The 478,854-nt window shown below is 40.8% G+C and overlaps 5 protein-coding genes and 1 long non-coding RNA gene across 17 annotated transcripts; 2 read left to right on the top strand and 4 right to left on the bottom strand.

The window, feature by feature from the left end:
* Positions 1-32,338: 32,338 nt before the first annotated feature.
* Positions 32,339-87,155, bottom strand: LRRC28 (leucine rich repeat containing 28). 8 transcript variants are annotated; one of them, XM_076348008.1, is made up of 11 exons: positions 87,049-87,155; positions 86,394-86,592; positions 84,007-84,235; positions 79,374-79,414; positions 76,726-76,763; positions 75,833-75,970; positions 53,142-53,348; positions 46,347-46,449; positions 42,606-42,781; positions 39,802-39,961; positions 32,339-36,852 (listed from the first exon to the last, which is right to left on the bottom strand). In XM_076348008.1, the coding sequence occupies exons 3-11, from the start codon at positions 84,172-84,174 to the stop codon at positions 36,780-36,782; spliced, it is 1,104 nt and encodes a 367-aa protein (XP_076204123.1). In that variant the 5' UTR covers positions 84,175-84,235; positions 86,394-86,592; positions 87,049-87,155; the 3' UTR covers positions 32,339-36,779. The 8 variants fall into 8 exon arrangements, 7 of the variants coding, with proteins under 7 accessions (XP_076204123.1, XP_076204118.1, XP_076204116.1 ...); XM_076348001.1 differs by lacking the exon at positions 86,394-86,592 and adding an exon at positions 39,065-39,201 and having other exon boundaries at positions 36,774-36,852; positions 87,049-87,109; XR_012996168.1 differs by lacking the exon at positions 86,394-86,592 and adding an exon at positions 37,739-37,877 and having other exon boundaries at positions 36,787-36,852; positions 87,049-87,109.
* Positions 87,156-94,859: 7,704 nt separating this feature from the next.
* On the bottom strand, positions 94,860-113,590 carry LOC143164923 (uncharacterized). Its single transcript, XR_012996167.1, has 2 exons — positions 113,255-113,590; positions 94,860-95,136 (listed from the first exon to the last, which is right to left on the bottom strand). It is a non-coding gene; the product is annotated as an uncharacterized LOC143164923 (long non-coding RNA).
* A 1,586-nt stretch (positions 113,591-115,176) lies between these two features.
* SYNM (synemin) lies at positions 115,177-141,932 on the bottom strand. The gene is made up of 4 exons (XM_076348000.1): positions 141,091-141,932; positions 134,675-134,799; positions 124,241-124,314; positions 115,177-122,732 (listed from the first exon to the last, which is right to left on the bottom strand). The coding sequence occupies exons 1-4, from the start codon at positions 141,874-141,876 to the stop codon at positions 118,903-118,905; spliced, it is 4,815 nt and encodes a 1,604-aa protein (XP_076204115.1). The 5' UTR covers positions 141,877-141,932; the 3' UTR covers positions 115,177-118,902.
* Positions 141,933-195,829: 53,897 nt separating this feature from the next.
* IGF1R (insulin like growth factor 1 receptor) lies at positions 195,830-394,061 on the top strand. Of its 2 annotated transcripts, none has more exons than XM_076347994.1 (21): positions 195,830-195,962; positions 228,313-228,858; positions 342,044-342,356; positions 344,957-345,102; positions 346,930-347,074; positions 353,544-353,758; positions 355,763-355,889; positions 357,229-357,467; positions 357,942-358,109; positions 358,315-358,519; positions 362,847-363,133; positions 364,646-364,782; positions 365,120-365,279; positions 366,341-366,443; positions 367,845-367,915; positions 370,192-370,421; positions 370,717-370,827; positions 372,889-373,048; positions 375,336-375,465; positions 380,054-380,188; positions 386,477-394,061. In XM_076347994.1, the coding sequence occupies exons 1-21, from the start codon at positions 195,869-195,871 to the stop codon at positions 386,841-386,843; spliced, it is 4,089 nt and encodes a 1,362-aa protein (XP_076204109.1). In that variant the 5' UTR covers positions 195,830-195,868; the 3' UTR covers positions 386,844-394,061. The 2 variants fall into 2 exon arrangements, with proteins under 2 accessions (XP_076204109.1, XP_076204108.1); XM_076347993.1 differs by having other exon boundaries at positions 366,338-366,443.
* On the bottom strand, positions 394,054-412,369 carry PGPEP1L (pyroglutamyl-peptidase I like). Of its 2 annotated transcripts, none has more exons than XM_076347998.1 (8): positions 412,302-412,369; positions 410,961-411,451; positions 407,196-407,354; positions 404,503-404,555; positions 397,669-397,785; positions 396,942-397,171; positions 395,804-395,982; positions 394,054-395,266 (listed from the first exon to the last, which is right to left on the bottom strand). In XM_076347998.1, the coding sequence occupies exons 3-7, from the start codon at positions 407,227-407,229 to the stop codon at positions 395,814-395,816; spliced, it is 603 nt and encodes a 200-aa protein (XP_076204113.1). In that variant the 5' UTR covers positions 407,230-407,354; positions 410,961-411,451; positions 412,302-412,369; the 3' UTR covers positions 394,054-395,266; positions 395,804-395,813. The 2 variants fall into 2 exon arrangements, with proteins under 2 accessions (XP_076204113.1, XP_076204114.1); XM_076347999.1 differs by having other exon boundaries at positions 411,172-411,451.
* A 3-nt stretch (positions 412,370-412,372) lies between these two features.
* On the top strand, positions 412,373-454,078 carry LOC143164919 (protein FAM169B-like). Of its 3 annotated transcripts, none has more exons than XM_076347995.1 (9): positions 412,373-412,492; positions 425,315-425,448; positions 428,203-428,302; positions 437,313-437,398; positions 439,019-439,193; positions 446,787-446,969; positions 449,372-449,500; positions 452,611-452,672; positions 453,683-454,078. In XM_076347995.1, the coding sequence occupies exons 1-9, from the start codon at positions 412,459-412,461 to the stop codon at positions 453,905-453,907; spliced, it is 1,128 nt and encodes a 375-aa protein (XP_076204110.1). In that variant the 5' UTR covers positions 412,373-412,458; the 3' UTR covers positions 453,908-454,078. The 3 variants fall into 3 exon arrangements, with proteins under 3 accessions (XP_076204110.1, XP_076204111.1, XP_076204112.1); XM_076347996.1 differs by having other exon boundaries at positions 452,611-452,677; positions 453,683-453,845; XM_076347997.1 differs by lacking the exons at positions 412,373-412,492; positions 425,315-425,448; positions 428,203-428,302 and adding exons at positions 435,792-435,856; positions 436,734-436,806.
* Positions 454,079-478,854: the final 24,776 nt, after the last annotated feature.

The raw sequence follows: 478,854 nt of genomic DNA, 5'->3' as shown, positions 1-478,854 counted from the left end.
TCTGGAAATACAAGCTTGTGGATTAGTACTGGGTGCCAGATTTGCAACACAAACATGCCGACCATGGACTCCAACCCAAGCAGGGCTACAGTAAGCAGCCACCAGCAGCAAGTGTCATTTACATCTGTTGGATGGAGCGGGACGAAGAGCCCTTACCCCTTTGTGGTGGGGTCTTTAATGGACATGCTTATCTGGAAAGAGGTCCAGCAGAGTTCATGCTCTGCTTGGGGCCTCTAGGTGTGACTGCCATCAGACAGTAACTGCACAGTAACAAAGGTGATCTCTCCACAGGGAGAGACTTGCCCTGCCTCAGCCCACACTGTGTTTTCCCAGGAAAAGAGGCAGCTCAGCATCCCATCCTCTTCGGAACACAGTATCTTTTGCTGGCAATAATCACACATTGCCATCATTAAGAGCAAAACTTGACATTAGCCAGCCAGGCCTGGTTTCTCTAGAAAATCATCAGAAAAAAGCTAAAAAACCAAAATCCCAGCACATTTCATTTGTGCAACTTTGCAGTGAGACTTCCCGACAGCCTGAGCTGGACTGCTCATGCCAGTTCCAGTGTTTGCCCCAATGCCAGACAGGACAGACCCTGCTGGTGGGGGATCCCTAAGACGACAAAAGCCACAAGATCAGCTCATCCAACCCCAAAGCTGGACAGTGGTTGCAAGGAGAGGGCATCTGGTGGATAGAGTAATTCAGAGAAAATTCCTCAGCTTTTTAGAACTGTCCCTGCCCAATGGAAATGCTAAACGAGTAGCAATTCTGCTTGCTTCTCTCTTGCAGGGAAATCTTTTGCCTGCAGCTGATTGGGATTAGCTGGTTACAGGGCAGCGTGCATGACACATCTTTGCCACAGCTTGAGCGAACAGAAAGTGCACTCCTTGGGGCAATCCCTGCCTCTCCCTCAATATTGTACAATACCACGCACCCGAAATAAGGCACGGTATAAATAACAGCTCTGTCTCCCTCCTGCTCTAAAATGCAAGCAATTTAAAACAGAAGCCTTTCTTACAGGGAAGAGCAGAAAGCCAGTGTTTTGAAGCCACTTTCTTCTCACTTGTTAACATTAAGCCCAGCCTTCTGCTCATAAATAATGCATATGGCCTCTTTTTCCTCAATTACACAGTAGTGTCAGATTCCACACTCTGCCTTCCCAGAGTTGCTTTCTGTCTCTTCTGGAGACAGCAAGGCCCACTTGGATGTCTGCAACAGCCACAGACTCATTAGACTTGAAGAGGATCCTTTCCATACACCAGTTAAAAGAATCACACCACCTTTGTCTTGGAGTTTTGGTAATTATCCCTTGCTGGACTGAAATGCTGGGTGGCAATGTGTTTACAGTAAATAGGTTTTGCCTTATCCCAGCATTAGTGGCGCAGATTGTAAATACACTCCAGGATGCAAAGATGAGCTGGGCAAGAGGGTCACTGCACAGCTCATGAGCTGGACTGCACACAGCTGAGAAGAGAGGAATTAAGACAATGGTCCTGCGGGCCTAGCAAGGAGACAGAAAAATCATGGGGAATTCAGTTTGTCAGGTAAGTCAAAGATGTGAAAACAAAAGAAAACAAGCCCTCTTCCTCTCCTGCCCACCATCTTTTTGGATTAATTTAAACTTAACTTGTTGAGATGAGAAGCCAAGATTTCTGCTTTGCTATCAACAGCTTGCTGTCTATAGATACTGACTCATTACAGAGAGGCTGCCTGCTTTTATGCCTTAAACTAGGCAGCCAGAAAATGTTAGACTGAAGTATTGCATGTTATAGATTGACAACATTTAAAACCTAGATGGCCAAGCTACTGATATAATTTCCATACTCCTTAACCATGACATCTCTAGTTCTCCCCCACAGCATTCTGTCAGATTCAGCCGGACCAAGAACCTGTCTTAGCTGCCAGAAATCATTTCTTTACTCCTCCATGGATTGGCATCGCCTGAATGTACTCTTACCCCTCAGAGCAGGAGTTTATAGAAATCTCCTTCTCATTTCCCAGCTGTGCATCTTGCCTTCCCTGCACACACACATGGTCTATTAGCTGTCCACAGCTATGCCCGTCTAGCTGGCAGGCTGCCTGTTCACAAGCTGCTCCAACAGTTGCCCTTGAGCATAAGCCAGTGCCAAGTCCCCTCTCAGGAGTTCATGCTCCGTGCTAGCACTAACATGATCATACTGGATGGCTTCACCCCGCACGCTGCTGACAATGACCTGTCACGGACCCCAGGTTTGCTGATGGCAACAAGCTCCTGAGTATTTTCCAGGCTAATATTTGCCAGGTTGTATTGTCACAGCCGTCTCACAGACCAGCAATCTGTCAATAGCAGAATTAGGCTTACAAATGCAGTGTGACACAGGAATCTAGGACTCTTGTAGTTCTTGCTATGAAAGACTCTCACACATAACATGACACTGGAGAACTAGTACAGCCAGAGAGGCAAAAGGTGGGTGCTGGGCTGGGCCAGGAAACCTTATGTGGGCATTTTGAAAGGGAAGAAGTTTAACTGGTGGGTGTTAAAAGGGTGAGCGACAGCATTTCCAAGTAACTTTTCTTACAAGGAGAGTAACTTTACCCACGAACAAATCCCATCTGTGAATGGGAAGCAGCTTCCCAGGCTCCTGCACACGGCCAGGGTGAATGCCAAAGCATCAGAGGGTGGGTCACCCTCAGTGCTTCATGGCTGAAGTACCATTTGCTTTGTAAAAAAACCCATATTGACTAAGAAAGAAAAGAAAGGAAGAAAAATAACTCTGTACCGCCAGCCTAGGGTATTCACCTGTAAAAGGGCACAACTAAATTCTGGTCCTGACACTGCAAGTGTATGATTATTGCTACCAAGTGCAACAGCGTCAACAGGAAAAAAAAGTTCTCACCCACCTTGTATCTCTTGGGAGAACAAATCAGGTCAGCCTGTACAGTCAGCATTGCCACAACACATACGCCAGGCTATCAGGATGCCTGAGGTGAAGCTCTCGCTAGTGCTGTGTTGCCTCACAAGGCATGTTCCCTGGCATAAGAGGAGCAATATATTAATGGCACATATCACGTACCATTGATAACTGCTGGCCATCCCACACACAGGCTCATCGTAGGTCAAATTACTTTTGCCGGTGTCAACGTACTCTGCTCATGTTCAACAGGAAATAGTAAAAAGATGCTTTGCTTTACGTTCTAAAGCTGGAAGAATGAAAATACATGTATATCTTAAAAATTCTGCTTAAAATATGAAACCAGTCCAAATGCTTCAGATTGAAGCTGCTCAAAGGAACAAAGAAGAAGTCTTTCTGACAGACTCAGAACCCAGTCAGGAACAATGGGGCTTAGATTTAAAACACAACCCAGAACTGAGTTCTTGCAGTTCCTGGAAAATATGAGTACTGGACTGGTGCATTTTTTTATTCGCTATTATTATCTCCCATAGACATTCATCCTGATCTTAACATCTTTATTGTCCACATAGAGCAAGTTTCCTCTCAAACAGAAATGAATGTTCCAGTAAATTTCCTTAGACAAAAACATAAAAATCAAACAAAAAAAGACCCCTTTATAACTTTTTAAAAAACATACACTTCATGTTGTGATTCAAAGTGTTCTTTGTTTCAGTACATATAAATACTGAATTTTACAGAGAAAAAAAGCACAAGTGAGAGAAAGAAAACTTCTGTCATACACGGGTTAAATAACAATTGCAGTCTTACTTCCAGACTGATTACACTGAGAGGCAAATACTAGGTAAAGTCAGGGTTGTTATTTTGCCTCAAGGACAACAGATCCTTGTCCTGAACCCTGCAGTCAATACCTATAAATATTCTGAATGTAGTCATAAAATTTTGAAAAACCTCTCTATCAGGGACACAAATATAAGACCTTCTGCTTTAAAATTATAGCAGAGTTAAGTTAGAAGCTACAATTCACTTCTTAGAAATGTAAGACAATCGTTTTGCATGCTGTTCATCTGATGTAAAAGATCTTTTTGTCTGCATTAGTCTTAAATCCTTTTAGCTGAACTTGTTAGCAATGGGGACAGGGAGACCAGTATTATCTTAAAGCCCTCTGCATGCCACCCTCTACAAGGAAAGTTCGACCCTCTCCCAGAACAAGAGCAACGGCCAGAGCACGTTGCCCAGGGTAAGGACTACTGCCCCTGGCTGAGCAGGTTGCTCAGGCACCTCTGAGCCCTCCGTGCCTCATCTTTAAATGAGGCTCAATAAATCAGCTCTCCTGCAAAAATGTTGTGTGACCTCTGGTGAGAGATACGGTATAAATCCACATGAACATTTCCTTTTATTATCAGTAAATACTCTTGGATTCATTGAAATTGTTCCTGTCACTGATATCACTGATCTCTGAAGAGATAAACATGAGCTGATTGATGACTTGTCTGCAGGATCTATTTCAACCACCTCCAGGCAGGATATTTTCCATGTGGGTAATAATAAATCTTACTATTGAATGTCATCAAATGAAAGCAAATTATGGTAAAAATAGGCACAGATGTATTTCTTATTATATAGTATTAAGGAAGATCTTTCAAAGATTGGGGGAGCTTTCATTTGCATGCACGATTTTTGGTAATGTAATCCTTTTCCCTACTTTTAATATATATATTTTTAAAAGCCTTGTACAGTCAAGCAATGTAAAGAGACTATCTCCTCAAAATAGCCTGTCGTGTAGTCAGGTCTGGAAGGTAAGTTTCTCATCACAACTGAGACTGAATAAGAACAACGTCCATTCTCAACAGATACCAGAGCTGCCTTTTATTACCACTTTTTACGTGATATTTTCAGGTATCACTAAGTACAATTTTATACATTTTATTTGCAAAGGAAGCAAATGGCATCCTTTCTTGTCAGTTAATAGAAAAGGTTTGAGGGGAGAGCTGTCACTCACTCTTACTGCTCCCAATTCTTTTCTAAAAATGATTGTAGAGTTCCAGGGAAAAGTTCTACCTTCATAATGAGAACAGCAATGAAAATTCTCATGCCACATTATTTGTGCCAAGCTTAGAAATAAAGATTTAAGCAACTTTCTGGGACCTGTTACATACAACAAAGCCAATGCTTTGTACCAGGGTGGCTGTGCTGCAGAGGAAGGAAAATGTGCAAATCCAAATCTCACATTCAAGATGTAAGCATAAGAAAAAGAGCTGTGAAGACAAGATTACAGGTGGTCCACTTACCAAATGTTGTATTTCACCATCGTATTATCTGCACAGTATCAAAAAAATCTTTGTCCCCAAATGCAATAAACCAGACAGAGAAAATGTGGAGATACAGAAAAAGGACTGGAGAGAAAAACTAATCTGAGGCAGCATTTTCCTGCTATCTCTGCCCTCAGTCTATGGAGGCCAGGGAGAGTTTGGGCTACACAGCTTGGGGAGAAAAGTGACAGTGAAAGAAGCAACTTGTGGGAGAAGCAACAACTTGGTAGATATGCCCTGTGTGATCTCTCCTCTATGCAAAACCTACTGCTCAATTCTGGGTATAATTTGTGCAGAGCAAAGATGGTGAGGAGGAAAAGAGAAGAACAGAACAGAGATGGGAGAGCTGTGTAAGCTGAAGGGAATGTATCAGCTCCTTAGGGATCAGCTAAGCTGTTGGATATGGCCAGCAGGAGAAGTGGATGATTTTATAAAGACTGAACTCCTGCCTGGCTTTCCCCAGAGGCCATGGAAGAAGAGGCTGGTACCGCCAAAATGCGACACAACCATGGATCTCATGAATGGAACAGCAATTCATTGCGTAGTCAATTTGGCATTAATTTGGGGGTGTAGAGCACATGATTAATACAATAAACAACAAAAACAAATCAGCCTGGAGAAAAGGATGGCAGTTCTTGTGATTTCATTGGCCTTCAGGCTGCCATGGAAAGTCTTCTTTTCCGTAGTTGAAATGGGGCCTGTTTGATTTTTGATATGAACCTGAACACCCAGATCAAAATTTCTAGTCTTTCTTGTTATAATTCAAGCACTGATTTAGCATCCAGGTGATTTCTAGCCTGAAACCATGAACTGAGCTCCCTTGGAAGGGGACATTTTACTCCTTAAACTGGTTTAAGCCTACAGACTGTCATCATAAGGAGCACAGACTACACTAGGTGAGCTTAGAGTCCTGTTACTAAAGAAGAGCATCATGTGCTGTAGCTTGAAAGAAGGCACTAAATTAACCCCCCTAAGGCCGATTCTCCTCTGCCATTTAGTCATTAGCTTTGTGCACCTGAATGGTAAGAGAGAACCTTCATGTTTGTAACAGGGCTGAGAGAAGCTTCACAAAACTCTCCATGGACCACAAAAAACCTCTTGGATATAAAATTGTCAACTCAAAACTGGCCACAGGGAAGATAAAAAGACGCTGTCTGAAAGGGCAGAGAACAGAGGTGCTAAGTTCTCTTAGATAGCAAGACTACCTTCTATTTTTATGTATATATATAAAATCAACAAGCATTGGTGTTTTCCAGGACTGGGCTCATCGTACACACTCCTTGTGGGACAGGATTGAGGAAAGATATCTTTCACCTTGAGCTTGCCAGGAAACTTGCAGCATGAACAAGATCTGGCCATGCTCAGTTCCTTCTGGGCAGCGCAACCAGAGATGAAAGCAGCTTTCAGATCTCTCAGATTTTGCTTGGACTTCCACATCTTGGAAAGCAAACCCAGGTCCTCCAGACAAGCCCGCTCCCTCTCTGTCTGTCACCATTCACTCACCTCATACAAGTCCAGACAAAACCATGCAAGTACAGTACCCATAGCCCAGTCACAGCTGCTCTCTGTGGCCACATGGGCATGGCAGTAGCTCTGTGATGTTACATGGCGCTAAATATCCAGGGATAACTACAGACTGGAAAGCCTTCTTGAGACTAGAGAGCCTCAGTGGGGTGGTCAGAGGCATCCTGGTCTAGACAGTCCTATTGTAGACAAGACAAAGCTACTGAAAAACTTTGGCCCTACCCCATTAGATTTAAAACCTACCCCAGCTGTAAGCTTCCAGGCAAACCCAGCAAATATTTCTTCTTCAGCACATCTGACTAATGCAAGCTGTAAGGTCGTCTCTGCTACTAGCTTGTGGCTGAGAGACAGAGGCACTTTTCAGAAGCCTTCAGCATGCGATCTACAAGAAGGGAAGAAATAGAAGACTTTGGTTCAGTAGTTTGTTACTCTCCAATCCCAGCTATTACAGGACAGGCGCTATGTTTATGATGGATTCATTCAGAGAACATTTTCTCCCTGCCCACGTAACTGTGCTTCAGACTGAAGCCAAAGCTGTATGGGGGGTTATAAAAGCTGCAGACATTTTTCAGTACCATGTACAACTCGGTGCTTCAAAAGTGCATACAAGGAGATGAGCCAGCGATGAGGAGCTGGCTTGGCCTGTAGAAAACTACATCCAATTCCTCATTGTACCACGGTGTTCTCCTATAGCTTCGGCAAGCCCCACATTGCAAGGTACAACTGTGAGAAGGGGCAGAAAATTCAGAAGCATTCACACAATCTGCCATTTACTCTTCCAACAAGCAACTTCTGTGTTCTTGGAAGGGTTTATTTTAGCCTCAGCCTGAATAAAATGTGGCATTACTCCCTGACCATTTCTGAGCAGCTCTCCAGCATCACTGACGCATACCAGGTTTCCATGTACCACTGTTACCATTTCACCTGCAGTTCACAGCACATCGACCTCATCTCTAATACACGTGTATAGTCAAAATCACTGTGCCCACAGGGACCAATTTATTTTTCCATCACCTGTAGCTTCCTTCATTTTATGCAGGAAGAAGCTGGCAGCTTCTAACAAGGAGTGTTATGAATAGCGTGGTAACGCCTTTCTTCATCCCTGTTAAATTTCTCATTTCATCTTGTGAAGTCAAATCCTGGTTTCTGCTAAGTCTCTAAAACAACCTACATTGATTATAACGGGATCCGTAGTTGGACTGCATGTATTTTATCTCCAGTTTTGCAGATTCATCGCCTACCACTGCTGTCTTCCTACATTTACATATTTATCCCACTGTCCTAGAGGTTGTTCTGGCAGCTGGAGGTTGTAATAGTGCTGACACAATACACAGAAGAGGTCCCCTTCAGTACAAAAGTTCCCTTTCATTCCTGTTCGTACATGACTTACGGCTTTTGCCTTGTCCCTATATGTATTATCATCCCCCCTCCCCTATTAGGGGCCGAGCATTCAGATAACTGCCAAATTGCAGGGAAAAAGCATGGTGCACAGAATAGGATCCAATATCTTTGGGTGGCTTGTGATTTGTATTCCGTGTTATAAGAGCCAGTTAAAACAAGCCAAAATATCAATTTATGACTTTGGTCAGACCGCTTGCATATAATTTGAAAGCACAGTAATTCTGAATTCATGTCTGATTCCTTACACTGTTGGTATGTAAGGAATAATACAACAGAATAAAACCCAATGAAAAATGGTGAGGCTTCACGTCAACAGGCAAAGCCGCAAATTCCACAGATGGGTCAAGTCATGGCTGTTGAGGATCTCTTAAGTATGCAGACACCTTTGTGAACTCTATGACAAATTCAGTCTGTTTTCTTCAACTAAAACAAGAGCCAAGCAAGTTTCATTGGTATGAATACTTCTCACACTTCTGTTACTTACATTTATAATGACCAATGTGCATTTCGCACTGGGCTTCAGAAGGACGGATGCTGCTGCCCAGCTTTGCACCCTTGGCATTATACTGTTGATAAGTAACTGAGGTCACTTTACAGCTTAAACAATGCCATAAGGGACCAGTTGCTTCACCATGCTGTATTGAAATCACAACTTTCTAGAGGACCACAGATTTGTTCCCATGTATTTTATACTGCTTTGTTGCAAATGTATCACAACAGTGCTTCATACAGGTTTCTTATTGCTAATGCATCCCCTCATGGGATTATCTAAGTGCTCTTGGTACAAACCCTCTGATAAGCCTTGGAAGCAGCCAGCAGCACATCTAGTGCTATCAGCAACGCGTTATGAAAGGAATGTCATGGCAAAGCACTGCCGAGTCACAAGACAAAAACCACCCTGGTGTTTACAGCAGTGTAGGAAATACCACATTAAAATAAAAGCATGACAAGGGAAGAGTGCACACTTTGGGGCAGAAAAAAATCCAAACCACCTCTAAGCTCCTGGTTCCTTTGTCACCGAGTCAGTACATTACAGAGGAGATTTGTTTGGAGTGAAAGGCTTTTTGTGAAGCTTTATCTTGGCCTTTAGCAGACAGAACTGACAACCCTGAAGTGGCAAAAACCACTTGCTAAGTGCCACGTTCGGCGAACAAAGGAACCCAACACCATGCACCGCACAGCAAACTATCAGCTCCCAGGAGGAAGTGTCATTTTCACATCCAGTTTGCTACACTAGAGTGGGAGAGAAGCTCCAACTGTTTTGAATTCATGTGTCAAGTCAATCACAGGAACAGATAATATTGGAGTTATATAAAATTTCGGAAGGAACCCCCACCCACCACCTGTAACACTCACTCGCCACTGTCAGAACAGCTCTGTAACTGAAGACAGCCCTAAAGAGAAGTCGTCCTCACAGCTTTCTGCAAAGCAGATGATGGGATCATTACAATTTATTTTACATATGAACTGAGGCAGAGAATAAGTGTTTATTTTAGATACTGTTCTGATAGGAACAAAAAGTCTCCACTGGACTCTGACTGTAAGTGCTAGTTGCTTGGTTTAAGTTTAAAAAAATTTGCATCAGATCCTAGAAACTTGAATTTTCAACAGACTCAGCAGTATCTGCATGGAAGGAAGGAAGGAAGGAAGTACTAGCTGTCTGCCCTACAGATTGCTTCAGCCTTTTTTGCTGCAAGGCCTTGCTGTCCCCCCCAGGGAAATCAAATCAGATCTGTCTAGTTTACCCCAAGTACCTTAACCAAGACCCTCCAAATGGAGTGATTTTTGTTCACGTACACAGATAGTATTGGTGTCAGAGCTGGGAAGTGAGAAGTCAAAAGCTATGTTCAGGAGGAGAGTGAGTCCAAGGACCGGCAGCCTCCATACCAGCAGCCAGGGATGGTCTCAGACTTTCTGCTGGGTGCTGTAATGCAACGAGCTTATTCCTGCCCACACCTAATCAATCCAGCCAAACAGCATTAACAAGAGCTTGGGCATGCAGTCAGGAGCTGAGTCTCTCCAGCTTTTCTCCCACAGAGAATTAGGAGCTTGCACTAGGGTAATTTCTGAGCCCAGGCAGGAGAGCTCACTGTGAATGGTACCTAACAGCGTTGATACCAGGCACAGACCGTGGTCAGTGCAGAAACTCAGGGCTTCCTGATGCTGTAAGTCTCACCCCTTGATCTTCCCAACAGCCCTCCCACCCTCCCTTGTACGCATTCAGTGCTGAAATCCACAGACTCGAGTTTTACACTCTGCTGAGTCGCAGTACATCAAGGAGGAATCACACCTGCCCCGATTTCCTCATCCACCACTACCCAAATTAAAGCTACGCCAGCCCCGTCCTCTTTCACAACCACTGTGTGAGAGCAAAGGGAGAAAACCACAAGGGGAACAGATGCTGTGGTTTGAAGAGAAAGAGAGAGAAAAAGAAAAAGATATCATTGCTCTCTGAAAGCATCCAGAAACGTTTCTATTCAATTCATTCAGGCCTACACAAGATCAGGGAGAGCACAGGACTACTGTGAGGAAAATCTAGGTCACATATGATCACAGCAGCACAGCTGCCATAATCTCAATGGCCATGTGAAGCGAGGACTGCAGCAAGGACCTCTCTTTGCTGAAGAGGGCTTTTTTTTTCAGTCCAGTTTTACAATTTCCCCTCATTAAGGTGTATTTTCCGGCAGGGCTATGAGTACATTGGGTCTTCAATTGGGGTGAAGGATTTAGCTATAAATCCCAAAGATGATTCAGTAAGTGGAATTTCTGTAGGATCGTTTAAATAGTTTATAGGCTGCCAGGCAGGATTTTAACCTTCTAACAGCGACAGGAACAGTGTTACTTTCCTGCTCTTTTGAATGCCAACACATTTCTGAGTTCTCTTTGTTTCATATCTGTTGTGGAAAGATACACATTGCTCCCATTTTCATTAAGGAAACAGGAATCTTATGCTATTTTAATACACCTGTGAAAACTTGAAATTCTCTCATTCAGTGCTCTCTTTTCGTTAAATACACAGGTCCGGACCCTGTGGTCCCTTCCCACCCTTCAAATGAAAAATTAAAATAAATGCATACACACACACACAGACAAAAAAAAAAGCTAGGACAACGTAGCCCCAAACCATTACCTTTTTTCTTTACATTTAAACAGACGCTCTATCACCCTCCCTTCTCCCCTTTCCCACACCTGAATAAAACCAGGAAGGATCTAAAGCGTAAATACTGAACACTCCTGCAGTTCAGAAGATTAGAGGGAAAGGACAAATGTTCATGGGTGCCATGAAGTTAAGCCAAGCATCTTGGAGCAGCATTCATTAAGGAGCTCTGCCAAAACTCCTCGCGCGGGCAGCTGTAGCAGGAGCAGCTGCGCAGCTGGGGAGCAGGAGGAAGTGATACACAGCACAAGTCAGGAAAATAATGCACAGAGGGATCCTTTCAGTGGAAGCAAGGATGTTATAGATAAAGCATTAATACGGAGTTGTTCCCCAAAACAAGCAGCCCAGACAGCAGAGCAACAGGAAATCAAATCACCTAACTGCAAAGCAACTGACTCACGCCTATTGTTAGACCTGGCCATTTGTCTCCCAAGGTTTTCTAAGCCTGATGATGCTGCAGCCCTTTCCAAGCCCTGGGACCAGTACCACTGCTTCCAGGCTTAGGGGAAGAGCGGTGACACTTGGGGCTTAGGGCAAGGACTCCTTTGAGTCATGGCTGCTATTTATATACCTTAGCGTCTGTTGAAAAGACAGACATTTTAATGCATGGCAGTTGCAAGAGCAAGGACTTAGCTCAGTACCTATTACTAGGGACTAGAAAAAGTAATGTCCCTGCTATAATATTAAAAAAATCTGATGTGAAATTGATCCTGGCCGGAGATCTTGTGTGCTAGCTAACCCTGGCAGCGCAGCCCCTCTGCCCTGGGCCAATCTCCCCCTGTGGAAATTCTGGGGGGATTCCAGTCATCCTTCGGAGGTGGCATGAGCCTCTCTGAGATTTGGGGGGACTGGATGAAACGGACTGTTAATCTGTTCCAGTGACTCTTACGCTCAGATTTTGCACGTAGCTGAGGAGCGCTGTGCCAGTGCGTTAGCTGGTTTGAATTCAGAATTCTAATCAGATGAACCGAGTAACTTTCAATCTAATTAGGAGAACAGTAGGGTTTGTTCTTAATCCACAACCATTTAATCTTCCGACTCATTAGTTGTGCACAGGGTCTATGAATATGTATATCTGGGAGGAAAAAAAATTCTTTGACCTTGATGAGAACGGTAACATACATATAAAGTAGGTGTGCACTCAACTTTCATCACACTCGCTTTATTATGTAGATTCAACAATTCCTATTGCTCTGAATAAGGCTATCGAGAGTTATAGGCAATCCCACAGCCAATTAGGCATCAGAGTCCTGATGAACCATGGAACCTGTAATGATTAGCACAGTATTTACAGGCAAGCTGTCTCCTACCAATTTGCATGCAAATAAAAATGTATCTGTTTTAGAAGACCGTCCTAGGGAATATAACTAGTGCACCAACAACTGGGTTGAGGAAGAGAGGAAATACATCCAAAGACAAAAGATTCAGAGCACTAAACAGGATTTCGTTTAGGATCTTGAATATACTGTTTCAATGCATCAGTGTCATTCCTGCAGTCACTTACAGAAAACTATTCATACAATTTTTTGAATAATTTATTTTTACACACAAAAATATTCAGCCACGCTATTTCTAGTGTAGAATGAAGATTTCTACTGTCAGGAATATTTCCTCAGTTTATGAAATTATTCCATACCCCTCAGAAAAATAAACTCATGGGCAAATTCTCTGATTTTCCTCTGATTTCCTGATTTATGCTTTATTTCTCCTTTTACTGAAATTAATGGGGGACCTTCCATTGACTGCAATAGAAGTAGGATTGCAGAAGCCATGTCTTCCCTAGGTCTGTTTTGCCCCTCTTGCATTCAATTACAAAATCTCCCAAAATTGACCTTAACACCTGTCCACACTTTCTGCAATGACAGTTGCGTAGCTCCTACTGAAGTCAATGGGAATTAGGCCCAAGTACCTGATACATTTTGGGTACTACACCTGGAAGACATTTCAATACGAAACATTTGTGAAGCACGGACACTGGTTAGGCTAGAGACAACCCTTTAGGTTGATCTTTAGATCAGGGGCTAGAAAAAAAATCTGACTCGGGTATCTAAGTAGGACTGTTGTGTAGCTGTTGCTGAAACTCTCCCTCTGGGAGCCGTAACAAAGCTGGGGAGGGGATCAGAGAAAAGCCAGCTCCTGTTCCCTTGCTCACTTGGGTTTTCATCCTAGAGGAGACCAAGCTGTCCCATCAGAGTGGTCCAGAGGCAGGAAATGGGGAAAACTAAAGAACACCGCAAGGGAAGGGACCCTAAACCCCAGTCAGACAAGAAAGACCTCAAGAAGGACCCCAAATCCTAAGAAGGATCATGTCAGGGGACCACAATCTCCTGTTGCTTGCAACAGCTGTGAGGATGAGAAGAAAAACGTAGATCTCTGCTATGTGAATAACCAGGCAAAATCCAGCTAAGATGGCAAGTGCAAGGCAAAGGAGTCAGATGACGCTGTAGACTGACTGGCAGAAGAAAAACAAGGGCTATATTTACTTTAGTTTTCGTCTCCTGTTCAGCCATTCTGTTTCTAGCCGTTTGCTGGCTCCATTGTTGTTTATTTTAAAAGCCTCCACGGACCAAAAATTCAACACACGTCCCCAGCTTGTGACGTGAGTCACTGCAGAAGTGACTTCTTCCCTCAGCAATAAAGCAAGTGCCAGCAGAGAAGAGGGCTCTTCCACTACAGAGACAGCGTTGCCCTTAAGTGAACCAGCATCTACACGTGCAAAGCCTTCACCCCAAGTGGGGAAGACCTTTTAACTTGACTCTGCCAGTATCAAGGGGATTAAGGGTACCATTTAACTCAGTCCAACTTCTCAGCTAACAGTATCTTTCCACGCACCTCCACTGCTCTTTTGCAGCACTGGGCAAGTTCACTTGAGCCAGCTCTTAAGGCTTTTATCTTTAAAGCCAATGTAGGTAAAAAGTTTAACAGGCCATGGAGATGCAACCTAAAGCTGCCCCTCTAAAATAACAGGCTCCAGCTACACAAGGGAACAGTAATAGCCAGTGCATCGTGAGGTCCAGTGCTTTCACTGAGGGATCATAGCCAGTGCTGGCCCCGTTGAGCTCGACCTGCCACATCCACAGCAGAGCAGGATTTGTCCACCTAGCAGCATCCCAAAACCCCAGCTTCTGTAGACAAGTTGCTCACAAACATAATTTGTTTCCAAAGGATGGTTTGTGCTGGGGTGAAATGAAACAAGTCCAGTTGTTGCGTTTCTTTTTCCCTGTGGAGCAGGTTCAGGCCAAAGAAATTTAACCGCTACTCAGCTGTTTTCTGCTGACATCGCTTGCATTCCTCTCTCTTCTCAAGTAACATTTGGAACTCCCTGCCAGACAGTGCAATTTGATATATGCCCTGATGATAGAGGGTGGAGCGGAAGAAAGTACGTTGGCTAATATTTTTCCATTACAAATCTAAACGGCCCAATCTCCAGTTTAATCTGCAATAAAAACAGCAATTTCTGAAGGCTGGGTTACTGACTTGGGGCCAACGCTTGTACCCGAAACCTTTGTATGCTGATTACTTTTAAGAGATTGTGATAAAATTACTATCAATAGTATTTCCACGCTACAGCTTTTGAAACCACCCAATGAATTTAAGTCCCAGACTCTTGGATGTCAAGACCAGATTTATTCCGCTCAGAGCCATTTAGCTGGCACTCAATCACAGTACCAAAATCCTTATTCAACCCCGATGAGATTTTCCTTCCCAGGTACCTCTTGAGATCCTTCAGTATTGCAACGGATGGTTTGCCTTTCATGAACCCAAGTCTCAGTGGCTGCCACCAACGGAGGAAAAAGCCGGCATTCACCACACAAGGATTTTCCTATACTAATGGCAGGAAATACCACAAATACCAGGATGAAATAAAAGTCCACAGCCCCTCCAAATGCCACATGAATTAGTAAGGTAAGGGCTTAGAATTTCTGGTATTTAGAAGTCAATGCTTCTCTATGTGTTTGGAAATTCAGGGGTTTATTACTGCCTCTTATCCGCAAATATAAATTTGCTTATTTTTGCCTCCTGTTCACGACAGCAGTGCTCTCAGAATTATTATATTTCAAACATACGCAACAGGGATGATCACATCAGGAAAAGAAGAAAACACTGTTTTGGCTGTGCCCCTGCTCTGCAAAAGAGGAAAAAAAAAGTCCTTTCCTTTCTGCTGGGACTGAACCATGCTGGGATACTTGGCTCCATTTACTTTACCATCTCCCTGCTCTTCTCTCCCAGGGCTAGAACTGAAACATGATGAGAAATTTTACTCCGCTGTCAGCTGGCCCGAGGACAAGGAGGACAGATCTCTCTGAGGAAAGACAGTTCCCAAGGGGCTCACAACTAAGAAGTATTTCAGCTGCCCTGCTGTAAAAGCCTCGCTCTCCCCATCAGCATGGCCGTGGCTACTGGCCGTGCAGCTGGAGCACAGCCCCTGCGAGCTGCCCAGACAAGAGAGGGACAGAGTGCGGACGGGCTCCTGGATGGACAGACAGCCCCTTTCATTCCTCACGCCCATGTATTAGTGACTATTTGTCTAGTTGTTTGTCCTAGGAGATGAAGTCTGAACCCTGGTGCAGGCACCGTAAGCATAAATGTCCTCAGGCTAAACAAAACCAACTAAATCTTAGGCCAGAGCAAGTTTCCACTTTTTATATTACTTCAAGATTTATCACCTAATCTAAATTATACTATCACCAATCTAATTTATTCTGCGATCACCTCTCACTCAGGGTGTCAAGAGGCCAAATATCACTGGAGCGTGACAGAATGTGCCAGCAACGAATCCTGGGTCCACCCTGTCCCTTTACAGGTCCCTCCGGGCTCCTGCTCACACTGTCAGAGGCTGCTGGGCTAACCTGATACAGACATTGCTTCATTCCAAGCACTAGCTAAAACATCGCTTTGTAAGGGATTTCCAAAGTATATTTATTCCGAGGTGTTCTCCAGTCCTTCACCCCTACGGGGACGTTCTTCGGGACAGCCAATATTCAGTTCTCTCTATGCCTTACAGACAGGAGGCGAGTTAGATCAGCTTTTAGAGGGGATGAAAGAAAAACATGACAGAATTTGGTCCTCCTCATTCAAAAGACCTTATCTAGCAGCAGAGGGAGTGAGTAGGGCAGATTCACCTTCAACGTGATAATCTCTTGCTAGCTCTCCTTACAGCATTCCCAGCTTCTGCCCTTCACTGGATGCTGAGCATGAATGTGGGAATGAACCACTGCCAATCTTGGCAAAATACCAGTCTCCCTCCCTTTGCTCCAGCTTGGAATAATCCCAATTTTCCAAATGGCTTCAGTGAATCCAGGATTTAAATTCAGCTATTAAAAAGTAGCGGGAACCCATAAATCACAGGCTCTATATCAGTGAGCTCTGATGCATTTAAAACAATTACTGGGAAATATACGATCTTCCTAAAAATAACTATTTACGTGAACATCAGGAGAGAAGCTACCATCAAAACATAATACATGGCCAATCTAATCTCCACCCCTCAACGCCAAAGGCAGGCATGAAGACTGTCTTCTTTACTCTTTTTTGCTGCTCACAACTGTATTAGAATTGATAATATGCTGAAATGACACATGCTTACAATGATGTTAGAGCAGTATAAAAATTATGCAGTAAATTAACGTATGCTTGCTTTCAAGTCCAAGAGGGTGGAGTTCATCAGCTCATAGAAAGTAATTTTTTCAGCCATCATATTGCTCACAAAATGGCTTGTGATTACACACTTTTACACTAGGCTTGTATCAATGGTGACATTTTACTCCTGCCACTCATATGGACATAGCAGTGCTAAGAACAGGCAGAAAGAGCTAATCTAGAAACCCATCAAAGAAGAAAGCGGATTAATTCACTTTGCAGTCCACACCTTGCTAGAAATTTTCACCAGCAAAACTTTTCCAGCCTGCAACTGGCAACATTGCTCTGTCATGGGAATATACAGTTTTCAGCTTTTGCTGATGTTGTTTTCAGGTTTCCACTATTGCTGTTGGTATGTCACTAGCGTATGACAGAGTTTGTGTATTGTAGCATACAGATGTGGTTCCCATAACAGCATAAATGGGAGTTGCCATGTCTGCTGCACATGTGGTGACAAAATATGACTCGTACTAATTACGTTTTAGAGGAGAGAACAGGCTTTAAACCCGTGTATCACAAATGCCCTACTGAATAGGTTAGAGCACACCTACCATCTGACCTGAGTTAGGACAGATCAGGAAACCACACACCAGAAGTGCATTAGCTCCAGGCCACAGGAAGCACCTGTGCTGCTGTGGCACCAGGTGCCTACTCCGTAAAGTATCTGCAATGGCAACAGAAACTCATAACCTCTCTGCTGTCACCAATTCTTTTGCAACGAGACAGGACCAACACACAGCTTCCACCATCAAGGCGAGTTCTGTCATTAAAACCAACAATCCTGCAACTCAGCCATGAATGCTCTGACAACTAACCCTTTAGCGGGGGTGTATGATGCAGCAGAGCTGGTCTAGGGAACCTACAGAGCAAATCCATGCTGTCCTGTGGATTCTCCAGTATGCAGAGCCACGCTGAAAGAAATATGCTGCCTTGTGGATGCTGGGACCACTGAGACACTCCCACCTGCAAGGAAGGCTCTTTTTCTGCAATGGTTAGAGCAGGCTGAAACAGGAAGAGGGAGCTCTTCCGCTGTCCCCTGCAGAAACCCAAAGACAATGGCATTCCTGAGTTTTGTCCTCTCCTTCCCAATCTTGTCCTTGCTCTCGATCCCTTCACCTTCTTCTGTTGCTACTTCCATCACCCCTTCCCCAAGAAAGGCCACATTGCTCATGAGCCAGCAGTGCTGGAATCCAGCGATTTGCACTTCTGAGCCTCCCTTATCACACCTTCCCAAGGCTACGCTCGCTCTATGGTCCTGCTGGCAAGAAGCTACCAGGGAAAACAAACACAGATTTACCCTGCTGGGGGGCATCCAGCTCCAAATAAACACAGAGCTGGGACATGGAGCATTGAAAACCTTTGGGTTTGACTTCCTTATGCATCTAACTTTTGACTGTACGCTCTGTCTGCACAAGATTAGCGTTATTGGTACAACCCACTTTGGAAATCTTTTCAGATTCAGCCACTGCAGCATGATGAGGGAAGATGTCTTGATTTAAGAACACAGACATTACTAGAAAGGGGAAAAAAATAAAAGGGTCCCTTACTGTTCTGACATATCAAAAGGAGACTAATGAACCACCAGTTCATAGAACGACCCTGCTCTTCATTTCAGAGCCAGGCTGGCCTTTTGTGTTAAGGACACTGAATAACAAGAGCAAGAACAAACAGAAAGAACCCTTCCCCCTGCCCAAAGTAAATTTTGAAATGAAATCATTTAAAAACCTACACTCTTCTGCCCTACTTTAAGGTCCACATAAGAACAGATGAAAAGTTTTGTTCCATTGGCAAAACTGAATCAAGGCTTTTGATCCTCAAAGATCTCTTAATCGCTTTGCACATCAGTTCTTTTCATTATTTCAAACATACTTGAAGACAGCTACTTTTTTTTTCCCCTCTCTTTTTTTCTTTAAAAAAAAAAACCAAAAAACTTTTCTGTGTTTGGGCCATTTCCCAGCCAACTGTAGTGGTATGGCAGACAGCTGTTGGGTCTTTACTCACTGTAAGTTTCAACATATATACACGTTGATCTGCATTAGTAAAGTCTAAAAAAGCATGATCCTTGCCACCAATTGTGCTAGCTCACAATATCCACCTCTTCACCCTTCTGGCACTTAAGAAGAGTTCCAAGGAAGATTATATGCTTCTGGTTAAAAAAAGAAAGTAGTTGTTGGTGGGATGACTGTTGTTTTTAAAAAAAAAAAAGCTTGACTCAGAATTGGAATCTCCAGCGCATCAAACTGAACTTAAATCAAGGTTTCTCCAAAATTTCATGTCTCTGCAATTCCAGTAAGTCAAATCCAGCGCCAAATCACCAATTCTTAAACAAAACAGGGATAGAATTTGCAATAAACCTGACCATCTTAGCATCCCTGTAAGTGAGATGAGTGCTTAACTGGACTCAGAGTTTTCCAACAAATATGTACAGTGTCCTTTTTTTATTAAAGTCTTGCTCCTGGTTTTTGGCTCACTGACCAACTGAAAGGGCAGAGACGCTTTCCGAAACGAAGACCGTTCTTTGTGCAAGACTTTGCAACAAGCAGGCTCCCCAAAATTATAATACAAATTATAGACAGGAGAGATGGGAGGTGGAGTCAGAGTTAGCCGGCTCACAAGCCATCAAGGGGGATGGATAACATCAAAAACAAACTCCACCTGGAAAGCTGCATGTAGGCAGCAGAGCAGAGCAACAGTTTAATGCGTTCAGAGCCTGAGGCATTGTTTAGCAAGTGGGTGGATGCTTTTTGAGCCAGCTTCATCTACCCAAATGGTGTCAAAGCCATTGTAAACTGCCTTGTTAAATTCTGGTCACAAAGCAATCCAGAGCAGAGGAGGGCCAGCAACAGAAGGCTTCTGGCTGCACCAACACAGAACAGGTGTATGCCTCGTCATGCTACAAGATGCAGGTAATAACTGCAAGCTGCTCTGCAGACAACATTTCTCATTCAGTCCAGTCAATACAACCTGCCTGAGACCTCCAGCAGTTTGAGAGGACACTGTCTCCATGTGATCTGGGCTATCAGTCAGAATCCTCCATGTTTCCTTGGCATTGACAAGAGGAAAGTCAGTCTTTCTGGTAGGTGTCAAAAGGTCTGACTAGAATTTCTGCCCCCTGCATGTAGCCGTCAAACAGTCCAGCCTCTCTGAGCCTCCTCTGCCTTGCCTACTCTCTTTTTCCTGCATTTATCCCCTAAAGGCAGGGGAAGTCTCTGTAAATATGGTACCTAGCACCACACTGTTTGTACTGATACTCAGGCTTTCAGATTCAGCCACAGTAAAATAACATTTAGATCCTGGTCATTTATTCCACCGTACCAGATGAGTCAGATGAAAGACAGCTGAGACCACACCAGCCATCACTGCCCCGCAAACCGCTTCATCGGCATTGAACAGATGAAAAAACCCAAATCCCCGTCTGACAACTGTCCTCCCTGCAGGCTTGTGGGTATCTCGCAGGGAAGGAGCAGTCCCCAACACCAAGCCCACGCAGACCTCACAAAGACTGTACACATCCACACAGCAAGAGGAGAACGCAGACCTGGGAAGATGAGCTTTCTCCTCATCAATTTTTAGGAGCAAACCACTGCCCAGCATAACAAGCATGTTTTCCAGTGTTTGCCAGAGCACAAAGCTTGACAAGAGAGGACTAAAAGGAAACCAGGGATTCCAGCCGCCTGCCGACTAGCTTTCCATAACAGGAATGCCAGACATGGGTTGGCAGCTAGCATGTGGCAAGAACTGCTCCCAAGAGCCTCCCTGAGGACACGGCTTCCTCACCTACACAGTCACGGGGGTTACTCGCCGTAGGTGGCTGCCACTTTGCAACACCTTCCTGCAGCTCAGTGCCGCATCAGCCACAAGCCACAGCCGAGTTCTGCGCTTCATATGGATTTCTATATACTGTACCTATTAGCGTCTTGCTGCCTGCAGAGTAATTACCAGCTCTGCCCTTCCCAGAGCACATTGTAACATTAAACCTTATTTTACTTGGCAGCTAGAGCTCACTTTTCAAGCAGCTGTGAGAAAAAGACCCCTCAACGGCTGCAAATAAACATGGTTTTATTTTTAATTTGTAAATTAAAACAAACAACTTGTGTTCCAGGCTGTGCAGTCCACATCCATCTCCATAAAATCCCACACAGAGTGAAGGAGACCTTCTGGCCTCTCCAGTGCTCTATGAGAGGCCTGGTTTTACCCTTAGTATTGCACATTGATAAGGACAGAAAACTTCAGAAGCGTCTCCGACTCCTTTTTGCTTATCCCCCAGGAAATCCGAGGCCAGCTGTGCAGACTACGGCTTCCACTGATATAAAAGTCTAGCTGGAGATGGAAATTAAACCTAGCGCATAGGTTTAGCCTACAGAGAACTGAAACTACAGAATAGATCTGACCAGTTTTTGTCTATGGTCTTATCCCTCATGGTGAGGGCAGGCTTGCAAAGACCACATTTGGGAGCTAACTCACATTAACAGCAGCTTGCCCTTTCCCCAAGAACAGCAGGTCTGAATGCCCCGTGAATTTTTATCCTAGCTAGCCTAATTGCCAATGGCAGTGGTCTTATTCCTAACAAACTTAAACCGTTGAAGCCCAACACTAAAATGCAAGTTTGTGATGACCTCACCTGGCATGGGATATTGGAAGCACACAAGCAGTGACAGATAGACTGATGAAGTGTCTGCAAGCCTGGTGTCACTGAGTTGCCACTTCACACACGGCTACAGTAATAGGAGCAGTAGCAGCAGATGGAGGAGGATTGTTCAAATGGCAGAGCTGGTCCTTCCTTCGGAGACATACGGCTCTAGCAACAGATGAAAACAACCAGTGAGGAGGTTTGAGGAGAGCAGTCCTGGAACACATGTGAGAAACAAATGCAAGGCTGAGCAGTAGCTCTGTATCTTTTGTTGTTCCTGGCATAGCAGTATGTTGGATATACAGGTTCTTTTTCAAGTAGAACCAAGTTTAAATGAAGCAACTGATGAGTGAATATTTCAAACTACATCCTCAAGATAGAGGAGATAGCCAAAAGCCTGGGTCCTACAGTCTCTAGCATGTTACAGGTCTCTGCCACGAAGTAAACCCCAAAAGGTGAAGATGCACCAAGTATGCACAAAGCTGCCAATCTAGATGTGCCCACACATGCTGCTGTACTACAGAAAGGTGCCAAGAGCAGAGCTTTTTGAGTTAGAAAGGCATGCAGGCGGGCAATGAAAGAACTGAAAATTTGTGCTAAGTTCCCTTAGCACATAAACTGTATATACTGTACATATAGACACAATATAATACTATATATATTGTAATTTATATAGAAATACATATATATAAAAACATAGAATAGTAAAGGCACAAGGACCTGGACTCAGAAGCACTTGGCTTCTGAGCCTTCCACAGGCTTTCTGTAAAGGTTTAGGAAACCTAGTGCCCATGTCTTCCTTTGGGTTGAGTTGCTACATTTATAAAACAAAAATGGTAATTCTTCACCTGTTTCTGGTTAGAATCCACTTGCATCAGCATCTGTATCAATGGAGCACTTCAGACCACTAATTTCTCTGTAAGCTAAATATTGCTACTAGTACCACTGGAGAGTGGCGAGGGGTTGCCATTCTACAATTGCTCTTTGATATTGTATTGGATTACTGTGACTGGGGGAAAGAAGAGAAAATCATGTTGCAAATTCACAAGCTTAGGATATCGTATTCTGAAGCTGATCTGTTCAACTGGATAGATTGGAAAGCTGTGCTGTGGAGTTCGGAGATACGAGGCCAGAGTTTTCATTAGTCCCTCCTGCGGATGCTTTAACACAGCAGAAGATTGTTTCCAGTACCTCTGCCCACCAGCTTTTCCCAATTCAGTCCATTGCTTGTGGGAGATTTGTCGAAGGAGCCAATCTGCTATTCTAATGCAACTCAAAGCCAGCTCCTTCAGCAGACAAAATACAGTCAGAGCAAATTTCGTATCTGTTTTCCCAAGTTCCCTTCTCTCAAACAAATTTAAAAAAAAGTTTGTTTTTATAGAGCTTGGGTTAAGAAGCCAGTCTTGGAAATGTACTGAGTGGAGCAATCCTCCGGCACCACCCAAAACTAGCCAGCAAATGAAAGCTCGCCAAGGCTGTTAATTTGACAGCTAGGGGGGAAACGAAACCTATTGCTACCATCTGCACAAAGGAAACAGAGGCAAAGAAGAACCCTGCTGTGTGAGCAGAAAGAAAGGTTCAGCATAGCAGAGAGAACACAAACCATATGAGACACTTGTTAAACCCCCTTCCTGCTTTTTTCTCCACCACTAAATGCTGCAGGACAATGATCAATCTATTCAATAGAAGCTTAAAACAAGACCCTCAGGACCGTCAGTGGTGCAGGTCTCTGTTTTCTTACAGATTCTGGCACATTAAGGCCCTGCTCCCTGGTAAATCTTTAAGACAACATGAATAGTTTGCATACTCTGAGCCCCACAGATGGTTTGGATCTAAAAGACCTTGTTCAGACTGCAGTGGTCATGAAACCCATCCTCACAGCTAGAATTTGGGATGCATCACATTTTTACTGCTGTTTGTACTGCTCAGTTTGTGAACCAGAATAAACACATGAGCTTTCAAAAAAGAAAGGCAGTTTGAAAAGAGCTTGATTTACTGTGAGCCCTTTATTCAGCTAATTTTACCCCAAAGGCAGCCGTGGCTATACTGTGTGCTATTTCACAGGTGAAGAAAACATCTCTCTCAGTAATCCTGCTATGGGTGGGGGTTAATCTGCAATCAGCTCTATCTGCAGAGCTGGCCCCTACAGCTGCACCAACATCTTGGGCTGGAAAGCTGGCAAGAATACCTTGGTAGTGCACCAAGAGGCTCTGGGAATTTCATTACATTTTCCACTCACCCAGCGTGTCTCCGGAAGGCCATCTACGGAAGAGAACAGAACTAGCATGTTGCCGCCCAGCCCTCTGGAGTTTCTCCTTTCACACCCACTGCCAAAGCACAAACACCCTCACCCTAGGCCAGATTCTGATCTTCTTTATACCAGCAAAAACCAAAATCCAGTAATATCAGCTACAGACTCCTGCTGCAACATCTACTGACCAGCAATTCAGAGGGGGCAAGCCCTTCCTCCCACCTCCTGCGGTGCTGAGCACTGGTTCTCCCTTAACCTCAAACTGAAGTTACAACAACAACAACAAATCCCAGTGCTGTCCATGGAGCAGCGTGGCTGGCATCCTCCCTCCCAAACTGGGCAGCAACTCCGGTACGTGTCTAGGCTTGTTGCAGCCTGTCTCTCAGCTGACGCTTGTAATGGTGCTGTGGCACTCTGGCCTCTGCACTTTTCACTTGAGCTTCGAAAGAAGCTGCAATTTGCAGAGCTGGCAGGAGGGAGGGGTAAAGAATTTATCAGCTCTGCAGTTGATTTTAGAGAGGGCACACACAAAATGCAGCTCAGCTGGATTCACTCATCTCCTCATCTGAGTAGATGTGAGGATATCCGGTGACCTTGTTGAAAACAGACTCACCTGGAGAAATTCAGAGGTTTGTACCAAAACCAGAGTTCTTCCAAAGAGCAGTTTTCACTTGGTGATTGCAAAATTCTCCTTGCAAGCAAAAAATCCTTCTGCAAATAACAGACCACCAGCGGGGTCTCACACACAGAGACATCTCTGTGCAGAAAGCATACATAGAATTTCTGTAGGTGCCTGAAACAGGAAGAAAAGGTGTAAGACCCAGGAGTCCTGACTCCGATGCCTGATAAAGACCATTCCCTCTTTACAGGAGAATATATGTCACCTTTTCAGTATGTTCACAAGACCTGGGGGACAACCGGGCAGACATCCTGCCCCAGGCATTTTGCACACTGACATTTTGCCCCACACCACTTTGCACACTAATGAGGGGATCAGGGTTTGGTGTAATACTGTACCCTACTTTAGACCTATTGTCCAGGAGAGAAGTGGCACCGAACCCCAGGGGTTGCCATTGCACGAGTAGTCACAGCGGTGTGCCCTGAGATGACGGACAGCTGTGGTGTAAGCAAACCTCTCCCGGCAGGACTGTCTAACTCCAACTTAAAATTGAGCTTCTGTTTCAAGTCAGATTTTCCCCTGATGTGCCTCATTCTGCCCAGAGACAAAAATAGAGAAAGTGAGAAAACAGACCTTTATTACCGACTGCAATCCCCACTGCCCAGCAGCCAGCTCTACACTCCATGTTAGCCTTGCATAAAGAGAAAATAATAAAACCCAACAACCCGCACTACCCACAAAGTAAAATATAGACAGCATAAGCCTTTATGCAGCTCAGGCAGCAATCACCATGCGTCTGCAAGCTGAGCAGAGGAGAGCTGCAGTCCTTGTCCTAGACTCTGTCTAACCTCTGCTCCTGCTCTGAATGTGCTTCAGCGGTGCTGATGCCGGAGGTGAGCACGCTGCAGTCTGAATCGTGTCATTAGGTAAGCCGGGGCAGGGTCAGGTCTCCTGTCTGTCCTGCTGACTAGGATGATCCCTTTCCAGGATTCCTCATTTCTTACCTATACATAGTGGACCATTTGTAATTGTGGGGTTTTTTTCTGCTGGAAAAGAAAACATAAGGTAGTGGATACAGTGATGACTATAATGAAATAGTTACATCAGAGTTAAATTGCCAGCCTGTGTGCAGTTGTGGTGGGGAACATGAGAAGGACTGCAGCCTGCTGTTGGCATTGCCTACCATAATTACCCCTAACCAAATCATGGTTACACCCTGTTCTGTACAACGCTTTGGATTTCCAGATTCAAACACATCTCAGGCAGATACAGGGCCTGTTTCTATCCCTCCTGATGTCTACAGCGAGACCTCAAGGGTCCAAAGTCCACACAAGACTGCCTATGCAAACTTGGTATTTAACAAATGATTTGGATAAGCCAAGGTAAATAGGCAATGCAGACACCATGGAAAGCAAAGGAGCAGTTTTAACTGAAGGAGCACATTATGCCCTCACATTATTTTATGAGGAACACGTTAGCCCTGAGGGAAAAGTGTGAGGAGACAAATCTTGAGTCATTATAAAAAGGCCTGGTCTCTATTGGGAAATACATGAATACCTCACCTCCTCAGTCCACCAGAGATACCCACCTTCTCCCCGCATCCACAGACTTCAATGAGGAAGAGCAAAAATTACTTTAACTGCCTCCCATCCCTTTTTATCTCCTATTTCTCTCTGCCCTGCAACAGCCCAGGGGGACCGTTGCCACTCCCAGGGCAGCACTGCAGTCTCTGACCCTGCAGTTCCCTGGATGCAGCAGGGAAGCAAGTGAATAAACGTGAGAGCAGCACTGCCCCCTCTCAGCAAGTCCTTCAGGACAGACCGGCACCCCATTGCTGGGCAGTCCACGTGACGCTGGAGCCCAAGAGTCTGGGCTCTGAGCAGCACCTTCAACCTCTGGCATATAACCATGCAATACGATCTCCATCATTTCCATGTGGGGCATCCCTTTCCACCTCTTCGCTGCCTAGCATGGGCACCAGCTTAGCCCACCTGCTGTGAGCTGTTAGTTGGTCAAGTGTACGCCGCTAACATGAAATTTATATGCAGTTTCTGGGATGCTAAGAGGCCATCACGACCTTGCCTGCCTAGGGTAGGCAGGATTTGTGGGAAGAAAGCCTTCTGAAGCTGCTGCAATGACAGGCTACAGTCTAGTCAAGCATTAAGCCCCAGGACCACTCCCAAAAACGGCAGTAACAATCCAGTTAGGAATTTGAAAGCCAGTGAGGATCTTCCCACAAACAGGCCAGCCCTTTGGCAGATGGGGGCAGGAGGGCCAGGGCAGCACAAACACAAGCTCTCATAACGCCATAAGGAGCTTCTGTTTCCCGACACACCGCAACAGAGGGAAGGCGGAGGCAGAGAGAAAAGCAGCAGTCTCGGGCCACGTGGCAGGTCAAACCACCGCCCAGTTTGTTGGCATCCTCTAAAGTTTAAATATTCTTTGAGCCAGCAGTGAATCATCCCTGGCAGGTAGGAATGATGTTAATTTATGACATGCCAAGTGCAAGCAGATCTTTTGGTGTCAGTCCAACGGTTTTAGTCTTATTAACACGCAGCGACGGCTCAGGTTGCAGCTGTGCACATTAAACTCTGGTAAGTGGCATTTTAAACAATGACAAACTTCAGAACAATCACTCCACACATGGAGCCAGGCCAGGCAAAACCGAAGGGTGGCAGAATAAAGGTCGGGAGGGTAACCTGTTTGTCTGGGAGAGGAACAGGTGGCCCGCTTGGGTTGCTGCAGGGTCTTTAAACTGTCTGAAGGACACAGTCATGGATCATTTTAACCCATTAAGCTGCTTAAGCCTTCCCTTACACGGGTTTGAACTTCAAGAGAGTATTAAATCTTAAAGAGCTTAGTAATACATCTTCAGGAAAGCTTATGCATTCATGGTACACATGCTGCGCTATGGAAGTGCACATCCTTCCTTTGACAGCAAGACCCCTCTGGCAGCTGAACCAGATCCATGCAGCTAAAAAAGCAGTAAGGTTTAAACTAAAGCATTGCACCAGAGCAGCAAGTCACATTGGTAAACAGACAAGATGCTACTCCACAGGCCCGAGGACACTGTGCTTTTCAGAGCCAGAGGAGGAAGACAGGTCAGAGAGGAAAACATCTAATCAGTTCCTCCCTTACCAACCTCACAAGGGCCACGGAGCTGACAGCGGTTACTGAGACCCCGCGGCAGCCTTGGGTTGTGTCTAGGGAACTCAAACAACATCCAGCAAGGAGGGCTGCGTGAGTTCTGAGTGCAGCTTCTTACCTTGACACCTGGGCAGAGCAAAGTCAGCCCGAACCATTCCTGCCAGTTGTGTTTTCATCAGAAAATGTGATGGTGGAGACACAGCAGAAAACGTAAATATTCCAAGCCACGTTTCAAAGCTGTATTTCTCAATTTGAAATATTGTAGCAAAATAAGGTTTTTTTGAAGTGTCAAAAGACAGATGTTTCAGAATAAAATGGTAGACTAAGATCTGACATGTAACAATGTTTTCCAATGCAGTGCTTCCAAACCAATTGTTTTCAGAATTTTTATATATCCCCCCTTATCCTTGCAAGCAGAATTTTTATTTTCCAACCAGGTACATCCCAAAAGAAAGAATTTTAAACAATAAATCAGGTCTTGATTCTGCCCCTCTGCTCTGGTGAGACCCCACCTGGAGTACTGCGTCCAGCTCTGGAGCCCTCAGCATAAGAAAGACACGGACCTGTTGGAGCAGGTCCAGAAGAGGGCCAGGAAAATGATCAGGGGGATGGAACACCTCTCCCATGAAGAAAGGCTGAGAGACTTGGGGCTGTTCAGCCTAGAGAAGAGAAGGCTTTGGGGAGACCTTATTGCAGCCTATCAGTACTTAAAGGGGGCTTATAAAAAAGATGGTGGCAGACTTTTTAGCGGGGCCTGTTGCGACAGGACAAGGGGCAACGGCTTTAAACTAAAGGGGGGTAGATTTAGACTAGGTATAAGGAAGAAATTTTTTACGCTGAGGGTGGTGAAGCACTGGCACAGGTTGCCCAGAGAGGTGGTGGATGCCCAATGCCTGGAAACATTCCAGGTCAGGTTGGACGGGGCTCTGAGCAACCTGATCTAGTTGAAGATGCCCCTGCCCACGGCAGGGGGGTTGGACTAGGTGACCTTTAAAGGTCCCCTCCAGCCCAAACTATTCTATGATTCTGTGATAATTTAGCTACACGAGACCTGATCCAGAACAGAGCAGGGTGTAAATTCATATAGTTACCTCAGATTTAAATACCAGGTGTGTGAATGTACTTATTCCCAAATGAAGTTAAAGGAATTAAATTCTTTAATAACAAGGCACTTTTATTCTGGAACAGGAGCATCCACATATGAAATTAATCAAGAATAGCTAAAGCCACAGTAAAGTCTCAGGCTACTGACTGTAAATGAAAACAGTAAATTCATTCTCCCTCTTGCAGCTTCTTGCTACATAACACACTATATCCCCCTGGATAAATGTTCCTGTACGTAAAAGACTGGTCCCAGCATGTCTGTGAACACCTCATGATAATACTTCAATGAGATGGACTGGAATAAATATTTTTCATCTTTGCAGCTTGGTGCCAGAGAACAGCGAGTTGGGCAGGGATGTCAGACAGCGTGCCACCCAACATGGCAGGGAGGGGAACTGGCTCAGCACTGGCCTGGAAAGAAACGTCTACCTGGTGGGTATCAGTTCCTGCACCATTTACGCTTCCTTGAGGGAGGAGGGGAAAAGGAGATAATTAAATAGAGGTTTTCAATTCAAACCTTCTCCCAAGTATCCTTATAGGAATCAGACATAAGCTTGGCTACAGTTTAGATAGAGCTACTGGAGAAATTCGAGCCCCCGTATTTCATAACAGAGGCTTTAGAGCCAGGATTAAATACCGCTAGATCTAAAAATCTGATACAAAGTACTGATTTAATATAAATAAATCCATTCATTTAAGTTAGATATCCTCTATTCATCTGCAGCCAGAACAGAATGCATATTTGTGATCTAGATAATTTTACAGAAATGATTAGGTGCTTTTGCCTGATGAAGAACAAACCTGTGTCACTGTGCAGGTAACACACTGCTTTAATATTAGCAAAAATGGGACCACAGCAAGAGTTTGTGTACTGCCTAGGGAATGGAGCATCATTTCTAGTCAGGAGTGAGGACTGAGAGAGGTAAGAAGGGCTGTTATTTGCAACTGTACAGGAAGAGAAACAAAAGAGTTATTACACTGTGAGAGTAATGAGTGTATCAGTAGAAGTATAAAATCAACCTTAATTCTACAAAGATGTAAGATACAAACTAACTCCCTATCATGGCAATTACTCAGTTTTCATAGAAACAGGTAAGGTGTGAATAGAGAACAGTAAGGTGTGAATATACAGAATAATTAATCCTGGTACTTTTAGACATGGGGTTCTCCACTGCCTGGACAACTCACTGTTTTTCATCCTACTTTAAAAGGAGCACTTACCTAGAGTTCATATAGGAGACCTTGCCAGCCCTATTCCAAGCTAGGCTTTCTGAAGAAAGTTAAAGCTGTTTTTCTTGGTGGTAATTCTCTTCATGTATCATCTACATTGATTTGGCTTTTTGCAAAATGAAATTAGAGAGCCAACAGAGACAAGGCAAAAACAAAGGCAGCCAAATTCATGTCCATGCTCAGACTGTTTTGAAACCTCAGTGCCAGCGAAGCAATCAGTTATCACAAGCTGACCCAAGAATATCCAGCTTCATTCTTCTGATTGCTTTAACAATGAAAATCAATGTTTAGAACTCTAAAGTATAAAGGAAGCCTAATAAGATTGATATAATAGCTACTAGCCAGAAGGTGGATCAACAAAAGCAGAATGGGGCATATTTCATACCACCTAGAAGGAACATTGGTTATCTTTTTAAACGTATTTTTTCATAAAATCTAGGCAATGTCGTCAGCATCTTCAGACCATTATCTCCATTTTATCATGAATTATGTGCCCTTTCTCATTCTTAAACAAAATGTTAGCTTCCCAGTGGACCCTACCTGCAACAAAATGGAATTTAACAATGCATTTTTTGCTTTCTTACTAGAATAGCTTGATTTGCTATTATAATAGCACACTTAGAGAACATTCACAGTACCAATCAATAAACAAACTCAGTATTGTATTTTTCATTACAAGAAAGCTTTCTCAATTGATCTGAAGAAAAAAATTTAAACCTCGCAACTTCATGAGTTTCACAGAAAATGACAGCAGAACACCTTCAAGGCACTGGCCCTCATACCACGGTTGTAGTCATATTTAGCAACAGAACAGGCATCCATGACTGACAGCTTTGACAGAAAGAGCCAGTCAATATTTACATTCCCCATGAACATACAAAAAAGCATCAGGGTACTTGAGAAATTAGCCCTCGATTGCCACTTGGAAGGCATCATCAGAAAGTCAAATCACTTCAGCACCTCCAACAACAGAACTGCTTTCATTCTTGAGACTTAAGATCTCTCACAGATGTGTCAAGGTCTTTTGCCTGGGAGCAGGAGATTTCTGAAGGGCATAATGGGCACTGAGAAAGCATGCTATGAGGGTTTTATTATTTAAAAATATCAAAAGATAAAGAAAGCATTCGGTCAACTCTTGCTCTCTTTCTTGCTGAAGTAGCAAACAGAAATCTGATAGTTAAATGGCCACTCCCAGGCTCCTGAGCCAGCTACAGGGAATACCCGTAGGATTCTTCAGTGCAGAATAGAGAGGGCTCTACTGTAATATTAAGTGATCACTGAAGTTGGGGGACACAGTGCAGTGGTTCAATGCGTCTCTCAAGTTCCCAAAATGTCAACACACAGAACAGCCCTAAATCTTGGCTTAGAAGTCACAAAACATCCAGTGCCTTTCCAAGTGAGATCCCAGCTCCTCTCATTTCCTGCATACAATAGCATTATTCAGCCACTGAAGTTTCCACTTAGCTTGCATTTACGCCAAGTACTTTTAATTGCGAAGGAAAAGGATGTTAAGCTCTCCCATTTGTTTCTTTCTAATTCATAAGGGACACAGCAGTGGTTGGTAAAAGTTATAGGTTAAGGGTTGTTCTCCCCCCCCCATCTCACTTAAGGGACTTGCATTCTCCTCCTGCTGCCTCACAAACAGAGGTTACTGACATTGCAAGGGTAGGAAAATTTATGTTGTCATTTGTAAAACGCTAAAAAGGCAAGTCATTGTAAACTTAGTAGCAAATAAGCATCATGAAAGTCTGAACGGCATCGAAACCCTTCAAGGCATCCATTATAACGGATTTTCAGAGTCACCTTGACCAACATAGGTCTCATTTAAGAATGGATATGCTAGTATTCACCCAATACGCATACAGTAATTCAGAGAGCATCCAACTCAAAGAACTCATCAGAAGAGAGACAGAGTAGCAGCTTTGACTGAAGCAAAATGCTGCACAGCAAGGAGTGAAATAACAGGAAAAACAGCTGCTTAATTTCTACTTATTTTTGGCAACCTTGTTCCTATGATATCTGTTAGATGAGGGGAAAAAAGCTGCTGAATGCTGCTTAGTAAATAATACATGAACCACAACCACATCTATGGACTATTAGGGTGGCACTTAATACAGCCCTATCAAAAGTTATTTTTCTTTTGATCAATCCATAGAAGGGTCTAAAGTAATGTTTCCATAAGGGTTTTGTTCCTGTTATGCAAGATCTGGTGAACTACATTGTCTGAGACAAAGGGATTAAGTGAATTGAAGTGGTGTTTTGGGCTTGGTAGTGTTTTAAGAAGTGTCTTCACCCCACCTCTCCAGCCTTGGGACAAAAGCCTTATTAGTTAATTACTATGCAAATGAACTGAAATGTAAATTAAATGCTGCATCCTAACATAGCTTAATAGCCCCAGGAGCAAGAATTTAGGTAACGTTAATGGACTGTAATTCTATCCAAAAATATAGTTTATTAACAAGCACATACAATAAATTGCACCACTAACTTTAAATAAAACATCTAGCAAGCTCACCTTCACACTAAGTGACATTTGGTTAATACAGAGCAAAAAAGCAATACACATATGCTTTCAACAGACATAGAACAAACGCAGTTGCAATCCAAGTTTAAGTTGTAATCCAAAGAAGGGCACATAAAAGCAAAAGCAATGAAGACTTCACATGAACCTTGCCAATTCTTTCCACCAGACCTTTGGTCTCTTAGAAAATAGGTCTGTAATACAAAAAGTAATAAAAACTCTGGATTCCATTTACTCAGCCTCTTCCATCACAAGTTAACTGTAACATTTTGCAACTATGTGAGTAGTATTAAGAGGGAGGTAAGAGGCAAAGATAGTTATGTCTCGGAAAACTAGGTAAGTTCAGCTGCAGATAGAGAGGCTGCGTAACAGCAGGCACGGACTTCAGTGTCATTGTCCCAGTTTTTGCAAGAAATACAAAGATGGTAAAACACATTCTTCTCTCTCATCAATTAAAACTTGATCCATCCTCCACTGACATCAAGGCAAAAGTTCTTCTGTTATCAGTGGTACTCTGATGGGGCCACAGTGGCCTTCAAAAAAAGTCATCCTCTCTAGTGAAAGGTTTGTCACTCTCCAGTCTTCAACTTGGCTGTGATGTCAGTAAAACCTGACACGCTGTTACCACATGGGTGTTACAACAGTCTCGTCCTCCCTTCATGCCAGAAAAAGGGATTCAGCAGAATTCGATACATAAGAATTGAAGCCAACTCGGCAATAAACAGCTCCGCTCCGCTCAGTGCAAGATCTTAACCTCACCGCAACGAAGTAAATAGAAGGTTTGTAATGAACTTCAGTAAGAGCCCAAGAGAAGCATCAGGCCAAGACAGAAAAATACACACTTCTTGATTTTAGACCTTGTTCTTCGCACAGGGGAGGACATTTGGATTTCTGATCCTTTGGGGGAATAACAGGAAGGTTCCCAAGAACAGTGCTCCAAATGTAACAGTGTCCACGGTAAAACCGCTCAAGTAGTGTTTTTAAACAAAGCCAGAGGTTCCTCTGTTTCCTTTGTGGCAGAACAAGAAGTTATCTCTATAAGCAGTACAGTCCCAATTTTATTAACATGGTGCCTGTTATCACAACAGAAACAAAAATTATGCCTGTGCTCCCTAATCACATTCGGAGTTAATCTTTACTCAGAAAACTTTCATACCAGTATCAACGGGTTAAAGATTTGTCTTCTCCAATTTCTCTCCTGCACCTTTCTCTTCATAATGCCTAGAAAAAAACCCCAGAAACTTCTCCTGCTCCCACCCTAAGCAAAGTGTTACGATCTACTTTTATGACAAAAAAACCCTTTAAAAATTGTCATTTTTTTTTTTCAACTGCTGGAACCAGATTTTTTGCAGTACAAGGAAAAATTTATCTCAATGTGAACTAACCTGACGAACAAGAGCAAGCAATCAAAAATTACTTAGAAATAAATGCATTAAAAAGAAGTCCAAGTATTGTGACACCTTGTATTGAAAAAACAAGTGAAGCACAGTTCAATCAGCAAGAAGCTCCCTCTCCCCTCTACAACTTGCGTAGCTGGCTCTCATGTTAGCTGGTTATGAAATACTCTTACAGTAGAAAAATTTGGACAAGTGAGAATGGAGTTATTTTAATCTAGAACAATATCACCCAAAGATACAGATGAATACAAACACTGTTCGTATCAAAAAAAAATCTCAGAAACATGAATTTAAGCTGCATTTTCAGTCTATATATTGACTTTCCTCTTCCTTGTTTTATAAAAGTAGGGTATGACATTTCAGCTTCAATTGCGTGTTTAAGTCATTTATTCGTTGAACATTCCATTCTTGAAATATCATCTAATAAAGTGTTAGTTAAGATTCATCCTGCTTATAGAACAGACTAAATTTCTTCTGAACTGCACTTGTAGACAATAATAAAGAGACTGATATGAACTCAATAAAAAATAATTATGGGAAGAAGGAAGAAAATAAAAAATAAATAATTAAAAAAAAAAAATCAAGCTCCACTCTTACTATCTGACTCCTAATAAAACAGAAGGCATTGGCGTTTAGCTGATCAAAAGATTTAACGCCAAAATAATATTTACAGACTTAATTCAGAAATAAACTTTGTTTTAAAGTCTGGAAGTTGCTATAAGAAGAGGACAAAACTTCCAACAAAACATCTCCTTCAAAGACAGGGGAAGCCACAGTAAAAATAATAGTGAAAATTCCTGATCAGAGTATTGTATCAAAAATTAGTATTTGTAACACTACCATAGTTCTCTTATCATCCATTTAAAAAATGGATTCTGTACTACACTTGCATATTTCTGATATAGGTATAATTGTACATGGGCAATTTACATCTCAGCTGTGTAGTACTGAAGGAAAAGAAAAAAGCTGAAGATTCATTTTGCTGCTTCAGTGGTAAACCCCGCTGGGTGGGAAAGCCTGTTGGGGATACCAACATTGAAACAAATGAGTGAAATGACAGAGTCAGAAATCCAGTAGTACAAAGTCTGCTTGGACATGGCTCTTTCCCCTACTGCAAAGCAGATTTAATAAATAGGATTTATTTTAGAGAGTTTCACAATTCTTAAACAGTAGATGATACCTGCATTCCCGAAGGATTAAGTTCTACATTTCTTAATGCTAATTCAACTCTCTAAAACCAACCCAATAAAACCAGCAAAGCTTTTACAAGTAACATGTACAACCTAAAAATTCCACCCTCAAAAACTGCCTTTTTGGTACTCTTTTAAGCTCTTAAGATACTCTATTTATTGAAGAGATGCCAGGAATCCTGCAGCGGGAACAAATGCTTCTTTGGCAAAAGGAAAACATTTTAATGCCTCTTCCCTTCAAAGTATGCACACCTCACCACAACATATGCTAATATGCTACCAAATAAGTCTCTTTATCTTGCCATTTTTACAACAAACTGTTTCATTCATATCTATTTCAGCTTGTAACTACCTACTGCACAGAGTAGCACACTGTGCTAAATCAACAAGTAGATTATACCTAAGAAACAGAAAGTAAAAAAACCCCACACATTGTGTTAAAAAAATTATATATTCCAAAACAAGTAAAGAGGGGCTATTTTGTATAAACTGTTTCAGTGTAAAATTAAAATTTTAAGTCATGCAGACATTTTGGGCCTTTTTTCCATCCTTTGTCCTTTATTTAAAATGAACAAGATCTAACAAAAAAGGATTCCCACAAATATGACAGCGAGTGGAAATTTGCGCTAAATCTGCCATTAATATACGAAAACAAATGGTACAGCCCTTCTGTGAAGATATCTGTGTATGCATATATACCTCTGCGTGGAGATACACATACCTCCCCCCCGATTTCCAGCCTTCTCCGAGGTTAACACACTCCCCTGACACACTTTCACAAATCAGCCAAATGCTGAATCTAGAAAAAGATGAAGACCAGCTCTTTGCAGATCTATAGTCTGCAATTGTAAAAATGTAATAAATATAGATAAATATTTACTATCATATTACTATTTTTTTCAAGTAACTTTGTACTTAAAGTCTTCTTCCTGAAGAACTCAAAAGAAGCAGAAGGGGAAGTGTTTTTAAAAATAAAAAACTCAAGCAATGAAAATAAAGAAAACACACCCTCTAACATGCTGGAGCAAGACCACTTAGTGTAGGCATCAGTACCGGCCTTCCTTACTGAAACAGGATCTTTAGTCTCCAGTCATATCCTGGTTACTCCAATTAAATCACTGTGACTTCTAATGACACCAGAAAGAAAGATCGGCTTTTAATACGTGGATTTAAATAGCACAGTTGACTGTCAGAGACTTGGTATACAACTGGGATAACTCTGCTGAGGAAAATATTATGAGGGGGAGAAAAGAAAAGCTAAGTTCTACAGGAAAGTCACTGGGACCCTTCAAAGGCTTCTGTAGGCTTAGATCTATGCACCTGAATCCAGCTGTAGGGGTGATGAGGATGAGGGGACAAATAAGTGAAAACTGGCTTGTCATAACTGGACCTTTTTTTTTTCCTCCCTGTTAGAGGAATGAAAACTGCCTCAAATGATGCAATGGATCAACCTGAAGACAGCCACATTTGAAATATACTGGAAATCCTCCTGAAGTCAGAGCTTGTGAATTTGTTTGGTTTGTATGCTGTCTTGGAGGAGAGAGAAGTTAATACTTTTAAAAGCCTGGTATTTACACTTCCGAAAAGTTTCTGCAGTTCATCCAAATTTGATAGGGCAGGATTTAAGTGCCTCTTAGTGTTCCCGACCGGGCACTTCTGCTGCTTTGGCACACGCGCGCACACACACAGTATTCCAGTACCAATGGGATATGACGTCTAATGCAGCTTTAAACTGGCAGCACTCCTGAGTAGTTTTAAATGTTTATCAACTCAGTAGGTCAAAAGTCTGCAGACACTGGGTGGAGCAGCAGTATGCCACAAAACTAACAGTTGTCCTCCTAGAAAAAAAAAAGGGGGGGGGGGGAACAGTTGTCAGTAAAGATTAAAGCTCCTGGCCCTTTCCACAGCAGACAACATGCTGGTTTGTAAAATACAGGATTAGCTGATCCCAACACATCAGAAAAAGCAGGTTCATTTGCTCTGTGAGTGCCTGATACAAATGCAGGGAAACACGGCAGGGGTTCTCAAAAACCTTCCTGGTTTCTTATGTATTCAGTTTAAAGAAGCAGCGTGTGGGGTTTCTTTCTGTGGAGGGTGTGGCTGGGTGTTATAGCCAGTAGATTTAACAGCTAAAAGGAAAATAGCTGGGTAATTCTTTGCTTCAGCTTTGCTCATGTGTTTCTTAAATTACTACTTGTAGGCATGAAATAACTGAAGGCCAGTGTCCTCCTTTGGTTCAGCACAGTGAACAAACTGGGCCCAGATCTTCAGAAAGGACTATCGACAGGCAGTGCTGTCGCATTATGCCAGGTACTACAGCAGGGGTGGCAACATGAAAGCATGATACTAGCCTCACTGTGACCCTCCTCCTGCCCCCATCCTGGCAGGGACCTAGATATCAGCTTTAAAAAATGTTAAGATCAGTTTTTTACTAACCCAGAAATCACACTTTACCCAGTGCTCATGTCATCTGTGCTTTTTCAGATACAGAAATCCAGTGCAACACTTAACTATACTTTCTTATAAGAGGATACAGAATGCGATACGGAAATCCAGACAGAAGTTACTGGCATAGATGTGGCATGTGCTAATCAGTGCTATTCAAACATTCAGGATCCCTACTCTGAGTTTTCATGGTCACTGTAAGCTCTTTAGAACAGAAAACTTGTCCTTCACGTCTTTCTAAACCAGCTATCACACCTCTACAATTCCACATAATCTTACCATGTCAAGTGCACGAGCTACAGGGATAAGGATGACAGGCTACTCTGTTTAGATCTCATTTTCTGTGGATTTGCATCAAACGTCAGCTACTTAAGACTGTATTCATTAAGGCATTTTGCAGAACACGGTACATTCTTGTCTAAGGGAAGGAATGATAACCATTTTTTAAACAAGTGAAAACCATGCAGAAATATATATTTTCAATTAATATATTTTAGAATGTTAATATAGTGTTCTTCCAAAATAGCCCTAAAGTATGTTTTTGCTGAGTCCTAACTTCAATAATTTCTAAAGGTGTCTACTGATATGTCTGTAATCTCATAACTGTAAGTTCTACAATAAGCAATGCTTAGCAATTAATTAGAAAGTAGAGCTCTCTACTGTAGTCCAAACTCTCGCATTGTTGGATTATTTCAGATAATATAAGGATTTAGTGACCAGCAAGTAGTTTTCCATCACTTTCTTAGAAAATTATACTGTTCAATGCTTGAAAGAAATTCTTCATAGCATGATTATAACATCTTATGCCACTCTAAATATTAAGACTGTAATGAGGAAGCAATTTATTTTACTCACCATGAAATCCATTGAATTTCAACATACGACTGAAGTGTAAAAGAATGGCAAGTTGAAGTATGCAATCTCTACAATCAGATCTTTCTAAGAAAGATGACTTTTCCAAAATAACATTTATGCAGCCTTCTGGCTGCTGTCCAGATTTGGCATACCTAAGTTGTTCTCATTTCATAAAGCTGAATTGCTTACAAACCAGATACCTCTTATGCCACAAACTCACAGCAAAATAACCTGTGATACAGCTGTGGAAAACAGATACCATCAAACTGAATCACCAATTAGTCTCTTCTTTTTTATTTAAGATCTACTGTTGAAAAACAGTTTCTTATTTTTATGAAAGATAGTATCAAATCAATGGATTTCAGCAGGACAAGAACTAAGTGGCATTCTTGTGCATTATATATACCAACAAGTAATTTCAGAAACGTTCCTTTTTAAAGCACCTTTCTTTTCTGCTCCCCACCTTTAGGCATATGCTTTGTAACTAATGGCTTGACTCGAATTCTCTAAAAAGAGCCTGAACATCACATTTGTTTTTTTAACTCCAAGTGACTTTTCTTTAAACCTTCTTTATTAGGTTTCAAACAGTACTGTACTTTTGTCCAAGTAGAAGCAGTTGAAATTTCTCTGATGATGCTCTTCCATTGCAGAAAGTGGATTCGTTGATATTATGGCTCACGGTAGGCTACAGTGTCAACTCAGACTAATAGGGGTTAGGGAAAGAATCACTGCAAAGCAATCAGTGCTCACCTTAAAAATATTTTAAATCTTTACCTACATGAGGGCAATATTCTCTGAACCATATCCCAGTTTTGAGTCCCTTCTCTGACTGTACTGTCCAGCAGGTCAGGAAGTCTGTGAAGGCTTGTCTACTTGACTTGTGAATCCTGCAGACATATTCACAACTGCTACAACCATAGAAACTGAAATATTTTTAAAAAGATGTATTGCTACAAAATGTATGTTACAATGCAGAATGCTTCCACAGCATATCTCAAGTTAATTAGCGTGGAAAGAAAAACAAGATTATTTTACCGCAGAACATTTTAATTAAGCTCTGGCTTTAGAGCTTTTTTCTATCTTTAATCCTACAGCACTTTTATTTGGTGGTTGCATTCTCTTGAAGTCAGGGCTGAGACTGTCAGGGGAAGTATTGGTGTTAGGCAGTATTTCCTTTCCAAGGTACAGGAGTGCCATGCACATGTTGCACTACCACAAACAAGTCAATCCCACCATATTAAAACCTTTCACTATCTTACAGCAGTCTGAAACAAGCAAGTGTGGTAGCCCTTGTTAAACAGTCTAACAGCAGTATTCTGGTTGTCTTGTAAATAAAAGATTTGTCAGCTTTTACATGCAATCATAGGACAGGGGCTTTAGATCTGAAAGGCTGCTAAATGAAAAAAAAAATCCTTAAGAATATGCTTCATTCCATAAGGTGTTTTTCTTCCTAAATGAAACCCCAGTGTAATTTCCTGTATTATTACCCTTGATGCAATCCTGCCATTGGAGTTTCCCTCAAGGGAAAGAGCTTTGGGTAGACAATGGTAAACATAGGCTGGCTGCAGCGGTGGCAGTGTCCCAAGGGACAGTGCAGCAATTCCAAGAGGCTTTTGGGTAGTGAGATTGGAGTCAGAAAGTTCAAATCTAGAGAAGAAAAGAAACAAAAAAGGCTTGTAACAAAACAACTGCATGATAAAAATCAAACACAACAAGCATGATCCATGAACAATTCATAAAATCAGCTGTCTCACATTCTTAAGACTTAGTCAAAAGAACAACAAGGTAACACAAATTACCACAATTAGGGAGAAGCACGTAGTGCTTTCCATGTGTAAGTTCAAAAAGTTAAAGTTAAATGTGTAAGTTTAGCATCTGTGGGCATAAGATTAACTGGGCCCAAATACCCAGGTGAAAATATTATAGTTCAAGCAAATAATAAAAACCAGTAATATATCATAAAGCATTTTTAGACACAAAGATGATCTATAGACAGGTGTTTAGTAATTAATAACAATACAAAATTCTGAAAAGGACATCAGTAGTATTTTACTAAAATATTTCAGCAACCAATCCAGCAGGATAGCTAAGCTCACTAAAAAGGCCAAACTCCACCACCAGCAAAAAGGGATCTGAAATATTTAGAATTACTTGAAATACAATCCAGCCCAGCATAATTCTCACAGGTCCAACCAAAGAGACCACTCTAAAAAGATCAATACATTCATAATATCTTAAGTGTGACCCCACAGTTTACAAGATGACATCATTTTCACCAAAAAGGACTCCAGGGTCATTTCATGGGAAAGAACAATCATTTTCTCAGGCTTGGCCCAAGCCACGTAGTGTTTTATAAATTAAACCCAACATGCTAATCTCCATCTAGAAACTGAGAGACAGCCAAGACAGGTGAATAAGTTTAGGTGCTGAGTAATCAAGACAAGATGCAGTACCTGATAAAACAGTTTTGCGATATCACACTAGTTTCAGCTTTCAAACGCAGTAAGGTTTAACCCCATACACAATGTACCACAACAGCCTCAATTGAGATGACACGCATGACGAATAGTACATTTGCGTCAGAAAGAAAAGGTCACATTCTGTAGCAAAGCAAAGATTGAGGAAAAGTAGTCCAGTTGCTTCTGTCATACCTACCTAGCAGCCGCCAAGTATTTAACAGCACCCTTGAAACTGCGAATTTAGGCAGTAATAGATCAAATCTGCTACTAGAATCGTATGTGCCACCTGCTTCCCCAGCACACCACTATCTTACACCTGTCTGAACTATGCATTACCCCTGCCTCACTGGAATGTGGGTGTCACCAGTGGTAATCCACATCATCTTTAATAAGGTCACTCAGAATAAGATATATATTTGTGTGTGTATGTATGTATATATAAATATATAAAAAGACTACATAGTACAGTGTAACAAACTAGAAGTAGGCAAGATAGTTAAAAAAAAAAGTTTCACCATCTTTTTCAGGTTCTGCACCTTGGCTGCAACTAAATATAATCCTCACAGCCTTGTATAAGCCATCTACAAACCATTTCCTTAAACTGATTTTGCAATGCTATCTTGCTATTCCCAAACCAAACTTCACCAGCGTCTTCAGGAACCACATTCACACAGCCATATTCCAGAAATTATTGTGCAAGTCAATTGGGTGAGAAAAGTAGTTACTGATGATTTAAAAGGTCTTGTACCTGATGTTCTCCAACTCCTTTTCAAAGACTAGAATTTTGCAAATCAAAATGAAACAGCATTTGTCATTGTGTAATTTTGGTGCAGCTGATATCCTGATCCTAAACAACTAAAAACCTCCCCTCTGCCCTCCATATGCAGAAATATAAAAAATACACAACTGCAAACTGGTCAATTACTATGTTCTCTATGTCATTAAATACATTCTCCAGAAAGCAGTGCTGTTTCCTATGAACACAGGCTTGTATGGTTATACCACCCCTCAACATGAAGCTTCCTCCCTACAGCGTATTTGCTGCAGACCTCCTTGTACACTTCTCCTGGCAAAGCAACAGTTCAGCAGTTATGATTTACTCCAGTGGCCATAGTACAAGCAACCCCTTATCATAAACCCTCTAATCTTTCCATTGTAACTCTCTACCTTTCTGCTTTCTACTTGCTACTTTCACTGCTAAAGCCAACGAATTCCCAAGATACTGTGAATAGCGGGGAGTCACAGCACATCTAAATCTGACAAAATCTGAATCTGCAGGTTATCATCAGATATTGCTAACTCATGCGATTGCATGATGCATAACCAGATGAGCCAAGGGCCGCTTTACAGCAAAGAGTCTGAATTGGGGCAGAACTAAAACAGCTCAGCTGTCACGCTGTACTGAAACGGCCAAGGGCTGCTAGCATTTCTTTTGCCTTATGTATAACAAGTCTGCCAGTTTAGGAGTGTGCTGCCTGGCAAGAAGTTGCATTGTTGGCTGATGCATCTAATCTTGCCTCAGGAACTGTATTTCTCATCTCCTATTTCCATTAAAGAGTTTCTCCTGCAAAAAGCGTCCTTCTTTATGCAGTCCTCAAGAAAGAAACCATTTGTAAGCACCACTCTACCTTAGAAATAGTCTTTGGATGTCTGTTTTTTGATATTGGACATTTTTGTTCTAATACAGCATTTCAAACATAATTTGAGTAAATAAATCTTTTAAAATATTAATCCTTGCACAGCTCTTTGAAGAGCTATTGGAAATGTTCCTATCACTGCCAGAAAAGCCCTTCCACTCTTTCTGTAATCCAAAGAATGCAGAAATTTCATACCTTTTAAAAACCTGTAGTAGGTGTTATAGAGGGTCCTCATAGCCAGTTCTTGCAAAGGCAGCACATGATCTGTTTCTGTCCCTATAGATTTCACCTCTGCTGGCAGGAACACAGTTAACTGGCCCGATGAAAAAGAGAGCAGTTTCACCTCTGAAACTTGAATTGGAGAACCACAACTAGAAGGACAGAAAACATTTAGAAAGTGATTAGGAAAAAAAAAGAAAAAAAGTAACCTTATGGGGAAACCCAGATGACCAACCCAAAGTACGCCTGATACTGTTCTTCAGTGCAGCACCCTTCAAGGATTCCTTGCAGAGTGCCATACATGTTGACACACATTTTCTATAGATCCCCACCTTCTGTGACGTGTTAGTTGTGGGACATCTGGAGGTCTTTACTTCTCAAATAACATTCAAAAGCTGGAGAAATGAGAACACAATCCCAAGGAGGTGAATCAAGTGCACTACACGTCCCTTACTTTGCCAACACACTAATCTCATTTAGCCTCTGAATGCCATTATTACTAAGTATTTCACACAGGGGAGCAGTTTCATACCTAACAGTTGGCTTCCTGTGTCTTGGATCAACCAGTTGAGAATAGTAATGGATTTCTCAACTATAATATATGAGGCAAACTACAACCACGAAAAAATATCATTTAAGTGCCGCTGGGTGATTCTGTGCTATACCTTTCCCCATCCACAGAGCTCCCTTGGAGGATGCAGGGCGGGGGGCGAGTGAAGGAAAAATAAAAAGAACAGCCTAAGCTGTAGTGGGAAGATACCCTAGTAAGTCTACTAGCCTTGTCCTTCCCAAATGATATAAAGAGAAGGAAGGTTATTTGGATCCAGAGAGAGAAACTTAGCTTGTAGTAAAAATAATAACTCTTTACATGATCCCTGTTGCAAGCTATCATACCAAAGAGACACGCATAGGAAAATTTTACTAAGAGGTTGAGGAAGTCAAGAGGGGAATCAGAATTGTTTATGACAACTTAAATTTGAAGCCAAGAGCAACTTGTTAGGGCCAGTCCTAACAAGTGGAACAGAAACACAAATTTGTCAGCCTTCCCAGATATTGGACCTACAACTGAGGTAACTACACTCAACCTTATCAGATGTGAAAGAAATCTCATAGTACTCCTCTGATAACAAAGAATCTCATCTCCTCTGATTAAAGGAAAAACAGCCCAGAGAAACAAGCACAAATGAACATCAAACAGCAAGTCAATAAGCCTCTTGTTAAATATTTAATAATTTCCCACAAACCGTTAATGGGGTTAATATATAATTGGGAATTCAGAGATCCAGTATTCCAACAATCCATTCCCCAGCAATCCATACCCAACGAGTTAGCTATCACAACAAATAAATCTATAATGTTGTATTTTCAAGCTGACTAACCCCTTACCAACCCAGCTAGAAGACACGCCCATAAGCTCACTACAGTTTCTGCAGTTCAGAGCTGGGCCTTTTGGTCTACTTTATGTAAAGGGTGAGGCTAGCAAAACAGACCATCAAGAGGAATAATCTAAGAGATATATACCCTTAAATCAGGATGGATTAGGGAATGAATCTCAACCTACGAGTAATACTGGGTGCAAGAACAAAAAAAATGAAACACACCCACACAAAATCCATGGAGGTTAAAAAGTGGAATAGAGGATGGTCTAACTAGCTGGAAAAAACAGAGCTGCAGAAGAACGCTGTGAATAAATAACTGGGGAAAAAAAGCTGTAACCACCTATTGGCTGCCTTCAACAAGACTGACAGATACCTAGCTGGAGACTATGAAATCCAATCTGCAAAAAATAAGATCAAAATTTATTTTGAGTGCTGAGATCATCACCTCTTACATAAAAGACTTTTTCAGTCAGTCTGACTGCAGGATTCCCAGACAGAGATTCATTACTTACACAATGCAATTTATATTCTATTTTCAGAAAGCTAGCTTTATGTTAGTAACAGCAGCATGTCAGCTTTTATTCTCCAGTGGAAGACCAGACGGAGCACTAAAGCCTGGATCTTCAACTCTTGCCTGACCCATGAAAATCTTGCATTGGTTACTAATGCTTTCTTGGAAAGAACACAGAAATTCTTCACGTGACCATTATTACACGATTTTAACGTCACTCAGCACATTATCAAATAAAACCTTTGGTTTCTTAATAATAGACAAGTGCTTTTCCTATGTTGAAAGTTTTCCTTAAAAATAATCTATGATGTTTCAAGATGGTTTCACAACAAAGACAAATATCTGTTTGGTACAGAAATACAAATATTATTTTGCCTACTAAAAATATTTTTTAAATTCTTTATTATTAAGGAAAAAAATTATCATTTTTTTATTCCACAGAAGCATTACAAGAATTAATTTCATTGCAACACTTGCAACTTTTTTGGTCTCTTCTATAGTAGATTTATAATACTCTCCATCAGAGATACTAGCATCTAGCCTCACCAGCAGTGTACATGTAATGACAGCAAAAAGAACTGGTAATATCTTCACAAAAGTTCAGTGCAAAGATAAAATTATTTTGACCGAGTATAAAATAAGGACTTAAAATGTTAAAAAAAAACAAAGACATGTAAAAAAATCAAAACCAAATCACCTGAAATAGGCAGGACAGTTGGACCAAACTTGTTGGAACATTTCCTGCATTGTCACTAGTGTTTTTTGTCACAATCAATACAGTTCTACTACCTTTAGGGTCAATTTAATATTAGTCTGTCTTACAATCAGTTCTGAAAGAACAAAGGCTAGAAATTATTTTTCCTGAAAAACAAAATTAGTAGAAACTTGAGACTGCACACAGTTCAGCAGAATTATAATCCAACTGCAAGTATTTAAATGTCACACAACCAGCTGACACGGGAATATTAGAAAAACCTTAAAATGCAAAGACTCAGCGTCTCACATATTGCAGTAGAGTACAGGCTGTAGAGGGGGAATTTATATTTAATGCAAGATTTGCTGAGGGCGAGCATACCAGAAATTTATAATTAGATGGTAATGGGGACAATCCTCTTCTGATCAGTTTTACACCAGTAAGGCTCCATTCATCAGTGGTGCTGGTCCTAATTTATGCTAGTGTCAGTGCAGAAAGAATTAAGCTAGTGTCCTAGACAGACCACTTTTTTCTCACATCCTAACCACAAACATGAGACAGCCTAGGATATTTTTAAAATGCACATGTAAAAATATACCTGTCAACCCATAATTCCTAAAAAAAGTTACTTATTTTAGTTAGTAGGTACCAAGACCTACAAGAAGCTGATACTGGAATGTAAAGTGATGAAGGAGCTGCATGTGACATTCCAAGATATGGCCCATAAGTTCTCACATTTCTGTAAGTTAAGAACTAGATAGATGCTGCAACACATTAAAAAACATTTTGTTCGTTCTTTACTTCTGGAAATTCTGCGAAGCCTACATTTTTGGCTAACCTTTAAGTGCAGCTAGGATTCAGCTTTTTGCCTTACATTATCATTAAAAATTCCTTCAGAATAACTGCACTGTCTTTTGCAGCTTAATGCTAAAATATTGAAAGTCAGTAATTAACACAGAAGATTTATTACAAAAATAAAACAGAACTGGGAGCTACAGTAGTCCCCTCAAAGTAACATCAGTTCTGAATCAATCACACACACACAAAAAATCAGTTGTATCATACAGGCAGGTATTTATGAGAAATTTTACAAGGAACAGGTATGCAAGATATCTGAATTAATTCATACCTACCCACTGCAACCAATGACTTTATTATACAGATAAGATGGGAGGCCTTTCAGATGAATATTGTTATCCACATAAACATATTGTAGCTCCCGAGAACGACCTAAATCTGGGTTTAGAAAACAAGAAACAGTCAGAGGGAGAAGGGATGACACAGTAACAATTATAAGCAAAGCAATTCTAATTATAAATAAGCTAATCAGACTCAATGTAAGCAAATATAAATGACTACTTCTCAGTTGTAAAATTTCAGCCAATGATTTTATTATGGATGAGCTGAAAAGCTGTTTAGAAAATAGCATTTAAAATTACTACAACAAAACAAACCCCCTTTTCAGTAGCCCTGAAAATCCCATTATAAATAATTAAATTTTAACATTGACAAACTCCGAAGTCAGTCTGAAGAAGCAAAGGGACAACTGATTTCAAATCTACAGTGCATACTTCAAGTTCATAAGGTCAAACCTGCTTTCATTAACTGGCCTCACGTCACTGAAATCACAGCTTCACTATGTTTGGTGAAGTGGTAAGGACAAACAATAATGTGGTCTGTCCCACTCTTTCTTTTCTCCAAGAAGAGATACTTGTTTGATTACATTAGCCATAACCAAATACAACCAGTAATCATTCAGAAGTCTGTGTGATGCAGTAAGTTACAGAACACAAGAAACTATATAAGCATTAAACTGCAGAATATTATACAACAAAAGTTGTGGCTACAAGTAAATGATCAATACATCTGAAGGTGCACCTCTTACATTATTTCTGTTAAAATATTCATGGCTGGCAGTCAAAAGAAGCAAGTACAGCATGTTTAAGCAATACCTTCATGGACTAGAAATATATTAACATACCTCCAGATAGGAGCATATAGGTATGGAATAATTTTGTTTAAATAAAATAATTTTTATTGATTAATTTTATTAAATCAATAATTTATTGATTCTTGGAAAAAAGACTTTTGCTTATCAGTAAGATCTAGTCAGTGGTAAAACTGTCTGCTATCAAAAGAAGTGAAAAAACATGCTAATGTGAGACATTTAAAAAGACAAAACAAACAGTGAACTAAAAGAATAGTCTAAAAGAGTTTTGAACTGGCAAGAAAGCTGACACATAGGATCATCCGGGCAGCCCATTTCATCTGAGCTCTGATGCCGTTTGAGATACTGGGTTAGGAAAAGACATATGTGTTTAATACAAAGCGCAAACCAAGCGAACAATGTTTGAAAGCCTCTCTGCCTGGGAGGGGATAGCTGCAACCCAGACGAATTGCATTATGAAAAAAAAAAAAAACCAAAACTGTATGCCTCAACTTCTTGAACTTTTATGAGTATGTTATAGAAACTAAGCAAGATAAACAAGCATTTGGCTGAATCAGCCATATTGCAAGACAATACTAATACTGACTAATTCTGACTTCCCATCTTTATCAACTGTCAATTACCTTGGTTGGTATAAATATAAGGATAACCAGAGAAATTAGCATAGCTACTGTCCCTTTTGTAATCGCGGCCAAGAACAGAATAAAAATTAAAACAATTTCCATGATATTTCTATTCAGAAATTCTATTTGGAATAACGATCTCTTATCATTCCCTATTATGACAATAGGTAATACAATCTCTTTTTTATTATTGAATAGTTTTATTGTACACAAGAGCTATGGACACCACTTAGTACAGATAAAGCAAATGATATTTTGAGTGATCCCCCAAAAAACATTTGGCCATCTTAAAATATACTGTCTTCAGCTGTCATCCACTTGAATGGCAGCTGTAAGCACCAGAAACCTTAAAAGCTCACGCTGAGGAGGAGCTTCAGAGGGTGTCACATTATCACATCTTTGATATCAAGAACAAGCAATGATACCAACAGAAAATGAATAGATTCCTTTTCTGAAATAAAAATATTAACATAGAAAAACTGAGTTTTGTTGTTTTTTTGGTTTTTTGGTTTTGTGTTTTTTTTTTTTTTTTTTTCAATACAGGCCCTTGCCCTGCAACAGTCTATGGAGGTTTCAGGGACCAGAATCATAGAACAGTTTGGGTTGGAAGGGACCTTAAAGATCATCTAGTTCCAACCCCCCTGCCGTGGGCAGGGACACCTTCCACAAGACCAGGTTGCTCAAAGCCCCATCCAACCTGGCCTTGAACACTTCCAGGGAGAGGGCATCCACAACTTCTCTGGGCAACCGGTTCCAGTGCCTCACCACCCTCATGGTGAAGAATTTCTTCCTTATATCTAATCTAAATCTACCCTCTTTCAGTTTAAAGCCACTACCCCTTGTCATATCACTACAGGCCCTGCTAAAGAGTCCCTGGTAATCTGGGCTTTGTTCAAACCACAGTCACTGGACATCAGGGAACATGTTCAACCATCACATGCTTCTCTGACCCTGTCCCAAAGACATTCTAGTTCACAAAGCTATCTGGTGCATCCATCAACTGTCCTGCCCCAAGAAGCAAGTACAAATATCTCTGCTGACTGATGGGCACTGCTGTGAGATGCTGCTGTGCATCGTTATGAGCCAACACCTCAAAAAGATGATTTATTTTGGCTCAGTATTTGGAGGGCTCAAAATAGTTTAGTAAAGTTCTGGGATATTTTTAGATGAAACAAAAACATTCTTATCCTACAATGAATAAAAACATTGCAATACTGAGGCACTATAACACCATAAAATATTGTAAGGCTGGAAAGGAATCAGCCAATAAAGTTTAAGGCAGATAGCATGTGCATAGCACACCTAACACTGAGAGAATATCGCTTCATGTTGCAGAAGCCAATCATACTAAGAAGAGCAGAAAACTATGGGTTGCTGGGGTAGCTTGAATGTGCTACTGTTTAACTTATTAATTTAGAGAATGGAAGAAAATTTTTAAAGAGGCTAGTCTTGCTCATTTCTACACAGATGTATGCAAATGGGCTGAAAATCAGGCAAGTCAAAAAAAGCCCTAAAGCTGTTCTTTTCATATGCATTGAGGGGGGAGTTAGGCTGCATCTCATCTCTTCCCTCTGTTTTTATCTTATGCTATGTTTAGATTCTAAGTTCGGAGTTGACTGCATTTCCTAGATAATTAAAGCAAATTTTTGGATGTTAGACAAAATTTTTCAGTAGGAAAAAATCAATTCCCAAAGCCAAATAGCCTGTAACTATAAATGTTCCTTTGATATAGCTTCTTTGCATTAAATAACCAAGCATCTTCTAGTCCCCAAAAGATTTTTTTCCAGTTTCAAACAGTATCCATAAAGTTTAAATTTAAATAAATCATCACTTGAAAAAAGCTCTTTGTATCCCATCCACGTTAATTTTTATGTCTTATATCGGTCAACAAATATTGTTAAAAGTTCTCTAAAAAACATGCTTCTGAAGAACTTTGTAAAATAAGGAAGCTGTCCATCTATGAAAAGGCTAAAGCTACAAAGAAGGTTTTCATGTGGCTTTTGCAAGCACTGTACTGCGTCTAAAACATTTCCACTTTCCTCCTTCCAGGCTCCCAGATCAAAGATCTTTCTCCCAGAAATGACCAAATGCCATGAGTCCTGAACAAACCCCAATTCTATTTTTTTTTCTTTTTCCTTTTTTTCTTTTTCTCCCTTTTTCTTCTTTTCTTTTTTAACCTCAGGGCCCTGGCATATGCATTCCACATGGCTGAAGATGAAACAAAAGCTCTTGTGTGTCTGCACTGATGCTCTTTTAACCATACTGTGAGGGCAAGGACACAAAAGCAGCATATACTGAGGTAGAATAAGACCTTTGTTTACTGTGCACTGATAATTACTAGACCCATTTTCTAAACAAAAAGTGCACATAAACCCTCAATAAAGTGATATAACACTGAATATTTGCTGTCATAACATCCCCTGTACTGCCAGTACACTTGAGAATTTATGGCCTAATTATATTTGTACTTTATTACATAAATAATTTTTATTTTTGCAATGTCATCAGATTCAAATTTCTGCTCGCAATGGAATTTGTTTTCAGGCATTGGAGCATTTGCTAACAGTAAAATTTTAAAGTTAAATTTCTATCAAAGGATAATTTATATTGTAAGTGGATTGATATAAAATGATCAGGAGTTCCATCTGCCATTCAAGAACAGAATTCCTAAGACCATTTATTAGGGCAGCATGAAAGCTACGCTGACAATAACAGGACTGTCCAGGATGCAGTTTACAGTTCAACTTACACACAATATTTGGGGTGTTTTTTTTTTTTAAATAAATTTATTAGGAAGGCCCAAAGGCTCAGATCCACGCAGTCTTGTTTCTTTGAATATAAACTGGAAATAATAGTTTTTTAAAAATACTGGCATATCCAAGAATTAAGTATATTCTGCAGAACAAATGACTAATTCATTATTGTTTACCCATCTGCTTGTTTATGTACCAGTTCTGAAAGTCAGAGAGTGGCATCAGGTATTTTTATTGTATTTTGTAAAATTGATTAGTAGTGTTATGCTTTTTTTTCTTAAGACGCATGTGCCTGCAAATTTAAAAGAATGTACAGGACAAAAAACTCCATAGTACCTATCCAGCAGTACCATGAAAGTACTGTGGTACTGCTGGAATAAGTCTTACACCTATCAATCTAGAAACAGGAAAAAGCGTATTTCCATTACACTTAACAAGAGGGTCTACTGGCAGCTACAAGGGACATACTTAGATGAGGAAGAATGGATTCCTTGGCATAGTAGATGTCAACCACCATATGAAATAAAGTAAATCACACTTTAAAAAGCATTAAGCAATATGTTCCAAACATATTTATTCTAACATGGACATGTCTAATAGAAGAGAAAAAATCCATTCTGTCAAGGAGATGAATAAAATGTCTGCTTTTCAACTCAGCTCCCTAATTGAAAAAAAATTGTTTGACAATTCTTGCTTGAATATCACTTGTAGATATTTCTACAGTATCTTTCACTGTTATTTAATGTCCTTACTCAGTCATTAACTAGTAAAGTTGGATATAAGAATACACACAAAAAACCCATTAGGCAACATGTGCAGCTAGCAGAAATAATGCTACAATTGTACCTTAACTTCAGTAATACTCCAAGAAAAATATTTTCCCATACAACAGAAGATAGATTTAATCTTTTTGCTTTTCAATGCACTAATGCTCTCTTCTACTTTATTTCATCACATCTTGACCACTCTGAAGCTTTCTGATTCTTCAGAGGAAGGATTAAACATTTACATTTATACTGTGCTGCTCTTCCTCTGAACTCTAGGATTTATGATTCAGTTTCATATCCACAGATAGCAAATTATCTCCAAATGTTCACCAGTGAGTCACTATTAAGAACTACTGAACAAGGTCAATTGACAGTCTTTGATGTTTCCCGTTATTTTAAAAGTTCCTTTTGAATGTTTTGAATTTGAGTCTAAAAATAAAGAAAAAAGAAGGTGTGTCATTATATTAGAGATTTATTTCCTCCTTTTGAACTTAAAACACTTCAGCAGATCTATGGCTCATCCAGGTCATAGCTCACTCACAGATAAGCTACTAGCACAAAAGTAGCAAAAACTTTTACCCTTTAATATTTCACATCTCATCTTACTAAACAGCATCTTATTTCTGCAAAATGAAAAAGATTCAACTTCCTGTCTCATGAAATGGAGTTAGAAATATTTGCCAAAATAGGGGAAGTTACTTTGCTTGGTTTAGTTAGTACTGTGAAATCTGGATGATGCATCCTGGAACTCTTCATTTATATAACAACGTATGTTGGGACATAACTAAAACACTATGTCTGGAGACATTATTTGCACTTACTTTCCAGCAATACAAACTAAGGTGCTAAGAAAATCAGAAAGATCATACACTTCTTTAAAGAGTAAATTGCTAGTACTGAAAAAATTAAGTTAAACCTATACAATGTAATTAATTTAGAAATTATCATCTCATTTTTAGCCACCTCAATTTTCAGCTTCTTTTCAGTGTTATTATCATAACTTCATCTGCACCTAATTAACACCAAACTCTGACTGTATTCTAGAAAAACTATTAATGGCTATTCAAATGACATGACAGATCTGCATATGCATCTGTATTTTAGCAGAGATTAGTCTGTGGCAGGGTTAAAAAGTAACAAACATGTGGAAGAGGACTTGCTTTTCACAAACAGAATATACAGTCCACACTTACTGACAACACAACTACTTCCCACAACAAACCACCACACACTGACTGCACCTCCTACTCTTGAAGGCCTGTTTTGACACTTCCAAACCTTGAAAGGGTTGAAAGGCAGATAAATTCTTTCCTGTGCTACTACCGTGGAAGTTTTGATGCATGCTTATACGCAGCACAAACTAAACCTTTGCTAGATTATGCAGTACTGACACTCCTAATGATCAAAGATAATTTCTGTGGAGTTACTGGGATTCCACAGCAAGTTTTAAACCGTAGCTGAAGAATATTAGTTAAATCATCAGATCCAGCAGAACAGAAACAGATCATTACCCAAAGTAGTGGAACTCAGATTACATAGTACTATATTTAAACACAACATCATTTAAACTTTTTCCCCCTCAGTTAGCTAAAAATAAAGCAAATTTGATAGCCGACCTATTGCTTTAAAACAGACACGAAACCTTAACCTGCATTTTTTTTGTTTATTAACATATTTGCCAACAATATGATCACTGTGACAATTCCATAAACAGAGTTTGTACCGACCAGCAAAGAGAGTTACTTGTTGCATATTTTTTTTTCTTTTTGGGACAGAAAGTTTGTTTTCCTGTCTCTTCTCTGACCCACCCCCCAGCCCAATAACAGTGGTGACTCACCAAGTGGCAAAAACGCAAGGCGGTTTCCAGCCATGGAGAGCTCATTGAGGCTTGGTAGTTGGCACAGGTGGCGGGGAACATACCACAGGTGGTTTCGATCTGCAGTCAAGTACTGCAGCGAAAGGCACATATGCAGCCTTTCAGGTAACGTTATCAAGCGATTGGTTGAAATGTCCAGTGTTTGCAGCTCCCTCAGGTCTCCAACCTCTACAATCCAAACAGGAGGCATTGAGAATTATTAATATAAATTATTTTCACAAACAAGACCACAAAAGAATATCACATAAATCAAAACCAGAGGTCACCAGTTAGCTTTGCTGTTTTTCTCTTAAGATACTGTTCTATCAATCCATGTTCAGAACTGATACTAATAATCTCCATCTTCATATTTCAAATCTTTTTGATGAGGAACAGTTATCAGTTAGGCAGTATGTTTAAATGAGAGATCTCTCAAGATAGAGCATTCCTGAATTGTGACAATTACTACGCTCAAAAATATCAAGCAGTTTCCTGGTCCTAAATTAGAACTAGGAAAAAAACCCAAAACCCAAACCACAACACATTACATAGCTTGCTGTTATTGAGGGCATTTTGCATGACCCCAAACTCATGCAAAATTCAAATGAATTTTTTTAACATTTGAGGATGCAATGCTTATCTCCACCTTACTTAAGATTCTCTTGCAACGAGACTTACAAGTACATGCATAGCACTTCTTGCTTAGTGACAGTCTTTCACTAAGCATGCTTAGGAACAGCTCTGTCTTCATAATACAATTCAAAAGACCTAGTTTAAATTAGAAAAGAAATTTCTTAGTAACCTGTAAGTTACACTGTTATGTTATATTGTAGGAAGATATTACAGTAAGTTCTAACCTATAGTTGCAATAATTACAGTTTCTAGAGATTTTCTTTTTTAACATTTTAAGAATTTTAAAAGTACATTTTGTGTTTTAAGTAGTACTGTATAATTTTTTTATGTCAATAACAAATGAAGTTCTTAAAAGTCTGCACGACGTGATCACACAAGTAGCCTCACTTGTGCAACAGAGTGATTTTCCTTGTGTCTGGCCTGTGGGACCAGGATGCACTTTAAGGACTGACAAATATATTAAGCAGCTCTAAGGGTTCTCTCATTGTTTATTGGATAATTCTATAAATTATTTTCCCCAAACATGGGGAAACTGTAAACAGTTTTGCTTTGTTTAAGTACTTTACAGCAATGGAACCAACTCATGAAGTGCTTGGTGCCCCTAATTCTTACTACAGTTCTCAGCATCTGGCAGAACCAAACGTACTTTGCTCTCGGCTGAATGAAACCAGCTCTTGCATCTGATAGCTGCTAAAACAAGATTCACTAGAATTTTCTACACTGGAAACACCAGACAATGTACACAATCTGCACAATTTACAGCTCTATCACCCAGATTTTTTTTAAAAGATATAGATAGGGTAACACTGTTTAAGTTAAAGCTAAACAGAACCTGTTGTGCCCTTATGCTCTCTCTGCAGCAGGAGCTAGAAAATTTGCTATTCCCTGAGCTCTGAGGTAGCACCTTGTATACTACACCCAAAGAAAACAAAACACTAGGTTGATTTCAAGCTGTCTTCTATACAATGGGAAAAAGAAATGGCAAATCTGAAACTGACCTTGGGAAAAACCTACTATAAATATTACTTTCAAGACTGAAAGCATGAAAAAGAAAAAAAGGGAAGTAGTAATTCAGTATTAGAGATTTTCACAAAAGTACTAATTAAACAAAATGCATATGCACATTTAAAAGGAGCTTCTGCCCACTGCAAACAATCCCAGCATTAACTACAATAAAGAATCAACAACATAGTGTATGCATCCTTTTAGAAAATATTACTGACAGAAGCAGCTGCTATACACAGATCACCACATTCTTCAAACCTCTTAGTTTTGGTGTCAACAGGAATCATAAACTTATTTAAAAAGTTGTTTGGTTTTTTTTTCTTACAAGATTGAAAATGAATGGCAAAAGCAAAGTAATCACTACTAAATAGCAAAAGACTACTGTGCAAAAGAACTGCAGTAGAACTTGTTTTTTAAAGAGTTTTATATTCACAAACAAAGCCATATGCTTGAAAACAGTGACAGGAAGAGAGCCACCTACATTCAGCCAAACCACTGACCACATGCAGTCAATAATAGGCCTAGCTATTTTCATGCACTAACCTTTTTCTCTGCCACTAAAAACAGTTTTCTAATTCAGTTTAGGTCCAAAATCCCATAAATGTTACAGTTGGCAAAGCTGGCAGAGTTTCAAAGGCATTGCTAGAATGATATGTTTCAAATCTAAGAGGAAATAAAAGTATTCTCACTTTATCCTTCATCCAAAAAACACATACTTGCCCAAAACTTCATCCTCTCTACCTTAATCTTCCAATGCATACCAGATGTAAACATCCACTTTCAACATACAATGCCATATGTTACAGAAACACCCACTGATCCATGATGAAGTTAAAAAGTAAACCAAACAACTTAAAGTGCCATCAGATTAAAGATATAACCCCCAGACTCGCCACCATAGTGTTGAATGCTCATTTTGAAGAACATGCTCAGGCATTTACTAATGACACTAAATTGGTTTCAATCTCATTAAAGCAAAGGAAAACAATAAAAACATAAACAGTCCATTAATAAGTTTTTCAAACTTTTAGTTACTAAATACTATTATCCATGCTTTCAAAATCTCGCAACAGAAATACTAAAGGATGCCTTGGCTAACAAACACAGTGAAAGACTTACAAATCTCTCTCTTGCTATCACCTCATCAAGCACTAAGACACATATGAGAGGTGGACTTTGGAAATTTCAGGCAGACCCAGAAAAGAAAATAGCTATTCCCAAATAAAAGCCTCCAAGGATAAGAAAGAGACAAGCATTATACATCACCATTAAACCATACTGAGGAGTTCCAATTACATTTAAATGAAATTCATAAATGTATAATTTAAAATTTATATTAGCTCCAGGATTAACACTATCAAAATCAACATGGCAGAGCACTGAGCCCCATTTTGATATCAGAAGCCAGAAAAAATCCTCAGTAGCTTTGCTAAATGTCTAACTCAGAAAGACTCGAGTCCAAACGTGAAGTGCCTGTGCCGGTTCTTGGACCCAAGTGTTTCAGCCGTGTCCATCTGCACAGATTACTGCCTTCACATACAGCTGGGCAATTCTGTGGCTTGGCCATATAGTACAAATGTGTTCATGGCATAGTACACACAAAGTGGCTGACAGACTGTAAATCCACACACTACCTTACTTCACAGAAACTTAAATGCAGGCTTATACCCAGAGTCCTGACTACAGCCTTCTGAAGGTAGTTTCAGTGACACAGACATACACATAAATACTTCAGACTGTATTCTAAAACTGCCAGTGATTGAGTAATTAAGTCATCTTTTTCATCCTTGATAATATGAAGATTCAGAAGTTATTACTGTGGCTCCAAAAAGCAGCCTTTGCATTCATGTAATAGCTTTCCCAACCACTTGGAGGAAGGGACAAGTGAACTGTCATCATATGCATTTGGGTTTTCAAAAGAAAAGCTGCCAAACAGGTTTGTCTCTCAACACAAAGAGACAAGAAACATCAGCATACTTTTTTTCTTTTTAAAAAAAGAAAGTGAAACCTTGGAAGAATTTCAGGAAATTTCCAAAATTATTGACGTTCTAACAAAACTGATTGTATTTGTATAAACATACCTAGCATCAGGAAAAAAGAAAAAAAAACTGATTCGGGTGATTTAAATGCCAGTTTTTAAAATTCCCATGGTTTTACATGAAGAAAAAAAAACCCCAAACATCTGGAAGTGAGCAACCTATACAACATATAATAATTGCCAAAGGCAATTCAAACTTACTTAACCTTCTGGGGGTACAGGCCTCACCACCTGCATAACTCAAAAATAACTAATAGCTTTCTTTACATTTCAAGAGCAATCCCACCTTTGCCTGTTCAGCCATAAGCCCAAATTTCATCCAAAGATATATGAAACACATACACAATTGGATTTGAGTGTATGGAAGGCATGGATTTACTTTAAATCAAATGCTATCTGAGTTTTTCCATCCAAGTAAAGGAAAAAAGGGGACAGGAAAGGGCTACAGACCTACCTGCATGAGAGTGCACCTCAAAGCAGGATATTAAGAGAAAGCAGAGAACCTACAAGGAATGGAAAAAGGGACTGATCAGCAAAGAGAGCTGGCACTTAGAGGTCAGGCCGCAGAAGTTAAATGAAAACTGCCAGTAGGCCAGGAAAATGGGAACTCACAGGCAAACAAAAGGTTTCTCAACAAGAAATAAAGAGCAAGAACTGAAGAACTGGTGTCAACAAGGGGTAGAAATTAGGAGGACAGACCAAACACTAAATTAGCTTTTGCATCATTTTTTCCTGTAAGAATAATGCTGTGTATGAGGACAGAGACATAATACCTCATGGGAACAAGGACAACGCACTGAAAATTACCACATCCATTACTAAAATGAAATGAGGCTGCTTAAAAAATTTCCATCCCAGAATACCAAAAAAATGGGTTATATTTCGAAATTGCAAGCTCAGGCATGAGGATTCTCAATGAACAAGACATGTTCTGGGATAGCAGCCTAGAGCTGGAGAAGAAACGTAGAATGTGTGTTCAAAAAAACCCTGTTAACGTGAACTCAGCGCTCTTCAGTATCTTATAACAACTGTTCTAAGGGGAAAGAGCAACCAAGAGTAACCAATGACGAACATAAATAGAAAGCAGAATGAAAATGCAACCCAGATCTTTCCAAATGTAAATCATGTTATACTGGCTTATCTTTCTTTGATAAAATTTCTTGGTTAATGGTGACATGAGTATCACATCTCACGGCAAATTATTGGGATAGAGAAAACATTACTAGTGGTGGTGGTCAAGGGTCTACTTTGTTTAGAATTTCTATTTTCTACCTTGGTAAAAAAAAATGCTAGTTTTTGCTTTGCTGTCGACACAAGCATTTAAAGTACTCCTACTGTGATAGAGAACCAAATTACCATACAGGAAGAAGAACAAGAACTTTTAGACTTAAGTCATTGAAATGGAATGAAAAATAACAGAAAATAAGCATGATAAGAAGGTCCTGCGAGTCAGGCCTCTGCTTGAAACAATGAAGGAAGAGAAGGACTGGCTGTACTGGTTCACCACCTAAGCATAATGAGCCACCAGTGAAAATAACTAATGCAACTTCTATATATAGCCAGCACTGTATTAGGAGCAAGAAAGTATGTTAATATACCTTTGTATTGTAGGCAATAATGATGATCTTGCTATTATCATACAAACATTTATACCACCACCCTGCTACCAAAGGGTTGTAACACAGAGGCGATCCTCTCTCTTGCCTGCCATCCATTCTGCAATGCCAGCAGCACGTCGCTGTTCCAAGGCTGCAGCACTCTGTACTAAAAATCTTTGCTATATACCATGGAGTAATGTTTTCCAGCTTGTGGTACCCAGAGGGACATATTCTTATGAATCCTTACAGAGTCAAGCGCTGTGATGACTGGCTGCGATTGTGAAGCACTGGAATTCGTGCACTCAGTGATCTCCCTCTATCCTGGAGTCTAAAAAGAAAGTTGGTTGTTTCAGGAAAGGAATAGAAGGTGCTAAAAGTGGCTACCATACTTCACCCTTGAAATAATGTTTTAATTAACTTCCATGAACCTGAGTACAAGATGCATTCTCCTATTAGACCTGTAAAACCATGCAATGATGAGTAAAAGGGGTTTGAAGTCTTTCATACTTACAAAGCTTATTACCTGTCCCATTAGAAAAAAAATGCAAGTCTCTATACATGCCGGTGAATTTGCATTGTGATACTATTACCAGTTTAAAACTGTAATGAACAGGAAATATAAGTTTAAATCACTAAGAGCTTGATGGAAAAGATCTCCTCTAGATCTGCTCTGGGATGTCTCAGGAGGACTTAAATAGATTTTAAGATGGTTAAAACAAATTAAATAGCCTATTACATATTACATTACATTTACTGTCCTACCATGCAGCTCACATTTCATAGCCTATAAAAATTAAATTTTCTAGCACAAATTGCCACTTATGATAGACCTGTGCCATCTTCAAACAAGGAAGTTTGACCATAACTGAAAATTGGCATCATTAGATTTAGGGACAAAGAAAGGGGGAGGCAAACTGAATCACATTTACATTTTGACACTCCTATATGCAGGTCTGCTACTGTACTGTTAGTGAAAGCGCTTGAAAAATGTTCTGTTTCTCAAGCCTAACGGACCTGAAGATGATTTTTTCCTTGTATTTTTCCCATGTAGGCTAATATTTGCTCAATATTTTAAGAAAAAAAAAGGAACAGGGACTGGAAGAGACATTGTGATACTGCAGCAACTATTTTATGAATAACCTGTTTTTAAATAAGGTGCTGAATATGAGTTCAAACCCATAAAAATTCTATTAAAAAAAAGCCTCTATCCCAGCTGATCAGACTTGAATCTATTACTGTTAAAGCAATACTTTAATGCAAATGGTTGCATTTCACACACATATCCTGGCTGGAAAGAACAGGGAAAAAGATTTTCTGGGGCAGGATTGTCTTTGTAAGTGAACATAGTCATGTAAGTAACACCTCAAAGATGTTCCCAATTCTCAGTTTCACCTACTTCAGCCATAAACTATATTGACTCTTCTCCAAAACATTTAAGCAGCAGACAAAACCCAAAACTAAGTGAAAAATACATACTTCTACTGAACATAACCAAATAGAATCTTTTTTTCTCAACCTTGCTAAATGTCACACACAAAGTTAGTACCAAACGTTATTTATTTTGTACCATCATTCACAAGCAAAGGTGAGAAAAGTGGCTTTCTAAAGTCCAGTCTTGCTAAACAGTAATTTTAGTTCAGCTAAAAGTGGCTGAAAATAGACATTAGGCATGAGGGTCTCCCTTAAGTCAAACTCTTCTAAAGGTCAGTAGTTCCCCCATCTTTTACCATAATTAAGCTTCAATTAACAAAACTAGCAACCTTCTGTATTTCACAGGTCTAGCACTCTGTGCTTTCCTCAGCATCAGCACTAAAACACCAGACAGAGAGCACAGATCCAGAGTGGTTACTAGGTTGTGCTCTGTATTTCCCCTCAATGCAGGTTTGGAATTCCATTTTCTTCCATAATTTGATGGTCTCAATGAGAACAGTTAGAACAAATCAGATGATAAAAATACCAGAAATTAACATACATGATAAAAGTGGAAAAGGTAGGTGAAAGGGCAAGAGGGATAGGGAGGGAAAAAATTGTTTATGCACAAAGGTAACTCAAGGCCATGAAATGATCAGGTTTGCAGGTTCTTTGGTTTGGTTTTGGGTTTTTTGTTTGTTTGGTTTGTTTTGGGTTGTTTTTTTTTTTTTTTTTAGAAGACAACCTACCCTTTCATTTTGTTCTAGTGTACTCTGCTTAGTACTTTACTGCCCCCCAGCAAGGTACTATTGCTACACAAATAGGCAAGAGATGTGAAATTAATATATTAATATTATTCTATGGTTTTATTAAATGATATCCCAAATTTTGGATAGAGGAGCCAAAATGAAGCGTGAAGAGACAGAATGGTATCTTGTCAAGTATATTGCATGAAAAAGGCTGCTAGCACCTTACAGAAAAGTCTCTTATTTAGGAAGTGATGTATTTTTGTTGTTGTCTTTCCTTTGAGGAGCAGCCGTTTTCATTTTTCTGGGTGTTCCTGGGTGCTATGAACATAAACAAGTGTGACATGAATAAAGCATGAGACCTGTTATGTTTCTCTTGTTTTGTTTATGTCTTACCATCTTTACCGCTGCACATCATCTACAATTCACTGTGCACTAATATCACTACATGGAAAGGGAGGAGGAAAAGCCTTCCAGAAAAACTTTGTGCGTAATATAAAGAGCTAATAATTTGAACTCAGGATGCCAGCCAGCTAGAGATGGCTACTTAAGTACCCTGCTTTGATTAAGTACAACAAAACCAGTAATCGCCTAAAATTAAGGCAAGTAAAATGAGCATCCCAAGAAGAGATTAAGGATAGCTCCAGAAGCCACAGAGACAGGGCCAGTCATGGCTATAAATTCTAGGACAGCTTTCTCTTTTCTTCTTCTTCAAAGGAAAAACTTCAGATCAACACAACGGACTGGTCTCTCTGACAAACATAGATTAGTAGCTCCTAACCTGTTACCACACTAGTGTCTAAATAATCCAAGCAAAGACCTATCTGTTGTGACTGTTGCTATCAACTGTTTCCAACCAACTGGAAACAGACACATCTTTCTTCCTTTTCTTGAGGTTAGTGGGTTTTTTTTTTTTTCCTTCCTCTCCAGGAGGTAACTAAATGCATAACAAAAGCAATAGGTCCAGGTTAGATTTTCATCTTTCAGTGGAAAAGTATTACGCTACATCAAGCCGAGTTATGCTTGCTTATCTTACTATTGGGAAATACCAAAGAACCCCCTTCCCTGAAGGTAAACTCTGTCTCCATAACAAAAAAATGCAACTACACATTTGAGTGGGGTGAGGGAAAGGAAAAGAATCAAAGCAAGATCTTTAGTTTGGCACCACACTTATGGCAGTGGAGTCACCATATGTTTTTCAAAGGAATGTTAATGGATGGGATTGTCTTAACTGAAGTCCTGTGAAAATAAGAGTTCTTCCAGGCCACTGAAAGTTACTACAAATTGCAACAGTAATTACAGGGGAGGGACTGGCTAAACATTCACAGGAAATATTCCCACTATAATAGAGGTGCATCTTTCGCAAATGTAAACTGTGGATTCAGATGCCCTTTTCTAGCAGCAGTAACAGGAGCTTCTCTTGCTCCTTCTCACTTGCCCAGCCAGTGTCTGTGTAGCCACCCAGCAGAATGGCTAATTCACCAGCTGAGAAGGGTAGGCAGGAGCTACTGTAATGATGCAGCTACTACTGAGAAAATGGTATGGACCAACTACTAACAGTTTCTCACTAAGATTATCACCAAAAAAAGAAGACATCTGACTTCAAACAACACTAGCAATGTCCTGATTTTCAAAACACGGAGAGCAACCGCAAGCCTTATCTTAATTAGTGGAAGATACTGCTGTTTAATGTTTCAAATCAGCACAAAGTAGACAAGTAAGGCTTGCAATTATACTCCAAACCCCCCACTCAGTCATTCCAAATTGCATTCCTTTAGCTACACCAATAAGTAGTCTTAGTCCATAAAGCTCTCAAACATTAAATAATTACCAACTGGAGTATACTTGCAGTTGCTCAATATCAAAGCCTTCCATAAAGAATGACAATTTAATGCAGATTTGGACAATGCTAAGTTCAATACAGGTCTTTATTTTAAATACCACTGCAATAAAATTAAGATAACTGAAATACAGGTATCAAACTCTGTGTGTGACATGAACCACAGGAAAGTTAATCTCAGATAATACCTCCAGTTCTACACATTCTCTTTAAAGGCTTTTTCCATTTAGACTTAGTGTCAGTAAATGATGCATTTTATTTTGCCTCAATTTATTTAATAGACTAGCTGAGTAAAAACAAGGATGTCAATAACAAATAGTATTTTAACTCTCTCACAATAATATGTATAAAAGAAAGTTATATTTGGCCAGCAAGGTCAAAATGGAAATCGATACATTCTAAAATTCTTCTATTGCACAGCACTAACAATTTGTGTTTGTTCACTTTCAAAGACTGAATGACTTTGTTTTCCAAGCTTCCCTGAGCACTCAAGTCCTACTAGTAAATTGCATTTGCTTAATGCACAAGTAAAATCAACTACCCGTTAATATAGCTAATCACTGTACGTAAGTTACAGAGAGCTTAGGGAAAGAAAAAAAAAAAAACAACCAAGGGAACCAAAGAGACAAAAGTACATTCATAGATAACTTTACAAATAAAGACTTAAGAGTTTAAGGGGAAAACAAGTTAACTTTTGACCCAATCCTAAAAATGACAAAAAATAAGCTTCAAGAGCTAATTTTTTCTTGTCACAAATGTTAATTTGGTGCAACAAAGAATCTCAAAAATTTCAAATTAGTAAGAGGTTTTACATGAAAAATGAGTAGCAAATTATTTTAGTTTAGTTAACAGGTAATTTTCTTCTGAAAACTAAATAGCTGAATAGGCTCTATGAACTACTGAATTTCATGAACAGGTTTGCAGCCACGTGCTGTCGCAGCAGATACGCACTGTTTAACTTTTACCAACCTCATTATGATGGTGAAGGATACAATGAACTGCAGTTTTGAGCATTTATTTATTTAAAACAATGTGGGTAAAGGCAGTAAGCATAGACATAATCCTCCTAAAAAGCCGATTTTTCTTGTATGGCTTACTTTGTCTTTGCTTAGGACCCTCCTGAAATAAGTCAGTGCAGCAAAACAAAGTTAGAGCCCTTTGGCAGTACAGCACACTGGAATCAGTAAGGCATTTCTAATGTAAACCTGGAATTTGCAAAGCAGTTACTACTACTATTTCCTTTTTCACACATTTACAAACCGACGAAAAATTTCAGAGAAAAAAGACCCACAGTTGAATATCTGTTCAAAGCTGAGGTTCTTTGAAACCCTGACTAAACGCTATTGAACAGATTGTCTGTATTAAAGAAGTTTTCATAGTACAGAAGCACAAACACCATTTGTATATGAAACACATCTTTCCCAGCATACATCCAACTCTCCATCTCAGAGATTTAGTCTCAGCCTTGTCAATACACATCTGTCTTCACCCATGTGAACAGCTATTGGCAAATGTTTATGAGAGAGGCCCTGAACATCTTAAAACCCCCTTTAAGTACAGTTTTGCTTTTGGGTAATAGTTCTAAAAAGAAAGACTTTTACAAGTATTTTAAAGAGCATCTGTTCTGAAGTTTCAGAAGTGAACTTCATATATATCACATGTGCCTTGAACCAGGCAATCAGTAAAGTCAGATCTTTACTATCAGAATCATCAGCAGAAGAATTCAGTGCTGACAGATGAGTTTCAGAAAAAGTTGGTTTGTAATTCCTTTACTTAGGAAGCTAGTCTGATATTAGGCACTATATGATCACTCAAGTTTAGTTTAATTTCTTGGAATATGTTAACTCTCAATAATAAGTGATGATTTTTATAAGGACAGTCAAAGGGAAGAGACTTACTAGAAGTCCCATATTCTTCCTCTCATAAAGTAAAGACAAGCTAATACATGCATTGCGCAAGAAGGAGAATCCGCCTCATGACAGCCCCAAGCTATGTTGCTCAGAACGTGACTGTTGCCAGCCATAACATGGAAAAACCCTTGTATCAAATTCCAAAGAGGCGGCTTTGCTGTGCTCTCAGTGGAGGATTCAGCACGTTGAGGGAAAAGTTTCCAAAAGGAGGGCAATGACACCTTGAAAAAAGTTACAGTAACTTACATGAATTTTATTTTAATGTAGTTTTTTCTTATTTAAGAATGAAGTTGAAAAATCCTAAAGATTCCTTTTTGGTTTAGTTTTTAAAAGTACAAAAGCAAACAAACCCACCCCCCCAATATCTTAACATAGATCCAAGCATTCTATTATAATAAACACAACAATGATTACATTCATTTTCAACAGTACTGAAGACAGTTGTACAGCACATCAGCCAGACACGCAATGAAGCATCATACCTTCTCAGTTACGAAGATGATCAGAGATGCCACCAAGAATTTGGGAGGTGGGAGGGGATTTGCCAGAGCTATGAATGTAGTAATGATCTGTAGAGCTTTAGAGCCCACACAGGTAATACACAAAATTAAAGCAACTAGGAATAGTTAATAGTCTTACGGCTTTTCAGATACATTTATGTAACTAACACCTTCAAACACTCAGAGCAAGACTACAACACAGAATTACATACCTACAAAATTAAATTCCTGGTAGTCTGCTTTTCTACATCTTAGATTCAACTCCACAGGAATAAGACTGACCAAAAGCAACCAACCAGAGACCCTGCACTTCTCCTCTGCTATGCAGTCAATAAACTCACATAAAACAAACACCACAAATGGAATAATTACTGAATTCAAACACAACTGTGGCCACTTCCAGAGTTATTTTTTTCTGTGGTACGTAACTGTGTCACAATGAGTCCTCTCCATAAATCTCAAACCCAAGTTTTCAAATGATCAAAACATAAACCCCAAGTAATTCTATTTGACCTTCATTATTTAGGTCTGTGTGCCAGGTCTAATCAGTTCTCACAAGCACATTCCACTTTTTAAAAACAGACTGTAGAAATAGATTTTTCAAACTAAAAGGAACAGAATGCATTGTTTTGATGCTACAGCCTGAAGCCTTTTATCTGAGTTTTATCAAAGTATACTCTATCACTGATCAAAGCACCAATGACAACTTAATGTTCTTTAAAATTATATATTGCTGCATAAACTTCCCACTTTTGTCTTGTGGCCTCCGGCTCAGCATGTCATTGGGAGTATATTCAAAGGTCAAGAGACTTTCTTTCAGAAGTTCTCTGTTCCAGAGTGGCAGCTCTAATGATTGCAAGAGTGGACAGTAGAGTGGGGTAGATTAATTCCATCAGGGCTCTGTTCTCATATATCCTAGAAAATTCAGGTTGTCATTTCTTCTGTCAGATGTTTGAAAGACTACTTTGTACATTACTGTATGAACTATTTGTATGTGGTAGTAATAGGGCAGCATGGAAATGCTACTGATTTCATTATTGTCTAAAGACCTCTTCTCACTCCAGTATTGAAATCAGTATTTCATTTTAAATTTCTTTCCATTTAATATTTTGCATATGCCATGTGACTGGCTGACTTTAAGCAAAGTTTGGAAGTTACTTGGACATGCAAGGAAAAAAAATTAATCTGTATTTTAACAATTTACTGAGAAATCTCAAATTGAGTTTACTAAAAAAATATTATGCAATTTTATGTTTAATGAAGTGTGTTGAAATGAGTTGTACTTAAGACTTCTTAGTTAATAAAAAGGCATAAGAACATGCAACATAACTACCATGCTTCTACAGTTATATTTAAGATTTCCGACATCTCCATAAAGTTTTAAGCTTCAGATGAATGCTTGTCGCAATTACTTAAAGCACTCTCAACACCTTCAAAATTCCTGTCCACCCCCCACAGACAAGAGGAAAACCCCTGGAGAAACATAGCTTACAGTGACTTGAGAAATCAAGGACTGCTGAACAGAAGCGTGAGCCAGGATTCAAGAGGCAGTACCAAATCTCTTAACAATAAATAGAGAATCCAGTTAAATCTGCTCCCATACTCTCAGGAATGCACGAATCGTCCAAGTACCTCAACATTAGAAGCAGCACTCAAACTCCTTTATCTTGGCACAACTCCTTTATTTCTACCTAAGAGCCCTTGAGGGGGACGGCTACCAGGGGGAAAGCCCATGGCTCAGAGCTTAGAAAACATACATGTTCCTGCAAAGATTTTGATTTTCACAAGTGGAGTACTGCAAAGCCAGAAGCACAACAGGCTTGAGAGCACCAATGGTAATAATTAGGTTGGCTCTTCTCTCCTCTCCTCCGTCCTGATTTCACCTACACCTCACCAGGTTTCTTACCAACTCCTTTTCAGAGAAGGAAAGGAACAGTAGGGGAAAAAAAAGTATGGGGCTGGTGGGGCCAGATTCTGCAAGTTTGATGCATGATGACTTTCCCAAGGATCTCACGTGGAATAGTAGGGAACAAATGGCAACACTGGCCCATTCTCAGAAACTAGTTTCAAAGCACTGAAAACAGATATCTAGGATTTGATGCTTCAGAGGAAATAAAAAATGCAAATAAAAAAAACTGAGCAACAGCAGGTCACAGGCAGCCTTACACTGACATATGCTTACCCTCTAAAATCATGTTCATTCTACCAGGAATACAATATAATAAAAAAGTGTTTTAGTTCTAGTCAACTCACGTGGTGTCATTCTGAGAGATGTCTCTTTCCATGAGACATCTCTATGCCACCATGACTTTCACTAAGATTCTTTGGGCAGTAAAAATTATCACATAAAAAGGGAACCATTACAGGTCAATCTCTGCCCAGATCATATGAAGAATTCAAATGAAATTAACATGGTCTGAAACACATGTACAGCACCCTACTCTCAGACTCTCTTGGATCTATTCATGAACTCAGTAATTACATGAGCACACTGTTCATGTTTTAAATAGTCAAACCTCAACCAGGCAGAGATTTTTCAAATTAAAGCATCACCAAAACCAAAGTAGGGACCTAAAAAAAAGTGTGATTGATCCAAAGTCATTACCATCTTGCTAAAATACATAAGAAAGAAGAAAAAATTGAAATAAGTAAAGTTACAATTTTGAGCAACTTTTAAAAATTGTAAAACTAGTATTAGAAAACGCAAACACTTGATCATTAGGCTTTTGCTTCAATGGGATTTTAGCCTTCAATTTATCAACATGAAACCTCAATGCCAGTTTCAGTTTGTCCCTGATCACTCTTCCAGATACATAATCACCACAGAAGTTGTTTTAAGATCTACATTTGATAAAATTGCAGGTACTTGGAAATATGATGCACTGAGCCATATCACAATTTCTTTTTTTAACTAAAAACATGCTCATTAAAATAGCTTAATTTCCAACTACTTTTTCCAGTGATAGCGCTAATTTACAATAGCAAATTCTAAGACAGAATTTTCTAGTCCAATAAGCCTAGTACACAAAGCAATATTTGAATACATAATTTAAATGTTACAATGAAAGACATTGATGGCTTCTTCCAACTGTTTCCTACTAGTTTTCAGATTAATGAATTACAACACATACATACTTAGCACATGCATTTTTGAGAACCTGCTGTGCAACACCATGAGTAATACCACGGGCCATTGTTGAAAGAGATAGTTTTGTTGGGTTTTTTTGTTTCTTAATGTCACTTCTGCTACAGTTACGGAAAATATTTCAGTTCCAGTACGCCCAATAGAAGCCCATCTGGAACAAGTGTTGGAACAAAAGCATACATTAGAACAATATTTTAAGCTTAAAAATATAGCTCTAGAATTTTTCTGACTACATGTTTATACTACTATTTTTGCTACCAGCATCCAGTGACATTACGAACCTTCTGTGGTGTACTAAAAAATGTTGTATGATACTAACAAAGAGGCTTTTTAAAGCCCCTCAACGGGGTGGGGGGGAGTGGAAAAAAAAATAACCGTAAGAGGAGCAAGCAGACAAATAGAGAATAGTGAGCAGCTCTGTATACACAGTGACTCATTCTGACACAGTATACAGGTGAGGGTACACAGGAAAAGCTTCAGTTAATGAAAATTTCCAGGAATTTAATGGAATTTTTTTATTCTCTGTCTTCACTTCCCTCCCCATAAATTTAAAGTGCTCCGAAGTACTAGTAGTCCTCCTGAGAATTTAGCCCAAACCAGAAGTTTAAGCAAGGTAGACTCTGTTATAAAATCTCACACAACCAACATCCTTTAATTAAATAGGTACCGCTGCGTTTGGGCATGCATGAAAGCTAATCTGTAAGGAATACCACTTGTACAATATACTACCTAGTACTTTGGTCACCTCTATTTAGGTCACAAAGCCCAATGACAGTCAGTAACCATCCACGTTGCCATTTTGTTCCTAACTCTTCAGAGATGACTCTCTGCTATAATTTCCTAGGGGAAATTTTTCTTATAAAACATTTCAGTCCTTACAGGCTGTCAGGACAGGGCTGTATTGGAGTTTATACAAGATCAAAACATGTAAAAATCTTTTCCTCCTACAAACACAAAGAATGTCTTAAAGATACTATCAGTTATTTTTACTGTGCTTCTACATTAATACAGCATAATTACTGAAGCCTTACTAATCCTCATGTGAAAAAAACAATACAGTAACAGGCAAGTGTGGGTAAGTTTTGCATCGATTTAGGTAAAAAAAAAATTGTTGTGGTTGAACATAAGAGCTAATGTAAACCTTAGTACACTGACTCTTGGTTTTATACAGTAAACTGAATCTAAAAATGAATTTATTTATTTTACAGCATATATTTTAGAGACCTGTGCAAAGAAAAACTTATTTTTAATAATAGGCATCAACCTACTTCAAGGAAAACAATGTATTATGATAACAATTAAAAGATATTTTTATTTAGGAGTCCATGCTCCTTTAAATAGTCACATACTTACAGAGTGCAAAGCTCATGTAACCTAATCTATGTTTTCCTCAAATCCCCACAAGTCCATTTACTTAAAAACACCACACTCCTGGATGGGTGCCTGGCGTACCAAACCTGTCCCGTCGTGCATATTTTTATACGTGTTACTAAATTAGGAAAGCAGAGTGGACTAAGGTTATGCCAACTCTGAAAAAAGAACAGGGTCTGCATCAGTTTGAGCCTTTGCTTTTAAAGTCACAATCATAATAAAGTTCAAATTTTTTTTATAAAGTATCAAAGTGATCTACTCTAATCAGAGACAGTAATAAAAGCAGAAGGGAAATACAGGAGGGGAAAAAAAGCCAAATTTATTCCCCCCCATTTTGAAGGCTCTAAATCGAAGTATGGAAAACAAGTTTAAAAAAATGAGTTAGGACTACATATTTTAATGCCAGGGTCTAGAATAAGAATAGAATTATTGGCATGCCGTACCCATGATCAGTGGAAATCTACTGTGAAAAGGAGGTAAGGAAGAAGTTGTTTTTATATGCCTTTAATTAAGATTTACTGAAACACCTTATATTGAGCTCTATTCAGAATTACTAAGTTGGGTATTCAAAAAGTCTTTACCAGTGAAATACTAGTATGAATAGTAAATACAGATACTGTACTTTACAGCAACTTAAAAAAGTGAGAGAAATGAGCATGCAGTTTTCGTGTCTCAGTTTCTCTTGCCCTCAATTAGCAAAACAGACTTAGCAATAATCAATTAACATTCTGAGGGTTACTTTATAAATATACAAAGCAGTAATCAACAATTATAGTTTGATTTATGATTTTAATAACGATTGAACCCTTCTTGTCATTACCACTGAAGTTACCTATGCAAGAGAAAATGATCTAATATTCATCTGTAAGTTACATTTTTTCAAAAGTCATCTTCATGAACTCTTCCAGCCTTCTGGAAGCACAAGCTGTTTCAGTTACAAAAACTCACTGATCTTACCACTATTAATTTCCTATTAACTTAGAGGATTATTAATTATGGAGAGATAATTACTAATTTCCTAAGAATGGGTGGAAAGACTCAATCCCCCCCAATATTAAATATGATCAACCTCAAAAAGGTGTGGTCTTAACAAATGGAATGGGAACACCCAAGTTCTATTTCTGGCTAACACTGACTCCTGCTGTGGCCTGGAGCAAATCACTTCTGTTAAAAACACTTTTTTCCATGCTGTAAAATGAGGATAACACTCCCTTATCAGCTTCACAGGATCTTTCTCAAATGCTTTGAAGATGAAGTTTTATAAGCCTACAAATGTATTTTAATGAGGTTTAAACTGCCTATATTTCTAAAACAATTTGCCTTAAAAAGGAAAAGGATTTGAACAGAAATGAAGTGAGGAGTATATATGCTATTAACCTCCCTAAATATTATTGCAGTTTGCACTTTAAAAATACCAAAGGTGGATTAATAAATTTTCCTTCGGATTCTACCTAAGTGAAGCAAAATGGCAACAAGTGGATGCAATATGCAGAAGTCTCCAGAGACAACATGGAAATGTCAATCTGAAATGGAAGCCACACACTTCCTTATATGGGGAAGAAGGGACATTTGCTAAACCTGCCTTTGACTCTTGCAGAGATCTGTACCCCCCTTCAGCAACAGCAACTGCTGGTGCTCCCCAGTCACCTGCACTTCCACTTTACAGATTAAAGAAACAGCATCGCACAGTTTACATTAAGTTTGGTATTATCTGACTGCACTTTTTTTTTTGCCCGATCAATGCGCTCAGCTCTTGGTTTTTAAAGTTCCCTGACAACAAACACAAAGGGAAACAGTCTAGCCCATGTAAAGACAACTGCTGATATATATTTTTTTTCCCTTCTTGAAGGGAACTTTGCCAAAAGATGGGCTGGGATCATAAACCATACCCTGTTCTTTGTTTAATTACTTAGCTTTTGCTCTTGACTTGGCAAAACATTAAGCTTTTCATTTCAGTAAATCTATAATTAACTCCAACATGTGCTGAGTAAACATAACCTCATTTTTAATTAAATCTTAGAACAAGATGCTACAACTTGCCATTTCCAAGTAGAAGTATTTCTCAAGTAATGTACAATAAAAAATCCAATCCTTGTCAAATATGAAACTTAAGTCAAACTTCGAGTAAAACCCACCCTCTTTTAAGTCATCTGCTGTCCAAACATGCATTCACTAACTAAAAGACCAAAATGTAAACCTGAAGAGCCATCACTTCACATAAAAAGTTTCCAAGGCTAAAGTTAAATCAAATCTAAATGGTAACGCAGCAAAACTGAGAGATAACCTTGGCTTTGGGACTGCTGAAGAATAATTTTTCTAGTACATCTCACTGGATTTTTTTTTTTTGGCAAATGATACATAACTCTACAATTCTAAATTAAAATGAGACATCAATTCTCTGAATAAAGAGAAATCTCTAAAAGAATAAAGTTAAGCTACTATGAAAACGTGATATCAACTAAGTCAAGCTTATATGTAATATTTGTAATACAAATATGTAATACAAACTAATGTAATAATATGAAATAACCATCTTTTGTTTATGCTGCAGCTCTAAGACTTATCTCTGGCATTACATATTTCCAAATGGCCCTCAAGAATTTCGATTATTTAAGTGCTACAGTTAAATAGTAGAAAACTTCACAAAACTTTACTTCATGTTCAAGAATTACATGTACCAGAACCAAATAAAAGAACCAAGAAATTGTTAAAGACAGAAGCTACAAGATTTACAGTTTGCAGAACAAAAAAAATGCTGTGCATTTCAATGAAAAAAGCACTCAAGAGAACTTTATAATATTAAATCTCCTCTTCTTACTTATCTGCAACTCTCTTAATCAGCTCTCCCCCCGAAGACAGCGTCTCTCAGTTAGTGATTCTGATTACCACAGAATCTAGATACCGATAACTCTGCATTAGGCAGAAGCTGGTCCACTTATTAACCTTATCCAAAGTACATTCAAAACATGACTTCAAGAGAATTTCACAAAGCATTTTCTTCCAGTCATTTTATATTATACTTCAATTTCAACATGCTTGTTCTGGACAAATTATTCCCCTTGCTTCTCATCAAGTTTAGCTTAGTCATCTTTCAATAATTCTCACAACAATTTAATGATGCGTGATCGAAGCCCCATTGTTTCAGTGGTAGTGCACAATTAGACAAAGTGCCTTGAGGCCAAAGTACATGATCTTATCCATGGGTGACGCTGATTTGGTAGTGTTTGCTAAGCACAAAGGTAGGATTATCATTTACACTACAAAAGTGCCACAGCATAGAAAGTGCTTTCTAATCTCCAAGGAACACAGTTTCTGCTTCACCTAATGCCCTTTTTCCCCCCTCATCAGTCCTGTATTGCCTGATCTCTTCAGGAAACTAAGGCTTATGTATTCATGCTGTCTGCATGTATTTTCATCATTCTCCTCCCTTAAAGTGACTTTTTAAAACTAGCTGAATAATCATGACCAAACGTGAGAAAAGAAGAGAGGTCTTCATTATTAAATTCTCACAAGCTTTATGAAAACAGGTACTTAGAGACTAAGATCCTGCCCATCGCATTGAAGATAAACCGCAGCATAGGCTCAATGTTTATTAGAGTCTGAAGAATGTCTACAATCAGACTGAAGACATAAATCTTTATTGGGCTTCATTATGCATACAATTTCAATTGTTTTAGAGTTATGCTAGATTTCTATAAGGCAAATCTTAAACACTAAAAATGAATGTTAAGAGCACAGTTGTGGAACAAAAACATTAAAAATGGATAATGAATCAACATATGCTATGAATTGCATTGTTTCTTTCAGTTCTTAACCACAATGAAGGAAGACACAATAGAGAATCATTCTTAAAATAAAAAATGCAATAGAAAAGTGTGGGTGTTCAGACACTTAATGGCAAACGTTTACCATCCAACAGTTCTGCAGATTTTTTTAGCAATTGATTAAGGATATTACTAAGAGTATCCTCCTAGATATCCATCTACTATCCATGTAGTTTCAACAAAAACTGACGGTACTTATAACACCAGACACTAGGAAGGGAGAGACAAGAGGAATGACAGGGCAAGAACTCTAAAGTAAGCTTTTTATGTGATGACATCATTCCACTGCAAGTTGGCCTGTCTGGTTACACAAGGTGAATACTGATCCACCTTTCTTAACTGGATCCTCTGCTGTGATAAACAGTTCACTGCCATTTGTGTGATATATGCGGGACTAAGTCTGGAAGAAAATGACGGTCACAAGTTTTGAAAAGTTACTTCCATAGATTACTATCACCTATACCTGAAAGCTATTTTTTAATGCAGATCTTTAAGATCTGCACAAGCTGCACTAGTAGAAGCTAAATTATATCTTAAATGGTTACTTATTATAAATTAAGAGCAATTAAGAGCTGTCTTTCCTTAACAATGCATTGCAATGCAGTATCTGCTGTAAAGAAAGCAGTTAACACGCAGTAAAATGATGTACTGCAGTGAAATAGTATCTCATCCTAGTTCATTTTATTAACTTTGCTAACTTTCCTGACAGAACGCTATTTAACACTATTATGAAGATTCATGCTACCAATTTAGTTAAGGATTATAAATTATATTTCTAAATTTATTATAAGTTATAATTATAAAACAATTCATCAAAACTTACTATTTTGCTCTATTTTTTCATTTGTTGAACATAAATGTTATTTGCAAACTCAAAGATTTTGTTACAAAGTAATCTTTGAAATCTTTGCAATTTTACAAAGAAAAACTGTGAAAATATGCTTGGAAGCCCTCTTCAGGAAATGTTATGTTTAGGAAACACTCAATGCAGATTAACTCTCCAGTGGGCAAACTCTCCAGTGTAAGTGAAAGATTAATCTTGCTCGGACTGATAATACTCAAGTTGTATGACACCCAGTCATGTTGATAGTGACAGCATGTGAACAGACAGGATTGGTAATGATAGCAGTAATGCCATATGTATAAACTGATGGTACACTACCAGCAAAACCAGAAAGACCAGACACCACTGGATTCTCCAGTTCAAAAGTAGGCAACAGTAGTATTATTCTAAGGATGCAAAATTTTCATGCACACAAAACTAAACACGCTTAGGGACAATGCTCAGTACCAAATTTTGTAAACTTCAGGAGAAATTAAATGCAGCATGCCTATGCAGCTGATACCAATTCCTAATCAAATGTGGTAGACTCAAAATCAGCTCTTCAGTAATGTAAATTATCCTTTTGAAAGTCTTTTTTGGAACCTTTTTAAGTTAATGTGTGAAGTTTTGCAGAAAATGTGTCACTTTTCTTTGAACAAGTCTTTCTTTCACAGTACAGCACCATAAGGTAAATTATCTTTGAGGAACATAAAGCACACTCAAGTCACTCCTTTCTTTTGAATGTAGGACATCTGAAAATTGATGGAAATTTTATTGGCCTTGGGTCATAATGTTTAACAGGTTTATGTAATTTCATTCCAGAGCATTTACATAGACGTATACATTTTTTTCTTTCTAATCATAAGCTTCCTTTGACTTATTCTTATTAAGCTTATTATGCCTAGAAAAGTACAAGGAAAGGACAGCTAGATTTCTGCACCCAAAACTTCAAGGAGCAATTGCAATATATTTCTTAATAATAAGCAATACGAACTGACAAACACATGATGGTCACACTGAGAAGTTAGTTAAAATTAGAGCCAAAAGCTAATCCTGTTAGATTAAGTTAGACCAGTTTTTTGAAATGCTGGCCTTAGATTTTTATAATCTCTGCAGATCCGAAGATGCAAATATGCCATAGAAAGATTTAAAAAAAAAATTAAAAATTACCATCATCTTCTCTGGAAAAATATAAGGGCAATGGAAGAAGAACAATCAGTTATGTCTGCTTGTCAAAGTATTTAGAAGGCAAAAAAAATAATTCAAAATCTGCCTACGGCCAACTTTTTCTGACTTTGTGTCACATTTACTTTGAATAAATTTTGCTTTTTTATTATAAACTAGCAGGACAAACATTTGTTATTTACTGTCATAGTGAGGTGGAACTGCCATAGGCAAACCTACTAGACATCTGTCTTTTTAGAAAATACATGAATGGGGCTGTTGGGCGTAAAGAAAGGAAGGACTGGAATCCTAAAGGAAAATTGGAAGAAACATCATTTTATCATAATGACAGTTGGCATTGGAATTTTCTGTCTTCTCAAGGAAGTTCAATGTTTTCTTGATACAATGGCAAAAGACTGTTAATACATTTTTTTCCCCACTTCAGAAGCATTTTTCAGGACTTAAAGCCACATACAGTGTGGCTTTTTTCTAACTACAGAGTATATTTAGTACAATACATACAATGGCAATCCCTGCCTAGTCTTTAAATGCAAGTTGTACCATGCTTCAACTGTAAGATATGAATAAACCCAGAGCAGATCACTATGCCAATTAAGTTCAAATGGAATTTGTCATTGCTGTAATCCCTCACGCATTTGTACTTACCTGCAGGTAAGTATTTCAGCTGATTGTTAGCCAAGCGAAGATGACGTAAGGATCTCAGGCGGCCAATCTCTGGACACACAATTTCGAGGGCATTATCACTTAGGTCCAGAAACTGCAGTTTAACGAGGGAGCCAATGGCTTGTGAGAGAACAGATTAAAACATGAATGTGACCCAACAGTAATGTTAAAATCTTAATAGGACTATGAGAGGATAAAAAGCCACAGTACCCAACACCTATATCTGAGCAGATTTTGATGTATGAAAGCTGGTCTCACAACTGAATGACATGGATAAGCATTTCCACAAACTATCTAACAAACAGTACTGCTGGCAGTGAGACAGGGAGGAAAAATAGTGATGTAGAGAATACTCCCATTTCTAGATTCTCCTCAGACGATTCTGCCCCAGCATAACTTTTTCCATTCCTTTGCTTTGTGTCTATTCAATTTATATATTCAGAAAGAGTTTAAAGTACTTTCCTGAAGTTAGGCACATAACTCTACAAAGACAAGGAAAAGAAACTAGTACAAGTTCTTGATAATTTAGGTTTCAAATCTGTCATGATCTAAACCAGCAGAGTATTCTGTGTGGTAACTGGCTGAAAGCAGTAGACACTCCAGATTTTTGTTTCTGTAGAGGAGTGCCATTTAGTCTTTTTGCTTTCTGCAATTAGAACTGAAGCAAACAGCATTTAGGTGCATTTGAGAATTCATTAAAAGAATTTAACATAGCATAAACAAAGATATTATCGACTAAGAGCTACGCTGGTATATTTTGTATGAAAATCTTTAATGTTTTATGGGAAAATAAAGGAAAAAATAGGTCTCTTCAAAGAAGAAAAATGAATATTTTATGATTCCTGCCACTTATTGTGAGCTGGTAGATTACTTACCTTCAGGTACAACAACTATGTTATTTGAATGAAGGTACCTGGGGGGAGGAGAAAAAAGCAGAGGACACCACCTGTTACCCTCAAGGACTTCTGCTACATAATCAGTTTGCAAAATATCCAATTTCAGACTGAAAGAGCACCCTCAAAGCCATTCCTCTCTATGACCACAAAAGCTGTGGAAACTGTATAAACTGGCAATGGATAGGTACTTAAGTTTCACTTAGACTATTAAATGATTAACATAAAAATAAAAGAGAATGACGTACAATTATTTAAAACAAAACATTCACAGTTACAATAATAATGGGCTTTAGTTTTGAGAGTCATAAGAGGAAACAAAAAGGAAAAAGAAGAAAGCAGATAGAATAACCAGAATGAACCATATTTGATCATCAGGTTATTCCACACTAAATGCTGGGCAAGAAAAGAAAAAAGCCCAAACCCACACAAGTTACACAATTACGAACATTTTCCCCTGCACCTAAACTCTTGCACCTTTACTGACTGAAGAAACAAGCACATGATCCACTCACTGCAAGTGGGTTTTTCAAACCTGGAGTACATTTTTCAAAAGAAAAACCCAATCTTACACATGGTCATTTAGGTTGGTAGTGAGGGTGGCCAGATCGCTCACCAAGAATCTTCAGCACCCTCTGCTGGAACACTTCCAGTACTACTAGTAACATAAAAACTGTTCTTAGATTAACAAAATTTTCAGATATTGACATCTAATTGTAAAGGTATACTGAGTACTCAATGTCCAATTGCTTAGGCACATACGGAAATTATTTGCACAACATTTTTTTTTCACTCTATTCAAACAGCATTTCCAAAAGTAGGAGCCTGTCTTTTCAGTGAGATAGAGGCAGAAAAAGGAAAAAGACATATGAACATTTCAACTCTATAGAGCATCTGAGCCTTCTCTTTTTCTTTAAAAATCGCAGACATTTAAAGTTTACGAAAAATGTAACAAACATAAGGATAGCAGATATGTTTGTAGTAATCCTTATATATACCTCAGGATGAGAATTCTCCTACTCATTTCAGTTGCAGCTCCTGGAAAATACCTGTGAACTATTTCACTCAAGCTAAAAAGATGTATATTATGAGGATCTACACCTAGTATCCCAGCATGAGGGACACGATATACAAAGAAACACAGATAACAGTGAAGTTTTTAAAAATATATAGTGAAATTGTCAAGGATATAACTTCCAGGAAAATGAAAATCAGTTAAGTTTGTCTTTCAAAGTTTAAAGCTACTGTAACAAATTGTTCTTTAAATAAATCTTTATTTTGTGGTCTCTCCTCTGTCAACAAAACATCTCTTACTGTCTGATCAAAAATTGACTTGTACTGTTAGAGCTACACAAACCACAGGCCCACTGCAGTTCTCTCTAGACCAGAAGAATGTGTGGGATAATGGTGGTACAACTAAGCTTGCTGAACCCCAAATAATTAGGTTTGACTCCTACAATTCAGTGTTTCCAAGAGATTATTTTAAGCTGTAATTTATACAGGTTTTCCTAAAGGCACCATCAGATAACATGGAGATTTCCTGATGCCCCATGGCAAATCATTAAATACTAAGTATAACAAATACAAAAATATTTATTTTACTGCTTCAGAGCATAAACGTACTCTCAAGACTCAGGCATGATAAGACAAGATTGTCTCTTAAGCAAGTCCGAGACTGCAGTGACCTACAAAACAGTTCAATTATACTGTGGTCGCGTGTACCAGAAAGGTGTGGTTTCAAGGGCCAAATTAAGATGACAAGATCAGACAGCTGAATGCATTAGACTACTCCAATATACACCTCCTCCTGTTTAGAGCTTTCCATTAAATGAACAGAATCAATGGTCCATCAGTTAACTCAACTGACAGTGAGCCAAATGAATTATAAGGGGAAAAGAGGATGTCCCTTTTAACACCCCCTCCGCCAAGCCTACCATACAAGAAAATCATAACCTTACAAGAAGAAAATGGGAGGGAAGAGGACATTGACTCAGGGGCTTACAGTTTAAGTGCCAAAATAATACAGTTCATGTGACATCCATTCTTTGGACAAGATTAGATAAACTACTCTGCCTACAGCAATCATCATTAAATAGTTACTACCCCTACTTGCTCATTCCTGCTCCTATTTGACAATCCGTGACTTGGTTCCAAAAAAACTTAGTACTACAATCAGCAAGACTGAGCTCATAATACCCCTGGTAGCTGGGCTGGAAATGAGCAACTAGGGATGGGCTGGAAGCAGTAGCCTGTTACTCTGGCTGTCACAACCATCTGACCGTTGCATTTGGAGGTTCCAGTGCTGTATCAGGGTGGCAACAGTCTACACAGGAGTTGGGGGGATAAGTATTTTTCCCTTAGCAGTGTAGGCTGTTGTATATTTTGTTATACAAAATTGTTTATTGTTATACAATAAACAAGAAATTATAGAAAAGATTAACATGGAACAAAATATCTCCTTTTTTAAAAAAAAGGAGAAAAACCCAACAAAAAATAACCCTTTCTTGACCTCCAAGAAAAACTTTCACACTTAAGAGGTAGGTTATGTGCAAGCAATACATTCTAGAATTATTTTAAGGTAAGATGGATCAGCATAATAAAAATATATTAGAACTCCTACACAAACTCACAATTCCACGAGGTTTGGAAGCTTCTGTGCAAGGTTTTCTGGCTGAAAAAGAGTTAGAGATTTTTTAGGTTTCAAAACAAAAAGCAGACACACACATATTGTGTACCCAACTCATTTTAATATCCATACTAAAACATGTCAGCAGCTAGTCACAGAAAAAATGGCAACAAGGAGCTTGTATGCAATACCCTATTTCCACATCCCCGCACGTTCTCCATCAGTGCAATCTGGGATATATCAAGGGTGAGCAATTCACTACTGAAACAGAACTACAGCCTAGAAGCGACATTAACGCGTCCTCAACTAAATGGTAAACAGACTTCTGAGGCTGAAAAGATGGATTACCAAAAACCTTAGTTTCAAAAATAAATTAAAATAATTGAGTTAGCTGAAGCCAAGAGACTGCTAAGAAGCTGCAGCCTTTACAGACTTAAAGCAGAACAAGAACTATACAAGATGTCTAACCATAATGTATTTTATTTTGTAATGCTAGTAAATTGGGAAATGACCTACAAACTTTGTGTAGCTTAATCAATTACCACCAAGCCAGAAGTGCTGAATCCATCAAACTAGATTTCCATATTTACAAATTAAGATGCATATTATTTTCTAACTGCTAACTGTTCCCTAGCTGCAATTCTGTTTCTTAATGACGTTTATAACCATGAACATATACCACAAAATCGGCTTCACAAGTTTTACATGTCATGTTGGTAACCTTGAATAACTTGAGTATGGTTAAGACAGCTTTATTGCTTAAGAAACCTACTTTAAACATAGATATGTTTTATTGAAAAAAAGTTTTTACAATACACATGCAGAAACAAATAAATTTTAAGATCAGCTCAATCACACAGTCAATTTCCTGTTAAAAAAACCCTAGCAGTTTTCACTGTCATATAAATTTAAGGTATATTATTATCTAAAATACTTAACTTTGTGTTTATAAATTTATTATGAAGAAATACACTAACTTGAAAAAGTAATGTCAAAATAGTCTTAAGTGGCAAACATGCCATATCCTAGATCTGAGTACAAAAAATAGTTTGTTTTTAACTATGGAGCAGCAAATGATGGCTCAATAAATGAATCCGTTGACGTCAAGACCCAAGAAACAGGCTATAACTAATCAGTTGTTGCCACCTACTGGAAGGTTTGCTACAGTACATTTATCTTCTCTCGGCACAGCATTTTATTTGGTCAGAGAGAACAGCTTAAACCGGGAAAACATGGAAAGGCTGCAACATGCTCAAGCACAAAAAATTCAAGCTTTAATTTAAAAAATGAAGAGGGAATGTGAAAAAACAAATTCACTGTCATCCTACACCCTTTATTAGAATAAGGATACTAACCTGAATCACAAACTATTTTCACATTATACATGAAAGTTATCCTCTTACTCCTGCTTTAACTGCTTCATATTGTAAGAGCGCTAAACTGACGAGAGACAACTTTACAGTTTAGCAAGTCTATAATAGAAATTCTGCTTAACTTCTTGAGTACCACAGTAACAATGGGTCTGAGTCAATACAACATCCTACAATGAAATTAAAAAACTATTCTGATCTATCAATTGAGAGATAAAACTAACTCTGGTCTCTACTGGTGACATGACAACAAACAATGATGATAAATGAATCATCAATTCTGCCACCAGTTTAGTGAAGCTTGCCTCGCCCTCACACCCACTGGACATTTTTCAAAAAGTGAACCTGCTGATTTGGTTCAGCATTGCATATGCTGAGTTAGTAAATTAAGAACAATTGTTCTTTGATATGGCTAGATCATGCTTCTGACAGTGCCATCAAGGCAAACGTGTGTTTCCTTTTAATAGATGGGGAAATAGGATTACTGGAAGGCTAATGTTATCAGTCAAACATTAAATGAGAAGTTGGAAGACTTGATGTTGAGATACAGGTGTGCTATATAGCTTCTTGATCCATTCATTATGTCATAGCCCTCTATTATTTCCATCTTGCCAATGAAGACAAAAATGAAATTATTCTTAGTCAAGGTATATGTAAATTCTGTCAGCATAACTATTCCAGACATTTTCATAGGAGCCATCTGTCAAGGACTAGAGTAATTTTAGAACAGCAAAGAAGAACAAAAGCTGATTTAGTCAACATTTTTCAGAACTCTGAAGGAATGAACCAATAGGACGAAAGTACCACCTTACTTTAAAGAAACATGGTACAGATTTAGTTTTGATGATTGCTAATAATCTGCATGCAATTTAAAGTATTTATTCATGAGCTAATGCTCATCATCTTGCATAGAATCAAAGGAGCACAAGGCTGAAAGAGACATGAAAATTACTCTTCTCAGACAGGATCACCCCTCAAAGAAATTGGTACATTTTCTCCTTCAGAAAGTCTCAGTGAAAGGAATACAGCTTCCTTCAATAACCTATTTGTTTTCAACTATTCTCAGATGAGATTCCTTCCCCTGCCCCCCCCATGTAAATAACTTACTACTTCTTTACTGAAATTGAGAGTATTACTTGTCCTACCAGCAAAAAAAATTCATTATGAAAATACTGCTTTGTAAAAATACCAATGACTTCTGCTCTCCCCCATTACTCCTCTTCTATTTCTTTTCTTCTCTGTCTTCTCTTTTTGCAAGCGGAATTAACCTAAGTCTCTCAACCTTCTCTCATAGGCCATGTTCTCTAAAAATCCCCTGTTGCCGCTTTCTAGGTTCTTTGCAGTTTACCTAGGTTGTTCATAAGTATGAAAACCCCAGACTCAATCTTTGCTCCAGCTTATGCTTTAACAGTATCCAATAATTATTCCCTTCTGATTTTAATAGAGATTGTGAAACTTTCTATGTTCCAAAAAGACATCTGCCTTTTTTGTAACATGCTGCTGACTTGATCTATTTTGGTCCACTACAACTTCCAACATCTATTCTGCTGAACAGATGCTCAGTGAATTAGACCCAATTTTGTTTCCCTAGGTCCTAGCTATAGTGCTATGCATTTGAATGAGGTTCCACCGAGTCATATTATGAGCAAGTCATCCTGATCATTTTGAATCCTAATGCTCTACTTCATGCTGTTTGCAAGTCATTTTGCCTAGGTATGATCTACGTTTTACATATTATTTCAGTTCCTTTATCCCTGGCCTCAATTACAATACCAAACTGTTGGGCAAGAGCTGCATCCCTCATTTAATACATCTTCTGTTGACAGTAACCATGGGTAATTACTCTTATGCCACATTACACATCCATTAGCTGGTAATGTTAACAGATACTGAGAGGAAAATGGAACTAAACTTACTTGTGAGGCTTTGTTTTGGTTTCTATTTTATAATTGCTTTGAGAAAAACAAAACCAGGCTCTAACACATACATGCAGAAAAGCGATATGCAAAACTCTCCTTATTATTGTTTCATCTTTTGAGCAGTACAAACTTCATGAACCTTACACCACTAAATAAGCACTGATTTTTCACAAAGTGTCGAAGCAGAACTGTTTATAGTATTTGGTTAATTTTTAAAGCAGCTTTAATTTGTAACCATGAATCCTATTCTCCCATTACATTATTAAGCAAAGGACTTGCCCAAAACCAAAAAGTGCCAAAATAATTCTCTACAGTACATGCAAACTTAAGTGACTCATTCAAGATGAAGAAAAAGCGTAAAATCTTCAGAATCCTTTTCAGCTTTTGGCCCAAGAAGTAAAGCTTTTATTAAGGAATTCTAATGTATCATTGTCAAAGCTTTAAACACTATTCCTTAAACTGGAGTACTGGACTTTTTCTAGGAAGCACTGAAAAACATGTAATTTTGGTGAGTTTTAAGTAGTCAGGCCCTCAAGCTCCTCTACCCTGGCTATTATTTTACCTATCATACCATAGAAGACCCCAAGAAAAAAAAAAAAAGACAACAAAAACCCACCAACAAAAACCCACAAACCTTAATTACTTGGAGACTTGAGCCTACTGACAGTGGCAAGTTTTGACGCTCTGTAGAGTCTTACCAACTCACAATATGTCACACAGTTGTTTAACTACCCCACACTGAATTCTGAGGTCACAACATTCATCCAGGGTAAGAATTTGTTCAGTTCAGAGAAAAACAACAAAACAAGAAGAAACCACAACAGAAAATCCCACAACCCTGAAATTAACTGTTTGTTCTCCTATCAACAGCAGCCCGTAGACACAAGTTTTCGCTGATACCTTAACAGCAAGCTTTGAATTAGACCCTGGGATTGACGAAGCCTTTAAAACAAGGCACACACCAAGGTAAAAGTTGTTTAGCCTAATGAAGGAATGTAGATTAGACTGCATAGTATCACCTAACAGTAGAAAGGCCTGACCACTGACATGAGCAAAATTTACAGCAGTTAAAAAAAACCCCAAACAAACCTCACAAGAAAACCCCCAGCAGAGCTTCAAAACGGTAACCATAAAATGTCATAAACTTTCATTTATTATACTCTACAATACCTATGCAAGTTCAAACATAATACAACCAAATACTCATATTTCACAATGGATGACATCATTCAGGATCAGATTTACTATAAGATTATTATTCTTTTAAATTATCTTGGTTTTTCTGTTCCAAAAATCAGAATTCCTGAACACACAGACAGTAAACATTACAATAAAGAGGTTGTCGTACCAATGTGGTCAGGGAATTTCTTTTCATATAAAGTCTCTCCAAGTACTGCAGCCCCTCATCTTTCAGTAACTCCAAAGGAAAGTGATGGAGATTTCGGTAATTTAAGAACAAGTTCTTGTGCCTTTCCAGCTTTGCCTCAGAGATTGTTTTACATAGTTCTGATGCCATGACTAATCCTGTTCCAAGCACCACATCTAGTGCATTGCATCTTCTGAAAGCAGACCCATTTCTAGGAGACAAAAAAAGAAAAAACCAAGACATTATCAAGGTGTATGCCATGCATTCTTTTGCAGAAAGAGTTAGTTATTACATATTGTCCGATAATTTATCTAAACATACTTGTTCCAGTTAATACATAAAGTATCCAGAACATCCACACCATAAGATATGTTAGAAGCAAATCTTTGACTATTTTCTGTAAGAAGTTTTAGTGTGTTTTCGGACCAGCAATAACAAGATCTCAAGCTATACATAATGCTTTTTTTCATCCATTTTCCATGGACCTTTCAGATAATTTTGTTGCCACCACAAGAAAAAAAAAAAAAAAAGAAACCTCTCTCTACTAACCATTATTAATGTCCTACATCTGTTCTGTGAAGTGTGCTAAAAGAAGAATCCACAAATCATACGAAAAATGCACAATTTATTAGACGACTTCTTATCTTCAGATGACTAAAATGCTTTCATGTAGCTTTTAATTCAGAATGACAAAAGGCAATGAAAGTTTGTTAAGCTTTCCCCTATAAAAGTACTGGAAGAATTTATCAGTTGGAAGCGATATTGGAGATGGAGAGCCACTTAGGGCATTTTAAAATAATAAACTAATATATGAGACATCTGAAACCTACAGCAAGAAAATTTATAAAGAGCTAAATGCGAGAGCAGATTTTCAGCTCTCTTTCCTAAAAATAAAACCAGAAAGAACTAAATGTCAAGCTTTAACTGACAATTTCAAACCCAGAAAACAAAAGCATGAAGACAAATTAAAAATTAACTCATATCTGGAAGCAGATTTTATTTAGCTTGTTTTTCAAGTATAACCAAAATTGTAGTCATTATGTTGTCTAGATTTAGATGACAGCAGCAATGCTACATCTTTTCAATTGTCTCAGAAGTCAGGAGAACATAATAAATCCAGACTATTTATTAATTTAAAGTTACCAGTTTTCTACAGACTCGTGTGTATAAATTAATGTCCGTTAACGAAAGGCACGGAATTGTAACTGCTTTTCACCAATAACATTTTCTAGGAATGAGTATGTTCATTCCTTTACTGAAGGAGAGATTTCTAATCATAACAGATATTGGAAGTGAAGGTACTGAGTTATGACCAAGAATCCTATCTGATTATACACTAGTCATTGTAAACAAAACTCCTTACCCGGCTGAAGACTGACAACTGGACCATACATGTAAGTCAAACTACTTTATCAGTTTCAGTCATTTCCTTGATGTGCAGATGAGCAGCTTCTACCAGTGACCTATGTCCTTCTGGAAGAATACAGCATTTGTTTTCTTAGAGTCCCATAAGCACTACTAATCACAACTTCGGTGTAACATCCTGCACACCTTTTCTAATCTTGAGTTATCCCCAATTCAAGCTATGCTAAGATCAGTTCTACAAGCAAATGATTACCCTGTTGAGAATCCTATATAAGATTAAAAGTATCAGTCCAACTTTGGTTAAACAGTATTCGTATGAGAACCACCATGGCTGTAACAGTTGCTTTCATCAGCTATCTTAAGGAGATGGGATACCACACACTGCTGGCCCTGGGCACTAGTGACATTAAAGCTCCCTTAGTTCAACAAATAAAGGAAATTAAGCCACTACAATTCCAAACTCCACCTCTGTGATCAGCATAAAATAATTCAAAGAAAAGCATTAGAATTTTTAACGTGCATAGTTGGAGCGTATTTGAGCACTCAACTGCTACAATACAAGAATACACAATACAATCAAGAATCGGTAAAGGAAAGTTCATCTTTCCCCGAAATATTTTTTTTAAACGAAAAGCTATGAAGTCACAAAACACATACATAAACATCCAACAGCCTTCCAATTTGTCCAGAGATGCTTTTTAGGTGTTCTGCACTTGTGGACTTCTCTTCAAGTTGTGACTCCATATACCAACTGGACCACATTTAGCCATGGCACACATGAATACACAGACATGCAAGCCCACACATGCAAAGTCCAGTCATAACCTACTCTATTTTGGCTCTTACTTCAAAGGAAAATCATCCTACTCCCTTCCACCACCAGCCAAACTTTTTCTCTCTAAGTAATCTTTTTTCCAAAGATGAGACACAGCACTACCAAAAAGGAACAGATACAATCACGGTCTTTAAAGAAGGTAAAAAGGGAGGATGAGGACAGATAATACCTAGTGATGATGGCCCTGTGAGGAGTCAAGTCACTCAGGGGAGAAAACCACCGTTTCACAGAGGATGGAGAAGATACAAATAAGCCCACACTGAGCACACGACAGGGAGCGGAGGCTAGGCGAAGGCGTGTGAAGGGGTGACACCGGAGGCTCAGGAGACCCCCAGACCTGCGGGTCGCCTCCAGCCGAGTGAGACTGCCTGGAGGAAAAGAGCGCACACGGGCAGATGAAAACTTGGAGGAACCGTAGGGCACAAGAGAACAAGGCTACGAGGTGGGGCTGCACGGAGCCGCCCTGCTCGCTGCTCCTTGGGCCCTGGGGGAGGCCGCTCAGTCACGGGTGGGTGCGAGGGAACCGGCCTGTCCCGGCTGTGCGGATGGGGAGCGGGGCGCCACAGGCAGAGGCCTGGGAGGGCTGAGGAGGCGGCAGGAGGCCGCCCCCACATCTGAAGGGGGGCCGGAGAGGAGTAAGGAGGAAAGGGCCTCGGCCCGGGGAGACGGCGAAGGCTCACACCCCCTCACGGAGAAGGCGCCGTGCCCGCGCGGTCCAGTGGGCAGACAGCAGGGGGCAAAGCAGCGGAGGCACCCACACACGCGCCCAGAACCCGATCCGCCCTGTCCCGCTCGCCCTCCCGCCGGGAGGAAGAGTCACTCACCGGCACCGGTGTCGCCGGAGCGGCGATCGCCTCTGCCCTGCTCAGCGCCGCCGCCAGCCCAAGCACCCGGAGGCGGAGCGGGCCGTAGCCGCGCGAGACCGCTGCCACCACACGACTCTCGCGAGACGCCGCCCAGCCGCAGCAACCGCCCGACCTCGAGTCCCACCACAACACCGCCCCCTCACCACCCGCACCCGCCTCTTACCCAATCACAAGGCATTCCACCGCCCACCATCCAATCACAAGTTCCCCTCTCTCCCAGACTTACGTCCCCTTCCGTGTCAGCCAATGGGAGTGCGCCCCACCTCAGCGCCTCGTCCGCCTCCTGCTGTGTCCAAGGGGCGATTGTGAAGGTCTGGCTGGTGGTGGGGACAGGGAGCGTCCTTCCCTCCCAGTGGGTCTCCTTGGGGCAGTACGTAGGCTAACTTGCCTTCCCAGGTGTTAACACAGTTCCCGTTGTAAGCAACAGTTATCCTTGCTTAACAGCTTTTGAAGAAGAATGTCATTTGCAGGTAAAAGTTGTGGTGGCCAGAGAGCATCTTCCCAGCCAAATTTTGGTGCAACTAACACTATCTTTTATTTCTTTGTTAACAGCAGACTGGAGACCCTTAGGCAATCCTGCCTACACCCCCAACCCCCCCATCATGACCATTTTTACCTGTAATAGTTGGCCTGTTGAAACAGGTAAGGGAATTATGGAAGCTCAATTTGTCTATGTGCTGTTCATCTGATTTTGATTTTACATGTATTCACACATAGTGAGATGACCCAATGCATAAATCCTATCCTAGGGAAAGTCTTGTTTGTGTTGTCAGTAATCTAATAACAGCAAATTCCATCATACTCAGAATATTTAACATTACTGGGTATTAAAAGTTCTTCTTTGCTGACAATTAGCCCTACCAGCTGCCTAAAAAGGGAATCCCATCTGCAGAAATCCTCTTTCTAGTTCCCACAGACTAATTAACATAAACTTGTCTTGACAAGATTCGCATAGCAGGTCTGCAGGGGAACCAAGAAGCGGAATGTAGAAGATGAACACCTTGCAGAAGGCATTTCTGCTCTCCTATATATTCACAGAACTTTCACTTGAAGCAAAGCAACATGCAGAAAAAGCTTAAGATTTTTTCTTGCAGACTCATTTCTCTCTTTTTCAGTTCTAAATAAAGAATAGCAACCCTTAATTGCTCATTTGTCATTTTCCTACACTTGAAAGGCAATAATCGATTTTGACAAGTATACTTGCTCAGTCTAACTTGCCACTTGCAGTCTTTTTGGAGTTGTTTTTTCAGATAAATAGATTGGATTTTGTTCAAATAATTTGAGATGAAATAATTTACCCTTCAAAATTTAACATTCTCCATATTTATCATATCATACTGCACACATTATTGCTTACTGTGGTTGATAGTACTTGTCTGTTTTTCTCAGCTGGATGTTAAATTCCAGGAAGTGGCCTGCTTGTATACCACCACAGTTTTAAAAACAGCAATTACATCACACTTCTTAATGTCGCTTTGGTCCCACATTATAAATATCTGAGAAATTAGAAGTTAAGCATACTTCAGACCAAAGTGGAAGCTGAATATGAGCACAGTCAGCAACACATTCCTAGAGGGAATTCAATGATGTGTCAAACCAAATGTTCTCCAGGATACTAAGTTACTGATCAGGGCAGAAACTGTGTTCCTGCCTTCTTCCACTAAAGTGCAGACAGGAAAGATGAAGCTTTTTTCTTGGGAGACCTGCTCTTAACAGAGCCGGGATACTTAATATGTTTCTTTACACATATGTTGTAATGTTTTTGGTTGGGGATTTTTTTGAGACAGTAACAGGGAGGAGACAAGATTACTGCACTCTGATATTTTTGAGAGCAAACTTTTGCCTGTTTCTTTTCTGCTAACAACAACAAAGGGACTACAGAGATCAGAGCAATGCTAAAATGTCTTTGGTTCTGCTCTGTCACAGAAAGAAATTCAGCTCTCAGGGTGTGCCTTAAGTGATTATAAAACATATACACATGGATTCAATGTAAACTGCAGGAGCAGTTTAGGATCACTGAAACTATTAAAGATGTTAATATAGATAAAGTACTGGGGCTGTCAATATTTCAGTGGGGAGTTTTAAAACTGAGGATTTGAAAGTGTATTTTTTAAATATCTCTTGTTTTCTGAGTGAGAGGGTTCCTACTAGCAGTATTTAAAATGTCTTCTCCCTACTGATGAGAGTAATGTATATGATTCCCTCCAGACTGCTTTTCAATTGGCAGAAGAGTCTGTAGAATGAGATGAGCTCTTCTTTGCCAAGACAAACAAACATCCTCACCCACATCAACTATATTACATTTTTCTTGCTTGTTCCAGAGCTGTATCATGTTCATACCAGCTATATAGAGGTAAGTGGTAGTTACCTCATAGCTTTATGATATCCACAAGAATTTCTAATGTGAGTGTTCACACATCACTTTATCTTGTGACTTTCCTCCTGAAGCAGTCAGGCTTCTCTCTTTATTGTCTTGCATAGCTTGCAATCGTCACACTCATTCATTCTCAGTCTGATTTTTTTTTTCTTGACTGATGCCATCATGATTTCCCAGGCTTGTGTCATCAAATTCTGTGCAATGCTTCTAAAAAGCACTGCTCTCTCAGATCTGAAAGCTGATCTCTGAAGCTCTGATCCTGCACAGCACAGGTGTACAGTCTTGCCTGTGTAGTCACAAGGCTAAAAATGATGAGCAGAGCAGGGGGTGTTGGAATCTGATACTCCGTTAAGGAGAGTGCTTGCCTCATGGTTGCCAAGTCATTCCCATCTAACAAGTGAGACTAGTGGGATGCTCTTTGCTAAGTAGATTTTTACTGTTTCTTTACCCTAGTTTAATTCTTGATTTTGTGCTTGTGAGAGCAAGGAACAGAGGGGCTTGAAATTTACATCTTGCTCAGAAGGATGGCTGATCTTATCTGTGCCTACATAAAGAAACTAATAAAACTTGTTTTGAAGTGCAACTTTGGAGAAGTAGATCTATTTAAGTAGTTTGCAGTTGCCAGTGTCTTGAAGACCTGCCTTCATCAGTTGGTTTACTGGAACAAATCCAGTAACTGGAGAAAATGGGCACAGCTCCACCGGTGATCCCTTGTTTGTGCCAAATCTATACAAGTCAGATGAATGTAGTGTGAGTAAAGAGAGGTGATGATACGTTATCAGATTTATTACACAAGGTAACTGTTTGAGACTAACAACTTTGGGAAGATGCAATTGGAAATATCTTTGTATAGTAAAGCTTTATGCAACCATTCTCTTTTGTTTTACCAAATGAAACATGAAGAAATTATTTTTATTGAGGTTTTTGTGACAAGATTCCTAGCTCTCCATTTCACAGAACTAGGAGATCCAAAATGTCTTACTGAGCTTTTGGATGTGAGTTCTGAACACTTTGAGGTTCAGCCTCCCTAATAATCCTGGGTGCGTCTTTTCTACCCAGTACTGTGGATACTACTTATATTGAATCATGTGCTTTAAATTAGACTTTGTAAGCTTGGATTATGATCAAAATATTCACTGAGCAATTAGAGGTCAGTTTTTAGCAGCAGGAAAATTTAGTGTGACTGATGCATGACAGGAAAAGAGTGTTTCTCCTTTAAGGTCAGATAATTAGCAAATATTTTTAACCTTTGCTCTTTAGTGTGTTAACGAGCAGTACAAGATGGGCTTTCTTGGACATCACTGTAGTCTGAGAATTAGAGTGTAGCAAAAATCCACCGCTAAACACTAAGCTCATGCGGTTATAGCTGGTACAGGGAGGTCCCGTGGGTTGGAGGAATCTTCTAGGCACAAGGAATCAACAGATCAATCCAGTGATCAAGAGATGCAGTTTCATCTTTCTTTAGGTTCTGCTTGCTGAAGTGTTAGTGTGTACTAGAGCGTTAGCATATGACATGCACACGTGTGGAAAGCAGTAGTAACCCAGTGGACCCAGTGTCTGGTGCATCTGCCAGGTCTCACAGGCAGTGAACCTCTTTTCCATGGTCAGACAGGAGAAGAAGCTGCTTAACATATGCTTGGGATGTTTGAAATGGTCTAGGAAAACGGCAGAGCTCTCCCTTACATGGCAGGATTCCAGTTTGGGGGCTCAATGGTTTGTCCTGTTCTTTTGTCTTCTGCTTAATCCCTAGAAAGTGTGCATTGCCTAGAATTTTGAAAGTTCTCATGCAGTTGAGTGTACAAGTTCATTTTTTTGCTCTTGCAGACACAGAGGGTGGCTTTTCCCTGATCTAGGAGGACTACTGACTTACATTTTTCTTCTAACAAGAGCTGAGGGCCTTGTGTCATCACCAGATTCTGCAAACTGAGACTTTAAGAAGCATACTTTCCTACTTCACTGGAGAGACAATATATGCTATGGTGTGATTGTCACTACTAAGAATTTTTTCAGTTTGCATTCTTTCTTCTAGAATTTCAAATCTATTAACTCTACTTACCCTTGTTTTCACTTTACAATGTCTTACATAATGCTTTTTCAGTATATATAGCTTTCATATCCACAATGATACAGGACCTCAATTGGTATAAATTTCAAGAATTTAGGATCTGTTCTTTCCATAGGAGGGTTTTTTGCATTACACATACATTCATTGATTTGTCTTTCATATCAGGAAGAAATAAACTCACTAAAATGTTCTGGTTTTACTGATGGAGAAAAAATCCATTCTCCAGAAAGTCCTGGCTCTTCTTAGGAGGTCTTTCCTAACTTCCAGTTAGTTATTTTGGTGTAGTGACAAAGCTGTCTTATTTGAGTGGAATAAAGTTACAGTGACTCACCACAGCACTACTAACTTTGATTCCATAAAGCTTTTACTTAAAACTCTGGCTTCTGCAGCAGTAACAAAAACTGGAAGGCAGATGGAGCTCCTGCATGCTAAGTGCCAACATACCAGTATTTAATGTTTAGACATCATCCACCTTTGGCTTAAGTCTTTTTATTTTCAGTTTATTTGTTATTGTATTTGTTAAACTTTAACTGACTCCTTTTTCAATGGCACAGTAATGCTAATGAAAAAGCTAACTTGAAAGAAAGTTCCTTGGACTGCCTTGTATGGTTCAAATCAGCATTGCTTAAAATAGAAGCTTTTAAAACAGTCTAATTTGGGCTGAACTCATTTTTTGAGGGAAATTTCCTGGTAATCACATTGATTATGTTGTGGAACACATTTCCTACAAAGTAATGGAAAGTACTAGTAATTTGGACAAACTGCAATTTGAATGAAACAACCCTAACACCGAATAAGCGAGCAGCGGATTTTGGCCCTGATCATGCAGTCTCTGCTCATTCTAAATTCCCACTGATCTAATTAATCTCAATTGGAAAAAGAACAATGGCTCATTGACTGCCCCAGAAACCAAATTCCTCTGTTAATGCACTAAGCAAATGTGACAATAGGCAGAATCAACACTTCTGCCTCTGCTCCATCAGGAAATCTCAATATGGGATCACCACAAAGGTAACGAATCAGCCAGCTCTCCATGGCTTATTCAGTTGTTAGTCCTTCTTTAACGACTGCTAAAGGTGCATGTAGCTGATATGGAGATACTTTTTGTTACCTCTTGTTGACAAGATAATCAAGGCTTTCAAAATAATTTCAATTAACCAAGTATTATTTTTCAACTTATCAACTTTGCTGTATGTCACAAATGCATTAATGAATAATATTTTGTTTATCTTTTGGAATTCACTTTATGAACTTCTTAAACTTGACTGATTTGGTTCAATTAAAGCCACTTAGAATATTATCTATAGTTTTGCTTCACTTTAAACCAGAAAAGTAGTAAAACTTAAGTAGCAAATTTAGGCAGCACATGGATGTTTATTAGTTTCAGGCAGCAAATGGCATGAAATGTTCTTTGGTCTATTTTTATATGACCTCAATAATATTATTTTTTACTACCGCCCTCTGCTGTCATTGAGGCTGTATGGTGGTTATTTCTCCGTCTTTCTGCCTGGCCCAAGATCTGCTTTCTTTTCATCTTCACTGCACTTCCCTTGAGTTCAACCCACAGATTTGCTGAGTTTGCAATAATTGTCAAAAGATTCCTGCGTATTTCTAATGATTCATTGGATCTAATCAGAGCAAAAGTTGTTATTCATTCACCTGAAAACAGTGGTTTTAAGCTTATTCTGAAGCTGTTCCTACTTCCAGATAGCAAGCTTACTCCAATTCTTTAACCTGATATTAGGTTAGCCATTTATTTTTCTGAGAGAGAAGTCCCATGCTCTTCTGTGTGTCAAAGCAAAGTCATATTTTGGAGAGAGACTCCATATGGTCAGTAAAGCTCCATTGTTCCTATAAATTCACTTTAAATCTTTGATAAAATATTAAATCCTTATACTCTTATCCACACAGTTCCATAATTTTAGTACCTGTAAGCTTGAAATGGAAGGGTGCTGCATTTGTTTTTTTAGTTACACGTAATACACATACTTGAAATAACATATTTCCATATATTTATGAGATGTTTGTATTTCTTGTGGAAAAATTCCAAGTGAGGTGCCAAATATCTTGGTTGTGTAAGAGTGACCGTTTTTGTAATTTTATTCTGCCATTCGTATCAGAAGGGTGTTAACTCTGTGGCCTGTTACATTGTGATAGAAGTGAGGCAGGTGGTGAGCTATTTTTCATTCCAAGTGAATATAAATAGTGAAGGGGGAAGCATGGTGTATACACAGCTCTTTGATTTATGCAGGCATATTGTGGAGCCTGTTACAGTGAAGTCAGATATAGAAATCTTCTGTTCCTGAGACCAGTGGGAGATTTGCTTTTAGAGAGCTTGCAGGGTTTCTCCTTTTCACGTAAACTATCCCTCTGGTTACAGCTGGCGTCTGACCTTTCTTTTTATTGAACACACTAGGAAGAGCTTAAATGTATGCCTGAATGTTCCACATGTTGGGGAGACACTCAATAGACTGCTTCCTGTTAAATGCAGGTTTTTTAGTTTTCGAGAGCAAACCAGAAGAGTCAAAGATACTTGTTTTCCTGTTATGCACTGTGTATCCTCTCAGAAATTTTTCATGTGAATTCCTGAGCACTTTGTTACTGAGAAGTCTAACAGTCAAAATTTGAGCTAAAACAGGTAACAAAAGTCAAGACATAATTGGGCTTGAGGAGGCTCTTAGGTAGTGGTGAATTAACAGTCTTGCAGTACTAAGTGCTTAGCATATGTACTTTTTTTGAGTCCTTACCTCCTTCCTGGTTTTGTCACATTTGCAATACAACATTGATAAAGACTTTTCCAGATTATAAAATTGTGGCATAATACTAGCTACCAACTCCCATTTTCCTTGGTGTAAGGAGTGTTTTGGACAATATGGCATTGTGTCTGGCACCAGCTCTGCTCCTAGGGAACTATTCCAGACCGTATGTCGGTAACAGGTTAACATGTTCTGTCTGACAAAAGGAGCTAATTTAGCCTCCTTTCAAAATCAGAAACAGAGACTCAGAGTTACTTCAACTGACTATAACTAGACCCTCACACTGAGACGATTTTTCATTTTTTACCAACAGCATAGGAAGAAGAGTCATGTGCCTTTTACTCTCTTCCAGGGATTAATACCCCATAATTCTGGGGCAGTGAAGTAATTAGGTCTATTAAACCCTTTTAGTGACCTAGTGCTTTTAGCATTAGAAACCATGCTCAGTGACTTCAAGTTTCTTAAATACACATTGATATGCTTAGAACAGCTATCCTCTGGTGAGTGATTGCACCTTTATAACAGTAATCCATAGATACATAGAGCTACAAATTAGAGATAGCCCAGCCAATACAGATTACCAAAGAAGCACAGCTGCAACTTTATTATAATCCTTAAATTAATATTTGTTTCTTTCCTAAAATAGAAGCCAGCCAGATAACCGCATACAAAACACTTAGAAAATTTGGCTGCTGGAAAATACATCCCTGTCAGCGTACCAATGCTGCAGTCCTGTTGCGCAACTGAAAAGGAATTTTCATAGATGGACTTTTGTTTCTGTTGCATTTTACTCTGCTTTGAATTGGTGGATCAGTAAGCCAGTGTCTTCACAGAGAACTGCTGAGGATCTGTTAGAACAATAGGAAAGAAAACTAATTTAAAATATGCTTCGACCCACCTATTTGTTATTTTGCTGCAACAATATAATGTTTCTAATTTAATCAGGGCTACAATCTGTAATTTAAAGTCAAAGGCAATTTTTCCTTTTATTTCATTGGAGAAAAAAAAAAGAAACTGAAGAAGGATCTGAGTTTACCAATACATTTATGAATATAAATATTTTAGAGCATATACTGGTTCTGTGTATGTTTCTATTACCATTATCAAATGTGTGGTAAAAATCTCTAAAAGACTTTTAGTCCTTGCATTAGTCAAATAATCTTTTTTGTACTCAGTACCTTAAACACACAAGTATTCAATAATCTTCTTGTACATGAGCAGGACTGTGCCCTACATTAAAGACTAATCACAGTTGTAAATGTTTCGAAGAATCGAGATGTAAATAGAGACGTATTTCAGACTGAATTCTAACTTGAGGAATTTGGTATTGATAGACAAGGAAAGACAGCTTCAGGTGGCACATATGCACCACAGCAGGGACTATTTCCACCCAAAACTTGGCACAACACATAAAAATGCTTCTGTAATCTCTCCATAGAAAGTGCAATAAAAGGCATGTGCATCTCAGAATCTATTTACGTATTGGTCACTTTCTTATAGTTCTTTAGACTGATCAGATACCAGTGAACCCTGAAACTGCTACAGCTTCATTCATTACTTCAGCACTGTTGAAGATCTGTTCATTTCATGTTTCCCCCTCTAGTGTTCTTTTGGGACACAAAATTTCCAAGTTGATGTCATTACTTTTTTTTTTCTTTTTAACTTTTTAAGTACTGTTACTGCTATACGACTTTAACATTCTGCCCAACAAACAAAGGGACTATTCATTTAATCATTTACTCTTTTGGCAGGTTACAATTACTTTATGGAAACAAGAATAGAAAATGACATTTTTTTCTTTGCCTATGTAAAGAACAGTTGACCAAGTTCTGCAGGCTAATGTAATTAAGGAAAAGAAAGCAAAGATCAGGAAAAGCAGAAGTATGTCGTTAAAGAAACATGGTCTTGCTCTAGATTTATCAGTTCTTTTACTGTTCTCTTCTAGTTCCTGAACACTTTGATCAGGCTGCTAAGTAGCCATCTGAAGGAATTCTGTTTCTAAGCTATAGACACAGGACTTCGCAGAGAAGTAGTTTATTAAAATAGACAATCTCCACATGTCTGCTTATATTTTAGAGAGAATTTATAAATAAGGGGAATTAGGGTAGTGAGAAACCTGATCTAACATTGAAGTTAGTTCTGCTCTGAGCAGGGGGGGTGGGCCAGTTGGCCTCCTGAGTTCCCTTGTGGGAATAGTGCTCTTGCTGCTGTTATAACTAATGTGGTCATTGCTATAGCGTTAATCAATCCTTGTTACAGACAGGGCAAAACAGCTTTGCACTGAGTAGATGTGGCATTTAAAAAAGCCTTTCAGGCTTTCCCTCCCTGGTCTTTCAGCCTGGGCGAGGTCCTTTCCTTGGCTGAAACATCAAATGGTACCCCTGGCAAAACATTTTCTTCCAGTCCCATGGTTGTGTGGGTCTATGGGTAGACATCCTTAGCACACTGCTATCAATCAGAAAAAAAAAAAAAAGAAAAAAGAAAAAAAAAGTTAATATTTTACATTTAATTTTAGTTAGATTTTGAACAACATTGTACATCTAAGACCAAAGGAGAAATTTATACCAGAACTGTTTTCTGTTTTATATTTTTGAAAAATGGGCATTCTCTGTGTGTATCCTGTCCTTAGAGATGACTAATAAGTAATGTCACTCCTGACCTTCCCAGATTTTACTCTGGAATAAAACAGGACAGATGTTTTAACATGTACATCTTTAACAATGTACAGTAAGATACAGCAAGGATGGAAGAGCTAGAAAATAGAGAATAGTAACATAGCCTCATACTGAATGTAGCCATAACTGAGACTGGAAATCAGATAGATAGAGTGAAAGTAATGTTTTCCCCCATGTCATAATTTTGGCCTGAGTAACTACTGGTGCCATTGTTCTTGTGAAAGATCTGTCTGTTGGGGTGTTACAGTGACTAAGGTAGTAATTGTCGCTATTCCACATACTAAAGATAGCAACTCGGGTAGTGTATTGGTGATACCTAGTTCAGTATCAGCTCAGAGAGACAGTGCTACCTATTTCAAGTAGGCAATTTGTTTGCTTCATCTTTTCCTGGGTGGACAGTTTAGTTTGAGTGAAAGCAATTCTAGGTGATCTCCTGCCTCTGTCTCCAGAAGTGTGCCACGACTAGCAATTTAAAGTGACTGCCTTTGGCTCGTGGAGACTTCTTCGATAAAGCTCAGTACCTTTTTAAAACCAGATTGCTAACACATTGCTTACGCTAACAGAGGTGCAAAGAATGCATACAGCTTAGATGAAACCTGTTTTGTTTTGGATTATGTTGTTGTTGTTTTAACCTATATCCATTATATCCAAACCGCTATGATTTTTTTTTTTTTTATTTGAAATAATTTCCTTATTCTAGCTTGAGATGGCCAGTGTGATGAGAAATAGATCAGTCTGGATTTGGAAAACAGGTGGATAAATGCACCACGGTTTGGCCTCTACTTTATGTTTTAAAAAATCAGTCTAAATAGTCTTAATATACCCTTCAATTAGTGGAGAAAGAGAGGAAACTGATAACGTGTTGTGATATGAAATGGAAAAGCACACTTCCATGGAAGATTTATGTGGTACAGTATGCCAGCATTTAACAGCATATGTCAAGTTTGTATGGGTTGATGACAGGGTAAGTTTTATTTTGCTGAAGAGGGGGCTCAGCTCTCAATGACTTGCCCATCCCTGATGCAGAGAAAACTGTGCCAGTGAACCAAATAATTTTTTCCTACTTCCATTTGCAGGTGTTCCCTCCCTGACCTCTTCACTACACATATGTGATTTTCAAAGCAATACACCGTGAATGGCAAATCCGTTGTGTTTGAAAAATATCCAATCCTTTTCCTTCAGTTCCTTAGGGGAAGGACTGTACTGGAACAACATGAAACAACTACTAAAGATACTTTTCCTTGCTGAAAGACAAAGTCAAGGATCAATGCACAACAGCAATATAGAAAGATAAGAGCAAAAAGGGAAAGGAGCGAAGTTAAGTACATAAAAGCATCACAACGTAAGTGCTTAGATGAGTCTCAGTGTTCTGACCTCCGCTGCTGTCATAAAGTGCTTGAGTTTGTTCAATACATGATAGAGTCCAAAAAACACAAATGGTGTAGCATGTAAAGGGGAATTTCCTTGTTCGGTAAGGATGGAAGTTATGCCATGATAGACAAGCGCTGTTCAGACAGAAGCACCATCTTTCAGAGAACTAGTAATGAGCATTTGTTGTAAGGCGCTCTTTTAAATTTAGTATTGTGGCTCCATGTTAAGATATATAGGTACATTCTTTCCCCTTCTGCAAGGAGACAGTTTTATTTTTCAGTCTTTGTTGTAAATTCTTGAGCACTGTTGAACTGTTTAGTTTCAGTATTGGAAGAAGAATATTTTTGCACAGTTTGTATACTAGTTTAAAAGTACTTTTGAATCTGGTAGATTTAGAAGGTGTACTGGGCCTGGCTGAGATAGGGTTGTTTTTCTTCATAGCAGCTCAAAATGTGCTGTGTTTTAGAATTGTTACCAAGACAATACTGATAAGACACTAATGTTTTAGCTATTGCTGAACTGTGTTTGCATAGCATCAAGGCCTCTCTTGTTTCTCACTCTGCCCCCCCTAGTTGTTACTTCCACCATGGTAAGCACATGACACTTGCCTTGGCAGGTTCAGGGCAGTGTGATATTGATATTGCAGCCACTGTCCTTTATACCAGCAAGGCTTTACTCACTTGGCTTGCTTGATTATGGCGTTTCACATTCATTAATAATCTGTGCAATGCCTTTATCTCTTCTTCCACTTCTCCTTCATTTATTAAACAATTTTTACCATGACGCCCAAGTTTTCTTGCTCTTACTCTTCCTTTCCTCTGCCCCTGTCCCACTGGGGGTGAGGGCTGTGTGGTGCTTAGCTGCGTACCGGGGTTAAACCACAACAGAAGGTCTGTAACAAGTTAAAAATTATCACTGCCATTCACGTTGCTGATTTAAGTTTTTCAAAATACTGCTGAGTTTGTTTTTTTTGTTGTAATAGATACACTTTCCCATGAACAACAGTAACGCAGGTATATAAGTAAGAAGGAATTTGCTATTTTCCCCTCTGTTAAACATTTCAGTGACTGTTACAAAGTAGGTGAGCTCATTTATGTCATAAATGACATAGCTATTTAGTTAATTCAGCAAGTTGATAAGAAGCTGCTCTGTAGACTAAGGTGCTTTACTTCAGAATGGAAGCTGATTCACATGACTAACAAATGTATTTAGTAGCTAAATGTCTGATACAAAGTCAGCTGAAGGCAATGAGATAAACCATGTTAGTATGCACAGAGCATTGCATTTATAAAGTTTGATTCCCTCAGAAAAGATATTCTTACTACTGAGTTATTTTTTTCATTTCAGGCAATCATATTTGTGTCATTAAGTCAAATATTTGGACTTTCTGAATTTTTTATTTCATTTTGCATGGTACTTTTGATGGAATATTGTTTTTTCTCAGGGCTTCTTGGCAGTTTTCTGTGCTATGTATTACTCTGTGTCCTCCCTCTGTCTAATCCATGGCTTTTATGAGCAGTATCTAAGTTACCAGATGGAGCTATAGAGAGACTTGAAGTAACATGAACAGCTACTTTGTGACAGATCATAAAATAATGATAAGGCTTTGCTTTGTGTAACATCAAACCAACCATAAGTTTGAGTAAATTGCTGGACCACTTTGCTGCAACTGAAAAACATTGATCTCAGGGGCAGCACCATCAATTTTTCCCATCTTAACTAATGTCTGTGTAGGATTCTTCAACAACTAACATGTTCTCCTATTTGATTTTTTTTTTTAATTTTCTTGGGATTTGTCAGTTTTATCTTTCTACCTTAAATTCTGTCTGTGGCACACAACTTGGCGATACGCAAATATTCCAAGAAGAATATTGCAACACTACTCAAAAGCCAGTAGTATTTCTCTATGCTTTTATTTATACAAAGCTAGAATGGGGGAGGATCTTTTTGCAAAAAAGACATTACTCAATAAAACTGAAATTCAGCTCAATGCAGAGAACTATGCAATTCACTTCATAATATTGCATTCCACATTATAGCTTTAAGTGCAATAATATGAAATGTCCAGGGGGTTGTACAGACTCTTATCTCTGGAAGTTCAATGAGAACAAACTCCAGTGAATGTTAGTACAAGGAAGAAACTCTGCTTATTTACTAGGAATTGGTATCAAGGAGGAACCAAGGTAAAATAGGGATTTTGCAGAACTGAGAAAATTATTTTAAAATATTTCTAATACATTTGCTGCAGACAGGGTGACTCAAAGATAAAGATAGGCCCATATCCGTTAACCTTCCTACATGCACCAGCTATCCAGTTCAAGCAGATCAGTTAAATGCAATGTGTGGGGAGAAGAGAATATTTCCACAGAATGATTTATGCTCAGTATATCATTGGTTTATAAAATTGCTGCTAGCAAAGTAGTTTCATGCATATTTTAAAAGGCTATTTCAAGTGACCAGAGACAGGAAGGCCATGAAAGATTTGTGGATGGCAAGTTTATAAAAGGAAAATAAATGGAAAGGAAATAAGAACCCTTTCCAGCAGTATTTGACTTTCCCAATACATGTGATGGACATAAGCAAACTTCTAGCATTTTGTTAATGACATTTAGCCATGTTCCCCACTGTTTTCAGATCCCTTGAACTTTTCTTCTTTCCCATCCCTCAATGAAGAGATAAGTTATCTTCAAAAGGCTTAGATATTAAGTCCAGTGAAGTTACAGAAGTAGAAATATGCACTAATCAGAAAAGCAAACTTACTATCATATCTAAGTTTACATTAATCCTACCAGTATTTTAGCCAACAAACCATTTTATTTCCCTTGTGCTTTTCTGTGTATTTGCCTTCTTATTTTCACTTAGCAGTTAGATTATTAGGAGTTTTGCTTTCTTGCTTCAAGAACTTAGGAAGAAACCATGGCAACGTCTTCTAAGCAAAATATTCTCAATTTTTGCTGAGCATTGCAGCAGAGAAAAGAGCTTTGATTATGTCAGGATACTATAGGCTTGATTCAGCCCCAAGCTCACGGTGAATGGAACAGCAATATCTTTGTCGTCATTTTTCAGACCTAATCTTCTATTGCAGACTAGAGCTTTCCTGTAGGTTTAAATGGGGCTTGTCTCCTCATCAGGTAGTACCATGCCCCTTCATCTTCTGTTCTGTTCCGTTCCAGCAAATTTGCAGCTCTGGGCAGATCTAGCATTGGTTCTATCTGCATTATATTCAGCAGAGGGCTCTTGCTGATGGCTCTTTATAGCTCTCGCTATTGACATCCACACAACCCTTAGGTATAGGGCTTGGGTGCAAGTCCTCCTCCATGCCTAACCCTCCCTGGAGAGGCAGGAAGGAACCCATATATAGCCAGTGTGGTGATCAAAGTTTGGGCTCCAGGCTAACATATCAATATAGATAAACCCTGGGTTAGAACTGTATCACTGCTAGAACTCTACAGCTGCACTGAATCTCCAGTGAGGGGACAGTGATAAACATTTTAAAATGGCATACAATCCAAAGTCAAATTCACTAGTGCAATTGATAAGGTTAGCAATATTTGATGACTGCAATACCATATAAATTCTAGCTACAGATTACTAGCCAGCTCTTTTCCCAGCAAACTGCAACGGTACATTTGAATTGTCCACTTGAGATTTTTAAGTGCTTTAATTTCCTGGAGATATTTACAAATCTTAGAGACCACAGAGAGAACTTCCTTAAAAGGGTAAGAAAAGCCACTGCTCTTATTGCAGCCAGAAAAGTTTCTACAGTCAGATCGTCCTTCTACTGTTAGGTTGATTGAAGAAAGAAGGTGAAAAAATTAAAAATGTTTTGGACTACGTCCTGAAGCACAGAAGTCCTGTGAACAATCATTCCCAGAGGTGAGAACTTTCTGCAAAGACTTTTGTTGTCAATTCCAAAAGACAGTCAGTTGTAGATGACATTAAAAGGAATGTCCTGACTTTCTTTAGGTAAAGAAATAAAGAAATAAAATTCTACCTGCACATTTAGGTAGAATATGTTGACAACTTCACCCATCCTAAATTTCAGTTCATTTCAAAAGAAGTTTTAATGCTTATATATGCTTGTAGTGGCTGTCTGGTCTGCATGCAAGAAGGGCAGAGATGTCCATTCTGAGGTCACTTATCAAGGTTATTGCTATGACTATTTTTATTAGACTTCCTAATACTCCAAAGACATACAGACCACAAACAATCATCTTCCCTAAGCCTTTAGAATATAAGTACATTTTCTCCCAGTTCCAAGTTTTACAGGCTGTGTTGGGTAACTGCTCATACTGGTTTAGATCATTGCAGAAACAGCTGTATCAGACAAATTTTGGTCATTTTCTCATTACAGCTCTCCTGGATGCACAATCGATTTGGAGAGGGGAAGTCAACAGATTACAATCTTGTAGTTAGCTGGCCTGCAAAATGATGATAACCTGAGGTAGACTAGCCTTACCAGGGTGGCCAGTGTCAGCTGGTGTCAGACTTCTATAGTAACACTTCTCCCCAGCACTGAAAAGCATTCAAGACATTTGCCTTTTGTTTATAGATCTTTCCATAAATGATATTAATCTGAAATAGCTCATGAGGCAAAGAGTACTTGAGTGTAAACCTCCAAAGGGTGATACCAGAAACAGAGCTGCACACAGGCAGCCTTGTTTGGAATTGTTTCCCTCTTTGCTTTTCAATGCTTGAGCCCCTTCCAGACTGTGTTCTTTAAAGAGCACTTGAATACAGAGTCTGCCCAACACAGCAGGCACCAGGCAGAGAGACATTTCTTTAACTCTGCTGTTCTTCCTCAGGTTGCAATTGTCACAGTTCAGTACAAGGCTAATTGTACTGAATTTCAATAGCAGATTTGGGCCATGTTCACAGTTATTTTGGAATCAGTTCTATTTCCTGTAAGCTTTCCCAATTTATATTTCATGCTTATATATGTCATCCCTTATGCTATGCAACACACATTAGTACTTTCCTTACAATTTAGTATATAAATCATGCTATTACAATTTTATGGAACCTTTGATATGACGAACTAAAAATGTTTCATAAACACTACTATGCCTCATTAAGCCTGTTGGGATTTTTTAAAACTCATTTGAGAGATGATTAAAGTGGGATTCAGAATACTCATGTCATTTTGCTAAAAATGTTCATAAGTAAGTGAGGATTTGGGAATAGAATCCAAATTCTTGTTCACACTTCTGTCCGGAAATATCATTGTATAATGCTAGTCTTAGGCAATGATCAGAGGTTTAACATGGATCATTTTCAATGCCATTGGTTTTCAACATTTAATCTCTACCATCAAAAGTCAAGCATGAAAAATATAAATTCTTTTTCATGAGAGAACCAGCTATAATGAATTACTTGCTTGTCACTCAATAAAATACATGTATATATAAATCAACAAGAGTATAGTGTTTTCATAGGAAGTGCTTATATCATCGCCAAATCAAAACAGCTCAGTGGTTTTGACACTATCGCAGCTTCGCTTTACTGAACATATCTTGCATGTTCACTTAATAAAATATTATCCCAGTCTTCAAGTACTGTATTTGCATCCACAATTCAATTATATAGCCATTTTGTTGAAAAAAATTAGATGTGTAATACACATTTTGCATTACTGAAGAGCTAATGTCATTTTAGCACTGACCCACCCTCTATCACTAGGATTTTAGTTTGGAGATGTTCAATGTCCAAATCAGCCAAATTGAATTTAATTTAGACATCTAACTCCCTCAGGCCTGGTTGGAAAATGTCATCCTAAAATAGCATGTGCTTGAGTAGAACGAACTAGAAAGGCACTTCTGATGTATATATTTGTATGTACAAACGTCACAAACAGTATATTGGAATAGCAACAACCCTCTTCTTTACGGAGCTGAATTGCCATTCACAGAACTAAGATAATGATAAGGAGTTGCAGGAGTAATACTTCCTTCCACTTGCGTAGCGCCTGAATAAAGTGAGAGAAAGAGCTTCACCAGGTGGTGACTAGTGATCATAGGAAAGATTAAAATAGCTGCCACTGAGGTACCGGTTACAGACTGGCCAAGGGTTTAGAAAGTGAGCTAATGCTCTAAACAAGACTATATATATTGGGTAACTTATGAGTCAAGAACAGAATTTAATGCTACTCAGTAACAGGAATGCAGAAAGCAGTAACAATTTGATTATTTGCTTTTGAACAGGACCAAGTTATAAGTTTCTTAGCTTCATTTTCAGTTAGAAAAATAAGATATCAGATGTACATGCACAAATAATTTAGTTTTGTTTGTAATTCAGCAAATGAAGTGCAGAAGTTACACCTCTTTCAAAGTGTACAAGATCAGTCATTACCTGCTGCCCTAAACCTTCCCTGGAAGAAAGTGAAAAGCTTGTCTAAAGTGTGCCGAGAGGTAAATAAAGCATTTAACATACCAGAGAAAACATAACATAGCTACAATTTTGAGGGCACAGGGACAGCACAGCAGAAAGGAAAAATCCCGAAGCATGTTCTTTAACGGGGCAATTGTTGAGTGAAAACCCAAAGAATTTATATGGGAAAGAAATCAATAACTGTGGTTTTTTCATCCTGAGCTCATTTTAAAGAAGCATGACAAAAACATTCTAGTAGAAATAAAGAATTCTGCATTATCACCTTGAACTAATGAAATCATTCAATATTCAGAAATTCTTAAATAAGTAATTCTTAACTTGTTCCTCTTACTGTTTATTTATGGATTTATTATTAAAAGCTAACCTGTGGACTTTCTTTTTTTCCATTGAAATAGGTAATTTGTACCATTTATACTGAAGAACGCCAAATTGCTTTATTTTTCACTGTTATAAAGAGCTACAATATGTTTCAGTCAGATTCCTAGTAAAGCTGGTTGTAAATAACATTTGAATTAACAACTCAAGTACAAATCTACAATTCTATTAAAATTCAAATAAAATTCAAACAATTAAAAATAAAATTAGAAACTAGATTATTGGAATTGGATTTTTTTTTTGCTACAAGTTTGTTGAAACTTGTATTTGGAAAAAAACTTGGCATGAAAGATGTATTCTGTGATACCTTAGATAATTACTAATGGATGCATTTTTATAGAATTCAGGAAACTGCATTTAGCTTTTGTTTAGGTGGCTGGAAAATACTTTCAGAATTCTTTCAAGGAAGCTGAAGATAATACGGAAAATAATGCTTTAAGACTGAGCATTGTTCCTGTCTTGTTTCTTACAGCCTCAAAAGAAAAACCACAAAGATCATTACAACAGCATGCCCATCTTTGCTTGTTAACATAGTTCACCAGTAGCAGTGACTATCTATATAGTATTTTTTTTGCTGTAGTCTTTCCATAGAATACTATAATTTTCTACTCAGCTTACCATGAATAGCAATAAAGAAAAGACAAAGAGAAGAACATAGGTAATAATTTGGTCTTCTTCCTCCCACTGAATTAGTTAAATTGCATAGCTAGTACTGACATCAGGTTATGATTGTTAAGACTTTTATTTGCGGTGCCTCAATACTAGTTTGCGAACAGCACCAATATATGTATGAGCAATCTCATGTGCTGATGAAAGTAGAAGGCAATGGGTAACTTCAGGCTTCCTGTGCTGTTGCCATGGACAAGAGGAGGCTCTTGAATATATAGTGCAGATTTTCCATGTGCTAGGAGAGCACTTCCACAGTGGAAAATTTTCAGAACTATACATTTGCTTTGTTAGCCAAAATTTGCTTCTTTTATTGTTACTAGTAGAGACCTTAGTTGCATTTTTCCACATTCTGGAATTTGCAAATATTAGCACAGTGAATAAACTTCAGTGAAGTTGAATAGGCTTTACAGACAAAAAAACTCTGACAAATACATCTGAATTACATTTAAGGATAAGAATTACAGCGCCAACTAAAACTCATGGAAGACAATGGCAAGCTCTCCACTCTATTCAGAAGGCTTTGGATGAGGCAGTTTGCAAAAGCAAGTTGGCAGAAACACAGGAAACTATTACCTATCTTAGTTACATCCCAGAAAGTAAACTTTTGGTTGTTAATTTTTTTTAATGGCTTCCTGGTGTTAAAATAAAGAAATTCAGGTGGCAACACCTGATGTTATCTTGCACATACGGTTGAGGTACTTATGTCCTGTCTTAACTAAGAGCATTTTAAGATTAGGCCACATAAAGAGAAGATTTGGGTTTTGTAATAAGTAGGATTTATTTTCATCTTCTTTCATAACAAAAATTGAAGTTAATTAACTCATGTAAGAGTTGATTTTTTTCCTCTCTTCTCTGACCACCAGTTCTTAAATGTTTTTGTCACTGTTTCTCTCACAAAAAGCAACTCTGCTGCTGATGGAAGGGCCAGGAATTAGAATGGCTATGTACAGAGTGCTTAGCCCAGAAGTAACCAAGACAGAGGGGCGCCTAGAAGTGACAGAATGGGTAAAAGGGCATACAAATACAGCACACATGAAACCTAAGCAGGTACAACCATTAGCTTAAGAGTTGGCAATGTTATAAAGATGCTTTTCAGACAGGCAGTTTATACCCTGGCAGATGTTACTCTGGCTGACTCTTTGTAATGAACCAAGGTTCTTCATCTCAGTAACAGGAACTTGGCTCATCTAAATCATCCACAGAACTAGGGAAATACGAAAGCAAGCAGTGAAGATAAATCCCATATTTGTAGTTGCTGCTGACTGATTCTGCTGGAGAATTCGACGCTGGCATCTGCACTCCCTAACTCATGGAAAAAGTTACGCTTTTCAGCTCTGCCATCTAGTATTAACCTGTTTCTAACTTATTTCTTATTCCGTCAGCACTTCTGAAAACTTTGCTGTGGTAGGAAGCAGGTACTCTTTTCCATAAGGTACACTGGACTTCATCATGAACTCTGCCTAACTTCCCTACTGTCCCCTGCAGTGAGTCATGGCATTGTGGCAACAAGCAGGCATCAGTTAGAACATCAGTGCCCAGGACTAAGAGACACCAGGTTCCTGCCGGAGCAGCATAGAAGGCTCTTCATCTGCTCGGATCCAGAACTCATAGCCAGCTGTATGGTTTAAATAGAAATTTAACCATTACCCATTTCAGTCTAAGCTGACACTGACACTCATGTCTGTGAACTGCAGAAGCTAAACAAATTGCACGTCCCCTTCTGTTGTCCTTGATACAGTGCTAGCTAATTGTTGGCAGATAACTGGGTGCAATAATCTCCTCAAGTGACACAGCCCATCTGCCAGAGCCCTCCTACACTCTTGGGAATTTGGCTGGTGGTTCACAGGCACTGATAATAGGAGGTTCCTCCCCTCTGCTCTTGCTGGCAGGAAGTGTTTTATTTATGATATCACAAAATATTTGCTCAGCTTCAAGACAAAAGAAGAGGGGTTGTCACTGCTTGCTTTCCAAAAACAATCTTTTCAATCTTACTCCTCTGAAAACAAGTCCTAAAAGGGAGTCGCCAGGTTACATTGCTATGGGTTTGATCACCTCTTGCATGCAGTTAATGCCCCGCTTACTATTTACTTTAATGATGTGGGATCAGGGCCCAACTATCAGCCATTCTTTGCAAATCATACCATATTCAACTAATTGCTAAGAAACGTGCCTTTTCTTCTCCCCCCAGCTCCCCCAAGCTGAAAGGTATTTGTGCCAGGATAAGAGAGGGATCAGTAAGCCATCAATATATTGAATGGCCTGCCTGCAACTGGTTTACATGAAACAATTTTACTTTAATTTAGCAACTCAGTGGAGTGATTTTAATAATGAGCATGTCCTTTATAAGTTTCCAGAAAAGGAAAAACTAATACATTTATTACAGAACACTATGTTTTTGTTCTGACAGGGAATTATATCCACTTAGGAATGCTAGCACAAGTTTTACTTATCTTTTTTGTTTTCCCTAGTGTTAATGTACACTTAAAGTAAATTCCCATGCTTCAGATGAGGTTAATCTATTTTCAGCTACAAGTAAGCAAAACCATATTTGGTGTCACACAGAATAAACAGCAGATCTCCAATTTAGATTTTATAATACCAGTCTAACCTATTGCTATGTTATTTCCTCTTAATTGAACCATGGTGCAAAATAAGATGTATAGTTAGTTATTAAAGAAAAATTGGGCTGTGTTACATTTCCCTTTAAGGCATTAATATAATGTTTTATATTTTGTTTATTTTCTTTCTTTAAAAGAAAGCAAGAAATTAGCCTGTTAGTCTTCCCCTCTTTGGTAAATTCAGTATTCAAAGTAACAATCACTTGTTACAAATATTTCCTAGAGAAAAAAATGAAAGTAGCTTGTTGGATTTCATGAAAGTGCAGTCTTTTACTTTATTTCAAAAGCATCTATAGCAGTCTAAGAGATACTATGGCTCACTTCATTTTTTAAAAAGAATACAGAACACTAATAATTTTTTTTTTCACATTACATTGCTCAGAAGCTGATCTTTTCCTTCTGCAGGAAAATTCTACTATTCTACACAGTAATGTGCTGTTACTGTTCTAATTGGAAGAAATTTATTAAACTTGACCAATTTTAGAGAAAGATTTTTCAATGAGAATTGTGCAAACTGTTCCTTTGTAATAACTAATCTGATGCTGAGTAGCAACATCTAAGAAAAAGACAAAACTTGCAAAGCTGAATCCAAGCCACACAAGTTCCCTGATTCAGGATTCAAAAAGCGAGGCCAGTAGTCTCTTAACATAAGCTGTTTTTGTGGACTATTTTAACTGTCCATTCTGCATTATAACAGCAGCTGCAGGGGTAGTTTCCAGCATAGCTGTTTGGAAACCATTTCAGTAGAAGTTTTTCCAGATGTAGGTTCGAGTGTGCCAAATGGTCTGGCTCTTCAGTATAAAAAGCAAATTGGAAGTTGAGACTATGGTGCTTTAGCAGTAAGCAGCTTTAATCAACGCTCCGCTCAAAGAACCTGCCTGCGCTGAAAAATTATAATGGTTCCACAGGGCTTAATTTGGACGGTGATACAAAAATGTGTCAAAGCCTCCCTCCCCCCTCAAGTTTTTCTTTTTCCCTCCCAGTAATACAAATTGTCTAACAATCTATATAATGTTAGAAGGATTTCTATTGAGGCTTCAGAAAATGGATTTTATACCCATAATACATAAAAAATACCTACTAATGCTCTATGTTACATATATATTACTCTCTCACACAAGGAAAGGAGAGATTACCAGCTATCCAACCAATCTATTTACCATGCAATGAGATGGGATCTTATGGAATAAATAAATTCTGCAAAGGTACAAATTACCTATCAGAAAAGCATCTTTATAATGTTGCTAGTTCTTAGGTTATAGGAATTCTAAACTTTAACTCTTTCCCCCTTCAAAGAAACAGTGACGTTTAGTGAAGACCGGTGTCTATGCATTACCTTACAATTATCTGAAGTTTTGTTGAGTACATTGTAGATTATTCTATTCTATTACTGTATGTCAGCTGTGAAGTACCTGGGCTGTGTTTAGTGTACCACGTCCTACTGCTGAATTAGAGGAGTAGCTTAAAATACCGAATTGAAAAAGTTACAGCTTTTCAATTGGCTCACTTAATTTGGGGTTCAGACTATTTTATAAGAGGATTCACAGGGAGGGGGATACGCATATTCTCTGGTATTCTGTAGCATATATTTACAGTACCAATTTCCAGACCTTCCTTTTCCTCTTCCTACTTCCTCTCTCTCTCCCTTTCCAAACTATTGCAGGATCCTTAGATATACATTATACCATGAACAGTCAGATGATGAAAAAACATCTGATTTTTCAGATGTAGTGCCAGTTATCACATATTAATGTCCATCTCTCAGTTACTGCCACTCAAAGTTTGTGGAGGTGCTTACAAATAATTTATTTTAAATATACTGAGTGTTGAAATTAAATCTTGACATTTAGAGCTAGTGGGCTGAAAGCATTCAGATTTCCTCCCACTACAGGAACAAGATCTACCTTTCTGTGAAGTATCACTGGCATTTGAAAGATGGATCTCTTAAAACTCGTAAGTTTGTATCTAACTGATAACAGCAAAATTAAAGGTTAATACTTTATAGTATTGCATTTAAAACCAACCATAAAACGAGTTATTAAAAATCAATTTCTTGTACTATTTGCTTAAAATGTGGATGAAGCAGGCTCAATGTCCAGATGGAGACTGGTGATGAGGGGCCCGTATTGGGACCAGTACTGTTTAGTATCTTCACCAATGACACAGACAGTGGGATCGAGTGCACCCTCAGCAAGTTTGCAGATGACACCAAGCTGAGTGGTGCGGTCGACATGCCAGAGGGACGGGATGCCATCCAGAAGGACCTGGACAAGCTGGAGAAGTGGGCCTGTGTGAACCTCATGAGGTTTCACAAGGCCAGGTGCAAGGTCCTGCACCTGGGTCGGGGCAACCCCCAGTATCAATACAGGCTGGGGGATGAAGGGATTGAGAGCAGCCCTGCCGAGAAGGACTTGGGGGTGCTGGTGGATGAAAAGCTGGACATGAGCCAGCAATGTGCGCTCGCAGCCCAGAAGGCCAATCATATCCTGGGCTGCATCCAAAGAAGCGTGGCCAGCAGGTCGAGGGAGGGGATCCTGCCCCTCTACTCTGCTCTGGTGAGACCCCACCTGGAGTACTGCGTCCAGCTCTGGAGCCCTCAGCATAAGAAAGACACGGACCTGTTGGAGCGGGTCCAGAAGAGGGCCACGAAAATGATCAGGGGGATGGAACACCTCTCCCATGAAGAAAGGCTGAGAGAGTTGGGGTTGTTCAGCCTAGAGGAGAGAAGGCTTTGGGGAGACCTTATTGCAGCCTATCAGTATTTAAAGGGGACTTATAAAAAAGATGGCGGCAGACTTTTTAGCGGGGCCTGTTGCGACAGGACAAGGGGGAATGGCTTTAAACTAAAGGGGGGTAGATTTAGACTACATATAAGGAAGAAATTTTTTACGCTGAGGGTGGTGAAACACTGGCACAGGTTGCCCAGAGAGGTGGTGGATGCCCCATGCCTGGAAACATTCAAGGTCAGGTTGGACGGGGCTCTGAGCAACCTGATCTAGTTGAAGATGTCCCTGCCCACGGCAGGGGGGTTGGACTAGATGACCTTTAGAGGTCCCTTCCAACCGAAACTCTTCTATGATTCTATCTTTGTCTATGGGTATAATATCCAGCACATGCTGCATTTACAGGAAAGTATCACATAAGTAAGAATAAATAATATCAGTCTCCCAAGAACAGGAAAGAACCATGTACCTGAAAACATTTGTTTTCTTTTCTAAGTGCTTGAGTTAATCTGGAAAGGTATATTTTTTTCTACAATCTTTACTTTCAGATTTGGTAAATACAGTCTTAAAACATTAAGCCTCAAAACTCTTTCTCACCCCCAACTCCCTAAGGACTAATATTGTGACCCCAAATTATTCATTCCCTCTAAACATTCTTTGGCTTGCATAAAAACGCCACGATAAATGAGGGAATAGAAAACCATCAGCTTATAGGTACAAAGGAAAAAACAAAAACATGGTAGTAAGTAATATTGTAACTTAGTCATTTTCAGTAACTTACTCATTTTCAGGATGTTCTTTTCTGGCTTTGGTCGGTAATCTAAGGATTTTAGAGTAATTTCTTTAAAAAAATCCTAATGCAAATTTCTAGGGCACTGCTGTAAGAGCAATTTCCTTTGCCTGGAACAAAATATATAAGCCTTCGTCCAAGCTCTCACCAAAACCCCTTGCTGAACAGAACCTGGTCTGCACTATCAACGATAGCTAAGTAACAACCAGTATTTATATAAATGTTCACCACTGTATAGTCAAAGCCACCTACAATAAATATACTTTACTTCCCAGTAATATGATAGCAAATACAAAGTTATCTTAATCACGCTCCCCCCTCAATGCACAGCTCCAGAGGCAATGTTTTTATGAAAGCTGAGAGGTTTAATGAAATTAACCTTATCCTTATTTAGTCTGTCACAGGGCTAACTGTATTACTCAGAGTAACAGCATTTTTCAATACATCTGTATATACTAGTGGAAAATACATGTATTTGAGTTTTCTCTTTATCAGTTTACTCCAGTGAGAGTCTAAGTAATGTATATCGTTGAATTATATGTTGTACTACCTTCAGTTACAAATCTCATTTGGCACCCACAATAAAAAAAAGGATTGATAGCAGTTCAAGAAACTGCTGACATATTCAGAGCGAGTTTTTAATTAGATCTCTTCTTGGCTGAGCATCTTTTTGCATCTTGTTAGAATTTATGTTCCTTTGCACTTCTCAGCAATATTCAGGCACAAGAGTCACACAAATGCCTGATGGAAAAGACAGATGAGTCAAACTGTTGGAAAGTTCCCAGGGCAGCAGTTCAGATCGCTAACTCTTCAGACTTTTTCCTCCGCTAAATGTCAGATGTGTCACCGATTTAACAGCCATTGCCTGAAGAGATTTGATTATGTGCCACCATCGCCCCTCTTGATTAATCAAAGCAGCAAGTGAAAAATAAGAAGAGAATATGTTCACCTTCAATTTTATTCCTAACTCATAGGAAGAAAATCAGTAATTCTCTTGGTTAACTCCTCGGCTTAAGTGATAATAGCAAATAGTGACAGAGGTGGTCATACAGCATCTCTTTGTTTTCACAGGATGATGCAATGACATTAAGTGAAAGTAAAGCCAAAATTATGAGAAAAATCAACCAACCGAAAGCAGCACTTCCCAATTATGAAGAGAATTTGCCTTTCTATAGACTTGTATGAAATAGCTGGGTATCTTGCAGGCATATACTCTCTGCAACACAAAATTAAAATGGCAAACAATGTTGACCTGATAATAAACTGTAACCAGTATCTCCCTGCCTGTTTTTCAGGGCCAGAAAAAAAGCTGACAAAGATCAAATAAGATAGACCAACACACTGAAACATCAACCCACCATGAGTCTCCCGACTATTGTCCCAAAGCACAGCACTACTATCAGGAAACAAGGCCAGTATGACAGGCTTCTCATCCTTAACAAAGACAAATCAATTTGTTCCATTTCTCCTATCCATCATGAAGACCCAGTGTCCCTTCTTTGCATGAAATACTGAAAAAAAAAAAATTTTCTTGAAGATAGATTGGTTACATAGGTGAGTACAGGAATAAAATTAATACCGGTGAGCATATTTCTTACACTTCGTCTTTTCAGAATATTAGTCACTGTCTTTTTATTTCCTTTAGTAAAAAAAGAAAAATCACTGAAATTCAGTACAAAAGAAGTAAAATAAAGATAAAATTCAGGCAGCCATATCTGCTTGTGGATTACAAATCAACTTACTAACTTCTTGTATACATCTAGATTTTAGTTTTCTAGTCTATTCAAGGTAATTTTTTTGCTGTAGAATGAATCATAAAAGTAAAAGGAAAGTAGAAATTTTAGCCTGTCAGAGGCATTTTGGTTGAAGTATATTGTTTTTCCTATCAGGTCTATAAAACCTGAAGCAAATCCTACCTAGTATTAGGGTTCAGCATCTCTTAACTTTCTCACCTGAAAAAAGGGTCTGTGGATGAACAAAGTAGGCTTGATTCCAGCTGTAAATTCCTGCCACACCAACTTCACATCGTGATTTGGAAATGAAAACCAAAACCAATACTACTGGTTTGTGATAACATCTTTCAAAAACCAGAGTTTTCCTAGCTGAAGAAAAACTTTTCCTTGTTTGTTGGGCACGTTGCTTGTTATTTTGCTCACATGTGGTTGCAAGGATACATCAGGAAAAAAGTTTTACCTTTGAAACTATTTAAGTTTGGAGTATGAATAAACACCCTTTCCCCCCCCCCCATTTAATTTTAAGCACTCCTTTCTAGAATTTAACATTGAGGGACCCCCATATTTTCATTGCGTCTTTAAAATGTTATCACAACTGACAAGTGTGTCAAAACCAGGAAACTGAAAAGAAATCTTAAACAGTGTATTAAACACTAACCCACTGAGTCCCATTCCTTACTATTCAGAGACACGCTTCGTTTCAGAGAAATCAGATCTTCACCATTGACAGTTTAAACAGCAATACTACTTAACTTAGTAGATGAAGGCTGAAAACGTTATTCTGACAGAGGCCAGTTTCAGTGGAAATTATTTTGCTGATCATTTAACCATCTTCAGAATATGCTGAGATTTAGTCAGTAGCTTCAGACACTGTTTTTCCCTGTTTTGCAAGAAATGGAGAACTATGTGTTTTTTCTCAGTGTATTAAAAATGGATGATATCTTTAGAAAGTCTCACTCTTTCACACAAAAAACTCATTATGACCCATTTCTTTAATCAAGAGAAAATTGGGTTAAAGGCATGACATTTTCTTCATTACAAATACAGTATGTGGTTAAAGAGAAAAATAAACTTCACAGCATAGAGAGAGGTACCATTTAAAAAACCCCATATATATCCTTTTCCATTAAAGGTCTAAATGTGCATTAAAAGGTTTTCTTTGCTAGAAAAGGGTAAAAGTTAAGACTTACCTTGGTCAAATGCCAGGATCCAAGGAAGACTATGATGCTGGCAACTCCAGGATTTCCACCTTCTGTGTTGTTTTATACTCTGCCTCTCCCACTACCTGCTGTTGAACTCAAGAACCACTGCTTGTCCATGTTGTGTGTAGTTGCAATAAAGAATATGCTGTGTTTTGCCATCATTTCTATTATGAACAGGAAAGAGGTATGCCTCTGCTAGAAGGAAAAATTATGTTCATTCTTTGAACCGAAATTAACACATCAGTCTGAGAGGCCTTAGAGCAAGATATTTATAGACATGAAGTCCTTTTTCTTTGACAATGCAGCCTTAAAAACTTCAGACAGGAAGAAAGAGAAACATCTGCATTGATTTTGATTGTTTAATACTCAAGAGTGAAAAAGTGTAAAATCACAAAGCTTATACCACCACAAAAATGCAGTTTCATTGCAAATGACCAAAACACAAGCTGCCTGCAAAGTTTCACACAGCTGACATCAACAAACCCAGCTTCAACATTCTTACCATCTTTTTAAACACCTGCTATTCACAAACATCAGTCAATACAGAGTTCTAGGCCTCTCACACATCTTTCTTTATATTCTATGCCTTATTTGCTTTCTAGACCAGTGGTTTACGCATTTGCAAAACAGTGCCCCACTTCTGATCTATATCAGCATATAAATACATAGTTTTTACCCCCCAAATTACTAATTATATTTTAAAAGCATTTTGTTCAATCCAAACTCAGCAGTAAAGTTCGTATTTGTATTGAATGAAAAGCACAACTTATATAAGTAAGCTTCAGAAGTGCATGCTGACCAAGGTTATATCGCCAATCCTTTCAGCCACAGGTTATAATACTTATGCAGAAAGTGATCATATAGGGTGAGTTAGTACATCAGACAGAGGGTTATATTTGCTCTTACTAGTAATGCATGTACCTATGGCCCCGATTCTGCAAATGCAACCATTAGACCTGCAGGATGCGACTGTCCACCTAACTACATTTTGTTGCCTGAGGGTAGTATTATCCAAAAGCTATCATTATGTCAACTTGTCTCAGGTTAATGAGAACTAAATGGAAAATGGGCTGCTTACACAAACATTTTTAAAACTTAAACCCTTTTTACATGAGATATCTTTGTTTTCACAGCCTGAAAGTATTCATGCGGAGGAACTGTGCATATCTTTTAAATGTTATGCTAATGCACATTTCCAGTTCCCTACAATAAACTAACTTTCCAACAGTTGATTAAAATTCTCATCTTAAATAGAACTAAAGAAAGTACACAGAACAAATTTTTCCCTCCAGACAATCAAAACAGAAATATCTTGGTATAACTTACTACATCTGACAGCGATGTGTAAAGGAATTTTTAAAGAGCTGTTGTTGCCTCAGTGGAAACAATACTGATTTTTTATTTTTTTTTTTCCTCCTTCAATGATAAGGCCATCTACATTTTATGATTCACTTGCTCCTTACTGGTTTATTCCTTCATCTGACATTATAATCCTCTGAGCAGGTGAAGATAAATGTAACAGAGTGTTGGTATAGTTGTTCCTAAGGAGCATGTCTGTCAAAGATTCCACAAGGTATCAATAAATGGGTTTGACCTTGCAAGTAGCTTTTTGTTGGTTACAACATACGTTTTCTGCAGATATTCTTATATCTGTTTTACAGAGCATGTTTGAGTTTCAGCTTAGAATAAAACTTCTAGAAAACTAACACTGATTTTTTTTTTAAACTCTGTTGCTTATTACAGACCTACTTCTTCCTTTATGCAGTTATTTAATACTTGAATTACAGAATCGGATTGCTTGCAGTTAGGCATCTAGCTGGAAAATTCTGGCTTATACAGGATTATTAAAATAAACACAGAGATGTTACCACCTTTAAAATCATAGGGTCAGCTAAGGAAACAGAAGTATAGGATGATATTAGAAGTATTACAATTAATAACACCCTATTTATAAATGGAAGCACAAGATCTTTTTTGAGCACATATGAATAATTTTGAAAAAATACTATCCATTACACAGCGAACAGTATAAATAAGCTTAGCATACATGCCTCTAGTGCTTCTACATAACTTAGTTTCCTATTCATTTTCCAGCTGTTGGTTACACTTCCAATTTCAACAAATGATTTCATAGTACATGATCGAAAAATATCCAATCCCGAGTACACTGGTACTCACATTTATACAAAATGAGGAAAACGTACAGGAAAATCTGCAGTGCAGACAAACCTCATGGGTTAATCTTTGGAAATTAATAGCTTTTTACAGTTTCAAACTTAGTAACTAAGGCACACAACAATTACAACTGTCCCATATATGAAACAGCATGATATGTCAGTCAGCATGGAGCTTCTCTTTAGCTCTGCATTTACATTCATATTATAAAGTAGCAGTTAGTTTTGAAAGATCTAGCTTCTGTTAATACTAAGGAATCTGAAAAGTGACTAGCCGTGCCAGACTAAGACAGTTTAACTGGATTCTAATATGGATTAGCACACACAAAACTATGCTTACTTAACCACAGGAAAAAAGTTTAGAGTCAGCGACCACCGGCCTGGCACAACATAACCATCCGGATACAGGTGTATGTCTGCTCTGCAGAGGTGTGAGAGAGTGAGTGAGTCAATGTGCGTGTGTGTGCGCATGTAAAAATAGCAGCTTCTCATTTGTGTATCTTATTTCTCATACGTGTCCAGTATGGTATCTTCTTATCCCAGTGACAAAAATATTTTGGCTGCTATTTTTGCTGCTTCTAGCACTGCACAGTTTAGTACAGTTAGTGGTGCTGGCTTCTGATCCGGACTTCAAAGTCACTGAATTATAATCGTAAAGTTAAATTACGTCCTTCATTTAACCAATGTGCAATCCAAGTGAAATTAGCTTATTTTCAAATGATTTAAGTAGAAACTAACTTTGGCCTGAGGCAAATGTTACAACCAGAAAAAAAGAAGGGGGGGGGAAGGAAAATTCAAACCTCAGGTTGGGTTTGCAAGGCTAGTAATTGAAAAGGGCATCTTCTCATTAGTAAACAAAGGAAGGATTATCTGGAAATGACTTGACACGCAATGATCATAAGTGTCATGAATGCCATTTTTACAAGTTTTCTTCAGAACAGAACACATACTAGCTAATTTCACGGTGTTAAGAAATTAGGCATTATGTAATAACGTTTGACACTTCACACTTGCCTTTAGCAATACCTAGTATTAAGGTAACCCATATATTGCAAAATAAGTTGATGTTATTAATGTACATAGCCACTGAAGCTGTGAAGAGTTCTCCTTACTTCAGCGGAAATACTATCCAGCCTATTTTTAAAATTTGTTTTCTTTTTAAAGATATTAAATGTACTACTGTCTAACCATAAAAATCACTATTTCTCATTAGGAATACTGTGAGAAATTCTTGCTTCAGTGTTACCTCTTTCTTTTTTGCACTGCATTCTAGCTATACAAATAATATCATTTTTGTCAATTTTTCTATGCTTAGTTTGATCCTACAGAATTGTATTTATTTTTATAGCTGTAATAACTGTATCTTAAAATGTTTTCATTAGGTATTGCATATAAGTACACAGAAATGGAACTGAAAATCAGCTACCTACCACTCTCATTAGTCTTACATTCTATTTGTGGTTAGTAGCTTGAGATTTAAATAGAGTTGCTGAATATTTTAGTAACCAAGTACAATACAGTATTTAAAAAAAAAAAAAAGAATGGAAAAGTCCTATTCAAGCACACACTTATTAATTGACCTGCTAAACAAACAAAAAATATAATCCATTGAATTCCCCAGTAGCAAATTCCTCTCTATGGGTGGAAAAATCTGAAAGTATTGGACACAAGTCTCTGAGGAAAAACATTAATAGCATTTCTCCCAAAAATAAAATTTCCAATAAAGTAAAAAGTGTGCTGAATAGGTAGAGGCTTAGATTCAGTACTTCTCAGTCCACTATTAATAATCTAAATAGTTTGAGTGTTTCCCCATCCCTTTTTTTCCTCTCTTTAAAAAAAAGGATAATCAAAAATACGTATAAACAAATTACTAAGTAGACTTCATTAAAGAGTCCTTTCAGAACCACTGTCCATCATTATCATTATCATCATCATCTTCCTCCTCATGGTCCAGATAGAGAAGAGCGACCTTCTTTTCATCAGAAATAACCGACCTTTGGTCTACCATTCTTTGCAACTGAACAGTTTTATCAAAAAATGACTTTTCCACTACCTTTTCACCATGATCTTGAGAAAAACTGGAGAGAACATAGCCGCCTCTTTTATTTTCGTTTTCTACAATCTGGTCACTTTCAACTACAGTCTGTGACTGACTAACAGAAGGGTCTTGATTGTTGGATACGAGCATTGTTGCTTGCTGTTCTCTACTTTTTACTGTAGATATTCCATCCATACCGGAAACATCCATTTGTAAAGTAAAAGATGTTTGCTTGGATCCTACTTTAATATGCTTTACAGACCTACTGCTCTCAGATGACTCTTCTGTTTGTGAAGGATCTTCCAGCATTTCAGAAACAGGTCTTGTAAAGATTATTTGCTCAGCACGAGTTTCTGCAGGACTTATTTTAACGTGCCTGAAAGATCTATTGGTATCTGAGCTTCCTCCATTCTCTGAAAGATGTCCTTCTTTGTTAATGAGCTCTGGAATTTCAGAAAGGGAGCCCTGGTATATGATTTGTTCAGTGGTTTTAACTCCCACTTGACCTAGTCTAACATGCTTTATTGAGTGTTCTGAAAGAGTCTGGTCTTTCAGTTCACTGATTTCTGTGTGCTCAGAGACAGGCCCCTGGTAGATGATTTCTTCAGCTGTCATAAACTCTTGAGGACCCAACTGAACGTGTCTGACTGAACTTTCTGTCTGTGAGAAGTCTCTAGTGTCACTGACCTCCACTTTACTGGAGATTGGTCCTTCAAAGATAACCTGCTCAGTATGAATATCTTCTGGACCTAATCTAAAGTGCCTTATTGATCTGCTGACATCCACAGACCCTTCTGTCTGAGAAAGGTTACCTGAGCTATTGAGCTCCAGAGAGTCTGAAACAGGCCCTTCAAAAGAGTCTTCTTCAGTTACTTGCCTTGATCCTACTGTGACATGTCTTGTGGACCTGTTGAAGTCTGTTGAAAACTTCTGAGAAAGATTTCCAGAATCAATCTCTTCTACGGTTGTAGTAATAGGGCCTGTATAAATTACTTCTTCTGTGGTTTGGATTTCTTTAGGACCCAGTTTAAAATGCTTCACAGATCGGCTAAACTCTGACGATCCTTCTGTCTGAACAAGATCTTCTGTAGCACTGAGCTCCAGCATTTCAGAACCAGGCCCTTCATATATGATCTGCTCAAATCTCTGAACCTCTGCTGGACCAACCTTAATATGCCTTGTGGATTTGGTCTCATCAGTTGATTGTGGTGAGTGAGAGACTAATCCAAAATCCGCAGTTTCCAAAACTGAACCGTCATAAATAACTTTTTCAGTGGTATGATACCCTGTGCCACCACTCCTCCTCACTGTGGATGAGTTATAGTTTTCTTGATCAGCCAAAGGAGTGTATTTATCACCGTGGGAAGAAATATCCACTTCTATATTGCTTCTACCATCAACAACTCTCTCCGAGCGCTCTTTTTTCTGTGAGTGCAATGTTGCCCGCTCCTTCTCACTTGCAATTACTTCACCAAGCTGAGCTACATCAAATTCATCAGTATTAAGGGTCTGTGACAGATTGACTTCAGCAACAATTGTCACCAAGCCACCCTCCTCCGTTTGATCAACTTTTTTGATATCAAATTCTAAACTGCTAGAGTCAGCTTGATTTTCTTTTGTTAATGCAGACAGCTCCTCTTTCACACTTTCTGGGAGACTGCTCTCCAACTGCTCTAAAGCTTCCTTCAACTGATGTTTAGGGTCCTTCGTTTCCTTTGATAAAAGCCCTTTTATTGAAGTCTGAAATTCATGAGGAATTTTAATTTCTTTTTCAATAACAATGGATTCAACATGGGATGTTTCAGCTTCAGGATGCTCTTTTAAAATATGGGCGCTGGCTTCCTCTCCTACCACTTGATATGTTTCTTCTGGAGAGCTTACACCTTCATCTCTCTTACTTTGTGTGCCTTGTAAAAATTCATCTTGCCAAGAATATTTAATAGTTGATTCTTCTTCTATATGAATTTGCCCATATACTGAGTCATCATCTTTTTCATTAATAATAGGATGATCATCAGGAACAGATACAAAATATTTTTGCTCAATAGGTGAGTCATCTTCCTCAGTTACTTCTTCCACATGAGTGAAACTCCCATGGCGTTGTTTCTTCTTTTTAACGTCTTCATACGTGAACGTTATGTTTTGTTCCTCCTCATCACCGTAACGCCTCTCTCTCTCAGGGAATGTATCTTCCACTTCCTCTACTTCAAAAGGTGTTGAAAAATCAGTCCTTTCATCAGTGGCATAATCTAGTGGCTCCTCTACAATCTCAACATTAACAGACATGTTCTTTCTGCCCTCGTTTCCTTTCAGGCCATGATGTACTATATCTTCTATCTCCTCTTTGGAAGGAGTTCCCTCAACACCCTCTTGAACAACTTTTCTGACATCCTGGTTTGATAGACCTCCTACGTCAGCTGCATCAGAAATATCTATATTTTCTTGAACTTGGGATTGCACTGTGATCTCAGTCTTTATTTTCCCATCACCTGGTTGTTCTTTCTTATTAAAATAGGTCACTTTTGTGTCTGTTGATATTTGTGAACCAGAAGGCTGCGTAAAACTTTTAAGAATGTCAGCAACAATATTCTCTGCTATATTTTCAGTTGACAGAGTTCCCATTTTATTACTTCTGTCACTAATTCGCTTTTCATCTTTCAGACTGGATTCTGCTTCTGAAATACTCACTTTGTGAATTTCAGCAGGCTTAGTTACATGGTCATCTGTTTCTCTTCCTATGGAAGTTTTAAAACCTTGTAACCTTATTTCTTTATTACTCTGAGATTCTTTGTCAGGAGCAGGCATTTCAACACTGATAGGTATCTCAGTGACTTCTTTGCTTCTTGATTCCAAGGTCACATTTGTATCTTTTTTGGTTGATTCGCTTTTCAAAGTTCTTGCATTAGAAATATCACTTCTTGTTAAGTTCTGGTTAATTACTTCCTCACGGATATATTTTTTCTGCTCAGTCTTCCTTCCAAAATCAAGACTTCTTTCTTCTGAAAAAGGTTTCTCATCAGTTTTCTTTTTCTCCTCCTTTGTTTGTTTCTCTAGCTTATCTTTTTCTTTCAGCAGAGATTTTTTCTCTTCAGTTGGTTTGCTGCCTCCTTTTTTTTCTTTTAGTGTGGTCTGAGTTTCAGTTACGGTTTCTTCATATTTAGATGGTTTAAAATTGGTATTCAGCTCGTAAGTCGGAAATCTAGTGAAGCTTGGTTTTGTTCTTGTATTTTCAGAAATCCCTGGCTTTGTGTCAGGCTTGTGGTCCTTGTCTGATCTTTCAGCATGTGCTGATTCTTTTGAAAAAGATACTGTGGATGAAGTTGTAACTTCTGTTTTCTTTCTTTCTGGAATTGTCTTTTGCTGCATTTCAGTGTTTTTCCAGCTACTGTAGGCTGGAGTAAATGTTCTTAATTCTTTGTGGTCTGTTACAATCCTTTCATCCTTTCTAACAGTTGTTGAAGGGCGATATATTGAACCTAGTACATCTCTTCCAAAAGCTCTTCCACTAGCTGTTTTCTGTGATCCAGCCTGTGTTGACTGAGCTGAATAACGTGCAGAACTGCTAGTATTTGTCAGTGGCATTCTATGTCTTGTATCAGTGATCCTGATAGTTGGTGAAGCTTTATTTCTATTTCTTTCTTGATAAGTAGAGTAAGTATCAGTGTAGTTATATGAAGTGTTTATAATATCTGCAAAAAGAGCATAGGTAACCAAACATTAAAATAATGGCTTGTATCTAAAATAATACAAAATAGAGGGCATGAAGTAAGAAATTTTATACTACATTTTCATTTTCAGTGGAGCTTTGTAAAGGCATTCCTGTAGGCTTTGCATGGTAATTATGTCAATGCATAAGTTATATTAAAACTGAAAGCAAAGCTTTTTACTAAGTTGCAAGTTCTTGCTAATTTTACCTGTTGTGAGCTACTGGGTATTATGGCATTTACTTAAAAATTACACCTTTCGTATTTATATTAATGTTCATTTACATTTACAACTTATTAAATAATGTATGCTAATATCCTAGGCTTTGTTTTTTGCCTCATTAGTCAAAATGGCCTGAAGTTTCTCAGTTCCTATTGAGAATTACTGGCATACCTGCCACCACATACTGGAAACTGAAAACACAAATACAACTTTCATAGCCACAAGATACAACAAGGTACAGCAAGGGAGAGAACTAAAGAACCTTTTAGGCTGTATCTATACAATTTAATAAAATGTACCAGGAATCATTGTCTGGCTCTAAGACCAACCAGCACTGCACAACTCAAATATACCCCTAAAAAGCTAGCCACATCTCCTCTGACTTTTGGTAGTGTTTACTGGTCTGTGGTAACCACTGAATATGCCTGAGTATTGTCTGCAAAAGGACTGGCTAGTCCAGATCAAAACTGTGCCAGGGACAGTGCTAACAATTTAACAGCATAGGCAACTACGCGAGCGTTTCAGCCTAACCCCTAATCTGTTTAATTTACTACTACAGAAACAGCCTTCAAATCTCTTCTGGAACTACTGTCTATGACAGTCTGATGATTTCAAGACCACACATTGTTAAACTCAGGAATGTTATTGAGACTAATTCTGTTATTAATAACAATGGCCACAGCAGTCAGATCAAAGGTCCATCTTATCTATTATCCTGTTTACAGTGACCAACAGTAGATACATGAGGAAGAGTATAAGAACAGGGCAAGTAAACAGCAATACTTCCCTGGTATACTCTCACAGCCTCCAGAGATTTGCAGCTCCTAAGATAGAAATGGTATCTTTATGTTTAGTAAGTCTTTGATTTTTCTTTCATTACTCTGCTAAAATTTCTCTTTAAACCCACGTGAACTTTTTAACACTCACAATGCCTCATGATGATGAATTCCATGGTTTTAACTACGTTTTGTTAAATACCTCTTGCTTTATACTTCAAGACTCTCTTAAGACCCATGAGCATCCAAAAGTTCCTGCACTATTAGAGCTATGAAACATCACTCCCTACTTACCTTCTCCACTTGTCATGATTTTATAAATTATCTCATATAGAATAGCACTATGTTGATTTAAAACATTAACACTCAAAACCAATTCAATATTCACTTTGCAATACATTCATAAAAAGTATTCTTCAGGAATACTATAATACAATAGTTTCCAGTTATATTTAATTTCATTCAACATTCATTTTTTAATACTCATTTTTTACCTTGAGGCAATTTCCCTGTATGCTGATCTCTCCATGTAATAACCCACTGGTTGCTCTTCCCTTCTAACAAAGCTCTGCAAAACACATAAAAAGGCATTCCATTAAAATATTGGGAAGAATAATCATAATATTTAACATTTATAAGTCTTAGACACTGAAACAATTATCCTGCAGTAGGGTCAGATCCTGAGTGGTTTTCACACCCCATATTTTTATTACTGGGAATGAGAAATCCTTACCATCTTCCACACTCTTAGTCTGCGGAGTCCAGTTTGTGAGAACAATGCAATAATCTTACAGTAGGTGACAGCAGCACACACAGTACAGTTTTAGATCAAATCTTCCACATTAGCCAATATACTGCTTCCTGACATAGACAAGATCCACTGATTTCCACTATGGAATCATACAAGCTAGCAAATTTTTCCAGAATGACGATCTTATAACAGAGTTAGGAGAAAACAAAGCCACACAAAACTTAACAGATATTCAGAAAAGCTTTCTCGGAAAAACACATGGAGATGTGTTAGGAGGGGGTGTTGCCCTCTATGTCAATGACCAGCTGGAGTGCAGGGAGCTCTGCCTGGGGATGGATGAGGAGCCAACCAAGAGCTTATGGCTCAGAATTAAAGGGAAGGCAGGGACAGGTGACATTATGGTGGGGGTCTGCTACAGGCCACCTGACCAGGAAGACCGAGCGGATGAGGCCCTCTATAGACAGATAGGAGCAGCCTCACGCTCACAAGCCCTGGTCCTCATGGGGGACTTCAACCACCCCGACATCTGTTGGAGGGACAACACGGCAGGGCATAAGCAATCCAGGAGGTTCCTGGAATCCATCGATGATAACTTCCTTCTCCAAATGGTAGAGGAGCCAATGAGGAGAGGTGCTATGCTGGACCTTGTTCTCACCAACAGGGAGGGGCTGGTGGGGAATGTGAAGCTCAAGGGCAGCCTGGACTGCAGTGACCACGAAATGGTGGAGTTCAAGATCCTTAGGGCACTGAGGAGGGCGCACAGCAAGCTCACTACCCTGGACTTGAGGAGAGCAGACTTTGGCCTCTTCAGGGATCTGCTTGGTAGAGTGCCATGGGACAAAGCCCTGGAGGGAAGAGGGGCCCAAGAAAGCTGGGTAATATTCAAGGATCACCTCCTCCAAGCTCAGGAGCGATGCATCCCAACAAAGAGGAAGTCAGGCAAAAACACCAGGAGGCCTGCATGGATGGACAAGGAGCTCCTGGACAAATTCAAACACAAAAAGGAAGCCCACAGAGGGTAGAAGCAACAACAGGTAGCCTGGGAGGAATACAGAGAAATTGTCCAAGCAGCCAGGGACCAGGCTAGGAAAGCTAAAGCCCTGATAGAATTAAATCTGGCCAGGGACATTAAGGGCAACAAGAAAAGATTCTATAGGTATGTCAGGGATAAAAGAAAGACAAGGAAAAACGTGGGCCCTCTCTGGAATGAAATGGGAGACCTGGTTACCCAGGACACGGAGAAGGCGGAGGTACTCAATGACTTTTTTTGCCTCGGTCTTCACTGGCAAGTGCTTGAGCCTCACCGCCCAAGCTGCAGAAGGCAAAGGTGGGGACTGGGAGAATGAAGAGCCACCCACTGTGGGAGAACATTAGGTTTGAGACCATCTAAGGCATCTGAAGGTGCACAAGTCCATGGGACCTGATGAGATCCATCCGCGGGTTCTGAAGGAACTGGCGGATGAAGTTGCTAAGCCACTATCCATCGTATTTGAGAAGTCGTGGCAGTCTGGTGAAGTTCCCACTGACTGGAAAAGGGGAAACATAACCCTCATTTTTAAAAAGGGAAAAAAGGAAGACCCAGGGAACTACAGGCCAGACAGTCTCACCGCTGTGCCTGGGAAGATCATGGAACAGATCCTCCTGGAAGCTATGCTAATGCACATGGAGGACAGGGAGGTGATTCCAGACAGCCAGCACGACTTCACCAAGGGCAAGTCCTGCCTGACCAACCTAGTGGCCTTCTATGATGGAGTGACATCAGTGGACACGGGAAGGGCTACAGATGTCGTCTCTCTGGACCTCTGTAAGGCCTTTGACATGGTCCCCCACATCATCCTTCTCTCTAAACTGGAGAGGTATGGATTTGATGGGTGGACTGTCCGGTGGGTGAGGAATTGCTTAGATGGTCGCATCCAGGGGGTAGTGGTCAACGGCTCAATGTCCAGATGGAGACTGGTGACGAGTGGCGTCCCGCAGGGGCCCGTATTGGGACCGGTACTGTTTAATATCTTCATCAATGACACAGACAGTGGGATCAAGTGCACCCTCAGCAAGTTTGCAGATGAAACCAAGCTGAGTGGTATGGTCAACATGCCAGAGGGACGGGATGCCATCCAGAAGGACCTGGACAAGCTCGAGGAGTGGGCCTGTGTGAACCTCATGAGGTTTCACAAGGCCAGGTGCAAGGTCCTGCACCTGGGTCGGGGCAACCCCCAGTATCAATACAGGCTGGGGGATGAAGGGATTGAGAGCAGCCCTGCCGAGAAGGACTTGGGGGTGCTGGTGGATGAAAAGCTGGACATGAGCCAGCAATGTGCGCTCGCAGCCCAGGCGGCCAATCGTATCCTGGGCTGCATCCAAAGAAGCGTGGCCAGCAGGTCGAGGGAGGGGATCCTGCCCCTCTACTCTGCTCTGGTGAGACCCCACCTGGAGTACTGCATCCAGCTCTGGAGCCCTCAGCATAAGAAAGACACGGACCTGTTGGAGCGGGTCCAGAAGAGGGCCACGAAAATGATCAGGGGGATGGAACACCTCTCCCATGAAGAAAGGCTGAGAGAGTTGGGGTTGTTCAGCCTAGAGGAGAGAAGGCTTTGGGGAGACCTTATTGCAGCCTATCAGTATTTAAAGGGGACTTATAAAAAAGATGGCGGCAGACTTTTTAGCAGGGCCTGTTGCGACAGGACAAGGGGGAATGGCTTTAAACTAAAGGGGGGTAGATTTAGACTAGGTATAAGGAAGAAATTTTTTACGCTGAGGGTGGTGAAACACTGGCACAGGTTGCCCAGAGAGGTGGTGGATGCCCCATGCCTGGAAACATTCCAGGTCAGGTTGGACGGGGCTCTGAGCAACCTGATCTAGTTGAAGATGTCCCTGCCCACGGCAGGGGGGTTGGACTAGATGACCTTTAGAGGTCCCTTCCAACACAAACTATTCTAGGATTCTATGTTTTATAAAGAAAAGTCAAAAATAAAAAAAAATATTTGCAAGCAAATAGTCAGCAGCTTTCCTGCTGGTAATACAGTACTAAAGGTTTTGTTGCAGTGTGATATGAGGGAACTGTTACAGCCAGGATTTGTAAGTTCTATCCTTTTCAAATGAAAATTGAAGGAAAGTATGACTTCTACTGTCAAACGCTGGCTAGTGCTGGAGGAAACAACTTACAGTATTAAAGTAACTATTCTTAGTTCCTATTCAATAGGAAATCAACACGACATATTTTACAACAAAGGACTAGGATAATTCTTTGTGACAGAAACTGCTTGGTTTCTTTTAATGACATCTCTGTTTGTCCCCTCTGTTCCTCAGCCTCTATTCATTCTTTTTTGCAGTGATTCTTTAATAGCTTCCATAGTTCCAGGAAGCCAGCACTCCGCAGGACTATTGTGGTCAAGGCTTCCTCTTATTGACCAACCAAGACATCATGTTAGCTCAGCAGCTAATGGAATGGATGTCCACAGCTAATGTCCAGAAATGGACAGGACACCAATTTGCTTACCTTTATGTTACGGAAATTATATCACTACAAGCAAATAGCAGAAGCAGGCAACAACTGTTGATAATCTGCTTCATAATTTTGTCTACTACCTATTCTTGGTGTGCTGATGCACAGAATGGAGACTCTTTGAGCTGCCTCTTCTATGCTGATGACACACATTAGCTGTTCTTGGAGACATACCCAGCTGATTGCTTGAGAACACTGGCTATCCCTCCTTTATGCCAAAATTTGCTCCCTATACAGCATGCACATACAAGGACCACACTCCCTCAAGACCCATCTGACAGCAGCCACAGGCTCGTTCTATTCCTGCATAAGGTAACTACCCTACATTTTCTCCTTTCTACAGTGGTGGAAAATACTCCAGAGGTACATTTCCCACAGAGATTAGCACAACTGAGGGGCAAAACATTTTCAGGGGTAAGTGCTGTGCATTAAGAATATTCAAATAGGCACACAGCCTACTTTTGTCCTCTCAGGGGGGAAAAAGACTAAGCGCATTCTCTAGAATTACTCAACTTCTCTAAAAAATTAAAACAAAATTGTTGGCTTCTTCCATATACAAAAAGTAGATATTAGGGGGAGCTTATTCAGTCCTAGAAGTTTTAGAGATGGTTATCCAGTAAGACTGCGTTTCAGAATTCCTGATAAATTCTCTGGAAATCTTTGTGTGCTTTCCTTCCCTCCTGTTGTCTATATGCTTGTACTGTCTGACACAAAACATGTCCAGCCATTTAAAAAAAAAAAAAAAAAAAAAAGGCAGTTTGTCCTTTTTCTACTTTTGCAGGGCCACAAGTTATCCACTAAAAAAGTGCTCAACTGCGGCATTCTGGTGCAACAGCCTAAAAATTCTATGGCAGGTTCTTTCAATATGCAACGGAATGCTATCATCAGGACGTAACTTTGGTGTTTTTATATTCACTTCTACTAGTGAGATACCCGTTTCATCATTTCCAGTTTTGGAAATGCCAGATGTTTTGCACTGATAACATACAGCTGCAACATGAAAGTTGTCAAGAGTAAGGCTGGAGGATTATGATAGCCAAGGCTTCTGACTCCCTAGGGGGGGAGCTGAAAGCAGTTTAGTATTGTGGTATAAACACATTTGCCGGGCATTTCTGTCAAAATTAACAAAGCAGGCATTTTAAATGTCACCTGTAGATTTCACACTTCACATGACTGATCCCTTTGGACATTTTATGCTTCTTTTGGTTTCTGACTGCCTCTAGATTCAGTAGGACAATGCTACATCAGCAAAATATCATTAGTAAGGTTTTATTTGCAATCATGGATTTGCCTAGATTCAGAAGAAAAGCCAGGTTAGAATTACCTAACATATTTACAGGTCACTTTCCCCCTTAAAACAGGCTCAGATGGACAACTTCTATTTTGTTAGTGAAAAAAACAAAGTAAAAGCAATTTATCTTCCCCCATGTTAAGAGAGGCTTTATAGGAATTAGATGACTTCAACACTTACAGAGAACGTTCTCAAGGCCAAACATCTGATCTGATGAAGCTAGTGAGTGCCAAACAAATTGCTCTGATAGACACGTGCTAGAGAAGCTGGTGGTGACGTTGCAGAAACATATCAAGCAGCTGGCAATGAAAGCGTTAACCATGATGAAGGAAACTAGGAATGTGGGTAGTTTGACTAAGGATTTCTGGCTGCTGTTAAAACAACAGTTGTTCAGTTGCTGCAGCAACGTATGAAGTCACTAAAAATAAGTTCCAAGAGGTAACTGTATATGGCAAAGGGCAACAGCACACAGAAAAGCTGGATCTGAAGTATTACTACTGAAAATACGTTGTATTTGAAAATGAAAGGCAAAGCTTCAGGAAACCTCAATAAAGCTGGACAGTGGATCAGTGTTTTACATATTATGAACTGTGTACAGTATGTCCTCAAACTTATCAGATAAACAAGAATACGTTAAACTGACTTTGGCTTAATAAACTAGCGTGAGAAACTGTAGTGTAATGTACTGAGCACTGGCTTGGAGGCCAGCAAACTCAGGTTATGTTCCTCAGCTTGACCACAGCTTCAGTTTATGCAAGTCATTTTGCTTCTCTGTTCCTTTGCATCTGTTCCTAATACTAATCATTTAAACTGTAACCTCTTCGTGGTGAGGACTGCTTTTAAACTTAATTTAAACTGCCTGAAGAATAGGGTGTTAATCTCCACTGTATGAACTCTTAAGTATTCACAGTAATAACAAAAAACATTCCTCCAAGCAGCACTCTTATAAAAAATAACCATGTCAGCTACTTCCTGGAAATCAGATCCCAAACGACATATAGACACATTGTGTTAATACTCGGTTTAAGTGTTGCCAGAAAATATTCCAACTGCACCTTTAACTCATCTCATTAATAATGTCATTTATCTAAAGTTAGCAGCGACATGCTAGTCAGCTTGAAGCCCCGCAGTGTGCTGGATGACAACAGAAATAACTAGTCCATGAAAGCAGGTGGATGAGATAAACTGGTTGGGGTGGGGAGAGAGAAGTTACCAAAAGGATGCAGTGCAAATGTTATCATGGTCATTCACAACAGCATGACTCTTTCAACTACAGAAACTCAAAATCTCAGAGAGGGGCAGTTAGCCAGCAGGCCATAAAAATTCATCCTCTCTATCCTGGGTATTTGGGAAAGAGTTATAAACAAAAACTCTCCAGGAAGTGGAATGGAGGAAGCGTTTTTAGGGGTAAAGGCTGCTCCACATCTTTTTTCCATCACGGCACAGGAGGACAAGGACTGTGTGAAGAACAGCAGGTAACTGACTGCATGTTAAATTCCCTGGTTGCAGAAAACTCAGGATGTTCTCAAAATAAAACAAAACCAGGATAGGACATATTGGATGGTACAAGTTGTAAACAGGAAATAATGAAACTGACTGAAAAAGCTGCAGTGAGTAGCTGAGGAGGCCTTAATGCTGGTGATGATTTAAGAGGAAGGCGTGGAAAGAGTCACAAGAAGTGTTGATGGAGGAAACCAACCGAAGGAGGACTGGAAAGTATGCCTGACAAGTGTATTAAGAGATCCTGACAATGACCATGACCAAAAAAAGAAAAAAAAGAAAAAAAGCTTTGTAGCCTCTGCTGCTTCAAAATGCACAGTGGTAACCTGGAACAGAACATTTGCATGACACTAGGATTTCAAAGTAAAATCTTTTACCCTTCAACAATAACATATTTTAGAGAGGGCAGAAAAACTACTTAACCTATGGCAGAGGCTCTGGGCAGCCTCTGCTATTTGAAGAGAAGCAGCTTCTGATAGCTGAGGAGAAAGGCTTAATAGTAATTCTGATCCTAGGCAGATTTTTTAATCTCCTTTTTAAATTAAGATTCTTACAGAGTGAATAATTCACCACTTCTCTCTGGAAATAAAACTTAAGCATAGTCTAAGTAGTTGGGGTTTTGCAGGGTTCCAAGAACACAGAACAAAACTGCAAGACACTTGATAAGTATTTACTTCAACACTGGTGAAAAAGGATTGGGAATGAAGATTCCCATGAGGTATAACTTCATAAAGCCAGGTAAGACATATATTTCACTTCCTGAGTGAGTCTCAGCTCCCAGAGCAGGAAGGGTGAGCAGAATCAGAGAGGAAGTACACCTGGTCCTTGGGGAAGGGTGTTCCTTGCAACAGTGATCCTTCTTGCCAGTCCAGGAGCAATGTTGACTAATAGAAAGAACTGGCTTTGAAACAGGACCTGTAGGAGTTGTAAAACAAAGAGAAAATACAGAGTGGGAGGTACAAAGAAAGCTCCAAGAAGTAGACCGGATACCACACCTCCTTATAGTGCCAGGAGGAGAGGAGGTGGCAAGGCCCTCATGGAAACCTCTCAATGGAAAGTTCAGGATGTTGAACTCAGTGTGAATAGGTGCCTTTTGTTTCCAATATGCATAAGCAAGGGTATATGCCAGCATCCTTCGTGAAAACAAACTGAAGCTGGCTTGACATGCCCTGGTTATCACAGATAAAAAGACCTGGGAGAGGAACAGGATTTGAAAAAGTCCATAGATGAGCCATCCAGAATTCTCTTACTAAAGGGCTTACTAACTGGATCCATACTGATTCCCTCCCACAGCAGTGTTGATAAAGGCATACAGTAGGGAAGGCATTATTTTCTTAAGTGAAAGGAGAATAAGAAGAAAAAGGATAAATAGGTAATAGGTAAATATTACCTATTTATAGGTAAGAATAGGTAAAACTGCATAAATGTAAAAACACAAATCAAAACAGTCACTTTTTAGCAGCATTAGATAGCCTGTTTTCTGATCTGTAGCAAGGCCCATTTCTCTGTTTTCATCTATAGATCTTTTTCAGTAGGTAGATGCTCATTTGTCCACTGAAGTCCGCCTTGCCAAGGCAATCGGTGATACAAGTTGCATTCGCTACAATCAGATGAAGAAGCCCTACAGGTTAAGGAGGCTTCTTAACTGGACAACAAACACATGCTGCAGGTGATGCTGAATTGTTCTCCTTTCATTAATGAGGGCAGGGGATCCTTAGACAAACCAGTAAAGCTCAGATAATCAGTGATATGACCCCTAGACAAATTCCAGAATTTAACGGGCTTACAAGGTTTTACAGAGCAGAAGCACTGATGGTTCAGTTATTAACTAAGAGCATGTCCAAAAAACTAAATATCTGGGCATTATCATTCCTACTTCTGGATGAATACTAATCATCGAAGCAATTCTCAAGCTTCTGTTATTGCAAAAGTGCTAATCCCATTTTGCAGATGAATAAACCGAGGGAGAAAGTTTAAGTGACAACAGTGAAACTCAACATCAGAGCTAGGATTAAATTTAGAAGAATCATGTGTTTTAGCAAAGTTAACAGAATTAACACACACAGATAAGGATCACAACTGGCTACCATTTCCACAATTCCTCTTCCACTAGTAATGCTCCAGACACTACTGGCTTTCCAAGGATCACAGAGATCCCACTCCACCAACAAACATCCAGGTACTGTTGCTCATCAATTGACTGCAAATTACTTGTCCCACATACTGCTTGTGACTTCATCTCATCCAGAAGCCAGCCTTGGTCTGTACCTCATAGCACACAATACTCGAGGCATCTTGAACAGACCGTTTTTGCTCTTTGATGGACTACAGACATCCTTTGCTCACTAGTCTGTTATCAAGCTACTCAGAAGTTACTTTTTCAAGCTTCTCATATTTTCAGTTATGCAACTACAATTAAATTTCATATTTATCAGTGGATTGCCTTAGTCTACACATTTCATCCATAACTCAGCTGGTGCCATCTTTATCCAGACTTAGATGCTTATTGGGTCATAGCAATGTTACACGCTTATAACGCAGCGTTAACGCTTTGGGACACAAAAGCATGTATCATATATAACTGGTAATGCCACTGTCTGTCTACGCAGGTTGAATATGAATAATGCACACAACATAGACAAGCTAATGACTGAGGCATACTCCTTAAAAAGAGTACGAAAGTAGGCTGACATTAAATTTTTGCAAATTATTACTTTGCTCAATAAGAATTGCACGTCTCTGTATTTGAAGATCAATATCTCATTGAAATGTATTGAAAATATTGTGCTAGTTGTAGAAAAAACCATGGTCTTTACAATAAGGTAGTATCTTCCTCCAGTTCATAGGTTTTGGTTTGTTTTGGTTTTTTTTCCTTCCAAATTGCTTTTATGCCATGGGCCAACTGATACATCATAATTCTTCAGACAGGAGAATTACTCTGGCTTTTCAACCCCACAGCTACTAAGTGGCTAGAGAGGGATACAGTACTGAGGATTCATTAGCAGAGATGTTGTTTGCTGGTATCTCACACTTGATCCAAACATGTTTCCATAACAAACCAAGGATGGAGAAAGCCAGGATTTAATCAAACAGACTTTTCTGTTATCTTCCCACTATCCTACAACTGAAACAAGAATGGGGCACTCACTACTTATATCAATGCTGCAGGTGGACACTAATCGACATATTTAAACAACAAAATGTGCCATATAAGTTGACAGACAGCAACTACACTACCTCATGTTTTATTGATTGCAATTTAGGGATACTGGCTCCTCAGCTTGTAATCAAATATTGCATCACCAATTCACATCAATTTGGTATCAACTTAATCAGAACTAAGAAGCTTTCTTACATATCACTATATTTGTACAAAGTTAATAGGATTCCTATGGATTATATTGGCTTCTCTAACATGTTGTTCTGGGGACAGAGGAACAGAATGAATTACTACCAGAGATAGTTTTGCTCGAGTGATCAAATTCCAGTCACCTCTGCCCACTGGTAATTCCTACCAGCGTTAGTAATGAATAATGGTATTTGACTGTTCTTACAGTCTTCCCAGAGATCTCGGACAACTCCACATGTATTAGCAGGCTTCTGAAGGGGTGTTATCTTCCTTTCACAGACAGCACAGTCAAGCACAGAATGGCATGGTGACCCAAGTCACAGAACAAGCCAACAGCGAGCTAAAAACTGATATTAGGGGTCCATTCACTCTACTTAAAAAACCGCAATACATACAAGGAGTCTCGGTCTGAGACTCTAAAAGTAGCTGTCTGTATTTTAAATGCCGGAAAGAGGATGAATGGGGCTCCTGTATCTATAAAAAGGGATTTGAATTATCCTCCGATTAGACAATTGAGTGTGACCGCAATTCTTACCTGTAGGTTTCAATTTCAAGGATGAGGCCTGCTTTCACCTGCAGTAGTTCTTGATAGTCCTTCAGGTAATCTGTGATTGACATGGTCAGGAACTGCTTTTCTTCTTCTAGGGCGTCGATTATCCTCTAAACAGAAATACCGATTTTTAGTTTTGAACTAACATCAAAATCTGTACACTTGAATGCCTAATAACTTAAAACTTTTAATTAAAAAAATAATGAGGACTATAAATCAGTATGTTCCATCTCTTCAAAAACCAGAACGAATCAGCTCTACAACCTCCCCATACACAATCTGAAATACATTGTTACTGAAGCAGAATTTTATGCTAAGATTTCATTTTATGCCTTACTAAGCTAGTTAAATATTTCAGTAAAACCCATTTAGATGCCCCGTACAAAAGTTATCAAGTATACATAGCAAAGATAATACACTCCTTTATAAATGTGACTTAAATGGGACTCATTTTCTCATTTTAAGAGCATAGATGTACATGCTTAAACCACACTTGAGATCAGGAATTTCGGCAATTGCTTTGCCATGAGAACCTGGCCTATTTCTCTTTATCAGTATTTTCAGTTCCATAGACATGTGGGTCCAAATCAGTTTTTGGATTCTAGCATCTGGAGATATTCATAGTGCCTAGAAGGTAAAGGATGAACCTCCAGCGGTTCCTTCGAGCCAAGTTTTCTACAATACTTGGACACCTGCTTCGTAGTCTACCCAGCTTTGTCCTAACTGCTACTCAGAAGATATACAAGAGATTGCTCATTTTCATCTTGACAACTAAATATAACTTTGTACCTTTATAGGTACGTGTGTGTATGGGAGGAGTGTAGTTTATAGACACTCACAAATGACTTGAGAGCAGCAGCACTGATGAGACAGTAGGTAAGGCCTGCCCACCTTTCTTTAACAAGTTTTGGAAATGGAGAAAGGGACTGATGAGCAGAAAAATACCAAAGTCCAAAATGATCTAAATTTGAACATACTTTGAAATACGAAATGGAAGATTAAATACCAAGTAACTGTACACAACAGAAAAAGCAATGAAGACTTATGCAACAGAACATTAAGACTTGATTTAGACCAAGACAACTGACTCTCATGCTCTTGCAAAGAACATCACAGAAAGCAAGTGCTTTAATAATCACTGGTGTTACCTCTCACATGAAGGGCAAATTGCCATCTTCCAGAAAATAAGCCCTCCCCTGATAATTGAGAGGAGCTTGTTCAGTACAGACTCAGAACTAAAAGTATCAGTATTAGCTCTTCGGTGAGGTTCTTAATGGTTTCCTCGCTGTGGATAGAATCTACTAACCCAGACCAATCCTCCTCAGCCGGCAGATTGATGCTAACTGAAATGCTACAGATTATACTTTGTTCTGGGGGCTGGGAAGACAGAAATTAAATCTCAGCAAAGGCCTGATTCTATTTTGTTCACATCACCCTGCACTATGCAGGGACACTGAACTGTCATTTACAGAGCAAAGTCTCACACACATGTACGACACTGAACAGGAATTCATGACAGCATATTTTAGATTGCATCCTAACAAATGCTTTGCAATACAAACTGGAAAATCAAGACACTGATAGTCTAGTTTTAAAAAATTCAAAATACATCATTTATATGCAGCAAGTGTTCAAGTATCACAGTATGAGCAATAGCATAAAAATGAAGATACAGCAGGGGACTCCCCAGACTCGTTAATGCCAGTATGCAATGTTAATGCCAATACGCTAGGCGGAAGTAAGGTTTAAGAACTAAGAATATAAAGTGCCGGCATTTCAAACATTAATGGTCCTTTTTTTTTTTTTTTTTAAGTAAAAATAAAAAGAAAGCTTTATGAAGGAAGCTGCCTGTATCTTCATATACATGTGGGTATATCTATATAACACATATTAATCTATTTCTTCATTTGCATTTGCAGCTGTTGTAAAATGATTACACCGATGTTTTCTTTGACATGACAAACCTCACCTACAGTCTTCAGCGTACCTAAAACTCCCTTTTTATGGCAGAAGACAAATCATATCTGCATATCTGAAAAAGCACTATCAACCATCCAACAGCCTCGTCCACACTGCAATGGAGGCAACATCCTGTATGGTCAGGCACAGCGGCAAGCAGAACCGCTGACCTTTAGCAGCTCCAAGGCAACAACCCTGTTCAAGAACTGACACAATGGAAAATCCCAAGATGAGAAGGGAAGAAAAGTGCCAGGCCCTGCTTTTGAAAGGAAAAGGCTATCAAGCAAGAACGGACAGGGTGTTGACAGAACCAGAGGAGTCAGCAAAAGGAGCAGAAGACAAGAAAGACTAGATGTCTATGGGACAAACCCCTAAAGGTGGTAAAAGCTCTGATACAAAGCATGAAGCGGTTCGGGTGTTTGCTGCCTCCCTGATTAAACATAGAGACTAACCTATACGTGTGCATGCATATGTTAAAAAGAGCTTCATAATGCACAGGTCTTGCTCCAGTCCCAAGAACCTATACAGGGAATCTGTACACTGGGCTACAGAGTGTGCGGAGCTCGGAAAGACTGGGGATATTCAGACCTATCTTAAGACATAGGAACTTCAGTCCCTCACCCCCAAGTTCTGCAGTTTGGGTATGAAAAGCCACCTAGATTCTACCCACTGGATTTGGAGAGCACTCGGGATCCAAAAGTTTGAGTTAAATACAGTGTCCTAATGATTACCATAAGGGGCTACATAACTCAGCCAGCTGTGTAATAGTTCCAAAGGAATTCATCCCAATAGGAGCAGACGTTGTATAGGCTGGATGGCAGCCAGCCAGCCGTCTAGCCCTCCAGTCACTGATGCTTAAACATAATGCAGTGGACAATTGGTCTTAAGTCCTGTTTCCAAGTATGCCGAAAAGTACATAAACTGCTTTGGCAAAGTCCAGGAGATTGCAAGCCGACGAACTTCCATTTTGCAAAAGGTAACCTGTATTGTTGCAGCTGTGTTTGCTTCACACGGGACTTTCTTGGAAAGATCTGTTTCTCAACCACATCAAACCCATGCCCCCCCAAATCCCGGTGATGTCCTGCTAGAACTGAGTAACTGAATAGAAGTGATTTTCTCACCCTTCAGATGTTCCTTTCCAGGCAGCAGTGGGAAATTTTAGAAGGGCAGCAGGGGGAAAAGAATTTACTTGGGTTGTCCAAGCTGCACCTACTCAGGGAATAAAGAGAGGATTCCAGGCTCCAGCCCTTTCCCTCTGGTACTATTTACCAATCCCATAGCTCATTCAGTGGCTCCGCAGGGAAGGAACTGACACTCTGCGCTTAGCTGGCTAGAAAGTGGTACACAAAAAAATGCACACGACATATCGATACTATATGTTCATTTGACAAGATGTTTTCTTCTTGTTTTTCAGATGTTTTCTGGAGTTCACAACACTGACGCAGGAACCAATCCTAAACCCACGGTACTAGTGAAAAATTTCTGCCTCTTTTCAAAGCAGCAGGATGAGCCATGGCCATTTTTACATCCAAAAAATACAGGGCTTTCTCAAATCGCTGAGAGTTTTTGCATAAGTATTGTCACAGCACACAGCTAAAATTATGGAAGTAGCAGAACTACTGAGTTCATCCCTTTAGCACCCAGGACCAGTGAAAATTTTCCAAACAATGTATGATTTACAGCTTGCCTGGTTCAGCTAAATTTGTAACTCCAAATACATACTTCTATTTAACACTGCTGAAAGCTTTAGTGAGGGTAAGGACAGTGCAGGAGGCACACATGGACATATAAGGCGACTGCATGATATATGGAAAATATGAATAAATCTAATTGCCACTGCAGCTGCAATGAACAATAATCACTTGACTTAAATCTGTACATGCATATCATTTCTACGTGTGACACACAATAAATAAGCATGGAACAGATGCTCTTTAAAGAGTAGTTTAAAATCCATGCTGAACATACTTTCACCAATAAAAGAAATAATGAGGGAGGAACGAAAGCTTTGATCACAAGAACAAAACCTGAAACAGCTGCTTCTACACAGTCTGTAGTTTTTCTTCCTGGATGTGAGCAAAAGATATTTTATTTCTCACGTACAATAGACTGGCCACTGGAAAAGGCTTTTTTCATTAGAAACTAAACATTTTAAATATGAAACCGTTCAGAAGTTATAAACCTTATGATATCATTTTCACCAGAATTTAAATATTATCTAGATATATATTCACAGATAAGACAGCTCACATGTTTTCAGGTTGGCTATCAAAGCACTTTTTTCTTCTTGTATTACTAAGATTTGAAGCTATTGTTCCTGTGAAATCCAAAGCACGCCAAATGCTCGTGAGAGTAAAACAGAAGTTTTTCAATGCTCCCATTTTTGAGTATTGAATCAGGACAATTCAAGTGCATGCACTGGTTTTGATTATCTGACTTCTACAACAGGTTGCTCTGTCTCCACTTACTCTTCTGAACAAAATTCCTTAAAAATACAACCAGATACAGAGACAACACACTGGTATAAAAACACCTTGCTGAGTTGGAAGAAAGAGTTAGGTATCTGAACACACCCATTCTAACTGGCTTTAGAAGAAAAACTTGTAGCATGGATAGTGAGCCATACAAAATGCTCTTATTAAAATAACACCATATTTAAAGGTTTTCAATTCGAGCAATGATGATTGAAGATCAATGAGATTTTCATTATAAATCCCTAATAACAAATATAGACAGCAAGGAAGACATATTTTGGAAATCAAAGTAACTTTAAATATTAGTAGGCTTATGTACCTTTATATAAACTTATACACCTTAAAAAACTGGGAAAAAATGAAGTCTGTTTTTTTCTTCTTTACATTTTCACCTGGCTTTGACTGATGGATGGATTTAATTAATGAGGGATTTACATATAACATCTTCTTCTAAAGCTTTGGAAAGGTTTATATACATGATTGGAAGAATGAATTGTCCTGTCAAAAACAAAAATAAAATTGATTTAAAAGTTAAAAGCCTTTCTGATTACTGCTTACATACCTAACCTGCCTCGGTTCACAGCATCTACAAACTATGCAACTTGCAAACAATCTAACAACGTACAAAAACCAGACACACAGCAACAGGTCCCAGTCCTTTCCCAATTGCCAGCATCTCCATAATCTACCACGGCTGTTGGACACAGTGTGATCATTAGCACACGGGGTTCAGACAAACACCGAGCTCCAGCAGAGCGTTAACGAAAAGTCTAACAATGAACAATAGAAACGTTGCCCTCAGGAAATCGATCCATGGTCTGGATGATCTAATACGTGCTCTCCACTCTAAATTTGATGAACTGATATTTTGCTGTTCCAGCATTTGCTGATCTGTTCACACGCACAGGGTTATTATACATCGTTATACCAAACGTTATTCTGACAGCAAGCAAATTCTCAGCTACAGATGAGAATATATATACATATATACAGATGCTATAACCCTCTAACACCACCAAACACTGTTATCGAACAGATAAGAGTCACCTACATCGTTAAAGTTTTATTTCAAAAAATTCCCACCCTGCTCACTGCCTGTAGCACAGTAACGAGTCTTCCTGCCTTTAAGCAACTAAAAGTTTCCTTAACTACGCTGGGGCCCACTTTTCTCTAGGCTTAGGGTGCACAGGAGCGTGTGTAAAGCAGGAAGAAAAGTCAGATCATTTCTCTGATCATGACAGGTCAACCCCAAGTCTCAGGCTAGAAGGGAAGCTTCGTGTCCCACTGCACAGGGACTCGGCTCATCTGCTCCCAGGGACTGCTCCATGTCCCATGTGCTCATGCCAACCTGAGCCGGAGCCCTGACAAGCCTGTGCGCCAGCTCCATGCTCTTGGGTACTTGCCGAGGGCAGGTTGGTAAGGGAGCACCTGTCACCAGGAAGGCGTCCTCAGGGTCACCGTCTCCCTTTTGATCCCCACCCTTCGCACCCAGCTCTCCCCAAACAGAGCAGCGGGTCTCAAAGGGACTCCCTGCTCCACCCAGAGAAGGCCTCAGCAGCCACAAGCTCTTGCTGGACCACCTCCTCTTCCAGCCTGGGGAAATCCTACTGCAGGGAGGCAAAGCGGGGCGAGGAAGCCCTGGCCCGCGCAGGGTCTGAGGGAGCCTTCAGAGGGGTTCAGGCAGTTCCCGCAACAGAGGGAACAGGAGGGATGGGAGTTACTCTAAGGGAGAGGAGTTGCCAGGGTCGTGGGAAATCGGGCTCACATCTCACGACGGGCCAGAACTGAAGGGGAAAAGCGAGTGGGAGGGCGGAAGGAGACTCAGCGGAGCACCAAAACAAGCATCGGAGGGCGGGAAGGAAGCGGCACGGCTAGAGAGTCGCGGCGAGGAGGGCTGGGAGAGGCCCGGGACCAGGGGAACACCGGCCGGGGGCCGACCCGACGCGGCGGCGGGGCGCTGCCACGCACCTGGTACTCCTCCAGCTCGGCGCCGTGGCGGTCCTGCAAGGCGAGCAGCTCCTGCTCCAGCCGCTCCCGGAGCCCGCACAGCTCCTGGCCCTGGCGATGGAGGTCCTCCAGGTGCTGGCGGCACTGCCGGCTCTCCTCCCGCAGGAGCTCCAGGCTCTCCCGGCTCCGCTGCGCCTCCTGCTCCTGCAGCACCTGGATCTGCTCCTGGTAGCGCAGCAGGGTCTCCCGGCAGCTCTGGCTGAGCAGCATCTCGTAGGTCTCCTCCAGCTCCTCCAGGCTCAGCCCGGCCAAGGGGGGCGGCAAGGCGGCCAGGTCCATCCGCACCTCCCGCATCTCCACCGCCTCCCGCCGCTGCCGCTCCGCCAGGTGCCCGTGCTCAGCCCACAGCTGCAGCAGCAGCTCCTCCAAGGCGACGCACTCGCCCCGCAGCCGCTCCAGCAGCTTCCGCTGCCCGGCCAGCTCGGGCTCCATGCGGCGCCGCATCGCCAGCACCTCGGCGCCCAGCAGCTGCAGCTGCTCCAGCTCCCGCCGCAGCCCGTCCCGCTCCAGCTCCGCTTCCAGCTTCGCCCGGCTCAGCTCCTCCAGCTGCATCCGCAGCCAGGCCAGCTCCTGCTCCGGCACCCGGAGCCCGATCAGCTCCTGCTGCCGCAGCTCCGCCAGCTCCCGCGCCAGAAAGCGGTTCTCCTCCTCCAGCTCCCGCACGCGGGACACGAAGACCCGCAGCCGGGAGTTGAGCTCCCGCAGCTCCCTCTTCTCGTCCCATCCCGCTTCCCAGCGCCGCCACATCTTGCCTGCGCTGCGGGTCGAGGCGCGGCGGCGGTGGCCCCCGGGCTGCCGGCGCTGCGCAGCTCCCGCCCGCCGCTGCCGCCTCGCCGCCGGGCTCTGCGCACCGCGCCCGCCGCCGCCCGCGGGGCGCCGCTGCTGCCGGCCCCGCCCCGCCCCGCCAGGCCCCGCCCCCGCGCCCGCGCCGCTGCCCTGCGGCGCCCCCTGCCGGGCTCTTGGCGTCTGTCGCCAAGTTGCTTCGAGGGGGAAGCCAAAGCCCCGCTTAGAGAGCAAAGCCCCGCCTGGGGAGCAAAGCCCCGCTTAGAGAGCAAAGCCCCGCTTGGGGAGCAAAGCCCCGCTTAGAGAGCAAAGCCCCGCTTGGGGAGCAAAGCCCCGCTTAGAGAGCAAAGCCCCGCCTGGGGAACAAAGCCCCGCTTAGAGAGCAAAGCCCCGCTTGGGGAGCAAAGCCCCGCTTAGAGAGCAAAGCCCCGCTTGGGGAGCAAAGCCCCGCTTAGAGAGCAAAGCCCCGCCTGGGGAGCAAAGCCCCGCTTGGGGAGCAAAGCCCCGCCTGGGGAGCAAAGCCCCGCTTAGAGAGCAAAGCCCCGCTTGGGGAGCAAAGCCCCGCCTGGGGAGCAAAGCCCCGCTTAGGGAGCAAAGCCCCGCCTGGGGAGCAAAGCCCCGCTTGGGGAGCAAAGCCCCGCTCAGAGAGCAAAGCCCCGCCTGGGGAGCAAAGCCCCGCTTGGGGAGCGCCCAGCACCGCTCTCGTGAAACCCCTTCCGCGACATCCCTGTCCTCCCCTCCCGCGGTGTGGGGCCGTACCGGCTAAGGCTCAGCCTGCTGTTGCAGCATTGCGCCGTGGGAACTGCGTTCCCCAGGAGGTATTTATTCGGTTTGTGATCCCTCGGCTGCTGTTACTGTACCGTGGCTGGGCTTAAGTTAATATAAAGTGTCAAGTGCCATTTTAGAACGCCACTTTTCAGTTGAGGAAGCCACTCAAATGCCTCCAATTCTGAGCTTGTGTCACAAGTCATAAAATCTTTGCAGGACAGAAAAGCATCCCACCTCCCGGGCTTAACGCACGGCAGAAGCGCCTGCAGCCGGCGCGTCCCTGTGCCCGATTCTCCTCTGCCTTATTTTGCACCATATAAGGGCTGGATCCAGAGAAGTCCTCTCATTGACTGCTCTGGAACTGGCTCTGCACAAGCTGCTCAGGAAGGAGGCAGTGAAGCATCACACCCAGTATTATCTACCAAATTAGACAAAAAGACAAAGAGTGACTCATTTCAACCTTTTTCATCTCCCCAAGCATTCTTTCTCTCTCTCTCTCCCTCAGACACATGCACACATTTAAATTTCACCCAGTGCTGCAGCACTGGGAGTTTTGCAGAGATTTGCTGCTTCGTGTAAGGCAGCCAGCTCTTCACAGCTCCCACCTTTGCATTTACTCCTCACGACTGCTCCTAACCAAACTCCACACAGGGAAAGGACTGGCATTTGGCACAAGCCCTGCAAAGCTGGGATCGGGGCACAGCTCTACCACACCGATCTGCTCTGGGCACAGCACCCTCTTCTCTGCTCTGTCACACCCTGCCCGAAGCCTTCCACCTCAGCACCACATCTCCCTGCTGTCAGAAAGGCCAAATCTTGGCTGCTGCTTTGCTCTCTGCTGAATAAGTTTCCTTCTAATCTCAATAAAGCCTCCAGGATTTGAGCCCAACCAACACAGATAAATCATTGGCTTTGGCCTAAAAGTCAGCCAATTTAGCCTTGGCAGATTTGCTCCGTCAGAGGTCACTGAGAAGCTGAGGTTTACGAAAGACACTTGCTTTTTCTTGGCTTTGTGGTCAAAATCAAGTCCCTCGGTGACACTCTAACACCTGCTGTTCTTTTATGAGGGAAACCACTATGCTTCTGGGAAGAGGTAAGTTCCTGTGGTTTACGAGGCTTTTTCTACCTCTGATGTCACTGTTATCCTAAAAACCCCAAGTAAAGAGCGCACTGACAACTACCGTACTGCACGGGGCAACGCTGCTGCACTGGCGGGAGCAGGGCGGCTGGTTTAAACCAGCTTTCTGGGGTTCACTGTGAGCGTCCTGCCAAATGTCAAGCTAGCAGTTGCTTGTCTTTTCTTACTGACAATTTGATTAATTTTTTGCTGCAGCTATATTCATAAATTTTTATGATTTTATTGTTGAAAACACAGTAGATACTGAACCTCTGCTTTTCTCTCTCTTGGAAAACCCCCATGAACCTCTCTCTAGACGTTGGCTAGCTTTCCAGGCTGGGGGATCTACTTCTCCATCAAAGTTGTATATGCTGATATCTGCTAAACAGCCTGTAGTTAATTCCTGGGCCCGGACCTGCAAATGGGCAAGGAATTTGTGGTCTAGGATAGGGAATGCCTGAAATGGGCAAAGTTTGGGCAAGCCATTTCTGAAACAGATCTTGAAGTTTTGTTAACTGGGTTCCAACACTCGGCCATTGAGAATCTCCTGACCAATGCAGTTACGTGGAGACCTGAAATGCAAATGAGTCGTTGGAGTCCTTCTCCCTGAAGACTTTAATGAATTAATTTGCACTTGCAGAAAAAGGGAAAGAAACCTGATGCGCCCTACCAATGATGGGCAAATGAAAAACACCCAGAGGCTTTTGCTGCCACAGTTATTTCTCTTTCTTTGTGAGAAGAAGTGTGGTGGAGCCACAACTTTGTGCTGTCACTGACATCGAAGATGGCTGCAGGAGAGCCTGACAGAAGAGAAAGCGAAGCAGCAGACCTTCGGCACAACCGAGACAAGCAATGGCGTGGAGCACCCCTCTTCCCAAGGTAAATCCCTGGTCCCAGGGGCCACATCCTGCCCCTAGGAAGTCAGCTGTAACGCACAGGCAATAGTAGCAAAGATCTGGGGAGGGGGAGGCCGGGGGGAATTTACAATCTTCATTGCTACTTCAGTGATAGCAGAGGCAAATTGCGTCTCTGTGGTCCCTTCAGCTCCAGTGAAGGTCTTGTGCTTTTGAGAGGCTCACTGTCAGCATCCTACAAACTACAAAGTGTCACCCTGGTAACTCTTAATCCTGCTTCAGCACAGATTGTTCTCCATGCTCTCTCATCTGCGGAGTTTAAAGGATGAAGCTGTCACTGGGGAAATGTTCTGATTCCGACATTCTTGAGACAGATTGACACAAAGAAAACATAGTTTATTAAAATGGTGCAAGATGTTGTGATTCTTATTTATATGGGAGTTTCAAAACACGTTTGTTTACAGACAGTTCCTGCAATTAGATCAATGTAGGAATATTCCCCCATGGTGGGTGGGGAAGGAGTGTGAAGTGCAGTATTTCCCATCTTCACCTTTTGGCTTTCACGGCTACCCTGCATTTATAATAGGCATAAAGCAAACGCCAGCCATTTACTATGTTAATGAATATCAGATACTTCCCCAATACTGGGGAAAGCCGGACTTCAGCTGTCTGCATCCCCTTTGCTGGTCTCTACAAAGCTTGGAAACCCTCAAAAACTGGCTAAAATGTCACCAGGGGAGGGAATGTCTCTCCACAGGCTGAAACTGAGGATCCTCTCTCTGCTTCCAGACCAGGGGGGATGCTTTGCCACTCCCACAGTCCCTGCAGTGTCTCCACTGTCCTCACTGACTTCAGCAGGAGTTTCACAGTTTATGGATTTCTTCTGCAAGAGGTACCTAGGAAGATCCATTTCCTATATGCCATCCTGTCATATTTGCACCCCTTTGGATAAATCTTTGCAGATATATAACCTGAAAGCAAGAGCCTATCTGCAGAGGCATCTGTGCTGTCTATATATGCCACAGCCCCCAAGAGTAAGCATCTTCCTTCTGCGACCTTTGGATGTTAGAAGCATGAGCAGTAACCTGGTTTTCTTTTCGAAAGGCCTTTGAAAACGGGAGCCTTATTTGACTTGGTACAGAAGTGCCTTTTTTAGAAATTCCCTCAGAAATATTTATCTCAAAGAATGCAAAGGTTCCAATTAAGGTATTTTTGTTGCCTCTCTCGAGGTGAGTTATCTTCTTTTCTGTGAGCGGTTTAATCGCTTCTCTCTGCAGTTTTTAAGAGCACTTGCAGAAGCGGTGTCCACCTCTAGATGGTGTGTTTTGCTCAGAAGAACTCTATGCCTGGGCCTTTACATAAGTTTTGCTCACTTGTCTGAGGTTGCAAACACTCTCCACCCAAACCACACAGATTTTTAATATTTCCTTGTTTTCTTAACATGAGAGTCTAGTTGCAGTGTAATGCAAAAATGATAAAAATATATTACTTAGCTGCTTCAAAAACGAGTATCATATGGCACACTTGGTTGGACACGTGAGGTATCTACTACGTAATGTATCCGCTATGTAACTGATCGCATTGCATGTCTTCTGGATTCATTCCTGTGCTAACTAAATTAAAACAGAATCTAATTTTTTCTAATACAATGCCTATGCTCTTGTACTTGAATGTAAAGAAAGAGGGAAGGAACAAAGATGGGTAATACCACAAGGCTAAAATGGTGGTGGTGTTGCAATAACTAACTCTGTCCACAGTATTTACACTTCTTTTCTCTGGACAGCATAGGATGGAGCTATGAAGCTTTGGAGGGAATAAAAGTATTCTAGCAAGCGTGTAGCATTCCCACAAACTTTTGAAGTTCTTTGAGAGCTGTAGGCTGCTTGGGCAGGTGACTCTTGACTGTTCTAAGATGGTTTCTGTGGGGCATGCTGCCCAAAAGGCTAAAGAACTCCGTCCAGATATTAATTAATTAAGATTTAAAACCTTTCTGTGAGGCAGATTAAGTGATCCTGACATGGTCTTCACGTCCCAGGCCCCTTTCAGGACGTCACAGCTGCTCTTAATATGTAGCACAACAGTTCAGGGCAAACAATAAAGATGACTATCAGATCCGTGTCACGGAGGACGACCATAACTCCCTGCAGCCTGAATTCGGATCTTAGCAGGCGCAACTCTTACAGTGATGGTGAGAGGACGGCAGGCAGAGATGTGCTTCGCGGTGCAATAACCAGGGAGTTCACGTTACACTTGCATAGGGCTGTGCTGAGGTGTGCTACACAGCTTGTAGAACTGCTCTGTGGAAATGTCTTGGAAGATTCAAAATCTGATCTATCATTGGGCCTGTGATTCTGTTTTGTACCTGTTTTTTGATAGTCTGGAGGAAAACATGTACAGAAGTATGTCCAAGAACAAGCGTCGCAGCTTATGTTATTCTGTTTTAATTCTGTAATATTTAATTCCCTAATACCCTTCAATACCCAGGAGTGTAAATAAGTGCTTAACCAAATATCCAGGATACAGTTTGTGACTTACTTGAAATAGAGAGTGGTTTCCTGCTGAATGTCAGCATTTCCCTGCTTGAAGGAACAACACGAGAAAATTTAACACCCCCAGTTTTGGTCACTTAGGAAAGAAACAAGGAGGACATAGAGAATTAATATCACTAGTTTGGGGCTAGGGATAAGTGCCATTTGGTTTTGCTGCACTTTGTTTTGGGTTTTTTTTTAGTTTTTTTGTTGTTATTTTAGAAATTGAAAGAACATGTAGTTGTCTTCACCGTTCTTGGGCATAGGAGTGGTATGGTTAAATTAACTCGGAGCAGAAAAGACACCAATCTGCTTGCACTGTCCAACTGAAACGTACAGAAAGTAATCAAATAGAATAAATGATGAAAAATAAATTAGATCAAAAAATCTGCTGGGCTTTCATAAGCTAAACTGTTCTTCGTAACACAGGTAAGAAAATTGCTCACGCTGACTTCAATGGGTCCAAGATTTTCTCCATGATTTCTAACCTGAATTTGCTGCTTTCAGAAGTTTAAAAAAAGCCCTTGTATGGAATCAGCTTTTCTAGTGCATTATGAGTAATACCTACTGCTCTTATTTTACATCTCAGCTTAGCGATAAGGGTTATTTCCACTAAAAGGCTATTATGAAGTTATCTTTGATGCTGAGGCTATAGTCTCAGTTCCCAAGCGTAAAAGAACACTTTAGGAAATAAACAGCTTTGTTACATCTGCTTAAATACCCTGTGTTCTCCAGGAGCAGCCTAGGGAGGAACGAGGGCGCAACCTGGGCTGCTTCTCTGCAGCACGCAACATTTCACGCTCCACTGGTGGGTCCCCGACAAAAGGCCACCACACAGGAATTAGGCTTTCATGTGGTTATCGCAGGGTGTTGCTAGAGGGTTTCATTTAGCTTTTTACCGGGAGATTTTTCCTCCCGATTGTTGAAAGGCTCATAAATGCCATCAGAGGTACCTCTCCTGTCGAGCCCCTCTGTGTTTTTGCTTGCCGTGACCGGGGCTGAGCAGCCACATGGTTATTGCTGGGTCGTGATGCGATGTTGTCCTTCATTGGTTTCAGATGCTGGAGGTGGGTGTTGAGATTCATTCTTACATGACTTGGATTTTTTCTTTTTTCCAATTTATATCCCCTAGTTTTAGCACAGATGACAGACATTCCTTGCCACAACACAGGAGACACCAGGAAAAGACAGCGCTCAGAGCCTTCTCGGAGGACACCTCTGCCCACTCCCACACCACCTTGGCCTCCCAGCCTCCCACTCCTTTTTGGTCTCCCACTCTTCTTCAACCTCCCACCCTCTACTAGCCTCCCACTCATTTCGGTGTCCCACCAGCTCCCGTCCTGCCCCACTTTTTGGGCCTCCTGTTCACCCTCTTTGAGACCCCGATCCCTCCTGGCCTCCAATCTTTTGCAGCCCCCCCCCCCTCCAGGTCTCCGACTATTTTTTGTCCCCCCTTCCTTTTCAGCCTCCCGGCTTCCCACCCTACTTTTCTGGCCTCCCACTCCACTATTCGTCCTCCCACCCACCACCACCTCCAACCCCTTTTTTGCCTCCCAACTCCACCTAAATTCCCACCCCCTTTTTGGCCTGCCACCCCCTTTTTCGGCTGGCCACCCCTCTCCCATCTCTTTTTGGCCTCCCACCCCTTTTTGAACCTCCCATCCTTTTTGGCCTCCAATCCTGTTTTCAGTCTGCCACCCTTTTTTTCTGCCTGCAACCCTGTTTTCAGCCTGGCACCCCTATTTCAGACCTTTTTCAGCCTCTCACCCCTTTTTAGCCTTCTACACTTTTTTGGCCTCTAACCTCCTCCTGTCTTCCCACCCGTGTTCTGGCTGCCCCTGTTTGGGATTTCGTGAAGGGCAGCACTGCAGCTGTGCTATTTTAGGTTCTGGAAAACACACCTGAGAGGCTGTTGATCACATTTTTTAACAGCAGGTTGTTTGCAAGGAAACTGCTGAGAGCGTTTGCACTTGGAATTTAATCAGGCCCAAAATATTCAGAGATGCCTCAGCAACAGCGCTCTTCTCGTCTCTCAGCTGGGCGTCTGTACAGGCAAACGTGGGGAGAAGTGGTAGATCTGCTCACACAGATACATCACCTCTGACATTAGCCTTATCATCTTGCTTTCCTGTGTCACCACAATCTTTTGGCCATGGCTTAGCATCAGCTGTAATTGTTATTTAAGATTAAAAGCCTTCGTGCTCTTGGGGTAGGGTGGTACCTCCCACATTGGTGGTCCTACCTCACCTGGAGCGGTGGCACAGGGCAAGGAGAGCCCAGTAAGGGCAGCTTGCAGGCGCCAGGCTGGTCTCTTGTCTCCTCTTAGCTTTGGTAGCTTGGGTTAAGCCTTCAAAATGGAAGTTTTCAGCCCACATGTTGATGCAATGTCTTCTCCCCAAAATTCTCCGCACCCCATTCAGCCCTTTGTATTGTTCTGACTGGGAACGCATTGACTGTTTTCACATAAAAGACATGTTTTAAGTTTTTTCATGCACAAAGAAATGCATTTTCCAAGCCATGCAATTATTGTCAGCTTTCCAAAAAGCAGTGGTGAGATGGACCATCTCAGATATACCCCAGTTTTATCTCAGACTTGCATAAAGTTCAAGCAATCAGATTTGCAGCACAAATCTTAACGTTCCTCCTCCCATGCCCTTACCTATTTTGACAGTCAGCTAAGGGAGGCGAGTTTAATATGTTATTCCAGCAATACTGACCGTTAACCTTACATCCTCATTTAGGACAATATTTAATCACAAGCTTAAAAAGCCTTGAAAGGAGTAATTTTTATAAACGATAATCTGAACCATTTGTCCCGCTCAAGGCCTTGAAAGTTTACAACAGGAACATCTACAAGACAGTTATTGTGGCAATCAATTCCAAAATACAAATATCTCAATAATTTATAACAGACCCCCACTATTAAATTGTACTGTGCTATTTTTATTGATCTCAGTGCTTATTATGTGTGTTACACTCATTTCTAATAATCTATCTGGCCTTTTCATTTACCTACTGGTGCTCGTCAGGTTTAGCTCTGGTTTGGCACTGGAAAGCCTATGACGCAGGATGGATCTACCATTTTAATTATTATTCCAATTCACTGGATGAAACAAATCTGAATTGGGAACTAACATTTAGCCACATCACAGTGATGAATTCTTGTCATTCAGAGGAATTAATACATGCAATTATTTTGCCTTTTCAGGTTTCAGAGTCCAAGTCCAAACTTCAGTTTTTACCCTGGAACCATTTTCTCCCATATTAAGTCTGTCACAGAGAGAAAAGTCAGCTGGCCCTTACCTCAACTTTGTCAGTGCCTCTGAAGCAACACTGGTGCACCGTTACATTAAGAGCCAAAATTATGACCACCCAGTTTCTGCTCTGGGATCTTTTACAACACCAGAGCTCTCAAGACACCTCTTTCCCGGAGACCAGCCTCAGCTTTGCAGGTGAAGGCTGCAGTGCTGCGGTCGAAGGGTGCAGAACTGGAAACCCAGAAACTCAGTCCTGCTCACAGCGGACGTGAAGGCAAGCAGAGCAGTTGGCTCTGGACAGACCGCTGGAAAGGGAAGAGGCACGAAGATATTGTGATTTTTGGGCGTAGATGCAGTTGCTCCTACAGCCTGAGGGCATCTGCATCCTTAGTCATGCAGCAAAGGTGGCTTGTGCAGGGAATTTGGTTCCTGTATTTCCCTGTGCTAGGGTTCCTGTCAGGTTTTCCTCACTAGACAATGTCAAAACGAGACAGGCGTGGGGTGAAAGTCCTTGAAGAAGCGTGTGAGGTGATGCCAGAGGTTTCGCAGGTGGCACTGTTGTTATTTCTGAGCAAGAGCAGAGGTGGTGTGGGGAAGGGCGTTGTGTTGTGCTGTCTGGGATGTGTTGAGAAAACAAGGTCATTAGGGATGCTGGGTGGCTTGGTGCTAGAGCAAAGCTGTGTGTTGTGCAGCACAAGGAAGGTTTTAAAGCTAAGCTGCATGCACAACTCCTCAGCCTCGCCTGGACTTTTTTGTTGTTACAAATTAAGAAGCTTCATGCAAACCATCATTTCTCAAGGAGTCAAATCAGGTGCTTGCTCAGGAGGATTCAGTGATTTGGTTTTTAGACATCTTTGACCAGAAAGAGAGAGTTATACAAATACGTTCCTCAGCAGAAAGGTCTTTTCCCAGCCAGACTTCCTCGTGCCCTCCCCGGTTTCCATCTCCCACCAGGCAGGTGCTGTGCTCCCGCTCCCTTGGCATTTTGGAGGGGTGGGCTGATCCCCGCTGCTGTTAGCGGAGAGGGCTGCGTTTCAGTCCCCATGGAAACAATTTGGAGAGTTTTTGAGCTTGTGTAGCATTGCTATGCTGTGTTTCGCCTTCCTTTTCACTTCCGTCAGGAGGGCTGCAAAGCTTTAATTCATTAATGTTTGAAAAGCACTTTGAGATCCTTGAAGAAGGTGCTACAGAGGAGCAAAGTGTTTTTACCTCAGATTAACCGTTTCTGTTTTGCCCTGGACTCACAGCTGTGAGTGTTCGCCGTGCTTGGTGGAAGCCAGAACAAGGGAGCGAGGTCTTCTTGTAACGATGGCCTCCTGGAGAGCTCTTCTGCCAGCATGTCCACGCTGCAGAAAGCCACCTCGACACCGATGGGAAGTCTGAGCGAAATTTCTGTGACTGCAGTCAGACAGGGAATACATTCTGGAAAGCTCAATAGCCTGATTTACACGGGCAAAATGGAGGGAATTCATAAGAAGAAATGGCACCGCACGGTTCATGTGCTCTGGTGCATATCTAGACAGCAGCCAGCAGGACAGACTGGGTGAGAGCTCACAGCACTCTGCACAGCAGGGGGAACCGGGGATCCACTGCTGCCTTGGATGGGAGGGTCACCCCCCAAAAGCTGTCAGAAGACACTATTTACTGCTATTAAAATATCCAGCTGCTTCAGAGGTGTATATCCACTTAATCCAGTTGCAATTAGGAGGCCAGCTTCTGCTCCTGACTTCAGTGGTGTGAATGCAGAGCTCTGGGGTATAGCTTGGAGCAGATTGCACCCCGATGCTGTGGCAGAGTAATACCACATAATTGTCTGTAATTCAGGAATGTAACATGCTACGGCCTAAGGGGGTTTACATTTCTATTCCCTACCAAGTGTCTCAGCACCTTTCATGTATCTGCTGCTCTCCAGCCCCACCTAAACTCCTGCTAAACCCATTTGTACTTGGGAATCACTGCACAGACCTGGGTACTTCTGCATCTATGGATTGGGCTCCAGTTTCCCCATTCCTCACTCCTCTATCTGCTCCCCTGTGTGGGAGACCCCATAGGGTGGGTCCCCTGCAAAATCCTCTCCATCTTCCAGATGCATTGGTCTCCCCAACTCTGGAAGAGGAGTCTGCAGCTGCTGACTAGGTTTCCTGAGGAGCCTGCCAATGGGTATTTTGTTTGGGCTGGCTTTTTCCTTCCCTCCTTCAATTCTGTTTTTTTTCCGGGGTGTGGTGGTGGTGTTTTTTTTTAAATTACGTTTTTCTTTTCTTTTCTTTTTATTTAATCATGTTTTTTCAGGAAGTTACAAATAATAAACACGAACTAAATCTGCACTGCCTGCTTTGTTATGGGTACAGTAAGCTGGGGACCACATTGCCCCATCTCTGCTTTTAGTTCCAGCAACAATTACAAGAGCCAGTTTTAAATTGTTTGTTTTAACATTTAAAACAAATCTTTTTCCATACATGCTTTCTCCAGTTCAGTGTGATCAGCTGAAAACTAACCATACCAAAAAATGAAGGGATCAATTCCCATCTCGGTCAGGTCCTCGCCTGCAAGGTTGCCCAAACCCCGGGCAAGGAAGAGGCAATGGGACACAAGCAGGGTGAGTGCAGCCAGGAGGAGCCCTTTCTGTCACAGCAGTCTTAGGTCAGCTTGAGCAATCCACGAGTACACCCTTACTTCATCCTCCTCTTCCCTGGAGATGCCCTGTCCCCTTCCAGCCTCTCCCCTTGCTGCTCTTGGCCCTCTCCTCTGCAGCACACACCGGGCTGCACCCTCTGCCCGTCCTGTTCCAGGTTCCCCTTTCCCCTTCTGTAGATCCTCTCGCTGCTGCTGCTGCTGTGATTCATTAATGCTTCAGAGATACCAGTGAATGGAAAAAACCTAACCAAACATCAGGTTGTGCTGCTCTGTACATTTTCTATAGTGACTCACAAGTCTGACCAGATAACTCCCCTTCCCTCTCACTTAGTCACTCTCTCCCTCCCAGATAGGCTTGTCTGATTCCTCACTTCACTCACGGCTTATTATTACTCTGTTTTCTTTGCCGTTCCCTTTCCAGCCCGTGCTCTGCTGCGGAGCTTCGGGATGCGAGCTTCTCCCTCACTGACCCATCACACACAATGAAGAGCAGAGGAAAACACTGACTGCAGCAACTTTGCCTATGGAGAAACCATAAAGCAGAACTGCGCCCTCACCCCCGCCTTTCTCCGCTTGGGCTACGCACAAATTACTTTGTCATTGTGGCGAAACAAATAAGGCTTCATTATCATTACCATCCTGATGGGAGTAAACAAGTTTATTTACACTTGAGCACTGCTGAAGAATAAAGTCATAGAGAAAAGTTCAGGGTAGGTGGCCTGTCTTTGTCATTAGGGACAGCTTTTACAAAATCACTGCCCGCTCAGCCAGACAGGCTGCTATTCAAGCAGGCCCGGGTTAATGAAAGTACGGTGTGTGCTTGTTAAAAGGAGGACTACAACACTTGTAATCATGGGTGGTCACATTTTTATTTAATGATACATATCTTTCCTTTCTCAAGCGTTTGCTCTTAACCCTTTGCCTCCCACTCGCCAGTCCTTATGCAATGACTAATTACGACTTGCCAAGTAAACCTGATACGAGGTCCACAATGAGCTAAACCCACTTAACAAGTGATTTTTATTTTTAAATAACCTTTTCATTAACAGCCCTGAGATTCCAACAAAGCAAAAAGACCCCAAAGCACAAAGGGCCCCACATGTGTAATCACTGGAGCTAAAATAATAATAAAAGGACAACTGCAAACAAACTTGCGGGAAGAAAGGGCTGCAAAACAGAACTGCTTCCTTTCTTTCAAGGCCTTCGTGTGGCCCCAGTGATAAGTCTGTTGGGACAAGGATACTTCAAAGCCAGAGGTCGAACTCTGCTCTCACTCGTGCGAGTCTCACAACTTGTGTCAATGGAGTTACACCCGGGCAGGAGGCTCAGACCCGCTGTTCTGCTCTCACAAATGCAATGAAAGCCAAAGCCAGCCATGACGGGGGAAAATATCTATTTATCTACGACATGACCTTGCTGAAGTCCTGGATACAATCATGCTACACTAAAAAACCTTCCAACATCTCCCCAACTTTCCTGCTATTTCTTATGACTAACCAGTCTGAAGTGCTCATGCCTGGATCGTGGAGAAGTTCGAGCTCAGATTTTTTTTTTTTTTGCATTTATTTGGTATATTAAAGAGCTGCACGGAAGGATGTGCACACACAAAGGCAGAATTCACCATCGCTCACCCAGTATTTTCACCTGCCTGTTGCAGGCTGTTACTTCCTTCTGTGGTCACGCATGGCAAGTTTGTCTGTCTGTCTGTCTACCAGCACCCCTCTCTCCCCGCAGCCATTTTTGAACATCACAATCACTTTTGACAGAGCAGCAGAGATGTGAAGTCACTCAATTTCTCCAAGTTTTAGAAAACCCACAGCTGTGTGAAAAGCTGGTGCTCCAGTACATGTGAATTGTCACTTGTCACTTAGGCATCTTATTCACAAACATTTTCCAATGGTACTTAGGAATGTAAGAACCCAAATTACGAGCAGTTTTGGGAATGGGGAAGATTCCCTCCTCAGTTAGGCTTTGCATCTGCTGGTCACCCCCATCCAATTAGGACAGGGAGAGCAAAATGCTTAAGGCAAAGCTTTGTGCAACGATGTTACTTAGCTGCAACCCATCTCTTTGGTTTCCTTACCGGGTCAGGGAAGACCTTCTCACCATGGCTTCTGCCCTGCTGTCACCTTGTGCTCCCCTCACCCAGGAGAGGTCAAAAACTTCTGTCCCCACATCCCCATCTGAGGCCTGGGGCAGCACTCGAGCAGGAAGGGCTGCCGCTGACACAGAGAGAGAAGGAGCAACACGAACATGTCACTGCCTGCCCTGGTGCTCCCAGTGCTCTCTGGCCCTATTTTAACCTCCGTTTCAAGGTATATTTATTATTCCAGAGGAAACAGCCCATTGGCTCCATGAGTTGTGATAAGAGGGTGAATGATGGGCTTTCAAACTCGGGGCAGCCTGAACCTCCACATATTTCAGGTTCAGCAAGGAAAACTCAGGTAGCTAAAGGTGTACTTCAGTACGATTGTCACAAGTCTGTGGGAATTAACTTCAGCAAAGCTCCCATAGCTCCTGGGGTAAGGCTGTGCAGGAGCCAAGCCAAGAGACCGCCGGAGACTGTCAGGGAGCTTGGCAATAGCCACAGGGCGAGCAGCCCTCCTAGAGAAGTGGCCAACAACCTCCTTCCCTTATGCTGCACAAAGCAACAGATGGAAATGGCGTTTATATTTTTCTTCAAAGCTAAATACATTCCAAAAAGCATGGGAACACTGGCAGTGATTAGCATCACCAGGGCGTTTGGTGGGGTGGCGGGATCGTGCTTTTGGCCCCAGAGTTCCTGGCTGAGTGCAGTGTGCCAAGGAGGTGCGGGAAACCTGCCCGGGGTGCCTGCCCTGCATGCACACAGCTGCTCTCCACACACCTCATCCCCAATTTGCATGTACAAACCTGGGGTGTGAAGGCATGCGTGTTAGTCAGGGGGAATGTCTGCATAAATAAGGAGAGCAGGTGAAGCACCCGGCAGGAGGGTGAACGAAAGCATCGCTGAGACTGCAGGTGACAAACAGGGCAGAGCTTTGCCTCTGAAGTAGAGGATATAGATATATTTATTAAATAAATATGCTAAGATAATAGGCAATGCTGAAACAATGTGCATAACTAATACTCGTTGCTTGAAAATCATTAACCTCTCCAAGCACTCTACACATATTAGCAAGCAACCCGTGGAGCCCTGCTGGTCTCCCCTGCGGGAGGCAAACCGAGGTGCAGAGAGTGAAGGATCCTGTTTCCAGACGATGTCCCTGAATTTGGGAGCCCAGTATGAGCCCCTCTAAACTAAAGGGAATGCTTTGAAAAAAGGAGATGAGAATGAGGGGGTTTTTAATGCAGAGTGATAGGAACTGTCTCTGTATACACAGCAGGGATTAATTCAGGTGAAGAAAATTCAAAGTGAATATGTGAACCTCTCACCTTATTTACTGCTCTATGCTCAGAGGCAGAAACAAACCCAAGCAGGCAACCAGGAACAGCCAAGGCCTCCCCTGAACCCTGCAGTTACTAAAGGCACCTCTGTGTGTTTTCCTTCACCTTTTCCTCTTTCTTTTCTGTCCTTTTTCCCACCATTTACAGAAGGCGATGAGGAGTCACTGGTCGTGCAGGGGTTAATGAGTGAAAGCTTGCACCTTGCTACAGGGAGGCAAAAACTTATGAGTCTTCATGTTGTCACGAAGGTGTTGCTGAGCTTACGCTGCATGAAATATCCCAGAACTCCTGCAAACTGTGGGATTTAAATTCACAGGCTATAATTACAGAGTCTCCAGCACCCTCCCACACTTTGCAATGCCTCCACAAGCGAGAGCAGCAAAAACACCTGTCCTGGGCTCCTGTGGGCTTGTAGGCCCTTGCCCGCAGTCAGGCAGGACTCATTCCCTGGCAGGCAGCCGGGGCCCGTGCGGGCTGACCGCTCCCAGCAAAGCCTCCTGCCTGACAAGGCTTATGGGGTGGGAGTCCGAATTCTCCCGGGTGCATTTCGGAAACAACCCTGAAGCAGAGTCAGAGCAGTCACGTTTACAAACAGGTGCTCACAGCCAGGTTAGTTTGATGCCATTTTATAAACTGGATGACCAGTTTAAACGCGAGGCTGGGAGGACTTGGAGAAGCGAGAGCATGAAAACAGCTTTCCTGGGATTGCTTCTGCCTGAGTGAGCCCAGGGAACATCATGGCTGTGAACCCCCAGCAATGCTCCTGAGGCTCTTCGGAGCTCCCCCAGATCGACATCAGCACAACAGATGTGGTACTATCCTGCTTCCCAAGGTGGGGGCCAGGCCTGGCCTTGGTTGCCGCTGTGTAAATCAGGTGCGAGTAAAAGGGGCAGTTTCACTGGAGGGGGTGAGGGAGTGGTTAAACCAATATAAAATGCCCCATTATCAAAAGCACAGTCCCAGGATGCTTTGAGCCTATGTTAGGCCAGTACTGCTTAAGATGAAGCCACCTCTACACAGACAGGAGCATCCCCTGTGCCCGTGGCAGGGATTTGGGTGGCAGACAACGTCCCAGAGGCTCTGGGGACAGAGCAGAGAGTCCCTCCGAGCTTCACCAGGGCCAGGCTGTCTCTGGTTTGCAGCATGCCTCCTCCGTGGCCAGGAGCGAGTTCCCTCCACAGCGTACAGCAGGGTCTCCTCCGGCGTGTTGTTGTGAAGCCGGTTGCAAGCTGATGTCATGGGAGGCTCTGCCCGGACTGGCACAGGCAGGTTTCTGCACAGAGGTGGTTCTGTCTGCCTCCGAGGCACTTTTTGGAGAGCCCTTCCACAGCATCCTCCCCTCCCTGCCCCCACAGCCGAGCAGCAACACGAGGAGAGCTTCCTTCCTCCTCCTGCTCTTCAAGTTATGGCAGTACTAATGCCAGAGCCAGCAGAGCCGGCTGGCAGCAGAGAAACTCCCCAGGACCTCGCTGGGCAGCATCCGGATCGCCTGGGGGAAGGGAGAGCCCACGGCCCACACCCAGGGCCACCTTGGGAACACAGCTACAGCGCTTACCCAACAAATCCCGCATGCCAAATGGGGTAAATGTAGAGGCTGGAGCTGTCAAGGATATCCAGAGCCACCAGCCAAAATGCAGTAGCACCAGGAGATGGTGGTGCCTTGGGTTGTGTGGGGACAGTAACATCTACGTTGCATGGGGTAAGTGCATTCATGCTGAGAAAGCCCCTCGGTTCCTTCTCTCTCTATCCTTACGCGCTTAATCTTTTTTTTTAGCCTGTGCTGGTGTTTATCTCACCCCATGGTGATATGGGAGGGTATTTCTCATTGTAATGAGTTTGACAGTTAGTATTGGGTCCTCTGGTTTGTGGCAGAAGGTGCATTTAGTGCAGCCTCACAGCTACGCCTGTCCCTGTGTTTGCCTTCCCCCACACCCCTTCTCCCCTGCTGCAGCCCATCCCTCCAGGCCCCCCACACCTGGATCGAGCCTGTTTGCTCCTCAACCTTCAGCCCATCTCCCCCCTTCTGCCCACAACCATCTGCTCTCCTACCTGTTGGCTGCTTTAGCAGAGAGTCCTGGAGCTGCAGGAAGGACCCTGCACAACCCCTCCAGCACCGGTCTGCACAAACATCCTCTGCATCCCGGAGAAGAGGTAACTTGGAGCCTCCTCAGGGGGAGCGAGGGCCCTCTGTGGCCTCTGCTCCAGGCTCTCCCGGTGGGACACGTGCTGGTTCATCAGTGCGGCTGACTGCAACCCCTGAGCACCTCCTGCTCAGTCTGTGCTGGCGTGACCCTGCCTGAGCTTTCCACAGCTTGTTTGTCTGACTCTGCTCTGCCCAGATTTGGGCTGACATCGAACACCCCAAACATGACTCTCATTTACTGCTACCCATTATCATTGTAGCTGTTACTTTATTAGCCCTTAACAGTTGGTCCTCTGCTGTTTCACTCCGAGGTGACTAATGCTGAATCTGATAAAGTGCACCTGATATTACTGTGAACAGCTGATGTAAACTTAGCAGACAGTCGTATGACACGTCATGCGGGCAAATTAATAGACCCCCCCAATAAATTCAGCATGTGTCCTATAATCCCACTTCAAGGGCATCGGTTATGTCAACATCACTAAGTTAGCTACTGTGCTCCCCTGGGAACACAGCACTGGAAATTTTCGGGTCAGAGGGATTCCCCTCTTGCCGCTGCAACAATGGGCAGCAGCTCCGACCACTGCGAAACACTCGTGCTGAGCTGGAGATAAGATGTGTGTTTAGCTCTTAGGGGGAACTTTCCACTCACCAACTACTAGAATAGCACAAATTGTTCCTTAGCCATTTCTCATGCTTTAACTCACTCATTTCTTTCTTTGTACTATCCAAATTGAAACTGAGTTTCAGGACTTAGAGCAAAGTGCATTCCCTGTGGGGAGTGCAGAAGACTCCCCTGAGACTCCCCTGAGAGGAGGCAGCTCGTGCCTTGTAGCTGCTATTGGACTGTCCACGGCACTGCAAGAGTCAGGTTTGCACTGGAAGATTTGGCAGCTCAGAGGCAGACCGGTTCCCAGCCCAGGGGTCTGGTTCTTGCAGGGTAAGCGTGCTGCACTGCTGGGCTGGGACCCCAGCAGCATGTGGGACACCCGGGGTCCCCACCTGCCAACGGGGTGCTCAGGGGGAATGGCACCATCGGGACCAGCATTTCCCTCCGGTTGCTCATCCCCACAGCTGAGAGGCTTCAGCCTGCAGAGCTCTTGTGCTGCCACCGGTGCGGCGTGAGACCCCCAATGACTACAAGTGCCCTGGGAGGGTTTCCCAGCAGGAGCTCTGCGTGGCCTGTGCTCTGCATGAGGGGGCTGTAGGGCTGCTGTGAGAGGGTGGCCCCGAGCCTCACTACACTGCTCAGGGTCTTGCCTGAGCACCCTATTTCTCATCTGTGCTTTTCTGTGGGAATAACATCCCATCCAGTGTGTGCTGGAGCAATGGGCAGCATCCCTCCCGTGCCAGAGGTCGGACACGCTCCCCCTTCAAAAAGGGCTCATTCTGCCCCCAGATTCCCATTGGGACCAACATATTGTGGCTCCTCAAATGAACTATTTCAGCAATTATTTTGACATTGCCCAAACAAAAAAGGAAACAGGGACGTGAAAAAGGCAGAAACAGCGTTTCGGTTTTCCGAATCCCCAAATCATCCGACTGACGAACTAAAGCATTTAAAGCAGGATTCAAACCTGTTCGTTTTGCTCTGCATTTCTCACGGGACTGAGACAGCGTTTCTCAAACCGCTCCAAACTGTTGTCACGTCAACCAATGGCTTTCCCGGAGAGCGGCACGATGCCGTGTCAGGGCAGCCGGAGCCCCGCGCGAGCTGAGGGCCACACACGGAGCCTCTGCCTGCATCACGCTTGCTCCAGAGGGCTGAGTCCAGCCGTGGGTGTCCCAGCTGAGGTCCTTCAGAGGCAGCTCTGAGGCCCAAGGCTCTCTGCAAAGCACCACCGGGGTCACCTGCTCAGCCCTTGCATCCTCCCCTGCGCTCTGCAAGATCACCCCTCATTTCTGTTTTCTGTCTGGGACCTCCTTCTATAATCACACAAAACCCTCATAATCCTTCAGTGCGCACTCCGTTTGCTCCTCTGCATTGTTCCCCCAGCGGACATTTATTTGAAGGGTTTCATTAAATCATCGTACCGACATCAGTTGGTACACAACTACAAATTAACTTAGTCAGTTTGCATTTTGGCTGACCTAATATTCATTATATTCCAGTCAAGTGGATGTGTTTTCTATTTGACAGTTTGTTTCATGATAAGATACGTGGTCCAAAGTACTATACTTGGAAATAGAGGTAATATTTACAGACACTCCACGCAAATACTGCAATTATCTGATTAATTATAGTCCTTATATTTGGTTCTGCAGATTACACTCTTATCCCTCCTTTCTCCCCCCCTTTCTCCATTGCCATATTTGTATATAGTAGATGGGAATAGTCTTTAGATCTATATAAACAAAGCAAACCTGGCTGGTTTTAAAGCCTAAACACTACATGGTCACTCAGAGCCCCCCCCCCCCAGTGCTGTGCTCGCCTGCAGTGGTTTGTTATGGCTGGGATGCATGGAGCATTACCAGTGCTGCATTTTAATAACAATCTCAGTCCAGGAGATTGGAAACCGGAGTCTAAACAAAGCCCTGAAGAAGGATGAAAAGGGAAGTCAAGAGGGACTTTGAAATAGTGTTAAACATGCAGGAGTGCTGTAACTGCAGTTCCCCTTAAGCGCAGAAAATAAGCAAGTTGCAGACCATGCTCTGGGGATTGACAGACAGACAGCTGTACGAGGGAGTGTTACATTTATGCAGCACTTTTCATCCTGGGATCAAAAAGCACTTGAAAAACTCTGTGCAACTGAGCAAAATGCAGCCACTGAAGTCAACTGCCCCGAGGCGAGATGCAGCCACTGGTTGCAGCAGCCCAGCGCACGTTATCAGCCACTTCCTCTGCCCCCTTTTTTTTTTCTAAATTTAAGTTTAATTAGAGGGAAGGATTCAGGCATTCTTCATTCATTCTTGTCTGACACTGTATTTGGCCCTTCTAACATCAGTGAAGTCACTCCTGATTTACACCAGTTTAGGAGGGCCCATAGGTGTTTTTTGTTGCAACCCAAGAAATGGCTGAGATGTGCTCTCTGGCTCAGGGTGGAGGATGGCATTACCCCACCGTTGTTCTTCATGGGACAGCGGGGCAGCCTGGGGCAGAGGCAGAGGTGACCCTCATGGCAGCATGAGTTTGACCCCAGCGGAAGAAACCAGAGCAGAGCAGTAGGATGGAGGTCTGCTCTGAGCAGATGGCCATTGGTGTGGCATTTGGCACATCACCACTCCAGCAAAACCACATGTAGCTCAAGAGCCGTAACTGCTCTGATGCGGCAGCGCTCCCCACCAACTTCTCCCCGGTGCAAAGTATAACACCGGGGCAGGGTAGAAGAGAACCATGCCCCCGGTTTGGCCACATTTCAAAAACTGCACATGGTAGAGCCATGGCTCTTCTGTCTGCTTAATGAAAAGGATGTGTGTGATGGGAAGTGAAGCTGGAGGACTGGAAACTGCTCCCAGCTTGATAGTGCATGGGTGGGATTTGCTTAGGAGACCTCAACGTGAAAAAGGAAGCAACAGAAGGGAGCATGTGAGCTTGAACTGGCCCCATCGCCCAGCTCATCCTTTTTGTCTTACTTGTGTAGGATTGCTTCGTCCTCCCTCTGCCATTTCACCCTCCCCTTGCCCATCTGGGGACTGTGCATCATCAGCCTCTGCTGTTTCTCACTTGCTTGCAGGTACAACTCTTTCCTGCTACCTCTTCCCATAATCCCTGCCAAGTGCCACGTTTCCTGCCCCCTGCCAGGAGGTTTCCTGGGGGCTCCTTTTGTGCTTAAGCACCTTGCAGTCAGGAACCCTACAGCAATGCAGTTTCATTATCTGCATGCCAAATCCATCAATGAGCAGATCTCCAAGGTGAAATAAAAACATGCATTACAAATGAAATGCTCTATTGCTCTCCTTTGCCTCCTGCCATCACCGGAGATCTTTGTGGTTAGTGTGTAAGACAGCTCTTCCCTACTAATTAACATTTAAAAGTGTTCCTCTCTCACCCCACCACCATGACACAGGGGCTGCTATAGCCCAGGTTGTTCCTTGAAATAATTCATCACTTGAGAAACATCAGAGTGCTCATTGTAATCCCACAGACCCATCCTAAAGTGAAATTTGTCCTCCTGCATCCAATGCAATAGTCACTGCAAAAACTGGCTCAGGACTTTAACTAGATTTAATTCTTAGAAAACTTCTTTCCAAACAGTGTGTGTCTGAGTTTACAAGCAGGATTTTGTTTTTCACATCAGTAAATAGTCTGAGCAAAGAAAACACTCTGTTGTGTCTGTCACCTGCGAAAAACCACTGAATATACCAGTGTTTCCAGTTTCCTGTTGAAATCCCACCCTTTCTTTGCACAGATCATGAGTAGCTGGAGAGAGATATTGTCCTTTACTTTGCATATTTGCAGTGCTTAGTACAACAAGGGCCTAATTCCTCATACATTTTCTCTTGTCCTGCAAAACTCATAAAATATAATCCACCTACATCTGCAGTTTCCCATACAGGAGTAGAGTAACTTGGGGGACAAAGTGACTTGCAGAGTTCTCGTTCCCATGGACTTGTGCTGCAGCTGTCATCTCATGGCATGCATTGTAAAAGTGGCCCCATGTCCCCCTGGGCATCGACATCAGGGGTACCTTCGCCCTGTCCCCATCCTGGCATCAAGCCCGCAAAATCGGGGAAATCCCATTTGCTCCAACTCCTCTTCCATATCCTCAGGGTTTCAAACTGTCGTGGCAGAGATGTTCCTGTTCTCTCTGCCTGTGGACCCTTGCGGCAGCAATGGACTCTGGAGGCCTTAACAGTTTTGGTCCTGCCTCTGTCTTTTCCTTCAAGTGGTATTTCCACTGCCAGATGGAAAAGAGATTGGTTTTCAGTGTAACCCAACCATTACCCACCAAATGCTCCTGCCACAGAGCCTGGTCGTGCTCAGGCTTTCTGCAAACGCTTCTTAGGCTTTTGTTCGCAGTCACCAGCGGATTTTGTACTCAGACCTGTGGTTCATATAGTCAGGGGAAAAAGCAAAAGAGTGCATCTACTCAGCAATGGCTCAGCCTTGGAAGGTGCAGAAAAAGTATTAAATCAATAACTGTTAAAATCTCTGGTCTAAACCAGCAGCTCGTGAACTCTTTTTGCCCAGGGACTATTGACATGACAGCAGGAGCGCTCTGGGGCTCACTACAGCCATGCATCTCAGTTGATTTGCCACAGGACATGGCATGGGGCTTTGCAGGCAGGACCACGTACCACTCTGAAGGAGTCTCTGTGCCACAGCATGTGCCAAAGGTAGAGAACCGTCACCTCAGAAACAGGGCTGGAAAGCAAGCGTCTCTTACACTTGTTTTGATATTTTTCAGTCTGGTTATTGGTCTTGCAGCGCTGACCTACAGCAAGATGCCCCTTGAAGAGTATTGGAAATAGTCTTGTAAATAGAGCGCGACCCTCTGGGAATGCCCATATGGCTCCGCTCAGGCACAGCAAGTCCCATGGCCACTTTCATGGGATGTGTTGCTTGGACCAACAGCCCTCTCTGAGAAGCAGGATGAATTACCCATGGCAAAGCATCACACAAGCCTCCTTACAGCTAGTCCTAATATCTCAGCGCAACACTAAACTGTGCTTTGGGGATGGTCAGGCTTTTTTGTTATTCCACATACACCTGACAGTAGCAGGTTGCCACTCTGCAAGCTGGGCACCGACCAAATCCATGTGAAATCTTACTGGGATTATCGTGACCCCCTTTCATCCCTCTCCCTTTGCTCGCTCCCTCGTCTTTCACACACCAGTTTGAGTTTGCGAAGTGAGCGCCAGCTCTGGGGAATGCCGCTCTGTTTGCAGTTGTTTGGTACCTGTAGATAGGGGCAATGGTGGCGATGAAGCTGCCAAGGCCCTGGGACACAGAGCAGCACTGTGCTTGTTCTGCACAGTGAATCTCCCCTGATAAGGACCAGGAAGCCAACGGGTGAGTCACTGCTGGGGCTGTTGTAAAAACTCTTCTCTGCTTCGATGTTGCTGGGTGCGTGTTTGGCAACAGAGGAATGTGAAGCGAGGTGCCCTGCTTTTTTGCTAACGAGTAAAGACCTGGCTCCAGCACTCTCACAATCAGCAAATACCAGGTTGCTCTGCAGCATAAAGTACCAGGAGACACCGGGGGTGAGCACCAGCACTATCTGCTCTATTAGTCTGAGGAGCAGGAGACGTGTGATCCAAGAGCTCCCTTAGTCAGAGCATGTCTTTTCTGGATTATAATTTCAAAACTGCTATGTAAGTGAGGTTTTTTTCAATATAGCCCATGTTCTCAAGCATTAAAATGATGTGGTTTTGGTTCAGGGGAGTACAGAGGTATTTGAAAATGGTTCTTGCCTCTCCAGAGAGTCTTTCTCAATGTGTAACATCAGTGAGCTTTCCTCCCCAGTTTCACCAGTTGTCATTGGCATTTGTTAGTGGGCAGTCATTGCTTGTCTCTAGACCCTGAACACTAAAAGAGCAAAAAGTTTGTTTTTATTTAATAAAAGTAACACTTATCTCTTCTCTAACGTTTTGCTAATTCAAGCAGCTCTGCAAATTCTCTGCCAGCCCAATATTTGGATGGGTAATGTAGCATTTTCTATCTCTGCATGCTATGTCCTTTTATATTGAGGTACGTCTTTCACCTAAAATACCTTTCTTATTTTACCTGCTGTACAAGAGCAAAAATCTGGAACCTTCCACCAGGAGATTCCCCACCTCAGCGCACCAGGGAGTCGGGTTTAATCCAAACTAGCCACAGCTGTAAAAGATCCTGTTCATGATCTAAGATGCGAAGAGCCATGTCTTGATCATTATTTGTATCTCTGCAAATGTAAGCCTTGGAGAAAGAATCACAGTTTTGGGAGCGGACGATGACAGAATGGTAAATTACATAATCTCCCGTAAATGGAGCCCATTTGTGGCCCAATTACCCGTCCCAGCAGCCCCATGCAGTTGATTGCAGGATTATATAAAGGGCTTTTCATTAGTCAGAGAGCCACAAAGGGAGCTCTTTCCAAGTCCTCCTTAGGATTACTTAACCATCACTCCGGACAAGACCAGCAGAGCATTATTTGGATGTGTCAGAACAATATCCACCATCCTTTCCTCAAGCACATCCGCTCCACTCAAGCATCTTCCCACAGAGGGGTACAGGGAGATGGGTGGTGTGTTTCCTGCACGAGACAGGGTTGCCCACACACCATGCCCCGGGGTGGAGGGAGGTCTGCTGTGCCTCTGCCGGGGCGAGACATCTCTGGGTTGGAGAACCCGGCTACCACCACCCTGAAATGCTGACATGGGCTGAGCGAGGTCAGTGGAAACCCACCCTGCACCCAAAAAAAGTCCCACGAGCATTAGTGAGCTGGTGGAGCGCCTGTACTGTCACAGCTGAACAACTGAAGCTGCAGCACATAGCAGATATCCTTCTCTTTCTCCTGCAAACTAGGGATGGACAGCCTTTTCCAATTTCCCCTGACCTGTTATATATAATAAAGACGCAGAGCACTTGTGACAGCGGGACTGTAATCACGATGTTGCCGCCACACCGGAGAATGTGGCCAAGGAAGCAGGTCCTAATCATGTCCTTATCGCTGCCTGGTGATGTGACCTTAGAGAAGTTGCCTAATATAGCTTGTTCGTGTTTCCCTTTCTCCATGGCAGAGATAATAACAGTTCATGGGTGTCGCAGAACTTCATTCATTCACGTTTGTTTCTGGTATCTCAGATTATCAAAGAGCAGTCAGGAGGAAGACCGGCAAAGAACAAGCTCCTATTCACTTGTCAGTTAGAAACAGTAACCTATTTTAGATTAAAAAAGGAAAAAAAAAAAATCCCGAGAGTGGTTGTTCCTTGGCTTTTACTGCTGCTCATTTTAAAATCTCTCCCAGCCTCCACCCCACGATCGCCTGGATGAAATGTTGACCATTTCACAGCGCACCAAATTGGTGTCTTCCCTCCCCTGGCAGGAATGACAATGCAAACAAAAATAGATAATGCATTTAAAAAATCTACAGTGGATCGTCATGGCGATAAATAATTGTAGCATGTTGCCATAGTAACTCTAGCTGTAATAAAGAGAGGCCTATCTGCAGCTTAGCTAAATTTAGTTGTTCCAAACTATTAAAAATATTTTCAAATACTCTGGTAACTCTTTTCAACATTTTATAGGGTTGGAAAAAGAGTTAATCTTCATTCATGTTTTTGTGTTGTCTCCATATTCCAAATACACTTCATCACTAAAATAATCAATGCCATCCAATTTAAAAGTTGTTAAGCTGAGGAAATTGCTGAGGATTTTTCCATTCCCTACCTAGTCGAGCCTTTTCACCTGGAAGTGTAAAATCTGCCCATAGGAGATTTCCATTCTGCCAGGCATGGTGGGAACCCACCCCGGAGCCCAGGATCCAGCCCCCAGCATGCACTGATGGGTGCTGGGGAGGTGAGATGGGCTGGCTGTGGGAAAGGGCTTGCGTATGGGTGTTTTTTTGGAGGGGAGGGATTCTGGGGGGCTGAGCTAGCCCTCAGTGAGCATGGTTAGCATGAGGGTACTGTGCAAAACATATGGGGTATCTCCAGTCCCAAACTGGGCTGTGTGTCACTTTCCCAGTTACCTGTCTGCTTTAAAACAAAGCCACATCCAATGAGATTTAAACACTGCTTAGATGTCCAAAACCCCTCCCTGCCTCCCTCAGCTCACTGCCTGTTTGAATGGGCAGCTACGTCCTGCCTGTAAACCTGTAAACCTGTAAACCTCTGCTAAACAGGCTTTATTTTTCTGGAAGGAATCCTTAACTCCCGCGATTCCCGATTTTTTTCAGATTTTGCCACAAGATGGTCTCTTTTAGCTACGTCTCACTGGAAGGAGGAATGAAAACACACTGCAGGGCATATTAATTTTATTAATTTTCTTGGTAGTGTTACCTACAGGCTGAAAAATCCTGAGTTACCCCTCAGCTCGCGCGCCGCGTGCCCTTAGCTAAGCACAAGCCCTTTGCTTCTGATCCTCCTCAACGGGAAGGAGCTTCATCGTTTGTCTCTAGAGACAGGGCTTCCAGATTGCAAACTCTCAAAAAGCACTTACTGGCTGTCTGATTTTGAAACCTTGGCTTCACGTTTCTGAGTTTATCTGGCTCTGCAACAACAAAACTTCCGGAATTGGAGATTTTCATGTGAACACTCGATAACCAGCTCTGCGGTTTTCCAAAAAGCAATGGGCAAAAACACACACGCCTGAGAGTGACAGCTTGAGGGATGGTGCCTCCTCCCCACCTTCCCCTTCGGGAAGGTTGCAGGGTCAGGTTGCTGGAGTTATTGGAGATTTCTTCACCCCCGCGATGGAAAGGTGGTTTCCATCTGCAGTAATGTAGCTTTTTCCTGTAGAGCATGAATTTAAGCCTCGTGCCTGAGCTGCCAGCAGAGCAGTGAGGGAACCTGTGCCATGGCCTGGGCTCCATCCCATGGGTGGGTTGGCAGCAGCAGATCTCCTTTCTCGTGGTGGGACCTGCTGGGTTTCCCAGGACGTCTTTCTGTCCACCCCAGGGAGAATAGGATCAGCCCCTGTTGCCTTGCCTAAATTTTCTAAGGCAGACAGGTTAAGGACACAATTCTAATAAACTCAAGTTGCAAAATAATTTACTGAACATTTTCTCACAGCTATTTATTTTGCTATCAGCCCATGACACCGTCTTAATGGCACAATGAATTACAGCTGCTGGAGGACAGGGTAACATGTTAATAGCCCTCTTCCACAAGGAAAACTGTTTCTAAAAGGCACTTTTTAGCTAGTATAATGTTCTGTGTCTGAAAAGAAACAAAAGCAAGTCATTTTAATGTTTTCTTATTGAAAAGAGACTGCAGCCTACGGCTCACAAGCAACATGGCAAAAAACCAGAATGTAGAGCTCCGCAGGCAGAAATACCTAAACTCCAAATAATGGCATGATTTAGGGGAAAATAAACTATCCCTTCTTGCTCCAATGCAAAACCAGAGAAAAGCATTTGGAGTGCTCTTTAACACATCAGTGTCTGTAATTATGGAAGTTTTACTCTCTGCGTGCCCTAAAAATCTATTGAAGTCGAGAAGAGGACAGAAAACACAGCCACAAGCTCAACGTAGAGAGAAGAGCCAGGTGATTACGGTGCTGAACACAACCTCAGAGGTCTGCTCAACCTTTATCTTGGACTTTTAGTAGGACCCTGGGGAAAATCACCTGCAAATGTTCTGCTGCTGCTGTTTCCAAACTGCAAACCAAGACTAATGCATTTACCTCTCACCCTTTGATCTGACTGGGAAGCTCTTCACAGCAAGGGATCGTGTTTTGCTGGTGCATTTGCTCATCACCCAGCATATCGCAGCTCAAACTTCAGCTGAGCCTTGAACACACAATTAATGATAACTCTCTAGTCCTGCTTTCCTTTAGCTAGACAGCAGCATTGCTCTCTCTATTAGGTTCCTGCTTACCTACAGCTCCAAATAGCCACGTGTTTTGGTGTAATCAATGGGTGTATGTTCTAAGTGCTTGTTTGAAGGTTCCCACTGGCAAATAGCAAAATTTACTGTTGCACTAGACAGTCCTGGGTTTTGAGCCTTCACTCCTCGGCAGATGTTGCCCATTCGCATGTGCCTGCAGCCCTGGGTGAGCTCCCTGGTGCGGAGGCTGCATCCCTCCCAACGTGAGCTTTGTGTTACCGCTTCCCTCTGTTTTTCTTTCCGGGCTGCCTGATCGTGCTCGTGTGTGACGGCAACGTCCCAGCTGGCGACGTCCCACCCTCCCCGTGGCGCTGGCAGGAGCTCACCGGGGCTGGACCACGAAATCCCTAGGCGGCTGCGAGGGAGGGGAAAGGGATGCGGTGCCTTTTCCTTGGATGACTTCAAATTTTAGGAAGAAACCAGAATGTGACACAAGGATGTAAAGGCTCTGCCCTGGACAGGGCAGGAAAATCTGTTACTGTGAGAATCGTTGGGGATGATACAATGAAAACCACCTGCAATGGGGGCAAGACAAAGGTTTGCGGCTCCCTCCAGCTCAGCCTCTGCACAGCAGGATTCCCAATGCCCTCATTTACATTTAAAACTATGAAGAAGAGAGCATAATCCTGTCTATTCATGGTCTGTTGTGAACTGATATTTTGGATACCGGGTCTAAATTAGGTTTTAAAAATAGACCAGTGGTCTTTTTTTTTTTCTTGTTATAAACAGAAATTATTATCTCATGGAAACATTTAACCTCAAATGGAACCTCATCTAATTTTTGCTGTGTTTATTATAGCCTGTGAAATATGAATGAGCATCACTGGTATAACTCTATATGATTACTGAGCTGTGATGGGCCAGCTGGGAAAGACTCAGCTGTTTGGATAAAGAACCGAAAGTTCTGATATTGTGCTGATCTTTATTTGAATGATCCCAACCTCTGAGGCAGATAATATTGGCTCAGAAAGCTCTGGGAATTGTCCTTTCTCATTGGGTTTTATTGTTTCTGACCCTGGTCATGGCTGCAATCAGGAAACACAGGAGTCAATGGGAAAAATGCGTATCAGATTGAAAAGTTAATAATTTACTTGCAAAAAAAAATTGAATTAAAACCCATTAGTTTTACACTTTTATTTGGGTTTTTTTCAGATGATTAAAAATGTCTGTAATGCAGAATGTTAGTATTCATTTTTCCCATTTTGATGCAAGCCTAAATAATATATGTAACTATATAATATATAATAAATATAATATATAAGAAATATATGTAATATATATAACAAAACTGTGATGGGAAAATTTTGACTAAATCTACAGAAAGGTATGATTTTGTTTTATTTTCATTTGAGCTAGTAGTTTTGCCATCACAAATTTGAAATCAATATAATAGTTTAAGGAAATCTTACCAATCCTGCAAACCGTTCCTGAAAACCACTGAGATTTATTTAGGTTGGGGAATTCAAGGATTATCGTTTTGGCTCTGAGTCTGTACAACTTCTGGGACACTGGCATCACATTTCATAGCTGGGTTTTCCAGACATTATTCTAGTAATCCTAATGATGGCTGTTAATGCCATGTAAGGACTGTATGCAGGTATCAGAAGGGAAGTTTTTAAGACTCCTCACTTACATGTACAACTCAATTTATGCAATTAAAAACCAGGTATGCTAATAAATCTCTACAAACTAAGTCTACCAAATCTTCCTTCATTTTTTGAAGTGGAACAGGCATACGCTTTGCCATAGGATCGACTGCTGTGGGGGTAGCAGGCAGACCCCCGCCGCCACGAGAGCCATGACTGCGCTTTAACAACTGGTATTTTGCTTACTCCTTGTAACACATGTTCATAATAACTCAGGTTTTTTTATCATGGCCCTGGTTGCTGGTTACCCATGTGATGGATACAGAGAGCCAGCATTCGTTCTTCTTAAAAACTGCTCGCTGTCACTGAATTGACTGGCACTGGATACCTTTAACAGCAAGTAACTGGGACATCTTTTCTTGTAGATTAAAACCAGGGTGCAGAATATGAGTTAGAAGTCCAACGCCAGGGAAGTATTTTACACATACTGAAATCTGAACAAGTTCCCAAAACGGAGGTTTAAACTGTGTTTAGGCCACAGCCTCCACCCTCCCACCTCCAACAGCCCACGCAGCATCAAGGTAAACATTAGCAATGTCCCCACCACCATTGCGGAGGGTGAAAATGCATCAGGAATGGATGCTGGTTGGAAATTTGGAGGCTGAACATAGCGGGAAGCTCTGGGCTTTAAAAAAAAAAGGGGGTACAAGTTCAAGGGAATTAAAGATTATCAGAGAAACTCAGTTTTACAAGTTGGATTCCTGTTAAGAAAATAGCTATGTATCTAAAGCACTCACCCTCTAGCTTTCCTCTCAGAGATTTCACACAAATACAACTCCTCTGGGTGCAGTAGGGTTACACCTGATTTACTCTTGTAGTGCTGGGGTGGAAATCAGATCTATCTCAAAGCGAAGCCTGATGCCCATTTACAGATAAATTCCTGTTACACTCAATGGAAAATGTACTTTGTGAACAGTTCAGGTATGGGACCATGTTTTACAAATCCTCTGCAGAAGTCTATTGGAAAATTTAATGTATTTAATTCCACTTACTGGCTATTCCCTTAAAAATCCTAAATTGGAAAAACCCATTCTTTTTCTAGAGGAAACAAAGAAAACACCAAAATATTCTGTTAGTCTGAAAAAAAAGAATTATCTGTACAGTTCTCTGGTCAATTGACTGGTGTATCATTTGTAAAGTGGTTTAACTATAGCAATTGATGGTGGTCTAGATAAGTTTTACGTTAAATCTGTGCTTAAAAATAATTTAATTTTAAAAAGAAAAGTTTAAAATAGTTGCTGAGGAACTGGTTACAATTAACGGCTCTTCATGAAATGGACAGACAAATATTTCTATTAAAAATGGCAAAACTGTTTTGAAGAATAAATCAAATATTGCAAATAGAAGACCAGTTCTACTGTTCTCTTTCCATTAGAGTTTTCATACTTCTACATATGGTACTTTGGGGGTAGAAATAAGTGTTACCTAATTTCAGCAATGCAATAAAAAAGTTTAATTTCGTATGTGGGCAAGGTTTTTAATATGGAAATAACTAAATAAAATTCTGGGTTTTTTTTTTCAAACAAGAAAATAAAATAAATGAATAATCAAAAGTGATTCTAAGAGCTTCATATGATGCAGAGATAATTCTGTGGGACATTGTTATTATTAGCTAGGTTATTTAATAATTTTATTACTTTTTAGGAGTCCAGCATTTAATTTTTGAGTGATATATTCTCTGCTTAGCTAAACAGAGATTAATTTATATTCTGCAATAAAATGTTATCTAATATCTTGCGGGTTTTTATTGTCTATTCAAAACCACCCAGAAATGAGAAATCGTTCAGTGCCTTGTGTTCATTTATTTAACAAAGCATATAATTTAAAATATATGCAGGGTCTGAATTATCTTTCTAGGTTCCCAAATATCCAATACTCATGATTACTTTGAAGTAACCAAAAAAAAAATTGCCATTAAGCCATTTAGATACCAGCATCTCCCTGTGAGCGAAATAATTTAAATGCCTGTAGGGCATCATGGGGAGGGGAGCAGTCTGTTGAGGTGACACCCACCCCAGTTTCTTGGGGTAGTCTCCAATGTCTTTTTCCTCCTGGCATCTTGAATCTTCACTGTAACAATCCCATATTGCCACGTGGGAGGTGCAAGTTTTGCCCTCTCTCTAGAGAGGCCATCATTGTGGTATCGGGGCATTAAAAAAAGCCTGTTACGGAATCGGGCTGATAAGCCATGACTGGGGCAGATGGTATATTGCTGATCCATGGTCTGTAAGGGCAAAATAGCCATGCTTACAAGGAGAGACAGAAAATAGGTGCAAATTGGGAGGTCGGAAAGAGTCACGAAGACCATGCTGGAAAGGACAAACTGCTCCCAGTGGTGTTTGGCTCCACTTTTTGAAAAGCTGGGACATGGGATCCCCGCTGGGAAGGATGATGCCAGGCAAAGCCGTGTCCCACACGCCCTGGGCACTCACGAGGGAGCAACTGTTCTGTGTCAGGGATGTGTTGGGAGTTCCTATCCTGGGTCCCCTGGACCATCACCCACAGTGCTGCGGAGGTTCAGCAGGATCAAGAAGTCACTGTTGCCTCTCCAGTGAGTGGGGAAGAGCACCACAGTTTCCACCTATAGATAAAACAGAAAAGGGTTAATGATGAGAAGTGTGTGTTTGACTCTTACTGTCCTCAGAGCTACAAAAAAAAAAAAAAAGGTTAAAAAATGGGGCTTTAAGAGCAATTTAATGCTGCTCAGAGATGCCAGGCCCTTCTGGCTTAACCAGGGAGAGGGTGAGCACGTTTTGAGAAGGCAATAAAGATTGCAAGAACTAAATTTAAAGCACCCAAATGGTGTGCAACTGGTCTGCATTGGGTTAATATTATACCTTTAATTTTCGGAGCATCCCAAGCTGTAGACGTGAGTGATGTTTTGAGAGGCAGAGTTGAGAGAGCGTGTTAGAGGGTATAGAATTGCTGCTCAGGAAAAATTCTTTCCACCCCAACTAACTTCCATTCACACCAGAAGACAGCCAGAGCTGCTTTTAACATGCACTGCACTTCCCGGGCTCCTGGAAAGTTGCCAGCATTTGTCTTGATGTCAAAAAGTGTGAGTGCTTTGTCATAAAAATAATGTAGGAAGTGATCCAGCCAAAGTAAAATACAAAAAGAGAGAATGGTTTTTAAATGTCCGATTTTTTTTCATCAGCCTAACGCAGAAAACTTTAGGAACCAACCAAACTTTGCATCATCCCAAGAAATGGCTCCAGATGAAAGAAAAGATCTGTGCTGTAACAAAGTGTAAGTTCTGGCTGATGTTATCTGTATGAAAGAGGTGAGAAGGAGTACAGGGAGTGAGCTGCTACTCTGCAGCAAGCGAAAAATTGTTTATTGCTGATCCACAGATTTAATTTGGGAGGATCCTTTACAGACTCAATGTACATCTCAGACGCAGAGGGAACCTGCTTTCCAGTACAATTATTCATAACACAACGCTGATTGCCCAGTATTTAAACATTTCATTGATGGTCTTTTAATTAACCAGAAGGTGGCTGGAGCCCAGCATGGAGGCTGGGCTGCCCCAGGCTTTGAGTCCTGGGCTCTTCCCTTGATTTGCCAAGCACTTAAGCATTTGCTGACTCGGGGTTAAGAAAGGTGGAGGCACCGAAAGAGCCTTATTGACTCATTATATTTTCCAGCCTGGCTTGTTTGTTTTCATTGTGCACACAAGTCCTGTTTACCTTGATCAAAGATGGCAAAATCAACAACAACATTATGCAGACAGGGACTTGCTAAATTCCTACCAAAGGCATGACCGTGCCCAGACCTGTAGCTCCTGCTCTTCCCCCCATCCTCTTTCTTTCTGCCATTGCACGTCGTTTCTGCCTTACCTAACCCGTACTGCGCCCTGTCTGCCAGGAAGCACCCCCAGCCTCGAGCTGCTTTTCTCAAGAGTGGCAAAATGAAATCCGAATTTCCCTAGCAGGACTGGCAGGAGATGGGAGGAAGGAGGCACACGGGCACCACAAGGTCCTCTTGCCCTGCGCATGGTGTGGCTGCTGTACCCGCTCTTGTGCATCCCTCTGGACACGGCAGCCACCATCTGATTTTCAGCCTTGCACTAACACCTCCTTGTCATGATTTCTGGAAAGATGTGCCCACTTCAGTCTATTCCCTACTAATGGGCTTCCCTGGCAGAGAAGACAGATGTGCAGCCTGCGTTCGCTCTATTAGGGTCTGCTCAGCTTTTGAGGGTTAGGGAGAAGCAGAAAAACAATTAGGACGGTCTTGAAATTCTCCGAGCTTACAGCAGGCCCCGAGCGAGTTTCTGCACAGCCCCAGAGCACAACCCCTTCTGTTCCAGCGGGAACAGCACCATCGAGATTAAGATCTTCTGTCTGCTCCAGCCTCTGGAAAGCTTCTCAACATGCACTCCTCAGAGGAGCCATTGCAGACATCCAGACCGTGCCGTAACAACAGAATTAAAACTGCAGAGTTATGCAAAATTCATCTGCAGTTTACCGGCATGATGCAACGGTCCAGCCTCAAGCAGCTCTTGCGCAGGTTTTTGTATTAGTTGCAATACCAAGGACCCAACCTTAAGCAACGTAAGGGGGCCTCAAGCAGCCCTGTCAGCCCTCAGAAATGAGACAAAAGGCATTAGAAATGCTGTTTTCTTTTAGAATTTCTTTCCTCCTTAGGTCCGATTTTAATTGTTTAAATTTAAAAGGCCAACTAATTCTTTCGTTTAGGTTTCTTCTGTCCAGCTGAAGCCGGGGGCAGCTTCTCTATCTGATCACAAAGGCAATTTTGTACGGGAAAGGCACTGAACAAAATTTTACTCACGCTAGGGAAGACTTTGTCAACAGGATGCCCACCTGTGGTCTTGTCTCAAGACTTTACAACTCCAAATAATGTGAAGAAGCCACTCTTTCTGAGTGATCCCCATTAACACCCTACACCTTTCATTTCCTCCTCCCTCAGCATCCCACCTTGGAAGATATTATCAGACAATAATTCCACATATCAAAGCAAAACAAAGGAACCAAGGCAAAGCCCGCTGGCATCAGCATAGGTAACCAAGGTGGAGATAGCCCGCACCCGGAGAAATCTGCTTCGCAATTCGGTGGAATGGTGCAGTAAATTGGTGTAAAATAAACAGCGTCTATTTATAGCAGAGCACAGCCTGCCTGCAGGCATTGCAGCTGGGGCTTTTTTTTCCTCTCTTTGCGCTGGATGAATGAGGGTTTTTCAATGAGGATCCAGGTTTCCCGAAGCAAAGTCCACCCCACCTCTTGGCGTGAACCCCCAGATAGTCCATATGTCATGAGCAAAATATGCGGCGCCCTGAAAACCGGAGTGGAGTCTCGCCCGCGTGGGATCGGGACCTGGAGGGAGACCCATGGGTGCTGGGCACCAAGGGCAGCCCTAGGGCAAGGAGCTGGGGAAAGCCACCCAGGTGGTTCCCACCACCAACCCTGCCACCCCATGGGAGCTGGGCAGCACCAGGCACCTCTTGGCAGCTCCCCGAGCCATCCCCGACTGGCCGAGGACCAGCCACGGGTCGGTGGCTTGGCCTTAACTTTTAGTGCCCCAAAACTGAGCCTGGCTCTCATAGCTCTGAGGTTACACGCTCAGACACACACACACACACACGCAAGCAAAATTATTTCCATGCCTCCATGGCTCCCATCGGATGTGGGTGGTCCCAGCGAGAGGAATGTGAGCGATCAGATTCACGTATCATCTCGCTGCTGCTCAGCACAGCGCCGGAGACCTCCAGGGATTTTTCTGTAGGCGACTGACCCGGGGAGCATCCGAGCTCCGGCGCGTTTTCCACGCACCTCTGATCACAACCACAAAGAAGAAATTGATTTCTCCCAATGTAAAAGTCCCAAAAATGACAAAAGGTTTTTTTTGCCACCCCCACAACAGCAAAAAAGGCGGAAAGAATAAAGTGTCACTAAACCCCCCGGTGCCTCACCACGACACAGATTTACATCTCTGAGTCAGATCTTTGCAGCTCTGTGCATATGGTCTGCATGATATGCAGTTCCTGGCTAGTGACTCACTCAACACCAATATAAAGAAATCGTTTCAGACTGAGCAAGCAAACAACCTGAATTTTGCCGTCTCAGGCTGCAAGGGACGAGGGACGCAGCCTGACCTAGCCAAACCTGACTCAGCTCTTGCTGGGGTGAACCGGGAGCGGCTCCACCAGAGTCCTGTCACGTTTTTTTAAAAGCTTCTTAAAATTGCCTTTCTGTCTGATTTTTGCTGTGGTTGAAAATGATGTCTAAGATTGCAAAAATTGAAAGAGATAAGAAGAATGGTTTTATCTCTTTCTTTCCAGGTTGTTTACTTGGTTCATTCGATATCACTTTGCGGACAGGGTATTTGGTTTCAGTGTTTCCACTGTGCGGTCACTTAGGTAGTTTCCTTTTGTTCTTCTTGTGGGCTTTTTTTTCATAATGATGTAACGAGAGCGAGAGGAAAAACCTTTTAAAATATGATGGTTAAAGCCACAAAAACTGGCAGGTGGACTCACACATGTCAATTCACAGAAACCAAATCCAATCAGCTACTCATTAATAAAAGAAGAATTTATTGTGGAATTGATTAAATTTCCAATGGACATTATGCTAGATTAGCTCACAGTCAGATCTGTGGTGTCAAGTTAGCATGACATTTAGTTTGCATTTTGGTTTTTTTGGGTAGTTTTTGAATTTTTAAATCACTTTAAATACATTGAGAAACAATTCAGCTGGCATTATAGGGGAAAAAAATCATGGTGGGGAAAAAAATCATGGTAGGGAAAGTTGCTGAAATTACATAATCTAGAATTTTTCACAAAGATGGTTATCAGAAGCCCCATAGAAACACTGCTCTCGGTTTTGTGGGCTGAGCTGGTTCCCAGCACTTTTCCCTCTATACGTTCAGAATTCAGAACCTGGAAATACCTCTCCTCTGTAACTGAGCAAACAGACTTAAAAAAATCTCAGGAATCCCAGAATTTATTCAAATAGCTATCTTTAACGTCTCTTCTTTTTATTTAAAATAGTAATATGAAATCCAAAGCCATTTAATTAATATGAAATTGTTACACTTAAGCGTGTACAAAAGAATGATCAACAGGGATGCTACAGCTATTAAATAATCAAATAGCAATACCATTAAGTAAGTAATTAGTATGTGCAATAAATGGCTAGACTGTGTTACTGAGATCTCTCATATATCCTAAGTCAGGTCTGATCCTTTGCACAGGAAAGATCACTTAGTGTTGTTGATTCTCTGTTGAGGGATGAGAACACTGCCTTTCCTTTTCCAGGATATCTCTTATATGCACAACATCTATCCAGCCTCAAGTACCAGCATTTGCGTTCTCAGCAGTCCTTCGCCTAGGAAAGACTTCCAGAAAGTTCCTGGGAATTCTGACTGAGAAGAAAATCAAGATCCTTTTTCCCTTAGAGTATTCAGGGATGAAGCACTATCATATTCCCTGGTAGTATAGCCGGTGGGCACGTGATTTTTGTGTTCAAGTACCAAGCCATTGACTAGTACTGAAGAAGGATGCAGCTCAGAACATACTCACCTGATGGCTCTTCCATAGCCGTATGAACGAGAATCTGGGGGAATAACGGGTGCTGACATAAGCAAGTGTGATGGATTAGGTGAATAAAAGAACAGAAAAAAAGAGCCAAAAAGCACAAGCTTATTTTGACCATAGATAAGGTCTGTGGCAGAATTCATGGCAGTGTTGAGAGAAGGATGCTTCAAATGATACCCAGATGATATGGTCCTGAAATATCCTTAGACATGTTGCCATGTGCTTCTATTACCCTGAGCTGCAGCAGCGCCTCGGTGTGCCTTGGCTCCTGTACAGATAAGTACACCTGTAGAGCCCCAGGACCAGGAAAATAATATTTAGAGGCTATGAACAAGGGAAGTATCTTAGCCAAGGTTGCCAAACAGGTCAAAAGCAAGCTTAGAAGTAAAACCCAGGACTTTGAAATCCTCCTGTGGAGATGGTTCCTTGGACCACACTGCTTTCCACGAGCAACCCCACAGACAGAGGATAAATGACATTTTTTCTTATTAAAGAACCTGGACCCCTCAATTATGCAGGCACAGCTGTCATAGTATCAGGCTAAACAACTTCTTTTCTGCTCACCAGTAAAAAAGCCCCCAGGAAAAGAGATTCAAAAGCAACCCAGCTCCTTTTACAAATGATTTCCTGATCTTGACTGCTTACAGTCTACCACCCTGGCTCTGGAAAAGTTAATCCAGGCTACGCACATTCCTGGGAGTGGATCCCACCAGACAATGTAACACTCTAATTAGGTAGTACCAAGGCAACTGTTTACAAGTCTCTTCCAAATGCCTCCCTTGCATTTGCACCCTCCTACTACAACGGCAATATTTAGTAGAGGCGTCCTAGGTATAATTCTCCTGGGGCTTATTCAGATGTCAGTCAGCTCAACAGAAGTACACTGTGAAAACAGATGAAAACAAAAGAGGATGAGTTTCTGTCTTTTTTGGGAAGCAGCGTGTTTGTCAGAAGGTTTCAGATGCATTAGTGAATGTTCTCCAGTAGGGGTTGCCAGAAATAAAACATGAACCCACTGTGCGAAGGGCTGCCCTGAAGCCTGTATTTCATTGCCCAGGCCATATTCACAGTGAAAATTCATCTGATAGCCTGTGGGTCTGGTGGGACAGAAGTCCCAACACCCTGTGCCACCAGTCCCTTCCAAAATCAATAGCAGCTCCCCCATGGGGTACCTTGACTGCTTGGTTGTAACACCGCGTAAGAGAGGATGGGAAAACACAGCCACTCGCATTAACGTTTCCCCTGCAGCCATAATGTAGCTGCGTTTCTCGCTCTCGGAGGGGAAATGGGTTCTGCTGAGCTGGGGTTGAAATGAAACATAAGATCTGATGGCTGAGCTGCTTGGAGGACACTGCGAGTGCTCCTGTCACTGCACATCCTGGCAAGGAGGAGTCGGCTAGTGATGGAGAGACATAAAAATTGTGCTACAGGAGGTTCAGAGTATGATGGATGAGGTTCTGCTGTGGCTGTCTGCAATATTGTCCTTTTTATCCACCTCACACCATATGCTCTTGGCAAAATGGCTATAATATAAAGGAATCACTTCACTTCCATCGAAATGCAGCTGCATTAGACTACTCAGCTGTAATCAATGAAAGAAAAATACTCGGTGCCTTTTAAGCTGTAAGGGGAATTTACAGAGGCATAATGAAATTATTCAGTGTGAATTCAGCTGGGCTGCAAGAATGGGCAAAAACTTCCCCTTCAAAATCGTGAAGCAGAACTTTATCCAGAAGTTACTTTGGTTTTCTGTGATCACCAGAAGAAAAATGACACAAAAAGGTCATGGATATTTCTCAGCTGATACGACTAGGTCTGACTCAGACCAGTGGAAATTACAGGATATTGTCTCGGAGGGCTCTTGTGAGTTAATAAAAAGTTTCCTGGAATGATTTACAAATCTGGATTGCACAAAGGAATACAGTGAAGGGAAATGGGGAAGCTCAGGTTACACAAAGCATTGCAGAGCATTTGTGAAAGTCATTTTCTAATGGTCATGAGTAAAGAGTTGAGGTCTATGAGTTTCTGGGATTTTGTACACTGCTAAGTACTTATTTGCCTTAATATCCAACATTTCAGTTACTAAAATAAATAGTTTCACCTTTCCATTGTTTGGTGTTTTGGTTTTTTTAAAAAGCTTTCTTAAGTGTGTTTTCTGCTGAACCAGTCTGCACTTCATAATCAGGCTGGTACATCCTTTTATAGGAGAAAAGGGTTGGATTAAAACTGCACGCTCGCCTTGAAATAAGTTGACCCTTCAAACACTTGTTTGGGTAAGCCATGAAAGAGCTGAGGAGCTAGTGGAGGGCTGGAAGAAAAGAATAGTACAACCTTCAAGGAACAACAGAATAATGATCCTAACAGCTGGCTTGTAACGCTAATGCAAATAGCATAACAATAAAACATGCTATTAAGTTTTTGCAATAGAGTATCCAGGAACATCATCAGACAGGTGGCTTCAATGGATCTCTGATAGTTTATGCCAGTTTATGATCTCCTCTTATTTGCAACAGGGGGGAGTTTATGAAGATAACATGCAGGTGTGGATGATGTGGAGAAAACCCAGCTAGAGGGATGAGCAGGGGGGAATAAGAGTACACCATTGTATATATGGTAGAGAAGGAAGCAGTTGGTATTTCTCTCTAGGACCAAAATCTGAGAAGTACAGAGGACCTCTAAGGAGACAATTCTTGGTTCATAGTGAATGTGAACGGCAGCTGGGGGCCCAGAGAAGACATGGGTTGACAAGGATGGGCTAGGATGCAACTGGTGGGACAGGGCTGGTACGTAATGTAAAGCTGCACCTTTCCCCCTGACACATGTCTGCAATTATTCTGTTTTCCTTCCCATGTGAGGCCCCATAGCTCAGCTTGGGGTCTGGCCCCTGGAAAACTGCTGTTATGCTGCTGCCAGTACAGTTTCATCGGGGTGAACTGGGCTCATGGAGTTTCCCGTGGCTGAAAAGGCCTCGAAAGCTCCCACTACAGACCCCTGTTTTTGGAAAGTGTATGCCAGCCACTCACCAAATCTCTACAGAAGACTTACATGTATTCTCTTCTCCTTTTCTAATCACTCAAATTCAAACAATATTCAGATAATAGCTGTAAAATATTAACCTGTTATACAACATGTTCTGTGGAAGTAAGTCCTGGTATGAAGGTAGTTTCACCAGTGTTACATACTGGTGAGAAATGACAGGTTACAATTAAAAGAAAAAAAGACTGAAAGAATGGAGTGATACAGCTGGATATTCCCCTTTTTATTTAGAAGCAGGCAGCTACCATTGGACTATTCAGGATTCTGGCATTACTATAGAAAAGCCCTAATCAATATGCATGGAAGTTTTTTCATGGGTTTGTGGTGACAAATTTATATAAGTTTATCTGGAAGATTTCTAAAACTAATAGCATTTGTCATATGAATATTATACAATTAATGTCTAACTGAAATACCAGCAGTCTACTATTAATTTTAACATAAGAATGGGAACATTAACATTATCTGAATTCCAATTACTGTGGGAAGGAGCAAAATACCACTAATGGGGAAAAATCTGTTCTCTACTATTCCATTCTGTCCTGTGCCCATTGCCCAGGTGACAGGGCATGTTTGCAGCCGGAGAGTTGTTTTAAGGCACTGGGAACCCAAAATGAAAGAGATTTTCTGAGCAAGATGCTCTCAGTTTGAAAATGTGATGACATTTGGTGTATCACAGACTTAATTTGTGTTAGCCTTGCATATGTGACAGTTTATTACCAGAAACCAAATCTTCTGAAGTGGCTATGCATTGTACAAACACTGCTACTGTCGTTTTGCACTGCCATTTACACACCTCTTACTGATGGCAAATAAGGGATGCATTGCAGTCACAATGCTGCTGCTTGCTCAGCCATCCTTCAAAAAAAAAAAAAAAAAAGAGTAATTTAAAGCCCACTTTTCGTAAGTACAGTAATACCCTGTAAAACTGCATGGGTAATGCAAGCTTGTTCCTGCCCTCCAACAGTGATCTGGGAAACCTTCTCCAGCAGGTTTTTTGGGGTTGCTTGGTTTTGGGTGTTTCTTGGGGGTTTTTTTGGTGAGTCCTACAGGCATCTTCACGTGGAATCTCAGAAAAGATTTCAGGGCACACAAACCCGTGATCAGCTGCTAAGGCTTGTGTAGTGCCAGGAGGCTGCTCTAGGCATGATGCTACTGTGACTCCTACAGAGAGGCAGAGGAAAGTGAAGCCCAAAGGCAAGGCAGTTTTTAACCTTAATTTCCAGCTATTCTCAGAGAGTAGATGGGAAGATGGAGATATGTTCTGTTCTCTGGACTGTCATAAAAATCCAGAGGCTGCAGAAGTGCTGAATGCCAGAGCTGAGAGGAGCATCATCTACACTTATATTCAGTGGGGAAAGGGCTGTTGACTACATTGCAATACAGCTCCAATCTTTAATCAATAATCCTTATCCCCTGCATGAACATGGACAAGCTGACTTCCAGGAGCGCTCTCATTGGGGCAGAAGGGAAAGAAGTTGTCAAAAATGTTGATTCTATCTGGGGGGTTGGGTACAATGCCCAAAGCCTCACTCACACTGCGGGGACGTGTCAGGTCACACTGTGCAATATTGGAGATGCTTCATGTCCTGACTTGGGGTTAAAGTGGGGAGGAGAGCCAGTTCTTAGAGAAAAAATCCTGGAGGGGTCCCATGAGCAAACGAAACTTATTCTGCAGTTGAAAACTTCTCTTCTACTGCAATTTAGGTAATCTCTAGGCAGCAAAAAGCCAAATTCCCATCTTTGGTTATACCCGCGTCAGTTTGGAAAGTTCTCCTTCAATCACAAGGACACCACTGCAATCCCGAGCAGCATTGCCCAGTATAAGCCAAGCACATACACAGTAGAGAGGATAACATTTTTACTAGGGACTAGAAGTCCTGGAAATCACCCTCTGGTGTGCCAGAATTCAAGAGTGGTAGCACTGCTCATTATATGATATTAATAGCATGATTTGGAGAGGCCACTGCTGCATTTGGGCTCTGAAGTTATATAGCCCCATAAGCTACTAAACACATAAAAACATATTACCCTTTAAGATCTTGATTGTCTTCAGTTTACTATGCCTACTCAAGAGTGTTACGCTTTACAAGGGACAATATTACAGTACATGTGATAAAACTACTGTATCATCACTACAGCCAGAGTGGCTTGTGTTGTGCTCCATGGGGACATGGGCATGTGGGGAAGCCAGGAGGCTTCAATGTTTAAATGCAAGGATTAATGCATGGGATCCAGGAAAAAAAGGACTATACAGGACTACTCTTCTTGTTCTTCAAGAGCAATGACACCCTGCAGAAAGCTGATACTCTTTAAAGCCTCTTCTTGAGGTACTTCAGACCTGGTAAAATCAGAAGACGATTTATAACATACTTTTCTTCCCATGCCAGGCTCTGCAAAAATATTTCTCGTGAGGAAAAGCTTTGGCTTGAGCTGATGAAGAACGGTGTTTAGGATCACCAGCATAAAAAGATTGAAAAGAAAAAGGCTCCTTTATGGACCACATCTTCTAGCATTGTCTGCTCCATCTTTTGGCTCAGAAAACTTACGACTTTTTTCCCTGGGCATTGTGTTCATGGTTCTTCTGGTTTTGTCTAAGAAGTTGATAGTTCTTTAATATATTTTATTAGCTAAATGGTATCCTTAAGGTGCACAATGCACTGAGTAGCACTGTGGAATGACACAGTCCTGCTGTCTGGCTCCTCGTAGGAAGGCACTTTGTAGAAATCCTCTCTCCTGCTCAAGGCAATCAGTCCTCTGCCATGGTTTCCCCTCAACACACCGGACAGGAGTGCATCTTCTACGCACTTGTTCTTGATCCTGGAGACTGTAAAGCTAATATGTTACACTAGAAATCTGCTCTGAGGAGTCCACCTACAAAAGACAATAATCTGGATTAAGAGCAATTTAAAAGAGCCCACAATTATGGCATGGTTTTGTTTGATTTGTGAGTAATAGCTGCTACTATGAGTATCTGGAGTGGAGCAAAGGAAAAGCCACCACCTAGAAAGAAAGAAAGGAAGAAAATAGCTCAAATCTCCCTGGCACCCCTGCCATGCAGCTTGATTTCTCACCAGGATCTCTCTCTTGGATGGAACCGCCCCTGCTGCCTCCTCAGGAAAATTCCTGCAATTTTGTGTGCTGGAAAGTGAAAATAACGTTTCATAAACATACATGGGCAGATTTATGCCAACTAGAAGCCTACGAGAGAATTTTTCAAAGGCATATTTAACAGTGAATATGGTGCAACTAGATGATTGGAGGAACATTTTGACAACTTGACTGGAGCAGGTAACAACGTGGCCTCGTCTCAGTTATTTCCATCTGGATCGAGAAGGTGGAGGAAGTAGCCAGACATCCTCCCATCTCACTCACCAGTTTATCTTGAATTTACGTAAACTAATCTATGCCAAACGCTTGTGAGAATGGCCTTCTCTGATAAGATCCTGCCCCTATGGTGATGGACATCCCCCTGAAAAATCTGTTCTCACCAGATTTTGCTGACAAATGGGAATCTCATGCCTTAACCCACACGTAATTTTGCCTGGAGATTATAATACTATTTTAATTTATCTACACTTACTGTAGCAAATACTACAAAATGCAAATCCTCTGGTATGAAGATACAGTTATGTAAGACCTTATTCAAAAGTGTCTTATTTAAGAATGCACTTAAGCATATGTTCAGTTTCAGCGACACATCCTAAAGAGTGAGGGTCTTAAAAATGCACCTGAGAGTTTTCTTTCCCCTCTGAGGGACTTAAATAAAATATTATCTAATGCAACTGGGTATTTTTCTATAAAAGACGGCTGGTGGATGGAGAGGCTCTACAGACACCTCGACCACTGCAGAGGAGTTAATGGCAACCTGCCCACCCAGTGTCCATCCGAGTGTGCTGTGCTCTTGTCCCCCTTGCCAAGAGGAGACTGAGCATTTTCCTGCAGTTGGGAGCTCGTGGTACGTGATGCAATTCACAGCAATCTATAAGATGACTTAGCAGAAAGAGCATTTCTTCAGACAAAATCACGTTACTTTTCAGGAGAGATTCTTTCTTAAATTATTCGCATTAGAAAGTTTTTTCAGTGATGTTTAAAAATCACTGCATAACAAATATTGTGCCATGAAAAAAAAGGAGACTAAATTAATTCTTCCTTTTAAGCCTCCAAAAGAAGGTGATCTTGGACAGACAATCTTTAAACAAGGGGAAGTGTGAGTTCATGAGAACGTTTCAGATATTCACACTGGGGTACAGCGGCAGAAGCAGCTTTGCAAGACTAGCAGGTATTTTTTTCCCTACCATCTCTTGAAAAGACGGACTGATTCCTTTCCTAGGGACAGCAGAGAAATGTATTAAGCTTTGGTTCATTCCCTGCATTCAGTGAAGAGAGTTTTTGGGAAAGATGCCCAGATACTATGGACCAAGTTCAGCTCCCGCGTAAGCAGACAGAATTCCCACTGAAATCAATGGGAGCTGCACCTGCTGACTTTGGAGTTGAATATGGCCCAATATGTGGATACTATAAAGGTTCTGTTTCCAAAGTTTCTTCTGGCTTGTTTTATGGGAATGCAGACCTGGCGCCAGGAACGTCAGAAGACCAATAAATTCACTATGGGAACTTCCAGGCAAATGACAACTCTCTCGCACAAAACAAATCCAGAAGCTCACACGATGCTGAAGGACAAATTCTCAGTGTTCCCCCAGTTCATTTGCATGAATACCAGTTTCAGAAATGCTCTGAGAGAAGAAAATGGGGAGTCTGCGGCTAGGAGAGATACTAGGGGAAATGTTTTGATTGGTTGGCCCAAATTATTTGGAAAAATATCTTAATTATCCCAGATATTTGTTAACTTGCTGGAATAGTGGTCTGAAGTCACTAAGAAGGGTATACTGTATGTATATAAGCTATTTGATGGCTGGTCTCAAGAGCTGCCACACTACGTCTTCCCAATTTGGACTGAATTTTAGCTGTGACTGTCTCCAGTGGCAGAATAAAAGTACAGACAGGGCTAGAGGAGTCCATCCAGAAAAAAGCAGTAGCTTGAATGTATCCACATGGCGTTGAATACAGAGGAGTTAACAAAAGCATTATGTAAAGGAGACAGTTTGTCTCTGTTGGAGTTATAATGGGCTGGTAACTGGGATTTAAACAACTGAGATTCAAAGTCCATTTTTTGAGTAATTTCTCTGTTATGGAACCAGTCTAGTCACATAGTACGTGTGTTCTTGGCAAGTTGTTTGTAGATAGTGGAAGTACAGAAAGAGGAAACTAAGACCGCAATAAAAGAAATAATCTTGGAGCCCCCACATTAAAAAAAAGAAAGAAAAGACAGTTTTAATTATTTTAAAATTCTAAACAAAACCAGCATTAGATCCATATCCCGTATTCTGATTTGACCTAAAGTTTGAAAATATTTGAAGTTGGCATTTCTGGTTCAAGCCCATTTCATTAATAGACAAAACAAGAGCCTTCTAAAGCTTCGACTCATTTGTTTAAATACAGTAGTTTTCTAAACAACGTATTGAGAAGGACATATTCACTTCATAGTATGAGCATCACGCCCACTCTGAACACTCTTATGTGATATAAAGAATAAGGGTAGAGGAAAGGAGAAAGGCAGCGAGTACCCAGATGCCGATGGAAAGCCATCTTTCAAAGGAATATTGTATACAAATTTCTTGTATTTGGCATGTCCTGGAAAAGACTGTTTAGAAATTTCTTTTCCAAGCTGCTTATGATTAACAACCTTCTTTCCACGTCCTCCATCTCTAGACCAATATTCCTTCTGCTGCCACTGAACCTATATGAGTCATCCATTTTAAAATACGTGGTGGTCATACAGTACACTAACGTGCGTGCGCATGCACACACAGAGTAAATTGGGGGAAAATTGATGTCAAGACCTATTGAGTATGAAGGGCCTTTTAAAACCAACCTTCAGAATGTGCTAATATTTACACATTCCCAAACCACCTGGAAATATGTTCCAACTGCTTTAAAATATTTTCAATATCATTTTAATGTACATGCAGCCATTCACAGTTGTACATTAATTTACCCTAAAATCTAATGATAATTTGATCTCTTTGAAAAAACACCTGGCCCAATCTTGGCTTTTATAGGAAGTCAAAAATCCTATTTCAACCAAGGAGTCAGTTGGGTTTTTTTCTTCAACAATTTTCGGAAACATTTTTTTGCTTTTTGTGCTGGAGATCCAATTTATTAGTTTTAAGGCTGTGCTTTTCCATAACCTTTCTGAATAAACTTTTTTCTTTCTTCTTGCAAATGTAAGACAGTTTGGATTTCATTAGGTTTGAAGGAGTTTTGATGCTAGCATGTCATAGAAATGATGGAAACTTGAATAAATGAAAACTTAAAAATACGTATTCTCGTATGTATCATGCACATGTAAAGTTTAGGTCTTTTTATTCTGTATAGAACTCTATCAAAGATTTGGTAGAAATGAATAGTTACAGTCCATAATTTAACCCACTATTGATTTTATTTTGGGTTCCATTTGTACGTTCTGCTGAACTAGAACAAATAATCTTAATTTTCATATATCCAGCTCCCTCTGGAGTCAACTGCAAATACAGAGAGAAACAAGAAGTCCATTTTGACATCTGTTTTAAATAAATGATTGTATACCCAAGGTTTAAAAAAAAACAAAACCAAAAAACCTAGAAGCATTCAGGGTCCTTTTAATTCTCCTGCAGGTAAAAGGGGTGAGCTCAAAGTCACTAGAGCCAATCTGCACCTTCGTTTCTTTCTTCCCAGTAGCAATAATTATCCTCCTTACGAATGAACTGTGATATTTAATTGCCTATAAACACATTTTAAGATCTGGGGATGGATGTTACTATTCAATTGGAAAATGTAGCAAGTTTCTTCCAGGTATTGATATGATTACAGCATGCCCCTCTCACTGCTGTGGGTCGGCATCACATCACTCCAGAGGGCACCTGGGTGCACCCAGTTTATGTTCAGTAGGATTCATGTACATCTAAAGTTTAAGAGGTGCAAACCCAAAGTGCTCAATGCAAAAATCATATAATTTAGTAGGGACAGATCCTTTCTGCCCATTACATGGGGTAAAAGTCTGATCCCTTTCCCAGTTAGGTTGGTGGAATTCTTGCTGGTAACTTTACATATTAAAGTTAAAATATATGTTGCTTCAAAAGAGTTAATAATACAAGATTAATAGCTGTTATATGCACGTTGCAGACATCAGGAGTTTGTGTTATAAAATGTAATAAGCACATCAACAGATGGTCTGGTGGATGCTTATAAGCCACGGTTACAAGCACGCGATTGACCTGTTGGACTCTGTAACAATCTCCACAACTGACTAGCCATGTATTCAAACACCTCTCAGTCATTCATTAACTCTTTGTAAACTATTTACGCACACGCCATTAATATACAGCATGATCACGTTACCACTGTCTGCAACAGGAGCAGGATAGAGTCCTAATTACTTGCAACAGTTTATGAATTCAATACATTAACGGTAGGCACATTTTGACAGCCGCGGTGCCGGAGCAGGGAAGCCGACAGACGCTGGAAGCATGCGGCAGCTGTTCCCCTGCACCTATCGCTCATTCACGCTGCCACGCTCACCTTCGAGGTGTCTTTTTTGACTAATTTGTCACATCCAGAAACACGAAAGGAGAAACAAACATGAGAACGTGGAGGCTTGGTAGGGAAGTGAAATTGCCATTGCTGTGCCGTGCCACGAAGGCTCGGCGCGATTGCAGAGTGCATTGACAGCCTTTTAAAATGCTGTCAAAAAGGCACAAACATCAGCATAATTTATCGGTGGCTATTTTAGGCAGGTGCACAGGAACTCTAAATATATGGCATTCACCACTTGCTGCAGTTGCTATGGATATGATATCCCAGGCCTGTAACTAGGGTTATAAATGCTGTTGTGTGCTTATTATTGTTGTGGTTATTAAAACATGAATTTTATAGTTATTCCTGCTCATCTGCTGCCCCTAAATCGTCCATGTAACAGCATACTTCTTTGTTTGAAGGAGGGACGCGTGTGGGAAAGAAGTAATAAACAATAGCCTTTCTTCCCTTCTGCTTTTTCTTTGCTCCAAAAGGGACCAATTTTGAGCCACTGTTTGCAGTAGTATTAGGGCCAGGAGAATTAGAAATCTCTTGGAGCCAAAGAAGTGTACTTCATTTGGGTCTATCTGATTGGTACTCTGGTATTTAAGTCTTGCACACATCAAACATGTCCAATCATTTTTTTATCCTCCATTTGTCTTAAGAGGTTGGTCTCCTGCAGCTGCAGGGATTCTGCTCAGCCCTCTTGCTGTTACGGCGAGATGGTTACTTCTACCCATATCCTGCCCAACGCTGCAGATCTAGGAAGGAAAAGACGGCTGGTGGATGGAGAGGCTCTACAGACACCTCGACCACTGCAGAGGAGTTAACGGCAACCTGACCACCCACTGTCCATCCGAGTGTGCTGTGCTCTTGTCCCCCTTGCCAAGAGGAGACCGAGCATTTTCCTGCAGTTGGGAGCTCGTGGTACGTGATGCAATTCACAGCAGAGCAAAAAGTGGCAGAAAGTGGAAAATGTGGTGAAAATGGGCAACCCACATTTTGCCTAACATTGAAGGGCTTGTTATGAGCCTATAAAATGCAGTTTATAAGTGGAGATTTTGGGGGAAAAGGACTGATGTCCAAGGATTTGTATGTGTCCTTCAGGTGTACAAATCACACTCACCCAAGTTGTGTAAAAGATGTATCTCTTGCCCAGACACAATTCCTACCCAGCACACTTCCCTGCCCACACCTACCTACAACAAAAACGTTCAGCCTGAGATGGAGCCTGAACAAGGCGAGCTGGCAACATTAGGAGCCCCTGGAGAAGAGGAGGTGGCTGCGGTGGGTGTTCTCTGCTGCTGGGAGCGTGGCAAAGGCCATGCAAGAAGCTGCAGAGACCTTCAAAGAAGCAGCATTTCAAGCAGACACAGGCGCAGGGGCAATGCCCCGTGATGGCTGACCTTCGTCCTGGCGAGCTGACATGGTTGGAGAAGGCAGGAGAATAAATTTCAACTACTCCCTTACGCCGGTAATACAAAATGTTCAGATGCTTAAAGGTTACGACAAGCTAGCGTCTGGTAAAGAGGTCAGTCTGCCCTGAAAGCATTGCAGAAGCCAAAATAAAGTCTAGTCAAGCCTATGAGGAGTATGAGCACTGAGGCAGGGAAAGTAGTGAGGCCTCTTTCTCCCCAGTGGTGGCCCCAGAAAGCAGCAGTAAGGCTGCTGTTAAAATTAAAATATGGCTGAGTATTAGGATATTTGCCTTGGGCAGATATATGTTTTGAGAGACCGGGGTCAGTGGCTGTTTTAACCGTGTTGTTTCATCCCTACTGCCACACTTCCTGAATTTTCCACTTAAGTGGCATTTTAAACAGGGCGCAGGTATGCTGGTGGCATTCGGCATCACACTCTAGAGGGTAAAGTGTGTGTGTGTGTGTGGGTGTGTGTATTCATGTGTTTCTTTCTATCCACCTGTCTATCTCAAGGACCATAAACCAGCAGTGGAAGAAGGGGAGGCATGAAGCCCAGTGCAAACAGAGAGGAAGAATGATTGTAGAACCAATGGAACAGAGAAGAAAGTAATTTTCTACCATCAGGGAAGATCGAGTCATGCAAAATGATTTCTTACACTAATGAAAATTATAGTTTAGACTTCATGTGCAAAAAGAAAAGAGGGGAAAACTTTGCACAAATCTAGACACACAATACACATTGAACAGTGCACACCTTATTTTTAAAATGTTTTATTTATTATTAGTGGCTTCATGTAGGAGACATTGCCAAGGATCGGGACCCTGGTGAATTGCCAGGCAATAACAAAAGAACAGTGACTGCTACAGTTTATAGCTGAGCTGTTGGGCGAGAGGCAGCACGCAGAAAAGGTGGAAACGAGGTCTAAGCTGGTGGGAGAATGACCTGAGAAAATAAACAGGTTAGGAAAAAATGGAGGGATGGTTTCACCAAATCTCAGCAAAGATTGCAAATGGCCACAACTTGGAAAGCCTTCTCCTAACACATCCTTGATGTATTCAGATGGACTTGGGGAGACTATGACCTATAGGAATTTTGCATTTTGACCACCTCATTTAATCCATTGGCTGAAACGTTTCCCTTTTGGGCTGGGTATTTTTATATCCAGTCAGTTTTGTTTTCTTGTGATGAAGTTCCAACAAAACATTTTTAATCACTTCTCGATCCAAACAAAGGCTTAAGCTATTCAAGTTGCTTTTAGGATCTGAGTATTGTTCAGCCTAGAATAGGATGCCAGATCTGGGTTCCCGGTAAATAAAAACTTCTCACCATTCATATCAACCTCCTTTGCACAGGTCTATAGATAAAAGCAGAGCCATACAGTTTTGACAAGGAAATAGATTTCATTGTGAAGCACCTTTGCACATTACCATGAAAATTACCTTTAACGTGTCCAAATTATAACTCTTTAATTTTGCACATGGTGCATGTAGTACAGTTTACTTGAGGTTTTCATAGTCCAAGATAGGACCATGCTGTGGTTGTACACGCTGAAAAATCCTGACTTAAATATTTCCACTGAAAATAACAGGGCCACTCTTGGAGAAAGATGCCAACATACCGGAGCTGAATCTGATAAAAAGTGTGCACTGAAGCTGAGCATGTGTATGTGCATGGCTGGCACTGAAAGCTGCTGAACATGTGAAAGGGTAAGGAAAGCTGAACACTGGGCACAGCTCTCCTCTTAACCTCGTAAGAGTACAGAGCTATGGGCATCTCAGCATTCATAGGAAAAGGGCTTCTTCCCATGTACCTCTACAGCATAAAAGGTAAAGATGTTCTGGCAGAGTCCAGCCAAATAATTCCAAATTATGAATTTCACACTGGCAGCTCGGGAGGATGGAGAGCACTGCAAACACCTCCAGTTCAACACTGTGCTGTTATTATAATCTTTTTTTTTCCCTTTTGAAAGAATCTGACAGATTCCAGAAACAAACTATGTTACGACACCTATAGGACTGTGTTTATATGAGACTGTAAGCTCTTTGGGGCCACAGCGCATCTTTTTGTTCTCTGCTTGTACGGCATCCAGTACAATGTGCTTGTCCATGACTCGCCCTATTTGTCAAAGTAATGAAAGAAAGGCTATTTTATAATAATAAAAGTTCTTTATGACAGCAGAATGATAAATGATAAGACACCCAGTTCCCACTTCAGCTCTGTCTTTACACAACAATACATTAATCTGTAAATAACACATTACAATTTATGCCGCATCAATGCCATAATACGCACAGAAAGGACACTTGTTCTGCTCAGTATCCAGCACTAGTATTAGGCACAGCTGTACAGAGCAATAGTAAAAATTTACTGACACAAAGATCTTCCTGGTCCAATTTAACTGAAGTCTTGAAAGCCTGTGCGCAGTTGATGAAGACTATGGTACACACACGCATGGCAGGCCAGGACAGTTTCATACGTAAATGCCTTATTCTCCTGCACTGAATCTTGAGAGAGTTGTGTTACCGCCCAAATGGGCATGCACCCGCGCTTTGACTTACTATTGAATTATTGACACAGTCCTGGGTACGTGTGTGTGTGTGTGGCAATTCTGCCCCTGTTGTACTCAGTGATGAGTTTCCCCCTAATTTCTGTGACACAGAATAAAGCCTTTTCATCTTTCCTAAGGGGTATGAGAGCTGATGTGTAACTAAGACAACAACACTGGACCATTCTGACAAAGCAAATGGTTTAAAAATGGACAGAGAAACTACAAGAAGAAAAACATGTGTAAGGTTGTGGAAAATGATGTAGCAACATAACTGAAGGCTATTGTAGTACAAGATGTTCAAGAAGAATTTAGGTTTAAATGTAAAAACTTAATTTTGACATTTGCATTAATAATGTGACATTTGCATATTTCTTAATGTAGCTTTTTTTTTTGAACTAGAATATAGCTAATGCTCACAGATGTCTGCTTTCTTATACTTCAGCATCATTTTGATCTCTCCCCATGCCAAAGTATTGCAACAAATCTGTGATTACTCAGGACATCCATATGCCGTGCAGCATGGCTACTACGAGCTTTGGCGAAACAGTGGGAACATAGCCCACGTTTTCTGATTCCGAAAAGCCCAAACCTTTTCTGCTTCAGCTAATCCCTTCTCTCCCCATTTGGGGCCTTGGCGTACAATGTCATTGTAGGAGACCAGCGAACAGTGGAGAAACATGCATGGAACAGACAATATTGGAGTATTCATTGAAGATCGTGAATACGGAAGGGGACACCTTCCGCTGTTGTTCGTTCCCTCAGGTGAGCCAAGCCTTGGCATTCCCTTCCCGCCCTCCTGCCTAAACTGCATCCCTAAGAGCAGCGCACTTCAAGCTCAGCCCTTTGGCTGCGCTCCCCGGTGTTCAACCCAGAGGAGCAACAGCGATTAAATGCAGTAAATAAATAAACAGACCACGTGAAAATCAAAGCTACGAGTTCTTCATTCCTCCTAACTCGGTCCCTTCCTTTTTATGTATTTTTTTCATTTCTGAAGAACACAAAGGTGTTTGCATTAGCAGGGGGTCGCTCGTTGGCTCTCCCGCCGTGCTCTCCCCCTGCGCCCCGCAGGATGCTCGGTGCAGCCATCAGGGCTCCGTCGCCGCCTCCTTTTCCCCTTTCCCCTTTCCCCGTTAGCTCGGACGCCGGAGCAGAGGCAGAGGCAGAAGCCAGAGCGGCGGGGCGGGCCTGGCCCGGGGTGCAGCCGCCCCGCTCCGCTCCGCCGCTCCGGCTTTTGCCTCGCGCCCGCTCGCGCCCCGCCGCCGCCGCCGCCGCCGCCGCCTCCGCGCGCGCCGCTGCCGCCGCCGCCGCCTGGGCGAGGGGAGCCCGCGGGGGGGCGGGCGGGGGAGGAGGATGTGAGCGCGCGCCTCTGTGCGAGAGAAGGCGCGTGCGCGCGCGCGGGAGAGAGCGGGCGGGCGCGAGCGAGCTCCGTCCCCGTGCGGCCGCAGAGAGAAGCAGCGGCGGCGGCAGGCGCGGCGGCGGCGGAGCGACGCCGAGGCTCTTGTTTACCAGCGTTCACTCTCCGTTGTGCAAAGGGAGCCAGCGCGGAGGAGGAGGAGGAGGAGGAGGAGGAGAAGGAGAAGGGGGGGAGACGCGGCAGCAGAGCGCTGCAAACCCTGCTGCAAGCGAGCGGCGAATTAATTGGGAGGAGCGGCAGATCCTTCCCCCCCTTCCCTCCCCGGAGGAATTACAGACCCTTCGCAACAAGCTCCTGTGCTTTGACCTTCAGCAAACCGGATCGCCTTCCTCGTCCCCCCGGCGCAGGCACGCACGCACACACACACACACACACACACACACACGCACACACACCTCTTCCCGGCTCCCCCTCCCCCTTCCTTGGGCTGGGCAGCGCGAGGGGAAGGTTTGCAGCGCGCGCACACCCAGAGGAGGAGGAAAAAAAAGGAAAAGGATTTACAAATTCGCTGGGTGGTTTTTGTTGTTGTTGTTGTTGTCGTCGTCCTCCCCCCCGCCCCCGGCGCGATGGCAAGGCGGCTCGGAGGGATGCGAGGAGGAGAGCTGCGGGGGGAGGAGGCGGGGTGCTGAGCTGCTCCGCTCGCCCTGCTGCTGCTTTGTGTGTGTGTCCTGGATTTTTCTTTTTTTTTCTTCTTTTTTTTTTTTTTTTTTTTGGAGAAGGAGCCTGTGGCAGCGGCGCCGAGGAGAGGAATAGAAGGAGTAGGGGGGAAGCCTTTTTAATTCATTTTCGTTTCAAATTCCGCATTTCGAGTCTCTGTAGCCAGCCGGACTTGTGGTGGTGGTGTGGGTGGTGGTTGTGCGTGGGGCGGTTTCCCCCCCCTCGCTGAGCGGGGAGAGGAGCCAGGGGGATCCCGCCAGGGCAGCTCCGTCCCCGCGCGGAGGGACGGAGAAGCTGTTGTTGTTTTGTAATAAGATTGTCTGGGTCGCACCCCCCCCTTCCCCCCGCAGCCCTCCCAGTTTTTGTGTCTCTGTGTGTGTGCGCGCTGCCTCTGTGTGCGGTGTTTGAAAATGGAGGTTGAAGATGCAGACTGCCAGCCCCGATGTGCCTCATGTTTGCGACTCCTCTGCACGATGTACCACTGCAGCCAGCGCTGAGGGGAGACGGCGGCGCCCCCCCCTCGGAGCCCGCCCCGCCGCCCCGGAGACAGCGTCGCCCCGGGGCTTTCATGCCTTGTTGTTGTTGCCGTTAATACATCTTGAATATCTGGGTATTTTTGGTGTGGTTGCTCCGGAAGATCAACACCCAGGGACCTCAAAAACCCTACGGTTTGCCAGTCCGAAGGGTCTTGTTTTTTTCATTTCTTGAGGCAACGTGGATTGATTTATCCAGCCCCGCTTCTCGTCCGCCTTTTGCCTCCTTCGTTATTTTTAGAGGACGGGGAGAGAAAAGAAAGCGAACAATTTCGGACTTTTTTTTTTTTTTTTTTTTTTTCGGAAAGGGGGATTTTGTCCAATTAAAAAAAGAGGAATGAAGTCTGGCGCTGGAGGAGGGTCCCTCGCCGTCGTCTGGGGGTTTCTGCTCGTCTTCGCTGCACTTTGTCTGTGGCCAACAAATGGGGAAAGTGAGTACACTGCGTGTCGGGGGCGGCGGGGGGGCCCCCGGGGCGTGTGGGGGGGTTCCCGGTGTAGGCGTGAGGGGCTGCGAGGGCGTCGGCTGCCTGTGTGTGTTTGGGGGTGTGTGTGAGGGTGTCGGTGAGAGGGGGCTCCCTGTTGTGATAAATGTGAGGGCGTCGGTGAGGGGCTCCCGGGGTGTGTGTGTGTGGGGGTGCCTGTGAGGGGCTCCCGGGGTGTGTGTGTGGGGGTGCGTGTGAGGGGCTCCCGGGGTGTGTGTGTGTGGGGGTGCCTGTGAGCGGCTCCCGGGGTGTGTGTGTGGGGGTGCCTGTGAGCGGCTCCCGGGGTGTGGTGTGTGAGGGGCTCCCGGGGCACGCGCCGTTTCCCGCCGCGGTGAGCGGGTTTCGCCCCTGCCCGCGGGGATGTGCGTGTTTTCCTCCTGTTACGCCTCTGCTCCTCGAGCACGTTTAACAACCCGGGGCTGCGCGTCTCCCTCTCTCCCTCCCATCCCTTCCTTCCCCGGGGGTGGCTGGCTGGTTTTACACACGGCATCGGCAGAGCCGCAGCCCCCAACCCGGAGGCGGAGGAGGGGGTCGTGATGCCCCTCCGTTCCCTCCTTTGTGTTTCCCCCACCTGACCCGCGTACTATTCCTAAACCCCCTCCAGAGCCCGGTGCAGTGTTTAGACCTCTGCAGCCAGGGCTGCGAGCTGCGTAGTAAACACTTGCAGGCTGGGAAGAACCGTTCTTTCTTTCCCTGTACGGAGAGAGGTTGATCTCTGTCAATATTTAGAGGCTGTATGCAATAACCTGCCATAGTGAGTGAAGAATTCCTGGAAATAAGCGCTTTGCCTTTTATTGCTTTACTGCCGAGGAAGGGTTTCACTCGCTCTGCTCGGGGTGCAGAATTACGGTGGCATCCCGCAACCTAAAGGTCACAGTCTGCTATTAGTTTTTTTTTTTTTTTAAATGAATTTCTAAGTTGATAGTTTATATTTGTGCCTGAACAGAAACGTTTGATGGCCGGATGGGCTATAGTCTTAAAGGTGATTTTTGTTTTTTAAGCAGCTGCGTTGCATCTAGCGTTAAAGGCTTGTGCAGTTGACTTAGCAGCGTGCGAGCTGCTTCCTCCGTGTGTGCGAGTGCTGCACCGAGAAAAACGTGGTTCATTGTGCGCGACCGCGCTGCCAGCAGCCGGGTCCCCGGCGCACGGAGGTGTCTGGATCCCTCCTGCCGTTTATCGTCCGCGGATCGCGGTGCCTGTCTGTCTTGCTTGGGAGTTGCAAAAGCCTCGACTTTGTTTTTGTGCGTTTCAAACCTGTGATTATATTGCAGTGCCCGCCCCCTTCGGGCGCAGGGGGAAATAAAGGGGGCAGGGATGGCTGGCGCTGCAATTGATTAGACTGCAATCATCACCATATTAATCCCGGTGCTGATCGGTTTTCTTCTGGTATGTCGGGCTCACGCTGGATTGAGCATCTCTTGCATGCAATTAGCCTTCCCTTGTTTTCTGGAGTATCGCTGTAGACAGGGAGATGGTAAACGTGCCTTGGAGCCCAACCATTTTGAAAACGGCTCCCTCTCCTTCGGCGTCTGCAGAAACGGGGATGTTTCTTGACTGCATCTTGATGCTTTAATTTCTTCCGCTGTGTGCTTTTCAACATACTCCTTGAGCTGTTGTTGTGTGCCTCTCACTTTCAAAAAGATACGTATTGTTGGAGGGGAGGAACGGAGAGATCAATTTTCTCCATTTTAAATGTAAAGGGAAAGAATTTAGGAGCTAGAAAGGCTTTTCTAAGAGTAGTAGTTTCAGGTTGAAAAGAAAGGGAAGTTCTTTGGATGCGCTGACAATGAGGCTAACTACAAAAAAAAAAACTGAGCAAAAAATGCATAGATGGAGTCTGTAATGCATGTTGAGTAATACTGTGTTTCATTAGCCAGTGAATGCCAATTAACTCCTTGCAAATTAAGGCCCAACTTAGGTTTTTGCATTGTAGTGGCAGGGCCAGCTAGGGCTGGAGAGCCGCAATCTTACTTCCACGGGTTGAACGTTTGGCTAGAGTTGTTTTCCAGAGGGAAAATTAATCTCTAAGTTTAAAAACAAAACCCCAGTGCCCTTCTTCAGGGAAGGGCTTACAAAAGATGGAGTAGCGTGGAGAAACAGAACAGGAGAGGAGGAAGAGATCTAGTGTATCCTTAAACTGCTAGGATACATGCTTACAATTTTTTTTTTTTCTTGTCTTACCTGGTACAGAACACCTTCAAATAAAAATGCTTGCCCAGCTCTGGCAATAAAATAACGCAGGAACAGTATGTTAGGATTTTAGGTTCCAGTCCTCTGAAGTGTTTGTGGTTGCCACTTAGCTGAAATGACCCAATTAAGAACCTCCCAAATGAAATATCATCTTCTGAAGAAGATCTAGGCATTTAAATATGGGAAGATATGCTGAAAAACTTGTCTTAGCTGAATACTGCCTCTAATCGATTGTCTTTGTAGTTTACAGTTTAATAGCCTTTGTTTTCACGAGTTATTGCTGAAAGAATTTTGCTGTTAGGGGGAAAAAATGATCTCCAGAGCAGATGTTTTGCATCTCTTCATATTCTTCTCTCTCCCCACAAGAGTGGAAGGAAGATTAATCTTAATTTTTATTTGTTTTTCATATATACTGTGTCATAGCTAAAAGGCACTTCCATTTTCGGTCAAACAAGCAAGGCATTCCTAAATAGGAATACAAAGGAGTTACAACTGGAGGGGAGAGACCCATCCCTTTAATGCTAAATTATGTAAAGTCTGTTTATGGTTATATGACAGAAACCTCTTTAAAGTGCAGGTAGCTTCAGTGGAAAGCTTCTGATTCAAAAACAGTCATTAAAAAATTCTGAGAATTTCCTGAGATTTTGTTAGAACGGCACAAAAATAAAAAGACCCTTCATTAAGATAAAGTATGTGCTGCTGTAACAGTGCATTTGATGTGTAAAGCTACAACTGTTGGAGACTGTTTCATCCTAGGGTTGGGTTTAAGATGAAGCGTAAACACAGTGTTTTCTTCCTTTTCTACCTTGAGCGTGATGGGGTTTTGATTTTTACCCTTGTGTACATTTACAAAGGGAGTGTCTAGAAGGGAATGGGTTAAGCATTTAGAATAAAAATAATGGGTTTAGGTCTGATAATACTTCAGACTTTTGTTTGTCTATCCAGGCTATATTTTATGTTTCTGATGTTAATAAACAGTAGCTCATGCTGTATGTTTAATCTCTCTCCGAGGTTGCTTAGTAAAAACCCTCATGACCTCCTAAGTGTCAACGTTACACACACCTAGCTTTCACATCAGCATTTTCATATACGCCTAGTGGTTAGTGAATGTTGTTAAAAGGGAGTTGGATAATTCCTTCTCTAATTGAGGTTGTGAATAGAAAATGCCAGAGTGTTTAAGGAATTGGTGTCAGTTGGGTTCACCAGAAAGAGGATTGGAGGAAAGTGTTCAGGGAGTGATGGTGATTGGAGTCCATGGGAAGAAGCGGTGAGCCAGGCAGTACTTTGACTTTTTTGATTGTGTTAGATTGTACTTTCAAAGTGTTTCCATACCAGAAGTGGAGCAAAGGCTTGCATGACTCAGAAACTGAAAGGGTTAGGAAATGGTAGTGACTTAGCTAATATCAGGCAAAATGTGTTGAGAACGTGAGAAAGCAGAGGAATGGGTGTGGAAAGATGATGTGTGTTAGAAGTTTCAGTGCTGAACCAACATTTGAGAGAGAGAAATACTCTTTGTGTGAAGTGAAGGAAATTTAACTTATTTCTTAAGTATGTTATGAGACATGAGGAGGGGAAGAGGCTGCAGAGAGCGAGAAGATGGATCAGCTAGTTTTAACTTTAGTACAACAGAAGGCCTGATTTATTGGGTTTAATAGGGAAATTGCTCAGATTTGATAAACTATTGTGTTGATTTTTATGTCAGCTTTCCCCTGACCAGTTGTTCCTTCAAACTAATTCTAGAGTATAGTTAAAGCATAACTCCATTGACACTGAAATTGTTTTCATCTTGAAATATACATGCAAAATCTAGTGTTGGGAATTTTCCATGTGATGATTTTTGATTCTGTCTTCATTGGTAAATAATTAATTTGTATCAGTATGTGTTACCTTGGGAAAAGTTGTTTCAAATCCTGTTTAATTTTCTGCTGAACTGGTGTTTAGGAGGAAAATCTTGGAGAAGAATGTCTTCAGTGAGGAGAATTTTTTTTTTTAAGCATCTAACATTTAGGATTAAAATACATTTCAGGGCTGAAACTATTAGCTTGAAAGGACAATTTCAATGTCCTTTCAACTGAAGCTTTTTTCTCTTCCCCTATACTGTATGGTTTTTTTTTTTCTTTTTACTCTGTGGTAGGTTTTACCAGTGATCACTGGAACTATTAACTTGGTGAGACCAGAAGAAGCAGTTTTGTTAAATGATTAATTATGTTGTGTGTATATTCCATCTGTGTGAATTGTGAGCTACCACAAACTTCATTGTAGAGAAGTTTGTTTATGGTCCTGAACTTTGAGAGAGGGAGGAAATAATATATGCAGGAAACCTGTTTTTCTCACACTGGTTGTTAACTTTATGATCCCACACAAAAAACATCTAGCTCATCATCTGTAATAGCCCTAAGGTCTGTAACTTACAAAATGTACTGAATTAACTTATTTTAAAAAGATGTAGAGTATTTCTCTAGATTATCTGTAGTTAAATTAATAAACTTCATGAGCATTATTTTACTTTCTTGAAAAGGTGATGACTGAGAAGCAGTGGCAACTTTCTGAAAAAGTTGTTTAAACTTTGGTTTATGAAATTAAATACATTCTTACTTGGATTTTAGTGTAAAGCTTTCACATTTGGAAATGCTTTGGGATGTTATCAAGTAGCAGCTGTTTTTTATTTATATGTGAGTACGCACATAGGAATGGGTAAACTGCAGTTTATTGTTGAAAACTATTGTGTATGCTAAATCTTAAAAAAAGCTGCAGTTTAATTATGAGACTCTGAAGACAATTACTCAAAGTTGTTGCAGATTTATTGTTTCAGTATATTTCTGATCTTTCTGACCAAGTTGAGTTTTTAACGTTTCTGGGCTTCGGTGGTAATAGAACATGCTGCTTTTAAGAGTTCTGTGTTCAGAAACACTTCAGGAATGCAATGATGTGTTTGAAAGGTAGAAATACTGTTTTAGTATTTTGATATATTTGACATGTATAATTTTTCTATCACTGTAAATTGTATAGACAGCTTCTTTGTGTAGGTTAGTTGGATTAGTTTTTATGATTTATGAAAGCCACTTTAAGAGGAATAGTTTCAAAATTTTTTTATTGTACAAAAGCAGAACTCAACAAACAGTAGTTGATGAAGACACATTTGTGGTTGTTAGCCAGCCTGTCTTGTGTGTGGTTTTTTTGGGTTGTTTTTTTTTCCCTCTTAGCCAAGTCATGACAGGTACAATCTGGACTGATTTCTGTAGTACTATATTTGTCTTTTTTGTGTCCAGAACTGTCTGAGACAAACTTTGAGGACTGGCAAATGATTAGCAACATACAGTGTTCATTCATATATTTCTGTGCTCTGCAAGCAGAGCTGTACCGAGTCCTCAAACTCAAAAATAGGCTCTAGTTCCTTTAGGCAGGACTTGTTGTTTTTGCTAAATAAGTTTGATAGTAGTTTGGCTTATTCATTAATTAGGGAGATGCATTCTGGCAAAACTGGTGTTAGTATGGTGATGTATTGTGAAGGTTTAACTTGCGTTTATCACTGGAAGTTTTTCCTTTTAACCTTTGCAAATGCTAAATAGGAGCAGCTCCTTTAGGATATCTTTCAAGACACCAATTAACTTCTTCAATGTTGATACTCTCAAGAAGTTGCTGTTGTGGCACAAGATTATTTAAAATGTGCTGAAAAGCAAAATAGTTATTTCTTTATGTAGAGATTGATTTGCATATGACTTGTAAGCTTTCATGTCACATAATTTTATTTATTTATTGATTTTGGAATATCCAGACGTGTACATTTCCTATTACTCTGTTCCTTTCTTGGTAAACTTGATCGTATGAGCAGAAATAAGCATCTATATGTTTCAGTGATTCCCCAGATAGTTTTTCAGGGAGACTGTTGTCTTTGACCTACCCAGTGAGAAGGGACCTCACACCCCAATAAAGTACTAAGATTATTCCTCTAGAGGAACAAGTCCACTTAGTGAATATTTTGGTAGAACAGCAAATGTATGCTTTTGTAGCAACACAAAGTCATTTTAATAATAACTTGGAGCAGTAATTCATGTTAAGATAGTCACTGAAGAGAAGTGTTAACCAGGTTGTGCTTTAAGAACTTCATGCTATGCTATTGCCTTAAAAAAAAGTGTACATTATACAAATAAGAAACTTTTTAAGCAGAAAATAGGTGAACTGCACATGTATGTGCTTTACTGTAATAGTTTATAAAATAGGTGTGTGTCTTGCTTTTATGAATACTTAGTTTGTGAAGATGCGTGTTCTGGGCAAGTCCAATGACCTAATGAGTTTGTTTGCTATGTGTTGCCAGTGAGGCATGTATTATTGAAATAGCTCTGTGACCAGTCAGGGCCAATGTTATCTGCAAACCTCTTATTGGTGCCATTACATGCTGTAAAGATAGCTTTGTTTACTTGGAGGTGTGAGCATCAACTCTGATCAAAACACTTTCTCTTAGGAGGTGGGCTTTTTTTTTTTTTTTGGAGCACTTTGCTGAACATCCCTTCTCCCTGTGGAGGGGAGCGGTGTCAGAATGTGACAACATCAGGCAAATGCAGAGAATATTAGAGTTCTTAATGATAGAGGCAAACTTCACATGTGGTTTTTTTTTTTTCCCCTGCTGTTGAATGGGTGGTGGGTCATTTTTACTGATTGTTTCCAGAAGCTTTATAATTTTTTCCTTCAATATGAACAGTTCACAAATTAGTACATTACTCGTTTAAGTCAGCTACTTATGCAATACTGTTCAAGTAGTGGAGGGTTTGATTGGAGGCAGGAAAGAAGAATTTTTTGAGGTTCAGAATGCATGAAATGAATACATGCTGAAGTAGTCAAAGATCCCTTGTACTTTATCAGAGAGCAGTCTGCTTGAATGAAAGGTACTGTACCTGCTGTTAAGTTTATAAACTTGGTTTATACAGATTACTTTTTAAATTATTCATGATGCTACATCACAAGTATATCTGACAGGTTTAAAATAAATGGCTTGATGGTAAGAGGGAGCATGCATAAATTAGAGCTGGGATAATGTGCTCTTTGAAGTATCTCTTCCATTTGTTACTACTGGAATACAGTAGGTAGCTGCAGCTGAATGTGTGATTCTCAAGTACGGAGTACATCATTATCTTCAAACTGTGTAATAGTGGCAGTTCTTATATAAGACAGATGAGATGAAGTGGCAGAGAGGACTAAGGTGCTCACTTTGTATTTAGTTATATACATGTTTCTTCTGAAACGTGGAGAGTATTTATGGGATGAAACTCCTGTAAGCACAGCAGTTGAAAGGGTCTGCTAGTAGCTGTGCATTGGTAAGGTTAGGATAGCATCACACTGTTTTATTTACTCTTTTTTGTTAGTGTTGCTGTGGGTTTGTAAGAGGTGTTTTAGCAAGGTGGCAGGAGGTTTTCCCTTATACTTAGTGGGACGCTATAGCTGGTTTGCTTATGGATCATGGTACTCAGCTTGAGAAGTCTTCCTGATCTGTATGCACAGGAAAACTTTGCAAGAGCTGAACTGTTGTGTTTGGAAAAGGTTATTGGTGGGGAAAGAGAATGCCAGATCTCTTGGATGCAAAACCAGCTTCCCCAAACATAAATTGACACAGTGCTGGTTTTCCTGATTTTTTTAGACAGGCAGCTCATTATATTTGAGAAGCAAGCTCCCAAAGTAGTTTATGGTGTAGAAAAAACCCTAAAATGATGTGTGATAGAGCAGCCCTCAAAAATAACCAGAAGTTTTTCTGAAAGTAGAAGGTTGTCTTATAGAGATGGTAGTTCAAATCTTAAGTCTTAATCAAACGGGTACAGTGTTTTGGAGCAAGGTCTGGTGACAGCTGCTCCCGGAAACAGTCTATAACCAAACTTCAAAAAGAGAGTTGGCTTGGACTTCGGAAGGGCTTTATCCCTGGATCTCACTGGGGTGGTTTCTGCATTATTTGCACTGGCTTCAGTTTAGAGTCGTCTCCACGTTTTGTCCTTCTACAAATAGTGCATTTTGCTTCCTTGCCGCTCTTGTCACCTCCCCTTGGGTCCTTCTGTGTGAGAGTAGTATGTACCGTGAAAGGCTTAAAAAGCACATTACAGACACCTCACGGGAGGAGTGAAGGCACTGGTACTGCACTGTAGGAACAAACACATACTTGCACTGCTCAGCTGATCTTAGAGTAACATTTGGCTGTAGCGTTAGAGTTGAAATTGCAATGGAAATACCTTGTTTGTCTTATCCCCTGTGCTCTTTGCCAGTGCAGAAATTAGTTTTATTGTGATGTTTTTGTTGCTTTCTCCTGGGGGTTTTGATGTGTAGTTAAATTGTTAGTGTTGTCTTCTCTAGTCAAATTTCATGTATCCTACTGGGGATTTGGTTTGTTCTCCAAAATACTGATGGAGTTAAATAGTGTGGATCGTTCTTGTTAAGCTTTCAGATGGCTCTACCTTTCTTTTAGCTGAGAACCAGTGTTAAGAGAGACACTTAACATGATGATGGCATAAACTGTGTGAAGAGTTCACAGACCGACTGGGATGGAGGGGGCAGCCCACTGGAATTGCGATGGTGTCTGGCTGCCATTATGGGATTTTTAGTTGTTGCTTCTCTCCAGTTGTTCTGTATCCCCAGCAGGTGGAAGCAGCTTGTGGTTCTGTATTGATTGCAGTTAACATCTTCTTTCAGTTTATTGTGGCTGAAGCTTTTTTTTTGATGGATGTACATTTTATTGGTCCCTTGCAAATGCCATGTCTCCTGGGAAGTACAGAGGGAATGAACATCCAGCTGTGTTAAGAGATGCATATAAGTTGCTGTTGTTGTGTGTGCTTTGCTCCTCTTCCTCGGACCTCAGAGGTACCGAGACTGGCGGAAGGAAAGTTGCAAACCAGTAGGATGTATGACCATTTGTGTGTGGTGGAGGATGCCAAAAGTTGAAGGGTCAGTTAGTCCTGTTGCTCATTTACCTTGGATATGGAGATTTTGTTTCAATAAGTTATGTTGGTATTCCCTTGCAGCTCTTTCAGTGGCTACACTCATGATGGAGGTTGAGTCTGTGCAGTTGTTACTGTACAAAAGAGCAAAAAGTGGGGTTTAGGAAAAGCACATTTGTTGTTCCAAACTTGAGACTTGGCTTGGTTTGAGACTGTGACTTGAGCCTGCCTGGGTCCTGTCTGGGAGTGACTGAAGGTTTTGATTGTTTGTCTGTTTCCTTTTTTGTGTGTGTGCTAATAAAATGTTTGTATTTTTGTCACATTGAGTAGGCTGACTACATGGACAAATATTTTCATTGATACTGTGTCTCATCAAGAGGCATGTAATATGTATTTAATACTTAAATTAGGTTATGAGAGTCCCTTTTAAAATTCAAGCTTGTGTACGCTTCAATGGGTTGTGGCTCTAAAATGTGGCCAGCATTACGAGTGAATGAACAAAGGTCCTTTCAAGTTGGTTCAGTTGTTACCCGACAGAAATAAGGCACAGACAGAGAAATGCATTTGAGTGTGTGTGTGTATGTGGCAGTGGTTCTGGACTTCAGCAGAAACACATGTGAAATGGGCATCTGTTTTTACATGGTTTGTTTTGTGTATCTCTTTTGGTACTTCATTGTTTAAATAAAGATGTTGCATTAGCTGTAAGGCCTTAGTGCCAGATGCCCACTGATGAGATGTATTAGGGTTTTGTTGTTCCCAAGCCATACTGAGAAACAACAGCTTTACAATTCAATACATTTGAGGAAGATTACAAAAAGAATTTGGGGTGGATCGCAATCAGCACTTCAAAAGCAATAGCTTTGGAGTAACTCCGCTATAACACAGCCCATGGAAAAACACTGTCATCTTAACAGATGCAGTGTTATTTTGGAGATTCCACTGTATAAATACATGGACTGTGGTTAAATTGTGATGGCAACAGATGCAATCTCGGTTCTCGATTCTTTAATCTCTTTACTTTGTGGGGTATTTTTAAATATTAAAAGAAAAAACAACATCAAAGCTGAAAATACGCCTTCTGTATATTGTTGGGGCTGTACCTTTTGGGCCTTGTTTCATTTCAGATACGTCACTGCAGATTAGACTTGGGCAGAGTAAATGCTCATCTCTGTGAGGGAGTCTCTGCAAGTGCTGCTACTCATGTCTTATTGTACAATTTGCATATGAATGGAATTATTCAGCTATACTTAAGAAATGTCAGCAAGATTGAAGTCAGAGTTGGTTAACCTGGCAAAAAGATATTTCCAGTATTTTTCATGAAAGAAAGTGATAGTATGAAGACAAGAATTACACATTCCACTGGCTAAGCCAACATTGTCTGAGGATTTTCTTGGTGTTTTTGTAGTTGCTATCAGTGACTTTATTTTTAAATTTGTCCGCAATACATTGCAGCGTTTGAGAGCAAGAGAATTGGAATGCGGGAATCAGATGTTGTATTGTAATGCTGCACAGTTGTGTTCACATTTGTTTTTCTTTCCAGATTTGGTTTTGTTTAAATACTGATTTGACAAGTATAAATTGAGAGCAAGGGTCTTTTTTTTTTTTTTTTTTTTTTTTTTTTAATGAACAGCAAATAAAGCATAGCAAGATGTTGTTACCAGTGCATTCACCTCTATCCATCCACTAGTTAGGTAGAAAAACCTGAAGTTAAATACTGTAACTGGATTTTAGAAAGGGACCGAATTTTTGTGAGCAACAACATTGGTAGTCATGCATGCTAAAATAGGGAGTGATCACATCTCGTGCTTCAGAAGCTGACAGTATGCAAGGGTTGGGAAGAAATTGTATTCCTCCTCCGGGTGTTTGTATTTCCCTCCCCATTTGTAAAAAAAAACAGAGAAATGCTATCCTTGAGGGGTAGTTAAAGGGCTTGTTTTTAGAACACTGACATAACTTCAGATGCTCATGTGACACTATCATCCAGGTGAAGGCACTTTCACCAGGAAGCCGTGCGTTGTCAGGCATTCGAAGACTGTACTCTTAGCAGAAGTATGAGGGTGGGGGTGTTGGAATCAGCTGGCTGATAAGGAGATAGTATATTACACTAAATATAAACCCCAGATCTTCAGAGGCGACTGTTAAGATTACCTGGTGTCACATGCAGTTAGAATGAAACAAAAGTTGAGGTGGCTTGAGCGTGGTTTGGCCTCCCTACAAGGATGGGCTGTGATGCTGTCCGTCGTTCCATAGGACTTCTCATCATTCTTCAGGAGCAACTGTGCTCACAGAAGTGCAGAGCTATTCAGTGTTTCTTGCTTGTTGCATGTGTGGCCACAGGCCTTGTTTACTGCGGTGTCAAAATACTGTTCTGACCTCAGGATGACTGTCACTGCTCATGGTGTCTCATGCCTCGAGTTCATCTTTAACACCCTCACAGCTTCTCCCAGACATGGTGAGATGAGAAGATGTGAATCCCGTTTAATAGGGGGAAGTGGGTGGGGGAGAAGTGAAGAGTGGAGAGGTGGAGGATATAATTGTCATGTCCACCAATTTTTGCAGGGGGAGGGAGGAATGCTTCATTTAAGAAGTCTATGTACCCTGGTTGGGTATGTCTCCCTCTCCATCAATACTCAGCCTTTCGATAGTGTCACATGCTCGCTACGTGGCTCCTTGATGTCTTGGTTGAAGAAGAGCATGACTGCAAGGCTGGCTTTGTTGGTGTTGAGCCTAGTGCCCAGAAAGCAATGAACGTAGTTTTAGGCTTTGGGTCCGTGGGATGCTGTGCACAATCATAAGTGTTGAGATGTTCGGAGGGTAGAAGGGTTCATTTTCCTCTCAGCTGACTTAACTAGTGAGTTACACTGGCTCATGGAAGGGCACAATGAGAGCCTGAGGGGATGGGATCAGATTGTGTGGTTGAGAACTGGACGAGGGAGAAGCAAAACAAATGGTTGCTTTAGCACAGTTCTCCAATGAGCAGTGCTCTGTGCTTTTTGTGTCTGTACCATGAAAGGAGGGTTTCGGTGACCTAGCTGTGCATCACACAGGACTCTGGGACTGGAAGGGGAAATACTTCCTCCAGGTTAGGGAGCATTCAGTACATGGATGAAAGTCTCTCTGCATCGGCTCTGAGGTGCAGCATTGCAGCCCACCCCTTGCTGGCAAGGGGCAGCTGCCGGCAAAGGCAGGGGCTTCTTGCTGAAATGGCTGTGAATCTGAACATGATGATTAGTGTGTTACGATCCAGCCATCTTCTCAAAGTAGCTGAATTACTTTTATTGAAATATGGGGAGTTTGTTTAGCAAAGACAGGTTTCAGTGAAAGCTGTAGACTGAGTGCTTGATGAATGTAATAGTTTTACAGAATTAAAAACAATTCTGATGCTTCCACTGGGCACTACAACTCTATGTAGCTTCATAACTTTCTGGTGGAAGTGTCGTGAATTTTGGTCCAATTTGTCCTTCAAAGTTTATTTCTTCCTTAGTATGAAGGCCTCGGAGCACTACTAGCATATTATAATTTTTTTTCTTTTATTGAGATGGAATGTGAGTGATTTTCATAGTGACTTAAAACAGCATGCAGGAAGAGCTTGCTTTAAATATACAGTTTTAATCTAATTTTGCATATTTTTAGCTGTTTTTTTAATTGGCTGACAGCTGTTACAACACCTTGATTCGCAAATACAACCTTTTTGGAAAGTACAGGCTTTTTTGCCAATGAATAGCATTTGCTGTTTCTACACATTCATGTAAATAATTGGATGCCTTGGATACGTTTACTCAAATCCTTAATTTTCGCATTTTTAAGTGACAAAATGGCAAATGATGTATTTTCTGGCAAATGATGTATTTTCTGGTAGATTACTTCTCATTTGTGTTATTTTTTTATTTGGATGGAAAATGAAATTTTAATTGAAATGCAGAAGATGTGAATTTTGAGACTTAATTAAAACTTCAAGTGTGATGGACAGACATGATTTTAAAGAAAAACATCAACAGAAAAAACAGTTTGTCATTGTTTCTCGAAAGTTTAGAGCTAATAGATCTTGCCCACTGACTGTTTCACAGGTTTCTATGCAGGAGTCCTTTTTAATTTGAAATTAATTGTTTGTTGAACTGAACCATTTGAGTAAACTGCGATGAAGCACTTGCAGAAGTAGCTATTGAGTGTAAAAGCTATCTTAGCATTTCAACAAAGGGTGGCTCCAAGAGAGCACTAAACAGTAAATTCACCAGTCCAAACTTTTTTTTGTGTAAATTATATGCTTACTATTTTTATTTAAATTACAGTAGGCATTTGCCCTAATATATGCTGTTATAATTTCATGTTAGATTTGTAATTAAGTTTATTTTTAGAAGAATGCATTTAAGTGGTTTATATAAAATGATTTTCTATTTTTGTAAATGAAATAATGGGGGTTTATTGACTTTTAATTTCATGCAAAATTTTTTTTTATTGGAGGTTATGTAGGCAGAAAAATCTAACGATTTGAGCGTATTCTCATAATACAAAGAATAGAAAATTGGTTGTCACTAGCTAGGGGCACTGGTAGGCAGAGTTAACTCTTATGTAGGCATGTTCAAATTAAGTGATAGATGTTATAGAATGTGGTACAATGGGTTTATATAATAAATTTTATTTATTGATTGTTCTTCCTGGTTAAGCTGAGAAAGCCAAATTGTAACCGGAATCTGCTTGGAATCTGACAGGGAGATTAGAAAAATGGTCATAACGTGATGGTTTCTCAAGATGCCTGAATATGTCACAATCCATGGCAAATCTGATGGAGAAGTGAGTGTTAATTGCCAGATTTGCTATTTTTAATTTGGCCTCGCTGTCATGTCTCTTCACAGATGAATATGAAGGCTAAGGGGAGTTGAGTGATGAGTCATTATTGAGTTAGTAAAATCACAATTGATCTCCATTTCCTGTTGATTCCAAAATTACTGAACTATGAAAGCCCAGAGTGACTGATGACTTTTTGGAGGGGAGTTTGAGGGTGGAATGTGGAAGTGACTCTATCTAAAGTAATTCAGTGCTGCCCTGGGTGTTAGTACAAAAATGTCTATAGTGAGAACAGGAGTGTGTCTGAGATGGGAGGCTTTGAAGAAAGTGTGATGGTCTGGCTAGATGAGTTACCTAGAAGCAATGATAATCTGTGCACTAAAACATGCTCTTCAGCAAAGTGGGGGGGAAGAGGTTTCTAAAGTGGCTACTGATAGAGGCTTAAGATTAAACTTTTCATTAGTCTCCTCAGTACCGGAGATATCTTCTGATTGACCTGTGTTTCTGTCACTTAGCTCAGAAGATTTTATCTTGAAATGCTTTTGCTCCCAGGTACTATTTACTGTGAAAGTCTCCTGCTCTTTCACGGTGTGACTGCAGAATGAATGTCAGACTTGCACAATGACAGAGAATGGGATGTCTGGAGAACAAGTCTTATGAGGATCGGCTGAGGGAACTGGGGTTGTTTAGCCTGGAGAAAAGGAGGCTGAGGGGAGACCTCATCGCTCTCCACAACTACCTGAAAGGAGGTTGTAGCAAGGTGGGTGTTGGTCTCTTCTCCCAAGTAACAAGCGATAGGACAAGAGCAAATGGCCTCAAGTTGCGCCAGGGGAGGTTTAGATTGGATGTAAGGAAAAATTTCTTTACTGAAAGAGTGGTGAAACATTGGAAGAGGCTGCCCAGGGAAGTGGTGGAGTCTCCATCCCTGGAAGTATTTAAAAGACGAGTAGATGAGGCACTTAGGGACATGGTTTAGTGGACATGGTGGTGTTGGGTCGACGGTTGGACTCGATGATCTTAGAGGTCTTTTCCAACCTCAATGATTCTATGATTCTATGACAGCAGTGTTGCGTGATGGAGAAAATCTTGCATATCTTGGTTATTGTTTGTGATTATCTTTTGATGAATCCTTGATTTTGTCATTCTGTAGCTTTGTTCTTTTCTTGTGATGAAATGGGATTAATGCTCTTTTGACAGATACATACTAGAACATTGTGGCAACATACGTAGGTAAGATTTAAATTTTCTTTTTTTCCCTCCTAGAACTTTTAGCAAAACTTTTTTTTTTTTTGTTAGGAACTATTATGTTATGTTACTAGACTCTGCGTACATTGCATATGTGACAGTAAATTCTGCTGAAAGGGGATTTGTTAGAAGAAATTAAAGGGAGGATATACACTGTTCTGAGTTATATTTGGAAGTAAGCTATAAAGAAGCCTTGAAGTATCACTTCAGGAAGAGAAAACTTAGTTTAGTTCCCTGGAGGAATAAGAGGAGGTGTGAGGTAAGGCTGTCCCTTCTCCTCTGTTTATTGCATCCCTCACAAAATTCTGATTTTAAAGAATTTTTCTGAAGTGGTAATTTGGAAGGCAAAGTAACAGTCTGTGTTCTGTCTTACAACTATTCAGATGGTCTTTGAACCGTTGAAACTTGTCATGGATGTACACTCTGATATGCTGTGTTAAAACAGAAGTAAAGAACTAGGAGAAGGAGAAATACATTCTTTCCTTGGAAAGTGTGTACAAGCTTTTCCCAATGTTGCCATATTTAGGACTGTAGAAAACTGAGAAGGGGGAAAAAGAGATGGTTGATTTTGCTGTCTGGGAACAGCTTGGTTTTCAAATTTATAAACAAAACAGGAAAAAAATCTTCCAGGCTTCTTGACAGGCTAGTTGTGTGGTTTTCACATTCAGAAAAGCTGATTCAGTTGGTCTGGCTTTTGCAAGGGAACAACTAGAGAAATGAATTGCTCTGAGAGGGTGTAAAGAACTTTCCTTTCCTTTAGAAAAAGTTGAGCAAACATGGAGCACTGAGTTGCATGGTTGAAATTTGGTGAAGCATGGAAAGGACGCTAGTTTTCAGAGAAGTTTGATGTTTCTTCAGGGTGTTGTGAATTCAGAAGTAATAGCTGCCACACTTAAAAAGACGTGTCTTAGTCTTACTGAGTGTTGTAGGAGCTTCAAGAGAACTTTATTAGGAGCGATCATGGCAGCTCTCAAAGCTGTCACTTGCAGAGAATCTTCAAATACTGAAAGCCACACCTTGATACCTTATACCTTGTCTTGTAGGATCTGTGTTGATATGTCCCAGTACAAAAGCATTTTGTTAAACCAATTAAATGCATAATATTTTTATAATACTTGTGTTTTGGAAAAATCAATATGACCAGTTTCCCTTTGAAATGACAAGAAGCCCGTTGTGCTGACAAAGTAGAATGCATTAGGAAGTGGTGCTTTGTATCCTCTCAAGAGTAATGTGCTCTTGTTTTTTCTTAATCAGCAGGATGTTCTCCTGTATGTCAGATGTCTTAGTTGTTTTTGTGATCTGTATCGGGGAAAAAAGCAAGGGGAAAAAAATGCCAGAGAAACAGAATAGGTTTAAATGCTTTATAGGAGCAGAAAGCCTGCAGCCTTGTATTTCTCTGTTTTAGTAAAACTGGTAAAGGTTAGCTTTGGACACTTTGTGTTTATGTTTGTGTTTCAAACAATAAACAAAAGAACAGCTTGCCCTTCAGAGGAACATAATGCATAGCCTGCTGAAATACCCTGGAGCATAAGAAATATAATTAACCCTTTTCCCTTTAGCTTGGTTATGTTTCAGAAGGTAACGCAAGATGTCTAAAACATCTAAAATTGCTTATTTACCAGTTCACTGAAGTAAGGATTTTTCAAGTTGATTGTCTGAAAATCAAAATACTTCTTCCTCTCTCCATTGCCTTCTCCTTCTTCCCTGTTTCCTGATCTGCAGTTCCTTTCATCTTTTTAAAAAAAAAAAAAAAAAAATCCAAAACTTAAAAGCAGCCCTTAAGGAGAAAAGTTTATTTCCTGTCACACTTGCTCAAGGCTATAGAGACTAGATCTTGGAAGTTTAGGCACTTGTTCAGGCCTTTCAGAGGAATTTTTGAAAGATGCTTTGCTTTTGATGCAGTGAAGGAAGGGCAACGACTTGAAAGGACTGACAGCATAACCAGGGTTTGGCTTATTGCATGAATGAAACCTCTTGCTGTGATCCTGAAGTATGTTGCTTTACTGACCAGGTGCTCAGGTAACACAAATCTGTTCTGAACTGTTTCTTTCAAGATAGTTTTGGTACCATTCAGTGGAAATGGGCTGAAAGGGGACAGAACCTGAAATACTTCCAAGTTTTTTTTTCCCATCTTAATTCTCCTTGAAGAATATGAATTAGTGTGAGAAAGTGTCTGTAGCTCCCACTGGGTCAAATAGAGGTTGAGATAAAAATACATATCTCTGTGTGTATTGTAATATTGATCGTCATGTGGTAAATAATTCCTTGGCAGCAGTATTACCAAGTCTGATGTTTTACACTTCATTTGTAAGTTTTGGTGCAGTCTTGCTGCTAGCTGTGTGCTCAGACCTGCTTTTTGTTCTTTAATGGATATCTTCTTCATTATTTCCTTTCGACCAGCCTTTCCTTTCAGATAAAATGTCATCCTTTGGGTTGGTTAATATGACTGGAGCTCACTTGATCTGTTAGTTCACTAGCTACTCTCTTCTTGTTATGATATTTTAATAAGTTAACAGTCTTGACAAAGATCCATTCCTGTCTCTCACTTACCTCCCCCAGTATGGGTGTGTACATTCACACCAAAACAAAGATTACTTCTGAGTCTCTCTCTCTTTTAAATTCTTTGTTTTTATCTGCTCCATTATAAACTTCTTTAAGTAGTCTGTTTCATGTGTTGCATTTTTAAGGAGGAACACTGACCTGTGTGTTACTTTAATTACCTCTTTTTTTTTTTTTCCTTTTCCTGCACAAGTTTTCTTAGTTGGGATTTTTGGATTAATTTGGCGAGGAATATAATATAATATGACTTGGATTGGAAACGAGATCATTCAGACTTTGGCAGCATAACTGAAGTGACTCCACTTCAGCACTTAGAAGTTCTGTTCTGATTCATCTGTGCTGTCTTTTATTTTCCTCTTTGGTTTAACTCAACGTTTGTTATCTGAATTGAGATTAAAGCATGACTCTTCAGTGTTGTTTACAGAATACTGTCTTCCTGTGTCCTCTGTACCAAATGTAGCTTGGAAGTATGTCTGTATGTCGACTTTGTAGTTTGCAGCTTTGTCTTAACTGAGGTGGCGAATAGGTACGGGCTTTTGCAAAGATGTTGGGCGAAACCGGAGCAGCTGGGACGCTAACATGTGTGACTTTCTCAGCCCTAATGCAGGGGTGCACAAAAGCATTTTACACTGTGGCAGCTGTTGGCTGTGTCAGGGTGAGCCAGTGTCTTGGGCAAGTAGAGAGGAAAAAGAGAGCGAGGAGGGAGGGCAGGTAGATATCTTCTGGCAGTCTGAGTATGGGAAGGGAAGATGATGATGGGGGCAAGTCTGCTTTCCTTGTCCACAGAGGACACCAGAGATGACTGTGGCTGTGGTGCCACCCAGTGTAGTCATTCCTGTCACTGGGGGACTCCCTTTTTTGGGTGGTCACCTTTTCCAAAGTGGACTAGAAAATTTTCTGTTAAAGACAGCGTGTGACTTTTCACAGACCTGGGGGTGGTTCGTGAGTTCAGGACTTTCTCTTTGTGTCCTAAATTGCTGGTTAACTGTGGAGGAAATAAGGAGACTAAGTCCTGGTTTCTGAATCTGAAGCTGAATGAAGCTGGCATGTGGTAAAGCAAAGCACAGTCCGCTCATAAATGTTTTCTTAACATGGAACCAACTAGCCTTGCACAAATACCGTGGTTTTCTTTCACAACAGCAATGAGAGGCCAGTAGAGCTGTTAGACAAGTGAGGTGAGGCCAAGGACTGTCCATCAGCTGTGCTCTCCAGATGATTTTGCCTTCAAGCTAGCAGTTGGAAAGCGAGTTCTTTTGTACCTTCTATTCAGATCCTTTTAACCTATGCTTTTTTTCCTGTTCTGTTAATTTATGTTTTTCTTTCTCAGATCAGACTTAGTTTAAAGCTTTGCAGTATAGCTGTGTTTTAATGAGTATGTGGCACTGCTACCCAATGTAGTTACGCCATCGAACACCCGCCCTGTAGGTGCAGTTTATGTTGGCAGGAGCTGTTTGGCTGGTGTGACTTAACGTTGTTTGGGCAGGCAAATCGTAAGTACAGGCAGAAGAACTCTTTTTTTGGGTGGCTGTAGTGGCACATCCTTTGCAGTGGAGATTAGATTCTGCCTTTACTTTACAGGATTTGCAGCTGGTTTTACTATACATTTGCGGGGGGGTGGGGAGCGGGATGTGGGATGCTATAATTACTTCTGGGATTTCAGAGCTTGGTGAAACCTTTCTTGTGTCCGAAGGAAGCGGTCTTGCCAAAGCTTTGTTGTAGCTTGGTAAAGTAGTCTGGATCCAGAGAGGGATTTTTCTTTGATGCAAGCCTGTAGCCTAATTCTGAAATCTTGTGAGTAGCTTCTGCCTGTATGACAGTTTCCTTCTTGTGAAGAAATGTGCACAATTATTTCTGCTGATGGTTCCTCTGTTTGAGAGGTGGTAGCTATTGAACATCAGGTAATAATTTTTTTGTCGATCTCACACAATACAAAGTGACTGTATTGTTACTCATGATAAAAGAGTTTCAGAGTGCAGTGAAACTAAAGAATAGGTCATTCAGGTTTATATATTTAAGAGTGTATTACAGGGTTCATGTGGTTTCTCTTGCTGGCCTTTTTCTGTCTAGCTCCTCCTCCTATTTGTTGCAGTGGATAAAGTTCATTGTTTAAAGTAATTTTTAATTTAAGTTCTCTAAGGAAAGATTTCTTATCATAGGTTAATTATAAACATATAATAATGTAAATATTAAGTAGTACACACTTGTTAACAAAGAGCACTTTGCTGAAGAAACACACTTGCTCAGGAGGCTGTGGTTTCAGGTGTTCTAGTGCTAAACCAGCTTTTAACAGCAGTAGTCCACTCCACAAGTATCCAGGGAGGATATTTTTATTTTAATTCAGTCAGCCAGGTCATGGTGGTTGATTAAGTTCTATTGCAGTTGTGAAAACTTGAGTCTGAAAAGATGTCATGTGTGTGTCATGTCCCCCCCCCCCCCATGTAGATGAAAACTGACTTTTGAGAGGATGAGATCTTTTAAGATAATGATCTTTCCAATAATTGTGCTTTTCAAGAATCAGTTCAGATTAAACCTGGTAAAGCATGTTTAGATCCACTTTTTCCTCGTGTATGCAACAAGTTAACTTCAAAGGTGACTTTAAAGTTGTTTTTCCAAGTTAAAATCTCATTTTGTGTATTTCTCTTTGTAGATATCCACTATAAAACCAAAATGAAATATTTAAAAAAAAATTGTGTCCCATGTAACATTGCCTTCTTTCGATCAGGTTTCTAATTATGTATTGTTCTAAATAAATGTAGAGCTGTGGAATTGGACAAGATGTTAGTACTAAGTATATTAGTCATCTTGGTTTAGCAAAAGTACCAAGTAAACAGAGAAACCATTTTTAGTGAAAAATCAGCATCATGTAGTAGTTACTAAATGCCAATAAACTAAAAAAACCCAACCGACATCCCCCCTCCCCCCCGAAATATAAATGCAAAATGAAAGTTAATTTTCATTTTGTGTCAGAATATTATGTTTATATTTGTCACAACTGAAACTTAGCGATTGATTCGTATTGGTTAGAGCTAGTCCACTGTTCTGTTCTTTCACGTGGTTGTTCTTCTCTCCTTGATGTTATCCATCTCTTCTTTCTGGCTCAAATTTCTTCTAATTTCTTATGTCATCTTCTTCATGACCAGGACAAACGGTAAAATAATACCAGGGAGTTAGCAAAACTGAGCTTAAGTATATGTTCTCCAGCTGTATCTTTAGCTAGGAGTGGGTTGTGTATACAAGGTATAGGGTAAAAATAATGATGAAGACAGATCTCCATCTCAGCCTTGCTTTGATTTACCTTCTGGAATGAGTGTGTGCAGCTGCAGATCCCAGCAAAAGGAGGTGCCTAAAGTTGGGAGTATCTCAAGCATCCAGGTTTGATAATACTGTTTGATTTGGCTCTAGGTCCCATCTCCTGTAACTTCTTGTATCCCTTTCTTCTGACGCTCTTCCCCCAAGTTTTGACTCAGAAGGGGAGCAGAATAGATAATCCCTGATGATGAGTTGCTGAATGAAATGCACTGTGGCTGTATTTCTCTAACCCAGTTGGACCCAGTGTTTTCTCATGGGTGGATTTGTTAGAAATGTATTAGGGCAGCCTTGTGCATCCCAGGCTCTCCAGAAGTACCTGCCAGAGGATGAATAATAATTCTGCTGCTTGCTCTACCGTTCCAATCCTCCTCTAATAAAAGTGGATATTGTGACAATAATTGCAGTTGCCAAGCAATAGAACTCAGTACAGCTAGGCTGATTATATACCTAAACTATTTTGTTAACCAGGATTATAACATTGTGCATCACCCACAGTGCCTATAGGCAGTGTCTAAAAACTGTATATAGGGTTGGAAATCCAATGTCTTGGGCAGTATATAAATGTAAAATGGAGAGTATGGGCTGAAATGTCACCTTGAACTTAAAAGCCAAGTGTGGATAAGTGACTGGGAGTATACCACTGTTGGCACTTTTTTTAACAAGATGTATATGTAATTTTCATATATTTTTTTTATTCTCACTGTTTTACAGTGAAGGTCAGTTAATTGCTGAAGAGAAGATCTGTATAGATATGTTGAAAATCCTATACTTAGGATTGGAAGCTTTTATTTATCTTCAGAGAAGTGAAAACCTTGGAATTCTGGTAGTTGACTGTGCCTAAAAGGGCTCTAGTTTTCCATGCTTAACCCTGTTTACCTGGTTGCTTCTCACCTGTGTGCATTAAGGGTGCTTTGTTTGTGGCAAGGCTCACATTGACTGGTATCACAGAGGTGGCTTTATTTTTTTTTTTTTCCCCCCTGGTTATTGTGCTGTGATGCCTCTGAGACAATAAATACCCTGTGTGAATGCTGCTGTTCTAGTATAAAGGACACTTTCCATGGTTGGGCTGGGTTTGTGATACGAAAGCGAATCAGAAGCATCCAATTGGCCAGAAAAGTGAGTTCACGTAAGAACTCCTACTATATAGTATAGCTACTTTGGTTTATGTTTGCCTAAAATTGTGTTCTGGTGCAACTGTTTTTGGTTGATAAGACCTGAACTACTGGTCACCTTGTCTCTGGTGCCAAGCCCACGTGTTTTACCTTGTATTTGGAGAGGAAGGTTCTTTTTTCAATCTGGTTAGCTCAGGACTGGAAAGCCCCACAGCACCTGCATATATGTAATTTAATACCTTTAAAGCCCTTTTTGGGGATTGCAAGCTGGTCATATTTTAACTGCCTTGAGAAAGCAGGTTACAGCACGACCTATGTGATTTTAAGCTGCGTAGCTGCCATGTGAAGGGAGGGATCCCTGTTCTGTTAAATGAAGTTTCATAGCACTGTCTTTTTCTGTACAATTAGATTATTTTTTTTAACTATCTTAAATCTCTGATCGGGTGGAAATACGGGATTAATGGAAGTCTTAGTTTGGTTTGTTAAAACAGAAACATTACTATGGAAGGCCAGAGAATGTAGGATTTCTGTGTTTCATCATGTAAGAGATGGTTAGCACAGGATAGTAGGGCCATGTGTTGCATATTGTTAACAGTAATTGCATCAGACTAATAATTTTTCTGTGGATCTAAGTATAACTTCCCAATGATTCTCTATTAAATCCTTTCACTGACCATTATGGATGCAATTATATGTTGTGATACTGTTTTGTCAGTTTGCTTCTAATGAAGCCTAACTGATCTGGCCTGGTTGGCCAGCCATTTTTTAAAAATTAAAAGAAAAAAAAAAATCCCAAAAAACTTTAGAGAGAGGTGGGTTTCCTAGATTACTGCAGGATGGCAACTCAGCAGGCAGCTGAAAGCATAGTAAAGTCTCCCTGAATTTGAGTTGCTGAGCCCAGCCACATGATGAATTTTCGTTCTGGAAGAATTGGCTGCGTATCCCAGCTACCTAAGTGTATATCCCATAGGTTTCTGTCAGCCAGTTGCTGAGTCACTTGGATGTGTAGACAACTGTTTTAAAAATAAATAAATAAAATCATGCACACAACTGTTTTTTTTAAAGGTGGAGAAGAACAGTCCTCAGGAGAGACAACTTCTGTTAAGCTCTGTTGTCATCACAGATTGTGAAACATAAATTCAGTGTTATAAACAGCTTGTAATTTCAGTCTTCCATTTTTGCTTTAGCAGGCATTAGACTGAAGCTACTGGGATAGGGCTTAAACATTATCAGAGTTAAAGTTTTACTCTCATAGTTATTGATCATAACATGCCACCTACTCATGTCTATGTTACGTATTTTGTATAGAATGGCATGTTCTTATTTTGTGGTGCTGTCAGAAAAGTGATAATGCAGGGTAAGAAAGAGTGCAGGGGTTTGAAGTCTGTTTTTCTTCCTGTGAGGATGGAGCTCATCTTTAGTGATTTAGGCATTACCTGCTTTTTTTCTGCAGGTTTTTTTTTTGTTTGACAATTTTCTCACAAGCTGACAAACTTGACCATACTGTGACTCTGAAGTGTTGCAATGTAGTTTATGGAATTATTCTGGAGTTGCGTTCAGCTGGTGCTTCAAACAGCTTTCCCTTCCATGTAAATACACAGAAGCATCTCACCAGAGGTTCAAGTGTTCCATTGCAACCATAACGCTCAAACAATGGCTTTCAATGTTTGACATATACTGGGCACTAATGGGTGAAGAATTTACTGTAGGTTTGATCTTTCTGTTAGCTTTTTATCTTTTTTTCTTCTTTTTTGGTTGAGTGGCAGAGAATCTTGCAGGCATTGTCCATAACCTGGGCGCTACAGATCAGTTAAAAGTTTGGTGCTACTTTTACTTGGTTTGATAGCCGGGGATTCTGGGGCTCAGCCACTTTAATGTTATTAGCTCTACAGTATCATCCTCCATTTTTGCCCTGTGTACCCATGAGGACGAACAGAAATCCATGCCAACTGAGCCACTCACTCATGTTATGCTATTTCAGTAGTAGGAGGTAACAGATGTGGCTTCAGAGGAACTGCTGAGGGATGTGCTGGGTCAGTGCAGTCTTGGTGAGAGAGGATTAATTTGGGGATGATTTTGTTGTAAGGATGCTTTCACGTGAGCTAGGCTAAATCTAGACCCACTTCCTCTGGTGTGCTGTGGGGAAAAGGCATCAATCAATATTATTAAAGGGATTCAGTTCATTTTGTTGGCTCCATTTTTGCTAAGCTGCTGTTCCGGTTGACATTCAAAGTAAAATGTTGGCAGAGAGAAAGCAAGTGAGATGAGGGACAGAAATGTGATTTATTCTGATTTTTTTTTTTTGTGTGTAAACTTATGGGGAAGTTGGAGGAAGTTCATGGAAAGTAGCAATGCCAGAGATATCTTTAGCCAATGACAGCTGAAATTGCAAGAGCAAAGAGGCAGAGCCAGTTTGAGTTTGTGATGTGGGTTGTAGTCCTTCTGTGTGTTTTTGTGAATGTTGTGTTCTGGTCAGTTTGGTAACACAGTGGCCCTTGGATTGGGAATATATAGTTAGTAGAGTGGTAAAAGAGAAAATTAAAGTAGGATGTGTGTATTTTTGTAAGGGCTATGTGAGACATCAAGAACATATGTGGAGAAGGGGAATCCAGTCACTTTTTAAGGTATTTGGGCCAAATTTGATTGACCTCTTGTGACACCACTTTTTCCTTCCAAATCTGGGGGAGAAGAATTCTGTAAAAGGTTGCTAGGAGTGATGAGTGACACAAGGTAAATTAATGATAAGAGACTATATTTATCAGAAATGACAAGCTACATTGCAATATAATCTCCAGTCCCTTAAGTGTTTAGAAGATCATAGTGGTCTAGCTTTGTCCTCCAAAGCTTAACTTTTAATTAAATGAAGAAAAACCCCAAGCCCTCTTCCTGGGCCTTAGATGTGTAAACAAGAATGTTCTCAAGACTTACATTCAAATGGAAACAGTTGTTTTTTGTTTGGGTTTGAGTATTCCCTTTCATGTTTTGCAAACCAAAGATGGCAGCGTTGTGCTAATGCTAGAAATACAGAAGTTGAAATTCAATTATGGACTTGCTTAGCAAAAGCAAAAATGGTTGATGTTTTCTGGATTGTGGGGTGCCTGTTATCTATTCCCCCCCCCCCGAGATGTAACTCCATAAAATCTTGGTAAATTTAAAGTGGTTTATGACATCCCAAGAGGTAATATAGAAGGTGGCTTCCCTGGGAAGAGATCTAGTGATTGATGTGACACATGCAGGATAGGTGAGCTTAGAGAGTACAGAAATTTTGTGGGAGGTTGTGTAAGTACATTAAAGACACTAAAATATATATTTCATTCATAGTGTCACTACGAAGGCAAAACCAAGAGCTCAGTGGGTGGTGGAATCCTGTGTTAATGTAAAGTGTCATAAGCAATCTCTCCAACCACTGATTTCTGTGAACTCCACATTTAATTTCTTTGCATAGCATGCAATTAAAGAATCCTTAGACTTCTGTAGTGATTTTTTTTTTTTCTTCCCCCCCCGCGTCTGCAGGTGGTGCAACTATGCTGAAACTTTTCATGGGCTTGAAGGGAAATTGTGGTTGCTAATCTGTTCCTTCTCAGTCTTTCTACCTTTGCCTTCCAAGTCTTGGGAGTGAACCTACAGGAACAAACTAGGCTTGAGACCGGCTCATGGACTGCGGTACCTCCCTGTTCAGTGATGACTGAATAAGAACACTTAAAGATTTTTCTTCTTCAGGGCTGTATGACAGTCCCGATGGTTTTCTTAAAACAAGCATAATACTTAGCAGTAAGAATGAAGAGAGAGGTTAAGGTCAAGTTTTTACTTTTCCCTGTTTATAATCTGTATGGGTGTAACACTTTCAGACTATTCCCTCTCTGTTTCCACTGATGTGTCCTTCTCTTCTGAGCAGTTGTGGTCGTGTAGAAAAGAGGCTCCTTTTAAATCTGCTGACGGGCTTTATTGTATGTTTAGTTCCTTTTTCCTAACTTGATTCAAACCAATTTTTCAGATAAGGTGGAGATTAGGATGCTGTCATCAGCCAGAGTTGTTCTTTAACCTTTAAGTGTCTGCAAGGAATTTTTTTGAGCCATTGGGTTTTTTCCAATGTGCCAGACAACCCCTCTATTGAGTTGATGCAGTATATAGTAAACATGTCAATATGCAGGCCATTATGCAGATCTAAATCCACCCAATGCAATAAATGTGTTCTTTGTTATGAGAGGGATGGTAACTCTGGAGATGCTTGCCTTAAAAAGGATGGTGCATGCTGTGGATCTGGGATGAGGGCTGCTGGATCGCAGCCATATTTGGTAGCTGCTTTGGACCCTTTTTTTATAAGGACCTGCCGTAGATTAAAACTAAAAAACACATGATGAAAAGGAAGTGGCTCTGTTGGGAATACATAACAACACTGTTCAGAAGATGTGCTGATCTCCCAGAAAGACCTATAGCTCTGAGCTGATGTTACTGAAGGATGACGTGGTCAAGTCTCTTTCATTAGAGGAGTCTGGGAGAGAGCAATGTTACTGTGTTCAGTAACATCAGCTCTTAGCTGACCAGAGAGTAGCAGTAGCTGTCTAGGAAAGCAGACCTTTCATTGAAGTGGAGTGTGCTCAGAAAAAGCCATTATTGGCAAAGTGAGATTTTTCTTGTGGTGGTGTGAGAAAGCTACTCTCTAAAAGTAGAACTAGTCACAATTGTTTTTTGTATTAAGCCTTGTAGTTCCTTCTTTGTGTAGGAAATCCCCCAGCGCTGATGGTAACATACTGTACTTGTTACCACTGTACAGAATTTCAGGGTAGATGAGAAGTTGAGCAATCTCATGCCCTCCCTTAAAAGAACCCTTTTGAACATTGTGGATCACAGACTTTGTCCTCAGAATGGGTGTTTTAACCCCTGGGCAGGAAGATGGTATGGAATTAGAACAATTTCTGTACCTTCAGCACTTTCTTTCAGCAATCAGTGTAAGGGGATACTTTTTTTTTTTAATGGAAAAGCTGAAGGTATCCAGGCTCCTCATTTAAGATTGAGGTTTGCATCTCTACTCTGAGGTAAAGGAAACAATTTTCACAGAAGGGAGGTTAGAAGAGGGGAAACAAAGGGAAATCATGACTTGCTTTGGTAACATGCCATGAATATACAAAAGAGGAGAAAGGTGAATGGCAGTTGATGTCAAGATTGCTAGTTAGATGTTAATGGCAAGCAGTCTATCCTGATTCTCATTTCAGAAATGTAAATGACTGCACAGGCTGAACAAGTCTCTGTTGCTAGGGAAAGCCTGACCCAGCTGGAGCAGATTTAGGTTGAAAAGGCCTTAGACTTGCGAAAGGGTTGTGCTGGATTGACTTGATGACTCAGAGCTGCCTTTGTCTAAGACTTTTTGGTGTTGAGAGAGCCAGATAGTGATGGTTGCTCCATCTAACTTCTGGCTAGTTGAGAGGATACCGAGACCATTCTGTGTAGTACAACCTTCGAACATTACCCCAAAAATTAAAGTGCCAAAGGCAAGGCTTAAAATGTGAAGGTGTGTATTTTTTTCAAGAAAAACTTAAACAGTTGTGTTTCTTTAGAACTTCTAAATGGAGTAACTGGGAGGAATGCAAAATTTGGAAGCAAGAACTACACCATGATAAAATGGTTTCTTGTAGGAAATGAAATCTTCTCTTATTAAAAACAGTGCATGTGTGAACTGTCAATGCTGCCCTCTTAACACCTTAGTATTGATAATGAATTAACTGCTATGAATATATGTACAGCTGTGACATGCTGTAGCAAGCAGAAGTTGTATTATAGGCTGAATGTTGAACAGCAGGCTTTCTGCTGATTTGTCTTTTGTAGCATGCCATTTTGCAAAAAGAATGGTTCCTTCGAAACACTGAAGGGCAACAGGCGAGTCCTTTTAGGAGTAGCTAGTGACCTGAAATAACTAGTGGATATATAAAAAGAATAAAGACCTGCTGCATGGAGTAAATGATTATTTGATGATAGGTGATGATTAAATGGCAGGTGTTTCTCAAGGTGGCAAGGTTCTTCTCCATGTCAAAATGGTTTTTATGATTAAAATGAGCATTAGCAAATCATAGTTAAGGTGGAGAAGAAACTACTGGATCACTGTACTCTGAGCTCTTTGTGTCACACAAGAGCTTTGCTTTATTCTGCCCAATCTGTGTGTACTCAATAGTGTCAACTCACTACCTGTGTGCTGTGCAGCATGCATGTTTGTTCACAGCCTTTGTTCTGCTCCTTGGTGCCCCAGCCTGGAGCAGCACTTAGAAAGGAGACTTGCCAGGAGATTCTGCCAGGTCAAGGAATAGGCTGCAGGTCGCATTAATTACTCTCATTGTATGAACCTGTTATGTGCAGTCATTTTTCCTGGTAGTTCATTGACCCCATCTCAGTTACATGATCAGGCTTGGATCTGTTCTCTGACTAGGAATGGGCTGCAGATCCTCAAAAAGACTGTAGTGTGGAGTGGGGTTTTCTATTACCTTTGGAAATTTACATGCCCTGCAGCTTGCCCCTGGGATGCTCCCAGAAAAAAAGAGCAGAAGTGGGCTGCTTGTTGGATAGTAGGTGAAGCTCAGTACTTTTGCACTGAAGTGTTACTTCCAGGGAGGCATTTGTGTTCATCTGGGTAAAGAATGCATTGCTTCTCTTTGGTATTTTACTGTATTGGGGAGTTATCTTTTAAACAAATAAATATGTATTTCTTTAAAGAACTAATTTCTCACTCAGAATTAGGTGCTTAGTTTAGAATAATTCTGAGAAATGATAGGCAGTTTAAGGAAAGGCTTGGAAATCTGTAAGCAGCTGAATGCAAACAGCATGAATCTGACTATTGATAATTATCCTGGGTGTTTATAATCTACCCAAAACTATTGGGGCAGGGTAATAAACAGATGTTGCACTTTTATTTTTTGTTAGTGAGCAAAATAAATACATAGTAGTTAATTTCCAATTCTGAATTGAACATGAAACAAAGGTAAATTATACTAGTCATATTAAGCTCTATAAGCTGGAATATCAAAAACTGTAAAATGGACTATAAATGCTCTAAAGAGCATTTTATGTGCACTTCATTCTGTCTGACAGACCAGTTTATATTGTAAGTCCATATACGCTTTCTCTAGAATGGGATCCAAAGAAAACACAGCACAGCCAAATGAAAATTGTAGTTGACTTTGAGCTCTGATTAATTTGTTTTTCATATAATCCTTTTCAGGGCAGCGAGAAAAACATGAGAAAAAGATGATGCATTGTGGTATAATTAACTTTCATGAACAATGTGAACTTCAAAGAAATTTCTTTAAAAAAAAAAACCACACCAACAAACAAAAACAAAACATCAGCTTTAATTGGAACTGTTTTTTCCAAATGTCAGTATGGACCAAGATGCTTGTCCTATTTCATGTTCGGGTCTCTGCAGTTCTCATTATATGCATGAAGTTCTGCAAAACATAATTCAGTAGATGAACTAATAAGTTCTTAAATCAAAAACTTCAACAGCATGCTCATCTGTAATCAGTTTCTGTCATTAGAGCCCACTGGACTTTATCCTTTTCCGTATTAAGGGGATGATGTTTCATAATTTAGGCAAGTGAGTACATACTTTCACCATAAAGTTCTAGAAATCTCATTGATTTATAAAAGCATTAAATATCTAAAATTAAGTAACTTTCAAGCTGAAACAAACATAAAGCTAAAAGCAATATGACTTCTAAAGCCCAGCCTCAGAAAAGACGCATGAACAGCTATATAATGCTTTAGTTAATGGTTGCTGCCATTTCTCTTACAAATTGTTCTTTAGGGTATTGTAACTCAGCTGTTTTTAAACGCATCACTCTGGAACCTTGCCTACAAAATGTCAGCGCAAGTGCAAATTTTATTTCTTTAACAAAATAAAGAGCTTGGAGCAGTTAGGCTTTCTAAAATTTTATGGCAGTAAAATAAATTTTGCTACTTTTGCTTTGCCATAACGGGAACCATACTGTTCACCTTGTCCTGCCAGCAGGTAGAGACAGAAACCAAAACAGTTTAATTGGAAAAACATTGTGTGTTCTAACTTGCCTTTTTTAAAAAAAGAGAAGCCCAATGTCAAAGTGTAAATATATTCACGTTATTGTTGGGCTGTGCTTTGGGCAGAGGGCACTGTCCCTTGAGGGTGGGTGGAGGGATGGTTGCTTTAGAAGAAAGTTTCAGGAATTTAATTTGTGTTGAGGTTGTCTTGCCTACAGATTCAGGAGAGAAGCCCACACTTCTGCTGCATGTGACCAGTACATCTCTTATCAGATCTACTATCTTGGAGTTCTTTAATATTCCCCCTCTCCCATCTGGCTTCTAAAGCTGGGTAATGCCAACCCATTCACCTTTTTTAATGTTTTCCTGAAGTTAAAGCCTTGACATGTATTCCAGGCAATAATATGCAATTGTTCTGTAGTCAGTATATACTAAAATGCGGATTTCCTGTCTCACTGGTCATGATGACCAAGTGTTACTGTTGGTACATTAGTTTTGGTGTTTTTTTTTTTTTTTTAAAAAGGTTTAGGGAATGAACTTTCTTGCACATAGCAGCTTCTAGTGCAGCAAGTCACATTTTAATAGCCTCTGCTTTCAGCTTGGATCTTTACAGAAGGAAGATTAGGTAATAGTTTGTGTAGAAAACATCTGTTTCTTAACAAAGATCTCGCCCTGTTGTTTTTTTATGTTGTCCCTCTAACAAGAAAGTCCTTTAGTCTTTTAAAGACTTAAAAGTCTTTAAGTCCTTGTCGGATATTAGAGTTGCTGTGGTTTTAGCATGCTCATGTTCTGGATCCTTTGTTAGCTTAAGTTATTAGCCCTAGATAAGTGTTGTGGGATGGAAGGACTGCTTTCTATTGTCAGTGCAATTTCTGAATCTCTGGACAATTTGTCTGGGTTACAATTCAAGTTTTTTGGCTCCAGTGTTTGTTTAGACCTTTTCCTTGTCTGAGGAAAAGATGTTGTTAAAATAATTAAGCCTAGCATGCATAAAAAGAGAACCTTTCCACAAAATTGAATTGCTTGGGGTTTATTTAAGTTTTGGGTTGCTTAAATAAATTGGCATTTTACTTTGCTTACAAGCAACTTACTATCTATTCCGGGGAATCTTTTTTCTGTATTTTCCACAGAAGACCAACTCTGAGGGTTTCCAAGAACAACAGCTCTCTACACTAGTTCTTTGTTTTACATCGAAGTGCATTTTATGTGTCTAATTATTACATTATTAGTACACTTTTCTTCCAGTCCTTTAAATTTTTTATTGTGGTACGTGTCTAATATGGAAAGACCTAATATATAGTTTTATTAGGGAATAATCCTTTTGGTCATTGTTTTCCTGAGAGTGCATTGAGTTCAGTCTGCTGTTTTCAAGGGAAATTCCTCACTGTGATGCTGTGTGTTCTTGTAAATAAATTTATCCTGTGTTTCTTAGAACTCAAGAAACTTTTTCATCTTGGTGCCAAAATCAGTGAAACTTGGTTCACTGGAACATGCAAACAGGAATTCAGTGCATTAGCTACAAGTCCAAGCACTTTCTTTTCTTCCCAGTCACAGTGCAGGAAGTGCTGAGCACCTTTCCATGGATTTTGTGGTGGTGTTGATCTATTGCGAGACTAGCATTCAAGAATTAGGGCTAGCTTGGCTTGTGACCCTGGGAAGAAAGAGTGATTTGAGAAATAAGTTGTAATTCTCTGGAAAGTGTTCCCCTTTATGTGCATGTATCTTAAGGGTGGCGGGGGGTAAATTAGTAATGTAATGACCAGTGGATCACTCTCTATATTACCTAACTTGTTTGGAGTCATGTGGCTGAACCCCTGGTCTGGTCACACATGTCATGAAGTAATTTGAAGCAAGGTGTGCAAACACATTTGGTTTATCTTTATGTTCCTCAATCTAATGCAGCTCTCTTCAACAGCAATAATAAACTAACGTTTCTTTGTCTGCTGAAGAATATAGATAACTTGCATCTCTGTGCTGGTCCTGATAGTGCTTATAGTGATAGGTTAAGTGAGATGAATATTCAATGTAGGCGTAAATCAAGTTCTCATTTCCTATTTTAACATTGCAACCTAATTAAGAAGTTAAAAATTTTATGGCCATCAGAATATCCTACTTGCATTCCAATTTCAGAAGGCTTAAAAATGCTTTATTTACTAACTTTCCTTTCTCCTTTTACATTTTCAGTTTGCGGGCCAAATGTTGACATTCGCAATGATATCCATGAGCTGAAACGCCTGGAGAACTGTACGGTAATTGAGGGTTTCCTTCAAATTCTGCTCATCTCTAAAGCAGAGGATTACCGCAACTTCCGCTTCCCGAAGCTCACTGTCATAACTGACTATTTGCTGCTGTTCCGTGTGGCAGGCTTGGAAAGCCTCAGTGATCTCTTCCCCAACCTCACAGTCATTCGTGGGAGGAACCTCTTCTACAACTATGCCTTGGTTATCTTTGAAATGACAAATCTTAAAGAGATTGGGCTTCACAACTTGAGGAACATAACACGTGGGGCCATACGGATTGAGAAGAACTCTGACCTGTGTTACCTCTCCACGGTGGACTGGTCTCTCATCCTAGATGCAGTGTCCAATAACTACATCGTTGGGAATAAACCTCCAAAGGAATGTGGGGACTTGTGTCCAGGAACAATGGAAGAGAAGCCATTGTGCGAGAAGACATCTATTAACAATGAATACAACTACCGCTGCTGGACCACCAACCACTGCCAGAAAAGTAAGATTTGATTAGATTGTGTGTTTTTATTACCTCTTTCTGAAGTAAAGGTGTTGTGATTTAACCTCAGCTGGCAACTGAGCACCACACAGCTGCTTGCTCACTCTCCCTGCCTCAGTGGGATGGGGGAGAGAATTGGAGGAGTAAAAGTGAGAAAACTTGTGGGTTGAGATAAGAAGAGTTTAATAATTGAAATAAAACAAAATAGTAATAATAACAACAACAACAATAATAAAAGACTATACAAAGCAAGTGATGCACGATGCAATTGCTCACCACCTGCCGACCGATGCCCAGCCAGTCCCTGAGCAGTGGCCCCCCCGGCCAGCGTTCCCCAGTTTATGTACTGAGCATGATGTCCCATGGTATGGAATGTCCCTTTGGCCAGTGTGGGTCAGCTGTCCTGGCTGTGCCCCCTCCCAGCTTCTTGTGCATCTCCAGCCTTCTCAGTCGGTAGAGCATGGGAAGCTGAAAAGTCCTTGACTAGTGTAAGCACTGCTTAGCAACAACTAAAACATCAGTGTGTTATCAACATTATTCTCATACTAAATCCAAAACACAGTGCTATACCAGCTACTTGGAAGAAAATTAACTCTATCCCAGCCAAAACCAGGACAAAAGGTTTAATTTTGTGGTTTTATTTTAAGCTTTTTAGCAACTTAAATTTTTATTCTAGTTGTGTGGGGTCCACATAATGAATTATCCAGTTACCACACAAATAGATTCCTCCTCATCCAGTAAAGGATCATCTCACTTGATTTAAAAACAAAACCACCACCAGCAAAACAAAAACCCAACAACAAAAACCCACAAACTTTCTGGGTTACTTCCCCATGGAAAAGATGCAGTAAGTATAGAATTAAAGCCATTATAGCAAAGCTGGAACCAGTTTTACCTCCCTTGAGGACTTTGGCAGGAGGTGGCTATCGAATGCCATCTCCTTCTCCTTGCCGAAGTGACGTTATGTGTGTGCCAGAGTCATTGCTGTACTGAAGCTGTTAACTGGACTTACTTTGACTTTGTTCTTTGCCTCCCTTGGCGTGCACCTTCAGAAATTCCTGTAATGGTAAATTCTGTACGTAAGAACTTTTTTACTGAAATTGTTTTTTACAATGCAGTCTGTAGTGTCACAGAGTTAATGGATATCTTGACTCTTGGGTGAAATTATCCTTGCCTGTTTTGTTCTTACTGGCATGATGGGGTTTATGTCTTTCTGATAGCAAGTATTAGCAAAAACAAAACCTGATCTCTTCTCACTTTTTAAAAATAGAGTAAACAAATACATAGTTTACTCAAATAACATGATTACATGGCAGGCTTTTTGAGTTCATCCTGTAACTTTACGAAAGCTGAGCCCTGCAGTATCAGTAGGGCTTAATTACAGGCAGTCGTTGCTGGGAGGAACAGTTCCTAAATTCCACTTGCAGTCTTGACCAAAGCTGCTATAATGATAGGAAACACCACAGTGTGAGAGAAAACAGGAAAAGGGCTATATTCAGGTTACCTTCATTTGGGGACGCTGTTTTTCTCAAGTGCTTCATTAGTTGCTTGTGAAGTCCCCATGTTCAGTTAGAACTGAAATTTAAGTACCTTGTAGGGCAGTTTCAGTCAACACATGCCAAAAATATCTCTGAAAAAAGTCATTTGTAAGGCTATGCTTTTATCAATAATTCTTAAAGGAAGTAAAGTTTGTTTTTAAACAAAGAAAAGAAGACCCCTCAGCCTCTTACTGGGAGGCTTTGTGATTTGTCCAAGGTGAGGAAGTGAGCTGCGTTGCTTTCTTACCGTATGTTGCTATGAGTCATTAGGCTTCTGCAGGCCAAATTTATGTCTTCATTAAAAGAGTGTAACTCTCTTGTCTGCAGAGGGTGACCGAAGTGATTCCTGTGCAACCTCATTGCCTTTAGTAGTTTGAATGGATGTAACGAGAGTGTATTTAATGAGATATAACAATTTACTTGGTTTCTGTTGTGTGTTCTGGCTATTTGGAGTAGACAAAAGTAACGTGCAATAAAAACTTGTTGACTTCTAGGGGAATGTTAAAATAATTTGGATCCCAAATGTGCATGAGAAGAGATCTGTTTAAATAAAGCGAGGTCACAGTTATACTGTGATGGCAGCACTTTTAAGGCAAGGGTGTAGATAATGTTTTTCTTTTCCTATATGCTTTCATCTTCCTTTTGTGGGAGATGGTGAAGAAGAAAGCAAGTATTGGAAAAGAGCCTTGAAAGGCTTGTTACACTGTGGAAAAACAACGTAGGTTGAGAGTATCTTAGGATGCAGAGCATTTAAAGAAATGATCAAGTTCTAATCAATAAAAAGAGTGAGAAAGTTGGACCTATTTAATCTGTTGTCGTGATAAGCCACTGACTTCAAGGAAGAAGACTTTAAATTTGCCAGCCATTCATCTAAAAAAAACCCCGAAAAACCCAAAACCCAAAAGTATTCACGTTCTGAAGAAAAACAAGGGAGGTATAAATGTGCAGTTGTTCAAAAGGAAGCTTTTTGTCTCTCTTGCTAGATTGCTTGGGTGCTTTGACAATGAACTCCTGATCTGGAGAGGACTCTTGCAATATAAAATTACACAAGACATGAAAAAGAATAGAAGCAAGGACTTCTAAGTTACTGAGTGTTTCAATCTGCATTTTCCTACCAGTAGAGATATGAGACCTATGTTGTTTTCCAGGGAATATTTTTCTAGTGTAGTATCTAATTTAACCTTGACATTCTCCTTATGCGTCACAGTAATGTTAAACTGAAAATGCTGTCTATGACTCAGGGTTCCTTTATGCCGTTTTATTTTTCTTTGCTCTGGATCTGTGGAGGAGTGTATATTAAATCTCTTTTGTCCTTGTTTAGGTTTTACGCTGAAAGATCTGAAGTTGGTGGGTAAATGTTATGTGGGAACACTTAGTACTTTAAGTAGCCTGGCTTCTGTTTAGTTTTGCCGTTGAGTGGAAGTTGTTTTTTTCCTTCTTTTTCTTGCTCACAAACAAAGGAAGAACCCTGTGCTTCCTTCAGTATAACTTGTGCAGGAACAATGTTGAGGGTGGAGGGAGGACAGAGGGAAGGATATGCTGTGTTTGACTTAGAATAATCCATTGACATTTCTATGGTAGAACAAGCTACAAAGAAGCTGTAACTTTTAAATTTTTTTTTAATTTATTTTTTAAGGTTCAGTGTAAAGCGTCAGCAGCTTCTCTGCCAGTTTTGTTGCCCTGGTTTCTGTGTAGTGTACATTCCTTTACCTTTGAGTGCCTCAAGGCAGCAGCCTTACTAGTTTGCTCACTTTGGAGCTGCGACATGCTGTGTTGGGTTTGGCATGCTATCATCTCTGACTTGCACTTACTTTCCTTTTGGTATATCAAATGCCAGCTGTACTTCACTTAGGTTGCAGGTCCACATAGAGTCCCTCGAGATAAAAGGAGAGTACTTGTGTACTTTTGATGCAAAACAAGCTGTTTGCATCAGTGGTTGTGCTTTGGGGCACAGGTAGAGATAAAGAAGATAAAACCTGAGTGTCCAGACATACAAATAAGATTATGGCCTTTTGTTTGTTTTTTTTCTCTGGCAGTTGTGACTGCTAGAAACGTTCATGGAAGTGGCCTGCATCTTGCTCAGTGATTGATGTGAGAACCAGAAAAACTGTTCCTGCTGTACCCCTTGAAAGACTAGTCTCTGACACGCTTGCTTTGCCTTCCATTGGTCTACTGTAAAGAAAACTTTCGTTGTTTTCTATATTCCTTTTGCTGATGACTAAGTTTTGAGGTCTGCTGCCTTAGTCACTAGGCCTTTGTAAGCCTGTAGAAACCAAATGTAAATTACAACCTTGAAAGCCTGCCTGGAAGTTTAGGATCCCTTGTCTACTATAACCTTTGTGGTGTTTTTTGAAGAAGTCCAGCTAACGCTTCCTAAGACGCTTTTGTGTTTGCTGGGGCCATAAGAAATGAACTAGGCAAACTGTTTAGGTGGGAAAGTAATAGCAAAACTAGCAGTGATCCATATATAACATCTATGGTGTATGGGTGGTTTTTTCTTTCTTTTTAACTTAATCTTAATTATTCGTCCATTCTCCAGGCACCCCCCAGTTAAGTTGGAGATGCTGTCTATCAAGTATTAGCTGAAACCCTTCCTTTCCTACTCAGATAAAAGAAAGACTAGGGGTCTGGTTATGGGGAGGACAGACTGTTAATACGCGCTATGAAGGGGTAATGGCTTCAACTGCAGCTTCTGTGTGAGAGGACAAGAGCACAGTCTGGAAGTCTGGGTCCTCCCTTTGTGAGAGGGCAAATTATAGTGCTGCACAAAGGGGATGAAGTAGCCATGCTTCCCATAAAAACAATGAAGGTGAGTATCTGAAGTGCATGAGGGACCTTTAAGATTAGATTTGCCACTGGCATAAAAAAAAGTAGGTTTAAATTGGCATTGCAGAGAGATCATGGATTAGGGCCATAAGCATTAAGCACTTCTTTCAAAAGAGGGAAATTTGACATGAAGAACAATAGCTCACGTAGATTGCGCTTCACAATATAACAGAATAAAGCTTTCAGCTTCCGAATGTGTGAAACTGAAGACCACGGAAGAGGCTTGTGAGGATTTGGAGGCTGATAAAGAAGCAGATGGCAGCTAAGCACAAAATGTTTTTAATGAAAATGTATCCATACTTCTTTTTGAATTGGTTTGACAGTGGCCTGAAAAGATACAGGGTATGTGGGGAATGAGGAACAGGAGGGAGAGAATGACAGTGAGTGGGAAGAGTGGTCCATATGTACCTTCTACTAAAATGTTTAAACATATGGAGACAGTAACATGATGTATTCTCACAAATATTCAGAATCTGCTCCTGTTTGTTTACATGGAGCTCAAAAGATAATGCAGTTGAGTGGTATCGTTTGACATAGCTTCACTGACTTGTGCAGTACTTACCAGTGTACGCCATCTGGGAATCTGCTCCCTGTTGATTCAGCAGAGTAGTGGTGAAAACCATGTGCTGGAATTTTTTTTCCCCCTCCTTCTCTCCTTGTTTTCCCCTCTCTGAGGAGTATTCGCTATATTCCCCTGTCCTTTAGAAATATTGAACATACGTGAACTATGTAGACATGAAGAGAAAGAGGAAGAAGTTGGGAGCTAGAGGGGCCGAATCAAATTGTACTTGCTTTGCTTTAAATTATACCTGCATGCTTTCTTCTGTTTGCTGCTTCATTTAAGTTTTTTTGTGGTTTTTCTTAAACAATAGTTTAATATATTTAGTATATATTAATATATATTATATAGCAATATAGTAGACATTTTGTATATCAGCAGAGGACAACATGCTTTAAAAGTTTTACTCTTCTAGCAAGCAAATTGATGTAGTATAATGTTAAGTGAAGCTAATCTGTGTAACGCTAATCCGACCTTTGTTGGATTAAAAAAAAGTATCATATAAACATGTACATATTTTGAAACGGACAGGTTGTTTGTCGATTTGGTTGGTATGCAAACTCTCCAGCAAATAACCATCTTCTGAAAGGAATAAACAGAAGGGCAGACAAAAATAAAAATTGTAAAAGGTGCAGTTGGTGTCACTGAGTTAGAAAAATCTGGAGCATGTTAAAAAAATCTTGTTTGTGTTTTCGTTCTGAATGAAGTTTTTTCCTGACTTTCGCTCCCCTCCTGAGAAGCCTGCTCTTCAGCCAGAGGTTTCCCAGAATTTTTATTATGGCTGTGAGAGCATATTTAATTAGTAAGCTGGAATGGCCGCAGAGCAGTTCAGGCCAATCTGCAGTTAATTACTGTAGCAGTGGTTTATATTCTGAGAAAAGGGCTAAAATTAAACAAACGTATACTTGCCATTTTTCTTTGTTCTGTTGCAAAGTGCCATAACCTGGGAAGAATATCTTCAATCTTGCAGCCTGCACTGTCACTAAAAATTAAGTACTAATGTTGAATACTCATCTTGGCTTCCTAGATTCTTTTGGCACAAAGATGTGTAGTGTTTTTGAGAGGACTTCAGATTTTGGGAGTTTTGTTTTCCAGTATTAAAAGACTTTATGCAATTAACTAGGTCCATCAATGACACTTTGCCATGGGTTAAAAAAAAACTTTTAAAAATCCTTAAAAAAAATTTAGACCTTACCCCACTTTTTGGAATAAAGAAAGAAAAAAAAAAAAGTTAGAAGTGTTCTTAGGGTTTTTGAAAAACACACTTTTCTCCTTACAAAACACCGTATTTTACACTTGCTTCGACTTACTTTATCTTTGTCCGTCCAGAGGTGTGTTTATGTTTACCAGGTGATGTGTAGCCATATTCTAGTGACCATCCATGCTGTTGGAGAAATTTATTTCTTTTGGTATTGTTTCTGATAATGGGGAGGGGTAATCCATGTGTTGCGGAACGGTACAGTAAATGTTGCCATGATTTCTGTGGAAGTACAATACTTTGTAAGTGATAGTCAGGGTGGTTAAATGTATATGCCCGTTTATTCTGAGTAATATAAACTCTATTTTGCATGGAGACCATTCTGATTTAAGAAAAATGAGGATTAGCAGTTCTAAAGTTAACCCCACAACAAACTTGTTCAAGTGAGGAAGCGGAGGCAGAGTTTTTTGTGCTTTATGTAAATGCATCTTATACTTGCAGTGAAACAAGAGCATGCTGTTTCCTGGCTGGACAGAAAGCCCTTCTGGATCCACACTGTGCCTGTCTTTCATGGCTTCAGATTTTTGCCTCATAAAACTTTGAAATCCTGAGTAATCTTTGTTGCTACTACAATATGTATTTACTTGAATTGTCTCATGCCCGGCAACTGCTTCACTGTCAGAAAAACAACTATAAAAATATAATTGGAGATGACTTGTAGGAAATAGTCATTCCCTGGGTTTATGGGTTGCATGTATGTTAACTCCTCAGTTCAGTTTCTCTGATGTGCTGTGGTGAAGGGTGGGGAAGAAAAACAATGCCAGTCCTTCTTACAAGAAGATACAAAAGCATCACTAGATTGTCATGCATACAGTGTACAATCTTTTAATGTGTAGTGCTTGAAAAGAAGTTCTGGTCTAACCTCTCGTTATATGGAGGCTCATGGGAGAATGGAATGGACTTCATAGGCCAAGGGGCCTGAGGCTGTGGAGCAGTGGGGGATAGGAAGATGACGCCTACAGTCACATTCAGTGAGGATTTCTAAATGTTGCTTATTTATTTCAAACTTAAAAAAAAAAAAAACAAACAACTTTAAAACCTCAGTAACATAAATCTTTGATTAACTTGCTTAACATGGACTTCCCGGCCCCATTGATACATATTAGACAAATGTTTGTTAATAGAACAGACAGTTGTATTGGATAGTTCATTACATGTAATGCAAGACTTTAATTTTATGATGAATTTGCAGAACGACTGGGAGCTGGGAATAGCTAGCAGTGTTATAGGGAAAATGTCAGGGAAATGTCAAGTGTAAAACCAGAAGAAGCTGTATTTTTGCTGTATTCTTGCAAATGTCACGGGGACAAGGCAAACTCGGCCTGGCTTAGCATTTTCTGCAGTTCTCTGTCTGTGGCTCTTACCCATGCAAGGAGTCCGGCTTGTAGTGGGATGCTAGCTTTCCTGGGGATTTCTGTTTTGACAGTTAATGCTTGTATAGATGTCTAACAAGGGGTGAACTTGAGCTGCAGTCTCTTTATCTTGGTGGGGGCCCTAAACAGATCTGTTTTCCACCCAGCTGTCCATTTTCATGGAATGTGTAGAAATACATCTTTCATGATGAGTGATCTGCAGTTGAGTTTGGCTGAAATGGGCTGAAGGAGATTTGGAGGTGGGCACGTGAGCAAACTCACTGAACTTGCCAGCCTACTTTTCATAAGAAGTAAAAGTAAAACTTAGGTTCAACCCTGGATAGGAATCATGCCGTCTAAAAATTTTGAATAGTAGGCGCCATTTTCCTTTTTTCCTTCCCCAAACACACATGAATGTAGGAATGAATTGTCCTTAAGCATTTTCATAAATTGTTTTCATGTGGCAAACAAGTTTTTCAGTGTTAAACAGTGATGAAACAGCCTTTGTTTAGCTTTCCTTCCCACTAATAGTGCGATTTCCTTCTCAAGTCTGTTTATGGCTCTGTGAATTAACTTGTAATAAAAAGATGCTCGGATAATAGTATGTTAATACAGATTGTTGAATTGCCTTTTTCTTCTGAGGTGAACTCAGCCTGGTTCAGTTGTCGACTGTCTCTTCCTCCCCTTGACCGGCAAAGTTTTCAGCGTTTGGAATGGAATGTGCATGTGCTATCAGCCGAGCGCTAAAAATGATTTAGCAAGTAGTTTGCCCACCATAAAATGGTAAGGGTCTGAGGTGCCCTTAACCAGGGTTTTTAAAGCTAGAAACCGTACACCGTTCTCTCAGTGGTTTTTCTGCTTACTGTTTCTTGCTGGGCAAAGTGAACTTGTAGTTACCTGCCCAAAGCGTAGTTCTGTATGCCCTGGCTAATTATTAAATGCATTTGTGTAGCCCTTGACAATGGCGAGAATGAATTCAGCACATGACTTGAGGATCCCTCTTGGAAAGGCTGGTGTTTTTTGGAATTTGGTTGCTGATCTGCATGTTCAGAGGGATTCGAGAGGCAACTCAAAGTTCTCGTTGTTGCTAGTTAAAGTTCAGCTTACGCTCTTAGGTGGATCAAACTTGTAGTTTGTACACCAGTGTGACCTTCCTGATGTGTTTTTTCTTTGTTGCAACATACTGGGTTTATAGGCGCTTAACTGTTCCCTTCTTAATAAACAGTGGTCTATAGCTGTTGAGACTCATCTCTTCCCAGCATACTAATCATCCTTCCATTAATGGCTTCTCTAACTTTTAACTAGTGTAACTCAATTGAGGGGTCTATTTCTCCTTTTTTTTTTTTTTTTTTTCCCCCCCCCCGGTTGATGTGTGAGGGATATATATGGATGATTAAAGGTTATAGTTTTGGGAAATGATGCCATTTAGGAAGCATGTTTGAAGTGTTGAGTGCGCAGAGAAAGTCTTTTATATCAGTGCAGGCCTTGGGAGGAGGAGATGTTTTTCTATGTATAGAAACTTCCCATATAGGATGGCAAGAGAAGGTTGCAGGGGGATTGCCTGTCTCTTTAAGTGGGTTTATAATTGGCTAGGAATTTTTGTCAGCTTAGTCACTGCAGCATTCAGCGGATGAGGGAAAAAAACCACAGGCCCCAACCGTTACGGCCGTGGATAGGCTCTGTCATCCCAAAGGAATGCATGTGAACAAAACACTTTGTGCGGTGCAACCGTTGGCCTAAACAGTATTGCATTCTTAAAGCAGGCTCTGAGTCACATGGAGCAGATGGATTGTTTCACTAAAATGGAAGTTATGTATCACTGAGCACTTGGATCGAGCTTTTAAGTGTGGTTTGAATAGGTCGCGATATGTGAGTGTGAGGAAGAGGTGTAAAGGTAAAAAAAAAAAAAAATCAGCTCCTTGTTCTGTAGTTGAAATAGTTTTGTGGCATTAAAAAGGTAGGAAAGTCTTTGCTTTGTTAATTACTGGGCTGGCACACGGGTCTAAAGATTTCTCTCTAGATTTCAGACAAAGCGCGGTCTTAATTTTGAGGCACTTCGTGTTCATCTGGGAAGCTTCATGCTACCCAAACTAATCCAAAGAAACCCCTATTTTGTAAAGAGGGGTGGGGGTGGGTTTGAGAAAACCCAAACCTGTTGGCTCTTCTCACAATGAAACCAGCTGCTCAGCTCTTCTTCTCCTACCCTTCCCAGCCTTTCGCCCTGAAATCTGTCTTCAAGCCATTCTCTCTAGTGTGCACAGTATATTGATTAGTGAGAGAGTAGCTGTCTCTGTGGGTGGCGGCGTTACCCTTTATTTGGTTTTATCTCTTCCCTTTAAGGGATTTGAAAGGATCTGATAGGAGCGTTGCCAGTCTCCAGCCTTCAAAGTGTGCAGAGGAGGAGCTGTGACTTCTGGCTAAACAAATTCAGAGCTGTCAAGTGATTTTTTTTTTTTTTTTTTTTTTTAGATTTTTTTCCCCCTCCTGTTTTGTGGGGAATCCTCTTTAAAGAGTAGTCTAGGATTTAACAGAAAACCCAGCCTCCAGTTGGTTGATATTGACAACTGCTGTCATTTGGCAGGCTGTTGCTGTTTGGAGTGGAGCAAGTTTGGAGGTCTTAATCCAGTTATCACTAAGGCAGGTGTTTCAGAATTAGTGCCTCCCCGTGTAGTATTAATTGAATCTTAAATCATTACAACACAAAGGGGGAACATTGACTAAATTCCCTTCCATCTCTGGAGCTTTCCTCATGAAGGCAGCACATGAATAGGAACACTCTCTTAGAGAAGATGCTTTATGTTTTAAGTGCTTGATGAAGGCTGTTTGGCAGAATCAGAATTGACTGGTCCATGTGAAACACTACATGCAGAACCGAAATTGCAGTGAGTCACTGTCTGCTCTGTCTTTTGTGATCTGAAAGTCTGGGATAAAATACTGCAGTGGGTGTTAGAGATAAAACCCAGTATGCAAATCCTTAATTCAGAGATGAAGCGTTCTTCCTTTTCTACTTACTGCAGTTGTTTATCTGTGTGCATCCTTTTCTCTTCTGTAGAAGAGAAATTTAAAATAATCAGTAATACCTTGCTCTGGAAAATGGAGAGTGGTGGCAGGAAAACAAATACCCCTTCCAGCAAACCGGCTGTAGAGAGTTTGTTAAATTCAAGGGCTGGTTTAGGATGAAGTTGTTTACAGGAGAATGGAAGTAATTGGAATATATCTTACAGATGGAAAAAATAATATTCTTCCTGGGCAAAGATTTTATTCTTTTCTATCCTTAGGAAGCTTCTTGGTATGGTTAGAATTGTCTGCATGTTGCAGGTGATCTTTTTAGGAGAAAAGTGAAATACAGGTAAGAGAGAGTGAGAGGGCATTTTTGGAGTGGGGAATGCAGTGGAAATTTTTCAGTATGGCAGTGCGTGGTGAAAGTTGGTAGGCCACTGAAATCTGTGGTGATTGCAGGTCCCAGCCTCTAGCTTCTTGGGACTTGAGAACTGGGCTGCCTGGTCTAAAAGGAACATTTTCCTCTGTGAACTGGCATTGCTGTAGCATGGCACTGTTTTAATCATACTTGGATCTGTGTGCTGTTAGGGCTCGGGATACAGTGTCCATATGTTTTCTGGTTAGGTAGATTCAGCATCATGCCTGTAGTACCTGAAAACTTGAAGCTGTGAAGCTTTCTTGCTTTTCTTGTCTATTTACTAAGTATTTATTTAAAATGGTAGCTGGCCTGGGATGAGGGAGGAGGAGGAAATATTGAACAACACAGGGCTTACCAGTCACCATAAATGGTGCAAGGCTCTGTGCAGATCCTCCAAGAGATGCACTTTGTTTACATTAAGCATGCTTAATAAACAGTCTCTGTAATAAGGTTACTTCAATGAAATTGTATAGCAATAAGTAAAAATGTTTGCTTTTCTGTATCTGCTGAGTGGGCTGCATGATCTGACCTGTATGCGAGGGTGCTGTCTGGACAAAGAATGTCATGAGCAAGTGGACAGCTATTTTGCAATGTTATCCTACTCATTCTTCTAGTATCCAGGAGACATTGGAATTGGTGCAAATAACTCTGTGCCATGCCTAGTTAAACACAATGCCTTAAAGTAGGAGTTAAAAACCCCCTAAAACAATGACATCCCCACCCCCAAATCTTACTAGTAAAGGCTGAAGGAAAAGGAGAGTTTCCTCCTTGCTTGTTTTCCCAGCAACAGCAACAAACGTGGCAATAACTTGCCTGGGTTCTCACAAGCCATGCTCCTGTCTTCCTTTTAAGACCTCTACCTTTTCTGTCCTCCCCTTCTAATACACATTTGAGAAACTGAGAGCCTTCCCTTTGCCTGCTTGGTTCTTATCGCTGTTCTCTGCAGCAGCACAGAAATGATGTGCCTGTCTATTTCATTCTGCTGCTGCTTGGTAAACTAATGAGCAAAGGCACTGCAGCTGCCAGGAGGAATTCCTTTCCAGCAGTTTTGCGAGAAAAGTCAGCAGGATTAGGGCCTGGTTAAAACTTGATGTTTCAGCAAATCTGCTATGCAAACCATTTGGGTGAGGGAGAGAGTAACCAGAGTGGCAACCAACTTTGCTTGAAGCAGAAACAAACTGTGGGAACAAGAAGGAGACTGTCTTATTCTCTGTAAACCATAGTGCTGCTTAGAGCATTTTGGTGTGCTTGAGTGTGTGTGTGTGTGTACACACACACACACACACACACACACTCTTTTTCTTTTCTGTAACAACACCTCAAGTTACTGTCTGTCCTGGCTTAGAGGAAACAATTATTTCAAAAGACTTTCTTAATAGCTTTCTTAATAGTCTTTTGAGCTGCTCTGATGTTTTGCTGTTTGGATGTGCCTGCTTGTGCCAGATCGTGCACTGGATCTTGCTGTTCTGGAGCACCTACTTAGTTGTCTATCTAGGCAGGGAGCATTGGGGCACCTCCCAAGTATTTAAAAATAGAAATAAACATCTTATGCTCGCTCTTCCTTCCTTGATTAAATTTACGGGGTTTGTGTGGGTGAGTGGGTGTGTCTTATGGATGAAAAAGTAATTGCAGGAGAGCTAGAGTCAAAGGAGTATGTTTCTACATTAGTTTGGAAGCTACGAGGCCTTTGGTCATTTTACTTTCGGGGGTCAGTTTACATGAAGTTTCTGCTTTCTACACTTCTAAGATTTTTCTTTTTTTTTCTTTTTTTTTTTCTTTTGGTTCCCAGGGAGGTTGCAGTCACAGCAGTGAGAGGTAATCTCTTGGGTAGCTTGGGCCGTTGCCATGAAGCATTTGAAGTATCTTGAGAGAGACCTTGAACTGTATTACCTAGAGGAGTGGGTACAGAAGGTAGATCTCATCATCATACTGTTGGAAGGACAGTCTGCAATGATAATTGAAGAAGTGTAGTGATTGCAGTAACCAGTAGAGGAAGAGTCTACAGATGTGGTTATAGTAGTGTGTTCTTGAGTAAAATTAGGTGAAGCAGGTAGTGAACTCTCTTTTGTTAAGTGCTGCTTTGTGCTAGTAATTTTTTTTCCATTCCTGTGAAGCAGGTGTGGTTTAACCTACCTATATGCTGCAGTAATGAGCACTTACTGTTGTCTGTAATATGTGGAAAATAAGATTAGCAGAAATAATAAAAACACAGTGTTTGTGCTGCTGCAGATGTGAGAGCTAATGGGACACCCAGAGGCAAGCGATGAACCAGTTAAACAGGGACCAGGCACTCTGGTTTAGCAAGCCATTCTATTCTGAACACAAGTGATGGATACAAGTTAGGCAGTGATTGCAAACTTGTTTGTTTGACTTTGCCTCAGTGCTTCCTGCACCAAGCTGCCCTAATTATATGAGGGAATTGCTTCTCAAAATGACTTCCAGATAAAACATTATCTGGACCTGAATGACTTACATCTGTGGCAGTCTGTCTCCAGGTGAGGAAAGTATTCCTGAGGGTCTGTTCTATATACATTTCCTTTGGAAGACCTCTATTGACATGTTTTAGTCTGTTTTCTCACTACCCTATTGTATAGGACCAGGCAAGAAAATAGCAATTGTAGAGAAAAATATTCTGGGCCAGATGATCTGCTTTGTAGCATGCATTATAGAGGGCTGTGTGATTTGTCTTCAGCACTGTGTTTTGTGAATTGGAGCTGTAGAAAGCCCCCAGAGTGGACTAATGGTTCAAAACCTTTGAATTCTGTAGTGTCAGGTAACTTTTAAATGATAAATAACTCTGACAAACTTGTTGCTTCCTGTCAAAACAAAGGAGATGCTGATCTCCAGTTAGCCGGTGTGAAAGGCCTTTGGAGATACTGATAAAACACAAAAAGTGCAAGCGATCTTCAGAAAGATTGCCTCTCTGGACTACTGCCTAACTGAAATGATAACTAAGCAGTCTTTCATATTGTTATGCACAAACCTTTTCTTATATTCCTTACTGCTGCTATTTTGGGCTGTGCCTTGGGTGGGCAAACTGTTTGGTAGCTTGAGTCACAATGGTGCACGTTATCAGCAGCTTCAGGTAAAGCGTAGACTGAGATGAGTTTGTAGAGGTCTGTCCTCATCAAGTGAGCTTTCATTATGGAAGCATCTCTTGCTCCTGTCATGTTCTTACTCTCTGGATATTCTGCCAAAACCAGTTTGCAAACCAGGGCTTCTAAATTAATGCGAAGTATTTCTCTGCGAATGCATCATGTTGTGTTTTGCTCCATCCTAGGACAATATTGATAAAATAAAAGGCATCTTCCAATCTATAGGAAAGATTTTTGTATATATCAACTTTCTACCATTGACAGAACTGTGCTGCAGCCTTGCCACTGATTTCTTGTCTTGTTTCCTACTCCTTGTGTCATCAGTGTGGGGTTTTTTTTAATACGAAGCAGTGGGGTCATACTGGAACATAATATTTGGATTCTCATTTTAATGATTTATGTGTGTTATGAACCTTTCCTGGGAGAGGGGCTCAGCTCTTTCTGGATATGGTAATAAAAAAAAAAAAAGTGGTGAAATTTGGGTTTTTCAGTGAGATACCCTGATTGATTGGTTTTATTTATCTTAAGAAGTGTTCTGGTCCACAGCGCTCTGATGGGTGGTGTGACAGCTCAAATGTGAGGTGCCTGAAACCAGTAGTCCTAGTTGAAAATCTAAGCCAGAGGATTTTGCCAAGTGTAAACATTGTCTCACGGTGTGAAAAACAACCAAACAATTTTAGTTCATTAATATAATTTACTTGAAGACAGACAATGCACTTGACATGGCAGTTTATACCCAGGCTTTTATGCCATTCGTATGCCTGATTGATTTTTAAATTGGTTGGTTTAGAGCAGGCCAACCAAAAGTGGCTTATTTAATCTATAGTAGTAATTCCTAGATTGTCCAATTACACTGGATTTATTTATTTAAGCAGGCACCTTAAAACTAATCTTCCAGCTGACTTCAACAGGAATTTTATTGGGCCTTTCCATTGCTTTTTTCCTTTTTCTTTTTTTAAGCCTGGAAGGCATAGAGCCTTTGATTGTTGCAGCTATTTCTGCCGATAACTGGGAAAAAAACCCCAGCTTAACTGTGGAATTGGGTCCCATTCAACTGCCATTGGAGGCAGCCAGTGGGTATACACTGTGATTTCACTGTGTTTCACAGTGGAAGCTCCAAAACCAGCATCTGGATCTCGATGGTCTGCCCTGGAAGCAGAGAGAGATGGGAAAGATGCTGCACTCGCGTCCCAGTGTGGAGCAATCTCATCAGAAATGCTGCTGCTCTGTTTAGAAGCATACCTTTCCAGATTTGCTCCCCTGCTAGCAGCCAGAATAATTCAGTTTTGGAGGAAAGCAGTCATTGGCAATGTAGTTAGTACAGCCCTCTTGTAACAGCTGATGTCTGTCAGTGTAGGCAACTGGAGACCTTTTCCTCTCTCCCCTTGCCTTTTCTTCCACTTCCCATGTCTACCTGGTTAGAGTCAGAACAGCACCTGAGCTGAGTCTGTCTTGTGCTGCCTTTCTCAAAGATGCAATGAAAATGGAGTGGTGTTGTAGGCTTTCTTCCTATGTGTAAACTCCCCTCTAATTTTGTCGGCTTGAGAGCAATTTCACCCTGTGCATGGGTCACGTGGCTGTAATTGGGTTTATGGAATCTCCCCAGTCCTGTGCGTTCCCCAGGGTTTGTTGTTGTTCGACCTCATTTTACCCCCCACACCCTTCATACTCTTTTGTTAATCCATGAGTTTTGGGAATGTCTGAATAGTGTTTATTGCTTTTATTGTTTGAGTGGGAAAATGGCCATGGAGCTTTGATTGTTTTATGGCAGGAGAAAGGCCTTGTGGAACTCCAGGCACTTTTTTTCTTTTAACCCCAACAAGGAATGCAGAAAAGTAACCAGTAATTTAATTCTAAGTGAAGAATCTCCTGCTGGTTATAGCCTAGGGACTTCTTTTACTTGAGTCCAAAAATCAACCAGAAAATAAATTTAATTACTTTCTAATATGTCTTGTTAAAGCATGGATCAGTCCGTACTGTAAATGAGTTTTGGAGGTACTGGTGGAGAGAACGTAGGCTTCAGTTTTGATGGTAGATTAAATGTTGGATGTTGGCGCTTCCTCCGATAACAGCGTTGTTGAGAACTGCACTGGCACGACAGATTCCCCAGCATGCCTGTAGCTTGCCGTGTAAGTTAACTCAGGACTTCAGCTTGTTTTGTCATGCCTCATTTGGAAAGTTTTGATTTGGGAAGGGGGAAAATAATGCTGCCTGCTTTTAAGCATCTAAAACAGAAGTGCGGAAAGCTGGAGTGGCTAATTTTGAAGCTTGTGAAAGAAGCCTTATATATTTTTCTCCAAAGAATAACTTAGTTTTATCTTGTTATATCTTTCAAAAGCTCGATCATTAGATCATTGGTACCATTAAAATATCAACAGACATAAATGATGACTGTCTAGTCTTGCCTTGCCATATTTTTTTATTTCGTTGGGGTTTTTATTGTTGTTTTTTTTGGAAAGAAACCTTTCTGCAAGACAAAGCCCTTTTTTCCCAGCACATTTGATGTGTATTTAATGGATTAGTTTTAGAAAGATGCTGAGCAATGCTCCTTATGCTCTATATTCTTGCATTTTTCTTGTGGGTAAAGAGAAAAAATATTTAATAATTTACTGTGTTCCCAACAGTTTAAAAATAAATGTTTGTAGACACTTCGTGTCTGTGTTAATTTATATGCTAAACACTGTTGATAATGGTTTGAAACATGTCAGCTTGTTTTGATATTTAATGTTTTCTGTATATGGAAATTTACATAGTTACTGGTTTAAAATCATAGTGACTAACCCTGGTAAGAGAAGTAAGGTAACTTATTACTATTGTTCTCTACATAAAATACTTTGAATAATCCCCAAACTGATTTTTGTTCCCTTTTTCAGTATTTTTAGATGTTTAATTATATCACAGTATTTACATTAATCTGAACTTGTTCTCTTGTGTCTGAATTTTGAAGGTCTTTCCCTATATTCTGGTTGATGCGTTGTATTTGTATCTGCTCTGTGTTACATTTCTGTGTATGGGCAGCTATTTAAAATGGTCTTGCACTTTAAGATGCTGGACTGGGCTCAGTTTATATCTCTGTCCTGTGCTTGCTTTATGGGAAAGTCAGTTAATTTGCAGTGTCCCATCTGTCCAATAAGAAGGATAATCTTATTTTATGTGAGTATTGTGGTGCACCAATTAATGCTTGTGAGTGATTGCAGGTGCTTTTTAAATACAACATAATGAATTGATGAGCATCTTGGAAATTTTGTTGTTAAATGCATTTTTGTTACTATATAACCCTATTTTCTTATATTGCACTGGACCAGTGATGTGCAGGACTATATTACGGTCATGCAGCTTGCTGCTTCTGGAAAATAAATCTGTTTGGGTGAGTATGCTAGAGTTTTTTTGGAAGCACATTAAGCAAAAAAGACTTCACTCACCACTTGAGTATAAAGATCCAACAGGACAACTTACAGATTTTTCTTCCAGCATGCTTTTTAAAGAGTTGAGGTATTGTAGTGGAAGGAAATATACACAAGGAGGAATACCTGCTTCTCTGTTATTTTTTAACTCCCTGTTTTCTTTCATGTATCTACTCATATACCTAAGGCAAGAACAGAATACATTAAGTTTTTTGGAGTAAGGGAACAAAAGTAGTCTTTTTAGATCATATTCTGATTACCTTAATCTTTATCATATTAATTCATATTGCTCTGTCACTACTGGTGGAGAAGTAGCTAATGTGAACTAACTATATTTGCTCTGGAAAGCCTGATATTTTTAAAAAAATTTTTTTCTAAAATGCATCTCAGCAAGAGAGGCTAATGTTACCTGTTACAGCTTGAATGAAACACTGTATGAATCAAACTCTAGCTCTTCTAAAAGGTTGAAAATAAGTGAAGCATGTTATTTTATAATTAATTTATGATCCAGCTCTATTAGGAAATGATCTGTTTTACCTAATGCTATCTGCATTAAAAATGAGACAAATTTCAGACCCTTTTCTCATCTCCAAGCCCAGTCTAGTTTAGGCATAAAAAGTATGTAAGCAATGTGAATCTAGAATTCAATGGTCAAGGTGAATGGGAAGGTGAAATCAATTATCTGCTAAAATGTTGGTGCAGGTATGTCTTTGGGAACATGAACTGCTGTGCTGATATTTGCTAAGAAGCCTGCAATATGCATGCATCCTGACACCGCTTTTTCCTCATTGTGACGGGGAATAGGCATTTAAAAAATAACACCTGCCATGACCGCCAAAAAAACCCCACAAATGAACCCTCTTCTTTCTTGAATTTGTAGTTGAAATGTCTTTGTTTTTGGAGTTTTATTAACAGTGTAAAAGCTGTTTGTCTCCTTTTAGTATCTTTACCCAACCAAGTTCAGTTATGAAGGGATAATGTATGTTTGGCCTAGGCAAATAGGTGAAATCTGTAATTAAAGTGGTAATTAGTGAGTAGCCTGCAGAAAGGAAGAGTGACTGACTTTCGTTGTTTCATAAACATGTCAGCCATGCTACAGTCCTGCAGTGTCTGACTTGCTGTCTGATCTGCCATCGGTCGTCAAGAGAGGCCACTCCAGACAGTGCAGAAAAATGCATCATTTGACATAAAATGACAAATTTGGTCAGATTCATTTGGTCCAGGTATCACTCAGGAATATATTCTGAATAAGGTTTTGATGCATATTTATTTTCATTTTAAAGAAGCAAAACAGTGCTGATAATGGTTGGTTTTTTTTATACTCGGTTCTAGTCACCTGGTGTCTAGGAGCATCCTCTTTAGTCTTTTAGGAGCGTGCCTATTCTTTGGGGTGTAGAAGAATTGGGAAAGGTTTTCCTGTAATAAAATAAGCCTTTAGCAAGCAAGAATTTTATTGAGAGAGGATTTCATTTGTTTTAAATGGAACAATTTCCGTCGGGAATAACTGGTTTGTGGGTAGCAAATAGAGAAATTTGAATGTTGTGGTGGTAGAATGTTGGAAAGACAGAGGTCTATGTACATTTCTCAGAGTGAATGTTACCAAAGTTCTTCCTGTGGGATCCTTTCTCAGAAAATATGGTATGGCTTGAAAAGGTAAAGCTAAAGTCAACTAGAATGAGTGAGGCTTAGATCTACGCATCAGGGAAAACATCCTGATTCTGAGAAGCATTTGGCTGTGGGATAATGCCATTGGAGGGACAGGAGGAAATTTATGCTCATGTATGGGGAAAACGAGATACAGAATACTTAAGTGACTTGATCAGGTTCACATGCCTAAGACAGTAATAGCGGAAGGAGAATCACATGCTGCTTGTTTGGTAATCCAGCTAGAAGGTTGTGCTTTGCCAGCTTAGTAGCAATGACAAGGACATGGCCTCTGGTGAGAGTTCCCTCCATGAATTTGCTATACCTGTGGATTTTTAAACTAAAAAAACCAACTTTGCTGTGCATCTGTTTTATGTGTAACTACAGTCTACAGACTAACATGAGAAGGCCAAATGGGTTTGTTTTTCTTGCTCCTTTATTCACCTGCTAGAATTGGGGATTTACTGAAGTGTGAAGGGATAGTGAGCATTTCATTTGTTGAAACTAGAAGAAAGATGCAGTAAACTTTAATTCTAAAGAAGCTTAAGTCTCTCAAATCCTCCAGGGAGTCATCTCTGTGTACTGCATTGACTGAGAAAGATTGACTTGGTCAGATTACGTTTGTAGAAACAAACATGTTTTCCAAGACCCTAGTTATAATTCATAATGCTTTGTTTATAAAGGCTCATTTCCCTGCGAGTTGGCTGGAGCGCTGCAAGTGGTCTCTCTGCTCTGTTTGGATTCCCCGTAGCTGGTTTGTACGGCTGGAAAGCACATCGCTTTTGTGTGGCTCATAATCCACTGTCTGAGCATCATTCTTTAGTTGACTCACAAAGAAAGCCTACGTTAGCTATGCAGCAGATGAGTTCAGCTGGCAAAATTTTTATCAATGCAATGAAAGTGAATCCAAACAAGTAGAGAAACAATGGACTTTTTTCGCAGCTCACAGGTGGCAAACAGTTCTCTGCTTTGCTGTGGCTTGCAGATGAGGCATCAGGATTGCTGTTCTTGTGTTGTAGCTCGGTATTTTCTTCTTGTCTGACACACATGGACTAACCTCTTCGGTCTAGGGTGGCAGCTCTGCCAAAGCCTAGGGCTGGGCAGTATTGAACTGTAACCTGCAAAAGTTTACTAAGTAATCTTCCTTGTCCCTATTTTACATGGAAGATTCTCCTGGAAATGCCTAAGGGGAAAAAAGAGGGGTTGGAGGTGGCTGGTTGTTGAAAGCAGTTAAGTTTTAGTAAAACCAGGCCAATTTGAGAATTACTGGCACAGTTCTGTGAATTTATTCATTTCATTTGGCTTGTTTCGCTTTTTGGATGCGACTTACATGAAAGGAAAACTCTGGATAGTGAGGAAGAAACTGTTTTACTACTCTAGTTGCTTTTCCTTCCTCTAAATTGAGTAGGGTAGTGTTACCATTTCCATGCACCAGCAACGTGAAGGTTGCAAACTTCTTTAGGCAACACTTGCAGAACTGTATGCAAGACTACTAAATTCCCCTCATCTTCCTGCCAAAAACAGTAAACCTTTAAAAATATGCAAAGCATTCCAAAGCTTGTGAGTACCAGTGTGCTGAGCTACAAAGTTCTTGCATTTTAAGAGTACTGTTTCAGATGTGCTGTGGGCATATTTGTGTTCTTGTACTGCAGGCATGCTACCTTGGGCTGCTACCTTGTCAGGTCTTGTAAGCAAAGGAGGGTCGGGCCTAATCAGTACTGGAAGGGAGAACTTCAAAGAAAGCTTAAATGTTGGAAGAACTCGACTGATTGAAATTGGTATTCTATTTTTAATTACTGATGCTGCAGCTTAGTACTGGAGGCATTGTTGTATTTCAAATGGTATCTTTTTGACTGAGTGTTCAGTGGAGATCTTCACTGCTTGAATCAGCACTTATTGAAGGTACTTATTCTCTAGAATTACACAAGCTAAGTATAAGTAGTTCAGAGTATGCCACTATTTGATGTTTTCCTTGCTTTTTCAATTTAATACTGTCATTGTGGCTTTGTAGACTTAACTGTGATGTACTATTAATCACTTTCAGAGCAGCTGCTATCTTGCTCCCAAGAAGTGAGTGAAAACAGTGATGCTGTTTGCAAAGCATGTTGGGATGTTTTGAAACGAAAAGCACTTAATAAACATTATTTAGATCAGATGATCTTTTTATTAAGTATTTGAGCCCTGTGCTGCAGGATGATGTTCTGAGACAAGAATTTAGGATTAGAATGGTAGTTTTGCGGGGGGGGAAGTATTATCCACATCACATAAAACCAAACAATTTAATGTTGGAGAGTGCTTTTATGTGAGCATCATGTTAAAATTCTGCAAGAGATTACCTTTGCCTATGGCCTAATCTGAAACCCTGAAATGCTTGAAGTTGTATCTGTGAAGTTTTTTTTATTTAAAAAAAGTCATTGCAAATCAAGCAAGTAAAAAGAAAAAAAAAAGCCATGCTTATATGCATTTAAGTAGATGTGTGACGTATTTGGATTTCAGATTTGCACGAAAACAATACATTCTTTCAAACAGTTAAATATTTTACAAATGAATTGTACTTAACCTGGTAATTTTTTGAAGTAACCATAAAAGCATTTATTGAGCTAAAAGAGTCTTTTGTTGCTTCAACTTTAATCCACATTAGTTCTTCTGATTCATCTACCCATAGTTGCCTTTAAAATTTCTTGAACTTTGAAATGCACAAATAAGTTTCATCCTTGTAGTTGGGAGCAATTTCATTAAAAAAAAAAAAAGCATTGTTTTTTTCAACTTTGCCACACCCACCACAAGATGAATTCCTTAATTTTGTGCTGGGTTGCACTGTAATCACAGGGAAACGTGCTCCAGCAGCTGTATGCATTCAGTTGCTGTTTGTAACCACACCTACGTAAGTCAGTGTTGAATGTGAATTTTTGGGATTGTGTTGGAAGTAACAAAACTTCATCTGGGCATTATCTTTATTTATAACAAATGTTGAAATAGCAAAAGCTGCAAACCTCTCTTTCTACATATAAATCTACTTTTTAAACACCAGTGCAGTGAGGTACAAGATTAGAAACATTAAAGTAAGGCAAAGCACTTCGAGTTTGTAAGAGTAAAGATGTGTAGTGTTACGTCTCTATTTGAATAATCATGACCTAATCTTATTTGTAAGTATCAAAGAAGGAAAATATGCTTTCCTTGTGTGTGCCACATCAGCACCTGCAAAAAGATGACACTTCCTTTAAAACAAAACAATCTGCCAAAAAGGCTGATCGATGGCACTCAGTGTTGATTTAGAGTATTACTGACATATTTCTCTACCAGTATAAGTTTGAAACAGTAGTAAAAATATTTTAGGCCTGTGACGACTAAAATTTGGTATCAAAATGAAGGCCATACTTGCATCATTACCTCTTTATTGAAGCGGATGTTCCTCCGCATAGCTGGGTAGGAGGACATGAGCTGATGCTTCCCAGCATGGGGCTGGGATCGGTTTCTCGTCTGTTGTGCAGAGTCAGGCTGACATACTGAAAATCCTTTAGCTGTTACCACTGTGAAGAAAACCTTCAAAAGAAAAGAGGCAGTGGGGAAACTAAAATCTGCAGAGTTGGAAATAAGTCTTGGTGTGTGGGTGGGTTTTTTCCTCTGTGTTTGGGTTTTTTGGTTTTGTTTGGTGTCCCCCCCCTTGGGTCCCAATTTGAATTCTAGGGATCTCGTCTTAAATGGAGTCACAGTTGTTAATGATCACGGAAGAAGAGTGAATGTTCAGAGGGGTATAGGGTTGGTAGAACACCTGATGACTCTTTAGTAGGATCTGGGAATATAAGAATTGTGTGAGGGTTACTGCTGTTGCAATGAAATTGATATTTCATAGGTATTAAAGGAAGATACCTTGAAGATGCCAATCATCAATCCCAAGCACAGCTGTACAGAAATAGCTATGCTTTCTTTCTTTTTTTTTTTGTTTTCTCTCTCTCAGTAGCGTGGCTGGTTTAAATGCTTCCTTGTCCTGTACCAATCTCTGTGCTGGTACAATTGTTTATGGGCTCGAGCAGAGAACTCCATCTGAGTTAAAAATAACTTGGTCCCAAAAAATAAACTGTATTTTTAACCTGGATCAAGTTTCCTGGTCCAGAACACTGTGCAGCCCTGCAAACACTTGCAGCAACACAAGTGTGAAGGTGCTGCAGGGGTCCTTGGGTGCAACTGTGAGGCAGTTTAAGCCAGGTTTTATGTTATACCCCAAGTGCAACAGGCTTGGCAAGCAGATATGGAAACCAATTTCTGCTGTTTCCCAAGCTTGCAGCAGAAGGACGCGCTTTGTGGGTGTTTGGGGCCTTTCTGAGTGCTAAGTATTCTGTTAACGAAGTAGCATGTTTTACATTGTCATTTAACCAATAAGGCATATTTTTCAGCACTAATTGTAAAAAACCGCTACCTCTTTTAATACTTGAAGTATTGTAGTGGAATGGCTTCGGGAGCATCCGGTGTGTGATGGGAGAGAGAAATGGTAAAACCTGGAAGCTCACTAAGTGTAGTTCTACATGTTGCACTCTCCTCTGGTACTTCGTGGGTCTCTGCTGAAAAGGTAGGATGGTTTTCAAGGCCTGTCAAGTGGGGACAAAATACCATACCTTTTAGAGATGTCGAAGGGCTGCCAGTGATCTGTGTCACGCAGTGGAGACCTTTGGTGTAAGTGCATGTCATCCACTTGATTGGATGTGCCAGTTCATGAGTTGTCTGTCTATTGTCTCCTGTCACCCACCCTAGGTGGCCTCTTTTTCACGAGTCTTCCACTCCCTAGAAAAAAATGTATTGAGCCATCTTCTAGCCCCAGCAGTGTTACAGAAACAACCCAGGTCTGTTGGACTTGCTTTTAGCAGGTAAAAAAAATTGGAATCTTTCTGAAGCAAAAATCTCTCACTTTCAATTCTAGCAAAAAGAAAAGTCCTGCTTACCTTACACTTGGGAAAAAAAAAAAAAAGAACATGTAGTTGCTAAGGAGTGATCTGCATCCTGCCTTTCACATGTAAATTCTGCCAGAGCGCTCAGTCTTCTTCTGAACGTGGATCTTAATTTCAGGCTTCTCTGTGGTACAGCTTAAATTGGTATCCTCTTTCAGGTGTGGGGAGGAGGGTGGAGATGCACGCAAAATCATTTTGCAATGATTTTGCTCTCATGCTCTTGAAAATGCATCTGGTTGAGACAACTGAGTCTGCCTTGGGACAATTTTCTGCCCTCTTAAAACTTCGCTTCTGCCTGAACATTGGGATTCAGGGCTGAATGTTGAGAAGTTAAGATCATCTCACAAATTAGCCATCAGCATTTTAGAAACAATAGGTCCATTTATGATGTAGGGTTGGGGTTTCTTTTGGGGGGGGAGAGTTAGTGTATGTAGGGGTGTTCTGGTTTTTTTTCCCTTATTTTGTTTTTGTTTTGGTGTTTTTTTTAGAAAAAGTGATTTAAAAGTGTTAGAAACGGAAAGTGGAGTGAAACAGTTTTCCTTTTTTTTTTCCCTTGCACTTCACAAAACTCTTCTAGCATGGTAAATCTACTTTCAGTTCAGTTAGGGATCTAGCAATGGGATGCCTTGGTTCCTAATATGGCAGATACTACATCTGCTTCCTGTATGTTATCAGACGTGTTTTTAGGTCTGGGTTGTAATCTGCAAAGCTATTGTGGAACCGGCCCTGATTATTTTAGAGGCCATGTCAGCTTGTGGTCTGGAATAACACGGTAATCAGGGACTCCAAGTGGACAGGGCTTAAAGTGATGCTATCTGGGGGTGATGCGGAGCTTTCTTGGCAGCACTTAGCTTGCAACTCTGTTTTGCGTGATATGAGCCTGAGCCTGGATTTTACTGTTTTTAGGGTGAAACATGAGAAGGCTGGTTTTACAGAAGGTTTATCTGCAGTGCTAACCAGTAGAGTGCTCCAAGTGAGGGGACTTTTTCTAGACTTTCTCTATGCCAATACCTGAAAATATCTGATTCTTCAGGCCTTTAAATTTTTTTACATAACTACCATGTTTTTTATGTCTGATTTTTTTTTTTTTTTAAATCTTGTTAAGAAATATCTCTGTTGTATTTTGCTATAGCCAAAAATTATCTGTTTTCTTGGCTGTGTTATGAGCATAAGTTTAAGTAATCAGTTGTAAGAAGTGCTGACTATCTTCTGGCTTGGTAGATGTGTATGATTTTCAGAGGTATCCCAATTTCACAGTCCATTCTATTTTTTAGGTAAGAATAAATAAATTCCTGAAAATTCTCTTGTGTAAAAATCCAAACTATTTGTGGATGTCTGCTACTGAAAGAAAATGTGTGTTGAATATTAGACACTAAAATGTTTGACAAAAAACTTCAGAGTGGCAACAGTGGAGGAGGTGGGGAGAATAATGTTTGTTTGAAGATCAGTGCACCCTGAAGAAGAAATTTATTATGATAGTATCAGAATAAATAAAGCCCTTCTTTGGTGTAGTTTTGTTTGTGTCTTTCTAATTAGCATGGTTCCTTGGGGGCTAGTTTCTGCTGGAGATTGACTGGTATGGGTTCATAATAAGGGTGCACAAGAACTTGTATTTTTTCTTCTAAGCAGGTTTTTTTTTTTTCTTTTTTTACAGCTGATGTATGTTGCACTTTGGTTACCACTAACAAAGGAGAGAATTCCTTCTTAAATCATTCTGTTCCGGGGGGGGCATTGTCCTGAATTTAGTGTTTAATTTGCAAACTGTTTAAATTCTGTTTTGGTTTTTTTTTCCTTTTCTTTTATTTGTCCTGTACCTGCGCTTTGATGCTTGCCCATGTTTCTTACTTAACTGTAGCAGACTCTGTGTGTCACTGTTGGAAGCTCCTTTTCAAGCTGTGCTCTTTGGTTTTGTGGTCGGGCTTGCAACTTGTTTCAAAACTTTGAACTGTTGTTGTAACGTGGGAGCTGGTGAGGTGCATTATTAGGGCCATCTATGTAATTTCAAAATGCTGATTTCAAAAATATATTTTGTTTTTTTAAATACACATTTTAGACCACATTGTCTTGCTGAGTTCAGGAGGGTCCTTCCTTGAATACTTAAGAAAAAGAAGTTAGATGAGTAGTTCTCTATCATTGACCCTTTGATCAGATCTCATCCGTAAATTGTTTGACCAAATTAAGCAATATTGTTTGTAGTGTCCAAGTGAGAAGTTTTGTGTGCTGACATTGATGTGGTAGGTTACATAAGCATCTAATGTGTAAGGTCTCAGTTTGGGTATGAAATAGATGGGGAAGTAGTAGCAAGTATCAAATTGGTTTTGGTAAAGGAATAGAATGAACGTTTTAGTGGGATGGATAAAAGGAGGCCATGGTAACAGTTCAGAAGAAACCACTGAGTTTGGGCCATGACCTCAGAGTAAAAGCTGTAGGAATAGTTAACTAGCCATGGCCATCATTTTCTATCTAAACTCTTGACTGCAGCTGCCCTGGCTTCTTTCTAGTCTTTACCAGGAATAGTCTTTGCAGCGTTAACTCTGGCTCCTACTCAGATTTTGGTATTCCTCTAGGGATTGCTCCTAGTCTGGTGCTGTCCATTCACACTTGCTGCTGGTCTGACCTGAGTCAGAGATGAAAGACAGAGCAGGGTCCTCACTTGCAATGAAAATCAGTTTGCTTGGAGTTACCTCAAACTGTGCTTCTCAAGCTTTCCTTGTGCCTTTCTGCAGTTCTCCCTCTGCAGCCTGCAGGATGAGTGGGTTTTCCCATTTTTCACTGGCCAAACTCTGGCTTAACACTGGCTTAACTGCAGTGCTAAAACACAGGTGGTATTAGTCAGAAGTCTTGGAGTGTGTCGGGGCATCTCCAGCACAGGATGGGCACAACAGTTTGAGCACAGCTTCTTTGGCAGTTCGCAAATGGGACAGGCAAACTCTGCAAGTAGCTGTGATTTAATTTGAAATGAAGAGCACGCCTCCCACTCGCTCTCCCAAAGGCCAGCACTCTGCTGTAGGAGCTAGTACGTAGGGTGCTTTGTCATTTGAGAGCTAGGGAATGCTTTGGGCAGACTTTGTGTTGCTGTTTTCTCCTAGTGCTGTGCCAGATCTGAGAAGCTAGCGAGTCACGCTAGCCTCACTGCAAAGAAAGCCTTTCTTTGCTTAGGTGAAGTTTATGAAGTTTATAAAATTTGTTTGTCAAGTTTTCTGAGAAGGTTTTGAACAGCAAGTGGTCTGTAATGGGGCCTTCTCGATTTCTGGGAGTCAAATGCTGTTTGAGTCCACGTTCTTGCTGGAGTGAGTTTGTGTACTGCTTCAGTTCATATGGGATTTCTCTCATGCTAATTATTGACCCTGAGAAATGATTATAGCAACTAGAAAAATAGAAGTACTGGAAGCTGTTGTGCCCCATTTGTTTGGGGAATGCGGTGTCAGTTTGTCCCAGAAATAAATTCCAATTTTGGCTGTAATTGTAGGGATGTGGGGGTAGTGTAATGGCTTCTGCTCAGTGTAGTGTCTAGGTCTGTCAGCTGGATTAGGGTAACAGGCTACCATTTATAGGACTGTCTTTGACTTGATTGTCATAAAGACACTGCATTTTTTCAGGCTTTTTTTGGTTAATTTTCATATTAAAAAGAGAAAAGGCAATAAATGCAAACTCCAGTTATGAGTTCCATTTTCTTCTTTGTCCTGCATCGCTGAGACAGTATCAGCTTGCACCGTCATTGAAATGGGTCTAGTCACAGACTTTATCAATTGTGGCACAGTTACTTTATGTTAGGAGAAGCTCAAGAATTGAGCGTAATCAGCATTGCAGATGAAAGGCACAGCACCCTGATAAATGCTTGTTTTAACTTATAAGCTGAATAAAGCCAGAATCTGTGGGGGGAAAAAAACTTTTGGGATGTTTTAAGCATATAGCTTGTTCAGAAGTGTGTGTCACTTTTTGTGCAACAGTTTCTTCCACTTGATTGGCTGCAACTGCTGATCATCGCCTTTCCTTGTTGTACATGAACCTTGTAATCTGCCCTGGAGTCACCCAGGACCGAGAAGCTCCTTTGAATGTTGCCAAGGCAGACAACTACTGCCCAAGGCTGTGAGCTGATCTTTTGCCCCCTTACTCCCTCTTTGAGGCACAGGGGACATTGAACATTGCTCCTGTGAGTAGACCCAGCTCCCTGCATCGCAAGCAGGGAAGGTGGAAGGCCATCGGCAAGGCTTCGTCTGCTAATACTGCAGTGTCCAGTGCTGCCTGCCACCAGACAAGCCAGGAAATAAGCCTTGCTGCCTGTCCTGCATGCTGAAGTGCTGCCTTTGCTTCCCCAGCCTGGATTTATACGGTTAGACTGTGCGTCAATTAAATTAGTCTACTGATGTATTTTTATGAAGAATTGAAGCAAATTGCTTTCCCAGTCATGCATTTACAGATAGAGGAGTAGTTTTTCACATAACTCCATGAATTATTGGTTACTCTGGGCTTCCTTTCCATCTCAGATCCTGCTGCTGTCATTGAATGCAAAGTTAGAGATGTCCCTGCTCTGCAGCATCACTGAGATCTGTGTGGTGGGGAGAGGAGAGACTCCATCAAGTTCAGTGTTACAGTGAGCTAAAACTGTAGCTAGCAGAAGCCCTGTTGGACACAGTGATAGTTTAGCACTGATAATCACCATTTTTTTTTAAAGTGCTTATGTGGTTAAGCAGCAGATACACCGTAACTCCAGGTCACTGTGACTTTTTTTTACCTTGAAGAAAGCGCGGTTGGAGAGCTGTGTAGCATGTATGTGTGTATTCTCATGTCCCCATACCTGTCGTGTCAGGTTAGAAGAGACTTAGATTGCAATAAGGTAAGTTTTCTAAAGCTTCCAGTATTTCTCTTGTATTTTTACTGATAATGAAGGGATGGAAAAAAAAATCATATGGTATTGGCATTAAGTACTTTGCTTAGAAAATAGCATGTTGCAGTTTACCTAGACAGAAGGATTTAGAGCAGAGACATGTGGAATTTTCTGTCCTGGGGTAGATGAAGAGCTTGTTCTGTGTGCTGCTCTCAGCCTGAAACATAACCATTTTATCTGTGACCTGAGTGTATTTTTTTTCTCATTTATAAGAACTGAATGCTGCTTTCTTGCACGACTCCCATGCCTGTAGCTGACTTTGCAGCGGTTCTTTTCATGGTAATGTTCTCTTGTACAAAAATCCACTCCTGCTGCATAGCATGTGGTATGCTCCTGTGGTGTCTGCATTTCAGTTACTATGCAAATGCCTGAGTGCCTCTCTTGACGGAGGGAGAGGCTGTAGAAATACCCATAATGTTGCTGCTGCTCTAATCTTGCCCTTGAAAGCAAGAATGTTTATGGAATCTTGGTCTTATTCTTTATGTCTTGCATTCCTCAGTAAATAACAGTATTTGACTGTAAAATACCATTTGGGGTTTGAGTAAGGAAATGCATGAGAGGCCCAAATGCATGAATCGGGATGCTTTCGTTCTGTGGCCTGTATAGCAATTGGGTCTGCCTTCTGTGCAGGGGGGAGAACAGGCTGTGAAGTCAGTTTGTGAGGTTGTACTTGAGCTCTTTGTTGCATATCAAGTGCTTGAAATTTACATTGTCTTCCCTCTTCTCCCTCTGGAAAAGAAACACCCCTCTGTCCTTACTCTTTTCATGCAGAATGAAATGAAGTAAATCGGATTTTTATCAACTGGGGTAGATGCTCGGTGTTCTGTGGCATAATGCTCTCTAACAAAATATGTTGAAGTTGATCCTTTTCTCCTCTCTGACAGTAATGAGGAGGGTTGACTTGAGGCAGGAAGCATCTTCTCATCCTTCTCTGATAATCTAGTCAGCTTGGAAAAGCTTAATCACTGTGGTCTGGTTAGAAGCGTTTACTGGGTGCGGGCAGGGAAGAACTGCAGCACTTATCATGCCTCCTGTTTTTCCTGTCTTTAGAAGCTTAAAACTGTCATTCCTCAGGAATTCTCCACACTGCAAATCCCCATTTCTCTTGTGTGCTTGCGTTTCCTAAGTGACCCTTATCTGTAGTGACAGGGCTTTAGTGACCAGTTGATCTGGATCTGGGTGGCCACTGTCTCTTATCTTGCCACATTGACTTTATTTTGAGAGCAAATTCTGCTAGTCATAAATGGAAATTACCACAGTTCTTGCTGACTTTCTGGCTGTTTGAATCCTGCTTTAGAAGCTGGATAACAGTTTTTAGATAAGAGCCCTTGAAAAAAAGAAAAAAGTATTTGGGCCTTTCAGACTGTATGCCTTTCTGGTGGTTGAATATGAGAGCAGTAAATATGTCTGCCGTTACCAGTAACATAAATTCAAGCAGATCTAGTATCCTGTGGTGGTTATGCTGACATAAATTGTATTAGTCAGTGCAGAGGACACAGTTAACTGATGCTGGTGTGATTCAGGCAGTTGCCTCCGATAGCTTTGTTCACCACCTCCCCTTTAATCACATAAAATTCCAAAGGCGGCACATTTATAAATTTTGTTTTAGAAGCTACGTTTTTTATTGATTGATTTAATAAAACAGGTAGAACCCGTGTGGAGAATGTCCAGCCTGTAAGATCAGGCACTGAGGCCTCAGTGTCCTGCGGCTGGGTTTGGTGGCTGTCCCTATCACTTACTTAGTGAGGAATGAAGAAGACCCGGTGTTAAGTGGTTTCGAAAATCCACCAGCAAAGAGCTCAGTCTGCTCTCTGATGTACACCAGAATCTCCCTCCCTTCTGGGGAGGGAGAGGGAAAACAGAGAACACACCAGTGGGGTTTTTTGTCAGAAAATGCCACTGTGTTTGAAGGCTCCAGTTGCACAAACTCAAAATGGAGCGTGAGGCTTTGCTGGCAACTCGTTGTCCTTGCGGATCTTAAGAGTTTTGAACAATTAGTACCACGTCAGTGTCAAACATATTTGAAATCTCTCCAAGGCTTATAGCTTACGTCGAAGTCCACGTCAGTAGTTTTCCATGTTAGAAGGGATCCTTCTGATTCAAACTAGATGCATGTGTCAGGACAGCTTAGTTTTCAATAGCTGCCTGTGCCTGCCAGGCTGTTAGGTCAAATAGATAGCAGGAAGCTGTGGCTTTCCATGCCCATCAGTCTAACTTTTAACCCATTGGGGGCCAGAACCGTTTTCTTCTGTTCCCAGTGCAGCATGGATGTACAGCACGTGTTCAGAGCACTGACACTTCCCTCACTTCTTGGATGACCTTAAAAGACATCTGTCAAGGATTTTTTGTATTAAAATACATATGGCTATAGGTTGGGGCCTTTTATATGAGCAGTACACTGCCCAAGCTTAAAACTATATACTATGGTGTTCAGGAGAGTCCAGTATGCGCAGTTACTCCATATATGCCTTTGCAGGCCATACGTGGTAGCTCAGGACCCTCTTTAGCATGTGTTACTCTGTCGTCTTATCAGAATAAAATCTTCTTGAGTGGTCCAGTAGAAGCAGTAAGTAGTTGCAAATAGGAAACTTGCATATAACTGTGGAGAATGTTACTGGCTTTTGCAGGGACCTCAGTGATATCATTTTTCTCTATCTTAATGAAGCATTAAAGTTAGTTTACATAGTGATAAATATAATAATTATTGTAGCAATGGCTGTGTGCCCAAGATGCCTGGAAAGCTGAACATGAAATCTTTTTAATGGCATCATAATGATCTTTGTAAGTGCTAGATTTCCTAGTGTTATGTATAATAAATAATGCACATTATTTTCCAGTGGACTTGTACAACTCGACAGTGTGTACACACAGAAAAGACTTTATCTTTTATGTCCTGAGAAACTAAATTTTTTCTGTGGCAGCTTTCTCTGGTTAGACAGTGTTTGGCAGTGGAAATGTACTACAAGATAAGCAATCTTACTACACTAGACTTGCTGGGGAGCAAATGTGCATTTGTGGAAGTGGGGGGAGATGAGATGAAAAACACATTATTAGGCTTTGGAGAGTAAGTTGTGTGCCTTCCTCTCTTCACTAATACATTTTTGTGCATTAATTTCTGTTTTATAAATAATACATTCCACAAGAATACAGACTTAACCACAGTATGGCTTCCTTCCCTTCTCCCTCTTAAATCTCTCAAAGGAAACAATCTGTAGCCAGTGTGAGATGCTTGTTTGTGGATTCTGCTTCACTTGGCAAACTATGACTCTTTTCACTTTGGGTCCCATTCCTGGCAAGGGTCAAACATTTAACTACAGAAATCAGCGGGAAGCTGTTGGACCAAGATGCATCAGGCAAGAGAAAAGCTGTTTGTATTTTTTTTTTTTTCTTTCTTTGCTTCTTCCGGCAGATTTGAATTAAAAGTATGTGGAAAAGTGTTATGCCTTTGAATTTTTAGTATTAAAGTGTACCCCTTCCTCATGTTTAAAATTCTACGCCAAGAGTGTCTGCACCACAATAATTTGTTGAAGACGAACCGTGAATTTTCAGAATTAGTGCTGAATCCTGTGTGGTCCCACCTTCCCTTATGCTTAAGGGTAAGGGTTTCCAGCAGCTCCACGTTTTTAGGATGTGTGGGTCAAGTAAGAGTTAACAGTCAAACTATTAGCATGAAACTGTTAGCATCTGAGTAGAACAAAATACTGCATCCATAGCAACTACAAATGAGACAATACTCAAATCAGTGATTTTTAAAAATTCTTTCTTATGCCATATTTGTAGTGTTCTGTGAGAAGTAAAAGGGGAACAAGTAATAAGATGAGAAAATATTTATATCTCTGACTGTCAGAGCTATGATTTATTACTTTGACCAATCTCAATAATTTGAATTATTACTTGTAAAAGGCACAGTATCTCAAAAGCATCTGGCATGGTGGTGTTGCACACATGACTATTTGATGAAACTCAGTATTAGGGACTTATTTTTCCTGTGATTTTGATGCTTTGGCAGGGGAGGGAATGAAAAAGAGATGAGAGAAAAGGATGGCTAGTGAATAAAATACATAGCTTTTTCCTTTAGGAGTACAACATATGTGGTCTGTCTCTTGAGGAAAGTTTTTAAAGTCTTCGTTCCTGTGAGTTCAAGCAGAAATAAGAAGGGTCTTTTAAAAATCTGGTTTCATTATTAATCTTGTCCAGCAGAACCTTTCCAGAGTATGAGTGCTTCATTGGCCTGCGTGGTTGTATTATTACAGTACTCCCATGGAACAGGGACTTCAGGGTGTCTCTCCAATTGCATCTGTAGCTGAGGAACAGTACTCACCTGACAGCCTTACAGGCAAGAACAACAACATTGTCAGGCAAGAAGCAAAAGCTGACATCTGTTTTAATGCACAGCATTTTCTCTTTGTAGGCCCAATGCAACCTTCTAAGTATGAAGAATTTTGACATACCTTGTGGACCTCACCACAGACTGTTACATTCATGTTCTTGGATGTACCATACTCTGTGTAGGGTAGGTTTGTGTAATATATGCAGGCACCTTCATTTTGTATATTTGAAAAGAAATATACATATAATATGCACAGAAATTTAAATGTTTTTATAGACTGTGAAAGGTGATTAATCTAGTGAATCTTTGTATTTTAATTATCCTCTGTCACCCCAAAGACGACCAATTTACAGGGCCGAGTAATTCAAGGCTAGTAGTCATCGATCACATCTGATGTTACTCTGTTTTAATTGTTGCTTATACTTCATTTCTGGTCTCAACCAGAGACTTCTCTGGTCAACCCACAATGCCCAGATGCCATTTAGTTGCAGTGGTCAATATGTTGAAATACTGTGGTGGACGTGGAGGTCTTTTGTCTTTTCCAAGGTGACTGGAAATGCTGGTTATGTATTCAGTCACGGCATGCCGAGTGCTGCTCTGGACTGTGAGCTCTTTCCTCCTCCTTTGCATACTAGAAATAAATAGTTTTGCCCTTCTGGACTCTTGTTGCAAGCTGATGTGCTGTAAGATGTTGCCAATACCTCTTTTTCCTAATGGCTTAAAAAAACTTGTAAAATCTGCTTGCTTGGTGGAAACTCCAGTGAGTTCCTTCAAACAATGTTAAGTGGGCTCGCTGATGTTTCGTCGTTTCTCCCCTTTGGCTACTTGGGCGGCTGCTGGTGGAACAGGGAGCCTGGCAGTGAGGGGTTGGTGCCTTAAGCTGGTACATGGTGAAAAAATCTGCTTTGAGAAGGAGAAACGAAGTCTCACTGGCTGTGGAAAGCCAATTAGTGTGGGACTGCACAGTGTTAGAGCTAACCTTAGCTCTGTGGTGTGTGTCGAGGGGGACTGCGCAGCTGTGTGGCTCTTCCTCAGAGCATGCATTGGCCCAAGTCATAGGAACAGAGGCAGCCACAGCCCCTAAATCTGCTGTGCTGAAATGCGGAGGCAAGTATGCATGAGTATTGGTAGTGCTGAGAAAGGAAACAGGAAAGGAGATGTCCGGTTGCTACAGCAGCTTGCAAGAAGCCAGAGCGGTCTGTTGGCTCAAGCTCAGGGCTGGAGGTTAGCATGTCCAAAGCTCAAATTCGGGATAGACAATATACATCCTGTGACCTCAAGTCAATCGCTTAATCTGAGTAATCTTACTTTGTGGTTTGCTTTCCTGTTTAAGGTAGGAGTGATAGTGTTAGCTGCTGCTGTCTCTCAGGTGTGTTAGGATTAGTGGGTTAAATTTAGTTAAGACATGTCAAGCAGAAGTAGGAGGTAAGCATAGTAAAAATGCTGTTACTGAAATACCATCTAGGAGTAATCTTCTTGATAACACTTCCCAAGCACAAGTCTGCTTTGGAGAGGGAGTTTCAAAGTTTGAACTGTTTAAGGTAGAACAAGTACTGTAATATTGGAAGCTTCTAAATAGTACTGAGGTATGATTATTATTGTCATGTTGTTTCTTATAATCAGTAAACAGGCTTGTTTGCAAACAAATCATTACATATATCAAATGAAGCTGTCACTTTAAGGCTTCCTGCAACATTTTAAAATAATGATTATATTGTGAGGGTCAAATAGGTGTATTGGTAAAAAGGATGACAGGTTGCAGCTGAGCTGGAGGAAATTCAAGTTGTCTCAGCTTCTGCACAGAATTCTCACTAGGATAGGTTGTACACCCGGCTTAGATTACCTCTTTGCAACTCCTGCTGTCTGGCACAGATATTGTTTCCCTCCAAAAGCTGTGGAAGTGAGGGTTAACGATCAGTGGAAATTTTGACTGCCTAAATTGGCTACTTCTGACTCTGCTAAGCAAGATAATGAGTTACCTCTCCCAGATGTAAAAGCTTATGGGTTCTTTTAAGGCTTTTAAATAAGTCCTTGTTAGGTAGTAGTATGGAGGGAATTGCTAACTCTTCTCTTCACCACCACCACCACCACCCCCCCTTGGAGAAACCCTAAACCTGCCTTGAGTCTGTAAGAGGGGATTTTTGGGGGTTGGGTGGGAGGAGGTGCAGAAGGGGAGTGTGTTCGATGTTTTGCTTCTCCCTTGCCTGGAATGCTTGAGATTGAGTAACCAGGGTATCGTCTGGCATATCTGAGGCCAGTGCTAAAGCTTACAAAAGAGATTAAGTCGTTTCAGTAAATGAATTTAGCTGTTGTCCATCTACATCCTGTGCTTGTTGAGACTTTGCTGATTCCCAGCTGTTTTCTATTGCTCCTGTGCCAGCAGTTGCTCCACCTCCTCTCAAGAGCTGGTGGAATAATTTGAGTGCTAACTGCCTCCAAGCAAAGTCTGTCAGGTTTGCCTAAACCTCCTAAGAGATGGGAAGAGCGGGGCTGGCTCAGGCTTCTGCAGTGGGTTGGGAGTGCTCCTGCAGTTCCTCCCTCATCTTTGCAGTTTCGGCAGTAACCTTCAGCAGGAGAAAGATGGCAGTGGCTTCTGTCGTTGCCAATAACTGCATTTGGAGAAGTGATTTTGATATCCTTGGGAGCCTTTATCTTTTGTATACGCTTAAATGCACTGGTTCTAGTGCTGTAGCAGCTTGCTGTAGTAGAGGAGGAGGAGGGAAACAGTAGGAATGCTTTCTACAAATTGCTCAGATTTCCTGCAGGCAGTAAGGGACAAGAATGTCATGATAATGTTTAAATCTATGTGAAATAGGGCCTTTGCATGTAATCATAGGAAGACTGTCCTTAGTAAAAGAGTAGGAGATTAAACAGCTATTTACCGCAGAGGGTGCAAATTTCCAGAAAAGAGGAAAGATTAGTTGAGGTTTCTGTTCTTCTTTTCAATATGCTGGCTGTACTGTCCAGGTTAAGGTTCTCTGCCCCATCATATCCATAGAGGAGGAGGATTTGAGCTTTGTAGAGATCAGTCTATAATCTCGGTGATGACTTCTGTACTCAAGTCAATCCTATAGGATTGGTATACTACAAAATATATTCAGATTTCTTTTTCAAAGAACAAGGAAAAAGATGATCTACGTGTCCCACAAATGATTTGTCACGGAGTGAAAAGCCGATTTTTCTTTTTCAATTATTTTGTCCCTCTGTTTCAGTAAACATCTTCTAATGAAGTCTTTTTGAAGACAGAATGTTTTTATTAATTTGGAGGTTGTCAAAGTACAGGGACGAAATCCCTAGAAAGTTCTTTTAGTGCTCTGTTTTTTAACAAACACAGCCTGGGAAACTCAAAGTATTTAGGGGATTATGTTATGATTTGCTTTGAAACACAGGGAATTGAGAGGCAGGGCTGAAACCTGGTCTGTGGCTCTAAATGTTTGGAGGTCTTAAGCTGTTTGTATGTGACCTTTTTGCCTGGAGTGGAGGGAAGCCTGTAAGTCTGCATTCAGTTAGTGTTGGCTGGGTGATGGGGAACACGGAATAGACTTGTTCTAACTGTAACCTGGGAGCCTGGAGATGGTTTTAAATGGAGAAAGTGATCCAAATTTGTGCTCTTGTTACTGAAATGCAGCCATTCTTAGTGCCTCTCAGTTCATCGGTCTGTATTGGTCATGAAATACTATAGGTTCTGCTGGGATGAGACTAGGCATAAAGGTAGAAGTATTAGTCAGAAATCTCTCGGAATACTGGAGATTTTTTTGAGTCCTGGAGGAAAACTAAAGAACAACTTAAATTTTTAATAATTCTTTCCCTCTCCAAAGAAATCTTCCTCCCCAATCAGCTATAATTTTAGTAACACAGGTTAAGGCTAGCGGCATTGATTTCAGTGTAGCTTCTGCCACTCTGTGGACAGAGGAGCTTGTGTGTGGTCTATCTTCACGTTTTCTTCTCTCCCCTCCTTCTCTCTCTCCCCCTGCTTGTGCTGTAATACTGAGATTCTGCAGTTTTTCAGTTGTAGTAGCTGCTCAGTGGGAGTGTGAGAACTTGTGATATAAAGCTCAGTTCTCACTTTTGGATTTCTTAGTAATTGATACAGGAAAATAGACCATTGCTGAACTGCATGAAGACTAGCACTCACTGGCTAGTCAATAAAATGTAGTTACAGAACTATCTTCAAAATAAGAAAAAAATCTAAACAGCATTACTTTCTTCATTCTGGCAATCTTGTTCTTGGGGCACCTCTCAGCTCTATAAATGCTTTTACTAAATTAAAAAAAAAATAGCAATACTCTTTATTAAGCTTTGACTAAGTAGTAACAAAACTTAACCAGGACTTAACTGCAAAAAGCTCTTGTAAAGTGAAGTGGCTGAAATAATTTTTATAGATTAATAGGCTTGATTAGTTTAACATGAACTGAACATCTAAAATTAGAGGCTGCTTTTTGCATTGGTTTATGTTCTTGCATATATTTCATTCTCGGTTATGAAGGTTATGTTTTCTGAGCGGGGTTTAGGAACGTGGAACAAGTTATGGATACTTAACTTGGCAAATAAATCTGTCCACACCTTATTTTCCTTTTGGGAGATTTGCTGGGAGTGAGGAGGTATGAAAGCAAGAGAGGAAGATGTGGAACTTGGGAAGTCACAGACTGTAAGATGACACCACCAAAACGTCTTCCTGTGATTGAGCTGCTATTGACATTTGTTACCACCAGTACTATATAAATAATAAAATCTAAAAGGGTATGAACAGGCTGATGAGGGTGGCAGGGTGCTTTGTTGGTTTCAGGTGAACAGCCGGAGTTGTTTTTACATGCATTACGAAGGCTAGATTTTAAAATTTGTATCTGGCTGAGATATATTTATGTAAAGCTGTTTGAGTTCTGGGGCTTAGTGATTCAAGTTTTCCAGATGCAAATAAAAGGCTTTGCTTTTGGAGGCGTGCCCTTTCTAACTGATAGCAAGAGCAAAAGTAGAGACTGTGACAAAGCCTATATGGTTAATGTTGTAGTGCAGGGAATAATCTCATGGTTTTTTTTTATCCAGGGACTCTGTTTCATCAGAGTTTCTCAGTCAGAGATGCTTTTTCTGAAAGCTGTTGGTGTCAGTTTGGGGATAATGAAGGGGGAAGAGGATTTGGGATTAAAATTACTTGCTACCTGGTATGTGCTATAGATAGCTGTGAAATAGTGCAGTTTGTTCAGGGACAGCTTTGCTACCTGGAAATAGAAAATAATGCTGGAGTGAAGCTGTGTCCTGCCACGCAAATTTTGTAAATAAAGGAACCTTGTCTGGAATGACAGATGAATCTGTGCAAATACAGGGGAACCTTTTCCTTCTGTATATTGTCAGAGGCTTGTAATCACAGCCCTGTGTCTAAGACTAGTGTTTTCTGCACTTTTGTGGTTAAAAAGAAATTAAAATAGTGGATTGATCGGAGGGTCAAATAAAATTGCATGTTTGATAAACAGTCTTTAAATTTGTTTCTAATAATTTGACAGCTCCAATCTAAATAGTGTAAAGAGGCTGAAACAAATCCCTCTGAGACTGAAGTACCTCTCAGCTGGTGTGCTGAGAGCAGAACAGCAGTGATGTTCTGTGGTTAACTGGGATGCTGAATAATATTTTTCCTTCATTAAAACCTACTGTTTGCTTTTGAACTTATGGATGTTCTTTTTCTGGAAAAAGTATGTTTACTTTGCCTTGTGTTCCTGATAAAGATGTGGAGTTCAAACAAGAATAGTTTATTTAAATTTATTTTTGTAATGAAATATTAATTTATTTCTCCAATGGTCAGTTGGCCAGAATCTAAACTTTGAACTGGCACTGGGCTGTAAAGCACTTGAAGTACTGTTGTTATAACAGGGTCACTGTCAATTTAGTTTTAGCTCTTGTTTACTTAAAAAGTAAGAAAAGAAACAAGGCAGTGGAATTGCCTGATATGAATAAGAATGTTTTCTATTTTAATCAAAAATTGTTGGTTTATATCCTCATCCGTGGAGGGATCAGCCCCAGCCCAGCAGCACTGATCTGGAATGCTTTTGCAACTGAAAAGCAAAACTGAGAAGTGTGACTTTTTGGAGTGGGGAACACTTAACTTTACTGAAAAGCAGGAGAAAAAAGAAGTGATGAAGAAAAGACACGAAATGCATTTTGAGTTGATTTCAGTTGTGATGATTGATTAAAAATAGGTGAATAATTACAAACAAAAGTTCTTAACGCTAGCATTCAAGAATTCCATAGTTTATAGTAATGAGCCTTGCATATTTTCATTCTCCTAGGATAATGTATCAGAGCTAAGAAAAAAATATCTACAGTATGATTAATCTAGTACTTGAAAACACTCCTTTCTTCAGAATAACCCCTTGCTTTTGAAAGGAGAATCTAAAACTTTGAAGCATCACAACTCCTCCTTACGCATTGAAGTCTGTACCTTAACGTCTGGTGAAATGACTTGTTCAAGGTCACAGTCCTTGGCATTGCTTGAAATAGAAGTCGGATTCCGGACTTGCTGTCCTCTGACATAACCACCAGACATGCTTTTCCCAAGTGCATTCTAGAGCCATGATGACTACTCCTAACTTGAGAACATAGAAAGCTGCATGGAGAAGTAATGATGGAGGTTTCACCAGCCAAGGTTTTAATTTCTGCATGCACAGAGTATATTTTGAGTATGAAAAGGCAGTGTACAGTCAGGTGAAGGTACAGGAATCACAGAATGTCTGCGGAGAACACAGTCCACATTAAAAGAGTTAGGGTGAGGAACTGCAGTTTTCTCAAAGTGAGTCAGTTTGCTTAATGTAGTACAGCAGTTAAAAAAAAAAAAGGCTGAAAACAAAGTGAATTTAAACAGTTAAATGTTTCTGTTATCATTTTACTTGAGTTTTGATCCATCAAGCAGGTATTCCTCAAATTCTTTCTGCTCTTGATGAATTACTTGAACAAATGTAGACTTTATCAAGGATTTATTTTGGTATCAGGTTGTCTACAGTCTGCCTGCTGGCTTTTCTCAATTGAGGTGTTGCAAACCTTTTCCCTTCTTTGCTTGGCTAAAACTAAAATTTTCAACTACAGAAACCATTTGCAGAGTTTGAATAGAAGAAATGAAAAAGTATTGACTTGCAATGCATTGATATGTTTTCCACTGACACTCTTAAAGTCAGCATAGTCTTTAAAGCATCAAAGATGCTGCTACCAGAATTTTAGTGTGTTGCTAGGAGTTAAGGTTAAAGGGTAAATTTTCGTTGCTATGTGGACAGCTTGTAACAGGGCTCGTGAAAAGCTAATGCATGAGATGAATATACCACCCCCCCACCCCACCCCTCCGGCGTACAGAAGATTTGCAGCTCGTTCTGGGAAAATGATGCAGTGATAGGAAAGGAGTAGGAGAGATTCGGCTACAGTTTTAGAGGTTCATAGAAATGCTTGTGCTTTGGGCAGTTCGGTAACCCGGTGGAGTGATGTGAAGTGCCATGCATTCAGAGGCTGGGTTGTGTGGGTGGCACAGCTTCCTGCGTAGCTTTTGCATCTGGAGTTTTCCCCAAGAATTGTAGTTTGCATTGTGGCTGTATTAGAAGCAGAGCCTGTGCCACATTTTTTTCAGCTATCTAATAATCTCAGTACTTGTCTTCCAGGTTTTTGTATTGCTGATCTATACTAATTTTGATATGCTGTCCTTTAAATTTAAATTTCTTCAAATCCTGACACAACAAGCAGCAATATAGTATATTGTGATGCTTCTTTATTGCCAGGGTAGACCAAAAATGGGTGATTTTTAAAAATGTTGTGTGATTTATTTATTCACAAATTTGTTGCAAAAATCTTGCTTGGTGTGTGTATGCGTGTGTGATGGGGGTTTTATCTGGCTGTTACCTGGCGTAGGCATTTTGTTTTATTATGACTAATCAGCTGTCTTTTAAGCATGCTCTTGACTTGGATGGGTTTTGTTCCTGTGATGATTTCACTTTAAGCTCTTGAAGGGAGCAGTGAAAGGAGAATGTTTTTCCGCATAACTCATAGTTGCAAAGAGCATGTCCTGAGCTGTGCAAACATTCATACTCCCTTTTCTTCAGTTTCTGGACTTATAGAATCGCTATATATTTTGAAGACCCTCTTGGAACACCCCAACAGGATGTGAATCAAAAAGTCTGCACATCTCTCCAAGTCACTTGTGTTAGGTAAACTTAATCTGGGGAGGCGAATCCCTGTGGTGTCCAACAGCCCCTCTGTAAGATGGCCTTGGAGAGAGGGCACAGCATCTATTTTGCCTGAAGCAGATTTGCTAGTCCAAGGGTGCTCTGTGTGTGTGTGTCTAGGATTTTTGCTTCGTACAAACCTGTGAAGATTAGGTGACTTGGTTTTAATATGTACCTATGCATTTTGGTCTTTCTGAATTTATTAATGCATCAATGATGTGTATATACACATCAATAGCAAATAATTTTGAAAATGGGCTTGACATTTTTAAAAACACAGGTGTTCTTGCAATTAGTCTTTTTCAGGTTTAAAGAGCTGTGTTGCAGGTTCTTTCCTTTTGTTTACAAAAAGCTGCTGAGACAGTCCACTTGCCTTTTGTGCCTTGTTGACTGATGTCCTGATTGCGTGTGAAACATGGGTGTATGAAATCCAATGCTCTGCATTTAGAGGAGCAAGGTTGGTTTGTTTTATTTCCAGAGCCTGGTCAATGTCTCTAAATGTGTCAGATGCCATTTCAGTGCTTTGCCAGAGCAGCAGTTGGAGCAACAGTTGGTAATGCTTTGAAGCATACCTCATGGCTTTAGTCATCTGAACATCGCATTTTTGTCAGTGGTGCTGGAAAGGCAAGCAGAGGATTTGGATGGCTCACAAGCCGTGCAGTACCTGAACAGTGGTTTTGAATTTCCCTTAAGGCAATAGTAGACTTCTGAAACCCATAGAACAGAAAATATTAATGTTTCGTGCACTCTACTGAAAGCTTTTGCTTGCTGTCGGAATAAGCAGTGTCTCATGTTACTAAAAGAGATGGAAATAGACTGTAAATGTGTTGGGTTTTTTTTGTCAAGTTTAATTCCCTTGTATGTTGGCTAAGATTCTTGTCTGCAATCAGTGGCAGGTTTTTGTACTTGGCCAAATCAGCCTTGTTGAGAGGGGACAGAGTACATCCCACATGGTAAAGCCTCTTTATTGCTCCCTGGAGGGAAGGAGGCTTCAGATCTACCACCTGGACCCCTGCCCCTCCCTTCTTAGACCTTGCTTGGCTACTTGATCTCTCCTGGCAGCCACAGCTGGCTTAGGAAGCCTTTCATTGCTTCCTGGAGTGCTTCCTGAAAAGTCTTTAGAGGCTCAATGAGAGAAACCTGCTTGTTTCCTCTACGGTTTCCTGATGACTGGTCTACAGTACAACTTTTCCTGTTTGGGGGGGGAGGAGGGGGGAAGAGTTTTTCTTCTCCACCCACTTGACTGGCCAGTCACAGTTATGGGGTGTTGGTTCATCCATCCTTTTGCTGTAGGTCTGTTTTACCTTTCTCGTGTTAGTTTTATTGTTTTTTCCTCATCCAGACACTTTAAAATGAAGTATTTAAATTTTGCCAAACCTCTGATAGCCATAGGACTATTTGCACATGCTTCAAAGTGGGGTCAAACAGAATTGCTAAGTCCTTTCCTTCCATTGCAAAGCAATGCTGCGGGTGGTAACTTTTTGCTGACCTTGAATTTACCTAATAAGCTATTTTATAGAAACCATTTCAACTTCTGTCTGGGGAAAGATTCCCCACCCCGCCCAAGCAGACTTCTCTCTTTGGGATCCCTCTCACTGCTACAAGAACAGTTGACTTTTGCACTCTTCAGCCTTTAACCCCAGTATTTTTCTGATTGTTGAGACTTTTGAATTCTCTGTTGCATTTGGTAGACTGACTGATAATTTGTGATCAGAGCTTTCCCCTCAGCGGAGTGAAAATAACCTCATCTTTGGCAGTTTCATTGCTACTGTTTTTGTGTTGCTGACCAGTTCAAAATACAAGGTACTCAAATGCATTAATTTAATTTACAGATTGAATATATTGTGATCTTGTATGAGTATATAGTGTATTCTATGTACGTGTGCAATGTTACGTATAAATGAATAATGGATTTGTTCTCTGTAAGTAGTTTGTTTCCGGATCCTTACTTTAGAAAAGAGAAAAAAGTCGATAGATGTTCTTTCTCCTGTGTCTAGTTGCAGTCTATATCATCTGCTTTTCTTACTGTCTAGTTATCGTACAGTCAAGTGGTATTTTAACTGCAACTCCCAACTGATTTATGGTAGTTATTTTTAACAATAAAAATAATTTCTGCTACTTTAAAATAGGCAAATGTAGTTAGTGAATTAAGAATACAAACGTGAACTTTGTTTTGGGTTGCAGAAGAGCCAAAACTGAGTAGAAGTTAGCTTGCAGTGGTGGCTCAGGTTGTAATTAGATCTAAGAAACTGGAAGTGCTATTAACTGCAGTGTATTTCAGGCTTCTGAATTTCCAGAGCTTTGAAGTGAAGGACAATAAAGTATAGCATGTGGAAAAAGTTTTCAGGACAGTCAATCTGTTACTTGTGAATATATCTTGTTTTTTTTTTAAAAAAAAAAAAAAAGTATTGTCATAGCTGACAACAGTCTAGATGGTTGTTCAAGAATTACCTAATTCCCTAGCTCCCACACCTTGTACTTTAGGAAATGTATAGTCAACTGCATCTTTAGCCTAATTGGCTGCAAGAAATAATCTTAAAATTTTAACTTTTTCCTTTGACTAAGACTTAAAAGTCCCCAAGGAAACTATTTAACATTAGCAGTCACTTATTGAAAAGTCTTGATGGTTCTTGTATTCAAAGTAATTGTTCTATGGAGGGTTTTGTTTTCATTGTGCAATTAGAAGTAACAAAATATATTGTGAAGACTTCCATTTTTTAAATTTAAGTTCTTATTGCCACTCTGAACAGCTGAACTTTCTGACTTAATTTGTCCTTAGTTTTGGTGGTAACAGTGGCGTGTTGAACGGGTACCATTTTTACAGAAGGAATACATAATGTATAGTGTGTATCTGCTGCTTAACTGTTCAACTGTGTGGAAGTGAGAGTTTGAGGTTCGAAAACTGATGAAATGGGACTTGTGGGTTTTGGTTGTGTCTCGTTTTTCTCTGCTGTAAAGGAAGTGGAGACCTAAGTGTTGAATTTTTATGGGTCTGTAAGAGCCTGTATGATTTTGTGGAGATGTACGGACTTCAGTTTGGCCTCATCTATGCATTTAAATTTGGGGAAATAATTTGGGGGAAACTTGAGGACTTGATTTGCAGTGCAGGACTCGAAGGCTTTGATTGCTAAGCTTCTTTGTTTTCAGTTACTGAGGACAGTTTCATTTCACATGCCCACCCTTGCATGAGCCAGTGTTAGGAATGCCATCTTTCCAGAGCAGTCAGTGGTCTAATTTATCCTTTTAATTTAACTTAGGGCTTGTTGATGGTACAGAAGCAACCTGTATTTTACTACATATAAAACCATACACAGGCAACCTCTGTGTGATCAGATAGCAGTGCTGGTATTTTGGGTGTAGGATCAATGTGCTTTTCCTACCTGTTAGGCAAGTTACTGATTCTCGTCTTGTGTTGTACACAGAAGCGCCTTTGAAAGGCTGAGACCTGAGCGCTGTACATCTTTGGCTTTTGAAAAGCTTGAGCTTGAACACGTGGCTGTGCATCTTGGAGCCACCAGTTGCTCAAAACTTGTATTGCTCTGTATTAGTTCCCTTTTCCATGAACAAGTTATTTCTGTAGCTGAAATTAGTGGGTAGTCTGATATTTTATAGTATCTGGTGATGACATGGTTTTCTCTAGCTTTCAGTAAGAACTTGTGGCAGGAGAGGAGGGAAAGAGAAGGGCAGTAGATGGCAGCTTGTCAGTTAAATTAATATTTTTTGTTTTTTTCTAGTAGTATTGTATCCATTTGAGGGGGGACGGACTGAAACTGCTTTTCATAATCTCAGCATCACTGAGTAGCAGCAAGCCTAACAGCTGCAAGCGTCTGCTTAGTGGGGACCTGCTGCTGCCAGAAATTGAGCTGGTACCGATGAGCAGCTCAGTAGTGTAATTAAGGTCATATTAACTCCAACAGCTCCTCCTACCTTAAACATAAAAATCCAGGAAACCCATCGTGCAGGAGAGCAGTTTGGGGTGGGTCCTGTTAGGTAGAGACCTGAATCCTTATGTTGGAAAACAAAGGGAAGTTCAGAGAAGTCTAAGTTGATCATAGAGGAATGTTTGATACAAACATCCTACGGTTTCAGGATGCTTTCACGTCACATTGCTGGAGATACTTCTTCAGCAGCCCGTCCACAGCATGCACAACTCTGTGGTACTGGAGGATTCCTAAGAGTAGTTGGAAAGGTTTCGTTGCTTCTGAAACTGGAGGAAGGTGGTGTGTAAGCTATCAGCCGATCCATGCTGTGGCAGGGAGAGTGGGTGAGCAAGGCTTAGAGATCCAGGAGATTCTTTCCAGCCTTGGTGTTTTTTCCTGAATTTCTGAGCTGTGATTTATGAAACATCTAAAAAAAAGTGTCAGTAAATGCTGACAACATTGACTGTGTCATTCAAAGGAAAGTAATGCTCTGTTCAAAATCAGGGAGATGTTCGAGGAATGCAGAAATAAGTGCTTGAAGTAAAACTGCATATGGTGCAAGCGTACTACATAAGGATGCTCATTTGTTTCATTTTCGATTCAAAAGACTTGTTCTAGCTGGTGCAACATCTTTGGAAGAGCTATTGTCTTTTAATCTACTCCTCCAAATGTCAGATATGTTTACTGTTCCGCATTGAGTTTATGACCTGTAAAATGATAACATCATACTTTTAAGCTGTTCCAAAAGCTTCTCTTGTACTTGACGTAACTTACATGACAGATCTTTAACCAAAGATTTTTGGTTGAAAATGCTTCTGGGCTAAGACTTCACAGAGTAACTTACAGCCCAAAGGAAGTCCTGTGAAGCTAAGCAATAAACTTCTTAAAATAGGATTCATAATGCAAATTCTGAACTGTAGCAGCATTAGTGGTGGTTGTTAACCTGAAATACAGTTTTCAAATTGATTAAGCTGGATTCTCCGCATGGTCCCCACCCCCCCATCAGCTGGTTTCTCTGATACTGTGCTTTGGCTGAAAGAACTTAACCACATTTAAGAATTTGGAAGAAAATCCTTAAGGTAGTGCATTGGTGATAATGTGCAACCATGTGCTGCTGAAATAAGTTACTTTTTGTGGTTGGGAGCTAAGTATCTGACCAAATGGATGCTTTATTGCAGCCTGATAGTGTCTTATTGTCTTGCAGGGGCAAAATGACAAGTTCCTCTATGCAAATCCTCCTTGTGCAGCCCCTGAGCAGAGGGCTGTGCTGCTTACCCTTCTCTATACAGTAATCTAAATGTAGCTGTAAATAGTAGCAGTACATTTTTCGGTGGTTATTAAAAATCTAAGCATCCTTTAGAAGAGTGGCCAAGTGGGGTTGAAATGGATTTGCACCCCATACAGGAATAGTGTCCTCCTGTTGTATTTGCTGTGTGGATTTTAAAGCACTGCAAAGTCAAAAGTGCTAGGAAAAGTAAGTTTCTAGTGACTTTCCAGAAGTATAAAAGTATCGATGGCATGTGAATAAGTTTTCATCACACTCTGTTTTGTAAATTGGTCCTGTCATGAGGTGGTCAGTTCAAAAGCTTGTGTGTCCGGTATACAGTGTTGCAGTGAATGATCAGCTGCACCGAGGAATGAGTCTGGTGTGATGGGGGCATCAAAGCTTTGTAAGGTGCTTTTCCTGAGTCGAATCAATAATTAAAGAAACACCTGGAAATCTTGTTCTTGCACTTTGGTCTTGTTTAATGCATGGGGTTAGAGTGAGGGAGTCACGAGACAAAGTCTGCAGGAACTGTTCCTCACTCCTGTTTGTTTTGATGGCTTGAAATTACGTGGTACATAACTGTGTCATATCTGTGTTTCCACTTTCCCCTTTCTGAAATGAAGAGTGGCCATCTTGGGAGCATTTTGAAATCTCGTACACAGAAAACACTTTCATATCCTCAGAAAATCTGTGTTCTGTGCTTCAATTGTAGTCTTCATTCCTTAGAAAGGAAAGTAATTATGTTGTTGACTGAAAGTCTGTTTAATGCTTCAGACAACAGGTTTCTCTGATTGTATTTGTATGATTTTTTTGTTTTCTTTCTTGCACTTTTTTGAGACATCAGAGTTTCTTTTGCATAAAGATCGGTGGGTGTTGCCTCTAAAAGGCTTGTGATGTCTCCCCAGAGTTGCCACTTTCATGTATACCTGGGGAGGATTCTTGCCCAAGTTACTGGGAAGCTGGAAGTGCGATTTCTGCTCCAGGTGGCTGACTGAGAAGTTAAGTTGTCCATGCTGCAGCTCTCTGAGTAGAGGTGGTGTTTTCCTGTACCAGAGGATGTTTATGTGTCAAGGATGTGTTTTTCAAAGAAATGCATGCATGTAAATCAGTCTGTGTTTATGATTTTTTTTTTTTTTATTTCAGGGTGTGGTTATAGCAGGCTGGCTCTTTCTGTACTCGAAGTCACGAAAACAAACAGCAACAACAAAAGGGGTGAAGCAAATGAAGTGCTGAGGAGACCGGGATTGTGTGATTTTAAAAGTGGTGATTAGGGAGGGTAACTCAGTGCCTCTTTCTCCCACCTTTGCAAGTCTCTGTGTCTGTTTAAAGCTGCTCCAGGCACTGCAACCTAGTCTCAGCAAGCGTGTCAGCGTGAGGCACCTCGAAAGGGGGAAAGGAGAGGGTGGCCTGTTTTTGCCCTTTGTGTGTGTGTGTGGGAAGAGGAATGACATGGGGTTTGGCTTTCCACACAGCTTTTTAAACCCGTAGCCTCCGCAAGCTTGAACTGAGGATGCTTGTTTGCCATTAGACCAGAGGTTTTGTTGTTGCTTATATCCCAGAAAGAGGTTTCTCCTGGCTCTATGAGCCAGTGCTGTTTGAGCTGGCTTTGACTGGGAGGAAGGAGGGAGGCAATGAATGTTGTGCCCTCTTGTTTTTCTCTTGTACAGGAAGAAGAAAGCCGAGGAGCCTGTCCTCCTCCTCTGAGTCAGCTGCGGTTACGGTTTGCTGAGTAGGCGTGCATGTTTTGAAGGGAAAAGCAGCTTCAAATTAAGTCAGCTAAATACTGTGCCCAAATAAGTTTGGGATGGTTCCCCCACCTTGGACATACTCTTGCTAGAGCTGACAGTTTGGGGTAAAACTGGTTTATGATAATTACTAAAACTATTGTATGCATTGGGTAATTCTTGAGCTAAATAGGAAAACAGGTTCTGTGCCCTGGTGAGTTTTCCATTTTGATAGCTGTTGTTACCGCAGCAACTTGAGGTACTGAGCCGCAGTGAGAAAGCAGGGTTAAGTATTACACCAGTAGTATGATCTCCCTCCTGTAGGTACATCCAGATCTTGCTAGTATAGCAAGGGTGAGCTATCTGCATGCGTACTGTGCATGTTATGTTGGGTGACTTGTAGTCAACATGAAAAAAGAGGGTCTGGAAGAGGACTTTGTAAAATTAGAAGATAACTGGGGAGGCAGAAGTGAGCAGCTTCCATGTGGTGGAACAGAAGAAAAAAGGATGCCCAAGGAGTTCCTGTAAGAATCTGACAGCACAAAAAATCCATCTGAATGTTGATAGGTAAATGTAATCGTATTATGAAGTAGCTTTCTAACAGTATTAGAAAATGACACACAGGGAGAAACACAGTTCCCCCACTGTTGTGTTTGGCCTGTCATTGTCATACACAGAAAAATCATTTAGTTGAGAACTTCAATTAAAAGACAAAGAAACTGATTGATTGTCTTCAGCAAATGCTTTAACAATATACTACACTTCAAATTTGTGAATAGTCCTGTTGGTATCGGTTGAGTACTCCAGGAAAGTGAGAACTAACTTCAGTTGGCACCAGTTCTTTCCATATGAAAACAAATGTGTGCTCTGTAAGGTGTCCTGCTTCTCTTTTCCAGTGTCAGCTGTGGAAAGTACTGGGACACTTCAGTGAATTTTTAACTGAGCCACACACAGATGCTTTTAGATCAAAAAATGGTGACATCTGCAGTCTCAATTATCAGTACAGTGTTGAATTATTAGCTATAGGTGATGAGGAGGGGACTGACAGGTGAGTGAAAAGATTGGAAGTACAAGAATATCGCAGTGTCCACGCAGCAATAAAATGGGTGACTTGTTGCTGAGATAAAATGGAGGTAAGTGAAGTTCCTGTTCCAGCTGTGACTCAAGGACTGTGCTCAGGGGTTCAGTGTTAGGACACAGGAAGCAGCTGATACTGGCTTGATTTTTGCATGTGATCTCTCCAGTATTTTGCAGAGGAGCCTGGCTCCTAACCATACATCTTCTGATGCTACTGGTTGTTGCCAGTGTGACAGGAAATGTTAATACCCTACTTTTGTCTTTAGTTGCTATATTTTTGCTAACAGAAATAGTCTGTTCTTATTTTGTGACAAGAGATTTGCTCTGCTTTTTTTGTGTATCTTATCTTTTTTCCCTGCCAAAATGAACATAATATGATTTGTAGTGGTTACTTTTTGGGCAAACTGATCTGAAATGAAACGTAAATGATACTGTGTATTTTGCCAGCACAACTGGAGTTCTAAGTGTACATCCTGTTTGTCATTTTGTTTTGCTGTTTTGTGAGGACTTTGATCATGGTGAAGTTGCAAGAAACTACATAATGATGTTTAAGTGGAAGAGGAATGTATAAAAGCTGTTTCACTAGTCATAAGCCAGTGCTCAGCCTGTATAAGAGACTTTGAGCTGACACCCCCAGGGAAAAAAACAGAAAAATATGTGGGCTTTCTGGCTGGATGTAAAATTAATATTTTTCATGAATACTAAATACTAAGCTGTCTCCTCTAGAGTTTCTGGTTCAAGGTGAACAAGTTATTTCTATCGCTAAATGTTGTCTTGGGTCTTGGTAGGTTGCTGAGATTTGAGACCAAGTTTCCTCTTGTGAGATATGATCACTGGCGCTTGCAGTTTGTGGCTTCTGGTTTTTGTACTAGAAGCTTTAAGTTAGCTATAGGGTGTTGGGGAGTGTTGTGGCTCGTGATGTTTGGGTACATGTGACATGGATGTTCTTTGGACCCTCCAGGACAAAAAGTGTATCACTGTGCTGCTTGAGGTTGTGGAGGATTGAGGTTAAGACAGAGAATGACTCTTTCAGGTTGTCATATTTTGCATACTGAAAATACCTGATTCATGAGCTAGAGGAAGACTGTGATTTATAGGCTACCAAAACAACCAAATGTGGTGTTTATCTGAAAAATTTGATCTGCTTTTGATACTAAAGAGCAGGGTATTGCAGAGCTTTAAAGGATACCATGCTCCAAAGTTTTTTGTGTGGGTTTTGTGGGGGGTTTTTTTGGGTAACCTTGGATGGGCTATTTCACTTATCTCTGAGGATTTCCAGAGACTTTCTCTCATCACATAATAACTCTGCCAAAGGACTTAATTTGGGGGCAGATGCACAAAATTTAAGGAAAATCAAGCAACTTCCTTCTTTCTAGGTTGTTTCCTAAAAAGTCGTGCTATGCAGCAATGATCGGAGGTTTATATACAAAGAAGCTTCAAGTGAGTGCTGTGAAAAAGGTTGACCATTGTGTTGTTTTTTCTCATAAAAGTGGTTCTTTGGTTGTAAGTTGTGACATTGCTTTGTTCATTGACGCAGTGCTAAGATACATTATATATACATATATATATTGTGTGTATATATTATGTATGTGTATATACATATATAAATAAAAACATTAGAACTAACTTTAGTTAGTACTTCTAAAATGTGATCAGTGCACAATAGGTTAGCTCAAAGCATGTGGCCTTGTGCATTGAGAAAGTGTAACTGTTTGGTGTGTGTCTTGGCCAAACAAAAAATTCAGTCTAGACAAAGCAGGCCAAACAAGCAGCTGAATGGGCATTACCCCCCAGATTTATCTCTTATTCCATTTAAAGTAACGATACAGGAATATGTTCTGCTTATTGTGCATGTCTTTTTCTTGTTGTTGAAGTGCTGTGTACTGCAGGAGGCACAGGTGATGTACAGAAGAGTTTGGTATTACAGTTCTGCTCTAAGAATTTTCTGTCCCTGCTAATGCTGTTTAAATTAAAACAGTTCCACAAATGTAAATGGAAACCATGCCCATAGAAAATTGGTGCTGGAGTATTCATCAAGAAATGTTCTCCTGCAGAGCTTGTGGGTTCAACCGTTTCTTCTGGAGTACAAAATGTTTGGTGATCACACCTGTGGGGAACAACAGTTGCAAATGGTTTTCATCAAATGCCAGTGGGAATTTCTCCCCAGAAGTATGCTTTAGACTTACATAGGCAACTCTCAAAATATTTTACAAATAGTTCTTTTGGGGAGAGATGCCAGCTGTGGTTTATGTCTTTGGATCTGATAACAATATGCCTGCTCTTCAGAGGGCATGACTATGGGTAAAAAATTGTCTTCAAGGTTTCACAGGTGTGTGACAAGAGGGAATGGAACCTGAGAGGTGATGGGGGCAGGAGTGGGGGGGACCCCTCCTGCATTTTTTGAGTGCCTTTTTTGTGAATCTGAGCTGATGTAAGTGTGGAGTAAACAGTCATGTCTCAGGAGTTTTACTGCCTCTTTTTGGTAACTGAATATATCCAGGTGGGTTAGATATGATAATGGTTATCTGGTTGGGAGTTTGGAAACCCTGTTTTTCTTTTGAAATGCCTGTGAGATGATGGATCACTGCTGAGGATCTTGCACCATCTCACAGTATTCTGTGGACATTTTTCTGTAATGTTGTCACTGAAATATCTGCACTTTTAGTCTGATTCAAGTTTGAACTTGTGTTAATTCAAGGCCTTTTGTTTTTTCTAGAGAGAAAATTGTTTTGGTGATAGAGATGTAGCTGGGATCTTGGGTTAGTTCTGCAATACCTGTGGGTAGTTTTTCCATTAGTGTAAATGTGATTGATCCTTTCTTCCTACACTGTAAAATGAAAAAATCAGCAGGGTAGGCCTTCTTTTCCTGCTTGTGAGTTCATCAAATGCCTGCTCTCACTTTCATGCTGTTTGGGCTGGGGCCCTCTCTGGAGGTTTAGCAAAACGGAAGAGAGATGTTATTTGTCATCTTTTACATTGTCAAATTATTCTAATTTTGGAATAAGGAACTGCTTTCTTAAGGGAATTATTTATCTTCTTGGAAAGTTGGCTGTAAAAGTCTGTTATTAAATGGCTTTGTAAGAAGTGGATTAAAACTTCCTGATTTATTGTTCAGCACGAGAATTGTTCATCAGGAGAATTGTTCATTGTTCAGCAGGAATTTAGGTTTGTTTAGCAGGAGAATCAGAAATGAGTAACTCATACTGATGGTGACAGTTTCAATAAGTTAATTTATTTTCTGATAATGAAATAAGGTCCTTCGTCAGGCCTTGGCCCCCTTTACCATCAGTCATTAGTTACTCAGTTTTTTGGGTAATGCTTACAAATGTTTTGCTTAGTATTCCTACATCTGTGCAGGTTCTGAGCATAGCAGGTGTGTTCTTTACCCTCGTTCGTGCATCTTCCTCACTCCTATGCACGTTTCCTATTTAATTTTTCTTTTTTTTAAGATTTTGGAAATTCCCCTTTGTAACTACAAACAGTATACTGTATTGCCCGTGATTTATTGGTACTGATATTGTTATGGCACGTTTGAGTCTTGTTCTACCTAATTAAAATGTTCTGAAGGAATTCTGAGCTGCAAATAACATGAAGACAAACGTAAAGAGTAATAGAGTTACCTATACGTGCATGTAAGCTGGGGATGCATAGGAAAGCTTTTTCATTGCTTTTAAGCAAGCAAAATTTGAGGTGATAATTTCTTCTTGAAATCTTGTCTTACTTGTTTGTTTCTCTATATACATATATCTGTAGATTCTTTTCTTAGCAGCCTCCTACGCAGAGTGAGGACAAAGGCAAGCTTTGAGAAGTCAGGCTGGCAGGAGAGGTGCTGTGTGAAACCCAGGCTGCGCCTGCTGGAATTCCTCTTGTCTGATGCGCAGGCACCCCCATCGTGGGGCGGCAGCCGTAAAGCCACTCTTGGTAAACAAGCATGCGAAGTCTTCCCACCATCCCAACTTTCAGGTTGAGGAAGAGGTTTGAGAGAGGAGAGAAAGAGTGGATGACTGCGGAAAAGTAATTAAATACTTCTTAAAGCGAGTTTTGTCCCTCTGGCTGCGTGTCAGCGAAGGGCACGCGCTGCCGTGTGCGAGCACGCCAGCACTCGGCTCTGCAGCTGGAGCTCCCGAGCAGCCATTTATGAATGAGGCACCAGAAGGGGGAGGAGGGGATTTCAGCTACAATAAGTCTGCTACTAGGTTTCATTCACTCCCTGCAATCTCAGTGTAATTGACGCTGTATTTTAATGATGCTATGTCCTACTTTTTTTTTTGAACAAAATACATTCCTCCTTTTTCTAATTGAATCTATTGGGTGATTTACTTCCCTTCCATACCTTCCTGCATCTCTTCCCCTTTCTCCCCTGAAGCCCACCGACATGCTAAAGGTCATGGCTCCTGGTTTTGCTTTTTCTTTAAAACAAACCGCACAGCTACTCCATTTCTCTTCTACCCCAGTTAGGAAACATGGGCAGAGCTATGCACCTCATCGCTCAACTCCCCTCCCATGCCCCTCACTGCTCTATGTGCAGGCGTGGTAGCAGCGCTCTGCGCCTGTCCTGCGTCACCAGCCCCTGACATGGCTCTTGTCAGAGGAAGCATCAGCCTGGTTTGAGGCACAGGGAGGGCTGGATGAAGGGGGACTGTGGCTAGTGCAGAGCTCTCCCTCCTTCCTCCTTCTGGCTACTTTAGGTAGCCTATTATTTTCGGCACTTCAGACCCCTTTGTTGTGACTGAATTGAAGCCGGGTGACAATGGCACCCTTGCTTCCTATTCACAGCAAAATGAAGAGACAGGCTATTGTCCTGAGCATAATTGAGCCTCTATCAAAACAAAAACACAAAGAGATGGGCAACTCAGTTAAAGCTGCTTGTTTGAGCTGTAACAGTGGAAGCTGTTTAGGACTAGAAACCTAATTACCAACAGTAAGCTTTTTAAAACCAGTGCAGCATCCCTTTTTAGTTTAAGGCATGCAAGTTAAATTTTTTTTTTGAGATACTGAATGTTATTTAAAAGTAGTGATATCACTGATAACACCTTACAAACCACCTACTTCCCAAATTTGATTTTTTTTTTTTTAACCCAAGCCAGGTCCACAAGAGATCACAAGTTCCAGCATCAAGAATATCTCCTCAGCTTAGACAGCTAAGTCAGCAGTTTCATAAAATATTTAAGCAGCATGTGCTTCGTCGAGTTTATATTGTCTTGCTTCAGTACTGCAGTTTTCATTTGCCCCTGTAAAGCTATGGTGTTAGCTGTTGTTCTTCCTGTCTTTTGAAATCTCAAAACATAATTAGTCATTTTCCACTTTTACTGCATAAAGCACAGCATTTGTCTGTAACCAGTCTCATAAGAACTGCCATAAAGTGGCCAAAAATACTCCATATGTAAGTTCATTTTCCTAGCCTAGATGAGAAGCTTTACAAGTCACTTCCACTGCAGTGCTCATTTGTTAGCCGTAGGAGAGTGAAAATGTTTGTGCCAGTTAGTGGCAAGTTGATGCTGCTGCTTATCATCCTCCTGACTAACAGCCCAGTCTTTTCTCTGATCATCCTCAAGTAAAGGGTAGTGCACACTGGGTTAAAACAATAAAAACCCCTATATTGTTACTTCCAAAGAAGTTGGTATTCTGATCATCTGAGGATGTGCTAGGATTTAATCCACTTAACCTTGTGCTAAGTAAATGGTAGTTTCCTAGGAGATACTGAAAAGTGTGCCTTTTCTGGTGTGCCTAATATATGTAGGGGGCAGATTTTCCAATAAGGAAAATCTCAGTAAAGAGTAGGGATCTCCAAGTTGGCCTTGTGACTTCAGAGACTCTTTAAAAGGCTTATTTGGCTGGGTATGGGAAACTGATGAAAAGGTTGGGAAGTATGGCAAGGGAAACTAATTTCCTGGGTTTTTTTATGTGATCCTTTGAGAATTGTATTTAGTGGGAATGAATTGTCCCGGGGGGGGGTGGTGGTGGTGGTGTTCATCTTGCTTTTTTCCTGTTAATATTGTGATTCTGAAATAATTTTTAAACTGGATAGGCATTTTACATTTTGGACACAAATGCTGAACTGTTGGTTGAATGTGTTGTTGCTGATGGTGGTCGTCGTGAAGCGAGGTGAAGGCAGAAATACCAGCATTTGTTTGGGCAGATACGGTTGGGCAGAGCTCCCCCTCCTCAGAGTGAAATCTGGCCAGACCACTTTTCATTCTGGTGATACCAAAGTAAGTAGTGATAAACTTCTAATTATATAAAACTAAGTAATCTGGTTCCCTAAGATCTGTATCCTTTTTGGTGTTGGGAGTTAAGGGCCTCTTTGTGACTCATACCCACTAATGTAGACACAAGTCTGAAGAAAAGCCTTAAGGGATGAATAAGCTGAGATGATTTGAGAGGCTTGTGGGCTATGAAAGGCTGGCTAACAGTGACTGGAATGAGACTTCAGGTTGCTACAAAAGATGTCTGCAGATTATGTTAGTTTTTTGATGATGAGCAATACACAAATAATGGCATATAGTGCAGAAATCAGTTTTTATGTAAAGAATTAAGTACTTGGGGCGTAGTATGGGCATAGGAGTTGATTAAGCTTGCACCTTCAAGACCCAGCAGACGGAAAGCTTTTGAGCAGTAGAAACAGGCAAAGACTTGGCTGTTCTTCCACCCCAGCCTGCATATAGTCTTATTTGCATTTTTTTTTTTTTCCTAAGAGTCAACCAGATCAACACTTTGTGTGAGTGTAGGCTGCAGACGTGTTTAATATGACCCCACCAAAGTGGTGCACAGGCATCTGCAAAATCCTGCTCAAAATGTTTCAGGGAAGTTTTTAGGGCCAGTTTTTACTTAAGTTTTCTATAAACAAGGAAGATACTGGAATGTTTTGAGTTTCTTTTCTGGAAGGACCTTCTCAGTCTCTCCTTCTCTCTGCAGTTACGTATCATTTACGTTGGTAGGATGCTCAACCAAACACATGCCACTTAAATATTTTGCAAGATTGTTGGCTTATCGGGCTTAGTTCAGGAGATATCCTTGATGCTGGAACCTGTGATCTCTTGCGGACATGGCTCAGAAAAAAAAACCCGCAGTTTGGGAGGTAGATGGTTTGTCAGTTGTCGTCAGTGATATATCACTACTTGTAAATTCTTGCCTAGCTATTTTTAATATTTGGAAATGTGCAAAGCCTGTCAGTATACCAGTTTTATAAAACTGTTGAAGAAAGTGTAGGAAAGAGCTCATCTTGCACCACATAAGTGAGCTTTTCCTGTTGAGGTTAAATAAGCGGACTCTGAACTCCGCTGATCAAAGGCAGGCACACTTAGCAAACGAGTAACTTTAGAGGTTTAGCTCCAGGCAATGTTCAGTGGTTGCCTTCCAATTCTGAGCCCTCTGCTAATAAAAATCCTTTCTCCTTCTCTGAGATTTACCTAGTTGCACGTTAGGGGCTAGGATTTGGGAAGGGAAGTGGGGAGGGATGTGTTTGTGGCTTAGCAGCTTCAGACATGTTCTTTGGGGGTTTTATAAGCTATTTAGTGAAACTGAGCTGAAACAAAGCAGGAAAATACCTCTTAGGTTCCTCATATTAATATACTATTAAACAAACAAACCCATAACAATTGTCAGTTATTTTTATGTGGAAAATACATATTATCTTGTGGTTATCTTTTCTTGAAATTAAATTCATTTGTTGCCAACGGTAGGCTAAATGAAGACTGAAAGGAGATAGGGGAAATCCTGAATTTTCTAATCTTCATATCTAGTATGAGCCGAAGTCTCTACTCTGTGCTTGCTAGGTGATTTCCATTTGAGCAGCTTGAATGTAACAAAGATTCAAAATGAGCCCGTGGTGTAAACCGATAGACTATTCCCATTCTTCAGAGAGAAACCACGTGAAGAGGGCCAAGGCTGGCTGCATGCAGAGTTCTGTGTAGGTACATGGAGCTGTGACCTTGCTGCAGGTTAAAATTGTGCACGAATTACTGGCTTGGATACAGTTTTCAGTTCACACATTTTGGAATAAACTCCATCCTCAAGCGTCTTGACTGCATCTGGTTTTAAAATATCCCTGTGATCTCCATGTGAATTCTCTTTCCTGTAGTGTACACACTTACTGCAATGCTTCCAGACCAGTTTGGTGTTTTGAACATAAAGAATGTGTTATCTGCATCTCTGCTTGTCTCACTGATTTCTTTCATTGCAGAGGTTTTTTTGCATGATGTAAATTTGCCCTTGCTTATTTATGTCTGGGGCAGAAATTTTTTACCTGTGGTTCAGCAGCAACGGGCTTATCTGATGAATAAAGTGATACCGTGTGATATTATTATGGATTGTTCTGGGTTTTAGTTGATTCTAAGCTACTGCGGGAATTTTTTAATTGCTACTGACTTGAGCACTTTTTAAAACAAATTAAAAAAAACCCCAAAAAACCAAAACCCACCACCAAAGCAAAACATGGTCCTTCTGTGTTTTTGAATGGTGGAATCTTTGCCTTGGAGGTAATTAAAAATGTAACTGTTCTCCTTAATGGGATTTCTACACAGCTGTATTTTTTACCAAACACTGCATGTCTGGGTGCAGCTGGTTGAACAGAAACATAATAAACATAAGAAAGGGCTGGCATTGTACTCAGAGGTTCTTAAATATATATACATGTACAGCATGTATATACAGCAGCTTGAGTTATACCAGGTAGCCTAGAGAGCTTTTTGAAGTGACCTTGGAATGGACAAGTGCAGTTAGGGAGCTGCTGGCTTGGCTTGTCCTGGTAAGTGCATCTGTGTTTTCTGGTCATACGGATGGATAGACCATGTTGTGGGTGGTGGGGGTCGGTGTTATTTGCTTGTGTGAGTTTTGGTTTTTTTGGGGTGGTGGTGGTGTTTGTTTATCTTTTGTTTTGTTTGTTTGGTGGTGGTTGTTTTTTTTAGACTGCCGTAACTTGTCTCCATGCCCCTATGTTCTCCACAAATAAAAAAAATGAGCTTGGACGTGGGTCAGAACTGTTATGGCTTACCATTGGGGGTGACGTACTTTGCTTAAAACTGGCCCCATCTACAATAACCTTGCAGTTTGTCCTCCTCGAATCATCATCACTGTGTACCGGGGACTTGACATCTCATGGTCAGGGATGAGAGTCTTTTATCATAATTTGAGCACCCTGACTTCACTGAAAGACTAAACTCTACTAAGCAGGCTCATGGGAAGGGCAGTACAAAATGCCTTGGCAGCCTTGGATTGTACAGTTTACACAGTTTTTCAGTAGTGTTTAGGTATTTGCTCCTGTAACGTAGTCTTGAAGGAGTCCTGTTTAGAAATAAATGCATTTTGTTTTCAGCAAAAGTTTATGGCAGTTTTGTCTCCTTTGTATGTCTCCTTCCTCCACAATCCAAACACACACAGTTCACAGCTAGCAGCTTTGCTTCTGTGTGTGTGTTGGTATCCCTGCCACGTGAATGCAAAATACCTTCACATTTCAGCTCTCCAGGTACAGGTTCAGACCTATTCCATTTTTCTTCTGTAGCCCTGTAATACCGATGCCTGGATCAAGATGTGCTCTATTTTTTTTTTGCCTTTGCTCACTGCCGTTTTTCAGGGTAATGTGCCTCCAGGTCTGGAACTAACAACCATGGGAGCCCAGGAATAGAGGTTGTGGGTGCCTGCTGTGACTGTCTGACCTCTTCCTTTGAATAGACTGGGACAAACGGGTTAGGCAGAAGTAGCTGTGTTTTTCAGTAGTGCTTCTACCAGGGCAGTGAGGCTGGTAATGTAAAGAAAAATGCAGGATCGCTGACCTTTACCTTAATGGCAATGCATTGCCTATGAAAGCCTTGGCTTGTAGCCTGGGAAATTTAAGCAAAACAAAAAAGTGATGATTGTGGTGGTAGCAGAGAAGGTTGTTGACCAGCAATATTTTGGTTGCTTGGCAGGATTGGGAGACTTGTCTGCTGCTTCTCAGAAAACACAGAGCTCTGAAGTGCAGTCTTGGAAAAAAAAACCGAAAAACAAAGAAACCCAACACCCCCTGCCCCCAACAACAAAAATGAACCCCCCCCCCCAAACAAATAACCCCACCACAGAAACAAAAACTGTTCAACACTGGATGTTTGCAAGCACTGTGTTACTACCTCAAGTGTCTCTTGCTGAAGGCATAGCTTTTGTTTGCATGGATTCTGTGTGGGATGAGGAGCCCAGGCTGGTGGCATGGTGGTGTTGAGGCAGAGCTACTCAAAGTCTCTCCTTACAGGGCCTGGCCCTGTAAGGAAGGCCCTGTTCGGTGGGTGATTGCCTGAGATGCCTGGCTTACGAGCTGTTATCTCCCTGCCGCCGGGTGGTTGAACATTGTGGGAAATAATAAAGTATCCTGGAAACTTTGTCTGAAGTAAATAAAAGTTTTGTAGGCATTGGCCTTGTGTGCATCATCTGGCAGCTGAGAGAGGGGAATTGGAGTGAAGCTCAGACTCCCCATTGCCTGGGAGATGTTAAAACAACACAGTATACAGCATTTCCTCCATGCTGCTTATTTGTCTCCATCTCTGTCACTTAAAGTAGTACCTCTTCCAGTAGGGCTTGGGATGCTGCCTCTTTATAAAAAATAATCAAGGTCTGGATGACAGGATCTGAATAATATGCTTCTCGGTGCTAAAACAGAGGCTGATAGATACAGAACTAAATACTATGTGATGAGCCCTTGGTGATGCTACTGTTCATAAATAGGGAACCAAGCAACAAGCACGTGGAAGTTGTCTCTGGATTTCTCCTAATGTACTAGAGTACTGAATGTACCATATCAAGTTATTACATGCTGTTTTCTTTCCATTGCCATCTGTTATCTCTCTTCTGGTCCTTATCTTTAACTCTGCAAATCCTCTTAGAAATTTCTTGAAAATACTGAAGGGGGAAGCTGGCTCTTAGGTAATGCTTTTATTCATGGCGCATTTGTTTTTATTTGCGCCACCGTCTTTATTTCATCCTGGTATCTTTCTATGTATTTTGGGTGCAAGACTAGTGTGATCTAACTTGCTGACTCCAGTAATACCATGTAATTTAAGAATGAAGTACTGGAAATTGTAAGTTCCATAAGCATGTCCCTTCCCCAGAGTAAAAAATAAACAGTATTAGATGCGCCAGCCTTTTCCATCCGACTAACGTCCAGTGTATAAGCAACCTATTTTCATGCTCACAAACTTTTCTTTCCCAATCTCAAATTTTAGAAACCCTGAGAGTAAGCGCCTGCTACACATAATACTTGAGAACATCCAGGTAGTGGTCACCATGTTACTCTGTTTAATGTGCCAATTGCTGAGATAATATCATATGTTTATTGTTATTGTAGGGATTTAGTTTAAACTTGGAAGGGCAGTGTGAGTTTCCAGGATGCTCTCCATGTATGATACTAATGCTCCTTAATTCGTGTTTTAATATTCTTGCAGTAAAGTCGTCTGATCTAACGAATAAGGGGGAATAAGAGGAATACAGGCAATAAGATGTTAACAAAGTTTATGATATTTGGGATGTGAAAGCAAGGAGAATTCATGTTAAGAGCTTTCAGTTATGTACTTCGATTTGTTTTTAGGATAAGAAACTCCTATCTTGAAACGCTGCAAGCCCTTATGGCTGCAGAGCTGCTTTTGAGTATTGAGAAGTTTCAAAATGGGGTAACAGAAGGATTGTTCTTTTTGTGAGGGTGGGAAAGGACATTACCCCCTTCTTTTCGTAATTAAAAATCCCTTGGTTTACTTGCTCTCAAAATGAAGGCAGTCATAAGTGATAGCTGAATATGATACTGTTTGTTCCGTTTATATAAATTTTGCTTTGAGTTGAGTTCTGGCAGCTTTGCTGAGTGGGAAGCTGATATGTTTGGCCTCTGTAATGGCTGTGTGGGCTGTCATTAGGAGGTGTTTTGCAGAAGTTGCTGTATCTTACCTTCTCACTTCGTTATAAAGCTTAAACATGCGATCTGCCCTCTCCCAGCTGTCACTGTATTTGTGGGTCTGAAGTGGTTTTAAAAACCTTGGGTTGCCAGGCTCACACAGCATTTAGCTTGTATTGCAGATTGGCTAGGAGCTGCTGTGCTGTCTTCCTGGTTTTGTACCCCAGGTATTTTTATTAGCAAGGTACCTGCCTCTGAAGGAGAGCACCTCACTATGTAATTATGAAATACTACCTTGCATTGCAAAACAGGGTTTCCACATTCAGATAAGCCAAAACACATGATTCTAAACTAGGTTAAATGCTATATCTTGCTATTGGAAATCGGGACTAGTGTTAGTCAAGTGCAGTGAGCTGGAAGAACATCAGGACCATGAGAGAAAGATAAAGTTATCAGGTCAAACAATGCCACGTAAGGGGCTGTGCTTGACTGAGAATGGCGAGAAGCTCCTTGCTATGGTAAGGAAGTAGCTCATCCTACAAGATCACAAAAATAAAGCATGCCAACAAATTAGCTCTTAAATAGTTGAACTAAAAATGAAGTTACAAAGGAAACTTACTTCTTTTTCTGGCAATTTGTGCATGCGAGTTAAAGGCAAACTTGATGGAGACCACAACGCTGGTCATACAGCTACGTAGGAGGTGCTTGTCAGTGTTGTCAAATGGCTGCACCATATGTAAAGAAGGGAAATGTAGTTTCTACGTTCTCCAGAAAAATACTGGAGACTTCCCTCTAAATTATCTCTGTGTGTGGAGGAATTTTAACTTGCATAACCATGAAATTCTCTTTAGATTTTAGGCAAACATTCGTTGTGGAGGCCTACAAAACATCAAGGCAGAAATTAACAGAAGAGCAGCTAGCAGATAAGCATTGCAAATGCTCAGATACTTATCTGAATCTTTTTGGTTTAGACATTGGGTTTGGGAATCTTGAGAGAGCCTGTTCTCACGCGAAGATGCCTTGTAAAGCCCAGATTCACACTAGTCAAGAGCAGCATGCGTTTAGCCTTTCATTTAAAGGATTGAATCCCTGTACTGAACAGAGGTGGCGTTAGATGTGCTTCACATCTAAAAATTACAGTGAGGGTCTCTGGCTAAAAGTTTTTAGGAGATATGAAATCTGGTAGTAGAAATTAGATGTTTTGTTAACTACATGTTTCTCTTAACGTGCTCACAATTTTCCTGAATGCATTTTAAAGTGTAATATGTACAAAAGAAGTAGGAATAGGTATAAATGCAGAGATTAGAGTTAGTTTTTGGAGGTTTTCTTTGTCAACTATTTGAAGTGCAGTCAGTCTTTTTCCAAGGCACTTTTATAAAATATATCAGAAATATTTAAAAATACGTATTTTCCATGCACACCTGTATATTTTTATTGAATTCATAGTTGGGGCCCCTGAGGTATAAAGCATTTATACTCTTCATGTTTTTCCCAGAGTGTTAAGGTAATGCTTGCACTAAAACCTTTAACTTTTAGTGACATTTTGAGATTGTGTGGTTGGTAAATGAGGACACTGCTTGTAAGGTAACTTTGTTTAATTAGTGGTAATGTTTTTAAAAAAAAAAAAAAAGTCCCCCAATAGATGCTGAACTCTCATGTTGAGATCCAGATAATGGCTTTCATTTTTTTCTTAGAAAATCATAATCTTTTGCATTGAAAATATATGGAAGTAATAGTATGTAAGTTTTAGGAATCATGAGCAACTGTTGGCAGGGATTAATTCTAACTTGTATTTTGTTTTGTCTTTGATTTTACTGGTAACTTGCCTACCTGCAAGCATGAGAGTTTGTGTTGTCAAGCTTCGTGTCAGAAATAAGAATTTTATAATGCACTTCTTGGTTTCTGACATAAGATGGCAGTTTTGGGGGGGGGTATAGTGAAAAGGCTCTAATGATCATTCTTTCTACTAGATGTGGTGTTAATTGGAAAAGTGCATGCTTCTCCCAAGCTCATTAAAAGTTTTATGCCCCAATTTATAGAAACACAGATCTCAGTCCAAGATGCTGTTTCAGTGAAGGCTGGTTTCAGAGATGGCAGTGGAGAGTGCTTCTGCCTCCTTCACGCTGTGTCGGCAGGAGGTATGACTGAGCTGTGCAAGCATTACCTCTGCTACCTGCCTTACTCTTACTCTCCCAGGAAGCGTAAGCAGGCACAGCCAGAAAGATGGGCTGTTGTGATTTTTAACTATGCTCAGGGTTTCGTGATGTCCAGATAACCTCCAGAACTTGGGCAACGCAAGTACAGAAAGTCGTGTGTGAAGGTGCTCTTTGTTCTCGCGCTTCTGTGTCGCAGCACTTGCATACTTTCTGATGAGTTAATGCATTGTAATCCAGGCCATTGCATATTGTCAAGTCACTTCCATTTATGATGTATAAAAGAAAGGCAGCCTCGCTAAATTCATGGGAGTTCTTACATTTTAACAGTTGGCTGATTACTAAGCCTGGAGACAGGGGCAGGGGAAGCTTTCTTAGATCTCCAGGTAGCTAAAAAATTTTGCCTTTTTTTGCCACTTGGCTCTAGTGATCCACACAAGGCCCTGATCTCCTAAGCCCTCAGTAAACCAGGATGTGGCCGTACCAGTGATCGTGTGATCACTGTTCTCCCAAAACCAGCCGTGCTCCTCTGGGCTGAGGGATTTACTGAGCCCAGGCTGGAGCTTGTCATCACAGAGGTTGTTTGAAGTAGTTTGTGGAATGAACTTCTAAAGCAGTTTTGGACTTAAATTCATTACCTGCAGAGTCCACTGAGAAACACTGTTTTTATCCAACTTTTTCAGTCTGAGTAATGTATACATGACGTTACTGTATATGTCTATAAATGCTACAACTTTAGCCAGAACCTTCTGTTACCTGAGGAAAGGGAAACACACAGAATCACTGTAACCCCAAACTAAGCTCTTACAAACATGTTAGTACTCAGTTGATGGGTGGTGGTTTAAATCTCTGCACATTTTCAGTAATGAGCCTGAAGTTAAAAATAGACATATATGTATAGAGAGCTGGGGGAAATACTTCTGGCAAAAAAAAAGGAGCTTTCATAGAGAATGTCATTAATTTTTTTTTTTTTTAAATACCTTGTTGAGGTTTGGTTGAGTGTCTGTTAGTTTACTTGGTGTGGGCATCCAAACTTTCAACACATAGTAAGTGTTAATGTCATAAAGTGGACAGGTACTGGAGTTGAAGGATCTCCAGAGCGATGAGGGGTGCAGAGGAGCCAGTGCTGCCATGCTGGGGCTGGCAGAGGTGGAGCCAGACAGCTCTGACATGGGGCAGTCTTTGGCTGCTTGAGTGTGCTCTGTGGCTATCGAGTGACTTAAAAGACATTCTCCTTTTGTAGAAAATGAGAACATTTTTCAAATACACTGTCATGTCTCCAAGCATGTTTTTAAAAGCATGATCAGGTAAGGTCAATGATAAGGTGGTTTTGCTCCATTAGCTTTTTCCCATTTTCTGCATGCCTCTTTATGCCTTAGCCCATAGAAAAACAGGCAGTGTCTCCATCTGTAGATGCATCTTGGACAGTTTTTTGACAATATATTTTTATTCTGTATTCTGTTTTTTCTGCAAGTTTTGGAGCAGGCATTTGCATATATTTGTCATAAATTTGGTTTAATTGCTGTGGCTAGCACCTGTCTGTTGTTTTCTTTATGCCTAGTGTGGTGGGTGTTTTGAAGTGTAGTTCAGATTGAATTACCTGCACTGATGCATTTATTGCAGTCTTTTTGATGCACTTCAAAAACCAAACAAAATAACCTGATTTATTGCAAACTTGGTGTAACTATCTGCTCTTGCGGCTGGCCACATGTACTCTGCTTTCTGTTGTAAAGAGCAGTCTATTTCGTCTCATAGCTGACTTAATGCTATTATATTCAGTTTACACAGTATAATATACTATGTTATATATAAACAGTATACTATGGTAAACATTTGGCTTTGGGGAGATTACAGTGCTGAGATGGTACTGGTATGGGCTGCTAGTACTACGTAGAATTAATGCGTATTTCAGGCAGGGTTGGGCACTCCTGTTACTCTGGCTTGGTCTTTTCCCAGTCTGAGTACTTCCTGATGCAGCTGACATTATATTTTTATATATATATTTATATATATATATATATAAAAAATTTTTGAATGTGCTTATCTATGAGGTGGGGTAACCAGCTAAATAATCTGTTTGGAAGAAGTGTTTTTCCCAGAGCCCTGGGACAGCTAGACCTGTAGCTGAGGTTTGGGTTCATCACTAGCTGTGTACCAGTGGCGCTGTCTGGGAGATGAAAGGCGGGCAGGAGTGCTTGCAATGGCTGGCTGGGTACTGGGGAGCACTGGTGCTCCTTTGATGTTGGTGGGGCAGCTTGTTTTGTAATTCCTGACGTGAAGGAGGAAGGTGAATCAGTACGGGAATTACAGCTCTCAGTACGGGAATTGCAGCTCTCAGGTTTCCTGACTCAAATGGGTGACTCTTTCAAAACACCTTATAGTTAGAAAAGGTCTTTTCATTGTTTTCTTTTAATATCCACGGAACAGCCCAGCCTGGCCTGTAGTGGCTGCCCTTAGACAGCTTTTATCTTAAAAACAGTGAGAGGCCACGCTCATTCAGAGGCCACTTGTTCGACCGGGAGAGTAGCGTGACGGGGCAGACGTGCAAAAGTGGGTGCGTGCCGATGGCTGTTACAGGTCACCAGCACCCCAAATCAGTCCCACAACATTCATGTAGGGTCCCCTTCTGGGGAAATCAGAAATGTTGCACCATGTGAGGTCTGTGGCAGGGCCTGAGGGGCTTTATAACGAGCTTCTGTTTGTTTGTTTTTGCTGCTTTTTTTTTTTTTTTTAAGCAGGAGCCTCCAGTGGCTGCTGCTTCAAAGTCACAGTGGAGGGACGGCATGGGACGGCGAAGGAGTAGGAAGGGAGCAATGCTGGTGGAGCAGGAGGGAGAGGCCTCAGGCCCTGAAAGCTGGCCTTTGTGTCCCCCTCCCCCCAGGCCCTGCCTAGGGCAAAACATTACACAATCTAGCTATTGTTTGCTTGGAAAAGGCTATGGCATCCTATTGCAATTATTTATGAAAGAAAATGTTTGATGTTTTTGTGGAAGGTGGGTAGGGGAAGCTGAATTTACCTCTCTTCTTGTTTGGAAATAATATTTCTTCCTTTTGTTCTTCCCGTTTAGTCATTCCAAAACTTTTTGTAAACAGAGAGTGCCTATGCCTGTAGTCTGTGCTGCAGTGAAAGTCTTCCTATTAAAACAAACACACACGCACCAATTCTACAGAACTTCATTTGGTGTCATAAATAAAGATACCCACAAGCTCGTTCTAGGGATTTGGTTCACGTCCTTCGCGCTTTTGTCTAGTATGTTTTACAGTGGTAGCATTTGGAAATGTTAGATCTTCTTCAATTTTCCCTGGAAGTGTAGGCGTAGTGAGAGAAGGAAGGAGCTAGAGAGGATCCAAAAGAAGACGATCCTGATGGAAAGGCTCAAAATAAATGACATAACTTGAACCAGTTTTTCTCAGCTTGGGGCCCTCTCTGCAGCTGACCTAGAAGGCATCAGGAATGCAGATTAAAAGTAATACTAATAATTAAAAGTCTTTACACACTTGCAAAAGAGAACTAAACTAGAAAATACCAGAAGCAATGAGTAAATACCCAACACTTATAATACCTTTCACTTTGTGGCAGTACTCTGCAAAATAAATCTCAGAACCATTTTCCTAAAGGCCAAGTGGTCCTTCTAGATTTGTTTGAATTGAACTTGAGAAACTGTTATAGATGACCGATGGGCTGCTATAACATGGTTTCCAAAAGAAAACTGCCTGAGACTGATGCTCGTCAGTATTATTTCATCACATGAATTGTGGGAGCTTGCTTCATGTGTATTTTGGGGAGATACTTTGTTTTAGCTGGTGGATTTGGGAACTTCTATGCTTGTTGTCTTTGATCTGTCCATAGGACCTGTCTTGCGATGCCTTGTCTTGCGTGTTCTTGCCTCTGGCATGTGATGGAAGAGTCCTCTTGCAGCAGTGACTCCTCCAGTTGTCCTCTTTGAATAATTTTTGGGCTGATACTTCTAATTGGTTGGTTGAAGGAATGTTATGAAGGCTCACTGTGAACTGTGGTGGTTAGTAGGAAAGGTTTGGAAACTTCTACAATCTCATAGCCAAAATCAGAGTGAGGGCAACTCAACTTCATAGTTCTTTGGAAAATTTATATCAGAACAGGGAGTAAACATTTTCCCTTTGCCAAAGGAGCTAAAGAAGTGCCATCTCACTGGAAACTGTAGGACAATTCCCCAAGGCTGTTCCTGCTGCAGGGTATGCTCAGGTGCGGTGCTGGATGTTGCTGGGGGGGTTCTTGGTGAGATGTATGGGGAAGAATGTGTGTTCTCATGAGTGATGAAAATGTGCATTGCTTTGTGCAGAATGGATCGCTTGGACTTTTAGAGCATTCTGGAAAGTGTGTGATAAATGAAGAGATTATGTTTCAGGTCCTGCTTAACGGTTGCAGCTTGTTTTGCTGAAGTCAGGAAAAGCTTGCTGAGCCAGAAGGCTCACTGTGGTGCTCTAAGCATGACCTATTCCCTTGCGATAGTAGCAAAGAGCGTATCTATCTTCTAGCAGCTGTCTTGGGTCTGCTGCAGAAGATCAGACAGACTAAGCTGTACCTGTGTTGTCCCTGATTCATGTGGGGTTTACGTTGTTAGACATGTATTGATGAGAACAGATTCTGCATTTTCAAGTCACTTCTAACATGGCAGCAAGGAAATGTTCATTGCTGAGATCACGGTTGGTGGAAAAATACTCCTATAAAATACCATATTCCAAACCACACAAAAGAAAATCTCACTTCTGTATTTGCTTCATTTCACCAGTGTTTTTCCCCCCACCTTGTTACTGTCTAGAATTTGAAGCTAGAGCAGTTTAGTAGCATTTTGATTTCATTTGCACATAAAAGCATTCATTTTCCCTGTGTCTAAGGAAGGCTGAATTACTATCTTGGTAAAATGTGCCGAGGTAGGAAGCAGTATGTATTAAAACTTAAACTATTAAGACAGTTTTAAAAGTAGTTCTGGGGCTTTGGGGATACTTTTTAAAATAAAACTAAATGCTTTGATTTAGTGTCTTGAAATACTTATGCTCTCTTAATATAGAAGAAATAGTGGAATCATAACATGTAAAAATGATTAGGCTAGTGGTGCTGTATGTGTGTTTAGGTAGAACTAAAGTTACATTGGCCTGAGTTTATATAGTGGCTTGTGGAACTACCTTTCACGCATAAGAAGCTTTTCTCTGAAAGCTTTTCTTCATAGGATGTGTTAGGATAGCAATGCAGCCTGTCTGAAAGTTACACTCCCGCATGGTGTGATGCTGGCCTGTCTTTAAGCATGGGAGTGGGTCAGAGGCTCAGTATTTGTAGAACGGCCATCCTTTGGGGTTGTGCTCTTTCCATAGGATGCATGGAGGTGTGGTTTATGGGAAATGCACTTCAAATGCATGGTGCTGGAAGTGTGCAGAAAATGCATTTTGTAAATACAGGGAACTAGTTTCGTGAGCACGATTGTATTTGCTTAAATGATTTTGTGTAAACTGTTCATAAAACATTTTTAAATTGTAGGCACTGTAGATACGTTTTGATACATTAATAGGTGAGTACAGTACGCTGTGTCTGACATGAGTTACTCTCCATGCCGTTATGAACTCAAGCTCAGCATTAACTAACATATTTTTGTACTTACTTGAAACTGATCTTCTGCCTGATTGATCTGTGTTCATGTGCACATGAATAATTCATACATATATGCATTTGTATATATGCATGCACACATATCCTAGTGCATATGTGTGTGCTAAATAGAAAACATACGGTTTAGTAGGTACACAGAGGCAGAGCAGGCCATTTTTCAGTTTATTTTTCCAAAGCATTGTTGTAGACCAGATATATTTTCCTACGGTTCTATGTGCTATAAAATAATATTTTTCAAGATGAGGAAAATATCAAGTTACTTTTATTCTGTGTTTTTATAAAATCACTTGAGAAATTAACATTCTTTGGTATCAGGTTACAGGCATCCGAGTTCAGAAGGGGCAAGTGGGATGTTAAGTAGGAACAAAGGCAGCCTCGCCATTGCGGAGGAGTAAACAGGAGATGATACTGCTTTGTGTTAGATCCCTTATGGATGTTAACAAAAGAATGGATACTCGGGTGCTTTTGAGCAGTCCTTGGAGGAATTTGTCTTGCTTGCACGCTCTTTTCATACATGTTGTGTATCCGTGTATAATTACATGTGTGTGCATGGATGTTATTAACTGTGTCTGTTACATTTGGTTTCCATTTTCCAGTCTTCAGCTCTTTTTCTGCAACAAATTTCTTAAGAGTTTTGCTTTAACTCTTGCTGCCTTCTATAAGCCTGTGACCCCTGGTTAGCCTCCTAAAACTATCACCTTTCCCCAGGTCAGAAAACCAACCTAAATAGGGAAACAGACCTCTCCATTTTGCTGCTGCTTTTGTGCAGGGAAGCCCCAAGGTGGGGAAGGCCGGTCTGGGCTCTGATATGCTGCTCGGGGTGTGCTCCTCTCAACTTGGCAGAGCTGTGTGAGGTCTGGAGGTCCCTGAAAGGGGGAAGCTGAAATGCAAACATGAGGCTGAATAATAAAATGATGTCACTGGCAGCCAATCAGGAGGGGTGATGTCACAGGCCTGGCAGCCCCTGTGCCCACAGAACAAGAGCAGCAGCCCCTTATCACAAGCTGTCCCTCTCTCACCACCAGGAAAGCTGTCCCTCTCTCACCACCAGGAACTTCTGGGGATCGAACCTTTTGAAGTTTATTATTTGAGAGTTAAGTGCATATAAAACACAATTCATCATTCCTGCAGTTCATGAGATTCAGAAGTTTCCCAAGACTGTAGAGCTGTGTGGGAGCTCTTAACAGCTCTTTCATGAAACACACGACGAGCAGGCAAACTTACTTCCTTTTTTTTTCTTTTTTTTTCTTTTTTTTTTTTTTACAGCACTTGCTGTTCTGCCCTGTGTGTGCTGGGTAGGATACTTTTGATGTGTATGGTACACCATTCTTATTTCCTTATTTATTTTGTGCTATACATTTGAGTCTTATTTTTCATTAGCAAATCCCATAGATAAGCTCTACACTACACTATTTCTGTTTCCTCCTATCCAGTTAGCAGAGGCTGAATTGAGCATCTTGGTGGTTCAAGCTGTTGGAGGCTGTAAGAGCTGCTTATTATTTCTGAGTGAAATTTAATAGGTTTTCAAACCAGAGAGCTGAGGCACCCTTTCTGATACTCAAAACAATGGCTTTATGTACAGTTTGAGGTAGATTTAAAAAAAAAAAACTGTACTGTGTGATGACATCATTGGCGTGAGCCACAGAAGAAAGATGTAAGCAAACAGATCTAGAACAAAAACTTAGCCTTAGAGGATAGACAGGGTCCTGTATTATTATTTCTACTACTACTTTTTCTTTAAATTATTTTTCTGCAGAAACATAAATGGTGAGGAGGAGGAGGGAAGGAGGAAGGACGGCTATAGGTTTTTTCTGCATTTGGGATAAGGAGAAGTAATGTTGGGGGCACTGATGGTTTTAGGTTTTCAGGGGTAGATAATCTTCTCCAGTCCAGGTACTGGAATTTCTTTCCTGTTTTAGTCTACATTGGATTTCACGTGGCACGTACAAGAGATGTTTGATCAACTTTAAGGATAGCCAAGTGACCCAGTTTGGGATGTCTAAAACTGTTGTTGCAATGAGAGTTAAGCATGAGGCTCGGGAAACAGTACAAAGGTGGTGTTAAGATTGTGCTTTGGATCGCTTTTGTGAGGGATGAGAAAGTAGAAAGAGGTGCGTTGTCTTCATAAACTGAGAAATCGCAAGGTGAAAGGCTGTGAACAGTTGATGCCTCCTGACCTGTGGCAAGTGGCTGGTAAGTCAGACTTGCTACAGGCAGGAAGCTAAGCAGTGAAGCAGCCTGCATCTTCTCTGGTGGTTGTGGAAGCCATTCATATAATGACCCAAAGTAAAGGTTTTCGTTTTCATAGTGCAATATAAAAGTGACTTAATGTTTTGTAATTGTTTTCTTGGAGGAAAAAAAAAAAAAAGATATTTATGTGAGCTTCAGTTAAAGATGCAGCTACTGTAATTCATCTCTGAAGGAGTCAGACTATTTTTTTAAATGTATGCAACAGCTTAAGATAGCTATATTATTAAGAAACCACACTGAAGCTATAAATCAAAAGCATCTTTGAATTTATTTTTTTCTTCACTGCCATATGTATGGAGAACTCCTGTATCATTAGGCCAACGGGAGAGAAGATTTAAGACTTCAGAATAAAATGCTTTAGGAAAATAATTAAAACAACATTACGCATTTCACTTCATCTTGGGTGGTTTAGCAGCATTGATGCTGAGGGTAGGAAGACGTTTACCATATTTTACCACTATCAGTATGTTCCAAAACAGCTTAAAATACCTAAAGAGAGCATAAAATATTCCAGGCTACAGCTGATGGATGGCTGTTGGTGTAGACGCTTGTATGTAAGTGTATGCGTGTATAGAGATACAGAGCATGGATTTCCCATTTATATGAAAATGAAGTGAGCCGAAGGCACATGAAGTGTTTCGCATGAGATAAGCAGGGGAAGATGCTCTGGGAGGAACCATTACCACTGCGCTGTTTACTGTGGTTCCTGTGGTTGTGGCAAGCTTATATTGGTGCTTTAGGACTTCTGGAAGAAGCAAGACGAAGCCCGAACAGATCTGAGTCCCCTTTAAACAGAGAAGTTGCAGCTTTCTGTACTGGACAGCCACTCTTTATAGGGCGTTGTTGAAAAATAGCAACTAATTATTTTTTTAATCTTAATTTATAGGGCATCTCTCATACATCGTTTCCTAGAGGAATACTTGTTAGTTGAAAGCAAAAACGGTACAGCTTAAGTGTTTCCATTTTTAGCCTGTCTAATTCTGGGAAAGTCTTATATAGCTGAGTTGAAAAATGAAGACTAGACATAATGATCTTTTTGCTACCTGCAACTGTGACTCAGTCATTCCTGATGCATTAAAATGGTAAATTTTGTATTGTAACACAAATTGGAGATGTTTGTGGGGCTGAGTTTGCCAACACAAAAACTGTAGATATGGTTATTTGAAAAAGCATGATATAAAAATGCACCAGCCAGTGTGGCCTAACCGCAGTAAGTGCGTGCATGTATATCCTTGCTTCTTCATTGTGTTTTGCAATTGTGAACAGTCAACAGTTTTTTCTGATCGTTTGTGGTAATAGAAATAATAATCTGACATAGGAAATGGCTTATCTGTAAAGTAAAACTGTTGAAATGTTAATATGCTGAACTTGCACAAAACTGCTGAGGTCCTTTAATACAGTTTTATGTTCCTGTGTTGGATTTGTGAGTAGCATGAATTGGAAAGCATGTCAGCAGTGCTCTAAGTCCACATTCGGATGCTAGACCTGCTTTTTGGGTCGTGCGTCGGGAATTTCTGAACTATTACTGATGTGTTTTACTTGTGCTGACTTGCTTGATGGCCTAGTTCTCTTTTAATAGTTACATGTGGTGATCTGTGGAGTGAGGATTTCCTGCTGTAGCATCAAGGTTAGGGGATGCAGTGATTACCCAACTGGTAGGTGGAGATGACTTGTTTTTTGCCAGATGGCTTAGACATCCTTCCCACTTCAGCTTGTGCACTACACCTTGAGCAGTCCCTTCTTTGCTAGCAAGGGTGCTTGGGTAGAGGAGTGGGGTGGTGGGTGAGATTTTTCTCCTTTTAAAAGATGGACTGGTGTTGTTTAAGAGGCCAGATAAACGAGCTGGGGATCTAACTGTAAGCAGTTGGTTAGAAAACGTTGGCTGACGCTAGTGTAGGAGTTGAAATCATACAGCTTCTCTTTCCATCAGAGTCTTTTAGCATATTGCATGAGCTTTAATTTTATATGTCAGTAATTTGACCAAAGCTGTATTCTGAGGTTGGACTTCGCTTTTGAGTAAGCTGATATTAAGTTTAAATTGATAGACAGTGTTACCAAAAGGGCTTGGATATATTTGTGCTTTTTGTTCTCTCCTTCCTCTTTCCCACTTCTCTGTTGTTGGCAGCTGAAGTGGCAGCTCTGCAGACATCTCCACAAGTGGCACAGCTGACCGTTCCCCAAGTGCTTGGTGTCTTAGCTGAGTGCTACAAGATAGCTCGGCTGCTCTCTCTAAACTTTGCCTTTTCCCTAGAGTATAAATGCTCTGTAGGGAGCCCTGTGGTCTCAGGTTAAGTTCTGATTGCTTCAAAACAGATGGAAAGAGCAGTGAGCAAGATGGGACACAGGACATGCGGCTTACATGGTCCAGGGTTCAAATCTGTAGTTGATGCTTGTTTGAAAGCACCCTGAGCATGCTTCCTGTTGCTGCCTGACACCACTGTGTGATGGGAGGGGTTTTTGCCCTCCTCCCCCCCTTTTAAATGGCTTTCTATGAGATGTTCCTTGTTGGTTCCCCCTCTCCGTTTCCTCCCCCCCAAAGAACTTTTTTTTTTCTTTCCCCTTTTAATTCTTTCGGTGCTGTGCAAATAGATAATTAAAGCGTATCCTTCAACACAGATGACAAACAGGCAGTCTCTTTTGAAAGTGTGTACTTTTTAGCCTGCATTTCATTCTGGTGTTGCACTTTGAGATGCTTGCCTGTAGAGGGACGATGACTGCTTTAATTCAGTTTGTTTCTCTGGTAAGTAGACTCTGAAGAATATTGGAGTTTTTTGTCCAAAGAGACCATCATCCTAGTGACTCCAGGCTGTTTTGGAACATTTTGTGGCTTTAAATCTTGTGACGTGTACCAATTATGACCCTAAATGAGGGTGGCTGTATTGCCATTAGTCTATTGGAAATTTCTTCCTGGATATGATCATGCTAGAGACCAAAACCATTTTAAATGGACAAGAAAGGACATCAGGCCACTTATGATCTTAGTATGGCTCAGTGATGCTCAGTGTTGATATTCTTTTTTTGCCTTTCTTTTGGTGGAAAAATTGGTGTTTCTTTTTTAATATAAGCTTTTGGTAATTTTACAGTGTTGAGACTTTTAGCCATCTCATTTCTGACTATACCTTCAGGAGAAAACAGTCACAGCTGATTCCCTTCCTCTACATCCAAATGAATCTTCGAAGTACTGAGACTAATAAAATACTGTAGAAAACTATTAAACTAGAATCAAAAAATAATGAAAACAGCTTTTTAATGAATTAAAAAAGAAAGTGACTGACCTGTATTCAGGATTTCCTACTGCATTTATATATGTGCCTTCATCAGGAGCGTGATTTGCCCTAAACGATGGGTTCTCACTCTGGGATGTGATTTCTGAATATTTTTTTTTTTTCTGGCACTAGAAGCTGTTGAGTGTAGAGTGAAATCTGCTTTTAGAAACTCAAATGTGAGCATAAACTCTTGTGGCCAGTTTTGGACTGGTGAGGTTTTTGTTTCAGAGAACTGTCTTGTACAGTGTTTAGTAGCAATACTCTGGATACAATGAGGCATCAGGAGGGTTTCTTTGAATTAAAGGGATAAATTGTAAAGGCTAGTCTCCACTTAGAGGTACTTACAGTGTACAAGTCCACCTTATTTACGCAGATGTACCATGAAAATTTGAAATCCATGAATGGTCATGTGGGGCAGGAGGGTCTTCTACTTTTATTTATAAATAATAACTTTAGACTTCTCTGAAATGTCACGTGTTGCATCTTAACTTAGAATCTTTTAGATCAAGTTATGAACTGTTGAGGAAAATGAATTATTAATGGGAACACAAAAAGCTAACACCACTATAGTGAGAAGTGGAGATGAAATGTCTCGCTGAAGAGAAAATGCAGGGTCTAAAGGTAGAAAAACAATTTTTTTAAAGAAGGCACTATTTCAAAGGCTGAGGCTTTTTGAAAACAATTTGGTGCCAAAAGCTTAACCTGTTTTTCATAAACATGGTTGCTAGTTGGAGCCAAAACAAACAAGTAAGGTCCTTAAATGAACCGGAGTAAGGAATCACAGCTACCCTAGCAGACTGCTAAAAATTGTAAATGCAGCTAAGTGTGAGTCAGAAAGGAAGTTCAGGAGTGGGGACTTGGGTGGTGTGCAGGGTTTCCTGGTCACTTCTTCCTCAGTGTTACTTTTCTTGGAGGTGTATAAGAAAGATGCTTTAGCAGTGAGAATTAGAGGTGATCTGTGCTCTAGCCTAGAATAACTTGACAGAAGTGGAAGGAAGGCCAATATAGACTGTGTTGCATGTGAGCCAAACATATTATTGTGATGGATATTTTTAATCACTGTCTTTACTATCTCTCCTTTTTGCCTTCTGCAGCACCCCCTGCCAAAGACTTCATTTACTTATGTGTAGTATGTGTGTCTCAGGTCAGCGTCCTGGCCTCTGTCCGGCTGGATCAAGACCCATTAAGCTTTGATGGAAAATGTCCCTGCTTTCAGTGACCTTTGGAGTCAAACAACTTTACGTTGAGGGGTGCCTCTAAGACGCTGAGGGCTACCTGGAAACTTGTGCATGTTAAGGGTTATCAGTAAAGGCAGGGAGGAGCTGGCTGTGTTTTTACTCTGAACACTTAGTGGCTGCAAGATATAATCAGAATATATTATTTTCAGCAGTTTTAAAAGCAACCCTCCCATACCACCTTCCAGAATATGAATGATACTGTACAGAGGGAGGATATGGTTTGTTTCTGTCTTTTCTCCCTCTTGTGAGAGCCAGGCTGAGGCTTCTCAAGGTTTGTCAAAAATCATATTCCTCTGCTCTACCTTGCTTTGTTTTTTCTGTTTCCACATGCTCTATGAGCTTAGGGTAGCTACATTAGATGGTAAAAGATTGAGTGAAGCTTCAGAGAATAGTTAAAGATATCCTGTCTCCTGAAGGCATGGCCCACGTGTGGTTTACAGTCAGTTTTTTGGGACTTCCACAAGTGACCCAAGATGGTTTCCATGTAGAGATTTTGTGGAATGCATGTAGGGCATTGGGAAGACTCTGGGGTCTGTGGGGTTCTTGGGCAAGTCCCTCTATGTGCCTGCTTCAGTTTCCTTTCCTGAACCACATTTATAAAGATCTACAGGAAAAGTCCACGCGTTTTGCTTGACTATAGCATTGCAGATTGTTGAGAAATGCACTGGATGGTCTTAAAATGGCCTCAGCTATGTAAAAGACTTGAACAACTTCTTGAGAGATACTATAGCTAACCATAGTAGCAATTGAATTTAATCTGCTTTTTGTACACTTCTGTTTGGGAAATAGTTCCAATCTATTCCAGAAAGCAGAGAGCTGAATTATAAACAAAATCCCTTTCTCATGGACAAATATTCTGAATTTGAGAGAGACTGTGTAGTCATAGCATTTCACTTACCTGCGTGCTCCTTTCTTGGCAGGTTAGAGAAGCTGGCAATGAAGGTTAAGCTGTAGAAAGCCCTAGGAATACTGTTTTCTCATGTGTTCCTTTATAGTCATAGTTTGGAAAGGACAGACAGAGGTGAGGATTATTCACAACCATAAAATGAAATGGAGTTTGAAGTTAATTTTAAATTTACCTACATAAACAAACCACGGGTGGTAGGGTTTTTTTCTTCTTTTTACTGTGTCTGTAAGAGAAGTGTCAAACTGCACATTATTTACGAGCTGTTGCAGATATTGGACTCCTGCATGACATCTTCACCTCATAAATGCCTTGTTGGAGAAAGAAGAATAGCTGGCGCGTTTCATTTTCCAATCCTCCAACTCCCACAGACGTACCCTGGTTATCTGACTTGACTGTGTGGCAGCCTTTGGCAGTCCGGAGAATTTTTGCCGAGTGAACTTGCAGGAAGTACTCTTGAGACAGATCAGCTGGATGTGTGCTGAGTTAACTATAAACAAAATATTTGTCTTTAAACATAAACCAAAAAGGAAATGAAGCAAGGAAATGTTAGTAATCCTCCTTAAGGAGTGTAAGTAACAATGTCATAGAATCATTGAGGTTGGAAAAGACCTCTAAGATCGAGTCCAACCATCAACCCAACACCACCATGCCCACTAAACCATGTCCCTAAGTGCCTCATCTACTCGTCTTTTAAGTACTTCCAGGGATGGTGACTCAACCACTTCCCTGGGCAGCCTGTTCCAATGCTTGACAACCCTTTTGGTGAAGAAATTTTTCCTCACGTCCAATCTAAACCTCCCCTGGCGCAACTTGAGGCCATTTGCTCTTGTCCTATCGCTTGTTACTTGGGAGAAGAGACCGACCCCCACCTCGCTACAACCTCCTTTCAGGTAGTTGTAGAGAGTGATGAGGTCTCCCCTCAGCCTCCTTTTCTCCAGGCTAAACAACCCCAGTTCCCTCAGCCGCTCCTCATAAGACTTGTGCTCCAGACCCCTCACCAGCTTCGTTGCCCTTCTCTGGACACGCTCCAGCACCTCGATGTCCTTCTTGTAGTGAGGGCCCCAAAACTGAACACAGTATTCGAGGTGCGGCCTCACCAGTGCCGAGTACAGGGGCACGATCACTTCCCTCCTCCTGCTGGCCACACTATTTCTGATACAGGCCAGGATGCCATTGGCCTTCTTGGCCACCTGGGCACACTGCTGGCTCATCTTCAGCCGGCTGTCGACCAACACCCCCAGGTCCTTCTCTGCTGGGCAGCTTTCCAGCCCCTCTTCCCCAAGCCTGTAGCGCTGCATGGGGATGTTGTGGCTGAAGTGCAGGACCCAGCACTTGGCCTTGTTGAATCTCATACAGTTGGCCTGGGCCCATCGATCCAGCCTGTCCAGGTCCCTCTGCAGAGCCTTCCTACCCTCGAGCAGATCAACACTCCCGCCCAACCTGGTGTCATCAGCAAACTGACTGAGGGTGCACTCGATCCCCTTATCCAGATCATCAATAAAGATATTGAACAAGACCGGCCCCAGTACTGAGCCCTGGGGAACACCGCTCGTGACTGGCCGCCAACTGGATTTGACTCCATTCACCACAACTCTCTGGGCCCGGCCGTCCAGCCAGTTTTTGACTGGCGCAGAGTACACCTGTCTAAGCCGTGAGCCGCCAGCTTCTCTAGGAGAATGCTGTGGGAGACAGTGTCAAAGGCCTTGCTGAAGTCCAGGTAGACCACATCCACAGCCTTTCCCTCATCCACTAGGCGGGTCACCTGGTCATAGAAGGAGATCAGGTTGGTCAAGCAGGACCTGCCTCTCATGAACCCATGCTGGCTGGGCCTGATCCCCTGGTTGTCCCGCTCATGCCTTGTGAGTGCCCTCAAGATGAACTGCTCCATAATCTTCCCCGGCACCGAGGTCAGGCTGACAGGCCTGTAGTTCCCCGGATCCACCTTCTGGCCCTTCTTGTAGATGGGGTCACACTGGCAAGCCTCCAGTCTTCCGGGACCTCCCCCGTTAACCAGGACTGCTGACAAATGATGGAGAGTGGCTTGGTGAGCTCCTCTGCCAGCTCCCTCAGCACTCTTGGGTGGATCCCATCCAGCCCCATAGACTTGTGAGCGTCCAGGTGGTGTAGCAGGTCCTTAACTGCTTCCTCTTGGATTATGGGGGGTTCATCCTGCTCGCCGTCCGTCTTCCAGCTCAGGGGGCTGAATACCCTGAGGATAACTGGTCTGCCTGTTGAAGACTGAGGCAAAGAAGGCATTAAGTACCTCAGTCTTTTCCTCATCCTCGGTGACAATGTTCCCCCCCCCCCCCCCATCCAATAAAGGATGGAGATTCTCCTTGGCTCTCTTCTTGTCATTAATACATTTGTAAAAACTTTTTTTGTTGTCTTTAATGACAGCGGCCAGATTACGTTCTAGCTGGGCTTTTGCCTTTCTCATTTCCTCTCTGCACAACCTAACGAGATCCCTGTACTTTTCTTGAGTTGCCTGCCCCTTCTTCCACAAGTGGTAAACTCTCCTTTTTTTCTTGAGTCCCAGCAAGAGCTTCCCGTTCAGCCAGGCCAGTCGTCTTCCCCACCCGTTCTTATGGCACATGGGTACAGCCTGCTCCTGTGCCTTTAAGACTTCCTTCTTGAAGAATGTCCAGCCTTCCTGGACCCCTTTGCCCTTCAGGACTGTCTCCCAGGGGACTCTCTCAACCAGTGTCCTGAACAGGCTAAAGTCTGCCCTCCAGAAGTCCATGGTTGCGGTTTTGCTGCCCCCCCTCCTCACTTCACCGAGGATCGAGAATTCTATCATTTCATGGTCGCTAAACCCAAGACGGTCTCCGACCACCACATCTCCCACCAGTCCTTCTCTGTAAACAGCAGGTCGAGCGAGGCACCTCCCCTGGTAGGCTCACTTACCAGCTGTGTCAGGAAGTTGTCTTCCACACACTCCAGGAACCTCCTAGACTGCTTCCTCTCTGCCGTGTTGTATTTCCAGCAGACGTCTGGGAAGTTGAAGTCCCCCACGAGAACAAGGGCTAGTGATTGTGAGACTTCTGCCAGCCGCTTGTAGAATGCTTCATCCGCCAATCCGTCAGTGTTGATTCTTTCCCAAAAAAATCATCTCTGCCTGTTAAAATGTTTTTCTGGTGGATGCAGAGTTCTTATACAGTGAGTATACCTGCTGGTTGTTGGTACCGTATGGCTTTGGCATTTTTAAAATGGGCCCATTCCTCAAAATTTAGGACCTAAATCACAGCTTCAGTATCTACATGTCACTGGAGAAATTGCTTGAAGAGAGTAGGTAAAGCATGCTTGGAAAGTGATACAAGGACAGCCTTCTGACGCTGTGAGGCTCAGGTAGTTTTGTGAAACTTTATGGACAACAACTGTACCCTTTGCCTCCCTGCTCCCTCCTTTAATTGCCAAAACCTCCTGACTTGAACGGTTACTGGAGGTGACAGGCGGTTGGAAAGCCATGCCCTTTGTCAGTTAACTCTGCGTGCAGGAGCTGCTCCGTCCTCCTGGTGCACTAGCACCTGGTGATGGGGAAGTCTTCCCGGTTGTGAGCTTGTGGCACTAGGAGAAAGCAGAGGTGAAGTCTGTAGTATGGAGGACAGAATGAGGAACCACACTGAAAAATGATTTTATCAGCAGCATGTGCACTAACCTCTGAGTACGGGACGGTGCTACAGCCCCAGACTTTCTCATCCTGTAGATCCTTGTGTCAGACGTACAGTGAATTTTTGCGCCTTTAGCATCGCTCTATCCTCTGATGTTTTTGCTGTGTTCCTACATGTGTGCAAGGGTAATAGCCTCACAGCTTTTCCAGGCAGGGAAGGATCTTGCCTTCTGTTGAAACAATTGACATATGTATTGGGTTTGATCTCCTTATGTAAAAGAGCAAGTACCGCTTCTGTAGTAAACTGCGTTGTAGTTCTGTTACTATTTTCTGTGCAAAATGGGGACTGCCTTGTCGTTATCGATTATTGGTTTAGTACAGGGACCTGTCAAGGTGGGATATCCAAAGCAAGAACCTCTCCTTTCCACCATCTCCCCAGATTTCCTTCTCTGACTGATATTCAAAGCTGTAAAAGAGACCACGTCAACAAGTGGTAGGTTTTTTCTTCAGTTATTTTACGTCTTACAAGCACATTATCTATTATAAATAAGAAGCTATGTTTTCCCGTAGAATATCATTACCTATGATCTGGTTGAGTTTCTGGCATTGGGCACCATTTACCTGAGAACCTGTGAAGGATCTTGGATGCTGCACAGGATACTAAACAGGATTTGTGCATTGCTGCCTGAGAGCTGCATGCTGCCGGTGCCCGGCTCCTGCTCAGCTGCAGGTGTGTCCTGAGCAAGACTAAAAAATTCTGGCCTGATCCCCAGGTGGCTCCTGGAGGTTCCCTTAAGTGGAGGTGGACATGTTCCTGGCAAGCTGCAACTTTCTATTAAATCTCAGACTTTGAATTTAGTCGTTAGAATGTGCTACCTCGGACTGGGATGGGGACTTCAAGTAACATGGGAGCCCTGCTGGCGAGGCAGCCTCTGTGCGCATTTGTAGTATTGGGTTTTTCTGTGTGTATTTTCTTACTGAAAATCAAGAAGATTTTCTTATTGATTTCAATAAGAAATCAAACCTGCTTTTGTAAACATTCCCAGTTGCAATAGCCAAATGACAGAACCTTTTTTAATAGTTTCAGTGAGGAGAAATCAGGTATCAGAACTACTGAGAGCAGTGATTTGGTAAGTACTTAAACCTAAAGGAGAATAAACCTTGATTAGTGGAGACAAATCTCAGATACTTAAAGGCACTTGGAAGGAGCTTTTAACTAACTGTTGCATGAGTAAATATTATGCAGGCAGAAGCTGAAATTAATATCAATGTGAATTTCACGTTGGGCAGCTTCTGCAGTTACTGCAAAATCACAAAATATCCTGTTTCCTTCTCTTGTCACCCCACAACCAACAGATGTTGCCCTGGTTGCAGTGGTAGAGCCCTGTGAGGAACAGACTGATATTTGGCAGAGCACAAGAAAATTCTTGAAATACTTGAGAACGTCTTTGGAAAGCAGCTTTGACTGTTTGTTATCGCTTTGTTTCCGAAATAAATGTTGGGCTCCTTAGCAGACAGAAACAAACGATGAGCTTAATGCTGGACTTTTTGCAGCCATGTCTATAGTAGGTGGGGATTTTTTTCCTCTGTTGAAAGGAGGGGCTTCTCTCTTCATTTTTTGGCTTTTGGCACACGTTACCAAAATATTTGCAGTGCAGCAACATGTATTCTTTCATCTTGAAAGCGGCAAATAAACCATATTTTTTTCCTATATGTAACAACCCTTTTCCCACAAAAAAATGTTTGCTTTGTAAATCCAGTCTGGTTTTCTCCTCATAGTGTGAATTCCTGTGAGCTCCATTTCGGAGAGCAAGCATGTGCACTTTCAGGTTATCGTGGTGCTGAAATAAAGGGGGCTCACAGCTTTCCCTCTGATGTTTGTAAGAATAGGTGAGATTTCTTAAAGAAAGGACCCTAGTGTAGTGGTTAAAATGACCTTCTTAGGAAATGCCATTCATGCCGGAGCACATAACCTTCCTCCCCATCTCTTCCCCTGCATAGGAGGGGCTGTGGGATACAAAGGAGCCTGGGAAAGGGAACACACATTCTTCTGTACAAAGCTCAGAATCCCATGGTATATACATGGGTCTCTCTGTCTTCCCCCTTAAAAATGTTTTTCTTTACCCTGTAATCAGAGAATTTTTTCCTTATTAATTTTACTTTGGGTGGAGAGAAAAGGGAAAGATCTATTGTTTGGATGGAAGTCACTGCCCAGGGAGACAATTGGGCTATTGTTGGTCTGTAATTCTAGTCTAGGGCTCCAACTGGAGGTGAAAAGGAGGAAGAGGAATATGAACAAAACCAAGTATTAACTCTGTAATAATCTCCTGTTGTTTACCTGAACAAGGATAGCCAGAGGTTTAGTATTCCCCCCGCTCCACCCCCACCCCCCACCCCCAAGGCTAATGAAACACAGTGTTATTACAAATGGCGATGCTGCTGTCCTGTGAGCATCTGGGAGAGGGGGAAGAAGGGAACTTTTTTTTTCCTTCAGCTGAGGACATGCAGTTATTTTTCTAAAGCCAAAATCAAAACTGTTAGTTGAAGGCAGAAACAGGCCTCAGGAAATGCTGTTTCTTCTGGCAGCAAGAGACAAAGATCCTTGTTCTTTAGACCAGCCTTTGTATAACTCGGAATTATAATAATTTTTTAAAAAATGTCTGATAAAGAACAGGTACTCATTATCATAATGTGTTAACAGAGCTATAATTAAGATTGTTCTTGTCACTTTTTTAATATACCGTCTTCCTTTGGGAGATCTTAATTGTTGAAAAAAAATTACTGTGTATTTACATTTGGCAAAAAGAGGCTTGGGGACTGAACGTTTTAAAGAAGCACCGTTTGCTTTTCTGGACTCTTATATGAATATGAGAGAGAGAAATTGAGAAAGGAGTGAAAAGGTCCTGTGGATTAACTCAGGTGTTGCTCAGGCTCCATCCAGAAGAGGAAGCAATTACTTCACTACTAGCTTCTTAAAAACTTTCTGCCTACTTGATGTTTTTGGATTGCCCCAAATATCCCAGGATTGCTTTGAGATTCCCCCCCCCCCCCCCCCCGCATCCCTCCAGAGGGCACGCTGACAAGGCATTTATACTACCAAACTGGTATATATGCTTCTGCTTTGAAAGAGAGCACCTCCTTTTGAGGGTAAATAACCTCTTTTATTATTTTGGTTACAATTAGAAATTTACATTTTTTTCTTGTGTATTTGTTTTTTATTAGACAGTATTGATCTCGAATGCTGACTGCTTCTAAATGCTGATGCTCCCCAGGTCCTTTGAGTCTCTTGATGGAGAAGTCACGTGTACTCCAATGAAGACTTTAATATTCTGTTTTCATTTAAACTGTGACTTCATCCTCAGTGAGACATCGGATTTCAATGCTGTTTTCACATGTGGCCCTGTCAGGTGGCAGTGGTGGGGAGGGAGGGAGCTGGAGGTACCCGAGACTTATTTACCTTCAACTTGGCAGCTGGTTGCCTGCCAGAAATAGGGAAGGTTGTCATTGATGCTTTTAATTTTTATGAGCGTTTGAGATGTAAAATGTTTACTCCTTGTTTTTGGCTGTAGAGTCTTTGTATTTAATATAAATAATCTTGTTTTAAATTATTGTTTCCCGGAGGAAACTATCTGGCTATTGTAAAGTGCTCTGTCAACAGTGCTGCATCCTCGTACCAGCAGAAGACGAAGGATCTGGTGTCATTATCCAGAGCTAGGGAGAGCTGACATGGAAGAAATTCCCATGAGCAAGGCTTTCTGCTCCCTACTTTTTTTTTGCACAGATGGGTCTCTTTGGTTTTGATTAAATGTTAAATCAAAAATCAATTTATGACTCCATGTAAGTGGTATTAGATAATTCTCCTTTTATCCATGCTAAATAAAAACAGTGTTTAAACTTGAAAAAACAACAGTCTTGGCTTGGTTCAAGTTTAAAAGTAGATTGGGAGAGAAAATTGTAACTAAAATTGCAGATTTCATAACTGAATGTTCTTATTTCATGAGAATATTTATTTTAACTGTAGCAGGATAAAAAACCATAATGGAACTAAACATCTAAATGTTTTGCAAAAGAGCATGAAAATAAGATTTGAGAGATCTTTCAGTAGAAAAAAAATCATCTTATTTTATGAGTAAGGAGGAGATTCCTGAGTAGGTAAAGTGTAACCTTGAGGATAATGGAAAATTTGGACAGCCCACGGATTTTGGGGGTATTCTGATTTTGAATCAGAATACTCTGATTCACTTCAAGGGTGAACTGAACATCCACCCTGAGAGCTCTAACAAACAAATAGAAATTAATTTCAAGTACGGCTGCTGGCTTGGAGGTAGCTGAGGAGAACATTTTCCTGTTAGACTGAATTACCAAACCAGTTTTGCAATGGATGCTTATTATGGAAGCACTGGGTCTGGAATCGCTACACTGCCAAACACAGTCTCTTGCTGTTTGAGATTGAAGTACAGAGCAGTGAGATACAGAACTGTAAGCTTGGAAGAAGAGCTAGCATGGAGCGGTTGTTGCAAGGTTGGGCAGAGACAGCAGCTATAGCTCGGGTTCATTCAGATTCTCAGAGCAGAGAGAGGAGCATAAGTGGTGATGACTGCATCTTCCAATGTGTTTGTGTGTACCCCCCATTATTTAGAATCCAACTCCAGATGATACCAGGAAACAGGAGAAAAAATGCTGCTGTTGAGTGTTGTACAGGATTATTAAAAGCTAGTCAGTGTAATGACATACCTGCCAGGGATTGCTTCTGACTTGGATTCTTTTCGTGTTTTAGTCTGTTTTTGTAGGGGGAAAGGGATTGAGATACCTGAGTTGCCATTTGGATCTAGATTTCCATTAGACTCTAAGGGTAATGCTGATAAATTTTACAGTGGGAAAGCTGATGTGCCGTTAGTTATGTGTATAGTTAAAAAGTAACTGCTGTGGAAAGCAGTGAGTTCTGCTGTCCCAATTTCAGCGTACCTGCTGGTTGTGTGATAATGCTGAAGTGAAACGCTGCTCCCTAAATTAATCAAACGCAGTGTTTACATGGTAATAAAGACAGCTGGCTTATAAGAATATTTATTAATATAAACATACTACTTTTATTTGAAATGAGCCATGCAACAGTTTTAGGGCCTTCCATGCTATGAATGTTGCCTTACAGCTTTCTTGTAAGCTCTTGCGAGCTGTAGTTGACTCTGGTATAGTAGTGTGAATTTACATCACTTGAAGATAAGACTTGTCAGGAGACCTGTTGTCCTCTCAGACTTATTTTTACACACAGCTGGCATAGAAAAAAAACACCACCACAAAGCTGGAACAGAGTCTGGTACGCTTTTTTTCCCCTTGGTATAGAAAATAATAAGTTTTGGAAAGGCTTATAAAAAGTAAAATGGATTTCTGTACACTAACAGTATCTCTGGGTGGTAGAAGGAACGTGCAGCTACGGTCCAGTTATTCGTAAGAATTAAATGTGGGTTTAAGCATTTTACTTGTAATTAGTCTGACAGTAATTGCCATTTTTAATTCTCTTTTTTTTTCTTCAGGCTGAAGTGCTGAAGAAAAGTCTTTGTTTTCATGCGTATGTGAATAGTTCTGGGTCTCTGTCGTGCTTCTCTGTACCTTTTCCAGTTTTATTCCATCCTTTTTGAGCTGAAGGGGTCAGAGGTGCAGTCTGTATTTGAGATGTGAGCAACCTGCACATTTACAGTGTTATAATGGAATTTCTTTTCTTTTCCCACTATTTCAAACAAAGTTTTTCAGTGGTGCGCAGTATCAGCAATGCAAAGTCCTCACTGGTGTGGATTTTTGGTGAGGTCACCCCTCTGGGTCCCAAAGGGAGGATGCAACTATGGTAAGAATAAGGAGAGGTGTTCCGGTGGGCTTGGGCACCATGGCTTTGTGTTATGTGATAAAAAACGCTGGACCATTTGTTGTGCACAAATGATGTAGTAGTAGTTGGAAAAACTTTTTGGCCAGCTTTGACTTCTTCTGTTTGTTAGTTTTGTTTGCACCCAGAGTGCAGGGAAGAGGATTGAATTAAGCTTTAGCATCCTCTCAGTTATTGGGCCAAATGCCGCTACTTTTTCTGCCAATAAAGCCTACAGAAGATGTGTAGGCATGAGGAGTGTGGGAGTTTCGGAATACACAGCATCTTTTAATTGGCACGGGATTTGTAAAGTGCAGCTTGTATAACTGGTGATACCTAATCTCTCTTGTCCCTTCCAAGAGGCATGTTGATGATCCATATGCTTGATGGAGGTGTTTCTTTGTTTAAGGGAGGTAAGAATTGCATAGCTGATCAGAGATGTCTTGCTTCTAATTTGCCTGCAGGCTTCCAAATTTAAGCCATAAATTCAGAATATTCTTTTGCTAGATGGAGGTTTAATCTTTTAATTTTTTTAAAAGAAGTTTTCCTCTTGCAAAAGGAGACTTATCTTCCTTCATCCCCCCATTTCCCCTCCTTTTTAAGGAGAGAAAGCAAGAAGTGTGGGGATGAGGGAGGGTACCGCAGTGTTTGGTGGGAGATGCATAATGGAAGGTTACACCATAAAGTCAGATGCTGTGTGTTGCTACTCTCCTCACAACTAGGTGGATGCATGAAATACTGCTTTGCAGGTATTTTGTTACTTGATACAGTGTCATTCCTCCCAGGTGACTTGGCATGTCTAACCCTGGCTGATTCCCAGAAATTACCATACCGCTTTCCTAAGCTTCCTTGTGGAAGAACCTGTTAGGACAGTGGTTACAATAGCTTTGGCCTTTGTGGATGGAAGGCGATAGCTTACACAGGCAGTGCTGCGTGGTGACTCAGAAGAGTGTCTCTAGGAAGCAGGTGATACCTGAATCATAGAATCATTTAGGTTGGAAAAGACCTTTAAGATCATCAAGTCTAACCGTAAACCTGCCAAGTCCACCAAAAGTCAGGTTTAAGTTGCTGAAAGAGTAAGTTTTGAGAGACTACGTATGTCCAGGAGAGCAAAGGAAATTGGAAGAGGGAGGAAAGGAGAATGATTTATAAATATTTTATTACTAGGTATAGAAACAAGGTATGCTGAAATCTGTTTTTCTTTCCCAGTGCAGTTGTTGCTGTGTACTGCATGTGGAATAGCTTCAGCCTTCTTTGTGGCACTGTCCTCCTTAAAAAACAAAACACATGCAAAACCCCCACAAAACAGTGGACGTGCAAACTCCACTAAGCCTACAGACAACAAGCTTGCTTTTGTTAACTGTTAAATTCTTAAGACTTTATTTTTCCCCAGAGCCTGTGCATCCCAGGTTGAGATTCCCTGCTCTGGGGGTTTGAGGCATCAGCTGGTGGTGAGCGCAGCAGCCTGGTGGCTTGGGCTCCTGTTTGGCAAGATCCTGAAGTTACTTCCTAATTTTAAGCACAAGTAATGCCGTGAGATTTAATGTAGGTTCTTCATAGCCTTAAAGTGAATCAGGGGTTTTCTTGTCTTCACTATATCAGGAATTTAATGGGCAAGACTGTAAGTACTGTAAGTAAGTACTGGGCTGATTTCAGTTCCTACTTACTTTGCAGATGCTTTACAGCAGGTTTTTTTGGTCATCCTTGTAAGCCCTTCTGTTTTGAATCTCAGCACCCTGGCAATTCCTGTGTCTCCCCATCTTCTACTGTGTATTTCAACAAAAGAATTGGTAGTGAGGAGCTGGGCACAAACTGAAAGCACCTTTTTCTCCCTTCCTGCACCCCCTTCTCTCTCTCCCCTGCCCCCTTCTTTTTTTTTTTTTTAAATACACGGATTTTGAGTGTTATGAAAGGGTTCAGTCTGGTTATTCTCTGTTTTGAGAAGATGGAAACAAAATGTCAATGATGTTTCATTTAAATTTGTGTTTAATTTAGTGTTTCTTGATGTGTGATATGTAGGCAGTGGTGGTAGTGATGTCTGCATACAGCTGTGTAAAAATTAGGAAATGCTGTGCTCTTTTAGAGCACTTGAGGAATAAATCGAGGCCAAATTTGTGCTCCCTTATGATACTCTGTGTGTTGCCATTGACTTCAGAACAGCTAGGCTTTTTTTCTTTGTGTAGTTGTGCAGTGATATAAAGGAGGACAACTCTTTTCCTGGAATTTTTTTTAATGCTGCAGGCTGCCACTCTTGGACTTACTCCTTTTTTCTCTTTTAACATTTCCCACAATGCCGATTGCTTTTAAAACATGATACAGAGACCATGATGTCTAAAATACTCTGAATGTTTTCAAAGCCAGCTAGTTACAGCACCAATGCACACAACTCTGTGCCTCCCAAAAATAGTCACCTGAAGTGAAACACAGAGGATGAAATTCAGCTGCTGGGTTTCGGTCTGCCCTGCCGGGCTGTCTCCCCACAGGGGCTGCGCTTGCATTCCTCCGGCCGGGGGCCCGGGCCTCTTTTGAAAGCAACCTTTCAGGCTCATGAAGCTGCATTGTGTAAACATCTTCAGCAATAATTTATTCTCTTGAAAGAGGCCAAACTAATCCTCCCATCCTGGTTAGAGCTGCCTTAGATGTTAGTCTGAGCAGCACATTTTCTGTCTTGCAACAAGCGTGACATCACATGAATATAGCAACATAATGTGGTCAAATGCCTTTTAAACAAATTTTAAAATCCTCCCCCGCGGGGCAGCTGTATTGGGAATGTTCTTCCTTCATCTGTATGTTATCAAGCTAAATACCAAGTCTTGGTTTTGCTAGAATGTTTCTATATGCATAGGGAAAAAAAAACCAACCACTGCTGATTTCAGTGCATTGATAATTCCCCCCCCCCCCCCTTTTTTTTTTTGTCTTGGAAAAAAACAACTGCTGTTTGTAAAAGGGGGGATAAGGGGGAGAAAGATCTTTATAAAAATCTACCTGCGTAAAAAATAAGTGAAATTATTTTCTAAAATTCAGAGCGTTCGTGAATGTAGTTTGTTGTAAACAAATTCATAAAGTACTTCTGGAGAAACATATGACTTTGATTTTTATTTTTTTTTCTCTTATAGGACCAGCATTCTTAACTTTTGCCTTACAATTTTTTAGCGCAGCCTCAGAAGCTCCATGTTGTTTTTGACCTGTAATAACACTCGCCTGAGCAAGGACATGGCATCTTTGGGGTTTACCTCTGTCTCCAGCCCCTGGGAGGTTGTTTACTACTTTCTGCCTGAAATAACAGGCCAGTCTCAGGGATCCTCCCTGGGGAACGGGATTATCGGCTTCTGCCAAACTATCACCTCGGTGCTGGGCCTGACTGCAGGGCTGGCGGCAGCAGGATGCTGCCCTTGGGGATGTTGTCGATGGGGGTGGTGAGACGCTGGCCATGGGTATGGTGCCTGTGGGGCAGCAGGATGCTGCCCATGGGGCGGTGGGATGCGGGATGCTGCTGAGCAGCAGGGCCAGCAGAGCCCCTGGCAGTGCAAGTTCAGCCCACATCTCTCAGTGAGAAAGAAAACAGTGAGACCCTTTTTCAGGAGTGAGGTGTGTTTAAGCCTATATTTGGATGCTTGCGCCTCTTCTAAATTTGGTTTCTCCTCATTAATACAGGAGCTGTTTTAATCGTCCTGGAGGGAAAAACATGGGGTTGCTGTAGGGTGGGTTATTCTGGGTTTTCTTCCCACTTTTTATAAAAGGCCAAGGTCTTTTTTGGAGGATGGGAGGCGAGTGAGGGAGAGTCTGCTCTTCTGAGCTCCTTTGTGTGGCGGAGCCCCACGTTTCCCTCTTCACCTCCCGTCTGGCTGATGAGGGGGGCACTGAAATAGGGGGACAGCTCCTTTGCTTACTAATAAAGGCATTGGGGCAGACATGGCTGCGGAGATGTGCAGGATGGCTGTGTTGTGGGAGGGGGATCTGTATGTTGTTGTTTCCATCTCCCCTTCCCTGGGCAAAGGTGGCCTTTGGGTTTTCCGCAGGGAGGCGGTTGTCCCCAGATCGGGGCAGTGTGGAGAAGGAAGTGTGGCAGTGTCGTGTTAAAATAAGTGTTTTTCTACCTTTTGCTGTGACCTGAATCAGGTTTCCCCCTTTGCAGCAGCATGATGTGCTTGCCGTGGGTGTGATGGAGGAGTAGTGGACGGGAATTACTTGCTTCGGGGCTGCTGGGAACGTGTGGAGTGGAGCCGTGCGTGGGAACGGGTGCCTCTTGCCTCCCAGGCTCCTTGCCGAGCCGCCGGCAAAGGAAGCCGAGCTGCCGTGCTCTGTTGCACCGCACTGGTACGCAGGCTTTTGCCGGGCTCATTGCATGCTTAGATATCTTTCCTTGAGTGCCAGAGGTATTTATAAACGAGCTCCCTTTTGTGACAGGGTTGTGGTCGGGATGTGGACAGCAGTGGATCGGATTTGAACATTGCTCTATCTGTCAGGGAGGCTGAAGAGCCTGGTGGTTTTGTCTGCTGGCAGTGCCCTAGTCACCTGGGCTGCTGCATGCATCTAACTTTGATGTAATGATGGGCAGAGACCTTTGCGTCTGTGCAATTGATGATTTGCAGAAATTGCTTCCAGTTGCAGCAGCATACGGAGTGTGGCTGGATTCTTTAGGTGCCTTTGTGCAGGTCCTGACAGAAGTAAAGTTTGAGAGAAGGTGCTGATAAATATGAACAATTATGAAAGAGATTTAGGCCAAAAAAAAAAAAGTGCAAAAATACAAGTCCATCAGGGTATTGCAGTAAAAGCATAAAGGACTTTGGGTACTAAGCTTAAAAATCCAGACACCCTAAGGAAATACAACAAAATTGAACTAGTTGCAGGAATTAATTCATTTTTTGCTAACTCCTGCTATTAATCATTTAAATTATCTGAGATGGAAATTACAATTATAATAGTTACTTTTTGCTGTGTTTCAGGGTACTGGCCCCTCCAGTAATTTGACCTAGTTTACTGGTGTTTTAATTCCACTCTCTCATTTTGAGCACTTTCTTCTTGTTACCGGCTTTGTCGAATCTTCTAAATATTTTACTCTCTGCTCCATTCCAGGGTCAAATGGGACAAGCATTATCTTCTGGCTAAAGAAAAACTGTGTTGAAAACCAGTACTAGTGAATAGTATAGAACAGATGCATCTGATCTGAAAAATTACTTGTATGCTCCAAAATGTACTCTCCCCCGCCCCTTCTCCAACAGCATCTAATAAAAGATTTTTCTACTCTAGAAATCCCTTGCTTATATCCTTAGACCATTCAAGTTCCTAAATCCTATGGCTAGCCACCTTTCTGTCCATATGGGCTGAAATAAGGGGTTTTTTTCTGTTTTACACTTCTAATAGTTGTTCTGTAGTGAAAATTAACTTCATAACTAGGATTTGCTTTTCAAAAAACTATTTGCCTTTTGTGAAACTTCTATAGAGTTTCAGCTGGAATTATTTGTTCAATATAAATTTCATTGTGTTGCATAAATGATGCACATGCTCCAGGGGAAGCAGCAGATTCCGGAGGCGATATGTGTATGGAGAAATCTTGCTCTGTTGTGATGGCACTCATTTCTAGGACAGATGTACTTAACTAGTTTTTTTGAATTAAATGCAAATCATGGGTAGTGCAGGGTGGTAATTTACCAGTGGCTTTTGAAATGTGTTTTTCTGTGAGAAGTGAAACGTGCTGCTTTGAGTGGCAGTCAGAGTATGAAGAGTTACTTCACATATTTATCAATGAGCAAACCTGACAGGTCTTTAGATAGAAGCTGAAGAATTATGTTAGTGTTTATCCCTTTGGCTTGTGCTCTAATGTATTTCGTAGCAGTTCTCTTCAAATGTGCGTGCGGAGTATTGTAGATCCGATGAAATCACTTGTAAGGAATTAGGCTCAACTTCTAGAAAGTTCAGATCTGTATGGCTAGGGTAGTAATTAATATTTCTGCGTAGTGATTTTTGCAAGCAGTATTAAATCACTGAGGTTCATCTAGTGACTTTGTTTTTCAAAACTGTCTTCTGAGTGAAAATTACAGGTATGCTATTTCTTCTTTTACAAGAAAAGAACTGTTTTCATGTACTGTATGGTGCCTGTATGTAAAGTATCACATCTTTGCATTGATTGTGAAGAGGCACAAATAGTGTTTGTTTATGATGGTATTTCTGGCTTTCAAAATAATCAGTAAAAATTTTTTAGAAAATAATTGCTACTCCATTCCCATTCCCTCATGCTGTGCAAGGATAGACAGAGCATTTCTACCCCAGGTGATCATTCTAATCACCATGGTTTCAAAACCAAACTTTTTTTACTTTTGAGAAGTCATTAATTAAGTACTGCTTTAAAAAAAAAAAAAGTTAAAAAAAAAAAAAGCTTAAAGTTTTCTGCCTTGTGCTACTGAATTCCTACCAGTTTAATACGGTACTTATTTTTCATTTGGACTTGTCCAGGTTACATGAAATTTAGATAAATGAAACACCTAGCAACATACTTTTTGTTACAATTAATCAGTCTCCTACCTTGTGGGCCAGCACAGTTTCCATGGTGTTTCAAAAATGCGGTAAGTAGATTCCTGAAAAGCTTTTAAATGGAAGTGTATGCTATTAACTGGTCTCCTTTCCGTAATAATTTCCCCCTCAAATTGTACCACTCAGGGTTACATGCTGTAAAATAGAGCGGAACGCTGGTATGAAGATCTGTGTGGTGTGTGCTCCCTGCCCCTCATCCGTGGTCGGTACCTGCACCACCTCTTTGGCCGTTTCCTGCACTTGACTGAGTGACTGCACCCAACACCACTTTCCCGCTTGTGTTGGTGTACTCCAGGCTGTCTCTCAGCAGTGTTGGCTGATGGGCTTCCTGTTACGCTCCGTGTTCAACAGACTTGGGTTTTTGTGAGCAGGAGTTATTAAACTTTCATTTGGAAACGAGTCCCTTCTCCTGTGAAGGCTCCAGGCTGTGACCTGTATCTTCAAGGTTGTCACTTCCTCACTGCGTCAGAACTAGCTAAAGTTGTATCATTCTTCCAGCTAATGTTTACATTTCTAGTTGATGAGACAACCCAAGTAAAACAAATGCAGACTTTGAAAGTACTGGAGTAGCTTCCATCTGGGTCTCTTAGAAGTTTTCTAGCCCAGAGCAGGAGGCCACGGTGCCTGATGCTCCTGCATCGCTTGCCTGGCTTACACAGGGATCTGGGCTGCTCAGATGGTTTAATAAACAAAACCAAACCCCTAAAGTCCATCACTACAACATTAGCTCTGAAAAGCGTTGGTGTAAATTATTATTCAGTGCATTTGAAATAAGAGTGCATCTAAAGCCCACTGGATTTGCTACCTGGATCTCCAGATTCATTGGATGTCTTTTCAGTGAAAGAGAAATAACAGCCGAGAGTTGATGGATGGTGGATGGCCTTTGCAGCAAATCAAAACAGGGTGGGAAATGAGGGATAGATAGCATATGACTGATAAGTAGCACTTACTGTAAGGAGCTTAAAAAGAGGGAATAATCTGAGAGTGGCTGTAACTTGCAGGAATTGAGGATATCTCACTTGTGGCTGTACTGAAATGTCTATTGCAGCTCTTCTTTTTATATCCTTTTGTCCTTTGAAATGCCTTGCTCTTAGGGTTGGGCTCTTATTTATTTATTTCTTCTTCTCGGCAGCTGCAATGCTCAGACTAGTAGGCTGAGATGCTAACAATGCACTGCCTGCTGCCAAGAAAGGAGGTATTTGCATTCATTTTCACTTTCTTATTCTGAGTACAAAAAAAACAAATAACCCCCCTACGGTCCCACTGAGTCCTGCCTCCCCTGAAATGTAAATACGTGTGCCGATACATGATTTAGAGTACTTACTGGTGGTGCGTTACATACATCAGCTTACCAGGCAGGTAACAGAAGTGTCTGTATTCTGTAAAACAAAGCAGTCTTCCAGTCGTCCGGAATAGCCATATTTCAAAAAAAACAAAACAAAAAAACCAACCCAAAAAACACCCAGTAATAGGTTTCATGGCAGTTATTTAACAGATCATGTCTGATGCTTTACTCATCATTTTTTCTGAATTGTTTTCTTTTTTTCTGAAAATTGCAAATTGTTCATACTGAAAACCTCAGGAGCAGTCTGTGTACCAAAGAGGCAAATTGTTCACATTTTTCACTCTTCAAGTAATTTTGACAATGATGCAAGAAAGAGGAATTGGAGACTTGTTTGAAGTTCCTACAAGTGCAGCCTTTGAGGTGCGGAGCTGGGTGGCAGGGTGACTCCCGTGTGGATGTGGAGAGTTTGGGGTGCATGTGGGTGCATGCATGCACACACGCATGTGTGCCATGCCGCTCACTCCCTCTCACTGGCAGTCTTATGAATGGGAAACGAATGGGATCGTAACCTTTCTGAATGTGGAGCTTGGGAAGTGTTGACTGGATTATGAAGGCAGCAATTTAATGAAAGGGACAAAATTTGGGGAGGGGTGTGTGTGGAATCAGAGAAGCCCAGAGATTGAACTCCAAGGTTTTTATATTGTAACATACTGAAACAGATATCAAAAATAACCCTATTGCCGCACTTGTTTTTGTGTGTCTGCTCAGTTTTTAATAAGCCTCTTGTTATGATTCAGAGCACTGCATAGAAATCCACTATGCCATCTTTTTTTAATGCATTAAATGATCTACAGTGTGTTTCTTTTGTGGTGAAAACCCATTGCCTCAGTATGAAGAGTGCACAGAGTACATGTGTCTTTGTTTAATTCAACATGTTTTCCTCTTTCAGTACTGGGAATAGGACGTTTTAGTTTTTCAGTCACCACTGCAGCAAAGCAGTGCGTTTCTGAGAGCACACGGGGCATTAGAAAGGGCAGGAGAGGCACACTGTGCATCGCTCACAGGTACACGCTTTGGGTCTCCTACACACACAGAGCCCGTGTGCTTTTTACAAACAGCTCTCGCAGCGAGGTGCGTCTTGTAGAAATCACACCCAAGGAAGTGGATTTCTGTGGTTTTGAACTGGCCCTCTGTTCTGTGCAGTTCATGGTTGTTTTTTCCTTTCCTTCTCAAACATCAGTGTAAAGAATCAGAGGGTTAAAGGGAAGGAAAAAAAAAAATCCACTGGTACTTGTTTAGAAATACCAAATAACCTCCTGTGTGGTATTTTTGTCTTGCTGCCTTTGGAGTAAGAGAGGTAGAGAAAAGACACTTGAAAGCCTACAACAGCATAGCCTGTAGGAGCTTTACAAATTGATTCGGATGTTCCATTCAGAGCAGAGATTTGATACAGGGTAATGAAATCAAATGGCTTAAAATAATCTTTTATTGATTTTTATGGAGACAAATCTATACCTGCAGAATCAAACTGAGGTTATGGTAAGAGCTGCCTTTAAATGTTGCTTTGTTTTGTGCATGTGTGCTTTTAAAAGCGCATTTTTTCTGTGCCTTGAATGGCTGCTTCTGCTTCCCTTTAATTTTAAGTCTGAAGCCGAGAAATGTGTGCTGAAATGTTAACAGCATAAAAATGTTCCGTCCTATTTGATATACGTGGTACATGTGCAGAGTTTTGAAAAGATACTTTTTATGAAGATCCGCTGTGCTGCATTGGTTTGATTTGGTGTGGGGGCGGTGGCTGTCCCCTGCCTGCGGAGCAGGTCCCCATGGGGCGCAGCGGGGGACGTGCCTCATGTGATGCTGCTCCAGACTCATAAACAAACCATCACGTGGCCGCACAGCCCTGCAGAGCAGTGTGCGGGCAGGGATAGACAGCGAGAGCATTATCCTTATTGGATTTCCCCTCCGAGCTGGTGCTGATTTGAACGTTTTGGAATGAGTGGTGAATGAAACAACACAAGGCGCTCCCCCCCTTTCCTCCCCCCCCCCCCCCCCTTCTTTTCAGCTGTGGTGTTTAGGATGCAGAAAGAGTCACTGAACCTGTAAGAAGCTTCTCTAAATGCAGGTGCTTGCAACGCAGCCTGCTTTTCTTTCTTGACAAAAATACATTAGCATGAGCAAGCACTGTACACTTACTGTCATGTGAGAGAATGTAAAGGTGCAGATAAAACAAGAAATATACTCGAGATTTTAACGAATTGTGTTCTATACATCTCTTTCCCATTTAACCAATAGAGGTTTTATTACAAATGGATTTCTGCGTTTGCTGGTGTGTAGTTCCTTAGACCCACCGTGTACCTGGTGGAAGCCGCAGTGCTCTGGATGTGAGAGGATTCTTTGGACCTGTCTGCTAACCCTTGATTGTGAATGATTAGACTTCAAAAGCATTTACCTCTAAATGTAATTATAGCTCACTTGCTCTGTGTTGAGTCTTTTGATTTACAGTGTGTGCATTATAAATGAGTAGGATATATGCTGCAGTACTTTGCTAAGAACATAACTTAGATCATGAGATCAGACTTACAGCTGAATAGTTCTTAGTTGTAATCTTCATGTTTAAAGGACTGCTGAGTTCCAGTATTTAGTTTGTTGGATGTGTGTCAGCATTGCTGATTTATCAAGCTAACCCTAATCTAAACCAGCAGCAACTAGATGCACACTTGCATGAACTTTGTAGCTTTTGGTTATTGATAGGGTTGCCAGTAGACTGTATTGATGTTTGGGAAGTACCAAGTTCATGATGATACTTTGTTAGTGGTTTGTAGGGAATAACTGATGAGATCGCATTTTTACAAGTCTGGGGTAGGGAGGAGGCTTGAGGATTGATTTAAGAGCTTGAGGAAGAGAGACTGCAGAGTGTACAAGCTCCTGAAGGATAATTTAGGCCAACAGGAGGGCAGGGGAGAGGCTAATGTACAGCAGGAGATGGCAGAGTGAACAGGATGCTGTCCTCATCTATCCAGAGGTAAGACAGATGTGAGCAAAGCTGTACACTGCTGTGCAAGTGAGATGAAATCTGAGGGAATGAGAAGCTGGCCAAGGGGCTTGTGGAGTTTCTTTTAAGTTTAGTTTGGCAGCTTTCAAACTACATTTAAAAAGATTTTGGTTTTCAGAGACATTGCCATTAAGTTATTTGTGCTGAGCCTATTCTTTTTTTGTTATCCATTGCACGAAGAACCACAAAACGCTTTTAAAATTGTCTTTTCTCAGAGGTACTTAGTGCTCAGGAACATACTGACCTGGTAATGTCATTCTCTAAATGATAATTTTTAAGCCAGATACATTTGTTAATCTTAAGAAAGGCAGTTTGGAGTAATCTCCCTAGTTAGGATGCAGACGGTTTGGACCATGTCCCAAGCTGTGCAGCTGTGGGCAGGTCATGTAGACTCCAGGTTCCTTATTTGTGCCGTGGGTGAAATCCTGTCACTTCCCCACTAGCGTGTCGAGTAAGGCAGACAAATCCGCCAGTGACCGCAAGGTACTTGAGTGCTGTGGCTATCGGTGGCTGAGAAAATCCAGTCGTGATTGACACTGGTTGTGTAGTAGAGGTTGTATCAGACATTGAACAGCAGAGTTAAGTGGGGACCAGAGGTTAAAAGTTGGGACTGAGATGATGGGAGTTGTGTGTGTCTGAAAGTGTCTAAACTGTGCGTGTGTGTGTCTGTCCCGCAATGGAAGAGGCCACCATCTCTCTGCTTTTTTGTGCTTACTGGAGAATTAGATTAACCTTTCTTTTCTCAAGTGCAAAATTTGGCAGTGTTACCTCTTAAAAACAATTATTGGCATGAAGTTAATTCAAAGATACTCAATGGTGTAAGCATGTAAACTTGCCCAGGTGTCACCATCTGCATCTATGATTAAATAAAACCAGGAGGACAAAACAAAGAAAACAATGTAGTTCAAAAAATGAAATTAATTTGTAAAGCCATTTGGCTTACTACTTAAAAAACCTCCAAAAACCAAAAAGCCCTTGAGTCAAAATATGAAAGATAGAAACTTTTGGAAAAGATGCCTTGTATACATTTTCTTACAAGAATCCCAAGACTGTTTTACATCCTTTTCCCGAATGCAGTTTATAATACTCCTTCCAGCTAAATCTTAAAGTTAAGTGACATGGTGCTGACTTGTATGGATCCGTCATCCATCACTGTAAAGCCATTGGCTCAGTACTGTTTTGTCAGACAAGCCTCACTTCTTCCCATGCTGAAGATGGTGACATTAGTTGTCATCCTTTAAAGTCTGTAGAATCTTCACCAGGATATCTTTGTGTGTGTTTGTCACAAAGGACCCAAGTCTGATAGTACAAAGGTATTTTACATTTCAGACTAGGCTGTGGTCTGCTGTTAGAGTTGAAATATCTATTTCTTTGTGGTTACTGACGTATCCACTGGTAGAATTTTTTGCAAATATCCCCAAAACAAGCTGATTTCTGAAATAATTTTAAAAAGGTAATCTGGCTTCTGCTTTGTCTTTCCTCTATTACGTACTAACAGCCTGGCAAGAAAATATTTAAACCCCAGGTCCTCTGAATAGCGTTCTGTAATCATGTACTGAAGTCTGTAAATCAGGGCTTGTTAGATTTTAAAAGAAAATTATTATGGTCATGTAGTGTCAGGGGCTTTTGCATATCAAGACAAACAGCTGCTTCTGTTCCTAAATCTTTTGCTGTAACCTTGAGTAACTCGTCATTTTTACTGCATCTGTTCCCCCTCTGAGAACTGCTGATTAAAAAGCGCTGTATAAATGTGAAATATATATTTTTCTGTTACTAAGCATTCATGAAGTTTAATTTGTAGGAACCAAGGCCAAGAAGCTGATGTGAGTAGGAACAAGCTCTTTAAAACCTGGGAAAGGGAAGCAGAAGGTTTGTCAAATGAACTATTGGTTGAAAAGCACTTCCCAGGAAAGGTGTAAATGGATTAAAAGTTTCCCTTGTGGGGAAGGATGTGATGTAGGGAGGAGGGAGTAATTAGTCATTTTGGAGATCCTTCTGTAGCAGTTAATCCTCCAGTGCCAGCGTGGCCACCAGCGGATACTACATCCTTAGGGATGATCTCTGAGAAGCTGCTTTACTTTGTCATCACTTTAACAAGCCGTGGTGCCTAGATAAACTGCATCAAATGAATCTGAGAAATATTTAAGCTGAAATATATATTGAGGGTAGTAGCTAGCCCAACCCCCTTACTTTTTCCCTATGTCATTCCTAATTCATAAAAACAAACCATAAAAACCCCTTGAACTTTGTGCAAAAATTTGTTGCTCTATAATTTGCAATTTAAATGATACTTCTCCCTATTTGACTGCAGGCAGAATCAGCTATTCTATTCCCATCCAATGTAATGGTTTTGGGTGTGGGTGTGTGGGACATCCTGGAATACTAATTATTTTTCCCCCTCCCTGTTTCTTGTTTCGTAACCGTCAACAAGCAGGATCTGCTGTTATTTAGTAGTTCCCTTTTATTGTTTTCCAGTGAAGGTTCTGTCTGCAAATTTGGATTTGTGTGATCCCCCCCCCCAATCAGTGTGATTTTTAAAGAGTGTGTTCAGGCTAATGTTTGCATAATTACAGAAAACTTTATTTAATGCGTATGGAAGTTTAGGTTCACATAACTGCAGAGAAGGCAGGGCCTTCCCTGCTTGAAATAGAGACAGATCCATTCGTTGTTTCATTTTGCAGTCATAAACATTGAAAGAGAAATGTAATTTCTAGTGATGGAATTGGAAAGCATTTCTCAAATTGAGTGTGGTCTGATGGCAATACTGCACTGTCCCCCTGCGGCTGGCCAAAACCAGCCACTGGACTCCTTTTATAGTCACAAGTATCTGGACCAGAGGTGATAGATAACTCTTTGTCACAACATTTCTCAATGTCAGCATTAAATGTTTCTGGGGATGATACAATATTCATAACTCTGGCATAGCCAGAAATATTTTGTTCTTGGTCTGCTTTGTGTATTGTAAATATACACCTAGAGAACTTACTGAATGGCATGGCTGGCATGTTCAGAATAGATCAGTAAAAGGAGAAGGATACACTTTTGAATAGTAAAAAAGCAGCGTAGCATCATGAGGAGTTTGAAAATGGGAAGCATGATGATGCTTTCACTCATTTGACCTCTATAACCAAAGATATCTGCAGTTATTGGCTCAAGGAGACCCATAACTGGAAGAAAAGATAATTGCAGTTTTGTTTATTGCAGTGTTATTGAGAAATAAAGCTTAGAATTCATTAAATTTTCCATTTGCAGGTGTTTGTAAGTGTCTTATAAATCTAATAATTTCTAGGGTAAACGAGGTTGTGAAAAGTCTTCACAGTGTCTGAAGTCTGCACACTCTGCATGAAGAAGTTATAAATACTTTTATTATTGAATTGTGTAGTGCTTGTCTGTTTTGGGAACCTGCATCTTCTCCTAGACCTAATACTAACCCTCTGCAGGATAAATTAAATGCTTAGTGGAATTTTAACATTAAAAAAGAAATTTAAAAACATCTAGAAAAGGGTCAGTCAAATTAGAATGCTTTTATGGAAGAACATCTGTGCTTTAATTACTGCAACATAGACTTTTTTTTTAATGGTGTAAATATGTGGAACCTGTTTTTCTTATAATTTCAAAAGATAATACTAAGCTTTGCTGTATTTAGTTCTTCAAAGACCTTTTTATAATTTTCCTCCCTAATTTTGATGGAAGAAAAAATATTCCATATTTAAATCCTTCCCTCCAAGTGATGTGAACTTCAGCTTCTTGGTATAAATTTAGATCATTTTTTGTCTTGCTAAGTAGGAAGAGTTTTTAATAGCTTTTACAAGTTTGTCTTGTGTTATGGGTATGCAAAGTGATAGAAAACAATTGTAGCATTACTGTTTAGAATGGTGAAAGGAGTACAGATTTTTTTTTTTCTTTGAACATCTGACTCACCAGAGTTGTCTGTTAAGCTTGACAGCTTTATTGCAAAGCAAGCGGTTGAATAAACTGGAAAAAAAGAATTGCAGCACTACTGTGTACCTGCAGCGAAGACTGTGACCCTGGGATAAAGGGAAGGAGGGGCCTCGGAGCGTTTCCCTTCTGCGCTTCTGATGAGAACTGAATTTGCAAATGGTGCCACTTAGCGAGGCTGGGGCCTTTGAGATTATTTCAGCCCTGGCATGTTGTTTCGGGTTGTTGTAATTGTTTGCAAAACATGTTCAGGGGCCCTTGCCATGCTGGTACTCGTTCTGAGCATACGTAACATGCAAAGAAAGCAGACACCAAGTGCCATTAGGGTTTAAGGTAATGTTTCTTTGTCGCACGTACCTGTGTCTTCAGGTGTGGTGTGTTACTCTGCTTAGCTTTCAAAGCAGCAGTTGTTTTGATTGAACCAAAATATGTCTTTGACCTATGCCCTTTTTTCCTTTTGAAATCTCATTTTGCTTTATAGGGTGATTTAAGTTATTTCACTCTCTCTCTCAGCTAGAATATTCTAAGGACAAATTTATTTTGCTAGAGGAAAACTTTCTCAGTTCAGTTAAACAAATTTGGCCATGTTGGCCAAATTTCCTGGTAATGTGTTTTGGTTTGTAGGTACAGAGGCTTAATCTTTTTCAGCATAGTCCAGATCTCCCCATGTTTTCGTATGTGAAGCATGTAGATCCCCAGATAAATTCTGCTGAACTTGAATATGGCCTGACTTCTCAGCACTGGGGGGTGGTTGTGGAAATTACCCGAGTTGTTACATGGAGGCTAGAGTACAAGGCAATTATATGGAAAGAGAAAAATGTTTTCCATGCTTCCTTTCCCTTTCAATGCTGGGCAGTACTTTCTGCTTTCTCTTAATTCCTGGTGTGGCAGCACCATTCGGTACTCTTCTGTCTCTGGACTCTGCAAAGCCTCATAGGAAGAGTTGTGGGTTTCTTGATTTTTGTGGTTTTTTACAGCTCAAGTACCGTAATGAATCTAACTCCATGAGAGTTAGACCCCAATCCTAGCCACCACAACATATTTTTAATTTGAAAAATCTGCCTGTGTCTTTTTCTCCTTCTGCTTTTTGCATAAATATTTATTTATATTGAATATATAGGATCTGCAAATTAGAAACAGTTTCTGTGCCCTACAGGTGCCCGGCATGTGTTAAAAATCCATCGATTACAAGGCACCTCTATCATGACAAAGATTTAGTCTCTCTGGGATTTATGAACTAGTGAAGTGTTTTTGTGTGAAAGATGAGACATGGTTGTGTGATTCTTGGGCAGACCTTAGGACATTCATACGGATTATGAGTGTCACTCAGCCCTCATTCGTATGAAATGCATCTTCTTCCTCATTTTGCTGCATTTAGGCTCTTTCTCTGACACCCCTTTGAGTTCTGTGGTGTAACCAGCATCACTGAACACAGTGTGGTCTCGGGGGATTTTGGATGAAGTTCGAGGGTTTTGTCTCCGTTCGATTTTGAGAGGCCAATGAATAATAGTCTGTTGGACTTCGTTGTAACGGCTTGGATTTGCCTGGTACTTCTGGTGTGTCTGTAATGTAGGTGACTGACGGAGCTGCTCAGCTAAGCATCAAAGTGCTTCGGCTTGCAGGCGCTGCTAAAATAAATAGGGTAAGGTGAAGTGTGTAGCAACAGCTGTACGGTTTGGGCTGTAAAGGGGCCTGGGTTGTAGACAATGTATCAGTAGCATCGATACACAATCCAGTGCCAGTTAGGCATGTAATTGCGCAGAAATGGCCTCTAATACCAGTTTCAAGAAGAGCTGCCAAAACCACAGCGCTCAAGGCCTCTCCCTCTGAGTTCAACCAATGCTCGAACGAAACAGCCCCCAGCTTGTTCCTCCGGGACACAGGCCTGCCTTGTTAGGAAATCGGTGAAGTTTGGGAACCCACAATACCTCACATAGCTCTGTGTACAGTAACGGAGGGTGGAAATAGGGCCATAGGCATGAGCAACCAGACGAGTTATAAATATAGAATCCTCTCACAATTCCAGTTTCGTTAGTCATGGGAGGACAGTGAGAGTTTTATAAACTTATAAGGAATATACAAACAGTTCTGAATTTAAAATAACTCTGTATAATTTTTTTAGTGTGTGAAAAGAATATTCTTTTTTGAGACCATCCATGTAAGTATCTGCTGTACACAATGTGTAAGGATCTGTGTATTTATATGTTCATGTAACGTGACTTGAGATGGCAAAAAAAAGGTACTGGAGGGGAAAAGCGTAGCTCAAACGTGCCAAACTCTAGCAGAAACAGAGTGGGAAGCAGAGTGCTTCCCACTTTGTGCCAGCATCAAAAACATGAATCTCCCCTTTTTCTTTAGTAAGTGCCATCTGATGCCGTCTCTGGCTTCAGAGCAGCCGGGCAGCATCGCTGAGCTGGCTTTGCTGCAGCCTGGAGCCTCTGTCAGATCCAGGGATACAGCTCACCTTGACTGTCCTTCCTATAAATAAATAAATAAAACCGTCTGGTACTCCCTAATCTGATCACAAATCCTTACTACAGGAAAGGATTTAGAAAGTCCGAGGCAATGTCATCATTTTTTTTTCCAGTCATATTAATAGGAATTCCTCAAAAGCATGTGTATATGTATAAGCAGAGACAACTCGCCCATCCGAGCATTAACTGTGTATTTGACTACGTGGCCAGCAGTGGTGTGTGTGCCATTTGTCCCACGAGTGTATTATGTGTGTTTGCAGTTTCTGGGGGATGGCATAGTAGAGCGTGGTTTTCCTTGTTTGGTTTATTTTATCAATGTGTGGAAGAACTGAAATAGTTCTGTATCATAATGGAGGATGTTTTTGAAGATAGTGGACTAAGTGCAGGCTGGACGATATAATGCCATCTTCCACTTAAGTTAGAAGAAAACACTGAGCAAACCCCTATGCTCTTCCCATCAGTGCCCCTCGCTGACCCAAGTCACTTTTTCCCAGTATCTTCTAATTTCAGGTGTTTCAGTCCTTTGCTTGGCTTGAGCAAGCTGGGGATTCAGAGCTGCTCAACTTGCAGCTGTTTGCTTGGGGCTTCCTTTGGCATCGCGACAAAGTCCAGTGCCTCTGTGGATTTGGGAGCATCTCTGCACATCCTGCAGGCTCTGCAACCTGGTTCAGCCTTCTCTAGCCACAAACAGAGCTGTTTAGTAACCCACAAGCAAACAAGCAACTGTTACAGCAGTTCTGTTCTTTGGAGATCAGACCATGTAGGATGGAGTTAAAAGTTCATGTCCAGACAGTTCAGGATGATTTACAGACTATGAAAGCGATTTGCATCAAGTCTGAGAAGATACTAAACGTTTTCCCTTTTCCCTCTGAAACGCTTCTATCTACAGTCATGGTGTATGAGAAGAAACTAATTTTAATACAGATTTCAAGTCAATTGTATACTTTCCACTGTCCATGTTGTGTGTTAAATTTGTTAAAATGTGTTAAGAGATGGATTAATGCGTGCTCTTCCAGTCTGCTTTTGGGTCCTACAAACTCTGTCGCCTTCTGTATTCCCTCTGTGTTTATAATAGAGGAAACATTTAGAACGAAAAAAATTATTCCATGATTATTAAAAGCAAGGAAAGAGCTCACCTTTGTTTGTTGTGGATCTCAATAGCACAACCTTCAGTTGCTGTTAGATTTGCTTATACTCTCTTGTATTTCTGGAAGTCATGAAGGAAATACTTTGTTTAATGGTTTTGAACATAATTGCCTTAATATTGTTTGAAGTGATGTTGATCTTAACAGGATGCCTTCACTTGCAATGTGCAAGTATCGTAAGTGATGACGTACTCCCAGACTTACTAGTCTGTAATTTAAAACAAATGCACCTAGGTGTCTCTGAGAACTTTCCAGACCATCAGTATTCTTGCATCTTGTTTTGCCCTTCCATTGTATTTCTTCTCTTTTCTCAGATTCCTAAATACCTAGATCTTAATCCTTTTTTTAGTGGGCTATCTCACTAGCAGGTGAACAACTCAAAAAAATTTGCTCTGTAGTACAACAGTTGGAATGTTCTTGCTCTTTCTGGCTGTTTCCTTGAGTTTTAATCTTTTCGATGATTAAAACTCAACAGATTTTGTTATCTGTTAATGCAGGTATCCTAGTTGGCAATGAGCAAAAACTTTCTAAACGTTGTGCCCCACCGCATGTATTGTAAAAATTAGTTTTACTGAAGCTTCCCCCCCCCCCCCCGTTTTTAGGATAGTTAGCCATCGACTGGAGCAGTGTTGATGTCTGCCTCTAAGAAGAGCATTATGTTTCAGTGCTTATGCCAGAATGGTTAAGCCTGTTGATGGGCTTAATGCATAAATGCGAAGGGCATTCCTGAAACAAAGCAGGAGATGAATCCCTCCAAACCAGTGACTTTTTTTTTTTTTTGCCCAAGATGAAACTGCCATTATCCTTCAGCATTAAGAGAACCACATAATTTAGGCCAGTGTGATAATGTTATCAAGCTATCTTCCTCCTTTAGAATAAATCTGAAATGTGAATAGTATTCTTCCTTCAGCTGGGGTTTTGCCAGGAGATGGCTGACCAGCACTCCTTGCTTGCAGTATATTAATTAAATCCTGTAAAGCTTATTGCCTTACATTTGCAGCATTTGGAAGACGGGCAGATTAAATCTTGCTTTAAGCAACAACAGGCAAAACCCCAATATATTGCTTGTAATCTGGAGTGAAAAGAAAAATAATTTGCTTCAGAGCTGTTCTGCAGCAGCCCTTTTCTTTCCTTATGTGTTACTGAAGAGTTCAGGAACTTTAGTTGCCCCGTTAGAAACATGGACAAATTTGTGTCCGTGAGTGGTGGGTGATTGCAGCAGACGGGGAGCAGCTTTCACTGCTGTGGGGTGACCCTCGCTTTCCTGCTTTCATCCTCACTGGCATCAGTGTTACTGTTCTGATTTGTGTCTTCCAGTGGGAAATTTCCCTTTTTGTAGAGAAAATGTTTCTAGAACAGTGCAGCACTGATGGTGAAGATTCCCAACCAATTTGTTTACCTAGTGTTGAAGATAAAGTAAAACTGGCCTGAATGCCTGATAGATGCTTGTGTATGTGCCTCAGTTGGGTTTGTTTATGTACTGAATTCATACTGGCGTGGAAGGGACAAAATGGACTTGTTTTTTTCCTCTTTCTCTCGAGTGCCAGCTGCAGTGATGCCAGTCTGGGTTGTGCTGGGCAACATAAGCTGTTTTGAAAGAGAATGCAATTTGTGCTGCCTGGGTTTGTCAATAAGCTGTGTTTATTTGCACCTTCCTGGTTGTTAGTATTACGCACTTAGCAGCAAATGGAGTAACTGTATTATCTATTGGTTCCTGTTGACCGTGGTCTAAGGTAGTTGTTTTCTTCACTCGGGTTTCCATTTGGTCCAATTTCAGTGCGATGTGAGTAGCTGTAACGCTGCTGGAGCTTTTAGCAGGGTTGATTGCTTCACTTGCAGAAAACCTGAAGGGATTGGAGGTTTTACAGTGCCAAATAGTGTCCCCGAGTCCTCTAGTCGCTCTAAATAAAATGGATTTAGCACACGTGTTGTTATATATCACAGCTGGGAAGCCTGGAAGCTGTTTTGAGGTAACTTCTAGGGTAAAAAACGAATGATAAATGGCCAAAAGAGGTGGTCGTGGTGGGGTCATCAAACTCCAGTGTATCTGACTGAAATATGCTTTGGGTTGTTTTCATCATCATTTTTAATAGGCTGCTGTGTTCTTTTCAGCTGGGAAGGAGAGCTACAGTTATGTTGCACTGAGGCATTTGTGTGTCTGAGGGATTACAAACCATGCCATGGGCCTCTGGCTCCTCGGAGCTGGGCTGATGTGTGTGTGCTGGTCTGAAATGCTCTAGGTGCTAAAACTATTCTGAGGGGAAGGGAAAATACTGATGTTGAAGAAAAAAATTGTAAAACTAGAAGGCATCGAGTACCTCTCCACAACAATATGTTCTAGCAAAGTGTTCGTTTCATTGAATGATGAATGTTTCCTCTCTGTTTCATAGACCTTACCGCATGTGGTGGTATTTGAGAGTCTCCAGGTGCTGAGTGTTGCTGGGCTTTCTTCTCCTAACCTGTCTCCACTCCTTTCTTCCACTTCCTTTGCTCTAGAATCATCTACAGGTGCTTCGATCTCAGCAGTTGGATCCAACTGCTGCACAACTGTGGCTATACAGGCATCTAGCGTGGTATTGTTTTTCAACCATAAAATCCTGAGGAAGGGGATGCAAGAGTAGATTCCTTTATCAATCTTTCATATGATTAAAGATTGAGCAGTTAGTAGGCTGATGTCAGGTTGGGCAAATCCTTTGAGGTTATTTTGAGGTTCTGGATGCTTCATCACACCTATTCCTTCACTTAGGGGGGATATGGCATACAGCATCTGTGACAAACTGAAATACCAAGAAGCAAGAGACCAAAAAGCTTTGTGTGGAAGCTGATCAGATGTAGTTAAACATCAGCTGGATTTGTGTAGCAGGAAGAAAATAATTCACAGAACAACTTCAGAATAATTTCAAGATCCTTGGAAAGGTCTGCCAGATAAAAATGGGCTGGTAATGACTAGGATGTGAACATGGAAATACATGACTGGTGAAATGATCTCGAGTCAGATGTAGCTTGCAGGCTGTGGACTTAATGCCCTCCTCTTGCTTCTTGGTATAAATTTGTATAGACCTATCCAAATATTTTACTGGTGGGCATGATTATGTATACGTACTAGAGGTTTAAAGAGGAAGGAGATGATCACTTTCAAGTTCTGGTATCAGGGCTGGGTTGAACTGAACCTTTAAATGAGATCTGGCAGTTTAATTTCAAAACCTGCCAAACTTTATGCCTTAACCACTAGAAAGAAAGCTGTTCAACGTGGTAGCGGTTTTTCCCTTCAGGATTTTCACTGAGCATGAGATACCAGGGTTTTTGAGTGCAGGGGGTAGAGAGAAAAGACGAAAAATACACCATTGTTAATATGTTGCTAATACCTGTTTTTGCACCACTATAAAGATTTTATACAGCTGCTCTAAAAGTGGCCTCTTCAGTTATTTGGAGATGACTTGAACCCATATTTCTGTGATCGGAACACGTTACTGCATGTGTTTAATATGTGTATTTCCTTATTGTAGCCTTTATTCTGTAGTTACTTGATTCCAGCCCTGGCCATGAATCACTGGAACTGGATTTTCTGAGTAACGTCTCTCCAGTCGCTCTATTCTCACAGTATACTAGGCAAAAGAAATCAGGTCTTGTATAGGCTGCTTGAGCATTTGAAGTCAGCTGTTTGAAAGACTGTACCAAAGTTTAGACCATTAAAATGCGATATTTTAAAAATTCTGTCATGTAAAGGGATTAACATTCCAAAAATGACCGTTTTTTCTGTCTTTGTGGATAAATTTATGCAGCTAATTTTTTCAGTAGTTGGCTAGGAGTTCCTCCTGGTTTCTGCTCAAAACTAGGCTTTTTTTCCCCTTTTCTTTCTGAAACATTATTTTATGTGAAGGATGCTCTAAAAAAGCAGAAACAGTATAAAAAAGGAAGGATCGAATATCATTTTACAAGGAGGGAAAGAATCTTAAAAAAAAATATTTATCCCACACTTGGCAACCTTTTGCTCGCCCGCATGTGACTGGCACGGTGCCATCCTTGGCAGAGGCCGGTGCCTCAGCTTGCCAGAAGTCTTCCTCTTCTGGCTGCGTTTTCACTCCCTGTGACTGATTGTTTATTCACCTGATTTTTCTGTTTTAGCATTGCTGAAGTCTTGGCGTCTTGGAGATGATAAGAACACTTTGTCTACCCAAACTGTACAATAGCCATGACGTCAATGCAGAGTGTTTGCAGCAAGCTTCAGCTTTGTGCGCACTTCAAATAGCAGGAGGTATTAGATGTCAGACAAACTTACTACCACCTCCTTAGCATGAGGCTGTCCAAAAAGGAACTGCCGTAAATACAGACAGATGATTTGTTTCTTGCTTTTTTTGGAGAGTTGTCTTTGAGGATTTCCCAACCTTGCTTTGCGTTTGCAATTTTGGTTTAGCATCTTGGGGATTTTAATTTGAGAATAATGAGTCTCTGAGTCAGATTCTCTTGGAGCTCCTTTTGTTTGTAAGATCTTTGCATTTAGTTTTAAAGTATTTCCTTTCTGTATGTGAGGTCTGAATCTGATTTGCTCAGTAAGTGGGCATCTTGAAATGAAATATTTTGACTTTTTTGCGAGTGATCACAGTATCTTGAAAGTCTTTGGAAAATCTCCTGAATTTTGGTGACAAGGAGAACTTCTCATTTGAAGAAATCAGAGAGAAGGTGACATGGATGGTCAAAGAAACTACTGTTGTTGGGTTTGCTCCAGTAAATTTGATTTGTGGCTACTGGTACTCTTGTAATGTCCTTCTCTCAAGACCTAATGATTATTCAGTACTTTCACTCCCTAAATGTGAATAGACACTCTGGTCTAGTCAAGTCTCCATGATCTCTTTAATAAAGTTGTGAAGCTGCCTAAGGGTCTGCCCTTCTCCAGGTCTTGCTTTGACTTCCTTCTTCCATGGCTGCCCTCCAAGGTCTCTGAAATTTTCTGTTATCTTGGTAGCTCCATGTGATGACAATTAAGCATTTTTTGCCCTTGTGCTCATCAGCAAGGATTTGTTTGGTGGTTTGGATTTTTTTGTATATGGTTATCAGCCTTCATGATCCAAGGCACTGTTGTACCTGGCTAATAAGTTCTGTCTCCAAATGTCAGCCCACTGTTTGCTTGTATTTGTCTCTCATGTTCTTGCGGACTAAAGTCAACAAGTTACTGAGTATATTTCAGGGTGGGTTTTTTTTGGCAAAAGTATTTTGGAACCTGCATTTTAAATGTTTTGGTACAAATCTAGCAGCCCAAATAGCACAGTTTGGGAGGGCAGGGGGGGAGGATAGATGGGGCTGGGAGGGCAGGGGGGGGAAGATAGATGGGGCTGGATTGTAAGGCCAGCCAGTGGTGCTTAGTAAGATTTTTGTAATGGGTATATCTGAGGGAACTGGCATGTAAGGCAGATAAGACTTTTTGTTGTTCATAACATATCCTACATACACACAAAAGTTCTTGTTCTGCCTCTTGAAAGAAACAGGATACCCGTATTGTCTCCAGGCTGAAAACTATGCCAACGTTAGCAAGAACAAGCAAAAAATAGGACTGAGAGAAAAGCAAGATTGCTGAGCTTTTAAAAAATTATCTTTAAAAAGTTTTCAAGACTTCTTGTTAAAATGGTTGTGATTAAAATACTACTATAGTTTTGAAAACCTGTTTCACTGATTGCCTTTTTCATGTGAACTTGTATATCCTTCTGTGCTTCGATTTATATTTCTGTAGACAAGAGTCAGCAGATTTACCAGGAGATGCAGGGAATCCTAGTTATATAGCAGACTGTTCATGAATGGCAGGAGCATTAAGGGAATATAAGTGTCTTTCCCAAGAATGAAATAAACTCGATCTTTTTCTACTATGTTTATCTGAATACGTAATGTAGCAGCATTTGTTTTTTAGCAAATTGTCTAGATGAAAACAAAAAAATCACATAGTTAATACATCTAGTAATTAACTTTGTGGAGGCATGGGGGGAGTGTGTGTTTGTTTTTTCTTAGTAGGGCTTTGAACTGGAAATGTAGCTACTACACGAAATCTGAGTTCTGGCACCCACTCAGAACAGCAGTCCATCTGCTAGCAAGGCACACTGATTTTTTTAATTTTTTTTTTTTAATCCCTTAGTAGTCACAAATGCAAGTAGTACTGTATGCCTTAAGGTGAGGGGCAATTTTGTGGTGCCTTACTAAGGTGGCATCTGGGCAGACTTTACTTCGTTTACACTGGTGCAGGTTACTGTCAAAAAAAGAATATACACCTGCATACTTATTTTTGTGTAAGGGTTTGGTGTGTATGGTTTTCTCCTTTTCAAGAAAAAAATCTGGTATCTTTCAGCAATGCATTATTTAGCAGTGATTTCCTCTGCATTCCTGCTCTGAATAGTCTTACAAGTAGCTGGCTCTGCAAAAATTTTCTTAATTTGGCCTGCATGTGATATTTGTGCTACCTGGGCAGGCATTGGCCATCCCCATGCTCCTACCTCCTTGTTCTCATAGTCTTCCCCCTCCACCCCCCTTCTACTTTTCTGCCTGTTTTCACTCTGAAAAAAATGAGTAGACAGGTATGGAGCAGTGCTGTTGGGTTTTAACAGCAGTATGTGCAAGGAAAGGGTTGCAGGGTTGAGTAATGTTTCTGTTCTGATTAGAGAAGACAGATGAGCTCTTGGGCAACCTCAATACTACCTTCTCATGCAGTAGACCTGCTGCATTCAATTCAGTGTATCCAAGCTGTCTTTAATGCAAGCTTGTTGTGTTAGGTGTACGTTGCTACATATGTGCAAGTAATAGCACTGTCAGATATTGTAAGCAGGTCTGCTGATGATACTTAATAGCTACCTGCTAATATAGGGGAGATACTGTTAAGGCTGTCAGGTTATGTGGGGAGTACCTGCAGGTTGAATTTCCTCCACAAAACCTTTCTTAGCCTTAATTGTATAAGGAGAACCCAACTTGGTACCCGGATGCTTAGACTTGCAAAGTTGGCAGTTAGGGCTTAAAATAAAAACTGAATAAAATTAAGCAAGATCAATATAGAACCATTTTGATAAGAAATGCAAAATTATCTGGTGGCAGTTTTACAAGTCCTTTTCAAGGTGAACGCTACCTTAAAGCTGGCAGAAAATGGCTTCTTATAATCAAAACTTGACATAGGATGTCTAGATCCTGATGCAGAGCTGTGAACAGTTTTTCTTCTTTTTCTTTTTTTTTTTTTTTTTAATTATTGTCTTGTGTCATAATTGTGGTGCTCTGCTCAATAGCACTGTAAAAACATACTGGAAAGCCTAGATCTCATTATGGGAGGAGGGAAGGGATCAACATTTTAGGGTGTTTAGTCCTGCATTAAAACAACACTGTAGTTGCAAACTGAAAGAGAAATTGCAATGCAGAACTTCTGTGGAACTGTTACGGTTCCTTAAAACATTGTCTTTCTCTGCAGGCTGGGCTCTGCTGCTTCCGTGTTCATTTTGGGATATTACGTTCTTTGCTGGTTATATGCTTTTTGCTCAAATCATTCAGTTTAAATGTCTTGTGGTGCTTTGCTTGGATCTTGTTGTAGTTGTACTACTGAAATTTTGTTTTATGCTGTTATTATTGGTACTGTGTTTTAGCTAAGTTAGAAAGTAGAAAACAGTTGCTTAATGCAAACCAGATTTCCTATCTGTGTTTGTTTACAGAGCCTCTGGCACACAGCTCGCGTGGCTAAAAGGCCATACAATGCTGTAATCAAAATGTTGTTGTTACATAAATATAATGCTGCCACTTCTTTTGATGTAACAGTGGTGAGCTTGTCTGCTGACGATTCTGCTCTTTGTTCGTGTCTTCCAAGCTGAAATGCTTTCACATAAAATGAATGTCTCCATAAATTTGCACCCCATTTTTTTCTCCCTTTCATATTTTGTTCTCTGAACCCAGAATTTGGGGATAAGGCAGAATTCTGTTATGCTCTTCAGGGGAAAATAGTAGCTCCATGATTCCACAGTAGTTGATATGTACCATCTGTACTTTATTAAACCTCATTTTGCATACATAAGCAACATTGGGAAGCAACATTGGGATGCTACACTGGGGTCAACCTAACCATGTGTGCTACAGTATAGCAGTGCTTTATTGTACAAGTGTAATTAAGTTGTTTAAAGGAAGCTTGTTTTCTTGCCAGTAAAAGACCAATTTGAAGTACAAATAAGAAAGACAAGAAATGCTTAGAAAGACAATAAGCACTCCAAAAAAAAAAAAAAAAAATTAACCGTAATACTAGGGCTGTGGAATAGGTTCCAGTACTTGGCTGTTTCCATTATCCTTATGTTGAGCTTGCTTTCAGCAGTTTTCCTTATTATTTAATTGGCTCATGTTATAAATTTGATCTGAGAAAAAGATATTTTCAGGCAACTAAAACTGAGAAAAACAGAATTTAATTTGTCAGTTTTACAGGAGTTGGTTCTTTTGCAGAGATATTTTAGAGCCCAGGGAATGAAAGCTTAGAGTTGTATGGATTGGGGTTTTTCCTTTAATGCTGTTCACTTTATTTAATAGCTCTTGTTCATGCTACCTTGCTTTCTGTCTTGCAGTGTGCCCCAGCTCATGCGGCAAGCGAGCCTGTACAGACCAAAATGAGTGTTGCCATCCCGAATGCTTGGGGAGCTGCACGGCGCCTGACAACAACACCGCTTGCGTGGCCTGCCGCAATTACTACTACGAAGGAGTCTGCATGCCTACCTGCCCTCCCAACACCTACAAGTTCGAGGGCTGGCGCTGCGTGACTAAAGAATTTTGCTCCAAAGTCCCTGCCACCGAAACAAGTGAATATGAGAGGTTTGTGATTCACAACGACGAGTGCATGGCAGAATGCCCCTCTGGATTCATACGCAACGGCAGCCAAAGGTAACGCATGCAGCTTCTGGAAGGCCTGTCGGAGTTGTCGTGTTCGAGTTTTTCCACCCCCTATTCTGTGGCAGCTTGTGATGCAAATTACATTAGGTAGAACATACATTGGGGAATTGCATGACTTCCTGGTAAAGGCTTGCTTAGATGAATTTAACATTGAAAGGTCTGATTGCATGTGGTCCTGTGCATTGTCAGTTGCCACTGAGTCTTCTGAAGGACTTGAGGAGGTCAGTACAATGCAGAACTGGGTCTTCAAGTAGACAGTAACAAAATGAAAGTGAAAGCGCAGGAACACAAGGTTGGAGGTTGGCCGATGCCCATTATCACACAGAACAAAACTGTAGGAGTTATCTTGCTTCGCATATTATTTGCTTTATGTGTGCTTGCATTTTAGACACATGTATTCTTTAGTGCATTTAATTTTATTTCCCTTTTTTCACTGTTTTCAGAAGATAACAATGGTGTTTTAGAAGGGAGCAATCATGTAGATGGTGACAAAAATAATGCAGCAGCTGACGATTTTATACAGAATAATTTCTTGCAAGAATATCACTCACCTCTTATTTAATTCTAACAGTTGGAGTGATGCGTGCTTATGATTTTCTTACTTTGCCAGTGGTTTAAGTGAACAGCCTTAGTTGCCTACTGACCCTTGGAAGTCATAGATGTTGAGTAAAGGACAGTCAGTGTGCTAAAATTCATAGTGCCTCAGTACTGTGCTAAAAAGATGTCTTTGTAGGCTGTTCTAAGATGTTGGGTTTTTTGGAAAGGTGGTTGTGATGATACCTGCACCAGTTGTGTGTCTGTGCATGCATGTCATCCATCCGTTCAATCAAATAGTAAGGCAGTCTCTGGTTGACGCTTGGGTGTAAGCAACTTAACACTGCCTTTGCTTGAATCCAGATATTTACCTGAGAAATGTTTCTTTTGTTATCTACTTGAGCTTGTAGTACCAGCTGTTTTGAACGGCTTACACTGAAGTGCATGGCCATCCTATCTTATCTCAGTGTTGTGCTCTGCTGCAAAGATTGAAGGGAGCTGTAACTCAAGGCTAGTAAATGTTTTGTTCCCCAGAGGTGGTGTTAACAAATAGTTGCAAATGGAAAGCATTTCCAGCATTCTTTGTACATTTAGTTGAATGCCTCTTGCTTGTGTCTGCAGCTTTTAGTGGTTTGTGGCATGTTATAGTGCAGGATTTTGAAATAGGAGCTTACTACTAAGAAGCTTCTTTTATTGTTTATGCATGAAAAACTGTTGTTATCAATTTACATGTTTCTTTAAGCCTCAGAAGAAAATGGGTTCAGTTTCTTTTAGAAAGAATAAATAGTAAGTCCATGTTCATCAGTGTTGTTGTCAGGAGCCTTTGTCTTTGGAGCTGGGTTTGTTTTTTTGTTTTTCATTTTTCCCCTCTAAAGTGATAAGGTGGAGTAAGTAATAATGAAATACGAAGGCAAGTGCTAGAATAAATTGAAAAATAAAAATGACCTTGAATTAGGAAAGACATGTACTAGGAGGAGTGATCAGAGGGCATGTTTTGTGCACACATGAAGTGTTCAATTTTGAGATGAGTATGCAGACAGTATAACATGGAGCCTTTAAAAAGCTGCTGTAGCCAAAGGCTAGGCTGGCCTGAGTTCTTGTTTCTTGAGTTTGGCCACTAAAAAATGCTTATGAATGCTTGTGAGTATAAGAAGCAGGAGAAGTGAGCCTGTGCTTCAGTGTTTCCTCCCAGCTTCTGGCAATCCGATTTCTCTGAGTTTGGGGCTGTGTCTGTCTTGGTGTTTTATAGTCACTGGTGGACCTGTTCTCTTTCCATCTGTGTAATCCATTTTGAACCTGCTTAGACTTCTGACCTGTCTCTCCCAATGCCTGTTGCAAATTAGTTTTGCCTTGCATCAAGATGCATCCTTGTGTTTGTTTAAACTTTCTGCTTTTAATACCTCTTAAGCTATAAGAAATAGTGACTAATTCACTGCTCGCTTTCACCACGTCACTCATGACTGTATGCTCCCACAGTTGTCTTTCGCCAGTTAAAACAGCCAGGAGCATGGAATTCCCTAGTGCTGAGCTTCAAATGTTGGTTTAAGGGCATGGAGACAGTCAACTTTGTAAGAACTTGAACAATGTTTTCCCATCTCCAGTTCCTGGCTGGCCTATTTTTGGAGGTTGGGCCTGGATTAGCACGAAACTTCACAGCACTCTGAGGCTGTCTGCGTACATGAGAAGGGTGGTCTTTCTGGGTATAATTTAGAGTAAATGCACAAATGCAAGGGCACTGGGTTTTACCTGAAGTGCCTTCGACTTCGGAAGGAACACAAAGCCTTTCAGAAGCTGGCAGACAGTGGGTATGGGTCCATTCATTCACTCCCGTGTTGCTGTAAATGGGAGGTACAATGCTCTAGCCTCTCTGGAGTCCAGCAGGCAAGTGTGCTAAGTTATCTGCAGCCCTCTGCAAAAGTATGGTAATTTTCATTCTACCTTGAATGATTTGTCTAAGCTTTAGAGAGAAATGTCTTTCAAAATTTAACTCAAAGCAGTCTGTAGACTCAGACTTGCGTATCATTGCTTATTTTCAGTCTCCTTTTCTTTCCTAACAGCATGTTCTGCAGTCCTTGTGAGGGGCCTTGCCCCAAAATTTGTGAGGACGGGAAAACGAAGACCATTGACTCTGTCACATCAGCACAAATGTTGCAGGGATGCACAATTCTCAAAGGAAATCTGCTGATTAACATCCGTCGTGGAAGTAAGTGATTGCCCTCTCTTTATGAACCTCTGATAAGGCTGCTTTTAATATTTTTCCTTTTGTCTGTCAGCATAATGATAAGAACATTAAAAACTCAGCAAACTGTTTGGTTTCCAGTCCCATAGCAGTGCTCCTGTTTGATTTGGCCCACTGTAGCCCCATTCTCCAACATGCGGATGGAATAGGTATTCAGCTACCAAGTTATAAGGCAGTGAAAGCTGGTTTTTTTTGTTAGCTTTTTTGACAGGACAGGGAGCCAGGATTAGGCGGTGAGATGAGCAGTAGTCCCAAAGGAATAATAAAGGCCCAAGAAGGTAGAAAAGCCGAAAATCCTTGCATCTGTGTAGGTAAATAACTTGTCTGCAAGTAAGGCATGGCACTGTAGGACTGCATAGCCTCACATTTTAAGGCAAGGTGTGGTGTCTTGCTAAAACATGGAATCCGGAGTGCTGAGAGCTCATATGAAGCCTAGCACTGTGCCTCTGGATGGTCATCATTAGTGAGCTGGCCACCTTTGTCGCATGTCTTGAACAAGCTCTGGATTAAATTTGTCAGAGCAGTGATTCATCAGCCAGGGAAGTGTTGACAGCTGATGAGCTCTTAAAAGCAGAGTAAAAATCACTGTTAGTTTTTATTGGAAATGTATCTCCCTATGGAAGGTCCCTTTTGGTTTCATGAATAAGGTTGAAAGATTGAGATATATTTGATTCCCTTCCTCCTGCTGAATGAAAACTTCAGTGTTTAGAAACAGCAGCATGTGGATTATTTCATTCATGGTCCCACTGCTACAGGTACAGTTTTCCCTTACAGGAGATCTTCCAGTTATGCCAGGCAAGTGTGGGGTTTTTTATTTTTTAAGTATTATCTTAGAGTGCTGAAGAGCATCTGCTTCCTCGCAGCTTATTTGGTAGGGGGACCAAACATTGGTATTTGGTAATTGGGCTTTCCAGCCATCTCTTAGGACTTCGGTTTGTTTATGGCAGCAAACACACCCCATAGCAGCTTCTCCCATCCTGAGTGCTTAAAAACTTCTCCTCGCAACTGCAGTGTAACTTCACAGGATAATGACACCAGGCAACGGGCATGGGCTAGGGATTGCTGGAGGTAAGGACTTTAAAGCTTGAGCCTTGCGAAGGATGGGGTGTTGCAGACCTATGCAGAGACAGTATAGTTCCTAGCAAGGGGGCAGTACTGAAGAGTAGAGCTTGCTCTGCGGTCATTTTAATAATTTATTACAGAAAATCACCTTTAGCGAACTGTATGGAACGTGGTCCACGGCCTGAGGACATCCTTATGGTTTTACCTTTTGCTGTTTCATCAAGAGTTCTCAGTTTTGTAGCCAAAGCTTTTTACATCACTGAAAGCAATGCTTTGTGCCCCAGAGAAGACCAATAGCATACCTCCACCTCTTCATCTTCAGTCTTGTTCTCTGTATTCCAATGGCACTTTCTGTCTGAGCTTTGCCCTGTAGCCGAAGAGCAGTTCCAGTCTCATGGATGTGTACATTTACACAAGGGTCTTTTCATGCCTGCCAGAATGCTGGCTCAACATTTGGTGCTGGCTTCACAGTGCAATGTCCATGGAAAAAGCAGGTATAGCAGTGTGGAAAAGCAAGACTGGTTTTCCACTGTTGCTCTGTGGCTTTATTTTGCCCTTCAACCATCTGTCCGCACAGGCAACTGTTACTGGGGGAGGAATACCAGTGTGTCTCATTTTCAAAGGCAACAAATACAAACATTTTCTTTACTGAGCTAGTACTGCATTAAGCAGAATAGCAGTTAAAGCTATGAATTCTGCAATAATAAAATTACTCTTTTCTTACTGTAGATAACATCGCCTCAGAACTGGAGAATTTTATGGGTCTGATTGAGACAGTAACAGGGTATGTGAAGATTCGTCATTCCCATGCATTAGTCTCCCTGTCTTTCTTGAAGAACCTGCGGTATATTCTGGGAGAGGAACAGGTGGACGGGTAAGTGTGCAGATATTTGTAGATGCAATTTCACTTTAATAGAAAGCAGCAGAGAATAAGTCTCCTAATAAACATTCACGTACCATTTATAGAATCTTCTCTTCCACTACTATGCAGCGTCTTTCTCCTAATGAACACCATTGCACAGTCATTGCTCATTTGGATTACTGTCCAAATCAGCATATTAAATTGAGTGTATTAAAAGTATTTTTATGGTAACTTTGCTGTTGCTTTTCTCTTCAGGTTTTTCTAGGGGGATGATAAAGTGTCTTTGTTCTTTTTGCTCTATTTGAGAAAAGAGCGTCTTCAGAAACAATTGGATTTCCTTGCAATTTTTTATTGTTGGCTTTTAGCAGAGTTTTATGGAGAATGTCAGCTGAAAGGAAACCTGAACTTTACTAACCAGGGAGTGCAACTGGAAGTGACCCAACTCGTATGAAACAGATTGCAAGTTGCAACTGTTTGCAGCTCCTTGAAATGCTAATATTAAATGAATTATCTATCGGGCAGGAAAAAGGCTGGTCAGGAAAAGTAAAGTTGATCCCTTGAAATGTTTGCTGTGGGTTATATTGCTTCTATAATTACACAATGTGTGATGCTTTTTGCTGTATATAACTCCTGTTTTCCTATGATGGTAAGAGATAGTCGAGACAAAAGTTTTTATCTCCACAGAACTTGCAGTGCTGAGGTGTGGTGATGGTCCTTCAGCAAACTGCCTTGCTCTTTCTCTTCCTGAATCAAGTAGCCATCCCAAGTTTAAACCAGTGTTCTCTGGGAGAAATAAGTCTCCCTCAGTAATGACAGAACTATTAAATGAAGAATTTTGGGAAATCATGTAAGAAAAGGTGGTGGGAGGGTCATGGGAAAGGTTGCTTGTGTCTGATTTATCTGCCCGGACAGGATAAAGTTACAGCATGAGGGATTCTTCACAACCTCCCTCTTTCTCTCAGGCTAGTCTTTGGTCAGCCTTAAATTCTTAAAATTCCACCATCTGACAGAGCGAGTTAGAGGGCAGCTCTTCATCCTGCACTTGAAAAGCATGCTGTCTTTTTCAGTAAGAACACTGGCTCTACGGAAAAGCTTGTTTCTAATTGCAAATCCTAGAGGCTTGTCACTTTGCCGAGCACAAGGCTCATTCAGCCCACTTACGATGTGGTGTGCTCTCACAGATACTCCAATTATCGATATGTCTTTTCTTCTCTTCCCCTCTCTCCCTTGCTCTCTTTAAATATGAGTTTAGCTTTGTGTTTCAAGTAGTAATTATGTTTATGGTACCTTGTATGTCAGCAAGCAGAGCTGATATGAAGGGAAATGGCAGGTTTTTAAATCAGATTGCTAAATAAAGAAGTAAATAGGTGCAGCTTTGAAGAGGAAAACAGGGCCGAGTGGGGGATGTAAAATAGATCTGTAGTAAAAAGCTACTTGTGCTAAAATTCCCCCATGCGAGGAAGTTACTGCAGTTACATACTTTGGGTCAGGGCAGTCTCTTTGCTTGGAAAACACCTAGCATAATTTAAGGCATTACCACAGTCTAAATAACATTTCCAAAAATACTTAGATGGAAGTAGGCACCTGGCAAGGAAGGGCTGCGCTTGAACAATTACTTTGGCAGAGTTGTGAACAACAGGGAGTGGGGTCTTAACCTGGGAAATACTGGGCTGCTGGAACAATAGCTGTTTATGCCAGCATTGCCTTGGGGGGTGAGAAGGAGGTTAACTTAAGATCCATTATGGTAGTTGATTGTGGGGTCAGTCATGTAAGGAACACTGTCCCTTTTTTTATTGAACTGACTATCAAAACAGTACTTCAGTATTTCTTTCTTCCTTATTCAGTTGCTGGTGCCTGCTGTGGTTATCACAGAAAATGGAAAGTTCAGAGGGAATTTACTTTGTTTTCAGAGTATTCGTTGCCTCTTTTGAACACCATGCCTGTAGTGAACATGCTCCCATGGCAAGAAAAAAATTTCTCTTTGCAAATAAACTGAAATGGAGATGTGCTGGAGGGTTCTCGGTGTCTGTTGCAGGATTTTGATTCCTAGTCTGGCGTTCACTCTGCTGGGGCCCTCTGTCCTCTGCTGGGGTGCTGTGTGTTCATTGCTGTCATTGACTGCAGCTGCCGTGTTGATGGATGGCATGTGGGCAGCACTTCTCAAAGCATCTCCAGGTTGGGTACCTGGAAAATGAGCAATTTGTCATCTTCAGGAGCAAGCAAGGAGGTGGTGACTGAGGAAGAGTTCCTGTTGTGGCACTGACCGGCTGCTGACGTTGTGTTTCAACTGCTGCAGCAAACTGGGGACAGTCTCTATAAAAGCAAAACACCCGCCGCCCCGCATTTTCTACACCATTTTGAAGCAGAGGCATCAGTAGCTGTCAGGCTTGTTGGAAGGTGTGAGCAGGATCTCTAGCTGTTGTATGGCTTTTCACTGAAGACTTTACGGTTTGTTTTCCTGGGATCATTATTGTCAGATTATGGTGAATTCAGACAGTCGGCACGATAGCAGCAAGGCTTGTTCTAGCCACGGCATTTCAACAAAGCAGTCACCCTGTGTGTGATTTAGGAATGAATAATGCCCTCCGGGCTGGTGGTAAACACAGGTGGTGAGCATGTCTGCAGTGGCAGGCTGCCATGGCGGAATGCTCCTCGGCTTTGTTTTTGTTTAAGGGGAATCTGTAAAGACACTGTTTCTCAGCTGTCCATGTGTAAGTGAAGTTTCAAAAAGTGAGTTGGGGATTTTGTACACTGAAGTGTGAGGCTGGGTTTGTGTGGGGGTTTAAGCAGCTCATCAGTTTACTTTTTCGAACTGGACAAGAAAACACTGAACTTTAGTATTAGTAAGGTCCGTTACTTCCAAATCCATGGGTTAGTATAAAAGCCCCTAGTTTCCTACCCGTGAATTTGCATATGGAGATGCAATTCTTGGCCAAAATCAGCTGTTCCTAAGTTGCTTACAATTTATATCAGCAAGGTGTGTGTAGGTATCTATTAGAGACAGGTATTCTGTTAATAACCTCAGTGGTTCTGTTTGAAGTGCTGGTAGGCAAACACAAGCAAAAGAATATACCAGCATTATTAAAACATTAGCAATGTTTTGGAAATTTGGTAAAGCTCAGGCTTGTAGAGAAATGCTGAAGAACGAACCTATTGAAAGACAAACCATCAAACGGAGCATTTTGTTCAAGTATTGTCTTCCGTATTGTTCTCTGTTGTGGCGTTGTGCTATATATGTTTGACTCTGTTGTCAGGTCCTCATCAGGGATCAGGGTCACACTGTGATACAGGCGTAGAACATATACCATGTTAATAGACAGTTTCTAGCCAACATGTGGCATGTTTTGTGTATGTAAAGCAGTAAGGGTTTTCCTTTTCTCCTGTCTCTTACTGGTTGATGACCCAGCTCTCTGGTCTAGGGGGATTTTCTGTCTTTCTCGTCACTGTAGCACTGAGAGATGAACATCTATTCTGTATGTCCTGCAGGGTTGCTCGTCTTGTCCCAGGGTAGTCAGTCTGCCATAAACCTCTGCTGCCTGGTCATCTTCTGTAGCCAGCTCATCCACCACTCTCATTCACAGTCCTCTGCCAGTTCTCATTCCCCTTTTGGTGCAAGTCACTTGCCCTTAGGGATCATGCATTGCTCTCTTACTAACAGTGTACTTATCTGGTCGTTACCCCTTTCAGGAGCTTTTTGTGTCCTGTACTCTATGGAGGGGGATAAAGGGTGATTGAAAGCTTGTTGAAACGTTTTCATCAGCCACATCTCCTTTTGGTTTGGATTTCATGTTCTGCCTCATAGCTTTATGATGGGTGAATGTGCACAGATGTAGCATTGCATGCAGATACAGTGTGAAGCATGTTTTTAATGTATGCATTCAATAATTAAGTGGCTGTGGGTGCTCTGTAGTTGGGGATACACATCATGTTGTGGGAATTCTCTCCTGTGGGTGTGCATGGGTTATGCAGGTTACCTTGAGGCTTTTTGTGGCAAGCGTGGGACCAGATGTGCCGCCTCCTCCTGTTCAGAGGTTTAGCCTGTCCTTCAGGCCATAATCTCCAGTCATTCCCTTAGTTGCTGTCTCCAGGGTTTGACTGGCAGTGCTTTGTTTTCCTATAGTGAATCTTTTATTCTTTCCATGCTATCTTCCTTGGCATCCTGATTTTTTCCACAGCTGTTAGAGCTAAAGTCTGATATAATCTTTATTTATAACTTTATTTATAACCTAAGCCCTAAGTGCACTCTGGTTGCCCTCTGCTCCACCTTTTAAGCCACGCAGCACTGCACCTCTCCTGTGACTGAGACTGTATATAGCCCTCCAAATGTGGTTTCCCTGGCGCTTTGAACGGTGCTAGAATAACTTCCACTAGCTTATACTTTCAATGTATATATGAACCCTTAGGACCTGTTTGCCTTGCCTCAGATGGCTGCTCAAACTTGTGCAGATGGCTTTAATGTATGAGCCACAGTAACTCCCAACTCTGGCCCAGTCACTGTGCAGTTGTGTAAAGCACAGGTGTGTGCTCGATTTGCCTCATTTATTCACACTCTTGAAAGCCTAGCCACATTGCTTTAATACAAGAATTATCTCTAGTGTCTAAAGCATAATTGCCACAGTTGGGAGCAGGAGACAGGCTAGGCTGTTATTAAATATTTAAGATTATTTCTGTAGTTGTGGAGCCACACCTGTGTTTATTGTGTTCAATCTGAGTCCAGCTTTTTGGGTCTTTCCTGAAGAGCTTAGTTGCCATCACTTATTCACGCGGCTAATTATGGTGAAGTGTCACCTTTTCAGCAGTGCACAGGGAGCTGCAGGGATTTTAATCATCTGTAACAGAGTAATAGGTGTCTCAAATAAACACAGGTTTTGATGATGTCTGTCAAATCCCACATGCAGTTTAGCATCCTTGTTCTCTCCTGGCAAGATGCATTTAAAACACAAACATGTATGTGCTCCCTTGTCAACTGAGCATATTCTTCTCAGCATCTGTCTGAAGTAGTACCAGGTATATAGACTTCATTAGCAGTCAGGTCCTGGATAATTAGGGGATAGTTGGAAATAGGAGAAACCACTTATCTTTCACATTGTTCTGAAGATAGACTCAGCATTTTGGTATGTTATAAGAAACCCCAACTGTGGTCTGCACGGATTGCAACCAGAATGCACAGTTTTCACTTCAGGTTGGGTGAGGGAGGAATTAATGCTACATTTTTAAATGAAGTAGTTGAAGGAAAACCATAAATGAGTAGTATGTCAGCTTCTTACGAGTCCCGTGGTTTGTCTGCCATGTTACCCTGCAGAAATGCTGACTGTAGTTAAAAGGATGCGTAGAAAGGCTAGTTTAACTACGTTGATGTGGGCTGACCAATGCAAAATGGCTTGCAGAAGTTGCAAGGCTTCATTGTGTTAATAATGGATTTTATGTTGATGTAGTTAACATTGGTGGGACTTTCCACAGAAGAGTATAATAAATCCTGCCATGATGGGTTGGTTTGATTTAGGTTCATCAGCTACACAGATCTTTAACTCATTTCCCAATTGTGCTTTCCTGTCTCCATTCTTGCACCATCCCAAAATGCAAGTGTCTTTGCAGGTGTTGTCTTGCTGCCGATGTTGAGGCTATAATCTTGCTTTTGCTGCACCTGTTGTTTTGGGTTGGTTTTTTGTTTTTGTTTTTTTTTACAATTCAGTACAATCGAGTGGTACCAGGAATATCATCTTAATATATAATAGGATTTACACACACAATTTTGCATTTAGTATCTGTGGAAATAAAGGATGTTCATGTTATTCCACTGCTGTGCTTAGGGAATGGGCTCAGCACATGCTGCTGCCTGTGTTGTTAGTTCTGTACTTTGAAGTGTGGATCCTGTGCTGTGCAGTCAGTGCAACTGTTTACTGTCAGGTTCTGATGTATAGGCGCAAGTGTACTTGGCACAACGTAGGAAATCTTTATTGGGCCAAGAGGTAAACTAAGACAGAGAGGCAAGGAAACCTCACTGTGCAAACTCTTACAGTTGTTTTTGTAAACATAAGCAAGACAGCTGTGGTCATTATTGTATTTTATTGTCACAACTGCCCCATGCTTTTCCTCCCGTAAGGTATGTAAGGTTATTGCTTCCCATTTGCCACAAAATGGAAAATCCAGTGTAGAGACCTGCTGTTCAGAGGACATAAATTTATATTACTCATAGCAGCTTCTATACAATTGTTAAAACACATGTTAGAGCGGGCTTTACATGGTGTGGTGTCAGCTGTGGAGTCCTGTGGTACAGTCATTTCCCTGCCCTCTGACCAAAGTGAGCATTCAGGGAAAACTTGCTCCATGGGAGAGAAGAAAATCCTTTACTCTGCTGAACACCAATTTAAAGTAGTAAGAGGAAATACAGTATTTTAAAGTTTGCTTATATGAAGGTATTCTTGGTTGGAATTGGCTATGAATGAAACCTAATATTTTTCCTTCAAAAATTTCTTTCTAGGAATTATTCCTTCTATGTGCTTGACAACCACAATCTTCAGCAGCTGTGGGACTGGAACCATCATAACTTGACGATCAAGGAGGGGAAAATGTACTTTGCATTTAATCCTAAACTCTGTGTTTCTGAAATTTACCGTATGGAGGAAGTTTCGGGAACCAAGGGACGACAGAGCAAAGGAGATATAAATCCAAGGAACAATGGGGAGAGAGCCTCTTGTAAGTAAACAAACAAACAAAAAAAATCTTGAGGCAAACTGCATAGGAGGGTGTCACCAAAAAAACCAAACCAACACACTGCCACGTTGCTGACCATTACAATATTTAGAGTTTAGAAATTACAGTAGGCTTTCATTCATTCTACTTGTTCAATTTTTAAAATGTAGCCGTGAAAGTATGTTCGCATGCATGGAAAATTATGTGGTTACATAGTCACTTTCTCATCTGTAAAAACCATGACGAAGACGACTGCTTTCCAAATACCCTTTTTTGTGACAGTAGCATCGTATAACAATAGGAACATACCTGGGAAATGGGAAATAAAATCTAGTGTTTTGGTACATCCAACGAGGAGCAGTTTCTCTGTTTCCTTTGCAAGTGTACATCATTATAGGTATTTTCCTCTCTCGGGTATCTACTCTTTCTTGATACTAAGGAGGCTGCTGAATAACAATTCCACAGACGCCAAAACAAACTGTTTCTGTTATGTTCAAGCTTCTTTTCAGCTTCTGCTGAATATTGTACCTTGTTGCTAGAAGTGCTTGTTGTAAACTCAATTTTCTGTGCTTTATTTTCAAATTACTTGCTTTTCAATTGAGAACACTTTTTAGTGTTCTACAGTATTCCTAAACTTCAGTGTCTCTGCATTTAAGTTTAGATTCTGCAGTGGTCAAAGTTATTGGAAAGTCCTCTTTTGGCTTTGGTGGTCTTCACATCAGGTCTCCAGGTGTAACCAACACATTTAAAGGCAATCTCTCATCTAGGAATTAAGACGACAGAATGCTTACAAATTTGACCTCAAACTCTTAGAACTGACAATGCGTTTTTGTTTGGTCTATTTGTGGTGTTCTTGGAGCTGAGTAAATTTAAAATAGATCTTGTGTATAAGTCAAGTCCCCCTGTTCTGGATGGTGTTTACAAAGCTAGGACACGAACTCTGCTGAATGTCTTGTTAGGCATGATGCATAAATGCAGATGGCATAGATTCTTGTTGTAAGTACACTCCATTCTTTGCACGTTCAATAGAGCAAAGGCTTGCAGTCCTGGAGGAGTTACAGACACACAGCCAGTCCTTACTACCACTGAGGCTAGTGCCAGCCGCTGCCTGTTTTTTTTAGAAAAACATTACAGAAAGCTTTCTGACTCTGAGAAGAGGAAAAGAATCAACAAAAGCTAAACTGCCTTTGAAAAGAAAGCACCAGTAGTGCCAGTGTACATGAGGGTGAAAACCCCTTTATTTTCAGAGACTTCTATGGAACATTAGAAACTAACTCACAGTTGACATTTAGAACACAATTTCTTCATCCAAGAATTAAGTTTTTTAAAATGCTTTCTTGGTTTGGATTGGAAAGCTCAGTGAGTTGGTAGTGGGAAGCCATTCATTTCAAAGCTGCCGGCTTCCATCCAGCTCTGTTCAGAAGAGTAGCTGGAAGCTGCTGCCATCAAATGGTTGTGCCGTATATGAACTGAGTTTTGGAGTTCTTAGTCCAGCCTCTCATGAATAGGAATGTAAACTCCTTTGTCCTTTCCATGTTGTCCATTCCCCAGGAAAACAAACTGTAGTTGTCAAAAGTTGTCCTGGACAGTGAGAACCCACAGGCCAGTTACTGCTCTGCACGTGCATTGGAGTTGGATGATTGATTTAGTGCTTCTAAACCAGTCCTGTGAATAAACAAGACTTCCATTCCTTGCTCAGGGAGAGTCTGAAGTAGTTTTCGAGAGCTTTCTGATGATGCATTAAAAGAAAATCTGCTTCAGAAAAAATAATAACAAGTAGCTCCCACATACTCTAAAATGATTGCCAAGGTCACTGCTTACCCTTAAGCACTCAAATGTAGTAGGATGAAATACAAAGCTCTACAGAGACAAAGGCTGTTGGTATACTGTGGTATCGTAGGCACTACTGGAAAGGCTAATTAGCTAAAACTGATACCTAAGAAACAGTGAAAACTAAGAGGTGATGTGATGCTAACTCTTGTCATGTCCTGTCCTTTTGTATTGCAGGTGAAAGCCACATTCTGCGTTTTGTTTCCAACACTACGCTCAAGAATCGGATTAAATTAACATGGGAACGGTATCGCCCTCCAGATTATAGAGATCTCATTAGCTTCACTGTTTACTACAAAGAAGCGTAAGTAGATGTCGTCAGAGACTAATTGGGACATTCCAAGGGATAGTAGACAATTCTATTCTGACTGTTGGTTTTCTAGTGAGAAAAAGTTAGTCAGCAAAGTCCTTTGGGTAGTTCCTATTTCATGCAGTTTACGTACCTCATCCAGTTTACATATTTCATCCTCAAGTCCCACTTTTGTTCAAATTCTTTTCTTGGTGGAGCACAAGGTCCCTTTCAAAAGAGGATTGTTTTGATTGAAGCCTACAAATGGATTCCAAATCCATCAGGAAGTTTCAAATTTGAAAAAAAATTAGATGGATGGCTTGGCTGTTCTCAGGGGTCTAATTTAGAGCTCTCCATAAGTCATGTCATTATGTTTACCAAGATCTTTTCCTTCTCTAGTCATAGTACTGACTAGAGAGCATCACAGGTCAGGAGTTTGCCCTATCACCTTGCTGACTTGTCTACTCAGGGTTTGGGGTTATTTAGGTTATCTAGCTTTGGTAGTTTTCTGCATTAGTATCTCTTGATAATGAAGGAGTGGGGCAGTTACCGGAGAGATCCGAATTTCTTGGGAGGTGTCTCTGCCTTTGCACATCCTTGTAGTGTCTCAGATTTAAAATAGTCAAAATACAAATGAGCACACTAATAACTCTCCAAGCAGTTTGGAGGTGTGAAAGGGAGGTTCAGAATGCTGGTAATGACATACGGAGCAAGACTGCGAGACACAGAAGCACAAATTGTTAATGTCCAGCATCGCTTGAAAAAGAGTATCATTGTGACGGTGTACTATGATGCAATACACTTAGTGCTGATGAGCCTATAGTAATTAATAACAAGAACAGTACTTTATATGCTCTTGTGCCAGTGTTGCAACTTATGAAAAGTAGAACTATATGACTATATAAGTGTGTTTGCATTGGGTGGAAATAAAAGGGGAAAAAAAGCCTGTTGGACTGGTCAAGGCCAGTCATGGAAGTTTGGGTTCTTTATGGTAAAAAGCTCAGCCACTATCAATAACTGTTTTGAGTTGCTTCTGTTTCATGTATGCTTAGCTAAAGTCTAAATATGTCTGAAGCATTTCACTGTCTGTTTTGGATAAAAAGAAATTTAGTGTTTTCTTGGAGAACTTTGCCTTATTGCTAGTGACTGAAGGTAAGACCTGCAGCTAAAGCTGAACTCTGAATTTTGTAGTGCTTGGAAATAAATACAAATTTTATTCTGTTTTATTCTGCTATGGAAAACAAGTAAGCTTTATTTGTTTCATTGAGCAACACTGAAGTGAGGCACTCTCATAAATACATGACAATTTTTAGGAGAAAATATTTTGTACTGTTTTTTTCTTTCAATGTTTCAGACCATTCAAAAATGTGACGGAGTATGATGGGCAAGATGCGTGTGGCTCCAATAGCTGGAACATGGTCGATGTTGACCTGCCACCAAACAAAGAGAACAATCCTGGAATTCTACTGCAGGGATTGAAACCTTGGACTCAATATGCCATTTATGTCAAGGCTGTTACTCTCACAATGATGGAAAACCATCATATTCATGGAGCAAAAAGTGAAATTGTATATATACGAACCAATGCTGCAGGTGAGATCTTGGGCTCTTGGGTAAGAGGTTGATAATGCTGCAGGTATGCTTATTATATTATTATGCAAATTTTGTTGTTAATACAGAAATTGAATTTATGTGCAGATGTTGTGCATAATGCTAGAAAGTTTCAGTAATTATGAAAGCAGCGTTAAGATTTGAATTAAAACTCACGTTCGCACATTGATTTCATTGGGAACTATGGGAGTTTTTTGGAGTTAGGATTTCAGACTTTGTTCGATTGGTGAAGGTAAATTTAAGTACAACTGTGGATTGGGACTGCACGTGGTTGCAGTTGAACCCTTAATAACCATTGTTAGTGGGGCATAAGTACGAAATCTTTTCTTTGAAATAGGATGGTGGGTGTTTTTGCAGTACAGAAATGGATTGGGATTCACTGTGAAAGCTTGCGTCGAAATACGTTGTAGAATGCTCTAGATTTAAATACCTTCCTTTTCTTTTTTTCCCCTCCAGTGCCATCCATTCCCTTGGATGTTATTTCAGCATCCAACTCCTCATCCCAGCTGATTGTGAAATGGAATCCTCCCTCTCTTCCCAATGGCAACCTCTCATACTACATTGTACGATGGCAGCAGCAACCTCAGGACAGTTACCTTTACAGACACAATTACTGCTCCAAAGGTAGGAAAACGAAACATGGTTGTGTTGAAATGCCTGTGACTCTCACCTGCCAGTGCACTTTATTTACAAGAGCTAAAGTCTGTCCCCTGCTTCACAACTCTTTTGTGAATAACAGCAAGTAGAAGGGAATGGGTAGACATGGATTGTTGCTTATTCATAATATGGAGAGAAAAGAAGCAAGCCACCTCTGTTCTTTTCTTTGAAGATAAAGTCCCAATTCGAAGGTACGCTGATGGGACCATTGATACAGAAGAAGCTACTGAACCCACCAAACCAGAGGGCTGTGGGGGAGAAAAAGGACCTTGTTGTGCTTGTCCCAAGACAGAGGCAGAAAAGCAAGCTGAGAAGGAGGAAGCAGAGTATCGGAAAGTCTTTGAGAACTTCCTTCACAACTCCATCTTTGTCCCCAGGTAATGGATTTTGGACACTTTCTCTTTGCAAGTGGGGCTAATAATTTATTTTTTAGCATTTCCTAGAGCTCAGGCTTCCTGGACATGAAAGTATCTGTAGATAACACCTGAAACACATAAACATTGCCTTTCCTTTTATGTAAGACAATCCGCAGCCTTACTTTGCAGTTTCTTTTACTCACTAATTTTTGTCTCTCTTTCTCAATTTTATCTAATAGTGAGGGTTATTACCTATATTGTTCAAGGGCTTTAGTGATGGTTTCTTTTCAGAGTCAAGAGTCACTTGAGGAGCTCTTTGTCTATAAGGGTTTCAGAGATGAGCAACACGTGGCAGACAGGGTTTCAGTTGTGATCTTTCTCTAAATAGCCATTTAAGTGCTTGTGTTCCTAATCTGAAGATTTATTTGCCTTTGAAATTGAGGGCATAGTCACCTCGCAGAATTGAAACTGGTCTTCCTTTCTCACTGCACAAATTGCAAAGGGCATATTGGTTTCCTGGGTCTGTGCTGCAGAGAAATATTAAATATGCCCATTCTTCCATGATAAACACTACCGCTTACGCATTAAGTGGAATAGTAATGATTTTATGCTGCAATGTAGAGTAGATACTACTGAATTAATTGGTGATTTTGATCCTTGAGTTTCCAATTCATCCTTCATGTAAGCTGTTCGTTCTTTGGATAATTGGATCCTAGGGCCTAGCACACAGTGTATAGCTGTTATGTTACAGTCTCTAAGTAATCAGATTTCAATTGTGCATGTTCTCATTGTCTCTGTTGGCAGGTGACGTTAATGGTGAAGTCCTGCGCTTGAGAACTCTAAAGTGTGGCTTTGCTCATTAAAACTGGTTTATTTCACTCTCCACTGTGATTTTTGGACCTTTATTCAAGGATGTGTGGATTGACTTGTTTGGGGTTGGGACTGTGATGTGTGCAGAGCTGCTTAGCTTTGTACAAAAAACGAGGAACTAAATACTGCCTCTCTTTGGAAGTGCTAAATGTTGTATCTGAGCTGTGCGTGAGTCACGTTTAGCATTTGTGGTTGAACTTGTGCAGTGTGTCCCTACTGACGACGAGAACCAGCAGCAAAGGTGAGGTAGAGAGAAGTAACAGCCACCATGACTGGCCAGGATGTAATTCCTAAGCAATGTGAAACCTTGTAAATGTGATCTGATTTTGGACTTGATGAAATAGCACAGCAAGGGGTTTTGAGAGGCATGTGTCAGGTCTAAACTACTTGAAAGTCTATTACAAAGGGGTTTTTTTATTTCACCAAAGCTTTGTCATTTAATGTGCGTTTTTTATCTTCTCCCAAATATTCTTGCATTCCCCCTCCCAAAGGAAACTCATAGAACCTTGAACTCAGACAGTAACAAATAAACTGACCAATTCAGAAAGAATTTCCTGAAAGCTTGACCGTTTCCCTTTTTTCTTAACTTACTGTCATAAGGGTGTGTTTTGTAACAGCAAGGGCAGATAAGGTACAACGCTCAGAAATAGCTGCATAACTAAGCAACTTTAGAGATTGTATGTCAGGGAAATTAAAGATTATGAGCTAGTGAGACATCTCCATAGGACAAATCTAAGCAGCTCATTACTTGCTGATGTCTTTTTTTTTTTTTTTTTTTCCCCCCAAGAGAGAAGTTAGTTAACGTTTTAATGCAAGCCTCAATAGTAGTATTTGTTTCCAGTGTTCTACCTGTCTCCAGGATACTATGAAAGAGATGCAGCATGTAATACAGCGTGAAAATATTTGACTGGGTGGTTTTAAGGTTGTTTAAAAAGCCTGTTGATCTAATCTTGTGTGCAACGTCTGGATGACCCCATGTATACTACTGCAGTGGTGAGGTAGATTTCAAACATTAGGACTATGGTCAGTCTTGAAGAGACACTCAAAACCACAGGAGAATGAGTTATTCTTCAAGTTTTTTGGTTCTCTAATGAGCAGGATGAGACGGGCTCTGTCTGTAGTAGAAGGTATCTGAGAAGTAACGTTAAAATTGCCATAAAGTATGAGACAGTTTAGCTTTTATGTTAAATGACCCACATTTTTTTTTCTTCTTTTAATTTCAATTTGATTTAATTTTTATAGTGTTATTTTCTATTTTTTTCTCTTGCATTTCTCTTCCTTCCTCTCCTTTAACAGAATAGATGAATTTTCATGTTTTTATCTTTAGACTTTTCCTTATTTCCGTGGATGCTTGTTTTTTTGTCTTTATCTGTGCCTTTCATGAAAGCAGGAAGCTGCTTGACAGAAAAGCAGTGGTGTCAAATCTCTTGATGTTTTAATCATGTTTGCCTTGTGGTTATCCTGCAGGTCGTCTTCTCTTCCTGGTACGACTGTAGTTTTCACCAACAAGTTTTGTGTTGCTTTCTCTTTATCTTTTTCCCCAAAGGCAAATAGGACTGTGCTTTTTCTTTTTTTTTTTTTTTTTAACCCCAGTTACCACCAAACAGTTGAAACTTCATGCATCCCATAAAAGCAGTGACAGACAAAGTCGTCATGCCTTTTGGGTTCTTGCACTGGCACATGCTTTTGTGGCTGATTGAAAATGCACTTCTTATTTTCACTGCTTTTATCACAAAATCTGTGCAAATGTTCATCAGTTCAGTGCTGGGCATCCCGTGTGCTTTTAGTGGTTCAAAAGTTTGTCCTTCCCACTGAATTAAAGCAGTACATGAATATTCATCCTAAGCAAGGTGTAGATAGCATTAGTAACTTCCATAAATACCAGTGCAGAGGAGGCGCAAGTGCTTACATCTCCTATGAAATTCCTCCATACCCCACTGACAAGTTATGACATTCACTTGTATGTAGGTTAAAACAATTTCTTCGTATAGGAAGTTTTTTCCTTGTCTTCGTTTATTTCTGTGCTGTGGTTTACATGGCATCTGAAAGTGTCAAGAAGACTACTTGAGACATAGTGAAAGGATTTTGGAAAATTTTGTAGTGAACTCCTAAAAAAAAATTTCATCCAACCTCTGCCAGAAGATTTCAAAACCAAGTCAGCCTGTTTTTGGCTCTCCCTGCAGCATGTTGTTTTGTGGCTGAATGTACTAAGATGGTATATTTGACAGCGAATTAACTTCTCCCATTGAGTCATCTTTCTTCCTGTTATGTGTTTGAGGGAGGCCTCATTCGCCTGATTTGTAACTCACTCTCTGATAGAAATGTGTTAGACTTCACCTTTGTCCTTGATAACTGTTGCACTGCCCAGGTGCTAAATGGGCACTGGCTAAGTGATTTCAGGTGGGACAGGATTCAAGCCAAAACTATTTTTGTAGTGTGACTCTTCTTACATTCTTCTTTAACTCCCCTGGTGCATTGCTTTCCAGGTGTGAGCAGTCCTGCAAACTTCGGAGACTAGGAGAGCAGGAGCTGGAAAAGGCAGCTTGCCCTGTGTAGTTAGTCCTCCTGTGCAAAACAGCCTTGGATCTGACACAAGACCAAGTGACGAGTGTAATGTGTAGCAATCGTGTTGGTTGCTAATACCATCCAAATGTTTATAAGAGTATTTTCATATTGACGCTTGTACTGATAGTCAGGCCTGTCCGCTACAACAGTTTCTTAGACTTGAGGATTTACAGCAACGCTGCTACTTTCTCAAGTTTTTAACTCTGCATAAATTTCATACAGATGCCTGTAAGGCAAAGCAAAGTTGCTCTGCGAACTCTTTGCTACGCACAATATTAGCGCTGTGTTTTCTCATATAGGAAAGTTGTTCCTTTGCAGAGCTTTTGTTTGGGTGATAGAAGTAGAGATACACAAATTACCACACATTAGTTGTGGTTAACATTCATGGTCTTCAGCTACCTTCCAAGGTTTCTTTTCTCAGTGCAATACATTCAAAGTTCTGTAATTTCATTGCAACTGAAAAGAAAGTTAAGCCTACTGGGAGTTAGCTTTGCTAATCCAGCAAACTTCAAAACACTTTTTTCCCTAACCTTTTCAACCTTTAACATCTGATTTTTATTTTAATTGTCAACATTACTGTCATTAAGTACAAATCTAGGATGCTTATTGAATAACAGTGAAGCCATTTTTGCTTTAGTTTCTTGTGTGAGGCCAGAATTTTGCACATTTATCTTGGGGCGCAGTGTGAGCTTCAGAGTTTTGATTGGTTTCTGACCAAAAGAGAGAGTAATAGGATGTGCTGACATGCTGCAGGTTCAGATTAAGAGAAAGCTTTCTTGTTTTGCAGTTTCCTTTATTTAGCTTTTTAAATAGCAGAATTACCTATTTTACTGGGGTTTTTTTGCACAGAGCTGGAGGAAAAGTGGTGTTTCTCTGAAGAGACCTTTTCTATACCTGTCTGTTTGCTCCACAGACCTGATCGGAAGCGGAGGGATGTGTTCCGAATCGCAAATGCCACTTTGGCCACTCGAAACAGGAATGCGACTGGGACAGATCACTTCACCAATGTTTCTGATGCAGAGGAGAGTGAGGTGGAATACCCGTTCTTTGAGACCAAAGTGGATGGCAAGGAGAGAACTGTGATCTCCCATCTCCAGCCTTTTACTCTTTACCGCATTGATATTCACAGCTGCAACCATGAAGCTGACACACTTGGTTGTAGTGCTTCCAACTTTGTCTTTGCAAGAACCATGCCTTCAGGTATGCTCTCACAAGTATAAAGCTTTGTTTTATTTTTTGGGGAGAGATCAATCTTGGGGAGGACAGGCCTTCCAAAAACAGTTAGAAAAATATTGGGGTATAATACAAAAATGCTATGCAAGAAAATAAATTGGAACTATATAAAACTTTGTTACAGTAGTTTAATGTCCTTGACTGGTCTCGTGTGTACTGAGTGATATGTATTGAGTCTATCCTGTGATCTGGTGAAAGGTAGAAGTGTGTGCATTGACTACTGAGATAATTATGAGAGAATCTGTTTCCCAGCGATATAGGTGATAACCACAGACATGGTGGGTTGAAAGGTTTTATTCTTCAGTTCCCTGTATGCTGAATAGACAGGGCAACGTTTCTCAGCTAATGTTTAGTTTTGCTGTGTTCGCTCTGAACTGTTTGCAGATGTTAGGGTTTTGCTGGTGGGAATGTTTGCCAAATGTTTCTTCTGTCACAGAATGACCATGCATTTGTCCAGCCTGGAAACAGGAGGAGTACTGTGTTGCTTTGTGCCCAATTGCCGGCATCTAGAGTACTTCAAATAGGAAGCATTGAATGCTGTACTCGTGTTTGGGACTTTTACAGATTGTACTTCTTCTGAGAAGAATAGAGATGATTTTAGTGTAAGCTCATATGCATCCAGCAAAGAGCTTCTGACTCCAGCAGATGTCTGGGAATATTTGATGCAGAATGGTAGCAATTTTGTTTTGTTTCTGGAAGGAAAGACTATCATAATCCAGATCGAGCTGTGTCAGTAAAAAACCAAAAAGTATTGCTTATTTCAAGGAAATAAGGAAATCTGTGAGATCAGGGAAAAGGAAATAAGTGTTCCCAGATTTTCAGCGCATGGCTCTGAAAATAAAAGGCTAACCAATTCTGTTTTCTTCTAAACCTAACAACTGTATTTTTTAAAAAGTGGTCTTTTTTTCTCTGACTGAAACTGTCTTCATATTCCTGTTACGTTTTGAATAAAACACACAAAATTATCAAGGATGAAATAGGGATAAAGCAATTCCTGAATTGCTGATGAGACTCCGTTTTAAACTGTGACAGATTCCCTAAGACGATGTTTTAGGAAAGGGATGTCAGTGGGGCAGATCTTATGTCTTTACAGCCATTTGCAGACAGGTTGCTGTTTACAGCCATTTGGTGGGAATAGCTGTGTCTACACCGTTTTGATGTAGTGGAAAGTTTGGAAGGAAGAACCAGATGCTGATAAACGGGTCTTCTGGCACACAGAGCATAGTGACTAACAGAGCCCATACCTGGTGAATCTGTATACACTGCACTGTTTTTCTGGCAACCAGCAGTTTAGACTCTGCTGATCTCTCCAACAGGCCCCTGGCCAATGCATTTTGTTCTCTGGATCTTTGAATAGCACTTACTGCAATGCTTCAATACCTAAAGAATAGTATGAACCTTTTATTTTCCTCAATTGTTGCATAAGTTCCTGTTTCAGTAATAGGTGTTCTTCTCACATCACTTGTAAATATTTTACAGAGGGAGCAGATAACATTCCAGGAACGGTAGCATGGGAAGCAAAAGAAGAAAATACCGTCTACCTGAAGTGGTTAGAGCCTGCAAATCCAAATGGGCTGATACTAATGTATGAAATCAAATATGGGCAGCATGGAGAGGTGAGGATTTGACATTTCTCTGTTAAGAGTTACTGCTTGTAACTCTTAATTTATACACAAAATGGGATCTTTCTTACCACGCTTCTGTGCAGTGCTGCAGACCAAAGATAGAAATTGTGATTTCAAACACCCAGCACCAACCAGCATGCCGTTCCTTTGTTTCATTTATTTTGATAATTTTTGAATTGCACGTATCTCCTTAAGGTGTTTGAAGAAAAACTGATCAGACGGGGCTTTTAGTTATAAAAATTAGCTTATCCTGCAGCCATATTGTTTTCTCAAGAATGAAGGAATGTGAAGATATTAACGTGAACTGTAAATTGCTTTTTTCTTTTAGGAGAAGCGGGAATGCGTTTCCAGACAGGAATACAAGAAGCTTGGAGGAGCTAAACTAACTCATCTGAACCCCGGAAACTATTCTGCTAGAGTTCAGGCCACTTCATTAGCTGGAAATGGGTCATGGACTGAGCCAGTCTCTTTCTATGTGCAACCCAAATGTGAGACGAATGTTTGTTGGTTGTGTCAAACTGGGGGATGATTGACTTTTTAATAATTCCTGATGTTTACGTATGTAACTGGGCGTATGAGCCTCTTGTCTATACTCTGAATACTCCTCTTATTTGCTGATGCTTCTTTGGGAACTCTTCTCTGTTCCATTCTTTTGGCAAGTGTTGACAACCAGGAGGTGTATCTGAGGTGTGGTCCTTTTCTTGCATGCATTGTACATACTCGAGAGGTGGTGGGTGTGTAGAACACACTACTGTGGTTTCCTGTGATGTACAACTATGTTGGGAATGTCGTGTTAGCCATAACAACATGGACTTGAATTGTACAAAACCTGTGGCATTAAGGCAAACCTGCTTTAAGTTGCAAAATAATACAAGAAACAAATAATTTGTTTAGCTTTTTGGCTGGCAGGTTTTTTAAATATCAAGATGCTTTTTCATATGACCTGTTCCGAGTGACATTTGATAAAGATAACATCCTGATGAAAGGGTGATGCTGGTCCTGACAATGGGAGTAATTTATATTTTGGAAGACGACCACCGTAGTGTCCACAGAGACCCTCTCAAGAACTTCTGTATTTAGTTGTAGAGCAGATACATCCACAGAAAACTGGAACTCCATCTTTCATTCCTTTTTGGTTTTCTAATTGCTGGGCTTTGAAGAACTTGAAGTAAAAAGCAGTGTGTCTATATTCTGAATATAAGTATAAACAATTGCAAGGTGAACAAAAGGTGGAAAAAAGGTGAATATGCAAGTGAACAATTACATATTGTTCACTGAGGAATGTAAGTCCTTAAGTATAACTTGTGAAAACAAACCCCAGACAGACACTGTTCTGTACAAAATTAATGCTTTTCACTGTCTGTTTTCTTGTTCCACTCATCTGCAGTTAGGGAGTGTTTCTGAGTACATTTTTCCACGTCAGACAAGAAAATGAGTACTTCAATTTCTTCCCTGTATGGAAATATACTGAGTGGGTTTTGAATGTTTCTTTGTTAATGGAGATTTTATAGAAACCCTGATACAATTGTTTTCTTGTTGGTTGCAGCAGCAAACTATGGAAACTTCCTGCACTTGATAATTGTGCTCCCTATTGCTTTCCTGCTCATCATTGGGGGTTTACTGATAATGCTGTACGTCTTTAACAAAAAGAGGTGAGTTGTATATGCTTGTGGTTAAAACTGCAGGAGGGGAATGTTTATTTTCAAATCTGCCCATGGAGCAAGTTAGAAATTAAAAAGGGAAATGGCATTCAGAGGACTCAAGAAGCTAGATTCTGTCTTGTTGGTGTGTAAAAGGAGGTGGTTTAGAGTTAGCAGCAAGCATCTGGCTGCTGCTTGAGATATGAAGAGGCTTTTCATTACAGTATCATGTTTGAGAGGTAAGAGGAAGGGTTGTCAGGAACTTATCCACTGGGACAATGATGGCAGACACTGAACCTATATAATCAGAAGCTTTTACTGAAATATGGGTCAATATAAATCATGAAAACTTAGTTCAGTTTAGGTTAATTTGATTTCTTGCAAATTCTAGAGGTTTTTTGAAGTCTTTATATCCACTTAAAAAATTACATCCTGAACAGTCCAGGGAACTGTTCTATTTATTTGTTTTTTTCAGTTTTGTTTTTTGTAACTAGTGATTTATGTTTTTTATTTAATTGAAATACATAATGAGAACTTAATGGAAGTCAGTGCAAATGTTCAGCCTTGCAACTTTCTAAATAGGGAGGTTTTTTATTACATTCATATAAATTATGCTCATTGAGTATCCCATTATTTCCAGCTCTAATTCATTTGTGTGCAGACAGTAGTACCAGTTCTCCTCAAGCACTCCAGAAAGGGCTTTTTTACCTAGTGAAGTACAGTACCTGCTTGGCCTTCCCTTGGGCTCTCCTAGGTGAAATGCCTGATAACTCATCCTTCTTTAAAATGTTGTTCTAGCCCACAAGAATGTTTTGTCTTTGATTTTCTGATGTCTGATTGATAATTTTATTTCTACAGCCTGCCTCCTGCAAGAGCTCTCACAGTGCTGAATAAATGTCTTATTCTGAAAATCACCCCAGTAAAATCTGGGGGGAGGGGCAGTGTGTGTGAGGTTTTTTTTTAAATAAAATAGTAGAAACACTTATAAAGTAGTTGAATGGAATTCCCCATTAAAAGCAGTCTTGTCCTTTGCTAGATCACTTCTTTCCCACAGTAGAGCAGGTGATGTTAAAGTATGTTCTCAGCCACAGGTCTCCTGGGTATATTGCCATACAGCTGCCTTTCTTAGAGGAAGTTTAGCCAGCAGCTAAAAGTACCTTGTGTTTATGCTTTTTTGGTGCCGATTTGGTATAAAGACCACTGCAGGTTTCCTGGGAAAGCTGTTCAGGGCTGTTTTCCCATTGATTATGTGAGGTAGAATAAGAACTTGGTTTGTCCCCTTTGTCCAAAAAGCTCTTCACGTACAGTAAATAATATTCTGTGGTTGAGCAAACGGTGGAAAAGCTGTAGAAGAGGTGGTCTGAAATTTACTTAGGTTTAAAGATTAAAACAGAAAAAAAAATATTTCAACAGGAACAGTGACAGACTGGGCAATGGAGTACTTTATGCTTCTGTGAACCCCGAGTACTTCAGTGCTTCAGATGGTAAGTGTGGCCTTACACTTCTGATGCTTTTACTTTCATATATTCTGTTCGTGTCTGACTGAAAACTCTAAAAAGGATGTGGTAAAACCGTTTTCTCTCTTCATTTTATTAGCACAGCCACAGAATCCGTCATTGATAATACATAAATGTCACCTGTCTATTGAAACTGGGGAGTTTTTGAAATTTTTCTGTAGTTTATTCAGCTGAGGCAAATTTGGATGCATTAGTTTCACTTTCAGACTATCATCTACTCATCCAGTGATGTTTTCACTGGAATGAAAGAAGAATTCATGAATTCATCGTCTTTCATGTTTGCCCTTTTAAGCCCTATTCTGACCTATCGGAACAAACCCACTGCTTGTTTCTATGGACTTCTCACATGGAAAATAGTAACATTTAACAGAAAATAATACTGTCTCCTCACTTCCCATCCCAATAAAACTCTCCTACAACTTTTCACGGTTAAAGAAAGAGAAAAGCAATATTGTGGGCTTCCAGACATATCACATGCAGAAATTTTGTGTTAGAATGAGCATGGATGTTCAGTGTAATCCATATTTGTTTCTCTTAATATCTGGAGTGTAGATAAGCCTGTTTTTCTCTAGCTGGCAAAACGTTTTTTAAAGCTAGTTTCAAATTGACCTAATTTATTTGTGACTGATGTATCTATTTGGCAATGACAATATTTAGAGGTATTAGACTGTGGCAGTGTTTAGATCCCAGCTGGTATACTTGTGTTGAGTGCTCTGCTAACAGAGTGAAATAATTGTAGTTCTGAAGTCAGGTGTGGAGTTTTGGGGTGCATCTTTAATTTCTTACAATTTTCTGTGGGAGACATAATGTGGATAACGCTCAAGTCTTTAAAACCATCCAAGAAATAAAAATTCTTTAAAACAAAATTGCTGTTCCTAGAACAGCGTGCTCTTTATGGTTTTGCTTTCTGTATGCCTGTATTATTTTCCTCTACTTCACCATCGCAGGAGGTTGTGCCTGCTAATGGTGTAGATGAACTTGCCAGTTCTTGTGTTGGCTGTCCCTGAGCAGCAGCAGGAGCTGAATGAGCCTGACAGTCCAGGGATCCTCAGCTCTGCATCTCCAGAAAGCCCATGTACTGAGATTGCTATGAAATGGAGAACTCTGGAAATGCAGCTTTCTGGCTAAATGAATTGCTTTTAAAAAAAAAAAAAAAAAAATACAAAAAGCAACAAGGTTCCCACTGGAACCCTACTGCTAGATAATTAATTTATTTCCACACACACACACACAGAGGTGTGGTGGTCTGTAATGAGCATGTGCCCATACTGTACGGATTCTGTACATGTGGAGCTCTTCAAGTGCAGGAGGAAATCAGAACATCAGACGAATTTCCTTGAGGCGTCAGTTCTTCTGTTTATGGTTTAGTTTGGTGCTACTACTGTAGACTTCTTGCTGGAATAGTGTTTCCAAAAGCCCCCAGGAGGCTAATGGGTTTAGCCACAGTGGCAGCAGACTCTTTTACTGTTATTTTTTTTTATAGCAGTACCATTAGGGTTAAAGGTCTGTCAGTGTTCATGCTATAATCCTCTATTTTTGCATCCTGTCATTTCATCCAGCCAGAGCGTGTGACACAACTGTCCCCTCCTTGGTGACTGATAGGCAGCAGCATCAGTGACTACTCAGATGTCCTCTTGCCTGAGGCAGTCCTCCCTCCTGGCAGTCACCTTCTGAGATCTCTCTTCTGCCTCAGATCAAAGACTTGCAGCAGCAAGTTCTGCCTTTACTGGTGCAACAGTGTGTGTGCAAGTGATCAGAATAGTTTCATGCAAAGAGCCTACTAGATCAGAGAGTGTTTCCCTCTAGTCATAAAATCAATCTGTTAATAGAGAATACAGCAGACACTAAACTGATACAGATGATCAAGTATGTTTGATGCTGTCTGGAAGAATTAGAAAACCAAGGATCCCAAGAAGAGCTCAAGCCTGAAGTATTGATTCAAGCCTCTTCCCACCCTGGTTTTGTGCTTTGAGGTTCCTTATTTCTATCCCATTATGTCAGTACCGTAGTGAGGCCCCTTCAAGTCCATCTACACATTTCTTTAAGATTTATTTGTATGCCAAGCATCTACATATCTCTCTATGGGAAAGATCATGGACTATTTGCATACATTGTGCAAGGTCTCAGCATTGTGTCTAGTGGTGTTTACAGCAAAACCGTTTGAGCAGTTGGTATCATAAAGCAGTGTGTGATCGCACCACTTGCAGAAGTGGAACATCACAGCCTGTTCTTTCTCTCCTCAGTGTATGTTCCAGACGAATGGGAGGTGCCCCGTGAGAAGATCACCATGTGTCGGGAGCTTGGGCAAGGCTCCTTTGGAATGGTGTATGAGGGAATAGCCAAGGGAGTGGTGAAGGATGAGCCGGAGACCAGGGTGGCCATCAAGACTGTCAATGAGTCTGCAAGCATGCGTGAGAGGATAGAGTTCTTAAATGAGGCCTCAGTGATGAAGGAGTTCAATTGTCACCATGTTGTAAGTCATGAAAATGTAACAACGCTGTGATTCGTACAGCCGTGGTGCTTACTGGCATGAGGGTGTTCAGGGCATGTCTTCACTGACTGAAGTGGGAATTTGGGATTTTAGCTTCAACTCTGCACAGCTTTATAATATTGTTTTTAAACAGGAGTCAAGAGAGTGGAACCAAATCTACCTTCCGACCTTTCCCACAGGCTCACGGGTGTTTGGGGCTATGTATCGACATGAATAAATTATTACTACAGTTCAATTAGCTGTATTTGTAACTGAATGTTTGGTTTTCCTCTTCCAGGTTCGGCTGCTTGGTGTTGTTTCTCAGGGCCAGCCTACGCTGGTTATCATGGAGCTGATGACACGTGGGGACCTCAAAAGTTACCTGAGATCATTGAGGCCAGACACAGAGGTGAGTCACGAGTTGCTGGATGTTTTTTTATTTCTTCAGTTAGAATCATCTTGAACGAAACAGCGTCACGTTGGAAGCAGCAGGCAATTAGCCTTTCTTGCCCTTCTCCTTAAGCTCTAAGAACAAAACATGAGCTGCTCTGTGATCTGCAACACCATTTTTCATGAGGTAGCTATTGCAAATAGCCCAGTGTACTGTATGGAATAGGTCCCTTCTTGTATTACTGAGTCCTGTTTTCCAGATTTGAACTAAATCTCTTGTCTAATCTAATTGCTCGTCAAGATTTTAAACAGAAAATTAGCTAGTTGAAGCATGTGTGTTAGGATAGTTGTTTCATGTTGTATAACCTGCCTGTTGCCTCTGCTGGAAACTAAAAATCTAGTATCTTAGCTAATGCATACTCCAATATGTAGACAACCAGTCTAACAGCTAAAATTGCCACATACCATACAGGGTCTGAAAAATAAAGATGACACATAGGTCACTTGCAGCTGAAATCATAGTAGGCTATGTAGAAAATGAGCTCAGCAGCTTTTGCCCTTGATCTATAAATTCTGATGAGAATAAAGGAACGGAACATGAGCACAATATGTGCACAAGAGAATGAATATGGTATAAATGGTGGGCATTGCATGTAGCTTAAGTGATTGGATACAGAAAATAATCATACTGAATACAGGATTCAGAAAATACCAGTAGGACTCTGGACTAAGGGCTTGACTAGCATTTATGATAATGTTTCAGGTTATATTAAATAGTTTTGGTTGAATTCAACGAACTTCATAAAAAGGGACAGTGACATTATATAGAAATTACCAAAATGATGAGTTCTGTACCGGGCTTTTCTGTCTTGTATGCTGGTGCTCTCCAAAGCAGTCTGTGATAGGCCTGTGCCTAAATTCCTTGTCTTCCTTGATGTGCCATGTAAAGAGTTGAGTGAAGTCTTCTGAGGACCTGTATGAGGAGGAAGGCAGGATGCTTCAATAAGGTGTGGATGGAGGGCTTGCCTGATCACTGGCTTTACTGATAATTTAACCATGCAGCTCCCATACCTATCTCTTTCTCCTGGGGATTCAACTCACATTGGTCCTTCTGGGCTTTCCTGGTTATACCTTCTTGGCTCCCATAGGGTATGTTGCATTCAGCTCTTTGGGAGCCTGGGAGTAGTGGGTATGGCTCATTATGTCAACACAAAGTAGCACAGTTTGAAAGTGATGATGGGACTGGACATGAACACTTCCCATGGAAGGTGGGTAAGGGACCATTTAATCTCTGGATGGGGATGTGATAAAGTTCAGTGACTTGATCTGTGTGCTTTACAATCTTTGTCATTAGCAGAATTCAGTATACGAGGCTCTAGTTTTGGTTACTCTGTCAGTGATGATTATCCAAGGGGTGTAAAGCTTAGGCAAATTCATACTGATAAGGGATGGTGTGACTTAACTGATTGCATATGAATACCTGAACTCCTTCATCCATGAGATTGAGAATGGCAGAAGCCATTTATCCATGGATGCTAAGGAGTGAATTTGCTTCAGAAGAAATTGTCCCATAAGCTTTTCTCCTATTTACAAATTGAAGTAATTCAAGAGACGTGGTTATGGACAACTGGGGAACAGGAAATGAAATCATTTCACATCTTCTGGTTGTTTGTGAAGATAGTGAAACAGTAGAAATCTTTAAAATAAGCCGTCTGCTTTGTATCTCAGAACTTGTGTGGCAGAAGGATGGACATTTAAACTCCATAGATATAAGATAACATCCTTATACCAAGAAGTCTTTCTGGCTTGTATTCCCCAAAATGAAGTGGCCTAAAAGCTATGTGGGAGTTCTGTTTGTAACCCAGCTTGATATGACCAGTTTGGTCACTAAGCAGATGCTATGGTGTACATAATCATGAGTTTCTGTTTAGTCTGGATCATGTCAGGCTGAATTGTGATAATGTGATTTTTATTTTAAAAAAATTTTTTTTTTCAAAAAATAGTATGTTGCAGTTTGATGTAGAAATAGTTACTCTTTTTTTCCCCCCCTTACCTGTTCTATCTCCTTAATCTTGTTTAGAATAATCCTGGCCAGGCACCTCCAACTCTGAAGAAAATGATTCAGATGGCAGGAGAGATTGCTGATGGGATGGCATACCTCAACGCCAACAAATTTGTTCACAGAGATCTTGCTGCGAGAAACTGCATGGTGGCAGAAGACTTCACAGTGAAAATTGGAGGTGCGCTTTCTTGACTTTTACACAAATGAAAAACATCATCCTGAAAAATCAGCATCTTAGAAGGCATTTTATTTTTTTGAAAGCTGTTTGAAAGGCCGTTTAAAACTTAGCTCTAGTTTAAATTTCTGCAGAAAGAAATATGTTCCTTAGGAAGCCTTGCTGTGATTTAAGACCTGTGAGCAGCCAACATTGAGTTGAAACTCTTGAAATACCTCTACTTGCTGTTGTTCCAGTGAGGAAATAGTATAGCGTGTGGGTTTAAAAAGAGCTAGTGAAGCAGTGATTTGAGGTGCAGATGCTGCAGACCCCTGGGTGGATGGTGTAGTTACCACTGGTGTGTCATTCGCTTTTCTGTTAATGACCAAAAATAATTCCACCTCCTGTTTATTGATTCAAGAATAAGAATTTTAGGATTATTTTAAAGTATATCTGATTTGGAAGTGGAATGTAAGGCTTGACTTCAGCTGGATGCTTTCCAGTCTGAACTGGAGTTCTGCTTTGCAGACAACAGAATGGCTTTTCCTCTGCTCTGCTGTTAGAACGCCACTTTTTTTTTTCCCTTCACCATCCCTCCAAAATGGTGTCAGATGAGTTTTTTCAGACTTCTCTCCAGAGAGGGTGATTTTAAGCTTTTGGCTGTTTTTGAGTTGTGCGCATTAAAATAACATGTATAGCAACAGCCTTCTGCTCTAGGAAACTGATTCTTTTTCTCTGAGCTTAACTCAGCTATTTTGATAATTTGTGTAAGTAATCCTGTCATTTGGGAGAAAGAAAAAATTATTTCATTTTGAGTCAGTTAATTAGGAAATAAGATCTTTGGGGGATTTTGTGCATTTTCTGCAGGTTTGGGGGAAGTCAGCCTGAATCCTTCCCATTCCAGTTTTCTCATTCCTCTTCCCCCCCACCAGGATGTTTTACAATTCTTTGAACTGAAGATGGTGCATTTCTTCCCTTTAACATGGTACATGGTTACCCTGAAAGCATTTCGTGAAATATGCTGCACTGCTCTCATTTGTGTACCAGTATTGAAAATCCCTTCATGTAGAAACAGTTTAGGAGCATCTTGACTGGAACACTCCAACTCAGACTGTTTAGATCTCAGAGGAGGAGCTTTATGCTACACTGTCCTATGCTCGTTGCATATCTGTTTCTTCTTTGCATTACATTTTTAAAGAATTTTCCATTCAGCCAGGATAAAGTCACCCTGGTGTGTGGGAGTGATGGAATAGCTGCACAGATGGACATTTTAGTCATAATCACTGAGGGTACCAGTGTCCCTAGCAGGCAAGGAACGAGAAGGATCAGTGGTCAGTCAGTCATCCAAGCCTGGTAATAGTGACATCCATAGACTGGTAATAACAACTGTGAGAAGTGGAGGAATTCTGTCCTCTTTTCACTCCACTTTTCCCAGAAAAAAAGGGGCAACTACAGGTCTGTATTGATAAAATGGATTTTGCCCTAGGTCTGCTGTGTTAGCAGACAGCATTTAATATTATTAAGAGATTTGATGCCACTTGATTTATTAACTTTTTGGTTAGTGTCTGAAAATATAGTTACTGGTTTAAATAGGCTAGTCCAAGACCCAGCGGTTTTGTGTGCATCAAGCTGATTGTAGAGAAAAAAATTCTGGAATAAGTCTGAGTTACAGTCAGGAGATGAGTGTTGTTAGATCCAAGTCTTGCAAATGTTTACATATTTACAGCTAAGAACATGCGTATAATCCAAAGTATGTCTTTAATACTGGTCTGTGTTAGTCATAAATGAATAGCTTAATCCTCTGTAGCATTTTAGATGGAATATTATACAGGAACTAGAAATTACCTTTGGACAGAGGGAAAAAAAATGAGAGAGAAGCATTTCCCTCAACATGTGAGATTCTTTAATTAAAGACAATAGTACTAAGTACTAAAGGAGCTCTTTACACTCTTTAAAAAGAAAAGAAAATCATTGAATTTAGAGAACAGATTAGTGAATTGTATGACCTTCAGAAGATTTAGCTTACTGCAAGGCTTGAGTGTAAATCCTGGAACTTTTCATATTAACGTATTTAAATCATTCAGACTTCTCACCCACTGAAGTCAATGGTAAAAATGTCTGTTGGTTTTGCTGGGAAGGAAGCTAACCAGCCCTAAGGCAGCAGGTAAAGTGCCTGCAAAGTAAAGTGTCGTGGTAACAAATTGCAGATTCTTTGCACCAAACTGTGATTCTCTGCTGGCTACAATGGCTTGTAGTAAGGGGAAATGTTCATCATTTTATCGTGCAAACTCAAAACATTTATACCTTCTAGATTTTGGCATGACAAGAGATATCTACGAGACAGATTATTATCGTAAAGGAGGGAAAGGTTTGCTGCCTGTCCGCTGGATGTCCCCAGAATCACTGAAAGATGGAGTCTTCACAACGCACTCCGATGTCTGGTAACACAAAAGGGGCTCTGAAAAACTATTTTAGCCCCTCTTCTTTCTAGCCTCTTTTCTTGTTTTAGTAGACTTAACTAAGTATACTGCTTCTCCTGTCTCTTCAAAGGTAACTCTCTTTTTCCACTGTGAAGCATTCTGCTTTATATTTCATATTTCCATTGCAAAATCAAGAACTCGTGAGGTTAGATTCTGCTCTCAGAGAGAGCAGAATTAAATGGATTTCCAAAACTGGAGGTGGCAGCATGTTTCCTGCTGTGGGTTGTAAAATCAGTTGTGCAGTGAAAAACATTACCTTCACCTGGAAGAGCAAGTTGTCATTTTTCAAATTGCCTTCCTTCAAGAAAAGCATTAAAAGTTGCCAAGAATATAGAAAGGTTCATAGTGCTGACCTGCTTTTCTATCAAAACCTTCTGTGTAAATAACTCTACTTTCCCGCAGACGGTTTGTGTACACTAGCAGGTTTTTTCTTGGGAGTTCTCCCTTGTGTATATCCTTCTCCATTTGGAGCTTTGTTTGCTTGTTTTATATACCGCAAGATGCAGAAATAGGTTTTTCTTTAAAAGCACATTGCCTAGTTGCTGTATCTGTGAAGTTATTTATAGAGGCATTCAGGAAATTTCAAAATATACCTCTTAGAAGAAATAATACTCTGGAACAATTCCCCACCGCACACCAAACTTCTGCAGATAGGTGGGGAGGACTTGGCAGAAGATGAACGTGTACTGGCAAAACCTCTACTGTCTTTTATGGTTTCTCTGCCTTCCTAACAAGATGTTTTTACTGCTGATCTGTTACAGAATTGGCAGCTGATTGCCTGCAAATGTCTAGAAGTCAGTAGGAATGGTATTTTAGTAGTAAACTGCATTTTCTTTAAACAGCTTGAGGATTTTGGAGTCGGTGGACTGTAGTCCACAGCACCAGCTTTGAGTGAAAAGTTCATAAGAGGAATTGCGAGTGAAAAAGCAAAGCACCAGAATGTTGCTTAAAATGTTTTGCATATGGCTAGTAACTTATTTATGAATCCAGTAACCCTCAAACTTGGAAGTAGATGAAAATAACCACTTTGAGTTGAAGGGGAAGCCCTGTATCAACCATTTATCTAATGGAGCAGCACAGGCATGCTTTTGGCACTCCCCCTGCAGTAAAAGAATTTTGGGACTTGTAATGGCTTCACAAAGTAGACAGAAATTTGGAATATATCACTAGAAAATCTCCGATGTAGAACTGAATGAGCCTGGAGTGAAGAGCTGGCAGACCTGCCCATTCTTACCGTACAACAGTAACTTTTAAGTCCAGCCATCAACTCCAGCCATTGTATCAAAAGCGAGCTACAGCGGATCAGTTGTTCAGCTTCGATGATGTACTGCAGTTGTTCCATACACGCTTTCCTTTTAACCTATAGCTGTTAAGTGACATAATTGTTTAAACATAACTCAAAAAAAACCACCAAACCCACAAAAAAACCAAAAACACAAAAAAACCAAACCACAGATGTGATGCCAAATCAAGTGTCAGAAGTAAATTAGTACTTTAGTTGTTGCAGGAGGTATGTGAGTTCTCCCTTCAATGTTAACAAGATTTGGCATTCATCGGTCATGCAGTCCAAAAGCAGGGTTGAGCAAACAATACTGCAGTTTATCAGTGGGATAGTCTGAGCGAAATATCCTAGCCAGAAGTCACATCAAGGAAAGTAGCTTACTGATTATAAGGTTGGATAACTTAAGAGAAGGAGTAAAATCTGACAGATTTTTACTTGAAAGCATAGAGAGGAAAAAAGTTGCTTTATGGAGAGGAGGTCCACAGCTCTCATCAGTATTTCAGACAGTTCCTCCTTGGGATGGTTTGTCATCTTAATTGCTAGAAGTGACTTATTCTGAAATTTGGTTCACATAGGTATACTATCTTGAGGTACAAAAAACCTGGTTCAACACGAGGAATATGCTGTTTGTTTAGAACACCTATACATTTGCGTTTGCCACATGTATCCACGTGTGGCTATAGATTCAGAAATTTCAGTCTGAATTCCAAATGTAGTGGAGCTTGACTTATCACTGTCATGAAATAGTGTCTATCTACTTGATCTGCTAATGGCTAAAAGGATCATTCTGATTTACTTCTCAGTAACTTTTAGACAAAAAACTATACATTGAAGGTCTCTTCATGCCAGGAAAAATATCCTGACTCCTTGTATTGGTTCGGATTTTGAAGTTGCTTTGTGTAAACCGTGTAGCTTGGCTGTTTTGGGGGCCATTTATTTTCATCAAACAGTAAAAAATGTTGAGATTGTTTTTCCTGCCTTTTTGGTAGGATTTTGTGACATCTGGTTCCGTGTTCTTCGAGATAAGTTTTAGAAGCCAGAATGTCAAAAAGACAAAACTGTGTGAGTGGTCAGAGTCCAAGATTTATAAACTGTAAGGTGAAAAGGCAAACTGCAAAAAGAGTGTCTGGAGGTTTTGAAGGGTGGAGCTTTATTTTAGCAATTCATTCTTTTATTGCTTTTCAGACTGAAGAATGAGGTAATTAGACAAGACTGTTTTTGTTGTAGTTAGGGAAGGAGAACATTTAAAAATTAATGTAATACTGTTCAGGGTGAGGGTGTATTTCTATAAATAAGTCTTCAGCATCTTGCATTCTTTCAGAGCTGGTAGTTGCCTTGAAGGAGCAACGTAAGTTTATTTGTTATGATAATCTGACTAGTAGGTGCACAAGACTTGTTCTCATTATTCCTGCAGTGATCAAAGTAGCTTCAAAGGCACAAAAATGTTGAGTTGACCCTCTGTCCCTGCCTCCCCTGAAAGGCAAACAATTGCAAGTCTGTTTGTAGCTTCTGGCTCCAGATGCAAACCATTTTAGATACAGTGGATAACTGAAAGATAAAACCACTCTACCATAACCGGCTAATAATACTGGACTCCTGTTTTGACAACAATACCCTATTGAAACGACGCTTTTTTTTCTCTAAGCTTGACTCAGCATTTTAGCCACAGAAGGCAAGACAGCATCTAGATTTTCTTTCTTTGCACAGCAGCTCTAAAAGTAGATGACTCTTCAGTGCAGGGCAGACAATTTGAGCCATATCTGCTCAATAAACTAAATTTAAATGGAGATATTTTTAGAAAGTGTCAATACTTACATCCAAACCACCCAATTACATAACTACACTTATCTTTCTTCACCAGTAATCAATTCCTATTATTAGACAGACTTCTTTTTTCACTTCTGCTGTCCTTTGTAGTTAGTTGGAAGGAGCTAGAAGCTCTGTTTCAAGAACGTAGTTACATACATGTTCCAAAAGGGGTTACTGAGTTTCTCCTGGGGGCTTAAATGTTTTGCTGCTGAAGCAGCAAATTAGGGTCTTGGTACAAGAAGCTGGAGAACATTCACATTTCATCCATGTCTTTTTCAAAAATGGGTCTTGTTACTTGCTGCTGTATGTCGAATGCCTTGATCCTTACTTTGCACCTTTGACTTAGCATGTGGAAGAAACCAAAGCAGAGGGATAAATGGAAAATATTACCCACGAAGTGTTTTATGTGCCTAGGGAATAGAGGTTGGTTTGTTTGCTTTCTTTTAGTGGTAAGGCAGATGAGATGCACAGGTGTGGTGGTGTGCATTTGCTGTCTAGCTCTTGGCTTGCTAGAGCGGTAAGGGAAAAATGCAGCTTTTAAATCAGATTTGTGCAACTCAAGTATTTCTGATGAAGAGCAGCTTGCACTGAATGAGAGCTTACAGTTCTGCGTTACTGCCTTCTCAACTGCTATCAGGAGTACCTGAGACGTTACATGAAGATTTTGAGTTTAGTTTTTTAAATGTACAGATTTTTTCCTTGCTATCTCTGTGGCTTTCAGGAGGGCTTGTCAAGCTCACTTTAAATAACCAGCCGCTGCAACCACCTGCTTAGGAGGTTTGATTCCCTGCACCCAGCCACACACGGGTTTTTTTGCAGACTTTAATGATCAGGTTTCTATCCAGCCTGAGGTCCTCTGTACAGGAAGCGCAGAGACAGAAACAGAATTTTTAAATTTTTTTTTTTCCTTACCTGCATCTTTCCTCTTCCCCTCTCCATGTTCTTCCCACCTTGCAGCGTGCCTAAAGGCTGAACTCAAAAGCCATGGGAAAGGGAGATGAGGTGCGAGCTGATTCTCCAGGCAAGCTCACAGCTTAAATCTCCTCTGAGATGGAGGAGCAATGAGCTTGTGGTGGCTTTTTTACTGATTGACCTGTACAGAACCGGTGTAACCAAGTAATGTTGGACCACTGAATGATCATAATCACGACCAGCTCTGAGCTGTAGATTATAGTGTGAAAAATGGAGATGTAGTATTACCAGTCTCTTCTTACAGAGGCCATTCTGAAGAGTCATTCAGGACTGGGAGCCTGTTTCTCACCATTGACTAGAGGTGTTTGAAGTCAACAGTCTCTTATGCTAGGTGATGTGGCTGTCGCCATAGTTGCATACTTTTTGAGCAATTGCAATTTTTTGGTAAAAGAAAATACCCATGGACACCTACCTGCTCAGCATCATCGAAGAAAAATATCCTTATAAAGATTGCTCGGCTTTCTAAAGTTCTGATTTATTTTCCAGGTCTTTCGGTGTTGTACTTTGGGAGATTGCAACGTTAGCAGAGCAGCCATACCAAGGCATGACCAATGAACAAGTGCTCCGCTTTGTGATGGAAGGAGGTCTGCTGGAAAAACCAGACAATTGTCCTGATATGCTGTAAGTTTCAACAGTTACCGCTGTTCTCAGTGCACAGTTTATTCTTCCTAATCCCTTCAATGTCCACTTCTGCCCTATCAGGAGGGGTTATTAAAGAGTGATAGTAATGTGAGGTGCTGCTTGAACAGTCTCTGTCAATCTAGTATTTTATAGTAGTTAGACATACCAGAAAACAACTTTGCTTGTGGCCAGGATCTCACTTCAGGCTATCTCATCTAATAAGGAAACAAAACCCAATCTTCGTGTTCCTGAATAAAATTAGACTTGATAAAAGCTCATAAGTGACATTTGATACAGCAGAAGACTTTGTGCCTTAATCTTATCTCTTCTGCTTAAAGTAATTCTGTTGAGCATAAAGAGAAAAAAGAGTATAGGATGAGCTGAAAGGTATTGTGCATAAACTGTGGAATTCAACTTTTTAGTTCAGCATACAGATGAACGTATCGTTCCTTTGTCTGAAGCAGCGTTGGATCTGCTATTTCAGTCACAGTGCTCATCACATTGAGATAAACAAATCTCCCCTGCTAACAGTTTCCTTTCCTATAAGCACAGAAAGAAGTACGCAGAAAAACCTCTGCCTACCCCTAGAATCAATACAAAGCCTTGCAGCAAAGGAGGGTGTGCAATGCAGCAGGCTTCAGTTTTTAGCTTTACATTGCTGAAATACTTCTTCTGGCTTTTGTGTACAGCAGTTTCAGTTGTTCAGACTTTACTACTTTGATATACTTCCCGAACTGGCTTTTGGGAAGGAAATACTGCATCTTGCAGTTATTGAAATTTGTTGGAGGCCCACAGAAGGGATACAATCACTTAAGGGCCTCAGCTGCTTGGGATTCTTAGGAAAAGAGCTTTTTTGGCTGGAGTGCTGGCTTTGGTTTCAGATGACAGGCAGTGTTGTTTTGTTGTTTGAGGGGGGTGGGTGGTATATGCAGGGGGAGGTGTAGCTGCCATGTGATTCCTCAGTTTCACATTCTTTCCCTTCCACGATGCTGTGGAGAATTTCTGGCACTCAGATTGTTTAACACGGTCAGAGCTGTGCAATGGAGGGGGGGGGAGTAGGCAGAAATGGGGGAAGAACAGGGTGTGTGAAGGGGTCAGCTCCCCGAGTCCATAGGAGTAAAAATACCTCTACAGTGAGAACGTGCTCAGCAAGAGATTCAGCGTTAGAAATTCCCCATTAACCTGGGGCATGTGTGGTATGAACAGGGGGACGAGAGAGGAGTCACAGCAAGAAGCTCTCTTTACTGCAGCCCATCCGACCCGTTGTTCTTCCTCCTCCTCCGAGATAATGCTCTGCTTGCTGGGTGTTGCTACTGGATGAATCCACTTTCAGGGTAACTGGCTTGCAAGCTGGGAGAATTTGGTTAATGTCTGGCAGAGCAAATCTTTGCACCAGTGTGTAACATCAAAGGCCTTTTTTGTGCTGATTTTAATGAAGAAGCTGTTCACACATTAGTTACGGCCACCAAGGCATTAGTCTGACATTGCAGAGGTGCAGAATAAAAAAATCTTCCTTTGAATTTAGCCACTTCTGTCCATCAGAACAAGGAACAGGGCTGAACTCAGAACTAAGGCACATCCAGTTTAGTGGTGTCTTTTTTTTGGTGATACAGTTGTGTACAAAACATCCTGACTCTGTCCAAAATGAAGAAAAACAAAAACAAAAACCTGAATGTGTTGACCTTGGAAGCTTATTGTGACTTGCTTTAGCTCCCTTTCAGCTTGTTTTGTCTTTGTATTAGGACAGACACCCAAGTCTGCTGAAATTCAAATAGGCTGTTGTAGGAGTAACAGTAGGAAGCTCCAGAATAATCTTCACCTTTGTTCCATGCACATGCATTTGGCATTCAGAGAACCTATTTTGTGTTACTGTGGTGCTTTTTTTTTTGTATGCATGTTTTCACTTCTTTCCCTGTCTTCCATCCCGTTAGCCCAAGATTCTGTAAAGGTGCTGTGCAACGCTCAGTAACCTGACAACTGCTGCCAGTCTTGAACCTCACATGTGTTCCTGCTGGCAGGCATGGAAACCTGGTCTGTAGGCAGAGTTCCTCTCCTCTCACCAGCTGTCTGATAACTTGCTTCTCAGCAAGGGACGTAACAAGAAAAATTACTGAATGGACAGAAAGGTGCTTGTAACAGAATTGCAAAGAGCCCTGAAATTGCATATGGATCTTGCCATGCATCCCCAGCATGTTTCAGGCAACTGCTTTCGCAAGTGCTTTATGAAACCCTTTGTAAAATAGGGGGTCCTCTTTTTTGTGGAGGTTGCTAAAAGATTCTGTTTAAAGACAAGTTTCTTGCTATGTCTGTGCTGGTGGAAGGTGTTTTTTAGTACAGATTCTCACTGGTGGAGACTGACCGGTCTGTGATACTTAATATTAACTCAAGATTTCCAGAAAGCAAAGTCCACCTGCTGCTGGGAAGTCAATATAATTCTTGTGCTTGGTACTGCGTGAAAGTAAGTGAGAAGGGGAGCCAGGAACTGCACTTCTATATATTTCATGTGGTAGGCTACAAATGCAGAGATACTTTTTTTTCTTTAAATTAGTTTGACTTGGAAACAACTAAAATTGTGGGCAGAACACAAATTTACCTTTCTGTAGAGAGAGGGGAGTATACTGGCATACAAAAACCTCCAGAACAGGTGGAGGAGGTAGACTGCTGTGGGGAAGCGTAGATGAGAATAGAGAGAAGAACCCTGGTGCAACTGTCACAGAATCTACTATTTTTAACCTTGCAGATTATGTGACTGTTGACACAGCCATGCATGCTCTAGCCACAGTGCAGTGGTTTTCGTAAGGGCCTCTTGTTGCCCCCCCTGCACGAATGCTACGTGGTGCAAGCAATCTTGGACGTTCCATCTCTCCTAAGACTGCAATGCTAGTAATGCTTGTTAGTGGCTGTGCTTTGCTAACCCCTGGTAGCAACAAGTCAGTAGCTTTTAGGTGGATCAGAGGCCAAGGACACCTGAAGAACTGGAGAGGTTCTGTTCTGCAACTTGGTTGTATCAGATGCTTGTGCAAAGGGGGATTTTTACGGCGCGGTTGTCTTGTGGTTCAGAGAGGCGGTAAATCCATGTGAAAGGGCTAAGCACAAAGGGGGTGGTATTTCTAGAGGCTTTTTACTCTTACGCGGGGTGAATCAAGACTCAGTTCTGTTTATACTACACCCTCTTGGCATAGTTTGCATGGTTTTACAGACAGAACCATGCAATAAGACAGATGGTTCAATAAGATGGTGCCAGGAGGAGCTTTGCTGTTTTTCTCCTCTTCCTGTGTAATAAGTTATGCTTTTATGTACTACCATTCTTATGGCAGTGTTCATCAGGTGATGGCTGCGTGGCGAGAAGGTTTGTTACAGCTGAAGCTCTCGGACAGTGCGTTCCCATGGGGCTTTTAAAAGTTGTGGAGGCTGGAATTCCACTCTGTTTTTGAAGCAAAATTGCTTCCCCCACATGTATTGTAGATGACTAGACTATTTACGCATTGCTGATTTTCCCTTTGTTCCTGGCGAGCACTCAGTTAGAAACCAGGGTCTGCTATGCAGAGGTAATGTCAGCATGTAGCAACAGCAGAATAGGAGATGTCCTTTCACTCTTCCCCACCAAATCGAGTCTGATGCAAAGCACAAACGTACACCCACTCAAATGGAAGGCAGCTTCTATAGTAACTTTCCATTTTCTTACTCAGTGCAAAAAGTAACTCAGTTTCTGCTCAGTTCTTTGAGCAAAAAATGCATGGGAAAGACAGTGGCTATTCTTCTATCTCATGATGATGCCTGCAACTTCCTTGAGCTCACTTGCCACCAGTCAAAACCATACTTTGTAAAACTGCTCAGGTTGTATTAACAGCCTGTAAATTCTTCTATTGTCTGCTGGAAAGGTTTTTTTTTGTTTAAGATAATGTGAACAAGGCCTTTGAACCCACAGAGTTAAAAAGAAAAAAAAAATCCTTTTATGGGAACTGTGTAGGGTTTTTAAATCTGGAATGGCTTAAAAGAAACATCACATGTCCTTGTTTGTGCTGATGTCACATGCATTACTCCGCTGCTTGTGGTATCTCCTTAGCATTGCCCTTAGGCCTCAGGGCGAAGCGCCAGCGAATATCCAGTGTTCTTGGCTCCAGCTAACACTTCTATTCAGGGACGCAGCAGTCAGCTGGAAAGGAAACAGCAATGAAGTAACAGAAATGGATTTTATGTATTTATGTGTCAAGCTTTCCTCCTCGTTTGTGGGTGAGGGTATAGTGCAGTTTTATAGTTTGGCTTCACTTTCGCTCTGAAAGACTTTTTAAGGGCTCAAAAACAAGCAATAGTTTAACAGTGTTTGTATGTGCCTGTTACAATACAGCATTGAGTACACAGGGAGTTCTCCCAGCACAGACTGGTTTTGCCAGCTTCTTTTTGGGTGTCACAAGGCCGTGCTTAGGTGGCTGACTTCTGTTCATGCAGAGTTGTGCCAGCTGAGCTCTAACAGGAATATTTGTGACTTTAAATGCACTTCAATTCAGATTGCTTTTGTTTTGGTTGAAGTGCTCTCAGCAGTGTTTGCATCCCAAATACAGCAGATTTCTGTCTCTTTGCTGGTTCACGTCAGCTGAGAACGTAGTGCACCCTGTGAAGAAATGCAACAGTATTTCCCAAGGAGCGAGTTTCTGGGGGAGTGGATTTCTTTGCTTTGGTTTTGTTTCAGGCCAGGGTTCCCAGACTCTCTGGACCCCACTGTGGGCAGTGATGTACCGCAACAGGCTTCAGAGTCCAGGGTTTTCCAGCTCGGTGACAGTCCTGTTGAAAGGTTTGTTCTACAGCAGGGACACTGGAGACATTGGGACGTTACTCTGTGATGGATTTAGGTGCTATTCAAAAAAGGAGTGAATTTTTGTTCCTTCGGTTTTGTTGTTTGGGGGTTTTTTTAATTAAAAAGTAAAGTAATTCCGCACACTGATGCAGAGATCTAGTAAACTGCTGCTGGGGCATAAGGCAGTGAGAGCTAATCAAAGCATAAAATAGAATTGCTTGCTTACTTTCTGAAAATCTGTGGGAGTTAGGAAAATGGTATTGTTGTTTTATGGAATCAAAACTAAAAGTTTAGGCGACCTGGCTAACCTTACACGGGAAGGCTGGCAGAGGTGGGGAAACGAATGCAGACTGGCCACTGGACCAGGCTGCTGGCCAGGCAAGGAAAGGGCGTCTTACTGGGACTGCAGGTCACAGTGCTGGAAGGTAAGTCAGAGATGTAAAGGATTCTCCAGTACGTTACCTTAACTGGAAAATTTTTCTTCTGTGTTTTTTTTAGATCCGTTCTTATTCTAGCACAGAAAGTAGTAGTTTTGGCCAGTGGTGACTTCCTGCACACAGCGTGTTCCTCTGAGTACTGTGTACACAGAGGATTGGCTTCAAGAATTAATGTTAATCTTCCTTTTCTTATTTAAATTTGTCCTATTACTTGTGCTGTGTTAACAGAAGACATCCCTACTCCACCTTCACAGACAGTGAATTCCTTTCTTGTGTTGTCTTTAAAGCTCAGGGCGATCTCTCAGGAATATCCAATTTTGCTGTGTCATGAAAACGCTGTTTTCATTATGTATGTATTACTATTTCATTTTGTGGTTTTGTTTTGCCAGCATGGGACATTGTACAGATCTAATCATGGATGTGCTTACACAGATGATCTCACACTCCGTAAAATATTAATGCATCCCTGGCCGTAAATGAAAACAACATAATTTTAAAGTAAAAGATTAGAGAATGTCTTTGAGATTGGCAAATGTCTTTTGGGGATTACAGTTAATTTTAATGTAATATTCTTCTTTCAGGGGTAGAAAGAGGTGCTTTACTTTGTGTGTATTTCCTATTTTAATTTTTTCCAAGACAATATTGATAGAGTAGGGATTGGTTGTTTGAAAAAAATACTCCAAGAGGCACTATCATGTAGCTGTATGATTGAGTAAGCACAGGATATTTTGGAGGAAAAAGAGAGAAATATCAAGTCAGAATAAAAGTAGAAAATGCTTCTGGATGTCAGGTATCCATGAGACTGTTTTATGGGCAAGTGTGTGGAAGGGAGTGGAGAAGGTTGAGATAGGAGCTATAGAAGTAAATCAGCGATTAGAAAGAAGGTTGAAATGTGACATGGGGATCTCGGCCTGTAAAAATTCTGTCACTTCGTCTTCCATCAGAATTGAATGATTTTCTAAAATGCGTGGTCTGATTCAGTCACAGTTGGTTGGGCTCCAGCCGGGGCTCGTAAAACACCTCAGTAAATGGTTTTGCTGTGTGTTTCCTGTCCAGGTTTGAATTGATGCGCATGTGCTGGCAGTACAATCCGAAAATGAGGCCCTCCTTCCTGGAAATAATCGGTAGCATTAAAGACGAGCTGGATCCAGCATTCAAAGAGGTCTCCTTCTTCTACAGTGAAGAGAACAAGCCTCCGGATACAGAGGAGCTTGACCTGGAGACTGAAAACATGGAGAGCATTCCTTTAGATCCCTCTTCCACCCTCCAACCCACTGACAAGCACTCAGGACACAAAGCCGAGAACGGCCCAGGCATGGTGGTCCTTCGGGCCAGCTTCGAGGAGAGACAGCCGTACGCACACATGAACGGGGGACGCAAGAATGAGAGGGCCTTACCGTTGCCCCAGTCTTCGGCCTGCTGATCCTTAGAACCAGAATCTCACAGAAATAAAACACAGAAAAACACATGCATTGGGGGAAGAAAGAAAGAAAATTACAATATATTCAAAAGCCTACTGTACCTCAGTGGATCTTCAGAACTGCCATAGCTGCACTTGGGAGAACCCTTTTTTCAGTAAACAAGTTACCGTATTTTTCTTTTTTCAATATGCAAGCAGATGTTTGTTTCAGTAAAGGACTCCATTCATGGGGCGCACAGTTGGCCTTTTAAAACTCTAATGTTAACACTTAATAGCAACAGAAAACTTGAGATCTGATGTCTCTCTCTCTCTCTCTCTCTCTCTCCTCTCTCTTCTCTCTCTTTCTTTCTGTCTCTCTCTTTGCTTCATAATGGGAAACATATCTGCGTGCAAATTCAACCGTACAGCACTTTTATCAGATCAAAGATATCGCAGGCCAGGTGGCTCCCCGGTACCCTTGCAAGCACCTGCCTAACACTGTAGGTCTTTATAAAACAAACAAACAAACAAAAAAACCACAAAAAAAAAAAATTAAAAAGACTGGATTTTTAATGTTGCTCTTTAATCTTTTTAGGAACACATAAAAGAATAAAAAAGGGCCATCATTCGTCCAAGGTTGTTACCATTTTCAACGCTGCCAAATTTTGCCAAAAAACTGAACTCTGTTTTTTGTTTTTGTTTTTTTTTTGTAGGCATGGAAGGAGCACAGTAATCAACTGCTCTGTTTAAAAGAGATCCTGACCAATACATTCTATTCAATCATACACTGGTATTTAAAAAAAAAAAAATTAAAAAAAATCAAATTGTCTAGATCTTTTTTCAAAACTGGACAAAATGTGATTTTTTTTTTTTCTTGTGATGGAGAAGATAAAAGGGATGGGGTAAAGAAACAGCCCTCCCTCCACCCCTATCCCCATCCCCATGAATTCTGGACAAAACTGGCAGTGGTGAGCTAAATAAACACGTGCATTTCGTACAAAAAAAAGTGAACCGCACGCCAAAAATGAAACATGAAAAACATGAAAATAACCGGCAGAGATCTCCATCGTTGCAGCCTGCCTTCCTTCACAGGCTTGCAAGGAAAAAAACACCTAGAAACACAAATTGGAGAAGACAAAAAAAAGCAGTAACCGGATTCAAGTATATGATGCTTTGTTGACCTTTTCCTCTTTATTATTAAGACTTCTCGAAGGGTCTTGCAGTTCTATGTTAGACCATGGATCATTTGCATACACATTGTCTTTTGTGTCACTTTTATAACTTTTTTACGGTTCAGATACTCATCTATATGTCTGTACAGAAAAAAGCTGCTATTTTTTTTGTTCTTTATCTTTGTGGATTTAATCTATGAAAACCTTCAGGTCTGCCCTCCTTCCCTTCCCTTCCCTCCCACTTCCAACAAATTTTCTTATGCTTTGTACTATAGTGTGTAACTTTTACTTCCTCCTTCCCAGTAACTGATACCTTTCATATGATTTGCCATGAACTGTTTAATGCCTTTTTATAAATACATTTCTTCCTTTTTTTTTTTTCCCCCCCATTAGTTGTTTTACAACATCTTGGCTGTGTGGGCTACAGGGCTTTTGAGGGGGATATGGAGAAAGAAGGGACACCCCGCACGGAAACACTCTAGCAGTGCTGTGGTGTGGTGTTTTTAAACCCCGGTTTTCCTTCCTTCCCACTAACCTCTGCCCAGACAGCATGTGAGTCTCTTACAGTGCAAGGCATGATACAAACTCAGGTCAGAAAAAAAGGTTAAATATTTAGTACATTCTTGTTCAGTGTTTATATTCATTGTTGTACAAGGGTCCTACCCCTCCTTCCCTCCCCGCTTGTTTTGGTTGTGGCACACATCCACCCGCCCATCCCCACACACACTCCCCACACAGACACATACACACTTTTTTTATTTTATTTGTTGGGTACAACAGCAGACACCAGGCTTTTGGGTCACTGATTTTTAAAAAGACTATTTTAACCCTTCTGCCCTGTGAATGAGAGCTATACCAGTTGCAGCTGGTGATGCCAGGCATTCTTAGGGTAGCCATCGAACACCTGGCTCCAGCAAACCCCAGCCCTTCGCCTTCCTAATGAGGAAGCCCTCAGGGAGGGCACGCTGGGCTGCACTTCGCACCCCTGGTTAAGCAAACCCAACCAAACCAAAACAAACCCACCACGCCATTTCCATGGGGCCGGGTGGAAAGCGCATAGCTGGGGCCAGTGGCTTGGCTAGCAAACAGTTAAGCATTGGCAGCTATGGAAACCTGCACAAGTACAAGCTTGTTGCTTAAATCGTAGACCAAACCTCAGAACAAAAGAAAATGAGTAAGCTTGTTTGTTCAGTTGCAGAAGCCTTGGTGAAAGGGGAAGGAGTGGGCCATCAGAAAGTCTACAACCAGGGAGTCATACCAGTTGCTCATCTTACGTTAGTTACAGCATCTAAGCCTTTGTTTAGCACTGATCCAACCAAATGATGGCAGTGAAGAGGTGGTTCTGGGATGGAAATGTTTAAATCTTTTTGAGTAAGAACAAAGAATTAAAATATACTGATTGCTAGTTTTGACTGGAGATTTTAAAAAGTTTGTAGTGCTTTTTGCTTGTGTAGTTTAGGTCCCATTATCTTCTCTTGCCTCTGTCCCATAGTTATTTTTCCCTTTTAAAAATGAAAAAGACAAAAAAGTTAATTAAGAAGGTATTCTATGTAGGATTTTTATTTATTTTTGTGATATCAGTTTAAATCACTGTAGAGATGCCCCATAATAAATTTAAATACTGAGATAAGGGTTTTTGAGTATGACAGGGGGACAGTTTTTGATTTTTTTTCAAACATTTATCTACCTCACTCTTATTTTTTTATATGTGTGTATATACAAAAAATACATCTCACATTTCTCAGCAGCCAATATATGCCGTTGATACTGGTAACCTCTCACTCCATATACCACATGCTCTAGGTTCTGGAGGGGAACAGTCACTGCCTGTCACAAAGGGTCACTTCAGAATATTTGCCTCAATTCCACGGAGTTTGTCCAGTTTTTTGGCTCAGATTCATGATTGTGAGGAGAAATCCAAGAGTTGTCTGAGTTAAGGTGACCATTCTTTAAGGAAGCGCGAAGGCTTTTTAATGTGCTGTCACAGCAGTCCTCAGGTCAGCAACAAAACACTGCGTGTTTAGATGAGCGGAGACGTAGCTGACCTGATACGAGGACTTCAAATTATGAGTATTTGATGAAATCTGTTAGAGAAGTCAATTGTTGACAATGTTTGAAGGTCCAGAGGAATTGCTAGCGTAAAGGGAATGGTCCTTCTATTTGTCCTGTAGAATGGGCTAAGTCATTCCTGCCAGTTTTCCCTCGGATACCACAAGCACCAAAAAGACATTTGGCTGAATCCTAAAAATAAATTGGCTCGTACAGCAATAGCACTGCTTTCTTGACCAAAAAAACAGTGAAAGAACCTGTCACGGGCTGCCTGACGATACTACTACTACATCGAGTTTACAGCTTTGGATCTTTGCTGCTTCTGTTTGATGAGAGCACTGATTTTTTTTCAAAACTAACGTTGAATTGATTTCTTTTAACGTGCCAGTAAAAAATCAGTTCCCTTTTCTTCCCCCGTTCATATGCTTCGTAACTGTGGATTCTGATGGACCACCCATCAAATTTTAACCGCCCTCTGACAGCGTGTAACTGGTTTACAAGCACACAGGACTAACACGAGCTTGCCATCAACTTGATGTATAATGTTTCTCTTTTTCCAACTCTGGCAGCTGTTCATGCAGGTGTTGGTTGTGGTATCTGAATAATGTGGTGCTTGGCTACTTCGAGTTGTACACGGCCTCTTGAATACACAGCGCTGTGGTTAAGTACTACAGAGTTTGACTTCGGAGGGAGCGCTTCTCTCTAGCCCTGAGAAACCAGCAAAATTTAAACATTTACGAGGTTGTTTTGGTTTTCCATTTTTTATTAGGTTCCGGTGACCTTTTGGTGCAGTGACTATTCCCCTCTCTTGCACATATTGATTACCACAACTGGAGATCCTCAGATCTTTCAGCTGGCTAGGAGGGTTTTGTTAAAACTGTCCAAGTTACTGGTTTTTATAATTGTGTGTAGGTGGTTTTAAAATGCATTAGGAAGAAACACTAATGACGTAGCACCCATCACGATAAACATTTCAAAAAGCACTTCAGTAGAAGACAGTCACGTGACATCACGTACGCACGCGTGATGACAGTCAGCTCTCCTGGACCAAACCACCTTCATGATACCATTGCGTTCTGTGTTTGCAATTCAAGCTTAATTCCTTTTTTGTTCTGTTTGTTTCCATAGCTTTTTTTGTTGTGTTTTGTGCATTTTGAATAGCTTTATTCACATTGGGTTTTTCATGCAGACTTCCCTTGGACAGTAAATCAAGTTGTTTGTGCATGTGAACAACTGAGAATTGATGTTGGCTTGATAGAGTCATAACATGGTTTGTAATGTTGTTCTTCCCTGAGACCACTGGCTTGTCTGGTATGGAAAATTTATTTAGAACTTCAGCTATGTTTGAATAAAGTTAAAGTAATCCACTTTGTTTATAAATTAAAAACAAAAGCCCACCCAGCCCTGAAAACCAGCGCTTTGACAAATGGTACCAAGATGTTTTAATGCAGTAGGATAACAAATTGGCATCACTGCAGGGAGCAGGTGGCTTTGTTTTTGGTGCTCGGCCACTGTTCTTACCTGACTCGCATTTCAAAGCTGCTCGGTGGCACAGAAGGTGGTTTGGTTGCAAAGGAACGTGGCTCCTACGTAAACAGAGGAGTGTCGGTGGGGTGGCACTGAGTAAGGCGCCCTTTTGGGGGAGCGGTAAACTAGACACAGAAGCCGAGCGTGATGGAAAGTGTGAGGCCAGCCTGTGTGCACCAAGTCTTTCTCAGCGTGATGCCTCTGCTCTTTAAAGCTGGTTCTAAGTGATGTATGATTCTAGGCATGTTCGCACTGATGCTCCTCTTGGTCTTTAAAAACAAAGGAAAGCAAGCCCAGTTTGCCCAGGACGACTGGTCACCAGACGGAACTGCTGTCAGGTCCTCTGGGAACTGCTGAGGGGTGTTCGGTACAGTCTGAGTCTAAGTGAACAACGCTCCTATTGTTGGTATAACTCCATACATATATATCTATATATACATATATATATCTGCATATGTATATCTATAATATAGATATATATATATTTAAACCCTTTCCATTCCATTAGTACAAGTAACACTTGTTTCCTGTTATTTTGTTTGTCAACCGTGTATTTAATCACTGGGCTGAAGAACAGTGGAGGAAGGAGCGAGGGAATCCACTCCTTACTAACCAGTGATAAAAGCCAGATATTGCAACTTAACCCACGAGTAGTTGTGCAGACAGGAATTCAAGAACAGTGTGTAGAAACAACACTAGTGGCCGGGGGTGCTGAAGATACAGAACTATAACCAGGCAGGAGGGCTTCAAAGGACACCTCAGTTCAGAAACTGGTTGCTCAGAGACGATGAAGGGCCTCTGAAATTGAGCGCGGCCAGGCAAATCAGAACTGCGAAATGTTTGTGTGGAGACGCACAAAATCGAAGGATACGGAAATGGGTATTTACAAAGACACAGGGCTTGGCAGAAGTTTGAGGTAGTTTCCTGAGCTTGGTATGTGGGACAGCGTCAGAGCTCAGGTATCACAATTCTGATCGTTGGTACTTGTGAATAAACCTCTGGACTTTCCAGCTGGAGCGGTAAATTTCATTGCCAAGAGTTAACGGTTGTTACCATCGGTCTGTATGAGTCGGTCTCAACTTACAGTTGGTCTGTTCCGCAAGTACCTTAAGACTATCACTAGTTTGTGTGTGTGCATGTGCGTGTGTTCATCTTTTTTTTTTTTGTATGTGTTTTGTTGATTAGTAACCATTAGCATTTTCAATAGGGCTTTAAGTCCAGTAGATTACGGGTAGTCAGTCGACGAAGATCTGGTTTACAAGAACTAATTAAATGTTTCATTGCATTTTGTAAGTACATAGAATAATTTTATAAAATGTTTGTAGTTTATAAATGCCTAAAATATAATTTAAGGGCACTTTTCTGTGTCTGTGTATGGGTGTGTCTGCACGTGATCAGGTTTTTTTTGATGGTACCAGTTTACTAGCTAGCTTTACAATATGCCAAAAAGGATCGCTAACTTGTCCAATTCACGGCTTGTCCCTCTCCCCCTACCCGCCCAAGCTTCGTGTCCCAGTATACAGCAGATGAATAAAGGAGGTGGGGAAATGTTCTGTATCTTCAGTATCCTGGTCTTCCAGAGCCCTCTGGTTGGGGTGGGATCATCTTAACTGGTCGTTTCACTTTACTGTCTAGGGCAGTTAACGTAATGGACTACAGGAACCTCACTGGTCGGGGAAACAGAACGGGTTTTGCTGCTACCCAGTCTCACTTGTGCTGTTCAGTACCTGCTTTACGGTGGCCATGTGGTTTGAAGGATGCGACTGCATAAGAGAAAGAGGGAAGATGGTTTTCATAATTAATGCTGAAGAACTATTTGCAGATTTCTTACCACTTTAAAAGTTTGTACGCAGCCTCTAAAGATGCCGAGCACCATTTGAAGCTTTGTTGAAAGGAGCAAGGCAGGGTCCCTATTTATTTTTATTTAAGAATGCTGAAGATCCCTTCCCCCTCACTCCCCCCAGATTTGACTAACCACGTTGCTGAAGGGTTCTGATGATTCAGATACTGTTTAAAAATCGGCTCTTCTGTTTTCTGAACCAGTGAGGCTTGAGATGAAAGGATTGGCCAGAGTTTGTCTACCTCTGGGACAAAAACAAAACTAGAAAGTGCTAAGGAATGGATGCAGTTGCAAATACAACATTTTCCAATTTTTCTTGTTTAAATTTTTTTAAGAGAAAATTAAACAACAACATGGCCAATTTATTACATAAAAAGACTTGCTGTGTATAAATTATTCCTAAAGAAATTCCTGTGTTTATATTAAAATGAATCAGTAGATTAAAAAAAAATTTCAAAATGTTTTTGTATATTCTGTTGTAAGAATTTATTCCTGTTATTGCGATATACTCGGGATTCTTTACATTATGAAAAGAAGAAACTTTGTCTATTTTGAATGGCTGAAGCTAAGGCTCCTTTAGTTTCTCTTACTCTGCTTTTTTCTAGTAGTTTCAGTACTACATGATTTAAGTTAAATAAAAGAATTCTGTATGCATTTGCCTGTTTCTGAATTTGTTGCTCCTTATGCGAAGCACGTACAGGTTGGAAAACTCAGAGTAAATCTCTGTTTTTCTTCTGCCCTTTTTGGCCACGTTTAATTGAACTCCTCTGGATAAATCTTACTAGAGGTCAGTACTGCCGTTATGTTGGCACGTACAATCAACAGTATTCGCATCCAGTGACACCGAGCTTGTGGACCCTTTCTCGATGGGACTTCGAGTCCCATTTTGCAGTAGGTAGCTCCCTTGAATAAGGTAAGCGGTTTGTTTTATTTATTTATTTATTCGAAGAAAACCCGCTTATTTGCCCTTACAGCAATCCAGAGGTGAGGATTCAGCCAGCCAGCACGTGCTTATCAGTTTTCTGTAACAGTCGTTGGAAAAGACAGTGGCAAGAAAACTAGAATTATCTTGGCGTTTCCAGTTGCTCCAACTCTTGTCATCAGAATGTTGACTGAAATAAGGCACGATGGTGGCCCAAAGCTCCACCAGCTGTCCGTGCTGTTGGGTTTGTCCGCTGTCCTTTTTACTGACGTGATGCTTGAGGAACGGGCTTTTGTTTCCCTGGAGAAATCCCAGGTGTCCGCATTAAGCTGCTGCTGCCCTGTTCTAGTGACTGTTTTTGAAAAATGCCTGCTAATTTTATCTCATCCTTGTCTGTCGTGGTGCTAGCAAGATGGTCAAGGGGAGCGTGCACTGGCGTTACCTGCGTGCTGCAGGGGAGGTGCTGTAAACCTCTGTCGTACCCAGCTTTCATGGCGCAGTCCTTCTGTACATAGCTCTGTTTGAGACGTGGAGGAGCCTGGCTTGGCAGGGGGGAAGCACGGAAGTGATCTGTCACTGTCCGATTCCAAGTTTTACAATTTGGGATGTCGCTTGGTTCCCGTTTTGTAACTGACATCATGTGCCACAGCACACAAAGGCACACAATGATTGCCTTTCTTGGGACAAGTTAGCTTTTTGATTTTGAGGCGTAAGTCCCTGAGTCGCCGTGACCTGTTCTACGGAAAGACTCTTGCCTTTGTGCTGTGCTCTGTGGAAGGACTACGGTGTTTTCCTCTGGGAGAGGCACTGAGCGTTTGGGTAAGTGGTGGTTCCGGGCAGTTGAGACCCAAATAATTACTAACAGCGTTACAGTTCCTGCTGGATTCCAGCTTGTTGTTTACTTTCTTTCAAGTCACTCTGGGTTCGCAGCCCATTCCTGATGGAGAAACCAGCATTTAGAGCAGGTCACTAAGAGAGAATTATAAAACTTAACGTAACAGGAACCCTATGTGTTTATATTTACTTTTTTTTATGTGGGCACTTTGTATGGCTGAACTATCTCTCTGCATTGGACAGGGCCCGAGGGGGACCTCTGTTACAGGCGTCCAATGCTGAACGTCCTTACGGCTGTAAGCATCCATCTTGGTTCAGCAAGTCTTTATTAATGTCTTTCTAACCATCAGAACTAGGATTAAGCATCGAAAATGTTTTAAGTCGAGATTCACGCTTTCTTAAATCTGAAGCAACCTTATCATTGTTAGCAATACAGACTGCCAATCACTCGTTTTTTCTCTCAAGCTTTTTATACACCAGAGAGAGATCTAAACAGTTGTTTGGGTTTTGTAAGGAAATTTCACTGAAAATAACATGGAATATAAAATCCTTCATGTAAGGTTTTTAAATACTCTTTAGATTTGCTTCATTTAAGAGAGTAAGGAATTGCATTCTAAGAAATCCTCGTTTTTTTTCTTACATGATCCATCTTACTGCCTTTCTTCCCCACACTGTTTCAACATTTCTAAGATAATCGTCTGCAATGCTTTTCCTAGAAGGTCTGCTGTTACCGATTTGGATAACGGGGGCACGTGGATGAAAGCTGCCCTTCCACTGCCATAGTACAGAGACGCGTAGTAGGTGTAATCACAGATATACCTGCAATATTAAGAACAAAACCAGAAACCTGAATTAAGGAACAGTAAACTTTGATTACATTTAAATGCTCTTTAAGTAGCCAAACCAGATCTGGTTTATGAAATTATTAAAAACAGATTTGCTTAGTGAATAAAGGAAATGCTGAAATAAACCAAGTGTGAGAAACAAATGTTCCTTATCTGATGGTTTGGTTTCTCAGACACCCACCCAGAGGGAACCTTAAATAAAAAAAATCACAAGACGTGCATTCCTTTCTAGGCTTCTATAAGCTGTGCGAGATGGGAAAGGTAACAGCCTACTGGAACTACAACTGCATAATACAGTTTTTTGTGTAAGTCATACAGTCTCACCATCTGTAGGGTTTTTTTGTCTTGTCACCTTTTAACTTGCAGGTGCAAACCCTGAAATTAAGGGCCAAAATTAGCTGATTTTTATTGTTTAAAATGAGATCATTTTCTGTGTTTTCCTTTTAAATGAAGACTAGCATAATAGAAAATTGCTTCAGTGCTACTGAAACACGTAATGAGATCACAGACATAATTCTAAAGGTACCTGTAATTGCTCTGTTCTTCAGTGTAGGTATTTGTATTTTGTATCCCTCCCAGTTGGGAAAAACAGATGAAAATCTGCTACTGGTCACTATTGCTTTCAGACTCCCTTAACAGCTCAGGTTTACTGGGGTTGTTAGTCACAGGGGGCGCTACGTTGAACCTTGTTTCTTTTATAATTTACAAATTATGGAAAAATATCTACTGGCTGCAGTTTGGCTGCAGTTTGTCATGAAGGCTGCTCTACATGAAATGTAGATTTATCCCATTTTCATACTTGCGCCCCTCTGAAGACTTTGCTTCAAAGTGATTTTGGTTGGAGGAAAAGTCATTGCAAAGATTCTTCAAGGTTAAATGAGCTGATTGAGTTACTTCTGCTTTTAATGCGAGACCCCAATGTGCAATGTTTACCTTCCCGCATCTCTGGAAAAGATGATATCAATCCCTTCCACTGAAATGTTTTTCCAGAGAGTCTTCATATTAATTGTAGATTCAATCTTTTCCGGGCCATCTAGCATGCAACAGCCACCTTCTGGGTGAAAACCACAAGCATCCATTTCTTGGTAGCCTTTGTTCTTCCCACACTGCTCAAGGATGATGATTGCTTTGGCGGATGAAGCCGGCCCAACGTGAACAGTAAGCTGTTTTTTCCCACCAGAGTGAATAACACGAAATTAAAAACGAGACCTGTTTTTTAAAAACATGTAATGCAATAGTGCCAAGCATTGTGTGAAATACTAGCTTCAAGGTAGGGAGTCTTGCTGTAGCTCATGCCTAAAGAAAACTTTGATAAGAGATTATAAATGAGAACAAAATTACGCTTTAGTTTGTTTTCGTTGTGTCTAGTCAGCTCAGGGCTTCAGAGCTGTGGTACTGTTTTTGCAATTTTTGGTGGTTTTTTTTTCCTTGTTCAGTGTGCAATTACGCTGTTTAAATGGCATGGGGTTAAAACAGATGACTAATTATTGTGTGCTCCAAATTTCAGTTTGAAACCTTTATCACAGTTTTAATAGTCACTTTCCAGAGTTGTCTGATGCACGTACTGCGCAGCACTCTTGGTGATCTTTTTAAAGCTCCACTCAGAATAATAATATTCATAAACGAAGGGGAAAAATGGTGTAACTTCCTAATCACTCACCAGTGGCTGAAGAGTTGTCCATATCATGAAGACTTGCTCCTTTGCTTTTTGGTAAACCACTGGCAGCTGCATGATACGGAGGTCTATGTTTTTACCAAGGCCTCTCTTGGACAGCTCCTGTGTTAATGAAAAACCACCATGGACTTGTAAGAGCGTTGGATTTCTCAGACTGTAATAAAGAAATCGGGCTGATCCAACTGAGAAAACATACGAAAGAGCAATGTAATGCTGTCTAAGCCCGTGGTTCCTAAACATTGGTCTGCCGTGAGATTCAGTTGTCTTGTGGTAGCTCTCCCTTTTTCAATCGAAAGAGACTAAAATGTGCTGACCAATTTCCTAATGTCACGTCCATGTGGAGCCATTGTCGTGTTTTCCAAAGGGATGCTCAGTCTCCAATGGGTGGGAGCGGTTATTGCTTAGGGACTGGTCCGTGGGGAACCATGAAATACAGGATCTCTCGGAAGGGGTCCGCACTTTAAAGCATCTAAATAGGCGCTGATACAGGTAAGAGCTGTTCCTCTGAAAAATCTAGTAGATAAACCTGCACTGTCAAGAGGCACAAATGAGGGAGAGTTCACATTAGCTGTCCACTCAAGTGACACGCGATCTGCTGGCTTGAACTGGTTCAGGTAAGCTCTGCTGGACGTGACTGTCAACGTGACGAAGGCCACATTTAGAATGGGTTTAATTTCTTCTTTGGTCTAGAACATGGTCCCCTAGTAAAAGGAAATGTCACTTATTGGGATGTTATTTCTCTGTCATTTACGTAGAGTTGAAATTCCACACGGGACCTTTTCCCAAAGGAAACAAAAATTACGCCCAGGATTGAGGCGAAAGAAACAGAGGTGCCCTTCAAAGCAGCAGACTGGCCAGATGGTTGGAAGGCGGTCTGGAGAATAAACGTCACGTGGAAATTACTTGAAATTATTTTGCCCGTGGAATAGGGCTAAAGTAGAAGGTAGGCTGCTGCAATGGCAGGATGCATAAGGAACGCATCTGAGGTAGAAAGCTTTGTCCCAGGAAAGTGAACTGGTGGTTGAAAATCCCTGTTGCATTTGAGTAGACCACTACCAAAGCAGGACACAGGTGAAGTTTCTAAGGTGGGGCATGGGCAAAAAGTCAGCAGCAGAGGTATGCGATTAGCCCAAGAAACCTGTAACTTTTTATTAAATGTCATTGTCTTCTCAAGCTTTCATTCCTTACTAAGGATTCTCAGGCGGATGAGGCCCACAGTTCTAAGCCATGCGAACTGGGAAATTTGCCCTTCAACACTGGCTTCCTATATAAACTGTTCCAATTTTCTTGTCAGCGGAAACATTGATTAGCTGTGCTCAATAAACTATTTGACACAAGCAAGGAAACAATGCCTGCAGGGAAGTAAACACATTTAGAGAACAGTGCCAGCCTTTTTTCCTCTGGGCGCTGACAGTCTTTGAGAGACCATTGCATCATCTTGCTTAAGAATGCTGTACTGTGTCTTAGCTTCCAAAAAATAAAACGCCAGCTGGTTCACAATTAGCATTTTCTTTTCTAAAGCATCTCTAATCTTAACATTTAATGAGATTCTTCCTTTTTATCTGTAAGGCTTAGAGGACTCGACTACCCGTAACGTTGGTACAGAATGTGGAGACCCAAAGTAAGTTGTTAGGCTGTTCTCCTCTCGTGCTCTCTGGATTGACATTCTGTTGTCACCATTTGTCATGGGAGAAACACGCAGAAATACTCTTGTGCAGGACAAAACCAGAAGCTGGCCAATAGCAAAGGGCTGAGAATTTGTGTCAAAGGAAGATGGTTTGCTATGTCCTAGGCAATTTCAGCATGTTGCCAATAATGCGTATTACTTCGTTGGCTGAGAATCCTAACCATGGGCTTATACCCCATTAGACCAGATGTTGTGCAAACATGGAACAAAAAAAAAAAGGTTGTTCCTTGCCTCAGCCAAGTCTCAGCCTTAACCAAAACCATTTTTGCATTTAAGGTGAGAGACTGAAGATGGCTGGAGGAGCATGACTGCATCTGGAAACTAGAGCTCACACTGGTGAGTTAATTCAGTAAACAAGTGCCTGTCTTTTGTAGTTGAAACAGCAAAGGAAACTTCAAAGGAGGACAAAAGCTTTGGAGGACATTTTTTGTGGGAGAAGTGGTTGAAAAGAAAGCGTGAAGATTCTTTGTTGGGAAGTTTTTCTAAAAGGGAAATTAAATCCAGCATTATCAGCTGATGACCTTGAGTTGTTGGTGAGTTGTGGTCATAGTCCCCGTCCACCGGAGTTCTGGCCCATGTTGTTACACAGCCCTCCCCCAAAGAGAAGTGATTTGCACAGAACAGTTGTGCTCCGATGTGGTGGTGGTGTGTCACATGGGGTGTTAGAAGCTTGAACTTTTAGAAAACTCCAGAAAATTTCAGTAAGTTTGCCTGAGTTTTCACTGATTTGGGTTGCCAGGAAGGGGGGGCGGGCAGGGGGCTGCACATGTTAATTTTGTGAACCTCATTCAAAAAGGCTTGTGTTGGCGCCGGAAGAAAACAGTAAGTTATCAGTTGACCCAGTCAGTCTGCAAGGATGTTGCAAACAAAGATTTTTTTGTTTGGTTGTTTGGTGGTTTTGGGTTTGGGTCTTTTTTTTAATCCTGCAGATACCTTCTTAAAGCTTTAGGGATGTAAGAAAGTTCCAGAACAGAAATGAAGGAACTAAATAGCAATGTCTTCTTAGTTTCATAGATGATGAAACTAAAGCAGAGAGGGAGAGAGACAGAGGGATTAAATGACAAATTTCCAAAGACCACGTGGTCAGTGGCAGGATGAAAAACTGCACTCAGAGATCTGATCCTCATCTCCCGATAGCAAACATAGTTCCCAGAAGCAGTTGGAAATGTGACCTGTTCTTTGCACTAACAGTTTAATTACTATGAATGTTGTCACTCAACTTAGATTTGTGCCCTATTAACTGGGGACTTTGACCTTGATGGTAGACTGCCCCGATAGGTTATTTAGCTGCCAAGTGCCAGACAGGAGTTTCTGGAGGAGACACAGAAACAGGGTCAGATCAAGGGTTATTAGTTGGGACCATCAATCTGTAATATGGAATAAATAATTTGGGGGATCTGGGATTCTGAGGGTCCCATGTGGTGCTGAAGAACTAACACATCATGGTAACTCAACGTGATCTGTCAGCAAATGCGGAGTAAATACTTGGTGGTGTTTTCCCTTAGAGACAATGTCCTGCGCTTCAGGAGTTAAAAGTGCTGCTGGTGGAGCTTTCGTGCGTATTTTAGGAGGGTATTTCAGGTGAGTGGAGTTATGAGAACCATGAAAAACTTAGTGAGACAGGTTTCTAAAAAAGAAGCTGTCTTTCTAGTGCTAGACAACCATGTTGGGCCATGTGACAGTGCCTATAAAAGCTCTGAAGCTTTTCTCGATGACCCTGAATTGACAGGTTCACCTGTACTTTCAGATCCATTTGACTATCCTTTTCCCTGAACACTCGAGGGCTACTTGCTGAGGAATGAGAACTCCGTGGATGCAATGCTGATGAATGCCTTGTGTGTGAGTCGTCTCGTGCTCTGATGAGAACTTGGGTTCATACAAAAACAAGGTACTCCTCACATTCTTCGAAAATTACAGTTTCATATTATAAATCAGGCAATGCGGGACAATGCACTGCTACACAGTATCAATAAGAAATCCAAGAATTCAGAACAAATACTCTTTCTAAACCAGCAGAAATAGAGATTTGGAGAGCTTTATTAACATTTATCATCCGATTCCAGGGGATTTCAGAAAATTGAAACTGGCTTATCCACCAAAAAGGTAGTAGTAAATAGTTCATTTGTAAGAGAAACAGTATCACACAACCATTTTTCTGAGTGCCCAGTGAGGGCATAGAAGGGATGCAACTATCGGAATGGGCTGTGTGCGCACTGGATCAATCTCTCAGCCTTCCTACAGCAAGAAAAGAGGTTCAGGAAAATGGCTGATGCCATCAGCAAGGCAGAGCGTAACAGCATCTTACAGAGAAGCTAGTAGCAGTGATCTTAAGGAAGCAGTTATGTGTAGGAGCAAGCATTGCTCACAGAAGTGAAGCCGTTGCTCTTTGGCAAAGACTCTATTTCAAAAAGCATGGAGGGCGAGGTTATGCTTTGAGAATTAGGACCTTGGGACTCCTGTTACCATGTATTTTTTGGATGCTTTTGGTGTGAGGACCCTTCTGGGATATGAACTCTTAAAATGACATGTGTCAGCATTACATCATCACTGAGGCTGCCATGGTATCCAGGCTTTTGTTAAGAACCCAGTTCATTTTGAGGTAGTAATTAGGATAGTTCTGGATAATGCTACAAAGGCATTAAGCCTGAGCAATCATATTTAGTAGCTCTCGTCTCGCTGCCCAGTACTTTCTTGAGGATGAGTTTGAGTGTGCTCTTGCTTGTTCTCAGAAAAGAGACTCGGCAGGGGGGCTTTATGTCACTTCAGTGATCCATGCAGGAAGCCCAAAGCCAAGACAGGATTACTTCCAGATGTAAATACTAAATTTTGCTGTATTTAATATATGTGCATAAGCTTCCTGAAGACCATAGGGCTACTCATGTGAACAAGACCAATGGAACAATACCATGAGATTGCTATTTAGTGTGGAGAAGCCTATCAACATTCAAAGTACTTCCAGATTTGCAGCAAATTTCCCTGAATTGTCTGGATTAACCACCTTTGCCAGGGAATAGGAAACCAAAGCAGCATCCCCAGTATGCATACAAATTAATTCCACACAGAGGGTGTCACATCAGAGGGAAACGGATTTGTTCTCCTCCATACACAAGGACTGACATCTGTTTCATTATGGAATGCTGTAGCCCTTGTTATATAACTTCCTGGCGTAGCCAGCGCATGGCATTGTTACAGAAAACTCATCTCATCGGTGCGTTTTCGCTTTAGGCTGTTTTGCTTGCAGATAAAGAACATGTTTTATTTTCAGCCAGAAGAGTATGAGCTTGCACCCAAAATTAGAACCAATAGGAATCAGGAAATAATGAGCAAGAACATTGTCAACTGACAAATATTTGTGGTGTGTGGCACATGTCAAGTTGGAGTTAAGATAATTTATGGGTCTCCTGTGTGGACTGGGGTGTGGAAAGGTATCACAGAAGTATTTTTGTTTCTTGTTAGCCTACAGGGATAACATCCCTCATGACTTTGAGTGGGTAATAGATTTATTTTTCTAAACACCAAGTTGCACTCAGCATTCTTCACCCAACAAAGCTAAAATAGAAAATATGTATAGGTTGGTGGAGTTGCTATAGCTTTGGTCTTTGGAAAAATAGACTAGCTCCTTGTTTTTCAATCATTTTGGCTTGACTGCATTTCATTTTCAAGACAGATCTTCAGTTGCTGTCACCAAAACTTGTAACACGGTTATAGTCCTGTAGAGCCATCATCTTTCTATCACTACTACTACTTTCTTATAGCTACCTTTTTCATTTCAGTGTCCCGAGGAATTAAGTATTTATGGGCTTATTTCAGTCTCCTTAATAGAACATAGTCCCCTCAGTTTGTTTTACGTGTCTTGCTTTCCATTTTTACCAGTATTATCTGTTGTTTCTTGCAGATATTGGGCCAATCTTCCAGTTCAGTTTTACTACCTTGACTGTTCCCCAACTAGTTTCAGATTTCATTGTTAACCTTCTTTCTACCTTGGAATTGCTAAGAACTTGTGTGAAAGACCCTCTCAAAATAACTCTGTTCATAAATACCTTATGAGAGTAACTGAACTCAAGGAAAGGCCATTGTCTGTGCTAGGGAGAATGAATGAACCTTGGATGTGACTTTTACACATGCTCAGCAAATCTCTGCAGCTGTTCCTACTGTTTGAACATATATACTATCACCTTTCACACTTTAGATTGAGGTAGAGTACTAGAGTACCAAACTAGTAAATTATTTCATTGTAGCAGACATACTCGTACATACAATGGTCGGGTATTTATTCTGTAAGGTATATTTAAAGAGAGAAGTTATGTTATTGTTAAAACTTAGGTAACATTTTAAAAACAAGTGATCCTGTTCCTGAAAAATAATCTATTTGTGGAAATTTTTGGTGTGTCCCAAGAAATGTGGGTTCACACAAACAATAATTTGAAAATAAACAATTGTGACGTAAAAGTTCATGCTGAAAGCCAGGTATCCAAACCATGTCTTTGTATCACCCAGCTAAATTTGTTCTAATACACATACTTAGGAAATAAGCAGAAATTTTCAAGACTCCATCTTAGACATGTTACTGCTAGTCAAGTTGTATGGAGGCGAAAGAAATCTGAATGACCTTGTTTTCAATTTTAACTGTAGAGTTCACTGTTATTTGAGAGAGGAAGCCAAAGCTGAGATGTGAAAACATACTTAGAATTGGCATGCTTTTGGTTTTGTGTTCCTGAAATACGCAGTGAGAATTCAATAGGCTACACTTGCATGAGAAGGAAGTCGCCTCACACAGACATGATGAGTTGTGGTATGAGATGATCTGTTTACTGAAGACAGAGAGAACCTGTGGCATATGCATTAGTTAGAGAGAAGGCTCCCTGGGTAAAAAAATACCCTTTTTAAAAATTAAGAATAATATTTTGAAACGTGCTTAAATAGCACAAAAAAAATTCTTGCAAATAAAATAATATTTCACTTCTTAATTATCCTCTTTCTTCCATGTTGGGAGTCTGCTCCATGAGGCACAATTCTGTTTAATGAGTCGTGAGAAATAACTTTCTTGAAGGGAATGGAAAGCCTGAAAACAGTTTGTATTGGGATCTCCACAAAATAAAACACCTCCCTCCCTTTTTTTTTTTTATGCTTACCTTTACTGCTTCCCAGCTAGAATTAACCAGGTATTGTCTAAAGGGACCAAAACCTGAAAAGAAAGAAAGGTGCTTTTAACCTATGCTTGCTCTGCAATTGTAGATTAGGTGCTGACATGTATGCATACACATATTTGTTCTTTATCTTCATACTTTTGGTTATGGAGATTGAGTTTTTTAGATAGGATTTAGCCTTTATAACACTTAAAGGAATAGGACGTTCATTTTTTATATGCACTGATACAAGAACTAATCCTGCAATCTTTATTCATGTCAAGGTTTTCTTATGAGATAGCCTTAACTGAAGCTGGTAAATGTACTGGAGCCAATAGGACAGACCATGTAAATGATGATTTTGGGCAAGGATCACCATCCATAGAGATACCACTACTAAAAGATCTGGTGTTACATGCTCCCAGGTCACGGTCAATGTACTATTCTTATTGTTAAAGCTCATGAAGATGAAGATATGCATATTTAATGAAAATGTTTGAAAGAGTAAAATTTTATTTCATTTGTAATTTTTTTTTAAATCCCAAATAATGAAAACTTAAGTTTTCTGTCAGGGAAAATGTGCTTTTTGTGGTGCTGGATAAAATCTCTTCCTTCATTTTTTTCCCCACAGGAAAAGAGAGGAGGAAAGGGAAAGGACTCTTTGAATCCATAGTAGTACATTTAATTTTATGCATCCTCTTTTGTGAAAGACTTTTTTTAAATAAAAAGAAAAAAAAAATTTTTAGCTAGATGGGCATTTTGTCATGAAAAAGTTTGATGGAAAACTCCCACTATCTTTATTAATTTCAATTACTCTTCTCAATCCAGAGTGTTGCCAAGTCTTAGATACTGGGTGGCAGGAAAATGAGTTTGTGAAATGGTTTTAATGCTGTAACTCTTAAATATTTAAAAATCCTTAAATGGACAAATAAATACTTGACAGCATATGATTGCTATTTTGCCCAGTGAAAGGTACTTGTATGTGGGGACAATTAAGCCTAAATGCAGGCTTATGATAGCTTAATTAATGCTAGACTTTAAGCATTTCTTAATTTGTTAATACTTATTTCATAACTGCTCGGTCTTTTCTCTTTAATATTATGAAAAGCTTGATGGTGCTAATATTTTTGGCAATGTTTTTCCCAGGTTTAAGTTTGTCCTATGGGAAGGGAACAGGGGAAATAGTACTCATTGCACATTAACAGGAAACAGAAAACCTCACTGGTCCCACTCTGCTTTCAGAGCAAAATTAGGTTGGCACCTACTCCATTTTGAAGCTGTGGTTGTTGTGCATGTTTCTGTACATGTGTGTGCAGAACTGCAGAATTATAGTAGAGTTATTAAATGGCTCACGATGAAATACATGCATCTCAGTGGTGGCCATAAGAAACAACTGCTTAGGATAAAATTGTTCTATGAAAAGAAATGACTAAATGTAAGAGAGTTTTACAGTACTGAAATACCTGCAACAACTTGGAGAGCTAACTGGCTGAATATTATTAGGCAATATGTAATAAACTGGGCTCACTGCCAGCAGGTTTATATTATGAGCAGGTGAAAATGTGACAGAGGCATGCTGTGATAATCTCTGTAATAGCTTAAAGATGCACCTGTGTCTTTAACAGGACACACTAGTCTAAAACTATTTGAACAAGTAGACTTCTGCACCTAAATGGCATCTAAGGGGAGGAAAAAACTAATAAGGTGCTAAGAAGTGTGTCCAACAAGGGTATGTGCCATAAATGTCATAGGAGAGAACCAGATTGTCAGCCTTTTAAGAGGTTAGCAAATTCCTCTTGCTCTATTCTGCACTCCCATTCAGTTCAACTGCAGTTATGTCTAGAGCAAGCCAAACTAGTTCTGCCCATCTTGCAGCTATTAAAAAAAAAAAAAGTGTTTAATTGAAAACAGCAAGATGCAAATCTCTTTGATGTAGCTTCAACCTCATTCCTATGTCCTCAGATGACCTGCAGTGGAAAATTATACAGTAACTCACATGTCAAGATATGTGTAATGATTGCCTTTAGATGAGCCAGTGGCAACAAGAGGAATAGAGAGTAGCAGCATTTCTTAAGAGCTTTAACCTTTTAAAGCTCAGAAGTCTCTAGCTGGTGGTTCTGCCACTGTGATTCAGCGGTAGTTATAGCCAGCAAGAGACACTCCAAATTTGGTCCCTTGTGCTGCATGTTCAGGCATGCTCCTTTGGTATATTTAAATTTAATGGTCTAGTTTAGTAGTGATGAGGCAGCATCTCCGGTTGAAATCTCCCTTACCTTGCCATGAAACTGAGACCCTGAAACTTGCCATGTGTTGCTCTAATTCTGGATGCTGACTATGTGACATTGTGATGCAACCTGGTTTTCTTGCTTCAGAGCTCCTTTTGGGTAAGCTTTATCTAATACTAGCCTGCACTGCCTTGAGCTATGTGGTTTGGATCAGAGAGAATGTCAACAAAGATTAAAACATGGAGAGAATGAACAACAAACCAAACTGGATGGCAGTACAGAGGGCAGACTGCAGTCTGTTTCCTCTGACATGCATCTGATTTTCTTAGGAAGGCACAGCAGCAAGTTATTTTCCATTTGGAATTGTTAGTATGACCATTTGCTACTGATTTTCCCTCCAGGGAACTGTTTATGACAAAGATCAAGCATGTGTGCATACCATCTCTAGCTAAAAGAATAGAATAAAAATCTTACCAGTTACAACCACAGTGTTGGAATTTGAATCCATGAAATCTTCTATGCTCCAGAAGGTAAAACCTTGTTGTCTTTCAGTTCCAAACAGTATTATAATTCACGTATCTGTGGCAAATGTCTTCATTTGGGGCACCTTTTTTTCTTCAAACTGTGATGTGTCTGGATTCACATGACAGGGATGATTTGTGATTCATGTAACTTTCAAAGCAAAAATTGTTATGTCTCTGTGTTAAAGATAGAAGTCTGACTGACCAGCTGACTGACTGGGACTGCCCCGAACTCCTTTTCCTTTCTTCAGGCATGCAATAGTATTTAGGAAGAACAAGAAAGGCTTAAAGAAACTTCTTGCAAAATATCCAGCAATATTTTTCATCAGAAACCTGTTTATGTACAACTAAACAGAAAACTAATTGAATCAATTTTATTATATCTCTGTGGATATTCTATTTTTAGCACAGTTGTAATTCACTTTAATCGTGAGGAATGACTCAACTACAAAAACATATCTGTCCATTTCCACTGATCTTAGACTTTTTCTCACTAACTTAAAGAACTCAGGGGTAACTTTGCTGTTCCTTTTCACAGCAGTTATCTAATTTACTAACCTTGATCTTTATCTCATGCTCTTTATTAGAGTCCAAGCACCTTATACTTTTAAAACCAAACACCCATAGGAAAATGTATGTATTTGCTAAACCAAAACATTTACTTAGTAATATCCTTGAATAGGCAACATGCTAAAAAAAAAAATCTCACTCCAACTTGCAAGGTCAAAGGAACTCTAGAAGCTGAGTTACAGCTTGCCGAAACTGCTGAGTTTAATAGCTGGTCTGTCTTCATTAAACTACAGCATGAGAACCAATAGGGGGCCTGGAATGAAAACATATGCACATTGTCACTGCCCAAAACAAAAGCATATGAAAGTTCTCTTGGGAATTATAACTATGTGGGCAGAGGGTTTCGCTGGGTCTTGTTTTGAGTAGGAAGTGTATGTGTGTGCGTGTGTGAGAGAGAGAGAGAGAGGGAGGGGAGAAATATGCTAAGAATAGAAAGCCACTATATAATCTCAAGAGAGATGGTAATTGTGAGACCTTAAGGGGGGGAAAAAAAAAAATCCCTGAAGAAATCTCTTGGATTGGGTGGTGGCTGAATGAGGTTTGGAGCTATGAGCTGTGTCTGTCATTTAAATCCTCCTGTGCTGAGACACAAAGAAATTTGTGGATTCTTTTAAATAAAAAGACCCTGATTTCACCATCCATTTCTTCCCCTGACTAATACAACTTGCAAACTTAACTTTTGCTAGCTGCTGAGGCTGAAGAAGCAGCTAATACAGTAAACACAGAACTCTCTGCAGCTTTAAGTAAGGCAAAATCTGCCACTGACATCAGTGAATTACATCTAAAATGCTACAGTCTTTCATTCTCCTCTGTCAATTAAGATTTTTATCAATTAATTTTTCTGTGTGACCAGTTAGTAAAACTCTTCCTATGATACTGAACAGGACAATGACATACCAGTCTTCTCATAGTTATTTCCGATTTGTGGGGTTTTTTTAAAGAAAAAAATTGATAGATATTATCAATTAAGAAAAAAAAATCTAACTACAGGTGGTCTAATGAACAGAGCATATTCAAGGAATAAAGCAATATTTAAGGTCTATAGTTACTTAATTTCCTGCATGAGAAATTATGTGTTTTGTTTGGGACATTATAGCTGTTTTATAGTTACATATGAAGGGTATTGCTTGAATGCTGTAAAATACTAGGTATTTTATTAGGTATTCTTGCATAGCGTAGATATAAGTCTATTAGATCCATGTAGTCTAAAACAACTGGTATTATCTGTTCGGACTGTAGTACTAGTTGTCAAAGTTTTCACAACTGGCAAAAGAGAGTAGAAAAAGTATAGACCAAGGAAGATTATTTCACTAATCCTTTATGAAGAAGCTGATAGAAATTTGCGGGGGGAAAAACCCGAAGACCCTTTTTAATGACTCATCAGTTAAGTATTGTCTTCAACAGTTAAGTTAGTCCCTTTCCCTAAGTAGAGGTTTGCTGATTTGGTAGTAAAGATTTCAAGACCTTTCCAGTGTTGTTACATGCTTGTGCAAATGCGGGAGGAATGCTCGTGGTTTGAATAAACCAGGAATCTGAAGTGCACTGAAATTATTTTTGCACTGATTTAATTGATTGCTTCTGTTCCCAAGCTTTATGTGCATGGTAGTATACTTGGAGGAATAATGCATGTATTGCAGCTGCATTACATTTCTGTAACAAGCAGAAAATAAAGGATATGGTAGCTTCAAAAAAAAAAAAAAAAAAATCTTTCGGTTAGGTCTAAGTTCTACGGAGAATTTTATTCAGAAATGAAACCTTTTCTTTCCTCTAACATTTCTTCAGCTGAAGTCGAAGCGACTCTTGAAATTTTTGTGAAAATATGATTGTAACTTTAATATTAGCACTCATGTGTATATGTGCCCATAACAGATACCCAAGTCAGTGGATATTTGAGGTCTGTGCAAATTAATCTCCCCATCCATAATTAAGAAACCAAGCCCTGGATATTTGAAGGCAAGTCACAGAGACAGCTGACTCAGCTGAACACTGGTTGTTTTTCTTCTTGCTATACACAAATGTGATTGGCATGGCACTTATCTTGAGGTAAAGAGGAAACAGAAGCAACTCAACTATGAAAGCCCTGGTTATCACCTTGAATATTTTTCTGTACAGTTGTCTGATACATTTAAAAATTATTTGAACTGCTGAGTAAGAGAAAAATGTATTTTCTGCAAATGCATTCTGACCACATTGCAGAACTTCCAGAACACTGCTCGAATAGCTTTTTAGTACTGACGGTAACAAGAACTGAATATGGCCCTTCGTTTAGAAACAGCTCTTTAATTTTTATCTCTTTTATTATTACTTACATATAGATTTTTTTATTTCTTGTTATTGGCAGGCACTGACCAATGTTTTAAACTGTTAAGTGTTTAATATATTCCAATTTTTATCTCAGCTGTTCAACATTTAATGAGAGGAGGGAGAAATCAAGCTGTTATGCTATTTAACATTAAACTATAATGGGACTTTAAATAGAAATTTAAGGATCTAACACTGTATTTCTTTTCCATTCTAATAAAAATAAATGATCCTCAGGAAAGACGGAAGCTAGTCTTTAGGTAGATGGAATGCAATGTCACAAAAAGAGAGGAGACAAACATTTCAGTGTAAAGCTCACTGTTCCCTGTGGACCAGTGCCTCTTCTCTAACAACCTTCATGGAAATGGTAAATGGAAAAATGTAATAGCAATTTCATTTACCTTTTTTTGGATAGAAAGCGTTATATATTTTATGTTGTTGCCTTATTTATATTAGTTCTTCTGCAGTCGATGCCATTGGTATATACCCAGTGCTTAGCAATAATGGAAAAAATGGAAATTGTATATAATTTAAATGTAGCCAAGCTGTTGGGTGGCTGTTATAATGTCAGTTCTGGTCATCTTGCAGTATTAGCAAAACTAACTTGTGTATGGACAGATTTTTTAAATTTTATTTTTAATTGTTTATAATAGTTTAATGCAGGGAGAAAGTACTTTAGCAAGAGAGCATGCAACTCATGATCAATGGGTTGCTTTTGTTCAGGCATCATTTGCCATGCACAAAGAGACTCTGCAAGCAGGATACACACAATTTAAGTAATTATTTATCGGCTAATATGCAAAATAGATAGCTAGGACTAACAGATTACTAGGCTAAACATGCTTACCACTCCTGATAAGAAAACTGACGAGTCTTAGCTGGCCAGGATATTTTCAACATGCTGGGGAAAGTTGGTCTCTACCATTTGTTGGTATGGGCTGATCCTCAGCATTACTGAGTTATCTTTTTTCTGTTTTTCTTTCTTTCTGTATCTTTTCTCTTGAACCTTTCACCAGCTAACTACTGTCATCCCAACAACAACGCTTCTGTGACTTTACCTTCTTGTCTTTCATGGCTTTAGCTCATGTACTTTCTCATAGCTTAACAATTTTCTCAGTAAAACTCAGGCAAGGTCACATGGCAGTGCTGCATCAAACTAGGCCTTGGACCATGGCACAGCCAAACCTCTGGGCTGAGTGTGACATGGGGAGTGGTGGAGGGTACAAAGCTTCAAGTGATCACGAGAACGTGCTGAAATCCACTGATGTGCTGTAAAGCGTGGTTGTGTGACAGCTGCTATTTTGAGAGCATCAGTGTATGGGCTGAGATCGCTTTGTCCTGTTGAGGAAAGAAAATACAAATCTACTTTAGTATGTGTTTTAAACCATTTGAAAGGAGGAGCAACCTTAGGGAGTTTTTGGTCACTGTGCTGATAGGCAATAGAGTACATAACAATAATGTGAAGCACTCAAGAAGCTGTTTTGAAACCTTGCCTCCAGGTCACAGCGGTGTTCCTGGATGGTGTAAGGGCAAAGGTAAGTTTGTTTCTGTGCATACTGTTATTTCCATGTACTTTTCTCTTCATGTTTTTTACTTTGATACTTGTGTCTGCGATTTTAGAAATAAGCCATTGTACACCTGTGGTAGGAAGGCTTCCAGGAGTCAACACCTGGATCCTACTTTCTAATTTTGACAACTCTGTCTTCATTTTAATCTCTGTACCTCAATTTTACGGTTTGTAATAATGAACAGCAGGCCCCTTGCCTAGGTTTTCCAAAAGTCCCTTTCATATTGACAATGATCACTGCAGTACATGGCTGAAGAATGCTATAAAAATGTCACTTTTGTACTTATTTTCCCTCATAAACCTTCTTCCTTTGCCACTTGAGTTTAAAGAAACTGGTGTTAGCTCTATGGTTTGTCATTCTGGGCCTTTTAAATGAAGACTTTGTAAGTTGTGTTCAGAGTTTTATAAGTTAAGACGCACTCCTGGGCTGGCACTTGCTGAAGGCCGGGCCTTGCCGGCGGAGCATGAGGGCTGCCCTCCCAGCCTGCGGCCACCTTGCCGGGAGCTTGCAGCCAGCCTCCCCTCGCCTCTCCAGCCTTCGCTCCTACAGAAACTTCGCCAGACTGTTTACCGTCACCTCCCCCGTCCTTTTGTTTCCCCAGCCGCCCACGACCGCCATACCCGCCTTCCGACGGCCGCTTTTCCTGTCAGCCGAGCCCCGGCCCGCCCCTCCGGGCCTGCCCTCCACGGCTGCCCGCGCGGGACCGGGCCGCACCACCACCACCCCGTCCGGGGCGGGGGTGGGCCGCGGCGGTGGGAGCCCGCCTCAGAGGAAGTGATGGAGGCCGAGGGAGGAGGAAGAGCCGCCGCTGGTAAGAGGGGAAGGAGAGCGCTCGGGAGCTCCCCCGCGGCCTGGCGTCCTCCCCCCCACCGGCCCCTGCCCCATCTCTCCCCTCGCGCTGCCTCCTCACGGCGGCCGCCCCGTTCGCTTCGCCTCCCTCCTGCTCTTGCCCTCATGCCGGGCCGGCTGCCCACCCGCAGAGGCTGGACGGCGGTGCCTGGCTGACGCACCGCCCGCCCGGGCTGTCTGGGGGCGCTGCCGGCGCCAGCCCGCGCCTCCTGTGAGGAGCCCGCGGCGTGTCCCCCTGCCGCGCCGAAATGGCGGGCTCCCCGCGGCACCGCGGCTAGGCTTTCCAGCAGCGGCCAAAACGCCGCAAAACACTCGGGCCTTTCCAAGAAAACTTTGCTCAGTCGCCTGCGGTCGTGACCGGGCGAGCCCCGGCTCTTCATTACCATCCTCCCAGCGCCCTGCTTTCACAGGATCGCTTGAGGGAGATGGTCCAGTCCGACCCCCCTGCACAAAGCAGGGTCAACCAGAGCAGGCTGCTACAGGGTTTTTTGCCCTTTTCCCAAGCGTGCAGGTAACTTTTCCAGGTTTTAGGCTAGCCCAAACCTGTCCTGAAGCAGAGAGGAACTGGCCTAATGATTTCTGTCAGCTTTGGTTCAGCAGGTGATGCTGGTGAAAAGGTCGTCTCCAAACGCCTGTTTCCAGTGTGTGTTTAGAGGTCTCACCGCACAGGTGCACGAGTTTGGGACTTTAATGGTGAAGTACTTGAGAACTATTAAAGAGCAGAGGGAATACTGTGTAAAAATACTTCTACGTTTTTAAGGCCAAATCTCAGGCAGCATCAGCAAGTGTTTACCCACACTGAGCAAAAACATGGTTTAACAAAAGAAGCATGGTTTAACAGGGACAAAAGGAGCAGCAAACATGTTGCTTTTTGACCACAAAAGAATAATTAGTTGGATTAATTTGGTGTAGAGATGAGATATGAAAGACTTTCTATACTGCAGAGTACTTACCCTTTCTTTAAAAAGTATTCAGTAAAAACTTTCTTTGCTGATCATGAGCTGAATGTAGAACAAGAAATACATGGTCTCTAATGATGATTTTTTTGGGGAAAAAAGCCACTCACCCCTCATCTTCTTTCAGCAGAAGTTAATTTACTGGTGTTTCTGACAGTAGGCAAAGAGCTGCTCTGCCCAGCAGAGACCAATAGAGAGAACTCAGCCATTCAGTACGTGGTGGACTTACGCTGCTTTGAAATGAACAGACATTATATTAGTTCCCAAATGGCAATGCTCCTGGTGCTTGGTAAGGGAGCTGATTTTAGGACAGGTGGATCTTCTGCACATGCTTCACCGTGGATTTCCAAGGGAGTCTGGCGTGTGTAGTGTTCCTGGTTTATATTTGACTAGGAGCACTTCCAAGAATCTCTGTTCACGCACTTGTTTGGATAAGGGCCCATTGCATCACCTCAGTTAGCTTTTGCACTGCTTTCCCTCCTGCTCTGTTTTTATACTCTTCTTTCTTAATTTGTCATGCTAGCAGGTAAATGGAGAGAAAGTGAATTTATCTTCTGAAACGCATTTTAAGTTGCTGCCATTTATCTAAAGCACCTACTTCATCCCCTTCAGTAAAATAATGATGTTGTTCATTAGTTCCTCTAGCTGCTCATGGCTAAATGCGCCGTAGTCGGATTGCTCTATTTTTTCCCTCCTATCAGCCACTTATGAAAGTCAAACATTTGTAATAATGCTATTGGGTTTTTTTGGAAGACTCTCAATTCTGCTGTTGTTTTTAAATAAAAATCTCTAGATGAATGGGACTTGGTTTTTCACGTCAAAGCAAACATTGTACTGTTGGGCACTTCAGTTAATGTCTACATTTTTCCCCTGACTTTTTCATTACTCTCAAACTGAATGTTTAGAATAGTTCTTCTTCCACCCCCTTCCTCTTTTGGAACAGATGCCATTGTTTTTAGGTATCATCCAAGTTTTGGCTTAGTTATTTAATTGGATATACCTATGTTTAAAATAATTATGGAACAATTGGCAATAGGTCGAGTATACAGCACACTTTAAGAGCATATTGGAGTCAGCTATTAGCTCTTCCTGTGCAAATGGTGCTTTTCAGTTTGTGTCGTGCTGTAATTCAGATGCTACAACTAGGTTTTGACGTCTGTTCCTGTAACTGTTTTTCATAGAGCAAGATTGCTTACACTTCCAGGTTTCTAAGCCCCTTTATAGGTCCTAGGCAAACCTTACTGTTGAGAAGCAGGCCAGCTGTTGACCTAGAACTTGAGGTTTTTGTTTTAAATTCAGCCTTGTAACAAGTTCTTTTTGATCTTAGAACACTTTGAAAGTCAGATTTGTATGTGTCAACCATCTAACAGCAAGGCTAGGAAGGACATTCAGTGAGTAACAATGTATATACGACTCTGGAGCCTGAGGAATAGTTACTGGATGAGAAACCTGTACGTCTAGATTAACAGTTGCATTGATGAAGCCTTAAATTTCCATCTGTCTCTCTAGGAAGATGGAAATCTCCCTGCCCTCCATGAATTCCATGTTAATCAGTTTACAGGCAAGAGGTCAGCAGCCTGGAAGGTGGAACCACAAAATTTGGGTAGCGCTACATACCATGAACATGGCCCCCACATCTAGAAAAGCTACTCAAAGCTCTAAGATGAGATGGATCAACAACTATACTCCTTCAGTATAACTAAAATCTCATGTATGGAACAGGTGGAATTTTACTCAGAGGAGTGTGTGTATCTAAGAGGTAAGGGCTGTCATAACCTCCTCGCTTTCCATGCCACGGGTAAGGCAAGTTACTGAAACCTTGCTTTCTTTAACACAAATATGTAGTTATGGTCTAGAAGGAGGGAAAACAGGAAACAAAATCCTAACTACTTCCCTCAAAGAAAAAATACAGTCCAAAACCCAGCAAACAAACCTGAGTCCCTTTCCATGATAGCACTGCAGTGAATACACTCCTTCCCTTGGGGGAAAGTATGAGAAAACAAACAACAAGAGAAAGTCTAGCTGGTTTAAATTTGCAAGTGGAAAGTGTGCAGACATGGTTGTGAGTATGTTATAAGAACCTACGTAGAACAGGCTGGTATGTATTTTCCACATTGTATAACGGTTGTGTACTGAGAGACTCCCAAACACTTTGCGTGGCAATTCACAGTTCTGGTGTGTTGTCTTTGCAAAATGATTGGCAGACCCTCAGGTTGCACATATCCGAAGTAAACTGTCCTGCTCAGTTAACTGAGAGGTCTGTGGATGCTTAAAAATGTTGTGTTTGTAACCCTCGAAATGGCTATCTGGTGGCTGGTCTTCATAGTGTTACTGACAACAGATGGCAAATGGCTCTGCTGATGTAATTCTTGCTAGTGTTTCATTCCTGTGAAGTTGCACAGTTTCAAAATCTCAGAAAGTGCCTCCATATTTTTTCTGTGTGATGATTTCAAGCCAAACTAAATAAAAACATTTTATATTATTCAAATTCCCATGGTGTCATGTGACATTTTTGTAATGATTGCCTTGCAGCAGTTTCAGATAAGTGCACATTGGGTAGCAATTTAAGGCCTGTGTCCTTTAAGTAATGCTTATTAGTACCTAACAGATGCTGTTTAGAAACATTATGCCTTTTAATAGGCTCTGCTTTTAGACTACATGTTCTCATTCCAGGCAGACTGTGGATCAGGCAAGCTTGGAGGTATGCTGTCGTTTATGCAAAGCCTAAGTCAATTTTCTGCTCTGAAGTCAAGCCATGTGTTTTTCCTTGTTTCTTCCATTCTGGTCATAGCTGCCTTGCTGTGTTTTTCCCCCTAGTCATATCTTTGGCTGATTGTCAAGCCATTATAATCAAAACCGTTTGCATTTTTAACCACCAGCAGTGGTTTCTTTTGTCCTTACAGAAGAGCCTGTGTAAACTGAATTTAAACAATCTCAGCCTTACTGTCAAGAGCACAGCAAGCACAGAGTTAGCCCTCTGTTGCCAGCCTGTCCTTCCTTCTCTGCTTCTTCCTCCTCCCAAAAGGAGAAGAAGGGAAAAGCAGAGCCATGCTGATTTTGGAGCACCTTCAAAGTCATGTAGGATAGCTGACACAATGGCACAGAGAAACAAGAGAGATGTTTACATATTTCCTCCACTACTTGCAGCTGTTTATTAAAGCAAGTTCTGAGACAGGCTGAGAGGCTTGTGATTGCTAGTGCAGGTGATGTGTTAATTTGCAGCCGCATAATAAATTTAGCAAAGTGAAAATTACTGGGGGAGGGGATTTTTTTGTTTCTTTCCTTTTTTTTTTTCTCAAATTAATTGCTTTTTTTTGAGATTAGTCTGGCTGTACAAATTGCTCCTTGCAAGTAATTTGGAGAAAGGCTGCTGGGCTTTCTTAGGCAGACTTATGCACTCTACTGGTGGGAGCAGTAGATTTGTCAGATGTGTAAAGCATATGCAACTCGAATTATGCAGTATCTGAAACTGGTATCCCTGAAAATCTACACAGTTGTCTCATGTTTTCATTGCTACATTGTTTGTTTGGGGAACATTGTCCTTTCCGATAGCAAACTAGGGCTTTCAGGTTCTTTTGGTATGCCACACATGCTGCCATAGTTCATATGAAACGAAGATAAGGGCTGTGTGTAGTGCGGCCTTAGGTTTCCCACACCTGCTCTGAATGATGGTGGTAACAGGGTAATGTATTTGATGTGGTACTTAAATACTAGCCCTGGTGCCAGGTTGTGACAGTGGGTGTTTCAGTAATAATTTTAAATGCTCCTTGATCTTAAAATATGGCACTTTTCTGAAACTGTCCTAGCTGGTGAAATCATGTTCATGCTAGACCATTTGCCAAACTCAGTTGTCATTTCCTGCCATTTCACTATTCCTTGTTTATCAGTGTGGGAGACATTGTCTTCCTCTTTTCCCTTAAGTTATAGGACGACTTCTGACCAATGCATCTTCCTTTCTATCTTCCATCTTTGTAAAGGGTTGAATTACCGCTATCTACATTTGAACTTGTGATTCATAAAAGCTCTACTGCTGTTCACGGAATCTTCTGTCATTTGCCTTTCCAATCAGCCTCTCTGAATAATGAAAATACTTCAGTGGTATATTTCAGTGTCGTTCAGGGCCTCCCATTTCTTCTTTGCTTAGATTTTAAGAGTCAGACTGTAATTTGAGGTCAGGCCTGGACTATGAACTTCTGCTGGCATAGCTATTTTGGCTATGGGTATGATGAAGTGAGATGAAGCACTGACATAGCTGTGCTAGAAGAAGCCCCTGATATGGACGCAGTCGTTCTGGAAAACATATATTCTTGTATATTTTGTTTTGTTTAGGGGGTAGACAAATAATTACATTGAAAAATTTAGATTTTTTTTCTTACATATGCAAGAAAATCCACACCATTGCCTTCAGCAGTTGAAGTTAGACTTTTCTAGAAGCATTTCTGCCTGTTTCTTGGCTGTATGAAAAACAGTACATATGAAGAACTCAATTCTGATGTTCACAAGTTCAGAGGTATTAGCAGCAATCCCACTGAATCAATGGAAAACCTGATATGAACATGAACCTTAAAGCCTTAATTAATTACAATCCTGAATGTCCCTTTTCTTCAGGACTACATCTTCTCTGAGTTACTCTGTTAGCTCCCTCCTCCTTTTTTATATCTGTGAAAGAGAGAGTTAAATGTATGAACGTAAGAAGTATGAATTCCTGATATGTCATAGTTACAGCTGGTAGCACTTCCATGGTTTAACAGTATGCTACAGTTTTTATTTATAAAGTCTGTTTCTGGGCCATAATACCTCAGCTTTTTTCAATTACATTAGGTTAGAGCTTTGTGCAAAACATGCCAGTCCAGATGTGCATTCTGTGTGTAATAGGACAGGGGGTAGCCTGTTTACACAGATGTATTTTAATTTATCTGTACTATGAGTTGGGTGTGGCTTTATTTTTCTAAGTGTAACACTGCTAAAGATCCATCTGAGGGAAAATAGATATAGTTGGAACCTCTTTGCTGGAACTTTCAGTACAGGAGTACTGCAGGTTAGAGTTGATTAATGCCATTCTGTGATCCCTTCAATACGCACTTGCTTTTCTAGATTTGAAAACATTTTAAATAATGTGGTTTCATCTAGGTTTTTTTCCAAAACGAGCTAAATATTTAAATCAATTATTTAATTCCCTTGTCTATTTTTTTTTCCATTTCATAAGTTGCAGACTACTTTAAGTTTTGGAAAATAAATAATATATGTGGCTGATAGACCCTGGTCATACAAGGTTCTGAGGGCCTTCAGAGCTCATTGAAGTGAGTAGAAATTGAAGGTGTTTGACATTTTTCAGAGTTAGGCTTGTCTAGTCTCTGCCTTTGCTCATCTACGTTCTGCTAAATAGATGTGTATACTTACAGCTTTTTTCTTCCCTTTTCTGAAATCAGTAGTAAAAATGTGTTAGTGGGAATGGGATGGCTAATATGATAGCATCCTGCATTTAGGATGTCTAACGTTTGGTCTGCCCTCCATTTGAGTGACAGAATTTGCAGTAATGACGTATAGCTACAGCTGAACTCATCCATTTAATCTGTTTGGTTTCTTAATTGGCAATGGGATTAGGATTATGTATTTCCCTTCTGCCTTCATTTATTGATTCTATAGCAGAAAATTATTTACAGACAGAAACTTATATTTAGTTTGTCTTCTGAAGCCCTTCTTGCCATTTGAATTGTGACAGAATAGTAAGTAATATATAAATGGCATTTTTGGATCGAAACAGAAACCTGTTAATGCTAATGCATTTTTTTCATGCTTTATGTTCCAAGAGTGATTGCTCTGTTAGTAATGGTGAAAAGCAATGCAGTGGGGAAGAACGTTGTTTTCATTAATGATGTACAGCATGTGGTTAGGAGCTGCCCTGCCATGTTGGACAGATATCACACCACAGCATTTGCCCACTAGCTCCATTGCCACCACACGTTGTTATGATACTGAAGTTTCACTTACACTAGAACTTGGGTTTTTGACATGTACTTGCTGAATTAAATTCAGGATGTGAGAGTCAGGTTCTGTATGTGCTCCCGGGAACGTGCCAAAGACCTCTTCCTTCTTTTGAAAGGTTAAACAAATATGGTCATCTAATGATAACCACATGCATAGAGCTGTTCAAGCTAATTGGAAGGAAAGGAGAAGAGTTGATGTTGAGGACTGCTGTTTAACACAGAGCTCCCACTCCTGTGAGAGGGTAATGGATAGCATTTTTGTTATATGTGCACAATTTAGAAGGGCAAAGAAAGTTATCTTTAGATCCTAGACACTGTCATGGTTGTGCTGCCATAGTGTGGCAGTGACAGTCCACAGGAGAACAGAGAACAATTTATGTTATATGACTTTTTTGTCTTTTTATGTTCTGACTTCAGAGGCACTGATAAGGAAAACGTCACACCCTTTTGAAGTGGTAGATAAGATATACACTTAACTGATAAGAAACCAGACTGAAAATGAAGTGATTTGTTTGGCGCCACAAAACCACACCTGTATTAAGAATAAATCTTAGGCGTTCTGGTCTCAGTTGCCTGGTTTAATTACAAGAACATTCCCTCCTAAATATTGACATGATACACAGTCTTTTTGTGTTGCTGCACGTATGTTTGTCTCATATTGCAAAGTGTTTTCTGATTAAAAAAAAAAAGGGAAAATACTTCTTGGACAAAAAAACCTTACAGTACTGTCAGAAACACTTAGAATCTGCTGAAGTTTTTTTTTCTAATTGTGAAATATATTGGCATGAAAATAAAGCCAATAGTAAAGCCAATAAATAAAACCAGTACTGCTATTGCAAGCATTAGAAATGGCAAAACTGAATAAAAAATGACACTTGAAAGTTAGAAATGTTAGGTTCTTTTTATCTATCTTGTTTCTGCACCACTAGAAATCACACTTCAGTATTTTTCGTACTTTTACATGTAAAAGTATGCACAAATTTGCACAAATGTACAAAGATGCACAGTCCATATACAAATCCTGTGGTGACTGATGGCTCTTCTGTAAATATACAATTCTTAATGGATGCATGCAGTATCATTTTCTGTGTTTGTAGAACATGAAAAAGTAGTTGTAGGATAAATGATTAATTCACTTCAGACATAACACTTTTCATGCTTCATCTACAGTGAGGTTGATGTATTTTGCTTTACAATCTGGCTGCATCCTAAATGCCCTTAACAAATTTCTGAAATGGGCTTTTCAACAAGCAAGTCTTTCCTGGGAGTACCAGCAATACCTTAATGCATCTTAATCAACCCAATGGTGTGTCTAGTCTGAAATAACTGCATCACCAACTTGTTGCCTTAAGGAAACAGTATTAATAAGCTACGTATGAATGAAGGAATAGAAAATTCTTAACAATGAAAGCAAATATCTCGTTTAATAAATTGTGTATTGGGTTCATGATCAAAAAGGATTTAAGTGTATTGGCAATACATACTAATTTGAAACTTAAATGAGTATTTAAAACATCTTTACAAAGAGATAGAGTTGATTGTCCCAAGTTGTAACTGAGTTTGTTAGATAATGGCAAAATAGTAAAACTAATACATAGGTACTAAAATGACTAGTCTAGTGAAAGAGAGCTTGAGGAATGTAATGGTGATTTGAATTGCTGTAGCATTATATTAATGAGATAAGTCTGTGGTTACCTATATTCTAGTTAAATTATTTCTATTATGGCACAGGGTTTAGTTGCAGAGGATATAGAAGGATCATCAAAAAGAACCTTCAGAATATCTGATTAGATCGAAGCATGTAATTTACGTTCGGCCATTACAGCAGTCTGTAGTTTCACTTGTGGAATTTCACATGCCAGTGTGTGCACCATGTGTTTTCTGTTGTATTGAGAATAAATTCTTTTGCTCATGGAAAAATATTTCCTGCTTACTTTAACTGATAGAATGAAGTTCTTGCTGAATCTGTAATGACTGGGGTCTGTCTCTACTCTACAAAAGTTAATTTCTACATTAAGCTAGAAATTGTCTTCTATTTTGTGATTGCATTTGTTATTTATGTACCTGGTGCAGAATGTAAGCATGTTAATCAGATCTATCTGGATTCCCACATATTGATCTTTTTGGATCGTAAGCGAAGTGAACTTTGACTTCTACCTCTCAAGAAGGATATTTGTCCACTTTATGAAACCACCATAAAATTCAGCTCTCTATTCTGGAGAAAATCAGAGGTGGAATAGCAGTGGGTTTAAAAAAAGCTGAGTTTAGGGATCAGGACTGAAACAGGGGCCTTGGTTTATACCTTATTGGCAGAGTTGTGTGAAGTTTTAGGCTGAGGTACCTATAGGTGCTGGAGGGTATTATCTCATAAAGGTGACCGAGTTGTATGGGCAGTGCCTGCTTGTTTGTATAGCTGGTTTTAGCTGTAGCTTTTCATTTTAAAAATCAGATTCTTAGTGCAAATTGATGACAGATCACTAGAGTGAGAGGAGATGTACTTACACATCCTCGCTTGAGAATGTGGCCCAGACTGCTCCATGGAAACAAAAGAGAGAAGAAGCAGACGCGGTGTTAGTTTTTGCTTTAAAATCTACTCTCTGTATGTTTGAAATGGAAATATGCCCGTTCAGATTTCTCATTTATTTATCTCTAGATAAGTTTTTTTCAGTTGAATTGCATACACTTCCTCATCCTTTGCCCTGAATGCCGGTTCCCTGTAAATGACAAAGTCTGGTACCTGTCTGTAAACCCTTTGTTGTCACTGCTGCTGTAGAATCCGCCTAGATGATGTCTTGACCTTGTTTACCAGCTTTGGCTATTTAAGATGGCAGCCACTTCAGCGCAAATGTCAGGAATCCCTCTAATGCAGTAGGCCTCCCGTTCTAAATTTACTCTCCTTATGGTTTATGGTCCCTCCTCTGTGGCTGCAGCAAGAGGCCCCCTTTTTATGACTCAACCCTCCTGCTCTCCTTCGCTCCCCCTCTTCCTCGCTCCCTCCCTCCCCCAGATGGTAACCCTTTGTGCACATCGCCTGTTTGAAAGAAGTGCTCGCTGGGTGTCTAGCAGATTGGCTGCCACAATGTGCTCTTTTGTTGCCGCTAGGTAAGATCAAATTTGAATGAAATCCTGTAATTCAAATTAGGTTAAAAGGCTGTCCTTGGAACGTTGCAATTTTGGTATCCCAAGATGCTGACAGGGGCCTCAGACTGAAGCACTCAGAGGAGAATAGTGTTGCTTTTCTTTTAAAGCAAAGTTAACAAATTATTTTGCAATTGATTTTGGAACCTTTATAACATCCTGTTAGCCAGCAGTAATTATTGTTGTAGTCAAATGCCTAATAACAATAGTTATGGTTAGACTTCGTCAAGGTTTTTTTTTTGGTTTTGTATACCAAAAAAGCATAAAAGGGACGTATACAGGAGGGAAAATATAATTTCTTCACTTTGTACTGGGGAAAACTGGGAAACACATTAGTTAACGTAAAAAAATTTCAAACCAGTGATTTTTCTCCTGCCTATGGCAGCTGAACAGTATTAGTGGTATGTGCATGTGTATGCAAGTTTGGGGGGGATGTTCACAAAAGCCAGCCTTAGCACAACTGGCTTCTTGAGGACACTCCAGGGTACCTAGAGTTAGACTTCTGCTCTGTATTGTCCCTAAAGGAACCTCACTCTCAATCTCTCTCCCCCCACCTTATATACAGAAGCTGAGACGGATTTGTGTTCTTCATGAAAAATTTTTTTATTTCCCCTTTATTGGAATATGTGCTCCTAACTCACTTGGGAATTTTCAGAGTATTACATGAGAAAGACAAGTTAACTGGAAGTCTAAAAGCGTTTTTTTAGAGAAAAAAATTACTTCTGTGGAAAGCTGTGTTAATGGAAAGTCGATCAGAAGTTTTCTCTAATGCCTGATTATTTAATCTGTGACATTATTTCAGCCTTCAAATGGTCACTATTACCTTAGAATACAAGCATATTATGTACCAGAAAGTTAGTGTAACTTTGAAGGCACTAGTTGTTTTGTTCAGTGAGAAGAAAACATGATTGTGCTTATTAAGTTGCTTTGGCTTAACAATGGCAGGATGTAGCCTGGTAAGCAGCATCTCATGAATAGTATTTATTAGCGTGGCCAATATTTTTCTTTGTGCTAAACATAAGTCTTACATGCTGCTCTATTGCAAAGAATTAATTTACTAGTAAATTTACTTCAGTAAATTACTAAAGTTTTTAAAAATAATCTTTAGTTTCTTTCCCTTATATGGCTTCTTTGCTTGATGGTGTTACACAGTACACTGGGGGAGGCCGCTGCAGAAGAAAACTGCCACTGCTAAGTACTGGCTGGGATTTTATAATGTGACTCAACTGGCCAGTGTTGCAATGCTGCTTTCTCTCCCATTTTGTCACATACAAACATACTATGAAAACCATTTACAGAGTAGCTTCTGTTCAGCATTCTGACTAGAGAGCTTTGCTGTCAAGCCTCAGGATGTAAGCTGATTGCCTGCAAAGGGCAGGAAAATAACGTTTAAAGCATTTTAAGCAGTGCTGGGTGGTGGTGAATTACCAGTTGTAGTTTCTCACCCTTTTGCTGAGGAATCAGATACTGATCACTGCCAGAGGGAGGATGGTGGGACGGTGGGTGAATAGTCTGACCTGGTACTGCAAATCCCATGCTCCTACTTTTACATGGAAAGGTATCATTTTCAATATGGTACTTTTATGATTCACAGTTTCTGAATCTTAATATGGACAGTTCTTGCAATGGCCCTTGTAAGACTGTTCATTGTCTCAGCCGTTTACTTTGCACTTACTATCAGTGCAGTTATTTCACATTAAACTTGGGTCACAGGAGCTTCCATGTGAGAGCAAACCATGATTAAAAATGGAGGATTCAGAACTAAGATTCCAACTATAGCAGTGTGGTAGAAGATTTTGTCCTCAGTTTGGGGCTTATGAGAGTTGCAGGTGTGGCTTGTTGATTGAAAGCCCCTTAAATTGAAACTATTTCCTTCCTATGATAGAAGACTGGCAGAATACTGTTTAGACTGCTAACCCATTTCTTCTGATATTCTTTATCCTGTGGTGGTGATGAGCCACCAATCAGTCTGGTTTGTTATATCAGGAGGAGGTTGCTTGGTTCCTCATGAGCACTGAGTTGGACTTTGCATTTAGGTAACAGGCATCAGATGTATGTAATTTTTGTTTGCATGCAATTAACAGATACCTTGCATGAATACCCTTCAGCATTGAGTCACATGGATTAAAAGTTTGTTGCATAAAAGGTGATGGTTACTATTTTGGGAACTCTTGGGTAAATATTTTAATTTGTTTTGACATTATTTCATTGTTGTGAAAGTGCCCAATTAAAGTTACTTGAGAAAGAGAAAAATAATGATATACAACAGATCATGGACTGACCCATAAAGGGGCAGTCTTCCAAGAAAGAGTGGAAGCTTTGGAATTCTTTTCCTGTTATATTTTTGGACAGTACTAAAACTCAGGCTGTGTTCTGAAGAAGTTTTTTTGCTCTTCCAGCTTTAAAGCAATTTACTTACACCTAGAGAAATTTGAGACTGTGCTTGTTGAATTCAAACGAGACAAATGTGATTTGATGCTGTCATGGTTCTACTTAGTAAAATTGCATGTCAAGAAGTAAATAACATATAGATAGGTTTTTACCAGCCTTACTATTTTAGACTAGGATTATACAAAAGGCTCTAATGGGAACAATAAGGGCCCAGCTACACCTCGCAGCTGCTGGGGAAACTGAGGTTTTAAAACTCATGTTTCTTAGTTCATTTAAAAAGTAAAAATATCTTGTGTTTTATTTTAACTACAGGTTGCCTTTACTTGGTAGATACGTTAGCAGGAGATCCAGAGGTTCTGCAAGTAGATGCCGAAACATACTATGAAAAACTCTTGAAGAAATCATCGTACACTCCTGATGTTTTTTCGATCCCTGGAGGAGAAGAGGTAGTAGGCTGATGTTTTTAATACTGCAAGTTAGATACTTGCAAACTAGTTTGTTGGTTGTGCTCATAGTCTGTCTGTGAATAGGGGTAAACTGGTGTGGCCCGATTACAAATCTCTTAAAATCACCTGCATTATTTCAAACAGTTTGCATGCTGCAAATGAGAGATAAGCTTAAACTACAAGTCTAAAACCCTCCAAGTGTGGATGAGGATTTGAAGTACTTAGCTGAACTTTGCATCTTGACCTGCCTCCTTATAGGACTGAATCAAAAGTGAATTTGATAGACGTTTATACCATAGCTCAGCTCTGTATTCTGCCTCAACTGTGCAGTTTACACAGGTATTGTGATATAGTGTATCTTTTGTTTCCATTCTTTCCAATACTTATATTGATAATTTCCAATATGGGTTCTCCAAAGGAATTCTGATCAGATGTGATTGGTAGATGGTATAAATACTGTAGGTGCCAATGCTTTAGGGTCCATTCCTGAGCCACGTGGGGGGAATGCATTGGAGATGAGTGAGCAGGCCTATTCTGACTTCAGTCAACCTATGAAACCTTTCATTCTGGGCATTTTCTAGATCATAAAAGGTGTGCTGGGCTAACTGTTACTGTACTGTCAAACCAGTAAGTGGATTAGTTGAAATGAAAGTTTGGACTACGGTGGCTTTTCTACAATTTAGGAAAATAATATGCAGTAGTTTCCAGAAAAACGCTGTTTCAGGTGGGTAGCTTCATCTTTTAGCCGTGACTGTAACTAGCTTTAAATACTCTTTTAATGCCCTCTAGTGGACCATGTAGGGTTAAATACAAACAAACCTGAAAATGCAAAGATCCCCCAGTTTAGGGCTTCTGTGTCCTTACCTCAGCCTTTCATGCCTGGTTGTACTTTTAGAGGCTCAGAAATCCCAAGCAGTGCTGTATGTATTCCTGCAATAGCTAGACACAGTGAGATCAGTTAAAGGTGGACTTCTGGCTTTTGATTCAGAACTGTCTTGATTTTGTGGCTTGTCATCAGACCTTAAATATATCATGTGACTGATTTGAGTCTCATAGCAACACATTTCTCTTTGCATTCATTTAATTCAGGTCTAATCTAATCTGCAGTCAGACAGCTAGTCAAGGGCATAAGTAATGGTAATGTTCTTGCTGTATTGTTTTTTTCCTTATACTCTGTAATAAATAGTTCAAAGAATGTTGATATTTTGTAATTAATAATAAATTAAATGTAGTAAGGTAAAGATCCCATCCCCAGTGAACATCTCAGCTAACAATCTTTATTACATACTTACAACCTGAAGGATGAGGATTTTGGTGTTTGAATAATGGCTGCCATTACCAGGCTTTTTTTTCTCTGTGCATCTGATTTTAAGCAGGTTTCAAGTGGCAGGACCGGCAACCATGAATAATTATTTAGCAAGTGTTAAGTGGCTATCAGCCCACTTGCTCGGGTCACAGAACTTCTTTTCAGTATGGCATGGTCTTTGGTCAAGCATTCAGTACACAAATAGCAAGGATTATTGCAAGTCAGGACAGAAGCCCGTTGGCAGCGTTCATACAGAGAAAGCTATGCTTGGCTCATGCTGATGTTGTTAGCACCTGTGAAAGTGCACATTACCTTATAAAACAAAATAACAGTCAGAGCAGTATTGGAAATAGTACTGGCCTTTTCATTATAGTAATGCTCCCAGGTGCCATAATGACATCGATGCTGTTATATTTGAAGCATGCAAAGAACGACTGAATCCTCAGAACATACTGAGATTTCAGGAAGCTCATGAATACAGATTTCAGGCAGTTTTCAGTTTTTTTCCTGGAGTCCAGTGTTTGCATAGATGATCCCAGGATTCTGGCACTCATAAACTAGTGAACACTGGTTTCAACTTAAAGTTATCTTGAATAATCCATATTCATGCTACTCCTTCCATGCACCAAGAAATATTAAATGTATCACATGACTGATTTGAGTTTCATAGCAAACTGACAAATGGGTGCAATTAGAGAGAGAGGCACACCCACACATACACAATGGACCAGATTTTTGAAAGTACAGTACATACTGTGCTAAATTATGCACGCTCTTTGCCTGTACCTAAACTTACATGAGAGCATTTGCAATATTCATATGGAAATCGTCATCTCTATGCATATAGAGCTGTTTGAGCACAGTAATTTTGTGTTTATGTGTCACATCATTTAGAAGTTTAGTCTAAGACTGAGAGCTTGAGAGCTGCATTTTGATTTTTAGCTTGGCCTTCAACGTAACCACCTTGTGCCAATTATCTACCCTCCCTGTGCCTCTCAGATAAACTGCCCGGGCACTGCCCTAATGCTTTGATACTCCTTGTACCCTGAGGCTTAATTCATTGTTTGCAAAACACCGCAAGTACTCAACTGGACGATGCTGTAAGAAGTGCAAGTTGTATTTGTTTTTATTTGATGTGTCTCTTCTTTCATGACACCATTTGTCTGCATGTAACTGTGTTCAAAGCTAGGTTATGTACTAATCATAGTAAGTCAGCATTAAGGTCTTCACTAACTTCGGTAGCTTGATTTCTTTTAAATTAACATTACTTACTGATAATATTAGAATATTATGTATGTTTCAGTGCCTTGAAGTTCAGGATTGAGAGGGTGTTGTGCTAAGCTTATACCATGCATGTTAGTAAAACATATCATAAGTGCATCTAACACATGAAATACTTCTTGCGAGCTTTGCAGTACAAACAGCTACAGGGTTTGTTTGTTTTTTAGGTTAAACTTGAAGATTCCTGTGTGTGTTTTGTCCCTCTCTACCGAAATAATCCTACTTGCAAAATGTTGCTGTTAACTGATCCAAAGGATAAAGAGACAGGTTAGAATTGGTCAAAATATTTTTAAATTTGATTAGTACTTTCTTTACTTTTAAGATGTCTGCTTGTTTTAATATGTAAATATTTTGGGATTTGTTTTGAATATGAAGTGGATTCAGTTTACCTGTCAAGGATTTGTGTCGGTGGGCTACTGATTAGAAGGGAGGATTGACAATCAGGGCTTTCAAAGTCTATGCATAGCTCTGCTGGTAGCTGAAAAATCACCTTGGGTAAATCTGTTATTCTTTTTGAGTTTGTTCAATGGGGTAATATTTTTCTAATTCATGATGATGTGAAATTTAATGCATTATAGTTTGGATGGAATTCTGAAATCCTTAAACAGGAACAAATATATATGTGAAATTGTATTAGGTCTTACTGATTCTTATTCATGTTATTTTTACTTCATGATATCTTCTTCAGTCCTAGGTTTAATTGCCTCCTATTTCCAGTACTGGTGTGTGAGGGGTAAATTTGGAGTGAGACTGTGCTCAAGAATTGAGTTAAAATCCATTTTATTTGGCAGTTCTCCCAAGATATTCTTTAAACTCTACCAGCTTTGCCTTGCTTACTGCAAGTAATGCTGGTGTTTTCCTATTACAGTCATGTGTCAGCTTGACAGGGATACACTACAGTTGTGTTACAGGCAGTAGAAGTCAGCATGTGCTTACTGGTGTTTCTGTTTCATGAGTCACTGCTTCAAGTATCAACAGGTTATTAAGATTTGATCAATAATTTTATCTAAGTTTTATCTTCCTGCTATCAGGATCGCAATATCTTCAGACGCAGCCCGATTTCTTCCTGCTTACTCTCTTAGGCAAGTGTCTTTGACTATGGAATATGAAAAAACACAAATGTAAAGTAACAACTTTTGATACCACTGTCATTAACGGGAAGCTTGACTCCAAGTTGCATAGTACCAAAAGCCCAGGTCGTGACCCACCTAGGTTAAATGAGGAGTGTTGGAGCTGTTGTGAAGCCATGGGCTATAGAATTTTTGGAACATCTACAACAAAGACATGAACCTATGCATTGACCCATTGTGTCACTTAGGGAATACAGAACAGATGAAACCTCTTAAACTTTCAGCTTCCAAATGTGGCAGCAAACTAATGACATCTGTCATTAAAAGCATACTTTTTTTTTTTTTTTTAAAGTATAAGCTATAAATTACACCTGAAAGGCTTTAATAGCCAGTATTCTTAATAATACAACAAAGGCAAGGCAAAGAAGTTTAGCACTCTGTGTTCAGTTCTAAAGTGTGTCAGGTAACAATCTTACACTCCCAGAACAGGTGGTATTAGTGTAACTAAGTGTTCATTGTTCAGTCCAAACCCTGTAACTGGGAAATTTCTTCATAAGAACAAAAGCCACATTAAAGTCATCTGTGATTAGAGGTGAACTCTGCAAAGTTTTCCAGCTCCTTTTACATATGATTTCAATTGGACGTTTGCTAACGGGTTGTGATTCACATAGTTGAAGGTAGGAGACCTTTCCAAGTTACAAGTGTAGTCAAAAGACTTTGTGGTCCCCCTAAAACTATTGATATAGAATTACTTTCCTGACATTAATTTATATATTCCATTAATGTTTGTCTGAAGAGAGATAGGCACTGGTGTGATAAAGGAGAGAAGCGTCTACACTGAAGGCCAGACTTGCTCTATGAGTGCCGTTGTGCATACCTACTAACTCATGTTCAAAGGAATGTAGTTGAAAACAGCTTTAAGTTAGTTTAGGCTGCACAAGAGGAATGGGGATCTGTAACAACTACAATGCAAAAATAAAGAATTATTAAATAAATGCAGGTGAAAGTGCATTTAGCACAAATCTTCAGTTAAATGATCTAATAGTATTAGGAACAACAAGTATTAATGAGATACATATACACAAGGAAAAAATTATTTCCCACAGGAACAAGTCAAACAAGTCCACATTGGAGCCTAAATTATATGATAGCTATCTGCATTAAAAGCTTAAACCTAGCAGAATAAACACCTTATTATATTATAAACAGCAGGCTGACTGACTACTGTGACCCCCTTGCAAAACTTTAGCTTGAGTCACCAGCCCATAGTCACAGAAACAGTCTCACAGAGATCAGTAAGACTAGTTATTTAAGTAAGGCCTACATTATCTGGCTTTTAATATTTCTTTTTAAAGGTACAATATAAAAGATTTTACTGGAAGTTCTTTGTTTCTGGATTTTATATGCTATAAACATGTGGCCAGCCTTCCTACACACATCAAAATTGACTGATGTGATTTTTTTCGTTAGATGAGTTTTAATAAATTTTCATTAGTTCTTTAAAGTCTGCTGGGGTGTGTGTATATGTGTATGCGTACCTATACATATGGGTATATACACTTGAAGTATTTTGTCCAAATATTTTTCCCACAGTTCAAAAGATTTGGAATTGACTCTTAAGGCAACAGACTGTGTTAAGGTGGCAAGTCCATCTGGATTTGCTTAATATGACCTTTTGTTCTGACCAGTGAACAGATCAAATTGTTTCAAAACCAATTCCTTCAAAGAAAAGCAATATTTATTAACTCAGTTATCGTTACTTAAGGACATGGGCAGGAAGTTAAAACACTAAACAGGTTGCATGATTTTTTTTCCTCCCATGAGCTTTACACTTTTCTTGTGAACTCGAGTTTCATCCAGATGGGAGAGGCAAACAATCTTCTGTAGTTGATCTCTTCTCTTTCTCATGTGCTGCCCGGTGCATCTGCATTTTAGTTCTACTTCACACCAGAAGTGCTCTTAGAAGCAAATTTCCTGGTTGTCCCCACGTACTGTGCTTCAGTTCATATCAAGGAGCAGTCTCGGAGTGCATGAACTAGATTACTTTGGCTGAAATGAAATTAGAGGATGCACTCCAAAAGCACAGTGATGTGCCCCAACCTCTAATGGGGTTTTAGTTTTCAACACCAGGCTAGAATTTGTGAACATCAGGTTCTCTGCACCAAATGTTTTGCTCGGGGAATTCAGTTTTGTTAGTGTTAGTCTTGCTAATGCAAACATGGCCCACTGATTTTTCCTCTTGCAATTCATTTGGACATTTCTGAAGTCCAGTGGGGGAAGGCAGCCAAGGGTGACCCAGGATACGCTGGGGTAGAGGTGCTTTACTGAGAAGCAATTGAAAACAGAGTAGAAGATGCAGCTAATAAGAATGTAGGGCATGTTTAGTTGTGTACTTCTCAGGTCCTGGTGTGGATAGTGAATCAGCAAGAAGCGTTAGAATCCTCATTGCTTGGTTCTGCCACAGCTCACATGATGCTGTGAGACCATATCATATTGCTCCCGAAAGCCACAATCTCCCTCTGCTCCAGTGGTTCTACTGACTGGTGACTGCCAAAACCCTGGCTACAGCCTTTTCAATTTAGTTCTGTTCTCCAGCTCTATCCCTGACACCATCAGTTCCTTCAGCTTAGCTCCAACATCTCCACCTTTGCTCCTGGTGGCTTCCCAACATCCCTCACCCCCTAAAATGAACTCGGTACAAAGCCTTGACGATTGCTGGGGTTAACCGCACACCTGGGCAGTACCTTAATCTCAATGAGAAAGCTGTGTACCTTGTATGTCTTACACTCATATGCGATGGGATTTCCTCTTTCAGCTTCATTTGTGTTTACATCTATAATAGTTAAGTACTGCATAGATAAAATGATGTATATAATACTCATGAAATAATATCCACTGTAATATACTTATTTTCCCACAGTTCCCAAAGAAAATATTGTCAATCAATAATTTATGTTTGAAATTCTAATAATTTAGACTCTGGAAAAATACTGAATTTAGCAGCCTAGCTGCAAGTTTGCCTGTGAAGAGCTTTAAAGTTTGATGGCGTTTAATTCTTGAACATAGGTTAAAGGGGGGTTGATTCCAATACTGAGATTTGTATCTGATCATCTTGATCAGATGGGGAGTCCAGAAGTGATGCATAGCTTGTGGTCTGAAATGACCTGCATATTTCAAAGAGAAAATGAATACGGTAGCTTTTCCATAGGACTTGGTCTTGGTTGGGAGCATTTTTAATTTATTTTTGATGGGCTGAGTGTTCTGTTCTGTTAGTATATCTGTACAGATACTTTTATGAGAATGTAAATTGTGTTGTAAGGGCTTACAGAGCATAGCATGGGTGATTAACATCTTTGTAACACTAAATAAACATACCCTATCGTGGCATTTTCTGTATGCTGTATATAATAATTTACAATAACTGTTAGATGCCATGGAACATTTATCACAAGACATTTGCAACAAATCACTGAGTAAAACTTGAATTGTAGAAGAAAATGTAATTGGTTGCAGGAAGATATCTATCTTAGATACTTGAATGGCTGCCATTACTGCAGCATCTGCATGCCTCCCAAGCTTTAATGTATTTATTTCGATAAGACTCTTAGGGGAGAGAGAGAAATGCTCTTACTCTATTTTAAAGATAGAGAACTAGGGGACACAGGTATTCGGGGTATGTCAACGTTGCAGAACGCAGTTTAATGTAGGATCTCTGAGCTTGCTCCATTATCAGAGCTGACCTAGGCTTGGTTGCATGGAACTACTTGCTAACTACTATTGCTAAACCACTATCCATCGTATTTGAGAAGTCGTGGCAGTCCAGTGACGTTCTCACTGACTGGAAAAGGGGAAACATAACCCCCATTTTTAAAAAGGGAAAAAAGGAAGACCCAGGGAACTACAGGCCAGACAGTCTCACAGCTGTGCCTGGGAAGATCATGGAACAGATCCTCCTGGAAGCTACGCTAAGGCACATGGAGGACAGGGAGGTGATTTGAGACAGCCAGCACAGCTTCACCAAGGGCAAGTCCTGCCTGACCAACCTAGTGGCCTTCTATGATGGAGTGACTACATCAGCGGACACGGGAAGGGCTACAGATGTCGTCTCTCTGGACCTCTGTAAGGCCTTTGACACGGTCCCCCACATCATCCTTCTCTCTAAACTGGAGAGGTATGGATTTGATGGGTGGACTGTCCAGTGGGTGAGGAATTGCTTAGATGGTCGCATCCAGAGGGTAGTGGTCAACGGCTCAATGTCCAGATGGAGACTGGTGACGAGTGGCGTCCCGCAGGGGTCTGTATTGGGACCGGTACTGTTTAATATCTTCATCAATGACACAGTGGGATCGAGGGCACCCTCAGCAAGTTTGCAGATGACACCAAGCTGAGTGGTGCGGTCGACATGCCAGAGGGATGGGATGCCTTCCAGAAGGACCTGGACAAGCTGGAGAAGTGGGCCTGTGTGAACCTCATGAGGTTTCACAAGGCCAGGTGCAAGGTCCTGCACCTGGGTCGGGGCAAGCCCCGGTATCAATACAGGCTGGGGGATGAAGGGGTTGAGAGCAGCCCTGCCGAGAAGGACTTGGGGGTGCTGGTGGATGAAAAGCTGGACATGAGCCAGCAATGTGCGCTCGCAGCCCAGGCGGCCAATCGTATCCTGGGCTGCATCCAAAGAAGTGTGGCCAGCAGGTCGAGGGAGGGGATCCTGCCCCTCTACTCTGCTCTGGTGAGACCCCACCTGGAGTACTGCGTCCAGCTCTGGAGCCCTCAGCATAAGAAAGACACGGACCTGTTGGAGCGGGTCCAGAAGAGGGCCACGAAAATGATCAGGGGGATGGAACGCCTCTCCTACGAAGAAAGGCTGAGAGACTTGGGGTTGTTCAGCCTAGAGGAGAGAAGGCTTTGGGGAGACCTTATTGCAGCCTATCAGTACTTAAAGGGGGCTTATAAAAAAGATGGCGGCAGACTTTTTAGCGGGGCCTGTTGCGACAGGACAAGGGGGAATGGCTTTAAACTAAAGGGGGGCAGATTTAGACCAGATATAAGGAAGAAATTTTTTACGCTGGGGGTGGTGAAACACTGGCACAGGTTGCCCAGAGAGGTGGTGGATGCCCCATGCCTGGAAACATTCAAGGTCAGGTTGGACGGGGCTCTGAGCAACCTGATCTAGTTGAAGATGTCCCTGCCTATGGCAGGGGGGTTGGACTAGATGACCTTGAGGGGTCCCTTCCAACCCAAACTATTCTGTGATTTTATACTTGTTGGGGTAATTTACCATTCTCCTTCCAAGGTGGAAATCTGGCAAAAGCAGCCTCTGTAAGTGTACCATGAATCTGAAATATTGCCAAAATTAAGGTAAAGATGACTTTATCTAAGGTAAAGAACTAGTACATTCTATATATATTAAACAAACTCAAATTACATCTCTCGTATATAGCATTGCCTTTAATTTAGTTTGTGACTGAGGGATGCGTTTCAGCAATTCAGATGAAGGCTGGGGAAAAAGAAGTACCAAGCTGGATGTTGCTTTAATTTTTCTGCTTTACTCTGTGTGTAGAGTCCTGATGTGCACATTTCATTCAAATAGTTGCACACCAGTGTGGGAACATTTGGCCAGCATAGCCTAGAAAGTAAAAATATAATCCAGACCTGGGTTGGGAAGGGATCCATGTTTGCCTAGCAAAAGGAGACATTTCATAATCACAATTGCATTATGCTTAGTGCCTAATTCAACTCAGTTTTTTTCAGTACTGTATTCCAAATACCCGTAGCGGTATGGAATCGTGTGCTTCACAGGCTCTCAACTTCTTGCAACACTCTGAGTTTGTTTTCTGATGGCAAGTTATCAAAGTACTGAGGGTTAGCAAGCTAGTGCTTACAGAGCAAGCCACTCAACTGAGCATGTATATACTCTATTAATTGTGAACTGAAATGTATTGGACTTAATCCATTTCACCTAGTCTTGCAATTGCAAGATCAAGCACATCAAGTCTTGCCATTGCAAGATCATTGTAATCATGTACATCATGATTCACAGGGTTCAGGTGATGTGTGTAACTTGCTGTTGGCAATAACTTGATCTCTTATGATCAGGTGAACGTAGCTGAATGTCTTGGAAAGAACAAGAAGGCTGGGAAAGGAGAGTGAAGGAACATGTGGTCTCACAAAACATGTTTGCATTTGAAATAGCGTTCCTCAAAGTTGATTATAAAATGAAAATGAGAGTATGGGGAAGCATGGATGGATTTAACTGCGGACCAGATGTTGACTTGAAAAATTATAACAAAAAGCAAAGTACATCTGTTTGTGAAATCTGGAGAAATGTTTTTCCTTCAAGGAAGGCATACATATAGATAAGGTTGCTCAAGTAATGTGATGTGACAGTTGCTATGTCAACTAGTGTTGCCTTCCACACATTTAAATTATTGAATAGCACAGTAAGTGTTCTATAAAAGTAGCTCCTTAGAACATGGTTATGCATCTTCCTATTTTCCTCAAAGATTTTTAAAACTTTTCTGACCTTTACTGTGTGTGTTGTATGTGTCTGAACTATGTACCAAACCTCTGTGCAGCTGCCGTTAAAGTCAGCATTTGGCCCATTATGTGCCCTTTGTCTGACTCAGCTCCCTTTGTAGCTGCATGTTTCATGGATGTGTAATGGAGCAGTGGCTGCTTGCATTTGAAAGCAGAGTGAAGGGATTGAGGGAACAGATTGAATCCATCACAGAAAGAGAATGAAACTCCCATGCAAGTAAGTGCATAATATTTAATGAATTGAATCTGGTGCTATAAACAGGCATCTGCCCTTGCGTGCAATACTTTCTTCATTGTTAACCCAGTACACAAAGTGTAATGCTTTTTGGCACATGCTTTAATAATTTATTTGAAATATAAGTTAGCTAAGTGGAATCTCCAGCATTAAAGCCAGTGGGAGCTGGTAAAAGCTGAAGCAAAAAGGGAAACTAACCTGTGCGCATCAGCGACATTTGTATAACCTGAGGCTAAAACAGGTAAATGATGAATCCTGTTAAAGCCATTTCACTTCTTTGTGTGTGAATTTGTCTCTGACTCATAGATGGTTTTTAACTTTCTTGTGTTTGTCCCTAGCTGCCCTATTTGAAGATAGTAAAGATACTGATGTTCTTGAGCACTCCTGAAATTGTGGCCATGTACTTTCTTTAGGTGGATGTCACCACTGTATGGATAATGAAAGTTCTTTTTGCTGAAATACTTGCTGCTTGATGTGTTGGTGGTCATAAATGGTCAAATTTCTATGTTTATTCTAAAACCTAATCTAAATCCTTAAAATCGATCCTATATCCTTTGAAATGACCCTGTGTTAAAACTTTTCTTTCTGAACAAGGCTTGTGAGCAATTTCAGTGTCACTGTTGCTGCTTCAGTCTTTCTCTTGTAAATCTAATGGCAGGCAACGAATTCTGTAGATGAACATGCAGGAGTAGGGTTTAAATACTTGTTTCTGCATATGTGAAAAATTCAGGAAGGATGGGAAGAAGTGGGGTGCAAGTTTTGCAGAGGACCTGACTTATGTGTAGGTTGGTCACACACTTTTGCTTCAGGGCAAAGTGTATCTTACTTACGTGTGCATATGTCTGTCCTTTGTTGATAGAAACCTCTCTGTATGCATTTGAACTTCCGCGAATATCTGTCCATGCAGAGATTTAGGAGTCCGTACTCTAAAGGTACAGATATATAGAAATTCAATCACATAGGCAACTGAAAAGCTATTTGATAAACCGGATATAAAAACTTTTGTGTTGGACTTGTGTGGGTGCAAATACGGGCATGTATGCATGTGGACAGGGGAAAGTCTGAAAGAAACTCCAAAAATGTAACCTTTAGCTAGGTAGCACTCTTTGTCCCAAATGCCACTCAAGCTTACTATGCTACCGAACAGATATTATGCAGGAAGTGCTTTATTCATATGGCACATGGGTTGTCACACCAAAGTCACATCAATTCCTGAGAAAAATTACCTTCACTCGATGCCTCGTGTGGTACTGAAAATTGGATATCAAGGGACATGGAGGTGAAATTGAAATACAATCGTTGTTCTGCTGTCTCACAGCAGATAAAACTGGAGTCAGCTGGAGGGAGAAGTAGGTCTGAGGCTGCTTGTGGAAGGGTTCAGAACCAACTTTGTATTTATTTGCAGGTAATGTGTTCCCCTGTATTTTTCTTTTTCTAGTTTTGGCAGTTTATTTGAACCAGTGTTGGTGGCCTGTTGAAGATGTAGTAAAGACAGCTGATCCTTCTAGAGCTGGGCTAATTTCGGTAAGGATGCTATTTTAAACAGTTGCCTTTTCCCTGGAACTTTCCAGCTAGAACAATCGTGTAATTGTCTCTGATCTCCTATAGCTCATGCTTATAACCTGTGGGATCTGGGCTTTGTGTCTCACCAAGTACTTTACATGTCTCCCATTGCACAGTGACACGCACGTTAACCCTCTCCAAACAATTTTGTGCATGCAGTTTATGATTCATCTGTGGGATTTACTAGTTTTTGTTTTTAGTTTACCCTCACTGCCTACTGAAGAAATAATCAGATAAACCGAATTACCTCATTAGCAATAACTCTTCACGTTACAGTGTTGCTTGACTGTCTGTCTGATGGGAGGTGTTACTAACCTTTGGAACAATGTCTTATCTAGCTGGTTATAATTTTTTTTTTGCCTTGAATAATGTTTGTATTGTGTTCATTTTATGAAATGGTTGTTATTTAATAGTTTCTATATCTGTAATTCTTTTTCCAGATAAATTATCTTAGTAGGATACAACTACTTTTTCGTAATTTGAGAGATTTGGGGTCTGTTTTCAACTAAGAAGTCAAGATGTCTACTGCATATGAGCTTTGTGTTGCCATGAGGCTATTAAGTCAGTTCTGTTTCCTATCCAACCCTCTGTGTCCAGCTTTGGTCCTTAATGATTCTGTTTCTTTATCATCTTTCCCTAATATCTGCCATACATAGAGTTTAATTATTCACTGAATTAAGTAGGCTTTTTGTGGGTAACTGAACTGGAGGGATTTTGAGATACAAATCCTTGCAAGATAGAACTGGGAGCAGAAACACAGCTTTCAGGCTTTCAAGCATCTGCTATATCAACGGAGAATGAAAAAATATCTGAAAATAGAAAACTTGCCTCTTCTAGCTCATTGCTAAGAGGTAAGTTGTCATTATTTGTGGAAACACTCATTTTCTTTTTCAGCATTCATATAAAGCTTGTTGGCACCACTTTTTACCTTGATGACCAATACGATCTTGTTCCTTTATATTGCTCCATCTCCCTGTCCTGTTGGTTGTCTGGTAAGAAGCACGGCATAAAATCTAATTGTTCATGTTACACCTAGATTATAAGCTGTTTGGGACATACTGTATTTATTCTCTGTTTTGTGTAGTGTCTACCTCAGTAAGGTCCTGGCCCACTAAAGTTCTTTGATGCTGTGGCAAGACAGGTAATAGGGGAGAGGTGACCAGGATAACACAGTGAATCCTGTCTTTATTTCACTTCTGGGTAGGATTAGATTGCCTTGATCCTGTTTCCAAATCTGTGACTAGTTCGCTGTGACTACAGTCAAGATACTTCTTTTACTGCTGCTTTAGAATTCCTCTCTGTGACAACAGGAGATATGTCAAGCTTTATAAATTACTATAAATTATAAATTTATAAATTACTAAATTATTCTATGCCCTCTGGATAGAGGGTGGAACACTGGGAAAAACTGTTTTTGTTCTTCTATCTGAACCAATTCATGAGGTATTTTCCCCAAATTAAGTGTACATGTTTCTTGACCTCCTCCCTCCCAGCCCCTTTTAATTTTGAAGCCTTTTATGAAATGCAAAATACTATTCTCTGCTTCATTTTTCTTTGGTCTGTTTTTGTTTGTTCTCTAAGGTCCAGACGTTTGGAGAAAGGATTGTCCTCTTTGTTCTGAACTACATTATTTTTGGAAAGCTGGAAGGGCGTTCAGCTAATGATGCATTCTTTCTACCTCACTCTGCCACTGAGTGTGCCAAGTTACTCTGGAGAAATGGTGAGGCTGTTGCCTTTTACTCGGTCAAGATGAAAGGTAAGGTCATTTTAGAGACACGTTTCCATTGGTTCCTAATAGCTAGAAATGTAATCCTTTTGTTTATCTTTCAGTATAAATAATCCTGGCTCTCATTTACATTTTTATATCAAATCTCTCTCAGAATGAATCTGGGGAACAAACTTTCCCAGAATTTGGAAGCCATCCATATTACTTTCATTTAAACATCATGGCTCCAAACTCTATTCTCAGTTACACTGAGTGATCTGAGGTACTGACTTATTCCAATAAAATATGCTTTAATGCAGCCAAGTAGAAGGTGGTACATCTAGGAACAAAGAATGCAGGGCCTCCCCACAGAATGGAGGACTTTATCCTGGAAAGAATATCTGAAAAAAGTAGTACAGTTCACAGTGGAAAACCAGTGTATCAGGAATGGCTGGTAGCGAGAAGTGGCAATATCCTTGGATGCCTTAGGAGCAGTGGCTGGGTTGTGTAGAGGAAGGTGTATGCACTACATCAGTCCTAGAATGCTTTCTCCAGTTGTGGTACTCCCAATTTAAAGGATGATGATTAATTGATTTCATCATTAATTGATTAACTAACATAGAAAAGAAACAATGTGTTTGATTCTTTAGGGATAGTTGCACCAGTATAAGCTTTAGTGAAGGTCTTTTATTAAATAGAGAGTTTGTATTAATGCAGGTACATTGCTATTAACCAGTCTAGAGTGGAAAACGCTTCATTAGAATAACTCCAGGTATGCAGTTGAGTACATACCCCCATGTAGGAGCTGGTTACCAGTCTATGTTTAAGATTCATGGGTGTCATCTTGATACCAGTAGCTTAAATGTAGAAAAGTTGGTATCTTTGGAGCTAAATGTATTGTTCAAGTCAGCAATCAGTAGCCATCTGTCCAAAAGGGGAGAATAAGAAACAGCTTGAGAGCTGTACAGATACGGATTGCTTGGGATTCCAGAGGACGATCTGAAGGTGCCTTCTCTGATAGAACCTCAAAGGCCAGCAACAATAAGAGATGTTCTTCTCTTCTGCTGCCTTGGGATTTGCAAAATCCTTATTCACACTGAGGTGTAGCTTGTACACCATTGTGCTGGTACAGTGCTACTGTACTATCAACGATGAATCAAGGCTCAGCCTATGATAAAGGAATCTTGTCTATATCTGTGAATATGCTGATGAAATGGTTTGTAATTGGCAAACGCTTCAATTGCCATAGTACATTTTCCTTTAAGTCCATAAATATTTCTGAGCAAAGCTTTTGGAAAGAAACACTTGTATGGGCTGTAATGATTCATGCTTCAGTAAAATAAATTTGCACAGTAGTCTGTTATGGGTGGAGTATTAGCCAAGTTGAAACTGTTTCTGAGTAAGTTGAGAGTCACAGTTTGGTTTTAAACCAGGTCCACATAAAATACAAATTCTTCAAGTCCAGCTTTGTCAGCATCTGTCTTTTGTTGCCAGTGTTTTTTTTTTTTTTCCTCTGGGCAGCTGTGTTTGTTAGTTTTTGGCCTGTGTCACAAATTACTGCAGTCTTTTGCCAAAGCCTTTTTGGGAAGCTTGGAACTGATTGCTTTTGCCCCTTTTTGCTATTTGCTGTATACATTTAGAAAATAATTCCTCTTTCTGAAGTTCTGTGATTTCAATTTCATACCAGCCGTGCTCTGGCTGATCCTATTATCACTACTTTCTAGAAAAGCCATGGATTTATTAGGCCCAAAACAGGCTAAGATAAGTATCTTCTCTTAGAAGTTGTATTTCACCTTGTTGTGTTAGATTTATTTTTTTAACTTTTTTTTATAATAATGTAAGTTCTTTTTCCTTTTACTGTCCTGGTCAGAACGTTTAGTAGGAGCAGCTTTAAGTACAGGACTTTATATTGTGCTGGACCTCTGTTACAGCTTCTGGTCCTAGGAAGAAATTATTTTCCTCTGTGCCCACCATGTGATTCTGATTCCCTTTATTTCCATGCTCTGCAATTACCTGGCCATTCTTTATAGTTTTGTTTTCTTCATTAGGTAACTGAGACTCTCATGCTGATGTTGTATTGAACTGTATTCCTCATCTGTGAATTTTACATTATCTACAGTACAACAAAAAACATGCTTCAGTGGAGCCAAATAAGCCAGAACAGATCTGTGGAGCATAGCTATTTCAAACATAAGTCATCTGGGTGAATCATAGAAACAGTGACCAAGGAGGAGAGAGTCTGTTCTATCTTTGCTACAGATTTAGTGTGCTGTTATGCAAACTAAATTTTCAATGGACTTCAGTGATTCCAATTAACTATCTTGGCAATATTGTAAAGTCATTTCCATTTGCCAGTTCCTAGGTGGCCTGCACAAAGTGAACTTGGTAATTTTGGTCCAGTTCCACGCATCCATCCGTCTTATGAACATCCTTAACTGGATCTCTTTTGATAGCCTAGCTAAAGAGGGACAGATGGTCTTGAGCACCCACCTTGCTGAGAGACGCAGTAACTGCACATCAAGGTTTTGAGACAATTTGGCAACTACTGACACTGACCATCCTGCACCTGTTGTGTAGATAAACAGAAGACTCATTCTTCAAGGCTATCACTTTTCGTGAGCATTAGACACCTTTATTAAAACAAAATTTATTCATGACTACACAGATCATCACCCTAGCCTCTCTGGTATGTGCCTATTCCTGTCCAATGACAGGCATGCAGCATTTACCACTGGGTATACTAAAGATTGATGAGACGTACTAAGCCACTAATGAGGCTGATAAGACACTTTGTCACGTGCCAAGATAAATGTCTCCAATTTTATCTATGTCAGCGGCTTCCATATTAGACAGCTGAGGAGTTAGACCTCACTGAATGTAGCTACTTAAAGGTACAACAGGAAATGACAGTTCCCTGTCTCTGTACCTTTCTTTGCAGACAGTAACCTGAAAATGAAATATTTTGCAGAAAGCCTTCATATAGATACTTTGGTTTTGAGATCTGTTTTATATTTTTTTAAGTATTTCTTTCTTTCAGATTTTTTTTCTTGTCATGCTCTAAATCTGTGTGAAAACCTCAAAAAGAATGTGTTTTGTGTAGTGATGTAGGATTAATGACCACAGTTATTGACACTATTTTTTGTGCAATGAGACCATGTAATTCCCTGAAAATTTTTCTTTTTTATTTACTGAGGACTTGTAATTACTGAAAATGGACTTTTACCACCTTCACATAAATGTCAGGAGAATCTTCTACAAAGATTCATAATGCAAATAAATCAGTAAGTAAGTTGGAGGATGCTATGAGCCAGGAGTGTCTTAGTACCTTTAAGAATAAAACAGAACAAACCCCCTTTTTTATATACAGCTTTTTTTTCCTACTGTTATGTATTGCTGTTTTTATAACACACAGGAGCTGCCCAGTCGCAGACCAGGCTGTCTGCAGTACAGAAAGCAAAGGAATCAAATTGTTAAAGCTCGTCCCTTCCTAAGCTCACTGTGTCCCTTTTGTCAAACCTTAGTAGTAAAAGGGTGGAGAAAGATGGTGTTCTCTGTGATGTGAGTCAAACCAGTCTTAACAAAATTGGGTCTGTAAAACATGCAGTTGAACCAGGAGTAAATGCATTGTTGGCTTCTCATTCATTCTTTAGAGATGCTCCACAAATCACAGTTTGGGAACACGTGACTGCAAAAACTCTAAGCTGATATAAAGTAGGCAGCAAAGCAATCCTGTCCCAGTCTCTGCTTTTTGCTACCCCAGAGCCTTAGAGATGATCTTTGGAAGTGGCTACCCAAGCTAAAATCCATTTCACCCCTTTCTTCATACAAGCCTTTGCAAATTTCTTTTAATACTTTGGTGGCCCAGGTGGTATTCTCTAGAAATAGATCCCTAAAAAGATAATAGGATTTTATTTTTCACTGATTACATAAATTTCTTTTAGAAAAAAAAATTAAATCAGAATTGAAGTTAACCTGACAGACAGTTAGCTGAAATCTTGTTGGATAATTGCTTTTCTCTCCCTCTGTTTTCTAGCAATAATATTTTTAATGTGCATTTCTGAGGCAGACTGAAGGTTCTGGCTGTAATAAAAATTAAATGACTACATACCAGTCAAGACATGAATTCATTTAATTTTATTGAAACCAGAACCTTTGTTCCCCTTCTCACATACAAACTCACACAATAGGTTGACCTTGGGTTCTATTCAGCAGAAATATTCCCCACCCTTTACACAAGCACTCAGCCTGCTTAAGGCCTGTCCAAACATGTGTGTGCCAAGCCAACTTGTTCAGCAGGGAAATAGTATGCACAACCTTGTTTTGTTTGGGTCTCTTGGATGTGGAGACTGGATTTTTTTTTTTTTCTGGTTTGTGGCTCTTTGGGAATGCTAATGGCTGTCTGCTTTCCTGCCCTTGTAATATCTGTTTACCATTTTGCTGGCTCATAAGTTGGTCATTTGGCACTCGTAACCTAACCAAACAGATCAAAGGCTTTCAAAGGGCAGACTGTATGAATACTTCCATCTCCATCGCCAATGCCCTTATTTTCCCTGTCTCCTTCCTCACCTCAAAACTTTGTCTGTTTGTGTGTTTCAACAATGAAACAAACCTCTGAACCAAATGTGTGAGAGCCTAGTGGTCACCTCTGGGCCACCATTAGCTTATGGTAACCTCTTTGCTATTGGATGGGAACTAGAGACAAAGTGGCCTTTGTTCCAAAGGTTGGTTTGTTTGTTTATTTTATTTCAAATGGCTATGGGCTATGACTCTTCTAATATGTTTCCCAGGGACAAGGTGAAGAATGGCTTCATGGTTTCTTTATTTACAGTGCCTTTAGACATTACAAGTTTTTGTCATCTTCTCAACACAAAATTAGGAGCACAGACATAAATCACTCTGCTCCTGGGATTGCTGCACAGCAGTCTCATCAGGATTTATAAGAGACAGACTATATGAGGTAATAATAAACTTACAAGGACACTTGCAACATGCAGGAATTCTTAAAGCTATTGACTTCATGAGGAAAAGTTTGTCCCTTTCTTAGAATGTATGGTGCAACACTGCTGGAATCCAACATCTCTGTTGGGCTGGCAGCTAACAATGGGACTGGGGATATACTCAATTTTTTGGCTCATGAAAAAAACGTAACTACCCATCATGTGTTACAAATATCAAAAGGTTATAAACACCACCACAAACCATCCTTTTCCAACAATGTGCTTGAACATGTGTTTGAAGTTAAGCATGCACTTTGATTAAGCAGGGGTGGACCAAGCCTGGATGTGAATGGAATGGTTAGCTACATACTCTTGTTGTATGGCTGAGTATGTGTGACGTGGATTCTTGCTAAATGGAGAGCTACAGCCTTGACAAATCAGGGTCTAGAATTAAATATAGTCATGTATGCTTTGCTGAATTGGCATCCTAGAAAAAAGAGTAATCAAAGTCAGGCCTGGTGACTATCAGCAAAAGGTACTAGACACCAACTCAAGGAACAGAAGTACAGTTTAAGATAACTATGGGGATGTGATAAAGAAAAGATGGATCTATTAAGTAAAAGTCTTATACTGGAATTTAGGAACAGCCATTCAATAGGAGATCTGTGAAACTGTGAAATAGGTCTTAGTGAAGTGCTGAAAGTTTCATGTCTCAACACTGAAAACTAGACCGAGTGGTACACTAGTAAGTGGTAAGAAAGAAAACCGAGAAGGTCTTCATGAGATTTAAGCAACAAGTAAGAAAATGTAATTTTTTTCTGTTATAAAGGCCTGGATACCCATTTCTATTTAAACTACCATGTACCCGGATAGAAGCAGCATAAAATCTTCATTAATATTTTTTAAAAAGGAAAATAAATCAGCGCGATGTTTCCATGGTGACCTTATCCTATATGTAGGTAGCTGGTGAACTGATGTTGGTCATTCATTTCAGGGTTGAATGCTTATGTTGTCAAGTAGTTTGAGGTTCTGTTTTTATGGTATTATGCACTGGATGGAAGTTGTACAGTGAATTGCTAATGTACCTCCTGCAATAGGACCCTAAGTTGTTTAGGGTGAAGATTAAAATTTTGGACCCTGCATGTCTGTTCTTAATCAACTTTCTCTTGACTCCAGTTTGAGTTTACCATACATGATTGCAAAATAAATCCCTTGGTTCTAATTTTTTGGACAGTTTTCACTGAGAACTAATAGTTTGGAGGCTTATACTTGAGTCTGTATTTTGTCCACATGTAGAGCATTATGTCGTGTCTCCATGATTTCAAGTGACTGACGTAATGTGTCTCTTAGCAAGGACCATCCTTGAGTGAAACCCCTAGTTTAACACTGATAGTAGTAGTTCAAGCGATGGACTAGAAGAGCACGTACATGTGTGATAAATTACCACTCAGTAGAAATCGAGTGACTTAGAAAGGAGCACTTACAGTACTTTCTTAAAATGCACCACTCAGTTGTTTATGGCTTTATACCCAAACGCCTTAATTAATGTCTATACTCATCTTCCTACAGAAGTGTGACTTTTGTGTGCTGCAGCGTAAGGTTGAACCTAAACTGCTGTCATGAGTTTAGCTATCACTTGGATTCTACGTGGTGCTTTCTCAGACATGGTTCTTCCTCTTTGGGAAGTGATCTGCCTCCCTGTTATGTGCTAGGTTGTTGGGGCTGTCCGGCTTCTGCTCTCTTTTCTGAAGGTGGTGAGTGATGGACTTCCCTTCCTCTGGCCCGGAGTCACTGCGAGCGTGACCAGTTAGGGGTCTGTTTCCAGTTTCAGGTGGAGCAACCCCAACACTTACTTTTTGTGTGGTTCTCTTACCAACAAAGGTTTGAAGATGACTCCTGGGTATGTGTTGACAGATAACAGCATCTGAAAGAGAGAAGTATTCTTTTGTACAGTTGTCTATGGAATTTACTGGACTAGGAGATCAAAGACTGAATATGCAGTAAAAGGGTTGTATAACTTTCTGACCAGTAAAAGTCAGAAAGGAGGCGTAAATGATGGGGCCAGTCAAGTTTCATACTTCAGAGTATTGTCATACCATTTGGGAAGGCACAACAGCAATGTATGCAGAGGCCAAGAGAGCCTCTCTTCTCTCCCTGCAGTCATTATGAAATTGTTAGCTTAAACAGTATTGGGAGTTTTCTCTGGAATCCTTCTTTAATGTCCAGCTGCATCAGGCAGTATAGACCTTCTGAGCATTTAGATCATACTGCGTTGTGTGGTTCGGTGTATTTCATAAAGAGTTTGTGGGGTGATTTACCAGAATAGCCAAAAGCTGAAGGAATATACTGAGATTACATTCAGAATATTCATGCCTCTTTGGCTATAGCCCAGTTATATCTTTCCAGTGAACTTTCCTATGGATGTTGCCTGTGTACCTAGATGGTCTGATTATGAAGAATCGGAGTCTGGAAAATACTATGGTGAGACCTGTCAACCACATGTTAAGCAGGTCCTCTCAGTTTGATGGCACAAATCTTTCTCCTGGAAAGTGTTTTACTGTCTTTGCAAATGCACTTCAGCTGGGGTCATCCTCATAGCCTGTGGAAAGGTCTCAGGGCAGTATTTGTGGCTAGAATCACACAGCGGTTAGTGCGGCAATACCAATTTTGTTTTCAAATTCATGTATTTTTTACTGTCTGCTTTCAGGGAGCCTATGTGATGGTACAACCAGTCAATGTTACTTGCTGCCGGTTTTGGATACTATATTTGTCCGGAGAAAGTACAGAAGAAGTGGCCTAGGGATGAAAATGCTGCATGATTTCTGTCAGTCTTTCATGGCTGAGGATGCCTTGGGGATCAGCTGCCCTATTTCTGCTGCGATGTATCAAGGTAAATTGTTTGATGTGGCAGCATTAGGTAAGGGTCATGTATAATGTATAAATTTCAATATGGTCTTGGTAGGATTTTCTTAACTGTGTAAGAGTTCAGTGCACTTGTTTGAACTGAACTGTTGTTAGCGTGCAACTGGTTACTTTTCTTGAAACATCTGGAATTTCCTGTAGAAAGGTAGGCCAATATTTATGTAAGACAATGAGAAGCATAAAACTCATACTGCCTGTTTGACATTTTGCATTCATATCTCTCTCTCTTAGAAATAGAACTGTGTCATTGCCCTAGACAGCGACTTACCCATTTTATTTGACAACAGAGGGAAAAGAATCATAAGATGTTGCCAAGCCTACACTATGCATACAATGCTCTTGTAGATACTGCGTTTGTAAGAAATTAGATTTAATAAGCCATATACCTGGCTTCTGCTCATTCATTCAGTCACATCAGTACTTGCTTCGTATTGACTTTGAACATTTGGCACTTTTGAAAGATCATTAAGTAGTTATATATCCTTTTTGTGTTCAGGTTGAAGTTCTGGTTTTGCTAGTAAAATTTACAGAAAATATCTGTGCTCACATTATTTGTAAAACTGTTTTCTTTAGAAAAGCATTTTTTCCTAAAGTTTCTCTCTGTACGGTATACAGTCTTTACCGTCATTTTTTGGGGGATGTTTCTATTGACTTACAACTTTACAGCCATTTCCTAGTAAGTGTCAACAGAATTTTGACTGTATCTGTTCTTTTTCTTGGTCAGTATGAGTCATTGAATTATACAAATGTACCCCAATGTATAGAAATGTACCCCAGGAGTTTCTAAGGTACTGCTACTTCTAAATTCAGGAAGGAATAGTATTGACAACACTCTTTCTTTTCTCCCAGTAATATCAATTTTTCCTATGGCTTAGACATAAACATGAATGGTTTAGACACTATGGATCAGAAAGCTGCATTGTTTATGTGTTAATGCTAGCGATCTATTGCAAGACTATGCTTTCATCTCAATTAAGATTAGAGCTAATAATAAATTTGAGTTGTATCATGTTCCAATTAGGTTTTCTAAGTCCTACTTTTATAAAAATACTAATACTGTAAGTTAAATTTGGGGTATATTGAAGTCACTGCCTTTTTTAAATTTCATTGGAACCACAATCTCATACTTTGATAAAAGAATGCAACCTTTTACTCTAAGTCTCTGTACTAAATGTGCACAGTTTTCACTAGCATGTTAAATAACATGTGCTACAGAGGCCTAAAAGGAAGTAAAAAGCCATTTAGCATATATCTCTATTTTGGTATATATGTTACTTTCAGTAGCTTTTATTGAAATAATTTATTTACTTTGGATATCCTTGGATAAAATTAATGACAGTGATCTGCTCATTACTGTGAGGCAAAAGTTTACATACCAGAATTAAGGTTTTTGTTTCAACATCCCAATGTTAAACTCAACTGAGTATTGAAGATAAATGACACATCTAGATTCATTCTGTAGTATGATGAACCAGAATGGACAGAGGAGAGCCTGAAAATGCTTTTGTTGTTTACAGGTTGCTTAGTACAGTTGACGGAACTGATAGAACGGTGGTTAAGGAAAGTTTAAAAACCCTCATTAAATTTTTTTAACTGTTTGTCCTGCAACGCATGCCTCCTCTTGGCTCTGCAGACATCGTAAGAAAACCTCTAAACAAGACAGTTTTCCGTTTGATAACATAAGCAAACCTAAATTTGATTACTTATCCAAATTATATTAACGTTCAGTGTGTACTGACAGCGATAGGAGTCTGTTGGAATATGGTTTCTCAAGGCGATTGTACATCTGACACAGGTACCCCTGTTATTCCTCTGTTAGTTCTTCCTATTTGCTGTTTTCTACACCCAGAGAAGTAAATGAACCCCAGCAATGGAGTATAGGATAGAAGTAGTAAAATGGAGGATGATACTGGTCCAAGAACAAACCGATACAAAGCTTTTGTTTATAAATAGAAATTTGAGTAGCATTCTTAATGGTTAAAGCTGGAAGATACTGAAACACCTTTCATTTCAGAGTAGTGAGGGTGAAAAAACTTGCACTGCTGTTAGTCTAAAACCTACAAAGTGTCTGGAGATAGCTCTGTGATGCAGCGCCAGAAGAAGGTGGCTCAGTAAGTCATTTCAGATCCTGTATTTCTGCGCTCACAAGGAAGTAATCTAGACTGAAGCAGATGGACAGGATTCACTTGTGCCTGTTTAGGTCATTCCACACAGACTTTTCCTAAAAGCCCCAGCTAAAAAAAAAGAAAGGAAGATGAGAAGAGAGAAGAAAAGATTTCCAAAGGAACTAATGAAAATAGGTCTGAGAGAATTTCTTCCATTGTACTTTTCACTCATTCATGCTTTTGCCCCTTGGTTTCTCGTATCCAGTTTGCCAGAAATTCTTGCAGACTTATCCCGAGGAGCAGAAGCGACTGTGGGAGGTGGAAGCACCAGGAGATTGGAGCCAGCGAGTGAATATCTGGTTAAAAATTCAGATGGAGTCATCCCCTGCAGGAAGTGAGTTAAAATAAACAGTGTGAACTTGGCCATGTATAGATAAGAAATAAAATCAAGGGTTAGGTAGTGATAATAGGTAGGTGGTTTCTCTGTTGTTTGCACATGGAGAAGTTACTGAGTGTGCAGTCCAGTTCACTGGTCTTTTCCCAGTAAACAGGACAATTCTTAGAAATTATGAGGTAATGAAATTGAACTACAGAGCATCTGAGAGATACTGAACAAAGCACAGTCTTGGGATAAAGTGGCTGTAACTCCCATTGCAGTGTATTTACAGCAGGGTAGAAGTTAGCCCAAAAAATTCCTGTTGCACAACACAGTGTCTGGGTTGTAGACAGGGGTTTATTTCTCTGAAATTATTACAAAGAAGAAATTTGTATGGCCAATGGGCAATGTGTTTAATTACCTTCAATTTGCTGCCAATACCATTCTTGGATGGAAACATGAACATTTTCATTATGGCTTTTGGAAGATTCAAAGTACTCCCCTACAGGGTAAATCCTTCTTGCTGGGAGCATTTTCTGACTACTTCACAAAAGATAGTGACAGAGTAGGAAAACTTTTTGACAGTTCATATGGGGATCTTGTTGATGTAATCTGTTCAGCTGGCTTGGGGATCCAGACAGGCCCCTCTGCTGCATGCACACGAGCTGTGATAAGCATTAGGTTCCAAAAGAAGGGCACACGTTGTCTCTTTCTGGAAGTGCAGCGAGGAGTGCTGCAGAGCGAATTGCTCCCATGCCTTCCCACATCTATCCTGCTTTGTACTGGCTTGGGGACCTTCAGTTGAGACATTGCGTTTCATCTTGTCTGCAGCATCCCACAGGAGAGTTAAGTCAGAATTTAGCCCTAGGCTGGGTTCCTCTGAAGCCATTATATTTATGTTCCTCATGCTTTAAACCAACAGAAACTGGTATTGCTCTTTTCTTTAATCCATCTTGCTCAGTTCAGTTTATTAATGGCAATTGAAGAGAGCTATGATCAGATCAGCAAACAGAAAGCAGATCCTGGAGGAGAGTGTACTTAATTTTTTCTTTCTTCTTTTTGCCGTCTTCTACAAAAACAAACAAACAAAGAGAAATGACCCAAAACATGGGTAAATATAATTCCACCAGAGTGGCTGTCAGTAAAAAATGCACGTGAGGCCTGGGAACTGCCTTGGCCAGTTCTGCTCGTAAATGAGGTATCTCATACCTACAAAAAGAGGAAGGAGAGCAAGTATAAACCAGAAATGGGGGGAGGGTTTATATGCATTTATATGGTTTGTGAATTGCAATGTGATCTTTATAGTGGAAGGGAGCAGAAGCGAGTGAATTTGGCACTAAAATATATAATAAAAATCTGCTTTTTAAATTATGTTCTCCACTCTGGTGCCCAGCTCTTTGGGCATCACTTTTCTTTACACTGAATGTGCTGAACAGGCTTTATTTCATCCATCTTCAGTGGAAAATCAACCCACTATAAAAACAGTATTTAAAACAGCGTGTAATACATTTATTATATCTGTTTTACATATGGAATGTACTTGTGTGCTTCTTGTGCTTGTATTATCCCAGTACTGTGCATATTATGCACCCAGGGAAAAATACCAAGGGAGAGTACAGGACAGATAACGCCTGCCTGCTAAAACTAGCGGAGAGTTTCCCTCGTTTTGGTTTGTCCTAAAGGCAGCGTTACTCCTGCATAGCTCTGTTTGATAGCTGGTGAGGAAATAACGAGAATTTTCCAGGGCTTCATGCTATCTGTTAGTAGTAGATAAAGCAGAAACATGTTCTGAGTGCAGGAATCCTCTATCATCTGACCTAGTGTGCTGCTGACCATATGTGTAAAGAGAAGCTCGTGTTTCCAGAGTTGTGGTATGGGGTCACAGGGAGGAAACTGGTGTGGCGTAGAATGGGAACCACGGGAGTTGTACGCTTACCTGTTCCATACGTGCACAGTCATTTAGATCTTTAGGGGATCACTTGGGAACATAGTGCTTCGTTCCTACTTGCTCTGTTATGTAGAAAGCAAAACACAATGTAATTCAGTATTGTCAGCTCCAATCTGGATCTGTGGCAACAACCACGAAAATAGGCAAGTCTTATTCTGCTCTGATTTCTTAGATCCCCGTTGACATTCGCAATGCTATGTTTTGGATCAAAATTATTGAGAAGAAAAATTGAAAATTCTGCTCGTATTACATTTTTTTTCCCCAGTACTCAGGATGGAATGCTATTAATGTTGTTGTAAGAATTCTGCAATCGTAGATATTCCAAAATGTTTCTATAACCCTGAGGTCAGAATTTTAAATTTTGCAAGGTTATGTGGCTGCATCTAGTGGCAGTACAGATAAACTGCAGCACTCTGTTTACTGCAACTGATACTTCAATTTGGATGTGCACAGATACATAGACATATATACACATATATTTCTGTCTGCATGTATACATATATCTATAAAAATAAAGCTCTTTAGCATGTTGTCACACACAGCTGCAATCTTTCATTCTGAATTAATTCTTATTGTTTGAAAAATGGAGAGATTTATTTACAGCAAATAGTCTCAGTAACGGGAACATAATGACATTCTCTTCTGGGGCTGATTGGAGGAGCAGAAATCATTTAACATGATTTGCTCCTAGTTGCTAAATCTACCAGGCAGTGAATTGAGCTGTTTTGAAGTAGTTCAGTAATATACATAAAGCATGTAAATGTAAAGCTAATACAAAAAATAAGCAGACTGAGCAAGAATTAAAATAAATTTCAAATTATTGCTTATAATCCTTTATCTGAATTGATCAAAGTATCTGTATTTTCTGAAGGGGAGGAAGGGATATGGGTTTTCTTGGTGTAAGAGATGAATGCATTATCTATTTAGCAGAACTTTCAAGCTAAGAAAGACCCAGAGACATTTTCTTTCTAGTATAGTTGTTCACCTTAGTCTTTTGTGGTAGTGTCATCGGGCACCCTGGTTTGGTTAATTAACAAAAGCAAGGCAAAAGGGATCGAAGGTAGTATTCAGGTGGCTTTTTCTGGTGTGTTTTTTAAATGAAAATTGCCGTGGAAGTCTGCTAATGTTTTTTCCTTTTTAATCTCTTTCTGGGGCAAAACTATTTGCCCCATTTCTCCAGAGGCTGAAGCAGGCTTTCAAACCAGTAAACCCGGGCAATCAGATGTGGACCAGATGAGTAAGGTAAAGTGAGTAATTTGCTATTTTATGACTTTCTTTTTCATTGGTGGCCTTTCCCCTTTTTAGTGAAGTAGTGAGGTTTCAATATGAGAGACCATCACAGACAACTATAGGTGTTTTTTTACTACTGACCCATAGGTTTATGTAGGTAATCATAGCTATATAATATATATGCATACACATATAATTGATTCATATAGCTAATTTATATAGCTATAGTAGTTTGAGAGGCTAAAGAGTACAGGATAGTTTTTGCTAAATGTTTTAGTTTGATCCTTACTGAGATAAGGGAACTGTAACCAAGCTGGCATACAGTGAATTACAAGGTTTGCATATGCAATGGCTTTCTGAACTGAACTGTGATTTTTCTTGTGCCTGTACAGGGGCTTGAGCGTGACACCTTTAGAATGAGTAAGCCAAGCTCTTTACGGTCCTTATTATTTTATCCCAGTACTGAGCTGCAGGTCTTCTGTGCTTAGTTTTTTGCAGGATGGAGGCCTAAAACAGGCTGCGATGTTTGAATGAAGCCTAAACCTAGTTAGCGGTACATATGTCTGAGAAAACAAATCACAGTAATGAACCTTTTTCAAGTAATAAAGAAAAAGGAGAGACGAGTGGAAGCAAAACAAAGAGCTGTAGGGGTTGTTTCCCCAGTACATTTTGGTTGCTGCACAATTAAAGCAGTTTGTTTTCTTCAGACATGGGTCTCCTGGGGAAGCTATGACAGCGCTCTGGTGCACGCTCTTGCGTTATGTGCTGCAGTCATGGCTTCAGAGCCCACCCAGCCAGATCAAGGCTCTGTGTACTCCCAGTTTTCTTTATGCTGACACTTCTGGGAACTCAGGCAGAGCAGCAGGAATGAAGCTGTTCTATACAAATAATGCAGTTAAGTTTCTTGCCTTGCATGTTTATGGTGGCCTTGGTTGACAGAGGCATTTTCTATTAGGATCAAGTCACTGTTTATGTTGTTTGTGTATAATTTGGTGTTCCCTCTGTCTTGGTTCTAATTTCAGGGCACTGAATACATGCCTCGTGTTGGGAAAGTGGCAGGAGATGCCACAGAAAAAAAAGACGACACAGCAGCAGCGGCAGGGACTCTAAACTCACAGGATCCTGAACAAGAGGACTTAGAACAAGGTGCAGGCAGTACTCAGCAATGCAAAGGATTCAGAAAAAGAGCAGGCCCTGGGGGCTTAGTTGGAGAGAAGGCCACCAAACAATTCAGAATTATACTATAATTGCACTTTCAAAAATCAGCAAAATCTCAGTGTGGTCTTAAAAATTGTAATTGACTGTTCATAATTTGTAACGCTGGAGAGATTTCTTCAGGTAAGATATAATTTTTTTGCAAGACATATGTTCTCCATCTTGTCTTTTGTTTTAAATAAAGCTTTTGTTTGCTAGTTGTCCTTTTCTTCTCACCAAGTAATTAAGTAGTAGTGGAGCCTAGTTATTTCCCTGCTCTGAAAAGATTTTATTGGATCGCATGAGATGTCCAAAAGGGAATAATTGGAGGGCTTGTAGATACTGATGTAAGAAGATATTTCTATGGAAACCACATCCTGCATTATGGAAGAGTGATACTGCAACACACATTGGTATCAGAATGACAGCTGTAACCTTCCTTTCAAAGAGAACAATTGATCTTGAATTGCTTTCATTTGAGCTTTTCTAGCAGAAAAATCTGCCTTAAACCGTGTAGTGGACAGAATGGCATACAAACTCCATGAATGCAGAAAAAGTTTGGTACAGAGAAGAAGAGTGAGCAACCTACAGGCCTTAAACTGCCTTTAAATTCAGGCACTGTGATCATACTATGTTTAAGTTCAGGGTGTAGAACTTTGTGTAGATTACATATTGCATGTTTTATTTCCTGTAGGCTCTTTCCTAGTGTTTTGCATTTAATTAACTTAGAAGTATAACATACTTCACTAGATTAGTCATATTATGGCTCGGTAAAGAAATTTTGTTCTTTCACCACAAGCTGGTTCTGTCTTAGAATAATTCTTAGCGAGGAATTTCTAAAGCTTGAATGTTGTATTAATGATTACAGGTGAAACTCTTTAAGGATCAGATCTTTAGTCCAGTGGCAGAGAAGGCTTTGTGAAGAGGTAGGCTCAGTAGTGAACAGCAGTAGGGTCTTGATGAACCTGAATAGATCCAGCAGCCTGTAATTCTTAAGTGGGTGCCTTGGAACAAGGAGAGGTAGTTATTTCTTTCCAGAAACTAATCCAGCATTTCCAGGGAGACAGTTCTGTAGGCAGGTATTGTAGGTACACTGTAGGGATGTATATTTTTTTTCCCCCTGTATGGCATAATTGCTCACACATAGCCCTGTCACCATGTTTTTGTTTAAGGTTGTGATTTAACATAGCGTTTATTCATGTATCCAAGTAACTCCTCCCCTGTTCAGCTGCTCAGTAAACCATATGCCTGAGACACATCGAAATCAGACCTTTCTAGGCATCTCTTTAAAAAAAAAAAAAAAAATTGCTATAATTGGAACTTACAAGTTTTTGCCAAGACAATTAAAACACTGAATTGTGTGCCAGCCTTAATCATGTTGCTATGGTTCTCTTGTCTCAAAGAGAATGCATTTAGTACTAACTTTATAATCGGTTGATCTTCAGGTTGTTGATTCATCAAGTCGCAAAGGTTGTGCTATAAAGACTGCTAGAAACCCTGTGTCCTCCTGTGCAGCAGCATACATTCTTACTTAATGTATGGTTAAATACATACTTTTTTTTTTAAATACAATATTTGTGAAGAGTTTAAATACCAGTTGCTCCTAAGTATGATAGAAAATTATTATATCTCTCCTCATGAAAGCTGATTCTGAAGTTGCAGTAGCCTAGCAAACTAGCCTCATGTCTAGTTTGCACATAACAGCCTATGTTATAATTCTCAAGGTAAGGTAAACTGAAGTTGTTCCAGCAAGTGGGGAATATTAAGAAGTTTAATCTGATTTAAGTCTTTCAAGAAAATTTTATCTAAGAAGGCCCCAGGAAACTTTATATGAATTTGTATTAGAATAAAGAAGATGGATAACGTACTGTGTGTGGAATGGGCAGACACCTAATTTGGTTAAATTCATTCTATACCTAAGGAAACTTTGAGTCAGAGGAAAAACTAGCAATTTTTCAATATCGCCAAACTGAATTTCTGTTTCACCTCTCTATTATCCAGTGATCCACTGGCTGCATTAACAGCCACTTTACTGGCTGTTCTCACAGAAAAGTTGCTTCTTTCCTCTGTGTAAGAATTGTCGTCCCTGATGACGTTTAGCTTTTTGTTTTCCAAGTAATGCTTTTTCATCAAAAATGCTCATGATGGCAACTGGGCATATTATAGAAGTAAGCAAAGGTGCGTTTGATAAGATGGTGTTGGCAGATGGCTTGGTACTTTCTAATCAAAGAAAGTGATCACATCATCCTTCTAATCAAAACATGTGACAATCAGGGACGTTCTATATTCAATTCATCTGCCCTGCCTGGCAAATGAAACACACTGAGCAGAAACAGTAGAAGAGGATAGAGACATTTGCCCGTTATCTATATCCAGTAAAGAACCAGAGCCAGGAGTTCTGAGGTCCTACTTAACAGTACTAAACTGCTGGGCTACAGGTTGCAGGAAGACACAGGCTTGCTCCATATTATTTCAGAAATGCTGACTTACAGAACAATTAGTCTGAATATTGATTTTGTTTGGGGTTTTTTTTTGTTGTTATATTAGTGCTTTAAGGTATCTGATTAATTTAGAAGCTTGGACCTGCAGTTCATTCTTGGCAGTCTGAAGCACTTCTTAGTGACATCACAAGAATCCTAAGAGGGTCTGAAGCAGAAAGAGATCCAATATCTTCACTGTCTTAATAGAACATAATAGAAACAAAAAAACCCAAAACCCAGCAGCACAAACATCTTTTTCTACAGTGGAAGTTCTTTTATTTAAAAGAAATCTGAATTTACTGAAGGGTAGGGTGGTTTCAGAGTGCTGGAAAAGTTGGCAAAGGCTTGAAAGAGCATTCCAATTTTTGGAGTTGAGTTTTCAAATGCTTGGATTTAATTTCTCTCTGAATCTACACTCCGGTGCTTGTGGCTTGACACATGGTATTTCTGCTTAGGAGACAAGGAGGTAGGTGTGTGTGTGAGAGAGTTGGCAGACCTGCTGAAAGGAAATTTGTCCCTATTGTTCTTATAAGCATAGACACTTAAGTCTGGCCTACAGGTAAGTCGTTAGACATCAACATTAGTGTTAGCAGTGATCTGGGTGGGTGTGTGCCAACTAAATAAAGTATTTGAATCGCTCTCAAGAAAAATAAAGATGGATTTTAAGGCTAGAAATTTCATTACGTTAATCTGTCATGATGTTTCACATAATGTAAGCCAGACAATTTCATGCATGGTTGCTGTATCAAAAATCATTGGTTTTGGTTGAAATGATCCATTTTTTAGAAAGATTGTTTTGATTTGACAGTTTTGATTTTCAGATGTTGGGCAGTGGGAAATCTGCCACATTCATCGGCAAGTTGTGTTTACAAGTGCACCCAATTTTTTTTAGTCTGAATTAATTTTGTTTTAGTCTCCTATGATGGATTTTGCTTTTCTGTTTAATGCTGAGCTATGGCTCTGGTACTATCAAGATTCTTTTAATGTGGGGATGGATACCTTATGGTCTGTCATGACATCAGTGAACATGGTTTTTGGATCAGTCTCTGTGAGGCAGATTTTCCTGATCTTGATTTATTCTTCTTGTCCTTTCAGAGAGATTTTCAATTTTTCAAATTCCTCTTAGAAGCCTGAATATCATCAGAGACCCAGTTCCAGTAACAATCACGGTGACCGTTACGGGTTAGCTTTTCCTGGCTGCTATGACCTATGGTTGTAAATCATCACGGGACTCTTTTGTGCTTGTGGGTGTCTTAATGGTGAACATGCACTGTAAAACTTAAACGACACGGAGGAATTAAGAGGTATCTGTTTTAATGTGTTGTCTTTAATGGCCACAATGGCTGCAGCATACTACTGAAAATGGAGTCAATCCAGCGTCATCTTTATTATTACCACGAGATGGCACTATTACATAGCTTAACATTGTCATTTCTTGGGTGCTTGAGACAGTGCTCAAGATTTAAATGCATCACTGGTTGGCTTGACTTCTTCAGAGAAAGGTTACCGGTTCAGAGAAAGGAGGATGAGGGTATGGTAAAGCTTGTCTTGTGTTTGCCATTCAGTCTCATTGTATTGGTGGAGTTTATCTCGAGTGGGCCCGGGATTGAGGTTTTCAAATATTTGTGAAGCCAAGATGAAGTTATAGAGTAGCATGAAATGCAGGCTGCACCCAGATTGTGTCCCTTCGTACTCGTCTCATCAGGAAGCCTGGGTGGGACTTTTCCCTGTTGTATTTCATGGTTTCCCAGCACTAGATGGTTCTCTGCTCAAATAACTTGAACATCTAATTCTCCGTTTCTGACCCTTCTCTTGCCTACTACATACTTTGCTTCAGAGTACTACTGAGCACTTTTTTTCATGTAATAGCATGTAATATGCTGTTAATTTTCTCAGCATTAGAAAAGCAAGGATGGTCTATATTTGCCCTAAAGGCTAAATTTCTTCTTTTGCTACTATGTTTTATATGTGACCATTCCAAAGGACAGAAAGGCAGATTAAGTAAGCAGACGATTTAATTTAATTTTTATTTTTTAAATTTTTTGAAATGTCTAATGTTTAGTATAATTGATAGAGTAAAACTTCAGTGCAAACATGAAATTATATGTTAAAGGCAGTTCTCCATCCTAATCAAAGATTGTAATGCAAACATTTCAAAGCATTCTCTGTTCCTTCCCTTGCTCTTTGTAAGCCCAATGTTAACTCTGTTTTTGGGGTGATTTCCCAGTCCTCCAGGCCTGCAATATCACACTCCATGATTACTGTGGCATGATACATCTGTCTGCTAAATGCTAGGAGCTCTGTGCGACTCTTAGTTTATCACATCAGTAACTTGGGCTAATATCCTTCCCTCCCATCTCTATGATGACATTAATGTATTATGGGATCTGTTTGGACACTCATGGACTGCTCTTGTGAAGGATCTGCTAGAAGTCACCTTACAGAAACTTCTGATGCCTTCTTTCTGCTATGGTTTTTGTGTAAAATTTTTAGAGGTTTAGAAATACAAATTAAACACTACTAAATAACCAGTTTTCACTTGTATTACTTGATTATGAGAAATGAGCTATCCAAAAGACTACCCTATAAGTAGGTGCCAAAGTAGGAAAAAACAGCTAACTTGTCTGAACGCATTAGTCTGAAAAACAGACTAACTTGGCACCTTTGCATTGACTGTGTCCAAACAAAGGCTCAGTGACATCCTTAGAGCTGAGTGCCTAGCTGACGTAATTGGGATTGATTCCGTCTAACTGACCCATGTTCCTAAAGAGAGCCTTGGCAGGTCAGTAAAACACAGCAGTTGATTTGGAGTTGTTTGGGGGCGGTTCAAATCACATTTCAGTGTCCTTTCCTATGGATGAAGAAGGGAGGGAACAGTTTAAACTTCATTACCTAACTGGATCCTTCTTAACATTTGCATATCAAGGATGTTGCAGAAACAGACAAAATTAAGATGCCCAAATAGAATTTCTATTTTGTCAAATCTATTGCTCAATTGCATAAACAAAGAATGCATCCAGCCACAGTTAGTTGTTTGGTATCAACTTAGGCCTTCCTTTATATATTTCTTGTTACAGATGAGCATGCAATAAAATCTAAGTACGCAGGAGACAAAATTAGGAGTTTGTAATTAGCCTGCTTTTCAGTTTGTTTCCTCTTGCAATCCAACTTGATGGTAAAGTCTCAGTTTAATCTTCTCTATTTGCCTTAGACTTTATCCTTGCTTTATTGAATTTTTCTCTCTTGAAGGTTGTTGGGGGTTTTTTTGGTGGGGGGTTTTTTTGAAGAAATCTTTTTGGTTTTAATTTAAACTGAAGGCTCCATTTTTGGAAGATCAATAAACTCCATCTGGAAGAATTCTTTTCTCCCAGTCACCTGACTCTTAGATGATGTTGAACTTTTTTTTTTTTTTTTTAAATTCTCAGGGAGGAGATCAGAGGTTGCATTCACCATGATGAGTGCATTTGGGGATGTCGGTATTCATTCACCGACATCTGATTTGTAAATTAATAGCTCAGCCTCTCTGGACTGTGGTATGTTAAAGGTCAGTGACCATGAGAGGAGAAACACTTTGGAGCTATGTGTGCCCTCTGGTCAACAGAAGTGGCCTCGGCTTAATGGCATTAATTTCATGCTGCTTTTAGAAGATACAGATGTGCAGCATACCTTCAGTCCTCCTACCTGGAACCAGTAATCCCCTCCCAGCTTTCTGCAAGGAGTGGGGAGGGAGAAGAGAAAAAACCCTTCCTAAAAGGATTAGTTCAACTGACTCATTTGCTAAGTTTCTCCTTGCTTGGCATGTCCCCTCTCTTCCAAGCCTTTGATAAGTATCTTAACTAAGATGCATTTTAGGTAAATGCTGTCTTCAAGCCACATGATATAAAACAGCCTTCTGATTCCCCCACCCTCTCCAGAACTTGGGGCTGGCTCAGTCTTTTTTAAAGCTATTTCTCTTGTGCTGCACGCAGAGCCCATCTGCTGTAATACAGACTGAAATGCTGCTTTTATCCTTGTTTGCGTAGAAGGTTGGTGGGTAAATCAATTGCAGTGAAAGATGTATTGTCCCTCTTTGCTCTATGTCACAAACACAAATATCTTCCTTTTAAAGCGTCTGTTGGTAGAAGCCAAAGCCTTTGGCACAAGCCACCTTTGCTAGTTTGACCTCTTTTGTGCATCTGGAATGGAGGAGCAGCTCTGAGAAGCACAGAACAAAACCCCAAAATAGCAAGAGAAAAGGTCAAGAAGAGGTCTTGCTCCCTGTAGACATCAGAAGTTTCTGCAAGATGATATTTAGCATGTCCTGCCTGAACAGTTAAGGCATCAAAGACACTAGCACTTCGATAGGTAATATCCTTGTGACTCGTCAAATAGATCGCAAAGCACATTGCTCTGCCATGCTGGGGATGGGCGGGAGGGACCTTATGTCTTTCTACTCATTGAGGTAACTGAGATTGAGAGCTTCAGAGAGCCTTTGGCTTCCAGCAGATGGATGTACCATGCTGTGCTCTGTCCTTGCTTGGCTTTTGACTTACAGGCCTAAGCTTACAGAGTGGTGCTGTGGTCCTACAGAGGAATGGGAAGGCAGGTTTCTACCAAAGACAGAGATGACATCAGTTACAAGCAATAGAATTGCTTGATTTTTGCCTCTGTATCTTTGCCTGGTCACAGCCTTGCAGCGACTTACTCTCAGACCAGCCAGTCTCTTTGATGCAGCATAATTACAATGACAGAGATGATTCCCTGTCCCCTCCCGTTCCAGCAGTGGGATCTGAAGGGGAGGTAAGACATACTCTAATAATTCACCTCCCAACTTAGCAGGGTCAGGACAAACAATAACGCTTGTCCTAGCTAAGGGAAAAAGCCACTGGTATTACAAATCCAGAAGGCAGCCAGTATTCTGCTGCTCAGGACCCAGAAATGCTGGGAAATACAATCCTGGCAGCTTTGATGCTAGATAATTCTGTATATTTGTAGCAGCGGATTGCTGTAACTCTGATCAGAAAGAATCATCTTTGCCAAATCCCATGGTTGAACCCCTGCCCAGGACAATAAGCTCATATGGTGATGACATGGGCTGAGTTGTGTTCTTCATTATTGTTATAGATTTTTCACAGTCCCCTGGTTTCATCTGCAATTTTTCATGCACAGGCGCAGTTCTGCTTCTCTCCTCTTGTATCCTGCCCAGGAGTAGCGTGGAGCCTCAGACGAGTCTGCTTTTCCTCAGAAAACCCTGCCAGTATCTGCAATCGATTCAAAATGACTTACCCTGGATTCACTTGTCCTTACTTAAAAATAAACATTGACTGCCAGGTTTTATATATAATGTCTGAAAAAAGAAAAAATAAAAAAGAAAGAAAACAACCAAGCACAGAACAGAACTCAGTACAGAGGCACATGGTATAATACCAGTTTGGCTAAAATCTTTCCTGAACACTGGAACTCATCCAGGGTGAAACTCACTGTGTTGCTGCTTTCTGATGCTGACCTTGCTCGTACAACAACCATATCAGTGAGCTCCAGTCCTGCCTTTCTGGCCACAGCCTCCAGGTAGTTTGAGCCTTACTGTGTCCTGATGGTGGATATTCATGGGAGCCAGCATCCCACGCTGTGCACTGCTGCTAAGGGAGCAGTTTGAACCCAGGGATGCTCAGGCTGAAGTTAGTAGCCAACTAATAGCACCACTTGTTGAGAAATGCTATTTGAATCTGTGGCTTCTGGAGCTGAGGAGTGAATTCATTGTGAGCAAAAATTAGCCAGGATATATTTTGGGCTTTACTGAATTCCTTTAAAGCTTTTCAAGTCATTTGCAAAGGCGCGTACGAGAGCTTTAGCGAGATGGTAGGTTAAGGAAGAGCATGAGACTGTTGGCTTGGAGAAAGGGGGTTGATGAATTAAAGCGCCTTTGTGGAAGTAAGTCTCTTTCTGCATCAAACTGTAGTTTCAACCTTCCTAATTAATGTTGTTGTTTTTCTTCTTGCTGTAGTGCAAGCTGTCCTAGCCTGACCTATTGGTTCACAAGATAAAAGGGGCTAGCTAATGTGAATGGAGATCCCCTCTACTGGCTTATCCAAATCTTTACTAAAAGTGTGATACCCATGAACACAAATAGAACAAAACATCTAAGAATTATGTATCTGGGAGTTTAAAAGGGGGGAGGGGTTAGAAAAAGGAAAAAAGTCCATGTTGCTTTGAGGTTATTTTAAAAACTGAAACCGAATAGGTCAATACCCCTTAAGCATTTTGGTCTTTAATTCTCTTAATGGTATGGCAGAAATCGTTAATTGTATTATTAAAAAAGCTTTGAAGACTGTATTAATGTAACGTGACCTTGGATCAGTCAAGATCACATTTTCATTATGATTAAAAGATTCCTTGTCCTGAAACATTGATCTCATCTTCAGCTGAATGTGTCAGAGGGAGAGGGGATGTTTTCACGTCTGGGCAGTAGATGGCAATATTGCATTTCATTCTGCAGTGTGCTCTGCTATAAATGCTCGCCTCAGAAAGGGGCCATGAACTTTTCCCCTCAGCTTCCAAGAGCAGGTTTGCGCTTACATAGTGTATTAAATATTCCGGAAGCAAAATAATTCGAAATTCCATTTTGAATCCAAATTTCTTCAGTGACTAGTGTCAGGTGCCTGAGTTACAAACTGCAGCACCCAAACAGTCCTGATCCTGTGTGTCAGTTCTGAGAATGGGTATTTGCATGTAAGGGACCATCAGCATTGTCTGTCTTGTAGCAGGGATTCAATGAGGCAGTATATGACCCCTGGAGGTAACATCTCCCACTTGGTTACTGTGATTTTTCTAGCTTTTTGGTGGATTTTCCACCTTTGCATCAAGAGAGTGAAAGCTGTATCAACTAGTTTAGCTTATATCATGACTGGGGAAGTTCAGAAAGGTACCTAGCTAACATGTTGTCTTCCTTTGTACTGTAATATTTGGACAGACCTTATAGCAGGTCCTGGAGAAGATGAGAAGAGACACTTTGCAAAGAGCTAGGAATCAGGAAGGTGTGTGTTACAGGGTCTTACACGCATCGACTGTGCTGTGCCCTAATGTGCTATGCTGCTGAGTAGGCGGACAAGGATTTCGGAATGAAAGTGACATCTGGGGTCAGCGATTTATGAAAATGAAATATGCCGTGGCAGCTCGAAAATACGGTGTACGTAAAGTGCTACTCCTTCGTTGTCCTATGGGCATATGCCATGTGTCTCCACAGTTTTGTGAGGTACCAAGGTAATTGCCTTAAAACTCCTTGCTACACAGGGTGTTGCAGAATGCTAGCACACACACTAAGTGATGGGAAGCAGAGGGGTGCGCTGGCTGGTGTTAAAGCTTCAGTGCTGCTGACTTTTCTATAAATAACTGCTGTCTGCTGTAATTGGTCACATCACAGACCATGGTGATCTTTTATATTATTGCTGGCTGTTGGAAAACTCCCGGAGGCGTAAAATAGATACTGGGAAGATCCTGCACCCGGCAGTGTGTTTCCCCATGCGGCACAACAGAGTAAAACAGAAATAGTGTTTACAAGGACCTGATGAAGAATTTTCTGCAGCAGGAAGGATGAAAAAAAAAGAGATTGCACCTCTGAAATGATAGCAGCAGGCCATCTCTCATGCAGGATATTTTTGGGTCTTGTGGAAAGAGAAAATCTTCATAGGGTTTCTAGTGGTGCACTGAATGGGTATTATTATTTGCCTCTGACTTACTTATGGGTATTTTTCAGCTCTCCATAAAATAACAGTGTCTTGCAAGAAATTCAAAACTAGAGAAAAAAACCCAGTAGGTAGTTGTCTTGTGTGAGATGTGTGGGGATAGAATGTGTAGTGTTCTCTATCCTGAAGGATTCAGAACACTTCACAGACCAAGAATGCTGAATGCTACATGCTAGCCTCCCTTAAATGCAGCCAGCTTGGGGTAGAGCACAACACTAAGGTGAAGCTGCCCAGCATTAGGAATCGATGTTTTTATTAAGGGACGGCAGGAAAGCACTGGAGTTAGATGTTCAGGAAAGGATTTGAGTGGAAAGGGTGGAATTGCCAAGTTTTGCTTGGTAGTGAGCATTTGAAATAGTTACTATGCTGAGAACTGAGAGCTGTAGTGAACCGCTGTAGAACTGCAGTGGCTTTAAGGCCACCAGCTGAGTGTAGGGGGTGTGTATGTGTATCCCCACTTTGTTTCTACCTCTGTCTTAAGCTGCATTTGCCCTTCTACAACACACAGTGCGGTACACTACATGCATTACAGAATGCATACTTCACTGGCCTAATAAAAACTTTGCTCGTGTCGACAAAGAATTTATTAGAACTGAAATCTTTCCAGCATTACACAGAAGCTGGCACAGAGAACAGGACTGTGGAGGGACTTGTCAACAGCCTCTCAATTGACTTTTGCTGACTGATATTTCAAGATTAGGTGCTATTGTAGGGCATTTAATGTAAGAAAGGATTGCTGTGAGATCTTAACTTCTGTCCTGGTTATTTGCTCTTGGTGGCAACTCTTTGGTTCCAGCAGTTTGGTTCTTTGTGATTTGGAAGAAGCATTGAAAGTCCACATAGCTTTGAGTCAGAAATGTATTCTCCTTCAAAATATGCCAGGAAAGTATCAATGTGACAAAAGCTGGGTGAAATGTCTACAGGGAAGAAAATAGCAGGATGCCTTCTGTGGCCTCAGACAGCCCCACCAAGTGATTCCTGGGGCCTGTCTTGAAAGCAAGCTGTATTGCTTGCTGTAAAAAGGCAGATACTGTACGAAAGCCATTGCTCACTTATGAAAAAGTCTAGGCTATTCCAGCATGGGTTTGCTTATCCAGGAAAGAATTAACTTGCCATGATTGGGCAGGGTGCCTAGCTGTAGGTAGGACATTATCTGCTCTATATACTGAAGTCTCCAAAGCAATGAAGAATCTGGGCCCTTATGCAGCAGAGCACTCCAGTAACATGAGACTAGACTAAGACTTATGCCTGCTGATCTTCAGCCTTGGTGTCAGCCCTGCTGTATGACAGTATCAGTTTATGTGGGTGAAGATGCGTACCCAGAGCCATATTGAGGCCACCTGATCATGTTTAACTTTCCTGGGTTTCCTGTCTTCTTCCAGCCAAGATCTACTAATGATATAGTGGGTGCTCTCAATTGTTCGTTGTGCTCATGAAGTGGCATGCCTGCATTTATCTTAGGTGCCATCATAAGCAGCCTCCATATGGCCTGTATCTATGGGCTGGTCTTAAAATATTGCAACGACTATGTAATGACTAATTTATAGTAATTGCCCCTCAGACAGTTAAAAACCAAACAAAGTAGAAAAATTGTGGAGGTAGTTGGCAATAGACTGGAGAAATGGGAGGAAGAACTTTAGTAATATCTGAAAATCCAGATGGAGAATTTCAGATGTTTGCCTTCATCTGAAAACTGCATAGGTAGGAATTCAGCACTGAGACTCCTCAAACTAAAAGTGAACAAAGTTGAGAGAAGACAATACCCGCTCAGAAACAGCAAAGAGAGTGACCTGTGAGAAGAAGGAAAGCTTTGGGAGTGTAAAATCCCAGCTAAAAACAATGCTGCAGTCAAGGAAATGAGCACATCTGGTGTAGCTCCTTGGCACCCAGCAGTAATCCTGAGTGACCAGTTTGTACTGGGAGAAGACAACAATGAAACAAACAATTATGTTTGGAGAAGATTGTGGTCTGCGAACTGCAGTGCAAAAGCTTTTCTCACCATCTGCCTTTGAGGAGTGTGCACCAGAAAAGAGCCTCTCCAATCCAAGTGAAGTCAAACTGATGCTTTCCCCGCTGGTCTGTGCTACTCTGGCACCTTGCAGAAAGATAAAGGTAAGCTGGTGAGACACCTTCTGCCTCTTTCTCTTATTCAAGCAGTTCTTTCTCCTTCAGATGACTAGTTCTCATTGCGAGTAGCTAAATTTGGGAGGGAAGGGGTGTTTCAGCTCCTACAGCTGATGTAGAGTTAGATTTTTATTTCACTAACAGTTTGGGTTTTTTTTTGCTCTAGTCTTCAGGTACTGGGAGAAGAAATGAGCAAACCCTTCTGACACCAGTTTTCACCATGACAGTAATTTGAGTAGAAACAGCTTTGGCTGCAAATAAATAAATAAATATTATATGAAAAGCTTCGGATGGAGCTGCCATGTTCATTCTTGTTTCTAAAGCCCCCACAGGCCATGTCACATATGTGGGTCATGAGGTCTATCGATTATGTGTCAGACCCTTAGGTGTCAGTAATCAATAACACTAACCTGCAGAAAATGCGGCAGAGATTTGCTAAACCAACTCTTCACATTGTTCTTTTTCTTGTATTTAAGTTTTCTGTGCCTCACTAAAAATAACAGAATGCATACCAGCAAAGGCAGGGGAGACAAAAACATCATTTGGCTGCCAACTCATTTACTGTCCATTTTCATCTGATTCTGCATGGTTCTTGGTGAGAAGGCAGGATGAGGAGGGGCAAGACAGGAAAGGGTATTTCCAATTGAATGGCTTCTGAGAAGTAGAAATGAAAGTGATTGAGTTGGGAGGACCTAAATATTTTGACCCTGACAACTTATTAATATTTAACAAGGTGCCAGATTTTTCTTTGACACTGGAAATTGTTGCGACTGTCTGTCTCCAGCAGACTGAATCTGCTTTCTCAGTCCACCATATCTAATGTACCTGCTTCCAGTCTTCAATAGTTCTTATTCACAAATGCTTTTCTTTATTTGCTATTTCTGAGAATAAAGAGGGTAGTTTGGCAGATTAAGTTGTGAATTTTTTCATTCAAACTTCGTATCTTTTTATGTTCTCAATGGGTCACTGAGCAGACTGTGGTTTTCTTGTGTTGATTGTGGTTTTTAGAATCATTCCTCAAATAACTTTTAACAAAACATTTATTTGCCTTTTTAGTTTGCAGATTGCTTGTGAGCTGCTCACTGTGACAGTTGTGTCTTTTAAATGTAAGCAGCTCTGATGAGATAAATATAACAATTTGGAATTTGTATTCTCACTTTTGTTTGTATTAATGCAATACTTCAAGATGGTATGTGAAATTGGGATCCTATTGGGGGTGGGAGAAAAGTCTATGCCATAAAGATAATGCAGCATCGAACGAGCAGTACTCGATAGAGGAGATGAAGACTAGGAGAAAATAATATCTTTATGTATTATTTAGGTGGTCTGCATCCCCACTCTTTTGGTGCCTGTCTCCGTCTCTCTGCATTATCTAGGTAGATTAGCTTCCTAATGTAGATGCATAGACCTAAATTACTTTTCCAAGGTCGCACGGAAAGTTTGTGGCAGAGCTGGATATTGAATCAGTTTACCAAATCTCAGTCCAGCGTCCTGAATGCGTCCCAATTAAATCAGTGAAAAATTAAAAAAATTCTCTTTGCTAAAGAATTAGTTTTGTGTTAAACTGACAGAGAGGATCCCTACGTTAGAGCGCTGTTGGTCTGGCTTTTGGAATTTCCAGTCAAGACCATGAATTCTCAATGCTATTTTTGTGAATGCTCCACGACCTGGGTGTAAACTTTGGGATCTCAAAGTTTAAGTATTTAGGGTTTTCTCTTGGAAATACTTGTCCATCTACTTTGGTAATTTTTTCATTACACCCCCAAGACCGATGTCAAGGAACTTCTGTCTTTTTGGCTTGTTGAAGAGTAGTCCAGAATATCTTTTAAAATTTTATATTATTTTTTACTGCTCCAGCTGCTCTGTAAAGTCTGATTCCGATAATTCATCTGTTCCCCTTAATAGAGCTAGGCAAACATTTGGTGATTTGAGTTTACAATGTGTATTTATGCCTTGCCGTTGGGGAATCGGCTTCCATTTTTGCATTTGGAAAGTTTTAAAATGAAACCTGAAAATATTTTCCCTCTCTTTACAATGTTTAAATTGCAAAGCACCCTGTTGCTGCCTTGAGCTTTCTGCATTGTGTAAAATCAGTCATTTCAATGATAATCCACTTACAACTGTGCTCAATTACCCACTTGTGCTGTGAGTTGCCAAGTATTTGCCTAGTTGCAGAGGATAAAACCTATTTGGAAAAATTGGGTAAAAAGTGAATGCCAGGGGAGGTAAACCTGGAGGGAAAGGCTACCGGGGAGGAGGGAGGAGGAATGCTTGAAGTTGAGAACAGAGGCACTGGAAGAGAGATGGACATAAAGAAGAAACATGGTAAATGCTGAAAAGGCAGAGACTCATGAAAGAAAAAAAAAATCAAGAAGAGAAAATATGAAAGCAGTGTGGCTTGGTGGATGAGGTCTGGTCTAGCAGATGGAAGAAAAGATTTATGCCCAGCTTTGCACGTGAACTTCTGGGTGACCGTGGACCATTTGTATCACCTCCTTGTCCTCAGTTTCACCTTCTGTAAAATAGGTCCTGTGGTACTTACCCTCCTCTGAGATGCATGGATGGGAAAGGCTAGACAAGAGCTACAGTAACACTGGTTATTCTGATTTATTGTTTTTCCTTTGCTAAGCCAGCATTTAGCCAATGGCACTCTGCCCTTTCACTTGTAGGAGAACTAAAAACCTAAAGAAAGAAAAACACTGCTCCTCGGCTCTCTTTCGGGAAAGGAGGGAGGCTTTTAATTATTTAAGCATCTCCTTTTCATGTTGCTTCTGGTTTTTGAATCGTTATCGTTATAGTTGTTAAGGCTATAGGCTCTACATAAATCATTTAAATAAATAATAAATAAGTCATATCATTAAGTAATACACTGGTATTATTTATGGCTGTAGGGAGAGGGTAAGAATACTGTGGATAAGATTGTGTTTAAAATGAAAAGAAGCCTTGTTAGGCTCATCAGTTTAAACACCACCTTCTGGAGTTAAGGCATCAGCTTTTGGAAACTGTCCTGGGAGGTGGATTTGCTCTGAAAGAATTAGCCGCCAAGCTGACTATCGCTGATTCTGCTGTCTGTTGGGCACATCATGTGTCCCATGGCGTGGCCCCTGCTGAACGCAGTCCGGTCTCGCAGACCTCTTGTTCCTCTTGTCCTTGATTTTTCTCTCAAGAAGGACCAAAGGTTTTGCATCAGGCAGCACTCAGCATTGTGGTGTTTTGAATGGCAATGCTGTCCCGGGCAGACACTACAGCGCTGTCGGGCTTTACAGCTGCTCAGGTCCTACGGCAGCACATGTAGAGCATTGCCTCCAAGTTATTCCTTTGCTTAAGAGGATGAAGGCCTGATATTTACTGGGCTGCTCTGAAAGTCTTGTCTCACAGCTTTATCACTGAAATCCTCTCTCCCTCAGTAAAAGCAGAACCAGTCATTTCAAGTTGGAATATATATATGGATTTTTATAATATGTATTTGTAAACAAAGTAAGGAAGGCATCACTTAAATCTTATTTCTGAAGTGGAAAATCAAATTAATTTTTAATATATTGTAGTTAGAGAGTGTTCTACTTAATTTTTATTTTTGCTCTGAATTTTTGTTTGTCTGATTATTTTTCCTTGGCTGAATTTTCCACGCAATTTGAGTATTTGAAAGAAAAAATTTGTCCCAGCTAGTCTTGCTTGTGGCTCATCATTGCCGAGTGGCTGGGGACACATCAGTTCTGTAATTTGGTGAAAATAAGCAAGACAATTTTCATAGAATAATTATCAGTGGGTGATGAGGAGAAGTATAATTTTATCAATAATTATGTTTCTGTGCAGGGTGATAAGTCTCTTTACCGAACTGGTACCTATAAACGTTTAACTGTGTTTTCAGGAGGACTTCTTAAATCCAGATGAGTCATGTAGTCCTTGGGGCCTGCCCTGAACGCGGCCATGCTGCCGTGCATGGGAAGACCAGTGCATGGCGACAGTGCCGTTCCACACCGCACCGAAGGGCGAAGCCTGCAGTGAAACCTTGCAATGCCTTGTGTGCAGCAGGACAAGACACAGAGCCAGTCAGCGTCCCTACGAGGCTGCTCAGTTGCATAGGTAAAACTTTGGGTGCCTTTTAGTCCTGAGAGACAAGATCAGGGGAAGGAGCTGGGCCAGGTGCTGGTTGCTCTGGAGGATTTGAGATAGAAGTATAGCAGAACCAGAAGGGACAGCAGGAGGAGGCTTTTGCCACTGTGGGCTATGGGTCAGAGCACAGCTGCTACTGTTGGGAAACACCTTCCTGCTTCTCTGAGATGTTACAGCCTTACATTTTGACCTTCTCCTCAACCCCAAAGTCACAATTGCAGGTGGTTCCCATGCTGCTGCCTACTTTTTCTTCGCCTTAGGCCAGCTTTGGTGGGAACCATACCAGTTCTTCTCTGGAAGCAGTGGGTTTTCTCTTCCTAGGAGTATGCTAACTTTCAGAGACTGGATTTTCACGGTATACAGACACTCAGAGACACAGACAGTGGAAATATATGAGGCTGACTTGCATGTTGCCTCCACCCTTGAGAGAAACACATGGTGTTTAAACCCACAGCAAACTCCCACCGTTACGTGCTGTGTTTTAATATCACGTGGTGAAACCCAGCTCATCAAGACCATGTAACGCTGCTGTAAGGGGTGTCCTGGATTAGCAGGAAGTGAGGAGCAGTGGTACTTGTTACCAAGCAGGTAGTTAGCTGTATGATCTGTGAGGCCTTTATCCCTAAGCAGGTCCTTTATCTCTAAGCACAGAGTTAGTTTTACTTTCTGAGGTGCTATGTTCCACAGGTGGTTATTTGCCTGTGTCCCTGAATGCCTTGCAGAGCTGGGGATAGAATGGATGATGCATTATTGTCGTAACTTCACTGAACTCATTGATGTTGATCTTGTTTAGGCCTCATTTATTGCTGTGCATGCCATTTGCACAGGAATCTTTAAAAAAAAAAAAAAAAAAAATTGCATTTCAGATTCAACTTCCGAGCACCTGCTTGAGGTTCTAGAGTAACTACGTTGTATGACTTACCTTCTCCTATATAAATGAGGAGTATAGTTTTCCACTGGCAAGTCCTGTCTTAAGGATACATAAACACAATTTCCTGGCCTTTGCTTTTGAATCAGCTAGGTGGACCTGACTCCAGCGAGGTGGAAAAACTCTGGAGTTTCTTTTCCCCTGGGGCAGGATCCATCCAACTGATTGCCAGTGAGAAATACCACCAAGTCAGCATGACTAACATTCGGAAACTTACTGCTGTCCTTACCCTTACTGCAAGTCCCCAGCTGGGACTTCAGCTCACTGCACTTAAAGGCAGAGGTTCAGTGCACTAAAGCAGTTAGTGCATTTAGCCGGCACACTTTCTGATCCCCTCACCCAGTCCCACCAATCACTGATGTAGTTTCCTCCTGCTTATTCTAAATTGGCTTTAATTTTCTTTTAAATAATTCTTAAGTGTGACTTTTTCAGTACAAGACTGGGAACTATGACTAATTATAAAATCATTACATGATTAAACTCAATTAACTTCAAATAACCCTTGAAATTTGCTTAATGTCAGCCCTTGGCCCTGCTTGAACCAATAAATATTGCTCACCTTTTGTAATGGGTATGAAAAGAGGTGGTTGCAGAGCATGATTGTTCAGAGTCAGCTGAGCCAGAGGATGGCCTTACGGAACAGGGATAAACTGGTCCCAAAGAGTTGAATACTGCCACATCAAGAAGGGGAACAGAGTCTTCTGCTCCTAACTGGGATATTTTTTCCCCCAATATTTTTCTCTCAAGTAATAAAGCTTTGAAAATTCTTTTCAGCCTTACATTCAGTGGTCCCAGTTTGCTTTGCAAATGTTAATAAGGGTTAAACCTCACAAAACCACCACGGCATGGGAAAGTACTGTCATCCCCATTTAGACAAGGGATACCAAGGCATAGATGAGTGAAGTGAATTGCACTAGGATCAGTGGCAAGAGCAAAATCCTAAGAGTTCTGATGTCCTATTTTATATTTTAGCTAAAGCTCTTTCTCGCATAATGCTGCAAGTTTCATACAGCTGTATGAGAGAAAGGGTCTCTCTTCTCAATTATTGGGCACATCTGGTCGTTGGGGGTTTTGTTTGTGGGCTTTTTTTTTTCTTTTTTTTTTAACTTTATGAAGCCATCTCTGGATCCAGTCTGTCTTACAGCTAGATCCTGGCAAGAGAGCTGGCAAAAGTGTGCAGAAGGATCCCAGCAGCTATATTTCTGCGTTCAGTTCCTGTGAGGACAGAAGGGGATGTCATTATTGCTACTGTTCCTGGCAATCTGCTCGGACTGGGAAACTGGAGCAGACAGTAGCATTGTTCTCGCTGAAGGTAGACGGTAGATGATGGATAGAATTTTTCCAATAGGTAATTAGATGGGCATGGTAACTAGACAGTCATAAAGATGCCTGATCATCTACTCACAAACGTCCCTCGTGTGGTGTGCTGACCATGAAATGTTCTCAGAATTTTATTGACTTCCAGCCCTTCTCCATGAAAAATCTCAGCATTCTTGCTGGGTCCTGCCTGAAAATGGATTTAGAGGCCCTTTGGGGAAAAGATTTCACCTTCCACCCCCCGCCCCCTCCCTTTTTTTTCTTCTTTTTTCTTTTTTCTGGAGACAGCACATAGCTCTGCAGTTCCTATTGAAATAATAGTATTTGGGAACTGGCTTTTAAGGAAGCAGGACAACAGTTGATTAATGCACCTATGTGCAATAAAGCAGTGTATTTGGTCTTCAGATTTTTGGACACTTAATTTTTTTTGTCCGTTTGTGATGAATGTGAGTGGATCATCGGTGTGGACTATTAACAGAGTCTCCTTTTTCTTTTGATTGCTGGAACTAGTGTAGCTGTTTATAGACTCTTGAAGGACATCACATGAGGTCTCAACCCATTTATTAAACAATAGAAGTAGTGAGAGAGAGAGAGAGAGGATGTAAACCCTCATCCCTAAACATGAGTGTTTATATCCCCAGCTTGCTGTTTGAGTCTGGTTTCATGGCTGGGAGTGCCCTCGGGTCACCATTGAGCAGCTTGTTCGACTGTGACTTCTGAATGATGAATGTCTCCACTTAAATTACAGATCACTAACCCATAACAAAAATCACCACTATTATTGGCCTCCGCAGGGGCACCAAGGGGTGACTGGACGGTGGTGGAGGGCTTCACCTGCTACAACACTGCTCTCTCCCTGACAGTAAATGGAAATTTGTCAACAGTCTGTCCTGTAGGACATGTGGTGGGGAAGTTTGGCTCAGCACTTGCTGTTCTGTCTTTTTACTATAGACAGAGTTTTCCTGTCCGTGGGTACTGCCCATCAGATTAGTTAGGATCAAAAACTGAATACTTGGATCTTTGACCTTTGAATGAACCCCACAAAAATAAAGACAAGGAAATCAGTTCTACAGTGCTCTGTCCAGTACTTGAGGATGGATTTGAACATCAAAGGACAGGTAGCTCAAAAAGTTGTGTTCTTGAATTCAGAAGCGTGTGTAAATTCCCCTCATCTTTTTGGGGGAAAGAACCTCCCCCATGTGTCTAGCTTATACTTGCTGTTTGTATTGTGTTGCTCCTTTTGCCATGACAAGTCCTGATAAAAACAATTTAAAAGAAACAAGTTGGGGTCCAAGATGGCTGGGAAGTGAAGGGACCATTATGTTTAATTACTTGCATTAAAACAGTTTGCGGACTAGAATTAGTTTGGGAATGTCTGTCCCCCTGTTTAGATAGACAAAAAGCTAGTTATCGTAGCAGACTGCCTGTTTGTCGTCTGCCTCCTGGGGGCGAAGTGAAGTCCTAAGAAGTCCTGTTTTCCCCTCAAAAATGAGCAAGTGTAGCAGAAGCAGCAATGGTGGGCGTGCAGTAAACGTTTGGGCCGTTCTGGAGCGTGCTGCAGCCAGTGCAGAGTTGAGGCAAATGTTTGTCAGCAATTTCCTCCCAGCAGCCTGCAGACCTCGTCTTGCGTTGGTCAGTCAAGAGCCAGCGGTAATACCTCCCTGCTGCCCCCGACAGATTGGTTTTGACCCTTAACGTCCCCTTCCACCTGCTAATTACTTGATCACGCTCTCTCCCAATGCCCTTTCCACCTGGCGGTGGCCTGGTTTTGTCATTCTCCCATTCCGCTGCTGCCCTCTCCACCTTTTGGCTATTTGTTCTTAAAACCCTCTCCTCCTCCTCCTGCTGGCCATCCCAAAGATGGTCATTAATATCCAAAATATTTGGATATCCAAATTTTTATTTTGCTGACTCCCAGCAGTCTGGTCTCTAATGCTGACTGGTTGGTGGGAGCAGGGGAGGGGGAGTGAAAATCAGGTTTTTCCCTTTTAATTTCTGCTTTGTTGCTGCTGATTTGACCTTTAATCAGGTGCCTGGCTGTTGTTTGCTTGCTGATGGTTTTTACAGAATGGTCCCTTGTAAATATATACAGAAGGGGCAGGAGAGTAACTGGAGATTGTAGACAACTCTTTTATTTCCTGGAAGCCTATTAGAGGCCGTTTCCAGTTTATCCATCTATCTCTTTGTCAAGTTGCCTCCTGTGTCCATCCACTTGTGCGTTTATTTAGTGGTAATATTAGCTACTGTATCATCCTCTAGGATTGTAACAGTGTGTTTCAGAATAAAGCCAGAGATGCAAAGTGCGCTGAACCCATTATAAAAAAATAAAAGGGCTTTCCTTGATGGCATTTAGCTCAATAAACACAGTTTGTCAAAGATGTCTTTATCTCCTTACATTTAAGCGATTAAATGTTGGTAAAAATAGCTTCAGAAATAAAACATGAAGAGAGCTTCTGGCAAAGCCCTGTCCAGTTTAATTCATACATTAAATATTTGCTAGTAGGGTCAAAAGCTGAATGCTTAGATATTTTGCCCTTTGAATGAACCTAGCTAAAATAAAGACAAGGAAATCAGTTCTGCAGAAGCTGTCTCCAGAATACTAGCATCAATTTAAACATCAAAGGATGGAGAGATCGTACAGCCATCCATCCATATTATTCTGCACAATTAATACTCAGAGAGGTGTTTCCTGAATTCTGAATCTTGTGCAGGGAAGATAATATTAAAATTTCAGAGTTTTAATTATGTAAAACACAGTCCTTGTTCCTTAGCTCCTGAAAAACAGAACGGTTTATTTTGCATTAATGAATGTAGAAAACATCCCCCAGTCTGATTCTCTGCATTGATGCAATCTTTTTACAGTCAGACTAGCATTTATATTTCTAAAGGTAATTTTTAGACAGCGCAATAAATAAACGGTACGCCGGTAACCTCCAGATGGATAAAGGGGTGCTCAGAGGGCATTTACAATGCAAATTGGCAGAAGATCACATAATGGCTGGCTCTCTGATCTTGGGCAGCGGCGAGCAGGGAGGGGTGAGCGGTGTTCTGGGTCTAGCGCCGGGCTTCACACCCCTGCAAACTCCTCGTGCCTTGGCAGGGAATAGCTTGCTTGGTCAAGGCTTAGCTACAGAGCACAGCAAGTTTGCACGGAGGGCAGGATCTCTCGTGACTTCACGTTTGCTGGCAGGATCTGTATCTCAGACCGCTAGGTTCAAAATGCGCTATCCGTATCCGGTGTAGAGTTAAATTCTGGAAAGTTTTCTCCATATTGGATCTTATTTTTCCTGGGGTTGAGCTCTTTGATACTGAGGTCCTGAGGAGAAGGGAGAGAGCAACAGCCAATTGCTCTGAGCAACTGGAGCTGAAATTTGCCTGAAGCCTGCTGTACATCTGTACAGATGTACAGAGATCTGTACATCTCCACATAGGCTGCGAGTCACACTTGTGCTTCGGGTTTCAATAGTAGCTTCGATCTGGTTTAATAATTTCTGTATATGCCTTATTTTAATAAGATATTGACCAGGATTTCAGGATTGAGGTGGGTGATTTTTATAGTTCAGAAGTATCATTTTAGTGTTGGGATTTTTTGATGGCTACTAAAACTTCACTTCTAACTTGAACTTTCTTTAGGCACCTAAATAAGTGTCCTCATTTTTGTTACGTGATTTCAAGAGCTCCTGTGCTTTTAAAGACCATGCCATGACTTGTGAAGTTACCTAACTTAAGTATCAGTCTTCTGAAAATCTTAGCCATGATTATTTTCTCACTGTGTATCTCCACAATATGTTTGTTTGGTTTTTAAGTAGAGGACTGAATTGCATGATGTGGATTTTACCATACCGTTTAGTTTTGGATGGTAAATGGTATTAAGAATGGATTACGATAAATAAAATAAGGCCCGAGGTCCTGATCTTTGTCCACTGAAATAAAGGAGAATTTTGTCATTTACTTCCATTGGATCTATCAGAGAAATTCTGCGTGATGAAGAAGTACACGGTATTTGCTTAGTTTGGCTCATGTGGTAGTCAATGGAGTGACTTGACTTCAGAAGCAGAGCGTTGCCTTGCTGTACGTAATTAACATTACAGTGCTGTAGGTTCTGCATATGAAAATTCAGGCTATTGTAAATTGTGGTTTCCTTGCCAACCATATCTCAGCTCTCGCACTTCTGTAGTTGCCTCTATGATGCTTTGTGCAGTATTATTACCCCTCAGCTAATCCTGGAGCTGGGCGGATCTGCAAAATCTAGCTATTATTCTTTCCATTTGAAATACATTAATATGAAAATAAAAATAAAATTTAAGATGTTTCATTTCCCGAGTAATTCTATTCTGGAAACATTAAAATAAACAGACTTGACATTGGGAATGTTTCAAAAAGATATTTTTTGGCAAATGCTCGTAGCTAATGAATTTGCATTCATAAATGTAAGCATTTATATCAGAATTGTGATTAAAGCATTAGAATTGACTCTTCTGCCAAACTGTAGGTCATATAGCTTGGATTTCGTGTTTTGAAAATTTCACACTTGGAGCGAACTGCTTGCCAGCAAATTACAGACCAAGGCTCATTCCCAGGAATTACTTTCTGGTGAAGTTCACATAATGAATATATGTTTGTGTCTGTGGAGAGGGAAGAAACTAATGTCACTGGTAGTGTTGTTCACTGAACATTATTTGGGCAAGTGGCCACAGAGAAAGGTTTCTTGAATTTCTTTTTTCTCTTTCGTTTGTCCCCAGAAGATATTGATCTGGCTGGATCTGCAGCTCTGGGCAGGGTTCACCGGCTCTCAACAAATTTTTGCATGTTCCTGGCAGCATTTTCTGAATTGGAGATATCTATTCAAAATGCCAATAATAGCTGCAAGTGATGTCAGAGTGAATGTACTTATACTCTGTGCTTAAGGTATTAGCAAGACGTTGGTCCTGCTCTTTCCTTGTTGAGACAATTGTTTGCATTGCTTGATTCCATGTTACTTTGATCTAATACATAGGTCAGGAGATAAATCTTGTTTTTTCTTGACCAAGGTTACTTTGCAGATGGAAGACCTCTCTAATCCAACTTACGCCATTCCCGCATGATCCCCTAGGATGCAAACATGAAGGCATGCCTAGGAACGAGTGGAATACGGCAGTCTTCCTCGCTCACAGTAAGACGGTACTACATCAGGAGTATACTGCAATTGCACCTTAAAGCTCGAGGAAAGAGAGCGGGATCTGACAGCACCCATCCCGTGGTGGAAGCCACCATGTTTTATTTTTATAAGTCTCTGTACTGCTATAAACAAAAGGTAAGCAGGCCAGAACCACAACAGCTGTAATTTGGTGGCTTTGCTATCTTCAGTGGAACAGTGCTGTGGGATCCTGCTCGGTGACCTCCACCTGGCTCTGCGTCCTCTCCGTACCTGCACTTGTGATGTCTGTACTTAACGTTTAGTCAGGCTAACTGCAGCATCTATGGTATGATTTGATGCATTGCCCTTAGCTGCAAAATTGGGATGTTACTCTGCTTTCCTCCTCAGATCAGAGATCCTCTCTGTTCTTCTGCTTCCTTCACAATCCAGACTTGATAAAATAGAGTTTTTGGCAAGCTTTTGAAGACAGCTCATTTCCTGGATTGCAGTGCAGCACTTAGTCGGGTGGGTGCAAAGGAGAGGATAGTGTGTTGTCCTGTGAGGACAGGGGCAAGGAGGGAGAGGTTGGAATACCTTAGGCTGGTCCTGCTGCCAAAGGCAATGTATTGTCAAACCATGGCCTAATTTTCTTACATAGGGTGTGTTTAAAGAGGGATTCGCATCAGGAACAGGCCATTAAGCAATTGAAACTCTAATAGAAAAACATAACCTTATCACAGATTTTTTTTTAAAAAACCCTCGGAAAATAGCTCAAATATAAGGTTAATTGGAGCCAGAAATGTCAAACTAATGTAGCAATTTACCCTGGGAGACTGCCCTGGCCTTTGAGTATAGCAATAGTACAGACTACTGAGTAGGATAGTGAAGAAATATAATAGGATTTTATGTAGTCCCCTGTCATATTAAACGTTCTTTGCAATTAATTTCTTGTTGCAATGTTATTTTCACTGACCTATTTTTTTTTGACCTCCTACAATCTTTAAGCTACCAAAGTAGGGCATACGGGAATTCACATTTCTTAAAAAAAAAAAAAAAAAAAAAATTAAAAAAAATCTTAACTTAAACCACTATCAATATACACATTGCAGTGTAGACTGATATTAACTCAGAGCAGTATAAAAATGCCATTGGCTCATTCTAGAATAGCCTTTAGTCTATGAGCTGTACTGATCCATTCAGG

This window comes from Aptenodytes patagonicus, chromosome 10 (genome assembly GCF_965638725.1).
Source record: "Aptenodytes patagonicus chromosome 10, bAptPat1.pri.cur, whole genome shotgun sequence".
Classification (NCBI taxonomy): Eukaryota; Metazoa; Chordata; class Aves; order Sphenisciformes; family Spheniscidae; genus Aptenodytes; species Aptenodytes patagonicus.
The sequence above is the reverse complement of the archived record's forward strand: the minus strand, read 5'-3'. Positions and strand labels throughout refer to the sequence as shown.

Coding starts and splice junctions, on each gene's coding strand:
- LRRC28 (XM_076348006.1), bottom strand. CDS start 84,174: ATGGCATCAGAACTATGTAAAACAATCTCTGAGGCAAAGCTGGAAAGG. Junction 75,971..76,725: donor CATAGTTGTTGTACCTGAAG/GTAAGTAATCTA, acceptor TTCTCTCACAAG/CCATTGGCTCCCTCGTTAAA. Junction 39,202..39,801: donor ATGGCAGGATTGCATCAAGG/GTAATAATACAG, acceptor ATATGTCTGCAG/GATTCACAAGTCAAGTAGAC.
- SYNM (XM_076348000.1), bottom strand. CDS start 141,876: ATGTGGCGGCGCTGGGAAGCGGGATGGGACGAGAAGAGGGAGCTGCGG. Junction 124,315..134,674: donor CTTGAAATTGAAACCTACAG/GTAAGAATTGCG, acceptor TGTGTTTTGCAG/AGCTTTGTTAGAAGGGAAGA. Junction 122,733..124,240: donor TACAGGGAAATTGCCTCAAG/GTAAAAAATGAG, acceptor CTCTTTTTGCAG/ATATTATAAACACTTCATAT.
- IGF1R (XM_076347993.1), top strand. CDS start 195,869: ATGAAGTCTGGCGCTGGAGGAGGGTCCCTCGCCGTCGTCTGGGGGTTT. Junction 345,103..346,929: donor GATTAACATCCGTCGTGGAA/GTAAGTGATTGC, acceptor TTCTTACTGTAG/ATAACATCGCCTCAGAACTG. Junction 366,444..367,844: donor TACGTCTTTAACAAAAAGAG/GTGAGTTGTATA, acceptor ATATTTCAACAG/GAACAGTGACAGACTGGGCA.
- PGPEP1L (XM_076347998.1), bottom strand. CDS start 407,229: ATGGATTCAAATTCCAACACTGTGGTTGTAACTG. Junction 404,556..407,195: donor CAACACTGTGGTTGTAACTG/GTAAGATTTTTA, acceptor CTTTCTTTTCAG/GTTTTGGTCCCTTTAGACAA. Junction 397,786..404,502: donor CTAGCTGGGAAGCAGTAAAG/GTAAGCATAAAA, acceptor TCATTAACACAG/GAGCTGTCCAAGAGAGGCCT.
- LOC143164919 (XM_076347995.1), top strand. CDS start 412,459: ATGGAGGCCGAGGGAGGAGGAAGAGCCGCCGCTG. Junction 449,501..452,610: donor GGAGTCATCCCCTGCAGGAA/GTGAGTTAAAAT, acceptor CCATTTCTCCAG/AGGCTGAAGCAGGCTTTCAA. Junction 452,673..453,682: donor ATGTGGACCAGATGAGTAAG/GTAAAGTGAGTA, acceptor TTCTAATTTCAG/GGCACTGAATACATGCCTCG.